The sequence below is a fragment of the Rattus norvegicus genome, chromosome 1 (genome assembly GCF_036323735.1).
Source record: "Rattus norvegicus strain BN/NHsdMcwi chromosome 1, GRCr8, whole genome shotgun sequence".
In the NCBI taxonomy this organism is placed as follows: Eukaryota; Metazoa; Chordata; class Mammalia; order Rodentia; family Muridae; genus Rattus; species Rattus norvegicus.
In genome coordinates, this window is record NC_086019.1 from 46,119,478 (window position 1) to 46,641,135 (window position 521,658).

At 44.0% G+C, this 521,658-nt stretch overlaps 4 protein-coding genes and 1 pseudogene across 29 annotated transcripts; 4 read left to right on the top strand and 1 right to left on the bottom strand.

The window, feature by feature from the left end:
• Positions 1–13,494: 13,494 nt before the first annotated feature.
• On the top strand, positions 13,495–201,685 carry Scaf8 (SR-related CTD-associated factor 8). 18 transcript variants are annotated; one of them, XR_010062890.1, is made up of 24 exons: positions 13,506–13,954; positions 39,819–39,902; positions 43,349–43,393; positions 51,981–52,142; positions 55,955–56,108; positions 57,135–57,265; positions 61,233–61,409; positions 62,760–62,839; positions 64,478–64,595; positions 71,409–71,540; positions 71,942–72,054; positions 72,947–73,140; positions 78,315–78,415; positions 78,851–78,964; positions 80,131–80,287; positions 82,251–82,384; positions 83,847–83,991; positions 84,862–84,930; positions 87,695–87,910; positions 88,685–90,148; positions 118,878–118,959; positions 172,589–172,667; positions 184,942–185,031; positions 199,245–201,685. XR_010062890.1 is itself a non-coding variant. In XM_063280830.1 (22 exons), exons 2-21 carry the CDS (start codon positions 19,822–19,824, stop codon positions 90,133–90,135), a joined length of 3,795 nt encoding a protein of 1,264 aa, XP_063136900.1. In that variant the 5' UTR covers positions 13,593–13,954; positions 19,778–19,821; the 3' UTR covers positions 90,136–90,148; positions 140,597–141,689.
• Positions 201,686–203,972: 2,287 nt separating this feature from the next.
• Positions 203,973–405,292, top strand: Tiam2 (TIAM Rac1 associated GEF 2). Of its 5 annotated transcripts, none has more exons than NM_001427474.1 (28): positions 203,979–204,171; positions 269,849–269,934; positions 298,604–298,719; positions 300,111–301,313; positions 307,528–307,963; positions 315,414–315,586; positions 317,064–317,288; positions 326,183–326,368; positions 328,634–328,780; positions 329,758–329,829; positions 337,849–338,007; positions 339,377–339,481; positions 339,899–339,977; positions 341,977–342,069; positions 342,772–343,035; positions 364,364–364,467; positions 390,571–390,735; positions 393,515–393,583; positions 394,393–394,518; positions 395,259–395,367; positions 396,745–396,924; positions 398,376–398,494; positions 399,617–399,725; positions 400,194–400,252; positions 401,383–401,488; positions 402,656–402,743; positions 402,876–403,030; positions 404,221–405,292. In NM_001427474.1, the coding sequence occupies exons 4-28, from the start codon at positions 300,117–300,119 to the stop codon at positions 404,838–404,840; spliced, it is 5,145 nt and encodes a 1,714-aa protein (NP_001414403.1). In that variant the 5' UTR covers positions 203,979–204,171; positions 269,849–269,934; positions 298,604–298,719; positions 300,111–300,116; the 3' UTR covers positions 404,841–405,292. The 5 variants fall into 5 exon arrangements, with proteins under 5 accessions (XP_038955578.1, NP_001414403.1, NP_001414402.1 ...); XM_063282703.1 differs by lacking the exons at positions 203,979–204,171; positions 269,849–269,934 and adding exons at positions 296,541–297,396; positions 298,093–298,243; XM_039099650.2 differs by lacking the exon at positions 337,849–338,007 and having other exon boundaries at positions 203,973–204,171.
• Positions 401,033–447,527, bottom strand: Tfb1m (transcription factor B1, mitochondrial). 5 transcript variants are annotated; one of them, NM_181474.2, is made up of 7 exons: positions 447,319–447,471; positions 444,659–444,810; positions 435,134–435,242; positions 433,252–433,403; positions 426,752–426,871; positions 407,338–407,465; positions 404,958–405,728 (listed from the first exon to the last, which is right to left on the bottom strand). In NM_181474.2, exons 1-7 carry the CDS (start codon positions 447,449–447,451, stop codon positions 405,485–405,487), a joined length of 1,038 nt encoding a protein of 345 aa, NP_852139.2. In that variant the 5' UTR covers positions 447,452–447,471; the 3' UTR covers positions 404,958–405,484. The 5 variants fall into 5 exon arrangements, 4 of the variants coding, with proteins under 4 accessions (XP_038966599.1, NP_852139.2, XP_038966581.1 ...); XM_039110653.2 differs by lacking the exon at positions 404,958–405,728 and adding an exon at positions 419,525–419,647 and having other exon boundaries at positions 447,319–447,527; XR_005504530.2 differs by lacking the exon at positions 404,958–405,728 and adding an exon at positions 408,502–408,644 and having other exon boundaries at positions 407,340–407,465; positions 447,319–447,525.
• On the top strand, positions 419,562–420,221 carry Cldn20 (claudin 20). Its single transcript, NM_001109394.1, has one exon. It carries the CDS (start codon positions 419,562–419,564, stop codon positions 420,219–420,221), a length of 660 nt encoding a protein of 219 aa, NP_001102864.1.
• On the top strand, positions 420,245–425,521 carry Tmem127-ps1 (transmembrane protein 127, pseudogene 1; annotated as a pseudogene).
• Positions 447,528–521,658: the final 74,131 nt, after the last annotated feature.

Here is a 521,658-nt window from a genome sequence, read left to right on the forward strand (position 1 = left end):
CGCACTTCCTCTAGCAAGGGCCACACCCAGTCCAGTAAGGCTACGCCTCCTAACAGTGCCACTCCCTATGGGCCTATGGAGGTCAATTACATTCAAACTACCACATCATGTTAGGGACAGAGAAGCAAACAATGAAGGTTGACAAGAGTCCAACAGGAGTTTATTACCTTATGAGGAGAAGACAGGGATATAGATAGTAACAATATAAGGTTGTCGGTCATGTAAAAGAAGGGGGTGGAGGTAGGTTTCTGTTTGCCCCTGTTGTTGGTTTCCTGTTCTTTCCTATCCCTGGCAAAAGGTTTCATTTTTCCGGAGAGTTTATGGGTGTGATCTGGGGATGAGCCAGGAAGCCAGGTGTTGGGCTATTGCTATGATAAATATAAATTCTAAGTGAGCTGAGTGCCCAAGGAATGTCTCATTAACAAAATGAGCTATCAGCTGCGCCTAATTCTTTGGATTTATTTGGTTTTCAGAGGCACGGGAAGGTTGTGGGCATGTACTTTAGAAGGTGATGTGTTTGAACGGCACATCAATCTATTTTGTCATCAGCAAGAGTTAAAGGGGAAGTGAATTAATATGTTCAGAGCCTATCTCATGTGGCCATGAGATCCCCAGAAAACAAATCAAAAATACTATGAAAACACGATTTTATAATGATTTATTCAGGGCTGGGGAGGCAACTCAGAAGGTATAAACCACTTGCCATTCGAACTTGTTGACTTGAGTTTGGATCCGCAAAACCTAGGTAAAAACTCTATGGGAGAATTAAGACTAGGCGATCCCCAGAAGGCCAACTAACCAGACGATGCGGCAGGGAAGGAAAATGATGCTCAACCAAGATGGCTGACATCAGAAAGTGGTTCTCTGAACTCCATACACACCACACACACACCCCTTTTACTACAGTACACAGATATTTTAACTGAGGGGTGGTGTGGTGAAATCAGCCTATTAGCAACATTAACCAGAGGAGGCATTTAGCTGGATGCATGGTGGGTTGGTGAGTTGGTTTCATTGATTAAAGGTGCTTTCGATGGAAGCATGATACCCAGAGTTCCACCACAGAGCCCACAGTGGAAGGATAAGCCCAACTCTCAAAAGTTGTCCTCTGACTTCCACCCATACACCTGCACACACACACACACACACACACACACACACACACACACACACCCTTGTGTGCACGTGCACAAGTACTAAAGGTGAATCAGAATGACTGTTGGGGAGAAAGTGAGCGGAGCAAGCGAACCCATTCTTTGGTTCTCGGCAGGTGTGTTTTGAGCCTGTTGGTTTTCTGAAGGACTCTTTGCTGAGAGTGAAGTGTGCGCAGCTGTAATTGGCCAAGGACCAGAACTTCTATAGCCCTGGTGTGAGTTGTCTGTGGTTAACCTTTTTTTTTTTTTTTTTTTTTTTTTTTTTTTTTTTTTGCTAACCACAATCTCCTCTTGCAGCCTGCTTAATTTAAGACTACCCTGACAGCTTTCGGTTCTGTGTTTATGCTAATTTGCTTAGCTATTTGGAGGCACTGCATTTGCAATTAAAATGGTTGGTGTAATTGTTAGAAAACGACTCTGTAAGTGAGATGAAAAACAGTTTTGTGCTGTTAAAAATACATGAGCAAGAAAAGAGACTGAGAGAGAAGGAGAAAGGAGAGAGGGAGAGAGATTAACCATAGATAAAACCATTTTAATCCCAACAACCAGGAGGAGCATTCATTTGAGATTAGTTCAGACTCTGTAATGAGACCCTGTCTCCGGAAAAGTAAGCATAAAGCTATAGGGCTGATTAGCCATCAGGGAGGAAGGAGCTTCAGTTGAGAAGAAGCCATAAGATAGAGCTGTAGACATTTTTCAAATTAGTGATCAATGGGAAAGGGCCAAGCCTACAGTGGGTTGTGGCATCCCTGGGCCGGTGTTCCTGGGTTCTATAAGAAAACAGGCTGAGTGAGCCAGAGGTTGCAAGCCAGGAAGCAGCACCCCTTCATGGCCTCTGCATCCGCTCCTCCCTCCAGTTTCTCATCCACATTGAGTTCCTGCCTCAGCTTCCCTCAACGAACAGTGATTAAACACACGTAAGCCAAACATGCCCTCTCATCCCGACGTTGCTTTTGGTCACGGTGTTTCATCAGAGCAATTATAGCCCTAAGACAAAATGCATCTGAGCAAATGCTGAAGACATACCTAAGTTTTCGAAGGTTGGTTAATCGTGTCCTGCTTGGAAGGCTGTCCACGAAACAGCACCTGTGTGTCATGTAGGTTATTGGCGTGCAGTTCCTGGGGCAGTGCTTGGTGTGTAATTCATTGAGGAGCAATCCTTGTGGTGGAGCTTAGTCTGTGTCATGAAGGTTACCACAGAGTTTTTGACTGAGTAGATAAGAGAAGTTGCAGCCAGACACAAGAGCACTGTTTACCTCTTAAGTTACCAATATCTCACACTCTAAAGGGGAGGACCTTGGAGGTGTCTTCACTGTCCTTACATCACCAGCAACTCATCCTGTCCAATGATGATTTGTTTAATCTGAATTGACACCAGGGCAAAATCTCAGATGCCATTTATTAGCACATGCATAGACACCATTAGGAACCAGGGCCTATCAACCTGAGTTCAGTTCCAGCTTCAGTCTTACTGGCCCAGAAAGCACTGTGAACATAATTATGTTACCCACTAAAAAGTTTCTTAGGGACCAGAATTAATGGGGGGATTTTTGAGTAAAGTTTGTATGATTCTGACACAGTCAGACCTGGCACTCTCTGGCTTACATTCATTCTTGGCAGCAATTGGTCAGAGCTCTCCCTCTTAAAGGGGTGTGCTGTGGAAATGTGTCATGGTCTCCACCATCTCTGTTCTTGATGGGTTCTTGAAAACATTTGGTCTTTACCTCTTTCGTATTTGATATTTACACTCTAGCTCACTGAATCTGGGGGGAGAGATATGGGTCAATACTAAATCATCCAACAGATCAACAAATCATATATATATGTATATGATATACCCATATATACATATATCATGTATACATAAATATTTAATAATATGTATATAAACCATGGATCCCAACCTGCAGACACCACAGCTCTGCCTAGTTCAGCCAAGTGTGAAATCACTACCCGCTTAGGTCTCAGCCCATAACGTGCAACACACTTCCTGTTTCTATTCTGTGCCTGAGCAAGACCGGCTCACAGTATATGAAGCAGTAATCAAATTTAGATTTATCATACAACAAACCAACTATTAAAGTTTAGTCTCAAGATGAAATTAGGTATTATTAAAAGAAATGTAACAATATCTGAATTCATTTCCAACTATAGAAAAAAAGGGGGGGGAGCTCAAGGAGGTAGGGAATGGAGAAGAGTAAGCAGCATATTAACTTTTTGTCAAAAGTGGGAGAGAATTGGCTGGAGGTGTAACTCAGTGGGAGTTACAGGCACTACCAGCATATGGTTGATGCCCTGAATTCCACTGAGCCATCTCACACACACACACACACACACACTAACCACTTTAATAAATCTATTTTATTTTATGTATATTTATTTTATGTATGCCTATTAACTAATATTGTATAATCATTTCATTTATGTGTAAATCTATTAATTTATGTGCATATGTCTGCGTGTGAATGCATGCACGTGTTCAGATGCCCTTGGAGACCAGAAAGGGGCACTACAATCCCTGAGTTTGGAATCATAAGTGGTCATAAGCCACAAACGCAAGCACAGGTGCTGAGAACTGAATTCCAGTTCTGCAAGAGCGGCAAGCACTCGTAAGCCATCTCTCCAGCCTGCCTTGACCAGTTTAGATGCACAGGTTCAAGGCTAATCTTGAAAACACTAATGCTTGATATTGGTAGCATGTTCCAATACTAAATGCCGAACAGTGACCATGACCCATTGGCTGTGGATCATACAAAGATTATCACATGCCTTGCCTATTTTTAGTCCACACAATTACTTTAAGAAGCAACAGCCATTATTCCATTCTTACAGATGAAGAAGCTGCGAGTTGAAAGATGGGGTGACACTTATGCAAGCTGACATGACAAGAAAGCTCATCTGTGGGACAAGCAGTTAAACGCCAGATCCGCCAGTTCCAGAGCGTGACCTCTTAACTTTCCCTTAGGATGTTCACAATACAGCACAAAAGCCACAATCCATATGTAAAGCTATAGGGAAGAGAAGCAAAAGATAGCAGTGAAAGATCTAGGGCTGGAGAGAGGGCTCAGTGGTTAAGAGCACTGTCTGCTCTTCCAGAGGTCCTGAGTTCAATTCCCAGCAACTACAGGGTGGCTCACGACCATCTGTAATGGGTTCTGATGCCCTCTTCTATCATACAGGTCACATGCAAATAGAGCACTCAAACACATAAAATAAAACTTTAAAAAAGAATTGTTTTCTAATGTAACATATTACATATCAATATGCAAACATTCATGCACATCTATACGTATGTATACGTAATATATGTGTCTTAGAGTTTCCATTGCTGTGAAGAGACACCATGACCAATGCCAACTCTTTCAAAGGACAACATTTAATTGGGGCTGGCTTAAAGGTTCAGCGGTTCAGTCCATTACCATCGTGGAAAACATGGCGGCTTCCAGGCAGGCGTGACACGGCACCGGCAAAACCGAGACTTCTACATCTTGTTGCACGGGCTACATCAGACCCTCTCTGAAACGGAAAAAAAAGAGAAGAAAAATAAGTAAGCTCCCCTCACAGAAAGTTATGAAGAAACGAAGGGCCACAAAGCAGAATTTAAGGGAAATAGGTTAGTGAGTGTAATCATTGAAACCGGTGAAACAGGCGCAGCTCATCTTGCCGGGGGGAGACACTCCAGCCTGATTTGGCCAGAGCTGGGAAGCTTCTCACGACTGAAGGGTGCGTGTGTGTGTGTGTGTGTGTGTGTGTGTGTGTGTGTGTGTGTGTGTGTTAAAACCAGGAAGTCCCGGGAAACTCAGGTACACTCACCCTGATAGGAAGTCAGGACTCTTTTGGAAGGAAGGAACACAAGTTAGGAATTCTTGAGAAATTCCCAAAGCTAGGACTAAAGCTGTTAACACTTATGTAACAGGAGATTTGGGCAAAGAAGTATTTTAAGAATCATAATGAGTAATTTTTCTGGCTGAAAGACAAAAGGAGGGTCTAAGTTGTCAAGGAAAATGACATGTTTATTTTATTCCTTCAAGATATCTCTAAAAGCTATTCTGAATGAGAATGAAACACCCACAAAAAGCAAGTATTCGAGTGGCCATCGAAAGCCACACTGGGTACGCACAAGCAGGGGATATGTTTTTAAAGTGACAAGAAAACAAATAACAAACCGCACAGTTTGTTACGTTCAACTTTCAGAATAGGCAAGTCTTCAACAATGAATGGTGCACTTTGGGGAGGGGGTGGGGGCTGGAGAGATGGTTAAGAGTACGTACTGCTCTTGCAGAGGTCCTGAGTTCCTTTCCCCGTATCTGTGTCTGACAGCTTACTGTAACCAAAGCTCAGGGGATCCAACACCCTCTCTGTAGGTACCTACACATGTGTGCATGCACATTTAGAGACATGCATGTAAACTTCAGTAAAAAAGTCAAGTAAGTATATATTTTAAAGCTATACTTTGTGTGATGATATATAGATATAGAAAGATAGAGAGATGGAGATATAGACATAGATAAAGCTATAGATGGACATATATTTTTTTGAGGTAGGTTCTTACTACGTAGGCATGGCTGGCCTAAACTTAGAGATTTGCCTGCCTCTGCCTCCTGAGTGCTGAGTTAAAGGCGTGCGCCACCACACTCAGCTATGATGAACAATCTTGACTGTCAGCTTGACCAGATGCAAAATCTCCTGAAAACGCAGCTCAGGGTGTGGGTATAAAGGTGTTTTCAGATTTGTTTAACTGACTGTGACCAATAGCTGCTTTCTCGTCTGTCCTTTCCCCACTGGGAGTCCAGTGATGCCAGCTGCCTCAGGCTCCTGATGCCATGACCTTCTGTCATGGTGGACGGTTGTAGATTGTTGTCTATATGCAGGCGAAGGCTGGCACGAGTTAAGACAAGGCCTGTGACTGGGCAGTGAAAAAGTAAGGCGGGCACAGAGTTTTGAAGGAAGGAGAGAGGAGAAGGACTAAGATGGGGGCAGAGAAGGACGGCCCTGATCCGTGTGGCATTAGACCGCCACGGGTAGTTATGGATATTTCTTAAGGGATGGATTTTTATAGGTCAATTTATCTTATCTAGGTGGGCAGTTTATATCATTTTCAATTGGTTGTGAGTTTCTTGTGTAGACGTTTTGTGGAGTGTAAATTTTACTGAGATAAATTACTGAGATAAATCTGATTGCTAAATTACAAGCACATTGAGTTTTGATTCTAACGGGTTGCTGGGAATTGTAACTTTAACCACAGGGGGCGGTTGATGGGAATGTGAACAGAGTTCGGTGGCAGAGAGCCAGGAGAGTGGCCACTGCTGGGACCAAAGAATAGCTAGAGGTAGCTTGGTGTGGTACCCTAGACCGGGCCGCCGCTGAGAGGAGTATACCTCACTACTGCCACATGGCTCGGTGATGCTGGCTAGGGAGGGCTTGTGGATATTTTTAATATTTACCGCAACAGACGGTACATGTAATCGTAAGCCCAAATAAATTTTTCCTTCCTCAAGTCATTTTTGCTAGGTATTTGATCATAGCAAAAGAGAAAGGAACTAATAAGACTTTAGGCAGAAGGGCTCCGAGCTTTCTGTGTTGTAACAGGCCCCCAGACCTTATTTGCACAGTTGCCTTCATGATGAAAGCATCATTCAGGCCATGAAACTCAGCATACGGGCAGCACCTCCTGCCCAAACCAAAACAAAGCCTAATCTGTCAAAGTCTTTAGTTCTGGGAAAGTCTCTAAATGAACTAACCTTGCTTTTCGGCTTCTATGGTTTTACTTCTGGCTAACAGTTCTCGTTAACTCAACTACATGAACCTAGGCATGATTTTTCTGCTTAAGAGTTCACCCTGAGAAAGGCTCAGGGCTACACTGGGTTCCTAACACCCCATGTAGCTGCAGCCCAGCTAATAGAGACTTTCTACTGGCTTAACCTTGTGTCCGATCAGTTCTCTTTGAAAACTTTCACTTGGAAGGGAAAACAGATGCAGGAGAATGCCAAAACACACCTGGAGACGCAGGCTGGTGCCACAGCAGCTCATGTGTACTCTAAAGCATCGTGAGTCTTAACCTTCCTAATGCTGTGACCCTTCAATACAGCCCCTCACGTTGTGGTGGCCCACAAGCATAAAATTATTTTTTTGCTACTTTATAACTGTAATTTTGCTACTGTTAGGAGCCATACTGTAAACATCCGTGTTTTCTGATGGTCTCAGGCGACCCCTGTGAAGGGTCTTGACCCAGGTTAAGAGCCACTGCTGTAGAGGAAGAACACGGAGCATGGGCGCTGTGCACTGTGGATCTGAACATGGAACACAGGCACTGTGCACTGTGCATGCTATCATGCTGTGCTGTGCATCATGAACAAATGTTTTGTGGAATACCTTGGCTGAGACTCAAGGCTATCTTGTGTTTACAGACCACAGGGCTTTATTACCCAGAATACCTTTTCTGCTCTTGTAATAGGCAGCATTTTAATTATGAAGACATTTAATATTTCTGTACCAATACCCTCCAGCATGTAAGTATCACACTCGTGTGCGTGTGGACTATTTGCTTTTAGGATGTTTGATTTTTAAGAACTGTTCTCTGAAGGCCAGTGAGCTAGCTTGGCAGGTAAAGTGTTTGCTGCAGAGCCTGCCAGCATGAGCTTGATGCACGTGATCACAGGATAGCACTGACACTCCCAAATTGTCCTCTGACCTGCTTAGGTGCACATGCATACACATGGACACACACGGGCGCTCTCTCTCTCTCTCTTTCTGTCTGTCTGTCTGTCTGTCTGTCTCTCTCTCTCTCTCTCTCTCTCACACACACACTAAATGTTAAAAAATAAAATATGTAAAAACCACTTTGTAAAGTTGCCAACTTTAGTTTTACTTAAAAAAAAAAAAAGTTGTTCCCTGACTTTGGCTTGAGTGTAGGACAAAACTTCTAAGTTTTTGAAATGCTTCTAGACATGCTTTTGCCATTTTGACATCTGTCATTAACATTGATCATTATAAAATTAAAGCGTTGGTGAATTCTGATAGATGTTGAAGGGGTTCTTTGTGGTATCAGATATTCAGTCAAGATTTAACTCTTTATGAAAAAAATGTTATGAAAAAATAATACACGTCAGCTCACTAGTGAACACATTTTCTATAGTCTTTAATAAGTGGTAAAATTTATGCATGTCAAAAATTATCCAAAATGAATGTGTGATTTCAGTTCTAGTAAATGTTTGCTTTGTTATGGTACTTTATATACCTTACATCCTTGTTGGAATAAAAAGTTCTTGGGCAAAAAGGAGTTATAAACTAAGAAATATTTCTTAAAGATTTATTCACGCGTTTGGGCATTTTACCTGCATGTACACTTACCAGAAGAAGGAATTGGATCCCATGGGACTACAGTTCTAGAGAGCTGTGACCTGCCATTAAGGGCTGGGAATTGAACTCTGGACTCCTGAAAGAGCAGCCAGTAACCGCTGAGCCATCTTTTCAGCCTCTTGTTCTAAGCCAAATTGGTGGTGAGCGGTTATTGTAGAGATCGGCTTTACTGCTGCTCCTTGGTGCCTACCGGGAGTACCATTACAAGAGACTGTGCCGAGCTGGGCTTTGTCAAACAGCTTTCTCCTCTTGCTCGGTAGAGGTCGCTGTTCTCCATGTGCCTGGCGTCTAGGGGAGAAGAACCGATTCGCTTTTCACCCTGTTCTACTGTGTAACCCTCTGAGGTCCCACGTGGCTTTCCCCTAGCCAGACTCTAAGCTTTGACTATTGCCCTCTTTCACTTAGGAGCCCGTCAGAATCCAAAGTTCAGGTTTGTCTGGGATGAAAAAAAAAAAAAATCAACCGACTCTCAATGCAGACTCAATTTCAGGGTCCCAGGAGACTCGTGGTGTCTCCAGCCTTCAGTCTTTGCTCCAGTGCGTTCAGAGACAACCAGACCGTTTATTTTTTTTTCTTTCAGCATCTGTTGCTTATCAATGAGGCTCCTCGAATTGCAGGAAGCTTATTAAGATTTTGTATTCTGATTCTGTCAAGTCCACTTTTTGGCTGCCTATCTCTTGCTTCTGAACGCTTCCATGCATCGTTTTCTATCACCACGGTGGGAACACTCGATCAAGGCAAAAAGTGAGCACTTGTAGCTGGTCTGGGCTCCCTTAAGCAGTAAACACCAAAGCATGGCTTTCTTTTCAGCCACTTTCAGTTCTTTAATCTTATTCGTAAAGGACTTTTGTCAGGCTTCTTTACTGGTTCAGTCAATGGCTTTCTTCCTGGAGCCTCCGTTCCAGGCTCAGGTGTCTGGCAGCTGGCCAACCTAATACCAACTTAAAATCATTTCTTCACACGAGATTTTTTTTTTCACACAGCCCAGGTATTAGGGATTACACCACAAATTTGCTTCTGAGGTCTGACTTGTGGTTACAAATTCTCAGGGGAGCATTTTCTGTCTCTTTACTTATTTCCAATGTCCTTCTTGCCTGACCCCTCTTCATCTTTGGGCATTGTGGTGCTCCCTGTAGATTTTGGCCTCTTTACTGCCAAGACTGTCCTGTTCCTTCCATCCTTAAATCAGTATATAACTTCGAAACCATCTGAACCACTTAAAACCCTCATTTCAACCATGATGACTTTTATCACAAGGTCTTATCATAGCTCAGATTGGCTCTGAACTTGTTATGTGGCCAAGGCTGGCCTTGAACTTGGGGTGTCTGAGGGTTTGAATTACAGGGATGTGTAACCACACATAGTTTATGCAGTGCCAGAGACTATACTTGGGACTTTGAGCATCCTAGGATAAGTAAAGTCTTCCCTCTTTGTGCAGCTCGGACTACCTAGGAAGAAATGTCACCAATTGCTATTAGAACTGGAAATGTCCTCAAGTCTGCATCCTCCGCTGTTCCCACCTGTAGTAGCTCTAGTCTGCTGCTGTGACCCGGGACACCTTGATGCATTCTCAGGAACCATGTCCTTCATTCTGTCCTCTTTTGCTTTGATTTTACAATGGCCTTTTGGAGAAGAGTGTTTAGTAACCTCTGACCATTTCCACCCCTAGCATGATTTCTGCCCTCTGCATAGTGCTAGGGTTGATCTTACCGAAAGCCACAAAGGAATCCTTTTTACTAAATTTAAAGGCGCTCCCAGGTCTCTGTCTAGCTACCTATCAAGGTAGGTCCCACCAATCTTCTGCATTCTTTTAAGTTCTTGACTTTCTTTCCTTCTTTCTTTCTCTTCCATTTCTCTGTTCCTCTTTTTTCTCTTTCATTTCCCCCCACCCCACGCCTCTGTTTTTCTGAGACGGGTCTCTTTGTGCAGCCCGGGAAGTCCTCTGTAGAGCAGGCCTCATAAACCTTCCTGCCTCTGCTCCTGAGAGCTGGGATTTAAAAAGGCATGCATTCCCGCCGCTGTCAGAACATGACTGTTCCTTTTTACATCACGACCATTGTGTCTTACTCAACTTTATATATTCGGCAGAATAGAAGGTCAAAAGGCAAGCACCAGATCAAAAGGAGTCAAAGGGAATGGAATATCTAATTGTAAAGCTCAGCAGTGGGCCCCATCATTGGGCCTGCTGACACGCAACTTGGTTTATCAAGGCAGGGTTTCTTCCCGTCGGCTCGGCTGTTCTGGAACCCACTCTGTAAAACAGGCTAGCTTCTAACTTACAGAGAACTCTCTGCCTCTGCCTCCAGAACGCTGAGATTCAGGGTGTGTGGCACCACTGCCCAGAAAAATACTATCCTGAACCTCTGCCTTGTAGACCTTAAACACTTCATTTTTGTCATATTTATCAGAGGATTACTACCACCCTGCAAGAGTCTGATTACCTCTGGACTTTAGGAGCAAGTACCTTGGATCGAATCTTAGTCAATGTAATCCTTCCAAGCCCCATGACAAGGTAGAACTCATCTTCTCCTTCCTGTTGAAACCTGAATCGGATTAAGTTGGCCTAAGAACTTTGCCAGAAAATTCAGCACGCATATGTAATCAGAGAGAGCTGCAGCAGGATGCTTCATTTTCCCGGGCTTCATTGCAGAATAAAACTGAACTTACCTTTGGCAACAAAAATAGCATCCTTTTTCAATGAAGCATGGTTTACTCTCGAAAGGAAAAATCTAAATGTCTTCCAAAAATAAAAACAGTTTGGCGACTGTCCTCACTGCTTTTAGCCTGCACGTTTTGGAATGTGCTGGGCTCTCAGCCTCAGCCTGTTGTATCCTACCTGTGCAGGTTTGATGAGTCAGTCTGTGGTAACTGTGTCATAGTCACAGGGGCATCAGCAGTACACATATGCTTGCCCACTCTTCAAGAGCCCTGGAGCTCTCCATCATGAGATCGGGCTGCTGGTAGGATCAATCTCTCCTCCGACTTCACCATGTCTTCCCTTTGTGGGTCTCTGTATCCTCCTGTCTTCTGGCACCCGGATTAGGGTCTTGTTAGCCTAGTTCTAACTGAACTAACTACCCCTGTAAAGACTTACTTCTGAGTACAGTCAGAATTTTTAACATGGAATACTTGGGGGACAGAGTGCTTGCCTAGGGTGTGTAGCTAAACATATATAATGTGGTATGAGTGGCATTTACATTCTGGAGGTGTGTTTAGCTGCATACAAACCTTGTAAATGGTCCAGATGCCAAGACTCTAGATTCTTCTAAGTTTTTCCTTCCCCCTTGCTTTGTTTCTATGGACTGCCCCCTTCCCCTCACAGTCCTCTAGTATTTCTCTGGATGTGGAATCTTTCTAGATCAGATTGCACAGTAGGTCAACTTGTTAGGGCTCGGTGATTTACACTGCATTTTGTTCTGTGTTACTGAGTGAATATGGCCAAAGTAGGAATTCTTATGACAGCCTGGCTTGAGTAAGGCTGAATGTGAGCCTCAAGTCCTAGCATCACTTCATCAGACTTCTTGAAAGGTCAGCTATGAGAAAGCAACCAACCATGATCAACAGCAGCTAGCTAAGGGAACTGGCACAAGGCACTCCGGTGAGCAAACGCTCGCTCTCTGTTGTCAAGGGACTGTGTGGAAGGTGGCATGTGCAGAGGCAGCAGTGCCTTCATACTGCTGCAAGACCAAAGGATGTATTTATTTATTTTTTTATTTATTTATTTATTTTTTTTGGTTCTTTTTTTCGGAGCTGGGGACCAAACCCAGGGCCTTGTGCTTCCTAGGTAAGCGCTCTACCACTGAGCTAAATCCCCAGCCCCCAAAGGATGTATTTAAAGGGCAATGGAAAAGTATTGCTGGGGGTTTAAGCAAGGGGTGTGTCTAAAGTAGATCATTTTGGCTACTGTCCTAGAGACAGCAGGATCATCAGGGTTAGGCCTGTGAGCGCTGGAGGAGGTGGAGATGACTTGGTTTTGAGATAGCAGGTGAAAAAAAAAATGTAAGCTTCCCATCCTAATTTTTACCCTCGAAACAGCCAGCACCAGGAGCAAAGCTGTGAATGAAGCGGACTTAAAGATTGTTTCACAGGGCTCTGGACTTAGCTCTTAGGAAATACTTTAATCTAAAGCAACCCATTTTTCTCTCCCTTTTCGTTTTGCATGAATTTGGGGAGGAGCGATGGCAAATGACTTTCAACAAGGGTGGTAGTATGTGTGGGTGCGTTCACTGAGAACAATCGTTCCCCGATCCCGGTTTAACTTCAAGCAAGCACTAAGCGGCTTCACCAGTAGTAGCACGTCTCGATCCTAAAATCCGCAATCATCCTCTGCTCCGATAACTTGGGGCCAAATTCCTTGGGAATAACCCGCTTCCTAAAAAACAAACAAACAAACAAACAAACAACCCAAACAACAACAAAACGGGTTGCATTTCCGCGTCCAAACGGGGGCGTTATGGGTTCCTTCCCGCCTCCGGGATGCCCAGGCCCGGCTCGCACTCTCGCATTTCCCAGACGGCGGTTGCCCGCGTCCCGAGCCAGCTTTTGTGTGCAGCGTTTGCTCCCCGCCACTAGGACTCCAAGGCACACGGTGGCGACGAGGAATCTAAGTCAATACTCGCTAAAGTTCTCAAAGGCACTTCAACCCCGCCTCCACGGCAGGCGCCATCCCACCGGGAAGCAGCAACGGAGACACCGTAGTTTCCGCCATTCCGTCTTTCCCCTGCACTTTGGGTTTTTCTCAGAGCAACGCTCACCGGCGGGACCAGCCACCGAGAGTCCCTCTGTCCGCGCCGCAGCGCTCACTCCCGCAGCCGGGGACGCGGGCAGCACAGAGCCCGGGTCCCCCTCTCCCGCCGCAGCGACTCCGGCCTCTCTGGCCTGTACCGTCTCGATGGTATGGCGCGGCCGCAGGCCTCGCGCGGCCTGGTCGCCAGGGGGCGCGCTGGCCGGCGCCGCCGACTCTGAGTGCGCGGCTCGACCGCGTCCGCCATATTGGATGCCGCAGCCGCCGCGGTCAGCGCTTCCTCCTGTGTCTTCGCTGCGCGTTGCAGGTTCCCGCGGCCTAGGCGGCAGGGAGGTGACACAGGAGCCCGTGGGAGGAAGAGGAAGGAGGAGAAGGGGGTGGAGAGTGGAGGGGGCCGAAGCTTGAGTGTGGAGGCCGCTTCCGAGCGGGGCGGAGAAGCAGAGAAGGCGCCGCGCCAGCCCCTCCCCCGCCGCCGACCCGCCCCGGCGGCCTCGGTCCTGCTCGCTGCGCCCGCCCCGCGGCCATGCCGGGACCTCACGGGCGCTGAGGAGCGTCTCCAGCTAGCCGTGCTCCGCGGCCTCCTGGGCCCGTCGCCCGCCCTTCCGCACGCAACGCGCCCAGCCGCCGCCTCTTCCTTCGCCGGGCCCCGGGCCTCTGCGCAGACAACATGGAGGCCGTGAAGACCTTCAACAGCGAGGTTCGTACCGCAACCCGGCCTCCCCGCCAGGCCAGGCCCGGGGCTCGCGTGCTGAGCAAGGGCGCGGGCCGCACGCAGCTCCCCCGGGTTGGGCGACGGTGGCTGGGCGGCCGTGGGGGAGGGGAACGTCCCGCGCCCCTCCCCGGGCCGGCCTGAGGGAGGGCCAGGGGAGGGCCGGTCCCCGAGGCGGCCGCGCCACGCTCCCGGGTGGGTTCCACAGAGGCCTTTCCCTCCCACCCGCTCCCGCGCCCAGCCCGTGGCCTTGCAGGGTCTGAACTGTTGCAGGACATCACTCTGCAGGTCCTCCCGGGTGACTGAGGAAGCTGACACACGGATGCGAGGCCCTGGAGAGGACCCACGGGGTGGTGATCCGCGGTCACGTTACACGTAGTGTTTATTATTGAGGTTCTGTTGACTAGGTGACTTGCCAGCCAGCCAGGGACCTCGCTAATTGGATGGTTGGTAGGGAGGCAACATCATTCTGCAATCTCTCCCTCCCTTTTCTTTTTAAAAAATTCTGCTTGCTCTTCTGATCATCTGTTAGGGATAAAGAGACGAATATTAGGGAGACGTTGTGCACCCAGAAGGGGGGAAAGAAGCTGGGAGAGTCATTTGCCACGGGTTCATTCACGTGTCAGGCTAAGCAGATTTTTTTTTTAATGTAGGTGTCCATTTTTTTACTGTTTACTGAATTTACTGATCTGATTGGAAGACAGGCTTTGAAAACATACAGTTTCTTTTTAAGGAATAATAGCTATTCGGATATTAAATGTAGCAAATACAGGGTCAGCGTTATCTTGTACCTTTTAGAAACGCATGCATATTTAAATGCATGCTAACTAATTAGCATAGTTTTCAGAACTTTTGATTTGGGAGTGTTAATGCTCAGTAATAAGACTATTAATGTCTTAAGCACATGAGTTTTTAAAATAGTATTTGTGGATGTCCAAATGGGACAGCGCTCTTAAATGCCTTTCTGCAGTTTCATCTTTTGTTTTGTTTTTTGTTTATGGTAGGTAGCATTGGGAAATGCTGCAAAAGGGGTTGTTGAAAGTTAGATAAAGTTCTCGAATATGCATATTACTTTAAGTAGTGGTGAACTTCCTGATACTGACCAATTCTTTTGGAAATCTTGTGAATTTATAACTGATAATATGGACAGTTATCCTCTTAAGAAACTTAATTCTCCCTCCCAATGATATATATTTAGGATATGGAATAAAAGTTTAGTGAAAATGTAATTAGCTATTTTTAATATTTTGTAACTGTATAAGAAAACAGCCGTGTTGCCTTTTAATTTGCTGCATACCGCACTAATAATCACGTTCTTTACTTACAAAGAAGTCCTTTCTTCTGTGGGCCTGGTGGTGAATGCCTTTGATGATGCTAGTTCTCAAGAAAGGCAGAGGAAGGCGGGTCTCTGGGAGTTCAGGGCCAGCCTGGTCTACATAGAGAGTTCCAGGACAGCTAGAACCATAATAGAGAGATTGTCAAACCAAAACAGCAGCAGTAACAAGAAACCTCTTATTTCCCAATTACTGAACTCATCCCTTTTCCCTTTTCCACTGTGCTTAATTCTCTTCTTTGTTTAGGACATTCCTAAGGTGTCTGCCCTCCTCCCCACAATGATAGGTGTAAACAAGTGTTAGTGCTCTGAGAGCACGCAAGGGTAGTGTGGAGAAGGAACTGTGAGGTGGGCTGTGTTGGAAGGATAAGGGCTGATGGTGTGTGTCTTCTGGAGCAGCCGTCACTGTAGCACTGCTTCCCTCTCTTCCTGTTTCCCTGAGGATTTCAGACTACTTAGACTACTACTACTTTACCTTCTATCTTGATAGGATGTTACCAGTTTGAAGTGGAGTTAGTTTAAAAGTAGAGGATGGACTCAAAGTTGAGGAGAAGTACCCTAGACTGGAAGTTGTAGGCAAGGGTCCACAGCTGAGATAGATGTCCCAGTCCTCTTTATTTTGGGAGAGGTCCTCACTAAGATTGCCTAGGCTGGTAACACTTGAGCTCACTCTGTAGTCCAGGCACGAGTTGTATTTATTATTTGATACTCCTGCCTCAGCTTCTCTGGTAGCAGGATTATATAGGCTTGCACCAGGCTTGGTTCTGTATACTTTTGTTTAAGCACAGAATGTATAGCCTTGGTTAATGTAGAAAAGAAAAAATTGATTCTAACGTTTTGCATATATGGCTGCTGTGGTGCATGTTTTGTTAATGCAATTGAGCACTGGAGTAGCTCATTCATTACTGTTCTATTAAGTCGGGTTTTGCAAGGTACAAAAAAGAGAAGGAGTCTGATTACAGGCTTGGGAGGAAATCATGTTTTCAAGTGCTCACAGTGAATTTGGCTTTTAAAGCATCAACATTTAGCTCATGGTAATAATAACTATTATTAGTATTGTTGAGACAGGGTCTTACTGATGTCTCAGCTTCCTGAGTGCTGGGATTACAGGTGTGTGGCACACTCCTGGCTAGCTCAAAAAAGTATCATTACTATTTGGTAGCAAGACATTTTTAAACCTTCAAATGCTTAAAATATGAAAGTTGGGTGTCCTGATACACACTTTGTAATTCTAGCACCTAAGAGGTTGAGACAGGAGGATTGCTCTGAATTTGAGGCTGGTCTGGGCTATATACTTTGTTCTACACCAGACTAAGCCATATTGCACAATCCTATCTGAAACAAAAGCAAAACAAATAGATGTTTAGAATAAGAAATGTTAGCAAAGGCTTGCTAATTCTCAGGCCTTATAATTATATCCTATATAATTATATAATTCTCAGTCTTACTTTATATTCAGCAGAGAACATTAACTTGGAAATAGCATGCTAGAGATTGTGAAGCTAAGAATACAGTTTTTTTATTTATTTAAAATTAATCTGCAAACTGTGAATGAATTTCAGTCTGAGTTATCATCTATCATCTTCCTCCTAATTTCTCAAAGGGCTTCTCTGTCCTTCACCACTATATTAAAGATTATTATATCAGGAGAGCCTTTGTTCAAGAATTTTGGAGTAAATTCCTCCTCATTATCCTTAGCTGAATGAGGTTTAGTCCCATGGCCTTTATTGTCAGTTCTGATACAGTGAGAGAAAGTTTGTTCTTACTTTAGAAGACTCATGAGGATCAGAGTGTGAGGGGAGCAGCTAAAGCAGATGGAATGATGTGGAATTAGTCAGTGTGAAGGACTCTGTTTGCTTAGTCAGTTCTTACAGAGACTTGGAGTCCTCACCTACTGAGAAGGACAGCCTAATGGCAGGACTGCCCTGAGTGTGGGAGCATCTGCATGTGAGCAGCTATGTATACTGTGCCGAAGGCTACTATCTGGAGGCCTAATAGGGGCCTCCTCTCTCATGCCTTGGTTTTGAAAAGGGAAAGGGAAGGGAATGGCTTTATATGATAAATACCTTCTTTAGAAAATGTCAGTGCAATTGGGGAAGAAAATTTAAAACTCACTGTTTAAGGTAATACGTGAAAAGTGTAAGAGTGGGTTAGCAGTGGTTATGTCTGGACAAAACTAGAGGAGGAGAATTATTAGTTAAGTATTTATTAGTCATTTAATTTAAAAATTAAAAAAAACTAGTATATTTTTCACACATCAAAAAATTCTTAGTAACTCTTTAACATAGTAAGATCTTTGTTGGCGATGGATTTTTGTAGCTGGTTTTTAATAGCTGCTTATGGTAGTGTAGACCACTTGGTCCATAACATACTTCATTTTTCTTGCTCTGAATGGGCTGAGTAGGCAGTAGGACATCTATGGATTTAAAATGCTGGAAGATTCGTTACAGGCTAAGTCTTAGATTTACCTTGGTTTCTAAATTCTGACAAGATTCTTTTATCATCTTTCTAAAAATCGACCAATCTTTTTAAGATAGAGTATTGGTAGTCTACCAATAGTAGGCTTTTGACGTAGAGCATTGGCTACCTCAGCTGGAACTGTATGTAGAGGAGGCTAGTCTAGAATTTAGAAGACTTTTTGCCTTTACATCCCCTATGTTTGAAGTGAGGTCACAGGCTCGTGCAGCATATCTGGCCCTGGTTATCCTTGTTAGGGTGTCTGTGGCGGTCTTCTGACTTTGGCATTCTTTGGTTAATTGGCTATCTTTCTCTGAAAGATACACACTTGGAAGACTCGCTCTAATATCCAATACATTTTCTTAGTATACATTTCACTTCCAGCTTTGTATTCTGAGGGGTGGTTTGTATAAATAACTACAGAACTTCTTATAACCTTCCCATCAGTATCTAGTAGTAGCCATGGGTTGGTTGAAGCATGAAACGTGTAGAATAACATGAAACATTTGCTTTAGGTTTGTAAACTTTTGCTCTATGGCTCAGGAAAAAACACTGATGGGAAGCATTTGCAGAACATTTCTCTTTATTTTCATCTTTTAGAGCTGTGTTACCTTTTCTCTGTTGTCTTGTTTTGTAGGGGACTAGTATGGTTTGGTTAATAGAATCAGGCTGTAGATTTCTTTCCATGTTGTTGAAAATTATTTAAAGACGGAACATACTTAGTGCTTTAAATTAAGGAAGCCCTCACTAACAATCCTTCTTTCGCTCCAGTGGCGTAGATTGTGCTTCCTGACTTGGCCCTGCTCTTAGTGGAAGCTGTGTAACTGCTGTGTGGAGCACTCGGAGTCCGTCCTTCAGCAGCAGCTCTGCTTTTACTGACTAGGTGCCGTGTAGCTCTCTCTCTCTCTTGGTGGCATCCAACTCTGTCTTTAGCTTATCAATTTCTCATATGGGAGGAATAACAATCTTGTTGAGAATTATGAATTTAGGTTTCATTCAGTTGTCTTATAGCATTCTGTACTTCGCATGCGATGATGACTTGACTTTTAAGCACTTAGTCTTTACTGCCGATACAGGCTCAGTGAGAACAGTGCCAGCATTGCTTCAGATCCTCAGTGCACAGGGCACTGTAGAGTACACTGTAGAGCCACAGGCCTGTCTGTCTCAAGCAAACGGGGAAGGATGCTATACTTGGTAGCTGGTGATGGTAGCTAACGTTTCTGCACATTTGCTTTTAAAATACAGAAGGGATTTTCTTTTCTTGTACTTGAGTATTCGGTTAGTGGGAACTCTTTGACTTAATTGAATACAGTTATGTTTACGAGGAACAAATACGTCTAAATATTGCTTTAAACGTAATTTTTAGGACATTGTAGAAATATAGATTAAGTGAAAATTTTAAGTCAGAACTCTTTTATTTTTAATTTTCACCAAAGTATGGGGTGAAATGCAAGGGGTAGTTCTCTGCTGAGGGTTTCAGTTAGGGCAGATCATAGTTTTATGTTGGGTAGTAATTGTGTTCAAGGTATTTTGGATTACTGCTGTAAAATAATTAAACAGTTCTATTCTTACAGTAATAAAATTTAGACTATAAGAGTGACTCAGATTGAGTAGATTTTTGATACTGTATGATTTGAGTGTATATAATCTCAACAATACAGGATCACAAAAAGTTGTCACTTGAAATTCATATGTTCTAGACTAGCATTAGGTTTGTTAGAGTAATTCTGTTGATATTTAAGGGACTTGTATATCTTCACTTTCCTGAACAGTCAGTCATATTTTATGATCATTTGCAGTACATAATTTAGAATTAATGATGATTTCATTACTTCCATATGTGATTTCAGATATCTCTTTCTAGGGCCAGATTTGCTGTTAATGGACAGTTTCTAACTCATAGTATTTATGACGAAAATGTAATCAACCATGACCTTGAACACTGGCTGAGCTCAGACTCTAGTGAGCTCATTTTGTCTGTTTTTGTTTTCTCAACATCTTTCTCTACTCCTCTCTCTCAGGATTGTGCCTCTACTCCTGCTTGTACAGACTGCTTTCCAGCAGCATGGACACAAGAAGCATAGTAAGATGACTGTGCCCGCATAAGGCAGGCTCTGGGGAAATGTTAGGTATACTGTGGTAGTGAAATTCTGTATTGCTTGTATGTATGGGTAGTACTTGGGAAGCAGATAGAATTTGCCACTTACAACGTATTAGTACTTTTATAAAGATCATCTAGGGAATAAAACTTAATTGCTTTATAAGAAATGTTGCTATATCTTTAAAATGGGGAAGAAGTTACTGGACTTAATGAGCATGTGCCATAGATTGCATTAAATTTACTTGCATTCTGTACTACATAATTTCACTACATTTTTGATATCAATTTTAATATGACCTACTTACCTCATAATTTAATGGTTGGAAATAAATTAATGAGGTGTGCTATAGGAGTAGAGAAACAAACTAAATCAGATTTTATATTTTTCTAATAGAGGGGTAAGTTATGGTGCAGATGTCTGAATTTAAAGAAGTTAGGACTGGTGAACAGTATTCTGTAGCCTGGGGTTGCTTACAAGATCTGTCTCAAACTTGATGGGAAACATGGTGTTTGGTCTTTGTGATTTACATTTTATGCATGTATTTCATTTTATTAAACTCGTAAAACCAAGTAAAGGTGTAGGAATGGTTTATAAGTGTACCCACTGTGGATCATGAGCTAGGAGTGAGAAATAGATGGCGTATCTTCTCTGAGACAGCACTGATGAGGGAATGTGTGTCAAGCAAGTGCTTGCAGCCTGCACCTTACCTTGTTTGCCACTTCTATAGTTTGATTTTGAAAGGGCTATGATTGCATTCTTTGATGTATTGTTAGTTATTTAGTGACTGTTTACCTTATACCAGGAAGTTGCCTATCTTCTTAGATATGGTGATAACCAGAAAAACAAAAGACTCCTCTCAGAGGTTATGTTCCTGTGCCCTTTTCTCCTCAGCCTTCCTGCAGAGCCAGGCAGGCAAGGCAGGCAGGCAGACAGGCAGGCCCTTGGTTCCAGCATTCTTGGCTTCTGGGATCTTTCTTTCTAGGCCCAGTTCTGCTGGCCAGCCCAAGTGCTAACCTCCTAGAACCAGATTGCTCTGCCCCTGCAGGGCTGGCTATAGACTCAGCAGGGAGGTGGCCAGTTGTCCCAAGAGTGGGGTATATGACCATGCTGCTGAATCTTATTTGAAAATTATTGACATTATTTAAAAAATTCCTTCATTTATTTTTTAAAAATAACAGCTATTATAAGCTGCAGTTTTGTTTTTTTTTTTTTTTTTGTTTTTTGTTTTTTGTTTTTTGGGTTTTTTTTTTTTTGGTTCTTTTTTTCAGAGCTGGGGACCGAACCCAGGGCCTTGTGCTTCCTAGGCAAGCGCTCTACCACTGAGCTAAATCCCCAACCCCATAAGCTGCAGTTTTAAGGGTCAGTTCTTCTGTAATTGAGATAGAGTTACTCCATGGGTAACGTCTGTTAATGGGCAACAAAAGCTTAAGTTTTGGAAAAGTAGTCGATTTTTATTTAAAATATTTCCCTTGATCTAACACCTTCTGAAATTGGTGTGTTCCTTAGAGGTCCTTTTCTTCCCTACAGCCAAAGGACAAAACTCTTGAAGTCACATACTTTTGTGTGTACAGCTTGGGAATACGGTAGACACCTCTGCATGGTGACACTGGAAAGAAAGATTGCCCCAAACTGCCTCAATGGCTTTCTTTAATGTACTAATGTGGTTTTGATGCCATAAAGTTGACACAGCATTGGGATTAATCAAGTAGTTCAAGTGTTCAGTAAAAATCCTCCCAGAAATTTTATTTCTTCAGACTGAGCCTAGGGCCTTGGGCATGGTGAGCTCCTCAACACTGAGCTCGGCTGTTAGCCACGAAGTAATTTTTATTTAATCTTTTCTCCCTTTAACATAAATATTAAATTCAAGTTAAAAATTTTGCAGACAAAACCTCTATATATTAAATTATCTTTATAACACCTGTTCACTTTGTTGGAAATGTCTAGTTCACATTTTTTTTAGAACTTTTATAAAAATGAGTGACTTTTATAATAGTCATCCCTGGAGGTCTGAGGGGATTGATTTCAGGACAACATCCTCTCCTCCTTTGCAGATACTCAGTTCTTAGATGTTTAAGTCTCTTACAGAAAAAGGCATATGATTTGCATATAACCTATTCTCATATTCCTATAATTTACAGTTATGTCTAGATTACGTCTAATACTGAATACAGTGTAAACACCATGCATTTACGAAATAGTATTGGTTAGGGAATAATAGGAAAAGCCTCTATGTGTTCTGAATGAATAGTTTCCCTGATGATTTTTAAGCGGTAGTTGAAGTCATTGATGCAGAGGCCACAGTTATGGAGGGATGCTTGTGTTTATTGTGTTAAACTCTTCCTTTTCCCAAAAAGTTAGTAATTTTCAGCCACTCTTTAGAACAGTGTGAAAGGCTAGGAGGGTGCTGTTCATGTGCAGATGGGAAACTGAGGTTGACCCTGTGAAAAGCACTTTGAAGTACTGAACAGAAACAGACAGGTGTGATTTAGCCCTATACAGATATCCTCGCCCTTTGGGTTCTTTTGTTTTTGTTTTTTAATTTTTAATGATGGAAACAAAAATACACCTAAAAGTAACAATTTTGGAAAAACCTATTTGTTGTTCCTTATCTTGTATCATTCTTCAGGCTTGACCTTGGCCTCTCCCTTGTGTTTCCTAGCTGGGTCTCTAAAGACATCCTTTTTGACAACAGTTTTGTTCAAGAGGATACCCACAGTGTACCTTGTGGGTAAGAGGGATCGTAGTTACAAACTTCCATAAAGGTCTAGATCTTTTGGCATTTTTCTTCTTGCCCATGATAGTTAATACTTTCTGAGGATAGAATTGAATGTCCCATTTCTGCAGAGAACAAAGACAGAGCTGCTCAGAAATTTGTAAATTGAAAGGTTCTGAGTTGACTTTTACAGACGAACCATGTCCTGGCTCAATTTCAGAAAGCTGGCCGCCAGTAAGCCATAGCTTACAGGTTCTGCTCAAAGGACTCTGCTTGTCTTGAAGGGTTCCAGAGGCTTAGAGTCCAAACTCATCCAGTAACCCACCCATGGGGTATAATGGTGAGGGACTAAAGGACCATCTGCAGCAGGCCTTTGCCAAGGGACCCATTGCTCTTTAGTGACTTTATTGGCGTCATGTCTATATACAGTTCAGTTTTTCTTAATTATTTGAACCATACCCATTGGAAAGCTGGAAGGAAAAAAAAGACCTAGGTGCAAACTTTATTCTTTTTTATTATTTTAGGTATTTGAGTGCTTTGCCTGTATGAATGCATTGAGTGGGTACCTGACAGAGTCTGAAGAGAGTGCCGGGTCCCCTGGCACTGGAGTTAGAGATGACCGTGAAACACTGTGTGGGTGCTGAGGATTGAGCCTGAGCCCTCTGAAGAGCAGTACTCTAACTGCTAAGCCATCTTTCCAGCCCAAGAGTCTTTGTGTTAAACACATGTACTTTCTACACGTAACACACAAACACAATTTTTCCTGAATATTTGAGAGTAAATTCTAATCCAGAGTGCCAGTTACCTTTGAATAGCTCTTTATTTTCCTTTAAAAGGATATTTGCCTAATCATACTACAATGTTACTGGTTTGTTCAATATTGATGAAATTATTGTTGGAAATCTTTTCCAAATTTCATTATACTTCGTACTCATAGTCGTTCTTACAGAATAATTCTATTATCATGTCTTAATAATTGTCTCACCTTTTTAAATTTGAAATAGTTACTGGTTCTTTTCTATGAGCTTGAGGTGGTAGTATTGGATGACAGCAGGACAATTTAGAATTCTCTCCATATTGTCTTGTCTGCTGCATAGGTTCATGTTCTGCATCTTTGTCTGGAGTCCTTCAAAAGTAACATTGCGCATCCTCACTTATGACCGTCTGTGTCATTAGCAGGAATGGGGGCTCTTGGCTACAGGTTTCTTTGCTTTCTTTACCTTTGTACCATGTCTCTCTTTTAAAAAAAATTTTTTTTAAGATTTTTTTTTTAATGTATATAAGTACACTGTAGCTGTCCTAGACAAACCAGAAGAGGGTATCAGATTCCATTACAGATGGTTGTGAGCCACCATGTGGTTGCTGAGAATTGAACTCAGGACCTCTGGAAGGGCAGTCAATACTCTTAACCACTGAGCCATCTCTCTAGCCCGTGTACCATGTCTCTTATTGGGGAGATATTTTGATGAAAATATAAAAAAAAATCACCAAAATTTTGCCTACTTGTTTGAGCATACATTTATTTCTTGTCTGGGTTGGTTAGTAGTAATATAATTAAGTGTATTTTTTAAGTTCGTTGTGTTTATTTCTTTGCATCCATGAGAGCTTTTTCTTGTCTCATATAGTTGTATGCATTGTAAACTAAACTCATGAATTCTTTTTTATTCATTGGCCTTTAAAGATCTCCCACAATTCGTTTTAACCCATCGGAGCTTCTTCAAGCTGACCGTGGGCACTTTGATAAATGCTGGTCAGTTTTTGGAATAGTCCCCTATTTTCTAACACAGTGAGATATTTCTTCCCAAACCTTCACTGGCCATTTCTCCAAGATGCCCAAGCTTCTTTTGGTAGCTATATGTGTGTTGTCAGATCAAGCTAGATATTTTATTTTACACACTTACAAACAGTTCTAGACACATGTACAAAGCCATCATCAGACCTTCCCAAAGTCCATATGTGTTCACTTTCCCTCATACTGAGAACCCTGGCTTCTATTCTCTACAGCAGCGGGTCTCAGCCTTCCTAATGCTGTGATTCTTTAACACAGTCCCTCATGGTGTGGAGACCCCAGCCATAAAATCATTTTCATTGCTACTTCATAACTATAACTTTTGCTACTGTTAGGAATTGTAATGTAAATATCTGATATGCAGGATATCTGATGTGACCTCTGTAAAAGGTTCATTTGACCCCTGAGGGGTAACAGCCTACAGACTGAGAACTGATCTATAGTGTGCTTATAATTGATGTCATTCAGTGGACTGGAGGGTGAGATCTCACACTTTATTTAGGCTACATAACTTCTGAGTAGCTGAATTAGTACAAATTAGTAGCCTGTTTTTCTTCTTAGTCTCATTTGTCTGTCTCTGTACTCAAGGTGGAGCTCACCACTATGCAGCTAACTTCCTGCCTCAGCCTCCTCAGGACTGGAACTATAAATCTGTGAACCACCATGCCCAGCTACATTTATACACTTATGTAATTCACTGTTCTTGTTTAATGGGATGGATTATTTTTTTTAAGTGACAGTCTCACTAGGTATTCTTGCTGGTCAGGAACTCACTGTGTAGACCAGGGTCTTCAAACTCAAGAGATTCACTTGCTTCTACCTCCTGACTGCTAGAGTCTAGGTGTGTGTTAGCACACCTGTCCAAGATGGGTCTTTTTTAAAAAATGTGGCTGCTGTCAAAGGAAGTTGGGACAGAATATCAGTTATGCAAGGAGAGATGTGGCCTACCACTCAGTACAGTTAGACAAGACCCTGGTGGAGGATCACTTAGTTATTCATCCCAGTGAATATGTTTGTAATCTTTCTTTTTAACCTACATTTAGTTGATTCTTTTAGAAAATAGAGGTAATAGTAGCTTTTAGCTACTTTTACTTGGTTTGATGTTTGATATAATCTAATAATTTTATAAAGCATTTGGAAAGCTAAAGAATATTATTTATAGAATTTGGTGTTTAGAGGAAACCATGAAGGAAAGGCAGTTTTCCAAGATAAAACATGGAAACATGTAGTGTAATTGTGAGTATCTTGTCCTGGAAAGCCTCTTGGTATTTTTCCATATTTTAGTAATAGGTAAAAGTTACAGACATTTAGTTCAAAAGAATTTGGTAGATGATGTTGTGCATATTTTCCAAATTGAAGGAGAGTTGACCAAGATTGTTCATTGATAGACAGTAACAATGTTTGAACATTAAGTATTTTAGACCAATATTAACTTTGGTCACTATTACCAAGGTTTTACTAAGTCTAGCAAAAGCTTTTGAGAAACTCAACCCTAAACAGAAATAATGTAATTTTTACTAGGATGTGTAACATATCTGTTTCATATTCATAGACATTCACACATGTCTTAGTTGAGGTTTTATTGCTGTGAAGAGATACCATGATCACAGGAGCTATAAAGGAAAATATTTAATTGGGGCTAATGGTTTAGCCCATTATCTTCATGGTGGCAAGCAGGCAGACATGGTGCTGGAGAAGGAGCTGATAGTTTTCATCTGGATCAGCCGGCAGCTTAAGAAGATTGTCAGCTACATTGGGTGAAGCTTGAGCAAAAGAGGCCTCAAAGCTCCCAACCCCAAGACTACACAAGGCCATACCTCCTAATGGTGATATGGGTCTGTGTAAACCACCATACCACACATACTGAACATGCACATACATAAGAAAGTACATACATGTGGAAAGTTTGGAAGGCATCCTGCCAGCCTTTAACAGTGGTTAATTTTGAAGACTTCTGGAAGTAGTAGGAGTGCAGGGATTGATAGCTTTATAAATATAAAAGTTCCACAGCATTTTCTAGCATGCTGTTTATTTGTAATACTTTGTCCAGACTCAAAATAGTGTGTCCTTTAGTTTTGGGAAGAAAGGCAGAGTTCGTGTATTTTAACAATTTCAGTCAGTGTTTCTTATTGTAAATGGACTTATTGTAAAGGGTTTTGAGTTCTAAAGCCTAGTTGAGGATTGCATAAAATTCATGTTTAGGTGAATTTTATCAAGTTATGTGGTAAGTAGATTCACAAACTCCTTTAAGTTTTTGGTTAAGTTGTGTTTGGTTATTAGGTTGACACCATCGCATAGTATGTTTCCCCAATCCATCTTTCCTAGGGACCAATTCATTGTGTACATTTACATGGTTCCAAGTGGATAGACTTGTTTTCTTTCTGTTTGTGTTTTGTTCATGTTTTTATAGTACTTAGTTATTTTTATGTTATGTGTATGGGTGTTTTATCTGCATGTACGTCTGTGTATCAGTTGCACCTCGGCTTTTGTGAGTGGCCATTCACGTTCTGGGAATTGACTTGGATCCTTTGGAAGCGCTTGAATGCTCCTGCCAGCCCCGTTTGTTGTTTAGCCAAGGGTTTGCTCTGTAGCCCAGCTACCTTGAACTCGCTCCCTGTTTCTGTTCCCCATACTGGGGTTACAGGCATGGGCCTCCATACTTGTCTAGTTTTGCCTTGGAAACTTAAAACACTTCTGTGAGCCAAAAGACTGTGTGAAGCATGAGCCGACAACATATTTGATGTGCTTCTATAAAAGTTTTAATTTAGTTGTCACCTTACAAATGGAGAAAATTCAGATGCCAACCACCCTCACAGGCCATTCTGAAGGAGAAGGTGGTTGAGTGGCCCTAGCATGGCTGACACTCACCTGCGAGGTGCCTCAGATCTGAAAAGTGTTCTCGCCTGCAGCTGTTTCTTTCAGGTCTTCATATTGGATCTTCGCACCTCTGAAAGTTTGATCTGAAGATCTGTGGCTCTTGTTTTAACGTCCCGCTAGTGCTCAGCATTTCTTTATCGCGTCTGTTGCCTCTTCAGGAATGACTACCGCCTCTTTTGATTGTGTTTTATTCAGTCCTACCTTGTCTAGATACTTTGCAGTCATTTTGCTGTCAGCCTAATCTACATTTTCCTCAACTCACTTCTTGCTTTTTACCTCAGTTTACTTGGGAAGTAAAGCCATATTCCTAAATTCTGACACAGAAAATGGGGGTTTCCTCCATCTTCTTGAGAGTAAAACCCAGCGAACTGCTTTTTAACATATTCCGTAGCCTCCCATCCTTTTTATTTGGCTTATTAAATCTCGACTCTGTATACATTCCTTCTCCTTTGACTTGCTGCTGTCATTTTACACTGGCTTCTAGTCTTTCTTTAATTTAGTAGAGATCTTTTCTTCAGTTTTGCATAAATCACTTATGTTTTTAAAGCTTTCAAGTTGGGCATTATGGCATATACCTTTAATCCTATCACCTGGGAGACAGAGGTAAGCAAATCTCTGTGAATTCAAAGACCAGATTGGTCTGCATAAACTAGTTCAAGGCTAGGAGAGACCCTGTCTCAAAACAAAAACTAAAAAACACTTTTTCTAAAATGGATTCTTATTTTAGAGTTTGACTATAAGGCTTTCTATATGACTACAAGAGGGAGTAAAAACTCACAGTGCACGTGGCAGTCAGATATAAGCTGTGGTGCCACGGTTCACATGGAGAGACCAGAGGACAAGTTGTGGAGTTTTCTCATCTGTATGTGTGTTCTAGGGACTGAACTCATGTTATCAGGCTACATGGAAAGCACTTTTGCGAGCCACCTTGCCTACTTCCCCCAGATTATTTTATTATAAAACATCACAGATGATGTTAGTGATTACTTGAGGAAAGCATTGTGGTGCAGTGATCTTTCCTTCTCTCCCATTTGTATCCTCATGTTGGTGAGTGACTGGAAAGCCTTTAGTCCTACCAGAGCAGAGTACCAAGTTTTTGAAAGTTAAAATAATACAGGAAGAAATTTATACCAGTTCCCATGGCTTTGGCATTACACATCTTTGACTGAAGTCAATCTGCATTCAAGTGAATTTAGTCATAAAGAAGTTAAGTAAATTCATTCTGCTAGCAAATTTTGGCTATCTAATTACTTTTAGGGTCTATGTGTATGTATTTAGGTAAATATTAGTCATTGTGGATGATATGGAAAAAAGATAAAACAACTTTCATGGCTGTTGTTTAATGTGAGGTCAGAGTAGCTGGGGAGGGAAGGAGATAGCTCCGGGTGTTTGTAAAAATGCTGGCATTAGGTTAAGATTTTAGATGTAAGAGGGATTCACTTTCCACATTTGTCTCAATACACAACATCCTGTTTGGTACCACTGTACTTTTGTGCTACTTTATATTTGTTAATCTCTTTTTTGGGGGGAGGAGGTGTTTTGAGACAGGGTTTCTCTGTGTAGCCGTGGCTGTTGTAGAACTAGACTGCGCTGGCCTTGAAGGTTATTTGAGAGATTTTGCTTTGAGCGAGTAGTATTACCTAGACAATTTAATGTTTTCTTTATCTTGTAACTTCTTAATCCTACCTTTTGATAGCTGTGGGCTATAGCATTGTCTTTCAGAAAATACTTAATTTCTTGGGGCTGGAGAGATGGTAAGGGAGCTAAGAGCACATGCTCCTGCAGAGTCTGTGTGCTTACTCCTTACTCCAGTTACATGGTATCCGATGCCCTCTTTGGCCTCCACAGGCACCAGGTGCACACAGTGTCCCGTCTGTACACAGGCAAACCACTCTTACACATGGAATAAAAATAGTTAAAAAATACTTAGTGTGGCTTACAATCCAAAAATCTAGTATGTGTCCTGATTAAGTAGTCAACAGGTCTGATGAAGTGTTGCTGAAGATTGATCATTGTGCTTCATCTTTTCTGTTGAAGCAGGGTTTGATGGCACGGAGATAGGAGGATTGCTACAAGTTCGATGCTGACTTTGAGTACATAGGGTGACATTTTATGGGCTGGGAGAGGGAGAGATGGTAGGGTTTGTTTTGCTTTTAGAAAATTTTTTATGTTTATTTTATCTAATTGACAATTTTTTGAATGTTTTTGTATTTAGTTCTTATGTTTAGGTTATTGTGATAAATAAAAATGTTTGCTTATTATTTAATGTATTAGATATTTCTATTATTTTTTAAAGATTTGTTTGTTTATTTTATGTATGCAAGAACACTGTAACTCTTCAGACACACCAGACAAGGGGATCAGATCTCATTACAGATGGTTGTGAGCCACCATGTGGTTGCTGGGAATTGAACTCAGGACTTCTGGAACAGCAGTCACTGCTCTTAACCACTGAGCCATCTATGTCTTCAGCCCCCCATTTTTGTTATTTCTAAGATACATAAGAACACTTATACATAAGAAATAAGAGGACTGGAGAGATGGCACTCACCTTCTATACCCTTCCCACTTCCTGTAACGCCTCCTCTTACATTGTAGACAAATTACCTGGTGTGCGTTTGTGTATTTCAGATATGTCAGAGAGAGAGAGAGACAGAGACAGAGACAGAGACAGAGGCAGAGAGATGGAGACAGAGAGAGACAGAGAGACAGGGAGACAGAGAGAGAGGACAGGGACAGAGAATGAGTTTTCACATTCTTATTAGACATTATTTTTTCCTCCCCTTCCTTTCCTCTTTCCTTTTATGAGACAAGATTTCTTTATGTATCCATGGCCATTTTGCAACTCAGTCTGTAGACCAGGCTGGCCTGGAAATCAGAGATCCAACTGCCTGTCTCCTGAGTGCTGGGATTACAGGTGTGTTGTAAACCACAGCCTTCCAGCCCATGTTAGAGCCAGTAAAAAAGAAACAGAAGCAGATAGAAAAGATTCTGTCCTTGCCTTCTCCCTCTTCTCCTTCCCATCTTCCAGCATCCTTTTGTCTGATATCCTGATTGGCCACAGGTTAGGCCTCTGCTGGTTCCTATGCTTACGTTGGGTGCACTGCTCTTTGGCTGTCTTCTGGCCTGCTCTTTTACTTTTGAGTCGCCAGATAGTTTTGTTTAGTCCAGAGTTTTCAGCTGCTGTCAGGGAGGGGCTGCAGAAGGGGACATGTATTTGACCTTGGCCAGAACTGTGTACTTTTAACCCTCTCATTCCAAGGATTTGGAAAGGAGGCACACATTTGCTGACTGAAAGGACTTTTATGTACACAGGTTTTTGTGACTTAAATAAAGTTCTTTAAATAATATTTATAGGGAAAGATGATGTTTATTTTTTGCTACAAATGGAATTTTGAACTTAGATTCTAAAATATTTTCCTTTTAAGTAGCCTTCAAAACTGTGATACTATCTTTAGGCATTTACTATACTTGAAAAATAGGATTCTTAATTTAATTATAATTCATATGATAGTGCTTATAGCCCATAGGAAGGATGTCTAGCTATAAAACATCAAAATTCATGTTGTTGTTATAATAGTGTTTTTGTTTTTGTTTTTTGTTTTTTCTTTTTTTTTCGGAGCTGGAGACCGAACCCAGGGCCTTGCGGTTGCTAGGCAAGCGCTCTACCACTGAGCTAAATCCCCAACCCCTATAATAGTGTTGATAGCCATTTTTACTTATAATTTTTGACTCTGGGGATTGTGCCACCAGGAGTCACATGCTAAATGTCAAATCTGCTACTCAAACTGCTTTAGGTTAGGGTATTAGGAAAATAAGTATCCCCTCTTTGAATATCTTGTACTTTGAAGAATGTTTTAGGTTTTTTTAATTCAGAGACAGATGGACAGAATTGCACACTCTTCTGTGTGCTGTTACAGTCCTCACTATATCTTCCTCTATTTTAGACTGTTAGTCCATTAGATTATTGTCTACCTCCAGAAGCATGTGAGTTTAATGACAAGACTTGTTGGCCCATCTTACATTCCTGGTTTTGGATGAATGCTGTGCTGTCAGATTATACATATGTTGTTCTTCCTTCTTTCTGTTTTTTAAAACATTACAGATTTTCCATATTAAAATATTTTAAAATAGAAAATGGTCAGTCAGAGATAACTCAGTAGGTAAAAGCCACTTGCTGTCAAGGCAGATGATCTGACCCACATGGTAGGAGAGAACTCCTGAAAGTTGTTGTCTGACTTCTGCTGGCACGTGTATACACTCACACACGAATAAATGTAATTAAAGTATGTTTTTTGTTTTTTTTTTTGGTTCTTTTTTTTTCGGAGCTGGGGACCGAACCCAGGGCCTTGTGCTTCCTAGGTAAGCGCTCTACCACTGAGCTAAATCCCCAGCCCCTTAAAGTATGTTTTAATGGGAAAAAAGATAAACATGCCTTTAAAAAGGGCAACTATGTTGATCATAGTTTATTTTTATTATAAGTCATTTTTTGTTTTGTTGTTTTATAATTACATATTCCGTTTCCCCTTTGCCTTTGGATTACTTTGTCCTGAGTCCTTCAGTATGAAGTAGTGACTCAGCCTTTGCCTTTGAAAGTCCAGTCTGGAATTCCCAAAAATGTGACATCTGCTACCAGCCCTGACTCTTGAAAATATGGCTTTTAAAGACTAAAATTCTTGGTAAAATTTTTGAGACGAGTTAAGAGAATGTCAGTGATCTAAATAAAATAATTTTGAAGTTGCTTGACAAAATTCATTAAGTATGACAGCCACGTGAGCCATATTCATCCATCCTTTATCTTGGGAGTTGAGGCTTGAGAACAATTCTCTTTAAAAAGTGTACAAAGCTCTTGTGTGACTTCTCCCAAAGAGTCAGGAACTGATGTCTGTTCCCTTCAGGTAAGGCATGTGGGAGAGGATTGTGTCCAAGTGTGGCTCAGTGATCTGAACTTATTGAGGTCACTTAGAAGAGCATGGTGACTTAAAGACAGCTGAAAGGTTCTTCACAGCATGGTTGATAGTTGGGACCCTGGAGTTGACTGCTCAGCTTCTAGGCTGCTTTACAAAGTTTTCTCCCACCAGTTCTTTACTGCTTCCATAACTGTGGGGAGGACCTCATGAGACTTGGAGCATTTTGAGACCTTTGAGATTTTATTTGTTTGTTTGTTTGTTTTTCAAAACTTGGTTTCTCAGTGGTAGCTTTGGCTGCCCTGGAACTCACTTTGTAGATCAGGCAGGCCTTAAACTCAGAGGTTTCCCCTGCCTGTGCCTTCTGAGTGCTGGGTTTAAAGGTGTATACCACCATACCTTGCTTTTTTAGATAACAGTTTTATTGAGACATATTCACACTATACATTTCATCTTTTAAAGTGTACAACACATAGGCTTTTATAGATTACACTAATTATTCTTTAAACTATAGTAACCCGGTGCTTTCTGTGTGTCTGTGTTGGGTGAACCTCACACAAGTTTGAAGAAATAATCTACCAATCTATATCTTAGTATTTTATCTGCCCCCTCTTTTGTAATGTTCTGAGCTTGGTCTGGTGACAACCCCCAACTTCTGGCTCAGATTGGACTAGCAGTGTTTCTTTCTTTTTAGTACGTATAAATGGTTGTAAGTTTCTGCAGTAGTCACCATACAAAGAAGTATATCCTTCCTGAACAGAGGAATACTAAACACAGATATCTGAAGGTAGTTTGGCAGGCAACCTAAAAAGCAGTTAGTCTCCTTTTGAGGCCTGGGATTTCTCCAGCCACAGTGTTTTTTTTATCCTGGCTTACAGTAACAGAGAAAATAGTGGTCTTATCCATCACTGTCACTGACAAATCTTACCTGGTGTCCTCATAGTGTGCAGAGTCTATAATCAGGCAGGTTTGTTGGGGACAGTTACACAGCAGATTGTAGAGTGTATTCCAGAAAGTCAGCTGAGAGAGCAAGTGTCATTCAGCTCATGAACAGTTGGAATTCTCCAAGTCCTGCAACCAGGACTGTGTTGTGCTAGCAAAAAAGGGATCTACCATCTAATTACCATCTAATTTGTGCATACAACCAGCATCAGTGACCATAGGCTTTATGATTTATAGTGAATGGGGCGGGGCTTTCTGACCAATAATTCATAGGGGTATAGCGAGGTGTGGGCACAGGGATTTTCATTATTAACCTTATAGCTTCTGTGAGTGGTGGGTTTTTTGTTTTTTTTGTTTTGGAGGGGGGTACATTTATTTAAACTAATTAGTTTTGTTCTTTCAGTATTTTCTAAATCTGAGATACTCAGTGGTTGGTATTATATAATGAAACCTCACAAAGAGTGAGCAGGATCTTTGAACATCCTTGACTGTCCTTTTGAGGAAGTACCTGTTTTAGGAAACAGTAGATAGCAGAATAATAATGATATGATAATGATAATGGCTTGGCAAGTTCCATGTACAAGTTCCAACCATGAGGAGATTGTGTCACTTGTTCTGGCAGAAGAGCATTGATGAGATGCAGCAGTCTGGTTGGAGTCAGTTTTCATGAGCTCTCCTGGTTCCTCATCCTGGAGTGCTTCTGGGGATGCTATGCACTTCTGCCTGCACACGCTCACCTGGTGCAGGATAGTTGATCACACTGTGAACCTGATATTGTGTAGTCTACTGGGAAAACCTGTTTATAGTTGCGGTGTGACTCAGCCTTAGCACACACTTTTAATCACAAAGAATGAAGGCAAAGTTAGTTTGTAGAAGAAAGCAGCCATGTTTGAAAGTGATGTCTGATTGGGTAGCAGACAAAGTAACAAATCAGAGAAAGATTTGATAGAATAGGATATGCTCAACTCTCAAAAGAACAGGAGAGGTGATTTAAGAGAGAGCAGTGCAGACAGAGAGGGGGCAGTTTTACCAGGACAGTTGTACAGAGACGGGCTTTAGAGAGAGAACACGCTAATAACACAGGTGAAGATTGAATGAGTCAGAGAAGGAGGAGTCTGAAGATTAGAAGGGATGGCCAGAGTTAGTATGAGGAAATTCAAAGGCCGAGAAAGAAGCCAGATTGAATCCGTTATCTTGCAGAGGAGTTTGAACCAACCAGCCGGAGATTAGAGAACAAGAAAGGGGAGTGTATTCAGCAGTCTCAGACACTGAAAACATTCTAGGCCTAGATTAGATTACATGGAGGTTAGAAGCTTCCAGTACTACTAGGCCTAGGTTAGGAGACGAGGCAGTGAGCCTTGGAAACAATGATTGCCTCAGGTCAGTGGGGTTGCCTAGCAGTTGCTTGCTTGGCTAGGGGCCAGGGGAAGCAGGGTCTAGTTTGTGCCTACCTTGACTGCCACTGTGGTTTCTCAGTATAATTTGTTGCATATTCCAGGGCACTAATTCCCCTTCCTTTCCAAGTCTTTCTGTAACGGTTCATTGTTAAGGGCCTCATCTACATTCTGAATTTGTCTCTCCTATATTTAAGATCTAGAAAGTACCTTAGTACTTAGTATACAATGAGGGGTAGGTATGCGGAGTATAGCACTTCTGTGGAATAAGTTCTCAGCTTTTTTCCCTCACGGATTCAAGGTGTCAGGCTGGTTGCTGGCCTGTGCAGCAAGCGCCTTTATACAGAAGCCACGTCACTGACCCTCCTGACTGCCCTCTCTTCTGTTTCATAATCTCTTTCACTGTTTAATTTTTACCCCAGGTTACAAATCTTTATATCTGATAAGGGTTTTTAAGGACAGATACGTTTGTTTCTCACCAACAGCAGATCAATACCTTCATGTCATCCTTATTTTCTACTGTGTGTGTGTGTGCTAGGTTAGAGGCCAATATAGAGAATAAAATATCGTATGTTGTTTTTTAGTTGTTTTGTGTTCTTTGTAGACAGAAAGATGAACCTCAATTGAATGCCTTATGGCCCAAATAAAGACATACAACTACCACTATAGCCTGATTACACATTACACAATGCTACGGGAACATCCTCCCCTTTCCTAAAAGATGCTCTACTCAAATGGCCCCACCACACAGAGCTATTGCTACACAAGGAGGCATGCCCTTTCCCTCATATTGGGGAACAGTAGTCATATTGGGATTATCCCTTATGGATTCTCCACCCTTAGACAGATTGGCCTCATTTGCTGGGGCTGTGGAATGACTCCTCTTTGTCTTATTTTTGGTTAAGTAGTCCCTTTGGACACCAGTTGTTGTGTGACTATTCCTAGCAAGAAATGAATAAACACCTTTATCTCAGGACACTGTTGACAGATCAAAGAAATAGTTGCACCCATACAGCTGGACAAAGCAGTAAGCTTATTAGGGTTAGTTTTGGCAGCATGAAGGGCCTGTCCAGCATGATGAAACCTGCATCTTAGAACTTCCTGAGTCTGATATGTTTTATCTTTAACCTCTGTGTGTAGTTTGCCTTTTGAATTTTCTGAATGTGATGATCCTTTTTACTGGAGAGAATGTTCCAATTTGGAGGACATACATTTGTAAGAGCTATGACTATATTTTATTTTTCCCAATGTTCTAATTGGTTCTAGTTGGTAGGAAACTTTCATATAACCCATTTTTATGGTGTCTTTTTTTTTTTTAAAGGTTTATTTATTTTATGTATGTAAGTACACCATCACTCTCTTCAGAGACCAGAAGAGAGAGTCAGATCCCATTACAGATGGTTGTGAGCCACCATGTGGTTGCTGGGAATTGAACTCAGGACCTCTGGAAGGGCAGTCAGTGCTCTTAACCGCTGAGCCATCTCTCCAGCTCCCTTTTATGGTGTCTTAAACAGTTGAAAATACTTTTTTTTAATAGTTCTTGAGGTTAGGCAGTGAAGGCTGACCGTGAGTTCCTGGGAGAAACTGTTCTTGGCTGATGCGTATCTGCCTTCTCACAGAGAAAGGGAGGATGGGGTGCTCAAAGGACTGTGTATGTGTGAGCCAAAGCCCTAAGGGGTCCATATGATGTCATTTAATCACCTCCAAAGAGACCCTATATCTAAATATAGTGGAGGCTGGGACTTTTGAAGAGGATGGTCTGTGGAAATAAATGGTAGTTTTCAAGGTAACTTAAACAAGAGACCTGAAGTCTGGCTCAATGCCTGAGTCCCCCAAAGAACAGTGTTTTTACTTCACACTTAAGTTCTTTCAGCACTTGTTTTCATGTCAAGTCTAGTTTTGATACTGCTGATGGTTGGGTTTGAGACAGTGCTCGTTGTTGCAGTAATAGGGTGGGACAATGGCTCCCTTGACAAAGTAGTGAGACCCTAGGAGGGTGTGCTGTCCAGCAGCTATGTGTGTGCTGTGATCATGGTTTCCTTGGTTCATCAGATACTGACTTCATTTTCTAGAAGCTGATAACATCTCTTACCTGTTGCTTCTTGTCCTTCTTTTCATTTTGAAAGTTATTTACTGCCTTCTGAACAGGAGGAAGAAACAATTATGTCTGGTCAGCATGCGATTTTGAAAGTGTCAAGATTGGATTGGCAGGAACTTAGGCTTTTGAAATCTTTGGAGATTTGAGAGACACTGATCCATATTTTCAAAGCCCTAAAAGGTTATTTTGGGAAGAGATGAATTATTTTTATTTTAGATTCATACCTTCTCTTAATTCATTTGGTTAGAGTCCTCAGCCTTGAAGGCACAGATGAACCTGTGCTGATGTCTCTTGAAGCTTCTGGGACATGACCTATAATAAATTCTGTTAGGCTCTTCCAAAGCCATAGGATTGATTGGGTATTAGTCAAATCAGGAAGGAAATAAAAATGTTTTTAAAAATTTTGTTTGAAATAGTATGAATGTTGTATTAAAATTGGGTGATGAGTCTCAGTATATCGGCGGTAGGAGTGTTTGGTTATTTTGGTTCAAAGTTTATTGGTGTCTTGCTATGAGAGTAGAGCCGAACAGATGTGATGATCTATTAGGAGCACTGCACCTCACTAGTCAGTGCTCTGTCAGCATAATGAAACACTTCAGAGAGTAGTCCTCAGCTTCTCCTTTAGGAGGTTCTAGAATATGATGCTTGCATTGGGTTCTGTTCAGGTAAGGGCCCTCATTAGTAGCAGGAGCGTTTACTGTGTACCTATGATTGCATGAGGCAGGGATTCAAGGAGCTTAGTGTGGCCAAGTTCAAGCTTGGCCTCTCTTAGGAAACCTCTAAAGTGTAACATGAGAACACTCCCTCCTCCCAATTGGGGCTTCTCTTTGTAGCCCTGGCTGTCCTGCAACTCATTTTGTAGACCAGGGTGGACTTGAACTCAAGAGACTCACCTGCCTCTGCCTCCTAGTGCTAGGATTAAAGGTGTAGACTCATTGCTGGCCACATAAGAGCAACTTTATTGTGTTGATATTGCCCACAAATGTGTCCGGTCTTTCTTTTTACACCCCACTGCCACAGTTGGAGTCAACCTTCTTAATGTGTGTTGGGACCTGATTCTAGTGAGATGATGTAATGAACACGTGTGCCCCCGAGGACACTGAAGAGAAAGGTTGCTTGCCATGTTAACTGGCATCTTAGATTGCTTTCTGTTGGCATCACAGTTGGGTTGTCCTTAGCCAGGTAACTTCTTAGATTGCTTATTCGTGTTGGTCACCATCACCTTTACCTTTGTAGCAGTTCTTTTTACAATTCAAAGATTAGACATAATTAGGCAGATTAATGACTTCAAAGGTGACTGACCAGACCTGTGAAGACATAAGAGAAGCTTGGCACTAGGGATTATAAAAGCCTTCCTCATTGGTGATGTAGGGAGAGGTACAAGTTAACTAGTGGGCAAGCCCTGGGAGAAAGTATCTGAACAGACTACAGAGAATGGACTGTGGCAGGGACTGAGAAGAGTGCAGGAGCCAAGAGCAGAGAGTAGAGACTGATCTTGCTGATGGGAGCGGCCAGTACCTTCAATGCAGTTTGGTTTTGCCCAGAGGGAAGTGATGGAAGTGGTGATTTTTTTCCCCCTTTTTTACTATAACCACCATAAAAGGACTTGCCTTATTTAAGTGTTCTCCAGGTGGGGAGTGGTGATTTAGACTGGTCTATGTTCTGGCTTAAAGCTCAGAGTATGTCTTCACCATAGTATCACTGAACACAGCAGAATTTTTAGTCAGCTTTCATTTGACCACAGTTCTCTATTGTCTAATTTTTCTTAAATTATTTCTCTCTGAGCATTATAGGAGGAGTTTTAAAATAGATCAAGAGGTAGACTGTTTTGGACCATTAGAATCCTTGAGATTTAAAAAGGATTATTCATTGATTATTCTTTGCTGCCCTCCCCTTTCATTAAGGCCCACTGTATATCCATAGCTAGCTTGGCTTTTTCTCAAACTCATAGACATACCTACATCTCTCTCAAATACTGGGCTTAGAGGTGTGCACTGGCTTTACAAAGTCAGCGATCTCACTATGGTCATTGAGTATATTCACCACATTGTGCAACCATAATTACAATTAACTTTAGAATATTTTTATTACCTTTCAAAGAATTGCTAATCATAAGTTTTTCCCCATCCTCTCAATACCTGTATTAAACCTAGGGCTTCATATGCTACCTATCCAGTTTTCTTTTTAATTTAGCATAGTATTTCCAAGGGCCAGGCACATGTTTGTAATCGTAACCATTCGCTAGACCGAAGCCAAAGAATGGCCAGTTTGAGGCCAAAATGGACAATTTAGTGAGATGTCTTACCTCTCCCTAAACAGTTCTCAAGACTCATTTGTATTATATATCTAAGGATCTAACTCCTCTTTATGGCTGACAGACAGTTCAGTTAAAACATAGCATCACCTCGTTTGGGTTGTTGCTACTTTTTCAGTGAGGTTTTAATGGACTTTACATTGAATAGCTCTGCATTGATCATTAGGTGCAGTGTTTCCTTTTCTTTTTTGAGGCAGAGTCTCAACTGTTTATCGCTATGGCTGACCTGTTCTGAAATTTGCTTTTGTAGCAGGCTGACCTCAAATTCACAGAGATCAGCCTGCCTCTTTTTCCCAAATATTGGGATTAAAGTTGTCTGCCACCATATTCAGTGTCAGAGGCACAAACTGTAATGTGAATGGTTCTTTTTAGCTCACTTAGGTGTGGATGTAGGAGCAGGAGTGACTTTACTATCTGTTGAGAAGCTGCTCTGCTGTAGTGTTTTATCTTTTTCTATTTAGTGTGCATACATGTGTGCATGTGTGTGGGGGAAGGGGACGTGTGCATCCCATAGCAAGCCTGTGGACGGACAGCTTGTCAGGTGGCAGTGGCTCTTCATTTCCACCTTGTAGATTTGGGGGATGAACTCAGATCGCTGTTGTTAGGTTTGGCGGCAATCCCCTCCCCCACGGAGCCACATTGCCAGCTCGTAAGCAGAGTTCTAGAGTTGCTGCACCATTCGGTACTCTCCATAGTGTGTGAGGAGTCTAAGCTTTACGTTGTCTCTCTCTTTCTGCTTACTGACTATGACAGAGCAAGGGGGAGGTACTAGCAGATTGTGGTTCCCCATCCTCTGCGCTTAGTGTTGTTGAGCTTGACTTTTTAGAAACGATGTCCTTTATGTTTCATTGAGAATAAAAAATAGAAATTCTAGTAGTTTCATGATTGCCTGGTATACTTAACCTTTGCTTTTCTTTTCCCTTCAGTTGTATTCGCTGAATGACTATAAGCCACCCATTTCTAAAGCAAAAATGACCCAGATTACAAAGGCAGCCATCAAAGCTATTAAGGTGAGTAACAAGTTTTACCTTTGTGTCTTCAAAAGAAAATAACCCTTATATTTGTGTGTGGGTGGGGGGGTGGGGAGGAAATACATGTGCCATGCACAAAGGATCCTGTAGAGTCCAGACTGTATCAGGCGTCTTCCTGCATCGTGTCCCCCCCACCCCCCACCCCCTTTTTTTGAGATAGTCTGTGGGAAAGTATTACATTGTCAATTTGACATGATCTAGAATTAGTTGGGAGATGGGCGTGGGGTTTGCTGCCTGTGGGGAATTACCACTCTGGATGGTGGAGCTATTTTCCATCCTAGAATCCTGGCCTGTATAAACAGATAGTGGGGGCAGAGTAGCAGCAGCCGTCCTCATCATTTGCTGCTGCTGCTGCTGCACTTGGTAACTAACGTTGTCACACTGTGGGGTGTGCTTGTGAATGTCTGGCAATTAGAGGACAGCTGCCTCTCTTCACCACAGGATGTGAAGGTTGAACTCATGCCCTTGAGTTTATTTGGGAAGTACTTTTAAACACTGAGCCATGCCCGTTTCTTTTTGCTTTGACTGGATGTGTGTGTGACCAAGTGTCTCAGGTTTCTGATTTTATAACTTCTCTGACATGAAGACTGACCTGGAACTGTACTGAATTGGCTTTCATTGGGATATTGTCACAGTAACAGGAAAATAAACTATTTAGTTAGAGCTCCCTAAGAAATAGGAGGTTCTGTTTAAATGGGATTTATTAAAGTGGTTTTTAGACTGTACTTTGAGCAGTCCACCAATGGCTGTCTCAAGACAGAAAGGCAGAAAGTCTGGTTGCTGTCATCCCAGTCTGGAAGCTACCTAGAGAGCTGCGAGTTTTCAGTCCTATGTTAGACTCCTGAAGAAATAGGTTTAACACCAGCATAAAGAATAAATGCCTCAGCAGCAGGGTGGATGGACTTGCAGGTAAGAATGAGGGCAAGTAGATAAAATGCCAAAGCTTCCTTTTTTTCTTGGTCTTCTATGTGGGTGGCTACCAGAAGGTATGGCCCAGAGGTAAGGTGGGATTTGCCACCTCAAATGATCTGTGCTCATAGGTGTGCCCTGCAATTTGGTATTTAGATGATTCCAGATGTAGTTAAGTGACAGTCAAGATTAATCTGAATTTTGAAACAACCTGACATACAGTCACATTCTCTCTTGCTTAAATTCCAAATGACAACAATTACCAGCTCATACCTAACATAAGTGCACTGTGTATTTCAGAATAGGTGGCCCTGAGTTGTACCTCAATCTGTATCACGTTATATGAAAGAGACAGAATAAAAGCAACACAAATCTCTACACTATATATGTGCATATGCACAAACACCTTCTTAACAAAATAGGACAGAAGCACTTATGTCTGTTACAGCTGTCCTTTCTGCATCTGTTCGCTCGCCACGTGATTTTTTGTGGGTGCTTGAGAACTGAACTCCAGCCTGCATGCTTGTTCACTGTTTGCCCAGCTCCTCCCTAGTTTTATAAAAGAATGGATTTTATATGTTTACTTCAACTTTACAGTATTAATACATTCTCCTTGTAGAAAATAAATCTGCCACTTAAAAAAAAAACCCACATTTACATAAAAAACACATTTTGAAAAGAATCTTCCAGCTAGAGAGAGGTTCTGTGCTCTGGTTTGCAGAGGACTGGGTTCAGTTCCCATCACCCACAAGGTCACTCACAGCTGGCTCAGTCATCTCCAATTTTAGAGGGTTCAGTGCCTTCTGACCCCCAAGGCCACTGGGCACATACCTGGTTCACACGTGTACATGTAGGGAAAACACTCATACACAGAAAACAAATTTTGAAACAAGCATTTCCCTTATCGTACAGGTGTTAGTTTTGATATAATCACACCATGGAACAAAGGTGTTCTGATACTGGCATTTGTCACTACACCGACTGCAAAATCTTAACTATCACTAGATAAAAAACTTGGAAATAAAATTTAGTGTGCTGGTTTTTTCTCTTATTGGTTGTATATAGATCTGAAAACAAATCATGGAAAATAATTGTGTGCTTCAAAGTGTATAAAGTACTTGAATTTTAGGAAGAGACCAGGGAAAGTTATTCATTGCCCTGATGCAGTGAGCTTTGAGCCTGCATTAACTGATCCATACTCTGGAACCACAGGGAAAGGTTGGACTCTGGAGAAAAACACATGATAATTTGTTTAAAAAAATCTTTTCAAATCAGTCATACATAGTTTCTTGTCTACCGGTCTAAGATTTCCTTCTAGCAAGGATATTAAAAATGAATGATTGCTTCTAATTAAGTAGGTACTAACATATGAATATTTTTTTTTCTTTTTTTCGGAGCTGGGGACCGAACCCAGGGCCTTGCGCTTGCTAGGCAAGTGCTCTACCACTGAGCTAAATCCCCAACCCCCTAACATATGAATGAATATTTAGTGATTAAAATATTAGCTCTAACTAGACCCAGCAGCTATTAAATTACCTTTTGAATTATTGCCACATATTAACCAACCAAAGTCCTAATTACTAGTAACTACTCCCAGAAGAAATTTACTTGATTTCTTTTTAAAGTTTAAAAATATTGTTTGCGTGTGTGTGTGTGTGTGTGTGTGTGTTTGCCATGGCATCTGCTTAAAGACCAGAGGACAAACTTACATGTATTAATTCTTTTCTTTTGTGTGGGTCCTAGGGACCAAACTCAGCTTGTCAGTCAGGCTTCTGTGACAAGCACCTTTACCCTTTACTTGATGAGCCATCTTGCCAGTCTTTGTGTGTGTATGTGTGTGAGTGTGCATGTAAATCCCCATATTTTTATGTAAAAACAAACAAAACAAAACAAAAAAAAATCAAAGGTGAGGTATAAAGATAGTGACAAGCACATTTAAGATTATGAAAGAGGCTAGTTAGTGTCTGTTTTAAGTGGATCTGATAGGCCTGGTGTGCATAAGCTTATTCTCTTGAAGTTTACACTATTTCCAATGATCTGATTCTTTGGATAATGGTTCTAAGAATATGCAAACATGTATGTTAATACCAGCAGTACTAGTCTGAAAAATTAGTAATTGGTATATTTCATGAAAAACTTCAAAGTATGCTTTCTTAAAGACTTCTTTGCTTTTGTTTTTTTGACAAGGTTTCACTGTAGCTGAGATTGGCCCCAGCTTGTCATCACTCAGTCTCAGCCTCACTGAGACTGGAATTACAGGCATATTCTGCCCTGACCAGCTAGAATGGTTTTACACAGCACACTTTAGATGCATTCACTGTGCGTAAGTTTTAGAGGATTGCTTAAAAAATTCAGTGTGATAGCTAGTTTCCTGTAAGGTGAATGATGTGAAACCCAAAAGTTTGACTAAAATTTATTATTTTAATTGACCTTTAGAGTTCTTAAGCCTGTGGTTATCAGAAAAATTTAATCTAGCAAACTGATTTTAGAATCGTTTTCTTTCTCTTTTTCTACAGTTCTATAAACATGTGGTACAGAGCGTTGAGAAATTCATTCAGAAAGTAAGTACATGTGCTCCTTCCTACCTGGATAAATGTGCTGTAACTTGTATTGATGCTTATGTTCTCATTTATTCATTAGTTATTTACTTTTAAATATATGCGATTTAACTTAAAACAAATATTTTTTATGTGTGTGAGTGTTTTACCTACCTGTATGTATGTGTACCAAGTGTGTACTGGTTCCCCTAGAAATGGAGTTACGAGTTGGTTGTCATTGACCATTTGTTCTGGGAACTGAACCCATGTCCTCTGCAAGAGTAGCAAGTGCTCTTCTCTTAACCACTGAGCCATCCTCCAACTCTTAATATTCTCCTTTAGATTAAATGTTTGCCTTTTGGCATATATTTTTGTTAAATTTGTTTTCTCTTGCAAAGTTATGTCCTTATGATTTTCCCCCCAAATGTTACAAATCATTCTCACTAGTCATTTTAAGCTGTATACTTAGAGAGCAACTCTGTGTCTATGTTAAATATGGGTTAAATTATTGTCTCTCAACAATTGTTTCCCTCATTCATTTTGTTGGAACCACCGGTGCATTAAGCAGTGCTACATCTTATTTTATAGACCTTTTAGCTTTTTTCCCCCAGGGGAAACAAATAGATAAAAGCTGAAATTAACAGTCTTGCATCTATCTTAGTTATGGTTATTATTGCTCTGATGAAACCCCTTGACCAAAGCAACTTGGGGAGGAGAGGGTTTATTTGGCTTTGCTTCCACATCACTGTCCATCACTGAAGTAAGTCAGGACAGGAACTCTGGCAGAGCAGAAACCTGGAGGCAGGAGCTGATGCAGAGGCCATGGAGGGTGCCGCTGACTGGCTTGCTCCCCATGGGTGCTTTGCCTGCTTTCTTAAAGAACCCAGGACCACCAGCCCATGGACGGCACCATGCACTGGGCTCCCCCATCAATCACTAATTAAGAAAATGCCTTACAGGCTTGTCTATAGCTTGGACTTATTGAGGAATTTTCTTTTTTTTTTTTTTTTTTTTTTTCGGAGCTGGGGACCGAACCCAGGGCCTTGTGCTTGCTAGGCAAGCGCTCTACCACTGAGCTAAATCCCCAACCCCGAGGCATTTTCTTAATTAGAGCTCTTTCCTCTCAGATGATTTTTTTTAGCTTGTGTCAAGTTGACACAAAACTTTCTAGCATACAAACTTATTAGAGTCTCAGTGTCTCATCATCCTTCTTTGTACTCTTGTTTCTAGCAGGTCTGTTTAAGACTTATGCCTAAGAAACTTACAGTTTACTGACTTATACTTGGTATTAACATTTAGCAAGGTTGCAGTGTATTATGGAAGGTGAAGGGATCAAAATAAGATTACTGTGGTTTTTTTTTTTTTTTTTTTTTTCTTTTTTTCGGAGCTGGGGACCGAACCCAGGGCCTTGTGCTTGCTAGGCAAGCGCTCTACCACTGAGCTAAATCCCCAACCCCGATTACTGTGTTTTTAAACTGGGTTTTCTTGAATTGAAATAACCTGTTGTTGTTTCCTCCCCTCTTTTAACAAAGATCATTTTAGTTGGGTGTAGTGGACAATCTTTAATGGGAGCATTTAGTAGAGGCAATTGGATCTCTGTGGATCCAAGGCCAGCACCATAGTGTGTTTCAGGATAGCCAGGGATATTTAGAGACCAGGTCTCACAAACCAATAATAAAAGTAAAAGATAAAAAAACAAAAATTGCTCTGCCCCTTTTCTCTCTCTCTCCACATGTTGTGGCTGGCCTCCTCTCTCTGTCCTCTGTGCCCTCTCTTTCTCTGCCTCTGCTCCCTTCTCAACTCCCCTTCCCACCACTCAAATAAACTATTCTAAACTACCTAAATGAATAAATATTTTAGTTTATAGTTTTTGATTTATTTTTTATTTGTATGAGTGTTTTGCTTGCATGTATGTAAGTGTGTGAACCAGTGTGGCTTATATTCATGGTGGGCAGCAGGAGCTGCAGCTATAGCCTGTGTCAGCTGTCATATGTGTGCTGGAAGTCAACTTTGGAAGAGCAGTATATGCTCTTAATTAAGCACTGAGCCATCTTTCCACCCCTTTCCCTTTTTTTAAAAGGTGTTTGTTTTCTCCATAAAACACTTGTTAAACGTTTTGGGATTAAGTAGTTTAGATAAAGATAAAACTTGAAGGAAATCAAACTGTACAGTGCAGCGATAGTGACTAAACATTTCCACCAGTGTAAATCTTTTTAAAGGGTCTAATGTCAAAGCCAGCACTTGAGTGTAACTGTGGAATAGTGTAGGGAATGTTGCTGGAATGCTGGGTGTCACTGAATTAGGGGAGGGGCCTGAGATGTGCATTTCCTCCATTTCCTGGTTGGTGACTTAGCTCCTCATTGAAAAGTCAGTCTGTATAATCAGGTTTCATGGGGAAAAAACACTTACAGATAAATGGGTTTTGATGGATGAGATTGGGGTGGAAGTATGTTTGATCAAATAAGATAGGTATTTCAGGATGTTGGGAAGACCTTAATAAGACTGTTTTGCAGTCCATGTGAAGAAGGTACCCTGGGGAGAAAATGAAGTACTTTGTCTGTATCCCTGTTTACAGACTGAGCTATGAATTTCTGTAATGATTCAATAAACTTTTAATCTTAAAGTATTAATCTTAGAGTGATAACTCATGTTATTAGGTCAGTGAACATGTCCTAACACAGATTGCCTGTAACTTTCAATTATTTTGGGTGGCAACGTATTATATAAAATAAGCAAACATAATCTAAAAATCCAAAATCATATTGCTCCAAAATTCTAAAAATACTTGCTTAACTTTATAGAGAATGTTGGACAGGTAGAATTAGCCTTTTGAGATAGTCCTAAAAGTAGTTCCTTCCTTTTGTTTTATTTTCTGCATCGACTTCTGTAGATTGTTCCATAGGTTAAGCATTCACACACTGACAAGATTCTGATTCCTTTTGGACTTCCAAATAAGGTAGCTGAGAACACTCATGTTCTAGTTGTGGGATAAATGCAGGTATTCATTTTTGGGGGGGAGGGGACATAATATTTCTGTTATGGAAATTGCCTAAGTATTCTCCAGATTGGCTGTACCATTTCATGTTACATTACACACTGTAAACAAATAATTCAAGTTCAGTATAAGTGTGTAATCTATGGTCCTATGTGTTAGTTGTTAAAATCTTATAGATAGAATGATGGATGATGGTGACAAATGAAAAGTTAGCATTAAAGCTGACTTCTTATAGGACAACTGCTTAGAATAAATCCTGGGGCCTCCAGCTTTGATGTGATGAGTGCAGCCAACACACCGTGTTCTCATAATTCTCTGCTCTTTGTAAGTTGCACACTTACATATTTATTTGTTTGTCTGTGTGAGCATATGTGTGTGTCCATGTGTCCTAGCATAGGTGGCGAGGAGAACAACTTACCGAGTCAGTCCTACTGGGTGGGGCCTAGAGATGATGACCATACTTGGTGGCAGGTGCATTTACCGGCTGAACCATCTTGCCATCCTGTCTACTTTCTGTAAGACTGAAGCAAAAAACTATAGGCACTAAGGAATTAAAAGTTTTAGCAGTACTTTGAGTCAGCTTTTAATATTCACCCTGTGTTTGTATTATAAAAAATCTACTTATATTAGTTATGGATGAGAAAATTAATTTTGAATTGGAAACTCCATGATTTGCTGACTTTTCTATTATCTACACCTAACCATTCTGTTATTTACCTGTTTAAAATGCACTAGAGAAGACTATTTAGCTCCATTCCTGGAATTTTTATGACTCGTCAAGCTCCTTTTTGTCCATGTGAAGCTTACCATTTTATATTTGTCTCTTATACTCAGGGCTGAATGCTGTCACTCAGTATTGTTTGTTTTAATGTAGTCTGGATACTCTGTTTTAACCAGAGGCAGTCAGTGCTGCTGTGGCTACTGTTAGCTACCCATTAGGCCTGTAATCTTTCTTGGTTCTGATAATATTCTGTCAACTGTTACTGTTGGCTTTTATTAACTTTAAATTTCCTACTGTTATGCTGGTAATATCCCTTGTCATTTTCATGAAGCAGACACAGGAAATATAAAAATTATGACATACTCTTGCCTTAATGTTTTCCTCCAGAAACCTTAATCCTATGCAAGTACCTGCTTTTATTTTTTAATTATCTGTGCATGTGTCTGTGCTTCTGTAGGCTGCATTTGCACAGTTGTGTTTAGAGTCCAGAGGCACTGGATCTCTAGAGCTGCACTTACATATTTATTTAATGTGGCTACAGGGACCAGGACTGTTCCCTGTGGTAGCAGAGTGGGCTCTTAACTGGTGAGCCACATCTTCAGCCTCCAAGTGTGTGTTTTAATAAGCTAAAGCACTTGGTCATCCTTTGCTACAGTTATTTCTCCACCCGTTGCTATTTTCTCAGAAAGAATGGCAGTCTTTTTTGAGGGACACTTGTTATAGTCACTTTTGTTCTCCCTGTTTAGATGTGTACATTTTTATGTATCTTAGTGAAGACTGACTTTGATTGTGTACATAGTCTTCATCCTTGGGCGGGTGCACAAACATAGGGGCATTTAGATAATTTGAAAGGAAGTCCTTCCAGAGGCTCCTTGTCCATGTGTAATGTTTACTAAAATTTCTTTGCCCTGGGATATCTTTGGTAAGTTATAAACACCACATTATTCCAGTTTATATTTCATGTACACTTCCCTGTCTAGTTATGATGAGACACGTTTGCCTAATGCTTTACTTTTTATTATGAAGTACATACATATATGTACATGTACAGAAAGTGGTCATAGACACAGGGCCTTATAAGGACAAGACTTGTGTAATTGCTACTCATTTTTTGCAGTCAAACTAAAGCTGGCTGCCTCTTTCTAGTTTCTTGTATTTGTCCGCCCAGGTAAGCACAGTCAGGCTTTGCTTTTTCCTTGTTTGCTGCTAAAATAAGCATGACTTTTGTTTTTAATTATTTACAGAATATTAGTTTCTATAACCCAACCCACAAGGATAATACTTCCAAAATTAACAGCACAGCTAAAGTTGCCCAAAATTCAAATTTTACACCACTAAACTTCGGCAGTTCATAGACCAGCTTTTCAGATATACAGAAGAAGAATTCCCCACATGGTGCCGCCCTAACTGTACCCTGGGATAGCCACCAGCAGCATCACTCAGTTATGTGCAGGTACAACCACTTGTATTTTCCCTGGTCTCCTTTTGTTTTCCTTAATGGTGACTTTTAATATGTGAAGGCAGCAGCTCATGTCTGAGTGGAATTATTGAGTGAAGTTTGTTTACATGTTGCATAAAATGGTGCCCCGCTTGCCTAAAGAGATCTTTTTTAGACAACCCTGACTGATAATAGTGACAGATGGCAACTTGGGCATGATTCAAACCTGACAAGTAGGGGCTGGGGATTTAGCTCAGTGGTAGAGCGCTTACCTAGGAAGCGCAAGGCCCTGGGTTCGGTCCCCAGCTCCGAAAAAAAGAACCAAAAAAAAAAAACCTGACAAGTACAGTTAGAGTTGTAGTCACTTGGTCTTTACCTCCCTCCCCCACCTTCCTCAGAAGAGGACATCAGATCCCACTCCAGATGGCTGTGAGCCACCATGTGGTTGCTGGGAACTGAACTCAGGACCTCTGGAAGAGCAGTCAGTGCTCTTAACCGCTGAGTAATCTCTCCAGCCCTTTATCTTTTTCTTAATAAGATTGTTTTTCTGCAACATGAGAGATTGAAAAGTTACTGGAATATTTTTGAAGATGGTGTGTCTAACATGGTAATAATATTAATTGTTCAGTGGTGAGACATGATGGTGCATCCCTGTAATCCCAGCTACTCAAGAGATGAGGCTCATGATTATGAGTTTCCAACTCTCTCCACACTATACTGAGACTGCAGCTTAAAAGCAGGCAAACCACATCATCGACAACAAAGTAATTCAGATTTAAAATGTTGGGGAGGCGTAGGAGATTTTATTTTCAGTCTGATAGAATTTTTGAATTTTTTGTGTTAAGTATCTGTGATTTATGTACCTTAAATTAAATTATTTAAAACAAGAAATTAAAATATTTTGCTTTTCCATGCATGCTAAGATGGCATAAAGTAGTGTGAGAAACTGCCCTGCAGTCTGTTCATGTAAAGAGTGGCTCTCAGTGGTGGAGCAAGTGTTTGTCTTGGTGCAGTGCTGCTTGGCTCTAGGGCTGCTGCCCTTCCAAAGCCTCAGTCTGCATTGCTCCATGGAGGCAGCTGTTTGGGGTGGGCACTGGTGCACTGAGAATTTGTCATCAGAGTCCAAGGGAAATATACTTTAAAGACCACATTGATGACTTGTTTTATTTATTATTCAGTGCTAACTTGTCTCATTAGCAACTCGTGAGTCCTAACTCATAAGTTAATTCTTTCTGTAAAATGCATTGTATGTGAGATTATTATTTATGTCAACATATGGTCAATAAATCATTATTTAATATGTAGCAGTGGTCATATTTTCTTTTTAATCAAGTGGATTTTGTTCTCATTAAGTTAAAATTATTTTTCTTTTGAAATGTGTTGCATGGATAGGTAGGTGTGTATGTATGCAAGGAAGATAGTTTGGGACAGATACATGAACTAAAGCGACATGTGGGTGGGTGGGTGCGGGTATGAGGAGAAACTTCAGGCCTTCAAAAAGAGCAAACTTTAAACAGGCGTTGTTCTGATTGGTCAGTTTCTTCAGATAATAAATGTTCAATCAGCACCTTTACCATCACCTTTGAGGGACTACCACAAGCTCTTAGTAGCAAACAAAAAACCCCAAACATCTAGAAACAATTCCTGTGCATTAGTGTTTAAATCTCTCTTGATAAAGATCAGTAAGGAAATTTGAAGAAACACATTAAGTATCGACTAGACTTTTTGCAGGGTTAAATTAAAAATTGGGTTGGCTGTAAATAGCATTAAATGGTGGCCTAAGGATTACTTTTTTCACTGATATGTAAAACTTTTAAAATGTGTTTTAAAAGTTGTACTTTAAAACAAGAAACTGTAGTACAGCCAATTTAAGCTTATCCCCAGCTATCTCGCAAATAAGTGGAGACTCAGACTATGGTTATTTTATTGGGCTTTGGCAATTACTGGGGGCTAACCCTAATCAGCTTTTGTAACTTCTAGCCTGGCTACCTCCCCAGCAGTGTACCCAAGATACTTGCAGTTTCTCCTGGCCATGTGCTCATGGTTCCTCTCCCCTCATGGCGGCTTCTTCCATGCTCCTCTCATTCTTCTTCCTTTTCCTCCGGGTCTCTTCTCACTCCTCTCTCTTCTCCACCCGGAACCTGGAAACTCAAAACCCACCCACCTCTAATCTCTCCAGTAATTGGCTGTAGCCAATTTTATTTAACCAATAGTTTTAAATCAAGGAACAAGATTTGTACAACAAAAGCTTGTAAACGTGAGAATTCACTCCTAGGCCAAGACCTTCCTGTATAGAATTTAGCATTACAATACATAGCCTCAGACCAAACCCCAACAAGAAACTTTTAAAAAAGAAAAGCTGTATTTATAGATCTGGACAGGGCTAGTGCATGATTCTAAATATGTTGAGTCCCAAGAAGTGTTTTGTGTTAGTTTGTTCAGTGATTTCAAGAAAATTAATTTGAGTGTAATATTGGACCTAATTATACCTAGAAGTACATCCTTCTTTGTGGTTGTAAATTTTAGCTAACATGTTTTTAAAGCAAGTTCTCTTGGGGCTGGAAAGATGGCTCTGGTTGATAGCAGTTGTTTTTGCAGGCCCTGGGCTCTGTTTCCAGCACTGCATGTCAGCTCACAGCCACCTCCAACTCCGTTTCTAGGGGATCAGTACCCACTCCTCTCTTTTGCAGGCTCCTGCTCTGCATGTGCTGCACATCCATACACGCAGACAAAATTCTCATGTATATGGAGTAAATAAAAAGACATCCAAGTTTTCTTAGGTTTCTTGTTCTAGAATAGAAATCTTGATTCCAACTATGCAAGCTAGGAAACACTGTGCTAAGAATCTTTAGTTTACAAAATACTTCAAAGATAAGTAAGTTAAAAAGATACTGACCCAGTGGGCTAGTTTGAAAACATTTGAGCGCTTTGGTGTTTGCCAGCTTTCCCAGAGTTTTATGGCGGTAGTTTCATGTCTCCTTTATAGATGAGGTATTTGAGACAATCATAAATGTTCGGCTGGTTATATTTAGCATGTTATAATGGTTGTTTTATTTGTTCTTTTATTGCTACAGAAGTGTGAGCAGTGGAGTCTAATCCACACCTGCAAAGTGTTTTCTAACCGTTTCTTGATTTTTTTCTTCTATTGTTCTAGTTTTTTAAATTCTTTAAGTGATTTTTCAAAATAATGTCTATCAGGTTGTTTTTAGTCATTGAGGTCAGTTATACAGTGCTGGTTTGGAACTTGGGTGAGCAACAGTTGACCTGAATGCATTGAGTGGTGAAAGTAGATTCTGTTCAGAGTAGATGCTATTTCAAATCGAATGGTTAAGAACTAGGCAGAGTCTGCATATTAATTACAGCCTGAGCAGTGTTTTTGCTTAAGTGGAGTTTATAATGTCTTTTCTTTCAAGGATTTTACCTTTCTATTCCTTCCCTCTCACTTTTCTCTCATCAGTGTAAACCAGAATACAAGGTACCCGGACTGTATGTTATTGACTCCATTGTGCGACAATCCCGGCATCAGTTTGGTCAAGAAAAGGATGTGTTTGCACCCAGATTTAGTAATAACATCATTAGCACTTTCCAGAATTTATATCGGTGCCCGGGGGATGACAAGGTATGTTATTATTTTATTAAAGGAGCTATGGTACCCTCTTCTTAGATAGAATCTTTAGACCACCTTATTATATGACCTCTTGTTGACATTTACTCTTAGCTAATCTGACCTTTAATATTTAATTATTGTAACAGCCACACTCATTTTACTCGTAGAACTTTTAGAGAGTAGAAAAATGTAATTCCTTCTGCTACTTTTTAATTTATTGAAGCAACTTTTGTAAAAAATTTGCTACCAAAGTATTTTGAAATTGTATTAGACATTGAGTCCTGCACACAGCCACTTTAGGATTGTGGTTATATTTCAGTTTTGTGGGAAATGGATCTGCCAAGCAGTTCATAGAGAAGTACACATCAGACTTCTTTTGTTGCATTTTCTAAGTGCTGAAGACTAACACTGAGATTTTAGTGTGTGTAAATGGTCTATATTTGGAAGGTAAAGGATCTAGAGCTAAGATTCAAAGGAGATGGTTCCCTTCATAGCTCCTCTGGTTATAGGTGATACTGATTTGGAAGTGATATGGTATCCTTTTTCTGTTTTTAAAAAAAGTTACGAAATGGTTAAGAGAGGGTAAATGGTTGGTGATGGCTGTTGACAATTACTTCTCTATTAGAGCAGGCAGTCGTGAAGCTTACAGATGTCTGTATCCCCAGTTCCAAGGGATTCAGCACTGTCTTTCATTCTCTCTCTTCTGTTCTTTTTCTTTCTCTCTTATACACACACATACAACACTATAAAAAGGAGAGAATGGGTGAGGGTTGTTATAAGGAAGAATCATAAATCTAAGGCTTATAACAAGACTATTTTTTTTTTCCTTTTTTTTCTTTTTCGGAGCTGGGGACCAAACCCAGGGCCATGCGCTTGCTAGGCAAGTGCTCTACCACTGAGCTAAATCCCCAACCCTGACTAGTTTTATTTTTAATCACTGTCATGTCTTGAATTTTAAAAGTCAGTATTATAGGGATAAATTTATTGTAGCATATTCTTCGTAAATATTCTTGGATATATTTCCTGGCAGTTCCTGTATTTTGTTCTAATTATTTTGGTATTACGGTAAGCCTAGCTAGTAGTCCTAAAGACTGTTTTAGATGTTCAGTCACCCACCTTAATGATTTCTTTTTTTTTTTTTTTTTCCTTTTTTTTTTTTTTTTGGAGCTGGGGACCGAACCCAGGGCCTTGTGCTTGCTAGGCAAGCGCTCTACCACTGAGCTAAATCCCCAACCCCAATGATTTCTAATAATGGAATCCTGTGTAAAATAATTCATTAATTTGAAATAGCACTTATTTAGAAGTCATACTGATTTTCTTGAATTTTTGACAGTTACAGGATACAAATCCATTTTGATCTTGTGGGTTTCATGACTAACACCTCTCAGAATAATCTTTATGGATGAGGCATTTTATAGACCGTATGAGGAAAGATGAGCTGAGTCTGTAGTCTCAGTATTAAAGGAGGGATGTGTGTTTAGATACACAGGATGATGTTGCTGGGGTTCTTTAAAGAACTTAGTGAGTATCAGACGTAGAGAAAGGTTTATGTGCCAAAAGAGTGACCAGTACTCTGAGTACTGGCTCTGTGCAGAGGCAAGAGTTGAATCAGAGGGCTTGAACCATTTGTTGTATAATTTTTCTTATGCATCATTTGAAGTACAAAAATTTACACAACTGCATGTTACTTAAAGTGAACCAAATCTTTATTTTACATATTTAACTATTATTTTCTCTTGCGACTTGGACAGCACCAGCATCTTTTTTTTTTTCTTAAAAAGTAACAACACCTTAGAATAGTAGTAATTGATAGTTCTTTGGCATAGAACTCTGTATTAAATAGTTGTGATTCATTAGTTCTGTGTGGTCATTAAGGGATTGGGGAGACTTTTATTCTTAATTTCGGTTCAGGTGATCTTTACTCTGATTTAAGTCTATAGTCTGAGTAAACTATTATTTCAAGAAGTGGAAATAATTGATGTTTATTTAAAATAATAATAAAAATAACATGGTGAAGCATTTTAGAATATCTTTCTTTGTTGGGCATATAGGCCTACAGACCTGAAGCTTCTGGAATCTGTGAACCCTTCCATCAAACAAAAAGACACTTAGTAGGAATCTCTTTGCTCACTAACTCTCCGCATTCCTGATTGTGACATACAGATCTCTATAATCAACTCAGTCTTTTCAAGTTACATTATCTTGAGTAAGACATATGCAAGAATTGAGTCAATAGAATTTGAGAACTAAGAAGGGATTTCATATGAACACTGTGGGAGAACGATGAGGGTTTCAAGTGAGTTGAAGTAGTTTTTTGACTGATGACAGCCTGTAGCTTTGTCTCAGGGTGCTTGTGCCTAAGACATGCAAATGCTAGCAGCAGGCAGTTTGTTACAGTCACAGCTAAAGAAAAGTATAAAATCTGTTGTAGTTCATTTTGTAAATGAAGAAATGTTGGTAAAATTTATTGACATAGTTGGCCTAGGACCAGAGAGAATGAGAAGTGTCAGGCACATCTGTCATGAATTGTATAGGAGATGCTTATATATTACATGACTACATGAACCTCACGAAAAATGGGACTCAGGCCTAAGTACTCAAGAAACCCAGAACAGGTAAAGCACAGTATGATGTACCTGTAGGACTGAGTCGAAGTTCTTTGACTGTAGTGAATTGGACACACAGTTGCACTCAAAGGGCTTGTCAGAAAAAGACTCATGGTGGAGAACATGCAGATTTGATTTATTTATTTTTGCAAAATGGTAGAAGACGCAGATTATTCTAAGTCACAAAATAATGTAGAGTATATAAATATATCATATAAAACATAGTTCTTGCCCTAAGGGCCAATTGAGTAATGCTCGTGGGGCGTTGACTTTACCTTCAGGGAGAGGGTCGATAGGAACAGTGACAAAGAGGAGAAGAGGGGCTTCACGCTGTGCCTAGGAAGTGGATGGCTTTGGGTGTAAAGTACATTTATGGCAAGGTTCTTAAACAGGACTTGAGTTTGGTAAATTGTCCTTTTTCTTTTTGTCAGGGAAACATGCTGAACACAGGTACTGAGCTACATTTCTTAAGTAGAGAAATAGTCTTCCTAAAATTATTAAATAGCTTATAAAATGAAATTTGTTTAAGAGTCACATTAGATGAGGACTTTGTCCTGAAGTTGCTTGCTAGTTCAGAAGTTAAGCATTCTGTGAGTCAGGGTTAAAGTGCACCTTTATGTGTGTGTATACATGGTATTGATATAGTCTCTGCCCCTGCCTCAGAGGTCTTAGGGCAGGGCAGAGATGATGGCCAAGAAGTAATGTGTTTGCTGTTCAGGCCCCCCCCCCCCCCCCCACACACACACACACACTTCCTTTGATCCTGGAACCTATGGAAAGACTCCGGGAACTAAAACAGGTAGTTTAGGTAGGGAACTACCTGATACCTGTGTTATCAATCCCATGTGACTTGGCATACATAGAAGATGGAGCCTACCTGTCACCTGCTTAGCTAAATGTAGCCTTCATTTATGGTGTGTAGCTATCAGAAGTATCTACCCTATGGCCTAAAGTTGGGGACTACAGAATGGTTAAAAACAATTTCAGGTTGGAATTTGCCACTGAAGTATTTTAGTCTCTCTTTGTATGGCCAAATAACCTGAACGGAATGAGTGTGCTAAGGTTTTGAAAGCAGAAAAAGTTGAAAACAGTTTTAGAGATGTAATTTGCCATGGAAATATTTTAATCTTCTTAACATCCTATGTTCAGATAATCTGTGAAATGAGTTGTACTAATATTTTGAAAGCAAAACATTTAGTGTCATTTTCTTTGTTCTAGAGTAAAATAGTGAGAGTATTAAACTTATGGCAGAAGAATAATGTTTTTAAGAGCGAGATTATCCAGCCTCTCCTGGATATGGCGGCAGGGATTCCTCCCCCAGTTGTCACCCCGGTTTTGGCCAGCACCACTGCAGCCATGAGCAACACTCCAGGTACGTGTTTGTTGTACAGACTGTTGGAGACCCAGTCCCTCTGCTCACCCACTGTTCACATGCGCAGTGCTACAGGGTGACAGCAGAGGGGTTTGTCCAGCGTGAGACTTGATGGCTGAGTGTGGTGGCAAGTGCCCTTAGTCCTTACACTGGGTGGGCAGGCAGTCAGGCAGGTGTGTCTCCTTATGTTTATCAAATAAAATACTGTGCTTTTGCTGTTAATCTAAAATTTAGAAAACATTTTTAAAAAATTGATTTTCTTTTTTTTAATCATCAGAAACGTTTTGGAAAATGTATATATATAACCATCCATTTTGTTTTGTTTAGCACTATCAGGAATTGAACTCGGGGCTTTGCCTGTGCTGGGTAAGCCCTCTTCCACTGAGCCACAGCCCCAGCTCTCAGTGAAAGGTTTCCTGATTTAGGTTGTCTGTAACTCCTTAAACCTATATATGTAACTTAATTTGTTTACAGGAAATTTGGGGAATGTAATTTTTAAGAACCCAAAAATGGCTTAATAAAGCCAAGGTTGCTTTAATGTAATTATCTAAAAATTTTATCATTTGGAACATTTTATATATTTTCAGTTTTTACTGACCGAACCCAGCATTCACTAACTTTTTGCATGTAGTTCTTGCTCACCTGTCTACAAATTTACATAATGTATAAACAAGAGTTTTGAACAAAAATGGTTTTATCTTATAGAATCTCACAGATTTTACCAGGAAAGATTGTATTTTTGTTATTTCTCCCTGTTAAAGACTTTTCTATAGTAAACCTTTGCTGACAGGTTTCATCGAAGTGGTAGCTTAGTTTAAGACAAGTGTGGACAAATCCCATGGGGCTTGGAGTGGAGAGTTTCCTTTCTGTCTGTAGAAGGCTGTAAGTGGTTTTCAAGATGGAGTCAATAAAGTGAAAGTGTACTATCTGCTCATGTTTTATATATTAACTGAATAAATCTTGGAACCTTTTTAAGTATCGTTTACTTGCTTCCTTCTTTGGTACATGTGATGTCTTTTCTAAAAGGAACACCTGTGACACCTGTTACTCCAGCCAATGTGGTTCAAGGCCTACCTGATCCATGGGTATCGCAGATAACAAACACAGACACACTGGCAGCTGTTGCCCAGATCCTACAAAGTCCTCAAGGTCAACAGGTGAGGCCCTACGCTGTGTCAAGAAGGTTCCTGATGTGTGATTCCATAGTGTACCCTTCATGTTGTGTTGTCCTTTCCTGTTAACATGGGAGCACTGTGCTTGGAAGAAACACTTACATGGTGTTTACTCAGTATTTCTTCGTGGACATTATCTTGTCATAAATGTTCTCTCGTAAGGTTTTCTATATGAGAGTACTGAGGTAGCACATAGCATATGCCAAACATTATTAGGTGGCATTACTATCCCACTGATAAAACAGGGTGCTTCCTGTGGTCACTGTAGCAGGAACCAGTAGAACAAAGTCACTTTAGAGAAGTTACTGCTGGGGTGCTTTGAACAGGGCCCTTGGGAAATGGCAATGTCAGAGGACTGGTTCAGCTCTCTAAAGGAGGGACAGGACAGCCTGTTTCCCCTCTTTTCTCTCATGTTGCTTCCTCCATTCTAAGAGTTGTGTGTCTTATTGTTGACCTGAGTGGTAAGGTCGTGCTCATAATGTTTTTTCTACTATAATAAATATCCAATATTATAGTAATATAATAGACACTGTTCCAGTGGTATTACAATATATGATCTAATATTGCAATGTTTTGATAATTGCATGACTCTGATTTGTTTCCTCTTACTGCTATTTTAAGATGGATTGTTTACTACTCTCTTGAATGGTGCTTGTGCCTTCTCATGCTAACTGTTAATAGTAGATCGCCGTTTTCACTTTCCTGGTCTTTGCTGACAGTTACTAATTGTAAACATTGCACTGAATAGATTGTTTTATTAACAAGGCAATTGTTTATGAAGCAATAATACATATTCAAGGCATATATGTAATTTGTGATATTCAGATTAGGGTAAATGGCATATTTACTCTCTCAGTCATTTACTCTTTTTGTTGTTGTTGTAAACAGTAAAATCCTCTTTACTGGATATGTTAAAATGATTGTTCTCGGGGTTGGGGATTTAGCTCAGTGGTAGAGCACTTGCCTAGGAAGCGCAAGGCCCTGGGTTCAGTCCTCAGCTCCGAAAAAAAGAAAAGAAAAAAAAAAAGATTGTTCTCAACTCTACCTGTCCTCCTGTGCTCTACGAGGTGTAGTTCCTGGGCGTTGAGTAAACCCAGGTAGTCAGACTTTACCCACAGAGATACCTCACCAGCTCTCTTAAGTGCTGTCTTAGTCAGGGTTTCTATTTTTGCACAAACATGACCAAGGAGCAAGCTGGGAAGGAAAGGGTTTATTCAGCTTACACTACCACATTGCTGTTCATCACCAAAGGAAGTCAGGACTGGAACTCAAGCAGGTCAGGAAGCAGGAGCTGATGCAGAGGCCATGGAGGGATGTTGCTTACTGGCTCGCTTCCTCTGGCTTGCTCAACTTGCCTTCTTATAGGACCCAGGACCACCAGTCCAGTGATGGCTCCACCCACAATGGACTGGGTCCTCCCCCCTTGATCACTAGTTGAGAAAATGCCTTACAACTGGGTCTCATGGAGACATTTCCTCAACTGAGGTGTCTTTCTCTGTGATAACTTCAGCTTGTGACAAGTTGACACACAAACCCAGCCAGCACAAGTGCCTTTGTTCTGTTGTGTTTTCGAAGATTTTACTTGATTTATGCTTATATCTGGAGGCCAGAAACGAGCTATGGGTTGTCTGGAGCTGGGGTTCCAGGTGATTGGGACCTGCCTGACATGAGTGCTGCGAGTCAAACCTGAGTCGTCTGCAAGTGTGGCAAGTGCTGCCACTGAGCCATGTCTTCAGCTCCATGCTTTGTTTTGTTTGTTAAAGATGGGTGAAGAGCAGGAATAGGTGTTGCTGTAATTGTAGTTTGTTCTATTCAGAACAGGAAGTTACATAGTCTGTTCCAGAGCCTCAGACTATGTCCTGTTGAACAGGTTTCTCTCCTGTTTTCAGGGTTCTCATGGGCTCTCAGTCAGTAGTTGTGATTGATAGGAAAGCTGCTATCCTTGTGGGATTAGCTGAAGAAGGATGAGAAGCTTAGTGGAAGCATCAGACTGGTGAGGAATTATGTTCTGTAGTTACAGTGTGACTATTTCATGACCTTCCAGAAGTAAGCCAGCCTTTCCAGGGGCTTAGGTGCTGCCCGCTTCATCTGCTCTCCTGCTGCAGTAAACACTGACCGAAGACATTTAGGAGGAGAGGGTTTCTTTCAGCCTACACGTCTGAGACAGTCCATCACTAAAGGAAGCCAAGGCTTCCTGGAGCTAGCAGAGACTATAGAGTTCCCAGGTTCACATTCTTACTACTTTTCTTATATATCCCAGGTCCCCTTGCCTAGGGAAGGCACCACCCTCAGTGATCTGCTAAGACAGTGTCACAGGCTAGTCTGATTGAGGGAGTTGTTATGCTGAGATTCTCTCTCCCCAGGTGACACTAGGTTTATGTCAAGTTGACATCTAAAGTTTCCTGTGACTTTCTATCCCTTGTTAACTTTGACATAACAACATTTTAAACCATAAATTTTCTTTTGTTGGTTTCCTAAATCTTACATTAAGTCATAATATAAAATATACTACAGCATTACAAATTCCAGTCTTTAAAATAAAAATTTCAATACTTTGAGGCCAGTATTTCTTAAAAAATCCACAGGCCTCTTCATTATGGGCCCCGGCAAATTCTGAAATGCATAGTATACTTTCTTATTCCCAGAAGGAAGAACCAGGCAGTTAAGTGAAATCGAGCTGAAGCTAATACCCAACAATGTAAAAAACAAGCTCAGTATCTGACTCACGAACTGGGCTGGCTCCAAAGGGTCAGGCAATAACATTTCTCTGACTCTGCCACTTACTACACATACATACCTTGTCTCGTAGGCTAAGGGCAGCTCTACCTCATACCTGCCATTGTCCTGTGGGACTTAACCACAGCCCTGGCATCTCTAGTATGCTAGGGTCACCACTTCAACTCAAGCTGCACCTTTGCTAATGGCCTTCCTGGCTTCTTCAGGGACTCTGGTCCTGTCACAGCACCACTCCACTCTTTGTTTTATGTGTATGGGTGTTTTTGCCTAAATGTCTGCACCGTATTCTTACCTAGTAATCACAGAGGCTAGAAAAGTGTATTGGCTGCCTGGGATTAGAGTTCCAGATGGTTGTGAACTGTGAACTGTGTGTGCTAGAAGTTGAACCCAGGTCTTCTGGAAGAATAGCCAGTGCTCTTAATCTCTAAGCAATCTCTGACTTCTATAACGCCACTCTCAATCCTTTTTTTTTGAGGGGGGGGGAGACTTCAATCATTTAAAACCAGTACTGTGTAGAAAAAAGTATTGGGCAAATTGTGGTGCCACCTGATGTGCAGCCTCAGACCCCTGCTATCCACAGCTTCCGTGCTGACTCTGAAGAAATACTTCCCAGACAATTTCCATAGTGGCTGCTTTTTCAGGCCCAGCTGTTCAGCCTCCATTGTTCCAGCAAAGGACATTAGCTTTATATGTCTTCAGGTTGTCCATATTCTGCAGTAGTTTTCATTTCTGTTTTCAAACACAGTGACTAAAAGTGACTTGTGGACAAAGGCTTTGATGTCCAGAAGGAGAAAATCCATAGTAGCAAGGGAAGCATGGCAGCAGGCAGCAGAGCAAAAGAGCCGGCTGGTTCCATCTTGTCACACACGAACCCAAATATCACAGCTTTAACTGCACACCCAAGCCAAGACTGTGGACTGCAAGTGTGGCAAGTCCTCAAAGCCTGGCTCTGACCTCCAGTGATGTACTTCTGTCCTTGGCTAGGCTATACATCCCACCCCAATGCCCCTCTACCATTCATAACCTTCCCCAGTAGTGCCATTAGCAGGAGGATGACATGTTCAAACATAGGCATCTACTGGGGCATTTCTCAGTCAAACCACATAAAACACATACAAACATTTTTAGAGAAGAAGGATGATACAATTTGTCAAAAATGTTGAGCCAAAAGACCTAGCACTGACCCAAAACTATGGTATTATTTTTTCCCTTCCAGCTTCAGCAACTAATACAGACCTTACAGATACAACAGCAGAAGCCCCAGCCCTCTATCCTTCAGGCTTTGGATGCTGGCCTTGTGGTTCAGTTGCAGGCACTCACTGCACAGCTTACAGCTGCAGCTGCTGCAGCCAACACACTTACTCCCTTGGACCAGGGAGTCTCTTTCAACAAGGTAGTGGTTGAAGCTACTGACGTGTTGTTATATGTGAACTGAAGAATATGTAATATCTCATAGATTCTACTGTGTAGATTGTTTTATCACAGATTTGTGTGTTTGATAGGACCTTTTTATATGTAGTCCATGCGTGCTACTAATACCTAATCTGTCTGCCTCAGCCTCCCAAGTGCTGATTGTGCTAATCTGTATTCTGTAATACATGTTACCATCATTGTACATTTTATGTGTAGGCTTAACTATGGAAAAAGTGATTTTAAAATTGAAGCTGTTTAATGAATGATTGTGTGTGTGTGTGTCTGTGTGTGTGTGTGAGAGAGAGAGAGAGAGAGAGAGAGAGAAAGAGAGAGAGACAGAGAAAGACAGAGAAAGACAGAGAGAGAGACAGAGAGAGACAGAGAGAGACAGAGACAGAGACAGAGAGAGAGAGAGAGAGAGAGAGAGAGAGAGAGAGAGAGAGAGAGAGAGAGAGCAAGCGCAAGCGCACCTGTCTGGAGTGTATCTTGGAGGTGCTATGTGTGTGTATAAATATGCATATATAAGCATGTGTATGTTTTCTGTTATAATTATTTTCATAGAAAAATCAGTCCTAGTTTCTTGGATAATGACTTGGCCATTTAACCAGTTGTTCTTAATTTATTCCTAATAGCTAGACCACATTTTATTATGAAGTTCTTACTAGTTAACAATTTGTTATGGTCCTAGAATGGTTTTTTAAGTTACAGTTCCATAATCCATCATTTTCTGTTTATTTTAGTTTTCTGAGCTAGGCATGATGGTGCATGCTTTTAATCCCAGCACTTGGTAGGTAATGACAGGTGGAAATCTCTGAGTCTGAGGCCAGCCTAGTCTACAGAGCAAGTTTCACGATAGCCACTACACAGAAAACAAAACTGTGGTTTAGTAGTCTTACTGCCTTGTCCAAATCGGCTCTGCTCTGTGATGATGCTGTGGTGTCTCTAGTCCTCAGGTGATTCCTGCACCTCCAGAGGAGCCTTGAAACCAGAGATAGAGCTAAACCATCTAAAAATGTTTACACATACTTGTGATAATGCTTAATAAAGTTAGCACAATGAAAATAGAAAAAATAATAAATGAAACTACATGATTTAGATATCTCTTGAAATCACTGCAGCAGTATTTTCAGACTGTGCAAGTGAACAGAGTTGCATTGGTGAATGTGTAAGGGCACTGCTGTATGTTACAGTGCTCTAAACACGCGCTCAGAACGTCTACTCTAGTACAGAGTGTTGTAAAACAGCACAGAACATTTACTTCGCATTGCAGATAGCATTTGTAATATGCACATTGGAGGCACTTTTTAATTTGTCTTTCTCCCCTTCTTAGAAGTTGATGGATAGATTTGATTTTGGGGAAGATTCTGAGCATAGTGAAGAATCCAAAAAGGAAATTCCTACTCCTCAACTGTAAGAATTACAATTTTCTTTGTACCTATGTTTTCTTTGTCTCTTGTTCTAAATACTGGGTGGAATGTTAGCAGCCTTAACAATTGGAGCAAACTTTTTTATCAGTTAGGGTATTGTTTCAGACTAAGCACCAGGATTCTGGAGGGTGGTAGACTTGCTGTCTTAATAGCTCCCTAGATTATTTGGACTCTTTTTCAGATCTTTGCTAATAGTTGGGGTATATCAAAGTTCCTATAGGAAATTGATAAGCATTGGTAAGTCCAGTTGTGATATTTTTTTCATATCTTTGTTGGCTTAAACTATTTGTAATAGGTGGACAGATGCTCCTGTCAAAAGTCCACTTCTAGAGTAGTATGCCAATTTCTGAGAAGTACATTGAACTAGTTAGAATGAATGATTAGAATTATATGGGTTTCATTTATTTAAATGAATGGGCTTAGTATTTTTATTTAATTCAGTTACTTTGTCCCCTTAAATGGCTGTACAGAACCCTATGTTTTCTGAGTGGGTTTGTAAGGACCAATAGGAGAGTGTGAGGTAGAAGTTGGGAGGGAGGGAGGGAGGGAGGGAGGGAGGGAGGGAGGGAGCGAGAGAGAGCGAGAGAGATATCTCACCCAAGCAGAGGTAGTAGATCTTATATACCAGGATAATATGTAAGAATACATAAAATAAAATACATTCTTTTGACAAAGTCCTGACAGAATTTTAAAAATAGTATTTTAGATTCTAAGTAGTGAAGGTGGAAGAGCGGTCTGAGGTGATGTGGATGAGGGTACTAAGCAGCGTAAGAAGGGAGTTGTGAGTAGTCCTGAGGGTAGTCAGCGCCTGCCCATCTTCTGAGAAAGAGTGTGCGCACTGTTGAGTGTCACATATTCTGCTGAACTGTGTTCCTTCATCTTCTACACAGTAATGCAAATGCTGTGTAGTGAGAGGAAATAAATGGACTCCAGTTTCTTTCGTGACAGTGTGTCAGATTTGAAGATAGATATCATTCTTCCTGTAGGTTTGTCTGCTCCAGGTGACAACACTCAAGGACTCACACCACCCTACTTGCTCATTTTAGGGTACCCTCTTTTTCCTCATGTGTTACCTTCTAGCACCCAGATTCCAGGTATATTCAGCTCTGACTTTCCCAGAGTGTAGTTAAATTATTATTTTCTCTTTCATCTACAACTGTTTTCTGTTTACATCCCTCAATAACATGATGCTTTTTTAAAGGGCACAACTCTATAAAGTGTATGGGCACTGAGGACATTTCCACTATCTCATGGTTGAACATGCGTCATTAAATTGATAATGTTTACATACTTTTACCTCTTTTTAAATATTTTTTTGCAGTTTTACATTACCCTAATAGAAGTTACTAATGTCTGTGTATAGCATATTCATGTGTACAGCATGAGGCAATGATGTCAGTTCTGTAACAGCATCTATAATGCCTTTTTGTTGTAACATTATTGAGTGTATTTCTCTTCTAACATGTTGATTCTTCAAAGTATTCCATTTTGGGTATTAATATTTTAAGAAGAGAACAACACTGCAGTAGAGTACCTTGGGTGTATGATGTTCTCTAACTGCTTGCTCTCTGTTACCTTTTGTCATCTTAACATGCAGTGTCACCCTTTGTTTCTCATTTAGCTCTCACGTTTCTGAGTCTGTGAACAACTCCATCTTCCATCAGATAGCAGAACAGCTGCAGCAGCAGAACCTGGAGCAGTTGCGGCAGCAGCTCCTGGAGCAGCAGCAGCCTCAGAAGGTCCGTGCCTCCTGCAGTTCCTGTGCTCTGCAAATGGGCATTCTGTGGGATACTTGGGTGGTGTTCATTCTTACTCTTTGGAGCTATTTATTCATCTTTGTTTTGCCAGCTACCATGTTTTTTCTAAGGTATTCTTTTCAAAGACCTTTATAGTATACAATGTAACCAAATGATGTATAAAAATTAATTTCATGATAGAAGACACATGTGTATTTTGGAGTTACATCTTAAGCTTCATGTTTTCTCTTTTCTGCTGTACTTGCCTAGGAAGGCAATGACAATTATGCTGATGTCTATGCAGATTAATATTGCTCATCTTTAAAAGAAATGTATCCCTAATGCCATGTGACAGGGACTTCATTACACATAGGAGAGGCATTTTTTTACTTAATTTTCATGAAGAAGGTACCATGACTCCCATTTCCTCCAAAGGAGGTTGAAGTGTACTGAGATAAAAGATGTATTGCAAAGTCTTTAGCCAAGGCTATCTGGTCAGTGTTAAGAATTGCCTTTATTTTATGCATAACTAGGAGGTAGGAACACTTCTAAACTGCATTCCCAGCATGAATGTCCTCATGTCATTTCAAGATGTTAGGAGTTCCAGAGATGTGGAAGAAACAGAAGTCTACTGTAGATATCATAAAATGTCAAGTTACAGAGTGAGGTTTAGGTTTTTTGGGTTTTTTTGGTTCTTTTTTTCGGAGCTGGGGACCGAACCCAGGGCCTTGCGCGTGAGGTTTAGTTTTACAAAACCTGTTTGTGATCTGTATGAGAAACATTGGTAGATATCCACCCAGACTGGGCCTAAATCACTAAAAGTGCCATCAGTCATGAATTTAAAATAACCTACAAGCATATTTTACATGTGATTATACATTGTTTAGGCAAGTGACACATACAATGATGGACAGAAAAGTAGTTCTGACCTAAGGTGTACATACACCTTTTCCCTAAAATCCAAATGTTTGCATAAACCTAGACTCTATCATAGAGGTAACAGTGCAGTGTGCTGGCGTCATGGAAAGGACTTAGTACTTCTGAAGTTCAGAGCAGTTTGAGACACATTTAGAGCTTGAACATGACCTTGTAAATGCAAACAGTGTACCACGGAGGTGTCCAGAGATACACTACAACTCAGAAGCACAGCCTGGGCTGACAGACAAGTTCTGATTCAATTGGCCTAAGTAAGAGGCATGGTTTTGCAAAAGCTCTGTTCTCTACAAGACTACCAGACAGTAAATACTGGCATGTTTGTGTGAGTCAGTCACATAGGACAGTAACTACAAAGTTAATAGACACAAGGATGATGCTTTGTCCATTAACAGCTGTGCACAGAACAGGCTGCGCTGCTGTAGCTCAGAAGGGTTGGCAGAAGCAGCCAGCCACGACTGCCTCCCTACATGAAAGAGACTGGAAGTTTCTGAGCACCAAGGAAGAAGTCTCACCAGCCAAAAAGAGAGCCACTTACTCATATTTTAGTTTCAAAACTTTGACACACTCAGTAAAAAAGATCTTTTTAGAAGAAATAGAGCTTAAGTTTCCATTGTTCAAAGCTTGTCTAATGATACAAGTGTCTTAGTTAGGGTTTCTATTGCTCTGAAGAGATAGCATGTCCACAGGAACTCTTATAAAAAGACATTTAATTAGGGCTGGCTTACAGTCTCAGGTTGACTCCATTATTATGTCAGGACATGGCAGCATGCAGGCAGACGTGGTGCTAGAAAAGGAACTAAGAGTTCTCCATCTTGATCTGCAGGCAGCAGAAGATTATTTGCCACATTGGGCATGGCTTGAATATATAAGACCTCAAAGCCCACCCCATGGGACACACTGCTTCAACAAGGCTACACCTAATAATGGAACTCCTTTTGTCAAATACTCAAACACATTAGTCTATGGGGACCATTTCTGTTCAAACTGCCACACTCCACTTCCTGGCTCCCATAGGCTTGTAGCCATCTCATAATGCAGAAATGTATTCAGTCCAACCTAAAAGACCCCATAGGTTTTTCCTTCCATTTGTTTGCTTGCTCCTTCCTTCCTTCCTTCCTTCCTTCCTTCCTTCCTTCCTTCCTTCCTTCCTTCCTTCCTAAACTCACTTTACATCCAGGTTGATGCCTCCAGACCCCCGCTCCCAGTTCCTTACCCATCCCCTTCCCTTCTGAGAGGGTGGAGTGACCCCTCTCCCCCAAGTATCTCCCACCTTGGCACATCAAGTCTCTACAGGGCTAGACCAATCTCTCCCCCTGAGGCCAGATAGGACAGACAGCCCAGCCAGGGTACTGGATTCCACAAGCAACAGCTTTAGAGATAGTCTCTGCTTCAGTGTCCCCATAGTTTCTAACACTCTCAAACTCATTAAAAAGTTCAAAGTCTCTTCTGAGATTCCTGTAATCTCTTAACTAGTCCCCTGTAAAATCAAAATCAAAAGCAGATCACATACTTCTAACATATAATGGTACAGGATATACATTACTGTCCCAAAAGGTAGGGGAGGGAGCACAGTGAGGAAATACTAGATCAAAGCAAGACAAAAAACCATATGGGCAAACTCAAACCCTGCACCTCCATGTCTGATGTCAAAGACTCCTCAGATTTCCAGCGCCTTTCAGCTTTGTTGGCTGCAATAGACTTCTATTGTGCTGGTTCCTCGCCCTGTTAGCAGCTCTCCTTGGCAGGTATTCCATGGCTCTGGCATCTCCAACATTTTGGGGTTTCCGATGCAGTTAAGGCTTCACCTTCATGGCTTCACACAATGGCATCTCTAGGCCTCCAGGAAGAAACACCCCTGCCACACACCAGGGCCTCAGCAGCTTTCCTTAGTCATGGAGGGAGATTCCATAACTCCTTCCTTTCTTCTTTCTTTGACTCTAGAGCCAGAACTACATGACCAAAGCTGCTAAGTTTTGCTGCTTGCTGGGGTAGAACATGGCCACCTTTTTAATTACAACCTTATCAGCTTTCTGTTTTCAGTGATGCTGTTTACTACGTAAGCTTGGCTGCCCTGGAACTCTCGCTTTGTAGACTAAGCTGGCCTTGAACTTAGAGACCCATCAACCTCTGCCTTCTGAAGATTAGAGGAGAGTGCCACTATACCTGGCCCTCAGCTTTTCTTTAATTCCTTTTCACACGTGGGAAGCTCTGAGTTCACCTCTCGTTTTAGTCTATCTGCCATCAGGATTGTCTTTAATCTGTTTTATCTCTGTGAACACAGAGCTCCATTCTACTTCCCGATGCCCCTTTCCTCCTCAACTTGTATATTTTACATTTTTCCTTCTCAGTTTGCTCTTTTTGGTTACAGATTTTCATAAGAGTGAACACTAATAACCACAGGACAGAGTCATTACTAACCTGTTTTGAGATTTTTTTTTCTTTTCTGCCAACACAATCCAAAACTCTTCAATTTAGCCTTGGGCAAACTTTTGGACAGGGACCAAAAGTAGGCACATTCTTGGTCAGAATATCACAAGAACAGTCTCTAGGCCACATGACATTCTCTGAATCTTCAGCACCACCCTCCTCCATGTTCTTAGTCTCCTACCATGTTCCTCCTGGCCCATTAACCCCCACTTAAAGCATTCTACTGTTTTCCTAACCCACAGTCCCAAGGGCCACATTCCTCCAAAGGAAGCATAGTCAGGACTATCACAGCAGTACCCCACTCTCTGGTACCAGCTTCTGTTTTGGTTACGGCTTTATTGCTGTGAAGAGACTCATGACTAAGGCAATTCTTACAAGGCTCAACACTTAATTGGAGCTGGCTTAGAGTTTCAGACATTTAGTCCATTATCATTATGGTGATAGAAGCATGGCAGTGTATAGTAGACATGGTGCTGGAGAAGGAGCTGAGAGTTCTACATCTTGACACTCAGGCAGCAGAAGGAGACTGCATGTCACCACACAGACATTGTGGTGTGTAAGAAAAAGACAAGCAGTTGATTGCTAATGTGTGAAGTGAACAGTGAGTGTAAACTGGCAGGACGCTAGCTAGCTGGGTAACAGATGTATGGAGGAAGGTGTGTGATTGGGTGGAATGAGTGATGGTCTCATGTTTGAGAGCACTTGCCAGTCCTTGTGGAGGACTCGAGGTGGTTTCCCAGCATCCATGCTGGGTGCTTTACAACCTTCAGCTTCAGATCAGATGCTCAGGACACACATACCCATAAATACATACATATAAATAAGTAAATAAATAAACTGAGGAGGGGGTGGTTTTGAGACAGGATCTCCTTATATATGTAGCTTTGGCTGTTTTAGAACACATCATGTAGACCTCGCCTCATATCACAGAGATCCACCCTCCTTTGTCTCCCAAATGGTGGGATTAAAGACATACACCACTGTGCCTTGCTCTAAAATCTTTAACAACAACAAGAATAGCAAAAGATAGACTAAGATTTGTAGAAGCACTTTTGTTAGCATTAGATCTGTATAACTACCCCAAACTAAGATGGTGCCGCCTGGCTCCAGGCCTGTCAGCCACAGCAACAGTGTACCTTGGGGTTAAGGGCCAGGCATACGAAGGGATATACCTGAAAACATCTGAAAAACTGGGGTGTGTTTCTAATTAAAAAGAAAATGAATGACCGGAATTATAGAAGGATAGAAGCTTTATCATCATGAAATGATTTCTCTTGTCTTAATTTAGAGTTTTGAGGTTTTGCTGATTTGATAGTCAAAACATGTTACTAGAGCTGTCCCTCAAGGTGAAATGCTAATCAGGGTTTTAAAAGGGTCTTTGAAATAGTCACTTAGTGATGATAACATTGTCAATGGCATGTCTGAAGTAGTATAGTCTACTTTGTTTCAGAATATAAAGGAACTGGGAATGGTGGTGCATGCCTTTAATCTCAGCACTCAGGAGACAGAGGTGGGCAGATCTCTGAGTTGGAAAACAGCTTGTTTACCCAGCTAGATCCTGGACAGTTGGGGCTACATAGAAGGATCATGTCTCAAAAACAAACAATAGCAAAAAGACCCAAAATAAAAGGGAAAGAACAGAGGAGACACTCTGCTGTGTTGTGTGTAAAATGGCTTATCTTTGTGGAGTCAAATAAATTCTAGGATATTGATTATATTGAGTTCTTAGAGAGCTCATTTGGATAAATGCTGTCAGTGTAGCACGTGGAGTTCAGGGACGCTCTTGATTAGACTTTGCTGTCGTTTCTACAGATAAAATAGAGCACTTAGGAGTGTTAGGTGCCAGTCTGAGAAGAGTACTATGATAGCTGATGGTAGGTAGCCATGCCTGATTGTGCTCTTTGTTTTTATTATTGATTTTCGTGAATGCATAGTTGTAGAAACCAGATGTGTTTATCAGGATGTAACCAGAAAAATGTCACTTGCCTCCCAGATCCAGTGAATCCCTTTTTAAATATAGAAGTGAGATTAAAGGAATAGAGAGAACTTCACTAATTTTTATATAATTTCAATGAATCTTCTTTTGACAACTAAATTCAAATGCCGATGTTCTTTTTAAGAAAGTAGAACGTTCTAGGTTCTTATTCCAAAATCATTATAATGCCAGATGGGGTGATTGGGTGTGGTTAGGTTGCTTTCTTTATTCTTGTTAGTTCCTTGGTTTGACAGGTAGTTAGGGTGGTTTAGATTTAATAATTGTTAGGGTCTAGAACTTGCTATTTCTGTGCATTTCTTTTCTCGCTTTAATTAATTATTGTGAAGTGTGTATGTGAGTTGTCTTTGTCATACACATAAAATTACACATCTTAGGTATCTAGTCCCTAAAGAAGGCTAAACACAGACTGTAGGATTTAGCAAAAATCGAAAACCTTCCTCATGTGTGGCCAAGAATTCTGTTGTTCCTAAACCATTTAAACGTTTCAGCTAGAGTTACATGTGCAAAGAATTTGATATATTCTGAAAGCTTACACTTACCCTGAGGCTGGAGAGATGGGTCAGTGGTTAAGAGTACTGGCTGTTCTTCCAGAGGACCCAGATTAGAATCGTAGCATCCACATCTGCTCCTAACCATTTGTAACTCCAGTCCTCCCCACCCCACCCCCAGGTTCTAGTGCCCTCTTCTGACCTCCTTAGGTACTACGTATGTGTTTTGTACAGACACACAGGTGAGAAAGCCATTACTATGAAGTTAATACAAAGAAGACAAAAGTTTTACTTATTTACTACTTTTTGGGTTCTCTCATGCTTCAGAAGATAGATGTCTGCCTTGACTTTTGCTTAATGTATATTTGTCAACTGGAAACAGAACTGCTTGTTTCTCAGAAGGGTACTGACAATTGTTATTTAAAATTCTGCCCTGAATTTTATGATACCATCTTTTCTTCTACTTGTAAAATTTCCTATAACTATTTTATGAATTCTTAGACAACATAGTTGGGGAAGACCTTAGTTGGGAACAGTTTTGCTAAATCACTAATTTTGGTAGCGACTTTTGGGTATTGTTTTTCCTCTAAGCGTATTATAATGTGTGATTTAAGTTTTTGAATGTACGGTTTTAATTGGACCTTTAGAGTATTTCATTGATACTAATTAATCATGTAGTTATAGGTTAATTTAATTTGCTATCATTAAGTATTATCTCTATTACTCTTCAGTAGTTTTATAAGACTTACATACTCTAACCGTTTTATGCACATACATATAATACCCTCTTTGGGAGGCTTTCTTTTTAAAAGTAGATTTGGATTTATATGAAGTACAACTTCAGATGGAGTACTCTAGGAACGCTTTGTCATGAGCATGACTCCCCTTAAGCATTTAATTGTGGTGCTTGCTGTATTCAAGTTTTCATTGGTAGAATGTTGTCTCAGAACATTTGTTTGTTCTCAACAGGTAACTCCTCAGGACAGCCAGGAGGGAGCATTTGGCTCTGAGCACTCAGCTTCACCCTCACAAGGGAGTAGCCAACAGCATTTTCTGGAACCTGAAGCAAATTTAGATGATTCCATAGACATTCAGCAACAGGTAAAAGTCACTGCTTTTCTGAGTCATAAAGGTCCAAAATCAGTCAGGCCGTGGAGGCACACATCTTTAATCTCTGCACTCAGAAGGCAGAGCAGGCCTGTTTTCATGAGTTTGAGGTCAGCCTGGTCTACAGAATGAGTTTAGGACAGCCAGAGCTACAAAGAGAAACTCTGTCTTGAAAAACAAAACAAAATTGTTCAACATCCTTTAAGTGTGTAAGGTGCTTTGTAAATACACTGTAGCCTAAATGTAGTGTGTCTTGTGTGTCTTTCACACTCTTACCTCTATGACCTGTGAGGCACTAATACTATATTGAAAATAACTGTAAAGGCAGAACTGCACTTGTATGTTAAATCTTAACTGGACCTTTTGTTTATATGCTTTGAACTTTGCCTTCCAAGGATATGGATATTGATGAAGGGCAAGATGTTGTTGAAGAGGAGATCTTTGAACCAGAAGCTAAGAAAGTAGCTGTTCGCTCAAGATCAAGAACTCATTCACGATCTCGATCAAGGTTCTATAATAATATTTAATAGAATGTTTACTTTAATTCTTTGCTTCAAGTTTAAAAATATATTTAGGGATTAAAAAAAAATTGTCTCAGGAAAAGTAATTGAAAACCAAAACTAGAAGATAGCCTTCGTTCATATGTCTGCTCTTTGGATTCTTTATGTAACAATAACAGCTGTTGTTACAAGATTGTGATTTTTGGATTATAGTTGATTTTAGTTTATACTACCATACCTTACTTAGGGAATTAATACTTCTGAACATTGTATAACAAGCTAAATGACTTGTATTCTAAGCTATTGTATAGCAATACCAAGAGTGTCTCCCAAGACACTCATAAAGCAGGTATTATAAATCTTAACTATACTGCCAAACCTGTAGGAAGTGCATCCTATAGTCAGAACCAGGTCACCACTCTCTGGCATTCTTACATTCTGCCTTTACGTGGGCACATACTGATACACATGTACAGTAAAGAAAGTGACTCCATATCAGTTTGCATTGTAAAGTCAAGAACTGTACGTGTTAGAAGTTAAAATTTTAAAACAGGATTATATGATGTTCTAAAACTACCTAAGTAGTTTTTATTTTCTAAGATTTTCGTTTCTATTCTGTGTGAGAATGAGCTAAAGGATACTTAACAAGAGTGAGGCCCTTCATTGCATTGTGTTTTTCTTTTGTTTTAATGAATAAAGTCTCAGACATAGAGCCATTCACCTAGCATCTGTTAGTAATGTTGTCACAGCATGAGACTACAGTGGATCACATGTTTAATAGTTGATTATACTGTAGAATAGTTTAAGAGGTGGTTAAATATAACAAATGCTGCCTTTTCTCATTCACTTCAAATTGAAAGGTAATACTCTCATTAGAAGTAAAATACTTATTTTTTGTAGGTCACCAAGAAAACGGAGGTCCAGGTCACGCTCTGGGTCCCGAAAGCGAAAGCATAGGAAGAGGTCTCGCTCCCGCTCCAGAGAGAGAAAGAGAAAATCCTCACGTTCCTATTCAAGTGAACGCAGAGCCAGGGAAAGGGAGAAAGAACGCCAAAAAAAGGGCTTGCCTCCTGTCAGATCGAAAACGCTAAGTGGTGAGTGGCATCCTTGTGTCAGACTTCCCTAGAGTCAGTGTTGGAAACTAGTTCACTACCTAGTATAGTAGACTTGCTGCAGAGATGCAGGGGCCTGGCTGAGGTGCTCAGCAGGAAACCCTGGAAAGGTGTGTGACTCTTGTAATAGGAAGGGGACACCGGTGGATTCCAGGCTATCTAGTTTAGCCAATTTGGTGAGCTCCAGGCCAGCAAAAGAGTATGCCTCAAAACCCAACACCACCACCAAGAAAGCTCAGGACAGCTTTTGAAGAACTACCTAACGTTGGTCTCTGGTCTCTACAGAACAAACAAACAGCTAGCTTTCTGCTATAAAAATCTCTTACCCAATTTTTATTTTCAGAGTAAGAAACTGAAAAGGGAGGGACTTGTTAGTAATTAAATGGCTTTGACTCAGACTTTTGTGAGAGAGAAGCACATTAGCAGATAGATCTAGAGACTGCTTAATACAAGTTGTGACGTTTGGCCTGACCAAGGGTCTGTGAAACACGCCAGGCTGGTATTTGTAACATGACGCAGTGACTACTGTCAGTTATGAGTATTCTCATCTGTAGGAGTAATAGGTATACATAGATACCCCTTGCTGTGTTTTTATATACTTATTTATATATTGTTTTTAATTTGAGTGTGTGTGGTGTTGGAGATTAAAACCAAGGTTTTTGTTCCTGCTAGGTATTTGGTGTACCTCTAGGCCAACCTCAGGGTGACTGTTAAATAAATTATAAACTTGCGGGTTTTGTACGGGAAGAGAAATTTCCTCTATTTTAATCTGCTTTGTGTACTTTAAACATTTGGTCATGGTAGGGTTTGTTTCAGGAGCTGGCTGGGGCAAGGATCATGTTAAGTACAACAGAGTTATTTTCCCATTAGGTTTGTTTCTGGGGAGACTGATAGACTCCAGATGAGCAGGGAAGCACTTGCTAGAGAGCCCAAGAGCTAAAGTATTAGACTTGTAGGATTTTCTGTTGGTCTTCAAGTAAGTTTACCTGAGTATGAATAACTGTACAGATAGCTGTGTGTACACTTTTTTGCACTGGGATCACATACATCCTAGGCTCTTTCTGTGGCTCTTGGAAAGTGAATTTACGCCCTCATTTGGTACTACTAGAACATCTTGAGACTCAGGTTCCCAAAAGCAAAGGCAATGGCATCTTTTTATAAGTTCTGGCAATTTCACTAGACCTTGGTATCTTTCCAGAGCCTTCTCACATTATAATCAGCTAGTGCAAATTCTGAAAACTTTTACTTGCTCCTCATTATAAGGGGCCAAATATAAATATTTTAGTGTTGTTTGACAAATCCAATGACCCCCACCTCACCCCAAATCTCTGCTCTCCATCCCTCTGTGATGACCCCTGGGTCTTTTAGAATCATTACTTTATTAATGGGGCTTTATTAATACTCATTTACCATCTGTTCATTCATTACTCACATACTTTGTGAAGCTGTTGAGGCGTCGTCTTAGGCCTACTGTTGCTGTAGTACAATACCATGACCAAAAGAACGTGGGAGGAAAGGATTTATTCTGCTTATCAATCCACATCACTGTCATCATTGAAGGAAGTCAGGGCAGACACCTGAAGGCAGGTCTTGATTGATACACAGTCCATAGAGGGATGCTACTTACTGGCTTGCTCCTTGTGACTTGCTCAGCCTGCTTTCTTACAGAACCCAGGACCACCAGCCTAAGGGTGGCACCACCCACAGTACCAGGGTCCCCCCATATCAATCACTGATTAGGAAAATGTCCTATAGGATTGCCAATGGTCTCATCTTATGGAGGCATTTTCTGAGTTGAAGCTCTCTCCTTTCAGATGACTCTAGCTTGTGTCAAGTTATCAACTTGACTCAAACACATCACTTGTTAAGTATAACCTTTCCTTGATATCCTCAAAGCCTCATTAATAATCTCATTAACAATCATTAGTAGTCTCACAGTCTTTACAAATTTAAATGCTTAAAAAGTCTCTTTAAAAATCCAAAAGCTTCAACTATGGGCTCCTATAAAATCAAAAACAAATACTTTCTTACTTAAAGAAGGAAGAACCAGGGCAGTTGCACTCTGAATAAAGCAAAATTAAGCTTCAGTTGTACAAATAACTGAGTGCCCAGTGTCTGACATCCTCTAAAGGGCTTGAAGCCTTCTCCATGTCCACCCTCTGCAGGGCACACAGCTTGTTCCTGCTCAGGTTCAGGCTGGCTGTATTCCATGCTGCTGCCGTTATCCCCCCACGGTGCTGGCATCTCCAAAGTGCTGGGCTCGCCTGCTGTACTTTCCCCTGTACCCTCTATTGGGCTCTCTTCAGGGAACTCAGCCCTGACACACAGTTCCAAGCCTTAGTTGCTCTCCATGACCGCTTCATACCTTGAAAATCATGTACTGTTACACCCTCAGGTTTGGCTGCCAGGACAAGGTACAGTCTTGGCCTCCTCTTGAACACAGCTTTTGTGTGCTAACTCTGAGGAACCATTTCCCAGAAGATTTTACCTCAGTGCTGCTGGTCTCTCCCTTTAAAAAAGTTTTTTTTTTTTTTTTAACCGTTTGTTTCACATGTACCTGTGTTTTGCCTGTATGTATGTGCACTACTACTTTTGTGCCTAATTCTATGGAAGTCAGAAGAGTGCTTCTAATCCCCTGGAACTGGAGTTAAACAGTGGTTGTGAACCGATGGTTGTAGGTGCTGGGAGTTGAACCTGGGTCCGTCCTCTGAAAAAGCAGCTGGTGCTTTTAACCCCTAAGCTGTTTCTCCATCTGCTCGTTTCTTCTTAATTTTGCAATTCCTGCTGACCAGCATCAGTTATTACAGCCAAACAAAGGTTTTACTTTAGCTGTTCTAGTCTCTGTTAGCCCCAGCCGTCACCCTAAGGTTGTACAAGCGCTGTACAGAAAGGCTCGCTGTGTCTGCACCACAGCTTCCTAAGGCTGTGGCCTTTAATACAGTTCCTCACATTGTGCTGAGCCCTAACGCCATAACTGTAATTTTGCTATTTTGAATTGTAGTGTCATCTGATATGTAGGCTATCTGATATGCAGGCTCTGTGAAGGGGCTGTTCTAGGACCCTGAAAGGGATTGTGACCCACAAGTTGAAAACTGTTGAGCTAGGCTGTCCCACATGAATCGGTAATTGAGAAAGTGCTCTGTAGGCTGGCCTACGGACTGATCTTAGTGAAGTTGCCTTCACTAAGCTGGTGCTAACTTGTGTCAAGTTGATATAAAAAAAACAGTTGGTACAGGCATGGGATCCATTTTCCTCTTACTTCTCTTTGTATATCTGTGTGTTGAATACATGTATGCATGCATGCCCTGTGCATGCTTGATGTTTATGCAGTTGAGAAGAGAACATTGAATCCTCTTTAACTGGAGTTACGGACAGCTGTAAACTGCCATGTGTGTGGTAGGAAGTAAAACTGGGTTTCCTATAAGAATAGCATGTGCTCTTAACTGCTGGCCCCAGTCCCCCAAATGTGTTATTTTTACACCTTACAATCATATGTACTTTTAGGTACCATATGGTATTTTTGTACATGTATACATAATGTAATGATTAAATTAGGCAATTACATATATAAAACTGAAATAATTACTACTAGTTAGTTGTAGTCAATTCTGTAGAATATCATTACTCCTCTTTAAAAACTTCAGTCTATTTTACACACAGCATTGCAGATTACATGTTAAATAACACTATGGTAGAATAATTTGAAATAGTTTTGCTTCAAAGAAAAAAGTGGAAACTTTCAGTTTATAACCCTTTCCTATGGAAAAATGTAAAAAACAGAAACACAACATATTGTGAACAGGTCAGTACAGTAGATGTAATCAGTGACTGGAGGTCCCTTCACAGCTGCCTTCCCAGGATTAGCAGGGGCTGGGTTCTTCCTACTGCAGTAGACATAGGAAGTTGTGTACGAGCTCTTATCAGCTGTGTAAGAAACACTGTGGTGGAGTTGAAACAAACTAATCAGCCTTTTATCTTCCTTCATGACTCATGTTCTTGTGTCCTTCCCATAACCCACCCTTGAGCTCTCCTGATCTCTTTTCTGAAGTTTTAAACATATCCTACTTAGACTGTTTGCCTGTATTTGTATATGTATCACAGGCTAGGTTCCTCCTGCCAGAGCTGGTTTGTTTCTGACTACCAGCCTTTGACCGTACATAGAAAACCCTTTCCAGGTTCCTGTCCCTCTCTTAGGTTCTCTGCTTCTGTGGTGTCAGCTTTTCAGTTTCTACTTAGTAGTCTGAGAGCATGCCATGCTCTCTGGCTGTCTTGACTTAATTCCCACAGAATGATTTTCTCTAGTTCATGGGTGTTCTATACAAGCATCAGAGCTTCATTTTCTTTTGTGGATAAATTAGAATGAATTTATTTTCTATTTCTGGTTAAAAGTTCAGCAAGCACCATGATGACTATGTCTTCCTTCCATTGAGTACCTCAAGACTTTCTTCATCTTGAAGTGGAAGCAGTTTCCTCTGGTTGCTTTTCTTTCAACACATTTGAAATAGTGTGGTCGTATTCCTCACTGCTGCTCCTGGACTCAGATTGTAGAGTACAGTGCTTTCAGGGAAATGAACAGGTTAAGACCCCAAGAACCAAGCCCCCCCCCCCACACCCTTTTTGGGATTGAGAAGAATCATAACAACTTGTTATGAAAAAAATTATAGAGCAGCATTGTAAAAAAATAGGAAACATGTTAGCACAGCTTGGGGAAACTGAGGCTCTTGGAGTCTTCAGGATAGGGTGATGAGGCCAGAGGCATTACTGTAAGGTAACTTCTTCTAGATCCTGGGACTTGGCCTCAGGAAGCAACACAATGGTATTAAGAATGTCCACAGGTAGGAAATAGTTTCAAAAGTATTGTACTTTAGAATCAGTTGGGGACTCTCAAAAGCTTTTCTTTCAGTCTGATATACCACTTCTCTCTGGTGGTAGGTTAGTGGTATTTACGGCTGTTTCCTGCAATTTGGTGACCTGCAGGAAGTTGGGTCTGTAGAAATGTAAGCGGACACTAAGATCTCAGTCAGTTTTAAATGTAGCCATTATTTGTGGGGAGCTGTCAAATTGTCTACATTTTTGGTTGAGTCTGATGTGTTATTAGTAATGCTTGAGGCACCTGTGTCCTTGTGATTTAAGGCCCTGCTTCTCTGTCCTGACAGTATGCAGCACTACTCTCTGGGTTGGCCAAGTGGACAAGAAGGCTACACAGCAAGATTTAACCAACCTTTTTGAGGAGTTTGGGCAAATCGAATCCATTAATGTGAGTATCTCTTGAGCTCTCTTCATGTCCGACATGGTGATTCTCAGCGAGACACGCGCTGTTCACTCTGCTCAGTGTTCTCTGTTTGCTATGAAGCTCCTGAATGTGCAGATTATTCATGGTTTTTGTTTTTTTGTTTTTTTTTTTGTTTTTGTCTTTTTTTTGTTTCACTATACAGTTCTGTTTCTGTAGGCAAGGAACTGATAACATGTATTCAACATTTCACCTTTATTATGGCTTAGAATGGAAGGGTGGATATAGGGCTTATTAAGAATAAATAATTGATTACCTATGTGTTGTGTCAATAAACAGAGAAAGAGAATTAATGTGGTGGTTTGGTCAGTTGTCATACATGTTCAGTTTTATGAGAAGCAAATGTCAGAATGAATTTCCATCCTTCTGCTCTCTGTAAAGAAAAGGACTTTTCCCTCATAGATGATTCCACCCAGGGGCTGTGCATATGTCTGTATGGTTCATCGACAAGATTCATTTCGGGCTCTCCAGAAACTGAGTTCAGGATCCTATAAAATTGGTTCCAAGGTCATTAAGGTACGTTTCTGTGATTGAGTCTGTGGTATAGTGATGACTAACATTTCAGCCTCTTACATCACAGCCAAACATTTTTCATAGGCAGTGTCACATGATTCTTCTTGTTTGCACTGCTAGAAAGCCCCAGTTCTTTTTTATCATTTCCTCCCCTTCGCTTCTTGATGGATTAGACCTGGGGCTTTGAACATGTTATAGCACACACTCTCACGCTAATCTCCATCCCGGCCTTACCTTCGATGTTTTTAGCAAGCTTAAGAGCTGAGTATTATTGAGTCATAATTAGGAATAAGTACACTGACTTTCTAGCCAAAGTCTGAGATTGTCTGCTCCTTAAGTTCACACCTACACACGTGGGCCAACTCAGGCCCTGTTCTGGTTAGATCTTCTTTATTTAGGTTTGTCTTTCATTGACTACTTCTTTACATTATTTTTTTCTTAAGGTTTCTAAAAGGTTTATCTCTAAGCACTTTTTTCTTCTTAGTCTTCACATTGAGAATTTATTGTTTTCTCATTCCTTCTGTGATTGACTCAGTTTCATTTAGACTCTTTAGAGGACTGGTTTTCAACCTGTGGGTCACCATCCCTTTGGTCACCTAAGACCATTGGAAAACACAGATGTATTTACATTATGATTCATAACAGCAGCAAAATTACAGTTCTGGTGGAACAATGGAAATAGTTTTATGGTTGGGGTTACTACCATATGAGGAACTGTGTTAAAGGGTTGCAACATTAAGGTTAATAGAGAGAATGCATTTAGTCAGTTTTTGCACCTAAATTAAAACTCTGAACTCTTTCTAAAGACAGTGCGTGCCTATCTTGTACCACTGCTCGACTGTGTGTGTTTAAACTCAGTATCACTGATGTGTACTGGCGTGGTGTACAGGACTTTAGTAAACTCTTCATTACCATCCTAGTCATTGCCAGTGGGATTGAGATTTTGTTATAAAAGTAGACTTTATTATATCCCAAAATGAGTTATTTAGAATTGGATAAGAAGTGGAAACAGATCTTCCGTGGCAAACATGATTCCCCAATACAAGTTTAAAATAAGTACTCAGAAAAGTGAGCTTTTTGTATTTGTTTAAATATGACTTCAAACTTTCTTCTTATTGCAGTATGTATGCGATCTTCCTTTTTCTCCTTTCTCTCTCCATTCCCGGTAGATTGCCTGGGCTTTGAACAAAGGTGTAAAGACAGAATACAAACAGTTCTGGGACGTGGATCTTGGAGTCACATATATACCCTGGGAAAAAGTTAAAGTAGATGACTTGGATGGCTTTGCAGAGGGAGGCATGATTGATCAGGAAACTGTAAATGCTGGTAAGAGTACTAATGCTTTTTTTATTAAACAGTGCACATCAGAAGGATATAGTAGAAATGTGTCTGGGGAGGCAGAGTAAACTATACTTATTTCCTGGATTTGACTCCAAGAAGAAGAAAAATAACAATGCTGTTTCTGAGGTTGACTGTTCACTATTTTGTTTTTTCATATGTGTCAAGAAATTGTTTAGAAAAACACTAAATGAAAGCTTGCATATGTAGATTTTTTTCTTTTATGACAGTGTTTTAATTATATTTAAGAGAAAGCTTTACACAGGGAGGCTTTTTTGAAGCATTTTTAATTTTACAAATTTTAAGTGGAAAACAAGGATTCTAGTAGCTTCTTGGAGTAGCAGACACTCTCATGCTGGTTCAGGTGCTGTAGCATAATACCATCTGAAACATTTCGTATTTTACCTATAACCAATGATTATATGGCGTGCTCTCTTTAAAAATAGTAGTATTTACAGCCACAACCAGAAGGAAAAACTCTAGTCACTGTTTGGGATTTGTGCAGAGTATGGTGTTTTCTGTTTCTTATCTTAGCTCTCTTATCAAAGGTTGCTTGCTTCAGGGTAGTTGTCCTGTTTAGAAACACGTGCAGACATCTCCTTGATGTTGTTGCCTTCTGTCTGGAGATGTCTCTCATGTAGGAGCCATGTTTTGAGCATGAGCAAGGCCTTTGGTTTGAACCTCAGGACCACCAGATAGATCAACACAGTTTATTGCTTCCTGCCCTGTGGCTGTTTTCCTAGGACAATCCTTCTTTTAGTTGTCTGAACTTCTGCCATGACAGTTGATTCTTCAGGAACTGATGTTTTGATAGTGAAACAAGGTCATCTTTAGCGAATGTGGCACAGGCTCCCTTGGCCTACATTCTGGGCTGGAACCTACTAATGGCCTGGTCTGAAAAAGTAGCTTGTGGAACCACAGCCATACTTGCTTGTGTCCATATTTTTTTTTAGGACTTCTCTTCTTCCCTTCCTTCTCTTCCTCCCCTCCCCCTCTCTCTTCCTCCTCTTCCTTCTCATTCTTTCTCTCTCCTTTTTACATTATTTACAGTGGCAAGTATATAGTTAGAACAGAGATATCACCTGGTCTATAGAGTCTTTACTCCGTACTTGGAAAAACAATATTGTACTCAAAAGAAGTAAATAATAAGCAAAAAGAAATTAGATAGGATCTCTGTGTTGGTATATGAAGAAATTGATCACAGATCAGGTATGGTGATGCACATGACTCAATCCTTGATGTCTTAAGACATGTGCTCTCTACCCATCTGAAGCCAGCCTGGTCCACATAACCAGTTCTACCCTAGGTTGCATGATGAGATGGGGTGGGGGTGGGGTGGAGGGGGCAGGGAAATAGGACAGAGGGAAGGAGAAGGGGGGGGGGGAGCACACTATCGAGAACCAGCCATAGGTGTGTTTCACTGTGAATGGACGTAGGTCTGTGGGTGTAGTATATCTAAGAGTTGAGACAAGTGTCCACTTTGGAAACAGCACTCCAGAACCTGATCAACGTGAAACAGAGGAAATGAAGGCAGATGTACAGAGAAGTAAAAGCTACTCATGTTTGCTCTTTGCTCTGAAAAAGGTGGAGGCTAGTGATGGATTTCCTGTTGTCCAGCCTGGCCTCTGATTCCTGTCCTAGTGCCCCTACCTCCTCAGTGCTTGGCTGGGGATGTGTGCCACATGCTTAACTAATTCTGTTTCTTCCGTTCTGGTCTTCCCTGGGATATTTCTCTGCATTACTTCATTAATTGAGCTTGATGGCACACGGAACAGGACTGGTTATTCAATCGAGAAAACTTGTATGGGATGTCACTGTTACAGCTCAGGGTCGTCGTTTTCTCTCCTGTGTTACTCATTTTGCATTTGCCTAGTATTTAGATGTAACATAAATGAGAGGGAAACCTGGGAAGCTGCATTTAAAAGACATCAATTTCAAATATTTTACTTAGAATGGGAAACTGTGAAAACCTCAGAACCCGTTAAAGAGACTGTCCAGACGACACAGAGTCCAGCTGCAGTTGAGAAGGAGACAGTGGTCACAACGCAGTCAGAGGTTTTCCCTCCTCCTGTCACCATGCTGCAGGTTAGTACTAGCTGCCTTCTTAGTGGCCTTGTACCTTCCCATCTGATTTTATTTTTGAGGAACAGTTGGAGGCTGTTGTCGTTAAGATGTTAAAAACATTCTGCAGGTTCAATGGTGTTATCGTACTAAATGCACAAAGGGTGTAATGCCCTTAACCTTGAAGTATTTTCTTTAGATGATGCTTTCTGTGCAAGCAGATTTCTATCAACAGTATTATCTGACAATTTTATTAGATTAATCAAATTATTTTAATAGATTTAGTGAAACATTTTGAAAAATCATTATTGTTGGAAGTGGTATTATTTATACTTAAATGTTTATGTATTGAGTATGCTCAGTTATGCACGGTACTAGGAGTCCTAGGGCTTGGGGTCCATCCATGGGAAGTGTGGAACTTTCATTGTCATTCAGGGAGACAAAAAATGTAAAGAGAGGAGTGGGTCCTGTGAATAGAGAAAGGTGTGTGTGGCTGCTCAGGAATGCCTGCATGGCTGTGTGCCCTCTTAAAGAGGTGTTCAGGGTGCTCCTGTCTCATCAACAGCTCTTCAAAGGTGGTAAAGAATTAGCCATTTCTGTATGTGTGTGAGGAAATCCAAGCTGAAGGCCTGAATGGCAGGAGAGAGCCTGTAAGGTCAGCTCAGGAATCCCTCTGTCATTCTGAGTGCAGGGAACCATTGGAGAAGTGGGGTCAGAGATTGAGTTCAGTTATTCGCTATACTGCTGAGAGTGAACAGGCTACAGCAGACAGCGCAGAGGAGCTGGACTGAACATTACTGGCAATGTAGGTGAGAGGTGACTGACATGGAGAGGATGGTGAGGACAGGAGGGAGAAGTGGATGGGTGGGAGTTGACTTGGAGGCCGCAGCCAACAGGACTGCCATGGGTATTGAGTTTGGAGTTGTGCAAAAAGGAGACAAAGATACCTGGTCCGAACAATTACAAGTATGGAGAGTGCTATTTTCCCAGCATAGAAAATGGTTCAAGGAGAGTTCTCTTGGGAGTAACATTTGGGAGCTCGTTTTGTTCTGTGTGTGAGACCCTTGAAGTGCTCTTTAGGCAGTGACCTTGAGATGCTGAGCAGACCTTACAACATTTGAGGGTCAGGATCGAGAGAAAGCCATGCTGGAGAGATGTTTTGGGCTTTTTGTAGTTCTGATGAATAAAAGATAATTGTGTTAAGATTAGAAAACAAAGTTTAGAGAACTCGCTTCCCAGAGCAGCCTAGCGGGCAGGTGCTAAGGAAGGCCGAGCCTCTGCCAGCTGACGAGAGTTGGTTGCTTACAGTCTCGAGCTGTGCTACCTATTGACTGATACTGTGTGCAAAAAGTACACAGGAAGAGGCAAACAGATGTAAGGACATTTAGTGCTTCCCCTTTAAAGTAATCCATATTTATAGTAATCCATATTGTAGTAGTCACTTTAGATGGAGACACTGGCTAACTGATGTTTTCTACTCACAAAGATTCCTGTAGCACCAACCGTTCCTGCAGTTAGCTTAGTTCCACCAGCGTTTCCTGTGTCGATGCCTGTCCCCCCTCCTGGATTCAGCCCCATCCCTCCACCTCCTTTTCTACGAGCAAGTTTTAACCCTTCACAACCACCTCCTGGTAAGGAATTTATATCTTACTGTTTTAACTCTGTTTAGAGTATCATGAATGCTGGCTTTGGGGCCTCAGTGCCATACAATGGTTTGCAGACTTCGGCACAGGAAGAAACCAGTCTTAGCGTCCGTTCTCCAGACTCTCGATCCGTTGGCTCACAGCTTTCAGCCTCTTTATTTAACTTAATAGTGACACTATTAAAAACTGCAAGAAGCAGATTCATAATTTGGTCTTGTGGTCAGTAGGATCTCAAAAATGTCATTTGATTTTAAGGTTTATTCAAGAATTTAAAACATACAATCTAAAGTTAACAAAGTATGTTAACCTCGTGGTAAATAACATAACATGTTAAAGAAGTAAAGTGACTGGCAGACGGACTGCATCGTGTTACCTTCTGTGAGCACTGAGATAGGTTTAGCACTCTCCCCGTGAGCAGCATTCCGACATTGACCCCTTAGCTTACCATGTGTATCAGCAGCACAGAGCTTTTCACAGAGTGTTAGTGAGTGAACAGAAAAAAAACTGAGTGCTGTGATCAGGATCACTGCTTTATCTGCCTTAGAGGAATCAAGTAAAGTACGTGTAGAAGTCATTTTAATTGGAAAATAATGCCTGGATCCATCAGCATGGAAACTGAGGCCATTTTAAAACTGACATTTTGTTGGTCTGGTGGAACACTGAGGTCCGCATTCCTTGAGAAGTTGACATAGACTGACCTAGTCCACGGGCTCCATAAGAGCTGGGCAGCAGAGTGAAAACCCCACCCTAAAACAGCAGGAAAATGTGGGTGTTCATTTAGAACTTCTGAAACCTTTGATTTCAAACAAGTAATTTTCCTTGTGCTGTTTTACTTTGGTCTTTTTTTCTTCCATGTAGGTTTTATGCCACCTCCAGTTCCCCCACCTGTGGTACCTCCCCCTGCAATCCCACCCGTAGTACCAACATGTGAGTTTTTGACTTACAAAGTCTGTTTTATTCTAGGGAGTCTTAGTATGTTTGTGCTCATTCCTGTAAAATGCTAGTTGCTCAACAAACACGTGTTCGATGATTTCTGAAAATTGACAGCCTCTCACAGGTTCTTACTCATGTTCTCAGTTGTCTCACACTGTCATTCCATAGTCTGCTTCCTTTAGTCAGGATCCAGAGAAGTCATCCTGTTACCATTGTGATTTTGCTTTGTTGTGTTTATTATAAATGTCTTCCTCCAGCGCCCTCCTGCCTGGTCTCCCTTCCAGTTCATAGTCCTTGACTACTGCTCAGCTGCTTCCTAGGTACAAGATGTTGTAAGGGGGGAATTAGTGCTGAGGACTTGTTTATTACATCGTGGATCATGTTTTCCCACAAGGACACAGCAACATGTCTTAGACATGCATCTTGTCATACTAGTGTCTGTTCATTTTGAACAAGACAGACAATACTTTTTAACAAAACCAAGCAGAAAGTACAGAAATTATTTGTGTGCCTCTGTCCTGGCTCATGCCGGGACATCATCTCCACTTGTTACCATCCCCACTAGAGTGGACCGAGTTAGACTGGATGAATCTATTTATACCTCAGGGTAATTTTTTTTTTCCTTTTTTTCTTTTTTTTCGGAGCTGGGGACCGAACCCAGGGCCTTGCGCTTGCCAGCGCTCTACCACTGAGCTAAATCCCCAGCCCCCAGGGTAATTCTAGTACAGAATTTATATTATGGTTTGCTTACACTTGGAGGTTTCTAACATATTTAACAATGTTAACACTTGATGAGGATATTCAGGTATTGCAATTAAGTAATTGAAATGTTTGCCGATTAAGTTTTTAATGTTTTTATTTGTTGATTATTGTTGACCAAATCTGTTTATCATTATTAATTGAAAATTGCTAATCTTTCTAAGTAGTAAGTCCTTCTTCATTCCTTTGTTGGGATTTTTTTTTTTTTAATGTAATGGAAACTTGCCAGGTGATGGTGATTAGTGACCTTGAGGTGTAGTGCACAGGAAGGTCACCATACATAACAACATGCACAGTTCAGAGTGCATGACTCTAGTAATAGCAGGTGACAGAAGGACAGGAATCCCCACTGCCCTTTTGTGTGTTCGTTGTTTATATGTGTATTAATGGACTAATACAGTACTTCCTATCCACGGTCTTCTCTGTTCTTGTGTTGAGATGCTTTTCCCTTTACCTGTGTTGCTTCTCTGTGCCTTGCATTTAGTCACCATCTCATCTGAGAGGGTCCCAGGCTTTTCATCCTGATTGTCCCCAAGTCATACTGTGTCTTAATGTAGTCTGAACCAGACTCGTGTGATGCAGAAGGACATTTACAGGCCACAGTCAGGCTGCTAGATCTTGTTTGCTCTGAGGGCTGTTATGTGGAAAGTGTTTGAGTGGGCAAAGCTGGGGGTGATGTAGTTTGAATAAAAAGAGTAGAAATGTGTATGATAAAACAGAGCTTCAAGTACAAGTTTACAGGGTGTTGTACTTGGCTTCTTTTTATACTTCTCTCTGTTGTCACACTGAAACGAATGTTTACCTCCTCTCCTTACTATGAGTCATAGACAGGAAGTAGTAAACGGATGGTACTGCCCTCCAGACTTCTGAAGAAACTAGGTTCTTTGCTGCTTTCTTGGCCTTCAGAGTACATGTATTGCCATCCTAATCAGAAGGATTACAAAAACGAATATTTACAGGCATTTAAGTATCTTAAATTTCTACTTCCTGTTTCCTGTTAATAAACATAGGGTTTCTGCGCAAGCATTTAGTTATTTTGGAAAATCCTGCTTTAAAAATTTGATTACAGAAGACTTTCTATGAGAGCACAAATAATAATAGAGATGTCTATTGATTTCTTATAACTCTAAATCCATTTTCTTTATATTCTAAAATGTTGTCCTCATGATTTAGGTAGCATTCAATTTTTTCTGAAAATTGTAGTGTTCAGAAGTTTTTTGTTTGTTTGTTTGTTTTTTTAATTTGCCACCCAAAGAGGCCTGCCTCTCAATAACTATAGCAAGGGATTGTGCTGCTCTTCCTGTCTCACTTGATCCCCATGATCTCTATTCAGTCTTAGTTGTCTGTAGTAGATGCACCATTTGCCCAGGTGTTTCTGAGGTGAATGGGATGGGGTCACCCTTGCTTAAAGTGTCCAGGGATGACCCAGCAATTTTCTGTTAGATTTCTGTTGTTCAGCCTGCTAATGTATAGGTTACATAGACGTGGAGAGGGGTGTTTTTACCAAGTGCTTTTGACTAGAATGTTGATAGCGTTACATTTAGAGTTCACCTTGCTGACTAACCTTGCTCGATGAAGGTAGTGAATATAAAGGACTCCCCACCCTATACTCACACATTGTAATTTCAAGATTGGCCAGAGTCTTTCATTCTCACATCCACTTGTCTGTCTGCTAGTCATTTCTGTGTATTTAGTGTTAACTAGGCTGGCGTTCTCAGAGAATTAGTTTTTTTATGTTACTAGGATAGTCTTCACCAGTGAGTCCTCCTGTACCAGACTTTTGGTGAAAATATTTCATAAAATTGTTTTCTTATTCTAAAAGAGTAAAGCCTTATACGTAGAGCTGAGCCTCCTTGTTATGACTAGTAATTTTGAGCATTGATTATTATACATTGTGCTTAGTAATGCAGGGATGCCACTAAGTAAACACTTGAGTTACCAGAAAACTTAGCTTATAAATTGATTAAGTCTGAAATAAATTTTTGTCCTGTTTAAACAGCTTTAGTGCAACCACCATTGTCTATGACCCCAGAAACTGTGAAAGATGTTGGATTTGGCAGCCTTGTTTTACCAGGTGGTTCTGTTGCTGGCAATCTTGCTCCTTCAACTCTACCAGCTGGAAATGTTTTTAATCCTCCCAGTAAAGCAGAGCCTGAAGAAAAAGTACCTCACCTTACAGAACACCAGATTCCTTCTGGTGAGAATACCAGACCAGGTAAAAACAAAAGCAGTGACTATAAAACTGTAGACATAAGATTAACTTCATAATTATTTTTCTGAAGATTAGTACTAACCTTTAGAGGAGTACATATATAAAATCCAGGGGTTTGTTTTGTCTTGGTAGACTCTGTTCTCTGCATGCCCCACAGTATCATTTTCAGAAGAGACATTCTGAAGGGTTGGAAACATAGACTAGTGGTAGGTGTTTGCCTAGCATGCACAAGGTCTCTTATTTTAATGTCCAGTGCTGTTAGGACAAATTACAAATGGCATACTTCTGGGTGTTTTGAGACCTTCATTAAAACCCGGCCCTCACCATTTGGAGGCACATGGTGCTGCTCTTGGATGTTGTCAGCATACCGTTACATAGTGTTTATTTACAGGAAGGTAAGAGCTGAAAGCTCGTGCCAAGTACTGTACCAGAATATCATCTAGCAAGAAACGGTATGTGAAAGTGTTGAGTGATGTTTTTTCTCTTTTAAATGGCCCCACTGTTTGATATCTTAGTGGTGGAGGATCACACACAAAAACACCTGACATGTTTGTGCCGAGGATTTTAGACTGCAGCTCCACTGAGGTTTTGATGTGTGTGCTCCACTCTGTGTGCTATGAATGGTCTGAGGTTGGTGGTCATCCTGTATCTGGTGAAGTCTGATTCTTTGAGTGGGGGAGCTAAAGTTCACTAGCAGAATTAGAACGTTAATAATTTATTTCCTTTTCACAGCAGAGTAACTGTTACTGTAGATGATTTATTCTCTTTCTCTTTTAGTGATTCCAAGTGATATTCCAAGCAGTGCTCCAATGTTAGCACAGCCGCCTGGGGCCTCAAACACCTCTGGGATCCTGTGCGTGCAGAGACCAAACGTATCAAGCAATTCTGAAATTCTGGGGGTTCGTCCAGCCAATGTTTCCAACAGTGCTGCGATTATGGGAGCCCAGCCACCAAATATGCTCAATAACTCTGGAATTTTGGGCATACAGCCACCAAATGTGTCCAGTGGCTCTGGACTTCTTGGGGTACTGCCTCCAAACTTGCCTAACAACTCTGGACTTGTAGGACTACAGCCACCAAATGTTACAAATCCTGCTGGACTTTTGGGAACACAGCCACCAATTGGACCTCAAAACTTACCCCCTTTAACCATCCCTGCTCAAAGGATGCCTGCGTTGCCAATGTTAGACATTCGTCCGGGACTGATAGCACAGGCTCCTGGGCCAAGATTCCCTTTACTACAGCCTGGAATTCCACCACAACGGGGTATCCCTCCCCCATCGGTACTTGACGCAGCTCTTCATCCACCACCCCGTGGACCTTTTCCTCCAGGGGATCTTTTTAGTCAGCCAGAAAGACCTTTTCTGGCTCCTGGAAGACCAAATATAGACAGTGTTCCTAACCCAGATAAAAGAATACCACTTGGGAATGACAATATCCAGCAGGAAGGGGATAGAGATTACCGCTTTCCTCCTATAGAAACCAGGGAGGGCATTAATAGACCTCCTCCAGTGGATGTTAGGGATGTGGTTGGACGACCTATAGATCCCAGAGAAGGCCCTGGAAGGCCTCCGTTAGATGGTAGGGATCATTTTGGAAGACCTCCAGTGGACATGAGAGAGACTCTTGTGAGGCCAGGTCTAGACCACCTTGGCCGAAGAGACCACTTTGGCTTTCCCCCAGAAAAGCCTTGGGGGCCTAGAGATTTCGATGAGAGAGAGCACCGAGTTCTGCCTGTCTTTGGTGGTCCAAAGGGCTTACATGAAGAAAGAGGCAGATTTCGGGCTGGAAATTATCGATTTGATCCTAGAAGTGGTCCTTGGAACAGAGGATTTGGACAAGAAGTTCACAGAGATTTTGATGACCGCAGAAGACCCTGGGAGAGGCAGAGGGATAGGGATGACAGAGATTTTGATTTCTGCAGAGAAATTAATGGGAATCGTCTTGGACGAGATAGAATTCAAAACACTTGGGTTCCCCCTCCTCATGCTCGGGTTTTTGATTATTTCGAAGGGGCCACTTCTCAACGGAAAGGTGAGAATGTGCCTCAAGTTAATGGTGAAAATACAGAGAGACATGCTCCGCCACCGCCTTTGCCAGTGCAGAAGGACCCTGAACTCTATGAGAAGCTGGCGTCTTCAGGAGACGCAGACAAGGAGGAGAGCGGCACAGCTGCTGGTGTAGAGAGTGAAGCGGTGGTAGAAAGCACAGAGACTGAGGGGACATAACATCGCTCAGTAGGTAAAAGAAACCTTTTGTACAGTTGTCATCTCTGTAAGAGGTTAATGGCTGACTGCACCACAGTTGTTCACGTTTATCTACCAGAACTAAGTTAATCTGATGTTCGTGTTCACCTTTCTCTTAAAATAATTGTACAACTGACTTGTATAGACATTGTTCTTAATATGAACATGGTAGGTAAACATTTTTTTATTTTTCTGATAAAGTATAAATGTTGCCCCAGATTCTTTTAACGTCAAGGAGATGCTAACAGCTTGTCGAGACTTCCTATGGAAGAGAAGGTTTTAGACACAGTCATTGGGATGGGTATGGCAATGACATATTTCAGAACAGCAAGGTGTGGCACATCTCCATATCTCTAGGCTGCTGCAGGGTTTTAAGGTGACAGACAAAGCTGTGATATTTTATGCAAGGACTGGCTCTAGATTCTTGAGGAGCATAATACAGAGATTTTAAAAAGTGATTTTGTAAAAATCTCCACTATGGTCTCTGTTACTCCAAAGTAAGTGTGTGTGATTTGTTCCTCATACTGCAGTAAGTAAAAAAGAAAAGAAGCAAACAACATAAACATTCAAATACGTTTTAATGTTGGGTGAATTTTGTTTTTAGATGCCAATAAAACTTATTTGTTTGATAACAGTGTTCTAGGAATTGTATTTTTTTAACCTACAAATTCTTAAAACTGAATTGTTATTAGCATGCACTTAGCTGTTCAAGTTTCTCATTACCCTTTAACAACAATGAATAGTTGTGTGCTGATGAAAGCCTGTGTATGATATAAAAATCATGCAGTCTGAACAATATGTACACAGTATCTATGTATATTTATTGTGCAAGCCTACATGTAGTTTTTCTTTCTCTGTATGTCTATCTCTGCTCATACAGAGAAAAAGAATGTTTTTAAAAGTTTAATATAATATTTCTTAAAACTTGATAGAAAATTGGGAGCACTGGGTAAATTGACATTCCTCATGGTTATAGCTTGTTTTAGTCTTGATAAATGTGAAGAAAGGAATTAAAGGATAGCGGCTGAGAGGCAGTTCTTTGGTGCTTTGTTTAATACGGCTAAGCACATAGTCAGATGTCACATTAAGTGATTGCAGTTTCTCACACTATCTGAGACTGTCATTAAGAGTTTAGTTCACATGCATGCCATCAGTTTTCTTAATTGCACAAAAATGTAGCTGGCACTGATGGCCTAAGCGATTTTAGATACCAGGAATAAAGGATCCATAGCCTCTGGGTAACACTGTTTAGAGGAGGCTCTAAGGTAAAGGAGGAGAAGTGTTTGGGACTGGCTTTTGCTCTTGAGTTTCACTTCTTTGCTGCTTCCTTTTGTGTTTCCCACATTCTGCATATACATGATAAAAAGGCCATCAGTCTCTTTGAGTTGCCAGTGGAAAGCTTGCCTAGGATTCTGTGAGCATTCCTTCCTTTCCTTTGCATTTTCAGCCCTGCATCCTGTGCTGTCTAGCGTTTCTAAGCTGTGACAGCATACCAGTCATTCACAGTCAGACTTTTTTGTGTGCTCCTCCGGTGATGGGTGATGGTGATGATCTGGCAGCTATGAGAAGTTGTGTTGCCTTTTCTCACACAGCCTGAATACATGAATACAGACAGTAGGGTATATTCTGATTGTTTGGGGAAGGCAGGTAAGAGTAGAAAGAAGTGTTTGAATATTTACTTCCAAAGTAACTCTGTTAATAGTTTGGTTTGATGTCAGGTCTTTTCCTTAGGATAAAAAGTCAAGATTTCAACCATGAGGCAAAGTAAATGTTCAGGAAAAACTGGCTTTGACCTTTAGGAGATGGTACTGAATACAGTTTCTCACAATGACTTTAATTCCGTTTACTCTGATCAGAATTAATGGACATTTATTCAAGTTAATATAAAGAAGACTTACTTGTTAGTGATCCGGTTTTAATTCTAAGCGTTCGACCTTCCCATGGGTACCTGAGAAGGGTTGCACTAGTTTGAAGGTTCTAGAAAGTGTAAGTTAACCCAGCAGTTGTCAGGACTGTGTCACCGTGTGCATGTTTGAGAACACCCTTTCCTTTTAGACAAAATCTGTGCTTGTCCATCCCTTGTCCTTCCTTGTCAGTGTAACAGAAAGGAAGGACATGCCCAGTCTCACTAACCATCCAGACAAGTGGCTTAGGACCTGCTAGTTTGTCTGCCTGTGGTCACAGCTCTTGCTAGTCTGCTGCCAACTGGAAATGCGTGTGAGAACCACCCGGCCACTGCAGTTTTGCAGGCAGACACTGAATCACACACTGGGGGTTTGCTCTGCCGCTGGGGACCATCATGTCCTGGGCCAGTTTTATGCTGGATATCCTCCCTCCCACTGAGCCACACACCCAACAGCCCTACACAGTTCAGTGTGTGCCATGGCAGAGCGATGCCACACTCTGCCTCGCAGTGTAGCCAACTGAAACCATTTCTTACATGTGTACACGTTCCATGAAGCATGGTCTCTGTTGTCAGCATTAGTGTATGTATATATGTCTGCGGCTGGTGAGTTTCTACAGCACCTAGTAACACGTAACACTGCCGTACTGGTCTGCAGTGCTGTTTCATGTCTCTATAGGAGGAGGCACTGGTCAGAAGTAATTGGAAGGCCCATTCAGAACACAAGGTCATTTCACTAACACTTTATTCTTACCACAGTGCCTTCTTTCATCCTGGGAATTTTGCTGCTTTATTAAATTTTTCACCCTTACTCATGTGAAAAATGATACTCTATGAATGATTGAGACCAGGAGCAATATTTCTTAAGTTACTTTTAAAAGTACTTCTTAATTAATTTATTTTTTGCCCCCTCCTGGTCAACCCCTCCCACAATCCTCCCTTTCCCCTCCCTTCTCCTCTGAGTGGGAGGGGGACACCCCCAACCCCCTCCCCACCCTGTATTCCCCCAACCCTGGCACTTCCTAGCACTTCCTCTCCCACTGAGGCCAGGCAAGAGAGCCCAGCTAGAAGAACATATCCCACATACAGGCAACAGCTTTTGGGACAGCCCCTGCTCCAGCTGTTGAGGACCCCCATGCAGACCAAGCAACACATCTGCTACATATGCACAGAGAGGCCTCAGTCTGGTCCGTGCAGGTTCTCTGGTTAGTGGTTCAGTCTAATCGCCCCAGGGGTCCAGGTTAGTTGACTCTGTTGGTCTTCCCGTGGAGCTCCCATCCCCTTCGGGGCTACAATTCTTCCTCCTGTTCTTCTGTAAGAGTCCCTAGGCTCCATCCACTGTTTGGCTGTGGGTGTCTGTGTCTGTCTGAGTCAGCTGCTCAGTGGAGCCTCTCAGAGGACTACACGCTCCTGTCTGCAGCAACCATAATACAGTAGCATTAATAATGACAGGGATTGGTGCTTGTCCATGGGGTAGATCTCAAGTTGGGGCAGTTATTGGTTGGCCGTTCCTTCAGTCTCTGCTCTATCTATCCCTCATGCCTGCATTTCTTATAGTAGATAGAATAAATTTGGGGTTGAAAGTTTTGTGAATGGGTTGGTGTCCCTCCCTGGCTACAGGAGATGGCCTCTTCAGGCTCCATATCCCAGTGCTGTGAGAGTCACCATTAAAGACACCCCCCATTGATTCTTGGGCACCTCCCCTGTCCCAGGTCTCTGTCTCTTCCTGGAGATCTTCCCCATCCCCAATCAGTTGCAGATTTCCATTCATTCTCATGGCAATTCAGCCATCTCCCCTGCCTCTCCCCACACCTGACTCCAAACCCTATCACCCCTCCTCCGGATCCCCTCTTCCACCCAGTTCCCTTTGCCTTCTGTGACCATCCCATTACCCCCTCCAAGTGAGGCTCAAGCATCTTTGCTTGTGCCCTCCTTCCTGCCCAGCTCCTTGGTCTGTGGAGGGTAGCATAAGCATCTTGCATTTAATGGCTAGTACCCACTTACAAGCATACATGTCCTCTGGGGACTGGGTCACCTCAGAATGATACTTTCAAGATCCATCCACTTCATGATGTCTTTGCTTTTGATAGATGGATAGTATTGTAAAGATGTACTAAGAAATACTTCTTAAAAACAGTGAATGTCATTGGGTAAAGTGCTGTTAATTGCAAGCAGCACTACTCAGAAATGAGAACTGTTTCCAGTAAAACCTAACAATGGCGGTAACGTAATTCCTAACTCAGAATAGAATGGAAGAAGGAGGAGACGTAGAAAGTAGGCAGCCGACAGTTTAATGAACATGTGTGAGTTACTGTGGTGAGTGGATTGAACACATTCCTTGCCCATCTATTCTAGCACACATCCGCCCTGAGCACATGATTTCAAAGATACTGTATTTTCCTCACTGTGTGTTCAGGTGGGTATGTATGACCTTTGAACCAAGGGTACTTTATATTCAATTAAAATATTTTTGCTATGCCTTATGTGCTTTTTATGTTAGTAAGACATTATTTACTAGGTGCTGTGTTAATAAAGTATTTCAGCACCTCTTAGGTTTTCCCCCTTTACGCACAAGTATCGTTCAAACATACTGCATAAAGATGAGAACATATATCTGTAATTCATTTTTAAAGCAGGCAAATAAAACACGGAACTATTTAATCACAGATGCTGCGGGGTGGCCCAGGATTATGTTCTTCCTAAGTGTTCTTGCTGTGGCTTTTATATAAAACAGAGCATCTTGTAAACCATGTGAGCTGTAGCACTGAGAATCTAATGTTCACGTATAAAGAAAAACAATCGTAAATTTAATGAAAGATTAGAAACGATAATTTGACCCATCACAACTTACAGGATCAATTTAATGTCAGCTCACACAGGAAGTGATTTTTTGCGGTGTGCTGCTCCCGGTGGGTCCCTCCTCTCTAGGAGCTGTTAGCATTCATGGAGATGTTTTATGACACACACATAGATATGTGTGCATAAGTTACTGTAGACACACTCTGTATTTTTTGCTTAATCCTACTCAAGTATTTTCATTTCAAATCTATATTGAATATGTTTCCTCTCCTTTTAATTGTTAGGTCAGGTTCTCCTGCTGTAGTTTAGGCTGGGCTTGAACTTGTGAGTTCCCCACAGTCCCAACCCTGTTCCTAGTGATGGGATTACAAGGGCTCATCATCCACTATACCTGGCTTACACACAGTACTCTTTAAGTTGTTTTCTACTATTTGGTCTTTAGGCTGTTTCCTGCATTTTAATACCTTAACTTGTGGAATGCCGTAGAACACAGGCCACTCAGGAATCTGAAAGCAGTAAATAAACTCTTAAGTCCAACCAGACTCACAGAAAGTATTCTAGTTTCCCAGAATTATTTTAGTGGTATAGGAAACAATACATTTTTGCCAGTTGATGCTGGAAGGTGACTGAAATGTAGAGAAGGTATCAGTTTAAGTTCATACTTTAAAAATGAACTATTGCATCAAGAAAAGACTGGGAACAGAACCATGAAGTGACAACAAGAAGCATTTTCTCTACTTACTCGGGCTTTTATAGGGAAGTTCAAGCTTTACTTTATCTCAACAGACTTATAATGTTAAATCGGCCAGGAACTGACCTCAGTCTCGTCATAAATAAGACTACATAGAAGGGCTTTACGTCAGGAACTAACACCAGTCGGGTTTCTCCTTGCTTAGACTAACCTCCACTACCTTGCTTTGCTCTAAAGATTATTGAAGATAGAGAACAAAGACCTAGAGGCTTCTTTGCTTCCTCTTCCCCCTCTCCTCTACCAGTCTCTCTTTGCTTTTACATCAAAGGGGGAAGGAGGTATAATTGTATAAAATGTTAGAAGCTTCATGCCGTAAACTGAGACTACATTTGCACATGACCAGATTCGTGCTATAATGGGTTTGCACATTGTCCCCTGAGGCCTTCTACAGGGGATTGGTACAAGTACTCTTCCCCCAGGTCAGAAGATACAGATGTTCAGTCTTCTGTCCTTCTGCGTACATTAAATCATCTTGAGGTTACTTTTGATGCCTAGACAGATGCACTACAGCCATGGTAGTGACCAGGCTCCGTTGTTACAATGATAACCAGCAAAAGGATGGAGTCTTGCTTTTTTTTTTCCCTCCAAATACCTTTTTATCTGAAATTGCTTGAATCCACCAGAGCAGCATTTCTAAGTGCAGGGTGCTTGAGTGCAAATGCTCTTCGTCCCCTCCTGCCCCATCTGCCACCGACGGGCTGTGTTCTTGCCTTTCCCAGTAGTCCTGGCTATTGTGGAGCAGGCAGTTTGCCCACTGAAAGTGTGGCTTTCATCGGAAGTGGGCTGCCCTCTATCCTGATCTGTAGGCTGCTTCCAGCATTTTAATACCTTAACTTGTAGAGTGTCATGGAACACAGGCCACTCAGGAGTCGGAAGCAGTAAGATCTCGAGTTCAACCAGAGTCACATAGCTAGTCCATGCCTTTAAACAACAGCAGCAGCAACAACAAACCAGAAATTGGCACTATTTTAAGTTTTCTGTTTTGTGAATGGTAAGTTGAAGAGAAGAGAAAGTGACCGTGGGAACAAAACCCAACAGTATTGGACCTGGCCTTAACAGTTGCTAGAATGTCTTTGGGCTCTTCTTCATAGCTAAACAGTCTTTGTCACTGACGATACCTGTAGCTACTCAGGCCCTGCACTGTGTTGGGAAGCTGAGTAATTGCACTGCGGGTGTGACGCAATCCTGTGGCCATCCTGGGAAGTAGTCTTTGTGGTGTCTGTTTTGCGTAAGAGAAACTTAAGTCACAGATGTAAGTGGCTTCTGTAAGTCTCATAATTTGTGTTTGAGCAAAGACTGAAATCCTGTTACCAGATTTAGAAATGAGTGTGCCACGTGAGCAAATGCCAGGTTATGTAGGATTTATGGTTGCTGCAGCCTCTGGAGTTCCCCTTCTGTGGGTGCACGTGTGTTGTTACTCCTCCTATTACCCTCTCTAAGAACTCACTTTTCGTTCTTCACGGTTTCAGTTTATGCAGTGATGTGCTTTCAGCTAATCTGAAGGCAGGTCTACCCTTCGCTGATGCTGACAGATAAGGTTTCCTTTAGAAGACACTTTGCTCACAAGTAAAATGTGAAAGCTCTCCTCAATTTTCCTGCCCTGAGGATGCTTTGTGACTAGTGAGGACATCTATGCAGATTTGCATGGAGGGTGTGATTTCCACAACTTCTAAAACTCAGCGTCTTAATTACTGTGTGTAGAATCAAGATTTAGTAGTTTGTCGGCTTCTATAGAACCATGCTATAAATAGTCCATTGAGCTTAGATTAAACAAGGTGGTTGTGGAGATAGAGTATATGCATTTGAAATATTAGTGTTTCCTGCCACTTGAATTCACAGAGTTTAGATGATAGCCCTTGTGCTTTGTGGTGATGGTTAATTTGCAGTTGTTCTACTTTACTAAAATACATAACTGGATTCCTCAAGTCTTCAAGTTCCCAAGCTACTCTCATACAAACAGTCCTCATCATCATGGCAACAGTTTCCAGAGCCATCAACCCAGTGACTGAATATTGGCTGTCACTGCCTAGTCTTCCCCTCAGAGGACATGCTTATATCATATGTTAGGTAACCTTACATTTCTGCTAATCTTAGCAAATCTAGTTACTTTTATGATTACTACATGAAATAAAATGTTACTTTGGCATGCTTTGATAATGGGGTATTTCCTGTGTCATTGATGGTCAGTTCTTAATGCTGGCTGTGGTAGTAAAGTCGGACTTGTCCTTTCCAGACTTGAAGGCCGGTTCAGTACCTGTGCCATGTGAAGCAGACCTACCTCTCTGCGGGCTTGAACTCGGCTTTGAGCCTTTTAGACTAGAGAGGCAGTGTTAGCACTGCTGAGGCCCTCACTGAGGACTGAGAGGCACGCTAACACTTCTCCCAGAGCCTCCTGTGATCTGGACTCTCCCAGTTGTTAGCCTCGACAGCTTTCTCACTACAGGCAGAGAAGGCCTTGGAGAAAAAAGTTTTAATCCCCGTGTGGCAAGCACTGTGCAGTTTATCTTCAGACAGAGTCCTACAGGAGGTTCAGATAACATCCGTTCCAGTTAAAGGAGATAATACTCTCCTGGCTGCTACACGTGGCCTGTATGTGTGTCCCCTCCCACTCAGGCCTCACCTCAGAAATCTGCTTTCCAAAGCTGTGGTTTTTGCTTTTGAAATGTGCGTATTAATAAGCAGACCGTGTTGATTAGCTTACCCTGGGTTGCTGCAACAAGTACCAGGAAGTAGCAGGTCAGGGCCCTGCCTACCCTGAAGGCCCTGGAGACAAGCCCTCCTTTGCACCTTCGGACTGGCAGTTGTCCGCTGTCCTCTATCTTGTTGTGTCTTCGCACCATCCTCTCACCAGTGTGTCTATGCCCAGACTGTTTCGGTTTTTCCAGGCAGGGTCTCTCTATGTAGCCCTGGCAGGCCTCGGACTTACTCTGAAGACCAGGCTGGTTTCTGCTTCCTGGACGCTGAGATTAAGGCGTGTGCTGCCACTGACAGACCAGAAATTTTTCTTGAAAGGTCTGAAGTACCTCAAAATATTTTGAGGGGCAGTAGTGACCACGTCCATGACAGCCCAAGACTGAACTAGGTAACTATTTACAGTCCATATAAACTGACCTCCTACAATATATCAGAAAGGGCGGGCACAACAGAGAGACTGTTCCCATTCAGGTTGGCTCTCACAGCAGCAAAATTAAAATTCCTAAAGTTTATCGCAGACCATGAAATAGTTGAGTTCACACTGCCCACCTCTTCAGATGAATCTGTGATGACCATACTTGAGGTTAACATTTGAGTGAATGGAATGTGCAAAGAAAATCATCCAGTAACTGCCGTTAGAGCCCAACAAGTAGCCGCTGGGTGCTTTCATCGAAAAGTAGTCGGTGGACTGGGGACTCAGTGGTGGGGGACTAATACGTCCATAGGCCTGGGTTTGACCCTCCAGAATGAACGGGGCAGAGTACAGGTGGGGAGGATTTACACGTCATCACATAGTGCTCTATAAAGCTGTACAGCCACGTCAATTCCGATTCACCCTGTCATTTTGCCCCACCCCCACCTCCCAAAACCTGGCAATATTTATATTTTGTTTTGTTTGCTCATTGAACTGTTTGAGTCATTCTTTACTATTTCAGTGGCTTAGTAGACATAGGCTTTTAAAAGTATAGTGTAACCTTAAAACCTTTCTCAAATTTTTCACACAGTTAGCCAGCAGGATCAAGTTAAAAACAAAGCAACGTGAGTGTGCGTGGGAAGGCCCAGCCTGAGTAGATCTCTTAAGAGACTCTAGCTTTCCCGGAAGTTGGAGTGAGTGTCACGGGAGGAGCACTTGGCACTTCCACCCGTAGGCACTTTCTAGTTCATTATGGCCAGCGTAGCCCTGGGCGCCTTAGGGTAATTGCAACAACTGAGGACTTCCTTGTGCAGAGTTAGTCGTTAGAACCCAGAGTCAGAAGAAACGGCAGTGCACGGTTCTTTATGTTTCCAAAACTTCCCGTACATCACGGATCCCTAACTGTCACAGTGGAGGCTGCCGAGAAAGCTCCCTTCTTCGCTTCATCGCCAGAACCCGGTAGTAACAGATTCTTAAATCAGTCAGCATTGCTGAATTTCTTATGCAATATAGTGAGGAAATCAGGTTTTCCAAGTAGATCCCCACCCCCACGCCCCACACCCTACATAGTACTTGAAAAAGGTTGATTCTTTTGAAATTGAGAAAAAACGAGACTTCCCTTGAACATATCCATGCGTACAACATTGTTAATCCTGGAAATAAACTGAATCGCTTCACTGGGTTGTGTCTGACTCATTATATTGTATTTAGACTTTTTAAAATTCCTGTTATTCCCCCATCACATGATACTGATAATCTCATCCTTAAATAAGTATCAGAATTCAAGGTCTCAAAAGAGTTCTGTGGGAGAGAGAAAGGAAATGACTGTTACCCCAAATCTGCAGTTCCTGGAGGACGGGCATTTTCTGTCTGTTTAGTCTGGTCCCAGTGATTTAGTAATGGGCAGTTTGGGAAGACAGTAGAAGTCTCAGCCCTGTTGGCAAGATTAGGCCGGGCTGCAGTGGTGCGTGCTTTTAATCCCAGCACTCGGGTGATTGGAGGCCACCTTGGTCTACAGTGAGTTCCAGCACAGCCAAGGCTACATAAGGCGATTTTATCTCCTAAATACCAAAACAAATTTTTGTTATTTTGTCTTTTTTTTTTTCCCCCTCGGAGCTGAGGACCGAACCCAGGGTCTTGCGCTTGCTAGGCAAGCGCTCTACCACTGAGCTAAATCCCCAACCCCCCAAAACAAATTTTTAAGAAGCCAGAATTATCCTTATCTGTGTCTTCAAATAGAGAGTAGTTGTTTCCTTCTCAGAGGTTATCAAGTAGGAAAGGGAACAAGTGGGTTTCTGTGGGGACAGTTGCCTTCACCTGGAGGTCACAGCTGAGGAGGAGCAGTCCTGTGAGCTTGCCTTGCATTGTTGCTGCAGAGGGACCAATAGGAGGAGACTTCCAGTGCAGAAGAATGCATAGTCCAACTCCCCCCTGCTCGCAGTTCAAAGCCCAGGACCAGAGAAAACCAGCAGTTCCCACTGCAATCTAAGTAAGAAAGGTTGATTTACAAATTAGGGCGGGAAAGGCGCTTCCCCGGTTCCCTGAGCAGTTCCTTTCATGTGGTAGTGAAAGCAGGCGTGTGGGTGTGAGACTCTGCACTTGGGAAGGGACCTCAGGTGAAGGGCTGTGAACTGGGAATACACTGGTTTCCTTCAAGCTGGTCTCCAGCTAATTGAGTGTGTTTAACTAATAAGGGGTGCTTTCCAAACCACCAGACATGATATAGACACGATTTTGAAGGGGCCACTGAGTCTTACAGGGTCACATTTGTAGAAAAGGTACAGTTCTCCATCCTTTCCTTTTCCTCTTGGAAAGCTTCATTTGCTTGGCCTGGTGGACAAGGACGTGATCAGAGAGCCCCGCCTTTTGATGCAGTGTCAACCCACAAAGGCAGCCTGAAGGCTGGGATTGGTTGAACCAGGTTGTCATACCCCAACCCGGGGTAAATGTTTTCTTTTTAGCAATTTACATTTTTAGTTTAACATTTCAAAATAGTTAACAATATAATTCACAACCGCACATTGCGCGCGCACACACACACACTCGTGTTTGAATAGGGTGCCTCAAAGCCTTGTGGGTTTTCTTTATCTTTTTATGTTGGTATCGTTGATATTTTTACAGAAGTGGACAGCTTAAAGCCAGTATTTTTTTATCTTTGCTTAAGTCACATTTGTTTTGAAACTAGAGCCATGAATGTTGCCACCTGATGTTTTCATCAGGGTCAACTCGAGTCTTTAGGAAAATGAGTCTTGAAAGTGCCCCAATAACCCAAATTCGAGGCCACAGAGATAGGGGGAAAGGACAAAGGATAATACAGACACAGAGGGTTCTGAGAGAAGAGGGATCCCAGGGTGAAGGAGTGATTGGTACGGCAGGGGGCATCTGTGCCTGATATGGCCCTAAAGTGCTTTGTAGTCAGTGTTCAGGAACAAACCTTTCTTGTGTGTGTGTGTGTGTGTGTGTGTGTGTGTGTGTGTGTGTGTGTGTGCGCGCGCGTGCGTGTCCTGTTAGAAACTTTGTTAGACTGGTGCATTACAAAGTACTTTATTTCAGTGAACCTGTGTGCACGGGTCCGTATGTCATGAGAAGGATAGGGTTTTGCTCATTGTATAAAGTTGAAAGTTTTCCTGTGGTAATGAATTTTTAAGTGTTGTTTTGGTTTATTATTTTGTTTTGTTTTGTTTTGTTTAAGTTAAACTCCAGGCATATATCTGGCTGGTGAATCTGGCCTGACTGCCTCATGCACTCTGGGCCCTCTCATGTAAAACTTACCTAGTCCGTGAGAGAGCCCAGTGAACGCTCTTGTGCCGCTCTAATGTTTCCTGTACTCTTCTCTCCAAACTCTGAGCAGAATTGGTGAGACTCGAGTGCCTTTGCTTCTGGCTTGAGCTAGACCTGCTCTCAACAGCCTGGGTTTGTGAGGAAGCATCTTTGAAGGCCCAGTGCCTTTCCCTGCTAACTTGTCACAACAGAAAAAGAGAAACAAAAACCCCACAGGCCTGAGAATATTTGACATTGGACTAGCACTCAGAATTGGAAGTCATTACGGTCCTGCAGGCAAACACTGTAGGTTCCAGGACACGTTTGCCTTATAGTATGGCAGATGCCTAGGGAGGTATACCAGGATGCTCTGCTGCCCAAACCCAACAATTGGTTCTGTCCAGGTAGCCATTTTTTTCTTATTCTTTGACAGTCTCATGCATGTATGTAATAGATCTTGGTCATCTTCGCACCCTCCCCCATCAGTTCCTTCCCCACTGTGCTCAGTCCCTGCAGTTGTCAAGTTCTCCTGTTTCTCTCCTGTTGTTTGAGGTACATTGAGTTTAGGGTTGCTTACATTAGCAAGGTGGGAAAGGTGAGTTACTGGAACTTGGGAAACATACCAACAGCTACACCCCTTCCTCCCCCGGCAACCGTTAACTGTCCGCCATGCTTCTTTCTGTGTCACTGATTTAGCATCAGGTCTGTGCTTCAGCCTTGGCCTCAGAGCACTTTAGCAGCATTTCTGTGTTTTGAAACAGTCTCAACGTTTCCTCTTGGTTTGCTGGTAATTCTGTAGTCCTTAAGCTGTTGCGGGATTTGTAATCTACATTGGTAAACAGCGCTAGGGCATCTTCCAGACCATTTTGCCCTTCATTTCAGCGCCTTGAGATGCTCATTCAAGTCTGGGTGTTCCTGACTACTGTGAAGTATTTAGAAACAAAAATAGTTGTCAACACAGATTTGCTAGCCCGGGGTCATGATAGCCCTGATTGCTGGACTTGCCTCGTTTTCAGGGATGGGCAGGGAAGAAGCCCGACATGGAGGTCTTCCATGAAGTAGTCATACCCTTTGCCTCTTGTTTTAGGTAGGAGTTAGCTTTGTCACTGAAACCGTCAGCGGTCGTTAGAAGCATGCCAACACATGACTTCAGGACATAGTTCATTTTTCTTTAAAAAGGTCTTTTTTACCTTCACGTATTTGTGGAGTAGGTCAGGGGTGTCACTGTGTGCAAGGGTGTCAGGGTTAGAGGACAACACGCAGGAGTTGCTTCTCCCTTCTGTCACGTGGCTTCCTGGGATCAAACTCAGGTTGACAGGTGTGGCAGCGAGTGTCCCTGCCTGCTGAGCCATGTTCTCGACCCCAGAGTCTCTCTCTCTCTTCCCCCTTCCCTTCGCTTCCTCCTCTCTTTCATATTAAACCCTATTTCCCCCCCCCCCAAAAAAAATAAATAAAAAGGAAAATTATTTCTTTAAGTGCCTTTGGAGAAAAAAACGTTATGAGGAAACAATCAAGAGAGAGGGTGGAATTAGGATTGGAGTGCTTCTCTTGTTTGCCAATGGAAATAAACTAGTGAGAGATGAACACAGAGACTGTTTAGGAAAAGAACAAGTGCTCCCTAGTGACAGAACGTTAGCCAGCTCTCTCCCGAAAATGAAGTTTCCACCGTCACAAGATAACACTTAGCCCAGAGATGAGTATTCGATGAGGTTGAAATACCCATTGTCACATAGCATGTGATCTTGGAAGTGACTGCATGGGGCATTACTGACAATTCTTGAATTCCCTCAAAGAGTGGCTCTATATAGACTGTTTGAAAAGAAAGTAAAAGCAAGTCTCTAACCCTCGTCCAGGTTGAATTAGCTGAGCCCAGGACTGAATCAGTTGCAGTGTCTAGTGAAACACAAGTTGCTTAATGTTGGCCCCAGAACTCAAATTACTAATTCCCAGTGCCAAGTGGATACAGGGTCTTTCTTCCAGCAGCTTTAGACATGCTTTGTAACTGATTCATGCCAGGGGTGTTCTCTGCGTTCCTTCATTTTGATTGGCGTGCCTCTCTAGTTGTTTCTGAGTTATGTGTGCAATTTTCACTTGCTTTGGAGCTAAGGAGTCTGACCCACCATCTTTGTCCTGCCGGTGATAATGTGAACATACTGGCCTTCAATTGGTTTTTCTTCTTGGCTTATAGCAATGCTTTGTGGTCATTCAATAATCTAGTTATGGGTGAAACTGGTGGGGTTTTCCTATAATACTTGATCTTAGCTTCAAATTCTCTTCCAAAACTCCACTAGGAATCCCTGTGGCCTGTAGGAATACATTCAGGGTTCTCTGATCCCTCAGGATCTGCTGTCTGTGAACTTTGCTTCCTTAACGTTGGTTATGCTATGGTGGGGGTGACTCCTGCCTTTAATCCCATCTCTCTAGAGGCAGAGGCAGACCAAGGGTTTCTCTGGATAGCCCTGGCTCCTCCGGAGCTCACTCTGTAGACCAGACTGGCCTTCACTCAGCTCACAGAGATCCACCCATCCCACAAAGATGCACTTGAATAATCTCACACCAATTGGACTCTTATTATGTGTAATTTCAGCTGTTTGTCCTCTAGCAACGAGAATTTTAAGTTTCACTTTAAATTTCATTGGGAAGAAAATCTGTGGTGCATCCAGACCCTTGTTCAGACCTCAGTTCAGTGCATATGGTTGTGACTCCAGGGAGTCACAGTTCAGTGCATAGCTAGCCACAGTGAGGACCATTACCAGGCATGTTGTTCTGCAGAGGGAAAATGCTGGGTCTCTGAACATATGCTCACTTGGCTGTGTGCTCGGCAGAGGTGGGAATCTCTGCCTCCTCCTACGTCTCTGGTGGGTGTGTGTTAGCACATTTAAGCAGGTAGATGCTCTGTCAAGATGCATTGTTAGGGCTCATCTAGGTACTTCAGTTCTGATAGCTGCACTTAACGGTATCAACAGTAGCTGAGTTAAGTTTAATGGACGCAAAGGTTCTCTGAAGACACATTCCCTGGCATCAGTCCATTGGCAAGCTCTGGGAATACTGTCCTCCCCTGCTGTCCCCTTCTTGCCTTTATGACTGCCACAGCCTAAACTGTACAGTGAACTTGTGTGTTTTCAACCTTCTTAAGAAAGGGGTGGGATTGTTAAAACCATGCACCAAAATTATAGGATGTTTATAAAGTTTATGGGACACACATCTATAGTGTGTGGACACAATGTCTTCCTGTCTTTCATTTCTGACAGTGTGCAGCATCTCAACCTTTAGTATCCCTTAGAACTAAATTATTTTCTAAATACTAATCACAAATATTGAAATGAATTTCCAGGAGTATGTGAAAATTAGCATGACTCGTTTTCAGGGCTGGAGAGGTAGCTGTGGTTAAGCGCACTGGCTGCTCTTTCAGAGGTCCTGAGTTCAATTCCCAGCACTCACGTGACAGCTGTAACTCCAGCTCCAGGCCTCTGACCTCAAAGGCATAGCATACATGTGTACACACATGCAGGCAAAGCACTCAAATACTTAAAAATAAAATATTCTTTCAAAAAGGAAATTGGTGATGAACTGAAAGATTAAAATAGCCAGGATAAAGCACCCAAAAACATTATTCTGAAAAGAAATACCCAACTTTAATATTTCAGATTAAAGGTTTTTTTCTCTCCTGTCATAAAATTTAGAGTTTTGAATGGAGTAGATGTTCTTTTTGATAAAATATAGCAGCCTTCATATTGAAAACTTAAAATTGTTTACTCAGGTTACAGAGAAGACAAATTCAATATGAATTTGTGTGTGTGTGTGTGTGTGTATGTATGTATATATATATATATATGTGTGTGTATATTCATATACTACCATATGTATACCCCAACACATAAGATGGTTTTTCTTAGAGTCAGACACCTGAAGATAATCCCTATTCCAAACTGTCACAAGAATAGCTGATACAGGTTCTCAGTATGACTTGGGCCCAGGTTCCTCTGGGTACTGTTTTCTGCAAAGACCGAAGGGGGAAACCCACCTGCAGTATAAGCTGACCCAAGAGGGAAAGTGCGTCCCACTCAGTTTTTCTTTATGCCATTGGCTCCTCCTATTCTGCCGAAACCGGAGGGACAGCTTTCACCAATCCCAGAACACGCAATGGACTGGGAGCCAGCGGATCTCAAAGGCACTTCCTGTTTTTTTATTCCCTCCACAGTCACCCCAGACACATGTCCTCCCTTCCCCATAGAGCAGTGATTCTCAACCTTCCTGACTGATGCTGTGATCCTTTAATACAGTTCCTCCTGCTGTGGTGGCCCCCAACTGTACAGTTATTGTTGTTGCTACCTCATGATTGTAATTTTGCCGTTGCTATAAATCATAATGTAAATAAATGTCTGACATACAGGAGATCTGTCTGATGTGGAAACACACAGGTTTCCACTGCCTTTAGAACACGAAGTGTTGCTTGAAGACACAGCTCGTTGTTACGACTGAGGGTGGGTGCAGCTCAGCTCCTTCAGTCCACAGCGCAGGCCTACCCCGCGCAGGGCAGTCTCAGGAACTCACCAGAAGCGGAAGCTGGAAGCCTTGCTCCAGTCTGCTCCAGCTTGTCAATGCTTAGGTCCAAAGCTAGGTTCTCTGTACCACTGTTGTGTGGGCTCACAACAATGCTGCTCCCTCTTTTCCTAACCGTCCACACTTCCTGTGCGTCATTTTCACATTCATGCGCTTGGTTCTCACGTGTATTTAAAACAAAGTAAGACCTCTCCTTGCCTTCTACCTTCTCATCGTTGGTCTCTTCACTGCATTATAGACAGGTCTTTGGGCAGAGTGTGTTTGTGGGTGTCCGTTTCTGCATCGTCCTGGAGCTGGAGTCCCCGTCTGATGACACAACTCCTTCAGTGGCTCCCTCTGACCTCCAGTTGTCTCCTCCCCAAGCCCTCACTTCTGTACTCAGCCAGCTCAGCAGCATCTAATGGTAGCACCAACTTCCTCTTGCTTTTCTGGAAACCGCCCCCCTGGCTTTGGGCATCATCCTCTCCTGGATCCTCCCGGTCCCCCTCCCACATTGAAAGGACCCAGTTTCCCCTGTGGTTTTGTTCTCTCACGTGTATTCAGTGCACTGTCTCCTGCATGACACTAGTGCACCCGTGGGATGGTACCCAGGTCTAGAAAAGTTGCTGCCTGCCGTCCCATAGGCAGTTCATGCTGTATCCACATGTCCTCCCTCCTGGGTCCCTAAAAAATGCCCTTTCCTTTGATATCCCAGTTTGACAGTCAAGTTCTATTCATCTTCAAATCAAGAACTGGAAACCTCATCTTTTCCTAGCATGGCGCCCCTCAGAGAGAGGCAGTACTTGGATTTTCTCCTCAGCAAACATGCACTCTAATAGCTTACCTTCCTTCAGTCTTTGTCCCTCTCCTGGACTGTCCCAATGGCGTCACCACTGGCTCCAGGCTGACGAACGTGTCCTCTCTCGTTTACTGCAGTATTTTTTTCTAGAATCTCCCGTAGTAAGAACTCCATTATCTTGGGTTGAACTGAGACAGATCTTTGTGATGCCTCAGGGTTGTATGGGATTAACACCTTAGTACCAGCCTCACAGAGTTTCACACGGGACTGGATACAGGTAACCAGAATTGTTCCTCACACACAAATGCAGACATTACTGTCATAGCGATCAGGGTTGTATACAGCTGGACACATTGATCTGCTGGGATACATTCTCTAGTGTGATCACCTTCCTTAATGAAATCCAGACTGCAGGACCCACCTGACCATGTCTCCAGTGCCCAGCAGAGCTTAGAGTTCCTAAGGTCTGATCTGGCTGGCCATTTCCCAGGGTGCTCTGCTGCTCCCCTGGGGCCCTCACCTCTGCTGAGCAGGCTTCTGTTTTCCCTCTGCTTGCCCTCCTCTGAGACACACCTCATCACAGTCCCGGCAAGTGCAGAGCACGCACTTGCTAACTGGTTTTCTACTAGCATTGGGCCTTGTGAGAGCAGAGCTCAGATCTCTCATCCCACCATAGTGCCTGCCACCTTGTACACGTTTAAAAGTTTTGTTGAACAAACACATGGACACATTGAGAAAGAAACTAGGGGCCAGAGAAATGGCTCAGCATTTAAGAGCATTGATTGCACTTCCAGAGGGGCAGGGTTCAATTCCCAGCCCCCACACGACTGCTCACAACTGTCTGTAACTCCAGTAGCTGACGCCTTCACACAGACATACCTACAGGCAAAACACCAATGTACACAAAATAAAAGTCAAGTATAAAAGAAAACGAAACTAGGAGAATTAAGAAAGCCAAACCAACATTAAGGAAGACCTAGGAAATTCAAGCTTTTGCTATCCAGAGCTTCGGCCGTTGACTTCAGCATCCGTTGGGAGGTGGCTAGAAGCCCAGAGTCTCCAGCTCCACACAGACTCACTTAATCAAGGTCTTCATTTTTCAGGACTGGCAGAAGCGAGAGCGCAGTAAGATCTGAGCAGCTGCGCCCATTTCTAGTTTCCCCAAAGGATTTAAAATGTCCCAATCTCTGGTACTTGCTAGAGATAAGCAGGCACACTTTTCACAAATGTGCTCGGTGACGAGTAAACTCTTTAAAGTGAAGGGTAAATTTAATTCTGATACACCTATTAAATTCTCTTCCTCTTTAAATGGCCGTTGGCAAATGTTCTGTGTGACCTTTGTTTCTGACCAGGACAAGATCACTCTTTGCCCAGGGTCTTATGTGGTGTAACTGCATGCTACCACTTACAATGCTGTATCCATAGCAAGCCCTCGGTGGCACTGGTCCTGTGGGTGTTTTTATGTGGCTTGTAGACAGGTGTCATTAGGTCTTAGTGTGGAAGGCTGTGGATTGGACTAAGGAAATAATGTCCTAGACTGATCTGTCCTTTCCTGATTTTTTTTTTTCTTTTTGGATGGGTGTTGGAGCTTTTCCTCGTTCACACTTTGCCTCATGTGTCCCACATATGCTGTGTATGTCCCACACATGCTGTCATGTCCCCCATAAAGAGCAAGCACAGTTTAATCGTGTATGGAAAGTTTTCTTTAAAAAGTGGCTCTGTCACACGAATAGACAGAGGCACGGAGGACTTGCTCGGAAATGTTAGTGCAGGTCTCAGCTCACACAGTCCGTGAAGAGGTCGGTTGGCCTTCTGCACTCGGAGATTAGCATGCGAGGCTGAAGGCTTTTCTGTGGTGAGACTTTTGTGTCACAACTGACTGGTAGCATTAAAGTCTGTTCAGACATTTCTAAAAACGTGGGAAATGGGCTTTTCAGAAAGTAATAGCGTGTAACATGCGACAGCTCGTGTTTTGACGGGACGTGAAAATTTCCAAGCTCATTCCCAGATGCTTTGGACTGCGGCAAGATTTTAACCATTGAACGTTCAGCTTGGTCCTCGGATTTGAGTGCCTGATGGGTCAGAGAGTGGATGTTAAACCTGTGCCCGTCCCACTGAAAACTGTGTGTTCTTTGAATGCCTTTAATGACTCTCAGTCAGCGAGATACTGTGCTGTTGCCCAGACATAGACCCTGCTTTTGAGATGCTTAATTAACTTTCAGTAGGGAACAGTCAGTAGGGAAGGTATGGCAGGGTATACGGGATGTGTAGGACTAGGGGACACTATTGGTTGCTGGATTTGAGGTGGAAGATACATGCTCGTTTTATCCCACTAAACTCCTGCCTGTCTCAAGAACCTCTATAGACATAGAGACAAGGAACATATCCTTTGTAACTGTTCTGCCAAAGGTGAATTTGTGTGTGCATGCGTGCATGTGTGTGTGTGTGTGTGTGTGTGTGTGTGTGCACATGCATGTATATGTGTGTGCATGCATGCCTGCTATATCCACAGACCCAGCACATCCGTGGATTCGTCAGAGCATCCCTAAAATCCTGGTGGTCAAACTTATGCTTCTTTGAACTTTCCTTTCTGTCTCTTGCCCCTGCTTTAAGCGCCTGTGTTCTCTTCCCCTCTCCAGAGTTTCTCGAATGTCATTGGTGTGTCCATGACAGCCTGGTATCTTTCTCTTCAAGATTTATTCCATCCAGTAGGGTAGCCGTTAGTCACACATGGCTGTCTAAGTTAGTTACCAGTTATGTTCTCAGGCACACTGGCTATGCTCAAGCGATTCATAAGTGCTTTCAGGGCTAGCCTGCTGGGCAGCAGAGTACAGTCCCAGAACGTTCCGTTTTATCGCAGCCTTTTGGAATAGTGAGCTGTTCGTCGTAGCAATTTTACAAAGCAAAACTCAATATTAAGGTTTGTTTGTTTTTTTTTTAACATAGCCCATCACGATGCTTTACACGTCTTGTTCCTGTGGAAGCATAAACTCTGGGTTGCTAATTTAATTCACGTTGTATGAGAGCGACTAAAACACGGAGGGTTCAGAGCGGAGGGTGTAGCTCAGTGACAGACTATCTACCTAAGATGCAAGGCCTTGACATTTGATCCCTTGGATCAAAATAATAAAATTAATGCACTCAATTTATTCTTCAAATATAAGGCAATGGAGCTCGTGACCATTGATCTACAAAGTAGAAGGTTAAGGGAAAGAAGGACCAGAAGAGGTGGGCTTGAAGTGCGTGATGAAAGGCCGGCTGAGTAATAAATAGAAAGTGAGAGGTGAGATGCATGGTGTTCACCCCGGTGCTTATATAATAAACTCTCGTGATTTCGTGGGTTGGAATTTGCCAGTAACTACAATGACTGAGAGCTGTCTGTCAAGCTGTTTCACTGTTATTCAGGCATTCTGTTTGAGGGTCTGGGCAGATTGAACAGAAAGACTAGGAAAGTTTACCAGTGTTGTAGTCTGGAAGGACCTAGAACATTGGGAGCTTGGAGTGATTGTGTGTGTGTGTGTGTGTGTGTGTGTGTGTGTGTGTGTGTGTGTCTGCCTGCCTGTCTGCCTGCCTGTCTGCCTGTCTGTCTGTCTGTCTGTTTGCGTGTCTGTGTGTGAGAGGGGCATGGGAGGAGATATATAGGCAAGTGCTTCTATATACTGAGGAGGTAAAGATGCCATAGGCTGTAAGACAAGGAAATGAGATCTGGGCTGAGCCTTGTGGGGCCGAGAAAGGGTCAGAATCAATCCAGATAGGAACATCAGCTTAAGCCAAGGTATGGCATTAAAGCCACCTCTTGAGGGTGAACAAGATTTGAGCCCTATCTGCTGAGAGCAGGCAGGCTCATGCTAGGAGGTAGGAGCGCTGGAGGAGGCTAGTGGTTGAGCCTAGGCAGTCATCCTATAGAAATTCCCTTGGAAGGTATCTCATACCTCCATGGTCAGAATTCCTCTAAGCATGTTTGGAGAGTGTGAATGGTCTCAGAACTAGTAGGACACTAAAATGAACTTGCTTAACAATTCAGGCCAAGGGCTGGCTACATGGCTCAGCCAATCATAGGTGTGTGCCATCAAGTCTGACATCTGAGTTCCATCCTGAGGACCAGCATGGGAGTCGTGACTCCTAAAGGTTGCCCTTCCACCTTTATATACAGGTCTCTCTCTCTCTCTCTCTCTCTCTCTCTCTCTCTCACACACACACACACACCATTAAAATGCACTTTGAAAAAAACCAATGTAGACCCCGCCCCCTCAAGACCCAATTGAGCTAAAAGTATCTCGAGCCCGTGGAGGAATGTTGTGTCCTTAGCCAGCCCAGCCAGGTGACTCACACACGCTCGGTTTTGGGAAATGAAGATCCCGAAGTATAACCTCCCATGGAATTATCATCCTGATAGTGGTATTTAGATGTGGCTCCTATCAGCTTCTTTTTCAGTTGGGGCAGCTCAGCTCTCAAGTGGACGCTGAAGAGCATTAGATCTGCTGGAATTGGAAGCTGATTTTTGTCCTACTTTTTATTCAGCATGTATGTGCATGCACATTCTTGAGAAGTTGCGTGGGCATGCCCCCTCACATGCCTTTCCCCCTGTTTGAGGAAGGGTCTGTTTCTCTGATGCATGTGCCAGGATAACTGTGCATCTGGCTTTTATGTGGGTCCTAGGGATTTGAACTTGGGTCTTCTCACTTGCACAGCAAGCATTTTTACAAAACCACTGAGCCATTTCTTCCAGCCTCGAGTTTCTTACAGTGCAGTGAGTTCTTGTTGCATAGTAAAGCACACAGCCCAGGCCGTTACCCCAAGAGGTGAATACAGTGAGCAAACAAGCCAGCCTACAGTGTTGGACGCCTTCGTGCTCTGTAACAGAACTAGCATTGACCAGTCGGGAGAGCTGAGAGTTGTCCCCTCCGTACTGTACTGCCCCCTTTAAAACTCCCTCGTAATCATTAGACACCTTCTGAGGGGATGCTGTACATCCTGTACACTGAATGCATTTTTTAGCTGTTCCACAGCTGTGTCTAGGGATGACGGAAGGGAAGTTCTGCAGTGTGCGGGCAGGGATGTCACTAACTATTCCTTGGCACAAAAGCAGGAGTATTTGCTTGAAAGACAAAGTACTGAATGGAGGTGGCAGTGTTGTCTGTCTCCTGCCTGGAAAAGCTCTCTCAAGAGCTTGCCCTGGCCTCACCCTTGCTGATTTGATTTTTAATATAGATTGCCTTTTTACCTTAAAACAAAAAACAAAAACGAAAAGGCATTTGGTGGTTAATGGGCTTTCCGGACCCCTCACACCAGGTCTACATCAAACCATAGTGCAGGCGGCTGGCCATTTTTCTTTGCAGCCGAGCTGTGTGTTTTAATGAAAAAATAAGACGTTCCATTGATTCCAACGAGGACGAGAATTAGCTGAGGCCTGTGACACAAAATATTGAAGTTTCTAAGTGAAAAAGGAGATTCTGCAACTCTTGCCATCAGAACATTCCAGAAATAGCATTGCCTACTGGGTGGAATACATACAGTCACTAGAGGTAACCTGGAACACATGGGAGAGGCCAGCCTGGGCTACATGAGACCCTGACTCAAAAAATAAAAAGGGTGAGGCTGGGTGCATAGCTCAGTGCTTACAGCTCTTGCCGTGCTTTCAAAAGACCAAGTTCAGTTCCCAGTAATTTTTTTTAAAAAAGGGGGTGTTTCAAAACAGGGTTTCTCAGTGTAGCCCTGGCTATAGTGGATCGCGCTTTATAGAACAGGTTAGCCCGGTACTCAGAGACTGCTCCTAGCCTCTGCCTCCTGAGTGCTGGGATTATAGTGTGCACCAACACCACCACCCAGCCCCAGCACCCATGTTGGGCAGCTAAAAATCACCTGTTAACTCCAGCGCCAGAGGATCTGCTGCCCTCTTGTGGCCTCTGCAGGCATTGCATGAATTGCATGTTTTAAGGTACAGGAAGCAGTATGCACAGTATCCACTTTAGAGTGTGCTATAATTTTGTTGTTTTTCGTAGTGGGGTTTTGCTTTATAGGAGGAGCTTCTCTGGAGCTTCCTTTCTATCTGCCTGCCTCTTCTGAGAACTGGGATTATTCCTGACTGGCTAGTTTTTACAAATTTTCCTGTTTCCTTCACCCTACCTGTTGTCCAGTGTATCCCTGCACACCTGGACAGAAGCCTCAGTCTCCTGAGAAGCTGGGACTCTTGGCCCTGCCACCACACCGGCCAGCTTTAAAGGACTTAGCCGACAGTGTTTCCATCCTACCTCCTTTGCCATCTGTAGGGGCTAAGCACAATGAGAAGTTTTAACCTCCCACTCCCCAACAGAGCAGCGGGTAGGAGACTTGACCTGGGGAAAGTCACAGCCACAAACCTTCCTAATCATAAGTAGTTCTCAGTGTTGATAAAAGCGGATTATTGAATTCAGTGGGGACTCTGTATTAGGTGCGTACGTCTGCCTTTGTTAAATGTGGAGGTCTCTCCCGTTCTGCCCCGCTTTTCTTCTTTTGAAAAGACACAGTCGGTCCAGGTGCTGCTCTCTCCCCTACTGTCTTCTATGGGATCCAAATTAGTGCAGCCCTGGTACCGTTTGGGTACAGTTTAAAAGTTACAAGTGTCCTCTCTCATCTCTTTTTGAGTTCTCTGTCTCTGTCTCTCTCTCTCTCACTCACTCACATGCACACACACACACACACACACACACACACACACACACACACACCCCTTGACATAGTGAAGTACACAGCCCTGTGTTGCACAGGCACAAGGTAGCCCACTGGGGTTTTCCCGTGCGTCTCCACCACTCCTTGGTTCCAATGATTCATTTTTAAATTACAGTAGAAGCCATTTTATAGTGATGAGTTTCACAAAGACATTTTTATTTGTGTCACTTCCCATTAACCTCTCCTGTCTCCATGCCTGTTCCTTCTCTTCCTTCCCCAGATAGTCTGCTTCACTTTCCTACCTGAGAGGTAGACTGACAAATGACTGATAGGTAGGTAGGGAGATGGTGAAATAAATATACAGATGATAGGTCAACAGATGCGAGATATAGATTGATGGTAGTGATGGGAGGATAGATGGGTAGGTGGGTGGGTGGATAGATGGATAAATGGATGGGTGAGTGGATTGATGGATGGGTGAGTGGATGGATGGATGGGTGAGTGGATGGATGGATGGGTGAGTGGATGGATGGATGGGTGAGTGGATGATGGATGGGTGAGTGGATGGATGGATGGGTGAGTGGATGGATGGATGGGTGAGTGGATGGATGCATGATGGATATAGATGACATGTGATACTTATTTCATGGCTTATTCACTAAGCTTGATGAACATTTTTGTCCCTCCCCAGCCCTCACCTCTCTGCCTACCCCTCTGGGGTCCTCAGCTCCGTTCTGCTTGGGTTTCACTTTCTTGCTTCAGCTCCCTCTGGTTCAGCATAACTTCTGTCTGAACACTTTTGAAAAGAAAAACATATGTTTCGAATAGTTATGTACAATTCGCAACTGTAATGGTCTTGCTTTTCTCCCTTCCTCCCTCCTTCTCTCCTCCCTCCCTCCCTCCCTCCCTCCCTCCCTTACTTTCTTTCTCTTTCTTTACCTGCTTCCACTTCCTGAAGAATTCTACCCTAAGCACAGACTTTGCCACCTCGGTAGCTGGAGGACCAGTAGCAATAATCGGTTCTTGCAGTGCCCTGTGCCAAGTAGTGTCTGTCACACAGCAGCTTCTCAGTGTTTACCACAGAAATCTCCACAGATCAGAGCTGCCGGCCGGGGTAGTGCACACCTTTCACCCAACACTTGGGTGGCAGAAGCAGGCAGATCGTTAAATTCCAGGACAGCCAGGGCTGTGTACAGAGAAACCCCGTCTTGAAAGACCAAAGGGGAAAAGAAAAGGATTCATTTTCCCCAGAGTGTGAGCATATGGGGTGATGCTTTGAAAATATGTTAAGAAATATCCCACCCCCCACCACCCCTGAATCCTGGGTACCCCAGACCTTCTTGAAAGGTTTATTTTCCCTTAGAAACACTGAAAGTTTACCATTTCAGTCTTTGAGCTCTTCTTCCAAATCGGTCCTTGTTGTGACAAATGAATGTATTAGATTACTTTATTAGGCCAGGAAGCACTAAAGGTTAAACACCTTTTGTTTTGAGAACCTCTCACACCGACCTTGTAATGTCTTTCTTTCCCTTCCACCATACAGATGTACACCCCACCACACCACTTCCATGATGCTTGATGTAGTGTGCGTCTACCTTTTTACTTTGAGATGGGATCTCTTACCCTTTCGGCTACACTGTCTAGCCAACAACAAACCGTCTAAATCCTCCTGTCTCCCTGTCCTCCAGAGTCACAGGCAACTGCAGCCCGGGTGGGCTTTTTGATTTGTTTTTTTAAATGTGGTTGTTTAGGATTTGAACTCACATCATTATCCTTGCAGAGCAAGCTGTCTTGTCCACTGAGCTAGCCCCATAGTCCTCAGAATGTGTTGTGTCATCTGTTTTACTAGACTGTTGTATAGGATTCAAGCAGTACCATAAGCTATGAATTAGTAACCATCCGGCCAGCCTCACGTTGCAGGGACTACACACATCTACCTGGGTGCTCCCACCACACACCAAGCATGCAATCCCTCTGTGGAGCTGCCAGGGAATCCCACTCCCTAGTTACCCATAATTCCACTAACCAAATGTCCTGGGGATGGTTTTAGTCGCTTCCTGTTTATCTCTCACTCATGCTCGTTTTAGGCAGAGCTTTAAATGATGCTAGCATTTTCCTGGATGTCTTTTGTGGCAAGGCAAAGGTTTCAGAATTTACGTGAGGGTTTTTCTCTGAAAGCTTACAGTGTTCAAAACCCAGAACTCTTTTGGAAGGTCAGAGTTGACTTTGTAGAAAGTTGCTCTTGTGGTGTTGGATGTCAGCAGACACAGACCTGTGAGCTTGGAGTAGAGGCTGGGAGGCAAAGCAGTCCCCTCTGCTCACCCCACTTTCCCCTGCAGCAGCCTTTACTTCCCCAGAGCTGGGGTTACTGGGGTGCATGGTGCTGGGACCCACCCCCAGGGTGTCATGCATGTGAAGCCAGCATTCTACCAACTGGCCTACATCCCCATCCCCCATTAACTACTTAGTACTTGAGATGTCTCCCCTCAAATGGAGTATAGTCTTTGTACCGGTGATCTCTGTAGTGGTTTCTTCAGCTGTATTGACATTCTGGACTCCCAGCCATCCAGCGCTGCAACCTAGATCCACTGGCATGAGGGACTCTTTCCGGTTCTTGTGTCTTCTTCCTTTTCCCTGTCCTTCTGTCCTGCCTCAATCCCAGACATGTCCTGATGGCATTAGTTAACTAAGAACTGTTGTATTCTTGATGATGTCAGTAGCCCTTGAGCCAGAAGCATAATTTCCTGTCTCATCCCATTGACTAGCCCAGTGGTTCTCAACCTTCCTTACGCTGTGACCCTTTAATACAGTTCCTCATGCTGTGGTGACCACAGCCATAAAATCATGTCATTGCTGTTTCCTAACTTAATTTTGCTACTGTTATGAGTCTTATGTGTTTTCCAATGGACCTCTGTGAAAGGGTGACAGATCCCCCAAGGGCTCGCGACTCACAGGTTGAGAGCCGCTGATCTAAGAAAGGAGTATGGCACTTCAGATGCAGGTGGTGTTGCTTGAAGGGAGATAGAAGACCGACACATCTTACATTATTGATGAAAAACTTGTATTTTAAGGAAGAGTTGTTTAAAACGTTCTGCTGCTGGTTCCTTGGATCAAGGATGGTGTTTTATCTGGTCCTATCTTGTAAACACAGCAGCAGATCGCAACATAGAAGCAAATAGAAACAGTGAAAAGCTGACGTGTTAACGAAGTTAAGTACGGATCCCTTCATTTCCCTATCCCGCTCAGCAGCTCTGTGCCTAGGCTGTGCATCTTCACTGATACTTGGTAGTGAGTCTAGTCTCTAATGGTTGAGCCATCTCCCCAGCCCATACAAACAAACAACCCCAGGCTGGATTAAAAGAATTATTTCTCTGGTGTCAGGATGGACTCTTAATACACATCACCAAAAGGTGTCGTTCTGAATTCTTTACGACTCCATTCTTTGCAGTAGAAATCTGTGAAAGCGAAGTTATTACGGAAATGATTTTAGCCATGAGATGTAAGAATACTACCCGGTTCTTGTACACACCGCACTCCCATCTCTGGTCCACAGGCGTCTCCATGGTGACATGGTGGAGCTTCAGGACCTTTGCGGTGAGATATGCCTTTTGTCATCTTTTCATGACGAGGTCAAATTTAATTATCCCAGGTTACTATATATAAACTTGAGAATGTCTATAGTTTATTTCTGACAGCTGTTAGGAATGAAAGGGAAAATGCCGAAGCTTTAACCTTTGGTTTGAAAACAGGAAAACAAATGTTCATGAGAAAGTGGGTTACCTAAGACTTGGCCTTGGGAAGTTTCAACACATCTTGATGTTTTTTCCCCCCCCGTTCTGTGGTTGGTTCCTGTGGAAACCAGTTATGCTGGAGACACCTCAAGATATTTTTATAGCTGCTTCGATATCTATGACAGTGTTCCGTACTGCCTGCGCTGCAACACTGTACAGTTTTCTGTTCTTTCCGTTCGTGCTCAAATGCCGTGGCAGACTTGGAGTATTTAGGAGAGAAAAATCACATCAGCACTTGGTCTCCACCAGTAGAGGTCACTGTGCCCCCATAGAAGGCGACAAGGGCTGCTGTGGTGCTAGAGCCAGTCTCACTGCTATTTCTGAGGGCTTACTGCAGATAAAGCTCTGGGGAATCATTGACAGCTTCCTGTAATAGACACGGGCAAGTCAGCTGGTCCCACGCGCATGCGTGCTGAGTTGCGAGTGACGGGTTACCTCCTGGCAGTCACGTGCTTGTCACTCCCAGTCGCATTGGTCTTAGAGACCAATGTCTGCTGGGAGAGCCCCTTCCTCTAAGGTTCTCTGCATTTGCTGATATGAATGTTTAAGAACAAATCACACTTCTCTTGTGAATGCAATTGCGATGGATCCCTTAACAGCCACGTTATTTAAATCTCGGTCTAGCCTGGGTGGCCTTGGAAAGAGGAGCGCAGTGGAAGCGACAAACCTGGGAGTTAGCACATGCTACCACAGGCAGTGGCGTAGACCTTGCTGCTGCTCCCAGAGCCTTCCAGCACCACCATCCTTGCCTAGGTGGCGATTGAGACGCGGTCTGCCCCTCTTCGTTCTGGTGCCCTTGTGGTCACCCTCTCAGTACATTGGTTTGAAAGTACCGGCCTCCTGGTGCGGCCACCAAGGTAGGACCAGGAAAGCCTGAAGACCATTACCCTGGGATGCAGGGAACACTCAGACTGCTAATCCCGTCACCTTTCTAAGTGAACTCCAAGCTGAGCAGGGCATAATAATTCTTATACCCTACTGATCAAAAGGGTTTATTTTGTGTTCTCTCTAATTAACCCATAGTTTTTTTGTTTTTTGTTGTTTTTCTGGTTCCGTATCAAGGAACAAGATAGGTATATGACCATTAATTACTTAAGTTTTCTTTTTCCTTTTTTTCTTTGAAGTTGTTCCTGTGCTTATTCAGTGAGCTTCCCTCTGCTGGTCCAATATTCTCTTCTGGAGTAATCACCTGCGCTCCCCTTCTTAGTGAGTTGTGCTGATTGTTACTCTCCATTTATTCTGTATTCAAGGGTGGTGGTTTCGATGGAAGACATGAGACCTTTCTTTTTAATATACAAGATTTCATGGTAATATTTCAGTTTACTGATGAATGTTTTCATGTTAGGAATCTGTCTTGTTGATTATAATGAAATGGTGTTCACCTCAAGAATTCAAAGCAATGATGGTTCCATTTATATAGAACAGAAATCTGGTCACCAAAGTCTCTGGGATTAAAGTCTACATATACCAGTTTTGGGTGAGGGAACGCATTGTGTGATACAGGAGCATTTTGAGACATTTATTTTGAAAAATGTCTTAATTCCATGTATTCGTGTGCGGGCTCACACACACCAGGACATGCATGTGGAGTTAGAGGATCCCGGAGGGATCAGGTTCCTTGGGTTCTGTGGATCCCAAAGATAACTCGTGTTGCCAGACTTGGTGGCAGGTTCTCTTTCCTGCTAAGCTATCAAGTGTTTGTAGTCTACATTTGGTCTTAGAGAGTGGGACTGGTTGTAAATATTTTAAATGTATCTTTAAAGCCCGTGCTCTGGTTTGCCTGTAGGCATTGCCTTTCGGTAGGTGAGGTAAACCAGTTGTCCAGAGGCAGGTCACACCCAGCTCACTACAGTCTGTTATTAGATACATGAGCTAGGAGGTTTCTTTAGGGATGGTCCAGATTCCTCAGAGGAAACCACAAACTGCAGGTCTTCCTCTATTGGCTAGAGAGCCTGATATTTCTAAGAAAAGATGCTAAAAATTGTGTCCATTAGCTGTTCCTGGAGAGACTGTAATGTATTAACACTTGAGATTCAGAGAGTCGGGCCAAAACCATTGACTCAGATGGCCCAGGGATTGGAGGACAGCAAGGACTTCACTGGAATATGATATTGTCTCAGAAGTTACATGATGGGGTGGGGAGTTGTGAAGGGGCAAAACGATAATTGATTTTCAGTGTCCTCTGTGCATTTTATAAGTTTAGCCTGTAAGACTACTGTAGAGAAAATACTGGTTTACACTTACTTTAATTTTTCAGCCTGATTTTGTATTGAGGTATGTTTGATCAATATGTCTTTCACAGACACTCAGGGAGTTGCCTCGAGTAATATTTAGATACATTTCAGTAATTCTGAAATTGGTATTTGTGATTTTTTTTAAATATTGAGATTTATTGAAATTTTATTTCTAAAACTTCAATCTCACAGTGCTTTCATTAGATATTAATGCAAGTATTTGAAGGAAGAAATTATCTCTTAAATTTATGCTATCATTTTTTTTCCTGGCATATGGGAGCTCTATCCTAAAATGTATCTATTAATTTCCTAAACTTTCAACTTGATTATAGCTTGAGATTAGTTTCCCAACAGTTCATTCATTCATTCATTTATTCATTCATTCCAACAGCTATGTAAGAACCAGGCACATGTGGAAATAAAACAGGGCTTTGCTCTTAAGCAGTTTCTGGGGCCATTCCAAGGCAATCCTGTAGCCAGACAACTGACTGGATTCATCTGACTATTCTGGGATGAAGCAGTGTGCTTCGGGCCATCCAGGACTAACCAGCCATGGCAGAGGCTGACTTGGGGAAAGGGGAGGATGCAAAGGGAGGGTCTTGTGGCTTGCCAAAGGACAGGTGCGTATGCAGTGTCACATGAAGGGCTCACAGTCAAGCGGGTGAAGCCCAGGGCACAGGCATACTCACTTCCCTACCAGTAAGAGTCACATGACAACAGAGTCATAAGTGAGGTGGCATCTGTGGTGGGTCGCAGACCCCCTCTCCTCTCTCTCTCTGCCTTTCCTCCCCCTCAGGCTTGATGAGAAGGGCTGCGTGCTAGGTCAGAAGGAGGCATCATTATTCCGCCTAACCTTTCTGTGCTTCATGCTTCATCCTCACACCTGCACATATCTGTTCTGCACCTAACCTTCTGACTACGATATTTCCCAAACTCTGGCCATTTATTAGATGTTAATTATGCACAACAATGGGTTTCTTTGACGTTTTCATACATGTTCATCAAATTCACCTGTCGCCCTCTTTCATCCCTGTCGCCCTCTTTTGTCCCTGTCTAATTCCTTTCTGTTCCCAGCTAACCTTCCCACTGCTTTTGTGTCTTCTAGTGTCTCTTTCTGCCCTCTCCCCACCCCCACTTTGTGACTTAGCGAGCTCTGTGGGGTTGTTTACAAGACCTAACAGAAAAGCAATCTACCTTTGGAGCCAGATTTGCTGCCCCTCGTGGAACAGCTGCTCAGCACTCAGCAGCCATGTGCAGCCAGCTCACCAGAATGTGAGAGAGAATGTGAGAACACTCTGGAACTGTCGTTTGCACTACTAGATTGTGAAAAGAAAGAGGATTAAAGGTAGTAGACTCCAGGAGAACCAGGCCACAGCAGCAGTGGGCGTTCAAAGCAGAAGGAAACAACAGGGAACGAGAGAATGAGCCTCAGTGAAAGCCATCCTCCCTTTTTCCTCTTCCAAGACCTTCAGGAAAGCACGAGTTACCAAACATTTGTTCACTATATGTATCAGATGTGGGTAGTGTATCAGATATGGGTAGGATGCATCCTCGAAAGGCCAGACCTCCGCCATCTTGTATTCATTGTTTATAACCAGGAGCGTGGAGACACAACCATTCATGCAGTAACCCAGCTGCAAGAACAAGGTGCCTACTTGGAAGTTTACTTGAGAGGTGGAGCTCCCAACATTGTCTCCATAGAGCAGGACGAGGAGGCAGCTCTGTGTAGAGAAAAGCCAGCCACTGTCCTCAAAGAACAGGTACTGGTGAGCAAGTCACGGCTCTTCCTGAGCCCGGGGAGCCTTTGTGTGATGCCTGTGCCTAGCAGGCAGGTTACAGCCACAGGCACTGACAGTCTCCATGGGGCCCTGGGAATCCTTCAGTGTGGCAGAGCTTGTTTTGCTGATAGGACACAGAGAGCAGCAGGATGTGAGGCTGGGGCTGGAGCCACTGCTGTCTGAGATTCTTGAATGAATTCATCTTGGTACTTAGCAACTTCGTGTGTTACAGCTGAGGTTAGAGCCCTCAGGAGATCCCAAGTAAGATCTCTTGTTCGCTAACTCAGAAAGGAGAGGAGACAGTGACAGGCGAGCTTGCAGTGCTCTGTGTGGTGATGCAGAGTGAAGCCTTGCAAATCCTCTTGGTGTGGGAAGATGCCTGGGCTCTGAAAATGGGAGGAGAGGCAGGGGATTGAGGCTAGCCGCAGTTTCGAGATGGCAGTGCAGCTCTGCACAGCTTCTTCCCCCAAAAAAGTGGAGCGAAGACTCCAGCCACTTAGAGCTGCACAGAATGAAAACGCCTTGGGAATGTGAGGAAATTTAACTCACATGAAGACACAGTGTTAGTTTTCCTGCTGACATTTGGCACACACCCGCACGCAGATCAGCATTTGGAGTGCTGAGGTAGGGAGATTGCCTCAAGTTGAAGGCCAGCCTGGGCTACGTCATGAGATGCATGCACCTCTGCACAGTCTGAAGAATAAGAACAAAAAGTCAGTTTCCACTCAAGTTCCATTGGGTGAAATACTCAGAAAGAGACCTACAGATGGCATTGCCAGGTTTCTAAAAACAACAGGCAGACACCCTGTTAAACTCGAATTTCAGGTAAAACACATTTCAATGTAAGAAGGCTTGGAATTCATACTTAAGGGGGTAGCCTGTTTCACTTTACATTTCTCACTGGAAACCTGGAGCCAGGACGAGTGTGTATATGTTTTTGTGTGTGCGCAAGCATGAGTGTTTTGTATGTGTGAGCATGCATGTCGGGGCCAGAGGTGATGCTGAATATATATATATATATATATATATATATATTCTCAGCGACTCTCCACCTTGTCATGGAGGGAGAGGCCAGACGCCTCCAGTTTACCTAGTCTGGCCAGCCAGCCTGCTCTGGGGCTCCCCTGTTTCTGCCTCCTGTCATCCACACGGGTGCTGGGAATTCAGACTCTAATCCTCATGCTTGCTTGACAAGTGACGTGCTTTGACTTTTTGACTCTGTGCATAGGTGTTTTGCCTGCATGTGTATCACATGCATGAAGTACCCACAGAGTCCAGAAGAGGCTGTTGATTCCCCTGGAACTGGAGTTACAGGTGGTAGTGAGCAGCCATGTAGGTGCTGGGAATCGAACCCAGGTCCTCTACAAGAACAGCCTCTACCCTTAACCACTGAGCCATCCTTCCAGTCCCCCCAGTTGTGTTTATTAGTGTTATAGAAGAATAATACTGCTCATTGCTATGTACTGAGCCTCTGCTGTGCTTCGTTCTTTACAACTTCCTTTCTTTTCCTAACAACCGTGTGAGAATGGGTGAGAATGGGTGAGAATGCGCTTCACAAATGAGCTCACTCGGTCCCCAGCTCCGGGAAAAAAAAAACCAAAAACAAAAAACAAATGAGCTCAGAGTGCATCTCCTCTGGGCACACGGCCAGCTCAAGCAGAGTCAAGCTGAGGCCCCCATCCTGATACCACGCTGTTCCTCACATCCGCTCTGCCGTTTTGGATCAAAGTAGCTTGTACTTGACACCATGACAGAACTTAAGAGATTGTCCTATATCCTTTAAATCTTTTAAAAATTACAATTTCGTATTTTAAGGGTTTGTTTTGCCTGCATGCACGTGTGTGCATCAAGTGTGTGCAGTGCCTGCAGAGGCCCAGGGAAGGCATTGGAGTCCCGGGAGCTGACTACAGGTAGTTGCGAGCAGCCATGTGGCTACTGGTAATGGAACCCATGTGCTCTGCAAGAGCAGTCAGCGCTCTTAACCGCGGGGCCAGCTCTCCAGGCCTTTGAGTTATCTCTTTTTGCTTTACCATCAGGGATAGGAATTTTTCTTCATAGTCGTTAATTGTGAGTTTTTGTGCCTGTCAGTTTTATTTTTTGGCCTGCAAGTAGGCTTGCTTTGTTTGCAGTTTTGAAAATATCTACTATTTGTGTGTGTGTGTGCCTGTGCGTGTGTGCATGTGTGCGTGTGTGCGTGTGTGTGTGTGTGTGTGTGTGTGTGTGTGTGTGTGTAGGGCATAGACACACCACCAGACACCTGTTCTTCATTCTTGTTGAGGCAAGGTCTCTCAGTGCACACTCTAGATGGGCTGGCCAGGAGCTGTCCTGTCTCCACCGCCCATCTCACCATCACAGAGCTGGGATTGCAAGTGAGTGCACCATGGTCTTTTTTTCAATGTCCATTCAAGGAGTTAAACTCAGGGCCTCATGTTTGTGTGACAAGAGCCACCTCCAGTGGCTCCCCTGTCTGCAGATACTTTATCTTGTTAATTAAAATATTGTACACTTTGATCCCTTCTGAGGAGTGTAGGTCTCTTCCCAACTTTCTTGTATACCTCAGCCTAAGATGTGTGGACTTGTGTAACAGCAGGGTGGGGATGCAGACTCCTACCTGTGTCTGGACTCTGCTGTACTTATCTGCTGATCACATATATTTAGGAATAGAAATCCATCACTTTTGCCAGGTTCCTAGTGACAGGGACGTGGGAAGGGTGGCAGCGTGATATTCTCACTCAAGATCAGTGGACTCTGGCAAGCTCATGGAGTGTGGTATAATGGCCACTGGGTTCCTTCAGAGTAGGACATTTTTCACTTTCCCTAGGGCTGGCAGCTAAGGGCTTGGCTTAGTTCAGCTGTGGAGATTGTAGTGAGGAGAACGCCAAGCCTCGCCCCCCCCCCAGCTCAGGCTGGCCTCGGTGTGTAAGCCCACTTCTCTCCAGATGGCGCCTCTCAGCCAGCATCCCATCTCCCAAGAGCCCCATGCCCTCTGTGTCCTGAGGAACAAGGCCTTGCCTTTGTCACCCTGTCCCTCCCTTTGAGCTGCACTTGACAGTTGTGTATGGCAGTTGGGGAGTCGCCTCCAAAATCTGGCATTTGGGTTTCAGTAGCCAATTTAAATATAAACCACATCTTTTAAAAATTTCAGCGGGAGACATTTATACTCAGTGTCTTTTAAATGAGGAACCAAGCAAATGAACGGTGGCAGGGGCCTGTCTTTGCTATAAGTCTTTGGTGACATTTTGATGACGGAATTCAGGATGTGAGAACCCGCAATGCTCTAACAACACCCTGGTCTACGTTCAAAGTATAACCAGAAATAGCTTTATATGTCTGTGTTGGTTAGGGTTTGCTGTGAAGAGGCACCATGACCACGTCAACTCTTCGAAAGGAAAGCATTTAATAGAGCTTGGGTTACAGTTCGGAGCTCTGGAACATTGCCATGGCTGGAAGCATGCGGCGCGTGGGCAGGCATGATGTCGGTAAAGGAGCTGGGAGTTCTACACCCAGAGCGGCCACGACACTGGGCCTGGCTTGAGCTTCTGAAACCCCGAAGCCCACCCTGCTCAGATTTGTATTTCAAGGGCAGTTGTGGTTCTGAAAATCTGCGTTGGCCGCTCCATTTCTCTACATTACCTGCCATTTCATGTTCGTGGTAGGCAAGTTATCTGTTTTCATTCAGTCCGCGTTAGGGAGGCACTGCGTGCATGCGCATGCGCACTTGTCTGCGTGGACGCCTGTGGAGCCTCAGCACTGGTATAGAGTTCCGTGGGCCAGCATGCCTGCGTTTTATGTTGGACGCTGGGGATCCAGACTCAGGTTCTCATGTTTGCATAACAAGCACCTCCCCCATTTAAGCCATCTTCCCAACTCCCAAGTTAATTTGTATGGCTGAACTTAGTCTTGAAGTCACGGACCCCTATGCAATCGTGAAGCCTGGCTTTTTATTTATTTACTTTTCAATTGATTGATTTACAAAGAGCCGCCTTTTCTAATTTTAGGAATCCAAGGAGTGTGGCTGTTGCTTCACTTTGTGGCGCTGATGAACACTTAGTACAGTTCTCTTTTCTCCCTCAACACCAACTGTTTCTCCAAATTGTGTTCTGCCTAATTGTCTTCTTCATTTGGAAACACTGACATTCTCCCAGCGTAATTAAGAAAGTTACTCTTTGCTGTTGGGTGAAAACAGTAGCAAGTCTATTTTACCTGAAACTCAGAGCGAAGGTCCTTTGATAGGACCACGGCTTCCTACTCGAAGGCAACATCTGCCATACCACTGTATTAAGGATTCTGGAAACTACTCCATTGTCTGAGACTGGCTTCCCTCAGCCCATGCAACAAGGCCAGTGTTCCTCACAGGACCGTTGGTGGTGGCGAGAGATAGTGCACATCAAATCCAAGCACAGTGCTGTGAGAACTGGCAACAGCCATCTCATTTAGACATTGTTCTGAGGGGCCATGTATGTGGTGAGCATAACTTCCCCTCCAGGCCCTTCTACAGTGTGCTCCCATGGCTGTCCATAGCCCTTGGCCAGGCAGTAACTGACCCTAACTTGAGAGAGTCCAGCATCACAGCATTTGCCTGTAGACATGAGAGTCTTCGTCTCTGCTGATAGAGCCATGGATGTTCCATGAACTGGGTGATAGAGAAATGTTTAGTTTACTTTATCCATTGAAGGAAAGGACTTGGTTCTGCTTTGGAAAGGGAAGTATACCATAGCTAGCTTTCTTAACAAGGTCACTCTGACCTTTCTCTTACTAGTCTGTAACAGTCTTACATCTACTCACATCTTTACAAAGAACTAGACACAATATTTAAGTAGATATGCCATTTTCCGTTTCTCCAGCCTATGGATGTGGATGTTCTATACCCTTCTGAGGAACAAGCAGAGGGCATTGTGTGTGTGCCAATCTTGAGGATTCTGGAAGAACAGAAATGGAAGTGAGCCCATTGTATCAGGGAAAAGGAAGTTGGTCTTGTAATCTAACTGAGACTGAATGACATTCCTCAGGTAATGGTATGCGTAGGGGTTTTGAATTCCCCAGAGAAGGAGATGCCCTGCTAATGAGGGAGTCTCCCATTATGCACAGCACCCCAGAAGGCTACCCAATAATGGTAGACTTTGGCCTTAATTAGTAGTTTTTCCCATGAGGCAAAGGGTATGAATGTGTTTAGTAGCAATGCATTGTTAGCTTTAGAGGAAAGAACCATTCAGGGGAGGGGCTGAGGTGGGCAACTTCTTGCCCTTCTGCCTGCGTCCCAACTAACAGCATTTACTGTGAGTCCTCATGCCAAGGTAGCACTGCATCATCTTCCTCTCTCTCCCAACAGCCAGCAGGCGAGAGGGAGCTTTCTTCTGTGTCAGATACCATATTGAATTTTGGGTTCAAAGGTAGGATGGAGTGCAAAGAGCATTGAAAGTTGGGTGTATCTCTTTCTCTCCCTATTGCTGTAAGTCCATCGTGGCAGGGGGCTCATGGTGGCAGGACCTTGAGGCAACTGGTCACATCACATCAGGACCCAAGCTGAGAGAATGGTGCCTTCCATTGTTAAGGCTAACCTCATCATGATAGAAGCTCCTCTCCTGCTACTGTCAATTGACACTATTAACTGTCAGACTGGTTGTCAAGTTCTGGCCCTCTGCCTGCCTTAGGTCACTTGTACATTTGAGCCTATTTCTCATGTACTGAACACTATAACATGTCACAAAAGTGGGAAGAGAAAGGAAACCCGTTTTTGCAGAGAGCCGTATCATATGGGCTATAACAGTCCTGACCACCTATGTGTGGGCTCCCCAAGTGGTAGATCTAACCAGTGTTGTCATCTAATGGCCAATGCTCTGTCTCATCAGAAGAGCAGGAACGTTCTACCAGGGAAACCTGAGGTTGTTATAAAATGGTCTTCCTTTGGCAGACAAGTCCATGTGGCTCAAAAGTGTAGACATTAGTCCTCACCAAGTCATCAAAACCCACATTCCTCCAAATCTGAGGCTCAAAAGGAGGCAAAAGGATGTAATGTTCATTCTGTCCTCATGACAACTGACCCCCAACTTCAACACAGGCAAGCCCCACAGAAATCCCCATAGCTCTGGACCGCCTCTATCCTGCTCTGCATAACAACAGTTTCGTAGCTCAGAGTCATGAGCATCAGACCACTGACAGTCCCAGATAGTGATGACCAGCTCTCCCTGCCTCTGCCTCTGCCTCTGCCTCTGCCTCTGCCTCTGCCTCTGCCTCTGCCTCTGCCTCTGCCTCTGCCTCTGCCTCTGCCTCTGCCTCTGCCTCTGCCTCTGCCTCTGCCTCTGCCTCTGCCTCTGCCTCTGCCTCTGCCTCTGCCTCTGCCTACGAGCAGTGCATTAATGTCAATGCCCTGAGTGTCCTGTGCAGGATACTCTCTGGTTTTGTAATTGGCAGGGGTTGGATGCTGCTTGATTCGTGCATCTGCCAAGTTTACAGGTGATGATCTGTAACCCAAAAAACTTAGGATGTGGTGGAATGGGTCTGAGTATCAGACTTCGAACCACTTTTTCCAGTTTCAAGTAAAATCAATACCTGACTGTAAATTAATGTGCATGTATTGGCCATCAGTTCAGCTCCAGCCTCATCTAGTTACTTGTTGACTTAACAAATAGTCTAGTGACCTGGCACTTTCCAGGTGCTAGAGAAATAAAGAGGACATCACTGGCAGGAACTCTGGGCACTGCTGTGTGTGCCACCATAGTTTGCAGAGCGCATCCCATCCCAAAGCTTGACCAGGAAGGATGCTCTCATAGACTGTAGACGTTTGAAGACTGTAGGGAGGGGATTGCACAGAGGGCCAACTGTGTGGGGAGGGAGGAAGTGAAACAGACCTCTTGGGGAGGGGGTGTTGAGTGTTTATAGACAGAAGACAAGGGACTGCAGATTGGAGAAGGGAGTGCTGCATACATTGTGATAGTGGTTTTAAATGTGTTCTAAAATATTCTTATCGATGATAGTGGTGGTCTGTTTGTGTACACGCATGTGCACACGTGATGGTCATATCACAGCTTTGCATTTTTACCCTAGTTCTGGGGACCAGACTGTCCAGCAGGCACCTTCGCCTTCGTGGCCACTGCTCCAGCCTGGCTTTAAATATCTTCATGATGGTATCCATTAGGCTGTGCAAGATTAAAAGTGTTTTACAAACCCTTAATGATTCTGGAGTCAAGCTCCTCTTTAGAAAGGCAAACAGAACATCTTTAAGACGCATTGCTTATTAACCCTGGACACGGAAGATTCACAAAAGGCAGAAGTGGCGATGGTGTTTCACATAACCGAAGCTTGGAGAATTTGGCTCTCTTCTACAAATCTTGAAATAAATGTTTTCTGGAACGTTAATTGGAAGACAGCTTGCTAGCACCAAACTGGCAGTCTGTGACGGGAACTGGAAACTGCTAACAGATGCAGCCTCCAGATTTTTAAAACGTGGAATCTTTTCAGCCAGCTGCCAAGTCATTGATCTCTGTAACTTTCTAAAGTAAGAAATTTACATGTAAATCCACTTCACAGTTCTGCTCACACAAACCGTCCCTGTCTGTGTGATAACCCAGATACAGGTCTGATTTCAGAGACACTTACCCTGACCAGAAGCAAGGTGTTTTTATTGACTGGGTAGTTTATCTAGAAACATGCGGATCAAACGCAGCGTCTTAAAAATAGCGCTTCAGTATTCGGCCAGGCTCTTACTGAGTGACTGCAGGTGTGGAGGGGACTCTTGATGTCCCTTGCCTTTGTTCAGCATGTACACTGAGTATATGCTATTACAATACATTTAGGAAACTATCCAAATATGCACATTAGTTAAGTGATACGTTTTCCGCACGAGCCCAGGTCGACACAGTTCTACAGCATTCAATACAATTGCTCCCACAAGGAGTTGAATGGGCAGCAGGGCCTTTCTGGACTCGATCTGGGACGCATTGGCCAGTCCATTCAAAACCCATGACTTATTCAAAATGGGAGTCACCACCGGCTCTGTGCTCTGGGTGGTGAGGAGGTCTGTTAGTAGGGACGACGACCATATCCATGCAAGCTACCCGCCCCCATCCTCCAAACACACATGTCCAACATAGTTCACCCTGCTAAGTACCCCTCTCCCATTTGCTTAACAGATTTTCAACCAAGAGGCATCTCCATTTTGTAAGTCTCTGTAATTCTTCCACAACACTTTTGCCAACTGCCTGAGCACTCTTTCTCCATCTCGTTATGGGTACAGAAGCTGGCCCGAGGCTGTATGTGAGCTGATGTCCTTGTTTTAAATGATGCAGAAACGCACAAGTAGGAAACTGTAGGGTAGGGTGAGAGCAGACAAAGTTAAACCACCTAACATCCCAAATCCGGGCAGTTTCCTTTCTAAAACTACAGAATCCTGTTTGCCTGACACAGAACTAGCTAGTAGGAAGATGTTCGTAAGAAGAGCAGACAGAGCTCTCGGGAGCTGGAGTCTCCAGAGACAAGCTTCCCATCTTTCTGGTCAGCTGCCCTTCCTCCGAGTCTCTGAAAAAAATGCCAGCAGTCCAGGATGCTGAGAAGAAAGGCAGAAGAAGGAGTAAGACGGCAGCTGGTTGCCATGATGCTGTGTCTGGCTGTGCTCTCCTCCTGGCAATGTTTCTGGGCTCAGAGATAAATGGAGCGGACGAAGTTTTCCTAGAGAGAGGCAGACACACGAGTGATAAGGGCAATAGAATAACCCTGTTAGGAAAGAGCTGAGACTCAAAATGGCAAGAAAAAGGAAGGGCGTTGAGCCAGCCACTCTCTAGGGCTAAATCTGACATGAGCAGATGGGGTCACAGTCCAAGATGAATAACAGAGCCGGGCAGACAGCAGGCTTGAGATGAGGGTCTGTACGAAGGGACATTCTAGTGTGGGTCGGGAGGAGGGGAGAGGAACAGGCGTCTGAGTCTTGGGCTAGACAGGGGCTCCAGTGTGAGACCGAAGGACGTAGAACTGGAAGGAGGCAAAGATGCTGAGGTGGACTTGGTGCCCAGTGCTGCTCTGGTCTTGAAAAATGACAGAAACTTCCAGATCAGCCTGCGGCTCTACAAATCCAGAACAGGCAAACCAGAAAGGATTTTAATGTTTGACCTTCAAGCAGAGGGAAAACTTCCTAGAAGGCTGAACCAATGAATCTGTCATCGTTTCTAACAAGATACCCAAAAGAGTTTATTGAAGGATTGGTACGGTGGGCATGGTGGCCCGGATCTGTAATCCCAGCACAAGGGTACCCGAGGCATGAGATTCTCGAATTCAAAACCAGCCTTGGGTGCACTGTAAGACGCTGCCTCAGACAAGATAAAGAACTACTTCAGAGTTGGGGAGATGGCTTAGTCGGTAAAGTGCTTGTACAGCCTTGAGGACTTGAGTCCAATCCTTTAGAACCCATGTTTGTAATCTGAGCTGGGGAAACAGACAAGCAGATCCCCAGAGCTCACTGATAGGCTAGCCGTCTTACTCCTTCTTCTGCCTTTCTTCTCAGCATCCTGGACTGCTGGCATTCTTAGCGTTAAGTATGTCCCATGCAACCTTTGGGATAAACTTATGCTAACATTGATTAACCATGGCTTTCTAGTTGGTAAATTTGATGGCATTCCCTGGTGTAGGGTGACTGGACTTAAAGGTTAGGAGTTTGAGCATTCTCTCCAGTGTTCTTAAAAGGAAACTTTCCATCAGCCTTGTCCCTGACATATAGTATTGCTGATTGGAACCAAGTGCCATCCAGAACCCTCTCGGACTGATGGGTACACCTCTTAGGGCCTCTTTCTCTACAGTCAAGAAAGCATACCAAGTATGAGAAGGACTGCTACAGAGTCCTTTTGGAGTTATTTGTGAAATAGATGTGCAGTTTAGACTTTATTGTTGTAGCTGAACTCAATAAATGGCTCCTGACCCCCTCCCAACTGTGGGCTAACTCAAAGGGCAGATTCCCTTTGAGGTTGGACATGGGTAGCCTAGAATCTAAACTAGGAAAAGGGAGTGGAGTGGGCGAGGGGATTTTTTTTTTTAACTTGAAATACAGGATGTTTTACTGGGAGGAGAAAATTAAATAAAATCCAAAAGGGACCTTTCTGAAGAGGGTTGGCTGGGTCAAAACCGCCTGGCTCCTGGGAAAGCACGCTGATAGGTGTGTATTGTGAGCAGTGGCACTGTAGCAGGTACAGTGTAACAAAGTAAGGGCAAAATGAATTCCACCTCAGGGCCACTTAAGTAGCTCTGGTGAAAGCTTATTGAAAGTGCAGCCCTGTAGGTGGACAGCGGGCTGGATTGCCCATTGTTTCTTAATTATAAAAATTTGCCCGTGCCGATTCGGAAATACCAGGAAGCCTGCAGCACAGTTGGAATAAACCAAAAATAGAGAATAGCTCACAGGGATAACTACTAAATTACTACTTTGAAATGGGGGTGAGGATTTGATTATTTTTTTCAAAAAAGACTCAACATACAGCCAAGGCTGGACTCTCATCTGAGCTTTCCTTTCTGTCCTTTGGATAAGAAACAAGCCAGTAGACATAGTGTTTATTTGCATCTTTTGGTCCACACAAGCACCCACTGTCTGTAGATGTGGTGCTTAAGGAAGTGTCTGTGTGAGCTCCGTAGCTATGTCTGGTACCGGCTAGGGATGGGACACTTCTCCCCTGAGTCATTGCCCCAGGCGCTGACTCCTTGAGCCCCGGCTGCCTGTCTGTGTAAATTCAGCCACCACACAGATTGTGGGCACGTTCCGCAAACCACCCTGTTAGGCATCCTAGGAAGAACTCCAAAAATGGAACTCTGTAAACGGGGATAAATCTAGTTTGTCACCATTCCAAAAGTTTTGACATCTTTTTTTGGGGGGTGGGGGTGGGGCAACTAGAAATACTTGAGCTGGTTTCCTCAGTCAGCTTCTCTGGCAACTCACACCAGCAGCTACTCGTGGGTGTCAAGAAGCCCTTTGTTGGTTCAGTCTCATGCTATATCCTGGCAGGGTATAGTTCCCTCCCACTCAATCTGCAATTTGAAGACTAGTCCCATCTGTGACTTGTCACCCTGAGAGAGTCCCTCAGGTGATGAACAGCTCCCTTTGGAAATGCCACAGAAATTTAGCTCTGCCTGCCACCCACAGTATAAACCGGGAGACAGGAAATCCACAGGCCTGTGTTCCTGGGCTGGGGCTCAGTGATGGCCGAGTAAGGTGTGAAGAAAGGCTACAGCCAAGCCCCTCTGAGGTCTGGATCCAGCCCATACAAATCAGTTCAGGTCTCCTCTCTGCCCCTCCCCCCTGCTGGCCTAACACCAGGTTTACAAATCCCTCAATTACTTAAGGAAAAGCGGTACATGTTTAAAAGGAACATCAGAAGAAAAGGGAACATTTTCTTTGAAATTACCAGAGAAGAACCTAGGGACATTGGCTGGTTCGCTGCCAAGTGGCTCCAGGGGAAATAACAGTTTCTTTTGAAGACATAAAAAAGGAAACCAGAGTTTTATTCTGTTGTAAATTTGTAAACCAGCTGTATCTCAAAACATAACCTTCTGGCCCTATAAAACTCTTTTAACAAAGAGTTTACGATCAGGTTGTCCTGAGACCCGCTGGAATTTTATTTTTCTCCTCTGTCCTGTCTCCAAGCCAAGGCACTTAAGCCAAGAACACCCCACCCTGTCCTGAACTATGATCCTGTTTCTCCCGCTCAGCAGCCCTCTCCCATGATCAGCTGCTAGGCCCAGTTCAGGTGCAGAAGGCTGTGCATTTAGCACTTAAGTCTTGATCGTGCTGTGGCTGTTTCTTCCTCAGTGTACACGTAACCCACCAAAGGAAAGGGAGATCCTAAAGAGGAAGAGGAAGCATTTGCTGACATTTTTCTAACCACTTTGATCTCATTTATGGGAGGATCAAACTTTCCGGCAGGAAATTCCCTCCCAGGAAGGCGCTCTCTCTCTCTCTCTCTCTCTCTCTCTCTCTCTCTCTCTCTCTCTCTCTCTCTCTCACACACACACACACACACACACCACCGAGTCTGATACTCCCACAGGGATCCAGTCACACACACAAAAGAAAAGACAGCAAGCACCTTGAATGAAAAGACATCAGGCCTCTTTGAGAAAATGTCCCCTGAGTTCACAAGAAATGGAGGCTTCCCATGGATCTCTGGGGGTTTGTGATCGTGGACGGGTGTGGGTGTGGAAGCACGTACATTCTGGAATGTGTAAGCCCCAAGACAACTAGGTGTCACTCCTCTGGCCACTGGCCTTTTCTGTTATTAAGACATGGTGCTGTCTTTGGAAATCACCAAGTAGACCAGGCTGGCTGGCCAGGGGGCACCAGAGACCCACATGTCCTCACCATGTCCCCAGCTCTGACATTGCAGGCATCTGCCACTAGGCCCAGCTCTTCTGACATGGGTTCTCTAACCCGGAAGTAGGTTGCACTTACATTGGGTCCCAGTTTGAACAGATTCACTGATACTGACCTTTCTGATGTGCTCAGAACACAGTAGACTGTATACTATTGGTCAGAGGCTTTCACAGTTCTGCCCTGTGGGAGCTGTGGAGCAGGAGGGCACAGGTTATCCTCAGGGCCTAGGCCTGCCCACCTTTTACCAGAGCTGCTCAGCACACATCTAACGCCTTGATCTCCCAGATTTAAATCCAGGCTGTGACTGCAAACAGATGCCTGGGTACCATGCATCACTGCCTCATGGCATGTAATCATGTATAATTTTGCCAAGGCACAGATGGGGACAGTGTTGACGGCAGGGTGGGAGGATGGTAGTATGCCATGCAGCTGGCTGAGTCAGCCCTCTTGACTGCCAGGCACCATCACCCAGGCACCATCCATGCAGCCTTTCCTTATCCCCCGTTGCCTGACTGTTTTAGTGGGAGAACTACACTATCACACAGTGAGATTTGCCATTTGAGATCTGCTAGTATCCAAGATGTGCCCCGCCCGCAAGTCTGAAGTCTTTTGAGGTGTGTTCAGGACCCTGGACAGCTGGATGGAGGAACGCAGGTGTCCTGCCTGAGGGGGATGACCAGAGGTGTGTTCTAGAAGGTTCTATGCTAAACCAGCTCCATGAGAGGGGAGCCTTTGTGGGAGATCAATGCAACATGCATTAACTCCCACAAATACTGCAAAGAAATTCACTTCTTTACCCCCAATCCTGGCCAAGGCTTCTGAGGAGTTTGATTCTGGAAACTACCCATTTTTAAAAAGTCATTTTCCCTTCTAGTCTGTGCTTTTTAGTTTCCTGGTGATGAATTCCCTGAGAGGGCACTGTGTTGTAGAAGGAGGAGCTCTATATTAGTGACTCATTCAGCTAGACCAGGTCCAGAGTTCGTGAGCCTGCTAAAATCTATTTTAAATTTTAAAAATTGTATTTTTTAGTATGTTATGTATGTGATATACATACTTATTAATGTGAGCACGCCCCTGCTGTGCTGCATGGAAATCAGAGGACAGCTTTCAGGCAGGAGCCAGTTCACCCCTTCCACCATCTGGGGTCCCTGGTATTGAATTTAGATCGGCAAGCTTGGTGGCTTGGTGGCAGGAACTTTGACCCGCCAAGCCACCTCACCAGCCTGTTAAGCTATTTGCAGAAAAACGGCCTGCGTCGGATTTCACTGGCATCAATGTTACACCAACAAACCACACAGACTGTAGCTGTGAAGGGCGTCACAGATGGCCAATGCCTTTCGGGAGTCTGTCCTGCTTCATGTTTTTAAGTAGCTAGGATCCTGGATTTGCTAGCTCTGTGCTGTGCCCACTCTAAGATGTGGACCCCAGATCCTGTCAGTAACTCTGTGAGCATGAAGATGAGATCCACCATCCAGTCAGTCAGGACAGCATTTATTAGTCGGTCTCTCTGAACGCAACACCAGATGCTTAAAGAAATTTTTTCTGTTAAATTTTACTCACCTACCTTCCTACTGGTACTTTGAAAGCACCCTGTTCCCTCTTTTAAATGCTTTTGGGTAAGGACAGAAAGTGCATGCATGCAGAAAAGAGACCCAATCAGAGATGAGTCAATAGGAGGTGCAGCCTGGTTGGAGGCAGCCAGGTGTCTGTCTGTCTGTGCCCGGCCCAAGTCCCCAGTTTCTCTGATACAGAGATGGGGTTTCATAGAGCTGTGGGTGGCAGTTCCGGTCTTGACTATTCCCAGGGTCACTTTTCCCCTGGTCATTGAAGGAAATTGAGTGGCTTGTCCTTTCCTGGACTAAGATGTCAATTCACTGTTACAGATTCGGTTTGCAAATTAAGCCATTAAACAGCAATACAGCATCTGTGCTGGTGACAGGCTGCGCTGGCTCTGCAGCCAGCTGTGACCACAGCCGGGGAAGCCGATGGGGTTTCCAGCTTCTCGAAGACTGGACATATGGGAAACTCTAAAGTCTGAAGCCTGAAAGAATGGATAACTGTTCACTTTTCAAAAGGCTCAGAGAGAGAGAGAGAGAGAGAGAGAGAGAGAGAGAGAGAGAGAGAATATTAACAATAGGATTTTTAAAAATGCTGGCTCCTTCCAGTACACTAAAGACTTCATTACCGCCTTGCTTTCCAGAGTGTCCATTATGTGTAAGAATGATGTGGCTACAGCACTGTGCCTTTTAAAGTTAACTTTAAATAGTGCTAGAATTTTGTAACTGGTTGGTTCATTTATTTGAAGAAATATTGACTGTCTTCACTCCGGCCTGGCATAGGAGGGTACATCCCACTTAAATGATGATTCGAACCCATGTTTGGAAAAGAGAGCCCTGCCATGCAATCCCCTGCACAACGATTTCCATCTACTGTTGGAAACCCACGTGGCGGGAGATGTCATTCAGTGGCAGAGTGCTTCCCACGCACAGGCAAGGTTCTGGGTTCTACCCCCAGGTCCAAGGGTGGTAGGAAGGTTACTGGAGGCAGACATGATCTTTTTGACCTGTGTCTGGAGAAAAACTATCTCAAGCTTCTGTAAGTCACATGCATTAATGCTTGGCCTCAGTTCCCGACTTTGCCCAGCACACAGGGTGATTCTGTTGCCTATGGAATGGAGGCCACGGTTTCAAGCAGGTAGACTTTAGTCTTCCTGGATGACTAGTGTTACCTCACCAGCATCGAGCCCTGCATTGGTCATTATTGAGTGTCCATTGAGCCCCAAGACCTAACAACCTCCAGTTTTTGTGAAGCAAAATGATTCCTGAGGTCGGTGCTGGTTTGACTCCTTTTCTAGTGTGGATTTAAGTGGCTGCTTTGGGCTTAGTGACTTGAGTAATTACCTGTACATGCAACACCCATGTAGATATCAGGCAGGCGGCATGGCCTCAGTTGAACAGAGGAACCCTGGGTGTTTCCCGGCATAGAATAAACCTCCTCACTAGGCAAATTGCCTTTGATATTGTAATTATCCTATACTTGGCATTTGGAAAGATACGGCTTCTTATTATTCCAGTCTAGTGGGATGAAGGTCCATGCAATCTAAAGTAGGTTTTTAACTCTGGGACAATAAAACAGAGAAAGCCGCCAGAACGCATCTGCATGGACTGGCAATCCCGATTCTGTGTCAGCCATCGTGAGCCCATATGGGCTGACCAAACGCATCAGCTGGCTGGGGCAGGTGGGGACCTGGCATCTGTGAATAACTCTGGCATTTTCCTCCCCACGTGACAGGACAGGCTGGCTGGGCCTCGGTCTGAGCATCTTTTGGGAAACAACACATCCATACCAAGTACACATATGTTACTCCTTACGTGGCCCTCGGGTTGTTAGTCCAGGATCTTCGGTGCTGGGGCAAGCTTCTCTGATACTGTTTTTCTTTCCTGCTGGCTTCTTCATTACAGGCCTTCGCCTTTGCTGTGAAGCAGGGACAAAGGCAGTGTGGGATTCCTGTCCAGACCTTTGCTGGCTAGCTGCAGCTCTGGTGAGGGATGTGTGTACTGGGAGGGGATGACTTACTAAAAGGTCAAAGGGCTCTCTGTGGGCTTTGTCTCCTCCTACGATTCCCCAGTGTCTTAGTCAGGGTTTCTATTCCTGCACAAAACATCACGACCAAGAAGCAAGGGGAGGAAAGGGTTTATACAGCTTACACTTCCACATTGCTTTTCATCACCAAAGGAAGCAAGGACAGGAACTCACACAGGGCAGGAACCTGGAGGCAGGAGCTGATGCAGAAGCCATGGAGGGGTGCTGCTTACTGGCTTGCTTCCCCTGGCTTGCTCAGCTTGCTTTCCTATAGAACAAAGGACTACCAGCCCAGGGATGGCACCATCCACAATGGGCTGGGTCTTCCCACCCTGATCACTAATTGAGAAATGCCCTACAGCTGGATCTCATGGAGGCATTTCCTCAAGGGAGGCTCCTTTTTCTGTGAGAACTCCAGCTTCTGTTAAGTTGACACACAAAACCCTGCCAGTACACCCTGCCCTCTCTCTTCTTGGCTGTAACTTAGAAATGACTCTGAGGTTATATACAGTTACAGCCTGCCGATAGGGCCATTGGTTAAGATGGGAAAACCAACTAGACCACAGGGTTCTCCCAATAATATGTGGGTGAAAGACTTCTGTTTCTCCATGCTATTGGTCCCCTTGGAGTCATGTCCCTAAGGTGGGGCACATCTTTGCCAGGTTCTTCCTCAGTCGTCCTCTTCTGCTTGGTGTCTTTGACTTGGGGACCTGGCCACCTAGCCAATGTCTCTACCACTGGACCTGTGTAGTAATGGACAGTACAGGGTACATGGAGGTGGCTGAGCCTCATGGCCCTCAGCACCCATGAATCACGGTGTCTGGTGTCTGTGCCATTTCCATGTGTTGTCAGGGGAATGGACTTTGATAGGAATGACACAGAAATACAGGGCCAGACATGCTTAGCTGGAGATCCAGTCCCTGACACTGTCAAGGTGTTTCCTCTTGTCTTGGTTATTTGATGTCAGGGAACCTGTTTGCTCCTCTGATAGGGGGAGGTTCCCGACTATGCCTCCCTCCAGGTCTGTTTAGGTTGGTACTGAAGACTCCCTGGCAACCACTCTCCACCAAGTGTCATCTGGGCACGAAGCACATTCCTCTCCACTAACCTTTATGGCAGAAGGTCAGTAGCTGTGCTTACCCAAGTGAGACACAGAGGCAGACACATTACCAATCTAGGAAAACCCGTTCTAAAACACTGTGTCACCCGGGTATCACTGGCACCCCGGAACCTGCTCCTTCTCAGATTTATTTCAAAGAAAAGGTCATGCCCTCTGTACCTGTGTTCCCAATTCTGGTCCCCATTCTTTATTCATTGTGAAATTATAGGTGATGTCTTGGTGAGTCATGAGCCACCCTGGGTAACATGACAAGAAACCCCTGATTATGTGAGAATTAATTTCTTCACAGAATCTCATCGTGGGCCAAGCTCTTAATGTAATGGGAAGACATTGATGTTTTGAATTCCTGCAGCTGTGACTTTACGAAGCAGCCAGGGTTTCCTGGTTTGGACAGTCTGGGGTTTATTTCTTGTTTTTGTTTTTGTTTTGTTTTGTTTTGTTTTGTTTTTGTTTGGTTTTTGGTTTTTTGCTTGTTTGCTAGAGACGGTGTTACTTGTAGCCCAGACTCACCTCACACTCTCAGTCCTCCTGCCTCAGCCTTCTGGGCTATGCGTCAACACACCCAGGAGAGTTTCCTTTCTTGTGGCCAGGCTTCAGGCCTGGCTGCTTCTGTTGGATCTGATACCCACGGGGCCACAGAGACTCTATGTGGCAGGCCACGGCACACGCAGATTAGGCACAAGCCGTAGAGGACTTCGAGGCTGTGTGATCAAAGCTTGGTGCTGTGGCCCAGCCTTCCTCTGTGGGATACTGGGCAAGATGTGTCTGGCATCCGTTTCTCTGTGGACATCTGTCTTCCTAAGGATTTTCTGTAAGGCCGGTAATCTACGAGCACTAACACTGTTGGCAAAGGTACACAGAAGTAACGGGTACTGGGTAGCGATCCTGCCCGTATTCAGTGCTACGAAGGGAGAACTGGTCCAGAAAAAGAATGCTTGGTTGCCACCCCAGTCTAGGGCTTCGTTTGCCTAACGCTGAGCCAGCCTCCAGCGCAATCCCAATTTGGCTGCCTCGGGAAGCTGGGTTCTCTGTTGTAAGAGCCAGCAGGCTCATAAATGGGAGCTGACTTCAGAAAGCAAGCACCATGCTATAAGAGCTGTTGGCCCACCATCCACGCCTCTCTTTGTTCCTTGCATTTTATTTCATTCTCATCCTGCTTGCTTTTTTTTTTTTTTTTTGGAAAGGTCATAGCAAAAGATAGGAAAACAGATGGGAGAATTCCAGAATTTTCACTCTTATAAGCTTAACCATACTATCATTTATGAAGTCTTAATTTCCTTAAGGTAGCATATATGTTGAGGCTTCTCTGAATTAAGCTGATTCTGGACGCAAAGCAAAGCATGGTTTGAGTTGTAAGCCTGGCCATCCACAAAGGTTGACATGGCCTGACCAGGCTGTGCTCTGTAGGGATCTCAGAAGACAGGAGTATATGCACGTATTAGAAGTTAGCCTTGGATAGCCAAGGCTAATACTGAGGCATATACTTTAGGTCAATATACTTTCAGTGCGTGTGTGAAGGGATTAAGGTAACATAATGGCAGGGACCATATTAGTCCTTGGTGGAGGTGTACTTGGAGCCTAGACCTGCCTATTTGGGAGAAAGTCTGTCTCCTATTTCTGCTCTACCAGAAGAAAGCATAGCAGTTCTGGGCATAGAAAGTCATCAAAACATCAAAGCATTTGCATTGGTGTTGACACCATGTCTTCTTAGGGGAATAAATTAAAAAAAAAATAGGAAAGTTATTCCATTTACCAGTGATGACATTATTGTTCCTTTTGTCAACAGGCAAGGTGATGAATGAAGTCCTGGCAGCTTCCAGTGTCCCAGGCCTTGTAGAAATAAGTGAGACAGACGTGCTTCAAAGTTCTAATGAGCGTCACAGCGGAAGCATTAAAAGGAGCCCCGCCGTTGCCTGTTGAGAAGGCTCTGTGCTCTCAGGCGCGGTTTCCGATTGAATGCAGAGGTCACACGCATGCCTCCCTCTATTACCTGTCGGAGCAGGTTTAATTTTATAAATTCTAGACACAAACTCTATGAGTTTCTAGTTCATAGTTGTTCTTTTTGAGGATCCACTCAGACGAACAGTATTACATCCGTAAGAGATACGCACTCCCACTGCCCACAACTAGTTGGGGAATCACTGGCGGACGAACTCCATCAGTAGCATCGCCCGGTGCCTGATGGGAAGGACAGGAGGGCGAGGAAACCCTCCCCGGAGAGTCGTACAGCCGGCCAGAACCATAGTGTTACTTACTACACCAGCGATCTTTTTTTTCCTTGAACACAGTAGCTTACTACTACTGGAAAGCCATGTACAAAAGCCTGGCCGTGGCTTCAGTCCATTGTTATTACTTACTTTCGTGAGCACTCAAAAACTCTGAAAGTTGTTCAGAGTTTCATTTTTTTTAAAAATCCTTTTTAATGCATCTTTGAGAAAAATCCAGGGTTCAGCACACCACCCTGAACCTTTTGCTCCGGCCTTCTTGTCCTGTCATGCACGCAGCAGGCGTGCTGGCCGAGATGAGAAACCTTGTGGGACAGGAAGGGAAACTGATAATCAGGCCTACTGCATGGTAGTTTACCGCACTTCATGAATTGAGGCAGAGATGGTGACAGTCTGCTGCACCAGACCTGATTTCTGCCTTTGACGACCACCAGTGTTCACACGATACCTGGGGGGGGGACTTAAAAATTCAAATGTGAGCACCGTTTATACCCAAAAGAGATTATTTTTAATTATTCTTTTGCTTGTTTTGTCAAAAAAATTAAAGTGCTTGGAATTCTTTATCTGTGGTCCCTTGGAATGTAATCAATGAGAACTCTAACCTCCAACAGTATGATCTCACTTTGGACATTCATAATAAAAGCTGAAACTCGTTTTGGTTGCAAGTCCTTTCTTTTGCCGTGTTGGGTACATAAGTCGAAATTTACCTTTGCCTGGCGCCCCTGCTGTCGCACCGGTGTCTATACAAAGATGCATTCATCTTTCAAGCCCCACCCCCAACCCCCGTCTTTTTCACTGGATGACTGACAGTTTCCAAATTTGAACAGCCACTCTTCTATGATTTCCTGGAAGACCCAGAGATCTTTGGATGCCAAAGTCTTTTTGAATATGCATTGCAACATGGGCTAAAGTTATCTCCCAAGGACTGTAGCAAGGCTTCCTCGAGTGCTTACATTTGCTATTAAACGAATCATAGTGCGATTATGCTACGTCTTGGCTGGGCCGTAGTTTCTGCTAATGAGCTGGAACCTGGAAGAGGCTATGGCTGACAGAGTGACACGGTGTGAGCTTTTCAGAGCATCTTTGTTTGACACTCCAGCATGTTGGGGTGTCACCTTATGTATTCCAGCATACTGAAGTTAAGAAAGAAAACAGCTCCCCCAAAGTCCAAACATGCCAGTCTTCGGAAGCGTGTGCACATCTTGCTTGGCACTCTTACTTAAACCTGCTGTGGCAATAAGAAAGAATCGCTTTCTGTCTTCGTAGTTAATCCTGCAATGCACAGGTGCACTACCCACCTAGCATCTTCCTCCTGGTACCTAATCCTTATCCCCAACGAAGAAACAACACAGATTGGGGTTCACCAGGGTAGTCTAGTGCATATATGAGCATACGATTTGGGAATTTGGGGGGCTGGGGAGTTGGCTTAGTCAGGAAGCGATGGCCACACAAGTAGAAGGACTTGAGATTGGTCCTCAGCATCCGTGTAAAAAGCCCCTGGTTGGGTGATGTGCTTTCATATCCCAGTGCCAGGGAGCTAGAGACAAGGAGACCTCTGGTGTCTGTAGGCCAGCCAGCCTAGTCAGTAAGCTCCAAATCCCAATAAGAGACCATGTTTTAAAAAATATGGTGGACAGCTGCCCCCCACCACACACACACATTGAGGGACAACGGCCCAGGTTAATCTATGGCTTACACACACAAACTGATTCGACTGTCTGTAGCAGTAGATCCCGGTTCTTCCTCCCAGCCCCATGCTCACAAAAATAAGACTCAGACTCAAAATATGTTTACTGATACCTTGGGCATATAGCCAGGCCCTATTCTGACTAGATCATAACTTAGATAACCCATTTATTTTAACCTATATCCCGCCACATGACTGGTTACCTGTGCTTGGGTACTGTTCATCTGTCTCCTCACATTTTCCGGGGCAAATCTCCTGCCTGGCTCTATCCCAGAATTCTCCTCCCAGATGTCCCACTTCCTATTTGCTCCCTATGCCATAGGCCATCAGATTTATTATTGATAGGTGCCACATCCATACAGACATAAGATAGGCTCTCTGCAGCCATCTTTTTTGCTAACAAACACGGGATATTACTATGTTGCCCAGGCTGATCTTAAAACTCCTGGGTGCAATCCTGTCCTACTTAACTAAAGTGTCAAGTGGCTGGAGCAATAGATGCCTTCTACAGTCCTGCCCTTTGATTGTTAAACCTTTAAACCGGGGGAAGCAGAGCAGGTCCTGAAAGGTTCCTTCCATAGGTAGAGTGATGGGGCAAAGTAGAATGGTAAGGGACTTAAAACTGAGCTCATGACTTCAAAAGCCAAGCACATAGGCGGTCAGCACTTAGCTGGAGATGCGTTTCTGAAGGTCACATGCACTGAGGGGTCACGCATGAGAAAAGCTCTCTTTCGAGCATCCAAGGACAACTGTCTTAGTGGTGGGGTTGGTGACATCATGGCTGGTTGATCTCAGAAAGCTCCATTTCCTGCCAGCATCCGCCCGGTCCCCTGTGCTCGCTATATTCCCTGAGTGCTACCCTACCCCGCACTCCGCAGCAAAGGAAGCCTTTCACAGGTCCTCTCTCTGGAGAGACCTCAAAGGTTGTTTTTTCAGACAGCTTTGGGTGTCTCTGACATGCTGGAACCATTGGGCAGTGGCCTCCGCATGGGTTGCTTGGTTTTGTAAGAGCCAGCCTCTCGCCTGAGTTCTGGGTTGGTGATTTTATTCAGATGAGGTGAATAGTCTGAAGCAGTTCCTTTGGTAAATCAGTTCTTCATAGGATAAAAAAGAGAAAGAAATGGCAGCAACAACAACAGAAACCACACTGTTTCAGAACGGCCTCCCTGAAGGAACCGCGCAGAGATGCTTTACCGTTTGTCAATCATTTGGGCTTTAAGTGGTCAAGCGAGGCACCTAGTTCCACGCTGCAGAAGGCGGGCTCCTCCCGCTCAGTGCTAGTGCCTTCCAGAAATCTGCAATTTCTGCGTCCACTCATTAGAGTTGGGGTCACTCCACACACTCACGGTGGCACCAGAGCCGATCATTTTCTTGGCTGCACACTCTCTTGGAGGACTACCGGGCATCCCAGAGTGTTGGTGGTTAGCCTGTCTCTGGTTTGCTTAGGCCTTCTTCACCGCACCTTTTAGTGTATGTGAAAAATGTTGGATTTACTCCTCTTACGAGGCACACCATCCTTCATGGTGCTGTTCCCCATGGAAACGAAGAGTCGTTTCATGAGTTATATGGAAGCAAGATGAGGCCCGTTGCCACATACACTTATGTCAAAGCAAGAATAAATACCCTCCCATCCAGAAGGGTACAAGTAGATTAAATGCCTATTAATATGATTTAGTAAAAAAAAAATCATGAGCTATTAAAAACATAACACGCATTTTGTTAGCTAAAAACGTATGTGATTTCAAGTTCTATGCTCTGATACGGTTTCTAAAGACACCTTCCATAAAATCAATGTGAATTTTAAACTTCCCTGAAGCATCCACAGCTGTAGAAGGAACCGGTTTTCCGATGCCTAGGACTGTCAGCGTTCACGGTTAAGAAAAAATTCTGATTTTGCTTTCTCCAGTTATTTTCTGATCCCTGTGGGGAGAATACTATTGAATGATATTGAAGAAAGGATGGACAGTCAGACTGGTGTTTTAAACTTTGTGGAGTCTAAACAGAATCTTTATCTAGTGAATCCTTCACAGAGGATCACACTCACATTAAAAACTTCCCCTCCCCTCCCAATGCCAAGCAGGCTAGGTCAAAAGCCACGGCTGGTCACAAACAGGTCAGATCTCTGCCACTTGTCATTGGATGGCCTCTTTGTACTGTCAGGGGGAAATCTTTTTACTAGGGAAAAGGTAGTAAGTTTTACCCCAAATACCTGTATTTTGTTTCTGCCATGTGGAAGTAAGTACACGTATGTGCTTGTATGAACAGGTCATGCAGTTGGAGGCCCATCGACCACAGTCTTAGGTAATAGAAAAGTAAAATGCCTGAATTTGAACCCTGCTGGGGGCTGCTGAGAGAGCAGAGGATCTCAGAGGCCTGTCCTGGCTTCTTCAGCATGTGTGGCCAGTCTCTGTATAACAAAGCTGCCAGTGCCTGCTGGTGCCCACCCCCAAGCCAGGACTTTCGGAAGAATGTTGCATACACAGGTGTCACCAGACACAAATTTATCCAGCATTCACCAAGTGCACAGTACTACTGTGCCTGAGATCAAAGATGAAACCCTGTTATAGATCATTGTCCAGCCACGTAGGATCCCACACTGAAAAAGGAATACAGGTGAGCATTGTGCTTCACAAAATATGAGCATAAAAGAGGCTCACAGAGACAGGTCCAAATTAGTAATCTCTTCATCATGAGAAGTGAAACAGGTCTATGTAATAAGTGATGCTTTTGGCTCTGCCCTAGCCAACAACAAGTTTATTGTTTTATTTAGATCCCAAACCATCAGAGTCTGGCTCCCTGGTGACAGTGAACCATTTCTTTGTAAAGCGTAGGCTTTCCAAGGACTTTTTGTCTGATTTCAGCGTCCTACAAGCAAAGATCCTTATAGCAAGTAGGCATTCAGATGAAATGACTCAACGTTGAAGATCCTCTCCTGTCTCAGGCAAAAGGGAGATGATTTCAAAGCAAAATAAGGCAATACTTTTTTTTTTTACTCTTAAACTCATACATGATCCCACAAATCTGTTCCCAGCTTACTTAAATAGAACCCCTGGTTTCTGAATCCCTAATCTTTATGGTTACTTTTACAAGTCCGATCACCCATACATGATGCCATCAGACTCCACATAAGGATTGTCACATTTGACCAATAAATAGATGGAAGGAAAACAGTTCAAAATGCAAGGACAATGGCTAGCTTTTACAACCTTTGGAGAATTATAAATGAAATGTAAGAAGCTATTTCTACTAAAGAGCTGAGTGGATTTTTTGAAACAGCTTTTTATTAGAATACTAATGTTGAGGGCTGTATCAGAGCACTGGCTACTCCTGCAGAAAACCAGGGCTCAGTTCCCAGCCCTTGCATGGTAGTTCACAATCATCTGTAACTCCAGTTCCTGAGAATTTGATTCCTCTTCTGACTCTGAGAGCACCAGGTATGCACACGGTGCACACACATACATGCAACCAAAACACCCATATATAGAAAATAATATTTTAAAAATAAATTATAAATTATATACCAATAGATATATAGACGTGCACACACATATTTAGTGGAAGGTGGATATATCGCAGAAGGACAGTGGAGTGGGATACTGTTACTGGAATTCCAGCTGTTTTCTGATGTGGGGCCATCTTCATGGTGCACAGAAGCGAGGATGGTTTAACCAGATCTTTGCTGCACTTGACACTGCGGAGAAAGACTGAGTGAACGAATCTTCCTTAGAGAAGTGCAGAGAAAGACTGAGTGAACGAATCTTCCTTAGAGAAGTGCAGAGAAAGACTGAGTGAATGAATCTTCCTTAGAGAAGTGCAGAGAAAGACTGAGTGAATGAATCTTCCTTAGAGAAGAGCTCAGGAAATACAACACCGGGCAAAGGTCAGCATCAATGGTCACAACGACCTGAACGGGAGTCTTGAGGGACATAGGTTTGCCTTGACAATTCAAATGCTTCCACCTGACTGTAAGCATACGAATGACAGCTGGCTGCCAACTACCCTGCCTTTGGACTTCAGTCAAGACATAGCTTGAGTGGTTCATTTCCTTAAAACCCCACTGGAATTCCTACTAACTGCACTTTCTATAACTGGAACGCCACCACACTCTTCAAATGTAACACCACAGTTTAACCACTTCTTTTTTTTTTTTAAGGATTTATTTATTTATTATATATGACTACACTGTAGCTGTCTTCAGACACACCAGAAGAGGGCATCGGATCTCATTACAAATGAGTTGTGAGCCACCATGTGGTTGCTGGGAATTGAACTCAGGACCTCTGGAAGAGCGGTCAGTGCTCTTAACCGCTGAGCCATCTCTCCAACCCCGTTTAACCACTTCTTTAACGCATATGTGTTTTGTGTGAGGAGGATGGGGCATGTAGCTGCCACAGTGTGTGTGTGTGTGTGTGTGTGTGTGTGTGTGTGTGTATGTGTGTGTGTGTATGTGTGTGTGTGTATGTGTGTATGTGTGTGTGTATGTGTGTGTGTGTATGTGTGTGTGTATGTGTGTGTATATGTGTGTGTGTGTATGTGTGTGTGTGTATGTGTGTGTGTGTGTGTGTGTGTGTGTGTGTGTGTGTGTGTGTGTGTACTTCTCTGGGATGGAACCATCAAACGATCTGAGTATCAGGCAGGTAGGAAACCCACACCAACATCCAAGCACCAAGCTCCTTGACTATGAATATTGTGGAATCTTCACAGCATTTCTGACACATTTAGTCCTCTTGTAAAAAAAATATTACATCATCTTTCCTTTCAGCCCCTGCTCCTGGAATGGTTACTCTGAGTCTAATTATTTATTATATTAAATGTGCTGGTCACAAGCTTTGGTTCATACCCTGACCAGCTCTTAACTTATTTAACCATTCAAACTATGTCTACCACTTGGTCAGTTACCTTCCTCAGTCCTGCCCTTCTTCCTTTGCATCTCTCAGAGTCTTACTAGAATCTCTCCTTTGTTCTATCCTGAGTTCAGCCACTTGCTGGTTTACATCTCCATCTCCCTGTCTCCCCACTCCACCCCTGAGTCTCCCTTTTATTTCCTCACTCTTTCCCAGAATCCCCTCTCTTCCTGCCAGTGTCCCACCTCCCATTTCCTGCCTCAGCTCATTGGCCATTGACTTTTTTATTGGCAGGCAATGCTTATAAGAGATTCTCTCTACACCTCTATTTGGTAAAGACCATGACTTTTCATCTGACTTGGCAAAGAGCTTGCTAGCCCTCCAAAACCACAGAGTCAACTTTACACTAAGGAAACAGACTTAAAGGAATCAGTTCAAAGATGCAAGGGCAGTCAGGAGCCGATGAAGGAGGAGATAAGTGAAGAGGGAGGCCATGTTCCTGTGATCTGACAGTATTGATCACCTGCAGCCCCTGGAAAGAAAGCTGAGCTATGTTTGCTGATGAGCAGTATCCTTGGGTCTACCACCGAGGTAGAGTCAGACAGCTCCAGGGGCTAGCAATAGGCAGGCTCAGGAGACACAGGCCACAGAAAGCTAAAGGAAGCAATGGAGTCAGACCAGCAAGCTTGCTTCCTTCCTTCCTTCCTTCCTTTTTTCCTTCCTTCCTTCCTTCCTTTTTTCCTTCCTTCCTTTTTTCCTTCCTTCCTTTTTTCCTTCCTTCCTTTTTTCCTCTTTCTTTCTTTCTTTCTTTCTTTCTTTCTTTCTTTCTTTCTTTCTTTCTTCCTTTCTTTCCTTCTCTTTTCCCAAGGCTCATGGACCCAAGAGAGTTTAGAGATTTTTAAAGTTCTTTGGTATCTTTCATGAGACTGTTAAACCCAACAGTAACAGAACTCCAATAATACAATAATAATAATAACAGCAACAACAACAACCACACAGGGCTTGCCCAATGCTGTGATCAACCAGGCTTGCAACAGCCAGGGGAACCCTGGGAAGAGCTGAGAGATACTTTGCTATCCATCCCTGGTAGAGAACAGGTTAGAGGTTAGGGGTTCGGGCTTCACACATGTTTCATCTAAATTGAGGAGTTCTCAGCTCTATTATACGCTAGGAATCCCCCTCCTCTAAGCCTGGTTTTCCTCGTCTGTAACAATGGGAATAAGGCTGCCTGCCTGGTGGATCATTTTGAATTTAGTGGAAAGTAGACTAGGTGTCTAGCTGATCTTGTCATATCCATTGTGTCTAGCGTATTTTGTATTTTGTATTGTGGAACCGTGGTAACTTCTTAAAACAAAATGTTGAGGGAATTAACCTTTCGAGAAAGGAATAGGGTCATCTGAGAAAAAAAGAAACAGTCTTTTTATTTCTTTTTTAATGATTCCTTCTGGTCCCTGCCCTGCCACAGCTGACCTCAGCCATAAACTCTCCCGTTTGATCTTAATGTTCTAATACAGGGTGTCATGAAGCCTAAGCCAGCCTCTGTCTCAGGCTCTATAGCCACAGATGGCCTAGAATTCCTGATCACTCTGCTTCCACCTCCCAAGTGTGCACCACACTTGGCTCTTGGCTCTCTATTTAAGTACTCAAGAATTAAAAATCAAAGAAAGGGACTGGAGAGATGTCAGCGGTTAAGAGCACTGACTGCTCTTCCAGAGGTCCTGAGTTCAATTCCCAGCAACCACACGGTGGCTCGCAACCATCTGTAATGAGATCTGATGCCCTCTTCTGGTGTGTCTGAAGACAGCTACAGTGTACTTATATATAATAAATAAATATTAGAAAAAAATCAAAGAAAGAAAACAGTAGGTTACAAATGATTCCAGTGAACTTCTAAAGAACTGGGAAGGGACATGGGAGGGAAGAAAAGGGACATAGACCGCTCCAGGGGGCACAGGACATCCTTACAGAGGCAGAATTGGTGCCACATGAGGTTTGGGTTGGGGTTGTGCTGGGGCCTGGGGCCTGGGGCCCGGGAGACCTCAGAGAGGGCCGCTAGCATCGACTACTCCTTTGTGTAATTACAAAAGCGTAACTTTTGTACCCAGAGTGCACAGCTGGGGCTCAGCTCCTGGGGCTCAGCAGGTCCTTTTGCAGCAGAGGGCTGCATAGACTCTGACGTTCAATCATCCCTCTCTAACCACTTGGAACACGGGTAATCCTGAAGCTGCATCCATGTTTTCCCGGGGGTGGCAAGATGAGGAGATAAGGCATTCAGGGGTTACCGGAAGTCCCTTCCAACCGTCTCCAGAGCGTCTCAGCCTCACCACTCCTGCTCTGAGATCCCTCTCCAGTCCTCACCCAGGCTCCAGGTCCTCTCTTCCCCACCCTCTCTTGTTCCCACTCCCGTCGCATTGGCTTCAGAGAGCTACAGAGTGACCTGTCAACAGGCTTTGAACAGACTGTTCTACATCCCGACTGTGGTCCCCTTGCCCGGGCTTGGGGAGCTGTCTGGCTTGTGAGGAGTGAGTGCAGGACGGCAGAGGGCAAGCTGTCCATTCCCTCTTGGGCAACTCATTCACGTCTTCGCACAGCTGCCACTAGGTCCACCCCCTCCTACTGTCTGTGTCTTTAGGCTTAGGGCCTGGCCAGAGACACCATGATGATCTCACCTTGAAATCTATAACTTAACCGCACCTGCAGAGGCACCTTTTCCAAATAAGGTCACAGCCAGCGGTCTCCGAGGCTCCGACAGGATGCGCCTGTCCATCCTGCCCCTTTGTAACACAGTCGCAAACCCACATTCCTGTACTCCCCTAAGATACGGGTGTCCTCTGGATACACCGAGCCATCCATGGATGGAAGATGGAATATTCTAGAAAATCACTTAAATAATAGCAAGCTGCTGGTTGGGGAGTAAAGTTTCATATGAGGATCTAAGCTCTGTGTCCAAGAAATTTATCTTGGAAAAAAAAAAAAAAGATCATCAGGTGTGGTTGTGCACATCGTAATCCCTACAGTTGGGAGGCAGGGGCAGGAGGAGCAGGTGTTTAACGTCATCCTCGGCTACGTGACAAACTTGAGTATAGCCTAGCATACCTGAGAACCCATCTCAAAACACAAACCAAAAAGATGGAAAGCCTCTCACACCCTTGTGTCTCACGCCTCTCCCTGCCTCTGCCACCTCATGACTGATTCCTGAGTCCTTCTGTCTCCCTAATGGGTACAGCAGTCACCATGCTTCCTCCTTCCCCCTTCCCATACCCGACATGTCCGTGCATACGTGTAAATGCCTACCCTCTCTCAGGAAGAGACCCAGCGACGGTCGCTCAGCAGGTTGTCTTCAGTTTGTAGACCCCAGGCTTGAGCACGCAGGTAAAAAGCTGGAGTTTTTGCCTGGAACCCCAACATTGGGAAACACACAAAAGGCAGATCCTGAGAGCCTGCTGCTGGGCTAGCCTGGTCTAAATAGTGAGTTCCAGTTGAGTCATAGACCCTGTCTCAAGACAATAAAGAGGGAATAACAGAGGAAGACACGATCTCCTGCTCTGGGGTCCCCATGCCCACACATGGGCTTTTTCTCTCCTCTTTCCCATCCTTCCTCTCCCTGCCTCTCCTCTCTTTTTCTTACACACACACACACACACACACACACACACACACACACACACACACACACAATCTGAAGTGTAACCTTGTGTAAAACACTGGCACACATGAGGCTTTGGTTTTACAAACCAGCCCCCACGCCCTGCACATCAGAATAAACAGCAAATACAACCCCAGCTCACAAGCCTGGCATTTGAGCCTGTGCGACTTCTTAGGCTCCCCACCTCTGTCTCCTAACCATCAGGACTCACGGCTGCTTCTCATGCTCACATGCCTCTCCCACAGTGTGCCCCGCCCTGACATCATTTCAAGGTCCTTAGGCCTTGGGAGCCCAAGACTTTTATACTGAAATCTTCCAGCCTGTACTGAATCAAGCATTACAATGCACCCACCTGCCACATGAAGTATTTTTGGGCACAGGAATATTTTAAAGGCTTTTGTATGCCAGTTTCAGGGTTCACGTGACTGAGCGAATCATTTGAGAGTGCATGCCGGTTTCAGCCGGCTGTGAAGTATTGCAGGCATTGTGGGTAGGGACGGTATCCAGCCTGCAAGTCTTGAAGTAGAGCAATGTCTTCATGACCTCTAAACGCCAATGCTAGGCCCAGCTTTGTTCAGTCTCCTCATGTTAAGCAGCTACAAACTTCAAGCCTACTCCAAATCCTTACCCATTCCTCACACCATTCTTTTTTTTTTTAAGATTTATTTGTTTTATTTTATGTGAATACATTGTTGCTATCTTCAGACACATCAGAAGAGGACATCAGATCCCGTTATAGATGGTTGTGAGCCACCATGTGGTTGCTGGGATTTGAACTCAGGACCTCTGGAAGAGCAGTCAGTGCTCTTGACATTAAGCCATCTCTCCAGCCCCTGCACACCATTCTTAAATGTGCCCTCTCTTCCCAGAATGCACCTGGCCGACTTCTGCTCATTCTTCAGCTCTTACCTCTTGGGGGCCTGCACGGTGTTTTCTTTGATCTCTCTTCCGGGTCAGATGCCCCTGTCACCTCTCCCCTTGGCACAAATCTGCTTTCCTGCAAGCTTGTCTCGGAATCCTAATTGCAGGCTGTCTATGCATGCCCCTTGGTTCTCTCCCTCATTTCTCTTGGCACAGGGACGCCCCAGGACTCCGATCCTCCTCGAGGGCTCACAGGTCATGATCACAACCCAAGAAGATACTTTGATTTTTTCCTACTTCCGCGTGCTGTAGTGAGACAGGTCTTAGCAATATTCATTATTCTGCCTGGTAACTCCTCAAGAATCATGAGAGTGTACCGCTGTTGAGTCCACGCCAGGGAGATGTGTGCTCTGGGAATGCATCTGCTTAGCTGGATGCTTCCTGAATGATCGGCATGTGTCCCTGGTCAAATCTGTCACCACAGCAATCATTGCCACCACCATCCTAGGTGGCAGATCTAGAACCTTCTGTTTTACAGTGCTGTCCTTGTCATTCCTATGGTAGTCTCCTTGCTACTTACAGTAATGTAGGGAGTTGGGTCATGGAAACAGCAGGTCCCCTACATAAATGACACGCCGCTTGACTATTTGAGATATGGTAAAGGCCAGTCATATGTCACCACTATTGCCCTCAGGGAGCTGAAGAAGCTGAGATCTCAGGATGTATGGTATTTAGTCACAAACTACCGATGTCACTTCGTACCCCTGGATACTTGTGGCTCAAATAATTAACGCTAGTGCCTCTCAGTGGTGCTTGTTCAGCTTTTGGTTTTCCAAGATGGAGGACATATGTCTCAGAGCAAAAAGGTTCCGCAGTGTTTGTCTGGAGACTGATGGAGCTTGGGCGGGGTGACCGCACAAACTTGGCTTTGGTCAGGATGCTGTTGCAAAGCAGGGACTCGAAGTCTATTGGCTAGACCCTTGGCATCGTGGTGGAGCCTGGAGAGCATTCTGTAGTGTCAGAATCAGAAGAGGAGGGCCAGGAAGGAGGGAGGGGGAAGACAGGCCTCATTCACCTCACTGGTGGGAAGTGGGGGTCACTGTGGTTCATTATATCATAGGACGTGAGTGTAATTACTAGTAGGTCTGGTGGGGATGGTGGTGTAGAGCTCAGTTGGTAGAGTATGTGGATTACTGTGTGTGAAGCCCGGAGTTTCAGCCCCAGCACAGAATAAACAGCCCATGGCGGTGCACACCTGTAGTCCTAGTACTTGTATGGTGAAGGCAGGAGCAGCAGAAGTTCAAGGTCACCCTGGGCTGTAGATGGTTGGTTCTCAACCTTCCTACTGCTGTGACCCTTTAATACAGTTCCTCGTGTTGTGGTGACCCCCAACCATAAGATTCTGGTCCTTGCTACTTCACCTGTATTTTGCTACTGTTATGAAACATAATGTAAATATCTGATATGCAGGATGTCTGATATGTGGCCCCTTCGAAAGGGTCTTTTGACCCCCCAAAGAGATTGAGACCCACAGGTTGGAGAACTGTTGACCTACGGAGTCAGAGATCGGCTTGTGCTTACTTAGACCCTGCCTGCCTCAAAGCTAAAGATTTTTCCTATGTAGACCTTTAGACCTTCTTCCTCCCCCGCCCACCCCTTTTTCTCCTGTTCTCCCTCTCCCACCATTCAGCAAATCAGAGAACAACATTCCCACAGGCTTTCTAGCAATCCTAAGGACAGTGGCTCACTCTGCTCACGATAACCAGCAGAACAAAGGCCCAGGACAGAACTGGAAGCCTGGGTTCACTTTCAAAGCATCCCGATTGTCACGGCCCCTTTGAGTTCCCTATCCAGAGCCTGGGAAGATGTGAGGGATGTGACTGACTGGAGAGGCTTTGGGGAAATGGGGTGCATGGCTTCTGCTTACACCTTGGGGACCTTCCCAGGCCTTGCTAGGTCCCAAGAGGCAGATGGGAAAATACCTATTATAGACTGTCCGCTCTCAAAACTCTCTGTAGGCACGCTGCCTCAACCACTCTACCTTCTGCCTGTAGTCAGCAGATCTCAGCTGCAGGACTGGGTGGACACATTCCTTGTAGGGAGGTCACGAGCCTGCCCTGTATGTGTAGCAGACCTGAGTTCCCCACTCAAACCATGCATATTTCTTTCTGGAAGTTTCTGCATATCTCCCCAAAATATCTGCCTTCCAGAGGAGGCCCAACATGTCAGACACGCCTTGAATGTCAGAGGATGACCCTGACAGTATCCTGATGCTCTTAGAGCGGAGTGTCCTTCAACTCTACCCTGGGGCACTTGAGCACGGCAGAGGAAAAGAAACTCTCTGTGCACTGTGCACCGGGCCGAGGACATGGCCTGGAGTTGTCACCTGCATAGCAGCTGCTTTCCTTAAAGCTCCTTTATGACCATCAAACTGTGTGCCAGCTTCATACACACACACACACACACACACACACACACACACACACACACACACACACGTACGTGCGCACGCTGTGTAGACTACAGGTTTGTCTTAATCCTCAAGTTCTGGTTCCTTATGCCTTTGGCTCTTGCATGGCTGCTTCAGTGGAGCCTAATTCACCTTCCAGATGACTCTTGTCTGTAATCCCCCATTTGCCTTTCTCTCTCTTCCCTTTGAAAGCCTCCAGGCCTGCTCCCCCTACCTCTTTTTGTTTCTCAAAAACAGCTCGGAAAAAATGTCACACTTTACCACCAGCTTCTCTGCCTGATTTGAATTTGTGAGCAGAGGTGAAGAGTCAAGGCCAACAGGTCAGCAAGCAAACCTATCAGACAGGCGACTCGGAGTTGACCGATCAGTGATCGGTTGATCAGTGGCAAGGATCACAGAAGAGAGAGTGAACATTAAGTCTGCTCCCAAGCCATGCTAGCCCGTAGAGGGAGTCTGGGACCCACTCTCAACCCAGACATCCGTCCTCAGCATCATGTCAGGAGAACAAGACACAAGGTGCATGGAAGAAACACAGGACCTCTAACACAGCGAGCTGACAGCATTAACAAGCTAAGGTTTGAATGAGTCCTGCCCTGAGCCCTCCCTGCTGGTCAGGAATCACCTGCCACCTGAGCTACACTCATTTGTTGCTGTTCTTAGTCTACAATGATCGCAACCTTGTTTCCGTTTTTTTATGTCTAAGTTGAAAGGGTTCAATGATCAGGGATATAAGGAACCAATGTGATCATTTTACAAAAAGAATCCTATTTTGTTTCTCATTAATAAATCCCATAAATGCTGATGTCTTTAGCATTCATATACAGAGGTCTATGTGTACGTTTTATTACCCGATTCTCTTCATAACCCTCTGAAATAGATTCTCCTATGACCACTGTGCAGGCGACCGGGGAGGGTGTGCTTACTAAGATCATAAACTGTAAATGGCAGGGCCCGTCTTTACCCTCAGCCTAGAGGGGAGGCATGTGACAGTCACTTAAGTGTTTTCACAACCCAGACTCAGCTAGGAGGCGAATTCAAGGCCAGCCTGGGTTAACTATTATCCTGTCTCAAAAAGAAAATAAAACAAACTCACAAACACAGCCCCTAAGCACTGTGACATGCTCACATCCAGTGCCCCACGGTGGAGAAAGCTTGCCCCTTGAGTCTCCAAGATAAGGAACACTATCTAGAACTAGCAGACACTCTGAAACCCTCACCCTTGTCAGCCTGCCTCTTTCCTTTTATCATTTATATACACGGATTCATTTAGTCAGCCATTGCAATTTTGTTTCTTTCTGCCGCGGATTATTGACTTCAAAGAGAAGGAATTTGATTCTAGGGAGAGGACAGTACAGCATTCTAACACTTACATCTCTGAGTTGATTTTTATTAGCTCCTCTAGTACAGTTACTAAAATTCTCAGCGAGAGTTTCGACATCTCTAAAGGCTGCCCCAAGAGGGCGCTCCGCACAAGCCTTTAATCTACTCACTCGGGTCTAGCCAGTCCTGAATCTGGGTTTGGGAACAGCAGTATTTTCAGAACAAGGATTGCAGGCAGTCCTGTGTGAGCGCAGAGGAAGTCCATGGACCCATCAGGCTGCGAGAAAATGTGCAGAAACTGGAGGAATTCGTCTGCTTACTTTTGTTTTTAAATTTTAGAGAATTTTATATTTATTTGTTTGTTTGTTTGTTTGTTTATTTATTTTTAGTATGCTGCACGAAGCAGGGGTGGGGCCGGAGGAATGACTCCATGGTTAAGATGCCTGATACTCTTCCAGAGGATCTGAGTTCGGTTCCCATGTCAGGCACCTCACAACTGCCTATAACTCCACTTCTAGGGGATCTGACTTCTTCAAAAGCACCTGTACTCAAACCCATATAGACAGACAGACAGACAGACACACACACACACATGCACACACGCACACGCACACAACTGAGAGAAAGAGAGAGACAGAGTGAGGAAGATAGAGTGTGCACTCACAGAGGTATAAGAGTAACAGAAGAACTGCCTACTGGGAGATCTAAGCTCACAGGACAGAAGTCTTGAGAATTTAGGATTATTAGAAAGATCCTTTAAGGAAAGCTCCTCTGATCCATTTCCTCCGTGGACTCACAGCAGCGGGGCTGTTGAAGTGGCAGGAAGATTTTGAAACAGGGTCTCCCAGGTTGTCCTCAAACGTGTGATTCTCCTGCCTCTGCCTCCAAAATGCTGGGATTAGAGGCATGCAGCATCGTGCCCACCCTACCCTTAAGGGCTAGGAAGGGAACGCTCTCAGCTCTTCCTGCACCCCTACCCAACCGTGACTGTGGATTTACCAGGGAATTTAGCTTCTCTTCACCAGTGCTTCGTGGAAATACGAGACAAACAAGCTCAATCCCTCATCTAGATGGAGAGAAGGCCACAGGGGACTGAGTTGCTGCCAGCCAATGAGCACTCCGTACACAATAGGTTTTGATTTAATTTTCTTGGTTAATGAAGAGCAGTCGTCTCGGCGTCTTTTGTTCCTGGAAGGACATCTTGAGATTGATTATAATTGCTGAGCGAGGGAGCCTGAGTTCTTTGTCGGGGCAAGGAAGCGGCTGAAGGGTTCACTTAAACCCTGGAGGTCAACCCTGTAGCCCAGGAGTAAATTGCTTCCACTTGGAGACGTTGAGCCCCCTTATCTATTTCCACGGAGCAACTTGCAAGGTCTGCCCCCGGGGCACAGCAGGCTGTCAAGGGAGCAGGCTCCTCCAGGGCCCTGATGCCCAGTGTTTGACTATGCTTATGAGGCCTTGGGTGCCAAGACGGTAGTTTTACCACCATGAGTTGGTGACACTTAACATCAAAGGCGTCTTATCTCCCAGCCACCCACATTCTTCAAGGAGCCAGTTAATAGGATTATGAAAGGACAAAGGCCAACCTTATCCACCCCCCTTCCAGGGAGGCCCCCCCACTTCTGCCACATAGTTCTCCTGGGAAGTGAATTTTTCAATTTCCTGCACTGACAGTGCTTAGCATCTTTCCACCCTTGAGAAAATGATGAACTTAAATCGTGTGAGTTCCTTCTCAGGGCAGCATAGAGGAGCTGTTTGGGCTAAAGTTTCCTTTCTTTCTGTATCAATTAAGATGGAGACCTAATCCCTTGGACCCATATTCATCCTCTCTCTCTCTCTTTCTCTCTCTCTCTCTCTCTCTCTCTCTCTCTCTCTCTCTCTCTCTCTCTCTGCCCAGAGCTCACTTGATTTAACTAGCTGACTGTGAGCCCCACAGATCCTCTTACTTCTGCTTCACCAACATTGGGAGTGCCACATCACCTGGGTGTTGCTGTTTTTTATGTGGGTGCTGGGCATCCAGACTTGTGTATGCACAGCAAGTACTTCGTCCGCTGAGTTATCTCCCCAGCCCTGGGAATTCTCCTAAGTTATTGTCTTCTTAGTTCAATCTGAACCATATTCTCTTGTAGACCTTCTACCAACCAACTCTGGTCAAATGAAAGATGAGACAAGAGAGAGGGAGGGGAGAGGGGAGGCATTAAAAACTTAAATTAAACCCCAGACGCCAGAATTTAAAGACCGCATATGTTCGTTGGCAGGGAGGAAACATCCAAGATCAAAACACTATGTTTTATTAGTCAAGAGGCAGACATCCTAAGGTGATTTGGAAGAAGTGGAAAGCTATTTCTTCCAATGGGCTTTTATCTTTAGATTAATAATAGGCACGGGGGGGGGGGATCCCACACTTAGCCTGTGCAAGACCTTAGGCTGATTTAAATTAAACAACAACAACAACAACAACAAAATCCATCTTGGTGCAGGAGAAAGACTGGGGAATAGCAGGCCATTAGCAGCTAACCCAGGCAGACAGTAGGCATGCACACCTGGTCTCCTCTTCAGAGCCACTTGGCACCCCTGCCTGGAGATTTTTAGGGTCTTCAAAACTGTAAGGTAGGCAGCATTTATTTCTTTGTCTGTATAGTGCATTTCACTGTTAGTGAAATGTTAGTGCGTGTTAGTTAGTTAGCTAGTGAGTGAGTGAGTGAGTGAGAGGGCCACTAAGGCATCAGCTAAGAAACATTCTGATGAGGGGCCAACGAGATGGCTTATCAGGTAAAGGAGCTTGCCTAGAAACCCTGATGACACAAGTTTGAGCCCCGGGACCCACATACAGGCTGAAGGAAAGAACTGACTCCAGAAAGCTGTCCTCTGGCCCCTATGTATGTTTTGTAGGAGGTGCTGCCTGACCCCCAATAATAACGAACAGTTTAAAAAGAATCCAGTAAATATCTAAGTGGGTTACTTATACTGTAATGTCATGATTATACTTTCTAGCTACCTGTGTAGATCAGTTATTGAGCACATGCTTAGCATGTGTGAGGTTCTGGGTTCTCTCCATAAAACTAACTAGCTAGCTAGCTAACTAACTAACTAACTAACTAACTAACTAATTAATTAAATGGATTACATCTTCCAAACAAGGGAGACTGACTTGGAGCCTATTGGAGTGTTCATCTCATAAGCTTTTGTTTGTTTGTCTGTTTTGCTTTGTTTTTGAAATGGGCTCCAACTTTGTAGTCCAGTGTGGTCTTGAACTCACTACGCCACCCAAGCTGACCTTGGATTCTTACTTTCTCTCGGTCTTCCAATTCTGTGCTCACAGGCATGTACCATCTCATCTGCTGAGCCTTACTTTCATTTAAACAGATGTACAGGAGAAAAATGGGGTGACATAAGTTTTGTCTACATTCTCTTCAGATGGCTTGTGGCACCCGAAACGACAGCACAATGGAAAAAGGTTGAGTCCAGGGGGACAGACAGTTTTACACTGTGCATCGGATACCTGTATCTTATCCAGTCTCTGCTCTGCTCTGTTAACTGGGGCCATCTTAATTACCTTTCTATGCTCAGACGCCATGGCCTTCCGCTTACAGAAGGAAGGGATTACTTGGGCCCACAGTTTCATGAGGATAGAGTCCATCACCACCACTGTGGGGAAGCCTGGCAGCAGCAGATCTGTCAGCAGCAGGCAGGTATGGCTGCTGCAGCTGGAAACCCAATGCTAAGGGCTCACATCTCGAGCCACAATCAGGAAGTAGAGTGCACACTGGGAATAGTGGGAAGCCTATGAAACCTCAAAACACATCCCCAGTGAGGTACTGCCTCTAGCCAGGCCATGCCTCTGCCCCCTACCCCCAATGTCACTACCAGCTGGGGACTAAGTATTCAAATGTCTGAGACTATTAGGGACATTTTATTTGTACTGCCGCAGGGAGTTAGCATTTTCCTGTTCAGATGGGAACACTAAGTAAGGCAAGCATTGGACCCGTGATGGGCTTTGATGATGACATTACAGGCAAGGACAACCTTCCTCTTCTTCCTCTCCCTCCTCCTCCTCTCCCTCTTCCTCCTCCTCTTCTTTCCTTCTTCTTCCTCCTTCTCTTCTTGTAGTTTGATGACTTTTTTACACCCCAAAGGCAGTTTCCCCTTCCTCCTCTCCTCCCAACCCCTCCCTCCCCAACCCCTTCTTCCTGCCACCCCCCCCATCCACTCCTCTTCTGTGTCTTTCCAGAAAAGGGTAGACCCCCCCATGTATATTAACCAGTCACAGGATATAAATTTGCACATCCTCTCCTACCAAGGTTGGACGAGGCAACCCAGGAGGAGGTAAGGCTCCCAAAGGCAGCATCGGAGTTGGAGACAGCTGTTGCTCCCACTGCTAGGATACCACAGAACTTAAAACTACAGGACAGCAACATACGTGCAGAGGGACTGTCAGTTGCCCTGGTTGTCGGTTCAGTCTCTGTGAGCTCCTGTGAGCCCAGCTTAGTTGGATAATCCTTATCTCTATTCTAGCTACAGGCTGGACCACTGGACCGATTCTTCCCGCTCTGTGCACAGCCTCATTCTCCCCTTTTTGTCCAGTTTGTTATTCCCACTGAAGCATCTTCCTTCATCCAGCTTTATTTCCCATCTTCCCTTTCCGTCACGATTTTCATAGTTCTGCATGCCTCCAGAATTATTTTAATCATTTTCTGATACCGTCTCCCTTTGCAGGGGCAGAGAGGGCAGTGTGAAGGACTGGCTCTCAAGTGCTAGGCAGAGTGCCTCTTTAGAGAATGCATTCTTTAGGCTCACTTGGCAATTTTCTGGGTTTCTCAGTTTCTTTGTTTTAGACAGCCTCGTGTAGCCCAAGCTGGTCTTAAACTTTGCTGTGTAGTCAAGGATGGTCTTGAACTAATAATTCTGTTGTAAATGTCCCAAGTCCTGAAATTCTAGGTGTGTGTGCCACACCTGGTTTCCTGGGGCTCAGGCATGCTAGACAAGCGCTCTGCCAAGGGAGCCACATGCCCGGCCCAACAGTGTTCTGCTTCGAATGGTCTGCCATTCACTCTGAGTGTCTAATACCTACGTCCTCATTTGGGAACTTGCTCTCACTGGTGCTAGAACAGTCCTCTTTCCAGTTCTCTTTTTTCTGGGGTAGTGGAGACCTTGGACTTCCCTCCAGCCTCAGCTTGTCTCAACAGAACACATCTCTAGCTAGAAACTAGGCATATCTAGTTCCCCTGCCCTTCCTACTCTTTTGGCTTTGGATGAAAGTCCATTGGGGGGCGGGGGGGGGGGAGAGAGAGAGAGAGAGAGAGAGAGAGAGAGAGAGAGAGAGAGTTTTAACAACTGATTTGCTGTCGAACATGAAGCTCAAAAGTCGAATTATCCATCACTGCTCCTGTACTCTCGTGTCTGAGATTGGTGGCCTGGTTTTTCTACTGAGGAGTCTCATTGATGTAAGCCCTAAACAATTTTAAACCCACAGATTAGGAACATATGTCTCTTCCTGTCACATGCTGTGAGAGGTTTCAGCTAATTCTGAAATCTGTATTTAAGGATGCCTTTAAAGCTAAATTGTAACTTTATAGCTACAGTATGTACAAATTGTATCAAGTGTGGCTGGAGTGGCTCGCAGAGTTGGAAGGGCTATCTCAGCCTCCTGTTATTATTATTATTATTATTATTATTACATTATTATTATACACATATGCAGTCTGTTTCATTTTCCTTGTTGGATGATAGTACCCAGTGTGGGTGTATAGGGGAAAATACAGTGTGGACATGTAGGGGAGGGTGCAGCATGCGGGGGGAGGGTACAGTGTACACATGGTGAGGCCTGCACACATAGGGGAGGGTGTTGAGGTGGGGACTTGTTCTCCCTCCCTGATATTTCTCTCAGGAGTCAGGAATTGATTTTTGTCAGCACGTCTTTAGCTCACCCCTTGAATCTGTTCATAGTTTATCTGCTGCCTCTTGGAACACAAATCATATTATCTACAAGAGTTCAGGCCTTCCTCTCTTTGTCCTAAAATCACCTCACCCAATCTTTGCAGCGCCTGTTGGTTTCCATGTCTGGAAGCCATGATGGTATCTGCGTCGTCTCCGCCCCGCTGCACGGCTGTGGAGGCACTGACAGCATTGGCATTTGTAAAGGCCAAGAAGGCTCCTTTGGGTTCAGAAGGGGGGAGGATCGTCAAAGGGGACTTCCTTGACCAGGCACTAGGTTTGAGTGTGTGTGTTTGTGTGTATGAGAGCGCATGCCTGCATGTGCGTGTACTTGCTGTTCCTCGGGTGTTTTCTACCCTTTGTTTGTTTGTTTAATGTGTGTTTTGTTCCTTTTGTTTTGGGGACAAGGTCTCTTGCTGGCTTTGTTACCAATTAGGCTAGGCTAATTGGTCAAGCCCCACTACCTACACTGTAAGTATAAACTACCATACTTAGATTTTTTTTCTTTTCCTTTTTTTTTTTTTTTAAATATGGGTTCTGGGAGGGAGGTTTAATTCAGATCTTTCATGCTTCCGTGACCAACACTTGATTGTCTCGCCAGCTCCCCAGCCCTACCAAATAGCTGTGTTTTTAATTTTTTAAAAAATTTTGTATTTTATATATATATATATATATATATATATATATATATGTATGTATGTTTTGCCTGCATATATGTCTCTGCACCACGTGTGTGTCTGGTGTCTTTGGATCTCTTGGAACTGGAGTTACAGCTGGTCATGAATGTCTACGAGGGTGCTGGGAATCGAACCCAGATATATCTGGAAGCCCAGCTGGGGGTCTTAATCACCGAGCCATCGATCCAGCCTAGGTTTTGATAAGGTGCAGTGGTCTTCCTTGTTAGTTGACCTACGCCCTTATGATTGTTGAAAAAGGGGTTAAGTGTCCCACACAGTCTTAGTGTCAGTGAAAAACACAACCAATCCAAGGCATATAACCCACGCTCCAAATCAGGCTGGCCCGCCCCTCTTTAATGGGACCATTGCAGGCATGCCAAATACTACAGCCAGTCGATTGTATACATCTGGTAAAACTTTTCATACCAGCTAAGGTTTGCGGCAATGTGATTTTAATTACAGACAGATTGGCTGGAAGAAAACACGGGAACTAAACAGAGAGTAGAGCTAAACACAGGCCCTTTCATAAATGGTCCTAGTTGGCTTTAAGTGACTGCTGGGGACAGCGATGAGCTCAGGGGTGGGGTGGGGCTCATCTTCAGCCCAGGGATGGTTGTTGACAAGGAAGGGGGTGGGTTCACATCAGTGGTGATTAGACTCCTTTTGAAGTTCAAGCAGGCTGATGCTTGTCTCCTGTTACCTTGGTCCTTGGGACCACAGGTGTCTCTGCCAGACATTGCTCTGGGTCCAACCACACTGGCTTTGAAGGCCTGTGCAGTTTTGAGTCTTACCCCCTAAACAAGCCGTATTAGCCCGTGCTCTTGTTTCTCCAAAGTTCATTCCACAGAAAGATTTCAGATGTGCAAGCAAAAGCACAGGAAGCCAGCTGCACCAGGTTAGTTTCCCTGCCTAGAGCACAGGGGGACCCGACAGTCTGGAATGTGAGTCCCCAACAGAACAGCACCCTGTGATTTTCTTCAGAACTCTCTAGAAGGGTTCTTAACTGCCCCATGGGTAAGCTGCTGTGATTTCCAACTTTCTTTCTCTGTATGGGCTGGAACTATGACGCCCTCCCCCGCCCCTTAACCCCTCTCACCTTACCAAGATGTTCACTGGAGGAAGCTTGCTGTTTTCAAAACACAAAACCTGACTAAACTGTAGGCCTTATCTACATAGTCTCCTGGAGGAGAAGATGGGTTTGGCTTAGGAAGTGTATAAGATGACATCTGGTTCTCCAGAGCACCACACCCCCATCCGGCTACCACCTCAGACCATTGCCAGAAAAGGGTCAAGCATGTGTAGTGTGTGATTTTTGCTTTTGAGGAACTAGTGCTTGGCTTAGGGACTTGTCAGGGTCTCCTCCTGGGTGTTGCTGGAGCCCCCACCATCCCCTGGTAGATGAGCTGGGAGATTCCACTTGCTGGAGAGGAACCTTTCCTTACCTACCATAGTGTTTGGCCAGGGAGAGCATAGGTAGTCCTGCCCTGCCCTGTGACTGATTGGCCTATCTGGATGCCTGGCATAGATGCCTGGCCTATCTGAACATGCCTTCCACGTTCACCCACCTCTCTGGTGACGTGTAGACCACCATCTTCAGGAACAGATGCTCTACGGTTTGTGATTTGGCTTCAGGCATTCATCTTGTGAATGTCACCTTAGCCTGTGGGGACCTCTGGGTATTGACTGTTTAATCACAGTCATCATTCAGTTTTAGTCCCTGTCTTAGTTATGGTTATTATTGCTCTGATGAAACCCCATGACCAAAGTGACTTGGGGAGGAGAGGGCTTAGTGGGCTTCTGCTTCCACAGCACTGTTCTTCATCAAAGGAAATCAGGACAGGAACTCAGGCAGGGCAGGAACCTGGAGGCAGGAGCTGAGGCAGAGGCCATGGAAGGCTGCTGCTTACTGACTTGCTTGACCTTCTTTCTTATAGAACCTGGGACTCCCGGCCCAGGGATGGGATAGCCACAGTGGGCTGGGCCCTCCCCCATCCATCGCTACTTGAGAAAATACTCTACAAACTTGCCTGCAGCCCGGTCTTAGAGGAGGCATTTTTCAATAGGTGGTCCCTTCCCTTGGGGCTGTGTCAAGTTGAACGAGCCAGTGCGATCACTGTAGCCGTGAGTTGTGTGGGATATGACAGAGGTACTGGTTACCTAAAATGTAGTCCCCCGAAAACCAACTCCTCAAGGGCAGCTTCTGTATCTCAGGCGCTTCTCTAAACCAGGCTGAAGGAGGGACCTGACATTAACTTTACTTATTTGAAATGGACTTCTAAAAATATGTTGAAAATGAGAGAAACCTCTAGTCCTTGTCTTTCTTCCCTTCTTTCTTCCCTCCCTACTTTCTCTTTCTCTTTCTTTCTGTTTTAAAACTTTTTAAAAAGTATTTTCAATTACGTGTGTAGGTCTCTCTCTCTCTCTCTCTCTCTCTCTCTCTCTCTCTCTCTCTGTGTGGGGTGTGTGTGTGTGTGTGTGTGTGTGTGTGTGTGTAATATGCAGATGTCCAAAGAAACCAGAGGACCCTGGAGCTAGAGTTATATGTGGTCATAAGCTGCCCATTTTAGGTGCTGGGAACTGAACTGGAGTCCTATGGACAAGTGCAGATTTTTAACCACCAAGCCACCATCTCTCCAGCCCCCTTTCCCCCCTCTCCTCCTCCTCCTCCTCCTCCTCCTCCTCTTCCTCCTCCTCCTCCTCCTCCTCTTCCTCCTCTTCTCCTTCTCCTTCTCCTTCTTCTTCTTCCTTTCCTTCCTTCTCTTCCTCCCTCCCTCCCTCTCTGCTCCTGTCCCATCTTTTCTCTCACTGTAAGATCTTGCTATTTTGACCAGGGTGCCTAGAGCTCCTGGACTCAAAGTTATTCTCTCTGTTTCTGCCTCCCAAGCGGCTGGAATCGCAGGAGTATCCCACTGCTCCCAACTCCCCACGCCACCCGGTCCCCACCTTTTAGAGAAGAGGTCCTACCCTGTAGCTCAGGCTGACCTTGGACTGTCAGTGAACCTCCTGCCTCTTTGTCCAGCTTACAGGCTTGAACCCATCCTGCCCGACTTGTTTCTCTCTTGGCAGGTACTTGAGAAATTGTGTTTTCATGCCACCTCCTGGCAGTGATGGGGGCACAAGGGTTTTTGTGGGAGGTGACATGTTTTAGGCTTCCTAGCATGCAGCATGCCGTCCGTGCCTTGATGATGTTCAAAGTGAGCTTTGCGGAAGGACACATGGACTCTGCTGTAAGAACAGATGGGTCTGTGGAAGCGGATGCAGAAACCAGGTGTGTGTGTGTGTGTGTGTGTGTCTGTCTGTCTGTCTGTCCGTGTCCCTTTCTCACAACCATCACACATTGGTTTGAAGCTTTGTGGAGTTTGCTCTCAGGTTTCAGGGGGAAACATCTCCTAAATGTGGTGGTCCAGAATTTAGGTTTGGCTTGCTCTCCATCTCAGCCTGCTGTGGTTGGCTGAACCATGTGGTTCCTCAACCATCCTGGCGTTTCTCAGCAGGCCAGGACGTAGCTTAGAGGATGAAGAGGCCCTACAGAAAGTGACAGAGCCCAGCATCTTCCTGGATGTCACACTGCCAAGGGCTAAAGAAAGGGAAGGAATCCTCATTGATTTCAGGGCAGCAACTTTGCCTTTGCCTGTGGACAAGCTCCAGACCCTTTGTCCCCTGGTGGGGGCAGTTGCTAAAGCCTGGTGCGGCAGCTAGAACACAAAGCCCTGCTTGTCTCCACCCTCTTCATCTCGTGGAAACCTGTCAGGCCGCCTCCCCAAAGGCCCTGCATTTATTTTAAAGAATGTTAGAAAGGAAATCTATCGCTTACCATCTTCCTCCCTCTTTGGGAGTGTTTATTGTGATTGGAGATCATTCTGGTCCACATGGCTGCGGTTTTCCCCACTCTTTCTTTGTGCTCATATGTTAAATAGCTCTGGGAGAAAATAAACAGACCGGGCCCGTTTTCACTCCAGTGATGGAAGAGGGAGAGACCTTGGACTCTGGAGAGCTGAAGCTGCAAACCCAGGCTCCGCCTTGGCTGTGCGCTGGCTTTTCTCACCCTGGAGTCTGGCCAGGAGGCTCTGGGAGGCCTTGGCTAGTGGGGGTTGGGCACCCAGACGCCATGTCCTGCAAGCAGTGTGACTTGGCATGAGATATGGAAGAATTTACCTGGGCTCTGTCTCAGCCATTTCTGCTGGAAGAAGAAATTCTGAACTGCTCCAAACTGGAGGAAAACCTAAAAGCAGGGTTTGCCTGGGAGAGGGCTCAGTGGGTTAACCTCTTGCTGCTCAAGCATGAAGACTTGAGTTTGGATCTCCACTAACCACATAAAAAGGCAGGGCATCACACAATGTGTCCCATAAAACCCTAGCTCTGGGGAGGAAGATATAGGCAGAGGTCAGCTGGCCAGCAAGTCTAGCGAAGTCGGTGAGCTTTCAGTTCATTGAGAGACCCTCTCTCAAAAATGAGAAAGAGAGGCATTGGGGAAGACATCTTGGTATCTACTTGAGCAAATGAACTGTATACATACAGTTACCGTGCTGATGCAACACACACACAGACGTGCACACACGAGCACACAAATGCACAAGCATACACATGCACACACACACACACACAAACGCACGCACGCACGCACACATACACAGGCAAGAAAACTAAGACTTGAACGTTACTTCCCAAGCTGCAAGACACTGATTCTTAGAACAGCAGATCACACACGCTTGCTGTGTAAGACTTGCAAACACCTGCTCCAGGATGAGCTGCTTCTGCTTGGGCAACAAGAAAGAGCTCACAGATAATGACCGCACTCCTCACCACACAGCCTCTCCCTTGTCAAGTGAAGAGAAAGAGCTTACTTAATTTTGTTTTTCCTCCGAGACCTGGAAATACCGAGTAATTTATCCCTGTATTGTTGCTTCCCTATTTCAAACCAATGATTTCATCCTATAAATCCCCTTTAAGAGGAGAGCCTACAAGTACAGAACACCCCACCACGTGTGTGATGTAATATATTATGATAGGTGACTGCCGCTCAAGCCAACCAGGAAATGCATTCTGCTATCCCAGAAGCCCTGTGCCCTGCCCCATCCCCAACACCATGACCTCTCTGCTTCAGCAAGGAGCTTCTTGCTTCCTGGAGTTCTCAGTTCTCAAGTTTTCCTGTTAGCCACTTAGCATCCCACTGGGCACGGCTGCCTTCAAAAGCTTAACTTTACCCATTACAAAATATCTAACCTAATGGGGTGGGGGTGGGGATGGGGATGAGGGTGCAGCTAAGCCAGTCAAGTGGGAATTGGGGGCCTAGACTGAGACCTCTGCACCAAAATAAAGAAAGAAAAACAATTCTTCCCATTCTATTTTTACTACTGCAAATGCCTTTTTAGACGTCATCTCCTGAACAACGTTTAGGTAAAACTCAGAAGTGCTTAAGTTAAATTCTATCAACCAATAGACTCGTTTTTAAAAACTTTACCCTTTCAGTTCCCTTGTCTCATGTGTCGCCGACAAAAGTGAGACTCTTAAAAAAGTTATTTGTTCTTATTTTATATGTATGGGTGTTTGGCCTGCGTGTATGTCTATGCCGTGTGCATATTGTGCCGGTGGAGGCCAGGTGAGAGCCTCAGATCCTCTGGAACTGGAGTTGTAGATGGTTGTCACCTGCCGTGTGGGTGCTGGGAACTGAACCCAGGTCCTCTGCAAGAGTAGCCAGTTCTCTCAACTGCCAAGCCACCTCTCCAGCCCCAATTTCGAGACTTAAAAAACATTTATCACCGTGAAGCCTAAAAAATACTTTAAAATGTAAAGGACCAGGTGAGTTTCTTTATCAATGGTAATGGGTGATGCTTGCTGAAGTCCGGAAAACCCATCCCATCCTGTGAGACCATGGACCTTGTGTTGCGCGTGGATATAGTAAACACCAGCACCATCTTCCAGGTTGTGCATCCCTATGGTAAAGAAGCTCTATTAGAGACAGAAAACAGATTAACCGTGCCTGTGATCTCATAAAAAAGTTCAGAGTAAGCAGTGAAGGTTTGGGGTCACTGATGTGAGACCTGGGCAAATGATTAACCGTGTCTTGGGTCTCCCCTAGGATGAAGATAATTGCACCAATTCAGTAACCAAAGTCCATGTGAACTTTGCCCACCGAGGACCATTGCACACTTAACTCTCGCTGTTTTGCCCTTGAACCTATTAGCCAAACCAGGGTCCTTGGTCCAACAATAGCAGTGTGGTCCAGATGTGGCAGAGGCCCGAATATAATCACAGCACTTTGGAGGCTGATGCAGGAGGGTTGCAAAGCTGAGGCTAGCCTGTGCAATATAAATTAGTAAGCATATAAATGAATAAAGACTGAAGGTGTATGAGAATTTACACACTCAGAAAACAACGAATGCATTTTCATCTTTCCTGAGCCCCAATGCTTTTAAAAAAATCTCACTATTTGTTAATATAGATAATAATACGTGGTGACCCCTAAAACGGTGATTATTTATAGACTTCCTTTTGGTTCACTTTAGCACAAACTATCCCTTTGCTTTTTATGTGCATGAATTATGTGCATGTGTATGTGTTTATGGGTATGTGCACATGCATGCCAGTGACAGTGGATACCAGAGGTACCAGACCCCCGCATCCCCACTCCCGCCCTGAGTTGGAGTTATAGGGCAGTAATTATTAACTGCATGGTGAGGGTGCTGGGAATCGAACTCAGGTACTCTGGAAGAGCATTGCATGCTCTTAACCACCGAGTTATCACTTCAGCCAGATTTTTTTGTTGTTGTTGTTGAAAAGTATGTATATATGTGTGGGCGTGGCTGTTTGAACACATCAGTGCAATGCCCACAGAGGCCAGAAGAGGGCATCAGAGCGCTCAGAGCTGGAGTTGCTGGTGGTGGTGAGACGCCAGTTAATGGCTGTTGGGAACTGAACCCAGGTTCTGTAGAGAAACTGCCCAGCTCCTCACCTTTGTGCTTAATAGAATTAAAACAAAAACCATGCCCTAGTTATTTCTTTTGCTTTAGTCATTCCAGTATCCCCTTGTTAGCCATTACCTTACAGTGAGGGTAGACTTGCTTACAACCTCTTGATCAGTAGTTGTGTCAGGAAAACTGCGTAAAAATGCGAACGTCTTGTCATTTTTTTCCTTGCCTCTAGAACTACTTAGTTTGAACTACTTAGTTTGTATGGTATCTGGTTCTTGTCATGGTTGCCACACACCTACCTAGGTAAAAACATAGGTTCAGTAGTGGATAAGATAATTAAATTTGCCCTTTTCTCTTGTCACCATGTAACAGGTAAAAATGCAATTGTTAGGTCACCAAAATAACACAGGGAGGCCACTGGCCCCTGCCTTGTCCCTGCATACCCTTCCTCAGAGGAAGTACAGTGAGGTAGCCTGAGGCCATTCTCTAAGCGGCCCTCACTCGCCTCTAGCCGTGAGTCTGTGTTGAGAAACCTGAGTGGGTTGCCACAAATCCCGGCTTGTAAACACAGGAGCCGGCACTCGTCTGAAGGAAGTTTTATAAAAAGAACAGACAATTCAGTACCTGCTTCATCTTGGAATACCATGCTATCCAGAGGGGCGCTGTGCTTCGAAATTCAGGTCATCCGCAGGGTCGGGTTTGAGTTGGGGTCACCGCCCCGGCTTCCTGTTCTCCATGATCCCTTCACCTAAAGGATAGCGAGATTGGAGGTTCCATTCGTGACCCTGCCAGTGCTTTGTCGATCTTCTGTTCTAACAGTTAGGGATGGGCTTAGGATTCTGTCTTGAGGTTATTTTTATCAACTCTTCTGGGTCCTGCTTCTATGGTACAGAGCTGGTGTCATGGAGCCTCCCTATGGCTTGAGAGGTGCCCATCCCTTAGTCCCAGGTTGCAGGAAAAGGGAAGCAAGTTGGGGAGGAAAGGATTTATTTGGCTCGCACTTCCACAGCACACTTCATCACTGAAGGAAGTCAGGACTGGGACTCAATCAGGACAGGAACCTGGAGGCAAGAGCTGAAGCGAAGGCCACGGAGGGGTGCTGCTTACTGGCTTGCTCAGCCCAGGACCCCCAGCCCAGGAAGGGTGCCTCGCACCATGGTGTGGGCCCTCCCGACATTGATCACTGTTTAAGAAAATGCTCTTTTTAGTACAGCCCAATCTTATGAAGGGCTTTTCTCAGCGGAGGTTTCCTCTTCTCTGACGACTCTCTTCATGTGTCAAGTCATTGCAGAACCAGCCAGCACACACTGTGCTACCCCTGAAACTTGTTATGAGTGCTTCTCAGCCCCAGCATCTCATCCTTGATGAGGAACGAACTTCAGTCTGCTTCTTCTGGATCTCGGTGCTGGCTCATCCCCGGGCAGGCTCTGACTCCTCAATTCTCATGGACCTAGAGGTGGTCACTTGGTTCTAAAGTCAGCTTCATTTGTTTATACAGTCATCTTCCTTCTTCCTTCCTTCCTTCTTCCTTCCTTCCTCCTTCCTTCCTCCTTCCTTCCTTCCTTCCTTTCTTTTTCAGAAAGGGTCTTGCTGTTGTACATAAAACTTGGGTCCCTCCTGTCTTGGCCTAGGAAGTACTGAGCTAACAGCTCCATGCTCCTGCACGCTTCATCTGGTCCTGGTAGAAAAGGCCCAAGTCTCAGTCACTTCCTGGAGAAGCTGAGGCAGGAAGATTTCAAGTTCAAAGCCTGCCTTGGGTTTTTGAGTTTGTTCACATCCACCCTGGGCAATTTAGTGAGACCGTGTCTTCAAAATGAAAAGCAGAAACGGGCCTGGGGCTGCAGTTCAGCGGTAGAACGTTTGCCTTAGGAGCGCAGTGCACCGCATTTAATCTGCAGCACTGGAGGAGGGGAAGAAAGGGGGGAAGTAGACTCATTTTAAGAAGAACTGTGTCCTTCTAATATATCCAAGACTACAGTTTGAAAGTAGAGTTCTATTTAAGATACTTAATTCCCCTCCCCGCCCATGCTACATTGTGAGTGCACTGAAGTCAGAAAATGTGCCAATCACCCTTTTGTGTACACAGCACCTACTTGGTGCCTGCTTTGCAACAGAGGCTCAGATATGAAGGCCAAGCTGAAGAGCCCAGCTTCCTGGTTCTATGTGGTTTCATTGGTAAAATGGAGACATGCTGTGTGTGCTCCCTGGAGGACTGAGAGCTGCACGTGAGGTCACGCGTTTGAAGCAGAGAGCCTGGAGTCTGCTACCCACGGACACTCATTTTATCTGGTTTTCTCCAGCCAGGTCTCCAAGTGGCTGGTGGCTCTAAGCACAGTGTCTCTAGGTGTGGTGAGAGGTTTGAGCTCCATTAGTCTGAGACCCCAGCCAGCTGAAGCTCTAAGGTTTTCTGAGGTGGCAACTTTGTTCTTTGGGTACAAGTCAACCTCTGTCTGAAACTATGGGAACTGTCCTGGGGAATCTTTTTATTATAGCCTTCAGGGCTCGTTTTGGGCTCATTTTTCTATGAAATATGGAGACTTGGGCTTAGTATTAGAAAAATCACTTCCACTTTTAGAAAGATTATCAAATAATCTTTTACCAACATGAAACTCAGGAGAGTTTTTTTGGTGTTTTGGTTTTTGTTTGTTTGCTTGCTTTTGATCAAAAACCCTTATCAAGTTACAGTTTCAGCTAGGTTAAGTACCATTTTGCAGGAGTTATCCCTGGCTATTGAACTTCTGACTGGACCAGAAATTGCCGTAGGTGACAGACTCTGGATCTTGTTCTTCTCCTATACAAAGGGGTGTCCTACACGAGGAATTCTGAACTTGTGGGTACAGTCTTGGGTTCCATTTTACATTCACCAGAACACAAACACCAAGGACAAACCATCTCCACAGAAGCTTTCCTATGCTGCAGAGTCACCACCAACATCCTACCCTCCAACCTTGGCTTTCCACATCCATTTCCCACCACCACTGCACAGGGAAGGATACGTGGTGTCTCTACCGACCAGACAGCCAGGGAAGAGGAGGCTTGGCTGTTACCAGAGTAAAGCCTCCAGCAGTGGACTTCTGCACATGTCACCACAGACTTTCATTCTGAATTGCACGTCACCTTGTCTGTGATGGTAGAACTTGTCCTTGTCACCTCAATAGTTCACTATTGGTAATTTAATGAGCCTGTTTGTCGGTTTCTTTCAGGATAAAAAGACCCAGAAGATCGTGGGGAAGGATGTGAAGTGGTTCATCTTCGGCAGTCTGGTTGAAGTTGAAGGTGGAGGTCAGTATTTGCCTCTGTGTCTTTAAGAGTTCTTAGTGAGCATGCTCTCCTGAAGGTAGGCAAGAAACACACCCACATTAGCCCCACTGAATGATTCTTTGTAGAATAGAATTTATTGAAGGGAAGGAGACCTGAAGAAGTGGGTAGAGGCAGAGAAAGGCGAGATAGATAGATAGATAGATAGATAGATAGATAGATAGATAGATAGAGATAGATAGATAGATAGATAGATCGATAGATAGATTTAGTTTATATGCCTGGCTCCCACTTTGTACCTGGAGGGCAGCTGTTGCTAGGCAACTGTTGAGCGGAGCCTAGAGGAAATGCTAACACTGATATAGGAACTTAAAGGAAGAAAAGTTTATTTTGACTCATGGTTTGAGGGGCTAGTCCATAGCGATAGGAAAGTCATGGCAGCAGATGGCTCCATGGATGTGTTAGTGTGCCTCTGGGTTTCTCACCAGCTCCCCTCCCATCAGAACAGGAAGCAGAAGCAGATAGACTCTAAGTAAGGCTCAAAGCTGACCCCTAGCTTCATCCACCTAAGCCTCAAACAGTACCACCAACTGGGGACCAAGTGTTCAAATACATAGGCCTGTGGAGCACATTTTATATACAAAAAGCATAATACCTACCAACCCCTCCAGCACTGTGGTTGACATGTGTATTGACTGGTTTTATGTGTCAACTTGAGACAAGCTGAAGTTATCGCAGAGAAATGAGTCTCAGTTGAGGAAATGCCTCCATGAGACCCAGCTATAAGGCATTTTCTCAACTAGTGATCAAGGTGGGAAGACCCAGCCCATTGTGGGTGGTGCTGTCCCTGGGCTGGTAGTCTTGGGTTCTATAAGAGAGCAAGCTGAGCAAGCCAGGGGAAGCAAGCCAGTAAGTAACATCTCTCCATGGCCTCTGCATCAGCTCCTGCTTCCTGACCTGCTTGAGTTCCCGTCCTGACTCACTTTGGTGTTGAACAGCAATGTGGAAGTGTAAGCTGAATAAACCCTTTCCTCCCCAACTTGCTTCTTGGCCATGATGTTTGTGCAGGAATAGAAACCCTGACTAAGACAACTTGTAAATAGGGAAGCTTCTCCTGGTGCCTAGAAGGTCTCAGGATTTGGCCTCAAGATTCTGATGGGAAATTAAACTAGATAGCAGGGGATTTCAACCTGAAAGGCCAAGCTCCTTGAGAACATTTGAGAAAGGACTCCCTTCCCACCTTCTACTTCCGGGGGATGGGGATGTAGCTCAGTTGATAGAGGGAGAACTTATCTAGTGTACATGGAGCCCTGGGTTCAGTCCCTAGTACTGCATGAAATGAGGCATGTCTGTAATCCCAGCACTTGGGAGGTCAAGGCAGTAGTTCAAGGTTACCCTCTGCTACACAGGGAGTTTGAAACCAGCCTGGGCTATATGAGACTTTGTCTATAAAATAAAACCAAAGGACCCATCTTCTATACAATGAAAGCAATCACATTCTCATTACAGTGAGGAAAAGAAGCTAGCTGATGGTCCAGACTCATGGCTGCCTTTTTGTTCTTCATGGTTTGTTGGTCCATCAAATTACCCTTCTAAAGCAACGTCACCACTTTCTACCTAAAATAAAGGAATGCACAATCATACCATGTCCCCGTGGGTCCTGAAGGGCCCTTAAAACCTGCAGGGTAGAAGCCAGGGTCCTGTCTCTAAGGCCCTGGTAGCCTCCTCACATGACGTCCCTTCCTCTCCCTTGGACTGATCATCTAACCCTGCCCTTGCTATTCTTTCTGTCTAGCATGGCTACCTCCCCATCTACTTTGCCAGCCTCAGCACTCATGACAGCCTTCTTGGGACTCACTGCTGTAGCTATGTGTGGTTCAGTACTGGGGATGTAACCTAGGTCCTCACATACTAAGCAAGAACTCTGTTATCACTAAGTGACACCTCAACCTGCTCTCTACTAATGGAGTCCCACTAAGTTGCTCAGACGGCCGTTAAATTTGTAGTTCTTCTAACTTTAGACTAAGTGGCTGAGATTGCAGGGTCTGGATTCCTCCTTGTTTTATGGTAAAGGCACAGACCTCAGAGCTCTGCTTTGTAGATTCAAATCCGGTTCAGGAGTTTAGTGGTACTGGTCTTGCTCCTTATCTTTTCCCTGGGGCTACCTTCCTCATTTTGAAATTCTGATGATGATGACAGTCAGGGGTTATGGCGTGTAGAGAGTTGGATGTGAAGTTCTGAGGCCAGTGGTAGGTTCTTGGTAATATTCCTTTTGCTGTATGTTATCAATCATCGATTAGAGTTCACCACAGGAAGCCACACACTTTCCCTTGAAGAGCAGAGCCCCATAACCCAATGATGATGTGTAGCATCCGGGAGTTGACGTGCGGAAGGAGTTGTATACAAGCACCATATCCTACCATGCTCTAGGGCTCGCAGTTATTCTCCACTGCACAATAGAATCTCCAGGCCAGGAAGATGCCACACCCCTTGTAAGCTTGGTATCCTCTCAGAGGCTCCCAAAACACCGGTGTAGTGTAACTTCCTTTAATGTCCCTGGTCCTGTACCTCTGCAGAGCACGTGCTATGTGACTACAGTGACAGAGAACCGCATCTTTCTCTGAGTGGACAGATGGGTGGTGCATATGCCTCCATCTCCTCTGACGTGACATGTTCTATTGACCCGTGTCCTCAACCCAAGCATGCAGATATGGAGGGATGTGGTCATGACAGCCCCAAGTTGTGTCCACTCCCAACACTCTGAGTGTCACTTCTGTGTGGCCCCTCTGTGCATGCGTCTAGGGGATACCGAGACTTTCTCTGTGTACAATCTCCTGAGGCAACAGGAGAAGCCTACCTGAGTGTGGTCTGCAGAGAGAGAGCTATATCTCTGAGAGCAGCCCCAGGGGTCTCAGAAATACTCAGTGCTCCAGCCCCAGTCCCCCTCTCCCAACACCGTCTCCCTTTGTGTGTTCCATGGTAGCCGGCATCACCCCAGTTGACTGCTTTCTTCTAGGCTCTGAGGTACTTATCCAGAAGTCTGGGCCATTTTTGATATGTCTACCCTGTAGACTCATCTCCCAGAGAAGAGAGAGAATTTCTTTCAGTGGGTAGAGCTTTGAGAGCTTTTTGGGATTAAAGGCATCCCAAACCTTGCTCCTTCTCACCCCTGCTTTTGGCTTCATCCAGAGGGTCGTCTGCAGATAGCCACTACTCCAGTCTTCATTCTTTCTTCTGCGGGTCTGCAGCCTGTTTCTGCTGGGAACAACATGTTTAAAAAACACTGCAACAGGTTGGTGGGATAGGTGTGCCCCCAAACTCTAGGTTCTGCTACAAGCACCAGAAAGAAAGAAAGAAAGAAAGAAAGAAAGAAAGAAAGAAAGAAAGAAAGAAAACTGATTTCAGTGTTGGTTTTCCTTATTTCTGTGAAGCACATTGATTTCCTGTGTGAGTCTCCATAGATAAATTCATTGTGAAAATCCTCACATCAGGAGGGTTCCGTTTGTGTGGAATTTCACCACCCGTGCCCACAGTCTAGCATGGAGATTTTGTTGTGTTTGGATAGGAAAGAGAACTCTCAAAGCGCCAGACTTCCTTCCAGGATGGTCCCTCCTTCTATTACTTCCTCATATTAGCAGCTGCCGGAGGATCCAAGATAAACCCTTTTCCCAGGCCGCAGGAGAGGTCAGGGATCAGGCCTGGGCTGTTTTATTGCCTCGTTATCAGAGCGGACCTCCCGATTTACACCGTAGAGTGTAAACATGTGTCCTTGGGTTTGCAAGCTTGTGAGTGCTTCCACACCCACACAGCACATCCATACACACATGTTTTGTTAATCCTATGCATCCTGAAGGAGATTTTGGAAGTATGGATGTAGGGACAGGTGGATCTCTTTTCATAAAGTCCATGCCTTACCACAGCCCACAGAGGCTTTTCTCGCCTGGACATCTGAGTCAAGAGAGCCACCAATGTGGAGGCAGGTGCCCGCCCTACCCATCTTATATGCACACAGATAGACACTTTCACCAGCAACACCCACTTCTGCACCCAGCAGAATGTGCACGTAGAGGCTAAAAGCTGTGCAAAGGCTCCCTTGAAGCACGTTAGACATCTACATGGAGAGCTCAAGGCAGGAGGAGATATCAGAGCAGTTTGGAGCAACATCTGATGGCCCCTGTCTTTGTATGTTCCTTAGTCTCTCCTTCACCCTTAGCTAAGACCTATGGCACCCTGTTTCTTACAACTCCTATATTTTTGTCATTGTATCTTCTTGGCAGACATCCTACATGGACTTGCCGCCAGGATGTATTTATTCAGAAGCATATATTGGAATAGGACATGGTAGAAAATATCTATAATTCCACCACTGGAGAGGCTGAAGCACAAGGATTAGGGATTAGAGCCCTGCCTTGGCTACATACTGAATTTGAGGCCAGCCTGGACAACTTGGCTATACAAGACTGCGTTTCAGAAAAACAAACAAAACCAAGACTATGAAAAGGGCTGGGCTTGGTGGCATATGCCTTTAATCCCTGTACCCATGAGACAGAGGCAGATTTTAGGCCAACTGGGATACATACTGAGACCCCGTAACCAAAAATAAAAGGAAAACAAAGTCTATGCTATGATGATGTAGAATCATTTGTACCACACTGTCATTGCTCCCCACGACCCCCATCATCAGTGGAACTGGGACGTCTATAGGGCTGTCTATATAGGAGCCACAACCTAGTATCAGTGGTCTAACCTGGTACCAGTGGCCAGGACCACAAATTGATTTTATGCATATGACTCCATAGAAAATGGAGGACCTTGAGGCTGGGGGTATATTTCAGTGGTAGCAGCATTTGCCTAGTGTGGTGAGGCCTTGGGCTGATCAGTACCGAAAACACACACATACTCTGTGTCTGTGTCTGTGTCTGTCTGCCTCTCTCTCTCTTCTCTCTCTCTCTCTCTCTCTAACACACACACACACACACACACACACACACACACACACACACACACACACAAAATCTCTCACATGCCTGCCATACATTAGAAACCAAAGACCATCCCCCGAGGAACAGTCAGGTTTTTTTGCTTTTTATTTAACATATTTAATGCAGACTCCATCGTTAACAATTTTATAGTTTATTCACACAGACGGTCTGACCCATCTCCTGTGTTCCTCCATTCCTCCGTTAGCAGACGCTAGGGCTTTGTATTTTGGTTACCCTGCCCACCTATGCCTCTTGAAGAAGTTTATAGGCCTCGGTGGCCACATGTGACTACAGTGGTTTTCCCAGGCTTGGCCAATGGGAAGTGGCATTATTAGGAGGTGTGGCCTTGTTGGAGGAAGTGTGTCACTGTGTAGGTGGGCTTTGAGGACTCCTAGTGCTCAAGCTCCTCCCAGTGTGGAAGAGAGCCTCCTCCTGGCTGCCTGCAGAATAGAATCTCCTGTCTGTTTGCAGAAGACAGTCTCCTCCTTCAGATAATGATATAGAACTCTCATCTCCTTCTTTGGCACCATGTCTGCCTAAAACAAGAAATAAATGCAGAATTTGGGAGAAATTTCCAAACTTGCAGCCAGTGCACGTCAGTCAGTCTGTCTGTCTGTCTGTCTGTCTGTCTGTCTGTCTGTCTGTCTGTCTGTCTGTGTTCTTACTCCATTGCCTAGGTGACCTAGAACTCACTATAGCCCAGGTTGGTCTGAACCTCACCTTGTAACTCAGACTGTCCTAGACTTCACTTTGTAGCTCAGGCTAGCCTTGAACTTGCATTAGCCCTCTTGCCTTAGCACTGTTGGAATCACATGTGAGCCACCAGGTCCAACTTTAACTCTTCCCATTTAAGCTTGCTTACATCCCATGCGTACTGTCTGTGAAACCAGTGAGCTTGTTGAAAATACATAATGACATAGAAGCCGAAAAGGTGAGATTAGAAAGACAAATAGCGATATCATCTTCCCATGTCCCAGTGAATGCTGTGGGGCAGGCCTGGGAAGATACACTCACCACTGCACACAAGGACCAGGATGCTGACCATGATCCCAGGGCCCTGGCCCCTTCAGGAGTTTACTTCTCTTTCCTATCTAGCATGGTGTTTGTAGAAAGCAAGGAGTTTGTTTCCTTTCTTCTTCAGGTCTAGCAGGGGGCAAGTCTGTATCCCATGTGACCTACAGGCTGCCGTGGTCTCAGTGTGACCTCCGCTCCAGGCCTTCTCCCCTCCCGCACCCTCTCTCCATCTCCCCCAGAGCTTCCTTGTTCAGCCACTCCCACACACTGAGGTCACCCTCCTTACAGCTTGTCCCGTGTCTTGGCATCTACTGCTCAGCAGTGTGGCTCGAACATAGCCTCTCTTATCTTTCCAACTGAATTATGATCCCCGTGAGGACATGGCTCAGGCCTCTCCTCCATTCATAACCTTTTCTGAGGACAGGAACCTGGACTTTGGACCCCACCTCTTCACTTCAGTGCCTCTTGACTCCCTCTGAAGGACGGCAAGGGCCACGAGAGCCTTCTTAGACAGCCATAGAGGCCACGGAATCTCAGGTGCAGCCTGACTTACAGACGGCACGCGACCGCAGCGACTTAGTGTGTTAGTTGCAGGCAGGATAATGCTGCAAGAGCTTCACTCCAGCCCAGTTCCGAGAGGCAGGGCTCGTCCAAGCAATGGGTAATATAGTCTTCTAAAAACTTAATCGAGAGTTGGGTTTATTGTGGCAATTACACTTCTGACAACTTTGGGTTCTACTGCTCAGCAGTGTGGCTCGAACACAGCCTCTCTTATCTTTCCAACTGAATTATGATCCCCGTGAGGACATGGCTCAGGCCATGGTCAATGTTGACATTTAACAGATTCATCAGCAAAGTGCCCTGTCTCTTTAGTGCCCGATTAGGCTCGGGGCATGAACATATACGCATCTCTGAGGTTTCCTGGATGGAGCAGGAGGCACTTACCAATCAATGCACCTACTGGCTGGTGGCAGCCAGGATGCTGATGACATTTCAAGATGCAGAACACTCAGGAACAGATGACTTTGAAGCACCCAAAGAGTCACAAGCCTGGAGCCTTTTCTGAGTCTTCTTGTACTCTGTTAAGACTCAGCAAAGCTGACCTCAGAACAGAAGGTGAAAATGAAGAACTCACCTCCCTCCCAGACCTTAAGCTTGCTGGTCCTGTGTCTTGAACGCACTCATTTTGCTCACACAGTGGAATCTACAGGGACTGCTACTGAATGGGCACCATTCAAAGCTATCTTCATGAGACCTGGTGACAGAGCTCATGAGTGGGGGTCTTGCCTAGCATGTGCAAGACCAGGGTTCAATCCCTAGACATCCCCCCAATACATCACACACACCACACACCACACACACACACCACACCACACATCACATCACACACACCACACATCACACACAAACACACATCACACACACCACACATCACACACACCACACATCACACACAAACACACACACACACCACACATCACACACACCACACATCACACACAAACACACACACACCACACATCACACACAAACACACACACACACCACACATCACACACACCACACCCCACACACACCACACCACACATCACACACAAACACACACACCACACCATACCACACATATACCACACCACACATATACCACACACACCACACATCACACACACCACACACCACACACAAACACACACACCACACATATACCACACACATCACACTCACACACCACACATCACACACAAAATACTTACACACCATACCATACCACACACATACCACACCACACATACCATACATCACACACATTCACACACATCACACACACACACATACACCACACACATTCACATCACACACACCACACAAACACACATACCACACACACACACCACACACACATACCACATACACACACACACCACACATACCACACACACCACACCCATACACACACACACACCCCACACATCACACACACTCACATCACACAGACCACACACACACACACACACACACACACACACACACACACCACACAGACACGCTTACCGACTGAGGCACATCTTTGTGAAATAAACAAGCGCAGACTGCAAATTAATTTCTTGATCTTTACTGCAGAAGGACCTGTCTGGGAAAGTGAGTTGTTTACATTTTAAACTCCTCCCCACCCCCGGTTTACATGTTAAACTTGGCAGACGTGGCGAAGGCCATAAGTGTGTTCTCAGCCCAAGCATCATCTCACAGATTTCAACTACAGTATGGGCATGGCTTGTGGTCTTGAGTCAAGGTTAGCTCACCATTCTTTGGGAGTGGGAGTGGGAGTGGGAGTGGGAGTGGGAGTGGGAGTGGGAGTGGGAGTGTTACATGGTAGCGGAGGAGCTCAGCTGACCCTGCATACCCTACTCAGGATGCTGTCGGTGATGTTTTCTAGACTCAAGTGTCATTTTCACTACCCTAACAAGATAGAGTTACTACATTTTCTTTCAAGTGTGCTTATGTGTATGTACTTGTGCATGTGTGTGTATATGTGTGAATGCATATATGTGTCTGAAAAATATATATGTATATGTGTATATATATATGAGTCTCTATGTATGTATATATAGATACAAATGTGTGCCTATGCATGCATATGCATGTGTGTAGGTATACATGTGTATGTGCATATGCACACACCTGCATATGTGTGTACATGTGTGTATGTATATATACATGTGTGTGTTATATGTGTCTGCATGTGTGTATGTATATATATATGTGTGTGTGCATGTGTGCATGCATATGGGCATGTGAATATACATGTATGTATGATGTGTGTATGTATATCTGTGTGAGCTGGCATGTGCATGTGTGTATATATACGTATGTATATGCTTTGTGTGTGTGCTTGTATGTGCATATATGTGTGTGCCTATGTATGTGTGTATACATGCGTGTCTGTGTGTATATATGTGTGTGTGTGAATGTATGTGTGTGCTTATGTGTGCGCATGTACTCTTTTTATATCTTACCTGCAAGAGTTGAGTTGGAGAATATGAGGTAGAAAGTAGATCCAAGCTCTCTATCAAAATCTTTGATGGCCATTGTTTCTTAGAGACTATTTGATCCTTTTAGTGTTTTAAGAGGCCCCAGGAGAAGAAGGAAATGCAGCGAGAGAAGAGAGCCATCTCGCAGTTGATTCTCTCCTTCCTTCACCCAGTTTCCTCCGATCCTCACCAAGCAAAGTTTAGCCGAGGACACCGCATGCCTTTCCAGCCTCCACCTTTTGGGGACTACTGCAGATGGCACAAGAGGAGGGGCACAAGTGTTGGCTCCCTTCTTTTCCTGGACATCTGCTGAGTCCTGGGAAGGGAAGACCCACATGTGTGGCCAAGTCAAGCATTTCCATAGCGTGAGTCACACAGACGGTGCTTAACTGGGTGAATGTGCAGCAGGAGCGCTGAGGCACTGGTGCCCATCCTGAGGGACAAAGTATCTGCTAGTGTGAATCAGGAAGGTCCTTGGCAAAGCCATTCCATGGTTCTGCTTGCTTATGGCCACCGTATTAGCGGGTAATGGCTCTTGTCATTCCCTTTCCAGTTTTCTTTAAAGCTGCTTTGAAGCCATTGCTTTAAACCAGTAAGGGCTTTGAAAGGCCTAGTGTTCTTCATGGCATTTAATTAAAACACTCTAGGCTTTCCAGGAGTATGTGGCCTGGAGCATTAGGAAATTGCAAACTCAGAAGCCCAGAACTGCACCCAGGAAGAAGGCCAGCGTTCTGGTTGCCTTCATTCACAGCCTGCCTGTTCTTAAACATATCACCATCCTAGTAGAGGATTGATCAATTGTTTAATTAAAGATTTGGGGTTTTACCTAAGTAGAGACAATATCAAAGTGTTCATAATACTTCAAAACCCTTTGTATTTCTGTAAAAATACTTATTATGTACCTACTATGTGCAAAGTGGATGTGGGTTCTGGGAATCCAGTCTTGAATATGACTCGAGCACTCCACTCATTGCCTCATGGAACTCTTAGCTCTGTGTGGTCCCCCTTGGTCTCTAAGGTCATCTTAGTGATTGGCTTAAACTTGACTCTTACAAAATTTCAAATAGTTAGGGGAAATAGTTTTTAATATAGCACCTATCACCAATATATGGTTGATAACTGTATTATATTTAGCTTTACCTTTGTGATTTATTTTCAACATAAAAAACTCTGCATACTGGCAAGAGTCCATGCTACACTATGATACGTGTGTACATCTCACGGTGTTCAAGTCAGGTTAAGCACACTTATCCCATAAGCTTTGTTATTTCTTTAGGGTGAGAATTTTTACTTTCCCCTTTCCTGGCATTTTGAAATGTCCCATACACTGGTGCTTTCCCACTGCAAAGAAGCACAGTAGAGCCTCTTGCTCGCTTCTGTCTGTCTGACACAGTCCGTTGGCTGGCATTTCCCCTCCCCCACCTTCTACTCTGGCAGCCTCTGGTAACAACTATTTCACTCTCAGTGCCTGTAAGATCAACTTTTCTAGATTCTACCATCACAGAGTGAGAGCCCTTGTATGTGTGTACATGCTTGTGTGTGTATACATGCTTGTGTGTGTATACATACATGTGTGTGTATACATGCATGTGTGTGTATACATGCTTGTGTGTGTATACATACATGTGTGTATACATGCATGTGTGTGTATACATGCTTGTGTGTGTATGGGAATGCATGTATAGAGGCAGGAGGCCAACACTGGGTGTCTTCCTCAATCCCTCCCAACCTTATATTTTAAGATAAGGTTTCTTAGTGAACCCAGCACTCACCCGTTGGTCAGTGAGTCAAGAGTCTGTCTGTCTAGACCTTCCCTGAGCTGTGGCTACAGATATACTGAGCTGTCTCCCTAACCCAATATATTACCTTTAATTCTGTCCAGGTGGGCAGCAATGACAGGAGTCAGTTCTCTCTTCATGGCCAGATAGTAGTCCACTGGGTACATGTACTGTACTTTCTTTGTCCCTTCATCATTTGGTGGCCATTTAGGTTATCTCTGTTTCTTGGCTGTTGTGAACAGTGTCTAAGTGAGTTGTGCCTTCTGGTGTTAGCTTTAACCCTTTCTATCTTCCTCTCCATGAATACTGTTCTTTTCCCCCCTTCTTCCATTGAGTGGTGACTGGGTTTATCACCTTCAATTTTTTTTTGATGATTTCTTTATTCAACACGTACATGTGTGTAGTATATTACAGGAGAGGGCTGGCCATTGAAAATGTGGAAATGTATCAAAACCTTGAACCTCAGGGGTTTTACTCAACTGAGATCAGTCCATTTTACTGCAAGTGATCCATTCACAGTTCTAAGCCCACTCTCTGAAAAAGGATGAAAATATGTCTGAAAAGTTGAAGATACGTCAGAAACATCAAATCCAGAAAGGCTAGGGTTTTTAATTGCTGTTGGGTTTTGTTTGTTTTTGTGTTTTGTTTTGTTTTGGAAACATCTAATCAATAAGTCTCAAACCTGAATTTCTGAAAGGGCAGAAGCCCCCAAGTCACACACCTTGTGACTCATGAGTGGACCACTTTGCTGTGGACTTGAGTCTTCCCTACCTCCATAGCCAGATTCCCCAGGAGCATGCAAGACATATGGGATGACTTGAGTCTGCGGTAACAGAATAATTGTGCTTATTTTCTAATACCTGTTATAAGCTGGGTAACAGTGTAGACTGACCAATGACATCCACGTGACCTCAAGACACAAGTCCCCCCTGTTTCTGTAAAGACCTTTAGAGAATGGCAGACTTTGAGTAGATGTTGGGCAATGTAGTTTTGTTTAAACTTTTTCTCAAAGAAAATTTTCCTTTACTACTATTGGAATATTTCTAATGATAAGTTTCATGAAAGGGCTATTATATTTTTAAAAAATCAGGCCACCCTCCCTGGAGAAGCCAGCACCCACACTTGGGTGTGTCTTACTTACTGGAGCTTTTCTCTGAGAAGCCCACAGCTCTTTGTGTCTCTTTCTTTCTGGGTGCTTCTCTTTCTACACCCTCAACCTTAAGCCTATATGAAAGTGCATTGACCAACCCTCAACTCCGCTTTAAAAAAAAAAAAAAAAGTCCTCTTTGCTCAGTCAATACAACTTGAGAACTTCCCTGAAGGGACTACCTGGATTCAGGAGTTGTAGTCTATGTCTGTCTTCTGTTAGAGGCAATCCTCCTGCCTCACCCGCTCCAATGCTAGGATTACAGGTGTGCAACACCACACCAGGTCTGCATACAGTTTGAATTCTAGTTTGTGGGTGAGTAAGATGCAAGCGTCTGTGTCTTTCCAGGGAAATGCCGAGCGGTTGGATCTTTTCCTCTCGGATGCACCATGATGTGGTGCTGGGAGATAGAACAGCTCTCATCAGCTCAGATGTGAGGTGAGCCTCCCTGTCATCTTGTGCCTTGTGCTTCAGAGATGTGCTTCATCTAGTCTCCCACATACACTTCTTCATCATGAGAACCTTCTAGGTCATAATTACTAAGTGAAAACGAATCACAGGAAGCTGTTTTTTACTCCACAGTTAGAGTAAAGTAACATCCAAAGAATCTTCAGTGAGCCTTTCTTAACGAGCTAAACCACACTGGCCATGAGGAGGGTGGAGCAGGGTGGTGTTCACAGAGGCTCCTGAAACATTTCTCAGAGCTCTGCAGAAATGGGAGCAATCCATTGTGTCTGTGAGGAAGGCACACCCCTGCTTGCCCAGCCTCTCTAGACATGGAAACACAGTGCAAGCTACACCAGAGCCCACTCGCAGCACACCAGGCATTTCCTGTCTGATCCCAGGCCTTCCAGAACACTCCTGAGAGGTGGGAAACCTGACTGTCCCTCCCCACCCTTCCTACCCCTCCCCACCCCTCCCCCCACTCCCTGTGGTGTGTTCTTACTACATACTAAATGGCTAATTTCATGTAACTAAGGAAGTTTTTTGCAGAGAGACTAACTAGATCCAGGGGATATGTAAAAGCAGATGTGTGTGGCGGAAACACATTAATATTGAGGGTTCAGTTGTGTTTGACTTTAAGGAATGTTTCCAACTTGCAAAGAAAGCTTTGAAAATACCTGTGACACAATGCTGTACAATGCTATTTTTTAAGAGCCTGTGCAGGTCAGTTTATTTACATATTAAAGAGTTGTCTCTCTTAAAACCTTGAGAATTCCAGAAGGTCCATATATACGGTAAGCTACATATAAAACTTATTTATGATCTAGAGGAAACTTTATAGTTAAACACTAGAACTGTTAATATTTTTCAAATGTATATTTTCTACAGGCTGGGGGCGGGGGGAGGATGAACAAAGGTCTCATGTGTTTGCGATGACCCTTCCTAAACATCTCATGAAATTCAGCCTGATGGCGCATGCCTGAGGTTCCAGATACCTGCGGCAGGAGGATCTCAAGTCCAAGAGCTTCCTGAGGTACAGAGTGAGTTCAGAGTTCAAGCCCAGCCTGATCAACTTAGTGAGGCTTTGTCTCAGTGTAAACATGCAAAAAAGGTCTGAGGATGTAGTTCAGTGATAGAATGCTTGCCCAGGGCATGAGAAGCCTTACTCTCACACACACAGTTACACACAGACACACACAGATACACACACAGTCTCACACACAGTCACACATACAGTCACACACACACAGTCACACATAGAGTCACACACACAGACACATACACACACAGTCACACACAATCTCACACACAAAATCACACATAGAGTCACATACACTGTCACACACACACCTCAAAATGAAGACACATAGTCACACACTTGCAAACTCACACACACATACACACCATCACAAACACACTCCCACACACTCGCACAGAGGCACACACACAATCACACACTTGTACACTCACACAGTCACACACACTTACACACAGACACACCCACAAAGAGGCATACACAATCACACACATGCATGCACTCATCCATAGTCACACATACACTCACACACAGGCATACAGACACACATTCACACTCACAAACACACACCCCTCATCAATGGCACTAGTTCTGCTTTGTACATGAGAAAAAATGACATCTCAGAAGGCTAATTGGCCCTAAGTCAGGCAGCTATAAGTAATGGAATGGCATTTCCATCGTCTTACCCTGGCTCCAGAGTTCATCTCAGTGAGCTTACGCTGTATGGCCTTGCTACAAATGCTAACAAGTGCTTTCATTATGCTTGGCCGTGCAGGCAAGGGCAGCCTCCTCCTGGTAGAGTCCTATGCACTCTTTTAATCAACACCATTTAGCACCATATCCAAAGGGCTCCCGAGTTTCTTCAACCAGGACTCCTGCAAAGAGACTGAGTGCAAACCAACCAATCGACCTATTTTCTTTCCAGAATGCTCTTCCACCCCATCATCTCTAGTATCCAAGTTTTATTTTGTTCTGTTCTTGTTTTGTTTTGGTTTTGGTTTTGGTTTGTTTTTGACATAGAGCCCCTTCATGCATGTCAGACTGGCCTCATGCTCACTGTGTAGCCGAGAATGACCTTCGGCTTCTGATCTTCCTGCCTTTTCCTCCCATGTGCTAGGATTGTAGGCTAGGGCTCCCATGCCTTGTTTATCCTGTAGTGGACATCTCTCCACCACCAATGGCTCAACAGACACAGATTCCCGTTCATTTAATTACTACAGGGCTAGTGACATAGCTCATCCCAGTGGAGCGCTTGCTTAGCAGACCCTGGTCTTGATCGTCAGCACTGCAGAGTAAACACACAACTAATCGGAAGATAAATAAAAGCTGGGTAGTTTTGGATCAGTCAGAAAACAAAGGAAGAAGACACCGGCATGCAATGATGCTTTGACATGCTACAGAATCGCCCACTTTCCCTTCCATTCCGACTCTGATGTAAAATGGTATTCTGCAAAGCATCCCTGAGACCTTTCTCACTGTGCCAAGGTGCACATCTTCTGACAGGGTCATGGTGTGAGGCTGCTGAGCTGGGGCTGTGGCCATGGGAATCTGTCTGGCTGATGGAGAAGGGGCGGATAGCTCCAGGCTGCAAGACTGGACTTGTTTGCTTTCCTTGTAGATGGCGGGATGCTAAGTATGCAGTTATTGGTCCCCTCACCTCCACTCCCAGCAGTAGTCTGGAGAAGGAGCAGGACCCCAATTATGCTACTCTGATCAGAACTTTCTCCAAGGCAGGAGCTGTGCCTTGGTGTTCCTGGGGGTCTTGCTCCGTGCCCCACTCTGACTATATATCAAGGAGTTAATGTTCAGAAGGCAACAGAAACGTGAGCTGCTTTTGCACATGGGAGGAACAAGGACTTCTGACTTTCTGCCTCCTACTGTCTTTGTGAAAATACTACGAGTGTTTCAGCTCCCAGGTTTGGAACCCATGGGCCAAACTTTCAATGAAAGAAGTGTACAACTGAAGAAGCCCTGGGAAGGAGTTTTTGGTACAAATAAATTAAAAAGATGGTTTGAACAGTAGTCATTTCCTGCAATGCCAAATTGTGTGTGTTTTTAAGTGGCCCAGATAGTCCTTGCCCTAAAGTCTGGAACCCTAAATAGGAGCCATGCTGGTGTGCATGCCGAGTTCCGGCAAACCGCTGTATTCAATGATGTGCTCAGGTAATGAACCCTTAAGCAATTTAAATTTGACCTGTTCTTCTATTAAAACAACTAAACCAAGCCATGCCTAGTGGCTTATATCTGCAATCCCAACATTCAGGAGGCTGAGACAGAAAGGGTGTGGCAAGCTCCAGGCCAGCCTGGGCTAGGTGATTGCTTCCAGGCCAGCCTGGGCTAGGAACTTGCTTCCAGGCCAGCCTGGGCTAGGAACTTATTTCAGGGCCAGCCTGGGCTATCGAGTGAGACCTATTGCAGAACAAAAACAAAAGAGCTGAGTATAGGGTCTAATCCAGCACTCAGAGTGGGAATTCAAGGTTGTCCTCAGCTACATAGAAGGTCCAAGGCCAAATGTGGTCCGTGTGAGATTCTGACTCTAAAAACAAACACACAAAAAGAATAAATAAATAAAAATAAAAGACTAAGCCATACTTCATTTCCTGCCCACTGGAGCCTCAGAAGGAAAACAGGTGTTGCTAGCCATCCGACAGAAGACGATTTCGAGCAGTTACTATTACTCAAGAGAGTATGCCAAGGATGGAGTCATTTAGAAGCAAAAAATACAAAAGAAACAGAAGGCCAGGTGTGGACTGTGCCTCTCTGGAGCGACACCTCCAGGAATGGACTTGGTGCCAAAGAGCAGCTGCCAAAACCCAGAGGTTTCTAGGCTGCAGGTGAATATGAAAACAACAGGGATAAAGGCAGGGGCAGGGGCAGATCTAGAATGACAGCCACAAGCCTTGGGCTGGGCGAGGAGGAGGAATTTGCTGTCTTAGTGTTTTCCAGGTTGAACAAAAGAGCACTGTAAATTCTAATGTCTCTGGGTCCGGTAATGCCTTTGTTGACTGACCACAATAGGAGTTAATGAAGATGTATAGATAAACACACCAGCAGAGCCCTGAGGTTACCAGAGAGCCCGAGTGTCATAAATCCCACATTCGAGGACCTTCTGTGTGTGGTCCCTTTTGCAAGCCTTACTGGGAGCCACCTCTCCCGATCCTCCCTGAGTGTCTTTTGTGTGCATTAGCTGTTTGGATGTCTTCTTGGTTACAGTGGCTGCTCCAAGCTCCACCCCCCCAACTGCAACAATTTATTTTTGAATTAATTACTTCTTCACAGCCTCTGTTCCCAGAACAGACTTCTACTGGTGGACACATCATTTCCCTGACTGTGCTGGAGCACTGTTGCTGTTAGACACCCCTGTAAAACAGAAGCTGCAGGCTGGGGCCCCTCTTCAACCTTGCCTTTGCTCATCTCAGACTCAGGTTTGCTCTTTAATAACTGCACAGCACCTGTGCGATATGTGCACTTAACATTCCATCTGCATTCCCATTCACTTCCTGTATCAGAAAGGCTGGACAAAGTAAGCTGTCCTTCTGTCTTAAGGAGTGGTTCCCCAAGAATATCATTCTGACCATTTCCAAGGGAGAGCCACGCTGGTCTATGGGTACGCACCAAGATGACCTCATTTCAGGGCTGGAACTAAAGTGAGGAAGCTGGGATAGGGGCAGGAAGAGATAGATGGTTGCTCCTCTGACTTGTCTTGTGATTCCCAATTGGGCCTTGTTGACAAGAACGGGGACCTGAGACCAGGGAAAACAACATTTGGGGACATCAAAACAGAATCTTCGGGTTGGGGATTTAGCTCAGTGGTAGAGCGCTTGCCTAGCAAGCACAAGGCACTGGGTTCGGTCCCCAGCTCTGAAAAAAAAGAAAAAGAAAAAAAAGAGAAAAAAAAACAAACCAAACCAAACCAACCAAACAAACAAACAAACAAACCAGAATCTTCAGCATAAGTCCTGTGAGGCTATGGGCCTCTTTAAGAAGTGAATTTTTTTTTTAACAGAAAATCCTGGTTTGGGGGCAAATGCCTATAATCTCAGCTCTTGGGAGGTTGGAGGAGAATTAGAAATGCTAGTTGTGACTACTCAGTGAGTTTGAGACCTTGCCTAAAACCCAACAAACAAAACCAAAGGGCCGCTTTGTCTATGCTCTCAACTCACGGCGCCTCCACATGGAGAGAAGAGAAGGTACGAGAGACTGACAGACCTCCTGAATTATCAGTAGGAGTATAGAAACCAGACCAGGGCCTGGGGTGGAGCTCTTGGCTACAGAGGTTTCACGGACCACGTACAGAGAAGAGCACCTCATGACTGCAGAAAAAGAGACTGGAATGATTTATCTACTAACCAAGGAACACCAAGAGTCAGCTGAAACTTCCAGAGGCCAAAAGAAATGCACAGCTCAGGCTGCCCCATGGAGCCTCAGTCAGAGCAAAACCAGTACCCAGGCATCACGCAGCTAGGCTTGCAGAGCCGAGGGGCAGTGTGGTCCTATTGTTGGCTACAGTTTATTCTGGAAGTCCTGGCAGACAATACAGTCTACTAGCTGTGAACAGACTGGCATGCTAAGTTTGGTTATGGAAAGGGACAATTACATTTGTGTGCTCACTCCCGTAATTTACATTAAGCTTGGGCTCTGTGCTTCAATTTTCCTTACAAGGCTCATGCATGTGACCTTCCAGCCCCCATGAGGCCTGCGCACAGTGTGATGACTTGTCTCTCTCCCTTTGGAGATTTCCCCAAATTGACATCCACTCTGACCTCCTCTCACCTCGTCACATGCATCTTGCAAGCGTCTGGAGCCATTTGCATAGCTAGTCTGGGCTTGGTGAAGCTAGCTGAAACTGGCTTGAGTCGAGATGTGTGCTAAGAAATAGATACATAAAATCATCATGTATACTTTGTGGAAGAAAAAAAATCCTCAGGCCGAGGTCTCAGTGGGAAGGGAACCGCTGAAATGACCCTGTGCAGTGGCGGAGTCTTCCCATGTGAACCACCATTTTCAGGGTCTGTCTGTCTGATCTCGTTATGGAAATCCTTCATTGCCAAATGTTCGTAGCTTCTGAGTGGGTCTGAGATTCCCATGGTCTGTTTCCTGCCTTTGGTGCTCTCAAGAAGATTGTCAGTTTTTCAATTAAAACACTAACAGTCCCCTGCCCCAGACCTAGAAGTCTCCAGCTAGAGCTAGAAGCTGTTTATTTTCTGATTTCCTGCCTGGGATCTAAAGGAAATTTGGAGGATGAACCCAAGAAGGACGAAGACAGTGTGTCAGTTTGTCCTTGGGCTAGCTAGATCATCACAATTACTTTATGCAGTAGTGGGGATTGAACCCAGGACCTCATGCATGCTAGCAAGCACTCTATCAACTGAACTACATCCTCAGTCCCATGACCTTTGTACTGATAGAACTATCAGATGGGAAAGTAAAAGTAATAGGGAACCTTTTGCAGAAGTCTAGGTATAGGAGACACTTGGGGTCGTGGGTTAAGGTTCTTCTGACCTTGAGCCTTCTGCTTGCTCAATTGTATGTTTACTTATTCTTACAAGCTGGTAGGCCCTCAGGCTAACTGTGAGCCTCTATGCTTGGGGACCCCCTCTGTACTTCGAGGATCCTTTTTATATCTTCAGTTATCACCCCCCTTTTGCTGTGTGGAAGAGAAGGATCTCTCCTCCATGACTTTCCTCACCATTGGGTGAACTTGGCCCATCCACAGTGCCTTGATCAAGTGCAGAGGACTGGAGTGCAGCCTCTGAGACCCACCAACTGCTTGTCAGGGATCATTAGGAACTGTGAGCTTCGGTGGTGTGATTTCTTAGTGAGTAGTTTTGGGTCAGAGTAGGGCTCCCTTTCATTCAACATAGGACTTTCTGGCTGGGGATGTGGCTCAGTGGTAGAAGGCCTGCTTAGCGGCTTCATCTATAGCACCTAAATAGATAAAAATAAACACGTCACCCTTTCTTGTTATGGAAAATTGTACTTGTATGGGGTGTGGCATACGTATATGGTCCCAAGCAGTTTAGGGGGCTGAGGCTGAAACACATGCAAGCCAAAAAGTTGGAAGTTAGTTTCTTTAAAAATAAGCAAACAGCAAAAACAAAGAAAGGAAAGTGTATTTCAATGAAATTTTGGGCTGAGATGTAGCACACATTAGTAGAATGATCGATTAGGAGACAGGGATCTCTGGGCTCCATCCCTGGTCATACATGCCTGTCATATTAGCACATGCAAGGTAGAGGCAGGAGAATCAGGAGTTTGAGGCCAATCTAGGCTACATGAGACCCTGACTTGGGGAAAAGAAACAGCTAGGTGTCTAATCCTAACACTTGGGATTCAAATGCAGGAGGATGAGGAGTTCATGACCATCTGCATAGTAGTGACTTGGAGGCTAGCCTGGGCTACATGGCACCCTGACTCAAAGAAACCAGACCAAACAAAATGAAACCTAATAAAACAAAACTTCACACCAAGTTTTCTATAATAAGTGATGAATTGGGCCAGACTTTTCGAGGAATTCACCATGGGATTAGCAGTTCTTTGTGGCCACTGCTAGCTGAGTATGCATTTGTGGGTACCAGATAAAGTGGTGTGGGATAAGAAAGAGAGGAGAGCAGCAGTTCCTGGTCCTGAGCATCAGCTTCCTCTCTCCCAGAGCTGCTCATCTGTTTAGAGTGGGCTGTTTGTCTGTCTTTAGTAGGGGATTTCATGTGGGAAACAAAACAGAAGTCTTATGAAACATTGAAGCATAGCCCAACCTCGTGAGGGAGCAGGGGTAGAGGTGGGAAGGATCATTTGAAAGACATGAAGAGTTAGCTATCAACTACATTTTCTGCTTTTTCTCTTTAGAACTGTCTCCTTAAGTTGCTGTTCTATGACTGTGAAGAGATACTATAACTAAGGCAACTTATAAAAGAAAGCATTTAACTGGGGGTTTGCTTACAGTTTCAGAGTGTCGATCTGTGACTATCATGGCCAGAAGTAAAGAGGCCTGGTCCTGGAGTAGGAACTGAGAGATTTAAATCCTGACTCACAAAGTTGGAGGCACTGTGTGTGTGTGTGTGTGTGTGTGTGTGTGTGTGTGTGTGTGTGTGTGTGTAGCTGGAAATGGTGGCGTGAGCTTTTGAAACCTCAAGGTCCACCCCCAGTGACAGCCTCCTCCAACAAGGCCATACCTCCTAATCCTTTCAAAAGAATTCCACCAACTGTGGGCTGTAGATGCTATGAAGGAAGAGCTGCAGTGGATAAGGAGCTCCCTGGAGACGGCCCACCATCTTGCTTAACTGCAGTGGGTGCATTCTTGTGAGGCACAGTACCAGAGACTTTGTCCTAGGATGGCTTCTTGATGCTGATGTGCGTTCTCAGGCTTGTCATTTCCAAACTCCTCCTTTATTTGGCTTGGTGTGAGTAGACACTGGGAGACCCTAACTGCCTATAGCCTGGTATGATTATTTCCTTAGTGATAGCCTACCCTATAGGGCAAATTTACTGCGTATCAACATGAAGGTGAACTTTCACGAATTAATGCTGTTTAGATGAATTAATGATTTTATAGGTTTCCTGATTTGATTAAAATAATTTTAGGAAGAAAATTTAAGGAGATGGTTTTGGTTGTTTTGCTAGAGAGATGTAATGGAGTTAGAATTAAGAATAGAATGTGTCCCTGCCTCACAGAATAGTAAGTAAAGACTGCATAGTAAGGAAAACAATCTTTATTAATTGCACTAAGAAGAGAAATAGACTTGGGACAGATCTGTGATCAAGGGAAAACATTCATTCTAGGTCAGGTCTGAGGATGAAGCCACTGGTGCACACTATGATAAAGCAAGGCACTGTGAAACTGTGCTTTGAACTCATAATGAGCTTACTGAATGAACACTGCTTTGAACTTACTATCAACATCCTATGTAACTCCCTTTTGTGTAACATTTTATCTATGAGCCAATTTTTTCTCACATGGAGAAGTTTTTGTCTAAAAAGGTATAAAAAGGCCAAGAGAAGAAAAAAAGTGTGGCCGTTGGTGGTCTGCTCCATCCACCATATGCATATATGCCATATGTGTATATGTGTATATATATGCATGTCTGTGTCTATATAGACAATATGTCTATATGTCTGCCTGTCTACATGTCTGTGAGTACATACATATGTAGGTATATGTGTATGTATATGAATATGCATGTACAGTTGTGAAATTGATGAAACAGGTGGTCAGGCCCTTCCAGAGTGTGTGTGTGTGTGTGTGCGGACACGCGTGTGCTCACGTATATAACTTTCTCTCCATCCTCTTCTTTCTCACCTGCCTCTTAAGAGTTAAGAGTTCACAGCTTTTTGCTGTCCCTTCCTGCTGGCCCTTGATAGTTAAGCTTTGCTCAGTCAGCAGTGCTGACCCTTCATGTCACCTGTACTGTTGAGGGGGGTGTGATTGGGGGATGGGAAGAGAAGAGAGCTGGATGGAGTGGGGAGTAGGAGGGGTGGGGATGGGGGTAGATCCTTGACTGCTAAGGCTGGAAGACTAAATTGCCAAAGTCACACTTCACTGCCTGCCTCAGTTAATCCTGTGGTGTCAAAGCTGACCTTTCACAGTGAGACAGACATTTAAATATATGAGCTTATAGGGGCCATTCTAATTCAAACGGTCACACTATTGTTAACACAGCACAATACAGTATCACCTTTCAGCCGGTTCCATGGAAAAGTATCCCGCTTACTGGGTGGTGGTGGTGCACACCTTTAACCACAGCACATGGGAGGCAGAGACCAGGGTTTCTCTGTGAGTTTGAAGCCAGCCTTGTCTACAAAGTGAGTTCCAGGACAGTCAGGGCTACACAAAAAATTCCTATTTCAAAAGTGTGTGTGGGTTAAAATTCTCCATTAGATTTTTAGTTTTTGTCACTTAAATAAAATTACAAATTACTTTGGATAAAAAGCAAATAATTACATCAAGGTTATTGTTCAAGATGTTATTGTCCAAACTTACAGCAATAAGATTTGTTAATTCAGGCAACAGTTGAGTCAATATGTATTTACGGTATGTGTGAAGGCATAACACTTAAATAGAGGATGGGTGGGCAAAACAGGAGATGTAGCTTAGACTTGCCCTTTATGCATGAAACCTTCGGCTCCATCCCTGGCAAGGTATAAGACAGGTTTGGTGCACCTTGGCAGTGCACTGTGGTCAGGCACATCTGTTATCCCAGCATTCAGAAGGTAGAGGTAGGAGGCTTAGAAATTCAAGGTCATTCTCCACTACATAGAGAGTAGGAGTCTGTAGTGGCTATTCCTGGTTGTCAACTTGACAATATCTGGAATGAACTACAATTCAGAAATGGAGGGTGCACACCTGTTACCCAGATCTTGAGGCTGGAAGACATACGTTTCTGACCTGGACCTTGACATGGAGATCTTGAGGCATAGTGGCCATGAAAAGCTTAGGCCCAGGCAAGGTAGTACATGCCTTTAATCCCAGGAGACTGAGACAAGGAGATCTCTGAGTTCAAGGTCAGCCTGGGACAAAGCAAGTCCCAGATCCAGGCATGGGGGTACACAGCATTAATTTGGGCCAAACCTTCTGCTGGGCCGCACCTTCTTCTCATTGGAAAAAGGAAGATTCCCTCTTTTTGCTACTTACATTGACTTGCCAGCATATCTGTTGGAACCTACTTCTACAGAAGACCAGCTGAAACAACCAGCCTTGGGGGACTGAACAAGATTCTTGGACTTCCCATTCACAGCTGACCATTGTTGTGCAGTTAGACTACAGACTGTAAGTCATTATAATAAATTCCCTCAATATAGAGAGATATTCCATAAGATCTGTGACTCTAGAGAACCCTGACTAATACAGAGGCCAACCTGAGCTACAAGAGAACTCCCCAAAACATAAAACAGTACACACACCCTGAAAGGATGATAATGGTAATAGCTTTAACCTATTAAACAAGTCATGTAAGTCTGTTTGTACTGATGTGCAGATGTGTTTATTACTTGATACCGTAAGGTTTTTTCTTCCTTTTAAAGTGCATTAAGAATAGACAATTACATAAAACAAAGGCAAATTTGGTTTTAGCACCTTTAATTTCTTACCCTTGAAACTCGAGCTTCCAAATTATATATCTTCACCAAACAACAAATGAACCTTTCACAGGGGTCACCTAAGACTGTCAGAAAGCACATATATTTACATTACGATTCATAATAATAGCAAACTTATAGTTATGAAGTAGCAACGGAAATAATGTTGTGGTTGGGGGTCACCACAACATGAGGAACTGTATTAAAGGGTCACGCATTAGGAAGGTGGAGAAACATTGTTTTAGACACTTTTGGAGGACTTTCATGACAATGCCTGTCCATCCACTTACCAACATTCCGGAACAGATTCCATAACTCTCTTAGGTAAAGACTGCTAATTCTAACATTGTTGTCAAAGTCCACTCTGTACATGGCATAGCTTTTTAAAGTTACTTCCTCTCGAAGTATCCCATTTGTACACACGATGGCCCTGTGCCAACAACACTCAACTCCAACTCCACTGATCTTAGCGGGTGAGCAGAAGTCTGTTTTCCTCCCTTGCTGTTAGCTTTCAGAAATGTGCTGCCCAAGCTCCAGAACTTTCAACAACCAAAAGAAGCAATGTTTCTGTAGTGGAAGTCTAGAAGGTTGCACTGCCGGGCAGGAATGACTGATCTTAAGAGTGGGTTGGGGGGTAGAGGGATAAAAGGAGCTTGAGGCGAGTCCAACCAGAAGAAGGCTTCAATGAAGTCCAAGCGCCATGGGGACCACAAATTAGAAGGGTAGACCTCAGGGCTATGAAGGAAAAGTTGTGAAGAAAGGTGTATTAGCCAGGGTTCATTAAAGGAATAGAAATGATTATATATGTGTATACACACACACACACACACACACACACACACATATATATACATATATATATACACACATACACACAAAAATATACATACACACAAATGTATGAGATCTATTAGAATGCCTTACAGGCTGTGGTCCAGATAGTCCAACAATGACTCTCTGCCAATAGAAGGTCTAAGAATTCAGTCATGAGGCTGGATGTCTCAGCTGGTTTTTAGTATACACTTGAATCCTGAAGAAGTAGACTCTAATGCCAGTAAAGGAGTGGAGGAACAGAGGCAAAGAAAGCAAGCTTCCTTCTTTCACTTCCTTTAGAAAGGCTGCCAGCAAAAGGTGTTGAATTAACGTTGTGAATTAAAAGTCGGCCTTCCCATTTCTAGGCATTCAATTACGAAAAATGTCCTTACAGGTGAGCCCAGCCACTTGAGTTTTACTTAATTCCAGATGTAGCTGGGTCGACACCCAAGAATAGCTGGCACAAAGGGTGTGCTCACACTGAATCGGCTCTGCGTTTCCCTGAGAGTCTGTGAGTTCAGCACATCTTGGGATGGGGCCCGTGAAATTAACCGTTACAGCCAGGTGGGGAGCAAATGTTGCTAGCAGTGTTGGCACAGGTATTTGGTGGTTTGGTTTTGAGGCATGAAGTCCTGTACCCCAGGCTGGCCCTCAATTCATTGTGGGGCTAAGGCTAACTTCAAACTTCTAATCCCACTGCCTTCGTCTTCCAAATGCTGAGATTACAAGTATGCGTTGCCACATCTTCACCATGAGGAGCTGAGAATCAAATTCAAGGCTTCATGCATGTTAGGCACATATTACCAGCTAAGCTACATGTTGGCCCACATATTTAGACTGAGTTTTGATTAGGGAATATTAACTTTTACATTTTAAAAATGGTTTATGAGGATACTTTTATACATTATGAAAACTTGAACAAAGTCAATACGAGTTTCACTCGTTTAGACAATTGGTGGTGTAAGTGTTTCTAGAACTTCCATTTTGAGGGGTTAAGGATTCTAGTTTAAGTCTGTGCACTGCAGGGTATCTAAGTCTGAACATCCCAGAGGCCAGGACGATGTAAGGGTAATTCACACCGCTTCATTCAAAGCCTACTCATAAATAAAGTCACCGATACACCCTGTCTTAGTCAGGGTTTCTATCCCTGCACAAACATCATGACCAAGAAGCAAGCTGGGGAGGAAAGTGTTTATTCAGCTCACACTACCACATTGCTGTTCATCACCAAAGGAAGTCAGGACTGGAACTCAAGCAGGTCAGGAAGCAGGAGCTGATGCAGAGGCCATGGAGGGATGTTTCTTACTGGCTTGCTTCCCCTGGCTTGCTTAACTTGCTCTCTTATAAAACCCAAGATCACCAGCCCAGGGACAGCATCACCGACATTGGGCTGGGTCCTCCCACCTTGACCACTAGTTGAGAAAATGCCTTACAGCTGGGTCTCATGGAGGCATTTCCTCAACAGAGGCTCCTTTCTCTGTGATAACCGCAGCTTGTGTCAAGTTGACACACAATACTAACCAGTATACACCCCTACCATCCCAGTACTCTGAAGGCAGAAGGAAGAGGTTCATGAGTTCAAGTCCAGCCTGGGCTACGTATTGAGTTCCAGGTCAGCCTAGGCTACACAGTGAGGCTGTATCACCAAAACACAAATCCAAACAACATGAAGCCCCACCCACTCACTCTTTAACAACGACGTGCATTTTCCCAGCAGCTACTAAGATCTGTTGTTTCTCCTTTGAGATGCCCTGGGGATGCTCTCCAGTCAGGAATAGGGTAGGGATGGTAGTGGTCCTGGCTAGGGAGGATTCTCTGTGGCCGTAATAAGTCTGAGCCATTAATGGCCTAATGCCTCAGACATGTTCAACTTGTAGCCTTCGAGCCACATGAATGCAGCCCAATGCAAACCATAAATGTATTTGAAACACTGAGTTTTAATTTAAATTGACTGTAGAGTTTTGGAGCATGGGGCTTGCAGATGACAGTGTCCAGGTCTCTTCCTAGGATGGTGACATTACAGGGTGCTTTTCTTGTTGTCAATGGCCCATGAAGAATGTGTAAATGAGATGCTAGTGCCTTGACAGCTGGAAGGAGGGGAACTGCTAAATAAGTCCCAGAGAAAGAAGAGAGGACCTTTTCCGGGCGTGAATTCACAAACGCCTGGCTACACCACCCAGCTACACACCGTCTATACAGTTTGAGGGCAAGAGGAGGCAGAACAGACTTGGGACTAAAATCAGCTACTTTGAGACTCCAACTGAACTGTCATCTTTCTTTCTTGCAGGGACTAGAGACAGAGTCAAGTGAACCACCCAAGCCCTCTGAGTAGCCAGAAGAGGCCCATTGGCATCTGATCATTCATCATCAGAAGGGAGAGGTTGCTCTTCAGAGAGCTCAGCTTCTGCAGAGTCAGCTTGACCCACTGGCAGAGCTGCCCAGCTGTGGCCAACAGATGGCTGAACTGGAGTCAGTACAGCTCTTGCCCACTTCCTACGATCCCGGGGTCCTGGAAGGGAGGCTGCGTGTCAGCCTGTGAGTGTCCTTGGCATCAAGTGATGGAAAAGCACTTTGAAAAATGATTGACGGATTTAGAGTGTATGTGTGCATGTGCGTGGAGGTCAGGGAATTTTCTGGGTTTGTCCTCTCCCTCTACCATATGAGGCTTGGGGATTGAACTCCAGTTGTCACTCTTGGCAGCAATCACTTTTACCCACTGATCCATCTTGTCATCCCTGGAAAAACATATCTTAACAGAAGGAGCCGGCGAGGGGATCCCGGTGTCTTCTTCAATCAGAGTACGTTTGAGCTCCCAGGAGAAAGCAATTCAACTCAATCATTTCCTCTGGGCTTAACACTTGTGTGTGTGTGTGTGTGTGTGTGTGTGTGTGTGTGTGTGTGTGTGTGCTTTGTGTGTTGTCAATGTTCATGTGAGGCAGAGTGTTTACATGGCAGAAAGGTGCTGTGAGATGGAAGTGATGAAACAAAAAACCTGCTACTCGACCTTCCAAAAGGGAGCAAAGTGTTTTAAAGAAACTCTTTGGGTGGAGTTCAGGGAAGGACAGTCTGTGTGTTGATGATATCGGCTTAGTGTTCTGTGATCAGAACTTCCAACAAAATTCTGAACAGCAATAGAAAACATCTTGTTTGATTCCACTGCCCCCTGTGTGTTGTCTCTCTTCTTTCTCCCTTCCTTTCGATAGAATCTTGCGAATGCAGTCAAGACTGGCTTTAGACTCTCTATCCCTGATAGAGCACGTGAACCACCATGCTTGACCTTGGCTTGAACAAGTTATAGGAGCAAAATTTGTTGTCCAAATATTTCCAGGCACATTCTGTGTATCAGGAATTGTTCTGAGTTACTGGAGATTAAGAGCGCACACTGGCTTCCTCCTTCCCTAGAATCTGTGTACGTTAAGCACCAAGGGTCTGCAAAAGATGTCAGAGAGGTAGCTTGTGGTGGCATTGGTGCAATCTCCTTTAACTTTTAGCATAGATCCACTGAGTGGCTCCAGTGCCTTGACGGCTGTGACTTGAGGAGGTTGTCAAGAGAGTGGGGCAGTCTTTTGAAACCTTCATGATGTCCTTCCCTCTGCCGGGGTGGACATGGGAAGTTAGAACCAACAGCGGATGGTCTTGGCTGTGTGATGTACGCAAGCTGATGAACCCGTGGTGAAGATAGCACTACCTCAGCACCATTCCTTGCTTCTCTCTCCTCCCCAGCCCTTTCCCAGTACTCTTTGCTAACTCTCCTGAACTTTTTCTATTTCTCTTCATCCCATAGTGTTGACTTAGGGCCTAGCAGCCAGGTGAGGGCTAGGCATCGTGTCTATACATCTGTTATTTCCAAGTATACAAGTTCAACTGTGTCCTGAGCACTAGTGTGATCTAGTTTCCCAATAGTCTCCCAAGAAGATTCTTCTTGAATGTACCCTCCAGCTGACCACAGACACACACTTAAATCCTTTGGCAGGGCTGTCATCTGTTGATGGATTAATGTTGTGAGCTCATCATACCCCTGTAGGCTCATGTGTGTCTGATTGACTTTTGCAAGCTTCTCTTTCTTTGTCTCCTGTCACTCTGAACTTAGTCCCTTCCTTCAAAGTGTCTTAGCTGTTCCTTGACACTGCAGAGCCTCAGAGTCCTCTATCTGGACAGACCCACTCCTCAGTCAGTTCTTCAAAACTCACCTCAGGTTTAACAGTCCCAAGAAGACCCTCTCTAGGCCTGGGGTTCTGAGGATACCCCTCATGTACTGTTTGAGTCCTGGCATTTGCTAGCTCGATTTTCTACTGGGTTTTCTTCTCGTAACTAGAAGTCTCATGTGGCTAACACTACTTTGTATTGATTTAAATTTCTCTATGGCTTCTCTCTCTTAAACTCTGATTTGCATAGGATTGGGCTCAAACTCTGGTTACTCAGTGTGGTAGTCAACCATCACTGTTAGAATGACTAGATTTAGAATTTTCTAGACGACTCACTTCTGGGTGTGTCTGTGAATGTGTTTTCAGAGAGGCAGAGGAGAGAAGATTCACTGACAGCGGGCCAAGACTGAACAAACTGGAAAGAGACAGCTGGAGGACAGTCGTCCTTTCTAGATCTCTGTTTTCTGGTTCACAGAGATGTGAATACACTGCTTCCCACTTGTATTGCTAAAGCCATGAACAAGTCCACCCCATGGATTTCACCTTCAAACCATCATCCCAAATAAATCCATCCTATCTTAAATTGTTTCTTGTCATGTATTGGTCACAGCAACAAGAAAACTAATATATCTACCCACCCAGAAGGTGCTTTTAGAAGCAAGGAGGGAGATGCATCCATTTGGGTCATAGGTGTCATGTTTAATAAAAAAAGAAAACCAGGAATATGTTTGGTAGAGGTGTGGTATGGCGAGGTGGAAGGGGGTGCCTGCCTCTGTGGGCCCATGCTGAGGCATCCCTTCACCCTGAGAGACCAGGCACATAATGGAGATAGTATGGAATGGAGTTTATTTAGGACATGGGCAGTTGGGAAGGGAGTAGTAGAGACAGAGAAAGGCAGAGAGAGAGAGGGAGGGAGAAGAGAGAGAGAAGAGGAGAGAAGAGGGGAGGAGAGGAGAGGAGAGGAGAGGAGAGGAGAGGAGAGGGGAGGAGAGGAGAGGAGAGGAGAGGAGAGGAGAGGAGAAGAGAGAGAGGAGAGAGAAGAGAGAAGAGAGTAGAGGCAGGCCATGAAAACGTGAGGAGACGGGGAGGGAAATGGTGAGAGATGGGACAGAGAATAAGAGGTTGAGGAGGGGCAAACAGTCCCTTTTATAATGAATCAGGCATACCTGGCTGTTGCCAGGTAACTGTGGGGCAGAGCCTAGAAAGAATGCTAACAATAGGTACTTTTGTAAGTTTGTACAACAAACACATTACTTAAAAAATTGTTTACTTTATGTATATGAGTACACTGTAGCTGTCTTCAGACACACCAGAAAGGGTATCAGATCCCATTACAGATGGTTGTGAGCCACCATGTGGTTGCTGGGAATTGATCTCAGGACCTTTGGAAGAGCAGTCAGTGCTCTTAACCACTGAGCCATCTCTCCGGCCTGACACATTACTTTTATAATCGAAAATATGTGTTAATATATATTCATTTATTGTATGTTACATATACATGTACATACACATGGTGAGGTCACAGAACTCATGATGGTAGATCTCAGGTTAGGAGGGCTATTTTCTTCTCTCCTTCATATGGAGGGTCATTGGCTCTCTCCTCAGCTCCTTTCGTGTTTACATTTTTTAAAAGCTTATTTTTTACGTGTATGAGTGTTTGGTCTCTATGCTCTCTGAGGTCAGAGGAAGGAGTTTGATTCCCTGGATCTGAAGTTATAAATGGTTGTGACTGCTATGTGGGTGCTGGAAACCTGGCTGTATACAAACATAAGCATTCTTAACCACTGAGCAATCTCTACACACACACACACACACACACACACACACACACACACACACACCCTGCCCACTTAATTCCATATGCATTTGCTGTGATGATCCTCTACAGCTAGTCTCCCATTGGTTCCTTTATCTTGGGGGACCATAGTAGAACATCGGTGTAGACGGCTATCCTCAGTCTAACAGCCTAAGAGCTGCTGTGACCCCCCCCCCCCAGGTCAGGCCTGTTGACCGGGAGTGTTCCCTCACAGAAGGAGTGGGTGGAAAGGGTCTTTGGACCTTCACTTGAGATTCTAGTTACTCCCTCCTGTACCATCCAGCCAGCTGGAATTGAGAGTAGACTCGGTCTTGAGAGGTCCCAGAGTCTACAGGCATGGGAGGTTAACTGAGGGGGACTCTAAATATGCAGCTATGAGTAATCCACGTTGGGGTGGGGCTGCTTTGGGGGTCACCTACACTCACTCCTGTTCTGTAAGTAAGCCCAATAAACCCCTTGGTTCCCCAAGTTGGTTTTTGATGGAATCCCACTTCCGTTTGTCTGTGGTGCCATAAGGAATAGGTAGACTTCTCCCCAACGAACGTTTCCTACATCCACCACATCCATGGTCCCTTCTCTCTCCTCTCTGATGTGGAGCCATCGGGTCACAGGAGAGGATGGTGGTCCCAGCATGCAAACACATTCCACTCACGTGGGCTCACTGGTTCCCTCAGGTTTGCCTAATAAGCCTTGCAGGACTCTGGGTGGCCCAACTCAACCCTGCCTTTCAGGAAGATGGGTGGCCTCTTCCCTGGTGGAGACCTGTGCTTCTGAGCTGCTCTTAGTGGGACCGTAGGAAACCTTTTTGCAGCACAGGGAGAGCCAGGATCGCGCGCGCTTCGCAGTTTGCGGTCTGGGCCACAGTAACTGGCTGGCTCCAAGCTGAGAGTTGTTTTGGTAACTGGGGATGTAATGTGTCCATGGAGTCAGTCCAGCAAGAGAAGGGGGTCGGGGCCGGGAGGCGTGGCGTGGTTCCGGAGGCTGGCGGCGAATCTCTGAGGGAGGGGCGTGTCAAGGGCGTGTCCGGGCGGGGCGGGGCGGGGCGGGGCGAGCGGCGCGTAGAAAGGTGTGGCCGCCGATCGGGCTTCACTGGAGCAGTGCGGAGCTAGAGAAACCTTGACCTTCGCGGGCTCAGCGAGCGGAGAACAAAGTGACGGAGAAAACTTTCCGGAGTGTGCCCTGTGTCCCGCGGGGCCTCGCTACGGGTCGCAGAGCGGGGCTTGACCGGTCCTCTGTGTTGGGACTTGGACGAGGTAAGGGCGCCGCAGGCGGGGACGCCGGCGAGGGCGCCGCTCCGCGGCTGGGTTGTCTCGCATGGTCTACCGGGGTCCTGCTATGGGGTGCTGCAAGCACAGTCCCAGCTTCCACCAGTGGGCCAGGCTCATCCCTCCTCCCCGCCGGCTGCAGAGGCAATTAGGGGCGCGGCGGGGCCACTTTGCTCCGTCCGGGAGGGTGGCAGTCCTCAGCGGCTTCGTGTTCTCTCTTGTCCAGCTTGGCTCAGGGCAGAATCCCTTTCCAGAAGACTCAGAAGTGAGGTCTTGCCCTGCCCCACGCGTGGCACGAATACAATTAGGGTTCAACTGTGCCATCCAGGTTTGGAGGTGGCGGCGCAGTCCATCCCCATCAGCTCCCATCTCCTTGCGCCCAGGGGAGAAGGGCGTAGCAGGGAGAAGGTGAGCATTCTGGGCTTGGCCATCGGGATGGGGAGCGGCGAAGATCGCTCTCACTGCGACCACCCAGACCCGTGCGGCTCCCCGCCGGCTGCGGTGCCAAGTTTCTGTGAAAGCCGACAACACTGTGTCCCTGATGGATCGTATTTACCACAAACAGTTCAGGGAGAAAAGGGTCCATTCTTCAGCAGCAAAGTGTAGCGAATAGAATTGCGCGAGGAGTTTTTATCTCTGAGACCGGAAATTTAATATGGACGTGCTGCTTCCATGGCCTTCCTTACTTAAAAAAAGAAAGAAAGAAAGAGAGAGAGAAAGAAAGAAAGAAAAGAAAGATAGGGTAACTTTATATTATGGATGGGAGAAGCTGCTTGATAGCGAAGATAATTCCATTCAGGGGAAGTTTTCCTGCAGTTTTCCGAAGCTGCTGGAAGAGAAGCCGCTAGGTGACATTCCCAGGTAGACTCGGTGTGCTACAAGTGTACACTCCTGGTGCGGAGCGCCAAGATTCTCGCCTTCTACCTTTTAGGTACGAACCTCATTTAACACATAACACCTGATGTCTCCAATTCAAGATTGAAAACAATGTCTTTAAGAGCTTTATTGAAATGACTTACACGTTTCTTTTTTTTTTTCTTTTTCTTTTTTTTTTTTTTTTTGGTTCTTTTTTTCGGAGCTGGGGACGACTTACACGTTTCTTAAAGGTACAGATCATGTGCTGGGAGTAAGGAGTACCGCCTGCGCCTGCGTAGCCAACGAGTGCACGTGTGCTTTTTCAACCACTTTCCTGTCTTTCTCTTTTCCTCCTTCCTTCCCTCCCTCCCTCCCTTCTTTCTTTCTTTTATGCTTTAAGTTGTAGTTTTAGCTGCACACATATTTAATCTAGCAGATCTCTGAGTTCGAGGCCATCCAAGACTACACAATGAGACCTGTTTCAAAAAACAAACAAACAAACAAACAAAAAAAGGAATAAGAAAAGAACTAGGGGTGGGGTGGGGTGGGCAGGGCAGGCCAGGTGGTACTGGAGAAATGGCCCAGTGGTTAGGAGCTCATAACTGTTTTTGCATAGAACCTGAGTGTGATTCCTACAGCCTCATGTTAGGCAGTTCACAACTGTCTGTATCTCCAGCTCCAGGTGACCCGATTCCCTTCTGACCTCTTGCTCCTCCTACACACACACACACACACACACACACACACACACACTTGCACACTCACACACTCACACACACTCACACCCACACTCACACCCACTCACACACCCACACTCACACCCACTCACACACACACTCACACACACTCACACACACACACACTCACACACACTCACACACTCACACACACTCACACATACACTCTCTCACACACACACAGTCTCACTCACACACACACCCACACCCACACACCCACACACACTCACACACTCACTCACACACACTCACTCACACACACTCACACACACTCACACACACTCACACACACTCACACACACTCTCACACACACTCACACACACTCTCACACACACTCACACACACACTCACTCACACACACTCACTCACACACACTCACACACACTCTCACACACACACTCACACACACACTCACTCACACACACACTCACACACACACACTAGTGAAAAAGTAGATGGCTTTAAAAAAGATTATCATATTTTTAAAAACCCAAAAAAGTCTAATATTAAGATTAATTTTAAAAAGCACATTTTCAGATCATTGACACCCCCACCCCCAGTTGAAAGGAAAATAGAAACCTGTTGCTTTAGGGTGGCAAAGGTCTTTTTTTTTTTTCTTTTCTTTTTTTTCGGGGCTGGGTACCGAACCCAGGACCTTGCGCTTCCTAGGCAAGCGCTCTACCACTGAGCCAAATCCCCAACCCCATGCAAAGGTCTTTTTTGATGGGTAGAAAAAAAATAATGGTGAGGTATATCTGAAAAGGAGTTTGCTATTTACAGTAGCCAAGCAATCTCCAACAGGGCCCCCTCTTCCACGTCTAACATCCCATAAAAGGTATGAGAGGGTGAGGCATGGTAGGGCACTCCTGTAGTTCCAGTATTCAGGAAGCTGAGGCAGGAGGATGCTTTGGTGTAGGTCTGCCTGGGCTACATAGCAAAGCCAAGCCTTAACCCATGATCATGCACAACATGGTGGCACACACTAGCTCCTAGCACTTGGGTGGCGGCAGAGGTAGGTGAGTCTCTGTGAGTTCAAGATTAGCCAGAGCCACAGAGAGCTCATTACAACCAAAAAGAGGCAGCGACAAACCCAGTCCACAAAGCCAGGCCCTAAACCATGTCAGGTTCTTGATAATGAGGCCCCGCCAGCCTTTGCTTCCTCCTCCCCCTCCTCTCTCAGGAGTGCAGGCAGACTGGCTGCTCCAGACACGTCCCACTGCAACTTGTCATTTCCAGGCCATTATCTGGAAGGAACCAGCATTCTGCTTACACAGTTCTTACTCTCTCCTCCATCTGTTGATTACTCACACATCCATCATGTGTCAGTCAAATATCTTCGCCAGGATGGTTCCTTTTCCACGTCCCCTGGCAAGCTGACATCTTCTCGTCTAGTTGTCAGTACCTGTACTAGGCCACAGTTTAAACCCATGCATTTTGTCATGTCAACCGTGCACGGTCCCCATGTGCGTGTTTGCTCGTTGTACAAGGTAAACCTTACCCACGGGTGAGCAGAGTCTAAAATCAATTCACACTCAATTTGCCAAGCCCCAGGTTTACACTGGGAGAAGACTCCTCTTGTAATTCACTAAAAGGCACAATGTGGGTCACTGCCCAGGCCCCGCCCTACTTCTATAGTCACCACAGATCACTGCAAATCAGTGTTTCTGGGCAAGTGGGAAAAGTGAGTATATATCTAATAAGCACCACAAAGAAACACTTTGGGACAGATTTTCTTTTTTTCTGTAGGGGTATAGAAATGCACTTTGTCCAGTGTTTATGTCTGGCTGTTCAAGTGATGCTCAGACATATGTCTTTGAAGACTATGGAAGGATCCATAGGCAGGCGTCAACCTTGTAGCATGTGACTTCCTCAGCCAATCAGCCTTGCAGCACGTGGCTGTCTCCCACCAATCAGCTGTGTATCACGTGACTGTCTTTAGCCAACCACCTTTCCAGGCACCCAAGTTTTCATGTCTGTTCATGATTTGGGGAGAAATTTGTTGCAAGACTTAGAAGTTAAGGCTGGGCGAGACATCACTTTTGTAAATATGGGCCAATAAATAGGATTAAAGTGTATTTTATATGGGGCAATTTTGGAAGTCACCTCAAAGTGATGCATCACAGAAGTAAAGAGGCAGTAAGAAGAGCGTCTTGCCTGATTTATTTAGTGCCCACAGTGGGATGATTTAGCACCACGCTCTGTTCATACAGATTCAGACGTATGGGCAGTTTGCAGTAGAATCTTACCAACACTCCAGGTTTGCAGTTAACACATCGATTTGTGGGATAATTGATAGAAGCCTTTGTTCAAGCTACAAGAGGCACAGGGATCATCTTATAAACGTATGAAACTGTGCTGTGCTGTGCTGTATATATGTGGTAGCTGTCACTGTGGCCATCTGGCTAAATGGAATCTTGTATTTTATGGGATTCTTCACATTGAAATAACGTTAAAGATAACACACACCATTCTCTCATTTTGTGGATAAAGAAACTGAGTGCCAGGAACTTGTCCCAGTCAACAAGTTCCTAAAGGGACACAGCCCTGGTGAGCTCTCAGCTTACTGGCTTCTGGTTTGTCACTTTGTTTATCCAAGCTCCTGTATGAACAGCAAGCATTCTCTACTTTCTGTCCTTGGCTTATCAGGGGCATTTTGGAAGTGTAGACCAAGTCTTAAGATTTCAGGACAAGGACCATGGCCAGCACCAAATGTCCGCTGCTGCCAACTGTCTCCTGAATGGAGGGACAGATGTGTGAGTGGGCTACAGGATAGGAAGCAAGCTACAGTTCTCTGGAATTGACAGCAGTGGGTGGAATTTGGCCTTTGTCTAGTAAAATGCACAGGATGCACACAGGTGAGATGTCTGTCTGTCTACATTGGACTATACTGGATGGATTATTTTCTAGAAAGGAGCCAGAAGTTGGGACTACAAGGCACATAGGAGAAAGTCTGGTCCTGAGGGTCCATGTTTGACAACCTTAGTCCTTCCTTGAGTGTTCTCATTGACGTGTCAGTTGTAAGAAGGTTCACACAAGACCGCAAGCGTGAAAGCATTTTGCAAACATTGGGACAAGACTCAGGGAAACTGCAGCATTGTGAATAAAGAGAAACAAGGCGGTGTGGGCTGACGGGGGTCGGGGTGGGGGAGAGCATACCACACCCAGTTCTCCTTCAGCATTGAACAGGGGTTGAGTGCAGTGCCACAGTGTGTTATTCAACCTTGTTAAGCCGCAAACATGAGCTGCGTAAGAGAACTTCAGGTGCTCGGTAGGGAGCACCAGTGAGCAGTGCCAGCCCAGAGCCAATGGTTATGCTTGGGGAGGAGAGAGAGGTCAGATTTGCATGCTGAAAGGTCCCTTTGGAGATAATCTGCAGTGTTTTTGGAGAGGCAAGACTGCCAGTGAGGTCAGTTTCCAGTAGTATGATCCACGGAGGTCTGATGACAGACAAGGAGGGAGAGGCCAGAACTATTGAGGTAAAATGAACTCAGAGGGCAGGGAGGAAGACATCCTGCAGAAAAATAGTATCTGGGTTGCTCACCTCCATCAGTCACAGAAGGCAGTGACCAGTGGATGGGCACCCAGGTTCACACTGTTATGAAATTGCCTAGAATAGATGCCCGGTGTAAGCAAATCAGAGAGTGATCACGGTGAAAGCTACCTACAATTTGGAAGCCGGATTTTGCATTATCACTGAACAGTGAACAGAAAGTGCCCAACCACAGTTGATGGAGGCCAGGAACAGCGGGCTCTTCCCATCTTGAGTCATGTGTGCCTGGCTCCGGCCAGCTCTCTCTGCCCTCGTCTTGCCGGGGATTGGCCTGTGTGGTTTCCCTTTATGAGGTCTGTAGCCGAGCGACGGAATCTGGCCCGCAGCATTGGTTATACTTTCCTGGTGTTGGGGTCTTTAAGAGTCACTATTACTGATCATGTGGAAGGAGGTTGCTGAAGGGCCTTTTGTCAACAGTTTGTGGACAGATCCTTAAAGAGGTGTGAGTTAAGGCTTCCCTCTGGCTTTAAAACAGACAGTCGAGCTCTAGCGCATTATTTAATTTCACTTTAAAATTCAGAGCTTTGCTCTGGTGCAGCATTCCTTTCCTATAGCTCGGGGGCCTAGGGATGTGACTGTTGGTAGGGTGCCTGCCTAGCCTGTGCGAAGCCCTGGGTTTGACAATACACACCTGTGGTCTCAGAAGTCTGGGGGTGGAGGCAGGAGGATGAGGAGATGAAGGCCATCCTTGTCTCTCTCAAAAAAACAAAACAAAGCAAACGCAATCTAACCTGCAAGGAACAGGGCCGTATTCGCTGTTCTCTCCCTTCCTCTCTCCTCTCTGCTGTCATTACGTTTCTTCTACTGGCTTGTCTTTCGTGCCCTTTCTGGTTCTCCATAAGACCATAGAGCCCAAGGAGAGGATGCCCTATGAGCACCCTGGGTACTTTTCTCACATGGTTTGAGTCTGTTACTATAGCACCCCGTGCTGTACTCCGTGGGTAACTTCCTATCACACAGGAACTAGTTTGCTTATTTTACTGGTGCATCCTTTCCACATAGAGCCCAGAACTTTTGAAAATGCTGGCAAAATGGTGGTGTCCATTTATGTGGTGTTGGCTGAACATACCTGACGAGATACCATCTCAACCAAGATCCAGAGAGCCTTTGTCAAATCTGAGCATGTATGTGTTTGCTTACATGTGTGCTAGGGTGCGCAAATGTACACATGCATGTGGAGGACAGAGGTTGATGTTAGACGTCTTCCTTACATCTCTACTTTTTAAAAATACTTTAAAAAATGGGTATTGCTGATTTGCATGGATGTATGCCTGTGTGAGGGTGTTGGTTCCTGGAGTTACAGATGGTTGTGAGCTGCCATGTGGGTGCTGGGAATTGAACTCAGGGCTTCTGGAAGAGCAACCAGTACTCTTAACCACTGAGCCATCTCTCCAGGCCCTCGACAGTTTTCATTTGTCTTTTTTTGATTCAGGGTCTCTCACTGAACCTAGAGCTTTCGAAATCAACCAGGCTGGTTGGTCAGTAACCTCCAAGGCTCCTCCTATGTCTGCCTTCCCAGTCTCAGATTATAGGCTCTCCTGGATGTGTGGCTATGCAACTCCCCCTCCCTTTTTTTCCATTCCAGGAAATTGAACTCATTTCTTCATGCTTGTATGGCAAGCACATTATCCATTGAGTGGTTTCCCGAGGTGTGAATCCCTGACTCTTTTAATGGTCCTTACCAATAGTAAAATGTCGACATTAAAAAGAAGAGTTACCCATTTTTGAAGTGTTGAGCAGTAGCAGTGTCCTTATCAAGCATCAGTAGGTCTGGATTCTAGTCTAGAATAGAATTTTCATTCATTTGACAGATTATGTTTTTTAACATTTAAAGGCCTTTTCTTCCTGAGGGGGAGATTAACCCAGCTCTTGAGAGATTTCCAGTGTTTTCTGGGCTACACAGTGAGATTGTCTCAACAACAAAAAAAGAAAAACATCTATCATGGGTGAGAGATGTGTCTTACGGACACTCCCTGGAGAGGGAGCAGGAAGGCACAGAGCCCACATCGCCTCCCCTGTACTTTTTTTGTGGTATCTGTGTGGAATGGCTTGCATAGGATTATGAAGATCCAACCACATAGGTGAGTTTGCAGAGCTGAGTGGTAGAGTTTGAGGTCATTACATTAGCTCAGCAGTAGGGCCTATAGGGAAAGATCAGCCTACAACACTAACGCTCATGGTTGATCTACGTCTAACAGAAGCTTTCGACCTTTTTTTAATGAGATATGTCTGGCCCCTAAGAAAAAGAATCTATATATTAATATAACTATATGATAATATAATCTATATATTAATATCACTGTTGACAGTGAGAGACGTTTAGAAATGTCTCCCTGAGGAACATGGCACTTTGTAGTAACTGAAGCCATTTTACCTCTTCAGTGAAGACCCCTTTTGGAAAGGACACCAGCAAGAGGAGGTTTGCTTTGCTTCAACTCCAGCTACCTGTGCAATTGGAGTTTTAAAAATTACCTACCTTAAAATTTGTTTAGAGAGGTTACTGTGTCTGGCTGTTGTTAGTCTCGTAAGTGTATGAAGACATTGGGCCTGGAACCAAGTCTGTTGTTGCTGGGGTCTCAATGTGTGTGGAGATGTCATTTCATGGCAGCATTTATTTTGTTTTTAAGCTCTCAGAATTTTGATGGCCTGGTAAATCTGAGGAGTTAGAAAATTCCCAAAAAACTGAGCTGACAGCCAACGCTGGGCACACTCAGAAAATCACTGAATGAGTGGGTGTTCATATATGCTACCTTCGGCACCGAAGAACACCTTGTGTGATTCCCATTGTCTAAAGGAAGCCCTCTACCCATTTATACAGCACATGAACCATTCTTGAATCATTTCAAAATATAATTTATAGGCTACAGCTACCCGTGTCCAGCAGATGTTACTACAAATTTTTGTAAACTATAGATAACATTGATAGTGTGATAGAATGTGTCTTGTTCACAGGTGCCATCCTGTATAACTTTAATGAAATCTATGTATTTTGGGCCAACAGATACTTTAGAAATTATCCAATTCAAACCATTTTTTAAGAAGGAAAACTTGTTTCTGGTTAAATGACTCCATTTAAGGTCAGGGAGATCGTTCAATCAGTAAAGAGCTCGCCATTCGATCAAGAGGGCCTGAGTTTGAATCCCTAGCACCCGTGTAAAAAGCTGTGCATGGGGGCCTGTGCTAACCCCAGTGCTGGGGTGGGAAGAGACAGGGGATCCCTGGGGCTCACTGTCCAGCCCACATGGCCAAATGAGAGAGCTTCAGGATCAGTGTGAGGTCTCAACAACCTAGGTGAAGAATAACTTTTGACCTCTATGTGCATGTAAATACATGTGAATATGTGCACATATACATTGTACACACACACACACACACACACACACACACACATGAGTCAACAGTCATGGATTCTTGCCTCTCTGACCAGTTACGAGTCACCGCGGGTCCTACAAAGTCCGACCACTCTCTGCTGGTGTGAGTCTCTCACTGAACCTGGAGCTAGAGCAGTGGCCAGAAAATTCTACAGTCTCTACCCCCACAGCACTGAGGTTTATAGGCACATGGGCAGCCATGGTGTGAGTCTGGGGTGTAGACTGTGGTCCATGTGTGGCCAGGGTTCTTACCCCCTGAGCTGTATCCCTAGTCCCTTCTTTATTTTGTTATTGTGCCCTATTGCTTGAGCGCTCTCTCTCCCTCTACTCTCCCTCCCCCTGTGTGTGCATGGGTACATGCTATCTTTTCACACATTCTCTTCTTCACTGTGACTTTGGGGACTGAATTCATGGTGTCAGGCTTGCACCCACCCACCTTTTTGGCCCCATACTGTCACTTTAATAAGGCAATTATTATTATGTGCAGATGAGTGTTTTGGCTGAATGCGTGTAAGGGCACTGCATGTATGCTTGGCTTCTGCCAAATCCAGGAGAAGCACCAGATCTTCTAGAATTGGAGTTACAGGTGGTCGTGAGATGCCATGTAGGTGTTGGGAACTGAACCCAGGTCCTCTGCAAGAGCAACAAGTATTCTTCTTTGCTGAGGCCTCTATCCTAATTTTTTTTCCCTTGAGATACAGTCTTACTATGTAGCCCAGGCTGGCCTCAAAACAAAACAACAACAACCAAAACAAAACAAAAAACAAACCAAAAAAAAAACCCTCCCAAAAGCCCCCCAAATCTTTTATTTCTTGCCATTGTTCTTGACTCTGTCCCATGGGTACTGAGGATTGGACTCAAGTCCTCATGTTTGCACAGCAAAGCTCTGTGCCCATTGAGCCCTCCTGCCCATGTACCCTAAGTGACAACTGGGAAGCTGAGGACTGTTTGTTTTTTGGTGCTGCCCAGCAGATGTGAGGCTGAACCCTTGGAGGCAACATAGCCGCACTGACGTTTGTGTACCCCACCCCCACCCCTCTTTGTAGTGCTCCTATGCCATGACTGCAGACGCATTTATGGTAGGAATGTGTGGTTGGTAGGAATTTAAGCCACATAGAGATCTCCATGACAACCTTAACATTTTTACCATTGCATTGGGGCAGCAAATCCATGAAACTATTGCAGCTCCCCTGTGACTCACAGGTGACAAGGTTTGTACTGGGTAACGTCCTCCCTGTCCTTTTCCCTTTCTGTCTCTGCCCCCACCTTCTTGTCCCCCATTCACTGCCTCCAGCTATGGCCACGTGGTCCAGGCTTGCCCTGAACCTCTCCATCCATCCCAGTGCTTCTGTGGCAAGCATACACTTGATGGGTTTGTTTTCTTAAACCTTGGGAAGAGCTACAAACACTGATTAAATTTAGAAACCGTCTCTGCAGGCCTTGTTAGTCATCGGTGATCCCTCTGACACATGAAATGATATCAAAAGGTTCCTGTTTTTAAGATGAGCCTGTCATTAAGGAGCTCGTGGGAACTGTAGGATTCGCACTGGTAGGGAAACCTTGAGGACAGGGCATCGTCTGGTGCGTGAATTCGTTTTCTCCCTTAGGCCCAAGCTGCAGAGCCACCGTGATCCTAAAGTGTCTCAAGTTTTGCATACCCTGATTTGTCACCCTTGTGACTCTCAGCTTTGTCTCCCATTAAAGTCATTGAGTATGAGGTTGGAATTTTGAAGCAGCCTGGACAGTTGCTTCAGCCCAGCTCTGCTCTGTGCTGAGGCCTAGTGACTAGCTCAGGGAGTTGAGTTGACCTACTTTTCCTCCTGGGAGGTGCGTCTCACAGTCGTTTGCCCTGGGCGGCGTATGTAACTCGAACATGTGCTAAGCATGATTTTAGTTCCATGGGGATAGCCCTCTGTTTTAATATCTTATCTGACCCGCACAACTCCATTTAATTGCAGCTGTTTTGATATTGGGCCAAGTCACTAAAAACTAGTGGACTCCCTGCGGGGGACAGTAAACTTTTGATGGCCATCCCAGTAAAAGTGGAATTCTTCTGCAAATAGATGCTTTTTTTTTTTTTTCAAGAATTCTTCTTGTAAAAAAGCACAGGGAAGTTGGCAGTCTTTGGGTGCTTTCGGGAGGGGTTGTGGTGAGTGCCAAATGGCATAGCTACTGTATGCTTGGAAAATGTTAACGAGAGGCTGGGCTCCTCTGAATGTGTGTCTTGGCCTTTCGAGATAGCTGCCATGTAGGAAGAACCATCTTTTAAAACCAAATGTAGACCTTGGTCATCCTCCAAGGGGAGTGTTGTAAATATATCCAGGCTGATACTCAGGGGTTTTCTTTGTAGAAAGAAAAGAGGGGGTGTTTAAATAGAACCATGAAGTGTTTGAGCAGGGCCCACAATTTTGAAGAGGTGCTCTTTTCTTCAAGACGAGGTTCCTGTAAACATTGTGTTTCTGGTCCCGTTTCTCTCTGTACCTCCCCCGTAGTGTGGAACCCCTCCCTTCAAGGCCATTTTGGGGGAGGGGTGGTGCTAGGACTAGAGACTGCTGTGTTGTACATGTTAGGCAAATAATCCTGCTGATGTCACTGTCCCCTTTACAGCCTTTCCAGAGAGGGATCATTAGCCTCCCTCTGACTCTCTCTGTCGCTCAAGCTGGCCTTGAACTTATAATCTTTTTGCCTTAGCCTGCCAGGCAGCTCAAATTATAATTCTGTGCAGGTAGGCCAGGCTGGTTTTGATTATTATTAATAATTTTTTTGAGACGGGTGTCATTCTTTGTGCTGCTTGGCTTTGACCTGTCCCCGTAGCCTCGGGGGTGTGATTGAACTTATGGCCTTCCTTCCTCAGCCTTCGCATTCTGGGAGAGCAGGTGTGACACCTGGCTCCGTGGCAGCATTTTTTTTTTCATCCTGTTTTTAGTGTGAGAGTTAACTAAGCCAAAGGCTGTTCACAAAGCAGGAAGGGAAGACGAATCTTATCATATTTTGATTTTCCCCCTCCTTCTACTGAGCTTCTGGTTGAAAGCAATCTTAGGAAAAACATTCTACTTTTGGGCTGGATGGGCTGAGATTAAAAACAGCCATAAACCAGACCCAGTTAATTCATGACTGTGATATGTATAAAGTTAGCTAGCGCAGTTTCTCTAGTGCTATTATAAATTCTTCTCACACACACTACCTTCCCACCCATCTTTAAAGTTCTTCCGTTGTAACATTCAGATGCCCCAAGGCATCAGAATCGTGAAGGACAGGAAGGGACAGTGTGAATTTGGATTCATTTTGGGGGCTGGTGGGGAGAGAATCAGGTTCCTCACCCAGCAGTTTGGTCTTCTGTGGGTTTTCTTCCTGCTTCCCACACATCTCCCTGGAGTGGATGACAGAACTTATCTGAGTCTGATATATTTGCTAGTGGTCATTGCTTCTGTGGGATGGCTGGGTTTGGGAGTCCACAGTTGTCTGAGGTCATCTGTGCTCTTGGACATGCCGTAGGTAATCCGGAAACCTTTTGTGGGCTTTGTCAGTGCTTAGGAAGTTTTACATTTCAGACCTGGGGTTTGAGGGTCCATGACACTTCCCTACGTGTGTCAGCTGTACCACGAGGCATGTTCACGTGCCTTTTCAGATGATGCTCTCCTATGCCATGGAGTGTGGACGTCGTATATGAACATATTGCAGCACAGATCTGGGACGGAGTCCCAGTGTGTCTGCCTCATTCCTCCCAGCTTGTTCTATGGAGGGGGAAGGGCTTAGAGCACATGTGTGTCTTCCACAGGCCATATGGAATCCTCAGCACTGTGCAACTCTGACAGCTGCTTGAATTATCTGTGACACCGCATCCCACCATCAGCCAGGGAGATGGATGGTTGACAGTTTCCATCAGAAGAGGTGGGGCTCTGAGTGCTGCTGGAGGAGTCCTCACAGCTTTTCACCGTGCTCACTAAAGGCACTTGGAAGCACGAGCATTGGGCTAGAGAGCATGTAGTTATGGCCACAGAGTCACACACACCTTCATATTCGTCCCCAGCCCATCCTAAAGCGTGACATGTCAGTGTATTGAAGTTCCCAGCAAGAACACTAAGAAGAAATGCATGTTTCCACCATGAACTAATGTCCACAAAGTCTGTTTGTACACCATTTTTACTAGTCATACCCATGCCCCATTTTTATAAATATCTGCCTTTCAAAAATATTTTTGTCCCTTCTTTTCTTTTTTTTTTTTCTTTTCTATTTTTCAGAGCTGGGGACTGAACCCAGGGCCTTGCGCTTGCTAGGCAAGTGCTCTACCACTGAGCTAAATCCCCAACCCCTCGTCCCTTCTTTTCTACACATTGATTGCTAAGCCAGAGTTTGTTCTCTCTGAGGTGTACTGACCTGGCCTTTTGCTTAATGTCCTCCCTCAGTTAAGCAGGCTAGAGTTTCTCTCAGAGCCACACCATATGCAGACTAAGTAGTTCTCTTCATTGTTCCTTCTGTAAGATTACTAGAGAGGAACTCTACTTTCTGTGTTGTCTTACCTGCTCCTCCTGAGGATGGAACCCAGGGTTGTACACATGCTCGGCGAATGCTCGGTCATGGAGCCCAGCCCTGCCCCGAACCCTGAAAGTTTTATTTAGTTTGCACTGTGACTTATTTTTCATTATTTCATTATTTCATTAAGGCAAGGAGAAAATGCTCTATATTGCTTTGCTGGGTTTTAATGCCAACTATTTATATGTGATCACGAGGTTCGTCATGAGATGGATAATGAATGAAACATGATTCTGTATGGATGGTGTGAGTGTAGGGTGCTCTTGTTCATGTGGTCTCCCACTGCTGTTCTTTTGTCTCTGGTGTTTGGTCATTTGATGTGTACCAGAATATGCTATTGTAGGTTCTTGGTATTCTATATTATGGGATATCTTCTGTAAATTTGTTTTTTTGTAACTGAAAGAAAGGCATTTCTTTGGCTGAGCAGGTCCAGAGTGACAGAGATGATTACAGTTAAGCATATGCTTGTTTTGTCTGCTCCTTCTCCATGACTCCTTCCCCCGTGAGCAAACCATCTGCCCTGCTCAGACCAAACAGGATGCTCTGCTGCCTTTCAAGAACAAGAGAGTTCTGAGTCAAGAAGTCAGAGGTGTAGACCAGAACAGAGCTTAGAAGTGTGGTTTAGAGCACTTGGGGAAAATGGGCTACCACACAAACACGAGGACCTGGGATTGGATCCTCAGAGTCCAAATAAAAAGTCAGACTTGTGCTTCTGTAACCTGGCTCTGTGGGGACGAGACAGAGGATCCCTGGACTTCACTGACCAGCCGGCCTAGATGAATTGATGAGCTGCAGTTCAATGAGAAACCCTGTCTCGAAATACCGAGTAGAGGGGAGCTGACCAGATGGCTGACAAAGTCAATGCCCCTCCATCAAATTTGATGACCCACTGATCCCTGGAACCCACATGGTAGAGGGTGTTGTCTGTAGTTTTAAAATTGCTACCACCTTGGCCCGAGATCGGGTATCACCCTGGCCCCTTCTGGCTTCCCTTTTGTACCAGCCTTTAGCTCTGGGAGGTGACCGTTCCACCAGCCCACTCCTGAGACTTTTGAACATGGGGATAAAAGACACTCTGGGTTCATTACTTTTAATTTGCCTTCTTGGCACAATTGCTGGGCGCTACTATCTCCTGCCTGGATGGCATACCCTTACCAACTTACTCTCTCTCTCTCCACCTGCCCTAAACTTCTACCTAGCCCCTGCCAAACATCCTTGGCCACCAGCCTGTCGCAGAGGCCACAGGTCCTAGCTGCCCCAGAGATCTTACACAATTGCTGGGTTCTTCTTCCTCCAAAGCATGGCAGAAAAGCCCCTCTTCCCTTCCCTGCTGCTCTTTCTCCACCTGGGACCCGGAAGTCCTGCTGTACCTTCCTGCCAGCAATTGGCTCCTGGCCTTCTTTATTGGCAAATCAAGAGCCAATTAGGGAACAGGACTTTAACAATAAAACCTCCCCTTACAGAGGGGAAGGACCAATTCCTATAATTTGTCTTATAACCTCCACATGTGTGTTGTGACACATACATGACCCCCTGCCCCCAATACATAAATGGAAACAAAAGAGTAAGACGGGGAAGAAAGAGGTAGACAACACTAGACAAATGCTTGACATTGAACTCTGACCTCCAAGTGAACATGCACCCACTGTGCATGCAGTGGCATGCACACATGTACACGCATATGAACACGGAAGTGTGATTCTGATGTCTGAGTATAGTTTTCCTTGTGAGAGCTAGGCACTGGGGTCCCATTGTAGAGATAAGTGTATATGGGAGCTTGAGGGACACACTGGGCTTTTACCCAGGGCCCAGTCATCTGTGCTAGGACTCTGTGCCCTGTGGGTGAGAGCCAAGTATGCACTGTTTGAACTGGCACTGGCTGGTTTGGGATTAGGAGCAGTAAATGCTGACACAGGGGTGGTCACTTGGGTGTCCTTGGTAATCTTGTGGCTTCTGTGCTTGAAGAATTGGAGGAGGAACCTGGAGAAATGGTTCTGTGTTTATGAGCTGTTCTTGCTGAGGACCCGAACTCAGTCCCTAGTACTTAGGTGGCTCACAACCACCTAAGCGCCAGCTCCATGGGATACAGCGCCCCCTTCTGGACTCCACAGATACCTGCTCTTACATGTGCACATACCTACTTACCCATCTACACACACACACACACACACACACACACACACACACACACACAGACTTTAGGTTTGGTCTGCGTAATTCTGAGGCATGGCTACAATCAAAACTGACCACAAGCAGTTAGGAATATGGCCCTCGGGAGAAGTCTTGAGGTGTAAAACTTTGGGAAGTCTGCATGGGAGTGGGGCATCCAAATAACATGAAGGGTGTGACATGAACCAAGTCATGTGCGGGTGCCCCGGGCTGCGGAGATAAGGATGGTTTTCCTCTTTCCTTCTTTCTATCTTCTGTCTGTCTGTCTGTCTGTCTATCTATCTATCTATCTATCTATCTATCTATCTATCTATCTATCTTTGGGTTTTTTTGAGACAAGTTTTTTCTCTGTAGCCCTGGCTATCCTGGAACTCACTCTGAAGACCAGGCTGGCTTTGAACTCACAGAGATCTGCCTGCTTCTACTCCCAAGTGCCGGGATTCAAGGTGTGCATTCCTGGCAAGGAGCTGGTTGCAAACATCTGAAGCCAAGCTGTTCGTTTTAGGGTTGAGGCACCACTGAGAGGCTTTTGGGGGCAGTTGAGGATGGGAGCCCTGTTTCTCAGGTACAAACAGTGAAGAAGTAGACATGGTAAAGTTGCTTGCTGTTGTGACAGGGGAGTGATGGCTGGGAACGTGCAAACATCTGGACCCCACTTTTAATTCTTTCAGTGTTCACCAGGAAGTGCAACTGTTGGATCACATGGCAATTTCATTTTGGATTCTTTTGGGGAACTGTCATTTTTTCTTACCATATATTATTTACTTTCTCATCAAGAGTACATAAGGGCCCTAATTTTTCTTGTGTTTTATAGATCTGTCTTTCTCCCCCCAAATTTATTTTAGGGTAGAATTTTTATAACTGCCCGTGTGTTGGTGTAGTATCAATACACACGTGTTTACTGCTAGATCCAGGTGCTTCACTTACGTGTGATCCAGCGTGGACAATATTCCAACACAAGTAGAGCCCTTGTTCAGCCCCTCATAAAAATTCTTGTAATGCCCCCACTAAACTGATTTTACAACCCACTAAATGGCTATAGATGGCCATGTAATATGTTGTTCAAGAATAATCTTCAAGACACCAGGTCAAAGTTCAACCAGTGCTAGTTGACTGACTCATCCTTCTTCCACTTACTGGAGTGAGTGATGGTGGAGGTGCCCCTTCCGAGGGCTGTTATTGGTCATTCACATGATGCACCCCACCCACCCCAGCCCCATTTTAAATCTGAACACTCATCCTACCATCTAGTCATTGGCCATCCCTTCCTAATCACAGTGAACTTTACAAACTAAGGTCTTCCCAGAGTAACAAGATTTACTCAATCTCGGGGAAAAGCTACAGTGAGTTTAGAACTTACCAAGTTCTAACCCGGCTTCCCTTATCTTTTCCATGTTTGGCTTTCTAATTTCTTTTCAACCAAACCCTGCAAGAGCTTGACAGTCATCCGCTCAATGGCCTCATCTAAGCAGATAAGCACACATAGTTTGTGTGCACTAATTGACCCGGCCTCATGCCTTGTCACATAGCTTGTGATGTCAAGGACTGGATGCGAATTCAGGTTGCCCTGCTTTCACTGTGCACAGTGGATGCTGCTCTTGTCTCTGCTCTGAGTTGGTTTGCCCCAGCCTCTCCCTCCAATTCTGTGTAGCCTGAAGGAGCTGATAGGATGGCTGGGCTCACAGAGACTCATAGCCAACCTGACTGTTGCTGCGACCTCCTTGAATCACCCTGCAGGAGAATGGGAGCATCGCACCTGGTGACCCCCATCCCTCCACCCCCCCATTGTATTACCAGTCCAAAGGAGCTTGCAAAAATGTAATCACCTGTCGTCACATAGCTTTTAACATTTGGTAATTTTCCAAAAAATGATTTGACGAGAAAATAGAGATTTGAGAGAAACTCAAAAGGCACTACTATGTCGAATGCTCCCCCACCCCCATTGCCATGAAAGGCTGCACCTATTTCGAGGTGGTTACCAGTCAGGTGTGCTGTGTGTCCAGGCAACTGCTCAATTGTATGTGTATTAGATGCAGGGTCTTGCTATATAGTCCTGGCTGATCTTGAACTGTCAACCTGACCTCCAGCCTCAGCCTCCCCAGTGCTGCAATTACAGTCATGCATGCCCAAGCCGGACTTACTGACTTAGTGTACATTTCTGGGAGGGCTCATTTGCATTTCTAACATATTTTAGTGCCAAGGTGAGAACAGGATGTGTGTGATAGATAGATTGATAGAGACAGTGTGTGTGTGTGTGTGTGTGTGTGTGTGTGTGTGTGTAAGAGAGAGAGAGGCAGAGATATGCAGAGGGGGGAGGGGCGGGGGAGGGGGAGAGCGAGAGCACACATGCACATTGCACAGCTTTGGTTGTTGGGGCATCTGCCCATGGCTGCTTACAGACACACACAGTTACTGAGAAGTTAGGGGTTTCTGAAAGCAGCAGCTGATTGTTGCTTCGGCAAGAGATTTGGTTAACAAATATGAGACCTAGGGATGTTTCCTCGTGAAGCATTCCAATGCTATCCATGAGTCCTGCTGCAGGGCCTGTCATTGTGGATTTCTTTTCGTAATATCAATCTTGGATAGTTTTTAGATTTTGTCCTGAAGAAGTGTTTTATTGTTTTATTGTTGGTGCTGCTGTTAATTATTGGCCAATTCTGAAATCTGTCACTTTTGTTCTTTGTTTAAGGAGTCTGACTGTGACTGGATTTACTTATGGCCACTTAGAGCCAAGCACCTTTGGAGGAGAAGATGAGTCCAGTCCTGGTGGGCAGGCTGCTCTGGGAAGCCAGGAAGCACTCTGCTCCCTTTAAGCTGGGCTGTTGCTTGAAGTTAAATCAGAGGGGCATAGCCCTGATATTCATGGATGGGAGGGTTTCTGTGGTCTGGACAGAAGGATTCCTTAGTAAATACGACAGTTTATTGACAGAGTTGGTCTCTCCACATTCAGCCCTGCCCTTATGTTCCAGCTTGCATACTCCCTGAGCTGGATCTAGTGTTGGTGCGGATGGTCGGGCTGGTGAGCATCTCTGTTGTTTTTGCAGCCCTGAGCTGTTAACCAGTGGTGCTTTGGCCTGGAACCAGCTGGAAGTGAGCAGTTTTAAGTGGCTAAGCAAAGACAGACTTATTTAAAGTGGAATAAAAGACAGATCTCATCCGTCATCCTTTGCGGGCCTTCTGAGCAAGTCTTACTTCTGTATTCACTTAGCAGTGGTGACCTGTAGCCAGCCTTCTTTGTCCAAGGCCCTTGGCAGACTGAACATTACCCTGTTTTGTTCTGGAAGTCTTCCTGCTACCTTCAGTCGCCCCTCTCTGTGATCCACCGCTGAGCTGCTGTGATCCGTTCGCTGAGCTGCAGATTGCCGCTTTATACATTGCTGGCCTGTGTAATGAAGGCATTGGAGATGACAGTTCCCAAACCCTATTGCGTCTTTTAGGCTTTGTTTAAAGCCTGAGGGTGGCAGGGGCTACAACCAGGTGTACCATCAGCATCACGCTCACCACTCCACATCACACACACACACATAGACACACAGACACACACACACAGACACACAGACACACACACACAGACACACACACACACACACACACACACACACACACACACACACACACGTCTCCAAAGCAAACAACCAAAGTATATACACTGTACACACAGTTTCCTCCCAGGCTGCAGAGCAGGGTGTAGGCTCCAGGGTGAAGACTCCCACAGTGCATCTGGTTCTCATCTAGTCTGCACCCAGAGCTTTGGTTCTCTGCATCTTGCTGCTCTCTGCAGATTTATGATCCCAGAAAAAGGTGTCTCTGATTAGAAGTGGCAAATTGAGTTCTATATCCATTTGCCTTATGAGATTAGACTGAGAAAAGATTAGCTTCTATTCCCAACCCCCAACCCCTGTGGGAGGGGTTGTTTAATGACTGACACCTGAATCTGAGTGTAAGGGCAAACTAAGATGACACTTCCCATACTTTAAAATCCTCCTACAGTTCTTGCTGGGAATGGTGGTGTGCACCTTAATCCTAGTACTTAGGAAACAGAGGCAAATGGATATCTGTGAGTTGAAGTCCAACCTTGTCTACATAGTTCCAAGACAAGCTTAGGTTAAGTAGAGAAAACCAGTCTTCAACAACAACAACAACAACAACAACAACAAAAAAAGAAGAAAAAAAGAAAAAGAAAAAAAATCCTAAAATTCTTGGACCACAGATTTTGTGGGAGAAATAGTATATTTTCTTTGTCTCTAGAGGATCAGAGCTGTGTTAAAGGACTATATTTTTGTGGGAGATTGCTAAACTATCTCTGCTTACACTAATATTTTTACTACATAAGAAAATAAAAATCGTATTCCTCAATTGCAGTTATATTTAGTTTTTGAGGAGTAGGCACTGGTGAACTGGATATTATTATAGCCTGAAATCTATATATAGGAACGTTCAAATTAAATGTGGTATGAATCCATGTCTTTAAAAAAAGAAAGCAATTACTATGTTGGAAAGCCAAGCTATAAAAAGCAAATGAAATCATAGGAGAGAAAAGTCAGGATTTTCTTTTGCTGGGCAAATGTGCCCAAGCCTTGTTTCCCCTCTGTGACCTGCAGTGGCAGAGTGGGGATGCATTAGTCTCAATGTTGGATTATATAGATATTTAAAGATGACAGAATGTTGCACATTGTCCCCTTAGCTGTGGCTGTGCATGCTATACATTAAACCTGGGAAGGAGACCCGCTCAGTCAGTTGGCTTGCATTTTGTTATATGCCATTTTGATGTTGGAGTATTCAGTAGAAACTAGCTTAATTTTAGGAGGAGGTGGGTGATTTTTTTTTTTGAGAGAGTACTGCTAAGTCCTTCAAGATGGCCTCAAACTGGCCCCTAGCCTCCTGAATACTAGGATTATAGGTATAAGCCATCATGCCAAGTGAAAATTATTTTCATGTAAGGTGTGCTTATGAATGTTGTGATATTTTCCTTTTTATCTTTGTCTGTGCACACACACTCACACGTGAGCATCTCTTATTCCTCTAACACCCTACCCTTAACACCCTCAAAGACCAAAGAGAAGAAAACCTTTGGAAAGTGCTAGGCCTTTCTGCCATTGAGTGGTGAATGCTAGCCTCCCTGACAGTTCTGTGATTTGGAATGGGACCAGCCTTGGCAGAACAGCCCTGTTCTGTTCTTTGGCATCCAGCTCAAAGATGCAATCAGCTGTGTAAGAGGCTAGTTCTCACTTGGGAGTACCTTGCAGCTACCTTTCTAGAGTTACAGCCAGCTTTGTGAGTAGCTAGTTCTCTCTTGGGGAGTACTTTGCAGCTATCTTTCCAGAGAAACAGTCAACTTTGTGAGTAGCTAGTTCTCACTTGGGAGTACCTTGCAGCTCTCCAGAGCACTGAGAATGACAGACAGGCTGAGCTTCCACACTGAAAACCTAGAGCAGCCTCATATTTCCTTTGCTTAAATGAACCCTGGCCTTGGCTAGATCCTGGATAAGGAACCTTAAAAAGTTGTTTTATTTATCAATGTAGATGTTTAGCAGAATGTGGTGGGTGTGCACATGCCATGATGTACCTGTGGAGGTTAGAGCACAACTCTTGGGAGTTGATTCTCTTCTCTTCCCTTCTTTTTTTTTTTTTAAAGATTTATTTATTTATTTATTAAGCACACTGTAGCTGTCTTCAGACACACCAGAAAAGGGCATCGGGTCTCATTACAGATGGTTGTGAGCCACCATGTGGTTGCTGGGATTTGAACTCAGGACCTCTGGAAGAGCAGTCAGTGCTCTTAACCTCTGAGCCATCTCTCCAGCCCCCTTCTCTTCCCTTCTTGAGGCAGAGTCTTGTTTCTGTTACATTGAGTATCATAGGCAAGCTGGCCTTCAGGCTTCCAGAAGACAATCTTGTCTTATTTTTCCATCTCCCTGGGCATGCTGGGTTTACTGATGTGTACAGTGCATCTGGCTTTTTGAGTTTTACATGGTCCTGGGATTTAACTCAGATTGCCATGCAAATCCTTTCCTTGCTGAGCCATCTGGTGGCCCTTGCTCTTTTGAGACAGGATCTCAGGCCTGGAACCACTGTGTTCTCTATATCCCAGGCTGGTCTGACCTCAAGACAATTAGTCCAACTTCCCAAGTACTAGGATAATAGTCCTAAGCCCCACACCTGGCTTTCACAACTTCTGTCTGCTAAGATGGGCTATTTAAGACTTGGGTAGTCTGTCTCTCCATAATTCCCCTTAGGGACACAGAGAATTTCAACTTGGAAAAATTGTTGGTGATTGCCCATTAAGAAAATGCTGTTGGTCACTCAAACTAATAGAAGAAAAACTAGGGAAGCATCTGGAACACATGGGCACTGGAAAAAATTTCCTGAACAAAACACCAATGGCTTATGCTCTAAGATCAAGAATCGACAAATGGGATCTCATAAAACTGCAAAGCTTCTGTAAGGCAAAGGACACTGTGGTTAGGACAAAACGGCAACCAACAGATTGGGAAAAGATCTTTACCAATCCTACAACAGATAGAGGCCTTATTTCCAAAATATACAAAGAACTCAAGAAGTTAGACCGCAGGGAAACAAATAACCCTATTAAAAAATGGGGTTCAGAGCTAAACAAAGAATTCACAGCTGAGGAATGCCGAATGGCTGAGAAACACCTAAAGAAATGTTCAACATCTTTAGTCATAAGGGAAATGCAAATCAAAACAACCCTGAGATTTCACCTCACACCAGTGCGATTGGCTAAGATCAAAAACTCAGGTGACAGCAGATGCTGGCGAGGATGTGGAGAAAGAGGAACACTCCTCCATTGTTGGTGGGATTGCAGACTGGTAAAACCATTCTGGAAATCAGTCTGGAGGTTCCTCAGAAAATTGGACATTGAACTGCCTGAGGATCCAGCTATACCTCTCTTGGGCATATACCCAAAAGATGCCTCAACATATAAAAGAGACACGTGCTCCACTATGTTCATCGCAGCCTTATTTATAATAGCCAGAAAATGGAAAGAACCCAGATGCCCTTCCACAGAGGAATGGATACAGAAAATGTGGTACATCTACACAATGGAATATTACTCAGCTATCAAAAACAACGAGTTTATGAAATTCGTAGGCAAATGGTTGGAACTGGAAAACATCATCCTGAGTGAGCTAACCCAATCACAGAAAGACATACATGGTATGCACTCATTGATAAGTGGCTATTAGCCCAAATGCTTGAATTACCCTAGATCCCTAGAACAAACGAAACTCAAGACGGATGATCAAAATGTGAATGCTTCACTCCTTCTTTAAATGAGGAAAAAGAATACTCTTGGCAGGGAAGGGAGAGGCAAAGATTAAAACAGAGACTGAAGGAACACCCATTCAGAGCCTGCCCCACATGTGGCCCATACATATACAGCCACCCAATTAGACAAGATGGATGAAGCAAAGAAGTGCAGACCGACAGGAGCCGGATGTAGATCGCTCCTGAGAGACACAGCCAGAATACAGCAAATATAGAGGCGAATGCCAGCAGCAAACCACTGAACTGAGAATAGGTCCCCTATTGAAGGAATCAGAGAAAGAACCGGAAGAGCTTGAAGGGGCTCGAGACCCCAAAAGTACAACAATGCCAAGCAACCAGAGCTTCCAGGGACTAAGCCACTACCTAAAGACTATACATGGACTGACCCTGGACTCTGACCCCATAGGTAGCAATGAATATCCTAGTAAGAGCACCAGTGGAAGGGGAAGCCCTGGGTCCTGCTAAGACTGAACCCCCAGTGAACTTGTCTATGGGGGGAGGGCGGCAATGGGGGGAGGGTTGGGAGGGGAACACCCATAAGGAAGGGGAGGGGGGAGGGGGATGTTTGCCCGGAAACCGGGAAAGGGAATAACACTCGAAATGTATATAAGAAATACTCAAGTTAATAAAAAATTATAAGCCCGTGGGGGGAAAAAAAAAAAAAAAAAAAAAAGAAAATGCTGTTGGTACCATTTCTCCTAGTTCTCCCCACTAGGAGTCTCCCTGGGTGTGTCTTTCCTCTGGCATCTTTTCCTTTTTATTATTCAGTGTCTTAAGGTTATCATTGTTTATTGTTTCACTTCTTTGGTTAGATTTATTCCAAGATAGATAAATGTATGTATGTATGTATGTATGTATGTATGTATGTATGTGTCTGTGCCATTAGGAATGGTGTTGTTTCCTTCTCAATGTGTTTGTGCTTGTATATAAGAAGCTAATTTTTCATCCTTGAGGGAATAAGAGACCGCAGAATGCTCAGCCCTAAAAGGGACAAGTACAGCGCACCCCAACCCACTGCACTGCCCCAGCTCAGGAATTGCCCCAGAAGAAGGTGAGGAAAGAGTATACAGGTTGTAGATAACTACAAGCCAACTTCCTCTGATCACACAGGGCAGTTACACATATGAACTCGCAGCTATTGTGACAGTATGGATAACCTGTGCACGCCTGAGCCAGGCAAAAATTCCAGCATGGAGAGGGGAGTTGGCACCCAATCCTACCTCTAACGGTGGACCCATGAGCAAGTGTTAGCTGCTGGGAAATGAAGGGTCAGTTTTGTCTCATAAGGTAGCTCCCTGCTAAGTCAACTGTGCTTCAGTAGAAGAAAAATTAAAGCAGCACAAGTTGGTTTCTAAGGATGTAAAGAAACAAAAAAGAAGGGGGGTGTGTGGATCTGTGAAAATTTTGGTGTGTGTGCGTAGGAGTAAATATGAACAAAACACATCGTATGGAATTCCCAAAGAACTAATAAAAAATAGAAGTTAAAGTCAGAATCCTAGGGACTAGGGGTGCTGCTCAGTAGAAGAACCCTTGGTTAGCATCTTAGAGGTCTGTACTCAATATTCACCACTGGGAGCAAAATTCAACCTTTTCAGTATAAATCAAGTTTCTCAGTTTTTTCTTCCCTTACTGTGAGACATTGACTGTCTCAGTGCTACGCAATTTTTCTCTGCAGAATTCTCTGTGGTTGATCATCATAGTCTGAAGGGAGCCGACAACTACCCAACATAGGGCTGGAAGTACTTTGGTAACGAAGGGGCTGCATGCTAGTGATAGATGCTGTTGAGCAGAGGTTGGCAGGCATGGGAAGGATTGACTCACTGTGAGTCACTCCAGCAATCTGTGTGGCCCATGTCGGGCTAGCAGCCGTTGAGAGAGTAGAGGCAGCAGATCTTTGGCTGTCCCATGAGAACAGGTGAAGAACTGGGAGATGAGGAGATGAGGGTCTGTCCAGCCTGTGTGAGTGTGGACTCAGCCTTGCTCAGGGGTTTGCAGGAAGCTGTCACAACTGGTTTGTCTTTAGCCTTGTGTGGGACTGCTGCAGTTCCTGCCCCTTGATGAGATACACAAGCATTTTCATTTGTTTGGTACTCATTCTTGCCAGCTTGAAATGTCCTCTGTATCTTGGTCTTAGTCTCCTTGTGAGTCATACCTGCTATACCTTTGTCCTTCTTTCCCCCTCAAAATATCCTTTCTTGATGATTCCCCTGCACTCCCATAAGATAGGGTCTCACTGTGTAGCTCTTGCTGCTCCAGTACTCACTATGTAGATCAGTCTGACCTTAAACTCAGAGAGTTGCCTACCTTTGTCTCTGGAGTGCTGGGATTAAAGTCATGTGCTACCACTACCTGGCTCTGATGATTCTTTACGAGGTTTTTTTCTGCATAAACTAGAACCACCCTGTCATGTTGCTTGAGCATAGGCACCTGCGTGTGCATACACATGCACATAACAAATTACTTGAAACTGAACTAAACATGTATCAGAATAAGAATTTACCTATTGGGAGGGAGTCTTCCCTTCCCCAAACAATAGAAGAGGCAGATTGTTAAAGTAACAACGGACTGCTTTCTGCTCGTCAGAAGTTGATCTGAAAGGTTTTGTGGTAGTGTCTCACATTCTGGTCTTGGGCTGCCCTGAGACATCAACGGGGGCGGGACAAGGAGCAAAGGCTAAACTTTGGCTGAGCGAGCCCGTGGGAGGAGCCCGTGGGAGGAGCCCGTGGGAGGAGCCCGTGGGAGGAGCCCGTGGGAGGAGCCCGTGGGAGGAGCCCGTGGGAGGAGCCCGTGGGAGGAGCCCGTGGGAGGAGCCCATGGGAGGGGCCGTGGGAGGAGCCCGTGGGAGGAGCCCGTGGGAGGAGCCCGTGGGAGGGGCCCGTGGGAGGAGCCCGTGGGAGGAGCCCGTGGGAGGAGCCCGTGGGAGGAGCCCGTAGGAGGAGCCTGCAGGTGAGCCTAGCTGCTCAGCTTTGAGGCAAAGGTTTCCTGGTATTGTTCTCCTACTTTTCCTGTACCTCAGGTACTTCTCTTCTTTGGGAACACTGGCACAGAGGACTTGGCTGTAGAAGGCTGGCTGCTTTCCCTTTGCCTCTGTGCAATAATCTAAACTAGTAACTCTCCAGGGAAAGCTGCCCCTCTCCGTGTAGGGCTCTGGTTTTCATTGCTGTCATTAGTTTTGGGGGCATTTCAGGAAGTATAACTGAGTTCAGCAGGAAGAGTATCCATTTATTTCCAGATAATGAGATTAAGGCCCGCCCTCTTTAGAATCGTAGCAATCCTCTTATAAGTCCTGCAGTCAAAGGTGAGGAACTTCTGGTTTTCTAATGGTGTCCACTAGTTGCCTGTTCCCACAGGTCCAGTTGACATCTCTTTGTCACATATAGAGACTTTATAAACTGTCTAATGCAGTTGGTAGTCCAACATGTAGTTGGACACCTTCCAACATTTTGGTACAGCCCTGTGGTCTTTTATGACTTATCAAACTATAAGTTGGGTATGGTGTAGGATTCTAGCCCTGCATGATTGGTGGGAAATCACCTGAATGATGGAGTTGAAGACCATGTCAGATAATGACAATTTCTCAAAATCCAATGCTGGAGATGGCTTAGCAGTTAAGAGCACTGACCGCTCTTACAGAGGTCCTGAGTTCAATTCCCACCACGAAATGGTGGCTCACAACCATCTGTAATGGGTTCTGATGCCCTCTTCTGGTGTGTCTGAAGACAGCTACAGTGTACTTATAAATAAATAAATCTTAAAAAAAAAAAAACACCCACAAAACAATTCACTGAAATCTAACACTAATCATTTGCTTTATCATATTAACTTGATTAACTTTTGGGGTGAATCCAGAGTAAAATACATTTCTACCAATAAAAGCACACTGTTTTAAATTTTAGGCGTCTATGAAAAGCATTTTAACGGTTCCCTGAGGTGATAACACAAATCCTGTATATTTGGCACAGAGAATCATGGGGGATGCTTTGTAGAGCACACAGTGGGTCTGTGAGACAGGGAGGAGGCGTATTTCATATATTCTGGTGTGAGATCACAGTAGTTCAAAAGAGAGATTATGTTCGCACAGAGAAGTACAACTGTGCCTCAATGTTTGTCTCCTTCTCTCTGTGTTTTCCTGGTATATAGGAGCCAGTGTGAACTGACCTGCTTCACTGTGAGTGAGATTAACACTTGAAAACAATTACACCATGGTCTTTTCCTGGTAGAGTGGGTCACTCAGTCGGCTTACGGTCGAAAGGCCAGAGGCTGAGAACCAACTCACCTATGGCTAGCAGGGAATTCATCATTTAATTCCACACAAGCCAAATCCAGCAGAGAACCGAGTTATCTGATACATTATCCCCAGAGACTCCTTTGAGGGTAACCGGCCTTTCTCTTTGCTTCGCTCTAAGGCCGTAAGTATTTGTGCTGTTGACTAACAGAAGTTTTGGTCCATAGAAGAGTCCATTCTTCTAACAGCTCCTGTCTTTGAAATGGAGAACAGCTGTGTTCTGTGACTGCAGCTTGATATCTCAGGACCATGGGTCGTTAAGTGTCCTCTCTGTGCTCTGTGGCCTGCGCTGCTTCTTAACTACATGTTAACTGGTCAAACTGGTTTTGACTCTTCTTGTTCCCAGGCCTTCTGTTTCTCTTCCTAGACTTTGGGAGTTAACTACAGCAGCTGGATCCCATTCTGAATATTTGTAGTTTCCAGGGAGCCACCATTGATAGCCTTGGACCCCGCCAAGCCCTAACAGCTTTCTCAGCCTGCCTGCCTGCTCCAAACACCCATCTCCTTGAAGTGTCTTTTTGGCATTGGTTTTGAGAAGATTCCCCAGTGTTCTCCTAGGGTACCACACACAGCTTTCTATTGTTATCACCACACGCCAACGATTCATTCGGTCGGTCGGTATGGGTGGGGCCTCAGCCCTCTGGACACCAACTGGATGTCTACGTCTGGATGTCCATGACGTCTCAGGACATCCTGAGAGGAACAAAGACTTTTATACCTCCTAGCAGTCTTTCCGTGGCGCTCCTCCTCAGAGCTTGGTTAACTGTTTCTCTGTCCCATTAGCTAGCCTGCCTAAAGCAAAGTTGCCTTGACTTGGTTGGAAAGCATTCTGTGTTCATCAGAATGAGGTTAGCTGTATTTTCTTAGATGCTTCATTAAGGAGCTGCAAAATGGGGGGGGGTGTCTCCTTTGGGGGGACTCTTAGTCTCATTAATAAAATAATTTAAGAGTAGGCTCAAATGGAAGCTCATGGAAATTTTTATTAGAGTTTAAAAGAAAGACTCCAGGGCAGGCAGACTATAAATCTCTGTATCTGCCTGGAGGAGGAGAAGTGAAGAGGGCAGGGAGCCACGGCATCTGAGATAAGTTGGTTTGGAGTCATCCATCATGTGGGTCCTTCCTGGGCATCCAACTCAAGTTGTTAGACCTGGCAGAAAGCGTTGCTAGCCACTGAGCTACCTCAGCTACACCGTACTAGGAAGTTTTAAAGGTATTTGCTACTAGCTGACTTTAAGTTAACATTTTTAATGCTGAGAGAATCTGCACTAAGGAAAACAAACCTCCAAGCCCAACCTTAATACACGTGGGAAACAAAAAATAGTATTTCAGTGAGACCGGCGTGGACTGAAGATACTGTCACGGTTGAAGGGGAAAAATAGGAATATGATTTGGAGGAAGCGAGCTTATTATTTGAGCACTAATTCCCCATTTGCTGAATAGATGTGCAAATAAAGTTTAATTTTACTGTCTTTTTTTTTTTAAATTCTTGGCATTAACTGCACCTTTCTGTTATTTAAATGTTCCAGAAGGCTCACAACAGTGTGGAAGGAGATGTTACCCCATGTGCACTGACTGACCAACATTGCTGGGACTGCAAAATCTATACAATTTCAAATTTAATTTAGCTCCTCTTTGTATTATAATTGGGAAAATTAAACCCAATTTGGTCCCAGAAGAGGTCTCTGGAAATGCCTGGAAGTTCTGGTGCTCATGGTGATTGTGTTAATCAGAACGCAACCACATGAATGAAAAGGACGCTCACCCAGCAGATGGGCCATTATTTGGGGACAGGGTCATTCGTATTCCCTGCATGGTTGACGCACGTGTCCCCTTACATGGTTGTGACAACATGCTTATTTTTTAAACAGGAGTTTTTTTGTTTTGTATTTTTTTAAGACAGAGTTTCTTTCTGTAGTCCTGGCCGTCCTGGAATTCTCTCTGTAGACCAGGCTGGCCTCAAACTCTGAGACCCACTTACCCCTGCTTCCCAAGTGATCGGGGAATAATGGCGTGCGCCGCCACCACCCGGTAAAACAGGAACATTTTTTGCAATTAGAATTTTAAATTTCATCAGGACTTGGAGTTCAGTGCTTTATCAATAATCTTGATCCACCTTTGGGTAAACCTGTCAGGGCAAAAGGAGAAATCTGCATGGGCAGGGCAGGCTTCTCGTAGGCCTTTTAGGTGCAAAGTGGTTAATTGGCATCTTAAATATTCATTTCACATAGTAGGTGTTCAGTAAATGTGTGTTAGAAAATGTTGAGTGGGGGCAGAAGGGGACAGCGCTGAGGTGTGTCTTGTATCTCTCCCACCCCCTCAATGTTCCCAGGCCCTTGAGCAGACTGAGCAGACTCCCAACAGTTGAGCTATGCCCCCAGTGCCTCCAACCCTTGTTGGTTTAATTGTCTTTTTCTTTTTGGCACTCAAATTGATCCCATAGGTCTCATTACTTCTAAAATTTGGAAAGTATTTGAAGTTTTACGTCATTGCTATGTTGAGGCTGTATTACAAGGGGCACAATCCTCCTGCCCCACTCAAGACTCTCCCCTCTCCCTACCAGCTGGGTTCTGCATTACCACATCCTGTTATTCCAGATCATTCTGAGTTCTGGCTGCTTGCAGGGCACTGTGACTAGGCCCAGATCTTCTCTCCATTAACAGTTACTTGTGTACACTTGTGACTAATTTTCTGGGCCCCGATTTTCTTGTTTATAAGATGGGAACAGTAAAATGTTTTCTTCAAATTGAAGTGTGAGCTTTAAATGGTAGGATGAACTTTATACTATATCTGACATATGTTGGGTAATAAAAGAATTGGAGATCATAGTTTATTTACCCTCCCTCCTCTCCCCCCCCCCCCCCCGCTCAGCTTCATATTTCCCTCTCCCCCACCTCCTCACTCCTCTACCCTCTCAGTTTTTGTTGGAGTTGTTTTGTTTTGATGAAGGACTGTTCAGGGGGAGTCTGTCCTTGCTTCAGCCTCTGTACCTGCCAGGGGTTGCAGGAGGTTTCCATTGTGAATGATTGACCTACATTTTCGATGCCTGTGTTGCCCTGTGGGCGGGTTTTGGGTAGAATCACTACCTCCTCCGTCTCCCAGAACAGACTGCTCTTCTCCCCCCTCTTTACCCTTTCTGATCCACTGTTGCTGTCCACTCCTGTCTGGAGCCCTGCAGGCTGGGTGCTGTTTGTGTGGTACCTACTTGACCCTAAGAAAGTCTCCATCTCAGGGCTGGGGATTTAGCTCAGTGGTAGAGCCCTTACCTAGGAAGCGCAAGGCCCTGGGTTCGGTCCCCAGCTCCGAAAAAAAGAACCAAAAAAAAAAAAAAAAAAAAAGAAAGTCTCCATCTCTCTATCTTACTTTTAGGTATCAGGGATGGGATTCCCCCCGCCCCGCCCCCAACACTTCCTTTTGTGCTAAATTGCTCACTAAGAAGAATGTAAGCACTTTTTTTTACAGAGGGGCAAGGCTGCAAATCCTAGCATGGGTCACAGAGACTTGTCTCAGGCTGCGCACACCTGGGCAGGAATGATTAGGAAAGGGAAGGGCAGCCTCTGGGCTCTGCTGCTACAAACATTCCTGAGCTCTCTGGCCCCTGTTATCTTTCCTGATTGCCCCCCTGTGGTGAGAAGCATTTCAGTCCTGGGCTGCCCTCTGACCTCTGATTCCCACTGGAGATATTACTTAGAGCTATTTCCTCTCATTCCCCTCTTTTCCCTCAGGCAGGCCTAGGGTAAGAGGGCCTGGGGTTTGTTCTCTGTGAGGCCTGGGTGTTAATAGATCGCCTTGTGGTCAGGTGCAGCAGACAGAGAAGGGAGAGGCCCAGGGAAGCACAGTTTGCTGCCTCCTATGAGAGTGGGGATTGGCGTGACAGTTATGTGGTGCCTCTGTCTGGCTTGTTTTCATGGTCCCAGTTTCCATTCCTGCTGCTTCGAGTGGCGGGGTCCCATTCTTTTGTGTTATCACAACACAGCACTTCATCATGCACGTGTGCACTATGACTCCTTACCCATTACCAGCTTAGTTTGCATTCTGGGGCCACTGTGATGGCCTGTCACATGATGGCAGAGGTGGCACTCGGACACTACTGGTCTCTAGGATACAGCTGTGGGTTTGGTGGGTCATAGGGTAGTTCTATTAATATTTTGAGGATAATGGGTTTTTTTGTTTTGTTTTGAAATCCATATTGCTTTCTACAATGGCTGTCCTAGTGTGTGAACACGATGACAGTGTTCGGGGTTCATTTTTTTCAGTCTTTTCAATACTAAGCCTTCATACTCCAGTGGGTGGTGGCTCACTGTGGTTTTGACTTGCCTTTCTTTGGTGAGCAGTGACGTTGAGTGTGCTTGAATAGACCTGCTGGCCAATTGTATCTCTTCTGTATAAGTGGTTACTTAAGTCTTGCCCTTTTAAATTAATTACTTTTCTGCGTTTATATGTACATGTGTGCACGTGTGCGTGTGCGCGCATGTGCAGAAGCCAAAGGACAACCTTCACAAGTTTTCTCCTTTATCCACATGCGGGTTCTAGGAATCAAACTCAGGCCAACCCTTGCCAGTAAGCACCCTAACTGGCTGAGCCATTTTGATGGCCAGGTTCCTGGATTCTAAATTAGTCTCCCCCACCCCCTCTTGACTTGGAATTTCTTATGTATTCTGGAAACAAACACCTCAGAAATACAGTTTGCAAACATTTTCTTCTACGGGACCCTTGCTTTGTTGGCTCTCAAACTTGTGTGATTTGTGGAGAGGCTTGTTAAGAACCGGTGTACAAAAGGCCATTGTTTCTGTTCCAACAGGAGAGGTAGAATAAAGGACTCCTCACATACTGGGCTGGGTTGTTCCTCTGAGCCTTGTTCTCAGAGGCAAAGATTTGGAAAAACGCACTCTGTTCAGATTTGACAGGTAGCTGGGAAGGCCCTGGGAATGGAAAATGGTTCGTTCACTTTAAACCCAGCTACAGCCCATGTTAAATTTAACCACTTTTCCAGTGTTCCATTTGGCAAGTATTTGTACGGTAATTTAGTGTCACAAAGTAACCTCTGACCAAAACCAATTAACTTCGAGTTTCTCGCCTAGAAGGCTGCTTTATATAATTTTAGAGGCATTTTCTGGAGAAATGGACTAGAATCTCCATGGTAATTTTGACCTTGAGGTATTCTGGTGTCAAAGAAGATGCATAATGCACTCTCCTTTGTAGGATAATTACTTTTTCATCTCCCCCCCCCTTCCCCAGAATAGTCTTCCTATCTGTGTCCTTACTTAGATAACTAGTTCATCAATCAGAGATTAGAATAATCGTATTACCTGTGGGAATTCCTCTCATGGCTCCAGGCTTTAATGTGGTCATGAGGAGATCTGTTAGCATCCAGAGCACCACTTAGGGACCAGATGGGCTCACTGGAAGGCAACTTTCAGGATGTCAGGGGAGACCGAGGGGCAAACAGAGAGAGTGTAGAGGGAGCCTGGGCTGGTTGTTAGTGGGGTGGCTTTGGTCTTCCCTTTTAGCAGTGGGGTAGCCATTTCTCCTCCTCTCCGCTGTCCTTTTCTCTATAAGAGAAATGGAACTTTCAGAAGCACAATTTTTTTCAGTTTCACGACCACCGAGGAAAGTCCAAGACTGAGCCTTATTCTGCGTGTGTATGGTGTATGTGTGTGGGGGTCAGAGGTCAATCATAGGTCTCCCTCTTGACTTCTGGAAGGGTATCTCCCAGTGATCCAGAGCTAACTGTTTTGTCGGGCGAGCCTCGGCTGTCTTCCTGACTCCTCGTCTTTGTTGGTGGGGTGGCATCATGCCTGGCATCCATCCCCTCCCCCACCTTCTAAGGTGTGTTCTGGGCATCACATTCTGGAGCTTGTGTAGCAAGCACTTTACCAAGTGAGATACTGCCCCGTCCCGACACTTTGTGTCAAACTGCCCACTGCCCAAGTGCACATGGTGATTCTTGCCAGATTTATTCTCACCTCTTGAACAAAGTCAGAATTTTAGTCATAAGTTAAGAGTGAGAGCCAGCTTCTTTAGCCCAGCTAAGCCCCACTCTCATCAAAGGAGAATCTCTATGCTGTTTCAAACATATACCTGATATAAAATAGTTTTTTTTTCTTTTTAAAGAAAGGATCTCTTGTTGTGTGGGGCAGAACTTTGTAAAACATGTTCATGTTTGTAGTGACTTAGAGGCTTCTCGGGCTCTTTTTAGAAGCTAGAGAAATGAAACTGATGCTCACTGGGCAAGTTCGATAACCTGAGTTCAGCTCCCAAGAACCTTTATCAAAAGGCAGACACAGCAGCGCACGCGCACCAAGTACAACCCCTGCAATATCAGTGCTCCTCAGTGCTCCTAGGGGAGGCAGTGGGGAGAATGCCCAGAAGCTCTCTGGGAAGCTGGCCTGGTGCACAGCTGTGAGGAGTCACAGTATCAAGGAGGGAGGCAGGGAAGAGGCTCTTTACCACGGCACACATGTGGAGGTCACCTTCATGCACACATGCATAAGTGTACTTGTGCACACACACATGTACAACATGAGCACACATACTCCCATACATGGACACACACACACACACACACACACACACACACACACACACACACACACACTCAGAAGACTAGAAACAAAACAAAACAAAAATGAAAACCAAGGTTCAAGGTTTGGCTGTGGTTCCCGTGGCCTTGAATTTAGCGTGATTATTTTGGGTGAGCTCCTACTCCAGAGACAAGGGTGTGGTAGACAAAGGCTACAGCAAGAACGAGTGAGGCGAAGAGTTTTGTATCGAGTTTCTGTGATTTGTAGAAGAGGAAGCATTTTTTTTAAAGCTAGATAAAAGAATAGTTGATACATTCATGATACAGCTTTCGCTGGCAACTTCTGTCAGACAAACACCTAAGTTTGCAGACTGTATTACCCATGACTTTGGTAAACACTCCCTAGGCTTTAACCTTAGAGCAGTTTCGTTTAAATATAGTCAGATATGTTTGAGGCCTTTGGGGGTCTCAAATCAGATTTCTTGCTTATCAGAGGTTTATATTATGATTCATAACAGTAGTAAAATTATGGTTATGGAGTAGCAATGAAATAATTTTATGGTCGGGGGTCACCACGACATGAAGAAGTGTATGAGAGGGTTGCAGTGTTAGGAAGGTTGAGAACCACTGGGTGGTTCTCATTGTCAGTGTGATGTCAGGCCCAGTTAGGTCAGCTTGAAAAACAAACGTTACTTACTCCCCAAGACCGATTACCCTTCCCCTGTACTTTAATTGGAGAAGTATAATTATAATAACTAAACTTTTCTGATCACCTCACAATCTGATCACCCCACAAGTGCCTGGCTGTACCCAGGTTTCTGTGTAATGTGATTGAGGCCTCCTGACACCACAGGAAGCAGGCAGTTACCTCCGTGACACAGAGGGGTAAGTGAGACTCTAAGAAACCTGCTGGCCATGCGGATGGAAAGTGGTGGGTTCTGTTGGTTCATCCTTTCCATCTTGTGCCAAGCCAAGGAGGAGGGACCTACAGAGCACCTTCATCAATAAGTCCTTGGCAGGCCTGTCAGTCAGATCTTCCAGGGCGGGCCCTTGTTTGAGAGGCTGCCCCAGTTGATTTTGTCCCACCCTAGGTTGGTGGCAACCACTCTATTACAGGATCTGTATTAAGTTTCATTTATTATGGGAATTGTATTAAGGGTGGCAGCGTTAGGAAGAGTGAGCTTTAACCATTCTCTGTAGTTCAGTTCTCTGTTTTCAGAATCTGAAGCTCAACAAGCTAGTCGCAAACAAGAACTTAGCCCTAGAGCTTGTATAACTCCCAGACATGATAATGGGACATGGGACGACAGACATGGGAAACTTCACTTGAGGGGTGGCTTGCCCTACATCATGCAGGCTGCTCGTGTGTAAGTGGTTTAGGTTGCGGCCCTCTCTCCTCAATAGAGAGAGAGGTTGAACAAGTAGCACCAACCTTCCCAGAGATGGGAGTGTAACCGTTCCAGAAGAGATGGATGCAGAGGCAACATGTGGGATCCTGCAAGGTTCCTCCAGCTGGGAATAGAGTGAAGAGTTCTCTGTTCCAACCGGCCCACATAACCAATGCCGTTTCCAACGCCTGTGGTGTCTTATGTTGAGGGCCCATTTGAGGATAGGGCATCCATAAGGCTACGTTTCGGTAGCTGGACTGTTCACTGGGCCCTGAGACAGGAAGACTTGCATCTTGATTAGAGGAGAACCTGCTACCCACCGATGCCTTGGGGATGTGCCCTCAACTCTGTCTGCAGCTCTGAACATACACGATATGAGACTGAGGACTCCTGTGTGTTTTCCAGTACCTTCTCTGTGACAGCACAGCTTTGGGAGTTTCCGTCCCTTTTATTTCCCAGGTCCTTTGGTTTCTTCGAATGGTCACTCCTGACTCTAGTTCAGAGCACCCAGGTCTTGCTTTGTTCACATTATATTGTTTAAAAAAATTCCCAAGAGATTTATTTAAATTATCTTCTGTCTTGTGACCATGGGGCCTAAATTATATTTCCTCTGGGGCTAGAGTGCTGTCTGCTCATCTTGACCCTTTAATAGTGTATTCTGGATTTCCTCAGTTACGAGCTCTGTTTTTGTCTTGCTTTTTTTTTTTTTAAATGAAGTTGTCTTTGATCTTCTCTGCAATTGTAGATTTTCCAAAACAGTCCTTGTCTTAAGCAGCAGGCTGGCTGACTCTCCATCCCTGCTGATGTCAGGGAAAGTGCACAGACCCTCCCAGGGTAGGTGGGAACAGTAAGGAGGTCAGTTCCTTGCTGACAGGAGACTCCCTGAGCCAGCCAGTCAGTCATTTTCACCCTGTGGTTCCCGACCCCCACAGGGGTCATACATCAGATATCCTGAATTATCAGATTTTTATATTAAGACCCATAACAGTAGCAAAGCTACAATTATGAAGTAGCATCAAAAATAATTTTATGGCTGGGTCACCAAAGCATGAGGGATTGTCACAGCATTAGGAAGGCCGTTTTCCCTGCTGTGGCTCTGGCTTCTAAGGATTCTTTTTGTTGGAAAATGAAACAGAGGAAATGGCAGGGCTGGGTGCTCCCACTATAGTTTTGCTTTTGCCTGTTGTTACGTCAGCAGAGATACTGCTTGGCTCTCTGCATGGTCTCTACCGACTCTGCGTTTGACTGTGTGGCTCTGTGGAAAGGAATCCCTCACCACCAGATGCCTAGGCTGCAGTTTCCCCTGTTTCGATCCTTGCTGTTGGTGTGACTGGATTTTTCTCTCCTCCCTCCCAAGATTTCTTCAAACTTTGTGGTCCACCATGTGCTTCTTTTCTGGTTCCTAGCATTGTTTGTTTTATTTGAAACTGTGCTGTTGTTTCAGCCCAAGCCTTGGAACGTTGGGGCTGGAAGGTGTTCTGTCAACTGTAGGGAGCTTGCGCGAGAGGAATCCGCCTGGTATTTCACCCTGAGTTTTGTGTTTCTCTAGGAACTTCCTTTTAACATCCTGGGCCTCTTTACAGAGGAAGGAACACTCAGAATTAGCCACCCTCAGAAGAACAGTCTTCTATCCTAGCCACTATGCACACCAAGCTGTGTCTATCATCTGGGCTTTGATTTCTTCCTCCTGGAAATTGGGTGTGAGGAGAGATATACAGTAGGAACCATAGGCTTCTGTGTGTCTGTCTCTGTGGGGCTGTCTCTGTGGGGATTGTCTCAGACAGAATTGGGGAGTTGGCAGTTACAGATCAGGATAGGAGCAGAAGAATGTAGTTGGTTCCCAGGTTTCTGCCCTGGCCTGGGTTTAGAATGTAAGTCACCTACAGCTCTCCCTTTTGAATCTTTCCTGCACACTGTTCCTCTGAGCATGTCCTTGCTCAAGCTTTACCCCAGTGAGCAGCATTCAGACCATCTTGTACCCAAAGGCCTTTCCATAGGAAACCTGACCTGTGAGGAGCAGGAAACCTAGCAGCACCCCAATCCTGAATTCTCTGTGAATCTCTTCACAAGTATCTTTGAAGCTCAGTGAGGTGTGCATTAGGCATTGTACGTTAAGCAGCTTGGAGTGGGACAGTCAGTGTCTCTTACGTATGTCTGTCTATCTATGTTTTAACATTCTCTTGTTATATTGTATGTCTTTGTGTGTGCATGTGCACACACTCACATTTGTGTGTACATGCATGCAGAGAGGTCAGAGACCGCTTACCGAAGTTGGTTCTGTTCTTTCACCATGTGAATCCTGGGGATCAAACTTGTCTAAATCAGCAGCGAACATCTTTACCTTCTGAGCCATCTTGCTGGCTCCTCTCCATTTGGTTTTGGAGAGGAAGGGAGGCACGAGAAGCTGACAAATGTCACTATTGCATAGAACACCAACCATGGAGTCACCCAGGTATGAATGGCCAATGCTGGTGTCAGAGTAACTAAGGGAGGGCCTTACTAAAATTCACATAGCAGTCCCCTTCTAACCTACTAGGTACCACGCCTCTCAGAAGAAAAGCAACAAGGGAGTCTGTGGAGCTACAATAAAAACTGTGGCCGTGACAGGAGGAACTAGTATGTCCCGGGATAAAGCACTCAGCAAGAAGTCCCCATTGGCAGCATGGTGGTGAGGCTGAGGAAGCTGGAATGAGAAAGAGGAGTTGGAAAGAGCACTGACGTGTTTGAGAAGGCAGCATCAGGACTGTGGGAGAGTTTTGCTTGGATTATTGCAGAATAATATTTTTATAGGGTGGTGATGGTGTAACAAACACATACAGGGCATGTTTGGACAGAAAGGGAACTCAAAATCCTTACTGCAGTCTTTGAAAGGCACCATGGCTCCTTGGAGCACGAAACCGGGGCTGCTGCATCATGGCTTTGGACTGGCTGCCAAGTGCACATGCAAATGAGGGGTGAAGGCTTGACACCCCCCCCAGACCCTCTTTCTGTGGAGCATGCTGAACTGACCCTGTTCTTCATTTTTTCAGGAAGAGAGGACTCCAGGGTAGGTCATGTGGTAGAGGCAGAAGAGGATGGGAGTTTTTCACAACAGGCTTGTTCTTTGGGTCGTTCATCTCTGGGACTTATACAAAAATATGTAATGGGAACTGGGGATTTGGCTCATGTTGGAAAAACTTCTAGCCTGGAATGCCCAAGGCTCTAGGTGTAATTGTCATTACCCATCAGTCAACTAAGCAATCGATCAATGATAATGGGATTCGGTTCTGTTTAGTCTATGTTTTGTCTGCTTCTGCCCATTGACTTCTAAGGCTGGCTCTTCAGGGATGGCTCATTAGCGCCATGGTAATTGCTGGGTTTGGCTAGTACTGGGAAGTTTGTCTCGTTTTGCCTGCAGCTGAGCCGTGGTGTGACGGTTGTGTTAACAGCGGTCCTCCTTGTGTTGTGGGCATCTTAACAACCTGTTCTGGGTTTTCTAATTGGTTCATTTGCCAGAATGGTTTGAAATGATGGCCTTCTTTTAAAAAATGATATAAATGTTTAGTGGGAAAGGAAAATAAACTAATTAGCCTTAGCCCAGGCAAGATACTTTCATTTATATTTTTCTTTCTAAATTACAAAAAACAAACAACCCCTCCCCAAAAAACCCACCAAACATCTGATCTTATCTGGCCAAAAAAGAAGATGGTAGTTAAAGGGGAAAATGTATTTTAAACTATGTGAGACATATGTCTTGCTAAGAGAGCTTTCTCTGGGTGGAAACTGAGCAGCCTTTGATAGCTTTGCTCAGTAATTCCTCAGCACAGCCCTTCCCCTCTGTGAGTGAAGACAGGAGACTGTCCCTGCTGTTGGTTCAGAGTGTCTGAAGCTGTCCTCTGACAGGTAAGACCATCACACAGGCATATTGTGGGCTAAAACAAACCTGCCTTAGGCAGTGTTCTCAACCTGTGGGTCGGGACCGGCATATCAGATATATCTACATTACGATTGGTTGCAGTCGTGAGGTAGAGTGACAGAATTTGATCTGTCACCCTGTGTGAGCTGTTGTAAAAGCCATGTTATACAGAGCTGTCCTTGTGTGCTAGAGACCTGGTTTTCATGTTCAGTTCTAACCGTGTCCCCCTCTGGAGGACTCGGGGGATGTGGCCCTCAGAAATGCTCTTGTATCAGCACCTCATGGAAGAAAGTTTATTGTGGCCTATGTATGGTAATGACAAAGGATCACGTGACAGGTGACAGTAGTTAGCCAGAGCTGAAGCTGGCCAATCACTTTTGTTACAAAAGAAGCCAAGAGAGCAAACCAGAAGCGAAGTTATGATAGATAAATAACTCTTAGGGTTTCCACTGCTGTGAACAGACACCATGACCAAGGCAACTCTATAAAGGACAACATTTAATTGGGGCTGGCTTACAGGTTCAGAGGTTCAGTCCATTATCATCAAGGCAAGAACATGGCAGCATCCAGGCAAGCATGGTGCAGGAGGAGTTGAGAGTTCTACATCTTTATCTGAAGGAAGCCAGGAGCAGACTGTCTTCCAAGCAGCTAGGAGGAGGATCTCTAAGCCCACCCTAGAGTGACACATTTCCTCCAGCAAGGCTATACCTACTCCAACAAGACCATGCCTCCTAATAGTGCCATTCCCTGGCCCCAGAATATCCAACCTACAACAGTACCCAAATCCTGTCCACAGAGTCATGCTTTCTTTAGCAAGACTCCATACATCCTAAAAGTTCCATAACCTCCCCAAAACATGCCACCATACTGGGACTACGTGTTCAAATACAAGAGCCCATGGGGACATTTTTCTTTTTATTTTTTTTAAATCAAACAACAGCTGTTTTTCCCTCTCGCCTACATGGCAACCATACTCTTTCTAGTCATTGGAGAGTTCATTCCTTAAAGTTCACAGAGGCCTCTTGATCTAAAGCCAGGCTTTTAATTCAGTTATCATTTCTTGATGGTAAATGATGCCCAGAGACAAAACCGGTAGAGATGGGTAAGAGAAGCCAGTATAAACAAAGGGAAGGTGGGTAATTATTTCCTCGTGGCACACTGTGGGCATGCAAAGTTCTAAAAGGCTTTCCATGTTACATGAATAGTTTTTTTTAAAGATGGAATATGAAATTGTGTAACAAAGAATCTACCATCACCAGCCGGACTGCTCCAATGGCGTGCATGTATTGATAAGGTCCTCCAGAAAACTCCTGGTACTCAGTTTGGGAACTGTGACCTTTGAGGAAGGAAAGGCAGAGGTTTGTATCTTAACACCTGCCATTTAATTATGGGCATTAGTTTAATTTCTGCAGCCCGTGCTCACATTGAAGAAAGGATTTCAGATGCTATTTCTCATAGTCCTGGTATGGGATGGACGAGAACATTTTGTGGCCTCTGAAAAGCCTGGAACATGGCTGTTGGCTGAAGAGTTGTAAACCGGGGTCGTTTCATTCTCTGGGGGAGTCATATGTGGGTGTGTTTTACAGTTTGCTATTCTAATGTTATTCAGCATTGGAAGAAGTTTGTCTGGATCTGTGAAATAAGAAACACACTTCCTAAAGAATATTTAAAAAAAAAAAAAAGACTACAACACCTTGGGCCATGCAGATCCTTTAAGCTGTTGATCTGTTCCTTTCATGGTAATGTTGATATCAAAGTGTACTGTACTGTAACAGGAGCCCAAAGAACACCCAATGGTCCCTTTCCGTGTCAGAAATAGGGCAATGTTTCGCCACCAATGTTTTCCAAACCCAGTGAGATCTGGGGCCCCATTATCGTCACTTTACAGTGTGTTCATTCACACTGAGGCTCCAGTCAGCATCGGAATGGCTGCCTTGTACCCTGGCAGCAGCCATGTAGTCACCCAACACTGTTTATGTCATTTTTAATGGTTTTCCTGCTGTTGGTGTATAGCATCTGGTCAGAACAGCAAATTGTAAAGTTCTTCGGGTCAGTTCCTTTTTAACCAGCACAGTGAGGTGATGTCAGCTGTCTGTAGTATTGGGGGTAGGGAGAGAGAGAGAGAGAGAAGAGAGAGTTATGCAATGACCAGAGGAAGGTGTCAGGTGTCCTGCTCTATTACTTTCGATCTTAATACCTTGAAAAAGAGTCTCTCACTGAACTTGAAACATACCTGTTTTGTCTAGACAATCTGGCCAGCAAACCTTGGCAAGCCTCCTGTGTCAGCTTCTCATGTGCTGTAACTGTAGACACATGCACAGCCACACCTATTTACATGGGTGCATGCGATCTGTGGTCCGTACTCGGGTTCTCAGGCTTGCGTAGTAACTAGTCTTACCCAGTCAACCATCTCCCAGGACCTGTTTGTTTTTATGCCCACACTTCATATTGAGATTCCCCCACACTCTGATTGGCTTTTCCTTTTGTTTGTTTACTTGAAACAGGGTCTCACTATGCTGTCCTGGAACTCACAGAGATATGCCTGCCTCTGCCTCCTCTTGAATTAAAGACATGGACTATCAAGCAGCTCTCCCCCGCCACAGTGTGTTTTATGGATGAAACTCGTTAGTAATAAACTCCAAGTTACTATCATTTGATGAGGAGCAAGCCCAGATCTTTTTTTCCAAAATATTTATTAGTGCCCATTGTGTGCTAAGTGCTAATTGAACAGTGCAGGGTGATACGGTGGAGAAATAGTTTTCAAGAGCTCTGCTTTTGGAACCTCCCAAAAACCCAGTCACAAAATTCTGAAAACTTCCTCACTGCCCACGATGCCTCATCATGCCACCACAAGCCCAGATTTGAATTCTCCACTTCATCCTCATGTTCCCATGTCTCTCTGTCTTACACTTGAGGATAAATCTGCCTGCCTGTTTTTCAAGCCAGCTGCTGTCATTACCTTCTGTCTTAGTTAGGGTTTACTGCTGTGAAGAGACACCATGACCAAGGCAAGTCTTATAAAGGACAACATTTAATTGGGGCTGGCTTACAGGGTCAGAGGTTCAGTCCACTATCATCAAGGCAGGAGCATGGCAGCATCCAGACAGGCATGGTGCAGGAGGAGCTGAGAGTTCTGCATCTTCATCTGCAGGCTGCTAGAAGACTGGCTTCCAGAGTCTTAAAGCCCATGCCCACAGTGACACACCTACTCCAACAAGGCCACACCTCCTTACAGTGCCACTCCCTGGGCAAAGCATGTACAACCATCACACCTTCTCTGTCACATTTCCCCCAGATTCCTCACTTACTTACTTATTTCTTCTTCTTGCTTCAGTCATTCTGGGGTGTGTGTGTGTGTGTGTGTGTGTGTGTGTGTGTGTGTGTATGGACGAAACCTTATAGATTTTGTCTTTATTCTCTTGAGGCAGGGTCCTGATTTGTAGCCTTGGCTGACCTCATAGTTCCTTTGAAGACTGGAGTGGCCTCACACACATGAGGTTCCTCCCGCCTCTGTCTTTTGAGATGTGTGATTACCGGCATGGAACTACTCATAGTCCTCGTGGTTTTAGTTTAGATTCCTTTAGTAGTCAGTTTGTCATGTTCTGTTGCATGAAACTTTTATTTTATGGTGTGTTTGTCTGCATGTGTGTCGTGCGCACCACGTGTGTATAATTCCACAGAAGTCAAAGAGGGCGTTGGATCCCCTGGAACTGGAGTTATAGGCAGTTGTGGGCCACCACGTGGGTGCTGAGAAAGGAACCCAGGTTCTCTGAAAAGGCAGCCAGTGCTCTTAGCTGCTGAGTCCTCTCTCCAGGGAATATGGAGACATACCTGTTTGGAGGGAGCTCCCCTGGAGATCTTTTTGCCAGTTTAAAGCACTAGATTATTGGTTTTCTTATTGCTTTTTCCTAGCATGTGACTTGTAATGTTTTTGTAAAGAAAATAACAGGCTCAGATTTAGCGGGAAGGCAACATAATTTAGTAAAAGGGGTCGTGATTCAAAACTTAGGAATGCAGTAATGAGAGCTCTGCAACACACCGTAAACGATACTTTAAGTGCTTTTATTTTATTTTATTTTCCATGACTAAAAGACAGTGTTTTAGGCAGTCCATCATCATGTGGTGGTCAACTGATTGTTTGTATTACAATTTTACCGCATTCTCAAGGATGGGGCATGTATGTGTGTTGGTGTATGTGTGGGATGGTGGGCCTGGGTATATATGTGCATTCATGAGTGTGGGCACATCTGTTGCATGGTATCTTTATCTGTGAGATAACTACATGAATATGCACACATGTAAAGTTAGTGATCTCTGTGAATATGCACGTGTGTAAATTCAGTGATCTATATGAATATGCTCACATGTAAAGTTAGTGATCTACATGGATATGCACATATGAAAAGTTAGTGATCCAATTTAACTTAAGGTCTGACTACTACATGGATGCTACAAATGAGCAGAAACTGAATGATGCGTGTTCTGATGTAAGAGGGTAGAGCCAAAGGACAGCATTGGAGAAGAGGAATCATAGGACAGAAAAACAGACATGATTCCAGAGGGAATAGCTAAATAAATATAGCCAGGGATTTCTGTGAATCCTGCCTGATTACCCCAGGAAAACCCAGATTGGCTTGGACCTGAGGATAGACCCGTGTATGCCTAAGATCAGTTGGTGACTAAAAGCTTTGAAAAGTGGTCACACCGATAAGAGTGATCAATTTGGGTCTTGATGATAGGTTTTTGTTGATAATTGACAAGTTGACCTCTGTTTTTCTTTCTTTCTTTTTTTTTTTTTAAAGATCCTTTTATTCTTCAAGTCTAATGTTATCCAAAAGATTTCCTTTGCCAGGATAGGTGTGTAGGGTTGTTGGTGCAAAAACAAAGTGTAACGCCTCCTACTTAAAGAGTTAAATCTGAACTCCAGGCAAACGTAAGAGTCTAGTTTTCACTTTTGAAAACTGCACAGCTTAACTGTGTAGTTCGAGAAACGTTGAAAAACAAACCCGGATGTATTTAGGTTTATGGATCTGGCTTGCCTAGGCTTCAATTATGAATTGTGGATGGGGCTGGGACTGGAATTTGACGATTTGGCATGGTGGAGTGTGAGTGAGCCTGAGCCCAGCCGCATGTCTCACTGCGGAGGGAGTGGGGAGGGCCAGGAGTGTTACTGCAGCCAACTGTTTATCAATGGAGCCAGAGGCTTCTGAGTAATTTGGTACGGAGGGTGGAGATCAGGCTTGAGCATTGAAACTAAGTTACATAATTTTGCTGCATGGCTGTGGGGCCAGTAATGTGTGTTCATCCACATTGGAAAGAAACAAGTCATTTGCTTAGACTTTCCCCCAGGTCTAGTGTCTATTGCTGTTTGGATTCCCGTCGACCTGGCCTCCCTCCCTGCTCCCTGCCCTCCTGCTCTCCTGGCCTCTCATCCCCATCCTGGTTGTCTCCTTTCTTTTTTCCTTTCTCCAGAATAGGATATTAGTAACATTTTATTTTTTGTACAGTGTGTATAAATGCACATTCTTTTTCATGTTTACTTAGCTCTGAGCTGTGCAGAGCCTATGACCTTGATGCTTTGAGTGAAAGCCATGAATATGTTCTTTTTTTTTTTTTTCTTTTTCTTTTTTTCGCCTATCTCTCCGTCTACATGAAAATAATGAGTTAATGCACAGGAGAGGGGCTGCTGTTTGGATTGGAGACACTGATGGGAGCCACTGGGCAGGAGCAAGCAGGCATTAGGACCCTTGGGTAGCCAGCGATTCCATTGTGAGTTAAATAACCCAGTCCTGTTTAAGAGGTGTGAGCAGACATAGAGTTTGTGGCTTGAAGACAGGGGTTTTGTGCATATCTGGAAATCCTTTAGAGTGGGAGATTCTTAACATTTGAGACTCCAGCCTCACTCTGAATCCTTCCCATGGTCTTAGGTCCCACCTCTGTCAGGTTCCTGTTTATTTCTGTTTTCTTAATTTTACTGTTTATTGTTGGAAAATGGGAAGGCCTGGAGCAAGGGCAGACTGCTCGAGACTGTGTGTGTGTGCACGTGTGCATGTGTTTGCTCACACAAACTTTGGGAAACAGTCTTTTGTAGATGGACTGCAGTGTTCTGTTGCAGGTGTGTCTTTTTCCTGTTTGGCTTGAGTTTTCCCTTTGTTTTGATCCTTTATAACCAGCTTGAATTTCAGGCTTGAAAAACAGGCCCAGTTTTCACAATAAACTTGAAAACTTTGGCAAAAAAAAAAAAAAAAAAGAAACGATTTTTGTATACTTTCTTGCTGTGTTGTTGAAGTAAAGCTTCGTTAGGTGGTTGATGTTCCTGTTCAGATTATTCAATCTGCTGGATTTTTAAGGTTGTCAGAGGAAATATTACATACAGGATTTCATGGTGTGGCCACAGCCATTGTGAGTCTCATAGTCTTTAGGACCTGAAAACCCTGTGAGGCACAAGAACCCCCAGTTTTCTGCATTACACAAAGGATTAACCTTTTACTATCCCTGCTGTGCAGAGCTCCTGCCTTATGTAGCTCTGGGCCCTCTCCCTCTTCAGATTTCCAGTCTTCTGGTGGCATTCCTCTTAGTTCTTCAGAGTCAACTCTGAGTACCTAGGACTTCTCCTTCCCTTTAAAGAATATCCATGTGAGTATCATTCTTTTTTATGGGAAAAGTCCAATTTCCCTAGCAAATCTGGGCCATTCTCAGGAAGTCACTGTCCTCCTGTTTGGCTCTGACTCTGTGTTCTTGCCCTTCTAAGCCCTCAGCCCTCTGTGAGCTTCTCACACTTGTTTGTACCCCCACCCTACCACTTGCTTCATGCATTTGAACCCTGTAGTCTGTACGGTTGTAGGCAGTAGGTCACCTCTTCTGTTTCTCTTTCTAGAAAATTCTGTGAATGAGCTGAGCAGTTGCATAGTGCCTTATACATCACAGCCATCGGTGACTTCAAAGCTGGGTTTACACTGTTTGAGTCAAGCTCCATCAGACACTGACCAAAGCCTCACCGAGTAGAAGGAAAGGAAGGTGCACCTTTGGAGAAACAATTCTCCAAAGACAAGACAGTGTGCATTCCCATGCAACCTTGGAGGGATGTAATCTCATGAATGTGTTTGAGGGTAGGCACCAAAGGAAATAAGAAATATTGCAAACAAAGGAATTATGTTGTGAAGTTGTAATTGAGAGTTGATGGCCTATGTCAGTAGTAAGCACAGGCAAAATGCCCAACATCATACTAATACTTAGGAGCCCAACTGTGTTAGAAAAACAATCGGGGTGGTGCCCTTTGTCAGCAGATCTAACTCAGCTCTGAAACCTCTGGTATTATTTAAGGAAAGCACCACTGTAAGGATTTGGAGAAATACGTTACTGTGTTATTCCTTAATCACATGATGACTTTTGCCAGCTTGTACGATCAGGACAGATGATTAATTTACAGTTGAAGTTTTATTTAATTTGGTTCCTTAAGTCCTCCAATGTGCAGTCACTTGGCCACTTGTCTATAGTACTACTGGCATGCATAATCTTCGTGAATTCAAGAGTTCTGCAGGATTTTCTCTCTGATGACGTAAACCTGGTTAGTAATAAAGGACTGTGGTTTCGGGGCCTTAAACACCCTGTTGTGCATGGATGGTTTAACCCTTCAAAGTAATATTCAGGTTGCCAAGATGGCAGCCTGACACACCCATTATTTATGACTGGGGCCTGGAGGCTATGCATTTATGAGCCATGTATTTAGTAGTAGCTTAGTGTACGTAGGGCTGGAGAGGTGTCTCAGTGGTTAGAGGACTCACTGTTCTTGTAGAGGACCTGGATTTGGTTCCCAGCATCCACATCCATCTGTAGCTGTAGTTCCAGGGTATCCAGTGCTGTCTTTTGACCTCTGAGGTCACTAGGCATGCATCTGTGTGGTGTGTATACATATGTTCAAGCAAAACACACATGTGAAAGAAATAAATCTGAAAAATGTTTGTTAAAGGTACGCTCATGTGTTAAGGATGTGAACAGGTGTCCCACTGAGGCAAGACTATGATGAAGTCATCGAGACAGAAGGATCCTTGAATTTGAAGAGCTTTGGTGCTATAGGTATTAGACAGAAGCCAAAGCAGCCATGTAGAAGGAAATCGTAGACATTAGGACTACCACACTCCAGAAATGGCATTGATGGCTTAGTCTTTGGGTCTATATTCTTTACCATATTAATGACGAAGATCGGTAGAGTAGTGGGTACCCAAGTAGGTGTGAAGCACGAGTAATTAGCTTCTGTGTGGTCCACCAAAGAGTTAAACAGAGCTTATTCTGAGGTACAGTGATAGCAGTAACTTCACATAAAGAATCTGTCTTTGATTTGTCTGATATTGGCAAAGGACATCTCAGAGCAGAAGTTCTGACCTGTGGATAGTCATTGGAAAACACGTATTTCTGCTGGCCTCAGGAACCAAGACACAGCCCAGTGGCAAAATTACAGTTATGAAGTAGCAGTGAACACAAGATGAGGAACTGTATAAAAGGAACACAGCATCAGAAAGGTTGAGCTCCACTGGTTTAGGGGAAGCACTTCTTGGCTCTGAGATAGAAGGGTGACGTGCTTTGCTGTCAAGGTTGAGGGGAATGTTTCAAAGAGTTGAAGGTATAGAGACGTTTGGAGTTTGTAAAAGGAGGACATCAACTGCAAGAACTCCATCAGAGACTGAAGGACAGGAACTGGAGTTCCTAGTGATGTCTGTGTTGTAGAAGAAGCTAGGAGTTTAAAGAGAAAGACATGGATGGCAGTAAAAGTTTGAAGATGGAGCAAGAAAGGATTTGATTGATGCTCTAGAAGTTTCTTCTGATGCTATCGTGGGAGACATGAATAGGGAAAGGTGTGAAAATACTGTTTGCCTTGGAGTCAGCCTCTGTGAGTCTGGATAGAAAGAGAGTAGAGATGGACGCTCAGGAAGCAGGACAACAAGATGGCTCAGTGGGTAAAAGTGCTTGCCACCAAGCCGGACAGCCTGAGTTGGTGATGCTCACACACATGGCAGAAGGAGAGAACTGATTCCCGGAAGTTGTCTGCTGACCTCCATGTGCACGCTGTGGCATGTATGTATCCATCTACCCACACCTACTCCCAAATAAAGTAATAAATGCAATAAAGTATTTCTACATATATAAACAAGAGAGGCTTAGGAAGTAGAAGCCAAGAGGATTTAATGACGGCCTTGATGTGTAAGATGAGGGAAAGTAGAAGCAGGCCTGCAATAATTGATGGGTGTCTGTCTCTCATGCCAGGCTGGAGGGGAGAACCCCCATCTTAATTTGGGTGCACAGAGGACAGGTCGGGTCATCTGGGAGCTGGGTGGCTCAGGAAGTCATGTTGTTTACATCATGTCACCTTGGAGGCAGCATGTCCATCAGGTAGATTATGTGGGTCAAGGGGTGAGAAGTCATAGAGGGGCAGCTGTGGCCAATGGCAGTGGAAGCCACGCTGTTGCCCCAGGAGAGTGTATCAGCATTGCGAGGTGAGGACCTGCAAGGAACACGGTGTATTCTAGGAAGGGATGAAGGTACAGATACTTGGGATGGAGGCTGAGGGTCTAGATTGGAGACTCAGGAGTGGATGGGGATACAGGATGGATTTTTAAGACATCATACAGAGCAATTGCAAGATAGCTTGCATCAGCAGGTGAAGACACCTATCATACAAACCCACTTGCATGAATGTGATCCCTGGAGCACAAAGGTTAAGAGAGAAAACCAGCTCCAGAGAGTTGTTCTCTGAGTCCACATGTGTGCTGTGGTATACATGATCACCATATACACACAACCCTCATGTACACATGACCCTCATGTACACACACAACAGTAAAAAACTTTAAAACATGGAATACTTTGTCTTCATTATACATTGGTGACAGAAGAGAATGTTACCTCAGAAGGCTGTGTTGACGCCAAGTGAAGTCCTTACTTATAGCTGGGGAGATGGCTCAGTCCATCAAATGTTTGCCATGCAAGTGAGAGGACTTGAGTTTGATTCCCCCAGAACCATATAGTGCATACTTGCAGTACTAATGCTGTGGAGACAGAGGCAGATAGATGACTGGAAAGCCTTGCTTATACCCTTCATATACACATACTCACATGTGCACAACGGCACACATGCAAACCCTTATTTGTGACCAGGAACAGTTTATTTCTGCATGTTACTTCTACACTGGTATTAGTCCTAAAGTTTATGCTGGAGACCCACCGATCCCAGGGTTTCCCAAAGATTTGCTTGTTTGTAGATAGATAGTGTCTGCAGCTTTTCTTCTTTTGGGTTGGCTAGCCACTTCTCCAGAAGGCCACGAGCCACTTCCCGCCAGCCCAATGTTATACACATTCTTCCTGCTTCACTTTGACTGCCCCTCATGTGAGCCCCGTGTCACATGGTGGCTTCCTGTGCTGAGCTTAGATTTACATCACAGGAAGTGAGCCTCAAGGTCATGCCCACCAGGGCAGCTGAGGAACAGGATTGCAGAACTCTGGTCCCTGCTTATTAGCAAGCTACCCCACTTTCCCCTAATTAAAAGTCTGCAGCAATTTCCACTTCAAACAGCCCATTTTGCTACCTGCAGAAGACACTCTTAGAGGAGCTTGGAACCTTCCCATAGGGCAGAGTGGGAGTTGCTTCTCTCCAAACCTTCATTAGCACCTTTCATCACAGAGATGAAAGGTCTCGCAGGCATCAGTGATCCCCCCACAGGATCCCTTTGAGCAGGAGGTGGGAACTAAGAGGGTGAGGACAAAGGTGAGAGCTCAGTCCCCAAAGTGGCTCCTTAGTACTGGTCACCAGGACCAAGGGGCTCATTGCTAGACTGCACCAATCCAGGAGGCACTGTGGAGGATGGTGACATTTGCTCCTGCCTGGGATTGCTGTCTAGCCAACCTCACTACTGGGTGAGCTTCAGGCCAATGAGAAAGCCTGTCTTAACACAAACAGACAGACTAACTAACCAACTAACTAAGCAACCAAGGGGGATTGACTCTGAGGAATGGCGCCCAAGGCTGACCTCTGTCTCTATACACATGTACCCACACATGTATGTATATGCGCACACACAAATTCCTATTTGTGACTGATTTTTTGCTTACCATTTACACAGTGGTATTATGTCTAAAATCTGTGCTAAAGCTTGCAGGTTAAAGGGTTTTCTAAATAACTGCTTACTGTTAGTTAGGCCTGGCTCTTGTTTCAGATTGGCTAAGTACTTCTCCAGAAGGTCTAGAGCTGGCCCAGTCTATACTTAAACTTCACCTTGTAACCCAGGCTGGCTTTGAACATGAAGTCCTTCCTTCTGAGAAGCTGAGATTAGAGGCTTGTGCCAATGGGTCTGCTAGGACCATTCATATCGTTTAATTAAATGAATGCAAAGCTTTTTCCAGATTTCTTTATTATCACTGGAGTGTTTCTTACGTGCTTGTTGAAGTTCTTCCCGAGGGACCAAGAGGCTTTTAGTTATTAACGTGCGATTGATGTGCTGTCTTTCCAGTTGTTTGAAAGTGTGAGGACCCAGAGGCTTGTCACAGAGGTAGAGATGGGGACCACTGCCATGGGGACCTCAAGAATGGGGAGACAGTCATGGTTCTGTAACAGGTAGCAGAACAGAGTGTAGGGCCCATGGGTCAGAGCCTGGGAATGTGGCCCCGGCCCTCTGAGTGTTCTGCCTCAGAGGGAAGGGAGTCAGTGTGTAAGTGAAGGCTGGTGGGTTGGATTAACTGTTCACGTTGGATAATGTCAAAGGAAAGATCCTCTGTCTAATTAGTACAGGATACTTCTGTGGCTGTGCACATCATCACAGTTATCTGTGACCAGTGAAGTTCTGTTGTAGCTCTGAGGGGAAAGATAAGATACTGGAATAGTTGCCCCTTTGCGCCATTACTTTGGAAGAAATGCATAAAGAATTCCTCAAGCAATCCTTCATTCTTGTCCTTTTGTTTCATGTCCCCTTGGAGTGTGGGATCACTTTTCTCCATCCCTCTGCTTTCCGTGCCTGGTACCCCTGGGAGAGAGGTGGAATTTTGAATGAGGTGAGAACAAAGTTTGATGCAAGGTTTAGTGCAATGTAGTCTAGGATTGCAGGCTGGAGAGATGGCGCAGTGGTTAAGAGTGATGACCACTCTTCTGGAGGACCTGGGTTTGATTCCTGTTCTCACCCGATGGCTCACAACCATCTGTAAGTTAAAGAGGGTCTGATGTCCAGGTCTGACTTACACAGGTAGTTTACATACCCACACATACGCGCAGGTCAAACATACATCAAATAAAATGGAGAAATAAAGTACGGAAATTTCAAAGTCTGCGATTAGTATAGAATAGGAGAGGATTTTTATGTAAGGAGCATAGTTTGGCTGGGTGCTGAGAGAACATATTAGGCAGGAGCATGACTGAGGCAGGAGCATGATGGAGAAGGCAATAGTGTGACAAGCAAAACCTGCAGCCAGCTAGACATTTCAGATAGAGTGTGGACGAGCTGTTAATACAGAAGGTGACCCTCAGCTTATAGCGAAGCTACAACCCAGTTACTCTTCAGAAATGGAAAATGTCAAGGGTTGAAGATGCAGCCAATAAGCTTTCCTTACTGAACAAGGAAGCTAGTCTTGCCTGCCACAAATGTGCCCAGAGCGCTGATGCTAATCAGCTCTCTGACAGAAACACAGAACCCAAAGTCTGATTCATAATAAGGCTTTCAAGAGCTCATAGGGCTTATTACACATTTCAATGAAAGTATAGAACCCAACAGTTGTATGGGGGTGCTCTGCTTCTTGTAAAAGTCAAAGAATCCAGGATACAGATGATGCATTGCTGTATCTATGACTGCTTATATCTGAATCGTGGGGAGTAGGGGGAAGGTTTCCTGGTAGTTTGAGGGGCAAAAGGAGGAGAGGCTTTCCTTCAGGGACCTGGTTTAAATTACACCTCTTGGCTGTATCCCTGGAATGTATTTCATGGGGAAAACCCAACCCAACCCAAAACAAAACAAAAGAAAAATCCAAACAACAAAACACAAAACCACCAATCAGCACACATGCCATTGTCCTGTGTCCAGCCCCTTTCTAGTTGAGGTTGTAGTTATGGATGCTCAGGAGAAATCAGTGGAACACTTACCTATGGGGAGGTGTCTCAGCAGGCTGAGGTCACTAAAAGAAGAATTCCCTGTTTTCATTGTTTGGGGGAAATATAGATTATCTAGGAGGAGTGAGCGTCAATCATTTGGTCAGGCATTTGTAATGTACCCGGAACAGTGAAGTTGAATTAGTTGACCATAAAGGAACAAAATCCTGAAGACACAACATGAGTAGTTTCACATCTCCTCTACTGCTTGAAAGGTATTATCTCTTTCTTTCCAATTAGTAATCAATAATTTATGCTAATTGATTCACTAGTCCCCCGTCTTACTGTACACTGGACCCGCGTCAGCAGGAAGTCACTTTCTATAAAGCCTCAGGACATGCTAGTACCTCCTTCAGGGACAAGGAAGTTTACTTTTTTTTTCTTTTCTAGAAAAAGATTTATTTATTTTTTATGTGCATTGATGTTTGGCCTGCGTGTGTATCTGTGCTGGAATTATAGACAGGTTATGAGCTGCCATGCTGGTGCTGGGAATTGAACCCAGGTCCACTGGAAGAATAACCAGTGCTCCTAACCACTGAGCCATCTTTTTCTAAAGCAATAGTGGTTCTGTGCATTTAGGCCTCCAGTGGGCATCCTTCTTAGGCATCTTTCTCCATCTCAGCTCCTCTTGCTAGTGAGTGTGGTATCTGTCTTTGTCTCCTTGGAAATGGATTCCTTGTGTTCTCCAAACCCCTGGTAGAGCTCTGATGCTTGCTCCCTCACAGAGGCTGGTGATTACCATGCATGTATTTTGTGCGTTGTTTTCTTCCTTTAAGCTGGGCCAAACCATTTCTCCTTTAGTTGAACATGCTGACTAAGTGGCAATTGCTGCTAAAAGCCCCATCTCAGAGAGATTTAGTGGCTATGGTAGCTTTAGTGGACATAGTGGATTTTTCTTTTTAAACCAAGGACTCCTGCATTCTTTTTTCACAGCAGTGTTTGGCTTCCACTCCAGGCATGACCTCACTTGGATCATTGATCAATTCCCTCGGTTGCCTTTTCTCTCCTACTAATCTAAACCTGTACCCCAGCACTGTGTTTCTGAAACAGGTCCTGGTGTCTGTTTACCTCTTGGTGTGTTTTGCTTTGTCTACAACAGTAGGATAAGATAGAAACGGCCACATAAACCTAGAAGCTACGGCAAGTGCCCCCCTCTACAGGGGTAATTGATGAACTGAAGCCAACTCAGCCTTCTGCCCACTGTTTCTCTCACCTTCTGGAAAGACATTATCTGCCTTGTGGCCTTCAGTTCAGGGCTTATTAGCATTGTTTAAACTTTATCTCAGATTCTGTAGTATTGGTCCCCCATACTACCAAGACCTTCTCAGTGAGCTGGTACAACTTTATCTTGCTCAAATTCTTTGTTAATGGGAGGAAATGAAAATATTTATGAAAGGCAGTTAAGAGAGAACTCAGTGTAAAACTTACAGATAGCTTATTTTTAGAAATGCAATGCATTTTGTTGACAAATGTAGAAACAGAAGTTATCATTTCCCTAAGTGTTTGCCCTTGGGTAAAGGTTTGATTGAAAGTAGCAGGGCAGACTGGAGAGATGGCTTAGTGGTTAAGAGCACTGACTGCTCTTACAGAGGTCCCGAGTTTAATTCCCAGCAACCACGTGGTGGTTCACAACCATCTGTAGTGGGATCCGATTCCCTGTTCTGTTGGGTCTAAAGACAGCTACAGTGTCGTGAAATTAAATAGATAGATAGATATCCAGATAGATAGAGAGATAGAGAGATAGATAGATAGAAAGGAGCATGGCTTCCTTGAGTATCCGGGGTGTCATTGCCTAAGTCACAGAGTTGCCATAAAACTAGGACCCAATGGCAGAACAGGTAGCACAGTGACTGCCCTTCAAGGACGGTGTCTAGGTTTCAGCACTAACAAAGCAGGCATCCTGTAACTGCTGTTAATATCAGCTCTGAGAGGTCTGACACCTGCTTCTGGCCTCTCTGTGTGTATACAGGCACACACCCACACCCACATGCATAGAAACAAACACACGCTCGCACAGACCTATGCACACAAAGTGAATCTTTTAAAAATAGCATCTGAACTGAGGGTTCATGCTCTGACCCACAGTTCTTGCCTTGGGATGAACCTGTGTGGGGTCAGAGAATGCACCAGCCAGCAGCTGCAGTTTGAGGATGAACGTTCCCCTGCTCAGCGGGTCCCCCACCCTTGCCCCTGAGGGCTCAGTGCGTACTTTCTCAGTTCAGCTCGTGACTCTGAAATCATTGTTTCCTTGAGGGCACTGTTCAGTCAGGATGTATTCCTTTGTTCTTTGAAACACCAGCTTGTGCCCTGTCTCCAGGAAGGAAATGTAATCACTTTGAAAAGTTTGGGAGAGTAAAATATTTCCATTGTCTGCAATGGCCAATTGGGAATGACCCACTGGTGCATGCAAAATGAAATCTTTCCACATTCAGCCGGGATCCGGAGATGCTGAGCTAGGGAGGTTGGGATGAGACCAGCATCATGAGCGGCTCACTCAATCCTACGCTAATGGCCACTTCACTCACTCTCTCCCTTGTGTTCTGCAAGGCTATGAGTTACTTTTTATTGTTGACACTTAGAAAAACCTGCTCAAGGAAAGAAGAGTTTTTTCCGGCTCCTGGTGGAAAGGATACAGAGAAGTCACAATAATTGCCATGTGAGGAAGCTGAGGAGAAACAGAGGCTGGTGCTCAGGCAGCTTCCTTGTAATTCTTTTTTTTTTTTTTTTAATTCAGTTGGGGATTCCATTCCGCAGAATGGTGCCTTCTATGTTCTGGGCTGGCTTTGCTTTCTCACTAAATTTCTCTAGAAATTGTCTCGACAGTGTATCTTCTAAGCGAGTCCAAATCCAGTTAGATGGCATTGAGGATTAAGGATCACAGCACGATAAAAGGATCTTCGGTGATGTTGAACATCAAAGCACTGGTTTCTTTTTTGTATTGTGCAACTGTGCAGAAGTTATGTGTGCTCTTGGGTGACAGAAAACTGTCCTGGTGGCATCTTTCATCCCAGACCCTGGGAGGCAGAGGCAGGCAGATCTGAGTTCACCAGGGGTTGTATAAACAAGATTAGAACATTGTCCTGTAGAGATCACATCTGACCAGGCTCAACCATCTAAGCTCGGAGACAAAGCAAGACTCCCCAGCAGTAAGTTCCACTAATTCCTGGGAACCACCTCATAGGCAGATGTGTCCCGGTCATTCTTGCTCTGTGACTTGCTGGTCTCCAAGACTCAGTCATTCTGCAGGGTCTGCTGAGGAATGTATCACATGTCTAAGACTCTGCTGCATGGGTTCTGGTGACCAAACTTAGGTGTTTATTTGAACACACTTCCTGCTGTAGACATGGCTGGCAGATTGTTCTACCCTTGGCTTTCTGGTGTTCATCCTTTGGAGGGATGCATAGGGCTCTTCCTTGTTTTTACTTAGTGATTTTTTTTGTACATGTTTGTATGCATGCTTGTGTGCTTGTGTGTGCATGTGCTGAGTGTGGGTGTGTGCACACATGAAAGTGCATGTATGTACGTGTGTGTATGTAATGCATTCATGCATGTATGTATGTGTATATAGGCACATCAGTGTGCATGTGCACATGCATATAGAGCCTAGAGGTCAATATCAGCATCTTCCTCAATTGATTTCCACCTCATTTTCTGAGATATGGTCTCTCATTGAGCCCGAAGCCCATCATGGCGAGGCAGGCTGGCCCCGAGCTTCCAGGGACCCTACTGCCTCTGCTTCTCTTGCTCAGTGTTACAGACACAGACCACCACACCCAACCTTTTACATGGGTTCTGGTCTTCATGCTTGCATGGCAAGCACTTTACTGACTGAACCATCTCTAGGCATACTCTCCACTCTCCACTCTCATGTTGGAGTCAACAGGTCCACGAATTTCCTTTTCATTCCCCACTTTTGTTAAAGAAATGCCCGGATCGTGGTGTACATCAGGCTGTTTACACTCTGTTCTCTTGCCTAAGCTGACTTTTGTACGGTTGCACTAGGTGGTTAGTTGTTCCGAGTTCTCCTTCGTTTCCCTGAGTTCCCTCTTTTTCCGTCCTTGTGCTTCAATTGTGAAGATCTCTATAATCTGAAACCTGGTAAGGAAGGTAGGTGCTGGTGGGATCCTAGCACTTGGGAGGTCAAGGCAGTGGATGGTCAGGAATTCAAGACTAGTTTTGGCTACATGGGAATTGTCAAAAAACAAATCAAACCCCCCCCCCAAAAAAAACAAAAAACAAACTAAGCCTAAAATTAAAAATGAGGTAAAGAAAAATGACTATATATGTTATATACATATGCATGTGTATAAATATTATACACATACATGATGTACATGATGTATATGATGTATATGATATATGATGTGTATGTATATATAATATGTGTGTGTGTGTGAGAAACAACATTTATGCTGTCTCTATAATGACCGGATGTATAGCACTCTCTTAATAGTTCCCACAGCTGTCACAACTGGTATTTCCAGCCTGTTGTGCTTAGAGCTTATGGTAGTGGGGCTAACCTCGGTGAGAGACTATGACAGTTGTCGGGGACTATGGAAGGACAGGTGATAGATTAGTCTTAGACAATTTTCAGGCCACTTACCTCCACGTGAGACTCCTGTTTTATTTGCACATGAGTCTTGTCTCTCCTTTCTCTTCCTGTCTTTCCTCTTTGAACAAGCACTAGGAGTAATGATGGGGATGCTTCCGAGTGTGGCTAGCCAAAGGAGGACCAAGGAAGGCATAGGTAGGTTTTCACTCTTCTGCTCAGCATGGGTGACTTCGGACTCTGGGCTCTGGTGCGTCTCGAGGTGGTTTTCTGCCTCATCTCTCCCACAGGCCTAACACACTGCTGTAAAATATGACATTTGTTGTCTGTGACAGAGACTTCCCCTAAAACTAAATGTGCTGGCCAGAGCACTGGTGCCAGTTTGTCTGGAAGTGACCAGTGACCTTTGCAGTTCTCTAATGAAGAAACTTATGCCTGTCATCTCCAGAGCCAATAAGCCAACCAGGTGAACATTGCTTCTATGTCCAGAAGCCAAACGTAGACACTAGTGCAAAATCAATTTACTTTATCCTAACTAGGGATGAAACAAGCTTCTTAAAAGAACCTTCCTGTGTGTGCTAGAAAACACAGCAGACACAGAGGTTGAGGAAACCAAGCATGATGCTAGATTTGGCAGCTCGGGGGTTTCAAGGCAAGCACCCCAAGAAAACCAGCCAATAAACTTGCTGGTGTTTCTAACAAAGCTATTGTAATCTTGTAGGGTTGCACTGAGGACAGCCCTACTCTGTCCCAGGAGGAATGTCGAAGATTTTGTAGAATGATTTTGTTGTTTTACTGTTTTTGAGATAGGATCTTGCCATGTAGCCTAGGTTGGTCTTCAACATGCAGCAATCCTTCTGCCTCTGCCTCTGTCTTCCGAGTGCTGCATCACGGGGATGCATGGCCACACCCATCATATAGGACTATTTTACAACACTCAGAGAGCACGCCCTTAATCCCAGCTCTTGGAAGGCAGAGGCAGAGGCACAACTCTGTGTGTTCAAGGTCAGTCTGGTCTACATAGGAAGTGCCAGGACAGCTAGGGCTGTTAAACAAGAAACCGCGCATCAAAGAGCCAAAACCAACCAACCAAAAAAAAAAAAAAAAAAACCAACAAAACAAACAAAATTCAAACCAATTGACCAAGCAAGAATCCTCTAGTAGGACCCCAGTGGAGATCAGTTTCCTCTGTTCTACCACGGGTGCTGGTGTGGTAATTTCTGTTTTGAGGGTGTTACCATTCTCATATTTGAGTCTACTTGAAGACTAAGGCCAGGTCCCACTTTCACAGCCCCTCATCTTGGGCTGTAATCTTGGTGACAGCTGATGTGATTGATCGACTTTTTTACTGACTGTAGAACTGTGAGCAAGTCACCATCGTTGAACACAGCATAGTGTCTGGAAGAGAACAGTTGTCCAGCACACACTTCTTGAACTAAATTTAAGTTAACCAACAGATATTCTTAATGTAGCCACTGACGCTGCAAAGTGCTAACTTTTGTGTTCTTCAATTTTGTCTCTGGATATGTGAACCCTTGTGGGAGTCCCAGGGAAGACTGGTTTATTCTAAATGGAAGCTAAATTGGCCAATAGGACCACAGCACAGAGAGTACAGTGGTCCCAGTGGGTGCAGCCTAATTCTGCCTCTGGCTGCTGGTTTCTTGCTTGCCTTGTAGGAATCAGCCAGTATGTGTGTAGATAGGGGGTTCAATGGACGCTCATTACTTTCATTGTGATGAGTCAACTCTTCCTCATAAGTGGCAGCTTTTCTAACACTGTTCATTGGGTGACTCTGATTGGTTTTCCTTTGTGGAGCTCAGAATCTGATTGCTCTTGTCCTTTGTCTAGGAACAGCAGTGCACTATTGATGATGATGATGATGATGATGATGATGATCAGTGCACTATTGATGATGATGATGATGATGATGACGACGACGACGACGACGATGAGTGACAGAGACAAAGAGAGACAGACAGAAAGAAAGAGAGGCAGAGAGAAATAGAGATAGAAAGAGAGAGACAGAGAGATACAAAGAAAGAGATAGAGACAAAGAAAGAAATAGTGAGACACAGAGAGATAAAGATAAATAGATAGATAGAGAGACAGGTGATCACAGGAGCCACACAGTTTGCCATAGTGCAGTCTTACCTAATGCCTGGAAATGACCTCCTAATATCTCCTATCATTGTCCCTTGAAGCTCTAAAGGGCCACCAGACTGATTTGCTAAGTCAGCTATCTGGGAGTGGTGATCTTGGATAGGTTTAGTCAGATACAGCAATCTCGAGTCATGTGATGGGAATTAATGGAGACCAAGAGTCTCGTTTCTCAGTGCCAGGCCTGGAAAATTTCCCATTCATTGTTTGACTTCTAACACTGAGTCCTGTGAATTGATAAGCTACTGAGTTGATAACAGCCTAGAGCAACAGTCCCCAACCTATGGGTCACAACCCCTCTGGCAAACCTCTATCTCCCAAAATATTCACGTTATGATTCATAACAGTAGCAAAATTATAGTTATGTATGGCACATCAACAAAAATAGGTTTATGGTTGGGGTGGGGTTACCACAATGAAGTACAGTATTATAGGGTCACAGCATTAGAAAAGTTGAGGAGCACGTGGGGAAAGCAAACTCAGGATATTTAAGGCATATTCCTCAAGGCGGCGCTGAACACAGGGAGTATAATTTGTGAGCTGGAGAGAGCAATGCTAGTCAGGTAGAGCTGCAGGGATAGAGTACATGCTACCATTCGCGAGCCCTTGGGTTTCATCTTCAGGACTAGGAGGGAAAGTACTTTTACCTACTTGGAATAGGGTGAGAAGAATGGATTTGAAGGCAATCGGCTGGTGACCACATCTTTGTCTTCAGACGGTTCTTTCTGGCCACTGTTGATATTGGAACTTGAGTGCTTTGGGTAACACACCTGGTCACGTGGTAGTGAGTGTTAGATAAACAGGAGCACCTAGTTCATCTTTCTAATGTAACACGTATTGGTTTAGTGTGTGTGTGCTACATGTGCTTGTGTGTATATGTGTTTGCATATGTATGAATGCACATGTGTGTGCATGTGTGGAGGCCAGAGACTTCTTCAATTACTCTTCACTTTATTTACTGAGGCCTAGTCTCTCACAGATTAGCTAAACTTGATAACCAGGCTTGCCCAGGGTATCCCCTTTCTCAGATTTTAAGTTCTGTGGTGCTGAGGGTCCGAACTCCTGTCCCCATGCCTGTGTTGTAAGTGCTTCATCTACTGAGCCATTTCCCCATCTCTAAGGTACCATTTAAATGTACTTCTCACTTGGTGATGTAGTCAATGGTACAGGTCATAGGTAGCTTCTAGGGAGTGTGGGAAGAGAATTTTAAGTACTTTAAAATAAAAAGCTAACAACTTTTTATCTCAAAAAAAAAAAAACAAAAAACAAACAAAAAAAAAAAAAAAAAAACAAGGGGTTGGGGATTTAGCTCAGTGGTAGAGCGCTTGCCTAGGAAGCACAAGGCCCTGGGTTCGGTCCCCAGCTCCGAAAAAAAGAACCACAAAACAAAACAAAAACAAAAACAAAAACCTCAAGGAAGAAAAATGTAGGATGTATTTGTATTAAGTGAAAGGGATGTCATGGAGCTAAGCAGGCCACTTTGGGACTCCAGGACGGCCTGGTTTTCACATTGAAAAGGGTATAATGGCTGTGCTCAAATGTACCAGTGTGCAGATGCAGGGACAAACACATCCTTTGTTCCAACAAAAAGCACAATTGTAACTTTAATATTTTTTTTTTTTTGGTTCTATTTTTCGGAGCTGGGGACCGAACCCAGGGCCTTGCGCTTCCTAGGCAAGCGCTCTACCACTGAGCTAAATCCCCAACCCCACTTTAATATTTTTTAAACCTTATATTTAATGATGGTTCTTAAATGCTTTAACCTCCCTTGTAGCCCATCAGCCACCAGAGATAGTGGAAAAGACAGAATACAGGGAAAGGGACCTGTTTAGAATGGTGCTTTGGAGCAACTCCTGTCTGTGCTATCTGGAAATTGGCAGTTCAGTTCACAGGTTAGCAGGCAGCGGCAGCTCGATCCACTCCCAGACACTTCATGGATACACCAGCAGTTCAATTTGGTAGTCCAGTTAGCAACAGCCAATAGGTAAAGGTGCCAAGGACCAAGGGAAGCCTTTGTGTTGACCTCTGTGATTAGCTAGGCTTTCTGAAACACACAACATTCCTGAGGGACACTTTTGACAGGTTCCTTTGGATTAACTTTTAAGGGAGTGTGTCTCTGAATCTACCTGTTAGATAGTGGTGTGTTTAGGCCACTAAATTTCCACTCAGGGCACAGACTTCTATCCTGTCCTTTGATTTTTTTCAATTCCTGGTATTATGAGCTATGAATTATATGGGAAGAGTCTATCCTTGGTGAGCTTCATACCTGTGGTGGATGGACAGGTATGGCTTGCATAGACTCATGTATTTAAATGCTTGGCCACAGGCAGTGACACTATTAGGAGACAAAGCCTTATTGGAGGAAGTGCATCACTGTGGAGGTGGGCTTTGAGGTCTCCTACACTCAAGCTATGCCTATTGTAGGACACGGTCTTCTGCTGCCTTCAGATCAAGATTTGGAATTCTCAGCTCCTTCTCCAGCACTGTGTCTACCTGCACACTGCCATGCTTCTCACCATGCTGATAATGGACTAAACCTCTGAAACCATAAGCCAGCTCCAATTAAATGTTTTTCTTTATAAGAGTTGGCATGATCATGGTGTATCTTCACAGCAATAAAACCCAAAGTAAGTCAGTACCTGATTATTTCCAATTAGCAGCAGCACCTTGAATTCCATAGACTCAATAGACAGAGTCTGTGTTAAAACCTGTAGTTATAAGATGCTGTCATATCTAGCCTGTGGAAAATCCCCCCTGTACTGTAGAGAGAACATCCACTTGCTGAAGGTGGGTCTTGGTCCAGCTTGATGAGGGCCCATTTGTTTACATGACACTGGGGAAAGTAGGAAAGGCAGTGATGTGGATGGTGATTCATAGCAGAGTGTTCTTGGTGACAACTAATGGTCCCACTTGGAACCAAGCCAGTTGTCTGAGTGAGGGTATTATCGCTGTGAGCAGGCACCATGTCCAAGGCAAGTCTTGTAAAGAACAACATTTAATTGGGGCTGCCTTACAGGTTCAGAGGTTCAGTCCATTATCATCAAGGTGGAACATGGCAGCATCCAGGCAGGCATGGTGCAGGGGGAGCTGAGAGTTCTGCATTTCCACCTGAAGGTTATGAGCAGAATACTAGCTTTTCAGGCAGCTAGGAAGAGGCACTTAAAGCCCACAACCACGGTGCCATGCCTACTCCAACAAGGCCACACCTACTCGCACAGGGCCACACCTTCTAATAGTGCCACTCTCTGGGCCAACCATATACAAACCATCATAACAAGGTTCAGTTCATGGGGGAGGTCTCACAGTCTGTTCTTCATCTCTAAGATGTGCAGGTTTGGTATCACTGTGCTCTTAGATCAACCTTCCCACTTCATTGTAGTCCACAGTAAAAAGGGATATGATAACTTCCCCTCGTTTTTACCTTCAGTCATGGTGATATGCTGAGGAAGCATATTTTATCTATTTTGAGATAAAATCATGTTGAATTGTTAGAGATCTGATGGGTAAGTTTTTCTACTTAGCCATGTATTGCTTATCACTCTAAGCACCATGCATAAGCAACTGAGAGACACAGTAGAAGACAAAGAGGAGCTCTTCACTTTCAAAACTGTGAAAATCAAGTAAAGGAAACCTCCTTGGCACACATCTGTAATCTCAGCATTGGGAGGTGGATGTGGGAGGAGCTAGAAGTTCAAAGCTGGTCTTAGCTGTACAGTGAGTTCAGGGCCAGCCTGTGGTACATGAAACCCTGTCTTAAATAAAAAGCAACCGAACGAAATAATAATGTATATGTCTAGACTTTTACTCTACTCCCTTGAGGGTCAGAGAACACTGCAGAAGGTGGGTTAGGAAGAACATAAGAACTAGAAGACTTCAGGATACTATCTTCTAAGTAGGATGTGGACATGGAAACTATGAACTCATAGCGGCTGTACGTGCTGCCACTGGGTTAACAATGAGCCCTTCTATCAGTTAGTTATGGGGGTGAGTAGTGACCCATGTGGCCCCATCACATACTGTTGTTGATCTGTTGACAACTGATAGATTCTGAAGAAGGGGGAAGCATGTTATTCAATTGTATAGCTACCGGTGAGCCCAGTAGGCTTGGATGGTTACTTCTGAACCCGAATCACATAAATGACTCTAATTAAAATCTGTGGGATACTACATAAAAACAAAAGAGAGCCAGTAAATGGGTAAAAGAAGTGTACACATATGAAATTATGCAAGAACAACATTAATTTAAAAAGTCCAATTAGTAGGAAACAGAAAAGGGGGGAAGTAATCACAAGGCAGTTGACTACCTGAGAGTGGTAAGTGGATTGGGGACCATTAACCCTGTAAGGGGAAAGTAGGGATGTGTGGAAGTCTTCATGGACGAGGAGCCACTTCAGCTGGGTGTTGAGGAACAATCGGGTTCTCCTGGGAGGCATTTCTGGGGAACACAAAGAATGCATAGATACACATGGAATAAAAATCTGGGGGCTGGGGATTTAGCTCAGTGGTAGAGCGCTTACCTAGGAAGCACAAGGCCCTGGGTTCGGTCCCCAGCTCCAAAAAAAAAGAACAAAAAAAAAAAATCTGTTATGTTCCTATGAAAGCTCACAGAATTAATTGTCACATCACATGCTGAAACACAATGTCATTGCCACTAGACAACATAGAATGTGACAAGTCATCTATTTCATAGTGTTTGTTTGAGTAAGATAGCTGTCCGTCAAGCCATTTGTGAAATAGAATAGATCTTGGGGTTTGAGGGTCTTCAGTATGTTCTATTTGGATGCACTCCAGAGAAGTTCAGTTCAACTTTCTATTACCAGCTCATCATGCCTCCGATTCACCTGAGTTGATATCGAAGTGAATTGCATTATTTTGTCAATATGAGATTTATTCTATGTGGCAAGCCATCTTGATTGGTAAACCAGATGACTAAACATTTTCTTGGAGCCATTTATGTCCCTTTTTGGACAATTTCAGCTATCTCTTGTGGTTTTAAATTATTATCTGTAGAGTAAAGGTAATGGCAGGGTTTCATGTTTGTGTAAACTGAGTGGGATGGTACATACCTCTAATCTCAGCCCTTGGGAGCAGAGTCAGGCAGATCTTTGTGACTTTGAGGTCTACATATCAAGCTCCAGGCTATCCAGGGACATCTAAAACAAACAAAATAACCAACCAAATACATATTTACATTTACTTATTGTTCATGTGTGTGTATGTGTGTGTGTGTGTGTACACAGGCACATCAGAGAACAACCTGTGGGAGTCAGTTCTGTCTTTTGATTGTGTGGTTTATGGAGACAGAACTCAGGTTATAGGGCCTGGTCACAAGTGCCTTTATTTGCTAGCTTGAAGGCTTTTTGCTTTTTGTTTGTTTGTTTGTTTTGTTTTGTTTTCCTAGTTGTTTGTTTGGTTTTGAGACAAGATCTCATTCTGTAGGCAGACAGGGCTTGAACTTTCAGTATTCCCCCTACCCCAGTCTTCCAGTGTTAGGATTACAGATATGAACCACTGTACTCAGCATAGGATGTTTTTAGAAGGACCATACCAGCTGTGCTATCCTGGTCCTTCAAGTTAAAGCTGTTATCCCCATGAGGATGCACCTTACTATCTATCTGTGTCCCTATAGAATGCACCGGCATAATCAAGTATCTATCAGTGGTAACTGTTTCCAGTGAGAGGTTGTTGACCCCATTCCCGCTTTGAACATTTCTCTTGTTCTAACCACCTAACCAAGTACTTCCATGATTTCTTACTCCCAATACTTAGAATAATGAGTAGAACGTCCATCCTACATATGAGAAAACTAGAGACCAGATACATGCTGACCTCAGAAGTTGATAGAAGCAGAGTCTGCATGGCAGAGTCAGCCTACAGACTCCATGATCAGTGTTCTGTCAAAGATGGAGATTCTTCAGTGCATCCTCAGTACCTAATGTGGCCCATGCTGGGCCTTAAAGTCTACAATTCAGAAATCTAGAATCTGAAGCCTTTGGAGCGTCATTGTTGGCATTCGGAACATATTGGTGAAGTCTATACACTGATTCCATAATCTGAAAAGCTCTACGATCTCGAATATGGTTCTGAGAATTTGGGATATTCCTCTCTGCCTATTGTATATGTCAGAGAAAGTTCTGTCGGGCCTTAACCTAGGTCAAGTCTCTCAGTAGGGAGGATCCGATGTGGGAGAGCTGCTGAACTCAGGAACTGGAGCCAGCCTGAGCAGTATAATAAGACCCCAGCCCTAAACAAAAGATTTCTCTTTTGTTTTTCCCTCCTCACTCTCTGCAGGCTGGTTCACAGTGGGTGTGGAGAATTGTTTCTGGTGTGATGATTAATGGGCCATGAGTACATCTCTGGGGAGCATGCCAAACATAGGTTTCACTCTCTGTAATCTGAGAGGACCTAGATACTGCCTGTTTGCCAAGAGTAAAACCCCGATCCTCTGACACCCCTCCACACCACACATGTGGGTTCTACTTTGTAATCCTTGATAACTCTTTGAGAGGTGCTGGCCTTACTAGAGTCCTGGCTAGACTCTCTGCCTGGGGGCAGCTTCTCTCTACCTTGGGCTCCCCCAGCCATTTGCTGCCCTTCTATTTCAGAGTGGCCGCTTGTCTCTGGCTGTCTGATGATCTGTGTGTCTACACAACATGTCTCTCTCTAGGGTATTTTCATAACTTCACCCTCTGTTTTGACTGCTTCTTCTCTCTGAATGAAGCTCAGTGTGACCATGAACATTGCCGTACACTCTCTGTCCAGCTACTGGAGTAGTTAGGAGCTTGGTCAACCTAGGCTCACCAGGTCCATCTGGTCTTTCTCTTTATCCTCTACCTGCCTATTATCTGCCTTTGTGACTTCTTTATCACCTATATCTAGCTACCTCATTTTTGTCTACCTAGCTATTTATTTGTGCCTTCTTTTTCCTCCCTCTCTGCTTACCCATCATCCTCTCTTTACCCCCTGCCTATCATCTGTTTACGCTCGCTGGGTCCCTTTCATCAATATATGAAGTTAAGGGATGGAAAAAGAAACCTCCCTCTCCAGTTAGGATTGGGAAAGACCCTCGGATTTTCTTTACAGTTAATCATTTGACAATGCACACATTTCTTATAGATATTCTTCTGCTCCTATTGAGTCTGTGATCTAGCATAATGCTGAGATGGTGACTTTTAACCATAAAACTCAAATTGTGAAAAAACTGTTTCTCACTACTTCTATCTCTCTGATGTCATTTGGCAGGGCTGAGTGATTGACAGATACCTCTTCAGCCAGCTCCTGGTGGATGGATGAATAAGCGTTATCTACACGAAGCTCCTTACTTAAGGGTAAGTTTGAGACGCTGTGTCTCCCAGTCTGTCAGTCTGGTCGCCTTGCTGAATGACCACATTCCTGTGTGACTAGAGAGTGTATGGGGATTGGGGGCAGGGCAGTGGATTCCTCAGTGCTGATACAGAGGATCTGGCAGGCATGGGCTCTAGTCTGAGTAAATTATCATGAGGGCACTTGGCTGGATGATCTACTCCTGTGGAAAACTGGCCAGTCTCTCTCTAGGACTCTAGATGGAGGAGATGGAGCCCAGGAGCTGTGTCTTGAATGGTAGATACTGATTGGCTCAAACTCCATGGTAAGTAGAACCCCTCCCCTCACACCTGAGACCATCTAGCAAGGACAGCTTCTGTCTGGAATTGTAGGGTCAGGTAAGCCCCAAGCTCTGGACATAAAGAGCCTGCCAAGGTGCTCTAAGACTTCCATTGTGTCCTTTAGGCTGCCTCCTCCTCATCTTACCCAGTAGATGTGTTGCTGGAGCGGCTGCCACTCAAGGCAGCGTTTGGGGAAGAGGCTGCTGGGAAGCTGGGAGGATCTGAAACCTATGCTGCTTTGCAGACTGGCGTTCACAAAACAAACTTCAGCAGCCTTTCCTGATTTCCCTGGTTGATTGCATGGTACAAAATGAGCTCTCAGCTCATGACTCCACCTCCGAGGGTCCAGAAACCATCCAACCCAATGACCTCAAAGCTCCAGTTCTGTCACCCTACTTTAATTTTCTGTTGAATGCTGCTGGTTCCTCCCTGTTCATTCGTTCATGTATTTGTGTATCAACTTTTTGTCTTCATTGGAGCTAGAGGTTCTGTCTAGTTCATTGCTGCCTGGTTCTAGAGCATATTTATGAATTATGTATAACAGGCATTTGTGTGTGTGTGTGTGTGTGTGTGTGTGTGTGTATGTGTGTGTGTGTGTGTGTGTGATGTGACCATGTGTCTCCATGTGGGTCAGAGGTCAACCTCAGGAGCTGTCAGTTTTAATTTTTATTGAGACCCTGGCCTGGCTTGCTGACTTAGCTCAGTTCAGTGGCCAATGAGTCCCATTGTTTTCAGCTCTGGATTCTAGGCTGTGCCACACCTGCTTCCTTTTTCTTCATATGAACTCTAGGGGTCGAACTGTGCTGTGGCATGGTGTCCTCTGAACACAGTAGCTATCACTCTCATCAGAGCAACCGTGTTGCAAAGACCCCTGAGCACAGCTTTAATGACTGTTGACCTTCCTGTACAGAATCTTCACCTGAGACTCCAGCCATCCCCCTAACCCTGCACCTCCTGGCCATTAGTATAGAATTCTGTCCTAATTTCATGACTCTGGAGTCATATGAACTCTGGAAATGTTAGGTTTTGCGTCTGTGGAAGATTAATTAAAGTGAAGGAACTCCATTGATTTAGCTCTGGATAAGTCACCAGCTGTACTGGGGCCAGACGTTTGGGTAGTATTGCTGCTTTTGGGGGAGTGTTGTTCATATTTCTGTGAGTAATCCCTCACATATGTTCTGTAAGTAAGCCATAAACTCATTCTCTAAGGTACAATTTTCTGGACTCTGGTGGGAAAGGGTTCTCACACTTGCTTGCAAGGTCTATGTCAGGCTGGAGTTTCTAGGGAAACACTGTATGTGTGTGTGTGTGTGTGTGTGTGTGTGTGTGTGTGTGTGTGTGTGTGTGTTGTACATATATATGGATCACAGAGGTTGATATCAACCATATTCCTTGGTGTTCTTCCACTTGAATCTAGAGTGACACCATTTGACTAGTGGAGCTAGCTAGCTTGCTTTAGGGATCCCAGCTGTGTCCTCTGTGTGGTAGGATTACAGGCAGCTGCTACACTTTCTTGGTTTTTATATAGGTGCTGGGATCTGAACTCTGATCCTCTCACTTTTGGGCAAGTTCTTTACTCACTGAGCCATATCCACCCCCATCTCCCCCACTTCCATTTATAGCTATTTAGTCACCAGCTGAGTTTAAAAACAATCTTACCCCGAATTTGGCTAGCTTGCTCTTTTCCTAAAAATCTCAGGACTTGATAGAATGTGTGTGTGTGTGTTTGTGTGTGTGTGTGTGTGTGTAAAATTTGCATGTGTGTAAATCCCAGGGCTAGCTAGGGGACCCCAATTCCACCTGGACACAGCCCTTGCAAGGAGCCAAAATTGAACTGAAGTCTAAGGAATCTGCTGAGGACCTCCTGAGCTCTAGGGGGAACAGTCCTTGGGTTTGTTTCTTCATTTTATTTGACAGGCAGACATGCTTCTGGCTTATGCATTGATGTAGACCTGGGGGGAGTGCAGTGCTGGGCAGGGACATTCAGGGCCAGTGACCTCAGCTGGGTTGGAAGGGGGTAGAGTGTGAGCGAGCATCTAATGACAAGAACCACATTGATGAGGAGTTTTAGAATGCTTAGCCCGTTGGAAGTTATTCTCAGCTGCCTTTATTTTATTTATTTTTAACAGTACAGTGTGCTAAGAGGCACCCTCTGCTCAATACATTGAAACCAAAGAGAACAGCCCATCTGTGCAGGTGAAGGAGGAGGGGCCCAATGTTGTTGTAAAAATATAAAAAAACAAAGTATTGTGGTTCTTTTACCCCACTAGGTCCGGCACCTCAGTGCCCCAAGATATCTGCTAGCTATCTTGGCGGAAACACATCCCAGCCGCACTTTCCTACACTCAAACCGTCACATAAAAGAACACACAACACGGGGCTGAGGATTTAGCTCAGTGGTAGAGCGCTTACCTAGGAAGCGCAAGGCCCTGGGTTCGGTCCCCAGCTCCGAAAAAAAGAACCAAAAAAAAAAAAAAAAAAAAAAGCACATAACACAATAATCTTAGATCCAATTGATAAGATATAATTGCCCACTTAAACATACAAAGCCCGGTACCGTCCATCCTTTAGGAACATTGATAACAACCTGTAAATACACAGAGAAGAATCTTAACATCACCTGCCATGGCTTCTCACCCTCTCCTCTGTCTCCTTCTCCTTTCCTTCTAGTCTCCTCCTCCGCCTCCTTCAAACTTCTCTCCCGCCCATCCTTCCTCTCCTCCAATGACAGGCCTCCTTCTATCCTGTACCTGCCTCACCTGTACTTTACAAATTCAATGGGGAGAAGGTTCTGGTGAAGTCACCTGATTCCTGAGTAAGTGGCTGGGCAGCTGTCCTCGGGGCAGTGGAATTAGCATCAAAATACAGATAACTCCAGGGCAAACCACAACAGCCCAAGTTAAAAGGAAGGTTGGGCTTTGTAGCTCACTGTGTTTATCTCCTCACAAAATTAGATTCACTGACTTTGGTTTGCACTGAGTAGGATCTTTGCAGTCTGAGCAGTATCACTTTAATCTAAACAAACAAACAAACAAAAACAAACAAACAAACAAAAAAAAAAACCTCCTCTGATGACTGCTAGGCTCTGGTCCTAGCACATTCAACTGTAGGTTGAAGGATTTGTGACTGGGTTGGTGTCCCAGTCCCTACACTTGGGGCCTTAGCTGATTATAGAAGATGGTGGCTGGTTCAGGGTCCATGTCCCCCATTACTAGGACTCTTTGCTGGGCTACTCTTGTAGATTCTATGGAGTTTCCATTACACTAGGTTTCCTGAAATGGCCCCCTCCCCCAATTCCAGTCTTTTCTCCCTTCCTCCTCCTGCCATCTGATCCCTTCTGTTCTCAACCCTGCCTGGCCCAGTCCACCCACAAAAATCTATTTCTCCTTCTTAAGGAGATTCATGCATCCTTAGAGTAATCTCAGGAGCCTGTGGTGCGTCAATCTCTCTTTTTTCCTTTACAAGGTTGACTTCTACATCCCCACAGAAGAGCTTGGTTTTCTTGTGTGAATACTAACAGTGTGTGTGTGTGTGTGTGTGTGTGTGTGTGTCCCTTACTCTTTTGTCTACTTGTGGGACCCTTTTCTTCCTACTGGGTGGCCTTGTCCTACCTTGATGTGATGGTAGGTACCTGGTTTTATTGTGGCTTGTTATATGGTGTTTAGTTGATGTCCCTGGGAGGCCTGTTCTTTTCTGAGGGGGGATGGTGGTTGGGGGGGGGGGTTGGATCTGGGGGAGAAGGGAAGTAGAGAGGATAGCCTGGGGTGAGGAAAGGGAAGGAAATTGTGGTCAGGATGTAATATATTAGAGAATTTAAAACCTCCACAATTATTAAGCAACAAACAAATAACAAAACAAAAAACACACCACCAAACCAAACCAAACAAATGCACTGGGGGTTAACAGGCAGGATGGAGCACTTTAATTACATTTTACATTTAGATCCAGGAAGTGTAGGCTCACTGTCTGAGATGTTCAACTCTTTAAAATGTTGCAAACATGCATGGCTACTGTTTATAGGCCACAATTTCATGAGTGTCTTTCCTAAGAGATTTTTTTTAATTCCATCAAAAATTTATTTTATATTAACCCCATATGTAAGTTTCTTTTCAGTAGCATGACTTTTTAAAAAGTACACATTTCATGACTTGCACAGTCATATCACCATTTACTTAGAAAGCATTACTGTAAAACATTGTCAATTGAATTTCAAAATGGAGGTTGTAGGGACTGCGGAGATGGCTCAGTGGTTAAGAGCACTTGCTAATCTTTCAGAGAACCAGAGTTAAGTTTTCAGTGCCCACACTGAGCAGCTCACAACTGCCTATATTTGCGGCCCCAGGGGATCCGATGCCCTCTGCTGGCCTCTGAAAACATCCACATGCGTGTGTGTGCACACAAATAGGCAGGCACATGCACATCAACAGCAAAAATTCAAGATGTAGATCTTGAAGCATTATCATCTGTTATCATCAAAGTATATCGATTTGGATATATTAACTTACAGGAAAAAAATTCTGGGAAGGAAGGCTTGTGAAGAATTGGTTTTAAAATTTAATTTTAGTCGTATAATACTTGCTGATTCTTAGAAAAGTAATTAGCTGTTAAATTAAAGAGGTCTGGGGCAGTGAGTAGATAAAGGGCCAGTCTGAATACCTGAGTCTAACTCCCATTGGAGCTCACAGTGAAGAGGAGAACCACTTTCACAAGATGTTTTCTGATTTCCACATGTGTGCTGTGGTTTGTGCACACACATGCAAGTGCACACGTGCACACATGCGCGCGCACACACACACACACACACACACACACACGCAGGTTTTGAAAAAATGAGGTTTGCTTGTTATATGATACAGCACTTGAACTTGTAAATAAGATGCTATTTGAATCTTATGAATATTCATGATATAAACTTGATTTCCATAATGATCAGCTTCTTAAGGCTTTTTTTCCCCTGTACATCTTGAAATCTTTTAAACACTCAAAGTTTCTGTTTTGAAACTTAGATTTACTCCGGGCTTTAAAGTGGCACATCATCTAAGTTTAAGTTTTCTTTGGCTCGGAGATTCTGAAGTTGTTTCTAGTTTGCTTTCAGGGTTAAAAATTTATTTCTCACTCAATATAAAGCAGCAATTTTGGGGGCTTATGTGGTGTGTCCCCTGTCACTTCCAGGGCCTCCTTAGAGCTCGAGGCAGGACCTGTGGTGAGCAGGTAGTGTGGCTGCAGTGCGGTGCAGTCCTGATGCACTTGGGAAATTACTCAGAAGGCTGCCTGAGGAACCACAAGCAGGAATTCCTCACACTTCTGTGTGATGGACAGGGATCACACATGGGGTGGCTTTATTTACTTATTTGCATATATCCACTGTGCACAATAATGGATTTCTTGATGGTATTTTCATGTGTGCCCTTGATCTTTTATAACTCTCCATTACTCTCTTTTGCCTCCTCTCTTCTTGGTGGACCCTTTCCTCTTCACAAAGAGCTTCCTTTCTATTTTTATGGCCCCTTTAAAAATGTCTAGATATGAGAAAGCATGTAATGTTTTGTCTTTTGAAGTTTGGGCTTATTTCACTTGACATGGTGATCGCTAGTTCTGTCCATGTTCTTGCAAATACTTGATTTCATTCTTTTTTTAATTGAATAGTTTATGTATTTAAATTTCCAATGTTCTCCCCTTTCCCGATCCCCCCCTCACGTCCCCCTCCCCCTACTTCTATGATGATGCTCCCCCTTCCACCCACCCACTCCTACCTCACCACCCTGGCAATCCCCTACACTGGGGAAATGAACCTTCATAGGTCCAGGGGCTTCTCCTCCCATTGATGCCCGACAAGGCCATCCTCTGCCACACATGCAGCTGGAGCCATGGGTTGCTCCATGTGTATCTTTGGTTGGTGTTTTAGTCCCTTGGAGCTCTGGTGGGGTCTGGTTGGTTGATAGCTGTTCTTCCTATAGGGTTGCGAACCCCTTCAGCTCCTTCAGGCCTTTCTCTAGCTCCTCCACTGGGGTCTGCCTGCAGATACTGTGTTTTCTTTGATCTTTTTGTCTGTTGCTGGACTCCTAATCTACTTGAAGAGTTCTGTAAACACGAGGTATCTCCCTCAGGGGCTGCCTGAGGTTCCTCTAGGTGTGTGCAGGTTGAGTGGTGTGGCTGGGTCCAAAGACTGACCACCTTTCCTGAGGCTGCGCTTCTGTCAACAGGGGTCAACTGCTTCTGGCAGAAAGACTGAGACCACGTCTTCTTTTCATCTTTACTTCCACTCCACCATTGATGCTGTCTGTCGCTCATTCACCCCTAATCATGCATTCATGAGTGTATTTACTCGGTGTTCCTTGAGTGCCAGCACCTTGTAAAGCAGCGTTTTAGTAATGATCTCAACTAGATTTACATTCAGTTTTAAAGTTTTTTTTTTAATGTGTATGAGTGTTTCACCTATGCGTGCATATTATGTGCATACAATGCCTACGGAGACAAAAGGCTTTAGATGCCTTGGAACTGCAGTTACAGACAGCCGTGAACCACCCTGTGGGTGGGGAATCAAACATGGGTTCTCTGGGAGAGCACCTGGTGCTCTTAACCACTGGGCTATCTCTTTGGTTTCCAATTTACACTCGTAGGCAGACCTTGGGCTAAATGATTTATATTTAATGTTTTAAGTAATGCATACAGTAACCATCAGAGGCAAGCGCTAGTGTCCCCACTTTACAGATTGAGAGACAGGCTCGGAGGAATTAAGGCATTTGTATAAAATCACAGGGCAGTGTTGGAAGACAAGTCGGAGGCACTGCCATTCCTTGACCCTGGGTGAATTGCTTAGCTTCCTGGGTACCACAGCGGTGGTGCAAACAAAACTTGTCTGTTTCGTATTTGTGTGGGTTTTCAGTATCTTGTCTGGGATGCAAATCTTTGGACAAGAAAGCTGCTAAAGCCCCATTCTCTCTAGTCTCTGGCTGGTTTGAAGCCTTGGTGTTTGGTACAGCCTGGAAGATTTAGATTCTTTTAGGTCTGCCAGGGAGAAAACTCACCGTCCCGGGCAGTAGTTCTGAAACTCTCCTCGAACGCAGTGGTTCTACAGGTGTTCATGTCGGTTCCCCAATGGTCCAACCCATGTGGTCTGAAGGGCCTCACAGACAGCACAGGACGCTCTCTTCTGTGCAAGAAGTGTCCAGAGCCGGGGATTTTTGTTTTGTTTTGTTTTGGGGGGGGCAGATAAAAGCGGTTAATACTTTTAACTTTTTAAAATTGTTGTTAGGTTTTCATTTATTTGACTCTTTCCGGTCATCAGACGGTGGTAAAGAATGCTTCCCCTGAGCCTTGTTTTTGGTAACTGCTCTGTGTAACCTTCCAAGTGTGGCTGATACGGGGTTGGGTGCCTTGGATTCTGAGCACAGAGATTATTGATAATAGCTCATATTACTTTATAAGATTGCACTTTGACATTGAAGGATGGCATTCAGTGGTTGAGCCCACAGTATGTGTGAGGCCGACCTTTCGTCACTAAAATTATAAAAAAAAAAAACATTAATTTTAGATTTTTCTCTCCTTTAACAAAGTACTTCAGTACATCGATTTTTGTTCTCATTTGTGGTGGGTGTTGCTGTTACCCACCCCATTTTATGATGAAGCAAATAGAGATCAGAGAATATTAATATTATTCAAGTGAGTCGCTGACCTGGGAGCTGAGATGTTTTTATTATCTTCACCATAATTTTATCTTTTATTGTTACTTGTGTGTACAAAAACAGTACATGTGTTTGTATAAATTATTTTGATTTTTGTACATGGCTGCATATCAAATCCAGCGCCTTGTGCATGCTAACAAGCACTTATATCATCACCAGTGCTTACTGTTTTTAAGAAAAGATAATTTGACAATTTCACCCTTGTGCGTAATATATTTCGGTCACACTGCTCACCAGTGCCCTGTCTTATCCTACCCATGCCCTCTTACCTACCACTTCCAGAGTCAACTCTCATGCCTTTTTAACATGGCTTTGCTTCTGCTCTGTGACCCACTGAGATTGGTCAGGAGGCAGCCTGGATGGGCATGACTGTGGAGCTGTCCGTTAGAGCATGGCTATCAGCAGTGGCTACATCACTGAACACAGGGATCTCTCTCCCCCCAGCAGCTCTCCACTCCCCTAACAGTCCATTTCCCGTGATCCTCATATCTGTGACTGACTGTTGATGGACCCAGTCTCATACAGGGCCTGTGTAAGTACCTGAAGCTTCCCACAGTATCTGAGGGCCGTGGTTCATGGCTGCCTTCTTCATCATCTGGCTTTTAGTCTTTCCTATCCTCTCTTCCGTGACCAGATTTCAGTTCAATTCTAGAGGAATTTCTACATCATGTTTTATTATTTCACACCTTCCATCTCTTCTCCAATAGATGCCGAAACCCTCATGAGCGCGCCTTCATGAACATGTGTGCTCCCACAGTGTAGACTATACATAGTCTTGATTTCAATCAGAGGACATTTTGTTTAGTCTAGGCCTTTGAGTAAAACAGTGTTTTCCATAGATTGACATGTGTGAACACATACGCCATTTACTCCCACCTTTTGTTAAGAAAATTTGCAAATTTTTATGACTATAACAACATCAAAAAAAATCCCTATATAGTGAGAACCCATCAACTTGCCATTTAAACTCTATAATTGTTAGCATTTCTATGGTATTGCTTTTAACTATATACTTTTGTATTACATGCTTCTGAAGTAGCAATTTGCATGTTCCTCAGGGATCTTTGCCAGAGTGTTTAATTTTAGATGCCCGTTAACACATATGCCCTGTTACAACATCTTGTAATGGCACCGTAAAAAGATAAAGCCTGACTTCTTGATTTAAAAATATTTGGGGTTTTGGAATTTTGAGATAGAAATCTCAATTGACAGTATTTTATTGAAGCTTCTGTGTCTAAGGAGCTTGAAAAACTCTGATGTCACTGGAAACTCCAGTGACCTGGTACACGCTAAGGTTGCTAGGGTGACTTCAAGAGTAATCACAAGTGCAGTGGAAGCATCAGACCATGGCTGGCAGAGTTGGTTATCACGCTCATTCTGACATCAAGGGTCCTAGTCACGGCATGTGTCATGAGGCCAGAGTTACCTTCAAATCTAGAAGCAGGAGTAATCACGCTCACGTGATTCTAGACAGGCAGAATTGTTCGGCCAGGGCGTCTCCTCTCTGCTGCTTCTGGGCTGCTAGCAGAATTTTCCCCTGCATGTACCTAGGAGTCTTCTCCAGTGTCAGAGTTACAGGGGACACTTTTCATCCCCCCACTCTGGATTTATTTCTGTGTATTCTGTTCTTTGTTTTCTTTCTGTATATGTGTGTGGTATACTCACATACACACATCTGTGTGCTCCAGGCTGGAGGCCAGACATTGACTTTTGGCTGTCTTTTCTATCTCTTTCCACCTTACTTTGAGACAGGATCTCTCACTGAACTCGGAGACTCTCTATCGCTGGCTAGGCTGCCTATCCAGTGACCCCCCCCCCCCAGACCCACCTGCCTCCCCTCATTTCAGCCCTGGGTTCCAGGCATGCCCGGTCGCAGCTTTTATGTGGGGACCAGAGGTGGAGCGCAGGTCCTGCTGTGTGCACCCTTTGTCCACTGAGTCACCCCAGACCAGCTCTTTTTTTTTTTAAATCAACAGCAGAGATGCTGCTGGTTTAAGGGAATCGGCGGTCAGTGAGTTGGCAGTATCCTTAGTCCTTTGGTATTTACCTAGGGCCTTTCAAAAATACATATTTGGGGAATTCCCAAGTTTTGTGTTCTGTGACTTGGCTTCCATGGCAACCTTCTTACTCAGCCGGAGGCTGTGGTTCCTTGGGTGTGTGTCTGCTGGGACTCCTCGTGTTGCCCAGCTCTGTCACCGTGTCCCTTCATTTTTACCGTGGCTGTGTATTACTTATCTTTGAGACAGAATCACACTGTGTGGCCCAGGCTACCCTTCCAACTCCTGATAACATTTTTTTGCCTCAGCCTTCCAGGTTCTGGGCACACACAGGCATGGGTCACCATGTTAGGCGAAGACATCTGTGTTTAAATCTGTACAGGGTGGGGCTGAGTTGAGTGACTTGTAGACCCACTCCATCAGTATTAAAAGCTCTGTGTTAATTTAAAAACATTTTTGTGGCAGCTCTATTTGCTCTAGAAGCATGATGTTGATGGCTTTCTGCATTTCTTTTCCAGTTGAGGTTAGGAAGCATCTCAGGTGTGTGTCTCGCTATGCACAGTATTGTTCTAGATGTGGTTTGGTGTATGATTGTATACATGTCAATATGATATGTCTTAAAACCCAAGTAGGGAATTAAAAGTTTATCTGATGGTAGTATAAACCTGGTCCTTAATAACTCACCAATTGCATATTTAGCTCTGTTCACTTTTTAAAAATTATTTGTACGTGCACATATGCCACGGCACATATGTGGTCGGGGACAGACATGGTGGTGTCAGTTCGTACTTCTACCTTGCTGAGGTACATGCTGGGTACTGTAGTCTAGCTGGCCCGAGAGCTTTCTGGAGAGTTCCTCCTGTCTCAATGTAGAAGTACCAGGATTACAGATGTACCCCATTGTATCTGGCCATTTTATGCGGGTTCTAGGGTTCACAATGTTTGCACCAGAAAGTACTTTAATTCACGGAGCCATCTTAAGGGCCCTTGTCACATTTTTAAAATAAGAACGTTACCATACCAAGCTCTTGCCTCCTGTTCAGGGTGGATTATGTGCCTGTATACTTATAATATGTACATCTGAAAGTGTAGGACTTTTGTCTCTTCTGTGAAATATAACCCCAGAAATTTAAGCACTACAATAGAAATGCAATTCTATTCCATTCATCACACTAAAAAAATCTAGTATAAAAATGACCTGGGGGCTGGAGGGATGGCTCAGTGGTTAAGAGCACTGGCTGCTCTTCCAGAGGCCCTGAGTTCAATTCCCAGCAACCACATGGTGGCTCACAACCATCTGTAATGGGATCTGATGCTCTCTTCTGGTGTGTCTGAAGACAGTGATGTGTACTCACATATATAAAATAAATAAATCTAAAAAATAAAGAACTAAAAAATCTCATATATATTTTTTAACATCTTTCATCAATGGTTGCAGTGAGACTTCCAAATACTCTGCCTCCATTGTATGACCTTAATTTACAGTAATGTAACACATACTCTCGATAAAATGCCTCCACATTTAGTCTCCCAGGACTTGGAGTGTAAGACTCTGCTGCTGCGCTAACTTAAGGGGGAAAAGCCCGATTCCAAAAGGAACGCTGAGTGAGGGTATATCCGATATTCTGCAAATCGCAGCCTTGTTTCCAGGGGCCGCTCTGAAGGCAGCTTTTCTGACCATAGCATTCCATCTGTGGTTTTGACTGCTTCCCCAAACACAAGGACAGTAGGTGTGTACTCCCCGTGCTCCGGGGCTTTATAAAGGCGACCAGAGCAGCCCTGGTGAGTAAGGCTTTATTCTGTAGCCCTCAGAGCCAGACTCCTGTGGAACTTCGGTGGTCATGGTAGATTGCTGGCCCAACAAGAGCCTAGTCATGGGCAGCCCGGTGTCTCTGAGGCATGCATGGTGGCAGGCTGTCCCGGGTAATCACTCCAGGCAGCCCACGGAAAAACCGCTTTCTGGTTAAGTCTGCCTCATAGAGTTCCATCAATGGAAAAAATTGAACATGATGAGGGTGTGTAACGAGCAGACAAATATATCCAGCATTGCACAGGATCCGTTTTTAGCTCTCAACGGCTGAGCAGTCAAAGTGTTAGACACCGTTTCCTGGCTCAGCAGGGCAGAAGGAAGGCAGAGCATAGCTTCTAGCTGGGTGGAACTTTGTTAACCGTAGGTTCCAGAGAACCACTGGCCACAGCCACCTTTCTGACCAAGGTAAGGTGTTGTAAAAATGCTTGTCTATCCTTATGAGTTGAGACTTCATTTATCTGGGAGATACGTTTTTCCTAAATCTTTTCTTGGTAACGTGTCCTTAGGGCTTTGTCTCCTGTCAGTTTATCCTCAGCACGAGTTACTGAACAGGATGGATTATTTCAAAGTTTAGTGCATACGTGATTTCAGATGCCTCTGGGTGATGTATTACAATTGCCTTAGGATATTTTGTGAATTGGAAACTCTCCAGGCTGATTTGTATAGACTGTTTTAACCCCACAAGATGCCTGAAGACAGTACAGTGTCTCAGTCTGATCGTGTTAAAATGGGAGTGACTGTTGCTTATCTTTCTGGTCAGTTTCTTTCAGGGTGGAATGGGAAGTTGAAATGTGACTGAGATTGTACTTGTGTTGCTTCCTGGTTATAGCAAATGCTGCTTTTAGCCGAGTAATGCTTTATTTATGATCTTCTTATTTGCTGTTCAGGGTTCAGCATTATTTGTCCTTAGGCTTGTCTTGAGCTTTTGGGGATGGGGGGGGGGCAGAATCGTTGTGGTCTGGGTGGGAGGCCCTCAGTTTAAACAGAGCGAGGGAACTGGGTGGTGACGTTTTTTTTTAGAGCTTGAACTCCAAGCACACGCTGTCCCAGTGGAGGGCGTGTGCTGACAGCCGGAGAGAGAAACCCTAGCTTGGGTTCCTCTTGCTTGGTCGGCCATTCATTTGGCCCAGCATGTAATTCTCAGAAAATTGGTGGGTGGAGAGAGCGAAAATAGGAAGGTCTTTTGAAGTCATAACTTGGAAGTGTATTTATAGTCTATTTGGAGAGTAAGGGTTCGTCTGCACGGCTGCTGGAGTGTTTCCTGGTGTGTTTTAGCCTTTTACTGTGGCCTTAAGTCAGGGCTAGGGATTCCGACAATCTGTTTCCTTTCACTGTAAAGATGCTATGGCGATTGGGGTCGTGCAATGGAAGTTCATTTTTAGCTGTAGAAGACTGTCTCCCCATGGGCGTGGTGGGTACCCTCAGTCTGTTCTGTCCTTTATAGAAATGTCTTCGGAAGGGTGGAGACATCGGGGTGAAATGAAGTTCAGGTCATGCCTACCCACAGAATAACGGGTCCCATTGTTGATTCCTTTTAATTTCAGAAATAGTGCTCGGACAGAGCGGGGAAAGTTCAGAGTGGGGGTGCTTTCCCCTTTCTCTGCTGAGTTGGACACTTGGCACTGGCTTTGGTTTTTATGGGCTCACAGGCTGATGCAGAGCTCAATGACTCAGGTCCACAGCACCAGCTTAGATGGTATTACGAATACGTTCAGATAAAACTATCAGTACTGGTTGCGAGGCCTTCTTAGATCATGCTTAGGGGGAATAGTCAAGGGGGAGGCTCAGGGTCTTTGGGGAGAGATTGTCCTTCCAGTGTGACCCACTCACACTCACTCTGTCAGACAGAAGATGCTTCTTGATGGACCGAGTTTTACTGACTAGAGCCCCACTTACTATGCAGTTAGTACGAGGTCTCCACAGGTCCTTTGAGACGTAAGTATGGAATGAATGAACGAACCCCGGATTTCATTCCCTGCGTAACCCAGGCACTTTCCCAGATCTGGGAAGACCTCCAGGTTTGCTCTGCTCCGTAAAAGTCGCTTACATGGTGATAAGAACTGGATTTAGTGTGATCTTGTGCCTCAATTTCTAGATGTCTTAGAAAATTATTTCCTGGTCACAGACATTTAGAACTGAGACATTTTGGACATATTTTACTTTCAAAGAAATAGCATTTTTCTCTGTTGAAGTTAAGAGTGTCTTAGATACAGGCCAAGCCCGTGATGTCTTTGTGAGAAAAGTAAGTGTTCTGGATAGAAAGGATTGAAAGAAAGCATTGCTATTGAACAAAAAAGTAGTGAGGATATAAAATACATGGAGTTATTAATTGAATTTTAATAGCAGTGGTGGCAAATCATTTTTTATTACTCAGTCTTGCTTAGTGAGAGCTTGGATCCCTGATAATTCTGTCTTGGTATAATTTAAAATTTTCTTTGTAGTTCTGTGCATTAGAACTACAAATCCAGGGTCTTTTGCATAGCAGGCAAGTGCTGTACTGTACACACACACACACACACACACACACACCCCTAGCTTCTCAACCTTTCTTAAAACAAGCTAACAATTGTTGGGGAGATTCAACTGTGTCCCCAAATCTGTTTTACGTTATTCCTCTCAGCCTCCCTGTCCCTTTCTTTTTCTGGAGCTTGCTGTTTCGTTTTTTGAGACAGGGTCTCTCTATGTAGCCCTGGCCATTCTAGACCTTTTTATGTAGACCAGGCTGGCCCCAAGCTCTGCCTCTGTCTTATGCGTGCCAGGATTAAAGGTGTTGACTAGAACCTGGCTTCCCCATTTCTTTATAGTCCATGTCTGTGGAAACAGAGCTGAAAACGAATCTTAGTTTTATGAATTGGAACACTGAAAATTCACAGCACCGAAGTGGTTTATCCAAAATGACAGAGACAGTTATTTGCCCAGAGATATGGAAGGAGTTAGGGTATCCCGTAGCCAAGCTGGGATGGGTGTCCAGATATCCTGTTAATTCATTCTCGCACTATTTAAAAATCAGGAATACTTTGGTATATCTGTACTTGTATACTGTTAGTAAGTTAATAAAGGCCCGTGTATACATGTTTCTGTACATGTATGTATTTCACATGTGCACATGCATCCACATCTGTCTTTCCTACCCTCCTCCTCCTGCTCCGTCGTCTTCTCTTTTCAGCTCTTCACAAATCTGATCAGCTCAGACAGATTTAAACATCTATGTAGAGGAAGGATTTTCACCTTGTTATCGTTTAACACAGTTTAAAGCTCCACTTAGACCACAGCCCCCATCTTTGTACTGTTGCTACAGAGAACTTCTGGCCCACTGGACTTAGCCCAGCCTACTTGATAAAGTCCTTGTGATTGGCATTCTTGCACCATTCGGTTTCCTCTTAGTCTTTAATTAAGAGGCGGGCCTTTTCTTCCTTTGCATTGTTGTATTCTTTCCCCCTTGATCTGTAAAGAACACAGATTTGGTTTTGCTCACCGTTTTTAAGTCTGAGAAATCTAAGAGCACAACACAAAGAGACAGGCAGTAGGCAATTAAAACTCTGCAGCGAGTTTTTCTCCCAGGAACAGATGCACTTTTGCTGTAGTAAGAAAACGCTCATATCTTTGAGAATTTGGACAATCCAGGGAGAACGGCTCAGGCCTGAATGATGTAATTTCTAGGTCTCACTTCCCGCAATACCGGATATTGGCAAGTGAAATTTGGAGGAGACAGAATTGGAGGAGTCTCCTGCCTTGTGAGCCAACATTAGGATATTACTTGGGTTTCTCCAGGGTGAATTTAAGGCTCAGGCTTCTTGACCACTTATAAACTCTGGAGACTAGAAGTGTGAAATCATTGTCCAACAGGGCCACACTCCTTCTGAGATGCTGGGAAGAAACCTTCCTTGATCATTTAAGCATCTGGTGGAGGCTGCTAACTCTTGGTGTCCTTAGTTTGTAGCCACACAACTGATTTCTGCCCATGCTCTGAGGTCTCATTCTGATAGACTCTGTTTAGGTTATGGTTAGTTCTTGTCCTGCCAGATGCATTTTGGGAAGGACCAACAAACACAGTGATGGCCTGCAGTGTCACAAGGCACTTGGAGACAAAGTTTACCTATTGTGATGGTTGTACATGCTTGGTCCAGGGATTGGCGCTATTAGGAGGTGTGGCCTTGTTAGAGTAGGTGTGTCACTGTGGACATGGGCTTTAATACGTTTGTCCTGGCTGCCTAGAAGTGGGTCTTTCAGTAGCAGCCTTCAGATGAGATATAGAACTCTCATCTCTGCCTGTACCAGGCCTGCCTGGATTCTGCCATTTTCCCACCTTGATGATAATGGACCGAACCTCTCAACCTGTAAGTCAGCCCCAATTAAATGTTATCCCTGTAAGATTTGCCTTAGTCATGGTGTCTGTTCCCAGCAGTACAACTGTAACTAAAACACCTATGAAGTGGCGGACCAGATTATCACTTAGACTCCAGCAAAGGGGTGTGGCTCTTGCTAGAGATGACATCCAAGGGAGTTGATGCATGGAGTTCTCAGGGTTTCAGTGAAGGCTGAGAAATCCTGGGTATCTTTAAGGTCAGTCCCAGGGAACAGTTCTCATCTAGCTTGCGTGCTAGGCATGACACATGTCCCCAGCTTATACTCACATTGGAGTAGGGTTTCCAGGAGGAAGCAGGAAGGGAGGAAGCAGGCTGGTAAGCTCAATGCTCAAGCCCGTAAGAGGCAAAATGGCGGGACGCAGCTCTCCTGGAGTGAGAACACAGACCCCCAGCTCTCTGGGGCCACCGTCAGCAGGTGGAAAGGCACCTGACAGATGTCTGAACAGGGAGCCCACACAGGCAGGCGGAACAAAGCAGTCCTAGGTAGGAGAGTGTGTGGAGCTTCATGAACATTGGCCTTCACCAGGGTGCTCTTGACCCTTCCTCCTTTTAATTCCAACTGCTCAGATGCTGACCTCTGCTCGGAGGCTGTGATGGTTGCTAGAGTGCCTCTGTTCACATCTTCATGGACCTCATTCTCAAACCCAATTACAGTTGGACTTTCTCCTCCTTCCTCTGGCTCTGGTCCAGTTCACAAAAAGCCTTTACCTTGCCAAGTGTGTGAAACCCAATGTTCCTTCCTTTGTCCTTGAAACAGGAGTGCTTGATGGTTTTATATATAATTCCAATTTTATTCCTAATCCCTGTCTTAGTCCTTAAATACATTTTTTAAAAAATAGCATGACCCAGTTCTGATTGTTTAATTCCAATTTTTTCCCATTTTGAGTGTGTGTGCATACATGTTTTGTATGTGTGTGGGTATCCCTGCATAGCGATGTGCATGCGTGTATATGTATGTGTGCATGTTGAAGCCTGAAATTGATATCAGGAATTATCATCAGTCACTTTTTCGTCTTGGTCTCCCAGGCAAGGTCTCTCAATCAAACCCAGAGTTCACCGATGTGCCTTGTCTTTCTCACCTCCTGCTCTAGGGATCCTGGAATTACAGGCAGGCTACCATGCCACCCAACATTTATGTGACAGCTGAACTCTGGCCCTCATGCTAGTGTAGCAAGTGCTTTAACCACTGAGCAACTGAAGTTTCTAATTCCTTTAGTTACCAAGCAGATGAGTGAGTTTCAAGCATCCAGACATGTAACATCCGACATATGTCCTCTTCTGTCTCCTCTCCGCTTGCAGCTCTCTCCACCCCTGCCATTGCAATCCTCTCTCTTTCAGGTCACAGAACACTTTGTTTCTTCCCAACTCAGCTTACTGCTCTATTACATGTCTGGGCCCCTTCCTGTTTCTCTGACCCCTTAGTGTTGGAGTCCCTTGGCTTCCCTTTGCATGCATAGACCGAGCTCATGCAGCCTGCACTTAAATGCCTCCTTCAGAGGGAGGAGTGGCATGCCAATGCATCTAGCATGCCTTGCTTGACTGCAGACTCAAGTATCCACTTACCCCACTCAACACTGTGATGTCAATGTCCGGAGGACACACTCACACCTGGCGTGTCTAGCATTGAATCCCCAATCTTTCATGTTAGCTCCTTCTGCTGTGACAAGATACTGAGAAGATGGCTGTCAAGGAGGACAGGAATTTGTGGTTTATGACTTAACACCGCTTCAGTTTGTTTGGCTGTTGTTTTGGGGCCTGCGATGGGGCAGTAAGTACATCCTGACAGAGAGCCTGCTTTGTGGCAACAGGGAAGAAGGAAGAGGAAGAGCTCAGGGCCTCAGTACTCCATTTAAGGACGCCTGCTTCCCACTAAGACCCTGTCTCTTCACGGTCTCATCTCCTTCCAGATAGATGCGCCTGACACAAGCTGGCTTAGACTTCAATCTACTGGCCTTGAGGGGATTTTAAATTCTAGATTGTGTCTCACTGTGTGTTTCGGGGCTGACCTCTAGCTCTTGATTCTCCTGCCTCAGCCTCACAAGCTGATTACAGATGTGTAACACCACACTTAGCCCTTTGTGGATTTGTGAGACCAAAACCACCATCTTCTCCTAGCCTGTTCTGTTCTGCCTGGCTGTTTCCCTCAGTGACTTAGGCTGAGACTCTTAAGAGTTGCCGTAGCGTCTCTCACTGTGCACTCCTCTCCATGGAGAGTCCTGTGGGTTCTTCTCTCACTGTGTCCAGTGTCTGCCCATTCCTCAGCTCAGCATATCTGCCTGCCTTTGCTTGGGAACATAGTAAAAGTGAACCCTGATGGAGGGCCACATTGCCACCCAAACTAGAATAGTCACACATTCCTGAGGGAGGAGGACACACCTATTTACATGAAGTGGACGCTGGGGAGGGAAATGTGTGGTTTATGTCCGTTCGCTTTTCAAGTTTAAATGGAACAGTGTGTAATGAAGAAAGTTTTTTTACTTGCCAAGAATAACTTGATAGAATCACTGTAGCATATTTTGGTTGTAAAATGTGATTGAGGCTCAGGGTTCGTTGTCTGCTTCCAATTTCCTGAGGCATGGGTCTCATTCGTGGCTCTCCCCAGTCCAAGACAAAGAAGCCAACCATTGCAGCTCTGTATCCGGAGACCCCAGGCTGCCTGTGTTGTGGTATGAAGCTTGGGCACCGCTTACAGAAACCCAGGCTTGCTTTTGTGGGATGGCTCAAGCATAGTTAATAAAGAGAGGTTATTTAGAAGTCACTCCGGTAGTTTTGACTCTGGAGCTCGTAAGTTACAGAGGAGGGCCATTATTTAGAATATCTGGTTGTGGTGCTTACCCCTGGACAGCACAAGGTCTTGGCAGTCTGGAATGAAGGGGGGAATTTGGATGATACTGAAGGGGAGACCTAGGAGAAGGTAAAATGGGATAGAACTTTAACGTATCAAAAAACAAACAAGCAAACACTAAGGTGGAGGGACTGGGAGTCGAGAACTTGCCTTCCAAGCAGCAGGACCTGTGTGTAATCCCAAGAACCCATGTTCAAAAGCCAAACCACCAATAGCAAAAGCAGTATAGTGCAGTATGTGTGGGTAATCTCAGTGCTGGAGAGGCCGAGATAACTGGATCGGGACTTCTTGACTAATCAGCCTGGCCTACTTAGCTAGATCCAGGCCAATGAAAGAAAGACTCTGTCTCAATGAAAAGAAGACAAATCTGTCTGAGGTACAGCAGCTGAGGTCCTCTGGCTTTTGCACACACATAAAACACATGCATGCTCACCCACACAGACAAGTGTGTTTCCCTACAGACGAAAAGAAACATATACATACACACATGCACACACCACTGCCAGCAATAGCAGCAGCAGCAACAACAACAGCAACAACAACAACAGCATCAACAACAACAGCAACAACAACAACAACAAATGACACTTTCAAGTGCCTGGCTGAAAAAACGAATGGAACACATTTTTGAGAATTCTTAATGGAAGATATTTTCTTTCTCACTATCGGGCCATTTCATCCTAAACTATATGGATTCTATAATTCTGCTTCCAAAGAGGTTTGTCATCGAACCCCTGAGATGTTTTTCCGTTCCTGTGCTGGTTCGCCTGTAGCCAGCCACTCGATTTCTTGGCATCTCACAAACATACCAGCAATGTTTGTGGGATGTGGTCTCTGTGCTGTCCGGGTCGTACGGTCTCCATCTCCAGTGCTTCTTCTTGTGGCGCATGTTTGTGACCCACCTCACATCCCACACAGGCTGACAGTCTCCGGGAAGAGGGGATCTCATTGCAGAGCGTTGGCTTTCCTTGAAGCACTTCATGGGAGTGCTGGGCGGTCTCCCAACCGTTCCTACTGACTTGCTGAGTGGAGCAATTTATTTCTTTTCAGTTCCCCAAGTTTCTGTCAAGAACAAGAACATGTCTTTTCCTATAAATGCCACCCAGTAGGGGAGGACCCTACGTGTCTCTGAATGGGTCACTTCACATATTTCTGGGCTGGGGCTGGGGTGGTAGGCACTTGACCACTCGGGCTCCCCCAGCTGCCTCTTCCTCTTTGCTTTGTCCTTTGTCATTTATTGCCTTCTCCTTCTCAACTGTGTCATGGACACTTGGGCACTGCTGTCCCTTTTCCACTTCATCCTGAGCAAGCTGGGGTCCTTCTCCTTTTTGTTCAGTTGCTGCTTCAGTTGCATACAGACCCAGGACACGTAGGACTCCTGAGTGTTTGGACTTGCTATTTTCCAGTTCCCTATAATCCTTTCTTGCCTTTCCTTAGCTGACAGAATCCCATGCATCCTCTAAGTTTCTCGGAAGTTAAAATACAAAGGAAATGAGAGCTACAAGCTTAACATGTAGAGCTCTCAATGATGGATGGTCCCTTTCTTGTCTGGCTCTGAGTCGTAGCTCGGGTGTTTGTCTTGAATCGTGATTTCCTGAGTTTTTGGAGAGTGCTTACTCTGGTTGACCGTAAGTCTTCTTAGTAGGAGCACAGGACAGTTATTCTCGACTGTCAACTTGATTAAGGAATACCTAGGAGTTTAGGGACAGATCATGGGGATGCTGGACTTGTTAGAATAGATCACTGGGTGATTTTAGGATTCTCTCTCTCTCCCTCTGTTGAGTCCCCTAAGGTGCATTCTTGTGGGGCTGATGTCTTCCCACAGCCCCTTCCTCCAAGTGCTCTTTCCTGGCCACCATACAATGGAAGAGCACCTACCACCAGCTCCTACCAGGGTGAACTCCATTGCTACAGACCCAGAAACACATAGCCACGTGACATAGACCCTCAGAAACCATGGATAGAGTAATTTCTCCTCTTTGTTTTTGATAATTCTTCAGATACTTCATTATAACAAATATATGTATCATTCTAATGAAAGTACTTTTTGAGGTTATTAAAAATGGGTTTCAGGACCACCAAGTCAAAAAGACACACCTGTATGTCACAACCCAGTATACAAACAACCCCCCCCCCCCACACACACTGTTTCAAGCAGCTCTTTACCTTTAAGGGACACACTCTGTCATGTTTGTTCTTCTAATCTTATGTCCTTTCTACTCTTTGCTGGGGTTGACTCATGATGGGGTCTTGATGACCCACGAATGGGCTGAGCCCCTAGTTTGAAGAGCAGAGCTGTGTGCAATGCTTGCAGGTGTTAGGGTTCCATACAGAGCAGGTGTGAGTTCTGAGAGGACCCCTCACATGAGGAATGAGCTTAACTAAGGTGGTGAACTGGGCCCCAGAATGGGGCCATTGTCCCTGTGGAATTTATGACTTTCTCCCTGTTGAATGTCAGCCATGCTTGTCCACTGAGCTCAGGCTCCTGGGGCAATTGGTGGCTGATTTTTTTCATCTGTTAATGGGCCCACTGCATTGAAAGAAAACCTGTGGGACTTAACAGTGGTCTTTAGCTTAGGGCCTTGAACAGCAGCTTGCTTCTTGCCCACTCTGTTTGTAAAGACTACAAATCCCCCGCAGAGACCAAAAGTTCTTTTGCCTGCCTCTTCGCCAGAATGAGTTCAGTAGCTTTAGAATTGGAAATGCATTCCCTCAAGTCCTGGTATTCAGTTTCTGCATTCCAACTGCGGTTCATTGACAAACTGGGGACTGGGTGACATTGACAGAGTTTAAGTCTGGGTCCTTTACAGAGCTAAATGGTGTTATTTTAAACACATGTGCCCCTTTCCTGTAGCCTTGTAGTCACATGTAGAAAGTAAGATATTAAGACTGGTTTCCTTAGCCTCTCCCTGGGAGCACAATGGACTAGATACTGACTTGTTGTGGGGAACTGGTATATTATCTGATGTTGAATGATGTCTCTGACCTTTCTGATACTTATGTCTCTAAGGGGTGTGTCCTTTGGGGCTATAGCCTCCAGAAGACATTAATAGTTAATTTAAGGCATTAATAGTTGCTCAGTATGTTACTGGATTATTTGATCATTTTTTTCAATCACAAGGATCTAATTATTCAAGTGCATGACTTGGGGAATTGTTTTCTTGGGCATTTGATACCCATTGTAAATTATGTTTTATATGTTGTGATTTTTTTGGGGTGTCTGACAAAAATCAGACATACTAATAGTACAATTTAGAAAATTATAAATTTGCATGTAAACAGAGATAAGGATTAATGGCTCATAATCAACAACAGATCTGAAATGACAGATGACAAAAGATTTGATATCACACTACACAAAATTAGTAGCTTACAGCTGATGGTAGTCATATTTTTTAGGTATTTTCACATACATTTCCATACCTGACTCTCCATCTGTGACAGATAGACAGATAGTTTTATTTGCAATTTGCAAATGGGGAACATGAAAACCAGAAGGGGTAAGTCCCTTCCCCCAACGTCTTACATGCCACACCAGATACAAGTAAGTCTTCACTCAGGTTCTCTGACACAAACCAGGCCAAATTCTGATCCTTGTCTTCTGGGTGGCTGGATCATCTCTGGGGCCTGATCCAAATAGAAGGATATCAGCAGACTTCATGGTAGCTGGTGATGGTGACCTTCTATCTTATCTGGCTGAGGGATTCACCAACGACTGTGGGGAGCCGAGTTCAGCCTCCTAATCTCTTTGGAGCTATGGAGTCTGTTGGTGTCTCTTTGTGGGAGACCTCGGGTTTTACTGTCTCACTCAGCCAGAAATCTGCCTTTGCTCAGTGGCTCCGCCCCTAGCTCTGCTCACTCCACCGTTCAATTCCAGCCCTCCTTATAGCTAATAACTCAGCCCCATCTGCCTACCCACTGACTTCTTCCTCCTCTCCATCTGGGCCCACCTCAGCCCCAAGATGCAATGGTCCAAGTTTTGTTTTGTTTCTTTGTTTTGTCTCCTGTTCTAAGTCGAGCACTCCGTTGAGAGTAGAGATTTTAGCCATCAGTGTACCTCATTCTGAAGGCAAATGACGGTTAGGTCTATCTTAAATTTTCCTATGTATGATGGTTTGTATATGCTTGGCCCAGGGAGTGGCACTATTAGAAGGTATGGCCTTGTTAGAGTAGGTGTGTCACTGTAGGTGTGGGCTTAAGACCCTCACCCTAGCTACTTGAAAGTCAGTCTTCTAGCAGCCTTCAGATGAAGGTGTAGAACTCTCAGCTCCCCCTGCACCATGTCTGCCTGGATACTGCCATGCTCCCTCCTTGATGACATTTTTAATATGGTAACTGATCATCATTTGGAAGACAGAGAGCCCCTTCCCTTCTTGTTTGGGTTTTAGCTTCAAACACTGCCTGATAGATTCCTATGATCGGGAACAATATGAAATAGAAGGATTTCTTTTGAACATTCATGGGATTGTGGCTAATTTTAAAAATCTGAATATTATTGTTATCTAATAGATGAAGATTATTATGTGAACCTTTATGCGTGGCACCCATCCTTTGTTATATAAACTGTTTTAATGGTCTTTGTATTTCACAGAGTCTATGTGAACTGTAGGCCTCACTGTGTATCAGTACCCAATGAGTATTATCGCAGCTTACACCTCCATGTGTACTATTGTGATTTAATCTAATAGATATTTTTGCTATTTTCAAGTACTAGTCTTCATATATATATATATATATATATATATATATATGTTTACAGGATTTTATTGTTTTATTATTTTGGTTTCAGTCTCTTTACTACCAAAATAGTTTAAAAAAAAAACCTCGAATACTGTAAAAATTGCCTTTGTGAAGGAGTTGTGGGGCAGAGGTTGTTGAAACTGACTTACTTATTCTCTTCCTTTTGCACAAAACACATAGCTGAAGCGTGATAAGGAAATGTCTTTTCAAAGTTATCGGGACAATAGTTACATAGTGTCTCTCAGGGGCTACCCTGTCTGTCAAGGAATGTCTCCTAGATGTTGAGTTTGCTCTTGCTGCTGCTGCGGTTTTTTTAAGGCTCTTTCTTTCTCTCTCCTGTGGGTGGACTTGACCAGGTGTGTTGAACAGCTGGCGCCGGCCAGGTGCACTGAACAGCTGTTGTGCATTTGCCTCTATTAGCCTATGTTCCGCTGTGGGCTTCCTTTACTCCGCCCTTCTGCGCTCGCTATCCGGCCTATGCAGAGAAGACTCATCCCTGAGGGTCTGTGAGTCTGTCTTTTGAACATAGCCTGTAGGGAGAAATCTTGCTTTTGGTCTGTGTCAAAATCAATCTTCTAAGCTAGGATCTGCCTTCATCCATCCCATAGGTGTTTCCAGAGTGCTTCTTGTGAGTCCACAGTTCAGGCTTTTAGGCAAAGTTCTAGTGAACGATAGTGTCTTCCGGTATATTTCTCAAATATCACAATAATAGAAATGAGGGCTGGACATGGAACTAAGTTGGTAGAATACTTGCCTAGCCTGCTGAAAGGCCTGGGTTTGGTCTTAGCACTGGGCGTGGTACATTACAGATGCACTCCTGTAATCCCAGCCTTTGGGAGGTAGAGGCAGGAGGACCAGGGTTTAAGATCATCCTTGTAGAATTCAAGGCTAGCCCGAGATAGTTGAGACCTCATCTCATTGAAATTAAAAGCTTTTCTTTTCTCTCTTTTGCCCTTTCTTTCTCCTTCCTTCTTTCCTTCCTTCCTTCTATTCATTCTTCCCTACACTTTTCCCTGCCTTTGTCCCTCCATCTGTCCCTCCTTCCTTCCTTTAATTAGTAACGTCTTGGGCATCAGGAGAGGCAGTGGGAAATATAACTATTGGTACACAGACTTCTACTCAAGTGTGGGTGGGGTTCTTGTCTGCACAGCAGAAAAGTATTTCAGGATGACTTAGTATAAGAAGTAAGGCCACCCATGGTTGATCCCTGGAACCCACAGAACAAGAGAATAGACTTCGTTCTCCAACTTGCATATGTGTACCATGGCATGCACATCCAATAATAAAGAAATATTCTTTTAAAAGAAAAAGCTTTAATGTAGATTTATATGTTTGTGCTAAGGGTACATTTGAGAGCTATTTTGGGGGAAAGTAACTGTGGATGTATGTAGACTTCTCAGGAGAATGTCATTCAAAGAAATCTTAAGTGGTCCTTTTTAAGAAGAATTGATTTTTATTATTTTAGTGTGCGTACATGCCCGTGTGCCCACCCATGGTTATGTGCACTGTGTGCAGGAACCTGCAGAAGCCAGAGGTGTTGGATCTACTGGAACTGGAGTTACAGGCAGTTACATGTGCTGGGAGTAAAACTCCAGGTTCTGGAAAGAATTCCTTAACCACTGTCTTGTCTTTCCAGCCCCGTGAACCTCATCTCTTGGAAAATGACATTAAAAGTTGGTTTCTAATGTGCTTTGGGTAGGATTACAAGCTGATAAGACAAACACCATTGCTTAAAAAAAAAAAAAAGGAATTCTTAGTGGCCATAGGACGCAGGAAAGTTAGGGCTTATGTGTTGGTTATAACTATCTGTCTTACCTCACTTAAGAGATTCCCATACCGATAAAAAGTTTAAATTCAAAGTTTAAACTGGCATTTCTCAAGGTTCATTGCTATTTTAACATTTTTATTTGAAATACCTTAATTGCTGTCTTTATAGGCAATCTTCATGGCAAAGTTTGTTAGCATTCTTGAGCCTCAAAGGCTCATGATGATAGGGTCTCATGTAGTCTAGGCTGGCCCCCAACCTGCTATGTAGGTGAGAATGGTCCTGGGCTTGTGATATCCCCAATTCGACCTCCTGGGATTACAGTTGCACACTGCCACACCTGGATTATGGGGTTCTAGGGTAATGAACCTAGGACCCTGTGCCTATTGGATAAATAGCAGCTTAACTACATCACCCCTTGTTCTTCTGTCCTGCTCAGTGAGATACCTTCCAGTCTCAGCCTGCTGCTGCCCTGTGAATTTCTACTTTGTATCCCTTTCTGCAGTTCTGAACCCTTACCTCTATGTATCCAGGCATCTTTAACAGTTGGCCTCACGTTGACAGTGTGTGTGTGTGTGTGTGTGTGTGTGTGTGTGTGTGTGTGTTTCTGGAGTACCCTGTGTGGTGCTGGTGGATCAAAAGGGCCACCAGATAGAGGCCCAGGAGCCCTTCTCCTTTGAGTCACCATGGAATGACAAAAGTATTGAATGCAGAGGCTCATTCCCTTCACTGATTGGGAAGGTCCAAGAGGTAACAGCTGGGAGCTTCTGTGTCCCCTTTTTACCTCCCTCAGTTTAGACACACAAAGTGCTCCAGGAAACAAAGCAACAGCAGAGGGTGTGAACTTCAGAGGATAGGGCGTGTGTGTGTTCAAGTGTCAGATGCGGCCTGTCTTCTGTCTTCCTATTACCATGCCCTCTTCGGTATTTATAAGGGAATGGCTCACTGTAAGGCAGGTGGGGGTCTCACAGCAGGCTGCATTTCAGCCTCATTAATTAGATGTTGACCTTAGTTTTAATGAATTCAAAGGAGTTAAGTTTCTGACTTGTGCCCTTGCCTTTTCCCCCAGCCCACTCCCAGTGTAGAGTGTGTTTGCATGTACAGAACCAAGCAGATGTGGCTTAGATTGTAGTAGAGGAATCTGGGTCCAGTGCCAGTCACTTCCTGTCTTTGACTTTGTAAGTCATGGACCCTCCCGAGAGGATGTGCAAGGGTCGGTCAGCACATGAAGAGAGGCTCAGCTTCAGGGCTCTGCCTACAGGCATGGGGGCAGCAGAGGGCTGTGATATTGAGTTGTTGGGGATGGGAGATGATGTGTATGAAATGCAGTTGGGTCCTTAAAGGATTAGAACCACTTCGTCAGTCAGGTTTATTTCTGGGTACATACTGAGGCAGACTGAGAGAAGGTAATACCTACCCACCAGTATTCACGGCATCAATATCCCTGTTAGTCAAGAGGGAGAAGTAACTTAAATGTCTATCAGGAAGTGAATAGATCAGAAGACTGTATATGTTCACACACACACACACACACACACGCACACAGACCCACACACACAGTACACACATGCACACAGACACAGACACAGACACAGACACACACACACACACACACACACACACACACACACACACACAGAGGAACGTCATGAACTCTGAACAAGGAAAGAGATTCTGACAGGTGCTCTCCAGGAGGAACTTCAAGACATTATGCTGTGTAGACAGACTAAGCAAGCCATAGATGGATCAGTATTTTGTGACTCTTTTTTATGGTATACATGAAGGTGTCACATTCATGGAGACAGAAGGTAGAGAGTCCTGATACCCAGTGGCTTGGGGAATGAAGACCAAGGCCTCACTACTCCATGGGCTACAGAGTTCCAGTCCTGCAGGGATCAAAGGATTGTAGACATGGATGGCGACAATAGCCTCCCAACGGTATGATGATACTTAATGTCGCTGAGCCAAAAATGGGGAAGGTGGTCAATCCTGTTAGGCATGATTCACTGTAATTACAAAATAGACTCCAGAAACAGAACCGCAAAGGTCACTCCAGACCCTTCGTCTCTTTGTCGTTTATGTCTGTGAAAAATGAAGGGTTGGTGTTGGGCAGAATGCCACCAGGTGGCATTCCCCAGTCCAGCCCCCCACCCCCTCTCCTGAAAAGGCCACCTTGTCCTCCCGAGGTTGACCTCTGACCCCCACCAACTCGTGCCTGAGGAAAAGTCAAACCGGTGGCTGAGGTCAGCCTCTGTAACTCACCGACGTTAGCCAAGGACTGTCCACTGTGATTTTGCTTTGGCCTTTTGTTTCTATTGCTGGGCCAAATAGAGAACAATGAGTTACTCTTGTCCTGCAAGGGAGGTGGGGGGGAGGGCACGTCCCTACCGTGTGTCTTGTCAGCAGAGCCTGAGAGTTGTTTCCTGGGAGTGTTGACAGATGAGCCTGACTCATTTGAACGTCTTCACCTGCTGCTGACATCTTGTCGGCTGCAGACTCCCCGTGTCCAAGTTTGGCTTCCTTTAGATCTCCAAACGGTCTTGATCGGCCAAGAAGTTCACAGACAGCTGGTTTACTCTCTTGACACTGTTTGTTTTAGGTTATTAAGTTGTTTTTTATTCTTTTATTTATGAGGTGGGAGCTTGCAGGCCATGGTGTGCAGGTAGAGGTCAGTGAACAACTTGTAGGGGTCCGCTCTCTCCATCACATAGCATCCGGGGATTTGTCGCAGGCCATCAAGCACGGCGGCAGGCACCTTTGCTTACCGAGGCACTGACACTGACAGGTAATTTTTGAACGCCAATACTTTATTTCTAGATAACCTATATTAAATTATCGGATTATTTAAATTTTAGAGATAGGGGCTGATGTAGCCCAGACATGTGGCCCACTACCCCAAACTTATTATGTACCAACGATGACCTTCAACTTCTGCTCCTCTTGCCTTTACCTCCCGAGTGCTACATTATAACCATGTACTAAAGTGTCTGGTTTTCAGCCATGTTGAGCACCACACCCCGGGCTTTGTCGGAGACGCACAAGTAGTCTACGGACTGAGCCACCCACATTCCAGCTCTGCTTCTTGCTTTTCCTCATTGGAAGTTGAGTGTAAAATACTTGATGACATTTTCACTTTATTTTTCAGGGCCACTTCATGGACTTTCCCTGCACACCTACACTTGTTAAATACCTGCTTTGTTCCCAAGACCATGTAAAACCCGCTGAGCATTAACCACCCTCCCAGCGAAAGCCAGGCTGCAGGTAAGGACAGCTCAGATACGTGGGCCTCTCATAAAGTACCTGACCCACGGAGTAATAAAAAAGGGCTCATTTACTCCAGGGACTGGGTTTTTAAAGGGCCTGATAACTGTCACCAACCAGATAGCCTCCATTTGATTTCTGCTTTGTGAGTATATGTGCTTCGATGTGCAAGAATGAAGAATTGAAAAAAACCTGCTAACTATGCTTGCAAGCTGACAGGAAGCCCAAATGCTGTTGTCTGATAATCATTCCGTGCCGATCAACATTAAAGGGGTGTGGGGCAGGTTGGAGCATATTTTAATTTGCGTTTTGCTTACCTAATCAACTCTGTGAGCTAACTGGAACTTTAAAGGAAATTTAAAGAGGCCAATACCTTGTTCTGTGGCTCACATTCTAACTGGTATGAATTTGCATGTTCCTCTCACTGCATTCTAGAATGAGTCTACAAGTCTTAGACAAGGTCTGGATATAACCTTTTAAAAAATGTTTTTCTCTCCCACAGAAAATCCCTTAATTCTGCCTCCAGCCTTTTTAATCTGACCCAGGCTTTCGGGACTTTTCTTTAACTTATTCATGAAGCATGGCACCTAGGTTCCATTGCTAGGCCTGTGGGAGCAGAGACCGAGATAAGTCCTCTGGGACCAAAGGTTCTGCACTTGTAGATTCACCTAGCTGTCAACTGATGCATTTTTAAATGACAACATTACTGAACGTGTACAACCAGTTATCCAGAAGTGATTCAGTGGGAAAATACACCATTATCCCCACAGCATTTTCACTCTTAAGTGTTGTATGTGTGTGATCAAGGAGGAAACAACACACGAGGGGGAAAGAACACATGAGGGTATACATTGGTGATGTGCAAAGATTGTACTCAGAGACTCGAGTATTTGAGGGTTTGGGAATCCAAGGGGTCCTGAGGCCCATTCCCTAATATTATGTGCGTTATTGCCTTTAATTTTAATTCCTATGTGATAAAAAATGTAATTTCTATGATCCATTTCTGGTGGCATATCCATGTGTCTAGACTTTCCTTCATTTTTCTTCAAGGATCTGTATCCAACACTGGGTCTGAAGGAGGTCTCTGCCTTTAGCTGATACTTTTTTGCCTCCTGAGGTGTAACGACTTAAAGTCCCTAGCACACAGCCTGTGATGTTGCCTGTGTGGCCAGGGTTGCCTTGGACAATTCAGTACTCAACTCTTGTTTCTGTTGCTTTGAATCTCATCAGGCATGTGGAAAGAAATGTCCCGCACTCTCCATTCCACCTGTTTAATATTATGGCAGACATTATTTTGCTATCATTAATTGTCATTATTATTTAGTAAAGCCTGTTTTACTGCAGTGTAATTTGGACCATGACTCATATCGATACAACTGTTCTCCGTTTAGGTTAAGATGGGGAACTCCGAGAGTCAATATACCTTCCAAGGATCCAAGAATCAAAGCAATACTGTCACTGGTGCTAAGCAGAAGCCGTGCTCTCTGAAGATACGCAGCATTCATGCAAAAGATGAGAAGTCCTTGCATGGTTGGGCTCACGGGAGCGGCGGAGCAGGCTACAAGTCCAGATCCCTAGCCAGGAGCTGCCTTTCTCACTTTAAGAGTCACCAGCCTTACGCCACCAGACTCAATGGACCCACGTGTAAAGTCTCAAAGGGCACTGCCTACTCTAAGCACAGAGCAAATGCCCCAGGAAATGATTTTCAGGGCAACAATGGTGCTTTCTTACCCGAGAATGGCTTCCACTATGTTGGGCGCGAGTCAGGGGAGAGCCACATCACCTCCAGGGACTGCAATGGACACCTTCTCACCTGCTATGGGAGACACGACAGCATTGCCTCCACTCCTCCAGGTGAGGACCGCAGGAGCCCCAGGGTGCTCATCAAGACACTGGGGAAGCTAGATGGGTGTTTAAGAGTTGAGTTCCACAATGGCGGCAACCCCCACAAAGGGCCCTCAGAGGACCCCAGTGAACCTGTACAGCTGCTAAGATACTCCCCTACGTTAGCAGCGGAAACCTGCCCGGTGCCGGAAAGTAGGCGGCTTTCGGGTGCAGGCTCCTCAGCCAGCCAGCGCCCTTCTCCCACTGACTCTTGCCTGCGCTCCAGTAAAGGCAGCTCCCTGAGCTCGGAGTCCTCCTGGTATGACTCCCCCTGGGGCAACGCAGGGGAGGCGAGTGAAGTGGACGGCACCTTCCTGGCTCCCAGTGCTCTAGACCCCAGCCTCCCCAGCAGCTTCCCACCCAGTGACACCAAAAAGCCTTTCAACCAAAGCTCTTCCCTCTCCTCTCTCCGGGAACTGTACAAAGATGCCAACCTGGGGTGCCGCTCACCTTCCGGCACCTGCCTTTCTTCCAACGAGTACATTAGCTCCCAAGTCGGCCTGAACAACCGAGTCTCCTTTGCTTCTGACATGGATGTGCCCTCCAGGGTGGATCACAGGGACACCATGCAGTACAGCTCCTTTACTCTCCCGTGTCGCAAGTCCAAAGCCTTAACTGAGGATGCAGCTAAGAAAGACACCCTCAAAGCCAGAATGCGGCGCTTCAGTGACTGGACAGGAAGCCTTTCCAGGAAGAAGAGGAAATTGCAGGTGAGAACTTCCTGGCTTAGGTGGGGGGAGGGGTCATAGAGTTTTTCCATCTGTGTCTGAAGCTATCCAGAACCTTGGGTGGGCCACGAAGGAAAAGATTAACAGAAAACCCAGAACAGCCATTGCCTGGTGGGACTTTTCTTTCCCATTCGCTTCAGACGTCCACTCTGAGTCTTAGCCCCCAACTTGAGCGTGTCTGTGTTTGGGGTTGAGGTAAGGGTAAGGGGGAACAGAACATGACTACTGATGGGGCTGCTGAAAGGTAGACTGACACTTCAGAGTTTGCAAGTTGGAAAGTTATGGGCCTCTGTGCTGAGTTCTACTCAGTAGGGCCTGTTCCTGGCTGTTGAAGTTTCTATCCTTACACAGCAGGGAGGGAGAGAGCCCTAGTCTCTCTCTCTTCTTATATGAACACCAGAACCTTGGGACTCTAGCCTCTGACTCTCATCTAAACCCAGCCCCACTCTGAGGCACCCCCATTACTGTCTCTATGTGGGTCAAGGTTTCAGCATAGGCTCTGAGGCGAGAGAAGACAGCACTGCCTTGAGCCGGTAGCACCCAGGTTCTGCGCTAAAATTGCCTTGGTCCTCCACAGGCCTGGGTCTGAAGCTGCACCAACTGTTTTTGGAAGCATAGAGCTGGCTGAAGGTCCAAGTGAACAGGCAACCGGAGGCCATTGCTAGACCTTAGTCATCGAGTCCAAAGACAGATGGGAGACAGTCATTAATTTCAGTTAAGGAGGCCTTCCCAAAGTGATATTACTCTATATTTAAATCAGTTTGTTAAAAAACAAACTGTAAAAACCAAACCAATCATAAGCCACAGAAAATGTACCTCTGTGTGTGTGTGAGAGAGAGTGAGAGAGCACATAGTGTGTGTGTGAGTGAGAGAGAGAGAGAGTGCATAGTGTGTTAGTGTGTGTTTGTGTGTGTTAGTGTGTGTTTGTGTGTGTGTGTGTGTGTGTGTGTGTGTGTGTGTGTGTTACCCGGGATGGAATCTATATATCCCAGCCATGTGGTCTTTTTTTTTTTTACTCTGTGAGTCGGTAGAGTTGAAGGGAATCTGGTTAGGCCATATGTCTATAGGGGGATGTTGTCTAAACCCTGCAAGAAACACATTTATGTGAATATAAAGAAAACCATGGGACACTAGGAGCAGGTGACAATAAAAACCAACCTGTCCCAGTACTCACTTCCTGTTTATAAAGTTTACCATTGGTTACTTCCTTCTTGTTCGTCTGCCGGCACCACCCTCTCCCCCACCCTCTCCCCCAGGGGCAATGGAGAGCAGGTGGCCACTGCTCTGTCTCCAGGCCCTTTCTTCATCTCCCTCAGGGCAGTAATTAGCTTGCTCTAGAGTTATGGCCCCTTAAGCCCAGTCACCGCCAAGAGTGAAGTTGCCTTGGTCTTTCAGCCTCTCTGTGCTTGAGCATTAATGTTCTGTTCAGCGCCTGCTGCCCCTTTGGCTCCCAGTATTACAGAGGTGGTTATGTCCAGCTGCTGACCACCATGCCTCCTCACGCACACCATCGTAGAGTACCACCTTCTCTTTGTTGGGAGCATATCTCTTCATCTGTGTTCTGTGGCCTGACTCAACAGACCGAGATCCTAGTCACTAAACACATTCAAGGCCTATTTCACTGGTCCAAAGCAGACCTCTTACCGTGGTATGTACATCAGGCACTGGGTGTCCAACCTTCACAGGGAGACTGAACCTCCTTTAGTTCTGTGCCATGGACAAACTTACCTCTGAGATATTGTGTGCCCTGTGGAGTTATGAGCAAAACAACCAGAATTTTAAAAAAGAGAATTTTAATGCTAGAAAGGACTCCCTCCCCATGCCCCCAACTTTTAGAGAAGAGGAAGCTGCAGAATCAAGGAGTTGAGGTCTCCCTGGGGACATCAATTAGTAGAGAAGCAGATTGGGGGCTGCATCTGTAAAACCTCAGACTAATGAATGCCAAGAAATTATTGACTACTATTAATTATCTTTGAATAGTATGATAACATGTTTAGACTTTTATTTTTAAAGTGACTAATTAGGACAGCCTTTTGAAAGTTTTGCCTGTGGATCCCCCCATAATTGATTATTTATAAATATGAACAAGATTGATTGGGGGGAGCGATGAATACTCTAGTCCTAATGCCCCAGACATTTCTTTCCCTTTCACTGAAAAGATTAGGATAAGGCAAATATAGGCGCAACCCAATGTTCAGGACTGGTCATCCCAACTCTGAGGGAGGCTGAGGCAGGAAAATTAAGGCCTTCTTGGCCTGTGGAGTGAGTTCAAAGCTAGCCTGGACAACTTAGTGAGACTCTGTCTCGAAAAAAAAAACAAATAAATAAAAAGATGTTTGTGGACATGGCTCAGTATAACAGTGCATATGCCCACATGCCTGAAGCCCAAGGCTCAATCCACAATATCACGCACGCACGCACTCACACAGGCGATCCCTGCTGAGGAGGAATCTGGTAGTGTGCTCTGAGAAGGCATTGAAACAACAGCTACTGTCTCTCAGCCATGTAAGCTGCATGCCACCAGACAGCAGAGAGAAGACTCAGAAAGCTTTGCGTGATTGATAGGCATTTGTTTTGCCTTTAAAAGATGACAGAAAAAGAACAGCCCCTGCGATACAGACCTTTAAGCCTACCCTCATGTGTGTGAACCTAACAACCAGACAGATGAAAACAGATCCCATGCCAGGAGACAGAAACATGTACGAGGGCGTGGTAAACACCACGTATTGATTTCAGCTGACAAAGACCCTCGCCCTGCCTTGGCTCAGCATTGTGTTCTTTGATAGGTTAGGATAGGCTTGGCTGAGGTAACAATGTCCCCTGGGCCCATCCCCATGACTTAGGGTGACCAGTGTTTGTTTCCCTAATTGTGATTCGTGTTCATCGTAGTCAGCAGGTAGCTAGTGTCTGTGGTATTCTGTGGGATCCTCGGCTGACAGGACAGCTGTGATGAACAACATTGTAAGCTCCTGCAGTAGACAGAAAAGAAAATTGGGTGTTGGCTTTGAAAGCTTCCTCTCAGAACTGACATGTTTAACTTACATTTACCAAGTATGGCAAAGGATAAGTCCAGGCCTGACTCCAAGGAGGGGTGAGGGAATGATCCCACCAAGTGCCAGAAATGTTTCATAGTATCGCTGAGGACTACTGTGGTTTGTTACAGAGTATTTAGGACACAAAGACTCAGTTTCTGACACCCTTTAGTTGTAAATGCTCACTTCTATTCTAAAGTGACATTGTCTCGGCTGGGAGATCAGTCCTCTTCCTAACACATGAGGAGATGGGGGTTCCTGTAAGGGGTTGGGCATCAGTTGTTTCCTCTTTGTTCAGCTTTCTTTGGTTATAACTGATAAGCAATTGAGTATACGTAATGTGTATAACCTGAGACCCTGACATACAAATGCAGAATGATGACCGTAAACAACCTAGTTAACACACTCCCCACTAGACACAGTGGCCGGGTTGGCTCTATTTTATTGCGAGACTGTTCACAATCTACTGCCTAGTCGTCATCCCGTACAGGAGGTCTCTAGAACCTGCTTGGCTGCTGTAGCCAGACCTTTGCACCCTTTCCTGCCCACCTATCTCTCATTTCCCAGCCTCCATGCAGCCTCTTTCTTACCCTCAGTCTCTCTGTGTCAGATCATTCTGGCTTCTCGAGTAAACGAGATGGGTCACACAGCGTTTGCTTCTCTGCAAACTGATGTAATCAAACCCCCTTCCCCTTACTTTGGTTGTTTGTGCCCTGGTCTGGTCGTCAAGTTTCATCAGTTACTGCCTATGGTGATTGTTGGTATCAGGAGTTGCCTTTAGCTGTGACACCATTTGGTCACTGTTGCCATGGCAATGACTATACATTCCCAGAAGACCTTTTGGCTCAAGTCACACCTCCACCTGGGAACCTTTAGGTCACATTCCAAATAAAAGGCAGACTCCCTGCCCGCTAGTTCTCTTTCCTCTCCTCTCTCTCACCCCTTTCCTTTGTCTCCTTCCCCTATTAAAATCTCACCACGTGGAACCATGTTGACGTTGGTTTGGTGTGCTCTTTCCCCACGGGTATGGCCAATATTCTGATATTATTAACAATTGATATCTAATATTAATATCTGAGATTTAATAACAACAGTGATGATTGAGTAGGACTGGGAATCATAAGCTCTGTGCGCGCGCACACACACACACACACACACACACACACACACATGATCAGCTCTTCGGTCTCACACACATATAGCAGTTATTAGGAATTGTGTCTGGACACATTTAAAGACATTCTAGTTTTCAAAAAAATGTCTTCTTAGGCTGAGGTTCTATCATTGGCAATTAGGATTCTAAGTGGAAAATTTTCAGTATTGCCTGGAGCCCTGGGAATTAGTGATAAATGCCCACATGTGCTATCTGTTCCTCTCTCAAGGGGGAACAGTCTTGCTTTGCTATTGCTGGACCTTTAATTGCCTTGCCACACGAAGTGTCTTCTCTTAGGAGACTTGACGACGGCAGTGTTTATTGGTCACATGAAACTTGAGTCCGGCTCTCTGCCAGATTTGCTGGTTTTGAAACACCCTGTTGAGGTTCTTGCAAGAAAAAAGATTCTCCCAGTGTCTGGGGCCAGTGAGTCAGAGATCCACAGTCAAAGCTGCAGTAGCATTAATGCAGCTAAAGGAGAAAGTCTCAACAAAGTGACAGTTAAGAGAAGCATTCTGAATTTCCTGAGTGACTCATAGCAGCTGTTTGATTCACTCTGAGGCGGAGGTGTCAGTGGCCATCGTTGTTAATAAGAGTGGTTTCTGTTCTGGGCTCTGTTTTGAGCTCCTGGGCCTTGGAAAACACACTTCAGTTGCCTGGTGACGATTTTTCTATAAAAGAGCATCAGTAAACGTGATGTGATTTTTTAAAAATGAAATTTCCAAAGGACAATATCTCCACTAGGTGGAGTGTTCAAGATAGAGGCCCACCGCAAAGGCTCCTGACCCAGTTTCTCTCCTCCCTTTAATTTTGACATTAAGGAAATCCCGGAATCCTACCAACAGCTGAGTCTACTCAACTGCTCTTCTCCTTTCGCCTCAGCTACTGTAATCCGAGCTGGGTATTTGGGATGCTAGTGTTTTTGCACTGATAATGAATTTATTGCTCTTAGTTATTAAGTTAACTTGAGGTGGGATCTTGCTGTGTAGCCCAGGCTGTCCTGGAACTCATGCCATTCCTCCTGCCTCATCCTCCCAAAATGCTGGGTTACAAGTGGAAGCCGCCATTGCCAGCTGTACCTATTCCACTTTAGCCGCTCTCCGGGGAAGGCTTTAAGGCAATTGTCCTGTTTGCAACCCAGCTCTGTAATCTGATGGCTGCATGCTCTGTGCCCCTAGGTTTAGCAGGAGGTAGCAGTTATGAGAGTTTATTTAGAGTGGCTTATGTTTGACTTTGTATTGTAACCAATGTCGAGGTTACAGACCACTTCTTAGGTGTCCCTTGGTATCTAGACTAAAACAGGTACTCAAATAAAAAGATATGAACAAAAGAGATTGCTTTTCTCATAAGATAAATTCCCAAATGAAATAAAGGTTTTTTTAAAAAGCCAGCCTACAGTTCATAGGCGGTACCACTAGTGGGTTATGAGTCCTTGAAGTTTGGCTTTTACTGTACCGAGTGGGAAATCAGGGTGGTGGAGATCATTATGTACAGAAGTCCGGGCAGTTGGCCAGAAGACCTCATTTGAGATAGAAGGAAGCTCTGTAGGGCTCAAGTCTGAGAATGCAAGTCCTAGCTTCCTCACCCCCAAAATGGCTATTTTCTAAGTCAGTGATTTCACATGATTTAGGAGAAAAATGGACAAGATCACAAGCCTGTTCCTAGAAGGAAACGGATTCATAGCTAGTGTTCCAGCTATGTTACTTAAAACACTAGTGTGCTTTGAATATACTAGCTAATTGGTCTTGTGTTAACACCCAGGCCGTGTTTGGATAGTCAAGGGCTTCTTATTTACCTCTTCATATTTAATATTACCGGTGTATGTGAGATTAGGTAATACTCTTCCTAAAATTCTTTCTCTTTGGCGATCCAAGTTGAGCTGTGGTCGCAAGGCTGTTTACAACACCATTACTAGATGTAGCCACATTACGCCGAGGCTCCACAGAGGGAAGTTACCGTGGGTAGCATAGCCCGTGATTGATGACTGGTTGGTAATTTGTGTTGTGTCCAGGAACCCAGATCCACGGAGGGCAGTGAGTACTTCGATAGCCACTCGGATGGACTGAATGCAGATGTGCAGGGGCCCACGCAGACATCTGCCTTACTGTGGTCAGGGGGCTCAGCTCAGACCCTGCCTCACAGAAGCGAATCCACTCACGCAATCGGCAGCGATCCCCTCCAACAGAACATCTACGAGAATTTCATGCGAGAGCTGGAAATGAGCAGGACCAACATGGAGAACGCGGAAACGTCCACAGAGACTGTGGAGTCCAGCAGCGAGTCCCTCAGCTCGCTGGAGCAGCTGGATCTGCTCTTTGAGAAGGAGCAGGGGGTGGTCCGAAAAGCTGGGTGGCTCTTCTTCAAACCCCTTGTCACCTTGCAGAAGGAGAGGAAACTGGAGCTGGTGGCTCGGAGGAAGTGGAAACAGTACTGGGTGACCCTGAAAGGTATGTGGGTCACAGCTTGCTGAAGGCTTGTCCTTTCTCCAGCTCTCCTGTCACCAGGAAGTGCTGGTAGGGTCAGCATTGATAAGTGAGTATTGTGTGTCCAAGCATGTGTGTACATGTACATATGTGTACATATGCATGCAGACTCCAGAGGACAGCCTCAGGTGTGTGTTAGGGTTACCATTTGAGATGTTGTATCTGACTGGTTGAGAATTCTCCGATGTGGCTAAACCAACTGGCTAGTGAGCCCCAATATCCCACCGTCTCCACTTTCCCAGCGCTGGGATTATAAAGACCATTACTATGCCTAATGATTTTTTGTTTATTTTAATGTAGATTTTGGGGATCAGATGCAGGATAGGAATCCCCCAGCCAAATGGGGATTAAAGGTTTATGCTTGCAAGGCAAGAACTTTATGAATGGAGCCATTTTCCCAGTGCTAACTTGAAGGATTGGGATCTATTGTCTCACAACTCTACAGAAAATCTTAACAAATCTATTTAATATGTGTTATTAAGTCTAAGAAATAATACTTTTTTTAATTGGATATTTTTTGTTTACATTTCAAATGTTATCCCTTTTCCCCCACCCACCCACCCCTTCCTGCCTCGCCACCCTGACATTCCCTACACTGTGGGGTCCAGCCTTGGCAGGACCAAGGGCTTTTCCTCCCTTTGGTGCCCAAGAAGGCTGTCCTCTGCTACATATGCAGCTGGAGCCATGGGTCAGTCCATGTATAGTCTTTGAGTAGTGGTTTAGTCTCTGGGAGATCTAGATCTGGTTGGTTGGTATTGTTGTTCTTATGGGGTTGCAAAGCCCTTCAGCTCCTTCGATTCTTTCTCTAATGAAATAATACTTCTTAAGTTACAGAATTTTCTATGTGTATTTCTATTCCATTCTCTGATACTTTGGGTGCATCTAGAATAAAACAAAACCCTAAATAACTACCCCATATAGTTCATTTAATTGTATTTTCCATTCTGTTCATGCTCAGACCTGGAAAGCAGTGCTCTTCCTAGACAGAGTGTTACCTAGAAGACTAGACTCGCACCACCCCATTTATTGACTCTGGAAGTCTACTTGTTACCACCACTGTATAACTGCTTCTTTACTCACTTGTTTGATGTTGGGCATTGGACCCAGGGCCTTGGACATGCTAAGCAGATGCCAAGAGACTGTGCTATGCTCTTAGTGTGACCTCACTCCATCTCTCTAATAGTCCCTCCTTCCCCATGTTCCTTTCTTAGACCAGAAATAGTTGTTTGTCTTGTTAAGGGAAGAATGCTTCGCACAAGCATAGCCAATTAACAGTCATGATTGCTTTGCTCATTGTGGATGTGCAGGCTGGAAGAACGTCATCTTGCGAGGCAGCGAGATGCCTCTGTGAGCACGGCCCTGATCTATGCAGGTGCAGACAGAAGGTACAACCTCAGGCCCTGCAGAGGCCACCTGTGATTGTCAGAGACACTGAACAGGATGTTTCAGAAGTCACCATCAGATGTTCCCACCTGCTCTTCCATCAAGGAAGGGAACAGACACAAGAATCACACATGTTCGCAGTAGGTGTGAACTGCCTAGCGTGCCTCCCTCACAGTGCCCTTTCTTAGCTTTGCTTTCTGTCTGGTACTTTCTGAATCCCTTCCCCAACCTTGGTGAGTAGGCCTCATTTACTTAATCGCCTATAAGGTCCTCTAGTAAGTTTCCCCAGTGGACCATGTGTGCTGTGTGTAAGCCCCAGGCCCCAATAGCGTCCCATTATAGGTTAGGATCCTATGGTTCATGATTGGCTGAGGAAAGTGTAGATCTGACCCAGTTGTTAATGTCCTGGGAAAGCAGGGAGGAGATTTAAAAAGTTGGACTAGAGGATCGGATCCAGTAAAAAGTTTGAAGGGATAAGACATAAAGCCTCACAGCCTCTAAATGGGTTATGAAATTGTGTGGAAACATTTTGTAAGTGGAAAAGGTTTAAGGGTTTGATTTGTAGGCCATGGGGAACATGTTTCCAGGGTGACAGGGTGGAAGTAAAAGTAAACATGTCTTCAAAGGTGGCAGTCCCCATCTTTCCCCCTGGTGCTGTGTGGCAGACTTCCTAGGGAAATATAACAGGTCTATAGTACCAGGCGTGGAATGCCCCCTGCGGAGCAGGCATCCAATCCAGTCCACAGCCTTGGCGACCTGCCATAGCCTTCGTGCCTCCACCTCTGCCCTCTGGGGATTCACTGTGTTAAGGTCAACTTTCTTGGCTTCAAGAGTGTAAGTTATAATGTCGGAACTAATGTATTTGGGTTAGTCTCATTTGAAAACCAAGAGATGTGTATACACATACACATTTAAGTAGCGTTTGGAAATTATTCTTGAAGCAATCATGTGGGTACATTGGAAATGGTTTTCTGTAGAGAGGGAATGGCCGAACCATCTGATGTCACTGATGTCTGCAGTGCTGAGCAGACAAAGATTCAGGTTTGGAAGGTAGAGGAGCATTTAAAAGGAGCCATTTGCCTTTTCCAGTGGGTGGATTCTCATGTAGTTCACAGGGACACCCTAGGCTGAAGAGTTGTCACAGTTACCACGATGGTTCTCAAAATGCACAGTCCTTCATGTGTTGGCAGGGTAAGAGCTCATCAGGATGGGTTTCGGATGCTACGAGCTTTGCCCCAAGTTTGACCTCCCTACAGGGAGTGGAGGGATGGTGTGAACTGAGGATACCGAAGAACAGTGAATTTGAGGGGAGGCCTGGACTAATTGTCTGTCTTCCGCTGTGGGATTTCTGTGACTTCCTGTTTTATTCTTCTTCTTCCGCTGCTGGTCAGGTGTCTTTTCCTTTGTGCTACTATGGCCAGAGGATGTCTGCTTAAACCCACTAGAAGCCGCTAGGCCTGGGTAGGGCTGATGGCTGCAATGCAGGGGTGAGTTGAGTGAGGAAAGTTTCCTGGATATGAGTTGGCTCCTGTCAGTCAACTGCAGGGCCATCTTCAAGGTACAGAACCCCTTTAAGTTACAAATCAGTACAACTGGGATGAGGTTGACTCCGGCACAGCCTATGATGGTGCATCTTGGACCAGTTTTAAATTGAAATGTCCCCACAGCACATTTCTGGAGTTGAGATGTTTGGTGACCTCTTTTGGTCTTTGCTCAGGCTCTGGATTCATTTTCTTTAGATAAATTGATTCAAATCATGACTGCTGGGATCCAACATCAGGTAAACTGGAAAGGAAAGATGAACCCACGGGAAGAATTTGGTCTTGGGTACAGCTGGCATGTGGCTCTGTCCCCTTTTATACTGAGCCTCAGATCATGGTGTTTTGCATATATAAAGTCAGATGGGCTTTTCTCAAAAGAAAGGGCTGGGCTTGCTTTCTCTTGCCTGGGAAGAGAGTCTGGTTTAGACCAGCAGTTCTGACTATAAACCTTTTCTGTCTCTTCTTGCCTTTGGGATTTGATTATGTCTGCCTTCCTAGTTCGGACACAGCTTTATTTGTGTGGAGGAGAGACTGCTCATCACTCTCCAGGTGGTGAAATGGTATGGCGGGGATAAAGTGCCTGTCTGGAAGACCACACTTGGGCAGACCTTCCCCGGCTCTCTGCTACATTGCTGGTTCATGTCGAGGCTTAAGAAAGCAGTGACCATGGCAAGAGGAACATGCTATGAGTGTGTGCATGCACATGTGAGCTCTTGTGTGAGTGGAGATAGACAAGGTAGGCCTTGTGCATACCAGACAAATCACACACCACCCGCTAGCAAGCACACACTCAACTTAGGAGATCATCTCTAAAACACCTGAACTTGAACGGGGACAGAAAGAGCTCAGTGGTGGGCCCTGCCCACTCTGTGCTGCAGAAGATGGGCTGGGACTCCCCACTGTTGACGGGAAGGGTACACATCCACAAGGACCATGTCATCAATATTTCAGTGTCGGTGCTTGGTGTATAAAATAATGCTTGAATTATTTCACTGGGGCTAGGGGGATGGCTCAGTGAAACCTTGCTATAATAGTGAGAGGACCTGAGTTTGATCCTTAACACTCATATTTTATAAAAAAAGATGCAGTTGTATGCCTGAAATCCCAGTGGAGTGTTGTGGGGTGTAGTATAGTGTAGTGTAGTGTAGTGTGTAGTTTAGTATGTAGTGTAGTGTAGTGTGTAGTATAGTGTAGTGTGTAGTTTATTATGTAGTATAGTGTAGTGTGTAATTAGTATGTAGTGTAGTGTGTAGTATAGTGTAGTGTGTAATTAGTATGTAGTGCAGTGTGTAATTAGTATGTAGTTTAGTATAGTGTAGTGTAGTATAGTGTAGTGTAGTGTGTAGTGTAGCCTGTAGTTTAGTATGTAGTGTAGTGTGTAGTATAGTGTAGTGTAGTGTGTAGTTTAGTATGTAGTGTAGTGTGTAGTTTAGTATGTAGTGTAGTGTGTAGTATAGTGTAATGTGTAGTTTATTATGTAGTATAGTGTAATGTGTAGTTTAATATGTAGTGTAGTATAGTGTGTAATCTAGTATGTAGTGTAGTGTAGTGTGTAATTAGTATGTAGTGCAGTGTGTAATTAGTATGTAGTTTAGTATAGTGTAGTGTAGTGTGTAGTTTAGTATGTAGTGTAGTGTAGTATGTAGTATAGTGTAGTGTGTAGTTTATTATGTAGTATAGTGTAGTGTGTAATTAGTATGTAGTGTAGTGTGTAGTATAGTGTAGTGTGTAGTGTAGTGTGTAGTATAGTGTAGTGTGTAATTAGTATGTAGTGCAGTGTGTAATTAGTATATAGTTTAGTATAGTGTAGTGTAGTATAGTGTAGTATAGTGTAGTGTAGCGTGTAGTTTAGTATGTAGTGTAGTGTGTAGTATAGTGTAGTGTAGTGTGTAGTTTAGTATGTAGTGTAGTGTAGTGTGTAGTATAGTGTAGTGTGTAGTTTATTATGTAGTATAGTGTAGTGTGTAATTAGTATGTAGTGCAGTGTGTAATTAGTATGTAGTTTAGTATAGTGTAGTGTAGTGTGTAGTTTAGTATGTAGTGTAGTGTAGTGTGTAGTATAGTGTAGTGTGTAGTTTATTATGTAGTATAGTGTAGTGTGTAATTAGTATGTAGTGTAGTGTGTAGTATAGTGTAGTGTGTAGTGTAGTGTGTAGTATAGTGTAGTGTGTAATTAGTATGTAGTGCAGTGTGTAATTAGTATGTAGTTTAGTATAGTGTAGTGTAGTATAGTGTAGTGTAGTGTGTAGTGTAGCGTGTAGTTTAGTATGTAGTATAGTGTGTAGTATAGTGTAGTGTAGTGTGTAGTTGAGTATGTAGTGTAGTGTGTAGTATAGTGTAGTGTAGCGTGTAGTTTAGTATGTAGTGTAGTGTGTAGTATAGTGTAGTGTGTAGTGTAGTGTGTAGTATAGTGTAGTGTGTAATTAGTATGTAGTGCAGTGTGTAATTAGTATGTAGTTTAGTATAGTGTAGTGTAGTATAGTGTAGTGTAGTGTGTAGTGTAGCGTGTAGTTTAGTATGTAGTGTAGTGTGTAGTATAGTGTAGTGTAGTGTGTAGTTGAGTATGTAGTGTAGTGTGTAGTATAGTGTAGTGTGTAGTTTATTATGTAGTATAGTGTAGTGTGTAATTAGTATGTAGTGTAGTGTGTAGTATAGTGTAGTGTGTAATTAGTATGTAGTGCAGTGTGTAATTAGTATGTAGTTTAGTATAGTGTAGTGTAGTATAGTGTAGTGTAGTGTGTAGTGTAGCGTGTAGTTTAGTATGTAGTGTAGTGTGTAGTATAGTGTAGTGTAGCATGTAGTTTAGTATGTAGTGTAGTGTGTAGTATAGTGTAGTGTAGTGTGTAGTATAGTGTAGTGTGTAGTTTAGTATGTAGTGTAGTGTGTAGTATAGTGTAGTGTGTAGTTGAGTATGTAGTGTAGTGTGTAGTATAGTGTAGTGTAGCGTGTAGTTTAGTATGTAGTGTAGTGTGTAGTTTAGTATGTAGTGTAGTGTGTAGTATAGTGTAATGTGTAGTTTATTATGTAGTATAGTGTAATGTGTAGTTTAATATGTAGTGTAGTATAGTGTGTAATCTAGTATGTAGTGTAGTGTAGTGTGTAATTAGTATGTAGTATAGTGTAGTGTATAGTTTAGTATGTAGTGTAGTGTGTAGTGTATAGTCTTCTGTAGTGTGTAGTAAAATATAGTGTAATAAGATTTTGGGTTTTTTATTTAATCCCAGACGTTGGGTAACAGGCTGCTTCAGGTTGTTCACAGCAGCAGACTATTTGCCTCGTGTGTGCTCTGGGAGGGGCATGATCTTCGTCAGCTGCAGTTAGTTTCATTCTGAGAACTCTTGTGCAGGTATAAATGGGAGAGGCCCATGAGGTCTGGCCGTGGCTGCTCCCGTTACTGCCCCACTGCTGCGTTTATTACTACTGCTTACTGAACTGCTGGATGTTCTGATGGCAGAGGTTGGACTTGCCCCAAGGAACTATGTGCCTGATCAACAGGACTAGACATCCAAGAACCCAGTAAAATAGATAAAGAGATACTCTGACACTCTAGACCAGCCAAATAAATGAAGTAAAAAACTGAGGAAGCCTGAGTCAGTGAGCAATGTGGGGAGTGCCTTAAGACACAAAGTTGACCTCTGACCTTCCCATGCAAGTGTCATATGTGAATGCATGCACACACACACTTTTCTTGGATTGAAGTAGCCTTATACTAGAAAACATACTCCTGTGCTTCCTAGAAGCAATGGTTGGCTTAATATTTATGTCTCGTTATAAAACTGAGGCTGACTCTTTGACCTGTAATTCTTTATTATCCTACCAAGGAGAATAAAACATTAAAATCACAGGTACTGACATTTTTAGAGTAATGCTTAGAATCGAGTCATAGTTAACTTTCTAGCTTGTGAGATATGTGACGTCATTCGGTATACGTCTGAAGGGTCCACTTGATATTTTCTTATCAGTGGCCAAGTTCAGTAGATATTTCCAGTTTCCTGGACCACAAAGTGCAAGCGTAGCTAGCACACATGGGGCTATTTTCAGCCTAGCACATTTACTAAACACACTCGTGAGAGCACAGTCACTTTCTTGAAGTGGAGGATGCTGAGGTTCAAGGTCCGAGGTTCAAATGTGTGCTCCACTGTCATCTCGCCTGGAGATGACACACGTGATCCACCCTCGATTTCTCATTGGTAGATGGGAGTATGTCACTTTGACAATCTTGTAGGACTGCTGTGTGGAGAGAGGACCCGGGGAGTCAGTACACTGAATTGTTATTGATCAGTGAAACCATGCTGATCACATTATCTAGTTTTGGTTCTGCTCCTGAGATTTTAGCTAGGCATGTTGTACATGCCAGGGTTTCCTTGTTTAAATACTAGACTCTTGCAGACGTCTGGGGACATTTTGGTATTGTGTCATTTATCTGTCACACCTTTTCTACACTCTCTGGTCGTGTGGCAGGGACATCATTCTGCTTTTGTCTTTTCTAGGCTGTACTCTGATGTTTTATGAGACCTACGGAAAGAATTCCACAGACCAGAATAGCGCCCCACGGTGTGCCCTCTTTGCAGAGGACAGCATTGTGCAGTCTGTCCCAGAGCATCCCAAGAAGGAGCACGTGTTCTGCCTGAGTAACTCCTATGGAGATGTCTACCTTTTCCAGGTACCACTGCTGCTCTGCAGATTGGAGGGGTGAGGTGATAGTGCCTGAATGACTAAGATGAGACTGAACAGAATTAAGCACAAAAACATTGACCAGCCAATGCTCCATTAAGCTTTGGGATTAGGGTGTGGGCAGGAGACTGTAGCTTCTCATACCCACCAGTGCCAGGATCATGGCCATTTCTATAACAGGCATTTGTCCGGTGCTTGTGAAGTCTAAGGCTACTGCCTTTCATATCCATGCCATGCCAGGACAAAGAAAACATTGTGATCTGTGCTCTGGGTGACACATGACTTAGAGTAATGTCTGGGAGTTCCAGAACAGAGATCTGTTTAAAAAAAAAAGTCTATGGCCAGGGAAGCTTCAGCTGTTCCTGGGTATCCCTAGTTAATGTCAAAGAAGCTTTCCAGGTCACTAGAGCCTCCTGGGCAGCTGCCTTTGGACAGCAATTCCCAGGATGTCTGCCATGAGGATGTCCAGGAATTCAGTAGAGATGCCTAGCATGGGGTTGAGTCCCGCAGACTCATTGACTTTTGCCACCATTGCTCAGGCCTGGGTCTTCCTGACACTTTGGACTTTGAAGGGTACACAAAAGCCAAGCATGGGGTAACTCACACTGGTAATCCTAGACCTTGGGAGGCTGAGGCAGGAGAGTGACCGTGAGGTTAAGATTCTCCTAGGCTACATAGTGAGCTCCAGCATAGCCTCATCTATTCAGAGAGACTGTATGTTGAAAGACTAGACAACAACCAAAAGTGTGCACAGGATTGCTTTTTAGCATGACTATAATATGTATGACATAGTGTCACTGTGAGTGGATAGACCCTTGTTTTCGGTCACTAACTGTGGGCTGTTTTTGTTCCTTGTCTTTCTGATGGCCACACTGAGGTTTCCACTTTACTTTTCTGAGATGAAACACCCAGACAAAAATCAACCTAAAAAAGATTTATTTTCTTTAGTTCATGATTCTATGTCACAATCCATCACTGTGGGGAAGTTGCAGTATTGGGGGGAGGGGTTAAGATGGCTAATCATATCATAGTCACAGTCTAGGGCCAAGAAAGAAACAAATGCACACGCAGTTAGTGTTCAGCTCTCTTTCTCTGCTCTTAAACAGTCCACGACACAAAGCCAGGGAATGGAGCTCCCACTTTCAGCCTGGCCTTTTCATATCAAAGCAGTCAAGACTGTCTCATAGACATGCCCACAGGCCATATTAACCTACACAGTGCCTCACAGAGAGCTGTGCTGGGAGATCCTAGGCTGTACCAAGCTAGAAGTTAGAACCAGCCAGCATAGACGCTTGAACCTGAGCTGGGTGTTTACATTTGGGAAATTTAACATTTTTATTTTGTTTTTTGTTTTTTGCTTTTGTGAAGAGACCCCTTGGGTTTGACACATCAACACTTACTCTTCCACTTTGGAGAGAACTTTTCAGTTCAAATAATCTCAAACAGTTCCCCCATCCCATGTTTAGGCCACTAGCCAGACGGATCTGGAAAACTGGATCACTGCCATACACTCGGCGTGCGCATCCCTCTTTGCAAAGAAGCATGGGAAAGAAGACACGGTGCGGCTGCTGAAGAGCCAGACCAGAGGCCTGCTTCAGAAGATAGACATGGACAGCAAGATGAAGAAGATGGCAGAGCTGCAGCTGTCTGTGGTGAGCGACCCCAAGAACAGGAAGGCCATCGAAAACCAGGTACCGTTGATTGCGTGTGCTCTGGTAGCCTCCTACTGTGCCCCCATGTGAGTCATCTTCTCCCCTCTCAATTCTTCTCCCCGTGACTAATATTCTCCAATCTGCACATACTGATGTTTCTCAGAGATGCGTCTGATTTGAACGTGCGAAAATAACTATGAAATGGGAATCTTATTTCTAGGAACTGTATAATCTGGTTAGAAAGCACGTCTGGTAAGCATGACGGTAAGACCCTTCTAGAGTGGTAGATTAGGTGGGAGCTGGTGTAGTCTTCAAATGCTCTGAGAGGCCACAGGGTTGAGGTTGGGCTGGGAAAGAGGGAATGGTGAAGATGAGCTGCTGGAAGAAGATGAGTTATGCAGGGGAAGGGTTTCCAGGTGGGAGGAGGGCAGGGGCCATTTGGTTTAGGGTAGAAGTAGCAGGAAAGGTGGCTTGGGGCTCTTGTGCACACTAGCATAGTAGTGCTAAATTGTATGTATGATAAGTATGTGACACTTAGCTGGGATCCCGGCAGGTACACCATAACAAACTCCATAAACAAAGTGGTTTTTGAACAATAGAAAGTTATTGTTCATGCATCTGGAATCTGAAAGTCCTCCATCAAGCCATGGGCAGAGTCCATGCCGGATAAGGCCCACTTCCTTGGGTCTAGATGGTGTTGTCTTGCTTGGCTGTCTTTGGTGGAAACAGCAGAGGAATTCTCTGTGTTCTCTTTATGAGTGCATACTTACTCACCAGTGCTTAGCAACAAGAGACGACTCACCTCCCAGAAAGCACCATTCCCCAATTCTGTCACCTTGGGAATCAGGACCCTGACATGGAGACTGGGGAAGACACACAATTCGAGCCATTTTGATCTTGACGATAATGCTTAGTTGGGCTTATTTTATCCTCTGGCTGTGAGTTAGATTTTGAATACCTCCACATGTGTTGAAGGCTAGATCTCCTTTCAGCAGTGTCCACAGGAGGAACCTTACATCACAAGAACTGTGACATCATGGGCGGATTTAGTAGTAAAAGCATTAGGATCTGGGCCCTAGTTGGAGTATGCGATAAATGAGGGCCTGTAAACCAAGTTATTCAATTGTCTTGGCATATTTGATCAATAACTAAATCTACAGTATCACAGGGTGTAAATACCCTGTGTTTTAGGGCTCTTCTTAGGCTAATAATTTGCTTGATAATTTGTTTTCATTTTTTCTTGCTTTCCATAGTTTCATGCAAGGCCTCTTGAGCACACACAGCTTTTGAACACTGATTTGGTCCAGAATCTGTCCTTAATCCTTCAGCTTCTCTGAACTCTCACATACACACACTGACACATATACGTGGAGACACACACTCACACTGTCACTCATTCACATACAGACACACATACACAGAGACTCACACATTCACACTCTCACACACTCTTACATGCACTCACACACACACACACACACACTCCCCACATACTTTGTCCAATAGTTATCTGTGGTGTGCAGGGTGTGACTTTGTCTAGGGGCTGCTGTGAGTGGGAGCTGGAGGGATGAAAGCTACCCTGGCATGGTGTATGCTCTTCATCCTGCCTTAGTCCTGGGTACACAGCCACAGCATGGCTAGTATGGTTTGTGAAGTTCAGAGTCACTGAGTCCATAAGTCTCATACGATCTGTGTTGGGGAAAAGTATGGTGTTAGCTCCTTCTGTTTTCTTAAGCTGAGCTTCAGGACTAGGTGTTATTGCTCTGGAAGAGGGATGCCCAGTTTAGAGAGTTCTGATCCTTACACGTAAGGAGAGAAGGAATATTTGGCAACATTGAGAGGATTCTGGTTCTCTCTCCCCACCCCACCTCCGCCTCCCGTGTGTGTGTGTGTGTGATTGTCTCTCTGTCTGTCTGTCTGTCTGTCTGTCTGCTTGTCTGTATGTATGTATGTGCCTCTTTGTGGCCAGAGAGTCCTAAACAAATGCTTTTTTAAACAGTTAAATTTGGCTAAAGAGATGGATCGGTGGTTGAGAGCACTGTCTGCTTCTTCCATAGAGTCCGGGTTTAATTCCCAGCTCCCACTTGGCAACTCACAATATCTGTAACTCTAGTTTTAGGGGACCTGATACCCTCCTCTTGTCCTCTGTGGGCACTGCATGTGTGTGATACACAGACATGTAGACATGTAGGAAAAATTTTTTATACATAAAACAAAAACATTAAGATGGCAGAGGTCTCGCTGTAAGTACATTCAGCACACACAGACTCACATATACACACTGACACACACCGACACACGTATTCTCATATACAAACACATGTGCACATACTGGCACACAGACACATACTCATAGTTACATACTCACACACATATATACACAGACACACACTTTCACACACACATACATACACATAGACATACCCACACATACATTACACACTTACACAGTGACACACTCACATATATACATACACACACTACACAGACACACTCACATATATACACACTCCGCATATTCTTTTGCAGTGTCAGTAGTCTGTGAATGAATGCTAGAAGGTGTCTGGTCTCTGATGGGCAGGGTTTGCAACTACATAACCGTTTATACGAATCTTAGAGTCTTAGATGGTTAGGTAGACTAAAGAGGAGTTCTTTTAACAAATTGAGATCAGTGAAGCCTGGTGCTATAGGCCTGTGGTCCCAGGCACTTGGAAGTGTAAGGAAGCAAGATTATAAATTGAAGTCAGCCAAGACTACATTGCAAATGACTGGTTGCTCTGGGCAACTTAGCTAGACCTTGTCACAAAGACACGAAGTCATGATGCTGTTGTAGCTTAAGAGTAGAGCATTTGGGTAGCTCATGCAAAGGTACAGAGTGCATCCTTCGAGGCCCACTGTCCACTCCTTGACAGAGTCATATTATCCATCTTGAGTAAATCTTTCTGATACTATCAGCTTTTTACTCTGGTTTTAGCTTACCCCTGCTCCCAGCCCTAATCTCTCCCTGCTTCCTTAATCCTCCTCCACCCCTTACCCCACAGTGCTCTTTGGGTTCCTGGGAAGAAACTCTTTGAGTTAAGCTTCAGAAATCTTGCTTTAATGTCATGTTACCATGTCGGAAAAAATTTTTTAAAGGCCATAATGTAGTTACCGTTCCTCAAAGGGTCCTGCCTTGGGTAACAGGAGTTACATCCACTGGGCTCACTCTTCCTAATTCAACTGTTAGGACGTTGTAAAGAGACCCATTTGCTCTCATTTGATAGACCTAAAACCTAAGAAAAGCACGTGTGCTCCGGGCATGGATTGATGGCCAGAGGGCACCTGTTAGGGTTTTCCAGGTTCTCACTCAGAACAAAGAGTAGGTCCCAGCAAATACGTATAGGGATAGAAATACAGTTTATTAGGAGCAGGGAAACACTCAAGAATGACAGCAGGCCAGAGAGAGTGCTCAGCTGGAAGAGGTGTGTACCTTGATGTCTTCACCGCACCCACTTCCTGCCCTGTCTGTGGACTGTACTCTTCTCCAACGTGCTGTGTCTCTCACACATACTGTGGTGTAGGAGACTCTAGTCTTCTGTTCACTGCCTCGATTCATGTGTTAACCTTAGGACATGTTTCTCCAGGTCTTCCTCTCCTAGGCTTACGACTGCTTTTAAGTCTCCACCTAGGAACATACTGTGCCAATACACAGTTACCCGCAGGCTTGGACCCAGGAGGCGCCAGCTCCTGTGTGTCTCTTTCACGTGTTCTGAACACTGCCCACTGACGAGCTCCCCTTGTGAAGGAGGGCTCTAGCTCACTGCCATTTAGAAGTCGCAGCTGGGCTGTGTACTTGTGTTCATGTAGCATTTTTGTCCCAGAGACTCCAGAAACTTCCGATCTAGCCACATAATACCAGATCCTATGGTGTGGATGACATCATGCAAGATAGATAACGTCTCTGGAACAGGATCTCTTTGAAGTCGGTGGGTGGAGAAAATGGTCATCAACCTCCCTTTCTAATTAGGCATTGTCATGGCAACAATGGCTGTGTTTCAGCTGCTGAGGAGGTCACACGCTTTGCTTAAAATAAACCATGTTACAGTCCTGGCCTCTGGCCTCCGGGCTATTTTGTGGGGCAGATGATGCAACATTCATTTGAGCGTGTCCAATACGCACCAGACCCCTCTGTGTGTCCGCATGGGGAGTGCCTTTGAAGTCTCGAGGGAGGAAACATTGTAAATTAAGTCCAGTTAGTACTTTATTTTCCTTTCCGTTTATTATTTCAAACAAGTAAATGAGGACAAAAGCTTCACTAGCCTTAGGCAGTCTTGGCATCCTCCTAGGTGGCTTTGCTACCCCACCCCAGCCTGGCTCATTGTGGGCCCTTTTCAGGGACCAGGGCTCTGCCCATTGAAGAGTGGACTGGAAAGGGGAGTACAGTTATGCTACCAAGACTGCTCTGCCCCCTCCCCCCATCCCCAGTGGGACCACATCCGTCACCCCAGCCTGGGCATCCATTTATATATTTACTTAAAGGTTTAAGACGATAAAGAAGGATGCATTATGTTTAGATATTTGGCAACCATGACGAAGGGGCAGTGTGCACGCAGCCTTTGAAGAGTGACATGATGTGTGTCGGGGGAGGGGCTATTTGTGGAGGAGAATGGAGAAGAGTTGTGGGAGGGGTTTGGGGACAAGGCTGGTTGGCAGAGGTGTAATGTGCAGATATGGGCTTTCTTTAGTGGTCAGTGGGGAGATGGTGGAAGTATGTTGGGCAATAGAATAAATGAGGCCTAATTCATTAAGCTTTTATGTGGTACCCACTCTAGGCTAGGCATGTATGCAGACTGGGAGACGCCCTGTCCTCAGAGCGCCCTCCCACTGCAAGTGTGACAGGACTGGGCCTGTAGTCTCAGCACAAGAGGATGATGCTAGAGCTATAGTTTCATGGCGTGAGGCAAAACAGCAAGAGATTTGATGTCCTGTGCATGCTTGGGAGACTTCTGGAGGAGGGACCCTCTGAATCACTTCTTAGAAAGGAGGCTTTAACCAGATGAGGGGCAGAGAAAGGTGTCCTGGGCGGGGGTGACATTTTCACACAGCCAACATTGTTCACAGGTAACCAACACATCTGGTCCTGAGGTTTCCTGATTTCAAAGCCCTTCGGCATTCCCACGGCATCGAAGACGAACCACTGTCCACTCTGCCCTCCACCCAGAACCCCACTTGGCTATTTTCTCTTAGACTGCTTCCCAACTCCTACGCTTTCTGGGGACTTATGGGCAGAGAGGACTCTGCATGCTACCTCCTGTCACCTGGTCTGCTCCACACATCTCATTTCTCAGGAAGGCCTGTGGGCTACTTCCTCCAAGAGTGCCCCTGACTCTGCTCACACAGGTTCTGTCCTGGATGCCGCATGGCTCTTGGTTCTGTCTTAGCAAGCTGCTTTCCAATCATCTCTTGTGACTCTGCTCACCCCTGCTGCAGAGCACAGCTCCCCATTTCTCACATCTTTGGTTATTTTCTGGATGTGGTGAGTGATTACACATCTGTGTGATGTTCTCAGTACTTTCCCTTCCCGTGCTCAGCCTGTGGAATGGCGCCTCCCACATTTAGGATGGGTCTTCCTGCCTCAGTTATTCTCATCTGGGTAATCCCTCAAAGCTGTCTTCAGAGCATGTCTTCCGGGAGAGTCTAGATGCTGCCAAGTTGAAAATCAGCATTAACTGGCCCCTTTCAGGAGTCAGGAGTCTTTATTCCTCATTTGTAGAAAAATCCAACTCTTCTCTGGGTCTGTCTCTTCCCTTCCTTTCTCCCTCCATGCCTGCCTCTCTTCTATTCCTTTCTGCTTCAGTATTCTCAGAGTCCTTTGCAAGCCGTGGTCGTATTTGGCTTTGGGATCCCTCTACCCAGTAGGGATGGGCAGGCTGAGGGATGAAGGAACAGACCTTTAGGTGGGTGACGTTTCTGATGGCTCACAGCTGGTAAGTGGCAGAACCGGGAACAAACCCAAATCTGCTCTCGAGTGCCCAGCTACCGCTCCGTGGGACTTCAGTAAGGGACACGATGCTTTGCTTGTTGACTAAATGTGGCATACATGACGTAGTAGGGATGAGTAATAAATCCTTGGTTCCCTGGCTCCAGTAACTTGGGGTTTCCGGTTTGATTTGAAGGAAAATTTATTGGCTATAAATTTACTGACTTTTATCTTCAAGGAAGCAAAGCAAAGCTAACTGGCTACTGAGTCATGACTTGCTGCTGTTCTAGCCTCTAGTCAACTATAGTAGACCGTGGTCCCTGGTTGGGATCCTCAGTGAACGTAGGTCTCGGTGTTGGCAAAGTACGGGGTGGGTGTTTTGAAAAGTCATTCCACCAAAAAGGAAAAAGTAAACTCTCTTTTAGGCCAAACCTAGTACCAGACGATCAGGCCAAATGTTATGATTGAATGAGTAAATGAGAGAAAATACTTTCCTAAGAGGGTTGAGTGCTGCAGGAATGCTGCCGTCTTTCTTTGAATACATGGCGTGCTCTTTTGCGTCATCATGATTTTTATCATCCGGTTTCATATCCTCCCCATCCCGTCAATTTACAGCTCTCCAGAACATCTTGGAGCTCATTCACTGAACACACAGCTATGTTACCAATAAAGGGGAAACTCCTCGCTGAGTCTGTGTCAGTGCTTAGACCTGGAGCTTCCTGTGGGATTTCATCATTAAACATTTCCCTCTGGGTGGGACTGGCGATATGGCTTTAATAGATGTAGCCTAGTGACCTTGAGTTTGATCTCTGGTACCCATGTGGAGGTGGAAGAAAACAACCAGCTTCTAAAAGTTATCTCTGACTTCCACTGGTGCAGCATAGAACTCATACACACACACACACACACACACTCACACACTCACACACACACACACTCACACACATATACACAAACACAGACACATACACATCAACACACACACATACACACAAACACACACACATACACATAAACACACATACACACAAACACACTCATACACACACAAACACACTCTTACACAAACACTCATACACAAACACTCATACACACACACTCATACACATACAAATACATACACACACAAACACACAAACATACCCACAAACACACACACATACACACAAACACACACACATGTACACACAAACACACACACATACACACAAACACACTCATACACAAACACACTCTTACAGAAACACTTATGCACACACACTCATACACATATAAATACATACACACACAAACACACACTCATATATACATAAATACACACTCAAATTCTGTCTCTCTGTCTCTCTCTGTCTCTCTCTCTGTCTCTCTCTCTGTCTCTCTCTCTCTCTGTCTCTGTCTCTCTGTCTGTCTGTCTGTCTCTCTGTCTGTCTGTTTGTCTCTCTCGCCTGGGGAAGATACTAAGTAGTGAAGATGACCTTAAATGGCTGATCTTGCCTATGCCTTCTATCTAGCTCAGGGCTTTTGGAATGTGAGAAAGCAAGCGCTCTACCCACTAAGCTGCAACCCTAGAACTGAGCTTCACCCCTAGAACTGAGCTGTTACCCCAGAACTGAGCTATACCCCAAAACAGCTACACCCCCAGAACTGAGCTACTCCCCCAGAACTTGGATTGCCTTTGTTTCATACAGAACGTTTCATGTTGAACTTGTAAGAGGAGAATATAGAGAACTTAGAAGAAGTCTGGAGAATACCCCTAACTTTTAATTTTTGACAAAGACTGGATAGGGGCCGGTGTTCAATGCTGCAACTCTTTCTAATGCTTGTTTATTCAGAATGGATGACTGACGTGGGGGGTTTTGTCTGATTCTCCATGGATGCTAAATAACATAGGAGATGCCATTGGTGCTGAGGAAATCTGTCACCTTTGATAGAGTCCAGTGCCCAGTGGTCACAATAGGCCATATGGAGGTGGCCACCAGGGCCTGTGGAATGCCAGCCTCCTGCCCTACTCTAAACATCATGTTATCAAATCCCCTGTGCCTTGCTCTGCCTGTTGATCTGCATGCAAGTAGAGGTCACATTTTATTTAAACTTGTGGTTGTGATGTGCTGGGAAGACAGGAGAGCGGTCCCTAGTCAGAGCATTTGATGGCATTTCTTTGCCAGCTCATGGCTCCTTGTTGTGAAGAAATACATGGCAGCTTCTGTTGCATGAATAGCTGTAGCTGCTTTAATCATTTTCAGATGTACAGGTGGTTGTTATTCTCACAGACACTGAATAGCAGCGAGTGCTAAATGTCTGTCCTGTCTCTGAAGAGCACTTGCTTGTCATTGTTTTGGAACGTCAGGTCCCTGCCACCACACATGCTGTCTTTGTCTGTGTGCAGCTCATCTACTGGGTGCTTCTCAACCTCCCTGATGCTATTGACCCTTTAATACAGTTCCTTACCTTGGGGTGACTCACAACCATAATAGCGTTTCATTGCTACTTCATAACTGTAATTCTGTTACTGCTAGGAATCGTAAGGTAAATGTCTGATATGCAGGGTATCTGACATGTGACCCCCAAGGGGTTGTGACCCCCCAGGAGAGGATCTGGGGGTATAAATAAGAAGAGATATGTAACAGGGGAGGCATGTGTTTCACTTTACATCCCATGGCAAGTCATCATTGTTGCTCTATAACTATTACACATTTTGACATGTCACTCTACTGGGACCCCACACCCACCCTTTGATCTTGGCTATCCTGATGATATCCTGAAGTGTATCCGAGTGTCTGTATGCGTAGGACCGTGACCTAGCAAGTTCTGGTAGGGAGGGTATTAGATGTGGGGAACGGCAGATTGAAACCATACAACTCCAGCTGCTAGTAATTTTGTTCTTGAGGGCTGTGTGAGGAATTACGTTCGCAGTTTGAGCCACACAGACTTGTTGTAGCTGAGGTCTAAGTCACCTCTCTTCTTGCTGTTTAAGATCCGGCAATGGGAGCAGAACCTGGAAAAATTCCACATGGACCTGTTCCGCATGCGCTGCTATTTGGCAAGCTTACAAGGTGGGGAGTTACCAAACCCCAAGAGTCTCCTTGCAGCCACCAGCCGCCCCTCCAAGCTGGCTCTTGGCAGACTGGGCGTCCTGTCTGTTTCATCTTTCCATGCTCTGGTAAGTTCCTGGGGAGGGCTGGGTCAGTGGCTTGCACCTCTCCGTGGCTGGCTAATTCCTCTGCTGGAAGTTAACCTAGTAACTGACAGGGTCACCAGAGGCTAGGTACTGGGGACCAGCAGATGCTTACTCTAGGAGTCTGGCTGTTAGTTACTTCATATTCTTATCTGCCGGTCTATCCCTCCTCGTACATGGGAAGGTGGGGGTCTGTTCCAGTAAAATTAATAAAAGTTTCTTCTTTCCCCACACTAGTGCCAGCACCGTAGGGCCACATGGCAACTATGGGGTATTTTCATCTCAGTCAACAAAGCATCTCATCTGCTAGGCTCCATCCCATATCAGACTGCCAATGGCTACTCCCTGAGCCTGGCAACAATCTCTCTACCCATCTAGTTCCCAAGGCAGGTTGCCACCATGCCAGACACATACATCCCAATTCCAAGGTGGCCCAGTGTGTCCAGTCACCACATACTCTCTTGAATTCAATTAAATCACCACATGAAAGAACACACAACACAATAATCTCTGATCCAATTGATAAAATATAATTTTCTCATCTAGACATACAAAGCCCATCCATCCCTTAAGATTAGTCATAACAACTCGTAGATGTGTAGAGAGAAACCTTAACATCTGCTGCCATGTTCTCTCGGCTGCCCCCCACCTCCCTCCACTCTGGTCTCTTCTCTTCTCTAAAACTTTTCTCCCACCCATCCTTCCTTCTCATCCAATGACAGGCCTTGTTCTATCCTGTACCTGCCTTCACCTGCATAATGACACCAACCTACAGGGTCCCTGAAGTCTTAGTGGGTAAAGAAGAAAAAAAGATGGATTAAATGTTGTTTAACTTGGGGTTGGGGTGATAGTTCAATGAATAAAGTGGTTTCCTTGTAAGTGTGAAGACCTGGGTTTCATCCCTAGAACCTGTACTTGGAAAGTAAATAAGAACCTCTCTCCAAAAACAGAAGGAAAAAAATAAAAGAAAAAAATTATGGAGGACTAGGGAGTCACTCACACACATATACACATATACACAAACACAGACACATACACATCAACACACACACATACACACAAACACACACACATACACATAAACACACATACACACAAACACACTCATACACACACAAACACACTCTTACACAAACACTCATACACAAACACTCATACACACACACACTCATACACATACAAATACATACACACACAAACACACAAACATACCCACAAACACACACACATACACACAAACACACACACATGTACACACAAACACACACACATACACACAAACACACTCATACACAAACACACTCTTACAGAAACACTTATGCACACACACTCATACACATATAAATACATACACACACAAACACACACTCATATATACATAAATACACACTCAAATTCTGTCTCTCTCTCTCTGTCTCTCTCTCTGTCTCTCTCTCTGTTTCTCTCTCTGTCTCTGTCTCTCTGTCTGTCTGTCTCTCTGTCTGTCTGTCTGTCTCTCTCGCCTGGGGAAGAGCTCAGTGGTTAGATTAAGAAGAAAGGTGTTCTGATACGTATCCCTGCAAATGCTGGAAGGCCCTGGCTGCCCACCTGTAATTCTAGCCTTTCAAAGGTGGAGACAGGATCCTCAGAGCTGAGCAAGTTGGCTAGCCAGGTTAGTGGTGCCAACGAATTCTGAGTTTGATTGACATTCCCTTCTCAAAGAACAAAGTGGAAGAGGGATTCCTGATGTCAACTTCAGGCCTTTCCTGCAAACACACCTGTTTCCCCACACATATGAACTTGCAGCATGTATGAAAGCACAGTTACCATATACACATAAAAAGGAGAAAAAAAATGAAAACGAATAAACAAGGTGGATGCTACCTGAGGAGTGGCCCTCAAAGCTGACCTTTGGGGTCCATGCACATGCAGACAACAGGAACACATATATACATACAATGCATAAATAATGGTTGCTTGGCCTGTAGTGCTGGGAGCCCCAAGGGTAGGGACTGAACTTGCTTCTGTCTTTTTGCATTGAACTGGCTCATTTTGAAGAGCTCAGAGTGGTTTTTCTGACCCTGTGCCTGTCATGGGCCCATCTGAACATTGGCTTGTGCTATCTAGGTAAGGCCCCTGTGGAGGCTGATTTCTGTGTGTGAACTATGTAGCAGACTCAGACGCCGTCAGAACACACAGCCAGGCTGATGTCGCTACAGTGTAGACACTTTGATGGGCTTTCAGATGCTTTTCAATTGTGTTTTCCATTAGGTATGTTCCAGAGACGATTCTGCTCTCAGGAAAAGAACACTTTCCTTTACCCAGAGAGCAAAAAGCAAGAAAGGCCTATTTTCTTCATTGAAAGGTCTGGACACTCTAGCAAGAAAAGGGAGGGAGAAGAGAGCTTCTATAACTCAGGTGAGTTCTTGACATGGGAGGAACCAGAGAGTGTGGGTGACTTTTTTGATACCTCCATTTTTACTTGCACTTTTTTTTTTCTTTTCTTTTTTTCAGAGCTGGGGACCGAACCCAGGGCCTTGCGCTTGCTAGGCAAGCGCTCTACCACTGAGCTAAATCCCCAACCCCTTTACTTGCATTTTTATTTACTCACAAGAAGTAGCTCTTTGTTGGTTATAGGTAGTATTAACTATAGTCCATGGCAAGGTCAGTTTTTACATTAATCACGATGACTCCATGTAATTAAAATGATAAAGCGATAGATAACAGGATAACTTGCTTATTTTTAGAAGAATCGTTAAGTTAATTAAATGAGTCTTACAGTCTGCCTCAGTGTATCTGCTAAATGTTCTCCACAAAAGATTTCTTGATAAACAAAAGCATTTGGTTGAGCATTTTTATTTAAAAAAAAATATGAAGTCAGTACTAACACAGCTGAATGAAGTTGATTTTTTAGGTATTCCTAGTTGAATGTTTAATGTTGGTATTCTCCAAAATTTAGAAGATAAGATTTACAAAAATAAAGAAGAATGATTTCTAGTCTTTCTGTCTTCAAACAAATGTCTATTAACATATTGTCTTCCAATATTTATTCTAAGCACATTAAAAACAGTTAGAAGATTGATTTTGTGGCTTTGCCAACTCTGTTTCTCATCTTCTGAAATGCATAATTAGTTTAAAGAAAAGCAATGTCAAGAAAATTCAAGATTATTTGAATACTGTGAAACATCACAGTAAAGTAAGTATGAAGCTATAGGAGGAAAGAAAGCAGATTTTTCTGCAGAGGGAAAGTGTCACATTTGATTATTAGTACAGACTGTGAAATGGAGATCTAATAAAATGTTATACAACTTCAATCTTTAAACTAAAAATGTGTGGATGCCAAGAAACACTGCAGAATCATTTCATTAGTCTTTTTTCTTCCTCCTTTCTGTCAGATGTTTGATTCGAGCCACAGCCATGGATATCTTGGAACTCAACTACCTCAAAACTCCACTAACTCCAGTGAGGTAAATATGGTGGGAAAGGGCAGCCATCTTGTTTTATGTTGACTAAGTTGAGGAGTGCTGATTTAGGCTCTTCCCACGGACATGTTAAAAGACAAGTTTAGAATTAAAATGTTCCTACTAAGGAAGTTAAGAGGTGTTCCCTGAACGCTAAGAGTTTTGGAGGCTTTTAAACTTATGACATTACCACCTTAAAATTAGTACCTCCCCAGAGCTGCATCTTTGTTGTAGACTTACCTGTTCCTCAGCAGTTCCTGACCCTCCTTGGAATATCAGTGAATATCAAGTTACAGCTTCCTCCATGACCTCCAAGGCCCTTACACAGATGCTTCTCTAGGCATCCTTGGTGGGGTTGAGCAATGTTCTTCTCTGGTCTCTAGGGTCACTTCTGTTTCTGAGATCAGGAGTGTGGTCAGGAGTGGGTGCACTACTTGGCTAAGCTCATAGTTACATTTTGTACTTTTTTCCAAACTCCTGTCTTTCACGAAAAGCTGTGGTTCCTATTATTAGACAGTTTCTCCAGATAGCTTTATCTTTAATTTTATTTCTAACAGACATCTGAGATACTCATCATAGGTAAAAGGTCAGTAGTGGGACTGGAGAGAGGGAGTTCAGAAGTTAAGAATATCTATGATTCTTCAACAGGCTCCAAGTTCATTTTCTAGTACCAGATGGTGGCTAACAACCACCTGTAATTCTAATTCCAAGAGAATTTGATGTTCTCTTCTGGCCTCTGAGGGCACCAAGCACATGTGTGGTTCGCAGATACACAATAATAAAATAATTTTAAAGCACTGATAATATGGTTCAACAGGCTGAAGAGATGGTTCAACACTTATGAGAGTTTGCTGCTCCTACAGTGGGTCTGAGTTTGGTTCCCAGCACCCACACGGAGGCTCACAACTGCCAGGAGACCCTGACGCTCTCTCCTGACCTCCATGGGCACCTGCATACAAATGGCACACACACATACACACTCTCTCACACCAACATAAATTAAAAAAAAAACAATAAAAATTAAAACAAGGAAGCCTGACAATGATCAGCATGGACAAACCTACTCCACCTTGGCCAAAACTACCCAACACATTAATGGAAATAATTTGATAAACTGGAATATTTGATAGGTTGAAAAAAAAAGTTAGACACTGACTTTGGGAGCGAGTGGGATACTCTCTGGTGATATAAAATACTCGGTATAGACGTCTTTGTGTTCTGCCTCCTCGTGAAGCTGGGTACAGTCTCCTAGTGTGCCTCCTGCACGGCAGCTCAGCCCTCAGGTACCCTGCTGGTTGTAGGATGAGTGTGAATGAGTTGGAGAGTCTATGGAATTATGCTTTGTCATCTGCAACCTCCCAGGACCATGGTTGCCAAGAGCAGGTTGTGGGATGGGGGTGGCTTGAACCATGAATCTCCTGTTTTGTGCTCTTTTTGCAAAAGTTCACAAGCCATGGGTAGATAGAGACGCTGCATCCAATTTTTCTTTTCTATAAAGGATGCTGTCTAAGTAAGCACTGTTTTATAAGGAATGCTGTCCGCTTCCTGCCCCCATGGCCTCTGTGTACTTGCAGAACTGATTTAAAACCTCTGTCAGATCATACCGTTGTTGGAGAGCTTACATAATCCTGTAGTTGAATTGTCACCAAGATTTCCTATATTCTTACTGTGACCCACCTCATCCTATTGAGTGACATGTGTGTGAGTGTGTATATGTGAGTTTGTGTGAGTGTGTATATGTGAGTGTGTGTGTGAGAGCATGTGAGTGTATGTGTGTGTGAGTATATGAGTATGTGTGTTAGAGTGTGAGAGTATGTGTGAGTGTGTGTGTGTGTGTGAGCGTGTGAGAGAGTATGTGAGAGAATGTGTGAAACAGTGAATGCGTGTATAAATGTGAGAGTGTATGTGTATATATGAGTGTGTGTACGTGAGTGTGTGTGAGTTAGTGTGTGTGAGTGTGTATGAGCATCTGAGTATATGCATGTGAGTGTGTGTATGTGTTGTGTGCATGTGAGTGTGTGTGTATAAGTGTGAGAGAGTGAATGTGTATGTGTGAGAGTGTATGTGTGTGTATATATGAGTGTGTATGCAAGTGTGAGTGTGTGTAGCTGTGTATTTGTATGATTGTGTGTGTGAGTGTGTGTGAGTGTATGAGTATGTGAATGTGAAAGTGTATGTGTATATGTGCATGAATGTGTCTGTGACTGCGTGTGTGTGTGTGTGTGTGTGTGTGTGTGTGTTGTTTTTGAAGAGCTTTTCATGAGCCTAAGTGTTCCTGTGTATTCTAAGCCCACAGCTCATGTCAACATTAGGATACTCAATGTTTATTAGTTAGTAATTTGTATTAGCTGTAGTCCTTTAATGGCTGAGAAGTGTTGGTTTATGATAAAAGCTCAGCGTTTTAAGATTGCCTCTCTTTAAACATTATGTAACAGAGAAAGTTCTTCTTTTAAAAGTTTAAGGAGTGAGCTCATCGAAGTATTATTAAGACTCACAGCAGACTGAGAGGAGAATTTGCTAAAATGATCATTGGTGATGAAGGTCAGTGCTTAGTTAAATCAGGTTCGGGTTTCCACACATTCTAGTTGAATCCCCAGGTTCCACCAAAGCTGTCAAAGGCATCTCTCCAGGCTTCTCTCCAGCCTGTTTCTCCATTTAAGGATGAAACCCTGTGTAGGGATACAGGAGACTTTCCGTCTCTGTTGGCTGCTTTAATGGTACATCTTTCTGTCCAGGTTCAAATCGAACTGCAGCTTATAGTAAAAGAGGACTTTTTTTTTTTTTTTAATACCCCTTTGGCTGAAAATTCTGCTCGTGGCTGGTTGAATAATAACAATTATCATTCACTGGTTGTCTTGTGCTAATCACAGAGCATATTTGTAGCATACAAACCATCTGTTTTTGTACAGTAAGTATATTATGCGTGTTGGAGTCACACAGAAAGGCCGTTGTGAGGGAGGAGCTGAACCCCTTTTTAAATAGCCCACCATAATTGGTACATCCTGTAGGGGTCTCGCAGTGAGTCACCCTAATTGGAAGTCTGTTAGCCCTGGAGAAAAGCCAGCCTTCTTGGAGCATTTTTTAAAGGACACCTTGGCTAGCCCCAAATGAGAGCTTTTCAGAGCCTCCTTGATGAGTAATAAAGCGTCTCAGACAGTGTTTGGCAGGGAGGTGTTTGTTATGGAGATGTGTCAACAAATCCCCCACTGAGTTAGGGTGGCAGCTGCCCCAGAAAGCCACAGCAGCCCTGGCCGCCCCTGGCCTCGGCCTGCTCCTGTAAAACTGTCTGGGGTGTCCTGACTTTCTGTGGCAGCGAGTGAATGAAGTATTGTCACATTAGTTACTAGCTACAGACTGGGGGGTGTGGGAGTGGTGGGCACCCTGGTGTTGGTTTCTCAAATGGAAAATGTGAATGAAACAACCAACTGTTGACCACGGCACAGTGTGTTTAAATAGAATGCTAGTCTGGAACCTTCCGCAGCACATGCACATATGCGTCTATAGACCGTATCTGTGTTTGTCTCTCTCCATACACAGAGCTGGCCAGTCAGGTCTTTGTTATTCCTTTCTAACCACTGGTGTCTGGGCATCTGCCCAAGAAGGAAGTAAACACTACATCCTCCATGACATGAGCTGTCAAGAAAAGCCTGAGCAGATCATTTCTTTTGTGCGGTCCCCTCATCTCACTTGCTAATAGACTCTCCTTTTATCAGCGACGGGGGTGGTGTGGGCCACGCTTTTTGACAGACACTGTGATTTTGCTACTCATGTCCCTGCAGTGATCCAGGCAGTAATTATAAGCCATTCTACCCAAAAGCATCTGCTGTGAGAATGCCCAGGGTGTCTGTCTGTCTGTCTGTCTGTCTGTCTGTCTGTCTGTCTCTCTTCTCTCTCTCTCTCTCTCTCTCTCTCTCTCTCTCTCTCTCTCTCTGTGACATACTGAGCAAGTAATGTGGTTTTGGGACCATTGGGGTGATGATGATGGTGGTGGTGGTGGTGGTGGTGGTGGTGATGGTGGTGGTGATGGTGGTGGTGATGATGGTGGTGGTGGTGGTGGTGATGATGGTGGTGGTGATGGTGATGATGATGGTGGTGATGGTGATGATGGTGGTGATGATGATTCACTAGTGTAGAAGTTGCCCTACTGGTTGATTTGCAATTGCTAAGGTAGAATGTTGTGGCTGGGGCTGGAGTTCATTGGTGTTCCCAGTTCCTAGATGGCTAGCAGGAGTTGGGCTGTGAGGAGACATCACTACCCCCGACCCGAGGTTCCCCAGGGTTTTGGACAAGGAATAATTCTCATGCAGCTCTAGACAGTGGGCTGTCACTGAACTGTGGTGTTCATGTAGGCATGGTGCTCAGACTCTGTCCAAGCTGACTGGAGAAGGTTTTCAGTACGCTTCCCGAATGCCATTCCTCGTGGGGTGACTTGTGAAGCTGGTATTTGTGGTGGCCACCTCTAAGGGGACGGAAGTGTTGAGACAGTAGGCTGCCTGCGGGTAGCAAGACAAGAGATTTGACCCGGACCCTTCTTTCTTCTTTTCTTTCTGCTCTTCAGGAACTGAGAATTCTGAAGGCTTTAGAAATGGTTTTTTGGCGGGAGGGAGGCAGGTTAGAGTGGGACAGGGTAAGTAAGTTGTTGGAGCCAACTGTGGACCCTTGGACGAGTCCTTTTATCTTTATTTTTTATTGGATGTTTTATTTATTTACATTTCAAATGTTATCCCCTTTCCTAGTTTCTTCTCTGCAAACTTCCTATGTCATTCCCCCTTCCCCCTGCTTCTATGGGGATTCTCACCCTCACACCCACCCACCCACTCCTGCCTCCCCACCCTAGCATTCCCTACACTGGGGCATTGAGCCTTCACAGGACCAAAGGCCTCTCTGCCCACTGATGCCCAACAAGGCCATCCTCTGCTACATATGCAGCTGGAGCCGTAGGTCCCTCCATGTGTACTCTTTGGTTGGTGGTTTAGTCCCTGGGAGCTCTAGGAGCTCTAGTTAGTTGATAGTGTTGTTCTTCCTATGGGGTTGCAAACCCCTTCAGCTCCTTCAGTCCTTCCCCTAACTCCTCCATTGGGGTCCTGTGCAAGCACCTTTGAGAAGGGTGTGTGCGAAGGAATTTTCTAGATATCCTGTGTGTGTGTGTGTGTGTGTGTGTGTGTGTAGTTTGGGGATTTTTTTTCTTTTATGAAAAGGACATAGGAGAACATTTCACCTAACTCTAACTGACATGCTAATGGTTAGATGCTTAGATGCTGAATGAGGACATCACAGTAGCTCTCTCTCCAAAGGGCAAAGCTTAGAATAACTTAGAAGATCTGCATTCATCAAGTAGACATCCCCCCATTCTAATTAATCCACCCCACTTTGCTGACTTCATTGAATGTTTTGAATACGTGTGTGCACGTGTGTGCATGCATACATGCATGCATGCTTACACGGTACAGCAAAAGCACACCTAATTTGCCATCGTAGGAGGTCACTTAGGCTCTGAGTCACTGGTGGCCCTGGTTTGGGTAGGCATCTTCTGTAAACAGTGGAGAGGGAGGAGGTGAAGGCTCTTCCGTACAGGTTCACAGTCGCACTCAGCATAACAGGATCATGTCTGTCTTCCTTTCTTCCACCCCTTCGATACTTTCACATGTCTCTCTTCTTCAAGCCTTGCCTTCCTTGAACAATCTGGCAATTAGTCTGTCTGAAAGTTGGAACTAGGAAGAAGCTGACGCTGGAAAAGCAAAGCTGAACCAGGTGCAAATGGGGAGTCTTGACCTTTCACCTTTGCTGAGTGTGATAGCATCTATCTCCTCAGTACCCAGGTGTATTCTGGGCTCGAGACACCGTGTTAAGGGCTGGAGGAGACTGTGAAGGGGAAACAAACACCTCACTGTCTTTTCTCTCGCCCACTTGATGTGGGGGACCCAGAGCTGGCGCTGTGTGAGTTGAATTCTGCTCTGTCAGGTACTTGGGATGGCGGTTCCCCTAACTGCTGACTCCAACACTAGACCAGGGAGCACAAAGTGACAGAGGAGACAGTTTGTTCAATGAGGGCACGGTTTGTGGAGTAGCATTGGGAAAGGAATCTGGACCATCAAGTCATGTTCATTGTGGAGAGAAGTTAATTGGCTGCCATCACTTGGGTGATGTGAAGGTGCAGAGACCTGACTCACAGCCAGACTTCGGGAGTCAGAGCCCTTCTGTACCATAAGGATAGCTATGTACACTTAAGGTTTCTCAGAACTTCTGCACCCCATTTTTCTCACCCGGTAAGTGGAGGGCAATGCTGGTGCCTACCTGAGAGTGGCTGTGAGTAAATCGGTAGCAGGGTAGGAATTTGTTTTATGTGATGAAATCTCCCTCTGATGGACAGCCAGGGATGAGAAAGGGTGGGAAGCCACAGCATGGCATAGATTTGAATTTCCTGAGCCCTTGCCCAGCTCGTCCTCTTGAAGGACAGTAGGGAGTTGCTATGATAGGTTTCTGTTGGTCCTTTCTGTGGCCTTCTTTTTGATGTTCCTTACTCCACAGTGACCTCTGCTGGCCCTCCCGTTTGATTTTTCAATAATGCAGTAAGAGTGGAGCCTTAAGCAGCTTAATTAGGCCAGCACCCACTCTGACCTGGTGCTGGATAGAACCACTGTCAAAGTGACAGAAGTGCCCAGGAGAAATGAGCCAGAGAAAGGAAGCCTTTACTCATGTGACAGACCCCCTTAGGAGAGAGTATCCCAGCCTGCTGTCCTATGCTTAAGGCATCTGCCGCGTCTCCTCCTTTCTTCTCCTGTGAGGGGATGTTGGTTCTGGCTGTGAACATCTTTCTAGGAAAATGTGCTGACCCTGACAGATCTGTTGCAGACCCAGTTCTGCCACTTCAGAGCCGAGCCTCATGTTTCCAAAGACATGGAGAGATGGGTCCTTCCCTTTTTCTGCCCGGGCCTGTTCTTCGGAATGTCTTTATTACATCAAGTTTGGCTTTGCGCAGTTTACTTTGTGTTTAAAGAGATGCATGGAGTCGACGGTGAGATGACCCATCAGTGTTTGAGGTTCGAGTTGTTCGTAGCACCATGACAACACTGAATCTACGAGTCGTGCTTTCCGGCCTATAAGACATCTTCGTGTGTGTGTGTGTGTGTGTGTGTGTGTGTGTGTGTGTGTGTGTGCTCCTTCTCTCATGAAAGGGCGTCTTGTAAACTGAGCCTGAACAAGTTGAATTTTGTTTGCTTGTTTTGAGACAGGATCTCACTATGTAGCTCTGGCTGGCCTAGAACTTTCTTTGTAGTTGAGACCCAAAATGAGATCTGGCTTCAAACTCAGAGATCTTCCTATGTCTCTCTGCTGGGATTAAGGCAATACACAAACACATCTATCTGAATTAAACACCACCACCCCTGCCCCGCGATACTACTGTCTGGATAATATGGCAGCTTTAGAATTAGGTGCACCATGGTGTTCCGGCAAGGATCTAACTTGAGGAAATGTTTGAGTTGCTTAGTATGAGTAAGTTGACACGAAGTGACTGGCTTTGATGGTGATATTTAGGGAAGTGTTTTGGGGAAAAGCTCCTGAAGGTGGTATGCATGGGGATGATTTCCGACAGAGTGGCCGTGTCTGACCTAGCAGAAAGATAGCGAAAGGAGTTAGATTCTAAAAGTTTAAATGGGAGAAAAGAGAATCACACTTATGGAGAGTTGAGTTTAGTGCTGAGCTAGGGCACAGACAGTCAGAGGCCAGTTGTGGATGAGACCCTTTGGAAGTCAGAGAGGGACTAAGGACTGGATATACATTTCCCAGTGGCCCTTCTCCATCAGGACTCGATCAGTGAGACTGAGAGTAGGAGTCTCTCTTCCTGGGCTTCAGCTCCATCTGCAGAGCCAAGGACCGGCAGATCTGCCCCTGAGTGGTGTGAGGGCCCAGTGTGGGACATGTGCAAAACTTACAGTACTAACTGCTTGCATTAAGGGACCATTTTCCCCCTGTGGTTTCTGCTTTTGCTTATCCACCCTGTCTACATTTTCTCACCGCGCACAGGTCCATGACCTGCATCTGTATGGCTCCTCAGCAGACAGCACTCTCCGAGACAGCACGTGGGAAGTACAGACTTATGTCCACTTCCAGGATAACGAAGGAGTCACTGTGATCATCAAGCCAGAGCACAGGGTGGAAGATGTTCTGGCTTTGGCATGCAAGGTGATCAATTTTGCCGTAGAAATCCATACTTCTGAGTAGAGAGGGCTGCATTCCTCTGCATTCAGTTTCTACAGGGGGAACATACTAACATTTTCTAGCTATGTTAACTATCGCCCTTCAGAAGGATGTGTCCTCAGGTCATGACCCCATGCTCCCATGAGGACCCTGAGTTAAGGTGTGTGCTTTGAAGCTGCGTCTCGTCATTCTGACACCTGCTGCTGTCCACGTTACAGAGATGGGGTAGCCTGGTGTGCATTAAGCCCATAACTCCTCAACACTCACAGTTGCTTTACGGCCACTCCTGAGTTATACTTCATCATTCTTTCGACTGGACTTGATTTCCAGTCTGAAGAGGAAGCATAGGATAAACCCATTCAGCACCAGCATGCCTAGCACTTTCTGACCACCAGGTGGCAGAGTAGAGCTGAAAGAGTTAGGTACACTGGGATAGTCTGCTGACTTTCACAGTAGACACCAGTAGAGTACTTTAATTCACTTTTGTACTTGGCCTTGAAGCTTAGTGTCCCCTACATTTGTATATGTAATTATCTTTATAAACGTAACTGTATCACCCAAGCCCAGTATGTAAGCCTTTTATTCAGACAAGCCTCAATGTTGATCTGTGTAGGTGATTAGAAACAGTAATAAGCTTTCTGGGTGTTAAAAGGTATTGGAGGCAGAAGGTCAGCTAAATCCTGTTTGGAGCACAGGCCTGAGATAAACACTTTTTTGTTAAAAGTGCAGGGAAGAAAGAAAAGATGCAAGTGAGGGAAAGAGAAGGAGACACACACACACACACACACACACATACACACATACATATACACACATATATACACATATGCACTTGCACATATACACATACATACATATACACATATGCACATGCACATATACATATATACACATACACACATATATACATATACATACACACATATATACACATACATACACATAAACACATACATACCGACACATGCACATACACACACGGGAGGGGTGGGGATTAAAATATATCTGCACTTAAACATTTTTCCTTTGGAAATACTTTGAAGTATGAAATTTCGAAGAAAGCTAGCCGTCTGAAGGGAGGTATGGGTCATGTGATAAAATGTATCACTTCCCAGCAGTGAACCTTATACTTTGTGGTGAAGTTATTTAGAGGAGACCTTAACAATGAATTTTGACCCTTCCTTTTCTTGTTTGTACATTTAAATTCCAGTTTTCCATAGTTTTAGACTGCACAAATTATATGCGGTTGCTTTCGGGGATTTTGCTAGTGGTCTGTCGTGAGCCTCCGTCCGGAGTGCTGCTGGTCTTAGGACAGAGCAGTTAGACTTCGAGTAACCAATCGTTTCCTTTGCAGATGAGGCACTTGGAACCCACTCGCTATGGTCTTCAGCTCCGAAAGGTGGTGGATGAAAGTGTGGAGTGGTGTGTGCCCGCGTTGTATGAGTACATGCAGGAGCAGGCAAGTGGACGCCCGAGGTCAGGAGGGACTGTCCAACCACACCCATGCCCAACCTCACAGAGCCCCGGCTGGCCTCAAATTCGGTGTGCCTGAGGCCGATCTTGAGATTCTGGTCCTCCTGCCTCCGTGTTTGGGATACAAGTGTACACCACCACAGCCAGTCTGTGTGATGCTGGGGGTCAGACCAGGACCACACATGCTAAGTCAGCACGCCACCAGCCCAGCTCTTTCCCTAGGCCTCCGAAGGGCCTCTTAATTTTGGGGAACTGTAATTTGGGGGCAAACTGTTCAAGTTTGGCATTTGATTTGTAAACAACCCTCATGTGTGAACAGTATTGTACTTTTCCTGTGAAAAAGTGTGTTGACATAATCCTGCAAGGTTGTGTAGTGTTAAGCCCCCGATTCCCTCTTTCTTAGGTTTATGATGAAATTGAAGTCTTCCCACTCAGTGTGTATGACGTGCAGCTAACCAAGACGGGGGACATGACTGACTTTGGTGAGTGTCAGGAGTCCTCTCCTGTCCCCAGGAGACGATGCTCACCTTGCCCTGGGTCCCTTTTTCTCCTTTTCATTATTATTTATTTTAGGAGGATGGGGTGGTTATGTGTCAATGCTGCGAGAGAGGACAAGGCAATCTCAGGGAATAGTGGAAGAGTTGGTAAAGTGTGTGACATGCTGGGGACAGTGCTAACACTATGTTAACTGTACCTGGTAGTACTGGTTCACCCAGGAGCCGGACAAGGCTCCTCTGAGTCTGTGTGTGTGTGTGTGTGTGTGTGTGTGTGTGTGTGTGTGTGTGTGTGTCTATGTGCCACTTGTGTAGTACCCAAGGAGGCCAGAAGAGGGCATCTGGTCATCTTGGGCTGGAGTTAGAAGCTGTTGTGAGCTGCCCAACTTACATGGTAGGAACAGACCGAGTGCTACCTGGAGGGCAGCCAGTGATCTTAACGTCAGAGCCATCTCTCCAGCCCCATGAGACTGCTTTCTTTATGGCTAAAGTCTTACCAACCTGGAATGCTGTCCTCCCAGACCTTTCTCCCCGGCTAGGAATCTTACCCGCCCTTTAAGACCACGTGGGCAGTCTAACTGGAATAAGCCTGATCTTTCGGCTTTCTCTCCCTCTGATCTGAATTTAACGGTTACAGGCCATCATTGGTGTTTGGCGCTTATTTCCCTCGGTCTTTATCGAATCTCTGCTCCATGGTCTTTGTAGACTTTGCTCATGCCTCACAGTGCACTGCAGACTTTGACTGCCTTTCCCACTAGAAGTCAGTAACCAGGCTGTTTTGGTCATGTCACAGACATTGGCACAACAGGGATATTTGCTTCATTTCAGAACATTTCAAGTTGATAATATGCTCAAACTGTGGTGTGTTAAGATTTTGTTTTCTGGACCCTTTTGTGGATCACATGGTCAGGGTTGTTAGTTTACTTTGAGGTAGAGTCTTACTTTGTAGTCCACACTGGCCTGGGATCCCAGGATATCCTCAAAGCTCGTAGTGATCCTCCTGCCTCAGCCTCCCAAACACTTAGTTTAAGTGAGAATCCCTCTGTCCACTGCAGGTTGGGGTTGGTCAGCTGTAAGCTGGTTCCACAGCGGCCAAGAGCAAGTCTTCTTGCCATCCGAGGGAATGAATGTAGGGTTTTTTTGTCATGGTTGGCCGGGTACTGCCTAAGGCTTAAAGAGGACATGGGGGAAGACACCATCTCCCCTCAGTCTCCTGTAGGACTGCTCATAGACTAGGGCTCTGCTTTTCACATGGATTCCAGGGATTTGAACTCTGACCCTAATGCCCTTGCAGCACACGCTGCGTCTAGGAGCCCTGCCTTTAACCATCTTAAAACACCTCACTCTGCTCCAGTCAGAGTATCTTTTAGCCTTGACTTAAAAAAATCAAGCATCATTTTAACTGTGGTGAGACAGAAGTAAATTATCCACACCCTTAGTCTGTGGCAGCAAGGGAGCTTCATGTCCGTCCGTGAGTCACCCTTACCATCCCTTCCCGGCTCTCTTTCGCTTTGCTATCCATGCAATGCTGGCTTATGCCCCTTCCCCAGCTCTCTGACAAGCACACATTATACCCTTTGTCCTGACAAATTTGGGAACCCTTTGATATTCGCCTTTTTGTGCCAGTTTAGTTCACTTAGCATTAATGTCATGCACTCATCCCATTACAGAGTGTGCCAGATTTTTTTTCTAAGGCCGAGTAATGCTCTACCGTCCGTGTGCACTACACTGTGTCCCAGTGTTTGGCTGCTGTGAATGTGTACAGTTGCAACTGTTGAGTAACGTCGCACACTCCTTTGTCTAAACTCCCCGGTTCGGTGGATTCCTCTTTCCCCTACGCTTGCTGAATGATGCTACTTTCAAAACAGTTGAAACTTACTTTTTCAGCATGCTTGCATTTGCAAGCATGGATGTTCATGGACACACCCTGTCGGGGCTGAAGAGACGAAGGGAGGTGAACTTACACTGGTGTTATTTTCTCCCCCAGGGTTTGCAGTCACAGCCCAGGTGGACGAGCACCAGCATCTCAGCCGGATATTTATCAGCGATGTTCTCCCTGACAGCCTGGCGTATGGAGGAGGTCTGTGCAGTGCCGTGTCTGTGTTTGTAACTGTGGGATGTTCTGCCTCATTGTGTCTGCACACTCCGAGTTTCTAACTGCAGCAGGCTCTGCTTCATGGGGTTGCTTGCGGTTTTGTCAGATGATGGTTTCTCTGGGAGCTTTTGAGAATTGACCTGAAAATACACATGTGCATGTGTGTGTGTGTGTGTGTGTGTGCATGTGCATGTGAGTGTGCGTGTGTGTGCATTATGTATATATATAAAGAGAATATTCATACAGATATATGTATATGTATATAAAGAAAGTATTCATACAGGTGTGTGTAAAAGGTTATATTCATACAGATATGTGTATGTATGTGTGGTAAGAGAGTATTCATACAGGTGTGTGTGTGTGTGTGTGTGTGTGTGTGTGTGTGAGAGAGAGAGAGAGAGAGAGAGAGAGAGAGAGAGAGGAGTATTCATATAGATGTCCAGATAAAGGGAGGGAGAGAACTGTGAAACAGAGAGACTCAGAGAAAACAGCTGATTAGCAGTTCCCCAAATTGTGTCACATTCAAAACAATCTGCTTGACACCAAATTGGAGCTGGGCTTTCATTTAAACCTTACATAATGCTATGTTTTCCACCTGGTCAGCATTTGCAGCCTGCTTTCATCTTAAAATTCATCTCCATAATCTCTCCCCACTTTCTTCCTGTTTTTCCCTTTCTTTGCTCTCAGGACTGAGAAAGGGCAATGAAATCAGGAGCTTAAATGGGGAAGCAGTGTCTGACCTTGACCTCAAGCAGATGGAGGCTTTGTTTTCTGAGAAGAGCGTTGGACTCACTCTAGTCGCCCGGCCTGCAGACACAAGAGCAAGCCTGTGTACTTCCTGCTCAGACAGTGACCTGTTCTCCAGGGACCAGAAAAGTCTGCTGCCCTCTCCCAACCAGTGCCAACTGCTGGAGGAATTCCTGGATAACTTTAAAAAAACCTCCACAAACGGTAAGGCTGTGTTCCGTGTCGGCCTTGACCTGTTGGTCCGTTGGCCCATGTTGTTAGGCTGCAGCTTTGATGGCAAGCCCAGATGGTACGAGCTACTGTGGTACAGTGAATGTTTTCTCACTTACTGAGACAAGAACACAGATGCCAAGTGGGATAGATTTATCAAGAGCCCATGGATTTCAGCAATTAGAGAACCTTCCAGAAAAGTGAAAATAACTATCTTTTGACACAAACTAGTCTTTAAGAAAACACAGGCTCTTTGAAAGCCATTCACAGTGTCCAGTATTGCCTGTAATCAATTACAAGCATTAGCCAGCGTCGGAAGACTTTGTTTTTAGTCGGTGGGGTCTAAGGTGAATCCATTTTGCAGTGTTCTGCTTGGGTCCTGGATGGTATGGGTTTTGGCTGTCAGGAGGACTGGTCTTTAAGAAGCAGTGAACTCTGAATGTAGTTTATGGGCTGATTTTGAAATCCTGTGAAGGCTGGCAGCTGAAGACTGCCAGTATAGTTTCTTCCAAGTGAAATAGCTGTCTGACGAGTCACATGAAGGCGGGTTTGCTGAACTTAGGTTTCTACCTCTCTTGGCTGTTGTATTTGAATCAGAGGCTCGAGCTGAGTCCCTGTCACTTCCCTCTGTGACCATGGAGAAGTCCCTGTTAGGCTCCCTGGGAACATAGATAAAATGGATCTTGATCCTGAGAACACTGTCCTGCACTCCTAATGGATTTGTAAGAAAAATATCCCTGTGCTGACCCAAAATGAATGTGAAACTCGTGAGCGTGATCACTGCGATGGATCTAATGATAAAGCTGTCTGTTAATTACACACCAGATTGTAAGGTTTGTGATCCAGTAAGGTAGCTGGGGTTTCCTCCTCCTTTCTGGGACTTTATTCCCATTTAATATATCATGAGGTTTGACTGTTGGCATGGAAAAGTGGATGGAGTCACTAATGATTGGTGACATTGGGACCTTCATTCAGCTGACCCTAGGCTGCTATTCTAAGCCCCGGTGGCCCGTGTCATGTACCCATTGTTGGATTGATTGTCCTCGAGGGATATTCCCTACCTGTTATTCCTCTGCATTTTGTCACACTAAGCAGTACTGCAGCCGGTAATGTCTTTCCAATCCAGGGAGTGAATGACCAAAAGATGCAGATTTACCTTTGTGCTTGTCCGCCACTTTTCACAGTGTTAGATTCTTGCTGTCATCCAGAGGGCATCCTGTGTCTGTGTGCGCGGAGAACTCAGAGCCGTGAGGGTGGGAAACTCATCTGCCGCCATGTGGTCAATGCAGACGTCTCCTGGCACCGCCCTGCACGGGCCTTCCTCCTCAGCTAAGCTAGAGCGTGCTGAGATTTAGCCCCTCCCAGCTGGAGTACAGGCTCCTAGGTCCCAGGTCTAGGGTGCATCATGTTGTGGTCCATGGCGATGCTGTAGGTATTTAATCTCAGTTGGGGGTTACTACCTCACCTTCGATCATTCAATTCCTGCATAAAAGACACAACTTTTATATTTATAATAAGCCTTTAATGCACTAGAGCTGGGCAGATATCTATGCTACTGGTCTCTGCTTCTCTATCAATAACCCCAAGTTATAACGTGGCCATGTTTCATTGGGGCTGCTCTTAACTCCAGTTGGTCAGCCCTCGTGGCCGCGTTTTTTATGACTCAACTGTCCAACAGTGTCTTTTCCCCTTCCCACCTCCTTCCCTTTCCTCCTAGTGGTCTCTGCCTCCAACCCCAGGAACCAAAACCCCGCCTATCTTCCCAACTATAGGCTGTAGGCATCTTTATTCACCAATCAGGGATAATGGGGGCGGGGCAAGGTTACGTAGCATTACTTGGGTCTTCTGTAGATTGGCCTCAGGGGCCAGCATTTAGCATTACAATACATAGCAAAAGACCAATCCCCAGCTCCTGGTCCCTGGCTTGTGTGCCGAGATGGATTGCTTTCCCGTACACTTTGCAAAAGTGCTTTCTTTTTTCTTTTTAAGCATTGTACTGCCTGAAGAGAGCTGAGTGCTCCCAGAAACTTTTGAAGGTTAAATGTAGGAATAAAGTCTGTGGTGAGTGGGTAAGAAACTGAAAGAAAAGACAGACCACGTTTCTCATTTGGATACAATGTCTTGCTTACATGAGGAGCTTGTGCTATGGGTGTGTGACTGTCACACAGGTTCTGAGTCAGATCTTGATTTGAGGATTAGGTACTCGTGTGTAGGCGGTGAGGTTGGGTCTCGGAGGATGCTAGCTCCCTTCCCAGTCCCTTACAGAGACCATTCTGAGATGCGTTCACAGAATTCAAGTGGCCCCGGAAATAGGTCGTAAGTTCACACATAATCATTTCGCACACCACTGGTGGGCTGTCTGCTCTTTTTTCCTGCTCATGGGGTCACTTTCCCAATAGCTTCTGGTGGGCAGTCCTCTGCTCAAACTCTGCCTCTGTGAGAACTTTCATGATGTCCCCAGCTCTGGTATGGTGAGGATTCTAAGCTGGTGACCTAGCTCCCCTTCCCTGTTGGCCCCAGCTTCCTCTTTAATTAGCTTCCTTTGTTTAAAAGCCAGGTACAGTGTCTTTCACCACCTGGTACCTAAATGCATGGAAGGCTGAGGCAAGAAGCTGAATTCCAGGTCAGAGTGGGATACGTAAGACGCTGCTTCAAAATAAACAACATCAACCACAGTGAACTTTGATTTACTGTTACTGTGAAATAGAAGTAATCCTGTCCTCTTATTATAAAATTAAAATTTATGCAAATAAACATTTAAAATAGCTCTGGAGAAGGGGTTTTAATAGGGCTTTGGGCTGTCCTTAGGAGTGGTCACTTCAGTGTGTTTAATCATACATGTCCCCACCCACGGACATTGCCAGAAGGAGCTGTGTACTTGGAAAGGAGGAAGGGAGGTAAGGAAAGCCCCAACCCATTTCACAAAGCCTGTGTCTCCACCTACTGATGCTTCTGAAGGATAGGACAGACCTTTTAAAAAGGGGACTTGGGGGGTTGGGGACTTAGCTCAATGGTAGGGCGCTTGCCTAGCAAGCGCAAGGCCCTGGGTTCGGGTCCCCAGCTCAGAAGAAAAGAAAAGGGGAAAAAAAGGGGGGGGGGGGGACTTGGATGGATCCCATGTGGAGCAGGACAAAAGCTGCCTGTGGTTGCCTGCGGTTGTCAGGTGGGTATTTCACCATCTTAGGGAATGGATACAGACATCTTCCTGCTGGGGGTTAAAGAGCAAGGCCCTGGGAAGGGCTGCATCTGGCTCTGGTCTACTTCTGGGTTTAGTTGAACATCCAGACATCTACACAGGTCTCTCGATTTGCCTCCAGTCATAACAGAAATTGTTGTGTGTCTGACTGGAAGAAATGCGGTTACAGCAGGGGGTGAGGAGGGCCACAAAGAAGCCAGGAGGTGTTGTAGACTGCTATTCCTAAAGAGGCATCATACTCGTATTTGAGAGTCCTTGACAATTAGAACGTTTAGTGAAATGAGTCTCAGACTCAACTCCTGAGCTTAAAGTAGACAGACTCCTGGGTTCTGGTGTGAGAGTGTCCCCTGCAGGCAGGAGCAGGTCTGTGACTGATCCACTCCATCTCAGGACTAGAGGAGGAGGGCCTCCTATGAGTGGGATTCTCTTCTGGGGAACTCCTGAGCCAAGGTTCTGAGGATCCAGTGAGATGTCATGTTCTTGTCACATACAGCTGGTATCTTGGGCAGTGTCTGTCCTTCAATTAAGGATTGAGCCCCGGCCCAACATGATCATCCTACAAAATGCTCTGGAAACCACTGATAATTGTTAACACTCCTTCCTTGCTCCTTTGATCTGCCCAGGGCACACTGATCCTGTTAATGTAGGGTGCTGAGAAGAGACTCCCCAAGTGTCACCTTACTTTCATGACTCTGGGTCCCATAGCAGAAGCCACAGGGCCACGGTGTTAGAATGGAGTGCCTTTGACTCCTAAGACATGAATGGCTGTCTGACTTCTGCCTTACACATTTGAATGTCTGTAATGGTTATCCATACCAGGGAGAGGAAATGTCCACAGGTTATATTCGACTTGAGTGGAAATACTAGTAAAGACTTTTTAACAGAGAGAATTAATTTTATCACTGGAGTTTCCCAAAGAGACCAGTGTTATTTTTGACCCAACAGGGCCACCATTGAAGGAGTTGGGCGTACCCAAGCTGTTTGTGCTCCGACCCTGTTAAATGCTGTGTTTGTGATTTATGCATGGAATTCCATTTCCCAGTGTTTGCTGGCTTTTGAGCCACCTCAGCAGCTTTTAGAAAGTCTCCTCAGGGTGTAGAGTTTGTGAACGAAGTTTTTATGTAAACACCAGACTCCCTGTGGCATTAATGTTTTTTCCATACCCGCAGCTGTTACTACAGCCTTGTGAGGGCCAGAGGTTCATTTAGCAGGAGGGAAATAGGTCAGTGTTCCTGCTACTTGGGCTTACAGCCAGTACTTTCCAGACACAAACGGGAGCTACGGCCAGAGGTGTTTGTGCAGCCCTTGAACCCCTTTTGAATCACTTGTTTTGAGTTGGTGTCTGAGTGGTGGAGAGTTTTAAGTTACCAAAAAACCACGTAGATGTCTGTGTGTGTGTGTGTGTGTGTGTGTGTGTGCGTGTGTGTAAGGTGAAAGGTCTTCATTATATAGCTCTGACTATCCTGGAGTTCACTATGTAGACCAGGTTGGCCTTGAACTCACCTCTGCCTTATAAGTTTGTTCTTCAGGGTGGCTTGATTTTGGGAACGTATGTGTTCACCATGCTAGAGCCAGCTCCACTGTGCCAAGCCAAATTACTTCCTGTTTATGAGGGAAGGCAGTTCGGTTTCCATGATAGTCTTTCGACTTTGAAAGCCTGCGTGCAGTGCTCCCTCCCATGAGACAGCACCTCCTAAGTCTGTCCAACCTGTGCTGCACACTGGGGACCCAGTGTAAACGAGAATGTAGAGGGGTTGCTTTTCCTTAAATCACCATAGATAGGCTTACCTCTTTGAGCTCTCGATGTTTAGAGAGAGGGGCAATAAAATAAATAAATTCTCAGAATCCAGGACTGGCGAGCCTCTTCTCACAGCTCCCGTGTTCAACCTGTGCTGCATACAGGTTGTGCGCTCTGTGGGAAACACTCATCGATCTTCTGAGTTCCCCCTCCCACAACAGTTCCACAGGTGTCAATATCATCAGTTTTCTGGATTGGTGATTCATGCGCATACCATAAAATTTCACAGTGTAAAAAGCTAAAAGTGGGGCTGGAGAGAAGGCTCAATGGATAAGAGCACTGGTTTCTCTCCCAGAGGTCCTGAGTTCAATTCCTTGCAACTACATGGTGGCTCATAACCATCTGTAATGGGATCCACCCCTCATCTACTGTGTCTGACGACAGTGACAGTGTACTCACATGCATGAAATAAATAAATAAATAAATAAATAAATAAATAAATAAATAAATAAATACATCTTTTTTAAAAAGAGGCTGAGAGTGATGGCTAAGTCCCGTGAAGCGGTGGGCGCCGTGGTTAAAGGCATGGGTATTAGCTGAGGAGCCTATGTGCAAGAATTGGTTCTGGGTTCTCTCATGTATTCACTTTGTATGCCCCAAAATGTCAATTAACCTCTGATTAGTTTTAGAAACTATAAAATGGTCTAGGGCTTTTATGAATTAATAGGCTGATACTTGACTAGCAGTGTGCTACTTAGAAAGATTATAAAACTGTGTACATTAAATACATAGATAAGTTTCTCTTGCTGTGTCTGTAGCATTGAGTTTTTCTTCCAGGGATTATTGTTGGTTTCTTTCTCCTCTTGAAGTGTATATACTGCAGAGCATGCTGGGATACTTTCCTGTTTTGGGGATTACGGGCACATTCACACCTGGATGTTGGGGTGCTGGGGATAGAACCAGGGCTTCATGCATGTTAGGCAAGTACTCTGTTACCCAAGCCACATCCTTAACCTTCTGTCTGCATTTTCTTGGTTATATCAGAAAAATGGTCAGTGTTAGATGTCTATTCCCTAACTAGCTGAATTGGGATAGAGGGGAGTAACTCTGTGGTTAAGGTTTTTCAAATAAGAAAAGTGGTCTTAGATCCCTGAGTAGCTCCACTGGTGTCATGAGGACTGTCTTAGGGAGGCAGAAGAGTCTGAGTCGGAGAACTGAGCCAAGGCCTGCTTGTGACTTCTAACAGTGACCGAAGGAATAGACCGTATCTCCAGGGGAAGCTCACCTTACTCTCCTGGATGGAGGTCTTACCTCCAGGCTGTAAGAGAGTCAGTTTGTTTCCGTGGAACAAGCCCTGGGTTTAATGGCAGTCAGACAAAGTTTAAGGTACAGTCCTGCTTTTGTGATTCTGTGGTGGGAGATATTCACTATCTACAACTAGAGTACTCCCATCATTCTCACACACAACTTACTGTTTAAAAGTACAGCTGACCCCAAGAACAGTAACATTGTAACAATGTTGAAAAACTGACACACTGTCTCTTTTAGCATCAATGTATCATTGGACATGTAAGAATAGTCACCCAGTGATTGCTTAGTTGAATACAAAGGAGACACATGCCTGCTATACATCCCAAGGGTTTATTTCAAGAGCAGAGCATTGTACTTGTAGTCAAGAAGGGGATCCTGGCTTTGTGTATTGTGTGAGTTCAAATTCATGATGAAAATACTTAGGCTCAGAGGGGTTCTTACTTGAGCCTTGAAATTGGGGAATAAACCTCTGTGCTTAGTCTTGAATTCAGGAACTTCTGGTTAGGTTCATGAAATGAGACACGTGACTTCCTACCACAGTAGACAGATAGCCACAGTCCCTGCTGAGAAACCAATGTCATCGGGAAAATAGACCACCCTTTGTGGCACTTGGGTTTTTTTTTTAATGATAATGATTTGCTATATAGTCTAGGCTGACCTTGAACTTGAGATGTTTCTGCTTCTGTGCCTCTCCCCAAATAGGCCTAGAATTACAGGGGCTTGCTACCATGCCCAACTCATTCTCCCTTTTTCTTCTTCATAAGGAATCCTTCATGTATTTATTTAACCATAGTGAACGTCTGCTGAGTGATAGGGCCTGCTGGAGGAGCTGTGGGAATCAAAACAGCAAGCTGAGCGGATGAAAAATCCTTACCCACGGGGAGTTTGGCTGTGTCTCAAGCCCATGGAAACAGAGAACAAGTAAACGTAATGTAAGAAATTGTAAGAAATGCAAAGGAACAGAAGATGGCCAAGGCACGAGGGACAAGGCAAGGGCAAGAGGAACAAGATCAGGGATGAAGCAGGACACTGGTGACCTGCTTGGTTTTTCTTGTCAACTTGACACAAGCTGGGGTCTTCTGAGAAGGCAGAAGCTCAACTGAGACAATGCCCCCATAAGATTGGCCTCTGGGCCAGCCTGTAGAACATTTTCTCTATTGATGATTGCTGTGGGAGGGTCTAGACCACTGTGGGTGGTGTCACCCTTAGTCTGGTAGTCCAGGTTTGCTATAAGAAAGCAGGCTGAGCAAGCTATGAGGAGCAAGTCAGTAAGCAGCACTCCTCCATGGCTTCTGCATCAGCACCTGCCTCCTGGTTTTTAACCTGACTTTCCTCAGTAATGGACTGTAATCTGAGCTTTACGATGAAAGAAACTCTTTCCTCTATTTAATTGTTGGTGGGGGTTGGGTGAGGAGGATAAGCAGTAAGCTTTGGAGATGTAATTACAACACATCAGTTCCTCTCCCTTCAGACAGTTCAGTTATGCTCTTTTGTAAATGGATTTTGGATGCAGCACGGCTCAGCTATAATTATTTATGCATTGTCTACTCCTATGTAAATCCATTCCATTTTTCATCTTTGCTTTTTCTCTTGGTCCTTGGCATCTCGGATTTGTTATCAGAAGCTCTGACACAGTTCAGATCATCTCCTTTGTGACTTGGGTGGTAGCCTTGAGTTAATTCATTTGGAAACGGGCCTAGAAAATTGTGGTTGTGAGTCTATTGCCCAGAGCTCTGGTCAGCTGACCCTGGAGCAGGGAGAAGAACTCCAGCAAAGTTTCTGGAGGAGTAGGGTACCTGCCCCTGGACTTCCAAAGCTGGCTCTGGAAACTGGAGTTCCCAGGGATACTCTCATCTCATGAGCTGCTAATTGCCGGCTGGCCCGGGTTGTTTACCCTTTCTTCCAGCAAACCTCACTCTCCAGCTGCCATCAGTGTGTCTAATTTGGACTTCCATGTTTCTGTTAAGTAATAGGCAGGTCAGACTTTTTGATGTCCGGGCACATTTGTATAGCAGAGTTAGCACAGTTCTTTGAGCATTTGTTAAGTTTATCATGTGTTGCGTGTATGGAATGAATGTGTACGTGTGTTCATTTGAGCGTTTGCACACATGATAGATGTCTTCCCTGCTCACTCTTCACCTTGTCTTTCGAGGCAAAATCTCTCCCTAAATTTGCATCTTGCTGATTCAGCTAGAGTGATTGGCTTAGGGACTCACCTCTCCTGTCCCTCCTACCCCCAATCCCACTCTGGGATTATAGCAGCACAAACCTCCATCCAGCTTCGATGTAGGTGCTGGGGAATCCGAACTTGGGTCCTCATGCTTGTGGCCAGCAGTTTACTGACTGAACCACTTCTTTAGTCCCTAAATTCCATCATTTTTACTTTATAAACATAACAAGCAAAAGGGGCTTCAGATGAGGAACTTGGGCATCTCGATCTGAATATCAGAATGTCAGTCACCAGGTTTGCTTGGCCACTGAACATTTAGGCACCAAGGTTTAAATGATGAGGTGTGAATACAGAGGGTTGCTTATGTTTCTTTAGGTGGGTGGGAATGGGAGTTTATAGAAACTGCCTTGCCTCGCCTGCTTCTGTTTAAGGATTGTGTTCTGTGAGAAGTAGGGACCTGCCTGCAGGCTTCAGGGAGAGATCACAGACTCTGTGTTTGGAGCCCCCAGAGCATTCTGTCTGCCTGCCTGCCATGGGAGTCCCTGTTTATAGCCTTGAGAATTGTGGTGTGTGTGCTTGTTGTCTTGTGTCCACGTCCAAAAGTCTCCTGGCAATGGGAACGTGGGGGGACGAGAGGCTTAAGACACAGTAGACTGTGCTGTGATTGCAAAGTCACCATGGTGTGTAAGCTATTGAGAGACAGGAAGAGTTAGAAGACTCTCTTTTTAAAATTTAATTTTAATTTGTGTTATATGGTGTGTGATTGTGTGTGTGAGAGAATATGTGTGTGTAGGTGTGTGTGATAGTGTGTGTGTGAGAGTGTATACATGTGTTAGTGTGTGTATGTGTATGTATGTGTGTATATGATAGAGTGTGTGTGCATGTGAAAGAAGATAGTGTATATGTGTGAGAGAGAAATAGTGTATATGTGTGCGTATGTGATAGTGTGTGTGTGAGAGAGAAATATGTATGTGTATTTGTGTGTGTGTATGTGTGTATGTGGTAGAGTGTGTGTGTGTGTGAGAGAGAGTATGTATGTGTGTATAAGAGAGAGTGTGTGTGTTTGTGTGTGTGTATGTGTGTATGTGTATTTGTGTGTGTCTGTTTGTGTCTCTGGGTGTGTATGTGTGTTTGTGTGTATGTGTGTATATGTGTGTGTGTGTGTGTGTGTGTGTGTGTGTGTGTGTGTGTACCCCAGAAAGCAGAAGTGAATGTTAAAAGGACTTTGTTAACATAAAGTTAAGGCATTATTGATGCGAGCGGCTTATCAGGGGTGGTTACCAAAAGAGAGTCCTTGGAACACACACCAAGCCTTTCAGATTTGTCAATCCAGTGTGATGAAATAGTGAGGAGCTGACCTCAGAGCACCTCCAGTTAATTGCATGCCCACACTAGGGACTCCAGGCTGGCTTATGGCTGTGCTTGGCAGAGAGCCAGATGGCCAGGTCATGACTCTGCCAGCAGCTATCCTGGGAGCCAATGCTGTCTGGACTGACTGCTTCTCATGTCTGCTCCACCATTTCTGCCTTATCATAGACAAACCCCAAACCACACCTAGAAGGGTAGGTCAGTTTTGAGCATGTGTTTCCTATTAGCATGATGAGCATGTTAAATTGCTGGCAACAGCATTTATGAAAGGCTATGGGTCCGGAGCAAGGACACTTGGTTCTAGTCCCTGGCCTTGCTATATGTGACCTTGGGTACAGCCTTCTATTTCCTGTCTCATCTCTCTTAAGATGAGGCTTGGGGAAGCCAATTAGGGCTTGTCTTTTTGCTCTAATGTTCACTTACGACGGGAGGGGAAGTAATAACAATTTAACTTCTATCACAATGCCCATGTCTTGTAAAAGTTTACAAAGTCAAAAAAGCAAAGCATTAGTATTTTTAGTTTTGTAGCAAATCCCATTACCTCTTTAAATAGAGCCAGGTCCTGGCTGCTGGGAGAGGTGTGGGTTAAGACTGTGGTAATAGCAGGCTGTCTCCATGCAAAGTTCACACGGGGGCCCCAGGGGCTCTAATTATCCTCTGTTCAGTCTGGTGGAGCAGAGACATGTTATTATCTTACTCTGGGTAAATCAAGGCACAGGCACATGATGCCACTGGTAACTTGAACAAGGTCACAGTCAGACTTAGAGGATACCGTTGAGCTGTTCTCCGTCTGGGTGAGAAGTGCTTGCATTTTTCACAACTTTTATAGTAGATATAACACAAAGTCCAGCCTTTTTTGTTTTTTGTTTTCCTTTTTTCCCCTTTTCTCCATCTTTATTAAATTTGTTATTTCTTATTTACATTTCAATTGTTATTACCTTTCCCGGTTTCCAAGCAAACATCCCCCTAAGCCCTCCTCCCCCCCTTCTATATGGGTGTTCCCTTCCCCATCCTCCCCCCATTACCGCCTTCCCCCCAACAATCACGTTCACTGGGGGTTCAGTCTTGGCAGGGCCAAGGGCTTCCCCTTCCACTGGTGCCCTTACTAGGATATTCATTGCTACCTATGAGGTTGGAGCCCAGGGTCAGTCCATGTATAGTCTTTGGGTAGTGGCTTAGTCCCTGGAAGCTCTGGTTGGTTGGCATTGTTGTTCATATGGGGTCTCGAGCCCCTCTTTTTTGTTTTTAAAGCTCAGTTTTAATTTGCCGTATCGTGTAGCAGATACAGAGCGGGGGGACAAGACAGCTCTTGCTGTCATAGCCCAATTTTATCTGGAACTAAGGGCGTCAGTTAGGAGCCACCTACCTGGTGGTGTTTGGGGTTTTTCTCCCCTTGGCTGTGAGTTGTTGGGGATCCCATTGTTCACAGTGATGGTTCCAGAATATTTTTTCTTGTGCTGTTTCGAGGGTTCGTAGTGGTCCTCACTAACCCTGTAAAGATGTGGCCATGTTTCCTGAGACTCGTTCTTAGAATTCCCTTACAGTAGAGTTGCATTGTCAGTCCCGATCTGTTTCCTGTATGGACCTGCACTGGTCTGTAACCCTCCTCTGAAAATACGTCACATGGTTCACACACTGTGTGGTTTTACTTTAAAGCGTACCCTTCCATGATCTTTCTGCCCTTCGTGAAATTGTGTGGCTGCATCCTCCATCTCTTATTTCCTCATTTGTGTCACCTCAGAAAAGTAGCCCTGAGCCCCCTGGGCGCCATCCTCCCTTCCAGGAAGTCATGTTGTGTAAATGGAGTCACTCAGGGTATAGCCTGCCATGCCTGATCTCTTCAGTTGCCTGTCATGTTTACTCTCTCCTCCCTAGTGCAGCGTTTTCTACGTTAACTTATATTCGAGCGTTAATCAGCCTTTCACTACTCTTCATGGCAGAATAATACTCCATTTTACCCTGTTTTATGCAGCAAAGTAGCTCTTGCTGTAGCGGGCGTTCGTTGTCTCCCTCTCCCCAGCACCGCTCCGTCTTCTGCATATTTTTTTGTTAGGCTTCTTTCCCTTTTTTTATTTTTTATTTTTTGGCTAGGATCTTTTGATAAAACTCCAAATCACTGGTTTCAAAAACCTTGAACTTAAAAATCTATTTTATTGAGATAGGTCTGGAAATCTAGCTGAGTCGGTAGAGTGCTTGCCCATCATACCTAACACCCTTCTTCAATCCCTAGCACCATATAAAGTAGGCATGCCCCAGACCTTTAATCACAGCTACTCTGGGCTCCACAAACCCCAGCTGGGAGATAGCGGGAGGGAGGGAAAGAGGGAAGGGAGAGTGAATCTCTGAGTGGCTGGAATACATGCTGTCTGTCTGTCATATACCTCCGGATGTAATTGTCACTTGGCTCCTTTTTCAGTGGGTTTCACTGCCTGGTGGGATCAAGTATACTTTGGGAATGTTTCCTTCATTTCCCACTCCCCTTTTCTTTGGGCTTGGGCTAACTAAGCACAATTCCTAAGTCACAGTCATAGCCCTCCTGGAGGACAAGGATGTCCTGTGAGGGAAAGTGGCTTCCTCCTCAGCTTTCTCTGTTGTCCTAAGGATGCCTGGGTGTTGTACTGGGCATGGTGGTCGCCAGCTGCCGTCGCCACCCTGGACACATTGGCCTCACTTCTCCTATGACTCTCAGGAGATTTGTCACTAGACAGTTGGCTCAGACCGTGGCAGCCTGCGCATCACCAGCGCTTGCTGCACTGACAGTCGTATCACCCGCTGCATTGTGACCTCGGGTTCAGTGGACTTTGGAGCTTTATGAAGTTTACATTTTTCTGGCATGGTATGTATGTAACAATAGAATCGATTTCTCTGCAAGCTTTACAACATGGCTGCTTTGAATGTCTTCAACGCAGAATAGTAATGAGTTTTCAAATGGAAGGCCTGCAGAAGGTTTAGTTGGTAAAGTGCTTACCATACAAGCATGACAACTTTTTGATCTCTAGGACCCATGTTAAACAAACAAACAACTAGCCATAGTGCTATACGCTTGGAATCTCTGTGCTAGGAAGACAGAGGCAGGTCAGTTCCTGCAGTTAACTGGTCAACCAGCCTGGCCTACTTGGAAAATTCCAGGCTAGTGAGAGATTCCTTCTCCAAAAACAAAGTAGATATTATCCTGAAGAATGATACCTGAAGTTAACTTCTGGCCTTCACACTCATGTGTACCCTCAGCTACATAAGCACCTATACACATATAACAATGCACACACACACACACACACACACACACACACACACACACACACACACGGAGAGAGGGAGATTCTTAAGCCACAGCCAGACTAGTAGATTGACTTTTTTTATGTAATGATAATGTGTGGTATTAAATGATGATCTTTTGGTTCGGTGGTCAGGTCTCCTAACCTTGAAAGGGGTCAGTTCTATTGTTTATGATTTCATTTAAGTGTCTTATTTTCATTCTGTTCCTGACAATTAGTGAGTAATTTTGCCTTGATGATAGAACACCGCAAAATGCCCTTAGTAAGAGATGCCACAGGCCATTCCACTTTAAAGTCAAACCATGAATAAAACTTAGGGAAATTGAAATTAGCTAAAAATAACTACTGCTATTCAAAGCTCTCAGATTTCAAGTTCAAATTCATGTTTGTGGCAGCTTCACGGCATTGTTTGCAGGTGAACTTCATGTGTAGTGTGTTCTTTGTGCTGCCACTTCATATGTGAGGTTAACGGGGAACTGAATGATAATTGGTATGGCTTGGAGAACTGGTTGGGGGAATCTTAATTGTGTATGTACAAAGCATTGTTGTTCAACTGGCAGCTTTGATTTACTCAAATATTGATCTGTTCTTAAAATTGCATTTGTAGTTAAGAAAAAAGCAAAAGCTACATGGAATGAAGGAAATGAATGGGATAAAAATTCTCAGGTTCTCTTTCGTTCTTTGAGTCCTTTATCTATTGAACTGTGCAGTGAAAATACAGGGAAACCAGAAAACAGTACAAATTAAGACACAGTCCAGGGCTGGAGAGATGGCTCAGCGGTTAAGAGCACTGACTGCTCTTCCAGAGGTCCTGAGTTCAATTCCCAGCAACCATATGGTGGCTCACAACCATCTGTAATGAGATCTGGTGCCCTCTTCTGGCCTGCAGTCACATATGCAGGCAGGATGCTGTACATAAAAAAAAAAAAAAAAAAAAAAAAAAAAAAAAAAAGACACAGTCCACACAAAGTGTCAACTGAATGTTGGAATGTTGGAAAGTAGGATACATTAAAACATCAAGGATGGGACTGGAGAGGTAGCCCAGTAGTTAAGAGCCCTTATGTTCTTTCACTGTCCTCCAAGTGACACTTTGAAGGCTGTGGCTGTGGTTTTAACTATGTGTTGTCTGGAGACATGGCTGATGGGTCTCTTGCAGTACTCTAATCTCACACGTTACAGGTGGTTTTCATTGTGTTAGTTAGTTCCTTGTTCCTATGTCAAAATACTGTAAGCCATAAGCCTTATTTCCCAGCCTCTTTGTTCCCCCAAATTATGTCTGGGCCTTAATATTTCATGAGTAAAAGCCTAAGTCAATAGCTTTGCCTTGTTCCCGAACTAGCTCATACCTTAATTACCTATTTATTCTATTCTAAGTCTTGACATGTGGTTGATTACCTCTCCTCAGTTTCATGCAACCATCTTCTTCAGCATTCCAGGGCAAATCCCTCACACACAACTCTGTCCCATAGCAGAGAGGATTTCTCCATTCCTATTTCCTGTCTATGCTCATAGGCCAACAGCCTTTCATTAACAGGTAAGGCTTCCACACATTGCACAAAAGATTCCCTCTACAAAGTACCAGGAAAAGCAGCTTAAGGAAGGGAGTTGCTTTAGCTTACAGTTGGAAGTAATCTAGTTGATCGTGTCAATGAAGCCATGGTATTGGAGTGTGAGGCGTCTCATCTGATTCCACCCCCAGCTGGGCAGCAGAGAGAAATCAATGCTGGCTCACCCCCCCTTTCTTCTACAGTCTAGAGCCTCAGCCAGTGTGTAGTGCCAGCCATACTTACCGAGAGTCTCCACCTCCATTAACCTAATCTAGAAAGTTTTTAGAAACATGCCCAGAGACTTGTCAATATCAATCATTGTGTAAGTGGCTCAAATGAACTGAGCAAAGAATTAGCACCATTACTAAGTAAATGTCAACAAACTCTCCAAGACTGCCGGGATCTTGGCCTTTCCACACAAAGCTTGATCTTGATCATTTCCCCCCTTATGGGGTTATTAGGACAGACTATTGCCCTTTATGATCATGGAGGCACTACTGTGTTTTTCATTTCAGCATAGTAGAAATACATTATCGAAAGAAGGCCTTTGGGCCTGACAGTATTGCAATCAGCATACTACACTATGCTTTGGAAGTGGGGAGAGAGAAATTGTTCACTGGTAGTATGAGTCTTCAGGACCAAACAAAAGTTTCCATTTTCATGCCCTTGCCCTTCCTGCTGAGCGTGACATGACTCTCATCCCAACAGTGAAGCAGAGCTTGTCCAGTGCTGTGACTACTGTCTTTGCCCATATGTGCTGCTCCTAGGTATGATTCCAGAGTCATTTCTAAGCAGAAATGCTTTGGCTTATAGTTCTGGAAACTAAAGTCCAAGATCAGGGCATTAGGTTTAGCCATTGATTCTACAGTGGCCTTGACTTCTGCATCTTCACGTGGCAGAAGGCAGAAGGCAGAAGGCAGAAGGCAGAAAGAGGAGTGCACACACCTCGGAGAATCACGATCTAGTCCCATTAATGCCATGTCCCAAGGACCTCATCAGATCCCATCTCCTGCCACTTTCAGTGGTGGTGAACTTTCTAACACATGAATTCTGGGTTACTTACATATTCATACTCCTGTGACTTCAATCATTAATTTCTCAAAAAATTCAAGACATTGAATGTCCTACAATTTTCATTTCTTGTTTGGAGCATAGTGATCTTGAGGTTTTCCATGGAGTTTCATTTACAGTTGCTTTTCTCTGAATGCAGGAACTGTGCTCAGGCTTATGCATGGGGTGGATCATAGATCATTCTCGCTTGGGCCAGTGCTCTTGTCCTACACAGGCAGGCCCCATCCAGACTGCCTCAAGGGCAGAACCAACATTCTTACCTGTCCTTGTAGCCCCAAGCAGCCTAGAGCCTCCTTTGTCTGCTGGCTGCCACTTGGGAGAAGTCTAGGGGGTAGAAAAAATAGAAACCCCATTTCTTTGCTACCTGGGATTATGGGATGGTACCAGCTGGGGCCAAACTCCTTCCAGTGTTTCCTATTCCACTGTTTCAGAGACTCCTTCCCTGTTCCCATCAAGGTGTGCACAAGGTGTGCTTCTTACAGGACAGGAAGTAAATGGAGAAAGCTACTTTCTTGCATCTTAATTGCCTGCCTCTGTGTTGCATATTAAATGTGCTAGATCGGATTCGGGAGTGATGTAATCCTAAACTTTGGATTAAAGTTACAAAGTATGTGATTGGGCCGATCTTAACTTCAGCATTTCCCGGAGCTTCTGTTTTTAAGCCGGCACCCAAGATGCTATTTTAACACAAGTCATGCCCTTTAATTGCGAAGGACTTGAGGCTTCCAGTGGCACTAATGGGGCCTGGGCTGACGAATCGTTCAGGAAGACACTGTGAATTACTAGGTGTCTTGTACCTAAAGCCTTGTGTTTTCCCTGCTTGTCTGTCACAAACTGGAGGGCATAAAGGCATAGTGGAGAGGTGGTGCTTTCCCATGACAGACTCCATGGCATGTCGTCCACCTCTAGAAAATACTACTGATGAAGGAGACCGGTCGCCAAGTCTGGTGTCAGCGCAGCTGTCCCTGATAATGAACCTGGCTCCTGGCACCCATCTGAATGATGGACTCTCTCAATCGAATGTGAAGGAACTGACTACCGCTTAGATCTTTGGATCTGTGATCGCCCTGCTGCCAGGTAGACACTTTTGGTGGCCCAAATTAAATAAATGGTGGGTTTTCAGTTTGAGAGATCTCATCCCAAACTTGATTTCCCCGAGGCACACCAAGGCAAGGGCAAATATTTAACACAAGCAAAAGTAGCTATGTTGATGGGATTATAATGTGGCCACTTTCCTTTATTGGCCATTATGAGTCCTCTACAGGACTGGTGAGGTCCTACATAAACAGTGAAGAACCCCCCATGCATGTCCCTGTGTGCGTCCCGATGAGAAGGCCTGGATGGGTTTAACAGGGGTGGCAGCATGCGGGTGGGGCTGTGGGCAGGCATTCGGTATCCAGCACACTTAAGCGGCTTTATGCATGAGCATTCAGATTTGACCGGCCTACACTCTTTTTTATTGTCTGGTTTCCATGCTTCCAGAATTTCTATTTCTCTATTTCTCCTCTAGAAACAACACACGGAGCTTGCTAAGTGCAGACTGCCTAGGTTACTACTCTGTTGCTGTGATCAGACTCCTTACAAAAGGAACCCGGGGAAGTACGAAGCTGCTATCCATCATGGTGGGAGGTCGGCAGCTGGTGAGGGCTTGAGGCATCTACTTAATTGCTTCTGCAGCCAGGAAGCAAAGAGAGCTAAATACTGGTACTCAGCTTGCTTTTTCTTGTTATTCTGTCCATCCTATTGAATGGAGTGCCACCGATGGTTAGCACGGGTCTTCCTACTTCAGTTAACCTAATCTAGAAACTTCCCGGAGATACACCCACAGGTTTGTTTCTTAGGTGTCTGTTGAATTGATTACCAATACTTGCTGTTAGCAGCCATTGACCCTGTCTAGCTTGGCTTTCCCAGAGTCTTGTCAATCTCCAGGACAATGCTAGGTCATGATTGACATTCTGGGGAATGTGTATGCTCAGGTATGCTGTGTCTTGTGACACTTGGATGGTGGGACAGCTAGCTCTCAGCTTTCCTACCTTGGGGGATCTTAGGGATGTCTAGAATAACCCCCTCTGGGTCCCAGAGTATGATGTAATGCTTTCCCAGGCATGAACTCATACAGAAGCCCCAAAGGTACCTATAAGCTCCCTGCAGTTAAGGAGATGAAGGTGGTGGAGGGGCTGTTTGGAGTGGAAAGGGTTCTGACGGGAACTAGAACCATGTTCTGCCGCTGGGTACAGGCCACACCTTTCTCATCCTTACCTGAGAAACAGTGTCAGGAAATGAATGAGCATATGAGACCAACGGGCTGGGAGAGTTTCCCGTGAGCTCCAAAGTTTTGTGAATATATTGGATGAATGACTCAGAATTAGCTCGACACCCACTCCCACACCTCCCAGGCTATTTTCTCCTGCATCCATCTGGCCCCTCAGGCTCCAGTGCTCCTCTGCCCTTGTGTCTCCGAGCTCTTCATGGGACTGGAGCCTCTCGGTCTTCATTTCTGTCCTCAGCATGCAGCACCCTCCGGTGCAAAAGGGCTACAGTAGAAATCCTCTACTGTGAGCAAACATGTGTGACCTATGTCTCATCTTTTCTGGGCTCGACGGAAGTCTGGAAAAAAGGGAGCTTGCTGTTTACAAGGTGAAGGCAGCAGAATGCTAATCCAGTTCTGTTACCTAGGCAATGTACTTGCACATCGTGGGGCCTTGTGATGTTACTCTATTTTTCTTCATGCTTCTCTGACTTACATGTCTCTTTTGTCTGCTGTACCCTTTGCATTGGTGTTTCCAGGGTCCTATTTTTCCTTTTTTTCCTATTAATTAATTTTATTTATTCACTTTACATTCCAATCACTGCCCCTCCCTCCGCCCATTTTTTTTTTTTTAAGTTTAGTTTTTGTTTTGGAAACAGAGTTCCATGAACTTGCTCTGTTCAAGGATAACCTTGAACTTCTGACCCTCCCCCCTTTTTAACCTCTGTAATGCTGGGATTACCAATGTGCACCTTCCTCCACATCTGGCTTATGTGGTGCTGAGGACTGAACTCATGGCTTTGTGCATGGTTGCCAAGATTCTATTAACTGAGCCACATCCCTCTGCCTGCCGTGGTCCTTCTGAGAGAATCTTCATATTTTTTCTGTGGTAGGTGTCATGCATCATGACTTTCCCAGGTATATTCCAGTGACATCCAGGACCACATCCATGAAGACCTTTGGGCCTGGCCACTGACAACCTCCCACTAGAAGATCCAGTTGTCTCTTAGCTTTGCTGAAACCAAGGTTGAAGCTTGCATGTTTTACCTGCTGTTGGGTTCCATCAACTAAGCCGCCTAAGACCAGCATCTCCTTGGATGCCTTTGCTCTCTGCATCTAGTATAGGGAAGGGTTGTGAGGGGTCTGCTTTCTCAAACCCCAGCATCTCCCTGCCCAGTTTTAAATGTGTGGTTTTTTTTTTTTTTTTTTTTTTTTTTTTTGCTGTTACTATATTTTGTAAACATTCGGATCCTTCTACTTCATTTAGCCCCAACCTGCTTTTCTGTCTAGACTTTGCCTTCCCCACATTTCTACCCCTCGAGCCTCTGCTTTCTGTATAGACACACAACAGGTTCCATGACTGATTTCAGCTCTTGGTACCATTTGGCTTTCCTGAGCTGCTCCCCACTTATGGAGCCCCTTGTGTTGCCTGCCTTGGTCATGCCTATATTTAAGACAAATGAGCATCCCTAGGATGTACAGCCTTAGTCAAGTGTCTCCTTTTTATGGAGCCCTTTGCTGTCCAGGGACAGTGAGTTTTCCTCACAGGTCCCACTCAGCCCTGTGTGTTGTTTTTAAGCTCTTACCTTTACCTCTGTCACTCACCACTCACCTCTTCCAATTCGAGAAAGAAACTATAGACTCTGTGAGACTATCTTACATATTTCCTATTTCTAGTGCTTCTCATAGTCCCTTTGAAAATAGCTAATGCATGGAAAGCAAATATTGGATGGATAGATGGGTAAATGGATAGATGGTTGGATGGGTAGATAGATGGGTGGGTAGATAGATAGATGGGTGGGTGGATGTGAAGATGGAGGGATGGATGGATGCATGGGTGGGTGAGTGGATGGGGGAGTGGGTAAGTGAGTGGGTGGTGAATGGGTGGGTGAATAGATAGGTGGATGGATGGATGAATAGATGGGTGGGTGGATGGATGTGTGGATGGAGGGATGGGTGGATGGATGAATGAGTGGATGGATATGTGGGTGGGTGGATGGTTGGGTTGGATGGGTTGATGGATAGATGGATGGATGGATGAATAGATGGATGAGTGAATGGATGGTTAGACAGGTGAGTAAGTGGATGGATGGATGGATGGATGGATGGATGGATGGATGCATTGCTGTGTTCTATATCCACTGAATAGGGAAATTTTCCTTTTGTTAATGACATAGTTGGTTTTCCTTTTACAAAGGTGAGCACATATCAGAGTAAAGAGACCACAGTGGAGGAAATGGTTGAGCCTTTTGGTTCAGTGTCTCATTTATCATGTAGTGATTGGACCTGCTAGTGAGTTCATGTGGTGATATGGGCAGTCCCAGGCATTCTTGCCTTCCTCGCTGTATGAAACTTCCCTGGGGACTGTTCCTGCCTTTTTGATGGGCTCCACCTCACTTGGGCTTATTTAATTTTATAGTTACAATTTGTCAGGAATGAGACTTGGAGTCCTTGTAGGGTGGGATTGGGTGTTGGAAGAAGAAATGAGAAAGCAGAACTACAGATGTCTATAGACCATGGAGATGTGATCTGGGGACCCCTCTACTCCATCTTCAGTGTGACTTCTTACTTGATTCCTCCACATCCATCAACTCTTTGGGTACCCAGCTCTTCCTGTGACGTTTTGTCCTGATCATGCCTAACAGTTTACTTGCCACTGAGTTTATTTTTGAGCTCAGCCTATTCAGATGGGCTAGCTACTTGTTGTAGCTGCCTGGGATCTGAAACCATCTGGTTTCTCCTAGCTGAAGGGGGCCAGAGCTGGAAGAGAAACCCATGTCGTTTTTTGTGTAGAGTCTGGTCTTTCCATCTCTCTTGATTTGTTAGCTTGAACTTGAGTGGATAGAGTTGTTGAAGCTGGTGTGTATTTATAAGTATGAGCTTCAAGACTTGCCACCAATACAAAGAAGTTGACAAGGGTTTGCTCTTAGGGCAAAGATGTGGTTGATGCCAGAAATGGACTCACATTCATAAGTGAGTAAGTCATGGCTCATCAGTGTCTGTGATAATTACGTCATTGGCTTTCCAAGATGTCCCTAGCAATTTTGTCCTCATTCAAAAATAGGGATCTACCAACAAAGGTTCATTGCTGTTAGATTCTTAGTCCAAATGCTTTATTTGAGATTAAAGCCTAGTGAAACTCTTTGTACCATGATGGGAAATGTAACAAGGCTGGAAAACCATTATTATGGTGGTCTCTTTCCTCAGAAGTGCCTGGAAATGAGGCTGTTACAGTCCTCTAGCGCCCAGATCTGGGTCTACATACAGCAGCTATGTGCATATCAGAAAGCTGGTGTCTTTAAGGACTGCCACTCTCATTGTTGTCCTTTTCTTTTCTATTTCTCATTACAACTCACTGAGAAAGACCCATGCATCTTTTGTCATTTTTCCCCCTGCAGATTTCAGCAATGTCCCTGACGTCACAACTGGCCTGAAGAGGAGCCATACAGAAGGCACCCTGGATCAGGTGCCCCACAGGGAGAAGATGGAGCAGACATTCCGGGTAAGACCTCAGCCCAGATCACAAGCCAAGAACCAGCCACTGGTACCTGAGGTTGGGGATATAAAAGATGGAACTTTTCTATCTCGGGTCCACTAGCTGATGCAAACCCCTTTGTCCTTTTAAAAATTAAGACCCCCTACGTGAGGGTATGCGTGTGGTTTTGGATTCGTTGTTGTTTTGGTGTATGTGTGTATGATTTGGGGATGGGGTTTGTTTGTTTGTTTGTGTTTTGTTTTGTTTTGTTTTTGAGACAGAATCTCCCTCTCTAGTTTAAGCTGGCCTGGAGCTCACTGTGTAGTCCAGGCAGGCCTCCAGCTCGTAATGACCCTTTGACTCCGTCTGTAAGCACTGGGATTACAGGTGTGAATCACCATACCTATTTGCTTTTCCTTTTTAAAAAGTGTGTGTGTGTGTGTGTGTGTGTGTGTGTGTGTGTGTGTGTGTGCGCGCACGTGCACATCTGTGGTCACAGTTTATGCCTGTGTGGGAGTGGATATGCCCATGCATGTTCTTGTGGAAGCCAGAGGTCGATGCTCATGTTTTTTTTCCAATACTCTCTACCTCAGTTTGTGAGACATGGACTCACTGAACTTTTTGCGGTCTGGGTAGGCTGGCCGGCCAGTGAGCCCCTCCTATAGTCTCTGGGGTTACAGACATCATTGCCCCACTTGGTTTTTATGTGGGTTCTGGGGCTTGAACCTACGTAGCAAGCCATCTGTCCAGCTATTTATGCATCTGAAGTGAGAAGCGATGGGGACCATTCGCCTTCAGCCTGACTTCTGGCGTGCCATCCAAGAGCAAGGGAGACAGAGCCAGTCCTGCTTCGGGAATCTGTTTAGAAATCCCGAGATGGAGGTCCTAAGCCTGGGGATCAGGAAAGCCAGGTTCAGTTACTAGACCTGAGGTTTTTTAAACCAAAAGTAAATTATCAGTTTCTGCAGTGCTGTCATTTGATCGTAGTAAAACATGTACAACATGGCCTGGAGAGATGCCCAAGCAGTTAAGAGCATTCACTGTTCTTCTAGAGAACCCGGGTTCAATTCCCATCACCCACAGGGGCAGTTACTGTCTGTACTTCCAGTTCCATGGGCTCCAATATCCTCTTTTAACCATCTGCAGGTATCAGGCACTCTCACTGCACACACATGTACATGCAAGTAAAATACCCATACACATAAAATAGGAATATATATATATATATCTTCATATACCTATATATCTCACATAGCTTGCCTCTTTAACCACTTTCAAATGTGCACTTTAGTGGTGCGACACGTACCCAGGATGCCCTGCCTTTTGCCTCCAGAACTGTCTTGACTATTCCTGTTGAACAGTCACTTTCCATCTCCTGCCTCTCCACAGTCTCATCATACTTTCCTCTCAGCTGCCAATTGTATGCATGGCCAGAAAAGCACCATTGTATAAGCATCAGTCAGCATGATAGTGCATGCCTGTAATCCTAGCACTTGGGAGGTGAACACAGGAGCATCTGGAGTGCAAGGTTGTCCTCCGCCATATAGTGAGTTAGAGGCCAGCCTGGGCTACATGACAATCTTTCTTAAACACACACACACACACACACACACACACACCACACCACTTACACACACAAACACACACACACACACACACACCCCACACCACTTACTTACACACACAGACATAAAGACACATAGACAGACAGACAGACAGACACACACAGACACACACCCCACACCACTTACTTACACACACAGACATAAAGACACATAGACAGACAGACAGACACACACACACAGACACACACCACACCACTTACTTACACACACAGACATAAAGACACATAGACAGACAGACAGACAGGCACACACACACACACACACACACACACACACACACACACACACCAGACAGATACACATACATTTAAACACACATACCCATATGAAACAAATACACATATACAGACACACACACAGATACACTTAATACACACATTCATACACACACAGATGTACACAGACACACACACTAAACACACAGACAGACAGACAAACACACACACCAGGCACACAGACACACACATAAACAAGACAGACAATTACACACACATACACACACACACAGACACACACACACAAACAAGACAGACAATTACACACACACACACACACACACACACACACACAGAGATCAGACAACAACAAAACACATCTCACCCTTTTGACCTTGGCTTACTTTTCATCCGGGTGATACAATGTGTCAGATTTTTCTTTTAAAGACCAGATACTATCCCATTCATTGCAAGGATGCACTGCATTCTGTTTAGCCTCACATCTTTCCGTTGGTACACTGATCTCTCGTGAGTGATACTGCAATGGCCAATTGGCACACACACTCTCCTCAGATCTTTCTTTACCTTCAGGTTTTGGGGTATGTCCCTGGAGTGGGACTGCTGGAGCATAACTCTTCCACATTTGCCGTTTTTAGGGAAGGTACTGTGAGCATCCATAGCACTGACCCCACTGCCTGCTCAGCAGCCACGGGCCAGGGCTGCAGCTCAGCCACATCCTTGGTGGCATTTTCTGCCTTCCTTCCCATCCCTCTGTTTGTAAACTGTTCACGATCATCTTACCCTTTCCGCTCTGTCTAGAGTTTGAGATTACAATGGCAACTTGGGGTCTTTGTTTCTTGCTTGAATAAATAAAAGATACAAAGGCAGTGGCGATTCTTGTAGAATCGCGTGCCAGCTGGGTTTCCATAACACTGAGGGCGTGGGCCCTTGGTGGGCGGCATGTAGCACACCCTTCAGGCTTGATGACCTCCACTGAAGTGGGGTCCATTTAATGAGAGGCCATGTGCTCAGCCTCTCCTCTTTCTTTCTTCCTCAGCCCTGCCCCCTGCAGTCTTCTGACTCCCCCATGGCCCAAGATAGCTGGTTTTATTCCAGGACACAGATTTTTTTTTTCTTCTGAACTGAAATCCATCAGTTCTCTGGGGTTGCAGTTCTAGTCTATCTCTGTTAGGCTGTTTTAGAAAACTCAGTACTGTGGCTCTCTTTTCTGTGTGTGGAGCAAGAGGATCATAGAGCATCCACCTGATGAGTTCTGTTTGCTTGGGCTTAATTGTTTGGAGCCATACTCCCTAAAGCATGCATGAAACAGAGTCTGTGTTGAGGGAGGGCACCCCGGGCATAGGCTCAGTGCATGTCTGGAGGAAGATCGCTCAATGCTATTAAGAATGATTTTCTTTCTGTGATAATTTGCTTGCATTACTAATAAGGAAATTCATTTTTATCTCCATTTAAAAAAAGATTCAATAAAAGAGACATGAAAAATTAAAAGAATTAGCACAGTAAGTTCATAGTGAAGCAAAGACCAGTGAGCAGTTAGACGTAGGAAAGGAGAGCTGAAGGCTGAGTGGAAATTTGGACGATGTGAGCTTTCCCTTCCATTATAATGAATAGTGAGGCCAGCCTAGTCTACAGAACAAGTTCCAGGATAGCTAGAACTACTCTGTAAGGGAGGCTCTGTCTCAAAAGACAACAACATCAAAAAAAAAATTGGAGAGAGCTGATACACACACACACACACACACACACACACACACACACACTCACACAGACAAAACACTCAGACACTCACATATAGACACATACACACCACTCACACATACTCAAGACACACATATGCGCTCATACTCACAAAGACACATACACACACCAGCACACACACCACTCACACTGACACACACTCACACATACACTCTCTCTGACACTCACACACGCAGACATACTCTTACAGACACAGTCACCCATAGATACACACATGCCACTCATACAGACACACATACACACACACTCACAAAGACACAGATACACCCACCACTCACACATATACACATTCACACAGAGACACAGAGACACAGACATATATGCACATTCTCTCTCTCTCTCTCTCTCTCTCTCTCTCACACACACACACACACACACACACACACACACACACACACACACTTATATGCATAGCAAAGAACACAGAGTAGAAAATGAATCAGAAGAGTTACATATGTGTATTCTGTATAAGGGACCCATTTGTCAGCATGAAATCATTTGTGTTTCATATGCACCGGGTACATGTAATACAGAAGCAGCTTTGTACAGTGTTGGTGCTACATGTGTGTTGTAACTGGAGGGCAGGAGGGGCCATTGCTTCTTTTCTCCTGCTGGTGTGCTGGATTTTGCAGCCTTTTGGATTAGGAATTCTCAGCCTGAGTGAACAGATGAAGGATTTGCTGCCAAATTTCTCACAAGTCAGAAGTCACTTACTAGTTGGGGTCAATGTAACCACATCTGATGATAGACTTCAGCTCCCTGGGGAATAGGGTGACGTCCAGCAGTCAGTCTGTCGGGCAGTCCTTTGTTTCTTGGGAAGAGTGAATTTGTGATCACCAAAAGTCATAATCAGGATGAACGTAGGGCAAAGGGCAGGGAGTTGTCAAATTTATGGGTCTTATTTATTTATTTATTTATTTATTTATTTATTTATTTTTTTGATATAGGTTTTTACCCTGTGCTAAGGGTTAGACCCAGGGGAACCTCTTTAAATCCATTTTGCCTCCAAGTTAGATTCTCAGGTCTTTTTGAATGTTAAATTTTGTGACAGAATATCATTAATTTGTCTAGGCTGACTTGAACTTGTGATCCTTCTGCCACCATTAAGTAGCTGTGCTTCCATACCAGGGTATTTATAGTATTTACTACTACTACTACTACTACTACTACTACTACTACTACTACTACTCTACTACTACTACTACTACTACTACTACTACTACTACTACTACTACTAGTACTAGTATTAGTATTACTATTAGTATTAAGAGTCCAGAAATCAACACTGGGGATGAGTTTGATTGCTCTCCAACATTTTCAATCTTTTATGTAAGAGTCATTCACTGAACCACACCAATTGGCTGGACTGGCTGGCCAGCAAGCTCTGAGATTTGCCTGTCTGGCTACTGCTACTCTTGAAGCAGCTAAAGATGCTCTAGACCTTGTCAGGGCTTTTTACGTGGGTTCTGGGGATCTGAACTCAGATCCTTAGGCTTACTTAGCAGACGCTTTACCAGCTGAACGTTCATCTCCCCAGTCATGTGCGCATGCGTGTGTGTCTGTGCGCATGCGCGCCTGCGTGCCTGCGTGCCTGCCAGTGTATAACCCGGGATCCTCCCTGTTTTCCCAGAAGTGGATTGGGAGTTACCAACCTGCTGTGTTTCTTTCCTATGCTGGGAGAAACTCTCCCAGGGGCCCCTGCACGCTGCCCTCTAACAGGCACCTGCTCAGGCCTGCAGGAGGCGGTTGCTCTCCAGGGAGAGGACCTGCCTCTGCTTCCTGGATCTTCTTAGGGGTCATTAACTTCTTTTCAGATTAGATTCTGGTTGAACCTGGGCCATTTGGGGTGTTTTACTAACAAGTACTCTAGACTTAAGAAAAAGGAATAATTTCCATTGAAAATCCCATGAAGCCTGGCTTGATGAAACACAGCTGTAACCAAGGCTTTTGACAGCCCCACAATTTCTGCAAATGGTTCATAATTGATTGCCTTGTCTCTCTTTAAGGGTGCCTATTACTGTCACAGCTCTTTGTGTGACCCTGTCAGCTTCTCCTGTGGGGGATTTTTTTCTTTCAAGCATTGTTAGCAGTTGGCATATGTTATTATGATGGGGGGGGGTGGGTAGAGTTCTAAAGGAATAATTTCTCTTTGGGTGAGGGAGTTGAAGGAGTTTTTGGATTGTTTGGGGGGGGGACCTCAAGGTGTGTTAAGCGGTTTCCCCACAGACAAGCCACTCGAGTACTGGAGACTGTCAGTGGACATATGGTACTTAGCGAATCTGTTGTCCCTGCATCTGCTGTAACCTCCTGGTGCCTCTTCAGAGCAGGCAGGCTCACAGTTTGGGGTAGGAATCTAGTGGAAGGGCGTGTACCTTCTCCAGGCAGCAGGGAAAGAGCGTGGTGACGCTAGGGCGTCCTTGTGGATGTGACAGAAGAACAGTTTGCGATTTTTCCCCCATTTCATTGCCTGGTGATGAGAGCTGAAGGAGATGCATTGCCTTCCATACTCTCCAGCAGCAGTGGCCTGTAGCCGGCTTCCTTCTCCAGCACTGAGAAGGAACAGGTGCCTCTGAATCTCTCCTTTTCATGTACAGGCGTGTAAGTAAACACAGGCTTGGGATTCTTGATCCAAGTACAGGCGGGTTTGTGTTTTCTCCCAGGACTGAGAAGTTGATTTGACTCTAAAAATGTCTAAATGTTTGCCTAGACGTTGCAGTGTGGGTAGCAGGGTTCTTTCTAGAAGGGGTCCCGAGAGCGATCTTGAAGCACTCTGTATTTATAGGCGAGAAGAGAACTTTTGTGTACTGGCTCTGTGGTATGTTGACTTTGCCTCTTTCTTTCTGAGGTCTTGTAGTTCGTCTCTAAGGTAGTTTTGTCAGTTTGAAATAGAGGATGTCATACCTGTGGGTGTGGGTGTGGGGGGGGGAAACGTTTCCTCTGTTTACCGTATTTAAAAGGGGGAGAGAGAATTTGATTATTACAAATAATTTTATGCTTGAACAATTTCCTCGGAGCATAGCTCATGCTTGCATTGGGCTGAAAGCTGTGAACTAAATACCTGTGAAAGAAGCCTTGTTTTCTGCAAGGTGAGCAGAGGTTTGGTGTGGCCTTTCCTCCTCAGTTAATTTTCTAGATTTTACAGGAAATTTTATGTAATCACCTAGCGTAGCTGTGGCTGTGATTATTTTTTGCAGTTTGTGGGCGTTGTGTTGCTAGAACAGAGAGCGTTGGGAATTGAGATGTACAGTATAGCAACCGTGTGTTGTGTGCTCTGCAATTTGATAGTTTTAAAGATGTGTTTTGGGCCCGTTGTGCATTCAAGACAGAAGAAAAGGCTGCAGTGACGGTTAGCCTCCCAGTAACCAGGGGAACATAACTTGTATTTAATATTTGCCTCCCGCCCACTCATTTTGCTCCACCTTTTAAGTTTTTCACATGAATTGCTCTTTAAGAGCTTTCATATCAAAGAAACAGAAGCTGAAGCAAAAGATAGGGGGGAACATGATTTGTTTCCCAGCATTCCTTAAGAGCACACATTAGGGTTTCTCGCATTACCTCGGACTTTTGGGGCTTTAAGATGTTTTGTAAGAAAGTTAAACTAAGCACCATTTATTTACAAACTGTAGTCTGTCTTCGTAGATGCTCTTGATACTCCGATGTATTTATTCATGGCCTTAAAGTCAAACGTCTATTTTTAAATGCAAGTTGTCTGAACTAATTCGTATTTGAATGGACAGAGAGGTGGTATCTTCAAGGCTTTGTTCCTGGAAAATGACTCAGGTGTGGCATTCTGCCATAGAGACCATTCTCCTGGGACGGGACAATTTTACTTCAGGCAGCCCTTTCTTTCGGGTGGTGGTATATCAAAAAGAAACCTTGACTGGGTTAGAAGGCTGAGTTTGTAGCCTGTTACCCTGGGATTTAACAGTGACCTGGGCGATGACACAGCATTTAGGCGATTGAGCAGCCTCCCCTGACAGAGTGCACATTCTACTCAGGTCTTCGCATCTTCCTCATGCGGGTGGTGGTGGCAGGTACTGGCAGGATTCGGTGCCAGATAAGAATTTATTTACAAAAATATGAATGTCCTAAAGAAATGATACCAAAACTACTAGTGTGTGTGTGTGTGTGTGTGTGTGTGTGTGTGTGTGTGTATGTGTGTGTGTGTATTAAACACTTTAGCTGTCCACTGGGTTTTCTTGGAGTTAGTGTCAGTTGTCAAGTCTCCTGAGCTTTTTTATCCTCAGGATAAAATAAAGAAACAGATACCAGGGACCACGGGGATTGGGTCCTCCTGGCTCTCCGATGTCTCCATAAAGAGATGACATAATTGATGTAGTAAAAGTTTCTCAGGTGTAGTGTCACAAGTTGGCTGGGATTACTGAGTAGAGAAAGAATGCGCTTGGTCTGCTTTTTTCCTCAGAGGGGCAGGCCGTGAGTGCCCGGTCACTGAGCCCAGAGAGACACTGCTGATCAGTCTCACAGATCTGCCCGCTGAGGGGAGAGATGGGGTGAATGCAGGCTGGAGAAGGAACAGGCTGCTGTAACTCCGTACCTGGCTCTCCAGTGTAGCGTCCTCTTTTAACACCGTACATCCTTGGAACACAGACTGGATGACACGTTCACTGGGCTTGTTGGAGGCAACTTTGCTGGGTTTTCACTGGAGCCTGAAAGGGCATTCAATCTCTTGATAGTTCCCCATCTGCTACCCGACCCCACGTTCCTACCTGCAGGCTATCAGTGCTCAGATCATCTCTTCTGGATCTGTCCTGGGTCATTAGGGCTAATGTGTGGCCCATGGCGTTTGGCATGCAGAGTCATCCCAGGGATCATTTAATCTCTGCAGAATGAGAGAGATCATGCTTTCCCCTTTTCTATGCAGGGTTTCAGGGAAGGGCTCAAAGTCAGTTGGCCATGGACTTGAGTTGTAGAATGGCCGTGAGACCCCCGAGATACAGATGTGGCAATACAGCTGTTCTGAAAGCTAGCACTCATCCTGGGAAAGAAATCTAGTTGAGTCTGAAGGGGGGAAGCAGGAAGTCCTGATGCCCACGGCCTTCTTCTCTACTTCTTGCAGCCATCCTCAGCCCTGTCACCTTGAATCATTCCTCCCGATGACATTGTCTATCGGGACAGAAGAAATCTGAAATGTGGGCAGAGGCTGTTATCAGGGGGTTGAACTCTGAGCAGGCCGGGGCTGGGATGCACAGAAATCGAGGGTCACCGAATAGATACTCAGCTGTCTGTGAAGTCTCAGACATGAGGACCCCTCAGTGACTGAGGCTTGGGGTTCCCTGTGGCCCCATGCCTGTGAGTTTGCATGCAGTTTGGCAGGAAGTGTGCAGTTTTCCATGTTATTGAGATGTGTGACTTAGCGGTAGAGTCACGAGAAAGGCAGAGGTTCTAGGACAGTGATTCTTAACATGTAAGTCATGACACTATCGGGTCAAATGTTCTATCAGAAGAGGTACTGACTAAGACTATCAGAAGAGACAGACATTTACATTACAATTCAAAACAGCAGCAAAGTTACAGTTGTGAAGTAGCAAAGAAAATAGTTTTGTGGTTGGGGCTACCACAACAGGAGGAAGGCTGAAAACCACTGTTCAAATACCAACTCTAGGAAGTCCAGACTCCCCATGTCTTTTCTGGTTCTTAATGGTCCTCACAGGAAGAGGGGGATCCCTGGGGCAACCTGACTAAAGGAGGTTGGGAGGAATCATGGTGGTCCTTTCTGCCCTTCCTTTTCTCCCATCATCTTTGGGCTCTGTGATTCTTTGTGAACAGGCTAGTTTCCCCAGATACCCCTCTGTCCTTTGTCTAGGACCCCAGTACTATCCTTCCTGCTTCCCCACACCTCCGATTTCTGTCTTCTCTGCACTCTCCCTTGACGTTCTATTTTTCCAGAAGAAAAAAAAATAAGTTGTTATTCAGAGTGGGCTTTGGAATCACATCGAAGAGGAAGGACAAAAGTGAATCCATAGAGAGGATGCCTGGTAGGGCGGCAGGGTGAATCACCCCGAGGGCAGGGCTGGGGGCAGCGCTTGTCAGGTGGAGTCTTGGCTCTGAAATTAACTGGCTGTCAGGCACCCAAGTACTGAAGAGATAATTACAAGCCCTCTCCCTGCTGCTGGGGTGGTGACTAACAAGGAAGTGACTTGGAGACGCCCCAGAGCTGAAGCTGCCCTAGCATTGGACCCCGACTGGGCAGAGATGCTTCTCTGAAAGGGCACCCTTCACTGGGCCACATTTACTTGCTTTTCTGGCAGTTTCTTGTTTTTCTCTCTCCCTTGATACATGAGGAGCATGACTATGACTGTGCTCTCATCCTGTCTGAGAGGAGACTCTAAATCGAAGCGTTAAGTTCAGAGCAGCTGGTCAACCTAAGTGGTAAAGTGGGGTGTGCGCTCTGCAGTCTTTGCCGCCTGCTTCCCGTGTGGTTTCACATACAGGACAGTCAAGATGGGGCTGACCGTGAGTCTCCTGGGTCACTTCTCTGTCATTGTCCATATTTCTCACCTTCCTTCCGCCACTAGGTTTCCTTTCTGGACTCTCCTGGCTGGAGAGAAATAGTTATGGAGGACTTGTATAATCTCCCTTCGGTGCAGAGAAGTACAGATCTTGAACCTCTCAGGTCAAACCCTCCCCTCAGTCTGAACTCTACTTGCAAGTTCTCGAGCTACCTTGTGAGGGCTGGACCTAGGGTGGATGTAGTAGGAGTGTGGGTGGCTTTTGCCCCGTGCTCTGGGCTGATGATGGCTTTCTTTGTCCTTGACTAAGTCACCGGACTGAACCATCTGCATCCTCTGAAAGGCAGCCTTGAGCTGACTTATCTCCCTGGCCATTCTTTCTACACAAATGTGTGACCTTGGGCAGCCCTTTGCCTGACGATGCTGCTGCTCATCCTTAGGAATGTGGAGAGCTGCTTCACAGAAGACCGAGTCTCAGAAGAACCTGATGGGAACCAGTACTGGTTGTCTGTGGTCCGTCACAGCATTTACTGAAGTTAAAACCTCTAAGAGAGTGGTTCCTAATCTTCCTAATACCACAACTCGCTTACACAGTTCCCAGTGTTTTAGTGACCTCCAACCATGAAATTACCTTTTTGCTTCTTCAGAACTGGAATTTTGCTACTGTTGTGAATCCTAATATAAATGTCTGGTATGCAGGATATCTTATATGAAACCCCTATGGAGGGTCATGGCCCACAAGGTGAGAAGCACTGCTCTAAGGTGTGTGGAGGTTCGAGGTCATGCTGAGTGAAGGCTGGGCAGTTTGGCGCTTTATTTAGGAAGTATTTAGAGCAGATCTTTGAGAATGGGATGAAAGCTCTAGAAACCTCTAGAAAGCTGCTCATATGCCTGTTTTTAAAGCTGCATAGAATTCTAGGGTGTGTGGCAGGGATCACCATACGATGGCATTGTGCATAGTTTCCCCTTCTGGGATAGCTATGATCCTTGAGTTTATAACCCTGACTTTGAGTGTTTGAATTGTTAGGCTTGGCGCTGATGCTGCATTATTGATACTTCAGAATTAATAGCGAGTACTGATGATACAGAAAGTGTCAGGTTTGTTTAGTCACCTGGTTTTGTCTGCATAACGTACATGCATGGAGACACAGCAGTCAACCATGACGCCTTCCCCTGTGGCCTTCAACCTTATATTTTTTGAGACGGGGTCTCTTACTGAGTGTGGGACATGGCTATTTGACTAGACTGGTTGACCAGCAAGCTCCAGCGACCCTCTGGGCTCTAACTTTTCAGTCCTTGTATTACAGATACAGCTTACAACACTTGGTTTTAAAATCAGAGGCAGAGGATCAGAACTCAATTTCTTAAGCTTTCACAGTAAGCACCTCCCACTCTGAGCCTTCTCTCCTCCTTTCCAGGAGCGCTTTGAACTTTGTTTTCCTTTTCTACTCTGCTAGTCCAGGTGAAGCTAGCTGTTAATGCCCCACTTACGCCGTTTCTTGAGCTGAAAGATATGGACAGGGTTAGACAATAACCCCTCACCCAGATGGCAAACAAATTATCCCCTTGAGACCAGAATACATTACGCTGATGGCCGAGTGGCATTGGCAGATTTAATGAATGCCACTGGTGTCGTCATGTGATGATGCTTGGAATTGCAAAAGATTTATTTTCTGTAATTATGGGGTTGAGCGAGTGGAGTGCGGGGTTCGGGGAAGTGAATCCGGGAAGAGTGAGATATGAAAAGCTGACCCTCAACTAAACTTTTGTAGGCCTGGTTGCTGAGATAAACAGCTGTCTGGTGGGTTGTCTGGGGTAATTATCCACTCAACACAGGGGTTCTTGTGTGGTGGTCCCCCAAGGCTGCTGTGAGCAGAGGTTCCTGCAGTGCCCCTCCCCCCAGCAGACCAGTCTGAGGCGGTTCCTTGTTCCTTTCCTTCTGCAGGAGTAATAGCACAATTACGGTCTAACTTGGGCTTGCTGCTGTTTGGGTGCCTCGAATGTTATCTAATCTTTAATGTTTACCAAGAGCAGGGAGGATGTGGCATCATGGGGTTCATTCATTAAAAGCTGCTCGGCAAAGGCCTGCGTGCGAGCGAGCCATTGTTAAGAGGTCTACACAGTCATCTTGATGCCTTATTTCAACCGTCTTGCTGGTGTGCAGAAGGCTGGAGTGGAATCATATCGTGCAGGCTGGATCAGGGTGCGTTCACGTCTCGATGAAGCTTTCTGTACTCTGAGCACGTGATCACCATGTGATCACCTTTTCATAATGTCTGGGTCCCATGATGCATCGGCTCTTGCTTTAAAAGAAAAAAAAAAGGTCTGCACAGTTGTTGTGGGTCATTTTGTCATTTCCTCTAGTATTCTGCTCTAGGGAGACTGTCACGTCAGGAGCTCTGAGGTGGGAGAGGCTGAGAATGCAACCCAGGAGCCCTGCTCACAGACACCCAGTGTGACTTGTGCCTTCGGTGGCCTTCCTGGGTGCCAGCTCCCAACTGCTGAGGGCAAAGAGTGGGTATTTTGGTTTTGAAAACTCAGTTTCCCACTGTGATGTAGTAGGAAGAGTGGAGAATACAGGTATGTTACTAATGTGTGGGGGAGAGGAGAGCATGGCAGATTTAAAACTTCTATCTCGATCTGTCTGTCTGTCTGTCTGTCTGTCTGTCTGCCTGCCTGCCTGCCTGCCTGCCTGCCTGCCTGCCTGCCTGCCTGCCTGCCTGCCTGCCTGCCTGCCTACCTACCTACCTACCTACCTACCTACCTATCTAATGTATGAGTGCTCTGTCTGCACGTATACCTGCATGGCAGAAGAGGACATCAGATCCCATTACAGATGGTTGTGAAGTGTCATGTGGGTGCTGGGAATTGAACTCAGGACCTCTGGAAGAAGAGCCACTGTTCTTAACTGCTGAGCCATGGATTTTAAAGGTATCCTTAGGGTCTGGGATGATGGCTAAGCAAGCCTGAGCACCTGAGTCCAGGTCCCCAGCAATGTGCAGAGCTCACTGGTGACATACTTATGTAATCCCAGTGATGGGGAGGCAGAGACCAGCGGATTCCCCTGAAGCTCATTAGCTGGCCAGGCAGCCATCTCAGCCACATTGGTGAGCTCTAGGTGTAGTGAGAAACCCTATTTGAAAAAAAAAATAAGATGAAGAGAAGCTAAGAAAGACATCTCTTATTGACCTCTGGCCTCCACACACACAGACTTACATGCATCCACACACATGCATACAATCATGTACACACATATATATACACACAAAGGCACGCCATGCAAGGGTACCTTCAAATGCACTTTCTCCTTTTTTTTTTATATTTTATTTATTTATTATATATGAGTACATTGTAGCTGTCTTCAGACACACCAGAAGAGGGCATCAGATTTCATTACAGATGGTTGTGAGCCACCATGTGGTTGCTGGGATTTGAACTCAGGACCTCGGGAAGAACAGTCGGTGCTCTTAACCTCTGAGCCATCTCTCCAGCCCACACTTTCTCCTTTTAATCTACCTGTTTTCCTGCCCCACCTCCATCCCCCTTCCTTTGCTCATTCAGCCGCAGTGCACCCTCCTCTGACTCACTCCCCTCTTTGGGAGTTCTCAGTCTCCAGCTCTCTGCTGCAACCCAAGTCCTCCAGTCTTGTCAGAAGCCACCTGGCAGTGAGTAACCGCTGACATTTGCCCTCGAGCTTCCGGGCCGGTGGCTGTACAGGCTGGAGGTCTCCTGGTGAGCTCCTTACGAACCATGGATATACCGCAGGAGTAGAGCCGTTCTGCTGCCAGCTTACAGGCTGGCTCGGGATGAGTGCAAGCTGTCCCCTTCCCAGTCTGTTCTGTCATAAGGTCAAGGACTGAGAGGAAACCGACTCGCTGGCCTGGCAGACCCCACTACCAGGGGGAGCCTGTGCCTCTGCCCACAGTTCTTTCAACAATGATTTATCAAGATGAAACTGGTTATTCAGCCTTGACACAAGGTGAGGTTTGAAGATTGTCTCCATCCGAGGTGGCCCCTAGCATTTAGTGGCCATGTTGTCATTTAAAGGCTCCTTGCTTGTCTGTCCACATCCTTGCTGGTTGATTGGTTTGTTTTCCTAGCATTCTTCTCGACCCAAGGAAATGGTGCTTGAAATGACAGAGGGATTTGTTGAAAATAGTGATAGTAACAGTTTCAGGTCTGCTTCTCCATTTTGCTCCTGTGGTCAGTATCAGGATGTGAAGGTTGGTTTGTATGAAGTCTCAGCAGAGCGTGTGGCAGATACCGGTCCTCACGTGATTGTGGAGTGAACGGGCAGAAGTGACCACTGCATTTCTAAATACAGCATTACTAAAACTACAGTTAGAGTGTCGTCAGGCTGTACGTGTGCCCACTGGAGACAAACAGCCCAAGCATGGAATTAAGGTTGCCCAAAGGGGAACTTAGAGGCTGTTTCTGAAACCAGGTTCCAAGCTTTCTTTTCATGGACTATTAGGACAAGCCAGGGCCTCTGGAAGGGTGTGTGTGTGCGTGTGTGTGTGCATGTGTGTGTGTGCATGTGTGTGTGTGTGTGTGTGTGTGTGTGTGTGTTGCAGGGTGGCTTCAAGCTCTAGTCCTGGGTCCCCTCTCCCTGACTCTGTCTCACTCTTCCTGAGAAGAAAGAGAGGTTACTAGGTCCATGAAATCTAGAGAAAGGACACACAGTGAAAGTCAGCACACAGAGGCTGAAGGATTTACAACAGGACCTTGCCTGAGGGGAAAACAGATGTCTTCCTGGCACTGTAGTGTGAAGTCTTGCTATGCCCATTGGGCTTGGTCACTCCACCCCCACCCCCACCCCTATACATGCTAAAGCTGCCTGTAATGGCTTTCCTTCCAAGTGGGAGCACAAGATTGTAGACGGCAACATTCAAATAACCCAGACTTCTAAGAATTCACTGTCGGCCTGCAGCAGCTCCAGGCAATAAAGGGGTCCCCTTAGACCACCAATCCAGAGCATGTGTTCCTGGCTTCCTGCCCCAGGCTAGCTTGCTGTCTTATGGAGAATATTTAGGAACTGGTAACCGTGGTGACCTGCGTCTATGGATGAACATTTCTGTCATTTCGGCTTGGCCCATGCCTAAGAGGCTTGTCCCCGGAAGTACATTTATCTTGCCCTTGGAGGGTGGATATCAAGGATGGATGGAGGTGTTTTTCATCTCCTGCTCCAACTAATCGGAAAGTACATTAGGTAGAGGGCTCTAGATTTGCTGTAGTGTGAAGTAGAAAGAGAGAGGCCAGGAGTGCCGCAGCTTTCATGCAGTCTTCACCCGGCTTTGAGAGAATCACATGGTCCCCTTCCCCTCTCCCCCCAGCCCCCCGGTACTCATAAAGAGCAGCTTGTACTTCTCTACAGGCTCACGGCTGAGAAGTGAAATGAAACGAGGCCTGTGTACATAAGTGGCATTGCTTGCAAAGGGGCTTGAGCAAGATGTTTGATATTCTCTCTATGCGTATACTGTGGGCTTTTTGTTGTTGTTGTTTTGAGACAGTCTTACGTATCCCAGGCTGGCCTTGTGTTCACTGTGTAACTGAGGGTGATCCCCCTGCCTCCACCTCCTGGGTGCATTGCCGATGAGTGCTGGCGTCACAGGTGTGTACCACCGTGCTGGGTTTGTGTCACACCGAGGACTGAGCTTGCTGCATAAGCACGTTACCAACCGGGCTGCGTTCCCAGTCCCATTATGACTGCGAACCTCACCTCACGGAAGGCCGGTTCTCCTACAAACCGATCAAGTTCTCATTACAGCCCTCTTAGCAGGCAGAAGTGAGACTGGCCATTAACTAACAGACTAGTATGTCACAGGCAGTTGGCCATTGAGAAAGCCAACATTGAGACCATTCCTGTCAGATTTTATAGCGGATTTTCCCATAATACCAGTTCTGCCCAGCAAGGATTTTAGTACCTAGGGTGAGTACATGCTTAAACAGCATGTGTAAAAATTGGTTCTGTGTGATGAACAGCTGGTTGTTGCTAGAACTATGGGTGCAACTGTTTGCTACTTTAGCTTAAACTTCAAACTTTATCGGGTCATACAGACAACTTTTTGGTTTCTTTTAATTTGTGTTTGAAAGAATCTATTTCATAGGCCTAGAACCCAGAAAGCAGGGTTAGGAAGGTGTCCAGGTCCTGAACTGCTCACTGGTCACACAAGTGTTTCCATCTGAGCAGTCAACAGGCTGATGGCTTGAAGTCTATGAAGACACTACCATGGAGTAATGCCGCCTTTGTAAAAATAGCCACTTAAAATATATTTGGGGCACAGAAGTACAGCAGTATTGGGGGAAACCAAATATTATGCTCTTTGCAGAGCTGGTCAGACAATGCACCAGAAGCTAAGTGTCCACTCTGGGGAATGTTGGAAGCTGTTGTAACAGCAGTTCCAGGGTTTCCATCAGTAATTGCGGTTCTGTATGTGGCTTTGACTTCTGTCTGAGTCTGCTCTTGTGAACTGTTACATTTCCCATGTGTGCTGTCTTGGTGTGGAGTCACATTACACAGAACCAAACTAACGTACAGATCTGTCGGAATCCAAAACAGCCTAAAGAGCCATTACCAAAGGCACAGGTCTTCATTCGGGAACACACAGTGCTCTTGCTTTACTGCTCTTCCCCCACCTTGGGTGTGGGGAAGATAGCACATTCCACACCAGGGCTCTGGAGGAGTGATCCCCTGTGGTGGGTGCCCTCAGGGGTCTGCTATGCCACTTGCTAAGGAGTCTTTGTAGGATAAACTTACCCCATGGTCCCACTACATTGCCAGAGATGCTAGTTAATAAATGTTGAGTGGTAGGGTTCCAGTTTAAGCAACACAGAAGAGAGGTGAATGTGCTTGGCTGAATTCCAATAAAACTTTATTGGTAATGATGGCCTCAGGACACAATCTGTTGACCTCTTTCCAGTGGTTCTCTTTTAATTAGTTGTTCTAGAGTGGGATTATGGAAGTCTCTTGCATATGTAGGTGTTGTGTGGGGTTTGGCACCAGAAGTCTAGGGATCAAGGAATCCCCCCCCCTCACACACACACACACACACACACACAAGAAGCCATCTCCTTAACATGAACAAATCGGGTAGAGAAACCCAGTACGAAGCCAGGAGACACTGATAGACTGGCCGTCTTGTGCCACGTCTACAGGAGGAGCAATTCAAACAGTGTTTTATGGGAAAGAGGTGCCTGGCTATACAGAAAGGCTGCCTTACTCCTTGAAAGGTCCTTGGCAGAGGAATCTTCTCTTCTTTATTCCTGAATCCTGACCAGACTGCTGTTAAATACGGAAACCAAGCAGAAGGCAGGCAACAAGGACACAAGCAGCCTTGGCACTTCTCCTGTCACCAGGAGCTGCCGGGCTGCTCCTGTCCCAGGAACAGAGGCTATGGTGTGGGAAGCCATGTTGGAGACAGCTGAGGTACCTCTTCCCTTGAGATACACTGCTGTCCTGCCTCTTCTCTGGGGACCTAGATCATCTCAGCTTCCTCTACCTTCTCAGAATGTGTCCCCAAGTTGCCCTGGGCTGCCTTTCCATGACCACTTCCATGGCTGCGTGTGTCCTCCCTCACTCTGGGCCAATTTTACCAATTTTACTTTACCCTGTTCTGATACCTGCTGCAGCTGCCGTGTTCCTGCCCAGCTCTCCTGCCCAGCTCTCCTCCCCAACCCTCCTCCACATGCTTCCTCCACATGCCTCCTCCATGTTTTCCCCATGGTTCTAACCACACCTATTTGAGGTGCTGTGGGTCATTGCTCTGTGCGGCCAAGGGAGGAGCTTCATAGAAAATATCTGATGAAATTGGACTGCTTTGGCTCATTCTTTGGGGCAACCAGAGAAAATACATCCTTTCATAATGTTGGAGATAAAAGAAGTTGAGACTTTAGACTCTAGAGATGGCTCTGCTCACCGGAAAAGCACTCACTGTGGAGGCCTGAGGACATGAGTTCAAATCCCCAGCACTCATGTAAAGCCAGATACCATACTGTGTATCTATAATCCCAGGACTTGCATTGTAAGACAGGAAGCAAAATTCCTAGAAGCTCATGAGGCAGCTAGTCTAGGGTGTACAGCAGTAAAAAACAAACAAAGCAAAAGCCCAAAACAACAACAACACCCCCAAAACAAACAACAACAAAATCCCCAAACAAACCAAGAGACTGTGTATCAAATAAGATGCTGGCTGAGGACTGATACTCCAGGTTGTCCTCTGACCTTGCATTCATGTCATTTACACATGTGTGCACACACACTTGTGAGTATGTGCAACACATATAGATTATAAAAGAAAATGACAGTTCGCTGGGCAGTAGCATTCACTGAGCCCTAGGCTGTACTGAGCCCTTGTACTTGGTGGGCTATTCATGCACACTTCCCCCTCATTGGATCCTCTGACTCACCTGCAGTGTATGATCTTCACAGATATGAAATGAGTCAGGGAGAAGTTAGTTAAGGTCACTTAGGTACCAGGGTTTTAACTCCACAGCGTGTGTGTGTGTGTGTGTGTGTGTGTGTGTGTGTGTGTGTGTGTGTCTGTCTGTCTGTCTGTCTGTCTGTCTGTCTGTCTGTCTGTCTGTGTGAATCACTTACTTTAAGAGGCAATTGTTTGAGGATGTAGCCCAGAGCCCAAGGAGCCAGAAACTTTGGGTTCTGGCTACAAACTGGAGGAAAGAAGGGGAGAGGCCAGGAGGATCTGCCTTCAGGATGTACCCAGACCTTTGTCTGGCTGCCTTAGACAGGTGCCCTGTAGGTGGCAGGCACCAATTGCCTGGTGTATTATAGCAGGACTGCAATATACCCTGTCTCAGACCTGCCACCTCCATCCCCACACTGGCCCTCAGTTCCTTCAGAGTCCATGCCCTCATTCCATGACTGGCATCCATTCCAAGGACTGGCATCACCTTTATTTATCTCCAGTCACAGTTCTGTGTGCATGTCCCTGGCCACATCTCTCCAGCAGAGCATCCTCTGTTGTTTCCATAAGTCGTGCTGGGATGCCTTGCCCAGAGCTTGTCTTTCCGGCCTCATCCTGGGTCCTGTGAGGGGAGAGTGCGTCAGACCTACAGATCAAACTCCTTTTGCAAACCAAACATCTTGTGGAGCCTCTTTTGCCTTGAATCATCTTTATTTTATTTTTTTTATAAAACAGGAAATGATTCTATTTAGAAAAAAATTAAAAATTCAACTACTGTAAAATGAGATAATTCAGATAAGCTGAAAGATTAAAATTAAAATAACTTGAAATGCAGCGTTACACTGCATATCATATACATACACATATATATATATACATGCATACATTATTCCATTTTCTAAAAGTCTACTCATGCATATTAATACATAGGACACACACACACACACACACACACACACACACACACACATTTACTTTAAAAACCATAGGCCCCTTTCTCTTACAAACAGATCCTGTCCTCCTTTGGACAGCACCAGTGTCTTCCAACACAGGTAACTGCTGTGACTTGCGTTGCATTTACGTACTGTAATTTATTTAACTGTTAATTTCAGTTTGCCATCTTTTTGCCCCATTGCAACCAGAACTCTGGTCAAGAGGGGGGAAAATTCCCAGGCAATTTTGATGTGTTCTATTTGTTGTTTTATCCCTTTGTTGAAGATGAGCATGTCACTCTCTGGAGCTGTTTCTTCTCTATTTAGGCAGGGTCTTATGTAGCCCAGGCTGGCAGGGTCTTATGTAGCCCAGGCTGGCAGGGTCTCATGTAGCCCAGGCTGGCAGGGTCTCATGTAGCCTAGACTGCCACTGAACTCGACAGAACAATGACCTTGAACCTGTGATTCACCTGCCACCCCTCTGGCATGCTTGGATGACAGGTGTGGGCCAGCATTCCTGGTTTATAGGGTATCAGGGCTTTCTGCATTGCTGCTTAATGCACTCTACCAATGAGGATCCATGCCCAGGGTTGCCCGGGGTTTCACTGTTACTATTGTAAGACAAATGGTTTGACAGATATCACTGGTCCTCTCAGCCCCATCCTGCTGAGGGTCCGCCATGTTGCCTATAGGCTTGTAGCATGTAGCATGTAGCATGTAGCATGTAACTGTCTCCAAGGGCGTCATGTAAGATGTAATTTAGGCCTCTGCCCCTGCTGTTAGGGGGAAGTCTGAGGTGGTCCTCCTGACTCAGATGCCCGTCCGTCTTTCTGGGACAGTCTCCTGTCGTCAGCTTGTGGCCCCAGATCTACTGTGTCAGTCACGTTGGTAATATTAGCTCTTTCTGTGAGCTAGTGACACAAGTGTTGAAGCAGAGATCGAGTTGAGGAAAAGTCCTTTGTACTTTTTAATCGTCTTTTCCCCTGAAGGCAAACTTTTCTGACTTAACTAATTTGCTAGAAGTGACAGCTGACACCGCGGTTGCCCTGAGCTTGCTCGGGAACACAGCCTCCTCATGGTTTCAAGACTGTGAATAGAGGACTTTTTTTTTAAGAGAACACGAAGCATCCTAACCGTACCCTGCCTGCACACCTTGCCTGAGCTGGAGCGCCCTCAAGGTTAATCATCACTAACAGGCCAGAAATGCTAGTTTGAATTTTAAAAGTAGGAGTCTCATCAATCAGATTCTTCTGCCTGGGAGACTGGAGCATTGAGAAGCTTTGAGGGTCTGAGGTAGGCTCAACTCGAGTTTAGGTCAGTGGCCTAGGATAAAGCTGCGGGAGGGAGAAGAGGGGAGGAGCCGGCAGGCAGCCAGAGGGGTGTAAGTGAGCATCACAGTCTGTGATGTTGCTATCAGAGTTGGGGCGGGGATGGGGGCAGGTGTACATAACCTGTGCTCCACGTCAGGCCCAGTCACAGTCCTTAATAAGCTGATTGAAAGAGCCAAATTAATACCGGAGAGCAGAGGAAGGGAGTGTACTCCATGTTTCCATTGGAGAAGAGAGACAAGAGATCTAGCAAAGCCCTCAAGTCTGTCTTCAGGCCTGAAGAGACCGGAGCTTAAATAGACGGCAAAGGAAATGCACTTCTAAGCAGTCCTGGCCACGGTGGCCCACACACCACCAACCTGTCTTTATCTAGGTTTCAGGCTGACAAGGTCTCAGAACTCTGAAGTTTCTGTGAGGGAAACAAGTCCCCCGTCTGCCAGGTGGGTACTCTTTCCTCCTCCCATCACGAAGTTCCTGAAGGAAAGCCTCTTTTCTTTAGGGCCTATTGTCTCAATAGTCTGGTAGTCAGATTGAGAGTCCTAAGCGTCTTCTCTTCATATTCTCATTCCAGCCAGACTGTTTACCATGTGACCAGTCGCCCCAACAACAGAATAGCATTGGAGGGGTCAGTATATTGGTTACATATGCTACTGATACCCACCCCCAAGCTTTTGCGGTAGGCTGGGAACCCAAAAGTAGCAGACCCTGACATTTCCCTTTCAGTTGCTTCCATATGAAACATTACCTCATTATCCGACACGTTTGAATCTCATTTTATAGGCTGAAAATGTTTTTGAGCTCAGCGGTGCAGGCAAAAATAGCTTGCCGTACCTCGGGCTGGGGATGGGGGCGCTGTTGCACACTGGTCATGATGAGGCCGTAGATCAGTTATGCCGCCGGTTTTCTGATCAGTGCAGTGTAATAGGAGGCTCTTTACCCACAGCAGTTACTTTTAAGGTTCCACAACCCTCAAGGAAACGGAGGGGGAAAAAAAATAAAAGAAACCCAGTCAGGATGTATCTTCAAGTAGGAACAATGCAACTATTAGAGCTGTTGTGTGATCTGGGGGTTTTGAAAACCAAGTGACAGGGAGACTGTTCTAGTATTTTTCCGATGGAAAGTGTCTCTTGCTGTCTGGGTTGTAGGGTCACTTTGAACTTTGTTGAAGCGAAGACTCTGTCCTTTTATTCTCCAAAGAGTATCTGAGGTTAGGTGCTTGCTCATGGAAGGCTGTTTTGGTGCCGTTCCCTGACGTTTTTCTGAGCGTCTTGAGAATAGACACACTGCCTCTTTTTATGGGGAGGCAGAAGGTGCCTTATCCACACATTGAAACAAAGCCTAGAAGAACTCTGCCTAGGCATCTGTCTGGATTCCGAGTACCTCAGTGAGTCAGGCCTTGTCTGTAAATAAGATGAAATTGTTTTCAAGTAGGGATCAAACTTGGTGGCTCCGAATAAATACCTATAATTCTAAATTGATTGGTTTGGAGACGAGGACTCGATATGTAGCCCAGGCTAGCCTTTGTGTTGCCGTCCTCTTGCCTAGGACTTTCCGGTGTTAGCTCTTGGTTGTGCACTACCATGCTAAAAGGGAAACCTGAAAGACCCCTTTTTGTGGGGGGCGTGGGAGGAGAGCACCCATACTTTACCATTCAGACAGTTTTGAGGGCAAAACTTTTCATTTATTCTTTATAAGAGATTCGCAAAGCGAATGTTTCCTATCCTTTGAAAGCTCTGAGGCCCACCATGAGCCCATTACTGCCCATTGCTACACCCTGAGAAACAGAAAAGCAGCCTCCTACTTCAGCAGGCCAGTGCTCTCTTGCCATGCCCTCCGTTCTGCATCGCTGGGTATCTGAGCCCTCACACATACCCACCTCCGACTCGGAACCTCGCCTTCTGGTTTTAGAGCAGCCTCCTTAGGGTCGAGGTATGGATGGCCTGACACACTTCCCCATCACCCCTGAAATGGTATGTGCAAAGGTGTTTCTAGAATTCACCATTTGAAGCAGTCATGTTACATCCTTCTGTTGCCTGGGCAAGAGAGTCCAGACCCTTTCGTAGGCGGAGACAACAGGAAGAACAGGTTCTCTTGGCCGAGCAGTGCTGAATATGGGTGGCCAGTGCTGTGAAGAGCTGGTCGCCATCTACAAAGTATCGTGGGTCATGCCAAAGTCGAGATGCCGGTGTGCTCAGTGAGAGGATCTCGTAAGCGTGGTGTGGTGCAGGCCCTAGGCAAAGGCATGCTTCCTCTCCTCCTGGAGCCACACAGTGAAGGGCGCAGTCATCTGTCAGATAGGCAAGGCCACTATATATTTGTCAATAAGGATACAGAAAACTCAGAAATTTCACTGCTCCTAAGTGACTTGCCCATACTCACACAGACTGTGGCCTTCACTGTCTGATGCTTGTCATCACTGGCAGATAGAGAGGAAGTGGCCAGTGTCCACTCGAAGCTTTCACACGCATCTTTAAAAACATTTGTCATCAAGTCCATGAGCCCTGCCTCCTCGTGATCCTCGAAGCCACCTTTAGGCCGTGCCTTAAACTGTTAGGCGTACAATTGGAGCCTGTGCAGCTCTTGAATACTTAATCGTGGTACCGTGACAAGTAGATTTGCCATTGAAATAACCCAGCTAACCTCCACTTTTTGGAAATCAATCCTATGAGAAGTGTTTTTAAAATGAATTCCGGTTTTCCAAAATGGCAGGATATTTTATTTTCGAAGTCTGGTTATTTTAACACGGCATTGTTAGGTGTGATTTTTGACATCTCAGCAAGGCAAAGCTGTAATCTCACCAGATGCCATTTAACTTCGGGCGCGTTTTGTCAGATCTTATTCTGTGCGGTATATGCAAGCTTAATATAGATCCTGCAGCTCTGCAGATGATTAGCTCTCAGGACTACAGAAGCTCCAGTGTCTGAGTTCACGGTGCAAATCTCAGAATAGAGACTTCAAGTACATTTCAAGCCTCTGATTATCATGGGCTTTTTAGTAGCCAGTAGAAGACTAGGCCTAGAAGCAGGGCCATTGTCTGGGTGTGGTTCTGCCAGTGTGCTTTTCTGCATGTAAACATAGTCTATGATCTTCTATGTTTCCATCCCGGGGAAAGGTGATAAGTCGGAGTCAATGCCAGTCTTGGGGAAACCCGGACAGGTCTACCTAATGGGTAGACCAACAGTTCTCCTGAAGGTCATACCTCAGGGTCACTTGGCGGGAAGCTTATCACAAATATCCATGGTGTTAGGTGTGGTGCTGCATCCTTGTAACCGAACATTTGGGACGGCAAGGTAGAAGGACCTCAAATGCAAATTTGCAAGGGCTGCACAGGGTGACCCTGTCCCAACAATCCCACAGCAGGGCACAGCGGCACACATCTGTCTTCTCTGCATTTGGGGAGTGCAGAAGAGAGAGTACTGCAAGTTCAGAGCAAGCCTGGCCTCTTTATCAAGTTGCTGGCCAGCCAGGCCTCCATAGTAAGACCTTGTCTCACACAACAAAAGCAAAACCAGCCAACCAAAAACCCCCACCTGTGATGGGGCCCCAGGGGTCTGGTTCAGGGTGGCACCTTGTTTGATTAAAAACTAAAGTGAGACCGGTGTCCATCCACGAGGAGGAAGACAGGAGTCTGAGTGTCTTAGCTGTATTCTTTCAAGTTCTTCATGTCTTGGGAGAGAAAGGCTGCCACCGTTTGGAGCTTCCCTGTGAGGTTGTGCTGTTAGGATGTGATGAACAGTGTTGGGGCTTACAAAACAGATCATAAAATCTGATGATTTTGGACATTTGGAAAATATACTTGTATTCCAAAGCTTTCAGATCCGGGGGATGGGGAGCAATGTCTGATTTAGCTCAGGCAGGCCTCAAACTTGCATTGTAGTCAAAGATGACTTTTAGCTTCTGATCATCCTGCCTCTGCCTCCTGAATGCTGGGATTACGGATGTGCACTGCCGTGCCCAAGTTGGCTTTCATGGCGCCATGGGATCAAACCCAGGAAATTGGTTGCAACCTAGAAGATCACTCTTTCAACTGAACTATGCCCCAGGGCTTCCTTATCTGTTTTTCTGATTGAATGTTATATACATCTTCTGCCAGGCATTACCAGAAATATTCATGCTCAAATTTAAAGATAAAAACAAGTAGAAATCTGTATGCTCGAGGAAAATTGTTTTTCTGCTTGAACTGTTTTGAGGCAAACTCTTTTGAAGTCTGTGTGTCCAGTTGTAAACAATCTCTCCTTCAACTCATCCTGTGTCACAAACCAGGATTCATGCAGAAGGGAAAGCAGTAGGTCAGAGCCTCACTGTCACCCGCCTCTAGAGTTAGGCTCTGAATTATTATTGCTGGGTCTGTGTTCCTGCCACATCCTTAGCTTACTCTGTGGTTCTTCTTGGGTCATGCAATTAGGACCACACTCCAGTCTAAGCTGATTTTCCATGACTTTCTATCCCAGGGTGGTCTTTCTATCCCAGATGGAAATATGTGTGTCTACATTTTCCATTTCTTCCACTCATCTTGCTGGTTTCCAGACTGTCCCAGCCTGCACTCTGATGTTTCTAGCCTTGGCAGTCTTCTTTACTTGGGCAGCAACTGCCCTCCACTTCTCTGGAGACTGAGTAGGATTGGTCGGCACTCACTGAACTGGCTAGCAAGGCCAGGCAGAGGATTTTGTCTTGATTCTGTTTTTCCATCAAGTGAAGACACCATGTTGGGAAGCAGAGAAGCTGAACAGAAAAGGATGGTGGGCCAGAACGGTTAATTTTTCCGAGGCGTGCGATTCGTGTCTCACCTTCTATTCTATCCTGGTTTATGTGTAGCCAGTTTGAGCGTTTTCATTTATAACTGCTAGTCGGCTCGGGCTAAACAGTTAGATCTGAGGGCAGAACTTCAGGCAGACTGGGACCAAGCCATCCTGAAATTGCACGTCTGAGTTTCCTAGACTGGGGATGGAAAGCTGGCCCAGCCAACTGTTGAGAACAGGATGGATTCAGTGAGTCTGCCTCCTGTATGCTCTGTTCAGAACACTCTATGTCTGGGTTTTTAGAGCAACTCCAACTTTGGTAGACAGCCTCGTCCCCGACACTCTGATTTTAGTGCTGAAGAAGCGGATGCAGCTCTCGGGATGGGAATGGGTGCCGTAGAGCAACAGGAAGCACTATAGATGCCATCCTCCTTAAGGGACTCTGGGGTAGCAGTGAGAGCAGTCTGAGCTGAAGGAAGCCACTGGCCCCAGGCCTACGTCTTTGCGAGACTCCTGGTCGTGTGCTTGGTGCAGATGGAAACGCTTGGTGTTCCGGATAAGGTGCACGTCCCACACTCGTCAGTGTCCTGAGCATGACCTGCCCTATCTTGTCACCTCTCAGAGTGCTGAGCAGATTGTGGAGCTCTGCAGAGGCACCACCAGTATGGAAGCACCGACAGACAGCCGCGACCCGCCTCCCAGGCCTCTGGCTCGTCACCTCTCAGATGCAGACCGCCTCCGAAAAGTCATCCAGGAGCTTGTAGACACCGAGAAGTCTTACGTGAAGGTAACGGGAATTGGTGGGCATTCACACCCCTTCGCTGATGGTGACGTCAAGCCGGCAGACACCCGAGATTGCCTCTGCCTGGGACATCGGCCACTCAGGACATAGATGTGTGCTCCTTGTGGTGAATTGCTGCAGGGAAGGGGGGGCAGGCTGAGCGGGTAAAAGAACTGGGAAGACTCCCAAAATTTGGGTTCTTCGCTCCTTTTGTTGCCAAGGCAGCTTTTACCATGGGAACAGATGTTGGAGTTCGTTGTGTGTAGTCTGCGGGAACAGAGCCTACACTGCTTCGGCAAGAAGAGTAGAGATTACTCTGGGCTATGACGAGCAGTCTAAACTCTAGGGGCCCAAATATGGGTTCTCTGAATCCAGGTGGCCAGCCGTATCCATAGGAAGCCCTATGCAGAATGGAAGCACTTTATTATACCACGATAAAGGCACAGCTTTCGTGGCCTTGGGTAACCCCCCAGTTAATTTATCTGATCAGCCAGCCCCTAGTTAGTGTTTGAGAAACATTCTGTTAGCATAGGAGATTGGGAATACAGTGTTCTTTACTCAAAGCATTTGCCAGTGCTTTGGAGCTCTCTTTGGCTTGCTCCATTTGTCAGGGTCTCTGGAAGGGCAGGGCACAGAACAGTGGCTAGAAATCCAGGCTGGCGCCGGCTTGTCATGCTGCGTGTCCTTTGGGAGGGCCTCTCCAACTTTCTTGTTGGTCCCTGTGCTTGTCTCCGGCCTTCCAGAAATTCTTAACATCTGTCAAGTCCCCTAGTTATACATTGGCACACATGTGGCTGCTACCCTTTTCTCTACAAAGCGGACTGGAGGAGCTGAGGGTGTAACTCAGTCGGTACAGTGACCGGCAAACATGCACACAGTCCCGGGTTAGATACTGCTGAACCGGATATGACGTATGCTTGTAATCCCAGCTCTCCGGAGGTAGAGAAAGAGAGATCAGGAGCTGTTATCCTCGGCTGCATAATGAGTTTGAGGCCAGGCTGGGCTATGCTAGACTCTGTGTAGAACCAAACCAAACCAAACCAACCGACCCACCGAGGCAGGTTGGAGCTTTTAGTAGGCGGCTGCACTGCTTCTTCCCAGCACCTCCTCAGAAATGCTATCCACGGCTGGCTCCAGTGCCTCTTATATTGGCCTGTGGGAGAGAGAGTAAAGCCAGACAGATTTTGGCTTTATTTTCCAGTATGCTTTGTCCTGTATCCTGTGGAAGAGAGGGACTTTCAGGGACTTCCAAGTTCAGAACTTCTTCTGTGACCCAGCAACCTTGTTCAGTGAGCTCTGGGAGCCGTGAGTGCACGAGGCTACCGAGCCATCAGACACTTGAGCAGCATCATAGAACCTGCTGCACCCAGGGCAACATCATAGGACCTGCAGAGTCGGGAACAGAATGGATTCCCTTTGGTCACTATCCTCCTTTTGGAACACTGTACTAGCAGGGCTATTTCCAGTAGTGGTTAGGCTACTGAGGTAGATGGGAGAGCAGGTAGACAAGGAAGGACCTACTCTTCCTTCCTGCCAATTGTTTGTATAGGGCTTCAGGCATGAGGTTCTTTGCCACCCAGGGTTCAGTGTGACCTGGTCCTGCTGTGCAGCGAGTCCTCTGGGCAAGTGACATTAGCCTGGACAGGAGTGACTGTGTCTGACAAAACAACCAGTACTCAGTGCAGACTTAGCGTTCACACGGGCCCTCTACTCTTTCCTTCATTTCTTGTTGCTGACTTAACACAGGATTTTCTTCGTTGTCCTGCTTGAAATCTAACTCTAAATCTGCATGCACCTTGAAAATTTCCACATCTGTGTGTCCCTGAGATTTGGTCTAGTAACTCACTGCCACCTTCCCTCCTCACATTCCCAGGTTGTTGTGGATGTGGAGAGGGAGGGAGGGAGGGAAAGAAGAAGGGAGGGAGGGTGGAAAGGAGGTTTTTCACTGTGAATAGCTAGCACTGTTGGTGAGCTCTCACAGCAGTCACTAGTTAGGCTGTGGGGGCACTCTGGGCTTCACAAAGTTCTCTAAGTTTCTAAGACTTCTCCCTTGCAAAAGCTAGGGAGTCAGTTCTACTGAGAAGGTAAGGTAGAGGCTGGCAGATCTCTGAATTCAAGGCTAGCCTGGTCTACATAGTGAGTCTGCATAGTAGTCAGGTAGCTCTAGATGCCCGACTCAAAGAAGTCTTTTCTGTCACTAAAATACATACTGGTTTTGGCTTCAAGTTCTTAAATAGAAACTTTAGTGGGTTATGTAAATATTTCCACCATCGTGTTCTCTGAGTGACCAGAGCAGTAGAGTCTCAAGGGTGGCTTAGGTTGTAAACATCTCTGCTGCTCAAGGTTGGTGCTCTTGCCCCTGAGCGCACAAGTCGGAAATTGTTCTGGATGCCGCCTGAAGTCACAGCTCCATTCAGAGGCTGTCACAGTGCTCCCTGGCACAGAAGAGAAAGCCAGGTCACTTTGGCAGTGCCTATGCCCCTCCCTTCCCCTCCGGAGAAATGATGGCCTCTGTGGCGGGAAAGACAGAGCCTGTTCAAGAAGTTAACGTCAGGGTGGGTGCTGGTACCATATAGTCAACACGTACGACCCGGGAGGCCGGGGTGCGGAGTCACTAATCTTCGAATTAGGTAGGTAATGACAACTTCCTTGAAGGGCAAGAATTTCAACAGGTCACATGCCACCATTCCTAATGGAAGTCTCTGGAGTTGCTGTCTAGGCAATTGGAATCATCTAGCTATTCTGGAGAGGTGTGTGTTAGAGAGACTCTTCTTTTGCCTTTCAGGATCTGAGCTGCCTCTTTGAACTGTACTTGGAGCCCCTTCAGAACGAGACCTTTCTTACCCAAGATGAGGTAAATGGCAAACACCTCCCTTCTGCCTCTCAGCCTCTTTAACAATTTAAGATCACAAAATAATGCTCCCACCTTCAGCGTTTATACACAAGAACCACAGGAAAAAACAAAACTCTTTTTTTTTTCTTATTAAGATTAAGATCTCATTGTGCTGTATCTTGGCTGGCCTGGAACTATGTAGACCAGGCTGACCTTGAATTCACAGAGATCTGCCAGCCTCTACCTCTCCAGTGCCAGGATTGAAGACCTTGCCATCCTGCCTGACGTGAAAACAGCACGTTTTACTTAAGTTTGTAACTTTGCTTTGAGCTGTATCTCTTAGCTACCTATGGCTTCATGTTGCCCATGGATTGTAAGCTGGATACAAGAGTCCTAGAAAACAGCCGTAAATTCCTAATGATCACTTACCCACGTCGAAGACTTCAGAAACTCTTATGTGTGCCCTCTGTTTGAGAAATCACATATTTACAAAGGCAGAAGGATGATTTTTTTTTTCAGGAAGTATGGCCGAAGTTACTTTTCAGTACATCAGTTATTAATTAATATTAAATCATAGGAATTAGCTTTTTTTTTCTAATTTCCACTTTCCCTGATTTTTTAAAATTCCAAATCCACTTAAAAAGTAACCTTGGAAGTGTGGAGTTGTAGGGAGATGGAGTTGCGTCTCTCTGGGTGTAGACTATACCCTATGACTATGTTCTGTAAAGACTCTGCTTTTGCCTGTGTCTAGGGGCGTGCACCTATCGTATTGGGGCTGAGGGAGCCTAGCTTATTCTGGCCACACTTTTCACACCCAACCCTTTATGTAGATGGAGTCACTTTTTGGGAGCTTGCCAGAGATGCTGGAATTTCAAAAGGTGTTCCTGGAGACTCTGGAGGATGGGATCTCTGCTTCCTCAGACTTTAGTGTCCTGGAAACCCCCTCACAGTTTCGGGTAAGTATTTTGAATTTGGCGTTAAAGCAAATGTAGGTGGGTAGGGTGTAAAGTTCTCCCCTCTGTAGGCGAATTCAGTGTTTGGTTGCACTGCCTTCCCGAGGGTGTGGAGAAGAGGCTTCTGGGGCGACTGTGTTCAGGGGTCAGCAGTCTGGATCGCTTGACTGCTCAGCAGAGCTACCTGACTTTCCAGAAAGGTACTGGAGAAACTTCCTTTGACGCAAGAACAGCTCCCCTGCACTGGGCACCTCTCTTAGGAGGTCTTGGGAAACTGGGCTGGAGAATGTGAATTTCAGATGGCTATCAGGCAAACTGTCCCTTGTAAAGGAGTCATTGTAAGGACCATGGCTAATGGGAATGACGTTCTTCCAGAGGTGAGAGGGAAAACAGTAGAAAGGAGGTTAGAAGCAGACAGTAGGAACGGTGATTCATCCCAACCATGGAGTAGTTCGCTCTGAGAGTCTCCATACCTCCACTCCTTAAACCAATGGTTCTCAACCAGTTGGTTGCGACCCCTTTGGGGACCTAATGACTCTTTCACAGGGGTTGCCTAAGACCATGGAAAATACCAGGTTGGGAACCATGCTTTAGACCATTTGTAGTGAAATCCAACAGATCCATCTAAAGGTGGTCCAGGGAAATGCCCAGCCTGTTCTCCACCTAGACTGACAGGACAGTTCCGACAGTGGGCAGAAGCACAGGGAGACAGGGCTGACTTGACCTTCTCTCCTCCCTTCTAGAAATTGCTGTTCTCTCTCGGAGGCTCTTTCCTCTACTACGCAGATCACTTTAAACTGTACAGTGGATTCTGCGCCAACCACATTAAAGTACAGAAGGTCCTAGAGCGAGGTGAGTTGCTTATACCCGTTATAGTTCCTTTTTTAAACTGTCGATAAAGGGTGGGGCTGTATCCAGCAAGGAAGGAGTTAAATGTAGTTTTCATGGTTTGTCCTCCTCTCTTGACCTTGAAAGTGATCAAGGAGAGAGGGAGAGTTTTCACTGTTTGCAGCAATGGTGGCCTCGTGGCCGTGGGCAGGTGGGTTCCAAGCTTTGCCCTGTGTCACTCTGCTTTTTTTTCCTGTAAAAACATACAGCCACAAGGCTTGGATGAGTGGAGAATGCATACTGCTTCTCCCCCCTACAATTCTGTTAACTTTCTTAGGCCTGGGGGCTATTACAAAGCAAAATCCCCACCATCGACCTTCCAGGAAGCACATGACAGGTGATTTTTCTGCTGGAACTGGGAAACACTGCCCCCTAGAGGCTGCCCACTTTCCCACTGTCAGGAAGGTTATGCGGCCTCTTTCATGGAGCATGTGGAGAGGTTTCTTCTGTAATCTTGGGTTTAACATCTCTACTGAAGCAGTTTAAACCCATTTGGTTTAAATGCAGAACTTCACAGTACCCCAGAAATTTCAAATTTAAAAAAAAAAAAAAGCAAACCCAAAAACCAAAAACAAAACACAAGCAATAAATTTTTTGGAATGCTTCGAGCTAGCCAAATAGCCAAATCCATCTTCTCTGGCTGCTTTCGGTGAAGGACTGAGTACACTTGCACTTCTTTTCACACATACCTTTTCATGGGTGGTCACAGTGAAACAAAAACACTGAGTCCCACTTGTCCTTTGCCACAAAGATGAAGGACCACCTGGATACCTACACGGTCTGGCGATCGGTGTCATCTGTGTGCTGCTGACTTTACCCTTGAGATAACCTAAATGAGGGCATTTCTTCATCCAAACCAGTTGGACTCTGAATAGCTGGCCTGCTCATGGCAAACATGGACACCTGGTGTGATGGCCGGCATGTCCACTGCCCTGTCATATGTGCCTGTCATAACACTGACATGGGATAGGGGTTACAGGTCACTTGGAGTTGTGTGGTGAAGGCTTCAAAGGTGGGGTGACACAACTTCCCATAAGTGTATGGAGTAAGTGCTAGAGGGTTAATGCTTCTCTTATAATTGAAGCCCATCTTTAGGCCACCTAGAATAATCCCAGTAAGCTACCTTCACTTGCAGGCTCTGTCTGTGGTGTGACAAAGACACTTGCTATTCTTTTCTACTCTGGTACATGTAACTGTGTACTTGACCCACAGATGCCCTTGGCTTTATTATCGGGTGGCATTAGGACTGTGGCAGTATGTAAACCCCACTGGAAGATAACATAACACAGTTTAACTCATCCTGCCACGCTCTCCTAAGGATCTTCTATCCGTTGGTTGCAGCTAAAACCGACAGAGCTTTCAAGGCTTTTCTGGACGCGCGGAACCCCACGAAGCAGCACTCCTCCACGCTGGAGTCATATCTCATCAAGCCTGTTCAGAGAGTGCTCAAGTATCCTCTGCTCCTCAAGGAGCTCGTGTCACTGACTGACCATGAGAGCGAAGAACACTATCACCTGACAGGTAAGGCTGGAAGGAGGCTGCCTGCATTCACCAGCCGGCCACAAGTACTAGCTGGATGCCCATAGCTCTCCCCCACCAATCCCTGGTACTGTAACCGCTCATCTTGGTTAGAGCTTCTATGTAAGAAAAAGGCACAATATAGCCAGCCCTCCTTCAGGGTGCTCAATGTAGACTGAAACTCACAGAGCTATGTCTCCCTCTTCTTCTGAGTGCTGGCACTACACTTGGCTTACAGGGGATCTCGCAGTGAGACGGCTCTTTACTAAATTTGTCAGGAGGGATGATTTGGTTTAAAATGTTAAAATAATGTAATTTAGGTCTAGTGAGTTGAAGTAGAAGACCACGGTCACTTGGCTAGTGAACACTGTTGTAAGAGAGCTTAACTGAGTCTCTCCTGTACTCTGTGGCTTTAACTGGGCTACAGCTAATGTTCACGCTTGCTGCATGGGGTGCCACCTTGTGGAGATCACTGAGCAGTGCTCAGATCTGACGACAGGCATCCAGCGGCAGTAATACCTTAGTGGCTGGTGTCTCACAAGGGGATGGCTGCAATGACTGGCCTGAGGAACGGTTTGACAATAGTACCCAGGCCCTGGAGATGAGAGCTAAGTGTCCCCTAGGCTCAGAGAGAGTGATTTGTTTTCCACATGTTAAAGCTAGCAGGTCTAGTTGAGCCACAACAAAATCCCCAAACAGAAGCAGGGTTAGTTGCACTGAGAATAATCACTGGGAAGAATGGAAGTCAAACTTGTTTTTCCAATGTATCATAACCTTGGCATCATAACTAATTAAGGCCAGGAATTTTTACATGATTGCTAAACTGTACAAGTAAATGACATAAATTTCAATTCATCCCTTGTCCCTCATGTGCTCCTTGCCCAAGTTGTGGACAGAGAGCAGAGAGCAAGTATAAATGCAAACAACTGAGCTTGCAGTTGGGTATTTGTGATTCAGACACTGGAGTATTGTACTTTCCCCTGAGCTGGGGAACCCAACTCTGGGCCGATGTGTTTGAAGCAGGTGCCAGCACTGAGCCTCACCTGCTGCCCTCTGATGTTTTAACTGAGCAACTGGACTGGATTCCTAACGTGCCAGGTAGCTGTAGAGGAGACACTGAACGGAAGAACAGTTTCCCCGAGGCCGGACATGTTGGGTTGAATTCTGGTGCCACTCTTACTTTTCTCTAAACTCTGTTTTCTCTTCTGTGATACAGTGTTGGTTACAGTCATTGTGTACATATGTAGCTGGGCTGAGGTTAGCTTTATTAATGGCACTTTTCAGTCTCCTCATTTCTGGGAGAATTAGAGGTAGAAGACAGTCTGACTACCCTTGATTAGAATACCTGCATTAAATGGACTGTCCCTCCATCAGGTCACCATTAGTTGAGAGAGGGACTCCCATGCTGGCATTTGATGGGATTTAGGATAAGCAAGCATACTTTTATTTTTCAGAAGCTCTAAAGGCCATGGAAAAAGTAGCCAGTCACATCAATGAGATGCAGAAGATCTACGAGGACTATGGGACGGTGTTTGACCAGCTGGTGGCAGAGCAGAGTGGCACAGAGAAGGAGGTCTGTGGGGGCTTTGGACTGAGTGAGCAGCTTCATGCCTGGGTGGACGAGCTTAGGGCGGCTCCCTCCAGAGCAGCTACTTGGTTAGACTTCCCTGGGGCAGACAAAGCCGCTTTCGCTCTTAAAATATAAAGTAATTATATATAGTTCATAGAAATGTAATGAAAAAATGTATTAAAGGAGTCTCACAGTGTAACAGTGTCATGTTAGCATTGTACAAAGGCAATAGAAGCACCACTTAGCCGGCTTCTCCCCACCTCCCTTCTTTCCTATGACAGTGGAGTTGTAGGTTCAGAAACTAGAACCCGGGGAAGGCTGGGCTTGGGAATGGAGGGAGGAAGGAGCCCAGCATATGGGTAAAATACAGGGCTTGTTCCCTTCCGGTCCCCGTTCTGTTTTGGCACTGGGTATGAGTGATTTACCTGTGAACTCAAGCGGACCCAGTGACCAATGACGTCCTGTTCTTTATGCATTTTTCATTTTTTGTATGGTTCTAAATGTAGAACATATGTAAGAAGTAAAGAGTGGCAGGAATTGAAAAGAGACAGAGCACCCCCCCCCCCATTTTTAAATTTAGGTCAGTTGGGTGTATTTTATTAGCAGCCCTATGTGGTTTATCGACCTGAAGTAAACACTAACATGGACTCCTTAGATTAGCGTGGCTGCTGTGGCAGCATTGCCACCTATGTAAGTGTGTACTAAAGCAAACCACCCCCTCCTATTAGTTAACAGTCCTGAAATCCCAGCTATTGGGAATGCCAAGGCAGAATTGCAGTATCAAAGCCTGCCCATGTTTCAGGGTAAGTTCAAGGCCAGCCTAAGAAATTTAGAAAAACCCGGTCTCAAAACAGAAAATAAAAAGAGGCCCAGGCCGAGGATGTAGCTCAGTGGTGACACTCTGGTCCAGCAGGCAGGAAGCCATGAATCATCCCTGTTGCTAATGGAGGTGCAGCTTGATAAGCTCACACTTACAGACTTCCACCTCTTCACACTGCTGATGGGGACTTTGTAAGTAAAACATGTACATTTTAGCAATGGGCACATGTAATACAACTCTGTGTCTAACATCAAAGAATTCATTCCGGGGTTTCCACATCTTTGTTGCCTGTCTTTACGATGTAGGTAACAGAGCTGTCCATGGGGGAACTTCTGATGCACTCTACAGTTTCCTGGTTGAATCCGTTCCTGTCTCTGGGAAAAGCCAGGAAGGACATTGAGCTCACAGTGTTTGGTTGGTATTCCTTTCAGAAGTGTTAACAGTAGCAAAAAGCTTGACTAACACTACCGTTCTTGCTGATTCCTAGTTTGGGGGAGTTGGGAAGATGCTGCTAGGGAAAGCACCTCACAAGGTCGTTTGGAAACCTGCTGTCTAAACAGTGCTACATTTCAAACCCTCTTCCTTCTCACTCAGAAGCGGGAGAGCACGTAGGAAGTATGTTCTTGTTGAGACCTAAATGCCATGGCCTCAGCTGTCAGTAGAACACTGGATAAGCCAATGCCAGGACCTGCTTTCCTAATCAGGACTGGCTGTGGGTTCAAGTGAGACAGGGCAAAGCAGGTGTTAATGCAGTTAATGCAGTGGGATTTCAGAGGTAGGAATCTGAAGGACTTTGTTCTCAGAAAGCACCCAGCTCTAATTTAACCTTGGAGGAGTTTGCAGAGAGTAACAAGACCTTTCTTTTTCTTTAACTCTTTTTAGTTTTTAAGAGAGCTGTCATACTGGTTTATAAAGAAAACTGCAAGCTGAAAAAGAAACTGGTAAGAACAATGACTTAATTAATGTTGCCTTTTCATAGTCCTCGACTGTGTTGTACTGAAAGGCTTGCTAAGAATCATGGCCTCACTGTCCAACAAAACGTAACGCCATCTGTCTTACTCTGTTACACTTTATTATAAAGCACTTACAAATAAATAAAAACATCATACCCCAAGTCTACACAGCTCGATGAACTCCCAGTTAGAATAGCATTAGGAATAGGAACTGCAGAACTTCATCATAAACTTACACACTCAGTGCTGACTCATGTAACCACCATCAAAATCGACAAAATTAGAACTAGAAAAACAATTAGATTTCTATCCTCTTCATAACTTGAGTATATTTCTTGCATTCAGTCCTTCCTCACCCCCTGTGGCTTAGCCTTTCCTGTTTTCTTCATGTTCTCTTGTACCCAAATGTTCATTTGTATACATATACATGTATGAACGTATACATATGTACAAATGCTGGCTGGCTGGATTCTGCATATGAAGAGTGTGGCACCCCCGTCCCACGTTTTCCTTACCCACTCATCTTTTGATGGATGATTAGTTTGGCCCCACTTCTTTGCTACAGTGAATAAAGCAGCAAGAAACATGGGAGTGCAAAATCTCTGTGATGGGCTATTGAGTTCTCTGCACACAGCCCAGAAGTGGAATAGCTGTCCATTTACTTTAAGAGATGTTAGGACAGACACCTACATGAGGCCAACACAGAACAATTTTTAGCCCCCGAAAGTAATAGTACACACGATTCCATACACACAGAGGGCTACAATGTTTTGGCTTTAAAATAATTTTTATTTTGATTCAAAAAGTCAAGACCCAGACAAAACTCCAAGCATTAGATCAGAATGTTGTCATGGATACCATAAGCCACCAGCAGGAACTGGAGACTGCATGCAGGAAGACAAGGCTGCCTTCTTTGCAGAGAGAGGGAGGCTTGTGTTCCATGAACTCTCACTTTGGCACAGTCTCAGACCCAAGGATGGGAGGTCTTTGAGAACTGGGTGTGTACCTGGTTTCTATGCATCTTAGACACTCACGAGAGTCCTGCACACATATCAAGATACCTCTGCTCACTGTACAACACACAACTGTAACCTCTTCCTGGTGGTCTCTCACTGCAGCCCTCCAATTCCCGGCCTGCTCACAACTCTGCTGACTTGGACCCATTTAAATTCCGCTGGTTGATCCCCATATCTGCGCTTCAAGTTAGACTGGGGAACACGGCAGGTAAACGCTTTGGGGAATTCAATGACAAGAAACATTTCCATGTGCTTTTCATGCCTGTGGGGTGAAGAATAAGACTTACCTGTTGATAAGATTTCTGGCAGGAACAATTTATCTGAGCTCATGGGTTTGGGGCCGTGGTACTGTGGCAGCCTGGTACATTGTAACAGGAGCATGTGCTGGCAGACATCTGTTCACTCAGTGGTGGACAGGAAGCAGAGGATGACAGGAAGTGGGTGAGAGCCTGAGTGATTAAGAGCACACCTTCTCTGATCTGCCATCCTCCCCCTTGGTCCCAGTCTTACAGCCTCCACCCCATCTCCCCCTAGGCTAGCCACTAGGTCTTGAAGTGCATGGGCCTTGGGGACATCTTCAAACCATTGCACCTGGGGTCATTTTTGCATAGGGGTATTTTACTTTTTAGACAGAAAAAATGAGAACTGGGTTGTCTTTCTTCACAGTCTTTGGAAGAAGCCAAGTGGCACTGGATGGCCTTTTATGGCCTCTGCATTGTTTCTTCACTTTTATAGTCAACAACTGTCAACCATTTCCTTTTTGCTGCAGGTTTTGATATCCTAAAACAAAGTTCCACAAATTTATATTATATGAACTTAGATGTATTAGAAATTCCTTAATATTAAGAATACTGCAAATAAACAAAGAACCCCTTTGACTGAACAATGTTCCAAAGATCTTCTAGAATAACTGGCAGTAAGAGCCTTTGCTGAGAAAGACCCATAGGTTTATGTGCCAGAGGTGCTTATGGTTCTAAGAACGTGCCTGCATGGGACAAGGGTGGGGCTGCTCTGTCATCTCAAGTTCCTGAGCTAATCCTCTTGTTAAAGAGGAGCAAGGATCTGGAACTAAGTAGCTGAGGCAAAGTGCCTACCACAAATTCAAGGACAGCCTGGGCTACAGCGTGAAATCCACACACACAATAGAAGCAAAACAAACAGCATAATCTACCACCCAGCAAGACAAATGGGCACCTCCAAGGAGGGGTGGAGAATTCCAGCCCAAGCTCTGTAGCTACTTGTTACTGTCTCGGTGTGCTGTGGATGAAAAGGAAGAGAGGACCTTGGGATTTTTGAATGGTTACTACCCCAAGTATCCTCAACTGTAGCATTTTGACAACCTTGTGGACTCTTGTTTCCACTTTCTTTTACCCAGGGACTGAAAACAATTCCACCTGGGAGCTGATTCATACCAAGTCAGAAATTGAAGGACGGCCAGAGACCATCTTTCAACTGTGCTGCAGGTATTTCCCTTGACACAGGATGTAAGACTTAATTATGTCCCTTTAAAAGGGGAGTTTAGGGACTGGAGAGATGGTTAAGCTAGGAGCCCTTGCTGCTCTTCCCCAGGAATATTCCTTCTTTTATTCCCCCAGTGACAGCGAGAGCAAAACCAGCATCGTTAAGGTGATCCGTTCTATTCTGAGAGAGAACTTCAGGCGCCACATAAAGTGTGAGTTACCAATGGAGAAGACATGTAAGGACCGGCTGGTACCTCTTAAGAACCGAGTTCCTGTTTCAGCCAAATTAGGTGAGAATTTTGTCAGCCCTGTGTTCCAATGAAGAAAACATCATGAGGTTGTATACAGCTATAACTGAATCCATTGATGATCAAGGGCCTTTGCTTCCTCTGAGGGTTCCTAGTCCTAGGCTTCCTGAAAGTCAGTACTTACTTTGGATCACAAGACTGGATCTACTCACTCTTATTTGATCACTGATAGCAGGTCATCAGCCTAGATTATACTGTTCTTAATCTTTTTGCCTACTTTCCAAATTTAGCATTTTGTTTCTTCTTTAAAATTTAATTTTTTCTAGTGGTGCTAGGGATTGAACTCAGGACCTTTGGATAGATGCTAGGTAGGCCTTCTACCACTGAGCTAGATCCCTAAATTCTTTGTAATCTTATAGGGCACACACAGTCTCCTGCTCCCTTCTCCCCACTCACCACACAATGCAATCTTTCCACATCTGCATATATTCTATTGTCAAGATAGTCTGTGAACTAATATGGGCTAATGGCTTACAGAAGCACCCAAACTAAGAATTCCCTTTCCAACTCTAGAGAACACACTCAATCACCACTCCACCACCCCACACGATTAAATGCTCACAATGTTAATTCTCTTAATGATTATAAATTCCAGCAGAGAGGTAAGAACATTTTTAGGTTCTAACGGAGCATCTAGGGACATAAATAGGGAAGCTGTGTGTAGAGATGAGGTATATTTTCAGATTACGAGGTAAAAGAAATGTAACCTAAATTTTTATTAGTGATTAACTATTCAATTTACTCATTGGCAAACTAGTAACTCTAGCCCTTATAGGAGTCGGTACTTTATTGTTCTATCTATATGATAAAGCTCTGGGAATCTAAAAAACGGCCGAATCCCAACTTCATTTCAGACACGCCTGGGGATATGTCTAGGTGGGCACAGTGCTTACCAGCATTCATCAAACTCCTGATCTCCAGCATGCATAAAGCCAGGCGAGCATAGCACTCAAGAGTAGAAGCTAGGTTTAAAACTGTCCTCAGCTATATAAGAGACCCAACAACAAAACCCTAAAGATATCAGTAAGTCCATGGTTTGACATAACTACGTGGTTTTGCCACCTACTCCCCATAATAAAATCTTCATGTAAATGTCACCCCTGAGGCCCTAACTCTACATTGTAGACTCTGTTTCTGTGTCATATGGAGAAATGTGCTTTTTTTCTTGGTAGCCTCATCCAGGTCTTTGAAGGTCCTCAGAACATCCTCCAGCAGCGAGTGGCCCAGCGACCCCAGCAAGGGCAACTCACTGGACTCGGATGAGTGCAGCCTGAGCAGTGGCACCCAGAGCAGTGGCTGCCCAGTAGCTGAGAGCAGACAAGACTGTAAGAGCACCGTGCTGGAGAAAGACGCTCATGAGGTCCTGGCAGAGTTTCCAGATGGTCTCATCAAAGAAAGCGACATTCTAAGTGATGAAGAGGAGGACTTCCACCACCCTCTGAAACAGGGCAGCCCTACTAAGGACATTGAGCTTCAGTTCCAGAGACTGCGAATCTCTGAGGAACCCGATATGCACTCAACTGGGCAGCAGCCGCCTCTCACAGGGCCGGGTGAACAGCCCAAGCTGGTCAGGGGCCACTTTTGCCCCATTAAGCGTAAAGCAAACAGCACTAAGAGGGGCCGAGGAACTTTGCTCAAGGCGCAGACACGTCACCAGTCCCTGGACAGCCACCCGGAAACCGCCAGCATCGATCTAAATTTGGTTCTGGAGAGAGAATTCAGTGTCCAGAGCTTAACTTCAGTTGTTAATGAGGAGTGTTTTTATGAAACACAGAGCCATGGCAAATCCTAGTGTGATCTGTATGGCGTGGTTACAATGCTCATTTTCAAATTGGTGGAAAATAGAAACTGCAGGAAAACTGTTCATGTTTGGGTTTTATGCAGTATATAATTTTCCACAAAACCTGTAAAGATTTAAGTTATTTTAATTTATTGTGAATCAGAAAACTAGATTTAGTTGGTCAGAATCTGTAAATTACTAGCTTCTATCCCTTTTGAGCAGGAATCAAATGATTTTTAGTCTTGTAATAAAATTGCATTCTAATTATTTTAAGTTATGTGGGATAAGATTGGGAACGTTGTGATTAATAGCTTTTAAAGGCCCCTCCCCCCAGTCCTTTGGGCATTTTCTTTGCGCTGTTAGTTTTTGCTTCATTTAAAGCACATTTATGTTTACATGGTTTAGGGGCACAATGTGCAGACATTTCATTTTGGAAGGTTGTAATAAATGCTGTTTATACTAAACATGTCTTATCTATTCAATATATATATATATACATATATATATGTATTTAAAGAAAAAGCTTGCATGCATTGGATCTACTTGGCATGAGGTCATCAGTATTTGTCTTTACAGAGTGGGAGGGAAGCACATGTCCACATGTGGAGATCCACACTGTGGATCGAGACTGCCAGTCGGGAGCCCTAAGACAGCAGTTAGAACCCACAGCTTTCTGAGTCACCATCTTTTTCTTGACCTTTCCTTTTCTTTTGCTTGAGCTCTTCTCTGAAGTTATAAGCAAAGAGTTGTGGGTCTTCATCACACATTTTTCTGTACACATCACATAAACTCTTAAAATGCATGAGCGAGAGGTGAGTGGGCCGGAGCGTTGGATCAATGTCAGCTAGCTGTAACAGCCTTCCAGTGCTTTCCAGGCGCTGTGCTTCAGGGAATAACATTCTGAAAGGGGAGGGGAAGAATTTTATTATGTCAATCATAATATATCTTTGTGTAAACTTCAAAATGACACATTGGTAGATGGCTTGAGGCTTGGGTTTTAGAGCCTCTTGGGTCCCCAAAGACCCCAGGTATGACTCTCTGGAGTTAGGTCTAAGCTAACACTTGAAAGGCATGTCCACAAAGGGAAAACTATCTTCCCAAGGTATAGTGAAACACATTTGATTTGCCTCATTTTGGTAAAAGCTTTAATATATCTTATGTAATAAATTTCTGATTTTAATTCTCTATAATCTGGATGTATTAGGTCTTCAAGTCTTACTACAAAAGAATGACTCATTTCACAAAGTGCTGTTATCTGTTCTGAAAACAGATAATTTTCAATCACCTTTAAAACTCAAAGTATCTATTTCGAATTTCATTTAAAGTTAAACTAAGTCAACTGTTTTTTGAGTGAACTTAGATGCCTGAAACCCTGTAAAAGTGTGCCTGGACCCTGACCAAGCTCATGCAATGGGCTTGGCAGAAACCATGGAAAGTAGAGGATAAATTGTCCTTTCAGCCCGATGATAATTCCCCAATGCTTACGGTGAGGTAACTTAGATCAATACTCAGCTTCAGGCTAGAGTCTGGTAACATATTCTCACACTTGGACTACTTTGTGGTATACTGTGACTGTAAAATATCAACAAGTGTCCTTCAGAATGTATTTTCCATATTTGGTCCATATCTGCATAGAGGCACTGAAATGAACAGGGCCTATCACTTAGCCTGTGGGAGGGGGTTTGCCTTAGAAACAGTAGGACCAGCTCTAGGCTAGACCAATTCCAGGACTTCCAAAAGCAGATGCCTTGTAACCTCCAATTAGAGCTAGCACGTACAGATGTATGAGTTATACTTTAAAACTAGGGTCAACAAATGGTAAGCTGGTTCACAACACGTCAGCAAAAATCCTTTAAGAGGGTTTTAGGAGTCCCACTGGTTTCAGGACGCAGACACCTCAACACACCTGAAGTCATCTCATGCAGTGACCCACATTTCCTACATCCCTACAGATTGCCAAAATGGACCTGTGTAGGTCTTGGAAAATGAACACTGTGTGCTAAACACTGAGCCCTTTTAAGCAGCTATATGCTGACTAAGTAGAAACTTTTTAAATACTGCCCTTTCTTCATTCTTAGACTATAATTGGACCTAACTAAACATTCTAAACCTACTAGATAAAAAGCAATTGGTATGGCTGCTGCAGGGCCGGGACTCAGTCTTATTTTTCCGGAGGCCTCCTGTGCCTGTGTGGATGGAGCAGTGAGTAGGAGACAGATGCTATGATGACCTTGTGGCTGCTCAGAGGTTCGTTTGTTTCTAGTTCTCAAGTGTGTCCTTAAGGGACATAGAAAGCAACCCGTACAGACTGAGCCCTGACAGAAGCCAGAACCTTCCTGGCAGCAAGTCAGCAAAAGCTCTACACTTGTGGGTTTTAGGTTGTATTTAAGACAAAACCAAACCTATATATGGCATCTAAGGTAAACTCTGGGCGTTTCCTCATTGGTGGTGACATGCTGCTAACCACAGGACCTAAACTAAGAGCCATAAAGTCAAAAAGGATTCTTACCCAAGCCCTCGGTGGCAATATTTCCTTCGAAACTGAAACACATTCTGGACAACTTTTTCTACCAGCTTGAATGGCTGCTTGATCTTGGGCTGTACCAAGGGCATAAGGTGCACCACTCCTACATCAACCTTCATTGAAAACAATCATTAAAATCATACATATCAGCATATGTCACAATGTGATTAAACTTTTCCCCAGTCTTGAGGGTCAAATCCAGGGCTTCTTGCCAGGACTTGGCAAACAAATGCTCTAACACCAAGCTCTGTCCCTTGCTTTGAAAATTCACCTTTGAAAACTAAAGGAGCACAGGCTCTCTAGCAGTTCTCGTGAGCCCTTCGGTGCCTGTATTTTCTTTTCACAAAGAAGCTAAGTTGTGGATGGCTACAGAAACCCCAGCTGATTGCAACTATCTATAATGGTGTCCACTAGACCAGTGCCTGATGGTCACTACTTCAAAATGTAGAATTAAAACGGCCTTTAAAGCCTACCTGGATAACTGTCAAGGCCAGTAGGCAGGTGAGAGTTGACGTGGGCACGTTAGCATTTGAAGAGTGAAATAAGCTGCAGTAGTCATGCTGGCTGTAGGGCAGGGCTCCCCAAGGACCACTTAGAGCTGAACTCCCCAGAAAGGGACTACAGAACACCAGCCATTTTGGGTACAGATGCTGACTCCTTGGCTGGACTGAATTCATGCGCAGAGACCACACAGGCCCAGAACTTTCAGTAGCAACTTTACATGCACCAGGAAGTAGAGGCTGGACTGACACAAGACAGTTTTTAACACATCACTGTTGGGCAGTGTTTAAGCTACCAGCTGTTGAGGTGGTTTAATTACCAGACAGCTAGCTTTTTAAGCATATGTGGTAAAAGATTTATCTCTGGCCTTTTCCAAAAGTAGACTCATTATGAATGGATCATTGAGAGTCGCTATAACAGGAAAAATGTGAAGACAGGAGAAATGGTTCAATACAACCCTGGTGAGCACCACCCAGATGCCCAACAGAGGCTACACAAGTTGAAGCCTCTCTAACTGAATAAAACACTGGCCTCAGGAGTTGTTAACTTACTCCAGAGGCAAAGAAAGGACAACAATTTAGGCAGTGCGGGTGGTGCTGCCGTTTTTCAAAACAAAGTCTTGTTCCCCAGTCCCATGCTGGCGATCACCTTCTCTTAGAACAGCTTGTTTTCCAAAGTTCCTGTGGTTGCATAACTCCTTTCAAACTGCCAGCAGCATTTGTGGATGGGAAGGCACGGGCTTGTTTGTAAGTGGGAGGAAAAGGAAGAGGCTAGAGGCTAAGATGTAAGTCCTAGAAGAACAGAGAGAAGACAAGCTTGGCCTCAGGGGACTAGGCTCTCTGGGCACCACAGCACTGTTTCCATCTCACCAGTCAGCTCATATCTTCCTCTCCCTGAACACTACGGATCCCATTGCTAAGGTTCGGCGTGCAGCTATAGCAATGGCTGTAACTGGCAGTAGATATTTGACCACGGGGCAGTGTGGTTAGACACACAAGAAGGTTCTGAACTAGAGTGAAACTGTCCATGGGAGAGCCTTTCTAAACCAACAGGCTCCTAAATGTCTACTGAAGTTTAGACTTCTTTGATGATTATTATGATGAGCAGTTGTTAGGAATACTAAGTACATTAAATGTTCTTAATAACTTTTCCTTCCCTGCCCTCTCTCCTTAATAGCCTTTAATAACACTTTCAACTGTGTTCTTTAAGCTGCTCTGTCAATTTCTCTAGTTAACATACACTTCCTGAAAGACTCTTAGACCTGCACAAAACAAAATGAGGCGGCTTGTAGTTAGAGAATGGTAAAGAGGGCATTGTGGGGATAGTGAGGGTTTTAGAAAGCTGGTACTACTGTAGGTTGAGAAGAAAAGCTGGTTGACTCTTAGGGTCCTCTCTGGAAGGAACAAGGTCTATAAGTGGGAAAAGAGAAGCAGCCAAGATGTACCATAATGACTAAATGTCAAGGAATTGCTGGACTTTGTTACAAACTGACATGCTATCTTTATCATTCATCATGATTCTCAGTGTGTGGCAAGGTCCCAGAGCACTGTCCATACTTCACCCTAGGATGTCATTCTGTGACCCCGGGCCCTACAACATTTGCACTCACTGGCTTCCTGCCCTGCCTCTCTTTCAGCCTCCTCCTTCAATCATCTCCAATGTTTTTCATCCAATTCTCCAAAATACACAGTCAACTCTAATAAGTTCTTTTGTAGTCTCAGTGTGCACACTCAACAATCCAGTGCTCTCAAGCTACCTTTCAGCAACAAAACAAATCAAAACCCAAACAACAACAAAATAGCACGAGATAAAATTTAGCTTCTATCCAAACTGGGTCTATGAAAGTGTAAAAACCACTATCAGATCCAAATACTGCTACGATTAAAGGCACAAGTGCAGGGAACGAGGCAGTGCTCCTCCCGAGGCAGTGCTCCTCCTGTACGGATCTTGTAAGGAGATTTTCCTTACTGCTTAATCTCATTCCTTTGTGTTCCGGTTAGTGCTTGCAAATACAGGAAACTCCTGAGGCTTGCTTTATTTAAATCACCTCAACATGCTCCAGAACTGCAACAGCCTCTGATGTAAGCGATCAGACTTCTAGAGTTTGAATAACCCATATTCTGGTACCTAGTTAAGTTGGCATTGTATCACTAACATATTACTAAATGGCAGAACTCTAAAACTCACTGGCAAAGAGCTCAGTCAGCAACTGTCCTGCTCTGGGGAGAGAATACCAGTTACCTTCTCTGCTCATGCCTGAAAAAAAATTTCTTGAAATTACTGAGTGATGGAGGCCCCTTTCTCTAAAAACCACATGAAAAGAGTGGTTGGTAACTATGGTAACAGATACAAAGTGCTTTTTACTTATAATTGAACACTTATTTAATATAACAACCATTGTGTTTTTCTCTTGAATTCTAAATAGTTTGAGTTAAAATAAAAAAATCAGGGAAAAAAGCTAGGTACACTTGGAATACTCTAGCCTCATTGTGGTTCACAGGTATTGCAGCTGCTACTGACTGTTTCCCGCCCTTGGAAGCCTGTGTAACACATTCTAGTACTGTGAAAGCTAGTCTTCAGGGGGAGGCTTGCTTGTCAGGTCCAGAGTGGGTCCTCTGTGTCTTGTTCTGGAGTGCATTGTGTCTAACCTCTGAGCAGCAACCTAGGCCAACAGCAATAGCCTATATTGTTTTGTGAGTCACTTGGCTTCCCTTGGGTAAGAACTTGAAAAAAGGGTTTATCATGCCTGATATTTAGGTTTTGTTAGCTGGTTTATGGCTCTTGGTGTAGACCAAGTGGGGTAATTTTATTTAAACTATAGCCTGATGAGCAGCACAGACAGCATGATGACTCTAAGGAAGCAGCAGTGGCACTAATGTGTTGGTGGTAACTGACAACTCTAAGTGAATCACTCTTGGTACTAGAAACCTAGGCCATTACTCAGGGTCAGCGATGCCATGGGTGTCAATATACTACCACTACTCTACTGAAACAGTGCAATTCCTACATGCATCCGAATGTCCTCATGCTCATAGTAAGTACATCTCTTACCCTCATCAAAGAAACTTCCCTTTGCAACAGAGACCATTATAGAAAACCACAGCTGGCAACATGTAAGGAACAAGTGATTTTGGGGTTCTCAGCTTCAACTGATACACCTGCAACACCACCCCAGCACCTGAAGCTCAGGAAACATCTCAGGAGAGGGGGCAGAGAGACTGTAAGAGTTGGAGGACCAGTAAATCTGCTGTGAGATTGGGGTCTTGTAGGAATGGCAGGAAGATTCACCCATGATCCCTCAATAATATGCCTGCTGGAACAAGCCCTGAAGAAATATACCTCCAACAGACATGATAACATGGAAGGGGATATCTTATGACATCCCACCAATATATAAAGACCTAAAGAATGTTAAGAGCTGGAGAAATACTCTTCCCTAGGAATGAGCCTGCTAACTGCTTATCCAAATACCAAGTCATCAGCTGTGGAATTATATACATATGAGCAACACTAAATAGACCCAGCAGGTTATATTTATGTATTTAGGTGCACTTGTGTGCATGTGGATACACAGGTGTACATACGTACATGTACACACATGCACACCAATAAAGGAAAAGACGACGTGACTTTGAGAGGGAACAAGAGGGAAGGGTGTACAGGAGGAAGTAGAGGAAAGAAAAGGAAGGGGACTGTACAAAGCTTAAGTCCAAGTGGATCAAGGACCTCCACATCAAACCAGACACACTCAAACTAATAGAAGAAAAACTAGGGAAGCATCTGGAACACATGGGCACTGGAAAAAATTTCCTGAACAAAACACCAATGGCTTATGCTCTAAGATCAAGAATCGACAAATGGGATCTCATAAAACTGCAAAGCTTCTGTAAGGCAAAGGACACTGTGGTTAGGACAAAACGGCAACCAACAGATTGGGAAAAGATCTTTACCAATCCTACAACAGATAGAGGGCTTATATCCAAAATATACAAAGAACTCAAGAAGTTAGACCGCAGGGAGACAAATAACCCTATTAAAAAAAGGGTTCAGAGCTAAACAAAGAATTCACAGCTGAGGAATGCCGAATGGCTGAGAAACACCTAAAGAAAGGTTCAACATCTTTAGTCATAAGGGAAATGCAAATCAAAACAACCCTGAGATTTCACCTCACACCAGTGAGAATGGCTAAGATCAAAAACTCAGGTGACAGCAGATGCTGGCGAGGATGTGGAGAACGAGGAACACTCCTCCACTGTTGGTGGGATTGCAGACTGCTACAACCATTCTGGAAATCAGTCTGGAGGTTCCTCAGAAAATTGGACATTGAACTGCCTGAGGATCCAGCTATACCTCTCTTGGGCATATACCCAAAGATGCCTCAACATATAAAAGAGACACGTGCTCCACTATGTTCATTGCAGCCTTATTTATAATAGCCAGAAACTGGAAAGAACCCAGATGCCCTTCAACAGAGGAATGGATACAGAAAATGTGGTACATCTACACAATGGAATATTACTCAGCTATCAAAAAGAACGAGTTTATGAAATTCGTAGGCAAATGGTTGGAACTGGAAAATATCATCCTGAGTGAGCTAACCCAATCACAGAAAGACATACATGGTATGCACTCATTGATAAGTGGCTATTAGCCCAAATGCTTGAATTACCCTAGATCCCTAGAACAAACGAAACTCAAGACGGATGATCAAAATGTGAATGCTTCACTCCTTCTTTAAATGAGGAAAAAGAATACCCTTGGCAGGGAAGGGAGAGGCAAAGATTAAAACAGAGACTGAAGGAACACCCATTCAGAGCCTGCCCCACATGTGGCCCATACATATACAGTCACCCAATTAGACAAGATGGATGAAGCAAAGAAGTGCAGACCGACAGGAGCCGGATGTAGATCGCTCCTGAGAGACACAGCCAGAATACAGCAAATACAGAGGCGAATGCCAGCAGCAAACCACCTGAACTGAGAATAGGTCCCCCGTTGAAGGAATCAGAGAAAGAACTGGAAGAGCTTGAAGGGGCTCGAGACCCCAAAAGTACAACAATGTCAAGCAACCAGAGCTTCCAGGGACTAAGCCACTACCTAAAGACTATACATGGACTGACCCTGGACTCTGACCTCATAGGTAGCAATGAATATCCTAGTAAGAGCACCAGTGAAAGGGGAAGCCCTGGGTCCTGCTAAGACTGAACCCCCAGTGAACTAGACTATGGGGGGGAGGGCGGCAATGGGGGGAGGGTTGGGAGGGGAACACCCATAAGGAAGGGGAGGGGGGAGGGGGATGTTTGCCCGGAAACCGGGAAAGGGAATAACACTCGAAATGTATATAAGAAATACTCAAGTTAATTAAAAATAAATAAATAAATAAATAAATAAATAAATAAATAAATAAATAGAAAAGGAAGGGGACATGATGTTAATTTCAGTTAGAGAAAAAAGGCCCTCTGTGGAAATCAGATGGAGTCCTTCATGAATGTATATTGTTGACATGAGCACAGCCATGTCAAGGACCTCAAGGCCTCAGACCCACAAAAATGGCAAAGCCTTCCCCTATGTCATGCTCAGTAGAATGGTAAACAAAGCCCTTTTCAGGTCCAGGTAAGAATGTTATTAATGACTGACCTTCCTTTAGCTAAACTCAGTGTGTACGGAAACTATAATCAACCCCAGTTTCCTTGTCCCATAGGACTTCAGCCTTAAACTACTCCGTATAGAAACCTCCTAGTGAGATTAGCTGACCTGCTTCCTCTTATGTAGTAAGCAATATTAGCAGTCTGAAGATGACCTTGCCTACACTGTACATAATCATATCTGTGACCTCTTGAATATGCCTTTTCTTGAATCTCTTTCCTGCAAAGTACACCTGCTGCCATTTACTTAGTTGGATTTTGTTTCTTCTGTTATAGAGATGACTTATTTAAATGCAGCTTGCACGCCATAGCACCAAGTGCTGTGTCTTCCACAACCCACTATAAACAAATTTTCCGAAAACTTCCATGGCCTTGGTAGTGGCCCTTGAAGTCCTTATGGATGTCCTGCATCCTCAGGGACCCTCAGATTCCCTCTCCTAGGGCTGACACCGTCATTCTCTGAGGCTGTTATTGGTTATGAGGATCAGGTAATGAGAGAATAGAAGAAAAATCAAAGTGCTTGATATGCTGCTGGTCTATGGAGGTGTGTTTATGAAATGCTTCAGTGACTGAGTCAGAAAGAGAAGCCACCGGTATTAGCAAGGCTAGCATCACTTATCACACAACACAGTAAAGGGATATCACAAGTTTTTCTTAGATAAGAAAAATGAAAATAGACTTTGCATTGAGTGGTCAGTGAAGGATTAGAGTTGAAGCAATATAGATACAGACATATACACTGTCTGCAAATTAAATGTCACAGTGTCTTAACCAGTATCCAACCTCTGCAGTTCAGTTCATAAAGAATAGATATTATTAAAGATGCCAAACTAAGGATTCCAAAATGTCTTAGTTAGGGTTTAACTCCTGTGAACAGACACCATGACCAAGACAACTCTTATAAAGGATGACATTTAATTAGGGCTGGCTCACAAGTTCAGAGGTTCAGTCCATTATCATCAAGGAGGGAACATGGCAGCATCCAAGCAGGCATGGTGCAGGAGGGGCTAAGTTCTACATCTTCATCTGAAGGCTGCTAGTGGAAGTCTGACTTCTTAAAGTCCACACCCACAGTGACACACCAGTTTCAACAGGGCCACACTTCCTAATAGTGCCACTCCCTGGGTTGAGCATACACATACCATAACACAAAATAACTTGAGAAATTCTAGTCCTGTTTAGAAATGATTACTTTTTGATCATTCAAAAGCAATTTGTAAATTGACTAATATTTTATATATTAAAAACAGTAATACTTTTTTTATCTTAACTTATTAGACTCCACTACAAACCAGGACAACATCCAGCTCAGGAGCCCTGCTCTGATCAGGTGGACAGAGGTCTTCCCCATGGCACGGCTAAACTGCCATACTGCTGAGCCACAGCAAAGCAGGAGAGGCTCTGAGCTACTTTCGAGTCAGAAACAAAGCAGTTTGCTGAATGAATGTATGCTGTGTACAAAACAAGGATGCCATTCAGAATTTGAGGCTTGACAAATGAAGTGTCAGCTTTTCCATACAGAGAGTATATTTGGGGAAGGAAAGGGGACAGTTTTGCATTTCTATGAATCCAGTCCTGTCAGGTCAGCACAACTTGGGAGGTCACTGGGAAGACCTTAAGCTAAGGGGGTGTAAGATTTATCTAGAACAGAGTCTATGAATTTCAAAGACTCGTGTTAATATCCACACCACGAGTTGATAATGATAAAGTGATAATGTTTCATTACATTTCTAAATAAGCCCAACCTAACTTTCATTCCACAGGCTGTCGAACCAGAGGTGGTCAGTCCGTCTACCTCTCATCTGCTAGCTAAAGGGTGTCTGCATTTTAACAAGTCCTCATATGGAGTCAAACAAACACTGACTGGGAGCTGCCAGGCTGCTTCTGAAGCAACAGTAATAACAGTGCTGCTAGCACTAGTGCCTACAAGCAAACTACACCCCAGCATCAGCTACAGAACCGTCTGCATCTTTATTAAAGGGCATTACAGCTTTAAAAAGGCCAGACATTAGATGTCTAAGGTAGAAAACTGGTAAACTTGATGAATGACAAAGTTGGAAAAGATTAAGCTGAAACCACAAAACACTAGGAAAATTCAAACATTTGAAACATATTTTATTATTAATTACTTTCTAATAGTAACATCTGACATGTTTTAGTGGCTGTATTTTGAGACAGGTTTTCTCTGTGTAGCTCTGGCTCTACTAGAACTCACTGAATAGATGAGGCTGGCCTCAAAGTGAAGAGATCTGTCTGCCTCTGCCTCCTGAGTGCTGGCATTAAAGGGTGCGTGTGCTAAAACTGCCTGGCTTATTTTCACGTTCTTTTATTATCATTATTGCCTTTTGTAGATACTGTTTGAATTCGAATAAAAGAAGGAGAGAAAGGGTGTGGATTTGGGTTGGTGGGGAAGTGGGAATGGTCTGAGAAGACTATTTTCAAAAAAATGTTGTAAAATTAAAAATCTAATCAAAAGATTACTTTCTACACAGTGGCTATACGATATAAAATTAAAACTATTAAGATAAAAAGATAACTAACTCAGAGATGTTCATGACCACAGCTGTTGTCTGCCACACCATATCATTTTGTATAACTTCTCTCATTCTCTAAAGTCTCACTTACATAGTTAATACTGTAAGACTCTTGGGAGAGAAAAAGATTTGAAGCAGAACAAACATATTCTAGTTAAAAGCTGTTGCTGGACTTTTTTTATTAACTAAAAATTTTAAAGAAAAATTCTTTCTGAGTGGTTTTTAAGAGTTAACAGTTGGGGTTGGGGATTTAGCTCAGTGGTAGAGCGCTTGCTTAGCAAGCGCAAGGCCCTGGGTTCGGTCCTCAGCTCCGAAAAAACAAAAAACAAAAAAGTTAACAGTTTTTGGAGTCTGAGTTTCTTTCATACAAGATAACAACAACAGAAAAAGAAATTAAAGTCACAGTCTCAACTATCATTTGCAAAGCAGTCCAGTTAAAAATATTTCAGACGGCATTCTTTAACTAAGAACATAATATTGTATCTTCCAACACTGACAAAAACTCAAAACTAAATTATAACTGTGTGGCTAAAACATAATATTAAATGAAAAGGCCTTTTTGTGAGCACCCAAATAATCCCTCCTCTGTACACAGAAACACAAAAGCATTTTCAGCTTTTAGGTTTCAACAGATCCTGTTGTAACAACAACTCCCTCCCTTCCCCGCCTCTCCTGTCTTAATTCTCCCACAGCTCAAAAACTGAGAGAGAACCTGGTATTTATCTTCCAGCACCATCAGCAGTTTTCACCTCTCGTCTCTAGGGAGCTCTCTGATATTTTCACACTCACTTGTCGGCACTTCACAGACAATGTCCAGACTCTCGGACCCAGCCTCCTGTGTGTGGCTTCTCTGCCTCAGACACTGAAGACATCAGGAGTCAACGCTAAGCAGAGGTAAGACTGACTCTAAGGCCTACTGGCAAAAGGTATGGAAGTTTCTAGATTGTTCAGATAGCTAAGTATACAATTCTCGGTATTGCTTCATTTCAATTAGAAGTGACATATGTGTTTTAAATATTTTTGGTATGAATTAATCTTTTCTGGAGAACTAGCTTTAAATTTGAAAAAAAATTGACAGACTTCCTTTTGGCAAGTAGTTCATGAATTGGACATAATTTAAGGTTCTGTTCTCTATGTGATGTGTACTGGAAATGTAAGTGTTCTCAAGATTCAAGTTCCCGCCTGAGGCTCCCTTGCTTTCCTGTTTCCTTACCACTGCTGCTGTTAGCACAATTGCTGAACTAAGTGTGCCTTGATCCTCCTGCAGCCTGACATGTGTGAGGGACAGGCTGTATAAACCATCAAGTGTGTGGCTGGAGAGGAAAGCCCCAGTGTCACAGGGACTGCCAGTGCACCTGTGTTCCTGCAGCAGGAACTAAGCCTCACTTTACCAAACTTTTTTTTTTTTTGCATAATTCTCTATGCATAAGAAGGATGTGAAGTCATCTTGTGCAGGAACCAAGTGTTATGCTAACTAGATGCAATGTCTTACTATTTACTTGCTTTTTGCCTGACTGCAATTAATTGCTGCCTGGATTTGTTATTTATGACAACTGACTAACTACTGATCTGTATGACACCAAAATGTATTTATACATTTAGGGAATGTACTGCTTGATAGAAAGAGAGCTATAATGGCAAAGGTGGATATAGATAGATGAACATATAACTTATTCCATCAAGACAAAGATGAATGCAAACATCAGGATGATCTTAGGCAGTTATTAACAACATTGATCTCAACTGCTGGAGACTCCCGGGCTGGAAATGGTCTGTGAGGCAGTCTCACAGACTGACGCTTGAACTCACCATGGCTGGTATAAAACTGTATATACACGAGCTTGCTCCTGCCTGCACACTTTTTACTTACTTTGGGTCTGTTTTATAGCTAGGACATCTGGAAAACAAAAGAAATAAACTTTCCTCCAGCAGACTAAGTCCTAAGATCATCAAGCTTGTACATAGGCTGACTCAAGAATGTAAGTCCTTAAAATCACGGGATTGACAAAACAGAACTCAATCCAGGCAGAGTAGGATTTGATGTCTTAGAGACTCAATTATAGCTATGGCAAGTTTGCACTTTCCATATAGCTCTGATTAATATCACTTCAAGTATTTAACAAAAGCCACACACCAGCCTACTGGTAAGAAGGAAAGCCAAACCATTTGTCCTATCTGTACCCCACACAGGCCTCTGCTTTCCTGGAGAGGAAAGGAGCAGACAGGTGCTTCTGTGTCTGATGGAGTGCTGCAGTAGGAGGGACAGAGGAAGAGGGGAGGTAGGAGTAGACGGGAGTGGGCTGCACACTGCAGCCCTGCAGAAAAATGTGGCTCCACCTGAGCCTACTGATATTACCAACAATCACATTCTAGACAGCTGAGTTTCCTTCTGCTCTACCATACTGAAAGAGATTAATTCACTCAGTTCAAGGAAGGAAGAGAAAAGAAAAGTCCAAATGTCCCTTCTGGAAGGACACTCAAGTCCAGAGACATAACATGAAGCCAAGAATCACCTCCAGGCTCTTTGGGTTGAAGTGTGTGTAAGAATCCCAACAGTCACTGTGGTTAATCATTGTTATTTCAGAAAAAGGTCAATGTTGCAGCATTCCAAAGAGCATTAAATGTTTCTCAAAGAAAGCAGTAAATACTATCAGATGGAGTGCCTAATGGTGGAACAGGAATATGAAGATAGAAATTAGCAAGTAGTTTCGTCTTTTTAAAACCAGCTACAGAGTAAAGCAAGGGGCAGGGGTATTTTAGTATTTCTCTACAGCAACAATGTGGCTCTTTCTGGCAGGCCCTTTCAAGCTTCTCTGCTACTATTTCTGAGACATTCAGGGACTCGGTTTTGCAGTTCTGAACACTCCCCCTGGATTGTAACTGAGAAGCATTCCGGGTAAGGAAAAGGACCTTGCATTTTCATAAGCTAGTACCGGAGACATGATGCTAAATAAATGTTAACCTAGGTAAGGACTGTGCAGGACTCTAAATTCTGTCTATTTTCCTATCTCCTTCAAAAACTATACTGGGTTTGTTGCTTAAAATGATTTAAAATGGTTAACACAACATTTAAAAAATTCTGTATCAGACACTACAGCTACAATTTGAAGTGTCTAAATTGCCTCACAAGGTATATGTCCACTTCGCAGAGTTTTAGTGTAGTTAGGGTCTTATGTGAACGACTCTACTCGTGCCACAAATCAAGCGCTGCTCGTGATGCTCCCTCAGCAGAATGCTATTCCCCAAGCCCACCGTGAACCTTTTTCTCTGAGCTTGCAGCATCCTCACACATTCTGTGTGCACATTTATATATGCATGCAGCATGGATATGAGGGTGCTACTCAGTGTACACTGGCTCCCCTGTGAAGCCTTTTTGTTTTCTTATTCTTCCTCCTCCCCAAATCTGATTTTGCTTCTTTCCATAGCTTTTGTTCTATGGGTCTCAACTGCACAGAAATAGCTACAGATCTGACCACGCACCACATTACCCACCGGGGTCTTCTAGGAGAACAGAAGTCAGAGTAACACCATGGCCTCGGCCGGTCTCCAGCTCCTGGCTTTCATCCTGGCTGTGTCTGGGGTCTCTGGAGTACTTGCTGCCACTCTGCTGCCAAACTGGAAGGTTAATGCAGATGCAGGCTCCACCATTGTAACTGCTATTGTACAGGTACATGGGTTGTGGATGGACTGCACGTGGTACAGCACTGGGATGTTTAGCTGCACTCTGAAATACTCCATTCTGTCGCTCCCCGTCTATGTGCAGGCTGCGAGGGCTACCATGGTCCTGGCCTGCATTCTGTCTGCCTTGGGGATTTGTACTGCGATAGTAGGAATGAAATGCACTCACTTAGGAGGAGACGCACACACCAAGAGTCACATTTCCTTTGCTGGAGGAGTCTGCTTCATCACCGCAGGGATCTCTGCTTTAATCCCAACAGTGTGGTACACCAAAGAGATCATATCCAACTTTTTGGATCTGACTGTTCCAGAAAGCCACAAATATGAACCTGGAGGAGCCGTGTACATTGGGTTCATTTCAGCGATGTTACTACTTATCGCTGGTATTATTTTCTGCATTTCTTATATAAAAAAGAACCAAGAACCATGGATCTACCCTCCCAAGCAGAGACTTACCTCTACCTGGCAGCCAAAGAACAGGTTAGCATACAACCTGAAGGATTATGTGTAAAGAGCCATGTAATGAACACGTAGTGAGGCTTCTGAGCCTGCTCAAACTTTATTAGAATGGATAAAACCACTCTTATGCTTAATTTCCTTTATAAGAATTTAAGTAAAAAAAAGCGAGGTACTTTAAAATGCCAACAAATGATCACATACGATTATATCTGTTTTGCCTTTATTTTCCCATTATTGCATTCATGTTTTTATTTAAAAGTATGTGACTGAGAGGGGCGTGGCGCGTGGCGGTTTTGGGGCCTGGGATCACCTGGCCTGGGGAAGCTAAGAAGCCTGTGTCTGGGAGGAGTGGCACCATCCCAACCCTGAGGCCTCCTGATTGGTGAGATGCAGGGACTAGAGTAGGGAGGGTTACTGTGGCTTAGGTAGTACCTCAAAGTACAGACTCCTGATCTTGGTGGCCCAGCCGCATCCTCCTCCCCTCAGCAGCACCCCTGTCTGATAACCTGGGCCCAAGTCTCCTCCGGTCCCCTTAGCAGTAGCAGACGCCCCCATTACCTCCGTGCGTTGATCCTGGCATGTCCACAGCCTATCTAAGTCCCCTGCCCTCTCCAAGCCCTGATCCAGCAACCCTCATCCAGAAGCCATGGTCCCAGACCCTCCACCCCAAAGTCCCGCAGTCCTTTGGTGCTTGCTCAGCCCTGGGTCCTGCCCCACAGTCACTGGTACGGGCCCTGACAGCTTCAGGCTAGTTTCCTTTTGCACTGCTCTCGAACCCGGGTATAGACAGGCTCTGCGCGCCCACTCGGATTGGCAGCCATTACCAGCGGACCGTAGAGCTACAGGGGGCAGCTCACCCGCGTCCCCCCGCCATGTGTGCCCCTGGAGGCACTGGGCTGCCAGGAGGGCGCCGGTGGAGAAGCCCTGGAAACAGCGCTCTTCCTAAGCAGCCGGAGCGGAGTCTGGCGCCCTGTCCATTACAGTGCTGTGAACTGCCATTGTGGAGTCAGCCCACTTGGTTGCACATCCATGGAGGCACCTGTTCCAGCCAGGAGCTGGAGGTCTCAGATATGCTGGGCTACGCGCACCCAGATCTGCTAAAAGATTTCTGCATGAACCCTCACGCAGTGCTACTTCTAAGGGTCATTTCTGCTTTCTGCTTTGGGAATCCTGTGTAGTCTCTGCATTCCTTCTGGATATCTTTGGGCTCAAGCAACCGGCTCTGAAGATTACTCGTTGCTATGCCTTCGCTCATATCCTCATGTCCTACAGTGTGCTACGGTCACTGGCTTTTCCTGCTGGGCTTCTGAGGCCATCTTGGCTCAGCAGCAACAGCATAAGAAGCATCACAGCTCCTAAGTCTATGTCACCTTAGCAATATTTTGGACCATAGCTCCCTCTGAGCCTATAGTCACGCCTCCCAGTCTCCAACAGAATGCAAGCTTTCTGTCCTGGTTCCTTCTTCCAGGCAGCTGTGGCTCCCTGGGGCCCTTCTGTGGAACTAGGACCACATGGCCCCCAGAGGGCTGAGAACTATGGCCTGGCTGGCCGGCCAACATGGTACTCCTCAGCACTGTGGCACTGAGATGTAACCTGGCCTCAGTTCAGGGACAGGGGCCAAGTAGGACAGGACCCTCCACTCACTCTCCACATAAGTACTCCACCCAAAGGCCCACCAGGTTGGTGTTAGGACCCTGTCAGATGTGCAGGCCTGGCTGTAGCCCTCAGAGTCAATGTGGCCCTAGACTGTGACTTGGGGCTACAGCTGGCTGCATGTCCCTCTCCCATTCTGGAATGTATACTGGTCTTGTGGTGTGCTACTGGGCTGTTACTCTAGCTATTCTGTTTGCCTTAGATCCACCCCCCCCCCCCAACCCCCCACCCGAGATCTGGAGCATAAGGTAGGTGAGACCTGAGAGGCCTGCAGCATGGATCCAGGTAGGTAAGCTGTTCTTGTTCAGTTATGAGCTTCTCTGGAGTAAGAGTCTAGTGCTAGCTGAAGGGAAGATGAATTCCAATCTCCTACCACCCATAAGACAACAGACATTTTGAACAAGAATGGAGAATGAATACAGTTGTTGAACTGTCACTACAAGAAAGCTGTCAACTCCCCATTCTTTGGGCAGAAAGAGTGGTGAATATGTGGACAAATGCCTATGCAGATGAAGACCAAGTGTGCCCATAAGAAAGCATCTGCTTGGAGTTCCCTGCTGTAATGCCAAAGTGTGCCCCAGGATGACTCTCCCATTCTTCAGACCCCTCTCTGAGGCAAGAAAGGCTGCCAGGTGATGCCTGAGCACAGAATCAAGGGGCTAAGTTACGACTGCCTGTCTGATGTTCTGAGCTCGTCATAGACAGGCTTCTGGTGTGTGTCCAGCTCTCAGCATGGCACCTGAGGGAGCAGGCCAGGCACCAAACATGCATGCCAAGGTGAATGAGGACTTGACCCTGTGGACCGTTCCTTGTGATTTGGAACCCACGCTTTCCTAGCTTCCCGTTCCTCTGACCTTTCTCTTTCTTTTGCCTGCCATTCTGACACTGATAGGTTGCCATATAATTTCTCTGGTTATGTTTTTCTTTTCTAGGGAAAAAATTAAAAAGCAAAACAAAAACCAAATGAGAATGCAAATGCCAGTGGCTGACTGTCCTTTTTGTCACAATTTTCCAGATGTTCGTTCTCTTCCTCTCAGAGAAGCAGAAGGCTTCACCTGAATGAAGCTTGTAATATGGAGCAGAGGTAGGAGGGACGTGGCATGCGCCTGCCCTGCGCAGGACATTTTGATCCTTGGGAGCCTCCCACTCCTGACACCTTTCAGAGGAAGCTCTCAAAGACCACAGCTAGAAACAGTAGCTGGCTCTGCCCAAAAATCTCAACTCCAGACCTTGAGCCGCCTCTCTGCACGTCCTCTGCAGAAGAGCTGCTTCAGACCTGTACTGGTTCTTACCGGGAGAAGCCAGAAAATAAAAATGACTCTGGGAGTAAGACCTGCAGTCACTCTCCAGGCAGTTGATGGGTGAAACCTTGATGGCTACCCACACTTTAGTTCATTCATTCTAGGCCCATGCACTGGACCCCAAGTGTGTGAAACATTTAGGGCTCTCTTTGGGAACTGTTCCATTCCTAGTAGGATGCATGTCTTTCCTGGAAATTGATAATCTTCTCATTAAGTGTCACACTTCACTCACACACGTCTATGAAGGGTCCACTGGATTATGCACAAAACACTGAGCCCATGAAAGAAATAGGATGACTGACAGGACCCTCTCTCCTAGGACTGTCTTTCCTTAGCCTAGGAGATGGACTCAGCCACAGGGAAACAGTGAAATGAGTAGTCTCCTGAGCACCTTGGGAAAGCCCTATGTTAGAAATGGGAGGTGGAGCTAACCAGAATAATTACTAACATCTTCCAGGTGCGTAGCTGGGCTGGTGTGGGAGAGCATTTCAGGGAGGGGCTGTCCCCTCTGAGGGAATGGCAGTAGTGGTCAGGATGTGGTGTGAAGTGGGATGGTAAAGGTCCATCTGGTGTTCCTCAAAACAAGGGGAAGTCATAGGAGGGCGCTAAAAGAAAAGGGGATCCAGTTTTATGGTGATGTGGAGGGGCTGCTGATACTAAGGAAAGCACCTGAGAGTGTGAGAATTGGGGGGCAGGTATATATTCTTTGGAGAACCCTCAGGCCTGGTAAGAGGAGAAGAGAATGATCACAGCCAGGTGCTAGGGTAGGGAGCCCAGGATCTCCATCCCTGTCATATGCACTAGAAGATGGGATCAGCCTTGTAACTCAAGAGAGCTGTGCTGGGTAAGGACAGCAGAGACAGGTCTTTGAAAACACAGAGTGGCTGATGTACCTGGAGAAAAGGCCATTCTGTCTAGATAATTCTCACTCAGAGGTGCCTGTGCCCTGGGCCAGGACAGTATGGAATACGAGGTTCTGTGGGGAGACAAAGAACTAATAAGCTTTAGAGCCTTTGTTTTAAAAAAAATAAGGTATGTGACTGAGAGAGGGCCTGACTAGATTAGTAAGGTGACAATATTAGTTTACTTTTAAAGATAACTTTTGATATGTCTTTTAGATTGCTTTTTCTTAATTGCAAAGTATAAAAATGTTCTTGATCGACATTCCTTGGTGCTGACCAAGAACATCGCCTACTTTGCCCTCTGGTGGGCGATGTCTGAGTAACCTGCTGTTTCAAAGCCACAGGATGTGGAGAAGACCCCAAGAACAGAGAAACAGAACTCATGCAGGTATTACCCAAGCCAGCCACCCACAGGCCCCACTTCTATTCCAACTTTTCATAAGTGTTATATTATAATATATGGAAACTAAGATTAGAAAGAATTAATGGATTGGTAGTTGCTACTGCAGCACAAAAAGCCAATATAAACACACACTAAAACAGAGCTCTTTCAAAGTACCAGCTGAGTAATAAGAGCCCTGCTTGCTTTAAATTACCCAAGGATTGCCCTCTCTTCTGCATCCAGAAAACAATTACATTCATTTCTCCAATTACTTAGATTTATCCCGTCCTAGTGACTATCCACTTATCACTGTCTGCGTGAGTCCCTTTTGTTTCAGACCGGCTCTTGTTGGATAAGCCAGCCTGCCTCCTGTGTGCGGCGGCGTATGCGTACACTCCACCATGCTCAGCTCAGTCACTTTTAAGTTGGATTTTTTTTTTCTCAAAATTTCTTCAAGTTAACAAAAACACTGCTGTTCTCTTATAAATGAGCATCTTCAATTAATTAATAGAAGTAAAGAAAGTTTTAAAGGAATGTTTTGAAAATATGCATAAAATTACGACATGTAATATTCTAACAAAACTTTGGACTTTTCATAGGTGCAAAGAAACATTGTAGTTTTTCTAGTAATCTGTTTGTTAGTTTATGCTTACTAATTGCTCATAGTGGAACTGCTAAAGAAAAAAGACTGTACATTAATAACTTAGAAGTGTGTATACAGAAAAGAGATAAAGTACTTTAATCCATTTACTTTGTGGCTTTTCATGCTCTGCAATAGTCATGCTATAATAGGACAGCAAAAACAAAAAGGTGCTGCTTCCTGTGAGAACAAAGGAGGCCATTTCAGTACAAGTTTAAATGATTATTTCAAATATATTTCCTTGTGGGTGGTCAAGTACTTCCTAAAGAAAGAAAATGTTATATTAAAAAGATTTCTAATAAAGAATATCTACAGGCAAATGATGTGATAGAACTGCTTTGGTCCCCATAGGGTTCACTCATTTTACTTAATGTATCAGTATTTAGGCAGACTATGTGGCCCAGAGTTCTATGTTAAAATGTCATTTAATAAAGTCCAGGTAATACTTTATTTATCTCAAATACTTTCTTCTTAACTAGTCACAGGAATGTTTGACATTCTCAAGCAGCAGCTGATTTAGACCAAATAAAGGTCAATTCTTCATGGACTGGAAATGTTGACAGGGAAGAGCAGGATGGAAACTGAAGGAAATGCTATGCAGGAGCAGTCAAAGCTCAGGCAGCTTTGACTCCTCTCTGCTGGTGTTCAGTGGGGTGAATTTTGCACACAGAGCACAGGTAGCAGTGCCTCCAGGCACTCTGGGTTGTCACGACTGAGACAGTGGTACTGGAATCCAGTGGGAAGAGGTCAGAGGCGCTGTTAACAATGTACAGGGCAAACCTTGCAAGAAAAGATTATCTGGCTCCAAAATACAGTAGTTAGGAAGCTTTAGCAAATTATACCAATATAAAAGCCAAAGCACTTATTAAAATCATGGTAACTAACCACTTATGCGCGCGCGCGAGCACACACACACACACACACACACACACAGAGACAGCTGTGATCTGGATATGATTTATGCACCGTTCTGTTACTGGAAGCTTGGTCCCAGTTGGTGCTGATGCTGCAGGGCTCATATTCTTTAATAACTTTATCAAACAGTGGTTTTGCTAAAACATGCACAAGCTTAAAAATGTTGCCAAAAATATTCACACTAAATAAATATCTAGTAGGTGTCAATTAGAGAACTCTCTCAGAAACCATAAAACCACTATTTCACTATTTCTCAAGGACTGGTGGTAGTGACCATGTAACTTAACTTCCATTTGTAGGATACTTAAAACAGAAGGCAGTGACAATGACAGTAATGGTGACTGCCACTACCATACTAACCCTGACACCTATCACTTGACCTAGGGGAAGAGAACTGCTGGCGTAAGAGTTCTTCGGGTAAGACATTGTCATGGGCTGGAGAGACCCAGTGGGGAAAGACAGAAGCCTGGCAGCCTGAGATGGAAACCCACTTAAAAGGAGGAAGGAAGAAACTCACACCACCAAGGTGTCCTTTGACTGCCACATCCACACCATGGGATGTATGTCCTTACATGTGTCCCCAACCCCACACATACACCAGTAACTAAAAACAAAAGAGAGATGTGATTTTTTTGCAGTTCTTATTCAAGAGAAGTAGAAAGAAAACAATTGTAGTGTGGTCTGTAGTTAAGTTTTAGATCACAGAGATCACTTCCTATGGAGTATCTTCAGAGGGACAAACACTGCAACAGTTCATACTCCTATGAAGATAAAGAAGCAAATACTTACCTCTGGTTTGGGAACAAAAGCCTTTCCTGGGATTGTAAAGAGGTGCTCAACATTGCAGAGGTACTGGGCCATAATGGAAAGACGACTGCGCTGTTTGCTTCCTGTAGTGGCTACAAGTCTCTACGAAAGGCCAAGACATAAGTTTTATCAAATAGTTAATCCCACCTGACTAGAAAGAACTGAGCTAAAACATGATACTCATTTTAAAAGACAAATTATTTATATTATCTTACACACGTACACACACGCATACACTTCCATGCTATGTGACATAAAACATGTAGACTTAGGGAACATACATCATTAACTGAGACATCCTGTAGAAGTATCGATTATGTCATGTACAATGCACTGAAAAGAATCACAAAGGCAAACTACGAGTGATGCTGGGGAGTTTCAGGCCACTATTACACTCTGCAGCAGAGAGGCAAATATAAAGCAACTAATCGATAAACACTGTTTGAAAAAATCAGCAATAACAAAGAACTACAAAGGTAGTTTTACAGGTATTTCCTTAAATAAAGCCTTGAATATTTAAGAACCTTTGAAATACAGGCTGTTTGTGACAAATAATTTATAAAAAAAATTAGCTTTTAACCAACAACTTATTTTGAAATGAATTAAGTACATAACAAATTGATAAATAATATGCAATTTGTATGAAAATTCCAACCAGATTTGTAAAAAGAACATATATACATACATACATACATACATATGTAAATGTAAAATTAAACCTCAGATAAAATTACAGTATCAAGAACGGCCAAGACATTCCTGGATAAGATCATCAATGCTCTTGGGAGACTCAGCCCACCTGATATCAAAATTAAGGCAGCGTTGCTGCAAACATGAATGGACCAACAGGACAAAAACCTCAGTCGGAGACCCAAGCACATGTGGGTATCTGATACAGGAGAGAGGTGATTGTCTTAACAAAAGGATAGACCATTCATTAAGTGGTATAGGTGTATTTAAGCATTTGCAAGAAAAAATAAGAGATCCCAACTTTATACCATAACAAAAGACAAACTGTAAATGAATCAATGGTGAATGAAAAACAAAATTTAAGTCTTTTGCAAGTAATATCTATGCCTTTAAAGTGGAGAAGAATTCTTAAAGATGCAAAGCCAGAAGCTACAAAAGATGAATATATTTTTCTGTTAAAATTATTTGAGTTCAATTAAATCACTCTCAAGATATATCACAGATTAAGAATGTATTTAGAGGGCCAAAGCATCAGTGTTCACAATGCAAATGAGATGCCTACACACTAGGCATTAACAAAGCCATCAGAAGATTGATAAGGCAAATCATTAGAGAGCAAATAGATGAATTATAACTATTAACTATGTTATACTTACAATAAAGCAGAGATTTGCAAATTAAAATAATAGTTTATAATTTCAAACTCAAAAGGAATATTAAAAATAAGTAGTCAATGATGGACAGTATTAGAAGCTACAGGGATTCTATGCACGGCAGAGTGGAAAGGGCAGAAACTGCTATATAATCATGTTGGATGACAATCTGGCATAGAAGCTAAAGTTTTACAGCATATATACTTACACAAGAATATATATAATCTCAAAATGGAACACTGTAATTCCACTAAGATGAATGGCTAATAGGTTTGCCAAAAGAATATGAACTAAGCATTAAAATGAGTAACAGAGATTACCAGCATAGGTTACACCCCAACAGAGTATAGCTTTTAAAATGGCAAAACCAAGCATGGTCTCATGATGCTTACAAACCTTAGGGTGTCTGTGTGTGCCTACATATGCACCTACGATACACAAACAGGGCATGTGTGGGCATGATGAATACCACTTTTAACGTGGTTCAAAGCATAGGGAAGCAGGGCTCCAAACACACACAGGGCATTTGGTTTTTGGTGAAGGTAGTGGAAAATATGTTAAAATTGGATAAGACTGAGAGTAATAGGTACAAAGATTCCCTTATCTTTCTAAATGGATTATGTTTCTGCGTCCTTGAGCTCTGAGGACATCCCAAGACTCCGGTTGGTTATTTAGGACTACAGTCACAAATACTAGCAATGAGTAGAAACATCTGAAGTCAGGCATCCGGTAGCACATCTGTGCTAGGACATCATCAGCGCTTTTATTTCAGAGCAACAGCTGCTGGGTTTTCTCCCTCTTACTTCCCTGACTTCCCTCGCCTGCTGCTTCTAACCTGATCTGGGCATGAAAAATCATATAATTAGGCTTTTTAAAACTTTACCTTAAGTAAGACTAAAACAGGTTTCTGAAGAAATGGCTCAGTGGTTAAGAGCACTCCAGTATCAGGGGATCCAATGGGGCCCCTGGGCACCAGTCGTGGTTATAGTACATATAAATGCATACAGGTAAAACATTTATATACATAAAATATTGAAACAAACAGACAAATGAACAGGTTTTATATGAGAAGCGGTGGATCCCCTAAGAATGTCTGGAGATCTCACGGCTTCTCCCTTGACATGCAGACACCATCCCACCTCAGCACCCCTACCACCTTCCCATCTTAAGTAATTGCTCATTTGCGTTGGAAAGGTAGACATTATTAGGGAACTGAGCTCAAGAAATAAGTTGCTATAGAACATGTAAGGCACAGAAAATGCTCTATTCTCAAATAAATCCTCTTGCCTTAGTCCCCAAGTGTTGGGATTACAGGCACAATTCACTGTGCCCACTGATAAAACAGATCTCTAAAACTAAAACCCATTAAGAATCTAACCATGAACCTTAAAAATGAACCCAAGGGATTGGCCATCCTGGATTTCCTTCTTAAGACATAGCTAATATGCTACCTGACATTTGAAAGATATGTTTCCGATGTGAAATCAAAAGAATTTAAAAATTACTTTAACTAAAAATTAAACTTGAAAAGGGTGAAATTACTTTAATTTGACTTAAAGCATAATTAAATATATTTTACTGTGAGCATGAAACACTTCATACAATCAGAAAGGGGGTATTCTAATTCATAATCTAGACCTAGTCAATCTCCATAGCAAATAAACCAGGGTTATAGAGATGAAAATATGAGCCTTAGATTTTCATTTAGAATAAAGCAGCACTCAGAACTGCTAATCCATTGAGCAAAAACTCAAGTCACAGTCCAGAAGGCCTGCAAAGACTGCCTTTACACTAAAAGCTACCCTCAGAAGTTAATGGCCTATTAATCATTTACTGTGTAGTGCCAGTTTTTTCGTTACACATAGCACAGGAAAAGCTATGAACACAAAAGTCCATCGATAGATGACTCTTCACAATAAAAGTCCAGGAGAAGAAATGAGTTAATTCTTCAGTAGGAGGAAAGCACTAACCCTTACATGTTAAAAGTCACTCTAAAGATTAGAAGACAAGGCACGAAAGAATTCCCAAGGACAGCATTTCCTTTACTTTTGTCTGTTGAGATGTTTATTCGTCTAAAATAACCGCAGGTAGAAAAGTTATACTTGTACTTGAGAAGCTCCACAGTTTCCAACTGGAGACAATGAACATCGTGTCATTAATAGAGGGTGACATCTTCCCTACTAGGGCTGTAAGCATGACCAGCCAAAGTCTCCTGGAAATGGTAGAAAACAGGTTGATGTTGGACCCACTTAAAAAACCCATAGGCCCAGTAAGATGGAGAACTTGGATTTCATGGCTCTACTGGAACCAGATGACCTAGGTTCAAATTTGAGTACTCTACAACCCATGGAAGACAATACAGCACTCCAAGTCAGTCTTCACTATACAGAGACCATGAGCTGAGGTGTATATGCTCTCACTACTGCTACACAGTCAGACTCCATTTTCTGAGCTGTAACGCAATTTATGTGCCCTTTAATGTGCCCAGGCGGAATCCTTACATTTAGAACCTACGGTCCTAGGGGAGAGAGTAAGAGGAAGGTGCTTCTTTGATTCTGTTTTATAATTCACAATGAAGCTGAGATTAAAAAAATACATTCTGTGGCTAAAATATAGATGATTACACTCATGACTGAGTTAGACAATACTACTACCCAGTCTTCCCTTGAAACTTTCACCTGCAAAAACGTGAAAGTCCGTCAAAAGAAGCAGTATTACCCATACTTATAATGTATTCCATAAATTATAAACTCGATACAAACTCAATATGCATGCAAAAACTTAACTAAACCTTTGTTGAAAAAAATATTTGCCTATGAAGTCAAAATAACACTATCATTAAAGTCGCATGTGCTAGCTGAGTCACTGAAAACATGACTCCACTACCTACACCTCTGCTCCTCCGCTCTTTCCTCAAAGAATTAAGAGAGCTCAGTGCTTTGAATTTCTATTGTATTGTTCAAGAACAAAAATGCCAAATAATCCATAAGCAGAAGAGCGCAAATCTAGCACTGTGGTATAATCAGAGAGCACCCTGACCACTCAGCTGCATCCTCTGCCTCTCCAGTGTTACCTTTTGCTGCCTCACCCCCACCTGTCTAAAATTCTATTTATGATCAGTAATTCAGCCTTAGACTTTGCCAAGCTTATGTAACTATTTCCTCAATACAGGAAAGCATGACAGGTTTTTGGTCAAATTCCTGTCTTAACTGACCTGACCTGACCTTGCGGTTCTTCCTGAGACTGCCCTCTCTGCTGCTCCTGGGACATCTCATCATTTCCCCAGTGTTGCTAATCCCGCAGTGCTTATATGGGCTGTTGCAGAATGCAGAGATACGAGACCAGTGAAGGGCAGATGATAATAAATGGGCTGAGCTTTATATGCTAACAAGAGTAAAACACAATTTACTTTAACTGTACACAAAAATCAATCCCAAGTGAATTATGGATAGAAACGTGAATAGAAAAGAAACCTTTATGATCTCTAGACATAAAATGATTTCTCCAGTAAGATATGAAACAGCCATAAATTAAAAATGGAAAATGTCTGATCTTTAAGAAAGGAGATCAGAGGGAGGGTGGAGAATGAGATTGTAATGGGGCATCTGTGTGTGAGCAGAATCAAAGTGCATTATCTAGGTGTGTGCCCATTATTCTGTATAATTCATACACATTAGTGAAAAAGTAAAAGTAAAAGAAATGCCTGATTCCCAAAAGACACTGTAAAAACACATGATAATCTAAGCAAAGAGAAAGGAGACCTGCAGTGCAGTGCAATAACAAGGAACTAATTCAGAGAATATGTAATAACTGCACACCAGCAAACCGAAACAAGCCGTTCAATATAAAATGCCCGAGGGACCCAGATACAATGGTGCTCCATTTTTTAAAAATTCTGCAAAGACAAAAATTAGAACAACATACCTGCAATGGTTTCAGTATGCCTAGCCCAGGGAGTGGCTCTGTTTGGAAGTGTGCCCCTGTGGGTTTGGACTTTAAAACCCTTTCTCATCCTAGCTTCCTCTACTAGCAGCCTTCAGATGAAGATGTAGAACTCTCAGCTTCTCCTGTATTATGTCTGCCTGGATGTTGCCATGTTCTTCCCTTGATGATAATAGACTAAACCTCTGAACCTGTAAGCCAGCCCCAATTAAATGCTGTCCTTATAAGAGTTGCCTTGGTCATGGTGTCTCTTCACAGCAGTAAAACCCTAACACCATTATTCCTAGACTAATAAAAAGTGTAAGTCTAGTACTACCTGACACTGGCAAAAATATGCAGCAAAATGAACTCACGCACACCGTGGGAGGAATATAAAGACCTGCTGGTGCAGAACACAGTTTAGAACAACCCAACAATAATGATGCTGTGTTTCCACTTCTGAGCACACATCTTATCCAACGCTTGCCCGTGTGCCTAAGAACTTTCAGGACAGTTTTGCTCAGAACATTATAGAATGGAGACGATTCTTGGGTCCTCAGGTATGAGACAGATTATGACAGTGAGAGAGAGGGTGGGACATACTGCAATGTAAAAATTATAACTATGAGCACGCATGAATCCTACTAAGTTGTTTACAGCAGCACACACATATTGTATGGTTGCTTTTAAAGAAAGCTTAAGAGTGGACAGACAAACCTAAAGTGTACGGCATGCATGGACACCGATCTACATAAGAAGACACAGAAGGACAATCCAAATCAGTCCTGATTACCTTGGTACCAGGGCGCAGAGAAGAGATGCAGAGTGAGTAAGGCTGTAGGAGGCAGGTCCTTTCCTTAAGCTTACCCTTGCTGTCATGTCTTGCAAGCTGCCCTTGTTCATCATGGAGGTTCACTTTGAAAACTTAGAATACTCAGGCCATGAGCAGGCACCACTGAGGTAGGCAGGGTGTGCGTATACGTGTGCACGCACCACGCCTTGCTTGGCTGACAAGTGTAATTCACAGTCTCTACTGGGAGCATCTAGTAGTCACGCCTGTTACTTTCATACGTGTCTTAACCTTTGGATGGCTTTTGCTTGGTTTTCTGTTTGTAATGGAAAAGCCTTACCACAGAAAACACAGTGTTGAATATAAAGTAGTACTGTGTCCGGGAATCTGGTCATACCATGAAATGTTCAGAAAAAGAAGAGACTTACCTCCGCCACTTCCTTTTGAAATGTTAACGTCATCTTAGTTCTGCCGTAAACGAAAGGGCCATTTTTAAGAGAAATATTTTCAAGCCACTTGATAATCAGTGGGGTTGAAACACTAAAAGGCAGGTTTCCAATAATATGTACATTTGGAGGATCTGTTTGGTGGGGTGGGGAGAAGAAGACAATTTGGAATGAGTACATAAGTATATTCTGTTTTTTGTTTTTTTTTTCTTTTTTTCGGAGCTGGGGACTGAACCCAGGGCCTTGCGCTTGCTAGGCAAGCGCTCTACCACTGAGCTAAATCCCCAACCCCACATAAGTATATTCTGAATATGATCTTAATTAAATGTAAATTTAACTGGATATTACGAGAATCCAAGGCAGGAATATGAAAAGACACATCTTGGTATTTTTCAGTTCTCTTTAAATGTATTTTTTTTTTCGCAATTTGCTTTGTATTTACTGAGGAAAAAGTTCTAAGAAAGTTTGCAAAATGAGCTGTTTTGAAGAAAAAAATTTTCTTTAGACATGATGAGTTTAAAGTACCCATGGGGCTGTCAGATCATCAGATGCCCAGGAGGGGGATACAAGCTGAGTCTAAGATTTGAATGAATGCTTAAAATATTTAGGTGAGAAAGAAAACTAGAGGGATAGAGTAGTCTAGGCAAATCCTTAGCATGTAAAGATGTCCCAAAGAAAATCTCAGCCTAACAAACAAGAAGTAGGTTAAAAAACAAACAAAAGCCACAAACACCAACCCTTCAAAACACTGACAAAGAAAAGTGAGAATGGGGCTGAGGATTTAGCTCAGTGGTAGAGCGCTTACCTAGGAAGCGCAAGGCCCTGGGTTCGGTCCCCAGCTCCGGAAAAAAAAAAAAAAAAAGAAAAGTGAGAATAAGTTCCCAAACGCCGAGGAAAATGGTGGATTTTGATAATCAGAAACCTGGTACACAGACAATCAATTGCATGATGGATATGAACAGGTGGCTGTGATCCTAAAATGGCGGAGCCAGTGACAAAACTGTAGCTCTGGTGCCTAGAGGGTCAGTTTGAAGGCAGAGACCATAAACACAAGCTACTCTGAAGGAGCCCGACCCTGGGGAAGCCAAAGATACAGGAGTGACTAGATCTGTCAAAATCCCTCTCCCACTTATTCTGGAAGCATCCACTCAGCATTCCATATGCCCTATATTATCTGACTTCCTAAGTGCTGGACACTGCAGGTTGCCAGTAAACGTCTGTCCTTGAAAGAACAGTGCCTTGACTAGCCAGAGTCACTGTGAAGGCAAAGGAAAAAAAAAGAGATCAAGGTCTGTGAGTGGCTTGCTTTATAACATTTGAAAAATAGTAATAGTTTGTGTGGCATCATAAAAACAAAGTTTATTTGCACATAAACTAACACTTGAAGATATGAAACAAGGATATTAGAATTAGGGAAAGCTTGACCAGGTATGGTAGTGCACACCTGCAGTGCCAGAGCTTGGGAGGCCAACACAGAAGGGTTCTCAAGTTCACGATCAATCAGCCTGGGCTGCATGAGGAGTTCTGGGCCACCCTCAGTTACAGTGTGAGACTCTGTCTTAAAAATATAAATCAGAAAAACTAATCATAGATTGGAAGAAAGTATGAGAGCAGAAAAAAATTATAATGCATAGCATTTGATTTTGTTCAGATAATTTGAATAGAAATATATAAAAAACTTCAAGCACTTTACTATAATAGATATGCAATAGCTGAGAATATCTGTGACATGACCAAAGCATGTGCACGCACACACACACACACACACACACACACACACACACACACACACACACACACGCACGCACAGCAAAAGTACCAGCTAACCAACCAACCAAACTACTCCCAAACCAAAGGCACTTACCATCTTCCCACTGTCTTCTAATGTTGTCTGGAAAAGCCTTTTCTATCTTATACGTCAGCACATCTCCATGAACAATTCGGAGTTTTCCAGGTGCTGCATCAGAAAGCATCTAGTTTACAAAAGGTCAATAAATCAGCTCATAAACTTCAGGGCAGCAAAACTAAAAATCCTAACCCTGCACAGCATTTAGTGGGTGGGAAAAGCTGAACTAAAGGCTGTGTGGGCACTGATCACCTGACGCCACACTGTGGCCAATGAAACAATTGTGTTTCTGTTTAAGGCACTGAGGGTTAGGTAGCAGAGAATGCTGCGGTAGCTTAGGGCAACAAATAGCATACTGCCCTAACTCTGATAATCAGAATGACTTGTGTTTCTGCATGCGGTTTACCATTAACTTTTGACTTCTATCTAGAAGAGCTGACATACTACAAACCTTATAGCAAATACTGAGGACGCAGAGTAAAGTGTATGAAAATGAGCTAATTCAACTAAGCCTGCAAACAGTAAATGTACACAAAAGATTCTGCATACAACCAAACGTTTAATGTAATCTCTGAAGAAATCCAAACCAAGTAGGAAGTCCCTCGCCGGCCAGGCAGCATGTCGCATTTTGAGACCCTGCTTGCCCACTGCACCCGTACTTTCCTGAATCACATCACTGTCAACCTAAGCATAATCCTGCATATCTTCACAGCCGCTGCGTCTCAGCCCCTTTCTGTTTCTGATCACGTTTCCTTTTTCCTTCAGTCTCTTTTAGCACAAAAGACGACAAACAATAAGGACTTGGGACTTAGCTCTAGGGTCGAATACTTGTCAGCACAGCAAATCTGTGTGTTCCAACCCAGAAGCCAATCTAAACAACAAAACCTCTTGTCTGTGTACTCTTAGTTTCAGTCCTTAGCATCTTATACTAAAAGCTGGCCTTAGCTCAAACGAGCCCCAAGACTGAGCTGAACTGGGTATGAAATCCTGCATCCACTACAAACCCTTCTTCTTGCTATCCCTGGTGAAATGAAAGCCATGCAGGCCCTGAGCTTACCATGCTTAAAGTGCAGGACTGACAGTCAGTGAGCAGCAGCTGAGGCAGACTGCACGGAAATTGTGACCTCTTTACTGTCTCAGTCCTGTGCTCGGAGTTCCTTGGTTCCTTCTTAGTTTCGGAGATCCGAGGGATAGCCTAGGGCTATGTAGGGGTAGCTAACAAGTTCCTGGAGAATTCTGCCCTTTTACTCTTTCCCCTCCTGCTAATAAAGACATTTCCCCTAACACTTTCCTTTTGACCATTTCAAACAACTGATCTGAGGTTGAAAGAGGCCTTGCAAAAGCCAGAGGGAGACCCTGAAGCAAAGCCCACAACTTGTTGCCTGATCTCCCCTCTGTGTTTATCCAGTGGTAGAGAGGACACCAGAGAGTCAGGCTACAATTTGATTGCTTCTACCTTTGCTCTCGGTGCCTTGCTCATAGCTCTTGACAGCACTTGGAATATGCTATGGGGGCTGCACATGTGCGGGGTTCTCTCTCTTTGACAACTGTGCTTCTTTGGGGAAGGTCTGTTTCTTGCCTTCTTAATTGTGTCCACAGTGACAGCAGTGCATAGCAGGTGTCTAACATGCATTTAATAAGCAAGAGTATGTGGATACTATACAGCATTTGGCTTTGCACGAAACTGAAAACTACTATATAAGCTTGTTCTCAAACTTTGTGTGGTATAGGAATTTGTAAAGATTTATCTCAGTAAAAAATGAGGCAAGATTATACAAAATAACAATTTGAAGTACATAGCTGAAGTGCCTGTATTAGCAAGAGGATAAACGTTTTAAGTTTGATCAGTTAATTTGATATGGTTAGTCAAAATAATTGCATACTTCTGACATTAATATACTCGGGGATTATTTTAAATCACCAAAGTTTGCTAAAATTTAACCCAATTAGTTTCAGATAATCTGTCTCAGAAAACACAGTAATTTCAAGATACTAAAACTGAAAATGTTCTTATGGGATGTTTGATAATTGTATAAACACAGTGAATTTAATGATACACTTACCAATAATGGAGAGGGCTAGGTTTTTTTCAGCAATTATGCTTCACATAATTAAAACAAAACAAATTAGCATATCAAAAACCAAAGAGGCAGAACGAAAAGCTTTTGTTATACAATGTCAATGTATAAAAAGTAATTAAGTAATTAGTAATTAGAACTAAAGCAAAACAACGTAAACCTGCCTCTTTGCTATTAACTGAAATGCTCTGATAACTGTGTTTGAAATGTTAATTTTTCCATATTCTCACATACACAACTGCATACTAAAAGCTGACAAAAATAGTGACTTATTTTCCTTTCCTGTCCAAATACAAAGTTGTACTATTCTATTTCTTTTGGACTCCCACTCAGGCTTAACAGTCCGTCAAGACAAACCAGCTCTGCCTTGGAGAAGGTCTGTTTCTTCCTTGACAACTGTGTGGCCTCAGCTTCCCTTGTCCAACTGGTCACTGCAGGAGGAAAGGGCTGGAGTGAAGCCTGAGGCAATTATGGGGTGGTGGTGGGGTATGCTGAACCAGCTGAACTGGTATCATGATTATAGAAAATGACCTTTTAAACACCCAAACCAATACTCAGCAATGGCACACACAGATTCCCTGTTCTCATCAGATCCTGACACTGTGGGGTGGGGGAAGTCACTATTACACTTCCAGAACAACACCTAGTGTTACACTTTAAAACCTGGAGACAACATGAGGGGTTCAGAGTATAGCCCAGCATGCTAACAGGTGAGTATTTGCATGGCCACTCTCAAGCTGTTCTATTATTTTAATGTTAATTTTCAACATATTTTTCTAAAATGCAACATGAAATAGCTTTGAGTAAAGGATTTTACTAAGGCTAAAAAGAGCAGAAAGTCAAATCATAAAAAGGAGAGGCATATGTGGGAAAATGACTGCTACTAACACTATTAGAAGAACGGTTAGCTTCTGGCATAATGGCATGTAATTATACTAAGTCCCCAAGCAAGGAACTGTTTCTTCTCATATTAGTTTTGTAAAGGTACATGGGAAATGGCCACGCCTTTAATAATGAGGATCAGATAGCATATGCAGATGTACTCTTTCCTCTACAAATTCAAAGCTGTGGAAGTGTTCTTCTAGGCCTTTAACTGTGATCTACCTAGGTGGCTTTTTGGCAACTTAATTTGATGAGGAAAGAGCTCAAGCAATTCTTGGAGCTTAGGCAGAAATTAAAATTTCCTTGAGAAAAAGAACCATATCAGATAGCTATTTGGTGTGCTGCACGCACCTTCGCACAGTAAGGAGCTCAGAGCAGTCAACACTGTGGGAGCTAAGTATTAATTACCTTCATCTTAATTTGTCATTTAATGGAGCCCAAATACTGGTGAAATAAATACTAGGTGGAGGGATAGGAAAAAAATCTAAATCAAACATGAGAAGACTCACATGTTATGTGATAAATAGAAAGTTAAAAAATATCCAAAATCGATGGAGACACATGTGATTTAAGTAACTCTCCTTATGCAGTGCCCACACTCATGTGCTGGTGCTCCTCTAGGAAGGAGCCTGCAGAAGCAAAACAGTTTTCCCAATGACCTGAGTGGTTATGGAGGGCATCGACCCCTCATTACAGGATGGCTTCTCTGTCTCTGCAGCTTTTCTAACCCCAGTAACTGCTGTTTCCACAGACCTGCTTGTAGGATGATGTCACAGGTGAGGCAGGTACAGGATAGAAGGAGGCCTGTCATTGGAGGAGAAGGAAGGATGGCAGGAGAGAAGTTTGAAGGAAGAGGAGGAGACTGGGGGGGGGGGGGGGAGAGGAGACGGAGAGAGGGGAGAAGCCATGGCAGGTGATGTTAAGATTCTGCTCTGTGTATTTACAGGTTGTTATTAATGTTCTCAAGGGATGGATGGTACTGGGCTTTGTATGTTTAAGTGGGCAATTATATCTTACCAATTGGATCTAAGATTATTGTGTTGTGTGTTCTTTTATGTGGGGGTTTGAGTGTAGGAAAGTGCGGCTGGGATGTGTTTCCGCCAAGATATCTAGCAGATATCTTGGGACACCGTGGCGCGGACCAAGTGGGGTAAAAGACCAACATTACCGTTTTATTTTTATATTTTACAACAACATCTGCTTCTGTGCGCATCGCTACACTTGTGGTTCAAGTGGACTAAGGAATCACTTTGGCTGTAAATGACTGATTTACTATGGTAGCTTACATGTTTATTTAAAGTAGTCAAATTAATAGAAAGGCAATCTTCCTTTCCAAAACTGTACTACAGATAAAAAGATTATAAAATCTCATTATCTTTATAGTTAAAAGTAGACTTTTCTGCCACAAAGTTAAAATGACTTTCTATAAGGGAATACTTTTCAAAGTGACACCAAGGGAGAGGTTTATAAGAACAGCCCATCCATCTATCCATCCATCCATCCGTCCGTCCGTCCGTCCATCTACTGGCTCCTACCCAACAGGTAAAAGGTAACTATGACTCTCTTGGTACCAAAGGGAAAGGCAAAGTTAGAACAGCTTCAACACCAAACTGGAGGGTGAAGGCAGGTAAGAGACACACCTCGGATCTGCACACCAGTCATCTAATTTTTGTAATCCTTTGCACTTCCCTCCACACCTAATCCAAGGAGCCCGATGCTAGCCATACTGACACAGTCAATAATTTCCTTTGTGTTTCAAAATTCCATGAAGTGAGCACATAACCTAATGGTTGAGAGGAATCCTCGAACTTCCTACACTAAAGTGCAGTATGGGACATCATACTCTCCTCCCTTAAATGAGTAAGTAAACACACACACACACACACACACACACACACACACACACACACACAATTTTCAGGCATTTGTGTGTATTTTACATACAAAATACTAATTCTGTTTCCTATACAATAAATTTGAGTAAATTTGCCATTGTACGCTATACAAGTATGTTTTTTGACAATGGAATCAAAACAAAAGATATTTGAAAAAATGTAAACTAAATGGCACATTTCTAAATGGTCTACAAATCAAGTACAAATCAAAAGAAAAACATGTTAAATGGGCATTTTTCATTTCTTCTGAAATTCTTCTATAACTGTAGCTATATTATTTTAGTTGCTGGGTGTGAAACAAACAGAAAAGGGAATAAAAATTATTTTTAATGAATTAAAGAAAAAACATGACACATCAAAATTTGTGGTTTTCTGACAAAGCAGAAATTTATATCATTAATCTATAAGAGAGCAGAAAAAGCTTCAAGTCAATGACTCAGAGACTGCCTTACAATAGCTACAGAGAAAAACAGAACAAACTAACCCAAGGTAAACAGAAAATGAGATTTCAGAGCAGAAGTCAACACCATTGAAAACAAAAAAGTCAATGAAATTATAGCTGTATTTTAGAGATCAATAAAGTCAACTAATCTATAAGCAAGCCAATCAGAAAAATAGATAGGTATACATAAATGACTTGTATCATAGAAAGGAGAAGTGGCATTATTATAGATTCTACATATGGTTGGCTTATTTTTAAAAAAATTCTAATTCATCATATTAACAGACTAAAACAAGAAAATTTCAATAACCCCAGGAAAAGCTTTTCCCCCCAAATCCAATATTCATTATTTCCAAGAAAAGAAAATAGCATCCTTTAGCAAACTATGACACAAAAGACTTCCTGGACTGAAGGAGACCTAGGACAAAACCCTCATATGCAGAACCCAGATAGTCTCCCCCTAGGTCTTTAGTGTAGAAAAATGAAGGCATGCACTTACAAAAAAGTTACATGCTAATATTCAAGTAGGTTGCTATGCAACTGTTAAGAAAGTACATCAAAAAGTGACTATTTACAAAATGGAGATATTTTCACATAGTGGAATGTTATATAAACTGAGAAAGCTACTGATAAACACATCAGCATGTGTAAAAAATTATTATGCGAAAGAGACACACACAGCATTAACTAAAAAGTACATACAAAATTACTATAGTCATATACAATGCCAAAAAAGAGGACAAAACTCTTCCTTATAGGAAAGCTAATCAGTTGACAGGGATAGGCAAAGGGACAGGGAAACAGGGCCTTGCAAGGAACAAGTTCTCACGCTTCAGTGAGAGGATGATGGCATAGCACATGAGTAATTAGAGTATTTCCACTAAGTATGGTTTATTAAGTCTCAATTAAATCTCAATGAAACTGTAAAGCAAAGTACTTACTGTTGAACGCTTCAGAAATATTAGCTACCATCATAATTACTAATGTATGAAACAAATACAAATTTAAGAAGAATCTGGACTCCTTGCTAGAAGGGAGACCCATTTCTGCTTTTACAAAATGGGAGAAAATCTACTGAGGTTTCGAGCTCCCTGAGACAGCTATCATAAAATATCCTTACTAGGGCACAGAGAATCCCCTCGGTCACAAAAATACAAGCAAAGTAAACAAGCACAAAGTATTGACAGAGCAATGCTCACCCGGAGCGTACAGTATGACATTACAGAAGGCAATCTGTTGATTTTAGCAGTCTCCTGGATCAACTCTTAATCACCACAGGTGCCCAAGACATGGGGACAATAACTTGATGTTAACAAACATTCAATAAAGCCAGGCATGGTGGTGTACACCTTTAATCTGGGCACTCAGGAGGCAGAGACAGGCAGATGGCTGAGTTTGAGGCCAGTCTGATCTACAGAATGAGTTCTCGGACAGCCAGGGCAATGCAGAGAAGCCCTGTCTGTAAAACCAAAAAGATTCACTGAATGATTACCAAGTGCCAGGTACTCACTAAATACTCGTAACAATCCTATGAGTGAGATATGGCAAAATACACAGAATTCTCCAATAGGCCCACAAGTCAGAGTGTAGGTCAACCCCACATCCAGAGGCAAGCATGGATGTCCCTTACATAACACCCACCCTTTTTGCTTTCACACACTGGACAAGTATCGCCAACCCTTCCAACACACAAAAGGGACACTACACACTATCATCAGGTACTTCCTCCCCTACACAGCAGCCTCATGATTATTCTGTAACAACTGAATTAAGCTACGAATGACATACTTTCAGCCAGAAGATACTTTATAAATTACACTTTCTTTAAAAAGTAATTTTATTAGCTTAGGAACCATTAAAATGGAATCCTTAAAACAGATCACTCTATTTCTGCTTTTACTCAATTTTATGATTAATTTAGGACATGTAATAGAGCATAGCTTTACACATTGAAACATTCTTTACAGAAAAAGAAGCCTATTTGATAATTTAGTATCTATCATTTCTTTTTAAGGCAAGTTCCTTTTCTGCAAGGAAGACACTAAGAATTCATTTTGCTGCTTGTGAAATGGCTAAGAAATCAAATGTATATTCCCCGTGATTTATCTTGGATTAGCTTTGATATTTAGATAAAAAAAAACCAGTTTAAAACTTCTTGATAATGCCACTATTTACTTTGACTATCAAAGAACACATGTAGTCAGCTGCTAAGATACAAGCACAACAGTCCATGAGGATTTTATCTCCCACCCGAGACATTGCTGAATGCCTGCTTGGTAGCATGGGTATATCCAGTAGAGATATAGAGGAATAAAGACCCAGATCTTTATTTGTGTGTTACATTGCAAAGAGACAAGACTGTCAACACGTAAGAGCAGTGTAGACAGTGTGCACACTGTGGTAGAATTAACCACCAAGGTTGGGCTTAGGAGACAGGGACATCATCCAGGGATGATGTTGGGTGAGAAGCAAGGGTGGAGGTTGCTCTTTAATAGCTGGTCTTCAGACATCTTTAATTTAATGAACAGAGGAGACTATATAAATTAATATGGGGATTAACATAGATTTTATTCACCCTCTGATTAATGGGAAAGATGTGTGTCACAGATGGGAGATTAAAAAGCCCTTTGAAGGGTGAGAAAGTCAATGTTCTGTGTGTCCACTGAGCTAAAAGTAAACAAGGAGAACGGCACGGCCAACCATAGCTTCTTTTTGTCATCACAGGAACTCACTAAAACCAACAATATTCTTATTCTATCCCACTGCCAACTGGGATGTGGTTCTTAAAACACCTCACACTATTAAATATCATATTTGTTCCAAGAATATTCCTCATGTATCCCTTCTAAAATCAAGTTAGCAATCTGAAATGAAATCTATCTGGCAACACAATTCAATACTATGTGATTATTTAACACAGGAAAACTAGATGAAGCTAGGTGAGAAAAATAAAACCAGTACATTTCTAAAGACACCAAGTGCCCACAAAAATCCTAAATTTTAAAACAAATTTCTCAACCTATTCTGACATACACACACACATAAGCATTTTCGTATAGTAGTTTTAAGTCAACTTGCCTTGTTTTCCAAGTGGCAGGATGTGAGTAATTTTACTGTTCTGTTCTAGTCACATAGTAAACTAATGTGTGCCTAAAGCTCAGGGCTCTCTTCAAGTTTTAGAATCACACAGGAATCAATCAAAGGTCATTAGTCATCAAGTACCTCTTTATAAGGAATTCCTGTACAAGACATCTGATACAATTTATCCCACAATTTATCCCTGTTTGCCAATGTTTTAAAAACTCAACATACCCTTATCTCAAACCCTCAAACCTGTCTTTTTAAAACATCAAGTACTTGTTTACATTATCCGTGGAACAACCAAGACAGGCATGTTCTCTACTGCCAGCCAGTGACAGCAGTGTGAAGGATGACATTCACTCCAGTGCTCTCTCAGTGAAGGTGAAGCATCCCCAGCGCCTATGTGTCTAAAGCTGCAAGTAGAAATTTCACTCAAACTCATCGACAGTCCTAACTGGTGCAACTTCCTTTTTCATATGTAAAAATTCTCTTGTAAAAATGCTTAAACTCGGGGGCTGGAGAGATGGCTCAGCGGTTAAGAGCACCCGACTGCTCTTCCAGAGGTCATGAGTTCAATTCCCAGCAACCACATGGTGGCTCACAACCATCTGTAAAGAGATCTGATGCCCTCTTCTGGTGTATCTGAAGACAGCTACAGTGTACTTATATATAATAAATAAATAAATCTTTAAAAAAAAAAATGCTTAAACTCAACCAACTAACTCCTTTTGATGAGGCTCTAGCATTTATCTTTTTAGTGTTTTATGTGGGGAAATGCTTTTTGGAGCCTAAAGAAAGTTCTCCAAAGTCATGCCAATTGGCCACTATTATGGTGACAACTGGTCACTACTACTGACAGTTATGTATTTTTACTGCTTTCTAAAGAACTGAACCTTGCTATGCACGGCTTAGAAAAAGTTTATTTAGCATCTATGTGGAACGCACCAACAGACCTTTTGGGAATACCAGTGTATAATGCAGCTTTCTAGACTTCTGTAGACTACATAACTCTAACCTCTGATATAGGACCTGGAGCTACAGTTTGACTAACTGCCTGCCCAGTCCTTGGTCAACATGGGGACTTTAGAATCACGGCCCAAGATTTCACTTGGTTTATGCTTGTTTAAAAAAAAAAAAAAAAAAAGACCCCTTTTAAGCATCTCACCTGTAATCCTGGAATAAACCGAGTATCCTTTTCAACCACCAGAAGCTCGGCAATATCAGCATTGAGGATGGATCTTGTGATTCCCCCGGGCCCCGGACCCACTTCATAAACATAAACATCTGCTAGACTGCCAGCTTTCCTTACAATTTTGTCTAAGTGAAAAAAAGGAAGTTTTAGTTACCTTTATTATCACAGCAAAATTTCACAAGAATTCTCAATAGCCCCTATTGATTTTTAGCTCTCACTCTAAGCCGGCACATAATAGTCATCAATACTGCACCAGTTCCTTAAACAAAGAGGACTATCCTGACAATATCCTGAACTACCTAACCAACCAGCCAAGCTGCCAGCTCTGGCCGGATGACTGTGCAGCACGTCGTCACACTCTAACACCTCTCACTCTTCCATTCTCACAGGTACGGCTCCAAGAGAACACAGTAAGTCCCCACTCACCTATCATTATCTGTAGGTCAGAATGACAATCACAATAAATTCCTACATCACTAGACTCTGAAATTTAAATTCTTCATCATTTCCAGAAAAAAGTTTGTACTACTGGAAATTTTAAACCTTGCAAATATTCATGTTAAAATGGAATTACTAATTGTTCAGTTAGTTTAAGCTAGCAGAACCTAAGAAATCACACGCAAAAAAGTAGATTTCTAGTGAGCCAACTAACCATCACTCTGGAAAAACCACAATGGACTGGTTTTATCAACATACGATATTAAAATTCCTACAACTGGACCTCCTTGGATGGTGGAAATACTGTTATTGAATACATACTAGCATTTCTTGTCACTGTACACTGACACTGTACAGTCCCAGTTGATGGTTATTATTGATCTAGGTAAGCTGAAAGGTAAAATGTTCCTTACCCATTCCCAAACAGTATTGTAGTGTAATGGGGAGAAAATCGGCACCCCTAGCCAGTGATGCATCTGGCTATGTGCATTCCCTTACCTAACTCTTGCAGCTACCACTGTAATACAGTTTATCTGAACTGCACACTGTCCTTGTCTACTGTTTAATTTGTACAATGTCATAAAGAAAAGCAAATGGCTGGGAGAGGACTTGGAACCAAGGTGTAGATCCCAAAGCCAAATCGTTATTTACTTACAGGTTACCAAATGGTCTCTCAGAGGGAGTAAGAGTCATTTATTAAGCAAGAGAATTATGAACTTAATATTCTCAGTTTAGAAAACAGAAAGCAGCAATAGGTTGCGCAGTGGTTGCGTTCTTTCAAATTTAATGTATGTGCTGCTGAAGCGAGCACAGTGGTTGCATTCAGCTAGCATAGCAGGAACACTTAAGTCCAACCAGTTATCAAAGACTCGGGGTCAAACCCCTAAGTCTGGGCTTCAGTCCTGCCCCATCTGAGCTCACTAGGACACATATCTTTAGTTACTTTCACTCTGCTTCCCCCCTCCCCCACGCACACACACGCAAAGACTGGACAAAGGATCTAGGAACTTACTCCTATCAGCACACATGAGACCACAATAAAAAACCGAATGGCTGGTGATGTAATTCAATTAATTGATGAATGTTTGCCTAACATGCATGAAGTGCTGGGTTCCATACTCGGCAATCAGTAACAGCATGGTGGTATATGCTTAGAATTTCAGCACTTGGGAGAAGGCACGAGAGAGGGTCAGACATTCAATGACATCTCCTATAGTGAGTTTGAGGCTAGCCTTAGACACAGAGACTGCATTTCAGCAGAGGGTGCTAAAACCAAAGAATCTAGAAGTAGGTATCTTAAGGTTCTTGTAGGCCTTTCTATCAAAAGATGAGAAAACTTGAGTGGAGTTAACTGTTTAACCCAAATTAATACTGCTACGGGTAGAATAAAGGCTCCAAAACCAAGAAATAAAAATAACTTATGTTTTGTGGTCCATGTAATCAAAACTGATTTTGAAGGAGAATGTGTGTGTGTGACACACTGCCCCTTTTAATTTAAGGGGAGGGGCTAAAGTCCTAAGTATTCCCAACAGTCCACTAGTGCCTGCATTTGCAGCAGACATTATTCTCCATGGAGAGCATCTCTAACACGTTGGTGGTAATGAGACCAACAGACACCTATGTAAACTCATCAAAACGTGGGTGTCAAACTGGTGACCTGCATCTTATATAAATTTAACCGCATCAAAGTTATTTTTAAAGAAGCCAGAGGATGTCAACTTATTAACTGCAAACTCAAGGCTGTTGCTTCCATATCACACACAGTCCCAACATGGGCACAAGGTAGCTGTAGGCACCGTCTGGTTATGAATGAAGTTACAGAGCGAATCTCCATTCCCTAGAGAGATTCCTAGATTTAAGTGACTGTTTATCCTACGTACTATTTTGGATTCGTTTTTGAAATAAGAGTCTCTCTGTCTCTAACTGGCGGCAGTCCTCCGGTCTCTGCTCCGCGAGTGCTGAGATTTACAGACGAGATTACTGGGAACAGGGTGAAGAGGAAAACCGCACTAATTCAAATCCCGCTCATCCTGAAGTGCGCGGGAAGCAACTCGGGCGGACAGAGCGGTCCACCACAGAGCGTCGCCTCAGCCCGCCAGCAGGACCTGAGGAGCAGAGCTGGACTGACAGCTGCCGGTCCCGCCCGGCTCCATCACCCGCCCGCGCCCACCCGGGAGAACTGACGACTCAGCCACCTGTCAGCCTCAAGTCCAGGAGGAAATTCTGGGAAAGCTGCTTCGCCGCTCGCAGTCCGAACAACTTAATGATTTCTCGAATGGTGGGTAACGGGGGGAGGCGGAAAGTGCCGAGCTTTCCCGAGGCAGCCATGAGACCTACATACACACGCGGCAGGAATTTTCTATGGCGTGCAGGAGGCGGGGCTTTGGAGACGATTGCCCGCCTCTGAGGCCACTTTATTGGGTAGAGAAACTTGCCGGAAATGACGAAGAAGACAGGAAGTCCGTATGTGCTGGGAGCGCAGGATCACGTCAGGTCGAAAGCAGTGCAGGCTGGGAGGAGGCGGAGTCTAGGAGAGGCGTGGTCTTTGTAACCCCGCCTCTGGGAGGCTCCCCAGGCCTTTGACATTCCAAAGATTTGACTTTTGATCGGTAGCAGGAAAGATGATGATTGGCTGCTTGCTGTTTGTAGCTAGGTTCCGCCCGCCCCCCCACTCTCCCGCCCTAGGCTAGTTATTTTTTATTTCCTTGCGTTCGTTACTTCTCTCAGCTGCACTGTTTTGTTCTGTTAAGTAGTTCAAAGTTGTGAGCGCCATATGAAAGCGGTCACCCTGTGCATGGTTGTGGCGTAAGGTCAGCTTGCTGTCAGCAGCCGCAAGTTACCGCGGCAATGATTTGGCACCTGAAGAAGTTTTTATAGGAGGTGCCGGATCTTACTGGGGTTTGTGCAGAGAGCAGACCCTCCTGAGCAATCAAAATGTATCCAGCTGAGGAGAAACCTCCCTTTTTAAAAAATTAGCGTATGTTGATTTTACAGAGGTATTGTTTGTGACTTTTCCCAAACATGCACATAACATACTATGATCATATTTACTCTGGTTATTACGGTCAATTGTTCCCCTCTCTACTTTCCTGTTCCTGATAGTTCTTTTACTTATGACTCCCTTTCCCCTCCTATATTGTGTGTGTGTGTGTGTGTGTGTGTGTGTGTCGGGGAGGGGGCACATACTATTCTTGTCTGGGTTTGGCATAGTTCCTTGAAGATAACTTACATCCAGCCATAGCATGCCTCAGAACTTAGTTCCACAGAGAACTATAGGCTCATTTAAGGTAAGCCAGCTGAAAACCGAGTTTAGGACTTACACTTTTGAGCAAGCGGCGGAGTGCCAGCCGGTTAACAGCACCCCAGCTTTAACCAATAATAAGAGACCAACTGACTCAAGTAAAGCAAAACAGCTAACCATAACCAACTAAACTGGTCTCTGGATAATTTCTCTTTTCTTGTCATTGAACAATGCCTGTCCATTTTCTGGCCAGAGTTCTTTCGAAGAGTTCAAAGGGCTGCCTAAGTTTAGAATCGTCAATGAAAGCCGTTCTGGATCTTTAAATATGCTGTAATTTTTGTCTCTTGAGTTGAGCACTTTAAACTTAGAGAAGTGTTTTTGATACCATTAGTTCTTCTTTCATATTCCCTTTTAAATCTCTCAGGGGTAGTCTTGCGAAATGGGACACATATTGCTCACTTCCGTTTAAAGCAGCATCAAGAAGCTTGGCGAGGCCATGTGATTTGCAAAGCTGGAAGATCACGGACTCCAGCGGTAGTCTAAATGCACGTGCAGTGGCTGATGTTTTTAAGCAATACTAGCACGGTCAGCATCCTGACCTCTTTTTAGACTTTCTAAGTCGGTTCATGCTGCAGGCTTTGCAATCTCTCCTCTGCACACAGAGAAGTAGTTGGGAAGTGAACCATAAAGGGGTTACTCTTTTTAAAAAAATCTCAACTAAAAAATGTACCAGGCTTCAGAACCGAGCGGTTTGGACTTACTCTCTCACCAGTTGCTACAATACAGATCCGGGTAGATTCTATGACGACATATTGTTGAAGGCGAGAAGCAGCTTCCCCACACTTCAAAGTATAAAGGGAAGGCCTGCTCATCAGGCAGGGAAGTCAACGGAGAAAGGCTATTTGATGCTTAAAATCCAAGTACCAAGAGAAGACAAAAAGGTTCTGTCTTCCTGTGATGTTTGAGAAAACAAGAAAGAAATGAAAACTCTTAAAATATTTTTCATAAGTGGGAGGATTTTTACCTTTTTCGATCTGATTTTACTTGATTATAACTGAATCACACATTGTTTATGGTTCTGGTAGTTACTAAAAAGCAAACAAACAAACAAAAAATGCTAATGAAGCACCAGACCACTAGGGGCCTGGTGGAGAAGTGAAAAGTCCACACATCCACTTTAGTCGTTACTAGATCGGCAGGGACGATGTACCTCCTTCAGAAACGTGGTGGCAATTTCCCAAAATGTCATAAAACCCCAATTATTTGATTCAGAGATATTATTCTCCATAAAACACTATACCTAGAAGGTGTCTGTTCCAGCAATTTAGGAGCCGAGGACTCAATCCAGGGTCTTGCCCTTGCTAGGCAAGCGCTCTACCAATGAGCTAAATCTCCAACCCCAGAAATGAGGTTATTATCCCTGTCCATCGTGAAGAAATACCGGCAAGTACAGTCATTTGACCTCACCAGGGTCACACAGCAATGCATCTAGTGAAGACAACACAGGTTCTGCCTGTTTCAAGTTCCAAGTTCAGTAGCCATGCCCCTCAAGTCCTGTATCAAGTGAAATTATTTTAAGTGAATCAACGTGTTCATTTTGTGTTATTTAAATATATAGAAATATGAATTTAGTTATAGACTTAGATCTGCAGTTTCCATAAGACAACTAAAAACACAAAATAGAAAGTGCAAACCCAAACAAACACACACAGCTTCATTATTTTATAATAAGGAGTGCTATAAAAATCACTGCTCTTCATGTTGTCCGGATTCATTTCTTTCAAGTTCAACTTTCTCGTGCTGTATTACATCCCATATAGTAGGATTCTCTCATAAGTTTTCTAGTTCAAACAAATCTGCTAAAAGTCAGTGTCTTTATCTTGTGGGAGGATATATTGAATGTGTCTGTTTCTGCTTTTTTATTATTTTGGGAAACAACTGAAGTAGAATCATTTGACATCAAAGTTGTCAGAAACACCCACACTGGATGTCAATCACTAGGAGGATGTTCAGGTGACCCAGGATGTAATCACATGAACTTTTACAAGCAGTGATATCCACCAAAACATCCCAATGTTCATAAATAGCATGTTAGATTTCTAGTAAATCGTGCCCACGTCTAACCAGGGACGTCACTGTGCTGTCTTTACTGATCTTCACCTGTGACATTGTGTCCCATTGACAAAGCTATGTCCCAGGCCACTTTATTCAGTTCTCGTTTAAATTCTTTATGGAAATTTCACAAAGGCATCCAGTCACTGCCCCCTTGCTGGTAAGTGCTGGAGCTGAGTCAAAATTTCACACCTTTTGATTCTACTGTGTTTTTTTTTTTTAATTAACCCTGTATTAAGTAATTATTGAATGAAATTTAAAAAAAAATCCATCTCAGGAAAGTCTTCCAACTTTTTAATAATTCTTAAGATCTAGTTTTTATCATCATAAATATGTGATCTCAAGCCTTTGAATTTCAGAAAATTATTCATAACTCCCTGCAAAAGCCTGTGAAATCAGCAGGGGGTGTTTTAGTAGTGTATTATCCCTTAAAAGAGAGCTCTGCAGTTTCATCAGTTTTGAAGCTTTGAAGTATCTGCTTCATCTAGATACAGATTTTAATATGCTAAAATATTATAATTAAAGCAGAAATTGCTAGCCCCACCTATCTGTGAAAATGAAGCACTACAAGAGATTCATACTGAAGTATGCTGTGGATTTCTGATTTGCATGAATCCCAGCATAACAATACAGGAAACTTTAAGTTATTTATTTTAATGAAAATGCATATGTGACTTTATTGACATAAGTAATTTAGTGTCTGTTTATGGGGAAAATGCTAATTCCAAAAGATTGTCATTTTGTAGTTCCCTGGAAGAGACTTGAAAGCCACATAGACCAATATCTTCCTGCCACGTGGGAATTTTTCAGAGAAAATTAAATGTGGTTTGGAATTGCCAAATTGAACTTTATAAAATGTCTATTTTGCTGTGTGGAGTGCCCTTTTCTGGTAGTATTTTATAATTCTATAATGTGACTCAGTGCTCTGGAGAAACATTAAGGACTGTACTTATCACACATTTAATTTTTTTTAAATGGCAGTTTGATGCCCATTGTTCACAAAGGAAGCTCATGCCCTACCTTGAGGGAAGAAGAAAAGAAATACAATAATTCTGAAGGGGCTGCGTGCAGATAGAAAGCAGTGTGACCATGGCGAGTGGCACAGGCTCTTTACCTGAGGGGATAGTGTTCCAGTATAACGTTTTTTTAAAAATACGGTATTTATCACTGTTCCGGGCAGTATTCAGAAGCTTGCTTGTTGCCATCAAAGATCTGGGAATTATTGTCAAGCATCCTAACCAAGTGATGAAGGCAGGCAGGCAGCCTTTTCACTCAGGATGACTTAGAGAACTCGAATAGTCGAATAGTCGTTTTTTTTCCCCCTTAAAACAAAGCAAATATCACTTGGATGAACAATAAGCCAGCAATTGACAAAGGCATTGTAAAGATTATCCTTTATTGTCTTTTAAACCACAACATTTCATTGACAAATAAAATAAACAAATAAATTTAAATAAATCTAAATAAATAAAATTATTCAAAATTGCAAATACATTTGCATTGAGGAGTTTCCACGTTGTTACAAATGTGATGTAGAGACAATTGCTGCATGGCTAGGAGTCTGGGTTCAATCTATAAATGCTCTTCCCTGGGCATTCTTATTTTCCTCTCTGATAGGGGTTTGTGAGCAGGCTAAGGAGGGCACAGCTATTCCTTTTTCTCTGTCTCCGCTCCTTTGTTCTTGCTCATTCTACTTCAATATCCACAGCAAGATGTTTATAGGAGACACTGGATCAACTCAGTACCTGCCGAGAGACAGCTGTCGTCCTTTTCCTCCAATTAGTGAGAGGTGCAAACAGTTGGAAAAAGGATGGGGAGATTTGTTTGATTTAATTTTTTTATTAAGTACATTTAGTGTGTGTTTGTGTGTGTGCACACACACGCATGTGTGTGCATATACATGTGCTTGTGTGCATATCACGGTGCACATGTGGTCATCAAATTCAGAGGACAACCTACTTGTTGGAGTCAATCCTGTGAGAATAAAGTAAGTTTGCTAGGCTTGGTGACAAGTGCCTTAAACCGTTGAGCCATCTTGCCAGCCTGGCTTGCTCAATTATTTTTTTGAGGAAGGGGCATAGAGCTCTTCTTTTCAATTTGGCGAACCTGGGGTGAGTATTTTCAAACTGCTGGTGGACTGTCCCCATCACTCTGCCCTGCTACACTTTCTTTTCCCCCAAACATCCACAGATTACCACTTTCTTCACTATTCTCCACAGTTCAAGCCATCGTCCCCCAAATGAATTTCGGTTGCTTGGGTAAAGAACTTAGACGACACATTCTGATTATTTTCTATTGGCAGAGTTACCCATCAGCTGGCTGGGACGAGTGGTCTCATTTTGCTCTATGCCAATAGAAATCATGGGCAGATGAGAAGAGGCTTTTAAATGCTTGTCTCTGCCAGCTGTGCCTCTCTCCCCGCCCCCACCCCATCTCCCAGTGGTTGGGTCAGCAGTAGGGAGATGGGAACGGCAGTAAGTGCTGCCCTCTAGTGTTGTAGTTCTTCAGATTTTGTGTGCGGCGCTTCTTCAGTGCTGTGAGTTTTATGGTCCTCCTGTGGACCTGGGCTCCCTCATACCTTTCTTCCCATTGTCGTTGTGGCTTCCAGACATGGTTAGGTATTGGGATTCTCTCAGCCATCAGCAACAGCCAGTATCTCGGCTCTGTGACCTTGGAAATCCTCAATCCTTAATTTCAGCCAGTGTTACAGCTCTTGCAGGGGTCTCAGTACTGGTCCTAGAGATTTAACAGCTCTCTAGAACTTCTCTGATGAGCAGGTCCCACAGTTTGTCCTCTTGGGCTCCTTCTTGCCTTTTGCTCTCCAGTATCTCTTGTCACCTCTCTCCTTCCTCTTTTCTTTTTCTACCTGCCCTGGCTATTCTTGAAAACTGTCCGTCTGTTTCTTCTCTAGCTGCCTGTGGATCAAGATGTAGAACTCTCAGTTCCTTCTCCAGCACCATGTCTGTCTGCCTGGATGCTGCCATGCTTCCTGCTGTGATGCCATGGTCATGGTGTCTCTTCATAGCAACAAAGCCATAACTAAGACACGGTCCAAGATTCTCTTCTTTTAGAATGGTTTCTTCTCTCCATGAAACTGTCTCCACATAAACTTTCCCACACAGTAAGCCATCCTCAAATTGAGGAACCCATCTGCCCCCTCAACCCCTACATCTCACATTTATCATCAAATCCCAAAGTCTGGTTAAGACAGCAGACTCTAACTTGTTCAGAACCTGACTCTAACTTGTTCAGCTGCTGTCATCACTTACTTTTTTTTTTTAAAGATTTATTTATTTATTATGAGTACACTGTAGCTGTCTTCAGACACACCAGAAGAGGGCATCAGATCTCATTATAGATGGTTGTGAGCCACCATGTGGTTGCTGGGATTTGAACTCAGGACCTCTGGAAGAGCAGTCAGTGCTCTTAACCGCTGAGCCATCTCTCCAGCCCCATCACTTACCTTTCTGCAAAAGCTTTGCTCTTCTTGCTCTACAACCCTTTTATATTCAACAGCAAAACAACTCTAAAAGCATAAACTAAGCCACCCACCTACAGGGGGCCTCCCATTGCATTTAAAACAAGAATCTAAAGCCCCCTTCTCTCACCTCATCAGATCCATCTCCCTGAGACGCCTAGGTTCTCATGCTCTTTTCTCACATTATCAAACACACAAAGCTCTCACCTCCTCTCTCTTTTTGCCTCAGGCAGTATTGTCTGCCTGGAACCATCACCATCACCTCCCACTCTTCAGCTGACTAGTGTTCTCTCTCTCTCTCTCTCTCTCTCTCTCTCTCTCTCTCTCTCTCACACACACACACACACACACACCACACACACACACACACACACACACACACACACACACACACGGGCAGGGGATGATAGACACTCAAACATAAACACACAGAGCAGGAGAGAGAGAGAGAGAGAGAGAGAGAGAGAGAGAGAGAGAGAGAGAGAGAAATACACACAGAGATACAAACAGATAGACACATAGACACACACACAGACATATACACAGACACACATGGAAACGCACACAGAAATACACACACAAAACACACAAATCTAGTATCTGCACGTGAGAGAAAACAAGTAGTCTTTTTCCTTCCGAGTCTGGCTTATTTCACTTTATATAATCATCTTGAGCTCTATCGATTTTCCTGCAGATGTCTCATGACTTCATCATGACTTTTTTATGACCAAATAAAATCTGTCTGTGTGTGTTTACCTTGTTTGCTTTATTCCCTCCTCTGCTGCTGGCTGGACGTAGAGGTTGATTTCATTTCTTAGCTATTGTGAACAGTTCAGCAATAAACATGGATGTGTAAGAACTTCTTAGGTAGGATTTAAAGCCCTTTGGGTATATTCCCAGGAGTTGTGTCAGATGATCTGAATTTAAGAGAGAAAGAGTATCTTGAATTATTGAAGTAAACCCAACAAATCATAAGAGTCCTTAAAGTGGAAGAAAGAATTAGGAAACAGAGGCAAAAGGGAAATTCTCGAGAGAATGATTCTGCCTAACGGCGCTGGCTTTTGAAGATAGAGAAGGGCTAAGGCCAAGACAGCCAAGGATATTAGATAGTTTTGTGTCAACCTGACACAAGCCAGAGCCATCAGAGTGGAAGGAACTTCCATAAGGTGGGGGACGTTGTGATTGATTGGGGAGGGCCCAGTCCACTGTTGGTGGGGCTACCCTTGGAATACAAGTCTTGGGTTCTGAAGGAAAGCAGACTGAGCAGGCCAGGTTGAATAAGCCAATAATCTGCACCCCCTACACGACTTCTACATCAGCTCCTGCCTCCAGGCTCCTGCAGACTTCTCAAGGCTTCCTTTCCCTGATTGGGTTCTAGTTCTGTCTTCCTTCAATAATGAACAGTGATGTGGAAGCATAAGTCAAAGAAACCCTTCCCTCCCTAAGTTGCTTTTGGTCATGGTTTTTCATCACAGCAATAGTAACCCTAACTAGGACACCACGCCTTCAAGATATGGGAAGCTTCTAGTAGCTGGAAAATCCCAGGATTCTCCGGCTCGAGTCTTTAAGAAGGAATGCTTTGCTATTGCCCACTCGATTTCTTTGCTAAGTGAGACCTACTTCAGATTGCTCAACTCCAGGATCATAATTCATGCTGTTTAGAACCACTAGGTTTATCATAATTCGATGCAGCAGCCATGGAAAACTAATCTAGTTTCTTTAACTGTGATGTGAGCAGGGTGATGGATACCTTGCAGCTTTACAGAGCAAGCACCGTGCTTCATTCGACTTCCAAGATAATGCATGTAATGCTCCAAATACAGCAGTCCACACATCGAAAGCATTTCATTAGTGTTATTTCCTCTTCCCTCTCCCTTTCGAAATACACTCATCCAGAAGATATAGAGCTAGCTATATATAATCATCACGAATTGTATAGTGTTGAAATCAATACTCCCCTGGTATTGAAATCAAACACACACCAGGATGCAGCTCCCTTATTGTTATTGTAACATATGACAAAATAAGCTCGGAGAATTACATACTCATTTAGTGTTCCGTGGCTCTCATGAAAGATGACTGTCTCTTCTGCGGATTTTTATTAAGCTTGTCTGTTGCACAGAGCTCTTTCTTCTCTGGCTTCATTATTTAGAGGCATTGACAATTTTAACACCAGAGAGTTAGCCTAGGATAGAATTACAAATGCTAAATCTTAAAACAAATATGTCATTTGATATAACCGCGGCCCAGTTGTAAAGCGATGTTCATTTCCGTTCATTTAGTACCTTTCTTGTTCCTTTTGAAGAGAAGATCATGAAGAAGTGTTAGCACTTCTTATCTGTCAGGATGGCTTAAGGTTACAAATACATCCTATCAAATCAAGTGGCAATGTGAAATCCAAAGCCTCGAACTATCATTGTAAAATGTTAAATGTATGTGAAATGCATACACACGTTGCACCTGAGGCCTTGTAGTTTTTTTTTATTTTTTTTTATTTTTTTTTTTTTAGATGATCGTTCAAATAGTCTGTGTAGGAATCGTGAATCTGAGCTAGCGAGGGTGGGAAAATGAAAGCACTGGGTTAGGGCTATGAGCTCCGTGATAGCTCATTTATATTGCATTATACTTTATCATGACAGTCAGATTGTATTAATCATACCATATCGTACCCAATCCCCGTCACATCCCAATTTACACTCTATTTGAATTTAAAAGGCTTTTGTGGTTCCATCCAACAATTAAATCACGGCCTAACCTAGTATTTCTATAGGCAAAATGCCTCCCAAGTTCCGATACATTTATAACTAACTCCTATAAATTGCCCACCTGTGTTCTTGTCATTTTTTGCTCTCTCATGCTCTAATCGGAAGCCACTCCTGTGTCCCTCCTATGTATACTTCAGACAACAAAAAATGCCCTGTACAACACCACCTTGTCTTAGTTAGGGGTTCATTGCTGTGAAGAGACACCATGACCATAGCAACCCTTATAAAGGAAAACATTTAATTGGGGCTGGCTTAGGTTTAGTCCATTGTCGTCATGGAGAGAAGCATGATAGTGTGAAGACAGATTTGGTGTTGGAGGACTTGAGAGTTCTACATCTTGATGCAGGCAGCAGAAGGGGACTGTGTGCCACCCTGGGCGTCTCACAAGGAAAGGAGACCTCAAAGCCCATCCCCAAAGTGACACACCTCATCCAGGAAGGTCTTCTCCTAATAGTGCCGCTCCCTATAGGTCAACGCAGGAGTCGATGGGAACCATTCTTATTCGAACCACCACCTCCAGACCCACACACCCACAAATAAAAATCTCATAAACGGTCTATATTGTGATGCCCTCTAGTTTCTAAATGACTCTATTTTAATCACTTCTTTAATATAAAAATGGTTATTATTTATTATATTCATTTTTTACTGCTTAATAGTATGTCCTGACCTACACTTTGTAAAACACCATCTTATTTTATCATTAATCTGTAAGCCTAAAAAATTGGCCATGCCCCATTGACCTATGAGTCCTCATGGTTTTTAACGGTCATCTTTGTAAATCATATGACATACTTTTTTTTTTTAAAGTTTGTGATGATTCTATAATGCAGATTAGCAGACAATGTTGAAGTTGGGTGACTGTTAAAATGTATATGCTCTTAATATCATCTACTATAAAATAGACTGACTTATATGACCTCGGAAAACCCAAATACTATTTGTCCTCTCTCGTATGCTTTGCCTGTGGGGGTGTGCCACTGTAATGGTCCTTTTTGGAATATTAACCTTCTTTACCTGTTGTAGGAGAGAACCCTAATGTAACCCTATCCCTGTCAAAGGAAGCTCTGGATAGAAACAGCCTGGGAGCTTGTACAACTTAGAAGGCTTGCTTTGAGAAAGATAATTCAAAATTACAAATACTAGGGTAAGTGTCAAAGCCAATATTTATTTGGAATAAAAGGAGAAATCTCGTGAAATAATAAATATCCAATAGTAAAATCCAACATAACATCTCCAAAAAACAATCAAATATTTTTTATGATTAAATTGCTTTCAGGCTTTGATAGATTTTTATATTGTATATTATTTTACTATATATTATCTAATATATTATATATAAATATATTTAAATATATAGAAATTTATGTATATAAAAGCTTGGCTCCTGTATTTTTTTTACAGCAACAATAATTTTTTAGTCAAATGTGCAAAGAGTGGAATAGTTGACTTTTAAAATAAAAATTACTTACAAATTTAAAATTTACTGCCCGACTGCCAAATACTTATTTTCAACTGCAAAGTCTTGAATACAGTGAAATAACAGAAGTGGGATTTAAACATCCCATGTGAATGTTTTAAAATAAGTTTTATACACTTGTTACAATATAGTAAGCAAGATGAAAAATAATGTCATCAATTTCAGCAATATTCTATTAGTACCAACTTATTAAAATAGTTCTTTTCTAAATCCCTTTTTATTGGATATTTTATTTATTTACATTTCAAATGTTATCCCCTTTCCTAGTTTCCCCTCTGGGAAGCCTCCTATCACCTCCCCTTGCTTCGATGTGGGTGCCTCCCCACCCTGGCATTTGGCTTCTGTATTCTAAGTAATGAATAGTTTTGTTGCAATTTACTTCCTGACGTAGAAGTAATTTCTATTGATTTTAATTATTCGCCCTACTATTTTTATTTCTTACCCCATTACTTTTTATTCAAAATTTCTCTCAGTTCTTTAAATTACAGAACAGAGCAGGAAAGGCACTCTATATCCACTCAAATCAAATCCACAGTTTAAAAGTCATTTTGCTGACATTCTCTAAGACATCTTCCCAAGTGTTGGTAAAAATGACTGTTCTTAAGTGAATTTCTCCCACAGCCGGATTCCTAAAGAGTTCATGTCCAGCAGTATACGACATGGAATGAGATGGTGGTCTTAGCTGATGTTGTCAGTCTTAACCTTTGCAAGGTTTATAAAAACACAACCGAGTGGGCAACTTCCTTGTCCCCTGCGTCCTGAAATACTGGTTAAAGGAAAACACCTTGACATTCCTACTTCTTAACGCTTTCTGTTCAACCTTCCATTTGCCAAGGAGAGTCAGACTTAACAGCCTCTGAGGACGCTGCGGTTTAGGGTCACCAAGGCAAAACTGCTCCTTTTCATACAGTCATGCGTATCCCTAAAGTCACGCTGGGAGTGTGTGGGGCTGCGGTGCTTCATTTATTACTTCCTTGAGGTTTTAGGCTTCAGCGAGAGGCAGTCCAGGTGCTGGGACACCAGGACAAAGGCTGCTTCTATGTGGTTAAAGAGGACCTTAAGGCTAGATCGGCAGGGCAACTAGGAAAGCCACTGAAACAAAGCAACAGAACAGTTCATCTCAGAATGTCCAAAGAGAGGCTGGGGAGGCTCCAGATTCCTCCTCAGGCCAACGAAATAGTGTTGGAGGATGGCGGTTGGGGGTAAGGGTGGGGTTAGGGGTAGGGTTGGGGTAGGGGTGGGGGTGGGAGTGAGGATGGGGGATTGAGAGGGTCGAGGGGGTGGAGAGAATGATGGGTCGGGGTGGGTAGGTGGAAGGGTGTTGTTTGCCTAGAACCTCTGTTGCAAATGAACTTGGGAGATCCTGGGAACAGGTGTAAGCAAAGGCTCACTACTGTTACATTGTTTGAGTCCATTTTACTTAGGAACTCTGCGTGATGAAGGCGCTTCACTATTACTGATCTTGCTTTTTTCTTAGGATGGATTTGAAGTCGGTGGAGAGGGGATTCGAAGACACGATGGGGACAAAAACATTATCAAATGAAAGCATCAAAAAACCACCTAGAATTATGCTCATTTACGGTGGTTCCCCCACCCCTTAAAAACTGGAATCCTGTTGGAGGTGGGGTGGGAAAAAAACATTTAAAATGTTATCAGCCTAGTAGGAAAATTAACAATAAGCTATAAGCTAAGCATGAAAAAAGGTGAGTTGTAAGTCTGTTTAATCAGCTGCATGTACATCAAGAAGCCATTTTCCTTTTCTGTGCCTCAGTTTCCACCTCCCGAGAGCACATGAATCTTGAAGGTCACCTCTAGCTTGGAGCAGCTGTTGTCAAAACATAGGTGCTATGAATATTGGTCTTACTGTGGCATCCTGGGCTTGACTATAAAGGCAATTTTTCTGTAGTTTACTCTTCTGCAAAGTGCCGGGACAGGGCGGGACCTCCTTTAAGGACATTTCTGTTCTGGAAGGAAGCAGAGAGGGAAGCCCATTTTAGCCACTGGGTGGCGATATTGTCCCACGTCGTGGAAGGTTTTTTTACCAGTCGCCCACGGTTCCAAACTTTGAATTAACTAAGCATAGTAAGGGAAGATTTTCAAAAGGGAGCTGAAATAAAAGCAGGTCGGCAGAAAACCACAATTACAGGGGAATGACAGTAAAGGGCAAGGCCAACTAACAGAAATAAAATCCCTGTCGTCAAGGCAGTGAAACGTAGAGGGTTATATATGACAGCTGTGTTTGGGTATTATTTAACAGAATATATGGAGAGGAGTGCATCGTAAATCTCTATAGGTTTTTAAAAAATAATATGATTTAAAGGTTAGCTCTAACAATGAAAGATTTAACCTGGAGGATTACAAAATATAGGCTACCTTTCTAGAGTCCAAACACAAATGGATTACTTTCTTTTTTTTTTTTTAGCATATATTAATTGAAAAAATAAGAGTTTTGCCATGACATGCCCACGTATGCATTTAATGTGCTTTTACTATGCGTGCCCTCTCGTGTTTTATTCTCCCTCCCCTCCCTCTCTTCCCCTTCCGCATCTGTATAGTTCCCTTCACTTACATCTGGTTATACTCACCCAGATTTTTGCATCTGAGAGAAAAGGGGCTACACTGTCTTTGTAGGACTAGGTTATATCATTTAACATTGTGACATTCAGTTCCATCCGTTTTCTTGCAAGCCACATAGATCTGTTGTTCTATGTTAAAGGAAAAAAATATTTTTTAAAAAAAATAAAGATTATGTTTACTTACTTGTGAGTGAGCAAACACCTCATTGTGTAAGTGTCAAGGTTAGAGAGAGTGGTCTCCTCACTACAACTTTTGCGTCCAAGGGTCTCACTGGGCATAGGTCATCAGGTTCCACAGCAAGTATTTCCACCCACTAAACCTTTGCTCTGGCCCCCAACTCTGCTTCTTTATCCTCTTGTCTGTTGAAGGGTACTTATGTGGATTCTGTAATTTTCCAATTATGAATAGTGCTGTGGTAAACATGTGTCTGTCGATATTGCTACAAGCTGACTTTGACTTTTCGGGTAGACACACAGAAGTGTAAGTCTGGGGCCTACAGATGATGCAGTTTTAGTTGTTGAGGGAACCACCTTCATGTTGATTTCATAGTGGCTGCAGTAATTCACATTTTCACCAGCAGTGTATAAGGAGCCTAAGGCTTCGGGCCTTATGCTAATGTCTTTAACGTATTTTGAGTTGATTTTCCTATAGAGTCGGAGACAGAGATTAAGTTTCAGTATGTTATGTGTGGGTATCAGGTTTTTCTCAGCTCTTTTTAAGAGAACTTTCCTTGTGTGTTGGCACCCTGGTACGAACCAGACGGCTTAGCTACTTGGCCTTTCTCCAGATCTCAGTTTGTTTATTTGTTTACTTAGTCATTTACTTATTTAGTTTAAATCAGAAGGGACCATTTAAGAGGAGTGCACTTTTCCATTTTCTTTTCTTTCTTCTTTTTTCTATTCAATCAAACGAACCAGTCTATAGTTTTTGAGCCTTTTTCCTTTTCTTTGAAGTGGTTTCCACTGGTGTGTGTGTGTGTGTGTGTGTGTGTGTGTGTGTGTGTGTGTGTGTGAAACTTATGTTTGAAATTTTGGAAGTTCTCCCTGGCATTGGGATGGGACCATTTTATCTTTCTGTCTACCTGTTCATCTATCCATCATCCATCCATCCATCCATCCATCCATCCATCCATTCACTTATATATCTATCCATCCATCCATCCATCCATCCATCCATCCATCCATCCATCCATCTTCCTCCCTCCCTCCCTATCTGTGAAGACAACCAAGGAGGAGCCTCTGGGCAGAGCATAAGCTGTTCAACTTCAACACTGTCCTCCATTTTTAGCAAAGGTGATGTGAAAAGACAAACACAATTTTCCCCATCAAAGGAGCATGACAGAGGAAACCTGGGGACTTGAGGTAGAGAATAGTGACAGTGTTCCCGTTCTTAAACTCACACATTGCTTCTTGTGTAATGACTAGAAGTCTGACTGCAGGAGCCTACGAGGGCTACAGCCTGCTTCTTGCTGCCATTGACTCTGTTCAGCTCCCAATCTGGCTCTTTCCTTGTTATTCCTTTATCACCACCACCACCACCACTACCATCATCACCACCACCACCATCACCACCACCACCACCACCACCACCACCACCACCACCACCACCACCACCATCATCATCATCATCAAAGACAGAATCTCACTGTGAAGCCATGGCTGGCCTGGAATTCACTATGTAGACCACACTACCCTCAAACTCACTTGTCTTTGACCCCATCACTCTCCTGGGAGGCGTGTACAGGGTCTTTCTGAAGGCCCTGGCTTGGGTCTCAATGTCCTGATGGCCTTAGCTGTCTCATGTCTCTCCCTTTGACATAGTAGCTATGAGCTTATATAGTTCTGTGCCCATTAAAAACAAGTGATACTGCTAAGTAACCCTTAACAATGAAGCCCATTCATTATGCATTTACCTGATGACACAAAAGCAACGTTTGCTCCGTTTCAGGGGACGGCCACAGATCAAAGGCGCTGAGACCTGAGCGTGTTGGGAACAGTCAGCAGAGACTGTATGGAAATAACGCTTAGCATTTATGTCACACTCTCAATGGCTTCTGCAATCATTAATTAATTATCCCACACAATACCTCTATGAGGAAGGTCAATGCCGCGAGCTCTATTTTACAGATGAAGACTCAGACAGCAGTTAAGAGATTTCCCCACAACGTTTAAGGACCTCATATCAAAGCAGCCCAGGGTGGAGGCTGCAGGTACAATACAGGGGGGCTGAGGAGTACACAGCCTCGCGCCTTCTCTTGGGAACTCTACTTCCTTTGATCTATTTTGAAACTTTGTGAACATGAGGATGTTCTAGATTCATGCACAGCTTCTACCCCCAGTCCAGTTGTTCTTGTTGATCCTACTCAGTCCACCATTTTGTATGTGATTTCATGTCCTCTTCATTTATTCACTCACTCATTCATTCATTCACTTATTCCTTCACATATTGATGTGACTGAACTCACTATGCTAGCCGTCAACTCTCAGAGATTGCCTTTGACTTCATAACTCTTTGTCTTTGGTAGGCTTACACAGGGTCTTTAGGAGGACCATGGCTTGGGTCCTCTTAGTACACATATCAGTTAAATGAGGCAAGCATACAGAATGGTAAACAAATGATTCTATAACAACCTTTGTCTTTGAAGAACTTTAATTTTTTAGTAGGAATGTGCTCGCACACGCACGTGTGCGCGCGCGTATACACACACACACACACACACACACACACACACACACACACACACACACCATTTTAAAGAGCATGGAAGGAGGAAGACATGGATTCTACCAGGTAGAGTCTAGATAGTATCCACCAAAGAGGTAAGGTTTAGTTCATCCTCTCTGAGATGCCCTGCTTGTCGCTGAGATATGGGGCCCCTCAGAGTCCGTGGGGAATAGAAGACAGAAGATGCCCCGAATATTAGCTGCTTCTGTTTCTGCCTTAGGCCAGGGATCCTGGGATTAATTTAATATGCTCTTACCCTGCAGAATTCTAACTGCCTGTGTGGATGTTTCTTCTTCTTCCCCCTCCTCTTCCTTTTGTGGGATGATGAACTATTTGAAAACAGGGATGGATTCCTATAGCCTACAGAATGTTGTAGGAAATATCAGCATGGATAACTACCATGTACCGAGAGCCTGCCCTGCTCAGCGCTTTAAATAGCAGATACTACAAAGACTTTGGAGTCCTGTACTGTTATTATCGCTGTTTTACAGTTGAACAAAGAGAAACTGGGAAAGTTTTAGTAATTTGTTCAGAGCTCCACAATTCTTTCCACCGTTTAACAGGAGTGTAGTGACCTGTGTTTTGTGCTAAGCTAAGACATGCAAATGCTGAGCAGAGCCGCTGTGGACACTCCCTGGACACAGCTTTCAGAACACTGGGGGAGACAGGCATCCACCACTGGGTATCAATGTGTATTATATAGCTATCCATCCATCTGCAATCACTCCTTGTGATGAAGCCTCACAAGGATATATACAGGATATAAGGAAGGGGAAACTAGCACAGTGACATGATGTGACCACAGGTCCATCAGTGGGGAGAGATACAGGGATAAATGCAAAGTCATGGAGGGGATTTGGGAGACTTTGATGAGTACATATAAGAATATGTTGCCTTTGGGGAAAGTCAATGCTGTTAGCTGTATTTTACAGATGAAGAATCAGACCCCCAGCATTGAAAGATCTTTTGTCAAAGCAGATCCAGGTGTGGGGGCTGCAGCATAAAGTAGCTGAGTGTGGTAGTAAATATTTAATCTCAACTGGGGGTTTCTATCCTGCTATTGATCATTCAGTCCCCAGATAAAAGGCACAAACCTTTATATTTCTAATAAGCCTTTAAAGTACAAGATCTCCATGCTATTGTGTTACTTCCCTGCCAATAACCCCAGATTTAACTTGTGTGCTTCACCTGGACTGCTCTCACTCCAATTAGCCAGCCCTCATGACCCTGTTTACACGATTCACCTACCCTTGGGCATCTTCTCCTCTCTCCAGTGGTCCTCCTTTGAAACCAAGCTCAGGAACCGAAACCCCACCTACCTCTTTTCTGCCCAGCTATAGGCTATTGGCATCTTTATTCAACCAATAGTTTTAAATTAAGGAGGAAGGTCACAAGCATCATTTGGTGTATGTGAGGATTCTCTTGTCCCTGAAGCAACCAGAGTCAGTATTTAGCATCACAATACATAGCTAACAGGCCAAACCTCAACAGCTAGGGCACACTGGAACTGCCTTCTGTGAAGATTCTCCTGTCATTGGTACTTGCTTCACAAGCACGAAGTCCTGGGTTCAGTTCCCATAATTGAATAAAGTAGGAATATTGGCCCATCTCTATAATCCCAAAACTCTGAAGGTGGAAGCAGGAGAGTGAGAAGTTCACAGTCCTCTTTGAGCTGCACAAGGAGTTCAAGGTGAACACAGACTATAGGAGGCTCTGCTCTGTCTCAAAAGAATACGTTAAAAATAAAACAATTCAAGGTATAAAAACAATTCAGGCTATAAAGTAGGCCAATTCATACATAGACCCTACTGAAGGAGGCAGAGAAGAGTGTCTCTCAGAGACAGAACTGCTGAAAGGGGAGATGGAGGGGGATTAAAGTGCACATGCCCTTAAGATTTCATATTAAAGAACAATTGGTCCTCAAGAGTTGGTGATAAAGATTAGATGTAAAGGAAAGTGAACATATATGCAGAAGGGTGAACCAATCAGAGAGGAGATAGAACATGCTGAGGGACATTAGCTGAGAGCGTTAGAGAAATTCTCATACAAAGTGATAGGGAAGGCGTAGTAGAGATGGTTGAAGCAGAGAAATGGAAGTTTTGGGGAGATGTTTGCAAAGTCAACGGAGGTTCTTGGTGGAGAGGAGGGCAAGTCAGGTGTTGAGGTGAGTCCCCATCCGTTCCTGGTTTGTGTGGGTGAATTGAGTTGTGTCAGGTGCTCGTGCTATAGTGTGTTAAAGGCCATCATAGCTGAGAGGAAGGGCTTTGGAGGAGTGATGGAGGCAGAGTTTGAGTTTCTGCTTCTTCAAAGGTGCCTCTCGTCTTTGGGTCCTAGCTGCCTCTTGTTGCTATAATGGAATAACCACAGGATGGAAACAATTTAAAGTTTATTCAGCTTGCAATTCTGTAGGTCAAGGGACTGCATCTTCTGAGAGTATCTTAGCTGGTGAGGCCTCTGGTCGCACAGGGAGAGGCTCACGTACAGGAGACAAGAGGAATCTACTTTTATAACAGACCTGGTCTCCAGATGGCCAATTGACCCTAAACTCATGAAAGGATTTATCCATTCAGCAATGATGAAGCTCGTGACCTCATCTAAAGGTCTCACCATTTAGCTTTTAAAATTTTATTTTATGCATGTAGGTGTTTTGCCTGCACATATGTCTGTACCATGTGCATGCAGTTCCCATGAAAGCCACTGGATCCCCTGGAATTGGAGTAACAGATGGTCGTGAGGCACAAGGAGAGTGCTGGGAATCAAACTGTAAGAGGAGTTGGTGCTCTTAATCACACAGCTATTTCTCCAGCCCCAGGTCCTTTTAAAGTCTCACAATGGGGATTACATTTCAACACAAGTCATGAGAGCATCCAAACACACTTACACCAAGAAATACACATATCTTTGGAAATTCAGATCGGCATTGAACACCCCATTTGTTAATCTCAACCCTTTCCTACTGCTACCGTAGAACCTTCTGGGAGAAATGCATTTGACTTCTGTTGTCTTACCAGTCAGTAACAACAACATCACACCCTGCCCTGGCACCAGGATGTAAGGACAGTTCTGTTGAGGAAGTGTGTGAGGTACTTGTCTTGTTGTGACAAAATACACGACAAACACAGCCTGAGGAAGGAAGGGTTTGCTTTGCCTCTCAGTTTGAGGAGGCAGCTCATCTTCATGGCAGGAAGTGTACAGTAATGAGAGCCTGAGGCGGCCAGTCTCATGGTATCTGCAGTCATGGAGTAGGGCATGGCCTGTGCTGGTGTGTAAGCTCTTTCTCCTTTTTATTTACTCCAGGTTCCAGGTCACAGGGTGGTACCACTCACATTTACAGTGGATCGTCTCATCCTACATAACAGAATGTAGGACCCAGTCATCTCCAGAGGATGTCTAGCCCACAGTCTTAGAGCCTACTAGTCAATTGCACAGTCTTAACGTTAGGTCATGGAGCTGAGCCATCTAGATGAGCTCTAGCAAAGATTGTTTGCATCTTACCTTTCTAGTTTTGCAATGCTGAACAAATTATTTAACATTTCTCAGTTTCTTGCTCAGTACCTGTAAGGAGGTGAGAAGAGCATCCTTTTCATCACAGGCTTGATGGAATCAGCAAAGCAATCGTAACTACTCCCAGCCCCTGGGACACCTACATGTGGGAATTAGAAAGGGTTCCCAGTCCGCAAGTCAAAGAAGAGGGTTCGAGGTTAGTATATTATATACTTCTCCCTAATTACAATTACACAAACATAAAATCATTGTGAATAAATAATATAAATTAAATTACTATGCATAATATGAGATACTATTTGAATTTTTAATCACAGTAATTAAAAAATCAAATCTAGAAATAATAGATATGGAACAAGCCAAAAATTTTAATAGCAGTTAATTATGAAATTTCCATAGCAACAAATAAACAAATGTCCTAATATAATTAGCAAATCATTATATAGTAATCCCTAATTTATGTCAATTTGATACTTACTTTGTATATTATTAATGTTAAATTAATATTAGTGATTACCTAGGGGGGGTTCATGTCATAAGGAAAGTGTCTGTATGTTCAAAATAGAATTCCACTGTCTCAGTAGGGACTGGGAGACTAATGGCTTAGTGTATGGTTTATAGCATGCTGGTATTGATAAGGATTTCAAAAAGAATCTTATATTCTAACCAGTGTTGTGTTGAGAGAAGCAACCTTTGGTTTAAGAACATGAGAGGAGAGAAAAAAAGCAATAGATACAACATAAAGCAATAGGACGCTTTGATAGCAAGAAGATTAGAGAGAAAGCTGCTAGGAGAGGCAGGAAGAAACCCTTAGCTGAGAGAATATGACATCTCTATATGACATTCTCTAATCAAAGGGACAGCTTTCCCATGGCATATATATCTCCCTACATATGTATCTGTCTGTACCTTACATTCCAAGATAAATGTCTGTCAAATTTTGATAAATGTGTATACGCACACACATATATACATGATTATGAAAATAATTGAAGAAGATATGCACCGCATGCATGTAAGTGTTGGTATGTTTTATAATACTATAACAATATCACAGACTGAGGGATTCACAACCAACAGAGGATCGTTTCTCTCAGTTCTGGACTAAGGTGGTGGCAGTTGGCAAGAGTCTTCTTGCCATTGTTTCTCATGGCAGAGGGCCAGAGCAATCACAAGAGACTGGTCTTAAGAACACAATCCCTTTTCTAACCCCAATTATCAGTTCATGATGGTGTGGCCCTAGTGATCTGAACATCTATGAAGCCTCTGCCTGCCTTGCATTTGCCCTGGTGTCTCGGTTTTATGTATATGTGTTTGGAGGGTAGAAAGATTACAAGCAAAACCAAGAATGAGTAAATGAATGAATGAAAGAAAAAAAAGAATAAATAATAAATAATTAAGACTAACCAAGAGTCAGGTATTGGCCTATTTGTTCTGAAAAGCAGTGAATGTTCTGATGGTTTAGATATTCCAGATTTTGTGGGCCATAAATTACTACAGCACCTATTGGGTCACTCCACGGAGGACAGAAGCAGCTGTAGGCGGCAGGCAAATGGATGACCTTGGTGGTGTTTCAATAAAATTTATTAACAAAGCAGGTGGCAAACTAAATTCAGCTTGTGAGTTATCATTTCATTATACATATGTGTGAGAGAATACTTTTTGCATATAACATGTAGATCATGTAATATATAAAATGTGTATATATAGCTTGTTGACTATTTTGACTGTGGTTGAGAGATCAAGGTCTTACAAACATAGTCTTTATTTGTAAGTCCGACTGGAATGTGCTACAGATAACTCCTATTAAATTAGACGTTTCACTACCTCCTGCTGGAAAACTACCCTAATAAATAATAAACAGCACACTTGTCCTCGAAATTAATAACATTCTGACAGAAATAAGAAAAATCTGCAAAAATCTAAAATGGAACCATGACATGACAGTTTTAGTAGACTTGACCCCCTCTGCACCCTCGTGAAGAAAATTGAACACATATGTAGACTGTCATATATATGGAGTGGTCATGGACCGATGGCTTTTTTTTTAAATTATTAAGTTTATACCATAATTGAGGTGTTTTAGGATGAAGGTGCCTAGAGTCACATCTTGGCTTCCTTTCTGTTTCACATTGACGGCAAATCGTCAGTGTGGATAAAGTCATTTAAAGGGAGATGCTCAATTAAACTGCAGAAGAACTTTCTCAGCAAACGGCAGTTCCTTCCTTCGGCGGAGCCCAACTACAGCAGGTGCAGCTGTAATTGCGGGATGTACGGTGTCTTGTTGTCAGTTGAAGTTGATTGATTGTTCTCAGGTTCAATGCTGGGAAAAGTACACATTATGGTTTGTTTCGAGGCTCCACTCTAGTTCTGTTAATGGCAACAGGCTGGGAGAGCAGCCCTAAGGCTGATTGCTAAACTATAAAGGACTAGTTACCCAGTGAGTGTTCTTTACCTGGATACTCAGGGGAAGAAAGTGAGAATCATTTAATGCTCAGGGGTAAGCAACGATAAAAATGAGCCTCTGCCACATGATTGAAAGTGATGTAGGAGGATAAAGAATCAGGGGGGGAAGGGGGGGTTTGAGACACACAGAAAGATATTTAGTCAAGGTGTGGACAGGGTGTCAGAGGAATGTGGAAGCTGAGCTTGGTGGCAAACACCCTCAAACCCGGGACTTGGGAGATGGAGGTAGTAGTCTGTCTGTCTGTCTGTCTGTCTGTCTGTCTATCTATCTATCTATCTATCTATCTATCTATCTATCTATCTATCCATCCACCCACCCACCCACCCACCCACCCACCCACCCACCCACCCATCCATCCATCTATCTATCTATCTATCTATCTATCTATCTATCTATCTATCTATCTGGTACAAGGTCTCACTACATTGTCCTGGCTGGCCTGGAACTCTCTGTGTAGACCAGGCTAGCCTTGAATGTATAGAGATCGTTCCTGCCTTTGCCTCTCAATGCTGGGATTAAAGGCATGGGCCATCAAGCCTATTTGTCTTTAATAAAGATAAAAATGCTTTGAGAGACAAAACTGTTTCAAGTTGGTCTTTATTTAATCTGTTTATAAAGTACCTTTTTTTCTTTTTAGCATCTTCACACAGCTCTTTAAATGTATTCTTATCTTCTTCAGGGAAAATGCAATGCAAACTAAAAGTATTATTGGTTAGATAGAGTTAATTGTGGACCGATTTTTTATTTTTTTATTTTTATTTTTTGGTTCTTTTTTTCGGAGCTGGGGACCGAACCCAGGGCCTTGCGCTTCCTAGGTAAGCGCTCTACCACTGAGCTAAATCCTCAGCCCCTGGACCGATTTTTTAAAAAAGCATGATCATGAAAGGAAAGAAGGGGAGTAATAGACACAATGTGAAGCAGTAGGAAGTGTTGGAAGCAAAACAACTAGAGAGAGAACTAGGAGAGGCAGGCAAAGAGTCTAAGCTGTGCAGACATGAAATCCCTAATTATGGAGATGGCTTTCCTATGGCATCTGCACTTCTTTCTATGTGTATCTATTTGTGCCTTAAATTCCAGGTGTATTAGAATAGATAATAAACAGTGAATAGTCAGGCATTGGCCAATTTTTTTCTGAAAAACAGTGAATGGTCTGATGGATTAGATAGTCCAGACTTTGTGGGCCATAAAACACTACAGCACCCATTGGGTCTCTCCACAGTAGACAGAAGCAGCCCTAGGCAGCAGGCAAATGGATGACCTTGGTGGTATTTCAATAAAACTTTATTAACAAAGCGGGTGGCAGGATAGAATTGGCTTGAAAGTTATCGTACTATTATGGATGTATGTGAGAGAATTTTCTTTATATGCTGTATATGCATATTGTATATACATACAATATACATGAAAATCAGGTCCGGAGTATTTGGGTAAATTAGCCAAAGTGTCATAACTCAGTAAATAGAGTTAAAAATGTTTTGCAGGCACCTGGGCATACATGTAGCGTCTGTAGCTCTCCTGATCACTTTCAACACAACCGCACACAGTCGTCCTGAAATTGGGGTTCTCAGAAACTCGGTAGGGGGCTTCCGATTAGCATACAGGCTTCTTTCTCATCTTCCTCAGATGGAGCCCTGCCTTGTCCAGCCGGCCACATCCCTGGGCTGAAGTGATCCTCCTGCTTCAGTCTCCTGAGTAGCTGGGCATCCAAACCTTGCTGCTGCACATGGTTCACAGGGATGCCTTTGGAGGTAACCAAGGCTTTGTACGCTAGCTGCTTTAGACAGATCGCGCTCCTTAGATCTATTATGCATGAACCATCTCTTTTTAAACAGCACCATTTCACCTTTGAAGAAAAGAAGGTTCAGACTCAGCATTTAAAACAAGGTTTGAAGCCAAGAAGTTCGTCAGAGACTATCTAAGCCAGGGTCCCGTCACCCGCGCTTAGCTCACACAAGCTCCCTGTTTTCTGGCTCATTCTGGGGTGTACTGCTCGCTCAGCTGTTTTGCTCAACCGCTCTCTTGTTTCCAGAGTGCTGAGTTCAGCACTATCCCTTCCCTATCCACGGGCATAACCACGCCCAGATGACTATGCCCGTTTCTGAGATGCTCGTCCTCTCTCCCACACCCTGCTCAGCTGCCACCCCTGAAGATCTTCCTATGGCTCCTAAGTCTAGCAGAAACCAGAGCTTCATTTCTGGTTTTTCTATTATTCCCTTGAATCCGATGTTCTGAGCTCAAGTGACCCCAACATCCAAAAGCCCAGAGCCAGAGCCTTCCCTTAAGCTCCTGTGTCACACGACCAGGCCACATTCCTAACAGTTGGCTGCAACCACCTATGGCCGCTGCTTCTCTTTCCGTTCCCAGCTTCTTCTTTGTAGTAGTCGCTGTCTCTGCCATCATTTCTCACCCCTCCAACCAACCCCTTTGGGAACTTGCTTTCTTGAAGTGCTGGGGGAAAAACAGCAGGAGACCATAGCTTTCTATCACCAGATTCAGAATCAGGGCAGTATACATGTCCTCAGGATTGCCCCGTTCCGGGCAAGCCCTTTTAAAGGGGAAGAAGTATCTGTTTAGCCTAACAACTGCAGTCCATCACAGCTTGGAGGGCATGGTAGAGCAAAACCTTAGGATGGGTAGGAAGGACAGAAAAGAACTATGGAAAAGGAGCCATGGCAAGATGTAGTCCCTGAGGACATTGTCCCCATTGACTTCCTCCATTTAGATTCCAGATACCCTTTTCCATCTCCTATGTCATTATTTTACGCTCTATCAAGGGATCAATCTCTCAGTTCTAGAAGCCATGTTAGGCTTCCTATGTGTATAGATATTTGGTCATTCTCAGATTTCTGACGGGGTTGAAGACTGATTATAGTCTCATAGCCTATGAGAGTTATGTATAACTCTGAATATACATATTTTATTGGATAGTTATCAGATAGTATACAAGCTAGCCAAGATATAAGATAGATTTTAAGCCTTTCTCAAGCTGGAATGAATAACTAAATGTTCTGTTTAACTGATATAGTGATGGACTGGGTGTTGAGAATATCATATGCTTTATAAATTGTAGAACGGTAATAATTGTACTCAAATTATATATAAGTGAAAAGGCTTTTTAGCTGGACAAAAAGGGGGAAATGTGGTGGTTTGCCCTGAAGTTACTGTATTTTGATGCTAATTCCACTGCCCCAAGGACAGCTGCCTAGTCACATACTCAGAACTCAGGTGACTTCACCAGAACCACTTCCCCATTGAATTTGTAAAATACAGGTGAGGGGCAGGTACAGGATAGAAGGAGGCCTGTCATTGGAGGAGAAGGAAGGATGGGTGGGAGAGAAGTTTGAAGGAAGAGGAGGAGACTAGGAGACAGAAGGAGAGGAGAGGGGAGAAGCCATGGCAGGTGATGTTAAGATTCTGCTCTGTGTATTAACAGGTTGTTATCAATGTTCTTAAGGGATGGATGGTACCGGGCTTTGTATGTTTAAGTGGGCAGTTATATCTTACCAACTGGATCTAAAAAAAAAGAACCGCAGTGGTCTGGTTGCCTATGGAAATGCTTCGGACCGATGTGATGTTTAAATGGGACGTTAGCTATTAGCTTACCAAGTAGCATGGTTGTTGTGGTCTCCCCATTGTCCTAAGTTCATCTGTGCTGGACTCCTGGTCAGCCTTGTTCTTCAAGGCTGGGTGCTGACTTGGCTGTCTTCCCTGGCCATCTGCAGGTAGCATCACGCCAGACAGCGGAGGCACATCGGTGATTACACACATCCGATCAACCTGGAAAGCACAAGGAGTTCACCAAAGTGCAAGGTTGACAGGAGACACTCTATGTCTAGAATGGCTTGCTCTGGCTTGCCTGCCACCTTCTATTTTATGCTTGTATTCTGCCATAATGAACAATGCCCCAGCCACCGGCCTGTTTCCGATGAAGTATTATATGGTTATCTGAAAAATGGGGATAACAATGCCAATCCTTCTAATGCCCTCAGGAAGATTAAATAAAATCATGTTTATGAAAGCTCTTCGAAAGGATTTAAAGGCAGCCTGCCCTAGCTGTGTAAGGTGGTGGCACTATTTTTGTTGTCGTTATGCTTTGGCTCTCAGAGACTGATTAGTTCAATTCTATTTCCTTGGCTATGGTTTAGACGGTCGAGGTCACAAAACAAGTTATCTCCAGGTTAGAGAGGCGATATTATAAACACGGTTCCATTAGCAGTAAAAAAATCTCATTTTTTCAAGTTAACACTTCATTAAAAAATACAATTGATTTTTCTTTCTTTCTTTTTCTTTTCTTTTTTTTACAAAACAGAAGCATGCTACCACCATAATTTCTTCTTACCGTTCTTGCTGTGCTTCTTCACGATGGCAGAGGAAAAAGATATATGAATAGATTCTTAGGAAAAGGATAAACAATAAAGTACCCACGTTAGCAGTCCAGCAAATAAGGAATGGAACACTGGCAAGCCAACCGCCTGTGGGTTATGTGTGTTCAGTTCTAAAAGGCTTTGGAAATATAAATACACCAAGTGCACACGTCCCGTGCCTGTGCATGTTGGTTCTGCAATGGAAAAAGGTATTGAGCAAGAGGGGGGCATCGAGATGGAGTGACCAACCAGACGATGAGCGGCACTCGAAATAATTGAGAATTTTTCTGGTGTCTTATCAGTGGTAGTTCTTTCTAACAAAATCAACAAAAGATCCGATCTGTAATTAAGGCGTCCAATTGTGCCGTTCTGTCTCTGGTATAATAACGTGTGCTCCTAAATGGGATGGCCTTCCTATTGCAGAAATGAAGATATCACTGAATACCCGATCATCCTGAGCCACAGGAAAAGACAGTCTTTCAAGAAGACTTGACAATATTATTTGACAAGCTATTTCTTCCAGTGTCTCTGATGATGACTCCAGGGCTGGAAAGAGTTAATTTTTCATCAGATAGAAAATTAAGAAGTTGAGATGGAAATTTCCATAATGGGGAACTAAATGTGCGAATTCCATATAAAGGAGGAAAGTTGTTAATGAATTTCAAGGAAGGGTTTGTAGTTGGAATCGGTGGGGCAATTTCCTCTGGCTATTGAGGGTAAATTTGTTTCAGTGTGGTGGATTGTAAGAAGGCCTCTGAACTTGGAAGCTGGTAGCTTCTATGTTCTCTTTGGCTCGGGCATTCAAAAAAATGGGTGGTTGTGAAATCTCATTTATAACAGAAATATAGATTTCTGACTGTTTTAAAAAGTATTTACACATCCTCAAGTGGGTTGGGAAGCGACCTGTGGGCACGTGTTTGTCTAATGGTGGCCTCCATAGTGGCACTGCCCGTCACTTTCCCAACTCATCTGAGAGTTGAGTGTTAGGATTGGCATGCCTAATCTAGATCTTCATTTATTTAACAAATTAGAAAATCCCGTTAGAACAAAAAGGCTTGAGCACATGTGTGCCTAGCCCTGTTATCCTAATGGATTTTAATGAAGTCTGGAAGAACGTCCCAGAGACATAGGAGCCGGGGTGAGCTATGGAGTCTGCCTTTAGAAATCCACAAAGCATGTCAGCATATTAAAGGCTCCAGTAAGAAACATTAACTATTTTAAACTACTTTGTATAAAATAGTTTTACATGAACGCACTTAGAGGAATGGCGATCTTTCGCTTAGTTTGAGGATGGAGGTAACTACCAACGTTGGCATGCTAATGAATACAGGAAATAAATGAGAGAGTGGGAGCCTTATAAATACATGCATAAGGAAGTGAGAGGTTGAATTAAAGACATCCATAACCCGCATTAAGGCTGCACGATGCAAGGGGGTCATATGCCTTTTCCTGTAAAAACAATTTACACGTTCTCTCTAAAAAAACTACCGCTTACATGGAGAATTTGTCTGAAATGTAGCCAGTGTGACAAGTAAGGAAACTAAATAACTATGGAATATTTGGAATACTGGTTTACTAATTGATTCATGCCTTCGATTAACATAGCCAAAGGGTGTGGTCATCTTCTAAATTTCCCTGGAATGCATCACTACCCAGACTGTAACTCACTGGCTCGAGCAATCGGCAGAGCCAGTCTGAGGTACACCCAATGGCCACCTTGCTGGACGCGTGTTCTGTGCTATCCAGATGAGCATTTAAAACTGAAAGTCTGGTAATATTTATTGAACCCCTTGTATGGTTGTATTTGCTCGTGAAAAGCAGTCTCCTTATGATACCTACAAACTGTCCTGTGATCTCTGAGCCTAGGCACTCCTCTACCCCATGTCAACCCCATGTCTTCTAAAGTTTTGTATGTCAGTCTCTTAAGCCTTCTTTTGTTATTCAGGGAAACATCTCCTTCCCACCATAGGCCCTTTGCACATGCTCTCCTTGCCTGCAACCTTCTCTTTTCAGGCCTGTCAATTTCTACTTTCTACTAAGTTAACGCCTCTTAACTCAAACATTGCTTGCCTTTTGACCATTGCCACACTTCTCTCAGGGCTACTGCTGGGTATTTATTATTTATCTATCTTTGCTTTTCTTCTATCACTCATCACAACTGGTGATTTCATAGTTTTTAGAATTACTGGTCAATATTTTTCACCCTTGTTTACGGAATCTCTAGCCTATGCCCAGTTAAAGACCTCTCCAGTAAGTATAGATGAAGAGATTTGTAACAGGCTGGGATTGTTAAGCTTATTGACAAAGCTGGCAAGAGAATTCACCTTTTTTTCTTTGGGAGGGTGGGCCTCAAAATTGTTATTAGACTGAGGAATTGATCTATATGTTTTGGTATAAATTTTGCAGATGGGGGAATGATGGTAGAGGGATGGGATGGAACTAATTTGGCAGCAGTGAAAAATAGATTTTTGTTTTTCTGGTTGGGTAATTCTATGCACAAAAAGTGATTGATTAAGGCTCCCGGAAGCATAGGCCATGCAGAGAGAACAGGTGTCTACATCCGTACATGACTTGAATGGAGCCCTCAATCTTCTCCGAAAAGCTACCCCGGGTGAGTTTTGAGTCCCACTTCCACATCTGTTAGTGTGTTCTATCCCCAGCCCAAAGAAGTCTCAGACATGGCCTCTTAGGCAGAAAGGAGTAAGTAATATATCATAAGTAAAGTAAAAATAGTCTGGCTGCCCAGATTTCTGGAACCGGTGAGTCAGAGAATGTAAGAAGCTTTTAGTTTTCCTTCAGTTAAAAATGGTAGGATGCTCACTTGGGGAGGCGTTTGTGAAGCACAGCAAGATCAGGTTTCATGGAGATCTGATACATTTCCTCTTACAGAGGAAGAACCATTTGCTTTTTTGGTCTTTACAGAGTCCTGTAGGGAGAAGGCAGCCATCCCTTTGGAGAAATACCGCTTCACCTAGGATGTTTAAGCTCATCGGGTTTCTTTGCCAAATACTTCTTAGGTACCATCCCAGATACCACAGGAGACCCTTAGCTGGTAAGAAACGCTTTGTTTGGTTGCGTCGGCCATTTTGTAATTCCTGCAGATCTTGGATCAGTGTTTGGATCGAGTTATGCCTGCCTGCATTCCACTTGCAGTGCCGTTTTTTTTTTTCACGGTCATCTTCCAGTCTTTTCTCTAATACTCATTAAGATCAAGCAGTTCAAGGTGGGTGCATACAGTGCTTGACTTGCGGCAAGCAGAAGGAACTGATTTTAATCAATCCCCCCAGAACCCATTAAAAAACTGAGTGTGATGGTGGCGTACACTTACAATCCCAGCACTGCGGAGGAAGAGATAGGAGGATCCCTGAGGATCCCTGGCCAGGCAACCTAGCCCATTTACCAAGTTTCAGACTAACGAGAAACCCTGACTTTAAAACAAGCAAACAAACAAAAACAAAACAAGACAAACAAACAGGGATGATGCCCAAAGGAAACTGGAGGTTGTTCTCTTCCTTCCACACATACATGCATGCACATGTATGTAGACCTACATTTATGTAAACATATTCCTACATACATGTAAACACATACCTGCATACATGTAAGACACACACAGACACACACACACAGGAAAAGACAGAGACAGAGACAGAGAGGGGGTGGGGGTGGGGGAGCGGGGACTAAGACACTAATTTGAGAGCACAGCCTGTAATATAAAAGGAAATCTCACAGTACGTTTTTCTGCTCCATGCTCATACTTTTGCTCAATTCTGCCTTTTCTTGTATCACAGATAGAAATATTCTTATTTAAGCAGCAGCTATGAAAACAGTGATTAGGATGCATTCAGATGTAACCAACACTAATTTTCAAGGTAGATTTTAAATTATTGCTATGATTTTCAGCCTAACATCTATTTATTAAGTGCCTCTGACCATTGCCAAGGTTCCTTTTAATTCTGAGAAAATTCTATTATTTTCTTTTTAGATGAACCATCTTAATTTGTGATCCTGTGACCCCGATTTATATTTGAGTCTGAATTTAAACCCTGCTCAATTGGACAGAATAATAAGATTCACTCCTAGGAACACATACAAAGAAAACAATAAACCATGTTAAATAAATTAACCATATCCACTATGGAAACACTAATATTTTGAGATTTTTTTTAAGTCTAAATTACTGCGCATACCTCACTATCTCTTTAAATGCCTGGATTATTTCAGATCTGAGAGAAACCGGGATGAGAGAGAACACAGTTATTTAACAGAAAGGGGTTCCATTAATGTGAACAGCTTCTCAAATCCCAAATAAAATACATTTTTCAGTTAAAAATATATATTTAAAGGAGAAGCCTGTGGTATTTATCTAATGGGCTTCTTGACAATTTAAAAGGAAGCATGGTTTACCACGCTGTGATCTTAGATGCATTTATTCAAATGTGCCGTACTTAATATGCAACTTGAAAATCTCTGGGCTCACATGCAAACAGATTTATCTGGCTCTGATATGCTCGCTCTTCTGAAGCCCGGCCATACTTCTTAGTCTTGCTTCTCTGGCTCTCAGGGAGCTGATGAAAAATTTCCCAGGTCTTAGGATCACTTTCTGTAATTCAAACTCTATTCTGAGAGTCTCTTTTGTAGTTGTGTACTTTCAAGCCTGAGGTTGATGGACGTTTCATCTTTTCAAACTGTTGCCTAATGTCCCCATAATCTGTCACAGTATTTACCTTAGAATAGGTGCTTACTGAGGAAAATGCATTGAATTTAGTGACAGATTTTGATAGATTAGATGTGGATTCTATTATGAAAATTAACCCAAATACAGGAAGTATTGGAGTCTTGCAGAGACTTAGATGACTGCTAGAATTCTAGAAGTTGAGTATTTTAAGAGTAGTAAATTGTGTGTGTGTGTGCGCGCACACGCGTGCGTGTTTATGTGTGTAAGTCTATGTATGTGTGTGTATGTCTATGTGTATGTATGTATGTGTTTCTGTGTGTATATATGTGTGTGTATGTGTGTATATGTCTGGGTATATGTATAGTGCATGTGTGTGTATGTGTATGTCTGGGTATATGTGTAGTATATGTGTGTATATGTGCCTATGTATATGTGTGTATGTGTCTGTGTGTGTATGTATGTGTGTCTATGTGTATATATGTGTGTGATGTGTGTTTACGTGTAGGTCTATGTGTGTATGTGTCTGTGTACATGTGTGTGTATGTGTATGTATGTGTCTGTGTAGATGTGTGTGTGTACATGTGTGTGTATGTGTATGTATGTGTCAGTGTAGATGTGTGTATGTATGTGTGTACATGTGTGTGTATGTATACCTATGTGTGTGTGTGTGTGTGTGTGTGTGTGTGTGTGTGTGTGTGTGTATAATCTTCCATCCCTAATCCCTAGTCAATCATCTTCAAGGGTTATTTTTCCCCCAAATTTCAATCCATGGAAATCTCTCACTTCTCCAGGAACATTCTGGATAAGGGGATCTAAGTGGCCCCACAATTGTCACTGGGTCTCTCTTAAGTCATCCTCAAAGGGGCCATTGTGGCTCTGCTGCCTCAGAGGCATTAGGATGGCCAACCATTACACTTCTCTGTATTGACTTTAATGGAAGGTAATTATGTTGCCTCCTTCAACATGCCACATGACAGGGGAATTTTTTCTTAATGCTTTGAGAGTTTAAAAATGTTCCCCACCTCTCACTCCTCTGCTGATAGGAACAGGGCTGAGGTGAGACCCTTGAGGGTTTACCAAGGACCTCAGGGATTCTGCCATGTTTTGCTGGCAAAGAAAATGAAGGAAGTGTATGGTAGGGAGGGTGTAGGTGTTAGGGAATAGGGAATTTTCCTATGACATTGGGACCCCCAAATGAACAAGTGAATGTTGAAACTACAGATTTATGCATGCGTTCTATTATGTGTTTTTTGACTGACTCATTCCACAAGTATTTTTAGGAGGTCTTGATGTTCTTGGATGGTAGCATAAATGGCTGGCTTATATGCCCTAGAGCATTGGTTCAAAGTTACCCAGCTCTGTTTTTAGGCTGGCTTTGGTTCTTTGGTTAAAAGGCTCTCTTGTCTCCCTACCTGTACTCACAGGTTCAGAGTTCAATAAGAGTAGTAAGTGGGTCTCTCTCTGTCTCTGTCTCTGTCTCTGTCTCTGTCTCTGTCTCTGTCTCTGTCTCTCTCTCTCTCTCTCTCTCTTTCCCCGTCTGTCTAAGAAGTCTTTTCTTCTGGCCCATAGACCCTTGTCTCTCTTCTTACTCTCTCTTTTTTTTGTGGGTGGCACTCATTTGCATGCAGCTTGTCCCTCCTTTGGTTATGTCTCCTCTTGGATTTGTAATCTTCCCTGGTAACCACACAGATGCTTGGGGGACTCCCCACCCCAGATTTTGAGAGTCTCTCTTGTGACTCCGTGGCACTCTCCGTCTGACGACCTTGGATCACTGTGTCTTTTCTTTGGCTTCCGTTTGCAGTTGCCTTTTCCTACTGTGCTCCGTGAAGTCACTGTTCACAGTCCTGACTACTTCTTTTCAAGTGGCCCAGCGTCTCCCCTCTCTCCTCTCAGTTTTTCTCTCTCTTCTTCTCAAAACTCTTCTGCTTTCCAATTGGCTTATTCTCTTCCACAATTTTCCCAGCAGACTCTGCTTTCCCCCTCTTTAGTGCTTTCTTTCTTCCTTTCCTCAGTTCTTACTTTCTTGCTGCTTTAAGTAGAAGAGAGACTTGCAGTGTTTAAAGCAACAGCAGCTATGGAGCAGTGTTGATTCTCAGCCTTGCATCTGCCACCCTGGAATGAGCAGCAAGGCTGAAAGGCCACCCCACCCCACCGCACCCATGCCATCCCATCCCACCACTCCCTACTGCATCCCCATTGTAGCAGTGGTAGTGCCTTTCCATCTGGGACACTCAGAGGTATCTATTTGCATCTCAAAAGCACTCAAAATGGCTAACCACTTCTGTAGCCTTTTCAACTGTTCAAAGTTCTTAGACCTTATGTTTTTCTCCTTTGCAAGTTGAATGAAGAAATATGGCACCCTCCAATGGGTAAACAAGTGAAAGTAGGGTGGGCACCAGAGTTTCCTAAGACCTCCCAGTCCTGCAGCCAACCAATGCCTGCCTAAGACCGCACGTGGAGGTCACAGGCCTGTTTTGCGTCCCATTGATAGCATTCTCAGCATTTTCCAGGGCTGGCCTCTCAGCAGACAGTGGTCCTTGCTCTAGGTTGCTTCCTTTCTCTTGTTTATTCTTCCTTTTCTGGGAATACAGTGAACAGCTCTGTGGGTGAGGATGTTCATTTGTCTGTGTATCCTTTGGTTTGAGAGGAGTCACTTGGGCTAGCTCAGGCACTCAGTCTCAGCCTGGTATACTTAGTCAGACACACTAACAGATTCTTGATTCTCTACTGGGTGAGGCTCTTGTTTTTAAAACAAAATCACAAATGCCTAGTGTTGTAGGATATTTGATCACATTGTCAACTCCAAGTTTGTAAAGTGGAAATACCTTGTTGTAGTGTGGTTCAGAGCCCTAGCACACACCTTTAATTCAAAGAGCTTTCTGTAAGCAGGATTAAGGTCAATGATAGGTCAAGTGGTAGAGAAGCAACCAGTTGACAGGGAATGAACATAAGAAAATCCAGCAAAAGATTTACCAAATGAAGAGTCAGTAGAGTAATGCTGTGTGAAGGCCTGCTGCTCAGAGAGGCAGAGAAAGCACCTGGCTGACCTTCCTACTCCACCGATGTCCCAGAAGGCAGAAGCTCCTTTCCTTCTCCATACTGTCTTAAACACCCTTCAACTCAAAGACCCTCCTTTCTCTTTCCTAGGTTTTCTTATGTTCATTCCCTGTCAACTGGTTGTGTCTCCATTTCTTGACCTATCATTGACTTTACTTAATCCTGCTTACAGAAAGCTCTTTGGATTAAAGGTGTGTGCTAGGGCTGAGGCACACCATAACAAGGTTTTTCAAGTTCCCAATCTTGGGGGGTCACAATGTGATCAACTATCCTGTCACACTAGGCAAGATCATTAACACTAGGCAAGAACTTTCTAGAATATGGCAGAAACCACTAATGGTTAAGCATAGACATGTTTATTGTTGAAAACTTTAAAAAAGAAATGCATTACTCATATTGCTGTTTAAATAGGCAATTCTTTTCTGTCTTTTCCTTTTTCTTTACTTTGCCTTATTTCACAAGCAACTGTCTGCAATCACATGTTGGGATATAGACATAGAAATGACCATAGCAATTTCTTCTCTAAGTAGCATAGATTTTAAATATGCAAGAACTGGAATAGAATAATACAGACTTAAGGGTTCTAGAAGGCTCAAGACCTGCTTTGAACTTGGAAGGCAGAAGATTAAATACAACAGCCTAAGGACATCAGTGACCTAGTGTTAGTTTTACAGAGGGGAACGCATATGAATGAGAAATTGAACAAATAAAAATGTAAGATACTGGTTCTAGGCAGTGATATAAATCATGTGTATATTGATTGTCTCAAGGGAAGGAGGAGGGGGAGTGGGAGGGAGAGGAGAAAGGTGAGGGGAAGGAAGGGGAAGAGGAAGGGGAGGGAGAGGAGGAGGACGGGGAGAAGAAGAAAAAGAAGAGGAAGAGGAAGAGGAAGAAGAGGAAGAGGAAGAGGAAGAGGAAGAAGAAATACTGTCTAATGAAAGTGATTCTGTAGCATGAAAATGTTCCAGACAGGGCACTGACATAGTGCAGAAGCAATACATGTGATCCTTTATGTTCACAAGGGAAGGTGCTGGGCGTGAGAACATGCTTCAGGCCCAAATGTATTGAGCGAACTTTCCCTCCTGCTCAAATAGTTCCCATCAGAAAACATAGCATTTGCTTGTTTTCTCATCCAACAACCATTTTCTGTGTATCCACAATGGGCCAGATGGATGGGAAATGGGCAGACCCAAGGAACATACGCCGGAGTAGGGAGACAGCAAGGTCACTTGACAGGGAATGAGATCACAGGTGTGTGGTCTCCATTAGAGTAGACAGGGGTTACGGGAACTCAAGGACCTCATGGTCTTCACTTCCATTGATCATTTATTTTATGTTTTCCTGGCATGCCTACAGAATGGACCTGCTTTGTATCTGTTTATATCTAGTCCTGTCTGACTGTAAACTAGAGTAAATTTAGTTCATATCTACCTATAACTAGCCCCGGGACCACAGGTAAATCACACGTTTGGCAGGTATTCAGGACGTTTTAGAAATGTAAACAATTATCCACAGTTTATTCTTCTACTGAGATGAAGTTCTCATCATAGATCTATAGAGCATTTAATTTTGTTATTTTTATCCACTTCTTTGCTCACTTTATCCAAGATCTTAAAAGCAAAAACCTCCCTTATAATTTTTTGGGGGGTATCAAGACAGATTTTTTTTTCTTGTGTAACCCTTGCTATCCTGGAACTCACTCTGTAGACCAGGCTGGCCTTGAACTCACAGAGATCTGCCTGACTCTGCCTCCCAAGGGCAGGGATTAATGTCATACACCATCAAGCCCTTCCAATATTTTTAGGGTGCTCTCAGTAAATTTATTCAAATGGCTAATAAAAATGTTTAGTAGAACTCAGTTTAAGGCCATCCTGGCCTTAAACTGGTCTCTGCTCACGAGATGAGTTGCAAAGAGGCTAACCTCATCTAAAGGTTAATTCTAACCTCATCTAAAGGGCTCACTTCAAAACATTTTCTAAGTTAAGGGTAGAAAATAAGATTATTGTTAGTTCTTAAAATTTATTATAAAGAATATATGCTTATGAGAAGGTACACTTGTGCCTCATGTGATCATCTGATTAGGTTAAGGGCTCTCACACGGCCACTGTGCAGCCTCTGAATCTGAATGGTTAAGTAGTGTGTCCTCTCAGAGCATGAGCAGTAGGAAGAGCTAAAGCTATGGGACTGAGAGAAAGACTATGAGAAAAGACACTAGGAGATGCCTTGAGATCGATGGAGATGAGGGAGGATGGTTCTACTGTTGTGAACTTGGGTAGATTATAGATCATCTATAATAACCACAGGTAAGTCAGTGCCTCGTGGTCTAAAGAGATACAACAATTCCAAGGAGTAAAGAAGCAGAGGACGCCAGTAGAGGAAGAACTGAGAAGCCCTAGGGTGCTTCTTACTGGTTCCTTCCTCTGATACTAGGGCCTCCCAAACCAGTCGGGTGCTCTTGTCCCCAAGCACGGTGATAGTATGCCTTTGAACTTGGGACCCCTTTTATGTGGTCCTTGAAGTCTTATGGAATGTCTGTCCCACCATTGTCTCTCATTCATCTCTGATCTCAGAAATTCCTCATTTTTTGTCCTCACTGGTGGCCTGCCCTTTGATCTCAAATGGAGGTCTTTTTCATTAGGCCTTAGCCTGCAATCCTTTCTTCGGGTTTTCATATGTTACTGACCTAGTTCCATGGCATGTTATGACCCTCAGGAACTAGGGCAGAGGCTCTAAAGTGTTCCCCACACGTGGTTGCCAATTTACAATGACTGACTGTGTTTTCACACCACAGAGGCAAAAATCCCAGGCGGAAGCACCATAAGGGAAAACGATTTTTGGACAGGGTTAGCAGGGGAGCCAGAACAGTGGTGATGGCAATGGGAACATGTGGCAGAGGTCCTTCTATGAAGGAAACAGAAAGCCAGAGCAGAACCCAAGGTGGCTGAAAGCCTTTGAAGGCCCCACGAGTGGCCTATGTGTGCAATCCAGGACGCATGTCCCAAAGGCCCCATTACCTTCCATGACGGTGCTACAGTCTGGAGACCAAGCATGAGCCTCTGGGGAGGAGGCCGGAGTTAATATTTTTTCAGCTTTATGGTGGTACAGAAATGATGTGAATTCAGCAGAAACGGTACTTTGAATTATACAGTTTGCTCTTTTCCTGGGTTAACTTATGCTGTTTGATATCCTCTCTCGCCATGTGGGGACTAGCAGGATGCAGTCTGGTGCTCCACACTTTGCAGGGTTTCTAGCAGCCAATCTCTTCTGAATGCAGAGGGATGGTTGTACTTGGTGAGGCGTTAGAGTGGACGTTGTGCAAATGACTCTCATTGGAGGAGAAGCTGACATTGTCCATCTTAATGTTTGCATTTTCCTTCATAAAGGCACGAGATGGATAGCTTCTGAGGAAAAACTGAAGGATACGCCAGCATCTCCCTTGTTAGAGACCTCTTCGAATTTGTTCTTTTCCCTTAAATACATAGATTGGCTCACTTTTTCTCTTCCTTCCTTCCTTTCCATCATTTTCCTTCCTTCCTTCCTTCCTTCCTTCCTTCCTTCCTTCCTTCCTTCCTTCCTTCCTCCTTCCTTTCTCCCTCCCTTCCTTTCCATATTTTTCTTCCTTTTTCTCTCTTTTCCTTCCTTCCTTTCTTTCTTCCTTCCTTCCTTCTTTCCTTCCTTCCTTGCCAATCAGGTTTCACTCTGCCCCTCTGTCCCTGGCTTGATACACACCGTTTTGCTCTCCTGAACACACGGTTGGGAGAAGCCATTCCTGCACTCCAGCTATTGTGGAGGGCATCTCATTTCAATCTGAGGTAGATTTCAATCTACAAATAACAGAGCTGAGGGGAAGAAACACCAGCTTCATCTAAACCGCTAAGTGGCCAGAGTGTAATGATCTGTCTTGTCTCTGCAAGCCAAAGCCTGGCAGGTTGTGTCCTCAGTTGACCTTGATTTGGTATTTTATACCTCTTCCCCCTGCATTTGTTCATGTTATAATCACATTTATGTTATCAATATCATCAGAGAAGTTGGCCTGGATAAATCATATTGGTAATACCACCAAAAACTGTTACTGAGAAGATGCTTCAACTTTGAGTGACATTATGGTTTGTGATTGTTAAGAGATATGTTTTAAGATACACCAGTGGAAAGTAATTAATCAAAATACATGCATTATATACAAAGTTTGTGTCAGTGTATTAAATGTCTGTTATTACATATAAAATATAGAGAACTTACTAGTAGTTACTGTTATGCATTCTATATTTTATAGCCCAGTATATTTAAAAATGTATAACATGTTATTTATGTGCTACACAAAAATATCATCTAATTACTCTCTCATACATCACATTTATTTTTATTTAACCAACTGATTAGGGTTTGTTGCTAAGAATAAAAGGGGAAGGAAAAGTGGAAATATAAATGTTTTTCTTTTTAGTGTGTGTTTAGCTGGTTTGGTACATTGGTCTGCAATTTATTATGTGGCAAGAAGTCATCACTGTATAAGGGAAACCTCCAGAACTATATGCATGCTTCAGAGTGTGAGCAAGTTGAGTGCCACTTAGGGGAAGGATTACCAAGATGCACATCATTAAATTTGTGACCTATGGGAAAAGAATACGTCATAAAGTCATGACCAATGGGCTGTATAAGGGTGTCATTGAGCTCATCAAGAAGATGACCCAAAGAGGGGAGGGGCTTAGAATGGAGAGAAACAGGCTCAGGAAGACACATACAAAATTCGTTTTATTTATCCAACCTGTCTGATCTTCGATACCAGGTCGTGTGCATGCCCCACATTTTGAGAGGAGGAGATGCAGCTGGGCGGGCCATCTCACAGAAGTAGAATAAAGGTTGGAAAACCACAGGGGAGCCCATTTTGCTCAAGAGTCCTGAGTCAGAAACAGTGCTTCTAGTCTTTGTGGCGCCTCTCTGTAGCAGCAGGCTTTCTGGGGAAGACATGAACAAGGTTAGAGGCAAGGAGAAAGAGTGAAAATTGAGATCATTTAATTGCAAGAATAAATGCTTGTACTAAGTGACAACCTCAGGGCTATTTTTCCTGGTGGAGTCTGGTTAGTCTAGGACTAAGCTCTCAGTCTCTCTCGCCTTTATACTTCCTGTGTGTCCTCAGCTCTTCGTTTACAGAAACACCCAAGACCTCAGCGCATTTATCTCCTGCTTTATTTTCCTGTCTCAGGTCCAGTTCATACCAGACATGACTACACCATTCTTTCCCTTGGAGATTTTCCTGCCATCATAAATGCTACAGGGCAGGCTGAGCATGCTGCCGACAAGCCAGCTTAGCCCTGTCTCTAGCCGAGCTGTGCTCTGACTTCTCTCCGCTCCGATGACACACCTTGCTCATATGGCCAGGCATTTGTCTTACACCCGCCTCTTCCTATCCTATCTATGGTTAATCTCCATTTCCCTGTTGTCAAACTTTAGCTTCTTCTAAGTCTCTGCTCCATTCCCCCATCCTACATTATCTGTCACACAAATGCCAGAACATTTTCCACACACTTCAGAAATCATGTTGAAAAGGTTTTGGAGAACTTTTGTTGCCAGCATAATAAAGACTGAGCGAGGCCACACGGTTAGCTACAGTTAGAGCCCAGGAGTTTTGTTACTGTAAGTCCAGCGCTTTCTTTCTGACTGAAGTATCTGACGAATTCCCACCCAGGAATTCATTGTTTTTCCTATTTTATTCCTGTATACCTTAGCTCTCCATACTGCTTTAATCTGTAAACTCTCTCTGTTTCTTTTGGAAGAAAGAGAGATTATAAAACTTACATAAGTGGAAACAAAATATTAATAAAAAAAATGCTGCATAGCTACATGGAATAAACAGAGCTTGGTTGTTTCTAGAGAGGAATCGTGCCAAAAGAATATGATTTCACATGCCACTGGGTACCCAGGCCAAGGAGGTTTCTGACTTGCCATTCTCCCCACCCAGAGGCTCATTTGTGTCCTGCTGTCTTAGTGGGCTTTGTACTGAGCCCTGGCTCAGTCATGCTGTGATTCAAGACTATCCAGGTAGTTTAATATTCAGTATTGTTCAAGAGGAAAATACTATCTCTCCGAGGAATGCTCACCAAACCCCACTGTAACAACAGCTAACTGGAGACGGGAAGAATCCAACGAGATTTATTTATAAAGACATAACTTGGCCTTAAGCAGCCTCTCACAGGGGCTCTTCGCTTGTCTTTGTGACCTATGGCATCAGCAGGTTGGCCAACCAAAGCAGAGGGCTTTGGGATGGAAGTAGTCCATACCCATAAGTTCATGACACTTGGGAAAGCATGCTTCGACTCCAAGACTTTAGAAGAATACCACTTGGCTGGGCTTCCCAGAGCAAACTGTGCATTCCAACTGGACACCATCAGCAATTGGTGGACTTCTTATGTCAAGAACTTATAACAAATGAGGTATCGGTTCAATATACGAAGCCCTTATTTGGCAATTTTCATCTTCATTGCTCTCCCTAAATGTTAACTAATTAATTTGCTTGACAGTGGACCATTTAACAGTTGTACACAATTTATGTCCATAAACTCTTAGACCCTCTTGATTACTTTGATATTTAATTTCTGGGTCCCCTCCCCTAGTCTTCTTCCATAGCCAAATTAGCACAGTTCTTTGGTGATACAGTGCAGTGCCACCACGTCTGGGAGTTTTCACAGCGATAGATGCTGAGCGAGGAAGTAAGATTATGCTATGGCAAGGAGGGAAAGAGAGAAGCAGCCTGATGTGTGTGATATCAGAAATGAAATGCGCCCAGAGACACATCTAGAGTTCACACAGTCACTGCCTCTGACTGTGACACCAACACTGAGTGTTTAAATATCCTACCTTAGCATACGCCTAGTACATGCAGACAGTCATCCAACACTTACTTGTTGGTTGGAGTGCCTAGTGTGCTGAAGAACAGCCAGGCCTGTCCCTTCTACTCTAGTAGAAGCTAGCCGCTCTCTTCCTTCTCTTGAGTCCCCTCTCTGGCATGAGTATTCATCACCATGTTACTCTAGTCAATAAGAGTATGTATGTATGTATGTATGTATGTATGTATGTATGTATGTATGTACAGGTCATATGCAGAAGTAGGGTTACAGTTGAGACTAAAATTTCTTTTTCCCCTCATGTAGACCCAGTACCAAGAACTCTGAGAGTTACTTTTAACACTTCCTTTAAGCACCCACACTATTTGTCCTGTAGCATATCTTGGGAAAAATATTCTACATGCTTGTTTTGTTGGCGTATTTGTTATGACAACCTTTCATTCACACTTCAAGGTCTGCCCCCAAGAGTTAGTGACAAGTCACAGTCTTACCAACTGAGCCATTAGCCCTTAGATTCATTCCTAGGTTATGGACCTGGTTAATAGTGTGATGAGAATTATACATCAACTCACCCCAACACACACACACACACACACACACACACACACACAGACACACACTCATATATACACACACTCACATACACTGAAACACACATTCACATACACATACATACACATCCACAGTCACATACACACACTCACACATACATATACATACAAAAACATACACACACATATACTCACAACACACACTCACTCACACACATATACACATTCACACACATATATATACACACTCACACATACTCACTCTCCCTCATACACACAATACACACACACCCATACATACATACACACACACACTCACACATACACACATACACACACACTCACACATACACACATACTCACACATACACACATACACACATACACACATACATATACACACATACATACACACACACTCCCACATACATACACACTCATAATACACACACACTCACACATAGACACATACACACTCCCACACACGTACACATGTACACTTTAGTACAGTTATAGTGTACTTCTATATTTACATATGAAGATGTATAACCACGTGTTTATGAGCAATATGCATGGGATCTTCAGGAGTTCCTAACCTTGGACCCTAGTTGAAGTGTTACTCAACATTTCGCCATCCTATAAATTTTATTGTATTTCTGTCTCAGCTAGAGCTTTTGTTTATTGGACATGTCATTTATTACCACTGGTTTTTATAGGTGAATGTCTCCTCTTACTTTGATGACTTTGATGGCTTCTTGGTATTGCCAAGGTAGAACCTTACATGTATAGCGACTTTAGCCATGCCTCTTCTGCTTTCTGAAGCATTTTCTTCTTCTGGTGGAATCAGCGTGCTGTCTTCAGTGAATGGTCTATAAGGACAGCATGCTGCGTGTTCTCGATATGCCCGAGGCCTGGGACTCTATCATCTTCCCGTGTAATTGGTATTATACACGACTCCCTCTAACATGTACTCTCTTACGGCTGCCTATAAGGAATTTCATCTGCCAGTTTCCTACTCCCATATGCGGTCTTGTAAAATTTTCACAGTTTCCTCTGTGTAAATGACACAATATTTCATTATTAAAAAGAGCTTAGTGTCATGCACAAACCCGAGGATGTTATTATAAACAGTCTCTTGTGTCTTAGTGTCCATGTGAGAGTTGGAACAATTTAAAACGTTTTGCTCATCTCTTCTCTTTCTCTTCTAAAATAAGATAATAAACTGAATTCAGTGTTTGCGTCCCAAGCAATGTGTTGGACAAGGTTAACTTCTCTGGTTAGATGGATTTTGGATGACTTTGGTTTTGTTCTTTTGGTTTTTTATTTTACACAAAGAATATTTATTTCTTTGGCAACAAACATATACCATTCATAGTTTTTAATGGAATCTAATTAAAATCTCACAGGGTATTTTTCTATGTATTTAAAAGATCTAAAGTGACTTCTTTTATGTGTATGAGTGTTTTGCTTGTAATTACGTCTATACACCACTGGTATCCCACGGTGACCATGGAAGCCAGAAGAAGGCTGAGGACCCTCTGGAGCACAAGCTGCTGAAGGCTATAATCCGCCATGTTGGTGCTGGAGACTGAACCTGGGTTCTCTACAAGAACATATAGTAGTCTTAGTTACTAAGCCGTCTCCAGCCCCAGTTAACAGGTATTTAAATAAAGATGCCCATGAATTCTGCTTTTACCCTTTGCTTCAATAGAAATATTAAAAAGTAGTAGGGAGTATATCCCCCTTTCTGAAATTCCTCTGCCTTCCTTACCACCTATTATCTTTCTGACAAACACACAAAGCGTCACATTCTTGGTTCCTGCTCACGGATCTCTGTTCTGTGAACAGTTACAAGTTCTCTGTTAAACTGGTCCGTTCAAAGAAGTTTTAATAGATCCAAAAGCTTCCCTTCTGAGTCTCTTCTAAACCTTGGGTGGAGCTGATTTATTTCTAGTGATTCCTCTATTTCTGGAAAGGCGTCTGTGATGGAACACATTCTCGACTCTGTTCAGAACATCTTGTTTATTTCTGGAGATTTGATTTTGTACCTGTGACTGATCTGCTGCAGAAATTAATTTAAGAACCTTGTGAAGCTTCTCCTGTGTAAATGGCCTCCACTGCTCTCTGTTCTTCGTTATTGCACTAACCTGGTACACGGCGGCCAGCATCCCCCCCCACCCCCACTGTCTTCCTGCCTCCCATACTTCTGCTGAAGATCTTGTTACTGAGCTTAGGTCTTTTATCTTGTAAATGTTTTCATTTTCATCTGTTCTGCTCTCCTCAGCTTTTTCCTCTTATTATTTCTCCACCTAGACACATTTATAAAGATATTTTCTTTTTAAACCTCACTGACAGATGAGATGGAGTTTTCTCGTATTGACTGAAGATGTTCCTTGTCTTTTTCTTAATGGCTTGAAATTTTTCTTGGATGTCAAGCATATGTTTTATTGAAGATTTTGCATGTTCTTAGAGCTTTTATATCAGTTTTTTTTGTTTTACTAATGTCATTTCCCCCGTTGCTTCCTTTTTTAAAGTAAAACCCCATCTCATTGTTAATATTTTTATTTTTTTATATTCAGCCTGGATCACTATTTACAGGACAATTCTTTATAGCCACATCCGGGCTTAGCTCAGGCCCACCATCAGGAAGTCAGGAGAGCCCTAAGTCCTAAACTGTCTCCTCGTAAAAAAGTAGTTAATCAAAACCATCCCACAAAACAGTCTAATAGAATTTTAACACTCTAGATTAGGTCCTGTTTTATTATCTAGGTCAAGATGGGCACATCGTTTTTTCTTTTTTCTTTTTCTTTTTTACACAATAGGCTTATTTACTTTAAGTGATTGTTTTGTGTTCATGCATGTGTGGACACCATGTGCATGCCTGGTGCCTGCAGAGGACAGAAGAGGGTGTGAAATCTGCAACAGGAGATTTTGATGGTTGTGAACCACCATGCAATGTAGGTGTTGTGAATGGAACCCTGGGCCCTCTTGCAAGAATAGCCAGCGCTCTTAGCCAATGAACCATCCATCCGGCTCCTGGCACATAGATATAGAAGATCTATAAAAGACCAGATAGCCAGATTTTATGTTTTGCAGACTTTTACGTTTCTGATGCAACTCAGTTCTGTCGAAGCGCAGAAACAGTCTGACCACACACGAGCCATGTTTATCCATGTAAAGCATGGTGTATGGTTAATACACACTAAAGTTTGAGCATCCTATAATCTTCCTGACTCATATGCTGAGACTTGAGTGTGGATTGTCTTCCACAGGTGTATGAGTTTAAACTCCCAGTTCCCAGCCGGCTGTGCTGTTTTGGAGAATTGTGGAACCTTTGGGAGTGCAGCCTTGCTGGAAGAAGTAGACTCTGGAGACAGGGGCTTTGACAGTATGCTGCTGTAGCCTCCCTCCACTTCCTGTCTGCTCTTTGCTTCCTGACTGTGAATGTCATGTGACTAGCCTTCTCGTACTCCTGATGCCTTGCCTCGCTTTCCTCATTTGCTCAAATTATTGGCCAAAATTCTCCTTTCTGTAGATTTTTTTTTTGTCAAATATTTGGTCATACCAATGAAAGAAGTAACTAAGACATTATGAAATGTTATACTTTTCAACCATTCAAAAGTGTAAAGCTATTCTTAGCTTATGAATCACACAAAACCAGGCAGGGGACCAGCTATAGTTTGTCAACCCCTGACCTAGATAATTTAAGCATGATATTTCCACCCCCAAAGGAATCCATTCTATTTCCTCTCTCCACAAGTTTTTGCTTACAAAACTCTATAACGCAAAGCCACATCTCTCCTGCATGCCTGCAACGTGTCCCTCCTATACAGAATTTTTGTCTGGCAGCAAGAGACTAGCTGGTTCCATTCATGCTAATTATATCATAGCCCCTCATTTGTTGCCAAGTGTTCCCATATGGCCATTTGGTCTGGTGAGTCTTCAATGTTTATTGGAAGCACTTTTGCATAATGAAGTGGATTTTTCTTCTTCACCATTCCTCGAATCCATTAGTTCTTAGATTAAGGCATGGCCACCGTATTATTCTTGCCGCTCTCATATAGGACCTCGATCTCTCTCCTGATTTCTTCCTCGGACTCTTCAATAAGATATTGTGTTCCTTCCTGTTCCCTCCCCTTTTCTTAATGTTAAATTTTGTGAAATGCAAAAGCTCTCTGTGACAGCTTGCTGCTGTTTTACCTCAGATGGCAGCCTACTTTTCCTACAGACTCTCTGTTTATCCTCAAACATATCCTGGCTCTTGGGGAACCTACAGAACTCTTCCTTCTATCATCTTGTCCATATAGTCAGATGCTGGAAATCCTCTTATCTTGAAAATCCCCCAATGGAAATCTTTTTTAGGGCTTAGATTAATGTCACTTCCCTTATCACTTGAGTTCCAAGCCTAATTTAAAGCTAGTCTCTATTAATGATTTATCTTCTGTGGAATTAGTTATCTGTCAGATGAAGGTCATCATAGGTGTTATGATAGTCAATTCGGCACGTAGAATATTTTCACTATGATGGAATGCTTTATCTAATTCAAGGAACCCAGTTTTTCTTTATGTGGTATCACAACTCACCTTGCAGAAATTTAGATGGGGCAAGATGGTTCCGGGAACATCTTAGGTGTTAGATTCCAGATGGAGATTACTTCCTGTTGCACTGTTTAGGTATTTTTTCTTTGTTGAGATAAAAATAACCTTGAAGTAAATTAGAAGAGTTATGGGTTTTCCAGACCTGGTCTTCCAGTCTCTGTTGGTAACAATTCTAGTCAGTAGTAGACTATGTATTTGAAGCAATGGTAAGTCGAAGTGGTCTGATAAATCACCTTGCAGAAATTTATATATAGCTCAGTTTATTAATTTCATCTTATAGAAGCATGGGGTCCTGAGTTCCAGCCCTGGCACCCACACAAAAAGCTGGACATGGTAATACATGTTTACCCAGTGCTAGGGTGGGGAGAGATAGGGGGCTCCCTGGAACTCCATAGAAGGTGGCACATAAAAGATACCATTTGAGACAATATGATACTTTTAGGGAAAGCCAAGTCTTCTGTGGTTTGAATGTCACTTTCTCCAAAATTCTTAAAACACATAACCGGCGTTATAGCAATCCTAAAAGGTAAGCATTTAGAAAATGATTTGGTCATGAAGGCCTTCCCCTCCTGGATGAGGTTGGTGACACTGTAAAAAGAGTTTATCAGCCTCTTGCTTTCCTGTCTTCTGCTGTGGGATGACACAGCTGGAAAGCCCTTGAGAGGTGTTAGCACCTTGGAATTCCACACTTCTAGACCCAGGAAACCATGGATCTCTGTTAGCCAGTTTGTAACAGAATGGAGTTTACAGTGTGGAGGCTCAAGTTTTAATTCTTTGTGTGTGTGCATTCATGTGTGTGTATGGACAGATGTATGTGCAGAAGGCCAGAGGACAATTGAGGTGTCATCACCTAGCTGTCATCGACCTTCTTTTTAAAGGCAGGTTTCATTGGGATGGGGTTTACTTCTAGTTATAAGGAGCCCCCTAGCTTTGCACACTCCAGCACTAGATAAGCATGAACTATCATGGCAAGGTTTTTGTGAGGGTGCCTTGAACTCAGATCCTTGTGCTTGGACAGCATGCAATTAATAAACTGAGCTATCGTTCCAGCCATTTAAGTCTTTAAATGATAATGACAACTGTTATATCTGCCAGGACCTCAAAGAACTTAGAAAATCCCTACCTTGATTATGAATATGAAGATTCAGAGGCACAGAAAACACAAAGTTTTTAAAAAAATTAATTTATTTTTTATTGGCTATTTTTATTTATATTTCAATTGTTATACCCTTTCCCGGCTTCCCCTCTGCAAACTCCCATCCTATCTCCCTCCTTCTCTGAGGGTGCTCCCCCCACCCTCCCACCCCTCCTCACTGCCTTGGCATTCCCTTACACTGGAGCATCAAGTCTTCACAGGACCAAGGGTCTTTCCTCCCATTGAAGCCCGAAAAGACCATCCTCTGCTACATATTTAGCTGGAGCCATGGGTCCCTCCATGTGTACTCTTTGGTTGGTGGTTTAGTCCCTGGGAGCTCTGGGGGGGTCTGGTTGACTGATATTGTTGTTCTTCCTATGGGGTTTTAAACCCCTTCAGCTCCTTCAGTTCTTTTTCTAACTCCTCCATTGGGGTTCCTGTGTTCAGATAACCTTTTTAAAATGAGGAAAAAAGTGCCAGGTTCCCAAGTCAATGACCGATCAGTATATCTAGTAGCATTGCCTTGAGCAGTCCATCACTGATTCATGAACACGATTGCTAATGGCTGTTTTATGAAGTCTACCATGGGTAGTTTCAGGTCTAGAATCCAGGATGGGCTGACTTCTGACTCTCAAGGTAATGGTAGGTAAGAACTGTGACTGTGCCTGACAATCTTTTTCCTTTGGGTCCTCATGAGCATGTTCACACAATTATTTTCGTTGTCATTCATTCTTAAATCCACACTTGTTTTCTCCGTCTATGTCCTTGCCTCTGTCTCCCTCCTTTTCTAAAATAAGCTGATTATGCAGGAGAAATAACACTTGAATTGAGATTCTATTAAGATTCTGTGTTGATAGCTCTTCAGGCAGAGTGAAGTCGCTGAACCGAGATATATGGCTTAGGATTTGTGTTTTAATATTGAATAGTAAGTGTGGAATATGTAGAATATCTCTCTGTGCTTCCTGAGCTGGCATATTTTAAGGCAAGATTTATTTAGCTATTATTTTTAATGTGTAAGTGTGACTGCATGAGTTTGTGTGCACCACATTTGTCTGGTACTCATGGAGACCGGAAGATGCTATCAGATCTCCTGGAACTGGAATTAACAGGCAGTTTTGAGCTACCATATGGGTACAAGAACCAGACTCAGATCCTCTGAAAAAGTAATCAGTGTTCTAGTCAATCCCTCTTTTAAGTCCCTAACTAGAGGCCCATCTCTGTCACATGTCACGGCGAGTTGCTGTATCCCAGTGATACTTTCCAAAGGCTTCCGTGTCGCCTGGCTTGTGAAGTTTGCTATTGATACTCTCTGTGTTCAGGGACCTTCCTTGACTTTGGACTCTTGATAGGTGTTTTGACTCTCAGGGTTTAGATTTTGGCCGCTCATTTTCTGGCATCTGCTGATATCAAGCTGTAAGAAGCTATGGAGATGGGGTATACACACAATTTCTTGTTCTATGCAAGATTGGAAATGTTCTGACATTGAGATTTTAATTTCAATGGGAATACGTCATGCATTGGGATATAATTTACCATGGTAACTGTCAAAGTGATAAGATCAAGTGGAAAGATGCGTCTTCTGAGTGGGAAAGCCTGACATTTTTTTGCTGTTCCTAGGCGACTTATCAGGAAAACAAGCTCTTGGCGAGACAAATGTAACCGATGGGCAAAGATAGCAAGGAAGCCACTTAATATGATTGTCTTTACTCCTCCGAAGACAAATACTGCATGGTCCCATTTATAGGAAGTGCCTGGAGCATTCAAATCCATAAATCAAAACATAGGATGATGGCAGCAGAGGGGCCTGGCAGGAGAAGGAGTAGAGATGAATGGTCATTGGGAACGGGGTTTCAATTTTGGAAGATGAAATCTTCAGGAGGCGGAGGTGGCAATGACTGTGCACACATGCGCTTCTCCATTTGCGTCATTGAAACGTGCCCTTAAAGCTGTTAGGATAGTTAGATTTATGTTGTATATGTTTTGTATTCTTTTTGCATATGTTTTTATAATGCTATAAACTATTAAAATGGTTAAAAATGGTCACTAAATATGCAACCACATTAAAAACATATGCACTGGGGGTTGGGGATTTAGCTCAGTGGTAGAGCGCTTGCCTAGCAAGCACAAGGCCCTGGGTTCGGTCCCCAGCTCTGAAAAAAAAAAAAGAAGGAAAAAAAAACATATGCACTAAATGTCTTTGTTGGCTTATGTGTAGATATTTTCCATTCTCAGAGAAACCTACAGAAACCACACTTTTGCTTTATGTACTTAGTAATGTCTGTATACAGAAGATATGTATTATGGGAGTTGAAGTTCTGAGGCAAGAAAACATTTACCGTGGATGTGGGGTGGACTTTTTCCATTTTTCCATATAGCATATAGAGGCAGGTCATATGTGTGTGTGTGTGTGTGTGTGTGTGTGTGTGTGTGTGTGCGCGTGTGTGTGTATGTGTAGTTGAAAAAAATGAGAATGCCTAGGACACCCGGTGGCAATTTTACCTTTCTAGTCAGCTTCACTTACAATGTTCTACAACTTGAATATTTCTTTTTTTTTCTTAATAGCAAGACTCACATAAAATCCAATTCTACCGATTTAGTGAGAGCCAATTTACTGAATTTAAAAAAGAAAATTACACAGAACAGAAATCACGAATTAATGTCCACCCCCAGAATCCAGGCCATCCAAGAGCATAGTTTTCACAGGACAGATCATGTATGTGTTTGTTGTCTGACAGACCTGGGGAAATCTCACCACAGAAGCCGGTTAGACACTCCTCATGTTGGGGTCCTGAGGAAATATATGTTGTGTCTTCTCCTTTCCCCCTAAGTTCTAAACCAAAAGATAAAGTACCACAGGGGGTGAGAAACATTGTTCTTATCTTTATGATGATGCATTAGAGTGTGGTTTGGTGACGACAGCATGGAGTTTTACATTTCAGAATTGGACGTTTGACCCACCAATGATAGGTGCAACACAGGCTCTTGCCACACAGATAGAACATTCCTTCTTTTAAAATTTAATTTTTTCTTATTCACTTTACATCCTACTCACTGCCCTCCTCTCAGTTACCCCCTCCCACAGTCCTTCCCTCATCCCCACTTCCCTTCTCGGAGCAGTGCCTGGGTATCCTCCTACCCTGGCACTTCAAGTCACGGCGAGGCTAGGCACTTCCTCTCCCACAGAGGCCAGACAAGGCACCCCAGCTACAAGAACTTATCCCCCGTACAGGCAACAGCTTTATCATAGTTCATGGAAACTAGAAGCAGAGTCTGAACTGGCAGGCCTGCTGTTTGCTCCCAAGTCACCCAATTCGATCAAATGGTCTCTTTGGAAGCCAGTGGTCTCTTCCTATATCTCACTGGGCAGCCCTTGAGCGGCTGTGTTCTAAGACTAGCGTAGCGTTTGTCACTCTGGTCTAGATGCTGTAGAGGAGTCTGGGTTCAGACAAAACAAACAAACAAACAAACTAATAAATAGCCAAAGGACAGAATAACTGAGGGGACGTTCCATAGTGACCTCTCTGGACTGTGGGTGGTTGCAACCTGCAGACAATGCCAATAGGCAAGAGAGACAGCGACGGCAACTTAGAGATAATAAAACAGCAGTAATGATAGAACCCAATATTAATAATAATTTACTGTATGCCAGAGAATTTGGTGAACACTTCACAGGCATATCTCATTCTCTAAAATTGTATTCTGACTGAAAAGCCGTCTCCTAAGCCACATCTGCCGCTATTCATATTCTGTTCTCTCTGTTCCTTTTATTTGCAGGAGAAGAATTATAGATCATGTTCTGTATGTACTCTTACGTATTTCAGTCCACAACTCCTTGTGAGAAACAAGAACACTTACTGCATAATCATGTCATTTAGATCCTTCTGGACAAAATTAACAGTTTCCAATATCAACTAAGACCAGGCAACATTTAAATGTTCTAATGTTTCCCTAAGAAACATCTCTCATAGCTCATTTTCTTTTCTTAGAGAATTATTTATTTTCTGCATGTAAGTACACTATATCTAGTGTATCTTCAAACACACCAGAAGAAGGCATTGGATCCCATTACAGATGGTTGTGAGCCACCATGTGGTTGCTGGGAGTTGAACTCAGGACCTCTGGAAGAGCAGTCAGTGCTCTTAACCACTGAGCCATCTCTTCAGCCCATAGCTCATTTTCTGATACCAGGATCAAATTAAGTATTATATTAATATCCTTAAATATCTTTTAACATAGAATATATTCTTTTATAAAAGTTGTATTTTTAAATACTCTTTTAAGATGCAGAGTTGGGATTAATTAAGAGATTTTTTTTCTTTTTCTTTCTCTTTTTTTTAGCATGGGTTTAAGCAAATGATTGGAAGAATAATACTTTGGAAAAAGAAGGTACATTTTCAAGAGCTTGTGAGAGTCTTCGAACATTTCAGGATCACTTCTGGGAATCAGGGTAGTACTTAAGATCATACATGCTTAGGTCTAAGAATACCTTATTGCTAGTTTAGCCTTCTTCTTTAAAGCAAAGCTATGTGTCGTTAGGACACACACATACTGTATGCTGTGTGTGCTCTATGCATGTCATGAGTGTGGATATACAAGTACCTTTATGTATCCAGAAGAAGATTCCCATATTTACCCTCACCTTCCTTTCTGAGACAGTCTCACTGAGCCAGAAGCTAGCCTGGCTGGCCAGTGAGCTCTCAGGGTCTCCTTGTTTCTCCACCTCCCACAATGCTGATAAGTCACAAGCATGTGCAGCCATGCCTGGTATTTTTCGTGGGTGCTGGGGATTTGAACTCAGGTCCTCACGTTTGCACAGCAACTACTCTTAGAGGTCTCCTGAGTGGCCTCTGTGCTTCATATGGCCTGCGTTTGCTTTGCCTGCCCACTTTGAGCTGTAAGCTCCTCGGAGACAGTGCTCCTGTTTCCTACAACATCTTATGTCACACAGTGGTGAGGTCATAAGCTTTGCTCAGGCCAGCATCGCAACAGAGGTCCAGATCTCGACTGTTCAGAGGGTGGAGGTCTGGTCAGCATTTCACTGTTTCCACATCAGAAAAGCCAGCAGGGTTCTTTTGTGCTCTGTATTTTAGTCACACGTTCCTATTCCACACCTCCAAGCGTTTTCTGCTAAAGGAGCTGACTGAGCAAAGCCATGAAGATATTTTTCATTTCCTTTGATGGGGCATAATGCTTTTGAATATAAACACAATAACACAGTCATTACATATGCACTTACATTATTGTAGCGACTGTGTGCTCAGCAACACTCCCCAGCCAGGCAGGAAGCCCAATAGTTCTCTTTTCCATTTCGATCTAAATTATGTTCATAATAAAAGAGTTTTCAATCAAGGTAAATACAATTTCATCCTGGCATAACATCTATATTCCTGCTCTCGTTAAAAAAATTTCCTTTCTTTTATTCTGGGTCACTCACCCTGATACACATGAGATTTTCCTCTGGTGGGGATAACGGCTTTGCTCCTCAATGAACTATAACAATGGCTCTAAACGCATGCCCTGTAACATACCTCTGTGATTTACAAAAGCAGGAATAAATCAAAGCTGGGAAGAGATGCCACGTTAAGCCAGAAGCTAAATGTTACATCATGTCGTGAAAGGCTGGGGGAAAGAGAGAGGCCGGTTTTTCCTGGCAGCACAATATCTTTGTGCTCCTTACCTTCGCCATGGCCCCATTAAAACAATCATTCTGAATCAGTGGGACATTGTCTCCTCCTTCCTTCCTGCCATGGCAGGTGGTGTCAGAGACTGCAGACATTGCTCACGCCTTTCAGGGTTCTTAATACTCAGGCAAAAAAAAGCTTAATTTATTAAAATAAATAAATAAATAGTCAGCTTACCCTCAGGCTCCGTGCGGGCACCAGGGGGAACAGAAAGATAAATGCCTGTAGGTGAACTGGCACCGGCTGCAATTCTCCACTCTGCTGTTGTGCTGTATGCATAGCATTAATCATGAGGATGGGGAGGCATTTCAAAACCTTGAGCCATCTAGAGACAGAGATGCACCATTTTGAAAGCACAGCAACAGAGCTCTAGTTTGCGAGCCTTTGTGCTGGAGGAATCTGGAGCAAATGCTGCAAATGTGTTGCAAATGTGAACTAAATATTGATGCTCAAGAGGATGGGGGTGGCCGGTGGGAGAAACAAGAGGAGACACTGTGTTGCTATTGGTGCGCCTTCCCAGACCCTCAGTGACCTTCTTGAGATCACAGGGGAGCCCTGTCTGCCTTCCCAGTCACTGAAAGGCTTATCTGCCAGGCCCCTGGGAGGATTCCCCGCCAAGAGTGGTCAGTGGTTAAATAGCCCTTCATTTTTATTTTGCCATGGATTGAGGACACCAGTCTCTCAGACCAGAGAGTTCAGAGTTCCTGTGTGCTCTGCGCCTAAAAACTGACTCTTTTTGGAGTTTGTCCCCTTGCCGTTCAGAGAACCATCCAGCCTCGTGGAAATGGTTTAGTTCCTGTGCCTGCTAGTCTTCCTGATTAAGACCCTCGTCACCTTTAACCCAGTGTGCCGCCTGCTGGGAACAGCCTCTACATTGGGGGAAGTATCTGTCTCCTCTGGAAAGCCTAATGCTTACTCTGCAGACCTCAGCTCTTTGGCCTTTGTGCTTGGATTGCACCTTGTGCAAACCAGCAGCTTGTGCACCCTCACTGGGCCTGCCTCTCAGCCTTATCGGTGGAAGTCTGGGAGGTTTGTGCTAGTCTCTTCTATTTGCTTTTAGTGCTGTGAGTTTCTACCACACCCTGACCTTCACTCCTAAGTTTGAAGGACAGACATGGGACAAAAGTTTAAGGACTCTGCAGTGTAATGATGGCTAAAGACACCATCACTAGAAAAGGGTGCAGGAGTATGGGGTATCTTGGAGTATGCTCTAAGGAGTCCTACATGAGGGAGATGATTGTGTATGAGTGTGTATGAGTGTGTATGGCGGTGGCGCTCAATCTTCCTAATCCTGTGACCCTTTAATACATGTTGTGGTGAACCCCAACCAGAAAATGATTTCGTTGCTACTTCATAACTGTAGTTTTTGCTATGGTTAAGAATCATGGAGCTGGAGAGATGGCTCAGCGGTTAAGAGCACTGACGGCTCTGCCAGAGGTCCTGAGTTCAAATCCCAGCAACCACATGGTGGCTCACAGCCATCTGTAATGGGATCTGATGCCCTCTTCCAGTATGCACGAAGAGATGGACAGTGTATATGTAACTTAAATAGATAAATCTTTAGAGAAAATAATCGAAATGCAAATATCTGATATCTAGGGTGTCTGATATGCACTCTCAAGGGGTTGTGATCCACAATTGTGAATGTAGGTGCTCAGGGAAGAACATTTTCACTATAGTCTCTTGGCAAAGTTTTCAAGGGATCCATCTTTGAGGACAGACCACACTTCTTTTTCACACATAGAATGATGAATTGGACACAAGTATTTAGGCATTTATCTTTAAGTTGTACGGTAGGAGCAGAATTTCAGCAAGGGTGAACTTAGAAATAACATTTATCCCTATTCTAGTTTGGGGAATCATCCCATGTCTGAGAGAGTAGAAGTCATCTAATAATTATTTTCTTTCATTTTTTGGTGTTTTTTTTTAGAAAACACAATTTATTTTAAATCAACAAATGACAATATTATGCATATGTTTATGGGTTATAATATGATGTTTTGATCAATGTATATATTCTTGAAATGTCAGTCAAGCTAATTATGAGAGCTAGCGCCCTGCCAACTTATCTAATTTTTTTGTGATGAGAATTTTCAAAATCTCTCTTAATTTTCAAATTCTCTCAGAATTTCTCTTAAGTTTGAGATATATAATAGATATTATAACTGAAATCACTATGCAGTACCATAAATAACTAACGTATAGTTTTAGATAGCTAACAGATAGATAGATAGATAGATAGATAGATAGATAGATAGATAGATAGATAGATGGTCATGCTATCTAACTACAACTTGGTGCCCTTTTGATTAAAATTGTTATTCTTTCTTACAGCAGTAGCCTTGGTTAAATACATTTCTACTTCTGTAGTTGGAGTGTTTTATATTCTCTGTGTAAGGGCAATCCTGTAATATCTATTTTTCTGAGCTTAGCTTGTTTCACTTAGCATGATGTCTTTCTAATACTATCCACGTTGTCTCAAATTAAAAAAAAGTCTTTCTTTTAATTGTGTACCATGGAAGGTGTGCATGTGTGTATAGTACTGAGATCACACATGTGTCACATAAATAGAGTTAGCATGCTGCCACGATTCTTTATTATGGGTGCTGGGGCCCTGAATTGAGGTATTCATTCTTCTACAATGAGCATGTTATTTAGTTTTATTCCTAACCCCCAATTTCTTCTCTTCAAAGGCATGCTATTCCATTGTGTGTGCGCAGGTCTATCTGTCATCTGTCTCACTTTTCTGTAATCTGAACATATGTTGGCATACATTTAAATTGCTTTCATATTTTGGTGTCATAGTTAGCCTTAACTGTTATCTGTCTAGGCACAACCCAGAGTCATCTGGGAGGAAAGCCTCTAATTCAACAATGGGGTTGCCTAGATAAGATTAATCTATGAGTGAATGTGTCTGTTGGGAACTGCCTTGATTAGTAACTGGTGCTGGAAGAGCCAGCCCTCTGTGGGCAGCACAATTCTTAGGCAGGTGGTGATACTAGGGAGATGAGCACAGGGTGCAGACAATACTTTCAAGTGCTAATTTAAATTAATTTGAATTTTTACCCAGGGATGGTGTTTCTGAACCAAACTGTAGTTCTATTTTTAGTTTCTTGAGGAATAATAGTACTGTTTTCTACAGTGGCTGTGCCAATAAACATTCTGATCAGAAATGGATAGGCTTTCCCTTTCTCTACATTCCCATCAACCGTTCCTCTGATATTGGTAATAGCTATCTCACAGGTGTGAGGTGATATCGCATTATTATCTAACATCTGCTTTTCTGAAGATTACAGGGGTTTATCACTTTTCAGGTATGTATGAGTCAACCATATGTTTTCTTGTGAGAAATGCTTGCCCCGATTCTTTGCCTAGGTTGTTTTCTTTCCATTCTGTTGTTTCAGTTCTTTCTGAACTTTGATGTCGGTCCCTTATTGGATATAGGGTTTTCAGATAGTTTCTCCCGATCCCTGGATTGCAGCTCAGCTCTTATTTTGGATGTGATACCATCCCCTTTGTCTGCTTTATGTTGTCTGTGATAATGGAGTCCTGTCTGAAAAAAATTCCTCAGGCCAGTGTCCTAGACTCAGCGTACAACATCCCCAATAGTTTTTCTGGACATCTTTCAGTTTCAGGTCTTGCATGTAAGTCATTTTTATCAACTTTGAGGGTTATTTTTGTACCTGAGGTGAGACGGGATTGTGGAGACTGCACACACGCAAACATGGAATCTTCTATAGTAGATTTCCATATATATTACATATAACATATATGTAATTATATATATTATTTTTGGAATGCACACACATATACATATACACACATACACATATACATATATATACACATATACATATACACACATATATATTTAATTTTTTGGATCATCCTTGTTGCTTTTTGTAATTCTGGTCTTCCAAAATGAATTTGGCAGTGTTCAGTCATCTTTATTATTTTGAGAAGAATTTGAGAAGGATGAGAAGGATTCGTGTAATAGTTTTTTAAGATGTTGGGTAGAATTTGGCAGTTAGTCCCTCAGGTCATTAATTTGCTTTAGTAAGAGATTATTTTTATTATTAATGATTCATTGTCAGATTTCTCACACCCTTCTGATTTGGTAGCTTCTATTTTTCTAGAAATCCATCAATTTCTTTATATGCTCTAAGTTGTTTATGTAGTTGTCCAAAATCATTCCTCATGATTCTTGGTATAGGACACCATGTTGCAATGATTGTTTCCCAGTTCTAATTGTTTAAAGATTTGTTCAGTTTTATCTTACGTGTATGTGTGAGTTCCTGCATATGTGTGTGTGTGTGTGTGTGTGTGTGTGTGTGTGCGTGTGTATGTGTGTGCATGTGTGTGTGTGTGCATGTGTGTGTGTGCGTGCCACATGCATGCCTTGTGCCAGAGGAAGCCAGAAGACAGTGGTATTGCTTCCCCTGGCACTGGGGTCCCAGGTAGTTGTGAGCAGACACTGAGCACTGAACCTGGGTTCTCAGCAAGAGTAGGAAGGGCCCTTAACTGGTAAGTCATGTCTCCAGCCCTTTGATTTTGTTTGTTTGAGTCTTCTGTTTCCTTGTCAATCTGGCTAAATGTTTGATCATTTTGTTTATTTATTTCTCTCCCCATACCCAGAAACAGCTTTTAATGTTCCTTGATCTTTACTGGTATTTTCTAGCTTCTCCTTTCCCTCCTCTCTCCTCTCCCTTCCCCAACCCCATCTGTTCTGATGGTTTTATTGCCTTCTTTCTCAGCCTAGGTTTACTTTGCTCTTTCTCTACATCTTGGCATACAACCCTGAGAGTCGTTTATTTGAGAATGTTCTTCTTTGATGTAGTTGTTCAACTGCAATAAAATTCCCTCTCAGCTGCGTTGCTGTGGCTTATAACTTGAGTTTGGTGGGTTTCTACTTCTCTTTCTTTCTTTCTTCTTTCTTTTCTCTTTTCTTTTTTTCTGTTGCAAAACATTTGAACTTTTTTTCCTTTGTGACCCTTTCAACATTCCAAAGCCTATTGTTTACTTTCCACACATTTGTAAATCACTCAGGTTTATTTTTTTGGTACTTAATAAATATTTGACAAATATTTATAAGATATTTAACAATATCTCAGTTAAATACCAATATCAATATCTTAAATCTTTTAGACTTGCTCTGGGGTCTAATGTCCCGAAGAAGCCAAGACTATTTATTATAAAATTATAAAATTTATACAAATTTATAGCTCATGTAACACAAATTCTGAATTTAGGAAATAAGAATTACGGACACTATTAAAACCCTCCTTTTTTATTTTATTTGTTTTTATCCTCTCTTCTTACCAGAACTCATTAACATTATGAAATTAGGGCTTTTAATTTTTGTATCATTCCTTTACTTACAGTCTGCGTTTGTTTATGTGTGCGGACATGTTTATAAATGACATAGTTACTCGTCATGATCTAATTGGATGGTTCCTTTAGATAGGTGCTTCTCTACAGTGCCTTTTCCTCTCTTTTCAGGATGGTGCCGTGGATCCATGCTGTTCTCAGTCTAGGATAGGCAAAGTATGGCCCGTGGGTTCAACCCATCTGCTGGCTATGTATAGCCTTCAAGCTAAGGATGATTCACATTCTTTTAAGAACTGAATAATAAACAAAAATCAAAGGAGTGGATGTGACAAAGACCATATGTGGCCAATATAGCTTAGAATATCTATGATGCAGCCTTCCATGGAAAACTTGACAACTCCTTTCTGGAGGTATTTTTATTCTGCTAATCTTTTCTGTTTGTTTTATATAAAAAAGTTAGTCTGTCACATTTTATGAAAACCATTTTGGGGACTTTGATTGTAATTTATAGGTTCCTTGGAAGAGAATGGATGTATTTATGGGATCTTATGTTTGGTCTATAAGTTATTCACTGTTATTGTAATGAAATTTTTCTTGGAAATTTTACTAATACACGGGTCTTTACCTTGCATTTGGTTAGGTCAACGTGAATATCACTGGACTAGATCACAGGCTGTGTCCACTTTCAGCATCTTTAGAAGAGAGTGTATGGTCTTTCCTTTGTGACTTCCAAAGGTCCCGACATGCTTTGGCCCCTCTTATCTCTAGAGTCAACCTTTATTTCTCCTTCTTGGACTCTGACCTTTCTATCTCTCTTTGTTATTTGTAACAGTGCAGTGATAAGACTGGGCCAGCTAGTTAATCAAGGTTAATCTCCATCCCCAGGGCACAATCTCAAAGAAGTCACAATTTTATCTAGAATCTTAATTCCCTTTTGCAACATGACATTACCTATCATTGGTTCCAAGGGTCAGGATAAAGACATCTTTTAGAGGGACATTCTTCTTGCTAATCACCTACCTAGTGAGTCTCTCAGTTGGTGTAAGTTCTAACACTTGCATTTTGAGACTAGTTTTCCTTTGTTTCATAGTGATCTTAATTGCTGGTTGGAATGTTTAAATGACAGTAGTTCCACAACTCTTTTCCTCCTATTTGTGTCATGTTGCTGTTGACTTTCTTACCTGAGTTGAGCTTCCCTATACCTTTGGATGATAAAAATATTGGGTTTTCCCCCATACATTTTGAGGTCAGTATCGTGACACTTTTATTTAGACCTTCTAGTATAGATGGCAGTTAGCAGGTTTAGGTTAAGTCTACCCAATCTGGTCCACTTGGGGGTTTTATCGATCAAATGTCAACTTAATTTCAAGGGTGTTGTAATGTCATTTTAATATGCTCCACTGTTTGCCGCCAAGGAGCTGATCTAAAACCCATGCAGTGACACTAACCAGGGTTCAGTTCTCAATCATTTGGTTGTATTGTGTCTAACTGGTTTATCAAACTGCTCTCCTGGGAACACTCACAAACCTCATACATATACTGAAGATCCCTTTTCTCTGTTTTCCTTTATATGAAATACAAAGTCAAGCCCAAACAACTCAGTCTTTAGCTTCTGCACACGTCTCTTTAGTGCAGGGCAGAAATTATTGACAGGATGGAGGTGGAGCTTGGGATAGTAACCGGGTAACGCCCCTATTCAAAGTAGCAAGGACAGATGGGATGGATTAATAGTTTCATACTCTATGTTGTGAAAGTTTAATGTATTTCATTATGTGTATTGATGTCTTACCCTTCTAAGCATTTTTTTAAAAGTAAATTTGACTCCTAAGGAAATTTGTTTGGAGACTTGAAAAGAATGTCAGGAAACAATTACCAAGCATGCTGTAACACCTGTTTCCATAGTTGGCAGTTGGTGCAGTTTAATGACAAATCTGATCCCTTGAGCTGATTGTTGAGCCGATGCCTTGAAGACCAATGAAGAGTTTTTACAGTGATTTGAAAGGGTTTGAAGCTGGTTGGGGAAGAAAAAAAAACTCTTTTTTTTTTTTTTAGATTCAATTGGTAAGATATAATTGCCCACTTAAACATACAAAGCCCGGTACCATCCATCCCTTAGGAACATTGATAACAACCTGTAAATACACAGAGCAAGATCTTTATATCATCCTCCATTGTCCTGCCATGGCTTCTCGGCCTCCTCCTCCTCTCTTCCTCTCCCTTCGTTCCAGACTCCCCCTTTTCCTTCAAACTTTCCCCCCACCCATCCTTCCTTCTCCTCCAGTGACAGGCCTCCTTCTATCCTGTACCTGCCCCTCACCTGTTCTTTACAAATTCAATGGGGGAGAAGTTTCTGGTGAAGTCACCTGATTCCTGAGTACTAACTAGGCAGCTGTCCTTGGGGCAGTGGAATTAGCATCAAAATACAGATAACTCCAGGGCAAACCACAACATTTCCCCCTTTATGTCCAGTTAAAAAGCTTTTCACTTATATATAAATTGGGTGCAATTATTACCATTCTACAATTTATAAAACATCTGATATTCTCAACACCCAGTCCATCACTATATCAGTTAAACAGACCACTTAGTTATCCATTCCAGATTAAGAAAGGCTTAAAATCTATATTATATCTTGGCATTGTTTAGCTTACTTCCTTTTTAAAAAATTGTTTAGTCTTCATGATGGGTGTGACTTTGAGTTTTATGGTTATATTATTACTCTGGGAGAGAGTGCAAGATACAAACTTTTCTGGTTTCAGACCAAGGAACACAGTATTTTGGAGAAAGATTTTGTCTTTGTGTTCTTAAAATGTGTGATTAGGCTCTGGAAACCTCACAGAGTCATACTGATCAGATTTGATAGAGGTAGACTGCCTGAAAAAATTAATACGGAAGAATCAAACAAAAAGAGATTTCGATTCTAACCTTTTGTCTTGAGAGTTGTATTTTACAGAGTGTGCCTACTTGGATTCCTGGTCTCAAGGACTTTCAGCTGGGTCCAGTCAGGACACATCGGCTGCAGAATTTGCTTCATTCTTCCTACTTCCTACCCCTAAGGATATCTCAACGTCCATGTACAGCTTGAAGAAGTTATGGAGGAGTCGTCGCCCCAATTCCCTGAACTTTGGGGGGCTAAAAGTTGTTATTCTAAAGTTGTTTTTATGAGGAATTTAAAATTGATTGTAATTTAACAGGGAGGAATTAGCTAGATTGAGTTATACAGTCGTAATCTCATTTGTTTAAGCTAAAATCATATCTTTGCTTTGTTATAGAATTTATTTGTTAAAAGTTTAAAAGTACAAGGTTTAGAGCCAGTCCTTCTATTCATGTCATTACAAACTTCTAAGTTGATTACACATGTGAGTTAAGGGTCAAATGGCAAATATATTGCTGACTTTGTGAGAGAACTTACAAGATATTAAGATATAAAGATAACAGTACAGATTGTCTTATATAGGTAGATGGTTTTCAAAAATGTCAGAAATTCACAAAATTTGAGATTTAAAGTTATTTATCTTTTGTTGAGACATATCTGCTCTTAACCATTCCCCTTTGGCGGATTTAATGAAGAATTTGAACATCTCTATGTCCAGGTGAGGCAATACTTTGTAGCTAGGCAGCGGCAGCACAAAACTGCCTGTTTCATCTGCAGACTAATACTGTCCAGAAAAGGACAAATTATCCAGAATAGTTGACTGATAAACTCTGCCAAGACAGGGTGATCAGCCCTTCAAAATCTGCATTTCAAGAGTCTGTCAGTTGATTTTGGGCCAGAAGACTGAAGACTTGTACTCATATGTTGCTAACAGAGGACTGTGCTAGTGGAGATTTGTCTCTCAACCTCTCAGTTCTAGAAGCCGTGTTAGGCTTCCCATGTGTATAGATATTTGGTCATTCTCAGATTTCTGACGGGGCCGAAGAGTGATTATAGTCTCATAGCCTATCAGGCTGTATAACTCTGAATATAAATATTTTATTGGATAGTTATTATTTTATCAGATAGTATACAAACTAGGAAAAAACTCTTATTAGAGTATCCTTTTTTTTTTTCTGGTTTGAGGAGAAGACTAGAAGGAGCCATTTTGTAGAGCTTTGATTTTTTTGTTAAAAATCATTAGGAAAACAATATAAGAGTTGACAGGAAAGAGAGAAGGACAGGAGATAAAACACTAATGTAGAGAGAGCCCGTGGGCAGCACCCCACGAGCGAACTTGAGCCTCGGGACCACAGGTAAGACCAACTTTTCTGCTGCAAGAAAGCTGCCTGGTGAGCTCGGGACACACGGAGGCAGAATTCCTCTAGGACCGGGCACGTCCTGTGTTTACTGGAAGTCCCACACCCGCGGATCCCGGCCAGCAGCAGCTCTCTGCTCCCAGACCCCGTGAGAGAGAGACCCAACCGCCTGGTCAGGTGGGCACTCCTGAGGCTGCAGAGCGGAAGAGACCACCAACACTGCCCACCCCTGCCCACATCCCTGGCCCAAGAGGAAACTGTATAAGGCCTCTGGGCTCCCGTGGGGGAGGGCCCAGGAGCGGCAGGACCCCTGCCTGAGACACCGCCGGAACCTGAAGGAAACAGACCGGATAAACAGTTCTCTGCACCCAAATCCCGTGGGAGGGAGAGCTAAACCTTCAGAGAGGCAGACAAGCCTGGGAAACCAGAAGAAACTGCTCTCTGCACACACATCTCGGACGCCAGAGGAAAACACCAAAGGCCATCTGGAACCCTGATGCACTGAAGCTCCCGGAAGGGGCGGCGCAGATCTTCCTGGTTGCTGCCGCCACAGAGAGCCCGAGGGCAGCACCCCGCGAGCGAACTTGAGCCTCAGGACCACAGGTAAGACCAACTTTTCTGCTGCAAGTGACCTGCCTGGTGAACTCAAGACACAGACCCACAGGAACAGCTGAAGACCTGTAGAGAGGAAAAACTACATGCCCGAAAGCAGAACACTCTGTCCCCAAAACTGACTGAAAGAGAGGAAAACAGGTCTACAGCACTCCTGACACACAGGCTTATAGGACAGTCTAGCCACTGTCAGAAATAGCAGAACAAAGTAACACTAGAGATAATCTGATGGCGAGAGGCAAGCGCAGGAACCCAAGCAACAGAAACCAAGACTACATGCCATCATCGGAGCCCAATTCTCCCACCAAAACAAACATGGAATATCCAAACACACCAGAAAAGCAAGATCTAGTTTCAAAATCATATTTGATCATGATGCTGGAGGACTTCAAGAAAGACGTGAAGAACTCCCTTAGAGAACAAGTAGAAGCCTACAGAGAGGAATCGCAAAAATCCCTGAAAGAATTCCAGGAAATCATAAAAACAAGTAGAAGCCCATAGAGAGGAGTCACAAAATCCCTGAAAGAATTCCAGGAAAACACAATCAAACAGTTGAAGGAATTAAAAATGGAAATAGAAGCAATCAAGAAAGAACACATGGAAACAACCCTGGATATAGAAAACCAAAAGAAGAGACAAGGAGCTGTAGATACAAGCTTCACCAACAGAATACAAGAGATGGAAGAGAGAATCTCAGGAGCAGAAGATTCCATAGAAATCATTGACTCAACTGTCAAAGATAATGTAAAGCAGAAAAAGCTACTGGTCCAAAACATACAGGAAATCCAGGACTCAATGAGAAGATCAAACCTAAGGATAATAGGTATAGAAGAGAGTGAAGACTCCCAGCTCAAAGGACCAGTAAATATCTTCAACAAAATCATAGAAGAAAACTTCCCTAACCTAAAAAAAGAGATACCCATAGACATACAAGAAGCCTACAGAACTCCAAATAGATTGGACCAGAAAAGAAACACCTCCTGTCACATAATTGTCAAAACACCAAACGCACAAAATAAAGAAAGAATATTAAAAGCAGTAAGGGAAAAAGGTCAAGTAACATATAAAGGCAGACTTATCAGAATCACACCAGACTTCTCGCCAGAAACTATGAAGGCCAGAAGATCTTGGACTGATGTCATACAGACCCTAAGAGAACACAAATTCCAGCCCAGTTTACTGTATCCTGCAAAACTCTCAATTAACATAGATGGAGAAACCAAGATATTCCATGACAAAACCAAATTTACACAATATCTTTCTACAAATCCAGCACTACAAAGGATAATAAATGGTAAAGCCCAACATAAGGAGGCAAGCTATACCCTAGAAGAAGCAAGAAAGCACTCATCTTGGCAACAAAACAAAGAGAATGAAAGCACACAAACATAACCTCACATCCAAATATGAATATAACGGGAAGCAATAATCACTATTCCTTAATATCTCTCAACATCAATGGCCTCAACTCCCCAATAAAAAGAAATAGATTAACAAACTGGATACGCAACGAGGACCCTGCATTCTGCTGCCTACAGGAAACACACCTCAGAGACAAAGACAGACACTACCTCAGAGTGAAAGGCTGGAAAACAACTTTCCAAGCAAATGGTCGGAAGAAGAAAGCTGGAGTAGCCATTCTAATATCAAATAAAATCAATTTTCAACTAAAAGTCATCAAAAAAGATAAGGAAGGACACTTCATATTCATCAAAGGAAAAACCCACAAGATGAACTCTCAATCCTAAATATCTATGCCCCAAATACAAGGGCACCTACATATGTAAAAGAAACCTTACTAAAGCTCAAAACACACGTTTCACCTCACACAATAATAGTGGGAGATTTCAACACCCCACTCTCATCAATGAACAGATCATGGAAACAGAAATTAAACAGAGATGTAGACAGACTAAGAGAAGTCATGAGCCAAATGGACTTAACAGATATTTATAGAACATTCTATCCTAAAGCAAAAGGATATACCTTCTTCTCAGCTCCTCATGGTACTTTCTCCAAAATTGACCATATAATTGGTCAAAAAACGGGCCTCAACAGGTACAGAAAGATAGAAATAATCCCATGCGTGCTATCGGACCACCACGGCCTAAAACTGGTCTTCAATAACAATAAGGGAAGAATGCCCACATATACGTGGCAATTGAACAATGCTCTACTCAATGATAACCTGTTCAAGGAAGAAATAAAGAAAGAAATTAAAAACTTTTTAGAATATAATGAAAATGAAGGTACAACATACTCAAACTTATGGGACACAATGAAAGCTGTGCTAAGAGGAAAACTCATAGCGCTGAGTGCCTGCAGAAAGAAACAGGAAAGAGCATATGTCAGCAGCTTGACAGCACACCTAAAAGCTCTAGAACAAAAAGAAGCAAATACACCCAGGAGGAGTAGAAGGCAGGAAATAATCAAACTCACAGCTGAAATCAACCAAGTAGAAACAAAAAGGACCATAGAAAGAATCAACAGAACCAAAAGTTGGTTCGTTGAGAAAATCAATAAGATAGATAAACTCTTAGCCAGACTAACGAGAGGACACAGAGAGTGCATCCAAATTAACAAAATCAGAAATGAAAAGGGAGACATAACTACAGATTCAGAGGAAATTCAAAAAATCATCAGATCTTACTATAAAAACCTATATTCAACAAAACTTGAAAATCTTCAGGAAATGGACAATTTCCTAGACAGATACCAGGTACCGAAGTTAAATCAGGAACAGATAAACCAGTTAAACAACCCCATAACTCCTAAGGAAATAGAAGCAGTCATTAAAGGTCTCCCAACCAAAAAGAGCCCAGGTCCAGATGGGTTTAGTGCAGAATTCTATCAAACCTTCATAGAAGACCTCATACCAATATTATCCAAACTATTCCACAAAATTGAAACAGATGCATCACTACCGAATACCTTCTACGAAGCCACAATTACTCTTATACCTAAACCACACAAAGACACAAGAAAGAAAGAGAACTTCAGACCAATTTCCCTTATGAATATCGACGCAAAAATACTCAATAAAATTCTGGCAAACCGAATTCAAGAGCACATCAAAACAATCATCCACCATGATCAAGTAGGCTTCATCCCAGGCATGCAGGGATGGTTTAATATACGGAAAACCATCAACGTGATCCATTATATAAACAAACTGAAAGAACAGAACCACATGATCATTTCATTAGATGCTGAGAAAGCATTTGACAAAATTCAACACCCCTTCATGATAAAAGTCCTGGAAAGAATAGGAATTCAAGGCCCATACCTAAACATAGTAAAAGCCATATACAGCAAACCAGTTGCTAACATTAAACTAAATGGAGAGAAACTTGAAGCAATCCCACTAAAATCAGGGACTAGACAAGGCTGCCCACTCTCTCCCTACTTATTCAATATAGTTCTTGAATTTCTAGCCAGAGCAATCAGACAACAAAAGGAGATCAAGGGGATACAGATCAGAAAAGAAGAGGTCAAAATATCACTATTTGCAGATGATATGATAGTATATTTAAGTGATCCCAAAAGTTCCACCAGAGAACTACTAAAGCTGATAAACAACTTCAGCAAAGTGGCTGGGTATAAAATTAACTCAAATAAATCAGTTGCCTTCCTCTATACAAAAGAGAAACAAGCCGAGAAAGAAATTAGGGAAACGACACCCTTCATAATAGACCCAAATAATATAAAGTACCTCGGTGTGACTTTAACCAAGCAAGTAAAAGATCTGTACAATAAGAACTTCAAGACACTGAGGAAAGAAATTGAAGAAGACCTCAGAAGATGGAAAGATCTCCCATGCTCATGGATTGGCAGGATTAATATAGTAAAAATGGCCATTTTACCAAAAGCAATCTATAGATTCAATGCAATCGCCATCAAAATACCAATCCAATTCTTCAAAGAGTTAGACAGAACAATTTGCAATTCATCTGGAATAACAAAAAACCCTTTAAAATAACAAAAGGACTTCAGGGGGAATCACAATCCCTGAACTCAAGCAGTATTACAGAGCAATAGTGATAAAAACTGCATGGTATTGGTACAGAGACAGACAGATAGACCAATGGAATAGAATTGAAGACCCAGAAATGAACCCACACACCTATGGTCACTTGATTTTTGACAAAGGAGCCAAAACCATCCAATGGAAAAAAGATAACATTTTCAGCAAATGGTGCTGGTTCAACTGGAGGTCAACATGTAGAAGAATGCAGATCGATCCATGCTTATCACCCTGTACAAAGCTTAAGTCCAAGTGGATCAAGGACCTCCACATCAAACCACATCACACTCAAACTAATAGAAGAAAAACTAGGGAAGCATCTGGAACACATGGGCACTGGAAAAAATTTCCTGAACAAAACACCAATGGCTTACACTCTAAGATCAAGAATCGACAAATGGGAGCTCATAAAACTGCAAAGCTTCTGTAAGGCAAAGGACACTGTGGTTAGGACAAAACGGCAACCAACAGATTGGGAAAAGATCTTTTCCAATCCTACAACAGATAGAGGCCTTATATCCAAAATATACAAAGAACTCAAGAAGTTAGACCGCAGGGAAATAAATAACCCTATTAAAAAATGGGGTTCAGAGCTAAACAAAGAATTCACAGCTGAGGAATGCCGAATGGCTGAGAAACACCTAAAGAAATGTTCAACATCTTTAGTCATAAGGGAAATGCAAATCAAAACAACCCTGAGATTTCACCTCACACCAGTGAGAATGGCTAAGATCAAAAACTCAGGTGACAGCAGATGCTGGCGAGGATGTGGAGAAAGAGGAACACTCCTCCATTGTTGGTGGGATTGCAGACTGGTACAACCATTCTGGAAATCAGTCTGGAGGATCCTCAGAAAATTGGACATTGAACTGCCTGAGGATCCAGCTATACCTCTCTTGGGCATATACCCAAAAGATGCCTCAACATATAAAAGAGACACGTGCTCCACTATGTTCATCGCAGCCTTATTTATAATAGCCAGAAACTGGAAAGAACCCAGATGCCCTTCAACAGAGGAATGGATACAGAAAATGTGGTACATCTACACAATGGAATATTACTCAGCTATCAAAAAGAACGAGTTTATGAAATTCGTAGGCAAACGGTTGGAACTGGAAAATATCATCCTGAGTGAGCTAACCCAATCACAGAAAGACATACATGGTATGCACTCATTGATAAGTGGCTATTAGCCCAAATGCTTGAATTACCCTAGATCCCTAGAACAAACGAAACTCAAGACGGATGATCAAAATGTGAATGCTTTACTCCTTCTTTAAATGAGGAAAAAGAATACCCTTGGCAGGGAAGGGAGAGGCAAAGATTAAAACAGAGACTGAAGGAACACCCATTCAGAGCCTGCCCCACATGTGGCCCATACATATACAGCCACCCAATTAGACAAGATGGATGAAGCAAAGACGTGCAGACTGACAGGAGCCGGATGTAGATCGCTCCTGAGAGACACAGCCAGAATACAGCAAATACAGAGGCGAATGCCAGCAGCAAACCACTGAACTGAGAATAGGTCCCCCGTTGAAGGAATCAGAGAAAGAACTGGAAGAGCTTGAAGGGGCTCGAGACCCCAAAAGTACAACAATGTCAAGCAACCAGAGCTTCCAGGGACTAAGCCACTACCTAAAGACTATACATGGACTGACCCTGGACTCTGACCTCATAGGTAGCAATGAATATCCTAGTAAGAGCACCAGTGAAAGGGGAAGCCCTGGGTCCTGCTAAGACTGAACCCCCAGTGAACTAGACTGTGGGGGGGAGGGCGGCAATGGGGGGAGGGTTGGGAGGGGAACACCCATAAGGAAGGGGAGGGGGGAGGGGGATGTTTGCCCGGAAACTGGGAAAGGGAATAACACTCGAAATGTATATAAGAAATACTCAAGTTAATAAAAAAAAAACCACTAATGTACTAATAGCTAGTAGATGTACAAGAAAATATTTTAGATTATTTGGAAAAGAGGTGGTTTATACAGAAGGAAACATACTAACCCATGATCTATCGGTATCTAGGAGAAGAAGAAGGTTGGCCAGCCTGGAAACCAGGGCTTTGCATCCATGCCATAGGTGGATTTTACTTGTGTGTGCCCATTGCTTAAGGTTGGATGAGACACACGAATAGTGTTAACTTAGAGGTTTTGATGATACATATCGCAAGCCATGCATGTATAATCTATGTCTTTCTGCAATAGTTATCAGAAATAAGAAATAAATAACACATTAAGATAATGACTTGGACAAAGCTCAGAGTCGGTGTTTAGGGATCCAAAGGAGACAAAGAAGATTTGAAAGTTCTTCATATTTTAGCTGATGGTGGCTTGCAGGTGATGGTGGCCATAACTGAAACAGTAAAATCGGAGGAAGAGCAGAACTGTAAGTGTGACAAACAGGGTTTGCACGTTCACATACAAACATGAGATGATAATTCTTGTCTGTTGGGATGGCATCGAGAATCAGGGAGATGTCTACACTGGAGTTTTAGTTTGGGGTCTCATCAGCAAACAGATGGTATTTGAAGTCATACGTTTTCCTGATAGTATGCAAGACAAGAGAATAGATGGAAAAGGAGAGGAGGACCAAGTTTGAGGAGACAGCGACACTTTGGAATTGGGCATGGCATCTGAGGTGGAAGCAAAGGGTTGCTTATGTCACAGAAGCCAATAGAACCATTTCTCAAAGTAAATTGGCCACTGTTTTCGGCTGCTGATAAAAAGAGAGCTGCATTTTATTTCTTTTTTTTCTTCAATTTTTATTAAATTGGGTATTTCTTATTTACATTTCAAATGTTATTCCCTTTCCCGGATTCCTGTCCATCAGCCCCCAACCCTTCCCTCTCCCCTTCTATATGGGTGTTCCCCTCCCCATCCTTCCTCCATTACCTCACCTTCCCAAATCCCCTACACTGGGTGTCCAACCTTGGCAGAACCAAGGGCTTCCCCTTCCACTGGTGCCCAAACAAGGCCATCCTCTGCTACATATGCAGTTGGAGTCCAGGGTCAGTCTTTGGGTAGTGGTTTAGTCCCTGGAAGCTCTGGTTGGTTGGCATTGTTGTTCTTATGGGTTAGCAAGCTCCTTCAGCTCCTTCAGACCTTTCTCTAATTCCTCCAAGCATTTTATTTCTTGATGGAGGCCACTGTGGGCCTTGAAAGTAGCCACAGTTGTGGAGATGATAAGCCAGTTAGTGCACAATGAAGAGAATGCTGTGGGCACTCACCCTCTGAGAATTGCACACATTGGCCAGTAAAGAAGAAGGATAAAGGACATATGTGATCTCATACGGCTTAAAAACTGGAGGGATGCATTATGGTTTGGATCTGAAATGTCACCCACAGGGAGATGTTTTGAATACTTGTTCCCCAACCTGAGCTGCGGTTCTTTTGGTAGTGGAGTATTTAGAAGGTAGAAACTTGCTAGTGGACATAGCTCCAAGGGGAGGGGCGCTGGAGACTATATCAGCCTCTGTTTTCATCACATTCTTTCTGCTTTCTGCTCTGCTCCATGGAAAAACTTGCTTCCAACAGTTCCCACTGCCCTGGAGAAGCTCATTTTATTGCTAAGCCTTCCCCACTGTGATGGATGGAGAATCTGTGGAACCAGGAGCCAATGTAAATCTTGACCCATGTGGAGATTCTGTCGGGTATTTTGGTGACAGTGTAAAGAAAAATGACTAATAGAAGAAGGGCAAGGGCCTAGGAGATGTTTTTCCTGGTAAAGTGACTGAGGTGTAGGCATGAGGACCTGAGTTGGAATCTCCAAATCCAATGTCAAAATCTGTTGCTGAGATGCAAGCCCATTAGTCCAGCACTGGGGGGATGGAGCTCGGGCGATTCCCTGGAGCTGGTGGGCCAGCCAGTAGGATGGTGAGCCAGTGAGAGGCCTGCCTCAGAGAGTAAGGTTCTTAAGGTTCTCTAAGCCATGGAGGAGGATACCTTAAGTCAAGCTCTGGCCCCCACATGCTCAGGTGCACGTGCACGTGCACGAACCCATGAACACACACACATGCACACACACACACACCAAATGAAGGAGAGAGGACAAGGCCCCAGGAGCAAAGTGGGAGTGGAATGTGGCTTGGCTTCTACCCCTTTGTTTCTTTACTACTTTATTGGTGAGTTAAAAACTCCTAGTGAGAAATTATGTTGGAATTCTTACTTCCTGGAAGTAAATGTTCCCTTTTCTGCTGTGCAGTTGTGGATGTGTGAGGAGAGAATGAGGAGAGCTGACTTTCTTTGCTGGGGAAGAGGACCCCTGAGAGCTCTCCACATGTAGAAGCACTGTAAATGATCCCTTCACCTGCACCAAGGCAGACAAACTCACTGTTGACTCCAGAGTGTAGAATGGGGCTAGGAAATCTGGTACAGTCTAAGTCTTAGTAAAGAAAGGCAGAGGAGCGAGGGATGAGGAAAGGAGATAGATAGATAGATAGATAGATAAATGGATAGATGATAAATAGGCAGATAGATGGATAGATTTGATAGAGGATAGATTTGATAGATGATAAAGATAGATACATAAGATAAATGAATAGAGATAGATGATAAATAGAAGGATAGGTTTGATAGATTTGATAGATTAATAGATGATGGATAGATTTGATAGATTGATAGATGATAGTGATAAATAGATATGATAAATGAATAGATAGAGATAGTTGGAGAGATAGATAAGTCATTTTACATAGTTTTAGATATGGTGAGTGTAGGAAAATAACCCACAGTTTATTTACAATATGGAAGAATTAATTAAGCATCTGTAACATGACCGGGTAGAAACTGTGACCAAAGTAATCTGTCACCATCCATGCTTTGCAGAATGTAATGAGAATGCCACCTGAATAAGGGAGAGAAACATTTAGAAAGAAACAAAGTGAACACATCAGAACAAGCACAAATTTGATGTTGAGGCCCAAGGCTGAAGGCAACATTGTTACACAACTGACTTTGACATCTGCAAACTGTACAGAGTAGACATTATTGAAAATCAATTATAACTCCAAATCTGAAATTCTCAAATGTATGAAACAATAAAAACAGAGGTTGTGTTTGTTTGTTTTAATTTTGTGGCAAAATGTGTCCTGAACAGAGGGGAGGGATTATTTATAATTTGTGTTTATTCAAGTTAATTTAAATCTTAAGATTTATAGTTTTCATTGGGAAAAAAAACACCTTTGAATACTGCCCAGGCAATATTAGTACATCATATATTTACTTTTTCTTTTTTAAAAATAGGAATTAGCTTGAATTCCAATAGGAATAATTTGAAAAATGCAGAGAGAGTGATGTATATAAAAGATACAAAGAGATTTTAGCCATTAGAATAATTAGGATGGCAAAGGATCCATTATTAAAACAATTGATGCCTCTAAAAGGAGGAAACAAAGGACATAGAATGTATTCAAGCATCTAATATAAGAAAACGTCCGCCCGTTGGGGAAATCCCCCAAGGCTTACTATAGCAAAAGCTTATGTGAAATGCTTGTTAAAATGTTCTGAGTCAAAGATAAAAGAAGAACTATTTAACCATACAGACCAAAATTAAAAAGAGTGACTTATAAAGTAGAAAGGAGTTTGCTCTATATTTCATCATAGTGATATAGATGTCAGAGAATGCCAGAGTGATGTCTACAGAGACCTGAAGGGGACAGAATATCGTTCAAGAACAGTAGAGCCCGAGAAGATCAGCTGAGAGGAAACGGAACAGATAGCCTCAGATTAAACAGAAAACACAACTCACTTGAAATCTTCTTCACATGTCTTTTTTTTTTTAAAGATTTATTTATTTATTTATTTTATATGAACACACTGTCGTTGTCTTCAGATGTACCAGAAGAGGGCATCAGATCCCATTACAGACGATTGTGAGCCACCATGTGGTTGCTGGGAATTGAACTCAGGACCTCTGGAAGAGCACTCAGTGCTCTTAACGGCTGAGCCATCTCTCCTGCCCCCTTCACACGTCTTGATCATCCCGAAATTAGTTAACAGCTTAGGTTCAACCCAAACTCGAGAAGTCACTGTTGCTGAAAGGAATGGTGTGCACAGCAGGCCATAAAAAATTACTTCATCTGTTTACTTACAAAATTTAACGAAGAACTTTACACAGGAGTTCCTGCTAAACAATGTAAAAACCACAGGATCTGGATTCCAGTGTCATCTTACCTTGCATGCTGACTTGTAGTATTTCAGTTTTACATTCTAAAATTATTCTTTCAGGAGCTGGGGAGATGGTTCAGTCAGTAAAATGCTTGCTCTGAGTTGGGTGAACTGCACCCCTATGAAAAGACTGAGGCGTGTGATTGTAACGGGAGGGAGGGAGGGAGGGAGGGACAATGGGATCCCCAAAGCTAGATGGGGAGCGATCCTATCCAAATTGCCAGTTTTAGGCTCAGGAAGACATTTTTTTCTCAAGACAACAACAACAACAACAACAACAAAAACAAAACAAAACAAAACAAAAGACCCCAAAACCGACCAATCAAATGAACAAACAAAAAACATTGTGCTGAGCCTCCATGCATCTCTATTTCTGCCCTACTCTGACAGAATTTCACAACTAATCTTTTATTGTCCTTTGCAGTTGGTATTTAGAGATTCTGACAAAACATTTCTTTTTAGCTTGTTCTTGGTCATTGTTGCTCATCGTGTCTTGAACTGAACTCCTCCCTCCCCGAGTAAGGAGAGCTTTTGGCTGCTACTCCAGAGGCCAAGGATGTGTCTCGTGGCTCTGCTTGGAAAGTCTGTATTTTGCCTTCATCTGGTAAAGTTAATTTAAGGGGCCCAAAGCACTCCACTGGTAGCTGTGGTCCCTTAGTACTTTTAGGACAGAATTTTCTTAGCGTGGGGTCTCCAGGGAGGCTGATGAGAAGTCTGTGGCCACACTTGCTGTTGTTACTTACAGCTAATGCAGGCTTCCTCTTTGCTTGCTTTAGAGGATCCCCTTTCAAGATGGTTTCTTCCAAACATAGGAAGTTTCCCCATTTCTTACTTCTGTCTTCAGTTCTTCCTTCTATTCCCCTCCCGTCCCCATCCCCCCTCCTTTCCCCTCCCCTCCCTCCCTCTCCCTCTCCTTCCTCTAT

Bases quoted from the DNA above. Each gene is read 5' to 3' on its own strand.
- Scaf8 (XM_006227858.4), top strand. From the start codon at position 13,510: ATGCCGCAGCCGCCGCGGTCAGCGCTTCCTCCTGTGTCTTCGCTGCGC. The intron at 13,646-13,811 runs AGGGGGCCGAAG...GCTGAGGAGCGT, and splicing joins GAGAAGGGGGTGGAGAGTGG to CTCCAGCTAGCCGTGCTCCG. The intron at 57,266-61,232 runs GTGAGGCCCTAC...TTTCCCTTCCAG, and splicing joins AAAGTCCTCAAGGTCAACAG to CTTCAGCAACTAATACAGAC.
- Tiam2 (NM_001427474.1), top strand. From the start codon at position 300,117: ATGGGGAACTCCGAGAGTCAATATACCTTCCAAGGATCCAAGAATCAA. The intron at 338,008-339,376 runs GTGATCAATTTT...TTTCCTTTGCAG, and splicing joins TTCTGGCTTTGGCATGCAAG to ATGAGGCACTTGGAACCCAC. The intron at 390,736-393,514 runs GTAACGGGAATT...TTTGCCTTTCAG, and splicing joins CCGAGAAGTCTTACGTGAAG to GATCTGAGCTGCCTCTTTGA.
- Cldn20 (NM_001109394.1), top strand. From the start codon at position 419,562: ATGGCCTCGGCCGGTCTCCAGCTCCTGGCTTTCATCCTGGCTGTGTCT.
- Tfb1m (NM_181474.2), bottom strand. From the start codon at position 447,451: ATGGCTGCCTCGGGAAAGCTCGGCACTTTCCGCCTCCCCCCGTTACCC. The intron at 444,811-447,318 runs GTGGCTGAGTCG...TTTTTCACTTAG, and splicing joins CCTGGACTTGAGGCTGACAG to ACAAAATTGTAAGGAAAGCT. The intron at 433,404-435,133 runs GTAAGTGCCTTT...CCCACCAAACAG, and splicing joins TAGAAGACAGTGGGAAGATG to ATCCTCCAAATGTACATATT.